Source organism: Onychostruthus taczanowskii, unplaced genomic scaffold (genome assembly GCF_017590055.1).
Source record: "Onychostruthus taczanowskii isolate IOZ18803 unplaced genomic scaffold, ASM1759005v1 scaffold3, whole genome shotgun sequence".
NCBI classification, from domain to species: Eukaryota; Metazoa; Chordata; class Aves; order Passeriformes; family Passeridae; genus Onychostruthus; species Onychostruthus taczanowskii.
In genome coordinates this window covers 3,224,940-3,787,832 of record NW_024500349.1, presented here as the reverse complement: position 1 = coordinate 3,787,832, position 562,893 = coordinate 3,224,940, and the positions used below count along the sequence as shown (strand labels likewise).

At 39.0% G+C, this 562,893-nt stretch overlaps 5 protein-coding genes and 1 pseudogene across 10 annotated transcripts; all 6 read left to right on the top strand.

Moving 5' to 3' along the window:
- The first annotated feature begins 6 nt into the window (after positions 1-6).
- On the top strand, positions 7-11,497 carry GTPBP10 (GTP binding protein 10). 2 transcript variants are annotated; one of them, XM_041408823.1, is made up of 10 exons: positions 7-160; positions 601-789; positions 883-974; positions 2,001-2,145; positions 4,678-4,751; positions 5,665-5,717; positions 8,624-8,731; positions 9,230-9,307; positions 10,243-10,366; positions 11,105-11,497. In XM_041408823.1, exons 2-10 carry the CDS (start codon positions 650-652, stop codon positions 11,332-11,334), a joined length of 1,044 nt encoding a protein of 347 aa, XP_041264757.1. In that variant the 5' UTR covers positions 7-160; positions 601-649; the 3' UTR covers positions 11,335-11,497. The 2 variants fall into 2 exon arrangements, with proteins under 2 accessions (XP_041264757.1, XP_041264756.1); XM_041408822.1 differs by having other exon boundaries at positions 596-789.
- A 1,197-nt stretch (positions 11,498-12,694) lies between these two features.
- Positions 12,695-21,393, top strand: CLDN12 (claudin 12). Its single transcript, XM_041408657.1, has 3 exons — positions 12,695-12,734; positions 15,361-15,427; positions 17,461-21,393. Exon 3 carries the CDS (start codon positions 17,483-17,485, stop codon positions 18,218-18,220), a length of 738 nt encoding a protein of 245 aa, XP_041264591.1. The 5' UTR covers positions 12,695-12,734; positions 15,361-15,427; positions 17,461-17,482; the 3' UTR covers positions 18,221-21,393.
- A 13,247-nt stretch (positions 21,394-34,640) lies between these two features.
- On the top strand, positions 34,641-58,470 carry LOC121338108 (pituitary tumor-transforming gene 1 protein-interacting protein-like). 2 transcript variants are annotated; one of them, XM_041408750.1, is made up of 7 exons: positions 34,641-34,830; positions 36,951-37,003; positions 39,322-39,430; positions 42,030-42,138; positions 45,607-45,675; positions 50,167-50,213; positions 56,939-58,470. In XM_041408750.1, the coding sequence occupies exons 1-7, from the start codon at positions 34,725-34,727 to the stop codon at positions 56,986-56,988; spliced, it is 543 nt and encodes a 180-aa protein (XP_041264684.1). In that variant the 5' UTR covers positions 34,641-34,724; the 3' UTR covers positions 56,989-58,470. The 2 variants fall into 2 exon arrangements, with proteins under 2 accessions (XP_041264684.1, XP_041264683.1); XM_041408749.1 differs by having other exon boundaries at positions 34,650-34,830; positions 45,610-45,675.
- A 17,930-nt stretch (positions 58,471-76,400) lies between these two features.
- CDK14 (cyclin dependent kinase 14) lies at positions 76,401-392,008 on the top strand. 4 transcript variants are annotated; one of them, XM_041408674.1, is made up of 15 exons: positions 76,401-76,743; positions 82,975-83,006; positions 160,353-160,598; positions 171,089-171,183; positions 181,989-182,068; positions 209,490-209,584; positions 225,482-225,544; positions 238,102-238,225; positions 257,408-257,528; positions 267,951-268,044; positions 289,860-289,923; positions 301,230-301,278; positions 322,642-322,781; positions 326,821-326,967; positions 387,751-392,008. In XM_041408674.1, the coding sequence occupies exons 1-14, from the start codon at positions 76,653-76,655 to the stop codon at positions 326,934-326,936; spliced, it is 1,410 nt and encodes a 469-aa protein (XP_041264608.1). In that variant the 5' UTR covers positions 76,401-76,652; the 3' UTR covers positions 326,937-326,967; positions 387,751-392,008. The 4 variants fall into 4 exon arrangements, with proteins under 4 accessions (XP_041264608.1, XP_041264609.1, XP_041264610.1 ...); XM_041408675.1 differs by lacking the exon at positions 387,751-392,008 and adding an exon at positions 344,336-344,380; XM_041408676.1 differs by lacking the exon at positions 82,975-83,006.
- Positions 136,703-138,903, top strand: LOC121338128 (annotated as a pseudogene).
- A 34,530-nt stretch (positions 392,009-426,538) lies between the features above and the next one.
- On the top strand, positions 426,539-430,325 carry FZD1 (frizzled class receptor 1). Its single transcript, XM_041408794.1, has one exon. The coding sequence runs from the start codon at positions 426,761-426,763 to the stop codon at positions 428,516-428,518; it is 1,758 nt and encodes a 585-aa protein (XP_041264728.1). The 5' UTR covers positions 426,539-426,760; the 3' UTR covers positions 428,519-430,325.
- Positions 430,326-562,893: the final 132,568 nt, after the last annotated feature.

Below are 562,893 nucleotides of genomic sequence, written 5' to 3'. Positions count from 1 at the left end.
CCGGAGCGGGGCCGGTGCTACGCTGCCGCCGTGCGGCGCCCGGAGCCGGCCCGCTCTCCTGCCCCGTGCCCTCCGCACAGCCTCGGGCCTGGGCTGGGCTTGGGCCCGGGCGGCGGCTGCTCCCGCCATGGTGCGGTGCGGCGCGGCGGTGCTGCGGAAGGTCAGTGCGGGAGAGCGGTGGGGACGGTGCCGCAGGCGGCGCTCGGGCGGCGGGGAGGGCTGGCGGGGAGCCGCGGTCCAGCTTGCGGGGCCTCTCCGGGAGTTCCCGTGTGCCGGCTGGTGCGGGCTGGTCCCGTCCCGCCCCGCCCGTGCTGCCCGCGGTGCCCGGCGCCCTCAGGGCCCGTCGGCGATGTCCCGCCATGGCGGCACGCGGGTCTGCGGAGCCCGGGCTCGCCCGGCCTGGCCCGGCCTGCTGCCCGGGACCCTGCGCGCCGTGAGGTGTCGCTGCCGGAGAAGACGTGCCAAACATTACACTCCTTTCTGAAGTTTCATTTATTGCCATGAAAGATCAGTCCAAGCGGTTTTACCCGCGCTTCTGTGTAGCGAAATATAAAGAGAACGTAATTAACTGATGTTGAAACTATTGTTTTATTAGTACAGCAACTTCATAGACGATTTGCGGGTCTATGTGAGAGGAGGAACTGGTGGAATGGGTTATCCTAATCTGGGAGGGGAAGGAGGAAGAGGTGGTGATGTCTGGTTCGTCGCCCGAGAAAGGACTACCTTAAAGAGCATTAGGGAGAAATATCCCCAGAAGCGATTTGTAGCTGGAGCAGGAGCCAACAGCAGGTAAGTATCCATTTAATGAAAGTTGTTATTTACAACTTTTCCAGAAAGCAAAATGTCAGCTGAAGGTACTAAGCCTGGTTTAATTTCTCCCAGTGTTAAAGCTCTAAAAGGTGAAAAAGGAAAAGATTGTGAAGTTCACGTGCCTTTGGGAATTTCAGTTCTTGATGATGATGGCAAGCAGATTGGTAAGAATATTTGCTTTGTTTTAAGGTGTCTAATGTTTGTTACATTTATTGAGAACATCTAGTGAATTTCTAATACTAGGATGTTTTAAGGTTACAGGCTTTCCAAAATATGTCTGTGTTTTTCTTTGTTTGGCCAAGTTGACATATACACTGTAAAAATAGTTGGAAAAGCAGGGACCCCTTCCAGAAATTAGCTGTAGTTGGTGTGCATCACTACATACAAGTCCTTTGCTTGGAAGGACTTGTTAAAGGCTGAAAGCCATACTGATCTTTCACAGAACCATTTGTGCCCTCACATAAGTTATGTCTCCGTAAAACCCAAGTAAGTGTCCCTATATCTTTACTGAATTATGAAAATGCTCAAAAGACAAAGATCCTTGCTGAATTTTAGGTTATTTAAAATGCATATCTGTTTTTTACTCACTAGGAAGATGTCTTTCAATACTCTTGGAATAGCTTTCAATGGTTCCCTTGCAGTTTCTCAGAGTTTTTCTTTTCAGACTGTTCAGAATTAAAACTAAATTCCCAAATTGCCCTGGTTTGGATGTTTAACTGCACTGGATGTATTGCAAGATTTGTTTATGATGCAGGCATATCAGAGGGCTGAAGATATCCAAGTGTTGTTCTTTTTGTTTTTGTTGTTGTTTTAATTATTCTAACCCTAAGGGGGATATCATAGTCTGCATCTTAATGAAAAATATGAACCATCTGAAGGGAACCACATCTCTATCAATGCGTATTTTTCCCTTGCATTCTTGAATTCAAACGTTGGAGGGTTCAGAATCTTGGCCATACTTTGCCTGACTGTAGTTTTCTTGAGGTGACTGATTGAATGACAGAGAAAAATACTGGGGTGTGGTGGTTTTAATTTGTTGCCAAACAATGAAAATCACCATCACCTTGAGGGCACAGTTCTTGCAAGGAAGCATACACAAAATTGTCTTACAACTGGAGATTTTTAAATGGAAAATCACAAATTAACTACTGCAGAAGATTGTGTTTTTTCACTAACAAATTTATTTTCAGGAGAGCTTAATGCAGCAGGAGAGAGATTCTTAGCGGCTCGTGGAGGTCTTGGAGGCTCTTTGGCTACAAACTTTCTGCCTTGCAAAGGTCAGAGGAGAACTGTTCACCTTGATCTGAAACTTATAGCAGATGTTGGCTTAGTTGGGTAAGTACAGTAGTTTGAAAACTAATATTAGAAAACAAAGTAGTACATTTCAAATTAGATTTCAAAGAAATTTGAATTTGGATGATGAGTGTTAATTGTGCATTTGTATTGCCACCTAAGTTATTTGCAGTTTGAAAAAATCAGATTGAGTTTAAAGCTATTAAAATGAATTTTTACATTTGAAAGTATTCGTTATGTTTTAGTGAGTGAAGGGCTTCATGAATCAGGATAATATATAATTTGTAATATAATTGTATTTAGCAGTTGCAGTGATGGCCACAATACACTTAGCACAATATTTATTAAGTAGGTAGGAGGTGCAAAACAGTGCCAAGAACACTGCATATTGAGTGTTTAACTTCATGTCACTGGGACAAGTAGATCCTTACAGTAGAAATTCTGAAGAGAATTCCAAAGGCTATGTTTCCTACTCTCCCAAAAAACCAGCTTGTAATGTTGGAAGGAAGTAATTACAAACTAGAACAGTAGGACTTGAATATCCATGTTGCTGCTTTATAACAATGCAGATAAGTATATTTTTATTTGGAGAAAGCTTTCAACAGCCTACACTTGTAGTGTAGTACAACTGTTGTTCTGTTCAACATCTGCTAACATAAATCAGCCCTGTGGTCCTTATTAATAAAAAAACATGTAGTGATGAGTTTGAGGTGGAAATAGTATAGTTGCTATATACCAATAAAATATGGAAACTTGAAGACGGCGTGGATAAAAAATAGAAACTTGAAGACAGATTGATACACTATTTTTTTATTAGAAATAATTTTGACAATATAAAATTTCTCTAAAGTTACATAATTTTCAATTGGTCTTCAGTAGTTACATGACAGAATTTTTTTCTTGTTTTGATCAGTGTGAAAGTACAGGAGTTTTATGATGCTGGTGCTTCTTTAATCTTGTATTTCAGCTGACAGTTTGCCTTCAAAATGGACACAAAAATCATTATCAGTCAATTAGAGAAGCATATAATTTTCTTATTGAGAGTATGAATCAGCCTCCAATGGTTGTGGTTGTACTTTGATCTCTTTGCTTGCTATTTTTGCCTTTTTTGTGAGTGGTTTGCTATTAGATCAGGTAAAAAAAAAACTATGTAGACTTGAGAAAGGCCCATCAAGTTTGGGTACAAGTTGTGATGTGTTAGTCTAGGTTGCAATTTAAACTTCAAAGAACATAATCTACTTCAGTGGAAACCAATGCCTTCTCGAGTATATGACCAGAGTAGCCTTTTGGAATGTCTTTAAGGCACTTTTCAACATCAGAGTATATGAAAACTGCACTCAATAGTTTCCCTATTATAACAAGAGTCATTAGGTTGCTTTCTTTTTTTTAAGAAAGATTTATGTACAGCCTCTTTATAAAGGCCTGTAATATAGTACCAGCCAGCCTTGTTAACAGGCCATGGTTCTTCTCCATGTATTCAAGTGGAGACTATTTGGTTTTCTGTGGGACACCTGTCTTTTTATCTTGTGACTGTGTTGAGTTGCCTGTAGATAGAGTTTTATTTGGTCATTCTGAGATGAATATTTGTGAATTTCATCTCAGAATGAAAGTCTTGTGTGGACTTTCTGGATGGAGTATGTGCTAAGAATAAGGACTGCATTCTATCCTTGGATGTCAGCATTAACTTCAAGTTTTACATGGATCAAAGCTATTGTGCCTTTTCCAGCTCAGGTTAATCTTTAAAACAAGTGGGTGTTACAATTTCAGTCTTACCTTAGGTTTCATTTCAGTGGGTAGATGTGTTCTGTGAAGAAGCTTTTGTAAAATCTGGTGTATCCATTAAAGAACACTTTTGTTGTAGGATGCAGGTATGGCTGTCCCTTGTAAAGTGAAAATGTTACAACAGACAGGTGTCCACAGACCAGTTCCTAGGTAGGTGTTCTTTTAGGTTTACTTGGTAGCAGAACAGGTTAGTACTAACTTCAGGATCCCTCATGCAACTTCATTGCCTTAAAACCACTCATACACTGTGCATGTGTGTGTCTATATGCAGTCTCACTCTCTCTGAGTTTGCATTTGCATTGCTCTGTTAGCTGAACTCTAGCATAGGTATCATTGGTACTTAAAGTATAGACTTTCATAAAACCTGATGTGTATGCTGAGAGACTGTAAATCCAGCTGGTAAGATATATTTGCATGACAGCTTTTTAGAATGCAAGCATAATTTACAAAATTAGCTATAGCACATGAAGAGTGAATCCAGGTATGTCTGGATGGTAATGCTGTATTTCTGTCTGAGTGACTTCGAAAGATTTCACTTAAATAAATTACACCTCTATTTACATAACTCTCCTGTGTGCATCCTTAGGAAGCATTGTTGGATTTAGAAAAATTATTCAGATTTGATGTCAAAAAGTAAATCAAATAGGGCTTGTTTGTTTTGTAAAAAAACCCTAATAGTCTGAGTAAATGAGTGGAAAAATAATTGATAGCATTGAAGAATACATTTGGAAATAAATATACAGTAATCATATAGGTGTTTATTCAGTGTATCAATCCTGATTTTCCTTCTAGGTTTCCAAATGCAGGAAAGTCATCCTTGTTAAGCAAGATTTCACATGCCAAACCTGAGATTGCAAATTATGCATGTAAGTTCATACTCTTATTTTTAGAGCAGTAATATTTACTGAGAAGGAAAAGAAGTCTTTTCACTGACTTGCTTATAGTAAATATTTATAATAAAGAACAGGGTAGAAATGTTGCCTGGCTTTTTAATTGTAAGAAATACTTCAAGGAGATACTTGCTGCCTCAGTGTCCAGTTCCTTTACCCATCTCAGTTTTTCATGTATACACCCCCATAATGCTTCAACCTGTTAATGCAGGGTCTATTTAACATTTATTTTTGTCTCAACCCCTTTTATTGCAACTGAGACTCTCTGTGGTTTGTAATATCCTCAGTCTACAGAATATGTACTGTCAAGTTCCTTTGCTTGAACATCTTGTATGCTTTAGAACTTGCTACCTTGCAACAGAGAAGATTTTGGGGTTTTAATCTGTCCACTGACAAATGGACAGAATTATTATTTTTCTATCAATAAGTTTGAATTAATTATCTGATCTTCTTTAATTAAAGAGTGCAAGTACCAATAGCTCCTACTGACCTTTTTGCACCATTCCCAATTCTCTACAGTCTTTTCTCAGTTTGAAGAGTCCTATCTCACTTTACTTTTCGTTGTTTTATCCCTGTTTGGAAGCTAATCCATAATCTAGGTAATATTTTTATGTCTGAGACTTCTCTACCTTCACTGTTCCCATTTTGGGATGACTGGAGCAGAACTGCAGAAGGAGATAAGACTTGGTCAAGCACTGGATTTTATGTGGTCTAATTTTCATCTGTCTTATTTTGCTTTTTCTTTATCCCTTTTCCTTTTTTTTTTTTTTTGCTACTACACATTTGTTTAAATACACTGAGAAAGTTCTACAATATTTAAATGTTTTATAACTTTTAGATTTTTTAAATGTTAAAACCAGTTTGTTTTCTTCCTGTCCCCTTGCCACAGTCACAACAATACAGCCTGAACTAGGAAAGATCATGTATGCAGATTATAAGCAGGTTGGTATGAAGCTTCACTCTGATTGTTTGTTAAAGTTATATGGAGTGACTACTTATGTTGCTTAACAGAATTTCAGAAAGAGAATGAAAACTTGTAGGTATTTTCATATGTATCTATAATGTGTACATGTCAAATGCAATTATACAGGCTTAACAGGAGTTGTGAGAAAAGTACTGTTTTATGAAGTAATAATAAGAGAATTTCATAGCCAAATACAGTATTATGATGTAGAGCTTATTTCAAGTCACTTTAATAAATGGCTTCTCATTTTCTCGTACCTTCCTTCTGCGGTTCTAATCCTGGCTTACAATCTTAGAGGTGTGAAGTTGTTTATGGAATTGAGATTGCTGTCTCCTAGTGTACTCTTAAAAGTTTAGGACTTGGAAAGAAATCACTGTTTCAGAGACCAGCCTGTTATTTTTAATTAGAAGAAGCAAATTTCTTGCAAGTTGCCTGTGCAGAGAGCTCTGGACTGAGTGAGTAATTTTCAGAATTCAAATAGTGGCAGATTTGTCCAATGGCTGAAGATCTACATTAGTGAATGGCAGGGAGTTTTGTGATTATAACCCTGCTACCCTAACTTCTTGTGATGACTTTCAAAGTTGGCTGTTCTAACTTTCTTTTAGGTTTTTTTCTAGTTTTGTGCCATTTTTGTTGATTTGGTTGGTTTTTTGGGGCGTAGGGTTTTTTTTGTTTGGTGGGTTGAGTTTTTAATTAAAAACTGAAATAGTGTAATGTGATAGTGATTACCTGAACAGCCAGGATACTGCACTGCCTGAGAGGTGAGGCACCTGGGTCCAGTTCCTTTTGTGGTAGGCTGTGGTGGAGTTATGGCCCTGCCACTTCAATTTTTGTGAACTCTCTTCCACCCAGAGTTCAACCTTCTTCAGCATAAAACTTCTGAAGAAGGTCTTCCAACCTTCTTCAGATAAAAGTTGTCAGATTAATTGTGTGGTGTCTGGAATCCTTTCTACAGTATCCACTGATGGGGAGACCAGTGCTAAATGAGACTAGAGAGGCTAATAGATTTTGGACCCCAGCTTCACTTAAAAGTTACAGCAAACATTTTTTCTTCAAGCTTGAATCTTCTTTGATGTGCTTTTACTTTGTTTTTGAAGTGTATAGTACATTCAGCACTGGACTCATCATTTTCAAGATAAAAGGCAAGTGCATAAAAGGGTTTCAGATGAGTTAACCAGAAAAACATAATCCTCAGATATGAAAAGACAAAAACCTACTGTTTCTGCTTTCAGAACCAATAATGCTAGGGAAATTCAGTAGCTGATGCTTGAAACCTTCATTTAACAAACTTCAAGTAAACTGTGTATTAAAGAAAGTAAGCCTAGTTTGTCTGGTTCCCTGCAGAGATGCAATATGTTTAAGGTTATATTAATTTTATCTGCTAGTTTATCCTGGAAAGCTATGCTGCAAATAAACAGGATTTTTCATAGCCCTTCCAAAAAACTGTCTGCCATGAATGAGGATCTCTTGCTCATATTAATGTCTTTTTCTCCAGCAAGAGATGTACTTGCACTCCTGGCTTTCTTTTCTGAAGTCTTTTTGTTGTCACAGCCAGTGATCCTTATTGTTGGCCATTTCTACAGTTCATGGCTTTTATTCCACAGTGTTGGGGGCTATATAGAAACTATATGATTTTTCAAGTCGAGGGAACTAGGGGTTGTGATCACATGGAACTTCTGGGGGTAAGAGGAAGTACTCCCCATATTGCAACTGCTGAATTCAAAACAGCATAAGCAATGTAATTAAGAGCAATGATTGAGGTGTCTTTCCTTTATCATTCAGAGGACAATGACTCATATTTTCCTAAAGAACATTGATATTTTTAAAGAGATATGTAACAATTTGCTCATTTTATCTTAGTACGATATAAAAAAGAAAATACATTCAGGTTTCCTAGTGCTGTCTGTCATTACTGTTTGGAGAAAAAAAAAAAAAAAAGACACAGAAGTAGAATCTGATCCTACTCAGTAGGATCTGAGTAGAATTGGGTTTCAGGTCTCAGTACCAGATCATGAAAACTAGCAGAATCACTTATATTTTCTACCAGAGTATCTGAGTCCCCTTCTGTACTAAGTAGCACACTGGAAATTTTATGGTATGCTGGCTTCAGGTATTGTTCACTTTAATCCAGTTGCTGTCTAAATGGGCATTAGATAGATTTGAAGACCCTACCTTTGCTCTTCTTTACTTCGCTCTCTGTCTTAGCTTTCTGTGACATACTGAGTAGCCATTTTGGTGGTTTCATTATCACTCTGCTTTTTTTCAGTCTTCCTCAGCTGGCCAACAACCCTCTCAACCAGCAGAGAAAATGACAAGGCCCCTGTCCATTGTGGCAGTCTTTGCTGGGCTCTGTCTGGGAGCTGATTGAGTAATCAAAGTCTCATTAGAGCTGAAGAGCAGAAATTAACTTCTTGTAGCTTCTGATGCTCAGGGGAGCAGTGTTAAGTGGGCTTGTATTTGGAGTAATGATACTCTGTAGCCACAAGGAACAGACTTTATTTGCTTTCTCAGTGACAGTGAGAAATGTCACTATACAAATGTGATAACCTAAACTGCTCGCTTTTCAGAGTCTGTTTTATTCTCAGGTAATAGCTAAATTTTGTAAGGTCTCTGCTGAGGTATTATTACCCTCTATTTTGTACTTTGCAGACAGCTATTAAAAATAGACGGGAGGGGGGGAACATGAGAAGCACCAGGTCTGTGTAATTAGCAGCATTTTGTTTAATCTGCTTCTAATGATAGATTGTAAATGTACTGAAACAGCCAATGCATATTATTTTGTCTGGGTTCTTTTGTTTATGTATAGTGATAATCACTGTTGGTAGTTTAAAGTCCCTGTGTTTGCTTACTGGAAGTATTTTGTTTGAAACTTTTGTTTTCCTAGATTTCAGTAGCTGATCTCCCAGGACTGATTGAAGGTGCACATGCAAACAAAGGAATGGGCCACAAATTTCTCAAACATGTAGAGAGAACCAAACAGCTTCTCTTAGTTGTAAGTTAAATAAAATTTACAGTTTATTGGAATCAAAGTGCAATAAATAGAATACATCTTAATTGAAATGTAGTTGGAATTTAGAAAGTAATTTATAATTTGCATGATTATGATAAATATAGCTGTAATTGTGTTTACAGAATGGACCAATCAAATGACTAATGATAAATTAAGTTCTTAAATAGAATTTATCATTGAAAATTTCCAATTAATTTAGAACAGTGAAGTGTTCCAAGCATAACAAAAGCATGATTTTTTTTTTCTCTTAAGATTCCCATAAGAAGTTTAAAAACCAGACCTTTGAGAAACACTGTATCAGAATTAAGCAATTTGTGCCTCCAGTGTCTGATGTTTCTTTGCTGTTTAGTAGCCCTCTGTTATTTGCCCAGGAGTAAACAGGGCAAACATTCCAGGGCAAAGTAGTTGATGGAGAGTACCTTGATACTGTAGCATAAGTATTTTTACACCACAAAACTTGTTTTTGTGTAACTTTTTCAGGTTGATATTTCTGGGTTTCAGCTGTCTATGAAGACTCCATTCAGAACAGCCTTTGAAACAATATTGCTTCTAACAAAGGTAAGTTCTCATATTCCTATGTGACAGCTGTAGTTAAGTGTTGAGTCAAGAGAATGGCTCAGTTTTGATGGAGAAACATTCAAATGTTAGTGGGTCTTCTGGATTTATAATGTAAGGCCAGTGACCATAAAGATTCTCCAAAATGATGAAGTCCTTATTTTTACTTGTCCAGGTTAAACCACTCTAGTTTATGTTGGGCACCACATAATTATTAATAGAATTGTTTAATCTGTGCAGCATGTAGGATATTTCTTACAGTCAAGTAAAGGTAAAAAGACACATAATTTTCAGTTCCCCAATCCAGTAGCATTTTTAGAAGTAGAAATGTGTGGTTACAGTTAAAGCCCTGCCTTGATGCCCTTACTGCATAAACCATCAGGCCCCAGCTTTGCAGACATTCTCTATTTCCATCTCTTAACTATGCTTCTGATTAAAATAATACATATTATGCAACTTAGAATTTATCTCTAACTGTGTGACTTAAGTTGATGAATCTTGTAAATTTCAGGTATTGCTGTTTATTTTTAGTTTATTCAGGTTGTGATTTTCTAATATTAAAATGTTTAAGAATTATAACACTCTCTAAATTATTTTCTTAAATGTTTTATAGGTCTGAAGTTTTTCTGAAAATGATTTTGTGTTCATGAATGAATAAACAAAAACTAAAACTCTCATTCTTTTTGTAAGAGGCATTTCAGAATGAGCTAGCCTGCTTACCTGAAATCTGTCTTTGAGCAAAAAAATTACTGAATCACTGAACATTATTTTCTTCTGTGCTGTATTATATCAGCCTTGAGCACTTGAGTCAAACTCACAGCTGCTTGGGCATGAAGGGCTATTTAGGCAATTAAACAAATGCAAGAGGAGATGTAAAATTAAAGTAGCACTTGTTAAACTACAAATACTTATTAAAGGAAATTTACTTTTTTTTTAAGGAACTGGAGCTGTACAAAGAGGAACTTGTATCAAAGCCTGCACTTCTTGCCATTAATAAAATGGATTTGCCTTGTGCAAAGGATAACTTGGATGAACTTATGACACAACTAGAGAATCCTCAGGGTAAATGAAATTCCGACAATAGCTCTCATCAAAAGTAGTAGTAAGATTTCATAGGGATAACTGCATTGGCAGAGAGTTGTTTGAAGCTGAAGTCGGCTATTAAATTTCTTATTTGAACATATGTTTAAAATTTAGAGCTGTGTTTATATGCATTTGTCATGGCTTCACTGTTGGGAAATGATTGTAATAAAATAGAGATATCCAAGATGATCTTTCCCAGCCATGATATGGGAGAGCAAGTTTCCAGTCTAGGTGTCTGGAATAAGAGTAACCTGCATAGAAGGTGCCCTCACAGGCACTGACATATGTTCCGTTTGTCATGTGATTTTGGCCTAAACACTTGAAAATTATGGAAAGGTCTATGTAGGTTTATTTCAATCTTGCAATTACTTTGGGGTGAATTGCTTTCTCTTTTCTGGAGTGTGTAGAAACCAGAAAGGCTTAGGGCCATATTCTCCCATATTCTGCAACTTGGGATTTCTTTGTACTCACTGGAAGTGTATAGAATCTTCTCATGGCCGCATTAAGAATGGTATAACTGCTATATTAGTGCTTGTCTTCTGAGATTTGAGAAGACTAATTATGCAGATAGTATGTATATTAATTACAGCTATGTTTATAACTGTAATTTATTAAAGTATATTTTCTACATTTAATGGGATTTTATGGGCTTTGTAGTGATACAGTATTTGTAGTGATACAGGGGATTGTACTAACTTTTTCAATACAATTTTTCAGACTTCTTTCACTTACTAGAGGAAGAAATGATTCCAGAAAATACTCTTGAATTCAGAGAGGTGATTCCTGTATCTACATATACTGGAGAAGGAATTGAGGAACTCAAAACATGTCTAAGAAAATCCATAGATGAGCAAGCAGAGCAGGTGAATGAAGAATATCGGAAAAAGAAACTCCTGCTTTTACAAACTTCCAAAGAAGAACAAATTAATAGAAGCTGGCATTCCTGAATGGATCCAGCACATTTTAATATTTTAACTATGCACATGAAGCCTTTGTTGTGCAGACCTTCCATTTCATTGCTCCCTCTTCCATCATTGCCTGCTTACCTCCATTTCTTTAGGCACTTGGGTAGGGCACAGTGGGGAAAGAGACAAGTTTTTTTTTTTTTATTTATATTGACTATCAGTGGGGAAAGAGACAAGTTTTTTTTTATTTACATTGGCTACGAAGCTCAACAGTGTAAAGACCAAAGTATGTGTAACTCAAAGCACTGCTTAACGCCTGGTGATCCCTGGAATATTTTTTTGCCAAGTGAGAGGAATGGAGGGAATTTAACATGCACAAAGGAGCAAGTTCAACAACTTTGCATGTCCTGTGGGCATCAGCAGAACCAAGGGGAATTTCTGATGGAGAAATTTTACGAGTTCTGCTGTTGTGACAGGCATTGGATTGTAGGGGGTTTGTTGATTTTAAGGATTTAAAGGAAAACACATATGAATGGCTACTAGGAAGTGACTTGTAGGAGCACTAAAAGCAAGACTGATTTGTAATGTTGGAGGTTTTTTTGACACCTGCTGGTGCCTACTGCAGTTATCGTAGTTGTATAAATCTTGATTCCAAATTCCTGTGCTCAGTTTGTGATTCCTCCTTTTATGGAGTTGTTGGGTTTATGTTACGTTTTGGTGAAGAATACTGCTTCTTCTCAACAGAGCTATACATTTTTGGAAATATTTAGTGTTCCAGATTTTGTATTACAAGAAGGCACACTCACATTTTACTTTGAAAAAAAATTTGAAGTCCTTTATTGTCAGGGTGTTTTGTACTTTAAAGCTATTAAATTGCTTGTAAAGCAAAATAACACTGAATACATTAAAGCCTTCTAGTTTGGTTTAGTTTTGTTTTGTAATATATGTATCATACCCTGCTTCTTTAAATTTTGTTAAAGCAGTCACTGGAAAGAAAGGTATGGTTTCTCATAATGCTTTTTTTTCCCATCATTGGTACTGGTTCTTACTGTGATTTTCCTCTAATTTTACTGTGTTTGGGGCTAGCATGCTTTCCCTAATGTTAAGAATAGGCTGTCAATAATTTTTGATACTCCATTTTACAGAATTACAGAATCAATTAGATTGGGAAAGATCTGTGAGATTTGAGTCCAGCCAATGACTGAACACCACCTTGTCAACTAGACCATGGCATTCATGGTCATTCATGGCATTCATTCATGCCATGTCCACTGTTTCCTTAAACACTTCTACCCTCTGCCTTCCTGGGCAGCCCATTACCCTTCCTGTGAAGAAATTCCTTGTGATGTCCAATCTGAATCTGCCCTGGTACAGATTGAGGACATCTCTTCTCATCCTGTCGCGGAGCGGCGGCCATGGCGCCTCCTGAGCGCGGCGGCAAGGTGAGCGGGCACGGCGAGCCCGGGCCCTGCGGCGCTTCCCGGCTCCCCCGCGAGTCCGGGATCGCTGTGCGGCAGGCTGCGAGCGCTGGCGCGGGCGGGGATCGGCGGTGCTCCCCGGGGGGACGCTGTGTGTTCGCTCCGTGCGTCCGCTGCTCTTTAGTGATAACATCACCCCTGAGCCTCCTTTTCTGCAGGCTGTTTCACAGCTGAAAATAGCATTTTGCTTTTCCGGACTTCGTGAACACCGGTGTTAACCTCACTCATTAAGGGGGCAGTGGGGGTGTGTTCGGACTAACAGGCAGCGTGGTTTGACCGGAGCTGTGCGCCGTGGGCCGTAGCTGCCTGCCGCAGTCGGCTTCCCCCCACCTGCGGTCAGCTGCCTTATCGCCGGGACGTGTTTCAGAGCAGCGGCGTTTCCGGCCCGGGCCGGCGGAGTTCTCCGTTCCCGCGGGCGCGGAGGGGCGGCCGGGAGCCGCGGCGCGCCGGGATCGGCCGGGCCCGCACGGGATCGTTAATTCTAACCCGTTACATCTATATTTAATTTTAAAAGGAGTTTTGTAGAACGTGGAACTGCATGATTGATTCCCAGAATTAAAATAAAAAAGACTGGTGGCAGTGGTTCTGAGCCAGTCCCTTGAAACTGGCGAGATGTAGGCCTCCAGTTTCTGGTGGCCAGTTAGCCAAAACTCGGGAAAAATTTTGAACTGCTCGTGTTGTTGTGGCTAGTTAGGCAACCGTTTGTGTTGATAAATTATACTGTGAGTTCTCTCCTACAGGGCTTTACTAAATAGTGATGCTTCCCAGACCATGGGCTTCTCCTGGCCATGCAAGGGAACAGAGCTGGTTTTACTAATTTCTGAATTATGTCTATAGTAAATGTCCTTTTTGTTGTCTTTTTAAATTTTTTTTAATCTTGTGGGCCTTTAACCACAGTTTTTAACCAGCTTCAGCCAGCATCTCTTGTTACAGCAGCATGGATCTTTAGAACAGGAGGTAAAAGCTGTCATTATTAAGGGGTGCTGTTAGGACTGGTAGCTTCTGTGGGTCAGATAGAAGGGCCTTTCACAGTACAGCTTTACAATCCTTGGCATGGAAGAAACTGAAGCCAAGAATCTAAGGCAAGGCAGGGTTTTATCTGGCCAAAGTGTGCTTTCTTCCCTTGGACAACTAGTTGACAAGTGGCTGAGGTCCCTAGTTATTCAACACCACCAGGAATAGATAAGAATCAGATGGACTAAAGAGAGGAAGAAAAAATCAAAATAAACTTCTTGTCTGCAGAAATGAGTTGGGTGTTGGGCAGTATTCCATAGCTGCTCTGTATCTGTTTATTACAACACAAGTTTCATCATTTAATGGGAAGGACTCCTGGGCTGGGCACAGCTCCCTCTGACAGCTTTGTTTGCCTGCAGTAATTTTCTATTTAATTATGTTGTTGTGGTTGTTCAAGGGTGTGAACCTGCAGAGGGAGGTCTGTATGTTTATCTTGGCTTCAGCTGCAAAATGCACCAAAGGCTTGAAAATTCATCAGTAATGTTAGTGAACAAAAGCTGCTGCTCCAAGCTGGGCGTCTGCAGTTGTGTCTTACATGCAATAGTATTCTTATTAATGAGTTTCCAAATCCGAAGCCTTCTTTCTCATTCAGTAAAAAAATCAGGGTTCATCACTGTGTTGTAAAGTTGTGTCTTACATGCAATAGTATTCTTATTAATGAGTTTCCAAATCCGAAGCCTTCTTTCTCATTCAGTGAAAAAGCAGGGTTCATCACTGTGTTGTAAAGCCTCTTTCTTGCATAGATAGTTTGATAGAAGGATTTCTTTGCTGCTTTTGTAGGTGATGGAGCCTATTCATATATTCATTTTATAATATTTCAGGGTTTGATATGGGTAGTTTAGAATAAACTCTGTCTTTGCACGTTAGCCCAACAATTTTGTCGGTAGGTTGTTACTTTTAACAGTTGCATACTGACATACTTGGAGGTCTGATGCTGTCCAGTAGTAAAATGATTTACCTATTTTGACCTGCAGATTTGATTTTGGGACTTAGATGTGGGGGTAGAAAATCCACAAGAGGATCTTTTCCTCTGGAAAAGCTGGGCAGCTGTTGAAAAGGCATTTCCAGTGTTTCCTGGTTTTCTCCAGTTTCCTTGAAACCTTCATGTGGAAGGCAGGAAGGAATAGAGACCCACAAGATATATAAACAATTTAGAGCTTGTCCTTTGTTTTCTGACATTAAGTAATCATTGCACCCTTTCCTCACTGCTGTTTAAGTGCAGCCTTGAACCTAACATCTGCAGTAATCATTTGGTATGACTTCTTACAGATTTTTTGCTAAAAACATTAAATTCAGGATGCAAACTCTGTGTCTTGGAATGCCCATGAGAGAAGCAGTTTTTTGCACCTTTGTCTTTTGAGATGAATAGATAGATAGCAAGCTCTGGAGAAAAAAAAATGAAGAAAGAAAAAAAAGTAGTTTGAATTGTGTTTTTTAAATAAGAGCCAATTGTAGAGGTGATGGAGTTGGCCTAATGCAAACATAACTGATACTCCTAATTCCTGAATTGCAATGTAAATGCTGTTGCTGAAATTGCATGAAACAAATGTGATGTCGACTCTGTTCTGTTTTTTAGATGCAGTAACACCTTTTTCCTGCTTATAGAAGTTGCTAAAGTTTCTGTTAGTTTGAGGACACTGCTGGTAAGTGCACTGAAGCCATCTAATTAAGACAACACCTCTTTTGTTACTGTCTTCATCAGGGATCTGAAGCTATAATTACAATCATAAAGCCAGAAGTACTTGCAAGATGGGATAGGTCTCCCCTGACGGAAGGGATGGTGGGTAATGTGCCTGTTTGCTGTAATCTGCTACTACAAATGAATTTTCAGAAACTGTAGGTTTCTGAAAATGGTCAGTCATGTGTTTATTCCAGCTGGTTCATACATAGCTCTGTCTTGGAGTATGCCCTGTCTGCATGGACGTTGTATCCAGGTAAAAGCAAGCTCTTTGTGGAAGAGCAAAAGCATCAAGCTTGAGGAGAACAAAATTTGATGCAATATTAGATTTACCCCTGAAGTTCATGTGTTAGAGTTCCATTTTCTTGCAAGTGGATTGTTTTGACCTTACTGAAGCTAGGGTTAAGCATCACGTTAAAATCGTCATAATGGAAATACTTCTCTGGTCCCTCTACCCAGGGGCTATCCTGTTAATGACCTGCCATCTGAAAAGTTTACTGCCATGGGAAGAGAAGCTTGCCCATGCTCAGCTGTCCTTAGCAACAATATAATGCTGTCTTTTTGACAAACAAGGTAGTTTTTTAGCATAAATGTGGTTGTCATTATTTCTTTCCAGAGTGCTTCTTTAGAATCTAGACAGTGATCAGCACTTAAATGAAAGTATCCACACTACAGTCCAGTTCTTCAGGGTTAGAGGGCATAAAATAATTGCCTAATGCTTTCTTAGGAAACAAATTGAACTTCCTTTGTCTATAAATCAATAGACTGCTGGCTAGCTGTATGGATTGATAATGCTTTTAGTGTGTTTCCATTATGCATGGGAATTCCTTACCTGATAACTGGAGCTGCCTTGTCATTGGATGTTTGCAAAAGGAGAGTGAGGGATCAGATGCAGTTGCCTTTTTGTTTGCAGCCATGTCTATAACCTTTCTGTGATACAGATACTCAGTTATTTGTATGTGCATTAAGCAGAACTTCTGGTACTTAAGGGATTGGTTTATGAGTTCAAACATTTGATAGATATGCACAGTGCAGTATAATGATTTGGAAGACATTTCAGAAGGAGTTTATAACTGAATGGTGCTCAGTAAGAATTTGCAAAGTATCTGTTCATTTTTAGGTACTATAATTCTTAGTGTCTGGCTTCAAGTACACTGGGGTAAATGTTCAAAGTCTGTTATGTATTAGGCTTCTTTGATATATCTTGGTCATGCAGAGAAGGGATAACTGATAACTTGAATTGGGTCTTTTTTTTTAAGTTTTTGTTTGTTTTGTAAAGGCCCATCATTGCGACTGTTTCTCAGCATCTCTGGAGACAAGAGGCTATAGTAGGTATGCAGACCGTGGTTATATTGAAAAGGAAGCTGTATTAACACCTCTGGAATGGAAAATGTGAAAGCTGAAAAGTCATCTGCTTTCTGTAGTTGTTTGTGTACTTGGACACTTGATTCTGAAAGGCAGGAGTAGTGTGGCAGGTTGAAAAATTCATAGTAAGTTACTCAACAGAGCCTCCACCACTCTCACAGCTCTTGTCAACAGTTTGGCCTATATAAAATGAGTATAACTGCCTACATATGCATTCCCTGCCAGTCTAATGATGCAGCAACTCCCTTTTACTCACGCAGCAGCATGGTAGGACTGAGCATGTGCTCTGATATTGTATCTGCGCTAAAGACAGGGAGTTGCCAGTTGAGGACAGGTGAACTTAAATCGTGGTTGTGTAGACTCACACATTCAAATGTGCTTCTTTCTCATCTTGAACACAGCAACTTCAACAGTCTGTCAGCTGAGAAGTCTGTGAAATAACCTGACATTTCATTAAAGCATGAATTTAGTGGTTTTTAAGACAGTGTTACCACTGTCTTAAGCGTGTCAGACAAAGAAGGTGCCACGGAGTTAGTGCCTACTAGCTGTCATCTAAGTTTATTAAAATCAAAAATCAACTGTAGATAGTCCTGTGTCCATAGTTTTCATTTATATTTTTCTTTTTAATTGCAGGAAATAACCTCTGTGGGCAAATATGGGCTGCAGGGATGTTCATGCAGCGACCGTACTGGCCTTCCTCAGTGGAACAGCCTCAGTAGCTGGGCTCCTTGCAGCAGTTCTGCTTCCAAACTGGAGGCAGATGAGACTGTACACATACAACAAGAACGAGAGGAATGTGACCGTTTACACTGGACTCTGGATTAAGTGTGCGCGCTTTGATGGGAGCAGAGACTGTGTGATCTATGACCCACAGTGGTACACAGCTGTCGATCAGCTGGATTTGCGTGTTCTTCAGTTTGCCCTTCCTCTGAGTATGTTTACTGCTGTCTCAGCTCTGTTCCTCTGCATGATTGGCATGTGTAACACGGCCTTTGTATCGAGCGTGCCAAATGTCAAACTGGCCAAGTGCCTGGTAAACAGCGCAGGCTGCCATCTCGTGGCCGGCCTCTTGTTCCTGCTTGCCTGTGCCATTTGTCTCACTCCGTCCATCTGGGTCATTTTTTATAACAATTATCTGAACAGAAAATACGAGCCCATCTTCAGCTTTGACATCTCTGTATTTATTGCCATTGCCAGTGCTGGCGGTCTGTTTTTCACTTCCATCCTGCTGTTCCTGTGGTACTGTGCATGCAAAAGCCTCCCTTCTCCCTTCTGGCAGCCCCTGTATTCCCACGCCCCCAGCATGCACAGCTATGCCTCTCAGCCCTACTCCGCACGTTCTCGCCTCTCTGCCGTAGAAATTGACATTCCTGTTGTGACACATTCATCTTAAGGAGACAAAGCCTTGGAAGCCAAGCTCTTGTGCTCGTTCAAGCCATGAAAATTGCAGGCTTGATTCTCTGTGCTGCCATGCACTGAGCATAATTCTTTGTAAGGTCAAGTTTCCCAAGGCGCAAAGCCGTGGAGGCCCGAGTTCAGCAAGTCTGTTGCTGTTCTGGTCTGTTTGTTTTTCTTGACCACCTTTCCTTTTTTTCCTTATTTTTTTGGCTCTGAGCTCACTACAGTCGCAGTTGCTGCTAATGCTGGAACAGTACACTAACAATTGTATGCATCCATCATTTTGCTTGCTGATGTCAAAGGAAGTGTGAACGTCTTGGAAATTTGATAAGCTATTCCTAGATTCCTATCTCATTGTAAGACCCTTGCACCCGTGTATTGTCCAGATGCAGGCAATAGAAGTGGGTGTAGGGGATTCACTGAGTTTATTGTTCATCCAGACCCACACATTGTAATATGTGATGTCTGAAAAGGGTATTTGGCAGACTAATTCTGTTCTGTGCACTGTTCTTTGTTTTTCACTGTACACACAAACAGATACCTGCTTTGGAACTTCTGTAACAGAATTAGTGCCAAATTACCCTTTATTTTCAAAGTAGCTGTCAGAAGGAATAAAACTGCTTTAACTAAGAATGTTGTTCTATGCTGTAATAGCATTTTGTGAATTACTGGAGGCTAGAAATCTTTTGTGAATTTTATTTCTAGTCTGTTTTTTACTGAGTTAGCAAATTCATTAGATCTATTTTGTGATTAAAACTAAAAACACTACTATTTAAAAATTGTGATTAGAACTTTGAATGTTTTATTTGGAGGCCTTCTTAAAAATGGAATTTCAAGTATGATATAAAGTGTTCAGTTCTGGAGAGAAGTGTCACTCACTGCAAAAAGGGTTAGGAAAATCATAAAGAATTCTAAAGACTATGAAAGAGTCTTTTGAAACACTGTATACAAGTTATAACAACATCTCTCTGAAAAAGGAATTATAACCCTGGGGAGAGATTTGTTAATCTAGATGTTTCTTAAAAATGTATATACAAGGAACAATGAGCTTGTGGTTTTTTTCAGAGTTGATCTTTATGGATGATGGACTTTTCAAGTTGTAGCTTATTTCATTACTGATCAAGACTTAACCTTTTCAGCCTGGTTCTTTAACACCTTTCAAAATCCAGTTATTTCCCCTGCTGCCACCTCATAAATGCAGAAAGTTTCCTATTCCTATTTTTCGTAAGATGAGATTTTGAATAACTTTTGAGCTTCACCATGTAGTTCTACAAGGATGAGGAGGGATTGTAAATTCCCAACCTGGGATGTCTTTAAATCACTTTTTGCCTTCTAAAATACAGAGCAGCAGATGAGCCCTAAGGATCCAAGCTCTTCAATATGGGCTTTGACATTACTTGAAAATTTCATGACAGTGAGTTGAAGAGTGCTGTAATTAAAGCAAGCATTTGATTCTCTCAGGTTTTGGTAAATTGAGATCTTATGTTTAGGATGTCATCCCAGTAAGGAAAGCTGCTTTGATTGGTGGCATTCTGGAGCTTAGTGGATATTTGCACTTCATTAATCCCAGAATAAATTTGTTTTTCAAAAAAAAAAAGAAATAAATTTATTTAATTCCAGTTCTGAAAATTCATCCAAGGTCTTGAAAACCATTTAGTTTCCTCCTCTAGGTGTTAGAAATAGAAACAAGTACTGTAATGGGCAAATATTGGTCTGTTAAAATTTGTGAAATAACAGTATGCAAAGAAAGATTGTGTTTTAGTTGGCAGATCTCAGACTTCAGTGGACTGAGGGAGGAAGCTACCTCTATCATAATTCCCAGCATAGTCAGTAAAGTGGCAGGCCTTTAACACGGTGCTTGATTTAACAGCAGTCTTAAGGAACTAACACTGCAGACAATACAGAATATGTAAGGAGATATGCCTCTAAAGGCCTAAATATGATACCTTTATATTTACAGGGTATGAGAGTATGAAGTATCTTTTTAAATCAGATCATGACATGCGAGCCAGATTTTTTTCTTCAAAACTGAACTTGGCTTTACTGTTAGTCTCGTTGTCAAACACTGTTGCTCGTTTAGCTGCCCATATCCTTTAATGCCTTGTAAAGTCAAAGTAAAGGGGCCACTGGTTTGTGATTTAATGTCATCTTGCTTCTGCATCACTTCAGTGTCTTTTCTTCTTTGTGCCTTGCTTCAGTTATGAGTTGGCCAGTAAATGTTACAGTCAGCATTTGATACACTCTTTGAGCCTAAATTTGCAAAGCATTTTGATCATTTGTTACAGTTGATGAATGTGTCTCTTGGTGACTTAAAAAGGAGCTGAATTTTCAGCATCTCCAGAAGAAGAATGACAGCCTGGCAAACTGTTGCTTTCTACAAGAATATACGTTTGGCCAGTGTTGTTTTCTGTGCACTTTAATAGCAGATGTCTCTGACAGCTCTTTTGTTTTCTGACTTGGATTTTTATGCACAGAACTTTTAATTAGTATTTGCTTCTGCCTAAGCTGATAACTTGTTGGTTTGAAAATTATGTCTTTCCAAAAGCCAGAGATGAATGAGTTACGAAAAGTGGGGCTCCAGAAGATAATGGATTCCAGCATAGGTTTCAGTCAGCAAAAGGACTGTTGCATCATGTTCTATCTCAGAAGCATAGCTGGTTTTCTTTCATCAGTGCTGTTAACATGTTTCTGCTGGATCCTAAGTGAAATTACCTGGAAGTGCTGTGCTGTATTTCCTTTGTTACAGAAAAATATGGTTAACCTGTGACACTTGGAGCTGAGTGCCACTCCAGTGTTTTTATTTTTTGCTAAGGTTGCCATCGTGCCCACACCAGGGCTGGGGAGTGACAGGCCTCCCTGGAGTGGGAGAGAGCACATGTGTCCTGCAGGTATGTCTGCCAAGGAACAGCCTTTGGGGAGCAGTTAGCACCCCTGCCTCTGACCAGCTGCACCTTCCTGGGCTCTCCTGTGTGCAGGACAAGCACTTGGGGTCTTGAACAGAAAGATTTTAATTTGTAGCTTGTGCAGTAAAGGTTGGGTGCTCTGGGATTACAGGAACCTGTCTTTTTTCAAGTAGTTCCTGTCCAATTTCTTTCAATTGTGTTAAGTGTTCGTTCTTTTTATGTGAAACAGAAGATATGTATTTTTAATAAAAGAGTCTCATACAGATACAGTTTTTTTTGATTAATTTTATTGAAAACAGTAGCTACTAGAATATGAAAGACTTTACCTTTCAATATTGATCACCAGACTATTTCAGATGCCTTAAAATGTGTATACACAGGTTTAAAATATGTATACTGCATTTTAGATGTGTAATGTTACAGGACTTCTGCTTTGAGCAAAACAAAATAATATTTAAAAGCATCACAAAACCCCAAACCACCCCTTCTGAAAAGTGGGGATAAGCCAAACTCCTATTCTCCCATCTGCTGTGCAGGATGTGCTGTCAGCTGGAGAATATGCTGTCTCCTGACCTGTGAAAGTCATTTGGGCATCCCAGGGACTTGTGGCACTCTGGAAGGATGATAGTGGTTGTTGATGCTTCACTTCTGTTGTGTGCTGCTCCTGGCTACTACAGCTCAGCAGGGTTATGGTGACTCTGCTGAGCTGTGGAATCCTCTGAATCCTTCCACCTCAGGGAAATCCCCAGGGCATTGCCTGGGATAGGCATACCATAGAGTTTTCCCCACCAAGGTGGACAGAAAGGACTTCCCCCGTGGAGTCTTGCACAATATCATGATCCACCCCTATTCCTTTCCCCATATGTCCCAAATTCTCGTCGTTTCTCCTTTGCCTGTTTCCTAATTGGTTGTGGTAACCCTGGTGGCCAGCCCCCTTCAGCCCACTGGCCACTGACCCCATACTTACCCTTGTGCACAGCACACGGTCTCGTCTTTTGACCCTGGTTTCCCTTTGGTGTGGGGATGCAATAAACGTCGCTGGAGCTGGCCATACAAAAGGCCCTTTGGCCTCTTCGCTGAGCTAGCTGTGGTGAGTGTGGTGTGTGGACTTGACTGCCTTGCCTGAATGCTTCCCCAGGTGGCTTTTCCACAGGAGAGGCGTACTGGGGAACAGCTATAGGTAGCAGCAACCACCTTCGAAACCCACACTGCTACACTGAGCCTTTCCCCATTGTTAAGGGGCAAAATACAAAAACCCATTGAGTGCTAAAAATGCTGATACCATAGAAAACCTGAATTATTTTGCAGAATAGAGTGACACTTGCTAGTAATTCCTCAGGATTTCTAGTCTTCTCAGCTGGCATTCTAGGAGATTGGGGTTTTATCTGGTTTGGGAAATAGTTTGTATGAGAACTGTTCTTGTGCAGTAGGCACAGTAAAAAGCAGTTTTCAGTACCACAACTCATTTGAGGGGGTGGAAAAATGATTTTATAATCTCTGCTTCAGTGGGTTCATTTCCTCCTTTGCTGTCACTTTCAGACAGGCCTGCTCTCTCTCTTTGAGCTGGTATAAACCTAGGGGCTGATTGGATGTTGGCATAAATACTGGGACACGGAGAACTCAGTTTCTTCCAAAATGTGGGAGTCACTAATTTTTTTCGTATTAAAATTCCTAAAAAACTACTCCACCTATATGTGCTCATTGGAAACAAACGTCTTAGCAGGTTTTTCCTTTGTTTTATTCACAGGACTTGAGTTCACATGTGTGGTTCATTAGATGTGTAATGTTACTTATCCCTTCATGTACCTACTAAGCAGTAGTGCACTTCAGAAGCAACATAAGCTTTCCTGTAAGATTTTTGTTCCACTGCGGCACCATTATTCATCAAGAGGGACATACAGAGGCCTCATTGGAGGATAAGAAGTTTTTACTGTTTTGAAAACTTTTTGTCTATGTACCAAAGAGTCAATTTGGTTACTCAGGTATTAGGCTGGGCAGTATGGGGCCCTTGTCTTCTGGGTGTGGCAGCTGCAAGGAGATGTAAAGGCTGAGAAAGAGCAGTAGAAATTGTGGTGAGCTGTAGTGTATGAGTTACTCATTGTTTTGAGGAGAGAGACCAGACAACTGGAATTCCAAGAGCTGTTGTTGTCCTAATTTCTGTTCTAACAAAGAGGAAAAATATGTAATGAAAGCTCTAAGTATTTTAATAAACTTTACTCAACATCCAAGGCTCCTAGAGGAATATAAACAAACTTGGAAAACACAGCATGCAAGAACTGCCCAGGCAGGATGTGTCCTTGGGGACCACAGGCATTAACTCAAGTGTTCAGTATCATTTCTTAGCTATATGCCACACCTGCTGTGTAGCCATCACTGCCAAGGCTGACATTTCAGCACCAAAGCTTGGTGCTCTCCAGTCTCTCTGTGGCCTTATCACCCCATATTACAGCACTTCCATCAGTCAGAGGGTCTGTAACATTGACACTGCTCTAGTTTTTTTGCCAAAGCCACAATATATTTATAAGCAAATGTATAAGATCATTTACAAATTCACGTTGGAATTTAAATAAAGACTAGCAGTTATGTCAAAAATAAGTTGTTTCCTAAACAGGTCCTGGATCTATTTTATGTTACTGCAGACCCTTTGTGACCTACTATTCAAGGGGCTTCAACATGTGATTTTTATGATGGGCTTAAGCAGATGTAAATATAGTCTGCTACTGGGAGATGAAATCATGCCTTATTGCTTCTTTTGCTATTTATTTTTTCTGCTTATTTAGTTTTCAGCCCCCCAGGTGGCTAATCTGGTCTGTCTCCTGGTCACAAGCTCTACTGCCAAACAAAGGAGGCAGTGGAAGAAGGGTAAGATGGCAGTCTTAGGTTGATTCTTCATGAATCCTTACTTCGATACCTTTGTTTTCTCACTTAGTGAGCAATTTGCAAAAGAAAGATTCTGTTAATCTGAAGAAAATTTAAGGTGGTTTGTGTTTATCAGTTGTAGGGGTTGTTGAAAAGTGCTACATTTGGAGAAAAAACACAGAACATTTATTAGCAAGGCAAAAAAGATTCACGTTTCAAAACATTTCAAAGTTTGTTCCTTTCATTTCATCCTAATTCACTAAGAAAAACAGTATGGCAAGAAAAAAAGGTAATGAAGCACAAAATGGAGTTGACTTCTATTGAATTTGAAGATCACACTGCTTCAGACTATGTATGTATGCAGAAACTGATGATGATATTAGTAAGAAAGGAGCTAATTTTTTTAGTAGATTAATAGTGCCAGATAGCAAGGTATTTACACTGGTTTATAGGTTAGATGTGAATAGTTTAGTGTTATCTCTAGAGACTCGGCACCATAGATTACTCTCATTCCACTGTTTTGACTCTTTAATCAAGTCAGCAACTTGCTCAGGTTCTTTCTACTGTTTTGCTATGGTGTTCTGTAGACAGGCTGAATTTCCCAGCAAAACTGTCGTCTCAGGAAGCAGCCGGAAGGAATTGCATTCTCACAAAATGGGCTTAGTGGAAGGTATGTTTTCTACAGTACAGCTTCAGGTAAGTGAGATTGCACAAATTTAGCTACTTTCTGTTGATGCCTCTTCTGTTTGATTCAATTATACATGTCCCAGGGAATACAAGTCCAGTTATCATAAAAACATACCTTTCTGCTCTTTGTTAGGCTTGTGGTGGGGGCACCTTCGGATCTAACTTGTTACTTGTAATTCTGACCAAATGCTGTTGACCTCCACAGCTGCAGAAGTGAGGACATTTCCCTTGCAAATACTTGGGAGAGTCAGCTGGGAAAGCTCTGCAAGCTTGATGGCACACTGGGACACTGGCAGCCACACACAAAGTTTCTGGTGCTGTGGCTAAGCTGAGATGCTGGTGGGGCTTTCAGCAGTTCCTGTGTCAGCTCTTATGGAGCTCATCAGTCATTAAGCTGCAGCAGTCCCAGTTAGTTTGCATATACAATTTGAAATGCTGCGTGTCTGCACCTTAATTAGCTGAGGAGTTATGAGAACCCTGAGAACCGCTAGTCTTGGCGGGTGATGCCTGCATGCCTCGCTTGAGAAGTCCTCTGGGAGCTGTAATTCTCTCAGGCTCTCAGCACTAATCTACTTAGAGCTGCTATAGAAGATCTTGAACACTTGGCATAACAGAATTTGCTCAGAGTGAATTTCACTGCTCATGGTAAGATTCAAACACATCACAAACACTTTTTGGTTTGAAACTCACTAACTCAAAAAGGTCTTATTAGACATATAACATGAAAACAACATGATTTGATAAAATATGCCTCTGAGCTTCCTGTGTGTGCATACAAAAGTACTAAAACCCTGCAACTTTTGACCCTCCAGTCAGCCCAAGAAAGTAGATTACCATTTCTAGAGAAGAAAGGTTGCCTTTGATGGTTTCTGTCCCTAGCAAATTGTCCTTTTCTTCTAAGAGCCTTTCTGTACACCATAACTGTCTTTGTTTCATGGACGGTTTCATTTCCTAAAGAATTTCAGAGTCCTTCTCCTGCTTTCCTTGCATGGGCAAGTCAGTTCTGTGGGTACAGAAGTCCACAGCAGCCCTCCAGGAACCATTTTTTACAAGACAATATCTCAGGTGACATCTCATTCTTTTTGTAGTGCCCCAAAGATGGCATAAGGGCTACAGAAGCTCCTGTATCGTCTGTCAAAGATAGCATAAGCCTAGATTTGCTTGAATATTATAGTAATTTAGCAAACTAAAATTGGTCATGGTTCCTGGGTTGGTTCTGGAAAATATTTTTCTTACAGCTATTTTTACAATGTTTTGCATTTCATCTTGATATTAGCCTTTACTGAAATACTTCAACACATTTTCTTGAGTTTATTTCTGGCTCTGGTGTCACATCTTTCTAACAGAATTAAACACAAGTTCCTAATGGTAGAGAGCTATCAATTTGTTTTCTTGAGCTCTTAAAGTTTCCTCTATGGCTTTAAATTATTATTACAATTCCTGAAAATATTGTCTGTGTCCACTACTGTGTCTGTTGTGTGTCTTATCACTTGTCGAAAGTGCACAACTCTGGCTGGACATAAGAAGGGAGAATGTAGGATAAGGCAGGATTTCCTTTTCCGTTGGCACAGGCATGGAGGAAAGTATCAGAAATTTGGACACAGAGTTTAAACTGGAAATCCCCACTCAGTACATGACCCCTCTATAAACAAGTCTGTCACCTACTGCCTAGAAAGAAACTATCTATAAATCAAAATAAGAATTTGATCACAGTTGTGTTGAAAATATCTCAGAGGTAAAGGCAGACATTTGTAAACTCCCAGATTCCCAACATTACAGTTCAATAGCACAGGTAAGGAGATTTGGATAGGATGCTGTGTTCATGGGAACATTCGTAAAGCTGCAACTTTCTAAAACAGTAGTTACCTGCTTTGGTTAACACAGGTGAGTGTATATTGTGAAACTAAGCAGGGTAATCAACATTATCTTCTCTGTACCTTAATTTCTTCAAAGGAGCAACATATAAGTACTTGCTACAGCCAAAATTCCAGATGAGGTAATTTGGGGATGTGTGCTGGAATGATACATTCCCATTTTTAAATAAGGCTGGCAATTTTATATTGCATATGACAGAAGGGATTCCTTTTCTGTGATGGTGTAGAACTGGCATTACATAAAATTCCTGGGCAATAATTAGATACAGATATTATTTCTTAATTGGTCTGAATTAAACTGATGGAGGGAGGAAGATAGCCCAAAGCCACAACAGGATGTTTTGGTATTAGGAATCTTGAATTACTTAAGTTGATCCAAGAAGCAAATTATATTAACACTTTGTATTGCAAAAAACCGGAACAGAGATATATGAGATCTCAGTACTAGTTTTTGCATAGCTATATGGCATTCTGAACCAAATCCAAGTCTGCAGCAGGGGAAAGAAAAGCTGAAGTGCTGACAAGGACGGAAATGCCAGTATTAGGGAAAAGATCTGATGTCCAACTGAAACAGTCTGTTAACGCATATGATATAGATTGTGAATGCCAAGAGAAAATCTGGTCCTCTCACAGTTTATAAAATGGACTAAATAAGAGCAGCTGTGTGGGTAAATAATTATCCCATACTTTGGCATTAAAATGTTTATAGGAATCTGCCTTTTGTTGATGGAGTGACAAAACTATGTTTTGTCCTCTTAAAAAGGAAATAAGCTTAGAAGTTTCCCTCTTTAATTAGGTGAAAAGGCATCTCATAGGACTTGGGAGACTTCACCTCAAAGTTAAGGGTAGCTAAGTGGAGAGAAGCCAAAAAGTTCCACCTGAGCAATTTCTAGAAAAAGAAGAGAACAAAGAAACTAATCGCTTTTGTGAGGTGTTTTACTAGGGGCAGGAGGGTTTCTTGCATTTATATCGGTTTTTCTCTGTAAAGAGTTTGTTATTTTGCCTTTTATTAAAATCTTTTTGTTTCCAACACTACCACAGAAGCCACACTGCTAATTTTATGCCTTCTAAGGTAGCTGAGCTATCCTGGATGTGAAATATATCTCTCAAGAGCTTATGAGACCTGGCTCGAGGAGACTCATATTTCAAATGTTGGCTGATTTTTACCAGTTTTTTGACAACAGAAGTCTTTCAGATGCAAGATAAGTCCTGGGAAATAACAGCCAAAGGATATTATCTGTCAGTTTGTTAAAGCAGTAGCTTAAATCAAGTGGGGTTAGTAATTTCTGGAATGCAACAGAACCCTTCTTTTGTTGGGCTGTTGTTTTGTGACTCTCCCGTTTACCTTACCCCTAGTGACTGTTGACTACAATGTCTCTCTTGCCCAGCTATGACTGAGGCAAGACATAATAAAGAAAAGCCAATGATAAATACAAAACATGCAATTAAGTATCATTACATTAATTCTGGGAAAAAGTGCAGAATCTTGGAAACAGATTTCTCAAGAGAGCAAGAGCAATTTAAAACAGCATGATCTGCATGGCATTATATCCATGTTCCCAGGAAAAACCTGTGCTCAGTTAAATCTCAAGACAGACCCACAGGAAATCACAGGCTGCCTATCTTATTTCACAGCTGGATGCCGTTCTGCAAGGTTTTAATTACAGAGGTGCTGTGGCAAGAGCTTTGGTATCTGTTTAGTGTGAGACATATGGATGAAAGTCAAGCTGTCCTTCAGTTGTAATTGTGGTGAAGCTGGGTCTTAGGGGTGCCCCAAACTCCTTAATTCCCTGGGTGCTCCAGGAATTCCTCAGCTAGCCCCTGCACAGCTGAGCAAAGGCAATGTGATAGCTCACAATAAAAGGATCTGACTAACTATTACAAAAGATTTTCAGGTGACGAATTCAGACAGTCCTGGGGGTTCCTCCCAAGCAGCTCCTGCTGGTTCCAAGACAAATTTCTACAACTGAATTTGTCCCATAACCTCCTGGGTGAAGAATCTGGCCCTTTCAGACCCTCCTGGTGGTTTCTGCTGCAGAACTGATGGGATTGCATGCAGGTAGGATGCATGCAAATTTTAGAAACTGTTCTTGTAAATACAGACATGGTCACACAGGGCAGTCTTTTTGCACATAGTATAGCAAGAGGTTTTAGTTTAAAGTACTCTATGACAATGGATAATGCACATGCTGAAGTAGTCACACAGGGTCAGGAGCCAGCTGGCAGGAGAGAGAATTGAGAATTGAGCAGAGAAGCAGTTAAGGGATCTCCCCTGCCCCAGCGACTCCTGTCACTGCCCGAACTGCAACCAACCCACCTGTTTGGGGATCTGAGCAATAGCCTATGCCAAGGGCCCAGACACTATTTTTCTTGAAAACTGTCCATTTTTAATGCAACACTACTCAGCCAGAAACCAAATCAGCCCTGCCATTGAAGAAATGCTGATTTTACCAATTAGTCTTTGTCTAAATATGTCCAATGCTTTCCAAAATAAATTAGTCAGCCCTTCTAGGAGGGATCAGTTTGGTACATGATATATTAGAAAATTCATTACTCTATCTTTTTTGAAATATTAGTGAGGACTAAATGTTAACAGCTGTTTATGCACTGTCAGATTTGACTGGCAGTGCATTTTAGTTTGAAATACAAGTTTGAAGCACTGGCTTTTCATTTTGGTGATAGTAGCATTACAACAAATCTAACCAGAGACTATAATTCAATTTGACTGAAATTCAGTACTAATAACCATTCTACAGAACAGTGCACATAAAGCTATTCTCAACTATTCCTTTAAAAAACAACTTTATGTCAGAAAAACATGTAGGTCAGAAATCAAGAATTTTCACTATATGCCTTTTATCATGAGACTAGTATTTTTATCTCTCAGTATAACCACAAGATAATTGAGTAATTATGCAGATACTCTTCTTTTTCAGAAGTATGTTTATTCCCAAAACATTGTGTGTGGTCACCTAAGTACTGTGCAGTGAAAATAAAGGAACATCAGCTGCTACCAGCACCCTTAGCAGAGACATTGAACTGCTCCAGTGTATTCCTCTACGCTATTCCTCTTTGCAAGCAAAAACTCACTGTGGGTGCAAGTCTTACTTCCATGACAGCAAAACCCCGCATCAGCTGAGGAGACTGACTGTCCCAGCAGTGTTCAGCTGATCATGTCTGAATTTAATAATACTATTTAACAGCCAGTCTCTGGTTTAATCCCAGGGTTTGTCTGAAAGCTGAAATTGGGCTGTTGCATTTATAGCAAACCCACAAAAACCTTGAATAAACCTTGCTCTGACCTCTGCAAATGTCTGCTATCTGTGTATTTGCAGGACCAGAGCTGGGTTATGATACTTCCTACTTCTACTTATTAGCACCTCCAAGAGATCTGTTTCACCAAATATTATTTATGGAAGGTTGGTTATTATATTACAGAAGGTGTACATTGACCTGGAAGACCTATTTTTCTGCATCTGACCTTGAGAAATAGTCTGAACTCATAGTTGCACATTTTGCTCTGTAAGATAGTATTATTAATATTTTTCAGAAGATAGTTGTAGAAACCATTTTATTAAAATCTGAATAGACTCTTAAGGAAGACTATATGAAGGTGCATGCCCTTACTCAGCAGATCTGCTCCCTGTAGGCATATAATCACTCAGTACTTTAACAAAGTACTAGATCTCACACAAATCTTCTCACATGACTTCAACAATGTCCTGAAGCCTTTATATGAAGCCAACAGACATTTAAGCTGGTCCTGCGACTGAGAAAGCAAACAAACAAACAAACAAAAGCCCATGGGGTACAATTCCTCCTCTGCTGTGCCAGCACAAGAATTTGGTCCCCTGCTCAGTGAACCCATAGAGTATCCCTGATCTCACTGAAAAAGTAACTTTCAGTTTCATCAGCTCTCTATAGGACTACTGTTATGTTTCTGTTGCATGTACCACAGCACTTTTCAGATGCAAGAACAAGTATTCAGGGAGAGAGAAGTACAGATGCTTTTTGTGGGAACACTGATCTAATTACAAACCAAATTGCAACCTGAAGATACGTTTGTGGTCCAGCCAGTCACAAACCAAAAAAAGCTTTTTGAACAATGTATTGCTGCAGTAAAATTCTTCTACCAGGGCCTACGTTCATAAGTCCAACAGAGAAAAAAACCTAGTGACATTCTAATCACTTTTGTGACACATCAGCTGAATTATTTACACATACTGCAATCAGGCAAGCTGGGTAAACTCTGCCACAGTGATGAAGTAATACTGCCATTAAGGGAATCAGCTGAACACACCCAGGTTTTGTAACCCATATATCACCTTTGAGATTGTTAGCAGTGGTGATAACAGAAAATAAACAAGCCAAAAAAAGAAGACAAGATTCTGTCAGCCCAATCTGTTCCTTGTTCAGATACCCAGTGAATGGCTCATTCAGCTGTTCTATCACAACGCTGGAGCAGAGATGAGGCAAAGGGGTCAGAGGTGATGCTGAAAATGCATGAGTAGATACTGTTCAAAACCCAGGCAAAATCTACAGAGCTGAAAAAAAACTTTATAATTTGAAATATGTATGGAATTACAAAATAATCAAAATCTGGTTTAAATTCTGAGATTTCTTTTTTTGGGGGTATTTTTTTTTCAATCTTAATATATACTGACTTGCTCCAAGTCAGTTTCTTGGTAGATCACTTTTTCTTGTCATCTACACTCCATTTCCTGGCAATTTATGTCTGCTGAGGGAGTGGCTACCTAACCAAGAAAAAATGTGTTTCATTACTGTAGGAATAGTTATTGTGAGAGAATTATCACATTACCACTGTTCATAAATTATATTAATGGGTTTTTTTTCCCCCCAAAGGCATAATAAAACTAAATCTGAGAAGATGGATGTATCCATACTTCTGAAGAGCTCTCAGCAAATTCTGTTTTCCCCCCCTCTCCCACTTGACTGCAGCTAAATACTTCCTCCAATATAACTGTATTAGAAGCAACTCAAAGAAAAATCCCAAATTCTGGAAAGCTTGGAATTTGAGCTGTTTTATGAGAAGCCACTCTTCACTGAATACATAAAAACATTAAAAAAAAAAAAAAAAAAAAAAAAAAAAAAAAAAAAAAAAGCGAAAGGATTTCCCCTTGGCCTCAAACACAATTCAGTGCAATCAGGTGGAATATAACATAAGCTTTGAAGAAAAAAAAAAGAAAACTAATAAAAACAGCTCTATGAAGTCATTTCAAGGGCACTTTTAACTCAGTATCTCACCTAAAATGGCAGTCAACAACAAATGTCTAAGGAAGATTGTGAGAACAAAGCAATCATATAAGGCATCTTCCTCAGCAATTGCACACAAATTCAAGCAGTGTGGTTCAGGGAGTTTCTGAACCAGGGGTATCTGGATATCTAATAACTGTTAAAAGACATATTTATGGAAAAATCCAAACTTTTGGTCTAATATAAACTTTTAATGTCCTTAATATCCAGAGTTTTGCACTTTAAGACACTTTATTTTCTTCTAAGAACTTTTTTTTCCCCAGTCTTGTACATGATAATTGTGTTCAATGCCCTCTAGGTCTTCTATTAGAAAAAAGTCCTTCTGTGTTCATTTTTTCTGTGCCTTTCATGATTTTATACAACTCTGGCATATGCATCCCTAGCTATAGTCTATTGAATTATTACTTGTAAACAGTCCTTTATCTTTGGCAGTCTTTGTCTGTCACCTGTTTCTCCCTGCTATTCCAAGAGCCCATTCCAAGTGACTTCAAGAAACAAGAAAAAAAGTTTTTCAGAGCATAAAGATTTATAGACTTGAACATGTGGTATAACCTGTTCTTCACATGTCCCTGCTCATTGCAGAGGAGTGGTACTAGATGACCTTTAAAGGCTTCTTCCAACCCAAACCATTCAAGGACTCTGCCAGCTGAAGCACACTGAAGTCATAATAATATTGTCCTATATTTAACCTCAGGTAAAGAAAAAAAAAATCTTTGTCTCCATGTGGCTTGTATTCCACATTTTAGTTTTATTTTTCTAATATCCCTGAAGACCAAGAAGCAGGGATTCTAGTGCTGCTGGCAAAAATCTGAAGGTAACATAGACAAAATTAAATGTAAACAACTTTTTAATGCACAGGTTGAAACTTAATTTAAGGTAAGGGCACCTTACTCAGGTTTGATCTCTTCAGTTATACACATTGGCCTAAGCCACCAGAGATAGTAGCAATTATCCTAATTCCCTCTGAATTTTTCCTGGAGCTACTCATCTCTTACCATGCAGGACTTTAGAGATTAATCTCTGCAGTAAGGTGAATCAGGTGTCTAAAAACAGATAGGATGGCAAGGTTGAACACTGTGAAAAACATTCCTTTTATTTATTGTTAAGGCTGAAGTGTATTTACAAAAGCCTCTCAAACAGCCCAGATCTGCTGTCCCTATGTCCACAAAGCAATTGCAGTACTTTCTATAGCAACAATGGCCTTATTGCACAAGAGTAATAAAAATGGTCCAAATAGAAGAGAAGGAGCGTTTGAGAAGGGTGGTCACAAGCAGCTGGAGCCACTACTGACTGAACAATGCCGCACTTGGAAGGAGTGTTTGTTTGCTTCCTGCTTGAAGCAGAATCTTTGAGCACTAACAAAACCTACATCAGTACTTCAGCTATTGATTGCCAAATATCAAACTTCCCATTCCTGAACAAGTCACAGAGAAGCTAATGAAGTTCAGCAGTAGGATTGTTTAACTAAAGCAAGGTTGGCTGTCACAGCATGGCAAGTCACTTCACTGGCCATTAGGGACTTGATTTCCTGTGTAACCACAGCTATCTAAGGCCACTGAGATGTCCAATATCGCGTCCTTACCCTGCCGTCTCAGAGGGTTTGGGGTCTTTCTTTTGTTCCTGTGTAGTATCTTGCAGACCCATCTGGGTGTTCTGTATATCCCTGGCACTTGAAAGAGTGCTAAATGCTTCCCAAAGGCCCTGAGAAGCGGGTCACCATGCAACAACCAACGACTCGTTAGTCTTTTAAAATGGAAAGGTCATGGCAAATTTTCTATTTGCCTCCATCTCTTTATTAATTTCTCTGGCCAGCCCTGGCTTTGGAATGTCTTTGTTGACATAAATAGGGCAGGAGATCTTTCTCCTTTTCAATGCCTTTATTAAAGAGATTCAGCTCAGGTGGGGAGAAATCGACGGGTCGCGCCCACGCCGCCGCTGTCCCCAATTTTCAATGCCTTTATTAAAGAGATTCAGCTCAGGTGGGGAGAAATCGACGGGTCGCGCCCACGCCGCCGCTGTCCCCAAGAGTGGCACGGAGCAGGAGGGTGATGATGCAGCTCTGTCCGCTGGTCTGCAGGCAGAGCTGGGGACTGCGTCCTCACGGGAGATTGGCAAATTCCTGCTTTTCAGTCCAACGCTCCGGGTCCCTTCCTTAGTGAACATTTCTTGAGGTCAGGGTGTGAAGCAAAAAGGATCCAAGCAGGCACTGGACTTCACGCCCATCCTTAGACATCACCTAGGGTCCCCCAATTCTGTGTTGGCTCGTTGTTTTTAGGGGTTTTCTAGGAAAACGGGAAAATTTTGGCGCGGTGCATTTCTCATTTGCGTACTTGGTCCCAGGCCACTCCTATTCTCCTGGGCTGCGGTGTCCAGGTGTAGCTCCGGGGCAAGCATTGGGAGGACAATGGCTAAATCACCAACCGTTAACGGGCAATTAAAGAACTCTTTACAATTAAGCTAATTTAACAGCAACTGGTCCCACCGTTTTTTTTTCTCTGTAACCTTAAATAAAAATAGGTATCTTTTTATTCATAACATTTGTTGTCTCCGTTGGCTCTGGCAGCCTGCTGGGGATCCTCACCAAGGAACGAAACCAGGAGGCAGGGCACAGGATCCTTGCCCTCACAGGCAAAAGGGTGTCACATCAAAGGAAGCATGGAGAGGAAAAGGCCCTGCGTACGTCAGACTTCGCCCTCAGCGACTGCGGATAAGCGACATCCACAGCCCGGCCTCTCACCCCACGCCCCTCAAGTAAGGAAAGCGCGGCCCGGCCCATGCCCCGCCCGCTCCGGCAGGGCCGCACCCCCGCCCGAGCCCGCTCCGCCCCGGGGCTGGCGGCGGCTGCGCGGGGCCGGGTCCTGGAGCCCGGAGCCAGCGGGTTCTGTGCGGTGCCGTCCCGGCCATGGAGTCGGCGCGGCGGTGGCCGCTGTGGCTGCCGGGCCTGGCGCTGCTGTGGGGCCGCGCCGTGGTGGGGCTGGAGATCCCCACCACGGTTCCGCCGGCTCAGGGTAAGGAGGGGCGGGCTGCGCGGCGTCGCTCCCTTTGCCTGCCGTCCGTCCCGCGGTGCGGCCCTGCGGCCTTCCCGGGCGGGCCGGGCCGGGCCCGCGCTCGGCCTGCGCCGGGCAGAGGGGCGCGGCGGCGGACACGGGCTCGGGCTCGCTCCGAGGCCTGCAAGGGCCCAGCGGCGCCCGGAGCGCCATCAGGAGAGCTGGGGAGAGCGCGGGGCTTGCCGTGGTGCTGTCCCGGCGCGGAGCGGGCTGCTCCCGCGGGCCGAGCGGGAACAGCCCGCTCCCGGCCGAAGGACGCGCTGATAGCGCTGGGGTTTGCCCGCCTGCCGGGCCGTGGGGTGTCCGGACCGTGGCACGGAGACAGCAGTCACAGAATCGCAGGATGGGGCAGATTAGAAGGGACCACAGTGGTCTCCTGGTCCAACCTCCCTTGCTCAAGCAGGGTTATCCTAGCGTACACAGTCGCCAGGGTTTGTTCAGCCCTGGATGATGGTGAGGAATGTGGCTCAGGAGAAGCTGACGGAGGTGCTCGTTCCTTCCTTTCCTGTTGGAATCATTTACCTCTTCGCTGCTTTTGGCAGGCAGCTGGTGAAGCTCCGCCTCTGATTTAGTTGCCACCAACAGATGTGACCGCAAAGGTGTGTGTCAGGTTGGCTGGCATCAAATGTGGGTATCTCAAGTGCACCTTGATAGGTGTGTCTACGTCCCAGCTGCAAGTGTTTAATTTCCTTTACTGAAGGGTTTATACTTGAAAAGGGAACTTCCAGCTTTTTGAGACAGCTAACTTGGAGCAAGTCAGCCTTACTAATTCATGTTGAGAAAGCATGTTTGGGTGTTTAAAATCTCACATTGGAAAAGTAATGAAAAATGACTAAGCGTGGTGGTACTCCATGTTGAAAACTCCTGTTGGAAAATCTTTGAGTATAAACTGAGAACAGTTTCTGAACCTGCTTCTCATGTTGTTTTTTTTAAATTAATTGGTATATGGGCCTTAGGCTTTTAATTGGTACCTGTAGCAATTTAGTTGTTACCGGATAAACTGGTAAGGGGGTTTTCCAACCGCATATATAAATTAAAGACAAATATACTGATACATAAAATGCATTTAATGTTAAGAATTAGTATCAGAAATATGTAATAGTTAATTATGAAAAGAAAACATTGAAATAGATAGTTGTTTCACAAGCAAGTAACTCTACCTCAAATTGACAACTTGTTGTGACTAATGCTCCATTTGGAAATCTTTTCCCCTTGTATTTGTGATATAGTGAAATAAGAACAGCCTTGTTTCATTAACTGGTATAAAAAAATACCATAGGAAAAACAATTTCTAGAATAAAAATCCAGGTTCAGACTAGGAAAGGAGATTCCCCCTCATCTTTCAAATAGTTCATCTAGGTCAAGACTATGGCATGTACATGGTCCTGTGGGCAACAAATTATATCTGAGTTATGGATAAAAAAAGACTGCTTTTAAGATGATCAACATGGGGCACTTCTAAAAAAAGTAAATGTGAATACCAGTATGTATTTTTTTTTAATTCAGAGAAAATGCAGTCCTTGGCTTGTCAAGCTTCTGTTAAAGTTCTTATTGAACTCTTGCATATTAACTTTGTGTCCTATGTTTGGAAGTGTTTTTTATTGTTATTTAAAATCATGTAAATTGGAGAGCTTTATCTTTTAAAAACTTTTTCTGGGAGAAAAAGTTAATGCCTGTGGAAGGGGATAAGTCCTAAGCAAGGGTCAGCTCTTGCAAAGCTTCCAAAGCTGCACAATTTGGAATGTTCCCTAAATTGAAGTGTGTAAGTTCTAGAATTTCAGCAGAGATACCCGGAGACTCTTGGGTTACACCTTCTGTGTTGTCCTTAAAGAAAGCAAACTGAGGGTAAAGGTAAGCTTAAATTGTTCTCCTGTGTCTGAGGTTAAACCTACATGTTTTTTATCTCTGTTTGCTGCAGTTCTCCTGGAATGGAATTACTGAGATTTCATTACTTCTGTCAAAATTATTGCTTGCATCTAGGATTAGGAAAAAAAAGGTTAAATATTATGATAAATGCTTGACCTTATGGAATAAAAATAAATATATAATCTCTGTGTATTTTGGTTTTGTTTGTTTTTTAGCATGTTCAGCATTTTCCCAGAAGTCCTGTGAAGAATGTCTAAAAAATGTTTCGGTAAGGTTTTTAACATCATTTCAGATTGATAGGAATTTCAACTTAATGTGAAATCAAACTGTTAGGCTTTCTTAGGCTGTTTGCTTCTTATTTAAGTGATAGAATCAACTGATGTGTGGCTTCCCATCTGTCACATGTGATGCTAGTGTGCTTTCACTTTGCCAGGGTTGCTCCATGGTTTGGTCACTCAGGGTGTTTCTGTGCTTTGTCTGGAGAGGACAGACCGAATCCAGGCTTCCAGTGTCAGTGTGTGCTCAGGGCTTTTATAGCTCAGCTGAGCAAGTCGATCTTGCTGCTGCCTCAGACTCATCCTCATTTTGAGGGTAGCACTTTGTTAAATCTCCTTCTAATAAACTCAGTCTTAGGCAGTTACAATGCCTTGCTTTTCTTGTGTTGTGCTAGGAAATTAATGCAAATAAACTGGAAGTGCCTTTCTCTAAAGATGCCCCAAGTAGTGTCTGTAACTGAGGCAGAGTGTGCCGGTCCCTCCACTGACTGTGTGCTGAAGACTGCCAGGCTAAGCCACTGTTGGTAGCAAAGCGTATTTCCAGTGAGATTGCAGTAAGGCAGACGTTTAAATGTTAGAATTTGTTTCTCTCTTCTTTGCTGAAAACTTCTTTGGCTCTACAATAAGGATATTGTTAAGCATGCCGAAGGCCTTAGTCAATGCAGAGCAGAAGGGAGAGATTATTTCAAATTCAAAGTTCAGATGTCACTGAAAAGAAACATTTCAGGAATCTTAAAATTGCATGTAAGTTTCCATTACTGGAAAACCTTTTCACCAGGGAAGATTGAGAAATATCTGAACTTACCTTCTTGTCTTATGCATATTTTATCTTTAAGGGAAAAATATTAATTGAGTTGTATTGATGATTGTCAGATTCTTTTATCATGGAGAATGAGTCAGTTGAAATATTTTCTTGTGCTTCAGCCCCTGCTCCAGCCAGGAGCTGTGTCAGGTATTGCCTTTTGGGTTGGACATGTTTGCAGTAGTTAGATGCAGAGTCTCCATCAGAGGGATACAGCTGGCCTTTCTGGGCCCCCAGTTGGCACCACCAGTGCACAGTCATTCAGATTAGAAGAGACCTCATGTGAGCCACCTAATCCAGCTTCCTACTCAAAACAGAGTCAACATTATGTTCAGAGTCTTAACAGTGACCTTTATTATGCCCCCTATTAGTTGTTATTTTTGAATTGTTTATTTTTATTAAATATTTGAACCAAAAAAATCATATTCTCATCTAGCATAGTAATTAAAAGGGCACAGTTTTTGCCAAGTGAATTCTCTTTTCTTAGTATTTTTTTTGTTGATGTGTCCTTATGGGTATGTTTAAATTGTACAGTCTACCAACTACAAAATATATTCTTCTTGTAGCCAAACTTTTCAAGAAAGCAGCATCTGTTACAAATGGTTTCCTTTGTATTTAACATTTTGTAATCCATTAAGAGCAAGATAACAGGCTTTATGTAATTAAGGATGTATGACAGAGATGTTCTTGATAGTACTGTTAGATAAAGCATAGTTCCTGGCTAAACTCTTTTTATAATGAATCCTAAAAAAACATAATCCTGTCAAAGATTCCTACTGCTGTTATTCAAAACTATTTCATTGTTTGAGTTGTGTAGTAAATGACTTCTGAATAAGTATTTATTTTAACAGATGAAAACCAAAACCTAAGCTTGATGCTTAGAGATGACTTCAGAAGCAGAAATGTTGTGCTGGAATTTTATCTATAATGCACATAAAAACGTGAAATTTTAAAAATATCCAGATATGTGAGCATGTGCAATTGAGGTACACAGGCTACTTTGCAACTCTGACTGGATGAGACTATATCTTTCATTACCTTGCAGCAAAGCTCCTGTAGACTTATAAGGGTTCTTTACTATTTTCTTTCTGTTGATAATCAAATGCAAGGCTGAAGTAATATTATAGGTGTGATTTTATTCCTTAAAGATATGAGATGTTTTAAAATTCTGAACAGTCGGCAGTCTGATTTTTGTATTTGTTAATTCCAGTAAGTTTAAACCCAAAGCCATTTTACCCTCAAGTATGCAGAGTGCCTCAATGTGTTCCTAAATATTTTCAGGCTAGTTACTTGTAAGTACAAAATGTTCTTATTCACCATTCAATTTAGGTTTTGCTGAGAAATTGTATGAGGACTTCTGTAGGCTTTAGCAGACAAAGCACTTCCATTTCTCCAGCATTACATTCACATCTGTATCTGGAGTGAAATCTGTATTTGGAGTGGTGCACTAAATTGTTAACTGTTTTTGAAGATATATAATTTGGGTTTTTTCTTGTTTCTTTTGCACAGTGCCTTTGGTGTTACACCAACAACACGTGTATTGATTACCCTGTAAGAAGTATTTTTCCACCATCTTCATTGTGTTCTCTCTCAAATGCTCGATGGGGAGTTTGCTGGAGTAGGTACTAATTTTACTTTTGCTGTAGAGAATTATTTATGATTAAAGTAAGCTTGCTAGAGCTGTTTCGTGATAATTTATTTGGAGGCGCAGGGTGAGGAGGCAGTGGTTATGATTTGGAGCCATAGCCCCATTCAGTTTAGGTATGGTGATGCGATGGCTTTAAAACATTTTTATTTTCTTTAAAATTTCTGCAAGTGTTGGATGATTTGTCTAGATCCACAGTTCTCTTATATTACAATGGCAGCAGTGAGCCAATACCACAGGAATAGAGTCACACAGAAATTCTTGAATGTTATTTTTGCTTAAACAACTGAAATAACAGTGTAATTGTTGGGTACCAAAGGCAATGTAGATAAGGTTTAAAAAGAACATGCGTGGTGCCACTGTAGGTTGTCATCCTGCATGGTGTAATTGTTCTTCAGTTTCCATTTGCTGTGCATGTTTTACTACAAAATACACGACTGAGCATGTGCTGTTGTCAGGGTGAAATATTTGGAGGTGTTTTTGTAATAATGTGTGTACAGATCTAGATTCAGACTAGACTGGAACAGAGAACACCTAAAGTGTTAGAAAGCTTCTTGTGTGAAACGAAGGTACAGCTTCAGTCCAGCAGAGCCAGGACTTGCTGCTTTCTGTCTGTTTGTGCATGGACACCACGGGGCTAAAGGACAAAAGCAAGTTGGGGTGAACTGTCAGTGACGGTGTTGCCTAAAGAAAGTTACCATGCTTAGGGCAGAGAGATTTTGCAGTAGTCTAAATTAGGGTAGCAGAAGTAGAAGATTGCTGTTAAAGTGGAACATGCAAGTTTCTGAACACTACCACTTAATGCCTGCTGCAGAATGACTAGATGAAAAGTACAGGTGAACTTTATCAATTCTATTTTCTTAGAGAGGGGCTTTGTGCTTTGTTTTCTGGGAACAGGCATTTGTGCTTAAACTTTTGTTGGAGTTTTTTAGGTATGATAGGAGTATCATTTCAGTGATAAAGCTCACTTTTAAGAAACTGGGCAGTGTTGTAGTAAAGGCTTTTATTGTGAAATGTTTAGCAGACACTTTCTGAAAGGGTGGAGGGTTGACTCCTGCCGGTATCTGAGCACTCACACAGCTGCTTGCTTCCTCCCTCTCTCCCATGGCCCCAGTGGGATGGAGGAAGAAAAAGGAACAAGAGCAGAAAACTTCCTTGCTTGAGATAAGGCAGTTTTAAAAGGGAAGAAAAAGGAGGGAGAGGAAAAAATGCAATTTTTTTAGCACCCCTCACAAGCAGACATGCTCAGCCAGTCCCTAGACAATAAGTTCCCACTGGAATTGACTTTCCCCTTGGAAGCCAGTTCTGCCCTCTACTTACCTGTCCTTTACCTCAGATTTTTTTGCTGACCATGACATCTGGTGGCCGGTTTGGGTCAAGTGTTCTGTCTGCATCCCCTCCTGACCTCTCTCACTCTCTTGCCTGTGTCCAGCCCTACTCACTGGGGGGAGCAGAGGGCAGGGGGGAGGTGGGAAAATCTTTTGGTGCTCTTCAAGCCTGTTCAGCAACAATTGAAACATTTGTGTTACCAGCATGTTTGAGCCAGAAATCCAAAACCCAGCATCAAATGAGCTGCTATGAAGTAAGTTAACACTCTCAAACACACCAGGTAGAGAAACACGTCCTTTTCTACTGATACTAAGGGTGGTCTTGACAGTTTACTGCTGCTATGGAAATGGCTTCTATCTTGTGTGCCATTTGTGTTTCTAGGTTGACTGTAGTTTAAACTCAGAATGAAAACTTCATAATAGAGCACATTCTCAGCCAAAAAAAAAAAAAAAAGTAGAAAAAAAACCCCCAAACCAACACAACAAAAACACCATCAAATATGCATTTCCTTAATAGGTTTCTTACAAATTACAAGCAGCAACATGTAATGGGGTTATATGTTCTTATTGAGATTGTCCCCTACAAACACAACAGGAAAATTAATTAACTTGTGAAGGTGCTTGTGATGTTTTTTTTTTCTTTAAGCAAATAAAATTAAGAGATGAATGTTTTTCACCATTGCTGAAAGTGAAGGTGAATAGTGCAGCTTTCAAAGTCAAAAACAAATTACTGTCTTCCAGTTACAATTTTATATGAATTACATATGTTGACAGATTATTAACCAGAGTGAAGAACAGTGTAATACAAAGTAGCTTAATTGTGTTGGGTGTTTCCATGAATAGTAAGCAGATGAAATAGGTACTGTTGCCAGGAGTGTAGACTGAAAACTGACAGTCATTTCCTTCCCTTCAATAGTTAAGTAGTATACTTTTGAAAAAAATTAAATTTTGTTTGAAACAAATTTTTTGAAAAAGTTTTGCTTTATGGGATGAAGTATATTTGTTTGTAACTTGTAGGGAATTAACAGAATGAGAAATGTGGTTTTACTTAATGTCTGTTCAGTGTAGTTTATGCATAATAGCAAAGTTTTAATGTGGTATACTGCATTTATCTGGGGTAGTTCAACAGAATCATGTTTTGTATATAGGGATGAAAAAATGTGTGGGAAGGAAGGGAAGAGTTATCTGAAAGATAAATGTTACTGATGGAGTCTTAACAAGTTGAATATATTCATGTTTTTCAGTAAACTTTGAGGCTTTAATTATTGCTATGGCTGTGGTAGCTGGACTCATTCTGGTGTCCATAACAGTCTGTTGCTGTTACTGCTGTTACTGCAGAAGGCGTTCCAGGAGGTAAACACGTGCATTTGTTTTCTTTACTAACACTGGGTCCTGGTCTTCCCTATCTACCTACAGTTTTTACTCTCCAGTATACTAAGAATATTTTCATCTGGAAGTAGTTTTGGTCACTTTGCTTTATTTGTTTGAGAAAGACAACAAAATAGGAGATATTTAGTGACAAGTAGTGTGACAGTGGAAATGATGCTGGAATGACTGAAGTGATTTTTCTACTGGTAACAGCACTGATGTGTCTGACTTCAGGCAAGCTGTTGCTTTACACTTCTACATTTTACACTGTCTTATTAACATTGGACATGAAATCTTTCAATGACCAAGTAAAGACTTGCTTCTTGTGATAGTGATGTAAATAATTTCTTTCAAGGCAAGCTCGTGGTACAGCAAAAAGGGACCAGGTGAGTAGAAAGTAACTGAGCAGCAATGTCCTATATGGCACTTGATATCCATCTTTCAGAGTTGCTCTAGGATTTGTCAGCAGTCAGTATATAAGGGGTTAGCTGTCTTTGCCAATTCAAAAAGATACTTACATGTAAGATAATACTTCTTTGCTCTAAGATACTAAGTATAGTTTACTTACTTTCAAGGAAAGTAGTACTGCAAAAATTAAATCTTCTTGAGATCTTGGAGAACTTGTATTTTTTTTTTAACTGGCTTCTCTGCATAGCTAATATTCCTAAAAGGAGGGAAGTAGTTGATGAGTAGTTAAAATAGGTACGTCAGTACTGTGGTGTGAAGTGGGACAGCACAACATGCTTCCCTTTATCACTCAAGTTTTAAAGCTTTCTGTACAGTGTAGTTTCAGCTACCTCTGTTCTTTTTGTCTTTTGGTACTTCTTATATGAATAAAATGGGGACCTTATTTCTTCGTCAGAAATGGTTCTTATACTTTTTTAAATACCTTTGACTCATTGTTCCTGTTTGAGATTTGGTTTTGGCTTTCTTAAAAGATCTCATGTAACTGTACATTGTTTAGTGCTGATCCTAAAGCCAGAGAAATGTGGCACATCTGTGGCTTTAAAGAAATGTAAAGATAATTGTAAATAACATCTCAGTAATTTCTTTCTTTTCTGAGGAAGAAGCGTGCACCTGTTCTATTGGTAGGTTGGTATACCAAATCTGCCCTAATGCAAAAATGAATACTCTTTAGCCCTGTGCTGATAAGCCCTGAAGATGTAAAGAATAGGTTTAGATCTTACATAAGATCTGGCAGCATCCTCTGCAGAACAACTGAGTAGGCCCGTGCAGCTGACATGTCAGCAAAGAGAGCTTGAATCCTGTGAAAAGAGATATTTGTGTTGGACTTCAGTTTTAGTAGCTAAGTTGTCAATCAGTACTGTAACATCTAATTCTAAAAATAGAGGGTTAGTTGAGAGTCATCTTATGCCAAGACTCCAAAGGTGTCAAGCTTAATCTTGTGACCCTTAGAGGATTTAAAGGTCTTGTCAATCTGAGGTCCAGCTTATTTCAGGAGAAGTCAGAATGTGTTATTACACTGAAGCCTGGTACATTATTGGCTTTAAGCCCACTGGTTCTCATCATTTTGCTCTCTTCTTCCTTAATTTTGGGGACTCATTTTCCACAAAAGAAACTGGGGTTTTTTTGAATAGGAGGAAGGAAGGGTTGTGGAAATGTAGTACTAGATCTGTTTAACTGATTCTTTTTTAGATGTATCATCTGACCTCTGAGGTGTAACCTTGTTTTGCAGAAGTATCAGTGTTTCTTTAGGGAATTCTTAAGCTGTGATGTTTAAGTGTTTGAGAAGCCTGAACTTTCGTTTTCCTTGAGCACAGAGAATACTTAAGTGCATTAACACCCACATTAATAATGTAGTTGGCTCATCTGTGTCCATCCTACCACAGGAATTCTAGGAATATTGGTGCACAGTTTTTATTTTTATCCTGTGTTTTTTGACTTCTTAGAGTCAGGTTCCTTGTACTTGTGACAGTCCCATGAACAGCTATTATTTGTGAAACTCTACTAAATAGACTCTCATGAACTTCCATTATCAACCATGATTTTATTTGTATAATCTCAAACTTTCTGAATTTGGAAGAACAATTCGTTCCAAGTATCCAGAAATCAGAAGATACTTAATACTGTTTAATTACAGGGAGGAAATTTATTTTCTGAATCATGCATCAACATTTTATTTTATTTGATGCTTTCGTATTTTGTAACACCAATTGTGAAAATTATTGCATAGTTGTAAGACATGGGGTCTTCAGTAAAGCAGTTTTACAGAAGGGTGCCCTAGAATGGGAGCTTCTAATTATGCTGGAAATGCTGATGTAGAGAATTGATTAGTTTTCAAAAAGAGTCTAACACTGTTTTCAAATAAAAGTGACCTGTTGTGTGTGTTTCCTGCTCCCCCAAGATTTTTTCTTATTCTTTAGGTGGAAAAAGCTGGAACTAAAAAATTTGTTTCTGAAGCATTGCATGGATTCTTAAGTACTGGCTTGTATTGAAATAACTAAAATATTGAGAGAGATATATGGACTGTTTGAGCACATGAAGGAATTGAGTTCATATTTCCAAAGCTGAATCTGTCTGAATTTTGTGTATTAAAGCATTTGACATGCTGTAATTAACCACTGGATGTCACTCTTGCTTAACTTGGATCTTGGTGGCTGCAGATGAGTGGTAATACTGCTTGGGTGTATTAATATTGTAAATATTCATTTCAGACCTCTTCAGAAATGTATCCACTTTTGGAAGATGATTAGCACTTGGGCAAGCATGGCAGTTGTTCATTTACTAGTCCTGAAGAATCATCATAAATTCTGTCAGGGAAGAACTAATAGGAGAATTGTTTGACATTTGCTTTAGAGTCCTACAAGGATTACACAGTCTGTCTAATGGTTATGTGAAAGTGAGCTTTCTCCAAGGCAGGACACAAAGCTAAAGTGCAGCAGAGAATTCAGTAGAGCATACCTGCACAAGCACAGCTCAGATGTACTGTGTAGGTTCAGCATTTCCCAGAATCACACAGCTGATGCTCAGGTAAATCCTTGCTCATTCCAGAACAGACTCATTTCCTGGGGGCAGCTTGAGATTGGATAGTAATGGTTGTTGGAAAGATAAATTGTTCTGGCATCAAAGGCTTGTGAACCATCAATCATCTTCCAAAGGACAACAATGGACTTAACTGTGCACATACAGAACAGTGACTGTTAAATGGGGTGTGACACATGGGGAAAAGGGCAGTTAGGAGTCCTGCTTCTGGAACAGTCTGCATCTTCTTCCTAAGAAGCTGTAAACAGTTCTCTGGAGGCTGAAGAGCATATTACTGCAATGAGTACAGCATTTGGGTATTATAAAATGTGAAAGGATAATTACACAAACTTGTAAATTAAACTTAATCAGCGGTGAAATTTTACCTGGCTATGAAGTAGTAAATAGTGATAGCTTAGCAATAAAGTTGCTTTTTCCTGCTCTTATGCTTTCCTTCCTTCATTTTTCTAGCAGACTAGAGGAAGAAGAGGAGCAGCTAGCTAGAAAGAGAGAGGAACGAAGGCTACAGTCTCTTCAGAGGTAAGTCTTGACAGCTTGATATATAGCTATACACTTCCTGATGATATAGGAGTATTCTGCCTTTCTAAGAAATATGTGGAGTGCTAAACAAAGAGGCATTGTGATGTTAGGCATGACAGTGTCAGGTTTTTACAAAACATTTATTATGAGATTGATGAACCTGATTAGCAGCTGTATTGCTGTAAATCAACAGAGAGCAGGCAAGTTGATGCTCATTGTGGCAGGTACCATGAGTGCTCTGTGCATCATTGTGAGGTAATGACAAACGTTATCCAAGAAGAGAACAGGTGCAAATTTGTTTTCATAAACATCTGAATTTGTGAGCTGAATGTGTCAGACTTGAATGTGCATGAAAGGGTAAGAAATGGGTATCCAATTCAGGAAGTATGCTCACACATGGTTTCTCTGATAAGTTATGTTGAATATTTGCAATGGATCAGAAAAAAGGGGAATTCTCTACTTGTTAATCCAGTTATAACTAGTCAGAGCACAGTAGGCCCTAGTATGAACGTGATGTTCCCCTGTAGTGCTTTTGTTTCTTTTTAGAGGAGGGATCCAATGAGGAATATCAACAGTTTTTTGTATGCCGAAACCATGTGCCTTGTGGTGAAATGTAGCATCCTTAATTATGCTACTTTGTTCAGTTAAGACAGCACTTACCTGTGTTTGTTATAAAGACTTCTGACTGTGTGCATAACAGGATGATTGTGTTCAGTAACCTTTCCACTGTGATTTGTGTATCAGCTTTAAATTCTTGGTACAGTTCATCTGTAGGAAGTTTGATGCGTGTGGAGTGTAAGGTGTGCTGTGCACACACCAAGCAAGTGGTGTTGCACCAGGCAATTAGCAGCCTAAAGCTAATATCAGCTCCGTTCTTGAATTTAGCCTAGGAACAAGCATCACTGGGAGCAGGCTGCTCTGCCAGAGTGATTCCTGCAGCCTTATTTAAAGCAGCATTCCTCTTTCCCAGCTTGTCTCAGGAGTGTGTCTGTGAAACAGAAAGTGCTTTAATTGCAGGAGAGAGCTTAGCAGCAGCCCTGGGGTGTTTCCATGTTCTGAACACGCATACCAATTGTGTGTGTGCTGGGGGTCATGGGAAAACACAAGGAGTAAGCCACTGCCAGCACCTAGAGCACCTCACCCTACCCACTGCTTCCTTCCTCTAAGACCTTTGGAGAATGAATTGCTACTAGCAGGCTGTAGAACAAATTAATATTCTCAACAACCCATTTTTGACAAGCAACCTGCAGAGGAAAGTAGTTTCTTGTACTTCCTTTCTGCTGTGAAGTTTTCACATCGTTTATGAAAATAGCTGAATAGATGTTCAGATAAGTATGGGAGGAAAATAGGCACAGCATTGACCTTGTGTCTATCTGGTTTTGTTTTTTTCTTGTCTACATGTTCTTTGTTTTTTCTGTGGGATGCAGCTACTGCAAATACAGCTCATATCAGCTCATATATGGTTCATATCAGTTGGCAATGGAAGGAGAACAGGACTAGCCTGAGCTTCATTTCATGATTCCATTAGTGAATGGTAAAAACAAAGCAAGGAGGCCCAGGTTCCATAGTGTTCCGTGGAACTATTTGTAGCTGAAGATTTAAGATGATTGCAGCACCTAGTATTTCTGTCTTTTGGAAAATGTAAAAGTCTGCTTTTTAAGTTTAATACTTGTTTGCATTAAAATTCAGTTAATTATGATACTTTTGTGTGTCTTTGGAAGATGCCTGTTAAAATGAAAAGTAAGGGTTATTATGTTGGCTGTCTGCTTATCTACACAAGGCTGAAAGCAGCTGTCAGTTTAGTGAGAGGGTTGAAAATCACTGGTGATGGTTTGAGTTTGCACTTCTAGTAGTGGCATGAAGGGAATGATGTCTGAAGTTCAGTTTTTGACTTAAAACAAGTATCTTATTGCATAGCTGCAGTCCTTTATTTGACTTCATCATCTCTAACGTGAAAAATAATTCTTATGTATGGCATTGAGTAGTGAGTCTTTTTCTATACACTCAATTATTTACAGCTTCAAATACATGGTATATGTATAGTTTAGCTTTATATAATTTATAAATCATTATTTATTTTAGAAGTTTGTAAACAAATGCTAAGCAATAAGATCTAGTGCCAAGTATAAATTGATAGTAAGGGAGAACAAGGAGAGAGGCCAGGGAAAGAAAGGATGGCAGTTTATTTGTGAAGAACCGAGTATGGAAAATTATTATGTGAATTGTTAGTATTGAGAAAAATACTTCCTCAGCCTATGGGAGTGGGGACAACTTGCATGAGAAGCCAAGACTTTAGCATGTATAAGATGGAGTAATAGCAGTAGTGTTAAGAAACAGAACCAACTCAGAAGATTGAAGTGACTTGAGCTGATCATCATGTGAGATGTGGGTGGTACAGTAACTCTGGGTGGCTGAGCAGGGACTGCCTGTTCAGAACTTTGTCTGGTTCCTCTGGGTTGATGTGTACCTACACCTTATTTACTGAGCAAGGATTTAGTCGTGGGTGAAGTGATGCCGTCGTGGCTGCCTGTCAGAGTTTGTATGTTTCGCTGATATTAATGGTTTTACCCTTCAAAGTTAATTAGATGTTTTTTGGTTTGTTTTGAATAGCCTAGGGAAGTATCCTAAAGCCTTTCTGAGGTTTAAAGCCTACACGGCTTGATTTTGCACCATCCCCTTCTTAAGCAGGTCCCTTCTGAATTCCGAGCTGATTCACACTGGCTGCTGAAGTACTGAGGTTTCAATTTCCTGCAGCAATGAGTCTTCAAACAGGATATGCAGAAGAAGGAAGAAATGCCATTACCACCAGTAATAAACCTGGTTTTAGCTCACATGAAAACTATAGAGTAGAAGGATTTAGCTTTATGTTGGAGAAGGCTGCTTTAAGCAGAATTTCTCTGTTCTCTTCCTGAGATACCTTGCCCCATATCATATTGTCTTCTCATGTACCACAGAAGGCAGAAATCATGTTGTCAGGTTACGTTCAATAGGTAAATTTGTCTCCTCTTTTTTCTGTTCTCTTCAATATCTCAATCCTGAATTTGTTCTTCTACATGAATTTCATTACCCTGACTCTCCAGCTTATGTTACTGCATTTTGGCCAGGTTGCTTTGTTTACTATGCTGCCTCGGCTTAATAATGCAGAGGGATGTAAGGGACATGGGTATCTCTGGGAATCAGCAGTGGAAGGTTTTGAGTCTGTCTGTCTTGTTTGATTTTTCTCATCATGCTTTATCTGCATGCTTTTCCAGAACTGCAGTTGCTGGAAAAGGCCACTTCAACCCTCAGCTCTGTAGGAAGCAGGATAATTGCTTCTGAGGACACACAGGATCTGATTAGCAGTAGGAATTGTTTGGAGGAATATGTATAGGGCAGATGGGATCTTTGGTGGATTAAGCTGTCAGTGCTTAACAGATTTCTGCTGAATATGTACAAATTGGAATCCAGCAGAAGTCACAACTTGTCTAAGTGGGTTGAATTTGGACAGGGGGTAGCAAAGGGTGTATTTTTACTTTTTTTTTTTTTTTTTTTAAATTTTGGTTAGAGGAACTTTTTTTGTCTAAAACTATGTCTGTTCCTTAAGGTATATAGATCCTGGCTCATACTCATGAAGCAGTTGTATAGGAGCTTTTATGTTTGTTTTTTAAAATAAGCAAAATTGATCCTTCCTTTGTAATATAGGAAAACTATCTGAGAAAAGGTATTTTTTCCATTTAAACAAAACAAATTTCCAATAATTTTTTCCATTTAAACATCTTTAATTTCCCCCCTTCACTTTTGCAAAGGGGAAGGAGAAATCGACTCATCAGACACTTGGTTTATGTGAATAATTTAAGTTTGGCAATACTAGGTACAGCCTTAAAATTGTCTTAGTGGTCAGACAACATAAAAACCAATTTATATGTAGCACAATATTTTAATTTATTCTCTGCATGGATGCCATGCTGGATTTTAGAAAGCAGTAGTTTTCACTTACACTAGCTGTACATCTTAAGCAAAGTAGTAGTACACCTTTTTATCCTTTTAGAATTATTATATTAAATTAGTATTCCAAAGTCTGTTCTGTGCAGAGCTAAATTTTACAATTATGCTCCCTGCTGGAAAGCATTAAGGAGTGTTCCAGTGTAGTGTAGTGCCTTTTTTCTTATGTATGGATGAACACCTCATTGTGAATGTGTGCATATATGTGGATGCTTTACTTTTATATAGAAAAGTATTTATTGTCGTACATCTTATGTTCGCACTATCCGTTAGTAAGAATTTATGGTAAGTCTTATAGACACAGTGTATGTAAATACTTACAGATGAAGTGTAAATACAAAGATAATATATATGTAGCTTATAAGTGTGATTTTTTTTTTTTTTTTTTTAATTATAATGTGATTACTGATGCTACTGTAAAAAATGCTGATGTCCTTTTTGGATGTAATTATAGTTTGCTTACAGCTCAAAAGAGTCTGAATGTTCTTCTGATGCCTTTATTTCTTGTAGGAAACATGAAAGAAAACTGAAGCATGATGAAATACGTAAGAAGTATGGTATGTGTCATCTTGTTTTGATACTATGCCTAAGTTGATTCCTTTTCCCTAATGATTGTTATAATTTACAGCAGAAATAAGCTGCTTTATGAGCGGCAGGAGTAACCAAGCCCAGTTTTCTGCTGATGCCTGTCTTCTGACACCTGATTTTAGCACGCTTACACTTCTATTCTCTTCCTGCACTAACTGTCCAGCTGGGCAAGAAGTCAGTGTGCTTGGATGGGCACTTAAATATGTTGATTAAAATAAGTGGTTTATTCTGTCCATTCCAAAGTAAGAAGACTGAGTTTGGGGACTTTTTTGTTTGTTACTGAATGTGATAAATCAGCATACTTGAACTTCGCTGCTGGAGTCATGGCTATTGAAGGAGGAGTGACTGACTAGCAGGGAGCAAGCTTTTTAAATCAAGCTTGAAAAAGAAGAGTGGAGGATGCAACCTAATGTGGGGATAATTTTTTTTTTGCTTTTTAAGTGGAGCTGTTGTCCAGTTGTAGAAGAATATCACAAGACTGTAGGACCTGCTGTGTTGTTTAGGAGGCTCTTATTATGTAGGCTTGTCAGTGCTTGCACTTTTCATTTGATTTGTTCTTAGGGTTAATAGTACTGTGTATTCAGAGACAGATCTGCTAAAACTCTGCTGCATTTTTTATTATGCAAATTGCACTAATGTCAGAGAAGGTGTTTCTAGGGGTCTGAACAATCAGTCAAAGCTGTTAATTTTCATTCTCTTGTTAAACTGATTGGCAGAGTCTAGGAATGCCTTCATGAATCTGCAGCCTGCACTTTGCCTGATGCAGAAGTGATACAGACAAACTCTGTAGGGAATTCTCTGCCTGGAGAGCGTTTGTAAAAGAATGATCCTGTGCTGTAATGGAGGAAAACTACACTGTGAATCTTGAGCTACTGAAGAAAGAATGTTGTAGAAACTGGAAGTAATTTTTGTTAAACATCAGTCGGGGAAGTTGTTCTGTGGTATTTTACAGTATAATTAACCCTGTATTTCAACCACAGTTAGGTTTCAAGAGTTGTTTGAGTGGTTGACAACATTAGTCCAGATGTGAAAAAAGCAAACAAAATCCAAGTACAATGTAAAACAACATAGAGTTTTTGTGATTTTTTTTTTTCTCCTTAGAAGAGACCTCACAGTCAATCTCAGCAGGACTGAATCATTGGGAAAGATCTGGTGAAGAACTTAGGGCAATGGTTTTGTCCCCACAATAATTTGCAGCACTCAGTGCAGATGGACTTTTGCATCTCCTGGATGCAGCCTAGATGCAGTGCTGGGTGCAGAATCGCAGTTCCTGTATCAGAGCCCTGCACTGGGGTTCAGTGATGTGAAAGCTGCATTCAGTTATGTTCTACTTGTGAAACCAGTTCACTTGTCTCTGCTTTTTACTGAAGACAATTGTCGACAATTGTTGGTTCAGTGCTTAACTTTCAGAACTTTGTGGAGAGCTTTGCTGGATCTTGTTGGAGTACTTAAGTTCCCTGAAATTTAAAACTATAATGCAATGCCTCTGGAATACAGACATCAAACTCAATAAATCAAGTATTGCTTGTAGCTATACTGTGCACACTCACAGGAGAGCTAGTGTCATTTTGACTCCACTATCAATGAATAAATGAGAAGCAAGTTCATACATTCATTGTGGAATGGAAGGTGTTCCTTCTTGTAAGAAGTCAGACCTACTCACTCCTTCCTGCACTTAATGTTTTGCAATGCAGCTTACCTGCACAAGATTGCAATTCGACTATAAACTTACATTTTAATAGCAAACTTCCATATAAAGTTTATTGACAGATTTGCTGTATTGCCTAAACAAGATTAAGTTATATTATCAGATATATCAATTTGAGGCCTGGAATCTCATGGTTAATATTTGTTTTAAAGAAAAGTTTAACTCTCACATAACATAATTAACACATCCTTAAAGGATGTATGTAGCTGAGAAAAAAATGAAATACACAATATGTATAAATTTTGAAATCCAAAAATATAATTGCTGTTGAATGTAAGGGTTGCATTTTGATAATACACAGACAAATGGTGGTCAAAATAATTCGGTGAGACTTGGATCTTCTGTCCACATTCTTTACTGTCTACAGAATACAGATGTTAGCATATTAAGCATAATCTAATAAAAATTGCTGCAAATAATTATGGAGGCATTAGATTATTTTGCACTCTTACACACAGCAGAGAGGATTCTCAGTTAAGTAGGCATGGATGAGTGGCAGAATGACAATGACTTTGTTAACCTGACTGTAGATAAAGATGATGATGCCCAAAATTTCAGTATTTGGTTGGCTTATAAAGGAATGCCTTTTCCCATTTCATCCCCAGCTTTCCATACCCCATTTAAATGGTAATTACACATTTATAATGCACTGCAGGTGTCACTCTAGCCACAATCCTTTGGGAGCATTGGAAGCAATAGAGAGCTTTAGCAACCAGGAGTACGCACTTTCAATTGTTTCTTTGTTGCACAATTTGATAGTATTTTTCGTTTGCTCATAGATATGAATGCAATATGATTACACAAATTATATGTTGACTCTTAGGAAAAATTTAAAGTAGAATTCAGAGTACTTTGCAGCTTGTGTAGTACACAAAGGAACTACAATTTAATTCTGCTGCATTTGCTTCTATTGTGTGTTCAGTATAGCAGTAGTGAGAAGCTGCCTTATTATTTATTTGAGGATTTTGCCAAGTATTAGTGGAAGGATTTTTTTCTTTTAATTCTTGCAAAATGATTATCACTTCATTGCTTTAGGTCTGCAAAGGTTTTGATTAGGTATTTTAATGATATGTAATCCTCTCTTGTTCATTTTATGTAAGACATTGGTTTTTATATTCAGTATTTTTTGAGAGTAAATGTTTCTTCTGTTCAAGGTAGATACTTTGCTTTTACCTTCTTTAGTGTTCTGAATGCAAGACGGGAGAATCTTGCATTGCCAAACACTCAAAGCTATTTAGTTTGTTTGTTTGTTAAGAATACCGTTGTTACTAGGGGGGGCTAGAAATAAAGAGGAAGAGTTCAGTAAGGGGTGAAGACATGCAGTAAACTAGGTTGATTTTTTTGTTTTCAACTACACACAGTCTCTTGTATGTATTTTGCTTGTTAATTCTGGTTTTGGGCAGCATTGATATGTGATGAGAGTCAGATTTCAATGACTGGGAACATGCATAGTTAGTATACAATATAAGTGAATATGCTGGAAGGAGGTATGAATTTCTTTTGCCCATTGCTTTGCCATTTAATATTTACTAAGATGATTCATTGTTTCCTATAAACTAATGAAAGATACTTGACTACTGTATCTTTCAAATTTTTGAGTGTTTTGTAGATACTGCTAAGTAGGTCAAATACTAACCTGAAAATGAGGGTAAATAGAAGTAGGAACTTGTAAGTGACCTGTGTGCCAATATTCAAGTTCACCAGTAACATGTAATGGACTTGATTGCAAACAAGGCTCCTGAAGATGCAAACATCTGGTTTCTCTGAACCCCTGAGGGTAAATGACAACTTGGGTAGTGACTCTCATGTCAGACAGGAAGCAGCTGAGAGACAACTGTCTGGTTCCAGGCAGCACGAGAGCTTCAGCTGAACCGGATGTGCTGCCCCCTTAGCATGAGCTGCCAGCTCCTCGGAGTGCCACTGGGAGGGCAGCAGTGGCAGCTGGCTGAAGTTTTTTGTTGTGCCCCTTTTTTTGTATGTCTCTCCATATAGTTTTTGTCCACTTACTGGAGCCTGATACTTCTTCAGTAAGAGCTGGTGCAAGTGATGAGCTGCTGTCTTGCTCCTCTTACTTAAAGTAATCTTATGATGTACTTAAAATGGTGAGGATAAAAGAAATTTAAATGCTGGATGCAGGCTTGAGAGCAATGCTGAAAGCTAAGTGTATCAGGTATTGTAACCCCTGCTTATCCTCATTTGGAAGGAGGGCTTGCCATTTCTTTTGGAGTCCCTTTTTCCTGGGAGATCAATTTCTGAAGTCAGAGCCAATAATATTCACACTGTATTGACCCATAGTTCTTAAAGCCTATTTAGTTTCAGTATTCTGTGATGAAACAGGTGAGAGTACTTTTAGTTAGGCATACTAATGCCTGATGGGTGTTGATTAGATCTGTTCATTCCTAAACATAATTCAGTGAAATTAAAGCAAGTACTCCTGGGAATGGCATATGCAGTGAGGAGTAAAAATGGCACATTCACTTGAAATATGAGGATTAGTTTTCTAAAATGGCTTTTAGCTGAGTGTTTTGGGAAAGAGGAAAGTATATTCACTCCTCAGAATGGTGTAGGAAAGGTTTATCAGAACTCTTACACAGTCCTCTGGTTAATTTGAAATTGGCACTACTGGATGTAGAAAATCTTTTCCATTGGGTTTCAGCTGTTTAAGCTGTAAAGAGCAGTATCTTGTGTTTTACTGTGCTACTTTCAGACCTATGAAGTGTTGACTATGTGTCCTGAATAAAATATCAAAAAATATAATAAGCACTTGCCAGGCTCTACAGAGAAAAGTCTACAGGCTATGTTCATTTTGTCAGGGAATATGGTACCCCCTCTTGCCACTTTGTGGAAAGCTTTTTGAAGTTAGGTGCGTTTATTTGTAAATGGAACTTAATGAGTGCAGGGAGTTTATGCAATGGCAATTGTAATAATAGTGGTAATTTCTAGTATTGATGCTGATTTTTGTTAAATGTTGTGTAAATGTGTTTTGTGTTAAGGGGTGAAATACAGGAGTACTGCATTTTTTTTTAATTGGACTACTCAGTTGTGTTTCAGGTAACCAAATATATTAGGAGCCATATATCCTAACTGCCAAAGTATTAACAAGTCTGGAGGAAGGGTGGGAGTGGTGGCGATCTGGGAGTCAAGTAAATGTTTCTTCTCTCTTTGGGTTGGGGTTAAATTAATGCAGAAATATTACCTGGAGGCACTGAAGGTTGAATGGCAGGCCAAAGATAAGAGAGGATTTTTTATTGTGTATTAGTTTACTTGACAGCTAGAATAGACATAGTGGACATCACAACTGCTTCTTAAAATCCGTGATGGGTAATATTAAAATCTGAGAAGTAACCACTTTCTAGAAGTTTAAAAATACAAACATTTCAAAATCTGAAAATATTGTAGCTTATTTTTGGCAATTATATCATCTAAATATATTCTTGTTAAACAAATGCTTAATTTTTTTTCTTTTCCAAAAACAATTATAGAAATGGATAGTACCTCTGATACAAGGTACTACACCAGGTAAATAGACTATATGCCATGTTACCTGGCTGAAGCTTTATAAATGTTACTGGCTTACTTTTTGGACAAGTAAGGGTCATATGTATGAGGGATAGTTTTGATATTAAGATTTTGCAAGTTGGCTTCTTGTCATCTTGTTTATTTGAGTGATTATAGGACTTTTCATATTTATTATTTATTCCAAATATTTACTGTTCCCTATCAGGTAGTTAGTTGCAGTAACTGGTACAGTAATCAGCCCTGAGCAGTTGTGCTGCTTGACTGGCATCTTAAAATAACCCAGCAGTTCAAATGAAGCTCACCAGCTACACAAGGTAGGCAATAGTGTAGTCTGCCTACAGCACCATTAGGTTTTGACTTCCAGATAAAACTGTGAATGTTCAATATCTGTGTGCAGGTACATGTGGAAAGAGGTATGGTGTGAAAAGGACTGAATTCTTACAAGGTTTGGCAGTGACTAGAAATATTTTCTTTTTCATTATTGTGAATCTGAACATTTGTGATTTGGAGTTGCTCGGCTGCACTGTCCTCTGTCTCAACACCTAGGCAAATGAGCTACAGAAGAGTCCTTGTCAGACATCAATATAAAAGTCTTGGCAGAAAGGATAGCAGTAGTGTCGTGTCCTTTCTCAGCATAAGGTCAGCCTCTGGACTCTTACAGGACTGCTTTATTTTCAGTCTTCTGCCTTCCCCAGGTTTAAAGTGTGGTTTAAAGTCTCTGAAATAATTTCTGTGTGGAGCAGCGATTGCTCAGCTAACCTATACAGAGGATGCTTTGCATATCCAGGCACTCAGCGTAATTGGATGGCTTTGCAGTGCTTTCTGTGACATTATTCTAGTATAAAGTCATTAAGAATGTTTGTGAGGGAAACATACTGTAACTTGGATTAACTGATGCTCTCGTTATGGTCCCTGGAGGTTTTAGTGCACATAAGAAGTGATCTTCATTTTTTCTTAGAGATTATTGTCCTGTTGCAGTAAAGCTGTAAGTGGCTGAATGTGACAGATGGTTGGGTATAATTGAAGTAGAACTAAGTTAAAGTAGCAACATCTTACATTTTAAAAGGATGATGATCTTATAGTCGCTTGCATTTATAGACTGGCCACTCAGAGTCTGTTCTTCTTGAGACATCTCTATACTTAGATTTTTGTCAACTTGACTCTCACAAGTGCATTTTTGGGGTATACCTCACAGATGAGAAATATTTTTTCCGTAATAATTTTTCATAGAAAAATGTTCTCTTACTGCTAAATCATGAAAAACTTATTAATGATTATTGTCTGAGAAATAAGAGTGCTTAAGAACACTTCCAATTTATTATAATACTTGACTGTATGGGTAATAGACCAACTATTACAAGAATTGCCTTCTGGATTTGTTACATGCAGTACCAATAGCAGTGAAGTCAGTAACTCAAGAGTTTTTCTGTAAAAAGAAAATAACTGCAGTCCCATTTTGTTTTACAGGTCTTCTCCAGGATTCTGATAACCCTTACAGCAGATTTGAGAATGAATAAAGATGAGCACCTTCCACAAGAGCTGTAACTCCAGAATCCAGGAAGGCAGTTTGTTTTTCATTAGCCCTTTGTGCTCTTTCACTTCTGATTTTTTCAGGGTTGTAAAACTAGAAGCAACTAAAGACTTTCTGAAATAACATGTTTCTATCTCCTACATGTATGGAATTAATTTTCCATAAATGTTTTTTGTTGTTGAAATGTTAATTGAAGTTTGTTTATCCTTCCTCTTCTTAAAAGCTATATTTTATTACTTGACTTAGATGGTTAATAGTCAAAATAGTGTGATTTTGAGTTCAGTCTTAACTGCTACTTAAAGCAGCTGTTCTCATGTTCCTAAATAGAGATTTTTTTTATACATATATATAACAAAGCAACATGGAAGCACAGCTCCACATAGCAGAAATAGATGATGAAAAATACATCGTGCACATTCTTGTGGGTGGAGTTTTTTTTGCCTGGAAAAGCATCTTCCAAGAGTATAATGTGTAGGGGTTGACAGAGAGAGTATATTTGTCTTTGAATAATTAAATTCAGTTGTGGGAATGTTAATATGTACTTCGAATACAGTTAACAAAATTGGAGGAAGGTTGATTTTGAAACAAACATCGTTAAGTGTTCCTAAATTTAAGAAACATCAGTCTGTGTGAGCACTTTCTTCTGCAAACTTAATGTATATTGAAAAAAATAGTATAAAGTTGCCCAGATTCTGCAGTTTACCAGGGCTGACCCTGGCCAGCAGCTTAAGCACTGCCCAGCTGCTTCCTTCCTCCCTTGGGGGTATGCAGGAGAGAATGGGAACAGCAAAGGGTTGAGATAAAGGCACAGTAAGTGAAGGAAAGGAGGGTAGAGGGAACAAATTCTGCAAAGGCAGTTGCCACCTGCCAGAAGCAGACCTCTGCCCAGCCTCCCCTCCAGTTTTCTTGGTGAGCCTGGAATAGGGTCAGTTTGGGTCAGTTTTGGCCAACTGTGTCCTCTCCCAGCTTCTTGCACCCCCCTGGCCTAGTTGCTGGAGCAAGCAGAGTGGGGGAAAAACGAAACCTTGATGCTGTGCCAGCAATGCTCAGCAAAAGCCAAAGCACTGGTGTGTTACCAGCACTATTCCTGCCACAAATCCAAAGCAAAGCAGCACCTTAAGGGCTGCTGTGAAGAAATTTACCTCAGTCCCTGCCAGAGCCAGTACAATAAGAAGGCAGTATTTTTTTTTAACCTTTTATTGTTCTTTTGATATTTTCATAATGTGATTTATTTCCTGTCTTACTTTTCGTAGAGGTGTTTCCTTGAGCACTCTCAGTTGCTTACCAATATGATGTGACAAGCAAGAAGCTCTTCTGTCCCCCCAGTCTAATTGTATGTTCCTGTTTATCCTGTACACTTTAAATCACCTCCCTTGCTGTTTATTATGTGTTAAACAAATGTACAGTATTGAAGATGTTTGTGTTATTTTTGTCCACATTCCTAAAATAAACTCTTTAACATCTTGAATATGATTCTATTTACTTCTGTTGTTCCATACCATTTTAAATTAACTTGGTTTAAAAGAAGTTACTACATATTACTTTGGAGAAGGGAAAAAATGCATTTTTGCTGGTTGTCTGTGGCAGGAATTACTAATGCCTGTGGGTGAGGATGTAAATTGCCATTCCTTGCAGTGTCTAAGAACCTGCCTCTGCTTATGTTTAGTAAATAACACTTATCACTGGTTTTGGTACAGTGTTCTTTCACTGGCTGTACCTCTTCAAACTGTTTCTCTGTATAGTTTCTCAGGAATTTATATAAAAATAGGTTTCCTACTTTCTGACTCTGTATTGTAATTAGTGTTAATGAAATACTGGTCTGTTTTTTCTTTTCTCTTTTTTCTTTAACTGACATTTAGTGCTTTATTAGTAGGCACTGTGTTTAATTTCATGTTTCTTTTTAATGTTCATGTTTTTGTCAGCCATTGTCAAATCTGAAGTATTATTCAAATGCCTGTCTTAGAAGAATGATGGTCTGTGATAAGAGTGAGTTGATAGTGTGGAAATGAAACATGCTGATGGTTTTCCCTGGAGATAACTTTTGCAAAAATGATGAAGGTCTGTCTGCTGTCTCATGACCAAGTAGTGACATTCCTGACTTAATAGAAAAGCATTTTTCTTCAGCAGCTGCTACAGTGTACGAAGGGCTGTCATGTAGTCTATCCAAAAGGGGAGGAGGGACAACCTTTCTTGCAATTTCAAAGATGGTAAAGTACTTGGAGAACCAAAATAGTTGTGGCAGTTGTGGACATGAAAAGGTAATGACTGTGGTCAAATTTTCCTTATGTTAAGCCTACAAAATGTTAAGCTGGACAGTGAACATGGTATATTTTTGCTTACACACTTAAAACTACTAATGTAATGAGACTGTTGTGGACACCAGCTTTAGAGCTTAATAGAAAATGCAAAAATCCTCACAAAATCCCTGGACTTTTCAGATTATTTAACCTTTTTTTTCTGTGTTCATTGGAGCAGGTAATTGGATGGAAAATACCCTTATTTCATTATATTAATTAGCTTCTCTGCTTTTTTGTACGTCACTATTTCTTTCTGTGGCTTACCACAAGAAGGGTTATTCACATTTGTATTTCAGTGTAGCCAGAAGTAATTGGGAAAACAGCTGTAGAAAGGTATCATTGTAGCTTTGTTTCTCAGGTGTATGAACAAAGGCATTTATCATCTTGGGTGTGAGCTTCCCCTCCACACTTTTTCAACAAAAGAAACAGAAGGTATGCAACATAACAATAACAACAACAAAAAAAAAAAAAAAGTAGGGAAACAGCATAACCTAGGCCTGAGATTTTTCTCTCTGTTCATGATTTTCTGATTTCCCCTTCATTCACAATCTATTCCCTTTTCTCTATTTACAGTTTTAGTGGTTATTGCTTGTTAATTTTAGTAGTGAAAGTATTGCTGTCTGAAAAGAAGAGCAGTCTGGAAAGTGAAAAAATGAAAATTTGTGTTTATCTTTCCACAGAATACAGCTTCCAGTACTCAAAACTCAGGTGGGACAGGCTTGAGGCTGATATTGCTGGGTGTAATTTATGTAAGTGAAGAAAATTTTGAAAAATTTAAGCATGTTTTAACTCGTCTTAGTGCAGGAACATTTTTGCCACTTCAGAAATCTTGGCTTTGATTATTAAGTAGATGTACAAAAATAATTTTGGAAAATGGTCAGTTATTTTTTCTTAGGGTATCTTTGCTTGAGACTCCCATACATAGATTTCACGATGTATGCTTTCAATGTTTCTTGTTATGCCAGGCAGGTGCACGAGGAGTGGCTCTGGGCTGTGTGCCAGTGGCTTGCAGCCCTAGGATGCCCCAACTAAGCTGCTGGACATGTAGTTCTCTAGATTTGAGCCAGTCCAGAGAGAAGTGGGGCAGAAACAGCTAGGATGCTTTTCTTGCTGTCTTTCTGAGTGTCAGGGGCCAAACAGGAGCAGAGAGGATGAAAGACACTTTGAGAAGAAATGATGAGGAGAGGGGAAGTCAATAGTCTGGGGAGACAGTGAACCTGGCAGGAATTGCATGTGGCTGTTCCCACAGTGCCTGCCTGAATCTGGACTTTAGCATCTTTGGTTTTGGGGTTCTAATCAGCTAGCATCTCTGACTGCCCCTGTGCTTCAAATCATGAGTTGGGGAGGTTACATGAGTGGAAGCTTTTCAAGGCTCACATAGGCTCTCATCTTTCCAAATGCAGCAGGACCAAGCTTGCTCTTCATTGATTTTATCCTTTTTGTGGGTGCTAGGACAGCCACTTGAAGGGCAGAGAGGAAGGAACTTGTCAAAGGTATATAGAAAGCAGCATGTCAGGACTGAAGTATAAATATCTCTAGAGTATTCCTAAAGTTGTGTTTCTGCTTGCTGGCACTTGATCCTCTGAGACCCTTCCTCAAAAGCTTCTTCACCCAAAACTTAAAGGGTTGTGATTCTGATATCTTCATACAATGTTGGAAACCTTTATTTATTTCAATGGCTTCACATGGTTTGTACTCAGTATCTGGCTGAACAAATAAATTTAGTCTTTATTGTGGCATCATTAAGGCTTTGGACTTGGCATGAGAGGATTAAATGTTCCAATGTGTAGAAGTGTACATTGGCTCTGAAACCCAGAGCTCTATTTTGTCAACTCAGCGCTAGCTTCCTGGCTAGGCACTGTCGTGTGTGAGTTTTGTCCTCAAAAACACACCTTAGTTATCAAGAAAAACAAGCTTTACTTTCTTTTCTGATGCTGAGTTCCTACAGGATATGTTGAATGTCAGAGATGAGAACAAAACTCTCTGTTCCACTTTGACTGCTCATTGCTGTTTTAAGCCATGATGAAGTGGTGAAGGCTAGGATATGTGCAAGTAGTGAACGAGCCAAACCATCCACGCATGGGAAGAATTGTTAGTTGTGGAAGGAGGCAAAAGGGAAGTAGTGGAAAAACACTAAAGCAGTAATCAACAAATGATGTTATCTTTTGCACAACTCTGATTAGATTTGTATTTTTGTATTTTGTTATATCCTGTCCTCTTTAATAGAGATGAAAATATGCAACTGCACTGTATTGCTACATCAGAAATTCCCAGGTTGATTCACTTGCTGCATCAATAATTGAGCTTAGTGTTTGTTTATAGGAAGGCTATCTGAAAAGCACAAACTTTCCTTTTCCCTATCTTACATAGTTTACAGAGAAAATATTTAGTGGTGTCTTAAGTGAGTTTCCATGGAGCAGGAAGGTCAGAAGGTAAGTCCAGACCTAAAGAAACCCGCAGGTAGATTTCAGCAGCTTAACAATTTATCAGTTTTCTGACTGAATGTCTCGACCATCAGTATGTATTATTAATCAAATGGAGTGACTTTTCTCTTGCTGATATAGCAATTGCTTTTAAACAAGAAAAAGTAATAGAGGGCAGAGTTTCTGAGCTGTCACTTTGAGTCAAGTGTTGGCATGGCAGATAAATGGGTGATAGACTAAGCAAAGTCACTTTGAGAACCCTGTAAGCCTGAATCTGTTTTTGTATTAACATGTTGAAGTAAGATGCAGGAAGAAGATAAAAATATTTACAGTTTGTCCAGAGACTTGACGTTTGTTGCTGTTGGTTTTTGTTTTCTTCTTTTCTTTTTAATTTGACCCTCAGTCCAGTCTCTGCAAGGAGTGGTCAAGTAGCAGCATGGCAAAAAGGATTAGGAAATGTTTAATTACCCCAAGTTGATGTGGATTTTCATGCCACTCTTTCTGTCACAGTTGCTAAGCTCAATACTTCTCTGACCTGCATCCCAAGGGCAACCTTTCTTGCACCCCTAATGGTCACCTGGCTTGAAACAGTATCTGGCACTTGGTGTTCTCAGACCAGCCCTAGTTACTCATTTCCCACACATCAATTCAGGAGTCACACACACATAACATTTTTGCCCTCAAGGAGAGTCCTTTAAGTTCCCATTACTTGGTTTCATTATTTCTTTTTCCTTTTTATGAACATCACGATTCTTGTTACCAGATGACCTAAGTTCTCAGTCCTGACAAAAGAGGGTTTGCAACATTTCAAGGTGGTAATCTGCACAATGACTATTTTGCCTCTTGTATTGCAGTACCATAGTTTTCCTTAATGCTGCTTTCTTCTTCACTTATGTTATTGAAACTCCAATAAGCTAGATCCACTACAGTGTGAATTCAGATCTGTTACCCTGGACAATTGAGCCTGCTATGGAAGAGTCAGCAAGGCATCTGCAAAGGGAAATCCTGCCTCCCAGACCTCCTGGGTTGTAAGAAAGTGATAGTAAGCACACAGGGAAAATCCATTTGACTCCTAATAAATTTTTTTACCACCACTGAGTAACTTATTTTAAAATAAGATGGTTTCTGGCAGAGCTGAAATTGTTACAACAGACCAGTACAGTGCTTTGATGCTTTGTTTGAACAGCAGGACAAAGGCTCAACCTCAGCTCATTCCTGGGACATGGTTGCTGGTATGGCTACGTTGCTTTAGTTGCACTTGCAAAACAAGAGGAAGCACGTGGAATTTGCATGGCACCATTTTGTCATGGCTGCATTTCTGGGCAAGCTGGTGAAGAGATGGCTCATTCAGGCCTCCCCTCAGATGCAATACCATGTGCAGAGTGGGCTCCTGACAGGGTTGGTGGTCTGGAAAAGCATTTCCATTCTGCAGTACTCACCAGTGGAGATCAGATACAATGGATTAGGAGAACCATCTTCTTTCTGGGTTTTAGTATTCCTGGTCTCAGTGATATCCCCAAGTTTTCCCTCAAGGGTTGCTGTTGGTCTGATGAAATTTTTGCAAATATCTAAATGTCAGCACAGCAGTGTCATCCTCCTGAGTGTCTCTTGCTGCTGCAAGGGAGCTTCCCACCTGAATAACAAAGACATTTAGAGAGTGTTTTTTTAAATAATTTTAAACAGACTGAACATCAGTCCTGGGTTGCTAAAGTCATGACTAGCTGGTGCTCTGAGTAGCTCCTGCTGAAACACAGACTTCATTTCAGTGTTCAGTTCTGTCCTCAAAATTAGGTTGATTCACAGGACTAAAACTGGATGTAGCTTGGTACATGGTGAATTGGAGTCAGTGGGATCAGACAGACTATGACTTCTAAGGGGGAAATACCCAAATTATCCTGAGGTAATCAGGATCCAAGCCCATCTCCAATTCCCCTATTATCAAAATTGCCATTCCCATCTGTGAAGAAAATAATATTAAAAAAACCAAACAACCCATGATTCTAATAACAAACAGATCAACACAGGAATATATTTCTAAGTCAGCTGTGATGACTCTTGCCTTAATATATGTTCATGTTCTAGGAATATCAGAAACACCAACTTCATCAGGCTGCAATGTGCTTCATATTACCAAAAGAAGTGACTATTTTCCCCTGGAGCTTGCCAAACATTCATATGTCAGAGAAGAGACTGTTTAGTGCTCTAACATGGGGCTATGAAAGTGAAAAAGAAGAGTTCAAGATTATCCCAGTGCTCAATGCTGATGAGTTTGAACCCTCATCAGTCGTAGAATACAAGGGTTAGCCAAAGCTGCCCCCAGGCTGAAGGTATTCCAAAATGGGCAATAAAATGGTTGGATGCAAGAAATCCTCTAGCAAAAGAGGATTTGGGCCTCAAAATCAAAATAGTATTGAGGGATGGTACAAACCCATCTTCACAGAGAAATTTAGAGAATCCCTTTTTCCATGGGTTAATTTTTGACCAGATGCATTTTGTTCAGGGGCTTTGCTCTGGGCTGCAGTGACATGCCTGACACTTGCCTCTGGGTTTTATCACTCTGTAGGTAAAACTGGGACCATCCTTTCAGCTCATTTCTTTTTACATCACTTGCACTAGTTCAGTCACTCGCCCTGCATTCCGATTAGTGGCATGAAACCCCTAATCGCCCAATTAGAATGTGTAATGACATTGTAAAAATCCCTATTAAACTGAGCAGAGGAATATTTTAAAAATCCTGTAATAGTAGTCACTAGATGTGATAGTAGAAGAGGGAGGATAGATGCATGAGGTTTATTACATGCAGATAACATGGTACTCTCCAAATTGAACTTCAAAGGACTATGCTGAGTTTATTAATGTAATTACTTATATGAAAAATTATCAGAATATAATGAATAAATTAAAAGTGTTATCTATATAGTATGTTATCTGTGTAGTTTTTGACTAGAATTAAAAAGAACACAAGGAATTACAAGAATTCAGGCTCTTGTTTTCACATTAACATGGCACTTAAAATGGTTTTAGATCCTTTGTTAAACTGTACTATAAATCAGATTTAAACAGGAGAAGATAGAAATCTCTTTGCTTTCATTTGGAAGAGTGCAGGAAGTCAGTGGTGTTTTCAGACATATATTGCTGGATTTGGCAACACAAACACTAGAGCCCTCTCCCTCAGAGGATAAATAGGGAGTTCAGAAACCATAGGGGGACTAGGGAGATAAATAAATGAAACCTTTCGACTCCTGTTGCTCACCTCCACTCGAAGGTGAGTTTTGCCATCTGTGAGCCTTGAGCCAGTGTTCTGTATTTGCCACTGCTGGGGCAGGCACACAAGCCTGGGTGCCGGATCACAGCCATGCAGGGATGCTCCAGCTGCCTGCCCATGGCCTGGCTGCACTAGCAGGGTGCTCAGATAGTGGAAGGAAAGCACAGTGCTGGCTGGACTTTTATTCATGAGGAAAGATTTTTTTTTTTTTTTTTCCAGAAGAACAGATTTTTAAACTTTGGAAACCATGAATAGATAGACTCTGCAAATAGACAAATGTGTCAGTCATGTATTTAATGCCTCAGGCTAGACACCAGCAAATCTGGTGATCAGACAGTCCCGTGATGGACTTGTATCCTGAATATGATGGAATTGTTCTACAGTGTTGGTTTTGATCATGGCATTGGTTAGCACTTCTCTTAAATGAGAATCACAAGGGAACTGTCGTTTGAACGAGTACATAATTAGATCACATTGTGAAGCAAGAAAAAGAGCCATAAAACTGTCTTTTATTAAAAATTTCCTTCCTGACATTCTTTTCAGTACACCAAATAAATTAAAAATATATTTTTCCTTTTATTCCCTAGTTGCATTACCTGATGAACTCTTATTCTAAAATACAGATATGACTTCAGCCAAATTAAGACAGACAAAAATACACTTGAAGAAGGAGAATACTGAAGCAGCAAGGAGCATAACTTGGGATCTGGGACTTGTAGCAAAAAAAGTATCAGTTATCTTTTAAAATAATTTTGAACATGGTAAGGCAAGTCTTCTCTTCAAGTTATTCTCTGAAGATCTATCATACAAAAGTGCGCTCATTTACTCATCATGAAAGCTGCTCAGCTGGGTGGAAGGCTGGAAGCAGCCTGAGCTGTTTGTCATTACTGGGACCAATGTTCTTGTTGACATCAAACACAGACCATGAATCACAGCAGCTGAGTTGTTTATTTGGAAAGATGGATAATCTTTGGATAATACTGCACTGTCTCCGTCTCTCTGGGTGCCTCCCAGTGAACCCCGGCCAGCCCCGGGTCGGCAAACAGCGGGGGGGCAGCCCCGAAGTGACCGACAGCGGGGGGAACACTCTCTGGTGCCCCGAGGGTACTGAGGGCAGCCAGGCTAGTCACCTTTGCAGCAGAAGAGACACTGGAGACATCGGTGGAGGGTAAAAGGCCGACTCTGAACAGGGGGCCAATCCAAGGTTTATTTGGAGCTCCCCAGAGAGCCCCACTCCTCAGGGGTGCGCCGTGCTCAAAATAAGACAAAGGAATCTCAAGGTTACATTTAAAGGGGGGGAGGAAACCGAGGGTAGATACATTTGCTGACCAATAAAGCCACTCCAGGGATGCAGCCTTAGGGATGGACATTTGGGATAGCGTATAACATCATCCTTGGGGGGCTGACCCCTGGCTTCGGGCTAATCACTCGACGGCTTTGACCGAAAGATCTAGATAGAAGGGATGGGATGCTGAGTGACTGACAGAGAGCCAGGGCGGGGATTTGGGGGATGATCTCAACACAGGAGAATGGTTACACAGGTAGAGGAAGGGGGTACAAAAAGGGGTACATCATCTGGGGAGAATAAGGGGATACAAAATCAGAACTATTACAAAGTATAAAAGCACACTGCAACACTGCACCACAGAAAGCCCTGCTATGTCACTGGCTATCACTTCCCAAGGCCAATCTCTAATCCTCAGTATAAAAGTTAGAAAAAAATAGAGTGATGCTGTGGAATCATCCTGTTTCGAGTACACAATTAAAAAAACCAAATTTAGACAGCACCCAACACTGGACTAGGTTAAATGACAGAAAATGTTCATCTCTGTCCAGTACCTGGAGCTGCAGGTACAATGAACCCTTTGAGAGCAGCAGGAGGTCTGCGGTTGCTGTGCCTTGGAGCACACGAGAAGGATCTGGTTTATGGTGATGGTTGGGCACTACAACTCTGTTGGTTTGAAAGTTCAAAATGACCCAGATTCTAGAGAGAGACAGCACCAAGAGTAACTCTGTCACACAGTAAATGAATGGGAAGTTACCCAAGAGGCACATACCACAGCTGAGTTCCTCCATTCTGATGCAGCTGTGGATATCTGCCTGTTCCTTGAGTGACCCTGTCCTACACCTCATAACCTGTTTTACCCTGAAGAACATTCAGAATATGCTCCCTCCTCTTCCTCTTGATAATCTCCCTTCTCTGATGTTGCTTTTGTTACAAGGAGCTTCTTGTGATGACATCAGTTTTTCTGATTTACTGGCTTTCTATCTTTCCCCTTCTTGATCCCAACAACAACCGAGAAATTGACTGAAATATTTTCAATCAGCATAAGGTTCTTCTATGACAAAGTAGCTATATATGAACTGGGGGCACTAGGTAAAAAGATGGGTCTAAAACAGAGATTTTGTTTCATTTAATTGGTGTGGAAGAATGAGGGCTTAGTGTCACCTCCTTTGGGATTCTTGGAGCACCGTATGCAATTATGAGAGCCTTGTGTTGTGAACTCAGGAAGCTGGAATTATCAGGGGCTTTCCTTAGGACTCTATCACTTACAAACTTTTTTTCTGAAAGAGATTTGTCTTAGCAGTGACTCTGTCAAGTGAAGCTTACATTAGAAAAAAATTACTTTCCAGTGAATTTGTCTTCTGAATCCCTCCTCAGAGACCTTTTTCCCTGGGTAGATGCACTTATTTATATTGTGTATACTTTTTATAAATCTTAAAGACACATCCATTCTGGATGGCTGTAACTGCAAGAGGAATTTCAGAAATACTGTAAATATTTTAGCAAGTAATGTGGGATTATTTAATTTTCAACTTCTTACTGTAATAAACTGAACCACACTGAAAGTCCTGCTCATTTTACCACATTGTCTATGCTTCTCCTTATAAAGGAGAAACATAAACACATATTCTGGAAATTTCTGTACAAGGAAATGAAGTCCTGCTAAAGTAGCTTGTGAACAGTGAATTTTTATTATAGAAACTTAAAAATAAGAATAAGAATTAACTTCTTATTTTCATGAATTAGACAAAGGAGTTAGGTACTTAATTTCAAATTTGAGGTTAGTGAACATGAGTGTATCCCAGGCTTGAAATCGATGGGTTTTTAAATGTGATATTTAAATCCTCAGTAAGATATATAACCAAAGGATGTAAATGCTGAATAAAGTTATTTGCAATATTGCATGTTCATTACTGATGCAAGCAGACTTATCTTGTAATAATCCGTATTTACATATAGACCAACAACAATAATTAATTTGAGAGCTCAGTGGGGTACTAGGACCTCTAACCATTAAATTCTGAAGCCACTGTGCAGTTCTGGTTAGCAGCTTTGCAGGGATGATTCTGAGGTCTTTCTGTCTATGTCAGACTGCCTTCCTTCTGCTCAGATCTGAAACTGCCTCTCTGTTAGCTCCTCTTGTGTGTCCAGCTGAATCACCCCAGTCCAGTGCCTCCCTCTTCATATCATCATGTCACCCATTCCTCCATTCTATCTCCCAGCATCCAGCCCTGGTACCTCAAAAATGCAAGTGTCCAAGAGAATGCTTGGCCCTTGACCCTCCACCCAGTGCATCTCACAGAATCACAGCCACAGGATATTCTGAGCTGGAGGGGACCCACGAGGATCACTGAGTCCAGCTGTTAGGTGAATGGGGGTGGAACCAAGCCTTGGTGTTATTAGCACCATGCCCCAACAATATTTGCTCATGATTCCATTTTCCATCACCCTTGGAGAGCTGTGTGTTTTACACACAATCCTTCCAAGAGGCAGTGGGATCCCAGTGGGGACTGTTGCTGTGCAGCACTGCTCAAACAGTGCTCAGGCAGTGCAAGATGGACTCTGGATGGCTCAGCCCACAGGAGTGAGCTGAATGAAGATGCCACTACATCTAATGCAGACGATCTCTTATCTGACTTGTTTCTTGCTAGTTTCTATGAACAACACTTCATTAAATAACTCCTGTTGCCACTGGCTCATAGGTCAACCACCTCGAGTTTTCACAGCACTGTCCTGACAAGACAATCACAAGTGCCTTAATTAGTTGACGTGTCTGGAGACCATCACAAATTTAATAAAATCACCTGGGCTTTTCTCCTCCTGATTTTGTAGAAGGTCTCATCTTTTAGCATTTACTTCATACATTATTTTAAAACAAAATGGAGGAAATTGTCACATCTAATTTTCACACAAGTCCAGGTACTTTAAATCTGGCAGCTCCTTCTTGTACAGAGTGACTTTTGCTCTTTCTCCATGCAACTAAAATCCTCTTCATTTCACAGGCTGGCTGCCACAAGTTCCTAACCTTCAGTTTTGATAAAGGTTCTTTATCCAGGTTCCAAAATCTCTTTTATAGGTCATCTTTCCAGCTTATCATCCTGAGTATCTCTTTCCCACTTTGTTTCTTTCTGCTGCCTCTCCACCTTCTGCTGCATTAAACACCCCCACCTTTTCTTTCCTTTTAAAACTCCTAATTACATAAATCTTTGCACTTCCCAGGTTCTGTGGTGGCACCAACCCCTGCCTCTAATTAGTGTTTCCAGTTCTTCTCTTCTTCAGTTGAATTTTTCCTTAAAATATCTTTATACTTTCCCCCCTAACTCCTGGAAGCAGGGCTTTAAACAAACACAAAGCCTCTTTCATCTTTCTCAAAATCACATACTGCCTGGGAGTTATACTCCATAGTGGCCAATTTGCTATTTCTTGTGCTTCTGACTCATTTTGCAGATGATGGGTACTGCCATCCTTCGATTATAACATTTACTGTGGCCAGCCTCCATTGGAAATTTTGACTGCAGCACTTTTGTGTACAGACCATACCTGCGAAGACATCACTTCTCTGTGGCTCCTTATCACTATGTAAGCCCCCTAAATGGCAACAGAGCTTTTACTGCTACTGCACTGTAAGAAAGACCAGGAATGAGAGATCAGGAGCACTCATTTTTGCTGACTCTGTGAAGACCAATGATACTGCAAGCTGGTGGTGAAGGACAGTATTCAGTTGTGAATTTGTGGCACTTAATGTGTGCAGTACTTTGTTACCACAGTGATAGGAACTAAATAAAACTGTAAGATGCAGGGTCTGAAACCTTCCCTCAGCAGACTGCCATGTGGGCTGGACTGTTTTTATCTGCCTTAGGTGCTGACTTTGGGATAGAACTGAGCAGAAAGAACAAGCAATATTTTCCTGCATGCCTGAAGTCCATCCAGATTTTCATGTTAAGAGGGCAGATCTCCATTTTGACAAAGAAGCCCTTCATATATAATACTTGCAAATATTTTGTATTATTTTTGAGGGAGTTTCCCTCTCCACAGGGAGATAACATTCCCGTTATGCTCTGTCCTACAGATTCAAGCAGTCCAAAAGGGTACAGAGAAATATGAGTAAATAGAGTTCAGCTGCTACTATAGCATGTTTCTCTAATAGTCATTGCAAATGATTTTACTAGTCAAGAAAAATGGAAAAAAATCCAAAAGCAGAGCAAGAAAAAGTTGGGAATCTTAGAAATAAAGTAGGGTTAATATTTCAAGCTTGTTTCCAAGAGATATCAGTATCTAGGTTTTTAATTTTGCATGTAATGCTTAAACATTCACACCTAGAATCAACATAGGCTTTGTGTGCCTATGTGTTTTCAAGATCATGGGTTGCCTACAAGAGGACCCTCGCCCATGAGACATTTCCCCAGGCTGCGTATGCCAGTTATCCTATTTTCCCAGCCCAAATCAGTTGGACTTTGTATGTGTAGAGGCACAGACCTCTGAGTCGCACAAATAATGCTACAGTGCTGATGGGATTTTGCTGTGAAGAAAATTTGTGCTGTTGCAGTAAAGACCCTTTATTCAACGTTTGTGATAAAATGACATGATGCACACATGCTTTTTTAGTGCATCTAAGTGGATCAACCTCAGCCCTCCTGCTGTTTCATTTTGCACCATTTTCATCATGAGTATTTGCTGAATATTTCAAAACATTCAGATCTAAAATCACAGTGGTTGGGGCCATTGCATATTAAATCCCATTTTTCCTTTTACTAGACTTTTATCAAGATAGCATAAGAAAATGAGCTCACTAAAAGGTGTTTCCACTTATTTCACAGGAACAACACTGAGTGTCAATGCTATGTTGCTAGGTAGCCAGGTGATTTTAAGCTGGAGGGCACCTCAGCCCATTCCTGCAAACCTAGCATACCTGTGCTTGCCCAGCAGAATGTCTGAGATGACACCATTTATACAGAAACATACATTGCAAAAGATTTCAGCTCATAATAGCAATGCTACTTTGTTAGTTTGAAATATGTAGGTTTCTGATACATTGTCATTCATGGGTTTGTTTGGTTTTTTTTTTCTGCACACTGTATCCTCAGTGGGATTTTCCTATGTGTGTGTACTAGGTCTGGCTGGGATGGAGTTAATTCTCTTCGTGGCAGCTTGTACGATGCTGTGTTTTGGATTTGTGACCAAAACAGTGCTGCTGTATAGACTCTTTTTATTGCTGGGCAGTATTTCTACAACATCAAGGCTGCCTCTGTTTCTCCTGCTGCCCAACCAGTGAATAGATCAGGGGTGCACAAGAGGTGGGGAGGGGATACAAGCAGATGCAACCCAAACTGTCCAAAGCAATATTCCATGCCATATAGCAATATCTTCAGTAATGCAGTGGAGAGGAGTGGAGTTGGCCAGTTGTCTTTTGCCTCAGGAACAGGCTGGGCATCACTCTGTCTGGGGGAGGTAGCAAGGGACTGCCTTTGCGTCACTTATCTTTTGTTTTCTTTCCTATTCCACTTCTTTGTTTATAAAATTATCAACCTATGAGTTTTCTTGTGTTTGCTCTTACTTTTCTGTTCTACGTATGTGCAGTGCTCAGCTGCCTATGGGAGTTAACCCACAACTTTGCATGATGGCCAAGCCAAAAAGAATCCATACCTTCCTGGGAAATTAACTGCTCACAAACACCACAAAGAAGCTGCCTAACAGAGACAGGAACTACGAGCATCAAGGTTAAAGACGTTGTGTTTCACTTGCAGCCATTTAACCCCTGATGTGATGGTGTAAAGTAAGAACGAAACAGAAAGCAACTGACCCCAAATGTTAATACATGAAATAAAGTGACCACGAGGGGGTACCAGAGGTGTAAAACCATGGATGGCTCAGCAGGTCACCTCGAATCAGCAGCTGGATACAAGGCAGCAGGAAAAACATTTTCTTCCTGTTGTGCCTTTGGAACCTGTGTCTGAGCCTTAACTCATCCCTTCTTACCCCACAGAGCAGGCTTTGGCAATAGCCAGTCTGGTGAAGAGGCAATACCTGGGCCTGTGTACCCTCCCTTAATCAGCAAGGATGCATGGAATATCAACAAGGGGAAAATTTCCATGGGTGCATAAAAACTGGGATTTAATGAGAATCACCAATAAGGCAACAAAAAATACATCAGCTCTGAGAACTTTTTGTGGGAACAAGTTATGATGTGGATGCAGATTACACACGTACTGTTCTGCTGTTGCCAAAGTTTAATTTTTGTCACTAATGCATTTTGCTAGCAGAGCTTAAAGGTCATGTCCCTAAGGATACGACACCATTTGTGTTAGCAGAGCCTGGCTTTCTCTTCAGATAATAGTCATCTTGGACTGAGTACTATTAGAGGACAAGTGAAAGTGAGACTGGGGGAGGGGGGAAGAGGAGGGGGTGTGTTATGTGACTGTACATCCATCTTCATCACTGGAGGGTCACGAAAGGATTGCTGTGTGTTAACAAGCAACACAGCTCCAAGCACTCAGGTCCCAGACGCTGCAGCAGAGAGATCTTTTCAAGGTGAGCAGACTGGCCTAATGCAGAATGTCTCCATCCAGGGAGATTTATGAAAATCTACTTTATATTGGCAGCAGAAGGCCTGACAAGACAGTGCTCTCCCCAGAGAAGTTACACTGACTATTTCATCTCCCTAGAGTGCTTTACTGCTTTTCCTCCAACAGACCACTTCATGCAAGGTCTTACTCTGCCCACATAACTCCAAATCAATGGCATTAACTACCTCTTCCACAAACACACACTGCTTGTTTATGTGCTCCTAAGATTTCTGAAATTCAGACACTTGGCCCAGGAATGTAACTCAAGTACACTGCCTTCCAAGAGACCCTAAGAAGTGTTACAGGGTCGGGGGTGGGGGGGCACACAGCAAACACTGGGGTTTAGAGAGAGCTCAGGCCACATAAAATTACCCCATAAAATCAACAGCAAGTGCCCTGAGACCTGGAGAGTGCACAGATCTGTGTTACACCCCGAGCCACCATCTGCACCACGCATCACGGATTTATTTTTCAGTCGTTTCATCTTACCCTGCAAGTAATGAATAGCGAGCCGAGGCCGCTCCATCTGCGGCGAGGAGACTGCTGGCACTCCCTGTGCTCCAGGCCCATGACCACGCTGCTTGTAGCTCCAAACAATGTGTTCTTTTACACAATAATGAGCAAACTGCCAGCCCTGCTCTCTCCCCTTCTTCAGAAATAACCCACACCTCAGTGTGAAACACTGAAACCGTGAGGCTCCTGGCTTGCATGATACACCGAGAGGAATGTTTCCCCTTGTCCAGCTTGCAAGTGATATCTTGGCAACTATTTTTCCTGCACTTGATAATACTTACATTTGCAGAGTGATTCAGCATGACTCAGTGTCAGCAGCAGAGGCCAGGATTTGTAGTGAATTCTTACCAAAGCCAGGAAAGGAGATGCTTGGGTCATAAAGTAACTGCAAGCAGTTTTTGCTTAGGGTGTTTCTTTGGAGAGTTGATGTAAAAAAAGGTGCTGTAAATAATGTGCCTGGCTTTCTATAAAACAGATGACCCATTAAAGGCAAACATGCTTTAACTTGGAAGAAGGCAACAAACAACAATATCATTTTGCACGTTTTTCATGTTAATTTTTTATGCCTCAAATTGAAAGACTGAAAACAGAGCCGAAATCCTGTCCCTACAAGGAAGCAAAACATCATCATCAGAGTAGCTGCTATCTCTGTGGTTTCCTAATTGCATGTTTCTGCTTTACTGGTTTCCTGAGATGGGTGATGGAAATACAGAGATGAGAAATAAGAACCACCAGCTTATGAGCTTGACCAAAGCTACAAAAGTGATTCCACATTCCTGAATTCAATGAATTTTCAATACTACTGCCCTTGGAAACAGAAGAGGTTTGGGTTGGGGAGAGAACAAAGGACTTTCACAGAAATATTTCTGCCAAATAAAGACCACAGTGGGAAGAATGACAGAAATTGCAGGGTGCAGTTGGAGAATCTGTGCACAGCTGGAAACTTGTCCTTCCTCTGGTGGAAAAAGTCTGTGTAACATCTCTGCATCCTGAGGTTGTACAACTTACAGAAGACAAGACCTGGGTTTCTCTCACTTGGCACCACACTGGTGTCTAATTTAGGCAAAATTTTCGTTGATTTAAAAGACCCTGACATATGCTTGTAGATCATTCCCAAACAGCTGCAAAGCCAGATGCTCCTCAGAAATTTTGGGTTGCTTGTTTTTCTGTGAAAGAAGGACTGCAGTAGCATGGCAGAGACTCGTCCTTCACAAGTAATAAAGTGATAGTTTACCTAGAAATAGGGAGGAAAAAAAGGAATATTTTTCCAAATTCACTAGGTGCTAGAATCTAGGCTAATTCATGAGGTAAGACAGCATCTATCAATTAAGCATGGTTAATTACAGGTTCCTAAGAAGCTTTCAGAAATGATATCCCTAATTGCTGAAAGCAAGTCACAGACTGAATTACAGCACTGTTAGTACAAGTCTCAGCCAAACAGCACAGCTACCTGGAGTGAATGGTGACACAGAAAATACAGAGTGCTCAGATATTAAACTCAGTTTCAGCTCCTGGACCAGAATATTTTATTTATGATGATGGCATTTTCCTCTCCACTAAGAACACGGGTAGTAATGTCAGATTCAGACAAAGATCAAACCATCAGCCATTACTAATGACTTAAATGTAATTTTCTTGAAATTATGTAGTTAAACATCCTTAAATACTTGTGTTCTCCCTCCCTTTTTACTTCTAGTGCCTTTGTCTGTTTCTTCTTAATTTTTATTTCTCCTTTTCCCTGTACTGCTCTCTGCAAGGTTCCAGTTTCCACCGTTTCTCAATTTCCTTCCATAACAGGAGAGAGCCAACATTGAAAATGCCATTTTAGCTCCTGTTTCAAAGATGCTAGCAGGGTCAAGAGGATTCACACTTCTGAAAACCTTTTTATCAAACTGTCTGTACAGTGTTATGCATAAGATATTTTACCAGCACTGCTGTACTGCTATATAGGCAGGACAAGTTCCTATTATCTTGTATGCCACAAGAGATACATGCATATTCTACATATAGTAGATTAAAATAGAGAATTGCAATAGATTCCCACCTCGAGGTGCTGCACACTGTCCAACCCTGCTGCATTCTAATAGAAAGGCTCAATCCCAATCCCAGAGCACAGAGCTGCAGATGGCTTGAACCCAACTCACCTAAACAGTTGTCCAGACAACTGTTCTCCTGAAACTGAGCTTAGACACCGTCTAATCCCAGCAAATTGTTTTAGGTGGCCTCATTAAAACCCAAGTTCATTTTAACCAGATAACATGCATTAAAATACAATCTGAGCCACAAAGACCTGGGCTTTAAAATCTTACCTAACATATTGTTCTCGAAAAGTACCTACTTTATACTATAGACTAGACATGACCATCCATTTTGATGGGCTAAACTGATTTATTTCTCAGTAATGTTGCTTCAATTGAGTTAACAAGCTCAAAAGCTCCCAACACTCATTAAGTTGCAGGCTAAGGCACATGAAGGCGCGTTATCTGGCTGTGCCTGGAGACGCTCGTGGAGAGGACCCCAAGTTCCACCCTGACGGGCCGGGTGTTCTGGGCGAACGAGGTGCCCTTTCCTCCCGTGCCCACCGCAGCTGCGGGGCAGCGTCCCCCGCCCTGGGGGTGCCTCCTTCCACGGGCGGACCTGGGTCAGCCCGGCCCGGGGTTCCGCGGCGCGTCCCGGGAGCGCCCGGCAGCAGCGGGCGCGGACAGCCCCGGGCGGTCGCGGTGTCTCCGCTGCCGCCGAACGCCGCCGCCAGCGCCCTCTGCGCCGCCCCAGCGCTCCCGACGGGAATCGCCGCACGCTCCCCGCGCCCGGGACGCGCCGCAGACAGCGCGCATCCCTCGGCCCGGCCCCAGCGCTCCCCGCCTGCCCCCCTCCCGCCCCCGCCGCCGCCGCCCTTCCTCCCCGGGGCTCCCCGGCCCGCCCAGGCTCCTCCTCCTCCTTTCTCTCAGCGCACCCTCCCTCCCTTCCTCACGCCCTCCCTCCCGCCGCCGGCGCCCGCAGCCCCTGGCCGGACTTTGCTTTCCTCCTCCATCTCCCCTCGGCGCTGCCGCCCTGCCCGCCGCGTCCGGCCGGGCCGGGGCAGCCGGGGCCAGGGGCGGCGCGGGGCCATGAGCCGGGAGCGGAGCGCAGCGGCACCAGCAGCGGCAGCCGCGGCCGCCGTGTAGGGCTCCTTTCCCGGGAGGGAGCGGGACCGTCCCGGCGGCTCCTCGGGCGCGGGGAGAGCCCCGGAGCCGGAGGGGCGGTGTCTCCCCCGGAGCCAGGGGAGCGGGGGTGGCGGCCGGCGGGAGAGGGGGGTCGCCCCCCGATGTGTGACATGATCGATTCGCAGTCCGCCGAGAAGATCAGCAGGATGAAAAAGTTGCGGAGAACTTTATCGGAGAGCTTCGGCCGAATAGGTGAGTCCCGGGCCCGGACCCCGACGGCGCTGCCCGGCACCCAGGGGTCCCGGCAGGGAGGGGACGTGGGGCGGTGAGCTCAGGGCTGCCAGGCTGCTGGGGAACACCCGCCACGACGCCGTCCGCGAAAAGCGTTTCTTGGGAAGAAAGCTTGGGAAATAAATAACTCCGGTAGCCCCAGCAGTGCTGCATGGCTCTGTGAGGGAGTTAGCCCAAAATCGGCTGAGAAGAACAAACTGTAAACGAGAGTTGGCTCACGTGCCCCCACTGCCAAAGAGAAACCTCAACAGAAAGCAATAGGTTATTTTCATTGTCTTGCAGGTCTGCTAATTTATTTTTGGTACGGGCTGCAGGTTTAGTTGAGGTGTGAGATGCTGAAACAGATAATAGCGGCCCAGTGATTTAGGGGGCCAGACAAAAGAAGTCTATCTGTCATCTGCTGTGAAGTCTTGTCGCTCTGTCACTGACATAAAGCATCCTGAGGTAGCGTCATCTGAATGCCGCTGCCAAGCGTGTTACCTCCCAGTGCCACCACACCGCGTTTGGTTTTGACACCAGTTTATTTTGCAGTTGAATTTGTTATTGAGAACAATGCCAAAGAGTTCTGGTCTGCTTGGACTGGTGTTTCTCTTAGTCTTTGGTGCACTATGTTGCTTAATTCACTGTTTAAAGCATTAATTCCCACTGACATCATCAACACGCAGCTGAGCAGGGAGAGAAGGTACCTCAGAGGAGGTGTGAAGTGTCCCCGAGTTGGTGGCGCAGAGCAGCTGGAAGAAGTCTGTAACACAGGAGAGCAGATGCAGCACCCCTGCGCTTGCAGACCGTCTGTGGGGCCCTTCCACAGTCCTTCCCCATGCACTGTCCATTTGGGAGGTCTGCCCTTACAGCCAGCCCGGCTGCAGATGTGGGTCAGCTTGCAGAGCGGCTTTGTCCCAGGCAGAGGGTGTGAAGTGCCCGTGCCCAGCCAGGAGCGGTGGCCTTGGCTCTCCCCAGTAACCCTACCTGGGATCTGTGCCGGCACACTTGGGCATTTTAATTTTTCACCTGCTGTGTATGCATTCAAGCACTGCAAGCTTTTAAGCTGATGATTGTGTTTGAAATCAGGTACTTCTTATTGTCCTACTCCAGGTTGAAAGAGACTGAGAAAAGCTTATTCTTACTTGTAAACCAGAGAGTTTCAAGGGGAAATACAAAGTTACAGTTTTAAAGCAAGTATCAAGTCACTGTTACAAATCTTTCTGCCTCCATATGAAAACAGCTTTCACCTAGCTTCAGTCTTAAACTTGTAGAATGCATTTAACTTTATTAGAAGAAAAAAAAATGAAGCAGTTGGGTGTTTGGTCTGTTATATGTCTCTGTGCATGTATAAACACAGAGAGACACTCTTCCACAGAACTGTGAAAGGGTTTTACTGATGGTGGAAGTCATTAACAAAGAAAATGTTTTGAATGAGGATGCTGCTTTGTTGTAACAGTGACAGTCCTGTTAATGCCTTTTAGGGATCAGGGCCTCTCTGGCTGGTAATTTCTGAATGTTTTATTTGGCTCGGTTGGGTAATCATCTCTTCTTGTCATTTTGCACAAATTAAACAAGCCTTCAGTTTCCTTGGGAGCTCTGGCCTGGTTTTAGATACACGGATATTTGTGTCTGAAAGCTCCTCCAGTTCTGTGTGTATGTGTGCAGAAGTGTAGGAGTGTGGTCTGGTATGCGGTTGGTTTGTTTGTTTGCTGGTGGTTGGTTTGTGATTATAACACAGCTGCTACTAGCAAGTTTGTTCCATCTTCAGATGCTCAAATATATTGATCATCATTCTGGTAACTGTACTTTGAGCAAAAAAACTCTAATTTATCTGTATGAGATTTGAAGATAGTCCACTCCCTGATACCAGAGCCACAGATAAGCCAAAGCAAAGAAATTCTAAACTTGCATACCAGGAAATCTTTGGTTAAAACATGTGTTGTACTTAACTCTTATATTGAAGTGAAGGAGAGAAAACAAAAACCTCATTGGAAAAAGACTTTCTGGGTATTTGACGTTTGGGTTTTAATGCTCTTTGTGTAGGTGCTTGGTATGGTTAGCAAATTATAAATTAATTATGTATTTAATTTGTAACTTTTTCAGTTATCTGCTCAGTTGTGATTTGTCATAAATAATAAATTTGTGACAGTGCTAAAGGCCAGGTTGGATGGGGCTTTGAGCAACTTGGTCTAATGGAAGTTGTCTCTGCCCATAACAGGGGAGTTGGGATGATCTTTAAGGTCTCCTCCAACCCAAACCATTCTGTGATTCTATAAAAGAGTATATAATAGAGGTATATTAACATTTTCTGTTCTGCTTCAATGTGTTTTTGCAGGTTTAACTACCCAACATAGTATCATGAGCATTGCCACATAAATGATGTGAGAGTACTATGGTGTTTGAATCAAATAATTAGTGAGTCAAACCTTTAAACGTGTTGCAGTAGGAAAGATCTGTTGATCATTCTTGAAATTATAAAGCACTATTACACCTTCCCCCAGTGTTGGCAGTATCCTGTCTACCAAATGCAATTCTCTTAATGCTGCAAGACCCCAAACATTGGTACCAGATTTAGATACCCAAGTTTATGTTAGCCTCTTGGATAAGAGTGAAATGTATCCTGATTGTCATTGGCAGTGAGCTTTTTTTTTGTTAAAGCTTTCAGGTTAACACTCAATAAACTGCATTTCAGACCCACTTCTCCCCACCAAGTAGTCCTCTCAATTTGAGAAGCTGTAGCTGCAGTTAATTTATGATTTTTTTTTACAGTGTACTAAAGTATGTTAGGTAACATTAGAAGCTATTTCCCCACCATCTCTAGACAGTGTAGTTATTCCTGAGGCACAGCAGAGGCTCAAAGGGTACCAACAGCAGCCTCAGGAAGGCTTGACCCATTTTCTTTACTTTGAATTGATGCTTTGCATCCACTGGCTTTGCTGGTGATGAAGATCTGGCTCTCGTCAAACAAAACTGGGCTCAGTCCTGTAACTCTTAGAGTACCTAATATTGAAAATGTTTATTTTGCCGAGTTGAAAACTGTGATGTGTAAAATTGCGCACTCAATCAGCCTTTTCCTGAGCATTCACTTTGTTCCATTATGTGCAAATCTGGCAGAGGATGATACAGTGCTGTGGTGTGCTGGGGAAAATGTGTGTGGTCTGTGGTGCTACAGGGTGGCTCTTTGCTGCAGAAATTGTGTGCTTCAGGTCTAGAGAAATGAACTATCTTTGCAGCTCAGGTACCATTTCTCCTGGCAGAAATTTTCTGGTGTTTCAAGGAGTGTCCCTCTTAAAAGTTATCATAAAGAACTTACATCGCTAAGAATCTGAAAAAAATATACATAATTCTTTTAATTCGTAAGTTTCTGCCAGCCTATTCATTTTTATATGAACATCCATATTAGTTTAAAAAATTTGTTTCCTTGCTTACAGACTGTGTTGACCATACAAGTGAACACATCATAACTACATGTTAAGCACTTTTAGAGATTCAGTTGACTCACTGTTTAATTTAGGATTTAAACCTTTATTAGGTTTGGTTCTTAGTTTTACCCTTTGATAGTTATGTAATTAAATTATTAGTGAATAATTTAATAACAGCATTAGTCATCTCTTAATTATGTGAAGAGTTCTTGGCTATGTATTTGTTGAAGCTCATATAGTACCAGAATCACAGTTAAGATCACTTCAGCTCATGCTATTTAACTTCTGTTTTCTTATGAGTTTCTTTAGTCAAAAACTAACACCAGATTACAAGGAAGGGAAGGAAGAAAGGAAGAAAGAGAGAAAACATTGCTGAGATTTATCACAGTGTGCTGAAAGAAATCTGTGGCCTTTCTGGGCACCCCTGGGCTTTGTCACTAGCTCCTCACTGATACTAAGGTTATCTCCACTAATCTCTGATGTACATCCACATAGCTCACATACCTGAGATAATGAGAACTTCATTTGTAAACAGTTTATTTTTTTCTTAAGTTCAGCGGAATTTTTTTAACAGTTTAAAAAGGAAAAGATTGCATCAAGGAGAAAAAGGTATTTTTAATATAGTTTGTTCTATAAAACATGCTGCTTTTGTGTCTTCTTTGGGAGATGCTCTGTAGTGAATTAGTTGAGACTGATATTATTCAACAGAATCTTATTAAATGGGTGGCCAGAACTCTCCTACTCTTTTTGTGATTCTTAAAAGCCCTCTTTCAGTCAAAGGTTGAAGCTGAAGACAAGCCAAATATATGCAGTGGATCACATATTCCCATTTCTTCTTGTTCTGTTACACTTTGAATTTTGTTTAGCTGTTTTGCTATTCCTGTAGTGTTCTGGTCATGTGAAAAATCTTGTGTTTTGGTAAGGGAGAAAAGCTTGTCAGCACAGCTTAAGGTGTGTAATTTACTAATTTGTAGCTTGTATGTCATTGTGACCTGAATGGTAATTGGGAAGATTAGAAGTGTGTTCTTAAAAAGTGTTCCACAGGTTGGGGGCTCTCCCTCTCTTTCCTTCTCTCTCTTTCCTTCTCTTTCCTGAATCATAGTCCTGAGTACTTGGGATTGGCAGTCCAAAAATATTTTGATCACCCTTCAAAACCACAAAAATATATTGAACTATCAAAATGTACAATGTGTGCCTCAGATCTCCTCAGCAAAATACCAGGGTTTGTTTCATTGTTTTTATCACTGAGCATGAAATCTAGATGAGTAACTGTAAAGCAGTGATCTTCAGAGGTTTGGGGGAAGCCATGCTTTGTGTCCTAAAGAAATGGGAGTTTAAAAACAAAGGAAGGCTTCTTTTCTGCTTTTCTGTACGTTCCCTGCTTTTCTGTACAAAGATAACTGAGATTTGTGCCTTGCTGCCCATGGTGGAGATTCTGGAGGTGCAGCACTGCCTGCACAGGTGGTACTCTGTACCACCTCTGATACAGCTTCTACAGTTTTGGCATTGCTTTTGCTTTGTTTTGTTTTGGTTTGTTTCATGTGGGTTTTTTGTTTGCTTTTATTTTATTTTTTTGTTTTGTTTTTATTTTTGCTGTGGGTTTTTGTTTGTTTGTTTGTTTGTTTTTTGGTTGTTTTTGTTTTGAAGCTGGTAATGCAGTTGCTCCTGAAGACAAGATTTGAAAGATGTTCAGAAATTACTGGTGATTTGAAGGCAGAAGGAGTATCTAAAAAAGAAGAACAACTCGAGTCTAGATCCTCAGCCATGCTAGGTGCTTAAATATTTATCTCCTGCAGAAATATTCAGGAGTGTTAAGATACATTATGCTGCTTAAATGATGAGGAGGGACCCTTCTGGCGCAGCACTGCACGAGCTGCATGGCTGTTCAGATGACCTCCCTCAAACTGAAAACCTCCGTGCTTTAAACTGAAGAGAAGCAGTGCCATCACCAATGCAATGGTTTATCTAATTTTAGCTCTTCAAGAGAGGGAAACAAAGAGCACTTTCAGGTCACGGCGTGCAGCCCATGCAGTGCAGTCCCTCGTGGGTCTGGTTGAGAAAAAGAACCAGTCTCGTATCTTCAGACCAGCACAGTTCAGTGAAGATTTGGAGAAATTAATTTTGTTCATATTTCAATAAAGAAGTCCAGTATGCTAAAGGAAAACTTTCTATCAGCTTGATCTTTGCTACAACTGCAGAACTATTTGTCTTCATTTTCTTACCAGTTCACATATTTTCTGCACTGTTTTTCTCTCCTGTGTTTGTTGATTAATTGCTTGTTAACAGTGTAAGAAAGATAACTCTTCTGCTTTAGCGCAAGTCATAATAAAAATTACAAAAAAAGAAAAAGGAAAAAGTCATGTTACAATGCATACTATTTGATAAAGAGTTAGTACTTGAAAAACTGAATACATGGTTAGGTATTTGTTATACTTTTCCTTTTTGAAGTTCAGTCAAGCTCTCCATAAAGGGTTTTCCCACTCACTAGGAATTAAAATAAAAACCCAAACCCACCCTTAAAACTCTTATTTTCTTTAACCTGAGAGGATTTTTTCATAAATATGTAAATTTACTTTCTTAGAAACTCTCTGTGCTGTTCTACATTCCATTTACAGATTGAGATTTTGAGTATAAAATTGTTATTCACACCATCCTGTTCTTTCCTATTATAACAGGAAAATGATGCCCTGTTTTTTTTTTTATTTTTTTGTTCGTTTTGTTTTCTAGTGGTTTGTGTTTATTGAAATACAGTACAGATAATAATTTCTTTTTTCTTTTTATTTTAAAGCCTTGAAGAAGGAAGATAGCAGCTTTGATGAGGTAGGTTAAATGTCTTTGCACCTTACATAGTCCAGGTATGCCTTTAATATTTCTCACTGATGCTAGAAGAAACCGACAAATAGTAGTGTTATGATGTACGTGTGAATTAATACACGCATGTTGCTCAAACATATTTTCATTTTCTGAATAACTACCAGAACAAAGTGTTAGTCAAAGGGTCTGCATGGAACACTTAGAGGTTTGTTTTTTTAATGTAATACAGCTTGATGTTTTAAGAAAAGTGACCATTTAAAACTTTCAATGCTGGGAAATGTTGCATGCAGGGAAAATGCTTTATAGAACTTTGCCCATGATAATTCTTGTAACTGTAGGCCTGTACTGTAACAGGCAGGGAAAAAACATCCCTCCTGAGAGAATACCTTATGTAAAATGCTGCTGCACTGGCACTTGCTGAATATGTCAACTGAGAGAGATGCTTATTATTAAATTAAAAAGAAACCCAACCCAACAGCACAAAACCAGCATCTAGTCTGTTGGTAAAGCTGATGCTTGATTATTCAGTCTAATCAGTTTGGGGTCTTGACCTGTCTGTGATATGATTCACAAGTTAACTCGTGAAATATGCTGCTCAAGATTTGTGCTTGAGAGTTCCAGGTCAGTGCAAGTCATCCCACAGAGCAAGTTTATGCAGGAAGAGGTGTAGGCCTTGGTGTGATTGGTCATATTGTAGTCAATGCTTGCCTTGTACTGCCACCATAGCTGGAAGCAAATGGAAGTATTTTCATGTGTTGATGTTGTGCTTCTGGCATTTCTTCTTCATTGCCTGCTGTAAGCTTAAATTCTTGGCTGAATAGAGTGAGATAGCTGTTGTGTAATGCCAGACTCTAGAATAAATAAATGATGATGTAATGTCCTGGATTCTGGATCAAATCAGACTCCATCTCTTTCTAAACAGATCACACTGATGCTGAAATACAGCAGCAACAAGATAAATATTTTGTGATTTTCTGATATGTTGCAAAAGCTGTAACTCACCTTGACCCCTCTCAGGTCTGCAGTGAAGGTCATGGGGTCAGGCTCTCTTTTCAGGAATTCTGTTGCATCATGCAGTAGTCCTGACTATTTGGTCCTGACTATTACATTTCTCTTGTAACTCTCATGGAACTTGATTCCACCCTAAAAGTTACACCTGTGTGAATACGTGCAGATATGTGAACTCTGAATCCTTGTTTTACAAATCTGGTCTGGTTCTGTTCAGTATTTTCTTCTGAAGGCTACAGTGATATATCTGTGCTATATCTACTCAGTAAGTAGTAATATCTTGTATTGAATTTGACTCAGAATTTTAAAGGATCTATTAAACAGCACTGTCATATGAAAATGGCAGTTCTTTTGTCTCCTTCCCTTCCCCAGGATTGTTTATCTGCAGGTTGCATTTATTTTCTTTAAAACTGGTTTTCTGCTTTAACAGGAGACAACTTGAGCAAATGTTTGTTTAAATTCAAGGGGGTTGGGGGAGAAATAGTCTTTCAAATATGTTTTTAATGGAATCTGACAGATTGTTACAATGAGCTACTGGAGAGGCAGTAAGGGACATCTAGTGGGAAGGGTACACAAAAGAATTTTCTTCCATTTCCTGTAAATATGGAAGAGTTTGATGTGACATTTGCATCAACTGGTTCCATAGTTTTAGGTGCCATTTCTTAGAAGAAAGAAAAGTGTGTTGAGATTTTATGTTGTGCTTATTATCTCTTCAAATTCTACACAGTTCTTGGTGATTTTGTAGCCTAAAGTGTGAATCAGAGCATGAGCTGTACCAGGTATCACTTAATTCCTTTCTTTTCAAACATCCTTCAAATCAGATCAGAAACAGACATTGGTAACAATAATGCACCTAATTTAATAACACCCTCTTCTGAGGAAGACAGAATCTGTGAGCAGAGGAGTGGGTGCACATATTGGTCTTAGGAGGCCATCCTGAAAAACACTACTAAGACCATTTGATATTAAAAAAAGCAGTCTAGTCTTCTGCTTGTATATGTAGTATTGCTCTAACAGGGAAACAGTTATGAAAAAAGTTAAGATGACAATAAGTGGGAATATCAGGTGGGAATATCAGATAAGGATAGAAGAGAGGGGAATTTGTTTTCCAAGCTCTCCAAAGCTTTCAGCTCTGGGCCTCCTACTACAAAAAATGAAATAGTCAACTATTGAAACAGAAATTTCATTAAATAAGCAGCCCATTCTCCTTGTATGGTTAGTGAAAAGATGCTCTTTTATGTTGCTGACAGATGCTGTGTATCTCTTCTCAGCCTGTTTCCCCTTTCCTGAAGGGAGGTTGACCTGTGGAGCAGTGCTCCAACAAGGAGCAATGAACTTGCAGAGGGACTTTATGCTCTTGACAGGTAGAGGTGGAGGACTCGTGTTTTAGCCTTTCAAGTTGTGACCAGAACACCAGGAGCAGAAGCTGGCCAGCAGGGACCTGAAATCTCTGATGGAGGAGAGAAAGTGGCATGAAGAGGGAGGTGACCCTTCTAAAGCTGCAAGGTCTGCATTTGCAGCTGGATAGGTTGTCACTTTATTCTGCATGTTGTAGGTGCTTACTTGTTTGTCTCTCAGGAACTGAGGGGAATATATTGAGCACTTCAGTGGCTCTTAATTCTACCTGCTTTAATTGCTTGCAGTAGCCGAAAAATGTACAACACTGCAGGAAATTTTCTGTCTTTTGAAGAGAAACTACTGAAAATTGAGATGTCAGACATGATAAGCAAGTGTACCACATAATTGCTTTCTGTTGTTTATGAAATTAATCTCTCCAATAAATTAGGACCAAAAGAATCATGAGCAGTGAATCCTGTGATTAAGTTATGTGTTAGAAAATACTTTTTTGTAGAATTGTTTCAGGGATCTTACTGCTGCATTTAGTCCTACCCATAAGGTGAGAGCACAGCAATAGCATGAAGGAGTAGTGTAAGATTTCTCACATTTTAATACCTACTCTTGTGTTGCTTTGATTAAATTTTAAATAAAAACCCCCCAGTTTTCTGTAAGTGATGCCAGCCTTTGCTTTGGTCCAGGAAAGAACACTGAATGAATCCATTTAATGGATTTAGTGGTACCCTGCTCACCTTCCCAAGATGTTGTGACATCTTCTGGAGAATAATATGAATAAAGGAGTGGATACAGACCCCTTCTTCTACAGTCCTTCATTTAAAGCAGTAATCGTGTGGTTTTGTTTTTTCCTTTTTAACATTTAGCCACTTCCTTTTTGTCATACTGGTCATAATGTGGGAACTGAAACATAGGCCTGTGTCAGTACGTGCTGAAATCAGCGGGAAGGTTCTCAGTGTTTTCAGTGGTTTGTGGATTGGTTTCCTCTGTCATGGACTATCATGGGAGAGGGGGGCTTTTTGCCTGTTTTCAAAGTTTTTTTGAGTAAGGCATCTTCTCCTTGTGTCCTTGAATGTACCTTATGTATTCTCTGAAAATGGCAAACTGTGAACCACCCTCCCCCCGTAAAGTAGCTGCCCTGTTTTTCAAAGCAACCTAAGTTTCACACTCTGAGTGTAGGTTCTGGCACAGTTAGCATCTGTTTTGTTGTTTTAGGTGAAGCTCTGATTATCTACACTGAATATCATGATAGAAAATGAATGCCTCTGAGGAGCAGCACTGCATGATAAGAGCAGTCTAAAAACAAATAAGTCTTTCCTGAGTGAACATTTTGTTTGTGCTTCAGTAGTTTGTCAAAGTTTAGATTAAAAATTTCCAACTATGCAGGATTGCTTTGATGTATTTGGACCACTGGTGTAACAAGTCCACTCTGCCTTATAATGATGGAACCAATTTATTTTTCATTACAATGTGATCAAGGCCAATAACAAGTGACTGAATTGTAGCATATTTGTTGGGATAACAGCCAGTGTTGCTGTTGTGACTAAACTCATCTCAAGGCTGGTGGTAACCTGCTCCTTTCGTTAGCTGCTTGCTATTACAATTTATTTCTAAACTATTGTCAGCAGTCGTAAGCTGTTGTTCTTGTCCTTCTGTTGCTGGTTTCTCTGAGCCCTTAAATCATGTTTTAAGACCTTCAGTCATATGTGTGCGCACTAAATAAATTAATATCAATGTCACAATTAAATCAAAAGAAAATAATCTTCAGACTCAAAATCAACAAGGATTTCCTTGATTAATGCTTCTTATAGTGAGTTTTATTGCTATTGTTTAGCTGTATTTTAATGTTAATTTTTACTGGTATCAAGAGCACTTTTTTTTAAGGCCATTTTTCTTAGGAAATTGGGGTACTGTGATTGTGCCTGCTGCATGTGTAATGCTGTCTGACTTCATCCCGTAACTTTGAAGATGGCTGACACTAGATGCCTAGATGCTTGCTGGAAAAGCATGTGAGCTGGCTGAGGGGTAGAGATAAGAATCTCCTCTGATGGAAAAGCTGAAATGCAAGTTCTTGTGAGCATATGAGAATGCAGTTGGAGGTGTTATGAATACTCTGACTTCAGCAAAATCCTTAATACTCATGTACTCCTTACTACATGTAGAGTCTCTGACTCTGAGGAAGCCAAATTTCATTTATTTCACTCATGGAACAACTTCTGTGTGTTTGAAGTGGAAGTGTGTGAAAGGGGAGGGAGTTCTGCCAAGTTACTACTTGATTCTGTAATGTGCTTGCTCTCACAGTCTCTCTCACCCCAAATAAAAAGGCTACTCCCTCTGTGGGATGTTGGCATGAAAAATGTCTTGGTTTAAAGGACACCTATCTCTGAACCAGAACTTTTGCACAGAGATTTTGACTTTGAACAGTTAAAGGAAAGGGTGTAGTTGGAAATAAGTAAAGCTTTGTAAAGCATGAACAAGAGGCATTGAATGCCAAAATGCAGGTGGCACACAATACACTAAATAACTTACGGATTTTTTACTATTTTATTTCTAGTCAGTAGCTTGAGAGAGAAGTGCGTGTATGACAGAAAGATAAAAAAAATCCTTAAAACTGAATTTGGAAAAAAAAGCCAGAAATATAGGTGTCAAAGCATTTTCTAAATTATGTTGGGGAACTGGGTCAGAAAAACTTCATCTGGTAGTTAGATTACTTTGCCAAATATGTGCAAAGGTGGTTCAAGTGTCTGGAAAAATGTGTCTGTTCAGATGCACTGTCACAGAGCAAATGAGAGGAAACGTAATTCCAGGCAAAAGACAACTCCGTGCTGGAAGTTGCTGCTTTTGAAGTGTTACTTGATGCATGACACAGGCAAATATTTTTTTGGTGACAAGAAGGAGGTAAAAGCTGGATAATGTAATCTGATGCCTCCTGCAGGAGGACCACCCTCTTGGGTTAGGAAGGTCTTTGTGTGTTCTGATAAAGATCTTTCCAGACTGCCATCTTTGGGAGGGAAGATGGGTGGGGATGATGTTGTCTCCTGAGCCTGTACATGACAGAGATTTCCCAGGAGATGGTTTGTGTTCCTACTGCTCCTAATTCTATGTCTTCTTTTCCCCAGTACTGTTCTCTTACACTTCTGAGGATCTGGTGTTGGTGGTGCTTCCCTAGCAGCAGATGGCTTAGATATCAGCTTGCCCAACACATTTACTGGTCTCTGCATCTCTTTGAGGCCATTCCAATAAAATATAAACCCAAATTGTGTCTTAGCTCTTAGGATTGGTGTGTGATGCTAACGTGTGTGCATCTGTAGCAGAATACTAGCCAGAATTTCAGATCTCAGAAAGTTGTTCTTATCTGCTTTAAGAGAAATATTTTTTCTCTAGATTGATAATATTATTAGCAATTGTGCTTCAGGTGAGTCTGAGAATAAGGGCATCAATGGAAGACAGCAAATTCTGCCATTCTGCTAAAGCTTCTTGCTGCATCAGCTGTGGGACAGATGTGCCTTCTGTGGGACAGAAGGGACATTGTTCTGGAAAAACCCTGGTTTGTGAAACTGCTGGTGGCTTAAAAAAGCCCAACTCTTGGGCAGCCTTGTACAATTTCTCAGAGAATTTCTAATATTTATGGAGTGGTCGAGAATTCCTGTAATTTCCGCGTGCTGTGTTGCACGTGGAAATAAATCAAGTTCTGGAAGGTGTGAGACTCCTTCAGAAACAGATCTAGGTGACCACAATACAAGCTGGTAAGTAACTGAGAAGTGGCAAGAAAAAAGTGGCAAGAAAAACTGACTATGAAGTATCTGCTTTGTTTTGCCAATTTCAAGGCTTTGAAGCAAAATCTGAGACCATGTGGAAGGTTTTGAGATTTACTTGGCAGTGACTCCACCCATTCAGTACTGGAATTTTTCTTAATGTTGGGGGATAGACCTGGCCTTTAGGAGATGAGAGTTTGAGAACCCTCTTTTGTAGCTGAGGAAGAGCTTTAATCTTGGCACATCCCTTAAATCTGTGCAGTGAGAGTGGTTTGAATTTTTGCCTCAGCTGTCGATATGTTCTGTTGTGTGTTCTGCTGCCTGGTGTGTCTGGTGAGAGTGCATCCTATTACCTTTTAGAAAGTGTGTAGTGTTTTCATGACATAAGAAAGTGGTTAAGTCAGGTGTGAACCTGCTTACTCTCCCTTTTCTCTGCCTTTTCTTCTGTAGAAACTGGATAGAAGAAGGGTTCTTGTGACTAGTTAATATGCCTGTGTCTTTTGCTTAACTTTTCTTTGAAAATGGATGGAGCAAAGGAGCAGAACTTGGTCTGAATCCATGTCTGCAGCAGTGGCTGGTGAGGATTTGGCCAAAATGCTGACATATATAGCTCTGTTGTGATCTGCAGGCAAGTGTTTTAGCTATCAGAGAAACACTGCAAAATGAAGATGAATTTCCAGGCCTACTTCTCTCACTTGTGCATGTGTATTTTGGGATGTTTCTGCTCATCAGATAAGAGGGTGTATGCATTCCAGGAATGTAGAGTTTGAATGTAAGCTATTATTATTATTTTGATAAAGTATGCTTACATGTAAATCCTGCTGTTTATTTTCTTGGGACATATGGGATATACTAACTTATTGATAGATTAAATAGAGTAACAAAGCACAATATGGTATATATCTGTGATCCATATCTTCTTATTCTTGGCCTTGTGGGCAATCTCCTGATTGTATGGCAAGAAACATTCATGTCACTTCCTTGACGGGTCTGTCTCTTCCATCTACTTTGTGCCTAGACATTATTGCTTTTGTGCTTTTTTTTCTTCCAAGCCACACTACAAACTGACATATGACTATGTCTAAATCTTTTTCCCACGAAGGGATCTAAATTAAAATTATCAGTCTACATTTTAACTTTCCTGAGAAATTCTACATGTATGCTGCCTCATCTGCTGTGTGTCACAATATTGCTGACAGCCATATATTTGCAGGATTCTGAATCAATTGACATCTCTCATTAATTATTTGAAAGGGATAAGAAAAAGGAGATTACAGGCTTATTCAAAAAAAAAAGGATTTTATGTATACAAAACAATGTCATTTTGATGATATTAAGGCTTAAAGAAATTGTTATTGCCTTACACCTCTTTTTCTGCACATTCTGGAATTTATCTTTTTCCCCTTCCAGCAAACTTTTCTATTTCTAAGCCAGTTGAGTTAGAGTCCTGCTACTACTTCTTATGTTCATTTCAGGTATGGGAATTCTCCTTATCAGGTTTAAAAATTCAAACTTGAGCATTACCGATTATTTAAACATGAAATATTGGCAGTAATTTAATAAATAAAAATAAGTGTGAATGCTGCTGAAAAGAATGATAAGTGATGGAAGCAGGACTGCTGAGAGAACATATAATGCATTATAACCAATTCTAAGTAACAACTGGACTTGATTGTGTTTGGGGTCCTCTGAGGTTATTACTTCACTTGAATTAAGTTTTTCCTTAGAATCCAGGTGTTCACCCTCTTAAGTATTGAGAAATTAAAACATTACTAGCTTTGGAAAATGTCCACTGATGTCCCAGCCCAGGAAATCCGGTGGCTTACAATATTTTCCTTATTGCCATATACTCATCAGGGCTTTTCTTTGTATGTGAACTTCTTTGATAGCTCATGTATACAAAAAGGTGTTCTTCCACGCATATATGTTTGAGGCATCTTCCTGTTTCTTTTAGGGAGGGTAAACTTCTTGTTGCCAGAGGATTGTTATTGTACACAGTCACACAGCACCATTTTTTTAATGGATCTTTATCTTCCTTTTTCTCCACTGAGATGCACATTGAGACTCAGGCGTGGTGATCCTGAAACTGCACCTGAGGGTGGCTTCGTGCTGTTCTTGGACTTGTTTTCTGTCTTCTGCCTTGAAAATTCAGCACTGAAGGAATTTGTCTGAGGTCACTTGCTGTCATTAGTTAGGTCAGATATGCCCTTCAGCTTTGAGATCTGGAAGACTTCATTATGCCAAGTATGTTGTAAGAAGTAGTGGTGAGGATGCATATTTTGGCTTATTTTTCTTAAATACAGTTTCAGATGAAGAATTTTTCCTTTCTGTATTGTTAGAAGGAGAACATGTTGAAATTTGTATAGAGCTTAATCATTAATTATTTTTATCTTTATCTCTCCACTATCTTCTTGCTTTCTGACTGAGAAACAAGATCTGTTTCTGACAGAGGAGCAGTCTCTGTTTCTGACAGAGAAACATGATCTTCACTTGTTACTTTTTTGGAAATTGTTCTATTCATTTTGTTTTGTTTGTTTTGTTTTTTTTTTTTTCCTTTTTTTGGAAAACTACCTATGCACATATCTATCCCATCCCCCTATGGGACCAATATGTCCACCCTTTTCTTTATCTTTTCTAATTGGTGGTCCCCTTATAACAATTTCTGTTTTCATTTTAGTTATTTCCTTTTAACCAACACGGTGACAAAAGCTGCATCACAGTTCAAGTACAGGGCCTGTAGCTGTTGGTTAGCTCTTAGGCACAGACTTGCTTCTTAGATTTCCTCTTTTTGCTTTCCTGTGCCTCTTTTTGTCCCCTTATAACAATTTCTGTTTTCATTTTAGTTATTTCCTTTTAACCAACACGGTGACAAAAGCTGCATCACAGTTCAAGTACAGTGCCTGTAGCTGTTGGTTAGCTCTTAGGCACAGACTTGCTTCTTAGATTTCCTCTTTTTGCTTTCCTGTTTGTGCCTCTTTTCCTTTATAGCTTAGTCTCAGTGTACTTATCCACATTCACTGTATAACTTTATGCTGTTTGTCCTCTTCTTAAGGTGGTGTTGTCGCCTTGTCCATGGTGACAAGGATGTTCTGAAGTCCTTGCCAGATGTTGGGTCAGCTGCAGGGAAGCCTAGCCAGGGTGGGAGCTCCTGTCCTGAGTGGAGTGGGCAGGGAGGGCAGGGAGCACCTGTGGGCTGCTGGAGGCTGCTGGCACTGGCAGACACTGCCAGAAGCCACGCGAAGTGTGGGTCGGTAGCTCTCATTTATTTATTGGCCTTCTAAACAGCCAGATTTATTAAATGATCTCCAACCTGCTCTCCTTTGTCGGTGCCAATAACTGATGCAGTTTTACAGTTAAAATCGCAATCCATGCTTGCTCAGAAAAAGGTTTTTAAGCTTATTCATGTGAAGAATGATGGCAGTTCCATTTGTAAATTCATTATCATTCTTACCGTGTCCTGGCTTGTTCAGATGTGGGAACTCTCTCATGACTGCAGGTTTGCTTAGTTTAGAGGGAAAAAAGTTTTTTTTTTGTTTAAAAACATAAAGAAAAAAAGCAGTGATGATTTATTTTAGCTCTTCTTGCACAGGGAGGAACCAGATACAAACAGGATGTTTGTTAGAGGCATCTCCTGATGACCTTGGAGATGCACAGAATTCCAGAAACTAGAGGACAGCATCTGGAGAAATACTTGAGTGGATGCTTTTCTCCCACTTGTTTAGTTAGTTATTACTCTGGTATGGCTCATTTAAATGTCATTTGTCTGGCTGTCATCAAATCATGACAGAAGCTTAGAGAAGATGAAGGAAAATGCCTAATTTGCTTGCCCTTCAAAAAGATATGCTGTAGCACTTCAGGACTTTTTTCTGTTCAAATTAGTAAGAAAATGATATTTTTATCTTTGAAAGTAAGTTTGCATTATCTAAGTTATGAGTTAGACTGCATTTTTTTTATATCTTAAGAACAGGTTTTTTTCAGTGGTGTGGAGAGACTTAGTCATGCATTTTTTATGGACATAGACAATGGGCTCAAACTATGTTTGTGATGATATTCAGCAACACAAAACTATGTTATTAAATAAAATGTTTCTTCAAAAGTTAAAAAAGTTATGAAAGAAAATTCCATCATATTTGAACAAATACTGGTATAGAACACAAGAATCCTTTTCTTAAAGTTCTGTCTTACGCATTAATTTCAACAGTGTTCTAACTGAGATGCTCTGGTAGGTTTATTCCCAGCATTAATTATTTCATTCACCCACAGGTGGGGCAGAAATTATGTAGACTTTTACAGTCAAAGTGATGTTTCATTTTGGTATTGTCAGTTAAGCTTCAGAGAGGACACCAGTGTGAACCCAGCCCCCTGGGACTCTGCAGAGCTCATGAGTATATTTAATACTCACTGCTGAGAAGGTGATTTCAAGAGGCCTCTGGGGTTCAGTGGTGATGCAAGACTTCAGAGCAGGTATTCAACTGTGAGTGGATCCTTATCTTGGAAGCCTACGTGAATTGGATTTACTTTATTGTTAAGATTTGGGAGAATGCCATGGCTATCTTCCTTGTTCAATTTCTATTGCTTGTGAAAAATCAGAGAGAAGGCCTCTTTGAGAGGAAGGTGAAAAATGGAAAATGTAATTCTTTTTCCTTTTGCCAAAGAACATAGATGGAATGTGACATATTCAGTTGGAATATATTAGTTATAATCTGAGTTTGCTTTTTAGCCTTCTTCAAGATTTCAAATAGATAATTAATCAGGAAGAAATTGGACTGAACTGTCATCATTCACAACCTCACCATTTTGCCTCAGGACCATTCATGGTGTGTCACTAATGGTATGAGCCATGGTGTGAGTGACAACAACATCCAGAATAAACCCCATGTCACCCACCATGGCCTTTAGCTGGGTACAGGATGGAATTTTGCCTGGAGTTCAAAAGGAGGCTCAGTCTCCAAGTTCAGACACTGTTCATTAAAACCTACTGTGTTGGGAACTGACCAGCATTGCAGAAAATAACCTGGGGGTCCTGGTGGACATGAAGTTGAATGTGAGCTTGCACCGTGCCCTTGCTGCAAAGGTGGGTGCTGGTATCCTGGGGTGCACTGGGAGGAGAGTTGCCAACAGGTGAAGGGGAGGTGGTCCTACCCTTCCATCCAACACTGATAAGGCCACACCTGCTGTACAGGTAGTTCTGGGTTCCTAAGTGCAAGAGAGACATGAAGAAGAGCCACTAAAGTGATTAAGGAACTGGAGCATCCCCTGTGAGGAATGACTGAGAACTAGGACTGTTCAGCCTGGAGAAGAGAAGGAGCAGTGGGCAATCTTGCCCATGCCTGAAGGGAGGATGTACGGAAGACAAAGCCAAGCTCTTCTCAGTGGTGCCACGTGACAGGACCAGAGGCAGTGGGCATGAACCGAGACAGGGAACTGAAAACCTCTGAACCTCAGGAAACACATTTTTACTGTGAGAGTGACCTAGGAGAAAGAGAAATTTCCCATTAAGGTTGTGGAGTCACCATCTGTGGAGAAGCCATCTGGACAACCTGCCCGTCCTGTGATTTAGACGGCCCTGCTTGAGCAGATGGGTTGGACCAGATGACCTGCAGAGGAGCCTTCCAATCTCCACCACTCTGTGACTTGTGAACTTTTTTACAGGCTGCTTTCTTTCTGCATTTTTAGAAGCTTTTTTCATTGCTTTTGTCACATACAATTGATTTATTGTTAGTTTTTCCATATGTGATCATCTATAATATTCTAATTGTTTCTGTAAGGAGAAGTGATTTGCTTCATCTGTGACTCCATATGGTACCTTGCAAATAATTGAGGTCCAGTGCTATAAAGACTGTAAGAGATATTGTTTCAAACCTCTTGTTTATTAAAGCTTAGAAGAAATATAATTGTGAAGATTCTCTAGAAACATCTGCAATAAAATGTTTACCTCTAGAAGCTCATCCCTATCCACTGCTCCTCTGCCAAAGACACCCCTGGAACAGTCCTTCTGTTTCTTTTCCTCCCCAAATCCTAACACTTGGTACTCCAGAGCAAGCAACACAGAGCTTATTGGTGAGGTTAGAATCTTTTTCCTCTTACAGGAATCTGTAGTTTTGCCTCTTATCAAGTGTTTCCATGAGGAATTACAAAAAAGGGGGCTCTTGTTCTGTTTGTTTTTATTAACATGCATAAGATGTGTATTTAAGCTTCTCTTCTGCCTGCTCTTCCATGAGGTCAGTTTCAAAAATAAGAGGCTTTCAGGGAATAACCTATCCATGGAAATCACCTGTGTTTATGAACCTTTAAAAGAACCACGTGCTTCCAACAGAAATAAAGTATCTTTTGCCTGGAATTATCCCTTCGTAGCAAAGTCAGTAATTTTGAGGCTCCAGATTGATTTATCTGGAAAGAGGAAATATTTGCTGCCAAAAGCATCAGAGCAAAAATAAGCTTTGTCAAATAAAGGGAATTCTGCACCATGTCTTGAGTATTTCCTTTGTAAAGGACACTGGGAAGGCTGAAGTGAAAAGTGAAGAACTTTTTTCTGGTTAGTAGTAGGTCTAGGCAGTAGGGTGGGAAGTGAGATACTTTTTTCAACATGTAGTTCTTCCTCCATAAACCTAGGGGAAGGGGGAATATGGAATATCCCATCACACTTACTGCTGCTGTGTGCACTTTTTAACCTCAGTTTTCACATTTACTTCTTCCTTAGATATATTTCTAACTTTATATGGAATTGTGTGGAGCAAATGCAGGCTAGTTGAAGCCTCTCAATTCTTGATCTGAAGTGTGGCCCTTAAGTGCTTCTTATGGTGAATTGTTCTGCTTATAGACTTGTTCCTGAAATGTTTCCAGTTCTGGAATTGGCATTAGCATTAAGAAATATCCTGTGGAAAAAAAAGCTGGGGAACCAGAGTCTAGCCAGAATTACTCATTGCATTGTACCAGCTGTCAACAGGACTCCCGGCTGTAATTTTGGCGTTAACACTTTGTGGTCTAATGCTTGATTTCTAGGAAAGGGTCTGTGAGCTGATGATGGTAGGGCTGTATTCTTAATTTGAAAAAGCTGTGTTGTACCTGTAAGTTCTTTGCTTATGCATAAAGCTGCTGTCAAAGTCAACAAAGCACAGCTGAAAGACCTCTACTTTTGAAAGAGCAGCATACCTTTATTTTGTTTTTCTGCCTGAGACTAGTGCATGGTCACATATTTTACTATTTTTGTACTTTCTGCTTTTCAGTTTACTCTTTAAGAGGTGAACTGAATATATTAGCTTGCATTTTAGGAATTGTTGCCATTTTGTACTAGCAGGATGACGTGCATCTTGCAAACTGGTTCATGAAACTCTGTCCTGAGCACCAAACTTTTTCAGTAGAATAGTTCAAAAGATTGTGCTCATTATGCTAGAAAATGGTACCCTTAGGGTCCTGGTTCATCAAGGTGGGGGATGCTTTAAAACTGGGCTATAATTAAGAGTGCAGTAAAACAGATTTATTATTGATTCAAGTTTATAAGAGATGGGAGTAAATTATGTTCACTCTTGCTGCACGGTTTTGGAAAAGAAAAATATGCATTAATAAACAATGTGTCTGTAATTAATTAATGGTCCCCTGGAGACGATTTTCTCCCAAACTAGTTAATTAGTGTGTAAAATGCTAAAAAATTAATCCCAAAACTCATAATGAAAAATCAGCTATGGGATAGTGAATTGTGGTCATTAAAGCAGATTTTTTTTTTTTTTTGCTGTTTGTTTAGTTTTGCGTTTTTTTGTCTTAATGGCCAAAATTAGCAACCAAGACAAATGGAAAACAAAAACAAATGCTGAGGTGCATTTTGACAATTCTAATTATTGTCCTGTGCCACTAAAAGCATCATAAAGCTCTCTTTAGAATTAATGTGAGCTATAAACCTATTGTGTTCTCTGGATCTGAAAATTAGTATTGATTACTATTTTGTTTTTTATTACTTTGGAAGATACGGGCAGGACCTAAATACTAGAGTCCTCAAATTCATCATTCCCTGTGTTTTCTGTTATCCTTCTTTAATCTTCTGCTGTGTCTGTTATTTTTCTCCCTTTCCAGACAGACTGATAAATCTCTTGAATATGATCACAAAACCACATTTCAAAAACCTAGTGTTCTGGTAACCTAGATGGGGTCAGCCTTTAAGAATCTTTTAAAAAGGAGGTTACCATGCATTTCTCAGTTGGGTTCACATTATTATTAGTTACTGAAGTAAATTTTAGTATTTGGTTCCTAAATTAAAGCTAAGTAAAGCTTTTGCAAAGCATGAAGTGCTCTGTGCTTTGTGTGCTGAGAGCCTCACTGGCTTGCAGGAAATACATAAACTTGTCAAAAATGTGCATGCTTGTAGAATCAAAGCCTTAATTTGTAAAATTATATTTAATAAGAAAAATGGGCATAAGGTAGTAATTTTTCTTGTTGAAAACAATGGTTACTGCTCAGGTAAATGGCAGCAGCCTTGACTGATTGCTGACAAGAAGTGCAGAAGTGATTAACATGACAATCTACAAATCATGTCATAATTTTTTTTGTCCCTTGCAGCCACAGCAGGTATACAAACTGGTCTTGCAGGTTTTGTTCAGTTCTTTTGGAAGAAAAAATTGTGTTACAAAAAACTTGGGAGAGAAAATCAAAATTTTTCCACACTTAAGTTTTCTTTATGAAGTCTCTATTTAATGCTGTTTCAGCCTGAATCCTACTTCTTTTATATTATTAAAGTGAAGCTTTGATGCATGCATAGGTATCCCCCCCCAATCATTTTTCTCCCCCACTACCAAGTCCTTTTATGTTATGCTTTAATATGTACAGATATATTCCTCTTTAGGCTTCTTCTAAGAAAATGGGTTTTCTAACTTAGGCTGCATTTATCTTTGACCATATATAACTTTAAAAAATTGACTGGTTTTAAGGAAGCGTATGTTCAAGAAGTGGTAAAGGATGTTGGAAATATCCATAATGACTTTCAATCTTTTAAGGTAATAAACACAAATCTGCTTGTAAGTATAAGGGGAAATTTGGTATTTATTCTAAAGCTATACAAAGCAGTTGTATCCAAACATGAATGCAAGTACAGAATAAATTAATTTCTGTCTCTAACACAATATATTCAAACTATGGATATCCATGTCAGTCAAGTTGGGTCTCTACTTGCTCATTAAATCCTGTCTTTATTTGTTATATCTAGTATAAACTTTACCATCTTTACTTGATAAAAATGATTTCCCTCATTCTAACCAGAGGGATTTGGGAGAGGAAGCTAGCAGCTATGTTGGTAGTGTGTTGTCAGCTTTTCTGGATGATAGACATGCTGCCCTGCTCCTTCTCTGCTTTTAACCTGACACTTTGAAGGACTTGGGGAGGTGATAGCAGAGGGAGTCAAGGGTGTTTCTTCCTTTGCATGCCTTTACATGAGGTGTCACTGTTTTCTTTGCTCTCTTTGGTAATCTTTCAAAGTGCCCTCTGGAGTCCTTCTTGGGAAGGCTTTGCTGGAACTGGACAACCCAAGCAGGACAGTTATGGGACAGCTGTGTTGTAAGGAGAAAGCAAATAGAATAGGATTGTTAAGCCTGAAAAAGACCACCAAGGAGAATTATGACAGATACACAAAACTATGCGTGATGTGGACAAGTTGAGTAAAAAAATAATTAAGCGGACAGAGGGAAGTTTTCTGTGGAGAGCTCCACTGAACTGACCTCATTGCCTCATGTTGCTGTCTCTGCCTTCCTGCAGAAAAGGGGCTTCAGGGCTGCTAAAAGCCTTGGCAGGGCTTGGGGTGGGGTGAGTTTTTCCCCAAGATCTGGAACAGTGAAGCATGTCTGGGGGCAACAGAGCACATGCTGGAGGAGGGGACAAATGGAAAACATCTGGAGGTGACTCTCACTGGAAGGGTATGTGCACTCCCTGAGCAGAAACCACAGAACTTATCTATTGAGAGACAGAGAAAGCACAATATTGGCATTTTAATGTTTGGAGCTAGGGGCACATAATAATCATAGTGGTTATGTTTCTTAGGGGTAATTTTGTTAAACAATGCTACTTTTGCTGGCAAAACTCCAGATGTAGTCTTGGCTTTGTATTGGTTCATCTTTTACAGTTTCTGATTTATCTTACTCAAATGTTTGGCATAAAGAAAAGAGAAGAAAATTCTTTTTGCAGAAATGAGTTGTCTCTTGCAAAAGAGCTGGAGCTGCTGACAAATCCATTGTAGAATAGCCTGGAGAGAGTAAAGAGAAGAACAGTGAAGGAAAACTGGAGTATAGTGAAGGATCTGGGTGTTTTCTAGGGAGGGGAAGAGGTCTATTACTTACACAGTATTCAAAATGTGACTTCATATTCAGGCAACACGTTCTCTAGAGATTTTGCAAACTCCACAAAAATGCTAATGAAAAGCAAGTGTTTTATTATGAAGTTGTCTTCTTTCTGCCTTATTGAATTCTTAAATATTTTAAAATAGCTTAAAATGAAACTGTTTTCTATTTAGCTTCTATTTGCATTCCTAGTCAGAATAGTTTCACCTTACAACTTGGATTTCCTGTGCAGTATTTCCAAATGGGACCACAGGGACTTGTTGCTTTAATTTGTTTGTATTCTGTTTCCTGCAAGTTTGGATATCTCTGTGGGCATTTTTCTTGTGTATATGTGCGTGTGCTCTTTCATTTAACATCAGGGAAGAGTTGGGAGTAAAGGCTCCTTTACTGTAGAAGTGTAGTATGCCTTAATTTTGAGCTGGGATATAAACATTTTATTTATTTTTCAAAGGACTGAGATTTCAGATCCATTTTTTGTCTGTAACAGGATGAGAGGTCAACTCTCCTCTTAAAGAAGATCCATCCCACTCTAGACAAGTTGATAGTGTTTCAGCATGTGTGTCACACAGCCCAGCTGCATTTTGTGATCAGCAGACAATATTCTCTTCTACAGAGATGAGTCAACAGATAGGTCCAATTTTGGTTCTGAAAAATCTTTTTTTAATGGCATCTTTCCAGAAACCATTATGCTTCTGCAAAAAAGTGGAAAATTTTTGACCAGCCTAATTTTCTGTATTTTTCTACTTCTTGACTTGATACATGATAATGCTTTATATTTAATGAAGATTATGTATAACTTTTGACATAGTTTTTAAAGTTGTGCTTATCATCATCTGTATTTCAAGATCTTTTGTGTATAAGAGTTCAGTTATCTTGCTTGTAGCTCTCACAGCAATATACCACAGGTTATTGTATATGCCAGCTTCATTTTTCTGCTTTGTATGTCTATTTTTGTGGAATCAGTTTAATTTCCTCTTTTGTTATGTTGGTGCTTATGCTTCAGAGTACTGCTTGTGTCAAATTAGCATTTTTTTTCATTTTATTTTCACTCTAGAGTTTTTGCAGTGGTGGTGCAGTTTGTGCCTCCATTGTTTGGGGTTTGACAGCGGTGCCACTAAACTTCAACATTTCACAAGTTCATAAGTATGCAGTAGAACACCTCTGTGTAGAAAAGTGGCATACAAAAAGTTCATGTGAAAGAAAATACTTCAGTTAGAAGAAACCTCAGTAGGTTGTTTTGTCTAGTCTCCTATTTGAATGTTTTAGAAAATAATATTTTAGAAAATACCTAGAATAAAAGGTAGGCTGGAGGGTTGTAGTTCTGCTCTGAATTTAAGGAAATACAGAAGCTCAAAATACTAACTAATATTCTCTCCTTTATAAGGACCTTTTTTTTTCCTTCCAAAAATAAAGGCTAAAAAAAAAAATAGGATGTACACTTCTGTTGACATGCAGCCTCTTTCCACAGGAAAGTTATAACTTACAGTTGTAGCCCATATTTGCATAACACTGGAACAGAAGCTGTAGTTACAGTATTATTGGGAAGAAATACTAGACTTGCTCTGTTTTCTGCCAGTTTTTTGGTTACTAAAATCTATTTAGAGTACCTGCAGCACTTCCTAAAGGTGCTCTGCACAACTTCCATTCACAGAGATACTTCTTGGTAATCCATGGTTCTGAACCCTACAAGATGGGGATTTTGAAAGTACTTCACAATACAAAATATCTTTTTTATTCTTAAGTGTGCGCACATGATCTTGCAGTTGTATTAAATATTTTGTTTTCATAGAATTTGAGAATGTGATACTTCTGCTATTTCATTTCAGCAAGTGATGAGTGTTTAAGTCTGTATATTTTAAGCAGCATGATAACTTCACCTTTCACAAGTATTTACACTAGAACTTTTTAGTCAAGACCTTATGTGGTGGGTTTAACCCAGACAGCAACTAAGCACCTACCAACCCCTCCCTCCCACCATGCCTCTCCGGCTCCTTGTGTTGGGATAAGAATTGGAAGAGTAAAAGCAAGAAAACCTTGTGAGTTGAGATAAAGACTATTCAATAAGTGAAGAAAACCCACAACTGATGTACAGGCAGCCACTCACCCATTCCCACAGGTACAGTGATCCCAACCAGTTTCTGAGCAGCAGCCACCTTGGAAAGTTCAAACCCTCAATTTTTATGGCTGATCATCATGTTATGTGTCACAGAATATCCCTTTGGTCACCTGGGGTCAGCTGTCCCAGCTGTGTCCTTGCCCACCCTCAGCCTACATCACGGGGGCAGTGTGAGAGGCAGAGAAGGTCTGGAGTCTGTGCAAGCACCAGCAGCAGCAGAAACATTGTGTGTTACCTGTTCTGCTTTGGTCTTAAATACAAACAGCACCAGATGGGCTGCTGTGGGGAAAACCACCTCCAGGCAGCAGGGACAGCACTCCTTCCTTGTTGCTCAGTTTAGGTTGCTACAAACAGCAGTACTTAAATGATTTGGATGGGCATTAACCTTGACTTGGCAGTGCTCTGGAGGCTGGAGCTCCTGCTCTGATGGCTCTAAGGGCACCAGGTTTCCCGGAACAGCTGGGATTTATGAAAGAAGTGTTTTCTGCTGTTACTGTTAAGTGAATAATGATACCAAATGGCATTGAACTGTCTGGTGGCACCGGAAAACCTCTGATAATGACTGCCATTTTTTAATACATTCGATATTAAACTTAAAAGGAAAGGAGTACACTGATGTCATTACAGATGTGTGTATGATTTTTTAATGTCCTGATCACACCTTTGGATTTTGTTTCATGAGGTGACTTGGAAGTTTGCTGGATCTTATCTTTGTTTATCTGGTTTTGTTAGCATGAGTGGTATGTGGTATTTTACTCTACATCTTTGTGGGATTTCCTTGCTGGGAAAGGGCAGTCTGGAGGAAAGGTCTCAGGACACTGAAACCATCAGGAACAGCATCCTAGTTTCCTTTCATTTGTCTAGCAAAGACACATTGTCCAGGACCTCTGTAGCTGTTTACAGATCAAAAAAAGAAACAGATGATCCATTCATGCCTTCTGGCATAAAGGCATCTCATGTCTTACTCTCATATCTGCTGTTTTCCCAGCAGATTCTCATTTGCTGAATAACTTCCATTCAACAGAGACTGACTAAGAACAGCACAGGCACACAGGCATTGATATGGAGAATGCCATAAAGGGGAAATGAGAGTACATTGTTTAGAGTATATTGTTCCATCTGCCAGAGATGGAAAGGATAGGAAAGGAAAGGAAAGGATAAAAGAAGGAAGGGAGGGAGGAAAAGAAAGTTAGAAAGAAAAAGGCAATTGGAAGTGGGTACACTCCATCTTTTGTTGGTGGCAATGCTGGAGAGAGAATGGGAAAGGCCACAGATAGCTTTAGGCCACAGATGGCTTTAGATACCAGTTGGAGGATCAAGATCTGCAGCCTGTGTTAGAGGGGTCAACTTGATGATCATACTCACAAACAGAAACTTGGAAGATCATTTGGAAAGATGGACTGCCTCCTCCCCAGACAATTAATTGAAATACAAGAAGATGAAGTAATTCAAACAGAACCTAGATCTGATGTAGTCTATTGAAATATCATCTGTTTCTTGAAAATAAGGCTTTCAGATGAAGTACATCAGAATTTTAGCATCCCCAAGGTAAAAAGTGAGAAAAGCTGAGGAAGTTAGGAAAGGTTCTGTAAGCAGAAAAATAACAGAAACAATTATATTGAAAAGTGATTAAGTACTTCAAAATGTTATTTGATCTAGGAATTGGGTTTTTAACATGAAGCTCTGAATGTGGCATAACAATGTCAGCACCCCATCTACTATGGTGATTTACTCCTTCAATTTTTTTTATGTTGTGAGCTGTCTCATTTGGGAGCTGCAGTTGAAAATAGCAAATTTCTGTTCAGTGCACTAGAAAGAAGAGCAGAAATTTCTGTGTCTTTGTAAGGCAACTCATTTCACATGCAGTTCAACATTTACTATTCAAATAATATTGAAGTAAAAAATAGCTCCCATTAATTAATGAGAAATAAATGTTGACTGTATTTGAAGAACCTCTGCCCAGAAGGGAATTTAAACAAATTTCAAAACATGCATGAATAATCAGAAATCTATGTTTTAAAGTTAGCCTTTGTAGCAGGGTTGTTTCTGCAGGTTTGTGGCATCTTTGTTCAGTAGTGCATAGATAGTACAGGTGTGAGAACGTATCTGAATGAATTAATGCTGGGGTGCATAAAGATACTGAGGGGAAAAAAGATGTCTTGCCCCTCAGAAATTAAATCTGAACCCATGTGGAATTTTTCTAACAGGGCAGGAAAGTCTGATCCCTTTCAAGATCAAAACAAAACTTGAGAGGAGCACATATGTTGGTGGCTTCCAGGCAGTTTTTGTGTCCAGTATTAGAGGAAAACATCTTCATAGTCAAGTACCTGGAAAAGTTCATTAGTTTTCAAAATGTGATGTGAGGAAGTAGTTCAATAACTTATTGTGGGTAAATCAGTATATGAACATATACTATAAATTCTGTCAGCAATTTGATCATCAACACTGTCTGTGTTTTCTTAGCAGGTAATTTTGTCAGTATAAATTGAAATTGCTTTCATTATATTTTGAGGCATGAGATTCAAGCAAAAGAGAGCAAGAAAATGCCACTTCACAGTGTAATTTCCTACTAGTTGTGATCCTGAGAGCTTGTCTCTGGTAGATCTAATGAGGGAAGATAGTTAATTTGGATTTTTGAAGTCTTTCTAACTTAAAGTGCTTAATGCAGAATGATATAATTTTCTGTTTGACTTTCATCGATAGCATTTGTATTTGTATCTCAAAAGCAAGTAGAGAAAAGGAAGTAAATAGTTATAAAATAGAGATTTTAAAAGTGATACTTAAAATGTTTTTTGAAAAATTTGGTCTTGCTGTTGCTCCTTCTTCCCCTTTAAGCACAAATATCCATTTTTTTTAAACTGGGAAGGCAGATTGGAACACTTTTGTATCACTGAAAAGTACACAGAATATAGTGGTTACATATTTTTGAGGGCAGGAAGTTTGGGACAGGGTCTTGCTGAGAGGAAGTGGGAAGTCCCAAGATATTTCTTTTTCTTTCTTCCCTGGCTCTTCTGGGGAATGTCAGCCATCTGAAGTGAAATCAGCATGCTCAGAAAGTAAAACTTTTGCCAAAGTAATACTGCAGATGGTACAAATAAACTCTATGTGGCAGAAGGATGCCAGAGAAAATCTAAGATATTTACTGTCACTTCTTTCAGCTTTGTAGCATTACTGAGACCCCTCTAAAAAGAAGAAATGCTTTTTTTTTTTTTTTTTTAATGTAAAGGCTCTGTTTTGCATTGCTAAGGAATAAAGTGTGGGAAAGAGAAGGAGCAAGACACTGTTATTTATTTCACCCATCAGTGAGAGATACTTTGAGGCAATAAGCAGATTCTCCTATAGCTGTGCTCAGCATGCTGGAAAATAAACAGGACAAAGCCTCCTTTCCAGCACAAAAGACAGAAAGCAGAGTAAGAGGAATAAAAAAAAAAAGTGTCTAGCCTGGCAGTGTTACCAGAGTAAGAGAATCAGGAGAGGGAAATGATGGAGAACACAAAGAAAGACTTGGAAACTGAGTTATTAGTTGGGAATGTGTGGAGAGGCTTTTAATAGCATGTCTCTTTGGGTTTTTCCTTTCTGAATCATGTCATACCATTCATGGACAAGTCCGTGAGGAAAAATATCCTCCAACCTTTGTGGTTTACATGTGAATGGAGGCAGCTGGTGGGAGTCATGCCAGAGGTTGCTGCTCTGCTGTCCAAAGCAATTGCCTCTCAATTGCTTGCAAGGATTGAGCAAAATGGAGCTGGTATTGCTTTATGAAAAGTTTCTCTGAAAAAGGTGTTTTTGTGATTGTGGTGTTGTGTGTTTTTCAAGCACATAATGTATCAAGTCAGTGCCTTATTTAAAGACTAAAGAAATATTGGTATTATGTTATTGAGGGAAGTAGAATCAAAAAGTCTCTCTTTCAGAAAACCCCAATATTTGATGGCTGTCCAAGTCTGTGGTGTGGGTTGTAGGTTGTGGAGTTGTATACAGTGTTCCCCCATCTACATCAAGCTAAGCAAATGATCTGCTTCTCATTCCTATTTGGAGGGTAATGTATTCAAGTAGCGTTGAGATACACACTGTGTTTTGGCAAGGCCATTTATTGTCTCCACCAGTGATTGCTAGGAAAAGCAGTTTATGTTGATGGTAGATTTTCAATCCCATGCCCCCTGAGCTGTCTGCAGTTGATGAGCTAATTAATTGGTGGAGAAAAATGGAGCTGAGACCCTTGCTGCATAGCATCATGAAGATCCTTAGATGTGGAGGTGAATTGGGTACATAATCCTGAACACACTGCTCATCACTGCATCTGTGTCAACCCACAGCAGCTGCTGGTTTTGAACTTGGGAACATTTAGGCTTGATTGATTAACTACTAAAATGATGTTAGCAGTAGGATTTGGATATATATTAAGCACCTGATAGGAGCACATTACAAATGTACGCTGCTGCAAACCGGTGTCTGACCTAAGCAGCGCTGAGATGAACGGGATGTACTCCAGATGAGATTAAGTGAAGCATCCTTTCTCCCATAACTGCACAGATCAGTCACATTCATGGACATTTGCTAAACCTGTGGTTGCAGCTGCAATATCTAAAATCCTTTAAGATACCTGGTTGGCAGAGTCTAAATGTCAGGATGGAGGGTTGCAGTCTGTGCATGTGTATGTGCACACCTTTGCATCCTTGCTTTCTGTGCACCAGTGCAGGGTTGGCTGGGGCCACAGGTTCAGAAGCATTTAATGAACTGTAAGTCCAGATAATTCTTTGTTCTTGTATTGCATTGTCACCGCATTTGTACAGTGTTAGAAGGTACTTTCTCTCATTGAGAAGCCTGTAATCACAGCCAGCTGAATAAATTATTTCTTTGGCTGAAGAGATAGATGCTTTTGAACAGAAGTCCTGCCTTCAAACCTGGGCAGCAAATGTTCCATACACGCCAAGTGCATGTTTTTTGTGCTTTCCCTCTCAGATGTGGTAATTTGAAATGTAATGATGTGAAGGATTGTATTTATTTTACTCATGTGTTACTAATCTGTGTAATTTAACAGCAAGCAGGGACATAAACTTCATTAAGATCCAGATGATAAAAAAAAAAATAATTGGCTGAGGTTCCTCCTTTAATTCTAATATTGAAAGCAAAAAGTGGCACTGGGATGCACAAAACTGTGATTACAAAAGCTGTTATTTTTTGCTGATTACTGCATTATAACCTGGGGTGATGGTGCAGTGGTGTTGGAAATGGTCTTCCACTTCTGCAATCTCTGCACTTGTCTGCTGTGTATTTAGTTAGATTTGTTTGGTTTGTTTGCACTGGCAATTGGAATACAGACAGTCCTTTGGATGACCAAGTGCCTGTTGCCTGCTGCTGGGAGCAGAGTGGTGAGTGCCTCTTCTGCAGCTGGGACAGGAAGCCAAAGAAGCCAGATGAGTTTTTTAGGTCTTCACAGAAATGAGGAAAAAAAAGGTTTTTATATATAACTCAGAGTTTCTTTTTGGTGCCAGCTCTCATCCATTCAGAGAATTTGTCAAAACTATGGTGCTTGATTTGGCAGTATTTATTTGAATTTTTGATTATTTTATACTTATTAAAATACTTCTGATGTAGTGTTAGCTTGAAGGAATTGGTAAAATTTCATTACAGCTATTCTTAGGAGATGACTGGGGAGGAAGAGTCAAAGAAACTAACATTACCTGCTTGTTTCAACACTTAGGTATTTTTAAGCCGACTTTTAAATTCTGTATATTTTTTGACAAAAAGGTTCAATTACCTCAGAGCATCTCTGCACATCAGCAGCTCAGTGTACAATATTTGCTATTGCAGCGTCAATCCTATAGTGATGGGGAAGTTCAAAGTGCACTTACAACTGATGTGTAAATCTCTTATATGAATCTTTTGACTATTTAGATGGGATATCTAGATGAGAATAAATGAACAAACATATATACCTACATATAGCAAAGCTTATTATGGTATAGATATACAATACCTGTAAATACTTAGGCTCCCACCAGTGGCACAGAAGACTTTAAGGAGCCTGCTAGCAGACATTAGTGTAGACACCAGGTTCTCCTGGCTTAAGTCTCAGTTACAGAATTGTGTAGCTACCAGTGTTCTGTTCAAATGAATGTTATAATTTTGGGGAGCAGACTATGCTGCTTCTAAGGTGCAAATGGGCAAATCTGTTTTGAAAAAAAGTTAGTCTTTTTCTTATATTTAATAAACAGTGCCTGATACATAAAAAACATTGCATTTTGGGGTTTTTTAATGAAATTTTGTTTTGTTTTTAAGTTGGGATAAGGTATGCGAGAATGCAAATAAAAGGTAGTGGAAGTCAGTATGAAAATGAGGGGAGTTTAATTTGCTTTATGTTTGTAAGTACAGGAAACTACCTCATCATTAGTAAAAGAATAAAGAACAAAGGGGTGAAGAGGCCTGGAAAGTTCTTGACATAAGAGAAATTTATGGAAATAATAGGCTTAATTTTGTGTAATTTTAAGTCCTCTAATACTTGTTTTGAAGTCAGACTTGAAAATAGCTGTGCCATCATGGGCCAAGACTGCCACCACTGCAGGGCACAAAGCTCACACCAAAGTGTGGAGCAGGTGAAGCCTGGGGCCTGAGAGTTTGGGCCACTGCTGCTGGGGTTAGGGACCAATCCCAACAGCAGCACTTCCAGGTTTTTGACATAATTTCTCTGGATGCTGACAGCTTCTTTGAAGTTGCCCCCTCAGTCTTGTAGGAAGTCTCTTAGGCTGAGGATCTTAGGCCTGGTTTGGATATCTCAGGTGTCAAACTATTTGAATGCATCTGGTTGCACATTTGGGTAATGACCCTACAGAGCTCGAAATGTATTAACTACAAGGGTGTATTTAAAGCTGCAAAGAGGTAAACCCAAAACACCTTCAGCCTTCAATCTGTGTTTTTCTCTTTTTTGTACAGGTAGATAAGGCTGAAGTTAAGGAAATTTTTTAGTCCAGCCAGTTAAATCTAGCTCTGGAAGTAAGGCTTTAAGCTGTTGCATCTTCCACAACTTAATATTTTTGAACTTGGGTGGGCAAGAATGTTTCTATGCTTTCTGGTTTACTACAGCAGCTTTTTTACTGTATAAATACCTTTAAAATTTTTCTGGCAGTTACTTTTTTGGGAAGAGTGAAATGATTTAAAAATGCATCAAGCCCATAGTTTAATGAATCAGTATATTTAAAGACCTTTAGTGTGGAAAACAGATATTAAGTTGTCTGTATTTGTTGTAGATAAAGGCTATTCAAATGTACTGGGATGGTATTTGTTGTATAGCAGTTATTGCCAGGAGTCAGTTACTTGTCATTTGATGCAGTACTATAGTGTGGTAAGATAGATTTCGCAGGAGATAGATTAACATTTTTTTATGCCATTATTTTTCTTATTGTCAGAGTAGAGCCTTGAAAATAGGTGTCATGCATGTATTTGATTAACTGGGTGTGAGTTCAGAATGAATTCAACCTTACACTGGGACAGAGAAAGCTGGAAAATTCTTGTGTACAGCATCCAGTGATTTAATTACTTAATTTCTTAAGTATGGCCTTTTGATGTTTGAAACTCTGACATGCGCTGGGATATTTTATATGGTAGGAACTGCCTTTAGAAACAGAGGAATTGACCACAGAAATCTCTTGTTGAAAATGAATGCTTTTGTTTCTGCCATGTAAAATAGTTGTAGTCTCTGGAGTAGTTCTTTCTTCTTGCTTATATCCCCTTTGGATTTAAACTGTTGTCATGTAATTTGTAGGCAAAAGAGCCATTTTTCTTCTGTGGAGTATTTTTTTTTTTGTGCATTCGGTTCTTGATTGTGAAAGTCTCCTCAAGGGAAAAAAAAGAGAAAAAGATGACTTAAAGAATGAGGTGCAGCATGAGTTAAAGCATTTGACAACCTGTTGCATTAAGCTGGTTTTGGCAGGAGTAGTCATATGGCATTTGATGACCAGACTTTTTATTAGTCATGGTGTTTCAGCAAAGTCTCTCTGAGAAGGACTTCAACATTGTACAGTGTGGGGAGTTGACATTGGCTGGACACCAATTGCCCACTGTCTATTACACCCATCTTCAGCGGGATGGAGGAGAGAGAAAATAAGAAGGAAAACGTGAAGATCAAGAAAAAGGCAGTTTAATAGGTTAAAGGTCACATGCATGGAAGCAAAGGAAAACAGAATACTTTATTCTCTGCTTCCCATCAGCAGGTGATGTCCAGATACTTCCCAGGAAGCAGGGCTTCAGTGCTCTTAGCAATTGCTCTGGAAGACAAACACTCTAACGATAAATGCTCTCCCCCCTCCCCCCCCCGCCCCCCCCACCTTTCTCTACCCTTTTTTAGGTTTTATTGCTGAGCAGATGCCACTTGGTCAGTTGAGCCAGCTGTCCTGGCTCTGCCCCCTCCCAAAATCTTGCCCAGCTCCAGCTGACAGGTAGAGGGGCTGAGACGTTTGAGAGGCAGCACAGATGCTGTGCCAGCGCTGCTCTGCAGTAGCCAGTGTTCATCAACACCTGGCAGGCCACTGATACAAAGCACAGCACCGTCAGGGCTGCTCTAGGGAGATGGGCTCCATCTCAGCCAGAACCATGGGTGGCTTTGGACTGTGCAAACATCCTAGCCATTAGGATCTCTGGAGTTATGACTTTGTTTCCCAAAGCATTATCCTAGAGAAACTGATTATGTCTTGGACAGCATACTCTTTGGTAGGTTAAAAACTGCCTGGATGTCTGGGCCCAGAGAATGGTGGTGAATGCTGCTACCTCCAGGTCATGGCTGGTCACTAGTGGGGTGCCCCAAGGCTCAGTACTGGGACCAGTCTTGTTTGATATCTTTAATGATGGTCTGGACCAGGGATCAGTAAGTGTGCAGATGACACCAAGCTGTGTGGAAGTTTTGACCTGCTGGAGGGTAGGAAGGCTCTGCAGAGGGATCTGGACGGGCTAGACTGATGGGCCAAGGCCAGTGGTATGAGAAAAGTGAAGTACCAGGTGTTTACATGAGTCACAACAGCCCCCTGTAGTGTTACAGGCTTGGGAATGAGTGGCTGGAAAGCTACCTGATAGAAAAGGAGCTTGGGGTGCTGGCCAGGAGATGGCTGAACATGAGCCAGTGTGTGTGCCCAGGGGGCCAAGAAGGCCAGTGGCATCCTGGCCTGCATCAGCACTGGTGCAGCCAGCAGGACCAGGACAGTGACTGTCCCCTGTACTGGGCACTGGTGAGGCTGCACCTCAGACACTGGGCTCAGCTGTGGTACATTGAAATGATGTCCAGAGAAGGGCAGCTAAGATGGGAGAGGGTCTGGAGCACAAGACTGATGAGGAGCAGCTGAGGGAGCTGGGGGTGTTTAGCCTGGAGAAAAGGAGGCTCATGGAAGATGTCATTGCTTCATGCTACTGCCTGAAAGAGGTTGTGGCCAGGTGCAGGGCAGCCTCTGACCCCAGGTAGAGTGGGCAAGAGTGGTAGTGGGCAGGATGAGAGGAAATGATCTCAAGTTGCACCAGGGGAGGTTTAGACTGCTTATTAGGAAAAATTCTTCAGATAAAAGGGTTGTCAAGCAGTGGAACATGTTGCCCAAGGAGATGGTTGAATTACCATCCCTGAAGGTACTAAAAGATGCAAAAGAAGTAAATGTAAAAAAAAAAAAGACATTAAAAAGACTTAAAAGTGTAGATGTAATGCCTGGGGACATGGTTTAGTGGTGGCCTTGGCAGTCTTATGTTAACAGTTGGAATGGATGGTCCTGGAGTTCTTTTCCAACCGAATTATTCTACAATAAGATGATTCTATATCCTAATTTTTGTGGTAAAGATTTAGCAAAGCTTACCTAATTTTTTTTATACTGGAAATTTTAATGTTGAATATCCCCTTTTTGAAGGGGCTTCTTTACATTAAATTTGATTCTCACAACCTCCATTCATGCTCACTTACATTAGGTGTTTTAATACATTAAAATTCACAAAGACAGGTAGATAATAAAAATAGAGTAGTTAGAAGAAAATTTAAAAGGCTGTTTCTTACTCTATTCTTAATCTGATTTAAAACAGACCGAAGCAGTTCTTTCAATGGATCAACTTTCACTTGTACTGGGCTTCTTTAGTGCAGTAGGATATTAGTGCAGTCTATTGTGGGAGAAGTTAAGTGACTTCAGATTGGAGGATGTTCCATTAAAATATGGGCAAGCAAATGAGTTCTCTTTGATTTTTATTTTTGTGGTAGTTTAACACTGGCTGGAAATTAAACTCCAAATAAGTCAGTCCCCTTTCTCCTGCCCCTTCTGATAAGAGAGGGATAAAAGCAGAGAATATGAGGTTTCTGGAAGCACAAAGCAATGAAATAAGAAATGCATGGTAGCAGAAGCAATATCAAGAACAAAAGTATGCAAAAGAGTAGGTGATTTACACGCAGAAGGTGTTCACCACTTCGACTTAGTTCCATGTGGCAGCCGGGACAAAGACAGGATTGTGGCCACTTCCTGCGGCTGGGTCTTCCTGTCCCTGAGCCCAAGCCAACAGAAAGCAATGACAGACAAATCCCCAAAGGGGAGACTCCACATCTCACCATGCCACCCCTTTGGATGCTGGGCTGGATTCCCCACAGCAGCCATGGATGAGGCTGCTTTGCCCGCTCTGCCCGGCTCTGCTTGGCTCCCTTCAGCTCAGGCTGGCTCGGGTTGGCCCCAGCTGGGCTCAGGCTCGCCTCCAGCTCCTGGTTCCACTCGGTGCTTCCAGCACCAGCGCCTCTTCTCTGCGCATCCCGGAGGAACGGGTGGGGCATGGCATGCTGGCTGAGGATGGAGTCCACAGGGCAGAGCCTGACCACCTGTCTGCTGGAGAGAAGGAGGCCAAAGGGTGCACTGCAGGGCTGTGTTCAGCTTTTCTTTCCCCTGAAACCAAGCCTTCCATTGATGATGTGGGTGGTATAAAATAGCAATATAGCCATGCCCACACAGTGCTGAGCTCTGCTCCTTCTCTGCAGACAGGACAGTTGCTTATATTTCAACATAAGCTCCTGCTACAAAATGAGACTGTCATTGCTTAACTTTAAAGTAGATCACTGCATAAAAGTCACTGCTTCTGTTAACTCTGTTCTCCAAAAAGAACATTAGCTTCTGTTTTATAAATTGTCTTGAAGTTGTCAGTTTCATTTGTAAAGCTGTTTCTTCTGTGCTTAGCACCAGCAAGAGGCTAAAGGAAAATCCACCTCTCTGTGTCTGCGTTCAATACAGGAGAATCACGTTCAGCAAATATTTGAAGACCATTGTATATGGTGTGTGAAACCAGAAGCAGATCGTTATTAAGCAAGCTGTTTCCTACAAAATATTTATACAAACAGAATTGAAGTGGATGTGGAATAATTTATTATTCATACAGGATCAAGGAGAATTTTCTGCCTACACAGTAACTCTGAGAACTGAATACTGCAGTTGAATAAAGGATTTCAAAATTGTAAAGGGAATGGGAACCTCAAAATTATTTTTTTCTCTGTGATGTATTGGGAAGTATAAAAATGTCCAACTCCCAACTCCAAGCTATTATGTTACCACCTGAGCAAATGACACAGTAACTCATGATCAATAAACCTTCCTTTGCCACAAAGCTCCCTTGGCACTGGTAGGAGGCAACAGCTGGATTCTAAATGATTTTGTACAAACTGGAAAACTAAAAAAGCCTAATTTCCCCTAATGTTCACTCTGGGCATGGGATTGTGCTGTAAAATTGTCGTTAGTGGGGATCTGAAGGGCTCTGCTGGTCCCTTCTTATTCAAGTGGAAAAAGTCTTTCTCCCTCCCTGAAATTGTTTTAATTTTGGCACAAAACATTTTTGACATGCTAAAATATAATATACTTTCAATGGTTAGTAATTGTTTTTTAAAGAATATTTTAGGACTACAGTAAGCCTGAATGCTTTTGAACAAATTAGTTTCCAGTAGTTGTGTCCCACCCAAAACTGGTTCCAGAACTTTGCTGGGAGTCTCTATTGCCTGTTGTACCACAATGTATACAGCATTCAAGCTGTAAGAGAAGATAATACAGCTGTTTCATTAATTAGGTACCTTCTCTTGACTGTATATGCAAAATAATTTTTAGCTGTATACTCGATAAAGAAAGTTTAGGTAAAATGGATGTCTGAAAAATTGTCTTACTGTGAATGAAGTAAATATTGGTGCAGCAGATCTTTGTAATATCTTTTAGTTTGACTGGTTTAACTTGACTAAAATATGTCTTCTAACCCAAGATTTGCCAATATATTTTTCATTTACCTTGGGTTTTTTTCCAGTTTTGTAAAACAATGCAGCATTCTTTCTCTGCCAGCAAGAAGTGTGTGTCTATTGCTTCATGAAATGGAAGCAGGTTGGGATTTCACAACAAACAGCTCCAACTATTTTTAAAATTATTTTAGATAACTGCAGATGAATTATTTAATACAGCATATACCTTTTTATAAATTAAAATGGATGAGCCAGTAAGCCTTATGTGCATCTTCTATTTCTGTCTTCCCATCCTTTCAGCCCCACACAAATCCTAATTCTCTCACTCCCCTTTCAAAATGCCCTTTGTTCCCTTCTCTCTCTCTGCACATCTGGTTGTCCTGTTCTTCCCCCTTCCCCCCTCCAGCTTGATAGTCTCATTTTTAAAGCTTTGTTCTGCAAAGTACATAATTAAGCAGTAAGACATGACAGGGCATGAATATTGTTGTATTAATTGAGGGGAGAGAGAGAGGGAAACCGAAAGAAAACTACAGAGAAACAATACCAGCTGGCACTCCATGGGTGTATAATTTGCAATTCATTTAGGAGAAAGCTCATCCATGGGGTGGAATTTTCACTGGAAAGTGATGGCCAAGTCCATGTACCAAATGGATGCTTCTGAGACAGGGGCTTTGCTTTGCACTTGGGGCAGCATGACGGCTGCAGCTCCCGCTCCTTAGACCTGATCTCTGCTGCTGGCCTTTTGTGACCGAGGGGGCTCTGCAGCCAAAAATCTATTAACTGATCCACGGAGATGGATGGCTCTTTTTGATGGCTGTTGCAGTGCAAGTGACATTTTTCTGCTGAGAAGTAGGTGTTAATAGTATCATTCTGTACTTAGCTAAAGTGACTGTAACATCTGTCCAGTGCTAGTAATTCTAACAGCTATTTTCACTTGAAAATGTGTGAAGAAAATACTAATGAATGGTTGGCAAGGGCCTGCAAGTGTGAAGTTTCTACTGCCTATCTCTATGTCCCGGTGGCATACAGTAAACTTTGTCTCTGAGGAAGAAGAAAGAGGGCAAATAAAATCTCTTCCCCGTAAGAAAAGAGCAAGCTGGTAGCAGTCACAGTGGGGAGAGCTGGGAGAAGTAACTGTGTGCACAGAGCAACCAGCCCACTGTGCTAAAACTGGAACTGCTTTTTAATTTTATGTAAATTTTGTGATCTTTTAGTAATTTATACACACCAGAGTGGAAAAATGAAAGCTGTAGTGATGTGTGCAGTTGGGCTGGGTCAGACTGAAAGCTTTAAAAAGAAAAATTCAAAATGAATTCAAATTCAATCTCTTTCTGGACTAGGCCAGTTTGCATTACAAAGGCAATCCTGAGTTGAAGTTAATCTATAGAACATGCTTACAGATATTTGAAACAACAAGGCTTCTGCAAGTAGATGTAATTGGGAATTAAACATGTACTTTTAACTTCTTCATCTGTGTGCGTGTGTGAGCGTAATGATACATCACTGTGCTAGCCTGTGATAGTACAAAGTGGTAAGGATCAGAGATGCACTTCATGACAACTAATAAAGTACAGAACATTTTGTCTGTTTTCTCAGACTTTCATTCCTCCCAGCTACTGACTGGCTTCCAAAAAAATGCCAAGGCATTGGTCAAGAGTGGTTCAAGAAACACAGAGAACTTATTCAAGAAATCACATGAAAAATTGCTTCCTCTTCTGTACATTTTGAAGTCTGATGTAAGACATGAAAATATTCAGGTGATCTTGGTTGTTTTCTTGGTGGCACCATCTTTCCATTCATAAAAGAAGTGGCAGGCAAATATGCAGCACTAAATGTAGTTTTATTACACAGATGCTGTGCAGCATGTTTATACATATATGAATCTGCATCATATATGAAAATAATATATTTATATACAATTGGTAAAGCTCTGGCCACTAGTTTTAATGATGAACAGCTTTTTCATTTGAGAAAGTAGTTTTTAATGTGAGGGGTTTTTTAAAACAAGTTTTGATACTGAAGCATCAGAACGATAGAAGGACCAAAATTCTTGTGGGCAGTTGTGTTGTTCAGAAGAGATTCCAGATAAAACATTCCAGATTCTTCTTAGTAATTATCCTAGGCCAGAATAGGAACTTTGCTTTCATGCCTTTTTTCCTGGCCACTGGAAAAGACAGCCTTGTTCTAATTTTGTCTATAAAACAAACATAATTCCGTTAACTCCATTCGTCCTGTAGACCAACTTACCTCATGCAGTGATTTTTCATCTTCCAGAATTCCCTACACTGTAGTGATTTCTTTTTATTTTGCCTTCTTTCTTGGAGGGAGGGCAATACTTTCATCTTCCATGCCGAGGTCAGGTGGCTGCAGCTTGTGTGCTCTGAGGTGTATGTGCTTGCAGTTGACGTAGTTGCTTTTGTTCCTCATGAGCTGGGCTTCATTCGCTTTTTGAGTTTTTAGAGGCCAGCAATCTGTGAGCAGTGCCTGCTGAAGGTACTGAGAATTGAACATGGCTACATGTGGGCAGAACATGGTACTGCTTTGAAAACTGTAGATGTTAATTTTTGCATTCTGTTTTATACTAGAGTAGCTTTGAGAAGGTTGTTTTGGTCTCTTGGGAGAAATTCTGCCATGAAGATAAATGAATAAAAAGTGAAAACTCATTGAATGACCCTACAGTAAAAAAAAGAACTTAGGCTATTTCTTGTATCTTATTTTCTTGAAGATGTTGAAATGTAGGAAACAATGGGGAAGGAAAAAATGTTTTTCACTACATTTTATGGTGTTTCTGCTGCCTAGATTCTGTCACTGTTGCTTTATGGAGTATCTTACTTCCACATTTGCATCCAAATTGAGCTAGACCCTCTGGAAACAGGGCAATTAAAAAAAAATTAATACTTACTTTCTTCCCCCTGAGATGTAACTATGCCCACAGCATCATCAAGGAATGGATATTATGGATTTTGACTGAAATATCATGGAAGAAGGGTGGGAACAAGATGCATTCAGCTGGTTTTGTGACTTCTGATGAAGTTGCAGTGTCCTGTGTACCGATCAGTCTTCCAATTAAGTGTATTTAAACCTTGGGAGGTGCTTGCTGCAGCTCTTATTTTTTTTAGAACCAATACTTAAGGGGGAACTTCCAGTTTCCCCTTAAGACTTTGTTTTTCACCACCCCTAGGTGAGGATACCTTATTATCCTCACCTGAATAAAGGAGCGTCAGACAGCCTCAGAGTCTGCATGACTGTAAGTAACTGAAAATCAAATTGTTAGACATTTGTCCTTCAACTTCTTTCTCATCTCCTCCTTTCCTTCCAGTGCTTTCCTGCATGGTTACAGATGACGTTTGATTTCTGTCATGTTTTCCTTGTTTTGTCTCACCTGCTCAGAATTTCTATAAGAATTAAAAAATTCTGCTTTATTTTCCCCTTATATTTTAAGTGTTGCAACCCAGGCTTCAGGCTTTGCAGCTTCTTCCTTATAGTGGAGTATTAAAATATCTTGTCTGTTTAATATAGTTTTGGCTTGCATCAAGAAGGTTCCCGTCCAGGTTTCCAAACAGAGAGTGATGGGTAGCTTGCCCTTGTTTGTCTTTGACTGCATGGTAAAAACCCACATTCTTACTCTACTTTTGTTGTATCTTTGTTGCCATAAGAATAATTTCTCATTTGTTATATGGCAGCACTTTGGTTTTTCAGATGTTAATGGCAATGGAAGTTCTTTCTGCCCACTTTTTGTCCATGATTTGTTTAGTCCTATTTTTAAATCTCATTATATTCATATATTTAGTGTGTTTTGTATATGTATTTTTATTGATTACATAATAAGAATGTACTTTTTATTTGAGAACTTGATCCTTATTGAAATCCTAAGATCAAGAAACCCATATGCCAAATGTTTATGGTGGTAGCAAAATTGCTAGAAAGGGCCATTGTGTTGCAGTATCCTTCAGTTTGTGGAACATTTTGGTAAACAGGAAGGATTTCAGAGACCACTAGTAAAGAATGAAATATTACTGGAACTGCAAAAATCTGTGGCAAGCTATGGCAAATTTGATTGCATTGGGATGGATATGAAGGACAACTGTTTAAAATAGTAATAAATATATAAATGTTTGAAGTTGGAAATCAAAAGAACCATAGAGTCAATGCAAATGCTACAGCTGAGAGAATTCTTACCTGTTTAGACAATCTGGATGAATAATAGTATTTTCCCAAATTATTGGGTTTGGAAGTGCCAGTGCAGCATTAACCCAAGTTAATGGGCAGGTGTTGCACAGTGGATCTATTTCCTGGACTGCCAAGTCTGCCTCTAACTTCAATGTGATGCCTTGCAACAGGAAATTAGGTTATGGGAATGCCATATAGAGTTGTGGCAGAAAGCCTAATTCAGATAAGAAACACAGTCCATAGAAGTATGAATTGGAGAAAGAAAATGTGGGTAGAACACAACCTTGTCCTTTGTAAACAGAAGTAGTTTTTGAGTGAAAACTAGAAAAGATTTAAACTTCATGATTATTTTCTACTGGAAAATCAGCTTCTTTCTCATAAGAGCAGAATAATTTAGAAAAGCTGGTGCAGCCAGTTTTCATTAAAAAAGATTTGGCTGGAATTGTTTTATTTTGTATTTGTGTGTGTGTGTTTTGGGGTGGGGGGATGTTGACTGAGGTTGTCTGTGGTGTGGCTGCTTTTCCCAATCACCAAGGAAAAGTAGTGGAGTTTCAGAGTCAGTTTTCTAATGGTACTGTGGAGTATTAGCTATTTTAAAAAAGTTTAAAAATCAGTTGAGATGGACAATTGTCAGAAACTGTTTCAATTTAGGCAGTTCTTCCCTGAGAAAATCTTGCTTTCCAAGGTGTTTAAGGATGAATGTAGATGCTTTCCAACCAGTGGAAGAAACTGAAAGTCTTGCAAGTCTCTAAAGCTGTAAACTATTCCCAGTGCACGTAACTTCACAGTAATATAGTGGGCAAAAATTTATGCTTTATCTCAGCTGGTTGTCTGTGCCCTGGAGCATGAAGGCTGAGGTTCTTGCAATTTTTATTCTAGTTACAGAGGCTATTAATCATTATGTTCAATCCTTTCTTGGATACTGCTAAGCTCTTTGTTCAATATGTTCTGAGCTATTGAACCTCACAGGTCAATTACAGTGTTTATAAAACTAATTCTAGATTTTGACCAGCAATGCAAACATAACCCTCGGTGGGACCAGCTCTTGCTTTTAAGTCAACTGTTGTTTTCTCTATTACATTGGTGAATGGAAAAAAACCATCAAACTGATAAAATATTCAGGTTTCATACAGAGGGAAATGCAGCTAAGTGCAGATGAGCTGTGGAAATTTCTGTCACCCTGTCTTTGTTTCTGTTCAGGTTTCTCAGTGGTAATTTTGGGGTTAGTGTTAATCCTTAGCAGTCTGTTGACCTCCCATGTCTCAATGGGCAGTTTACTCCAGTGGATGGATATCTGCCACTGTTGCAGTGCTGGGATTTTATCCCCTCCATCTGGAGTAGAGTGATGCTCAGCATTTTTAGGTAGTGTGAAATGTCATTCTTCACTCCCCAACAAGTGAGGCGTATGCTCAGATAGAGACCTGGGACGTGATTCCCCCTGTTTTTTTCTTTCTTTATTTTTCTTCAATCACTGCTAATTCATTAGTCTGATACTGGTGATGTACTTAAAAACCCCTGCGAAAAACAAAAACCAACAACAACAAAACCCACAAAACAACAAAAACACCAAACAAACAAAAATTCAAAACAAAACAAAAAACCTCCAAAACCAACCCCAATCCAAAACAAAATGCCAAAATATACAATGAAAATAACTGGACCCCAGTATTTTGTTACATATTCTGTAAATTTCAGGAAACTATAGTTACTGTTAGGATAGCTGTCAATTTGTAAAAGGTTATCAGCTTCCCAGACAATTTTGTGGGCTTGGGAGAAGACCATCTGGAGGAGAAACGGAGCATATCCAATGATTGCAGAGGAGAATCATCACCAGTATCAATTAATGCTAATGTTCAGCTGCTGAATTGCTGCAGAAAAAGCTGACACAACAACACCTTGATTTTTACCTTGGGGAAAATTCTTATAAAAAATCTCCCAGTTCTGGGAATGAAAATTACATGTAATTAGGAGCATAGGCCAAAAGTTACATGTTTCTTTCTCTTTTAGGAAGTGTGGTAGCTGGCTAATTTGTGTGCTGTGAAATGAAAACTTTCTCAGTTGTGTAACATGCATTTCATCATGAGTTGAATAGGCTAGGAATTTTTCTTCCAGAATTAAAGGTGCTTCTTTTAGGACATATTTTTCCAGCTTGTACAGGCAAAGATTACATTTCTTCTTTTGAAATGCTGAGTGTTGAGCATCTCTGACCTACATATGGGAAGGGACCTTCCCTTTCTTCTGCATTCATTTCCCCTGACTGGCCTCTGCAGTGAGGCTGTTTGGGAGCTGGCCAGTTTCTGTTCATTATGCAGGAAAGATACCAGACTCACAAAGACTTTCATTTGTAGATACTGACACCTTTTACAAAGCAAAATAAAAAGTTGTGTATTCCATTTTAACCAAACAGGGATTATTAGAGCTGCTTTGTGATTTTCTAAGCAAGACAAATGTATACATTCAAGTAACTAAGAAATAATGTGGGGATTTTTTTTCCTGTTAGATTTCAAATCTCATTTGGAAATCTTTCAAATGTGAGTAGATGAATTGGACTGAGAAGTCCAGTTAGCATCACCATCTTACTCAATACTGTGCCCTTTCAGCTTCCAGTGAGTTACCAGAAACACTCTACTGCAGGGTTGGTCTACTGATGCAGCAGTAGAAAGAAATCTATGGAACTGTATGATAATTCAGGTCAAGAAGTACCTGAGGAAATCTCTTATACAACCACTTCCTCAAAGCATGATCAGCTATGAAATTAGACCAGATTACTCAGAGATTTTTCTAGTTGATCTTGAAAGCCTCCAAAGATGGAGACTGCACAATCTCTCTGGATAACCTGTTCAAATCCTTACCTGTCAACAGGGTTGAAAAGTTTCTCCTTATGTCCTCTCTTTCATATAGAAGTTTATGCTTGTTGCTCCTTTTCCTCCCACTATACGTTGTCGTAAAGGCCTCATATGTCTTCTCATAGTCTCCTTGGAGCTGCTATTAGATTCAACTGAAAATGTCTCTTTTCCAGGCTAAGCAAACTTTGGACCATTATACCCCCTTTACATGACAAGTTCTGTAGCCCCCAGCTAGCGTGCTCTCCATTGAACTTTTGTCAGGTTTGTCAGTGCCTGGTACTGGCTGGGGTCAGTAATGTAGATGTGATCTGACGGGTGCTGAGCAGAGGTGCTGGGTCACTTCCCTGGCTCCTGTTCCAGCTACTGACTCCCACTGCTGCTGTGGGCATGAGGCTCTTGTGGAGCCTCAGTCTGCCACCCTCCTCAGGGCTGTGCCTGCAGATCTGGCCCATGCACTCATCCACAGTGCTGGAAGGAGGGGACAGTGTTTGGGACATCTTTACTCCCAGATGCTGAACTTTTGAGCTTCATGAAGTTTCCATCAGGATATTTCTCCAGCCTGTGCTATCTTTCTGGATAGCAGATCTGGATACCAATATCCCACCCAACCAGCTGCAGGGAGTGCACTCTCTCATCTCCTCCAGGTTGTTGATAGGGATATGAAACAGGGCATGTCTCCAGATGGACCCCTGCAGCACCCCATTTGTTACCAGCTTGCAGGTACAGTACAACCCATTGGCACAGCTAACTAAAAATTTTTTAGCCCAACTAATTGTTTACCCATCCAGAATGTAACATCTTAACCTGAATGCAGAAATGCTGTGTGAGACTGTCAAAACCTAGTTAAAATCAGTGATGTTCATTGCTCTCATGTTGTCCGAAAATCCGGTCAATATTTATAGCAGAGAAGACAATCTTGTTATTCAGGCAAGATTTACCCTTGCTGAATCCGTGCTATCTGTTGCCAGTTACTACTCCATTTTTGTGCCTGGAAATGTGCTCCAAGAGGATTTGCTTCATGATTTTTCCAAGGACCAAAGGGATTAGTTTGTAGTTCCTTGATTGTCCTTTTGGTCTTTTGCTGAAGAAGGGTACAACAATCTTTGGTCATCAGGGACCTTTTGCAGTCTCCATTTTTAAGGATTTCATGTCACCCAAAAGCTACTTCAGGAACAGGTCAGTACTTAGTTGTCTACTTTGCAACCCTGAATTCTTACTTCATGCTGTCTGGAAATGCTTGAAAGAGAAAAAATATCCTTTCACTATTTCTTTTAGAAGTTAAAATATTTTTAGTTTCTTTCAGGTGTGGTTCTTCCCCCCGATGCTCTGTTCCTGATAGAAAATGAAGTTTACATTTGTTATGGTGTTTTCAAATACAGTGAAGGTATTTCCACATTTGTAACACGATTGATAATCTGCTTATGCATCTAACCACATTGTTCCCTAGAAACTTCAGAAATTGTTTTGCAGCATGCCTCAGTCTTTTTTCTGTAGCCAGAATTTGTCAGAGGCACTGTGGTTGCCATGAACTGTTTAGATGAGGATGCCAAGTGCTAATGCACAGGATCACAGTACTAAGGAAAATTGTAGGGTTCAATGTTTGACAGCATTCTCTGTCCTTGTCCTTGGAGGGGAGGTTGGCTAAGATTTGGGAAAAATGGTGCTGACTTTATTTTTAGTGCAGAGAAGCTGTTACATAAATGCCTGATATCAAAGGTGTATGTGACTTTGAAAATGATTGTGTGTGCTGGATTTTTTCCTCACTGTCTAATCTTTCTAGCTTCACCTGGATGTTCAGCACCAGTAGCTGGTGTTCTGACAGAGCTTATTGCAAAGTATGAATCAGAGCCCTTAATGGTTTGTTTGTCTAAAAGAGCAACCTAGATAACATCTGTATCTGCCCAGCTGTTTTCTTGACTCCAAGCATTACTCATTTGGCTGAACACTTGCTTCACTGACCCTGTTACTCTTAGTAGACTCTGGGGCAGGATTCTGGAATGCCTGAGCAAATATTTTTGAAGATCTTAATCTCTGTTTTGACTAATATGAGCAGTGGCCTTCAGGTATTCCACAAAAGGCTCTTTGAGTATTGCACAAAAACTGAAAGGTTAGCATTTTAGGTGGGGTCTGTGCAAGACACAGAGATTTATCATTACACAAACCATCCCCCAACTCTGCTTTGCCTGAGAAGGGTAAATGTCACCATTTGCCTGTGACTCAGCTGCACTGATGATGTAGGTGAGCCTCGTGGAGGTGGAGCAGAGGAGCAGCCCTGCCCAAGGAGGTGTGGGCTGGCTCCATGCATGCTGCTGCCCCAGCCTGCCCTTGGGTGCCTCATGCTCAGAATCACATGTTTGTGCCTCTGATATGGAGCACTAATAGTTGTGTACGTGTAGAATAAAATAAAAATAAGAAACCTAGAATGTCTTTCTCTTGCAATTAGCTAAATTGTGCTATCTCAGATTTATTAGCATGTGAAGTGGTGTGGTGGGACTTCAACACTAGTGTGGTCACTATTCTGAGAAGCAGATGTGCAACCATAAATGATACTTGCTAGTGCAGGCTGTTAGATAGGTAGCCTTATCTTTATGAGCCCTATTTTGTGGTGTGTACGCAATGTGCAATGCAGGGATGTGCACAGAGGGCCTTATACACAGATAGTAAGCAAATAATACATTATATTCATAACTTCTTTTCCTGTGCTGACTTAGAGAGTAAGAAAATTATTGTAGACCATTCAGTGATACTGATTTCCACTGGGATAAATGATGCATTATAGGAGTGCAACTGGAAATTAGGTGATTAAGTAAGCTTTATATTGGGCACTCTTTAAATACTGCCTGCTGTGGGATTGATGCAAAAATGAAAGTTATTTCATAGCAATATATCATACAAAAACTCTTTCAAGAAAGGTCGGTGGAGCAAATTGGGGAAATTTGGAAGAAAAGTGTATTTTTTTCCTATTGCATAAAAATCTTTTAGGTTGTATATTTAGACAAATGTTTTGCCTTGTGGGTGGTATTTTTTTGGTCAAAATTTATTTTGCAAGTGGCTGACTTCTTTAAGGCTATTTGTCAGTAAAAAGGATATTTTTCTTCTTCAAGTCTCTGTTACATGATAGAAACTATAAAAGTGTTTAGAATGCCTTTTGTTGAAGTGTTTCCAGTGTGTCATACTCAGCTTTTACTACCAGGGAATAAAGTGTTAATTTTGATGTGTGAATGTGAAAAACCTCTGGGCCTTTAATATGAGCAGTTTCTTTGCTGCTTGTGTTTTGTGGCCACAGTGACTTTCTGGCTTGTTTTCACGCAGGTTAAAACCTCTTTGGAATCCACAGCAAGGCCCTTCTGCTTGCTGAGTCCACTTAAATCTCTTAAAGCTTCAGAGTATATCAAATTGTTCATTGACGAATGACTCTTAAATATATTAATGAAAGAAAGAAACTTAATGTTCATTGTTTTCCCTTTCAGAAAAAATAATGGAAAAACAGGTGTCCACATTTTCTGATCTAAAGGTGAAATTTCCTTACGTGATAGGGTTCTGTGTCAGCTAATGGTGTTTTCCCTGCAGTCTGCAGGCCTTAAACTCAGGCTGGCTTTTGTCTAATGGCTGATAATGTCACCTTTATGTGAGTTAGGCCGTTTTGAAGTCTTTTAAGTCTTGGAGATAAAGAGGGTTCACACATATGGTGCCGAGCTTTGATTTCTCTGATACAACACTGCAGCATCTTTCTTCAAGTGAAACAAGGAAATTGGCATTGGGTGTGTTTTAGGATAAAGCCTTTTTATTTCTGCTTTACTTTAATCCTCAAAGTCTTCGCTTCAGAGGTCTACAGAACCTGATTGCATCCGTCTATCAGTTCTCTCCTTGCAAAGAGTGTTGCCTTCCTTTTTAAAATGTATTTCTTTTTAAAAATTATTTTTGGCATTTTTATCTTCACTGCTTTTGTCCCTTGAGCTTTCCTTTAATAAACAGCTGCTAAAATTGCTTCAACCCTTTTGAATCTATCCTACTTTCTTTGCTAGTTTTATTGCCATCTGTTTCCCCATGTTACAGACTAGTGCAGAATGTTCTTGTCACATGTCCATTTAAATAAATAAGGGTTCCCAGTTTGTTATGGTTTTCCTATGGCATGTCCTATCAAGTGGTGGTTCTCAATAATGTGCTTTTGAACAGGAGACTACAGAAGTGACTTGAATCATGACTTGGAAGAGGTCTTAGAAAATTTCCTGTCTGCTCTGTGCACAGGGATGCACTGATCCACTGGGATCAACCTGATCCACTGGGATCAACCTGATCCACTGGGATGCCAGCCATTTGAGTGGGTAAAAGGCAAGCAGAGGGTTTGCCTGTGTCAGCTGTGCAGCAGGGAAGCAGCTGGAGCGCTGCTGGGGAGCAGCTGGCAGCGCTGAGCAGGGACAGAGGGACTTCAGAGCCAGACAGGAGTGTAAACACTTGTCTAGCTGCAGTGGTTCGGGGAAGTGTTTCTGTACTTCCATTATTAACAGATTATGAAAAATGGAGCTAGTGTTTTAACAGTAAGCTCTGATATGACAAATAAACTAATGCAGAATGTAGCTTATTTGGGACTACAGTGAAATCAGTGGAGCAATATAAGATTTTCTCTCTATTTTTGGTGGCATCAAATCATACCATGGAAAAATATTTTATGTACTTACACAACTAAACTGATTTAGCATTATGCAAATAGGATGGTAAAAAAGCCTTTTAAAGATAAATTATTTAAAAAAGGTCTAAATTTTACATTTTTTAAAGTTACGATAACCTTTAAAGCACCATGATTCAAAATCGTTTTGACTGGGAAAAAAAAAGTTGAAAGTTTAGTTGAGTGGGGTAAGAAATACTCTTATGCTGAAATTTCAAGCCAGACTGCTAACCTCTTGAGTGTTGAATCAGTTTTTGACAGTAATAGTTATCTCTACAGAATTAAAATTTTCAACAAATGGGGTATTTTAAATTCTGTAACTAGTTCATTGAGAAACTGGAAGCTAGCTGGTAGCTGAAAATCAGGATGCTTTGTTTTCATCTTCAGAGTATCTGCAAATATGAGCCTGGAGCGATGACATGTACCAGTTCTTCAGTCACCAAAAAATAACAATGAGGAGCTTTTCGGATTTCTAATAACTGCAGAAAATAATGTACTTGTTAAAAGATGAAATTTAATTTTGTGGGTTTTCCTGACTACCATTTAAAATGTTTTATTTACTTAAACATCTTAAAACATGGTATCAATCCATTTTGGTTCCAGTTTCCTTCTACATGCTGCTTAAGACAAATGATATGGAAATTTTTATTTATTAGACCTCAATTGCTTGGTTTTTAATAGTAAAACACAAATTGAAAATATTAATACATATGTCATTGTCAAAGCTCATCATTGTGTTTTCTTGCTTTAAAGAAATTGCAAACTTAATACAACACTTCCAATTAGTCAAAACCAGCTTTTATTACCAACTGATACTGTATAGCCATTTAAGTGCAATCCTTTGGCACAAACTTACTAGAAGTTCTAAAATTGTTTTTTCTACTTGATTAAAAGGGATTACTATAGCACATATTCTATAGAAATAAGAAGGACAGACTTCTGTGTCTGCCAATAGTTTTCATTCTTGAAGGTAAAAAATCCTACATAGAGATTGTGGGCTTAAGTCTTCAATCTAACAATATTCTGTAGAGAAAGGACTAGCTGAGGACTCACAGCACATCAAAGAAGCCAGCAACTGTTGGGTCTGAGAATAGGTCACCAAATTTGCATTTGGATGTAGTTTTCTTTTTATAGCACAAAGTAAAGAAAATGCTTTAAATTATATTCATTCAATGCTGCCATTGCTCAACAAGATCATATACTTACTGTAAAATGTTTTCCCATGATGACCTTTTTTTGCTTCTTATGTAACCATGTCTGATCTATGTTTCTGTTTGTGTAAAAACAAGAAACCCTACATGAATAAAAGAAATTTTAAAAAAGAAAACACAGCCCTCTCCTCCCTAAGAACTGAGGCTACCATGCAGGTTATATAAAATGTACACTGATAACTAAAGTCATGACTTTTACAGTTGTGAGGGAGGTGAAACAAAGCCTGGAGTCATGTGCATTGGCTTTCCTATTTGTCTTCTGAAACCTCATTACACTTTGCAAATTTATTGCCTGTATTAATGCTGATCCACTAATGCTAATTCTTGGGAGCTCAATGAAATGCATTTCTGCTGATTTCTGACTGTCATTAGTAACCATGAAAATGTTACTTCTATCTGGATTTGTCATTATCTTTCTTTGGAGCCTTTTCCTGCAGTTGCTACTCATGAAGGTTAAGCTAAATTTTTGGTGACTTTAAGTCAGGCAATGTTCATGTTCTACTGAAAATTTTGGGAGAAAGGGCAGCGTTAGTTCTGAGAGCAGATAAAAAAAGGGTTTTTTTCATAACATGTTTCTCGTGAAATATGATAGAGGAATTAAGGTTGAAATGATTTAAATTTAACTGACTGTTGGATGTAGGTTTTTAATGCTTAAGCTTGGGAGGCAGTACTTTAGAACTGCCTACTCTAAAACTGCTTCAGAAGCGTTTTGGTATCACACATGCAAAATGTGCTCAAGCACTTTTGGAGCAATGCTGGTCGGGTCAGTGAGGACAGGTGACATGCAGTGTCAGGTGGCATGGAACCAGGGCAGTGTGAGCCTCTGAGCTGACTGGGGTGTGGTGCTCTGCAAATGTCCGTGTGTCTGAGTCTGTAGGTCTGTCAATTTAGGGATGCACTTGGGTAGGGATCCAGGAAGCTCATAGACTGAGTTAAATTTAAAAATATGCTTTCTATATTTTTGTTCTATATCACAACCATGAAATTTTCTGGTACAAATTTTTAAAAAATCCACTATATGAGATGTGTTTTAAAAATGCCTACAAGGAGCAAGACATTATGGAGATGAAGCACTGCTGACTGACCTTGCACTATGTGCAATGTCCACACATTTCCATAGTGACATTACTTTTCCCATTAAGTTGAGTAAATTACAGCAGGTTTTGTTTGAAGTGTTTGCTCTAGTTGTGGCATGAGTGAATTCTATGGCTTTTAAAATATTGCAAGTGTTCTGTAGTCATGGCTGCTTTGCAATCAATTGCAGTTCAGCGCTTACTAAGACACATAATTTCTTTTATAAAGGGAATGTTATGATAGAAGCATGTCTTAATAGATTGCAGGAAGTGAAGGCAATGTTTTTGGAAGGGAGATGTGAAAGGAGGTAGTAAAGATGACATGTTTATGGTATAGTGCACAATGCCTCAGATCTAATTTTATTCCGTGTCTTTAATAGTAATTGTTGATGCTGGTGTTAAGCCAAAGTAATAGTTTAATAGCAAACCTTAAAACCCTAAGGTTGTTCTATTGAGTGGAAGACATTAACGTGACACCGAAGGAAATCTTCTCATTGGAATTTGATAGCAGTATAAAATGTGTATGAAAGGCAAGGTCTAAATGAATCCATTAGATTTCACAGTACTTTTAACCTCAGAACCAACCTGTATTCAAATACTGTTTCTTCTGTCAGAGAAAGTGCTGCGATGCTTTTAGCAAGTTATTAAACATCTGAGCCTTAATTTTCCATCTGACAGAGAAAGAAATTAGTATTTTTCTCAGTGGATTTTGAAGATAGATTTCTTAGCACATCTTGAAGATATTCAGATGTTAGGATATTAGGGAGGATGGCCTTGAAAATACAAAGATGAAGTCAGACAAAAGCTATTCAGTATTGCTTGCATTCCTTTGCTCCCATAGCACAAAGAAGTTTTATCCTTTGTATGTGGTTTTTGGATTCGTGGAGTTTTTTTAGCCTTTTGATCCAAAACAATGAAATTAACTTTTGCCAAGACTAAAATTTGGCACCTTCTTGTGAAAGAGCATTTTATTTCTGATATTTTAAGTATAAAGGCCTTCATCAGACAGTCTAAGGAAAAGCCCTTTTTCTACTGCTTGGTTCTGCTCTAAAGATACTTTACTATTGTAAAACCACATACTGCACTGCAGACTAACAGATAACTGTGCACCACCCTACGTTTTCCCTAGCTGTAATAGTTTACTTTAAGAAAAAGGGAGTAGTCAAAATTTTTTATCATATTAAAATGTTAGTTGGACTTATGCCGAATTTACATTAACATCTGGGTTAGTTCAGAAAGGATTTACATGAATTAAAGTAATCACAGTTATACGTAACATGATTCAGGGAATGCATGTGGCACTTTAGATAGAAACTTATGTGTTTGTTTTGAGGTTTTTTGGGTAGTTTTTTGAGGGTTGGCTTTATTTTGTGGTGGTCTTTGTTTTCACTCTATGTGTGTATTAATGGTCCTGTTTCATGTATCTTCAAGGGTTCGCCTTTGCTAAAGGAAGACCTGGGTTTGTGGGTTTAAACTTTATGTTTATATAATGAAGTGGGGTTTTTTATTGTCTGGTTTTGACTTGTATTTTTAGAAATCTCCTCTTAGGTGTTTTGTTCTAATACTAATATACAGGCTTCCTAGTGCATTGTATGGAAATGTGTTCATATCTTTAATTGGTATTCGTTTTTTATTACTTTAACTTCAGATTTTGGTTCAAGAACATCTGTTTGATAAGGGCAGGCTTAATGTTGTTTATATTACCTGGGTTTGAAATGAAAAGCAGCAATTAAAAAATGTAAATTAATATTTCTTGAAAGTGACCTCAGGGATGCACTTGATCTGTGTGGTTTGCTGCTGTTTATGCCATATTATGCAGTTTAATATTCAATGATAACTTTCCCCCTGCCCTCTCAGAAGTTGAGCTTTAGGGGAATGCAGTTGACAGAACCAGAAGAGAGGCTAAAATATTAATTTAGCACAAACAAATCCCAAGCCCAAACCCCTTGAATTTTGAGATCCTATAAAACAACTTACCACCTTGGAAACTTGTATTTCCCAGGCTGGTACATGCTCTCATGTACTAAACTCTCCCTGTCTTGTGAAAGAGCATTTCTTACTTCATCTCCTTTGAAATGGCTTGGGAAGTGCCAATGCTCTGGCCTGGCATGATCCTGGGAATGATGTGTCTGCAAAGACTGTTCCATTTTTTAGTGATAAGGCATCTGCTTCTAGTAGGCAAGAACAAGGAGAAGAAAAGGATAGCCTAACTATTCCAGTATAGGACAAAAATTTATTTCAGACCTCTGTAAATACTACTGGCAGCTTTGCTGGCAATCATATTAATAGGTAGTCCTCAGTGAGCCAATATTATTAAGCTGTACTTTTTAAAGATAGATTTAAATTTCTTGACGCCTAATTGCCAGCTGTTTTTAAAAAATACATGGTCAATAAAAGGCCTATCAAAAAATTGAGTCATTTTAGGTTTAGTGCTTGTTTGAAGCAGAAATAGCCCAGCCTAAAAAATGAGTATAAACTTTTGAGAATGAGATGGAGGGCACCCTTTATTCTTTATGCTGAAAAAATTTCCAAATTATTCTGCTTGCTTTCTCTCTGTATTCATGGAGTACAGGTGCATCCCAGAGTCCATGTTGAGGCAGACAGAACTATTTTCATGACTTGACAGCACATGCATTCTGCAAGCCACACTGTTTGCAGCATCACTTTGCATATACCAATTTTCAGAAAATTTAAGGACATGTAGGAATGATTGGTAATTTTAGAAATTACACATCCTCATTTTCTCAAACACTTAAAGTTTGGAAAGGGCTAGACTTTATTCCCAAGATTTTTCTTCTGCTTTTATCATTTTATCCAGCTTTTCCTGAAATTGGCATGCTGAAAATACTCTTAATTAATGCATATTGGAGACTCGTTAAAGCATGACTGAAATTTTCTAGGATTTCCTATTGTAAAAGCACACTGCAATTCCTTAATGGACCTGTGCTAACCTAACTGTGCATGTGCTAAAGCACAAAAAGGAGCTTCTATCTGGAAAGGGACAGAGTCAGACTGCTCCTGGACATATCCCCTGAGGATTCAGGCCATAACCTGAGGTGCCTGGAGACTGTAAGGGCAAGGATGCTGTTTTTCCCCTGAATGTATTCAGTGCTTCTAATATGTGAAATATCCTCCAAGAGAAAGGATCCTAACAAGGAATTTGGAGGATTCAAGAAGATATTGGAAAAGCACAATGGTGTGTATGGGTATATGTGGAGGGTGAAAGCGTAAGTGGGTATGGAGGGCTAGGAGCAAAGGCAGGATCAGAAGCAAGTTTTAGGGAGATGGACAAGAGTCCAGAACTCTGGGAGAAGATGATCTTTGGAGGTCCTTTAAGGATTTCAGATCTCTCTGTGGAGTCCTCAGTCTCCCTGCTCTGTTTCAGCAAATAGATGTGAAACTCACAGACATGCAGAACTTAGACACAGCTGATTTTGGAATGGAAGCTGTTACCGCTGTTGCTTTTTAAACTTAATTACAGAAGCCTGTGATCTAGTCCTCCTGTTAATAATACAGGTGAGAGAGATCTATATAATCAGGTATTTTAGAGGAAGAAATAATGTTACATACAATAGATTTGAACCACAATGCCACCTTTAGTTTGAAGCTGTTTCTTGCATTTATTTTCATGGGGTTTCAGTGTTGCCATTCCTGACAAATTAATTGCAAGTCTTATAAACTTTGCACTTGTTCTCAAATGTTTAGAATTTGTCATATGTGACAATCTTCTTAGCATTTCGTAAGTAACTGGGAGATAAAATCAATGTGTGTACTGAAGACCTACATAAAATTTAATCAGGAGTGTTGAGCATATCATGTAAACGACAAGTTTTTAGTTTTCATTTGACCAGGTAGGGCAAGACCCGAGGGGCCTCAACACATGGATTGGTTCTGTGCTGCTGGTACTAACTTCAGAGGAACTGGGAAAGGTGGTGTCCCCCTTCCCAGACTTGTGAAAACTGTGATAATCCCAATTAGCCATCTGTGCATGTATTGTAATTGGTGGTTAGTGCTGTCATGGGTGGTTAAAGAGCAACCAGCCTTTTGTATGCTTATCTCTCAACATACTGGCTGCACACAGGTTAATGAGACTCCCCAGGAATATAAACACCCCTGGTATAAGTGTAGAGCATGAGGTGTGTATTTTTATTGCAACATTTCAAATAGAAGCTGTTTATTTTGGAAGTGTCAGATCTGTGTTTGGCATATGAAATTCAAAGGCAGCCATAAGACATTTAAAAGGGATCTTTTCTTGGGTTTTTTATATCACTGTGGCTTTCAGTGGAATCTTTTTTTGAATTCTTCTTGTCTGAATTTTCATTGCTGTAGCAATTGTTTCTGCTAGTACTGTCTTTTGAAATTTTAAATTATTTTTGCAACCTTTTCTGAGGATAGACGGATATTCTGTTAGATATATAAACTCTCATTATAAGTTATAAAAACATTTAAGGATTTTTTCAATAATTTTTGTTTAAAATTTTGTCATACAGCAGCCGTAATTTTATGCTGGAGTACCTTATGCATAAAGGCTCTACCACTTCTGTTGGGAATCATACCTCAGACGAGGTGTTCTGCAGCATTTACATTTCTGAGGCCTTCAAACCTTTCCTCAGTTGAACTTTAGGTTGCAGTTTGTCCTTGGAACACTCTTGGGGAATCATAATTTCTATGTTATCCTGCTTCTCCTATTTTAAACTTCTTTTTCCACTTGCTATTCATAATTAAATGCACTATTGGTTTTCATGGTAGAACATTTGTTTTGATCCTGATGCTGTAAGTGGTTTTGTGAACAAACAAAAGTTTTGATCCTGATGCTTGTAAGTGGTTTTGTTTCTCTGTCTATTAAGAGTCTAGTAGAGTGAATACTAGAGTGAATACTATTAAGAGTCTAGTAGAGTGAATACCTATTTTAATGACTAAGCTGCCAGGACAATGCTAATTTTATTTTTAAGTGTCAGTTAAGAAGACATTATTTGAAAGAACAACAGAATAATCAAGCATCAGTGAGTCTGCTGCTTCCAAGAAGTTTCTAAGAAAGAGAAACTGCTACATAGTTTAGTCCATGAACCATATGGCTCATGTTGTCTCATTTGTTGAGAATTTGTTGTTTTTTTCTAGGAAAAAAAGGTAAGTACATTATTATAATTTTACCTGCATGTAGACAGTCATGGGACATCTTAGATTGTGAGAATTATTGCTTCAAGGGGGTTTGACTTTGTTTTATGGTACAGTAAGAATAATTTTCATAGTAATCTCCTGCTAAATCAGTCACAAATTGAGTATAGTACCAGGTTTGGGGTTTTCTCCCCCCAGAAGATTTTGCAAGTGGGTTTAGTGCATCCACAAATGGAAGACAGAGCTGGTGGACACCACAGGGAGGCTGCTCATGATCATCTTTGGAAGGAGATGATAATCAGTCCAAGAGACTGGAAGAAAGCAAACATTATCCAGACCTTTGGAAGGGGTGGCAAGGAGGATGCAGGGAAATACCAGTCAGTCAGCCTCACCTCAGCCCCTGGAAAGCTGATGAGCCTCTCAACTGGGAGGCCATCTCTACCCAAATTTCTCTCACTGTTTGGAAGCACACCCCTCCCACACCTCAGTACTACAGAGAGCTCTCATGCAAAACTAAATGAAGGGTGTTGTAGAGTTTTTGGTTTGAAATGTTGTGCTATAAGTCCTGTAGTGGTGATTTAAGTGGAAGAAGATGTCTATTCACAGCCTTCAACCTGTCAGTTCTATGGAATCATTCCCTTTGTTTGTCATAGACCTTAATTTTTCCCTTTCATCATGTAATAGGATTCTTCAACTTGATACAAGATAATATAAGCTAGATAAATTGATACAAGAAAATAAAAGCTAGGTAAATTAATCAATATATTTTTTTCTGTGTCATTTAACCAAAGGAAGTTTCATTTGAATTTGAATTTGGTAGACGGAAACAGCATGTTTCCTTTAAAATTTCCTTTCAAAAAATTAATGAAAATCTGATACAAGGTAAGGAAAATTCATTCCACCCTCTAAAATCAACATATTGCTCCTTTTAAAATTATTAAAACTTTGGAGGATTCTTGAATTTTTTATAGGCCACACATTTGCTCTTGAATAAATCTCTTTATGTATAAATCCATCCCAGCCCTCTGCAGCCACTGTGCTCATCACATGAAAATTCATGTTCTTGTACTTAATAAGATCATAGGACAATAGGGAGTCTATTTTAGAACATAGTCTAGTGGGGTTCAGCTCTAGGGGTGTAGAAAGAGATGGTCTGGGGAGGGAAAAACCTCTTGGGTGAAATACTCTGTGGGGATGGGTGCTCTGTGAACATTGAAGCTGCAGCAGCTGTGACACCACTAACTGTATTTCGTAGAAGTATCTTTAATAGTATGTGGAAGAGGCTTTTTTCTCTTGTCCTTTCTGAAGTTTTTTATCTTCAGCAGCTCACTCCTCCTGAGATTCTTTCTATTTCTCACCTAAGAAGTCCTGGGAAAATAGATAAGCTGCTCAACATGCATTAAAGCTTTATCAGTTTCTGGACTGAAGTGCCCTTCAGTGAGAATGCCCAGGTGAATGCAACCCTCTTGTCTGAATTACTGAGATAAAAGAGGACAAGAAAAGCAGTCTGCAAGGGGGTAGTGACCCAGACTGTAAAGGGTTTTGTAGGTCAAAACCAACCCTTTGTATTTAACCAGAGGACAGATGAATATTAGTGCAATACCTGCACTTCTGGTGCTTGTTTCCTGGGACTACTTGACTCAGCATTGCAGCACTTTGAGATTTGACATGCCTTTTTGCTGATCATCATTCTATGCCAATTTGATAAGTAAAGAACAAAAGTACAGGTGACTGCAGTGAAACCCTTGTTCATTAGGTAGTGCAGACTTCTAGACAGAGCTGGAAGGAGGGGAGATGATTCTCACAGCTGCCTCTCATATTTTATCACAAGAACCAAAAATATTCTTAAATCACAGGTTCCTTGAGTGTTTCTATTTAGTTTGTCAACCGCTTGTTTAATCTCATGTCATGCCCCCATTTAGCCCAGTGTTTTGCTATCATCAGATTTTCCAGTCATTGTGATTTGTGTGATGGTTATACATCTGTCACGTGTGCTGTGTATGCCACGCAGAAACAGTAAAATATCCATTTTTGAGACTTAGAGGGGAATAGCAACCAACCCTCCAGGTAGGAGAGAAAGGCATGGAAGAGGGATCAAAAAATGATGTATTAAAACCAGTTATTTAGTTGAACTGCCAAAAGTTTTGCAGTCTGCAGGGATTTTGCAATATTTGAGTGATAAAACGATAATGGTATTTCATGCTGATATGTATAAACCAATGCATATGAAGAAATTAACTGCAGCTATGCATGTGTAATGGTGAGTCTAAACAAATTACATTATTCTGGATAAGAATTGTAGGATCATGGGATGATAATGTGAAGATAGTTGTTAGGTTTTAAGCAGTACTCTGAAAAACAGGCAAACCTTCAGAAAAAGGTAGGAAAAGAAAGGAGAACAAAACCATAGCTGTCATGAAGTTATTGAAGGAATACTGTTTTTATAAATACATTAAGTATTAAGCCTTATAAAGCAGAAATGACACAGTACATGTCCTTCCTGTGCTGGGACCCCAGAGCTGGGTGCTGTGTTCCAGGTGGGGTCTCTCTCCCCAGAGCAGAGCAGAAGGACAAAATCTCTCTGCCCTGCTGGCCATGCTGCTTTTTGGTGCAGCCCAGGGAACATTTGGCTCTCTGGGCTGTGAGTGCACATGGCTGGGTCATGTCCAGCCTCTCATCCACCAGCACCCCCAGGTCCTTCTGGGCAGGGCTGCTCTCAATCCCTTCATCCCCAGCCTGTGCTGACACTGGGGGTGACCCCAGCCCAGGTGCAGCACCTTGCACTTGATCTTGTTGAACCTCATGAGATTCCCATGGACCATTTCTCGAGCTTGTCCAGGTCCCTCTGGATGACATCCTGTCCTTCAGGCGTATCAGCTGCACCACTCAGCTTGGTGTTATCAGCAAATTTGCTGAGGGTACACTTGATCCCTTCATCTATATCATTAGTGAAGATATTAAATAACACTGGTCCCACTATGGACCCAAACCCAAAGCCCTTCATGTGAGTATCTCAAAAGTGAAAATGAAGGGAGGCTAAACTTCAGTGCTTTCAAAGAAGATGAGAATTTTGGTGCATGACATATTTAAACTTAAGAGATGAAGTTGAACTCATCGTTTTAAGTTTTAATTCATTTCTGGAAAGCTTTTTTCTCCCAGCTGAAATACTGTAAATGACTTTGAAATAGGGTATCACAGAGCCTTGTCCCTCTAGGAGATCAGCTGTAGCAATATACGTAACTCAAAAATTAAACATCTTCAGGGATTCGTCCCTGGTATTTATACTGGTAGATATTAAAAGCTAATGTTATTTCTTTATAATTGTCTCTAAAGAAAATCTTTGTTAAGTCTGTCTCTTGTATTCATCATTAAAATTTGTGTCACAGAAAAACTATTCTTTCAGTTCTCTGGGTGTCCTGGGTTACATTGTAGGGTGTAACTGAGCTATGTATTCTACTCCATCTGCATTACTCCTGATGAAGTGTTAATAGTGGGTTGTTTGCAGCTGCTGCCCAGTGCACACCCAGCCCTAAGGCTGCAAGCTGGGTGTTTGATAAGGAAAAGAGGCAATCCCTTGGTACCAAGGTAGTGTTTCTTTGTCTCACAAATTGACTCAGCTGTGATAACTACACCCAGCCTAAGGGGGTTCTCTCTGCCAATGGGCCCTAAAGACTCAACAGCCCCACTGGACAGCTGTAACCACCTAAGCCATCAAGGACTCCCCAAAATATGCTATGATTTATAGAATGACACCATTCCATTGTGAAACTCCCCACTCTGAGGAGGTGCTGTTTCTGCCTGAATCTGGCCATATATAAACTGGGTGCTTTGGGGACATGGGACACCACGGAAGAAGCTAATCCTGGACATGCCTACACTCTTGGGCTACATGCTGGGGCTGGGCTGCAGAGCCACAGGTTTCACCACCCACTCTGACATCAGGCCTGCTTGTGGTGCCAATGACCCTGTGGATGACCAACCTGCCCCGCTGGGGAAGAGAACTGTGGGGGACCAGACAAAGTCGAACCAGACAGCTGATGATGAAGATGAGAACTTGAATAACACCGATTTTGGTGATTTCAATGGCTATGCTGAGGGCCTGTTCTCAAGTGGCCCCTATGAAAAAGATGATGAGGAAACAGGTGCTATTTATGTGTCTTTGGAGAAGAGGATGGATGAAGGTAGAAAAGAGAGAAGGGAGCAACAAGAAAAAGAGGAAATAGGAAAATACCATATGGAACAACCTAAAATTTAGTGGCAGTTTTCAGACTTGAAATGGAAGTTAGCAGAGGTTACTGAGGAGGAGTGGCTGAGTATTCCAGAGGTTGGTGATGCCAGGAGCAAGCATCAGAGGAATCCTTGGTATGAGAAGCTGACTCCTGTCCCTGACAGCTTATTTGAAAAACATTTACAGTAAGGAGAGAATCGTACTTCCATGGACCCACAACAGACACAGTTTGGTGGATTGAATACTCCATATCTAGGGGCAATGAATATGCTATACCCAGGAAGAATGACACCAGTCTTGATGACACCTGGGACATATGAATTGGGTATGAAGAAGACTGGCCAAGCCAGGAACATCTTGATGGATACAAGGTTAAGCCATGTGTCAGACTCTGTGAGTGGCCAGACTATAGTGGACCTGAAAGGATATTTGACAGACTTGAATTCCATGATACCCACACATGGAGGAGATATTGATGAAATTTAAAAAGCCTGTTTATTCCTGAAATCTGTCCAAGAGAGCAATCCTCATCATCCACCAGCCTGGATGGCATCAGACCAACTGGAGGAGGTCACTGGCAAACTCCAGGTGGCTTGACCACATCTTGAAAGGAACAGAGATGTGCCCTAAGACTGAAAATATTTGGTTGGAAGCTGCTCGGCTTGAGCCTGGAGATACAGCCAAGGCTGTTGTGGCCCACGCTGTCCAGCACCTTCCCCAGTTTTTCTGGATTTATATCAGAGCAGCAGAGCTGGAGATGGATATCTGTGCCAAGAAACGTGTCCTTGGGAGAGCCCTTGACCATGTTCCAAACGTGGTGTATTTGGGAAAAACAGCTGTGGAGCTGGAGCAACGTGAGGATGCCAGGGTCATGTTGAGCAGGGCTGTGGAGTCCTGTCCAACCAATGCTGAGCCATGGTTGCCATGGCACTGGCAAGGCTGGAGACATGAGAATGCTCATAAAGTACTTAACAAAGCCCAGGGGAATATTCTGATGGATTGTGACTTCTGGATTACTGCTGCCAAACTGGAGGAAGCCAATGGAAACACCCAGATGATGAGGAAAGTCACTGACAGAGCCATCACATCTTAGGTCTAACTGGTGCTCCCTGTTGAGTGTGGAACTCAACAGGGAGCACCAGATACAAGATGCTGAGCAATGTGATAAAGCTGGAAGTGTATCCACATGCCAGGCAATCATGCGAGCTGTGACTGGGATTGGGATCGAAGAAGAAGAGGAAGATGAAGAAGAAGATGAAGAGCAAAACCAACCTGCATGGAAATGCAAACAGTTGTGTTGCTTATAGTGCTCTGGAGCATGCCTGAGCCATTTATGCCTATTCCTTGCATTTTTCTCGAGCAAGAAGAGCTTGTGGCTGCAAGCAGCCTGCTTTGAAAAGAACCATGGATCCGGAGAATCCTTGGAGGCTATTTTGCAGAGAACTGTTTCTCACTGTCCCAAAGCAGAAGTGCTGTGGCTCATGGAAGCTAAATCTAAGTAGCTGGCAGGAGATCTAAGTGCCAGCAGCCAGAAGCATCTTGGCCCTGGTTTTCCAGGGCAACCCCAACAGTGAGGACATCTGGCTGGCTGCCATGAAGCTTGAGTCAGAGAACAATGAGTATGAAAGAGTAAGGAGGCAAAGACTCACAGCAGTGCCCCCACAGCAAGGGTCTCCATGAAATCTGTGAAGTTGGAATGTGTGCTTGGGAATATTGCTGTAGCCCAGGAGCTCTGTGAGGAAGCCTTGAAGCATTATGAGGACTTCCCCAAATTGTGGATTATGAAAGGACAAATTGAAGAGCAAAAAGATCTCGTAGAGAAAGCATGAGAGGCTTTGTAATGCAAACTGTATATGGAATCAGTCCCTAAACCCCACAATATCTCTTTTTATAAGTTGGAAAACTAGTTGGCACTATGTTGCATTGTATTTTGTTTCAGACAGTGACTTTTTAAGTGAAGTTCCACAGTACCAGATAATGTATAATTTGGTATTGCAAAACATGTTTAACAGCATGTTGTACTTGGAATAACTTGTCATGCATTCCATTGTGCAGCATTATCACTGCTTCACTTGCCATCTTAAGATAAAAATTATTTTCCTTGCATTCAATGCATTTGTATCATTGCTGGATTGTGTCATTAAGGTCATGTCTTCTTATACTCTATGAATTCTAACTCAAACTAAACTCAGACTTCTCAGTTTAAGGAAGGGGGTCATATTTTATGGTCACCTGTGATGGCAGGGATATGAACTGGGGTTGGACAAGTGTTCCATCCAGCACTCAGTTTCTGGACACAACTTCTTGAATGTCTTGTTAAATAATTTCTTGATGAAATATTATAAGTGGCTTGTGAAGTGGCTGGCTAGATGTCTAAATGACTCTCACAAGTGAGTAAATTTTTCAGAAGTGTTAATTTTTTCCTTGTATATTGAGTCTGCAGTTGTCAAAATGGAAAGGTTTGTGTTGAGAAGCAGTGGCTTTCCTTAGCCTTTTCTTCTGTGAAGAGAGAACGGGGTCATATGGATGTATGAAACTTTTACAAATTACTGCATTTGGTTATTATTTCTTGGAGAGGAGGGAAGTGTTAGCTGCCTTTCTCCCTTGCTCCCAGTCCTCTCAGATGACTCAGTGTAATGGAAATGGGATATTACTTTCAAGTTAATTTTACTAGTCTGTAGTATGACCACACAGAACATATGTAACTACTGGCAATTTTTTACTATGCCATATTACTAAATGATGATTTGCATTTTTAGTTAATTGACCATCAGAGCTGTGACATTGTGTAATTTCTCTGGTTTAAGTGTAGCAATTTGCTATTATCTTGAAAAGCTCCAAAGATACCTCCTTATAGGCGAAGAACTGCTCCCAAGTGCTACATAGCATTTTGCAGTCTGCCCTGGGATGAAAGTGTTGGCAGGACTTAAAGTACTTATAATGTGAAACTTGTACATGGAGTTGGCTTCCAGTGAGAGTTTTAAAATCTAAATTGAACTCCATAGTTATTTGACTTTTTTTTTTTTTGGGGTTGTTGTATTGATACTTTTTTTTAGATTAGTTACTCTCCCACCCCATTGGAAGAAACCCAGTCCCATGCTACAGGGATCTTTGTGTGTTCCATCAACTCCATTCTTAATTCTAGATAGCCTTTGCCTTCCAGCCAGGTTCCCCCCACCCTCTCTGTGGTACCATGGGCAGCAGCAGAGCACATGTTTGTGCTCTAGCCAAGTTATGTTCAACCACAGTCTGCAAATGGTGTTGGGAGTAGGGCAAGGAATGGGGCTAGCAAAGGAGAAGGAGGGGGAAAAGAATAGTAGGGAGTGCTGGGAAGCCTGCTTGGATGAACAAAGACTTCCTAACAAGAGTCAAACATAAAAAGGGATTATATAGAAGGTAGAATTGAGAACAAGTAGTGGGAAAGGAATACAGATGTGTCTTCCAAGCATGCAGTTACAAAAGACAAAGCCCACCTGGAACTGGATCTTTTGAGGAAGGCCAAAGACAAAAGCAACAAGAAGGGCTTTAATGCAATAAATAGAATTTTTTTCCCCAATTTTTTCAATACAGTAAAAATAATTAACTTTTAATTATGGGAGGTTTGTGTGAGTTGTAGCTCACTGCAGAAAGGCCCTGCAGAGGGAGATTTAGACAAAGTTAGACCCCTTGGCAATGATCAACTGCAAAGTTTAACAAGGGTGAGTGCCAGGTTTTGCACCTGGAGTGGGTCAATCAAGTATGGACAGACTGGAGAATGACTGGAAGGCAGCCCTGCAGGAAGGGACATGGGGGTCCTGGTGAGTTGAATAAGAATGAGCCATACCCTGGCAGGCAGGAGAACCAGCCATGTAATGGGGGGCATCAGGCCCAGCACCGCCAGCCGGCAAGGGAGGGGATTGTCCTGCTCTGCTCTGCTCTGGGGTGGCCTCACCTCGAGTGTTGGGGGCAGTTCTGGGTGCCACAATATAAGAAGGATATAAAGGTATTAGAGAATGTCCAAAGGAGGACTGCAGAGATGGTGAGCAACCATCTAGGGGGAAGCTGTGTGAGGGGTGGCTGAGGTCACTTGGTCTGTTGAACCTGGAAAAGAGACTGAGGAGAGACCTCACTGCAGTCTATAAAAGCCTTCTGCTTCCTCAAAAGAGGAAGCAGAGGGTGGGTGCTGATCTTTTGTCTGTGGTGACCAGTGACAAGACCCAAAAGAAGGTCATTAAGCTGTGTTGGAGGGGTTTTGGTTTGATATTAGGAAAAAGTTATTCACCCAGAGGGTGGCTGGGCACTGGAGCAGCTCCCCAGGGAAGTGGCCACAGCACCAGCCTGACAGAGTTGAAGAAGCATTTGGACAACAGTCTCAGACACATGGTGTGATCTTTGGGGATGGTCCTGTGCAGGGGTAGGAGCTGGACTTCAGTGACCCTGGTGGGTCCTTTCCAATTCAGCATATTCTGTGATTCTATATCTTTGTAGGATGTTTGACTTGCTTTAACTGTCCCTTGGCCCAATACCTTCTTTGCTTCTGGAATGCAGATCTCTGTTTTTCTGGCTTGCCTTTTTTGCCTGTGTTTCCTCTTTCCATGGCTGTCCACCACTTTTCCCTTAACACAGTGCCTGTCTTTTGGCACACATTGGTCTTTGCAGGTGCTTACTCACTATCTTTTTTTCTTTTTCCTGAGCATCCTTCTGTCCTGTTCTCCCTCAGCCTCAGACAAATTTATTGTTGACAGAATAAGGCCAAGAATTGTAAACATTGTGAAAATATTTTCTCATAATTTCGACTGGAAGCTCTTATTCATGTTTTCTTCTGGGCCTCACACTTGAGAGAGAGGAGAAGAAAATTTTATTCCAGAGAGTGGAAGTAATATTTTTTCAGAAGATCTGAAGATGCCTATCTGGCTAGAAACCAAGTTGACAAACTGAGAAGTCTGGAGATGTCCCTGTGACTAAGGTTGGGAAAAGGAGGGGAAGAGATAACAACTATTACATAAGTTTGGAAGTCTTATAGAATTTGCTTATGCCATTCAGTTTTACGTGTTACTGGAGCCACTGATGCTAGGTTCAGGTGTGAGCATGTATGTCAACATGTGTAAGTCTTGGTGACTATGGCGGGACCTGAGCAAATGAGTTGAGTTTGAGCAGACTCCGCATTCTTCAAAGTGAAACTCTACAGGGGAGCTCATTTCCAATGGTTCTGTGATGAGGGTCACTGGAGCTGCCCAGGGCTGTGTTTTTCCTGCTAGTTCATTGTAACTCATTGTTACATAAAAATGAAAAATATTTCAGAAAGTTCAAGCTGAGCTGCATGCTTCTCCTCCTGAAGGTTTCACTGATGTACACATTACTAGTCCCTGTCCTAGTATGGTCTGCCCAGTACTCCCCCAACCCCAGGAGATTTCTGGGGAGCCAGGAGCCATCTGAAGCACAGGCCAGCAGGGGTTGCTGTAGGAGTAGGAGACAGAGAAGATGCACTTCCTCCTTTTTGGAGAAGCCCTCTCTGAGTGTTTGCCAGAGTTTGCTCCTGCTGGCCTCTTTTCCCTCCTGCCACACTCAAGGTTTCTTGGGCTGAGTAGTGGATTCCCAGCACTGAGTAGGTGTCTATTGCTTACTCACAGCCATTTGTGTGTTTTGTACATTCATATATTAAATAGTATGTTTCATCCTTAAAATGCTGAAACTAACTTGAGAGTTCATATTTTGACTCAATAAATTTTAAATACTTTTTAATATTTATTGTTTATGAAAAAGTGGATAGTGGTATTCATGGTACTTGTTTCCAGGGGCCCATAGATTATTTCTATAATGTCATTTTGTTACTCGACAACTTGCTGATATCTTTCAAGGCTGGGACAGAATTAAATTGGGAATGATTAGTTTCATCTTTTTATTGAATATTGAGTTTTTCTCCTTAATTCCTATGAAATCACCATTTGTTATTTTGACTGCAGTTCTGTGTTGGGTTGGGGCAGTGCTACACTGTAAATCAATATCTTTTCAAAAGGACTGCTGTAAATTGCCTAGATAGCATATGCATGGTTACTTTGGCTGCAATGCTGCTGCAGAGCCTGGATACTCTGCCTTTCTGGGAACTCCACAGGCAAGTCCATCATATATTAAAAAAAAAAAAAAAATCTTTTTAGAAAGAGCATAGTATTGCTGATGAAATTTAGACAGAGAAATATTGTACCCTCGGTGCTCATCTGTACCTTTTATATTCTACTCCACTGGGATTACCCTATCTTGAGGGATTTCTTTGTTTGCTGCTTTAGATTTCCCCCTTTCTTAGCTGTAGTACAGCCGTACCATTTCAGCTTGCTAGTGCAGAAAGATGTTGTGAATTCAGTTGCTGAATGAGCCCGGCCTGACTGCAAACACTAACATTGCTAGAGAGATGCCAAAGAGTTGCAGGTGAATCTGACCTGATCTGGGCAACAGCAAAACGGTAAGATGTGGCTTGTTTAAATCTCTGGGATTAATTAGGTGCTGGGGTTTCTTGTTTCAACCTGAAGCCTAGTTATCACATGCTTCTAACTTGAGCAGGATTCATTCTGTGCATGTCAGGGTGGGTTTTCTCGGGAATGCTTAACATCCAGGCAGAGGGAGGCGGTGGGAAGCTGGGAACGCCACATGAGACCTCTCGGCAGCCACCCTGGTGAGATTCCCCAGCAGTACTGCCTGCGGTTTGTAAATACCAGGGAAAAGGTAGGGGAAGACTTAAAAGCGATGCTTTTCTTGATACAGCTTTTTATCTCTCTCTCTCTGGCAGCTTTATTTATAATTGTATTAAGAGGATAGTATGGGCAATTTTTTCCGATACATGCTTGGCTGAACGCCCTCTGGGATGAGTGAGTGAAGGACGTGATTAGCCACTTTTTCATCTCTGCTAACAAGTCTGTGCATCTTGCTATATCTGAATAAATGTCTGTAACTGTTACAGATTTGCTGGGTGGTAGAAGATAAAATTAAAATGATCCTTTATAGAAACATACTATTTCATGGATGTCAGAATATTTTTTTGCCTTGTTAACCTCTGTCATGATTTTATTCCTCTTACACGCTGTCTTTATTTAATATAACAAAAAGTGAGGTAGTCTTTTTAGGTAGTCATTCCTGAATACTTATGTAGGAGTGTGTTGACAGCGGTTTGGATCTTAGTGGAATATTTCAACATATGAAAGCTTAGAGCAGCAGTATGTTCAGGGAAAGAGAGGAAGAAAAGAGCAGCAGTTAGCATTAGTACAAGACAGAAAGATTAAAATGTGGCTGTAGTATGGAATTATTTGAATTATTTCTGATGACTTAACTGACAGCTAGTGTGTTTCAGTTGTAGATCAAGCCATAGAAAACTAACTCTCAACAGAAATCCATTGGAGCTAAGCAAAAAAATAGTATTTCACCATATGTTCTACTATTTAAAGGAAATGAGCTGTGGTAGTAACGGTAGAGTGATGAGAGATGGTTTTTGCTTTTACTAGTTAAGGACAAAAGCAAAGAGGCTTTTTTCTAGAGGAGAATGCTTATCTTTATGCAGCATGTGAATTATACTCCAAGAAGAGATCAGTTGTATATCAGTGTGGGATCAAATAACTACTTTGACAGGGATTCATGTTTTCTTTTTCTGTACTTGCCAATTAAAGGGTTCTTCTTCTTTGTCACTGAATATGATTAAGGGGTAAAGATTCAATCCTACATCAATTATTTTATGAAGGTTTCATTATTATTTTGCTGGAGTTCCTTTAAAAATGCATGTATATACTGTGATGTAAGTGATATGAGGTGGTCAGTTTCACACTATATACAACCTTAATATACAGGTTTTTTTATCAGAAAGTAGAGATGCCTTTTTTTGTTGTTGTGGTTGAGAATTACAGGTAGTGTTTCTGTTGCAAGAGTTATTTCAGTTGTATTATTTTTTAATGATTTTTGGAAGCTTTACCTTGCTTATATTGTCATGCCTATCAATAAGTTACAAACCATTGTTTAATGCATAGAGGTAATCCAACCACTTGTGTTTACCCACGTATTGTACAACAAATGGAAGTCCAGGCATGAGGGATTTTTTAACAGCAAAATTTAAATTGTGTTTTTCTCTTAGTGCTATCTTTTCATCTACTTATATATGTGATTATTGTTGCTTCCATCATCTTTATAGCTCCAAGTGTTTCTTCTCCCCAAGCTTAAAGTCATCATCTCTGCTTGCTTGTTACTACTGTCTCTGAGTTCTCATATTTTGGTTTTCTGAGCTTAAGAAAATGATAATGTTTTGGACAGATTTTAGTGATAAATAATATTCCCTGTGGAAATATGTAGTTAAACACAGATCCCAAACTCACAAGGTGGAAAACTGAACTTAAAATGTGCAAAATGTGGTCAAAACTTAAGAACACAGATGGGAAAGGGAAGAAATACTTTGTTTAATAGGCAGTTATTGCCAAGTGCTCTGTGAGTGTAAAGATCCTTGTGCGAATCGGTTTTGTAGTGAGGCTGGGGTCTGTCACAGCAGGAAATAAGGGATTACCTGAGGAGTGAGTGTTTGCCATAGGTCTCCTTAGTGATCCTGACTCCAGGAAAAAAGAAATTCAAAGAGTTGTAGCTGAGCAGGCAAAATATCATCAAGATATCATCTAAGTGTAAGGTTGGTCAGCCATTTGATATCCTATAGCAAAAATGGTCACCTATCTTCCTTTTTCCTTTATTTTTGGTATTTTGCTGTGTAAATCTTAAACAAAACCAATGCCTGAAATCTCTAAAACCAAATCTGCTCCAACAGGTTTTGACATTTTCCCCTGGCACTGTTAGCACTGGTGAGCTGTTTGGAGGGTTGATCTCTGAGCAGGTGCTCTGTCTGTCTCAAACAGGCAGTTCTTTTTTCTCCCAGAGCCCCCAGAGATGGCAGCATGGGTAGAGCCATGGAGGGGCTGTGATTAGGCTGAAGAGCTAGGGTGCTTGGCTGGTCCCACAGGGCGGTTCTGCTGGGTTCCAGCTGTGGAGGCAAGGGGTGAGGGATTATTTTGTTTTTTAAGGGAAATCTTTGAGCAGTGCCAGCTTCCGCTGGGTGTTTGCCGCTGCAGATTTCAGTAGCTGCCCTGGGTGGGTCTTTGGGGTCAGCAGGAGTTTGCTGGGGTGAGAGTGTGTGTGAGTACTCAGCCTGGGGCAGGTAAGAATTTGGGCTGTCATGTTCAGCAACCTCGGGATAGATGTGAGTGCAGATGTGCCCCTTAAAGGTCACAGGAACTGCTGAGCAGATCCAGGCATTTCTGTTGGGGTTATTTCCCTTTGAAGTCCCAGAAAGGCAGAAATACTCAGCTCTCGGGGACTACTGGGCACGGTTTGTAAATTGGGTTTGATAATACTAGCCTTAAAATGTTCCTAAGTGTTTCAGGTATTGCTACAATGATAATTGCGGTTTACAATCCCTGTTGAAATGAATAGGAGTATCCTGGCCAATATTACCTGAAGCAACAGAGAGCCTGTGCAATATCAGTTCTCCAAAACCTGTTTCTCAACTAAAGAAAAGACTAGCTGGTGTTCTTAGTTTGGGAAGAAAAGGTTAATTACTATATTTTGAACTTGAGTTTCCTTAGGTCCATACTGGCTTTCAGAATCTTTAAGTTTTTTCTGCTACCTGGTTGGGAAGGAATGTACTGATCATGTTAAGAATCTAACCCTTAAGGATTTTATTTTTCTTAACATAGTTATTATAATGTTAATGTCAGGACAAGTTCTTCCAACAGCAACTCCATCAGTCCTTAAGTGCTCCTTCCACCTACACGGTGACTTCTGTGCCTTGGTATGGTTCAGTGAATACCTTTCTCTGACTGCTTTTTGCTTTTGACAAAAGCGTATTGTATATTTTCAGAATCATTGATAATATGCATCTCTTTGATATGTGGCATATTTTTTACTGATATATTTAATTCCATTCCTAATATAAACCTACACATATTTCTGGATTTAGCAGTTTAGGAGAAAGCAAGTAGTGAAAGAGTAATTTAACCTAGTACTGAATGTTGAATTCAGGGGAGTGATTTTTTGTTATCAACCCCATAAACACATCATTTTGCCCTTGTAGAAGTAACTTCTGGGCTTTCTCTGCATCGCTGGTGATCTTGCTCTTTTGTTTATCACATTCCTGGGTGGATGGGCTTCTCTGAAGTTACTGTATCAGTTCTGGACTGGCCTGCAGAGGTCACAGAAACATGCAGTTTTATGTGTTAGTTGTCTTTGCTTTGGTGGGCTAATCAGAAATGATGTGAAAAGCATGAGTGGAGATTTTTCTTTTATTTTGCATATTTTTCTTGGATTTATTGTTGAAATTCTTGTACAATAATTCTACAGCTGAACTTGCTATCTCATCTGGCTTACTAGTTCTGTTGCAGCTTCTGATTGAAAAATAAGATGATAAACTTAAGCTAGATGTTATATAAATGTAAAATAACCTAAGCTAGTAACTAATATCATATCAGCAAGCTTTTGATCCTGTTTTTTTAAACAAGAAATTGAATAGAATTTATGTCAGTTATATTTCAGTTTTGCTGTGTTGGATGTTTGTAATTTAATATTAAATTGTATACAACTTACCTGAAGAGGGAAATACCAAATGTTGCCAAGTGAGCAGTGGGGAAGTAAAACCACTAGGAAAAGGCATAATATCTATTTATATATTGTGAAAGCTTGGCTTCACTTAATTCATTTCTGATGCTTTTCATTCTACAGGCTTAGAGCATTTGAATATGTCCTTCTCCATTTTATTAAATCTTTGTGTAAGTACACAGAAAATATATTTAAACCGTTAGAGAGTATATGTGAAAGAGGTTTGCCCAGACTTCCCTGTAAATAGTGAGGGTTTTAATGAACAAATTGGTTCTTTTGTTAAATATTGGCTATAGAAATTTTATTTTAATGTAATGCAGAAGAATCTTCCTGAAAAGTTCTACAGTTTAATGACGGACTGGTTGGTTTTGCTGCTGCCTAGGAAAGCGGTGGAACCAGCCCCCTAACTTTCAAGTTTGCAAGGAATTTTCTGTGTTTGGCAAAGTAGTCCAGATACATAAAATTATATAATTATAAAATGTGATTGTACTGCTGGTAGGCAGCTGTGCAGGGTAAGTTATGCAAAATATCTACAATCACTCTCAGTTTTGTGACAATTTTGTCATGAGAATTTTAATGTACTGTAAGGTTGGAGGACTTCTTACACTGGTGTTCTAATGATAGATGTGATTTTTGACCAATTTGATTCTCAAAATTTGTTGCTTGTTGAAAGTGATTCATGATGAACTCACAGCTTTGGAGGTGCAAATTGCCACCAACTGCAGAAGGCTTGGCTGCTTTGTACTGTTACAGCTTATTCTTTAAAATTAATTTGAGCACAGTCATAAGTCTACTATGGCATGTTTTGGCTTGAACACATCGAAGAAGCAGCAGTGATTTTCATTTCTCTGTTGAAATACATGGTTTTGTTTTTTATGTTGTTTTGTTTTTTAAATAAGCATTATCTCTATGCTGTTCATAGAATTCTCACTATAAAATTGTAGCCATCCTTCTTATGATGAGATCTTCTCAGTATAAGCTTGCAACCTCTCCATTTTAAGTTTTGTGCATCTTGGCAAGAAAAGATATACTGGAGTGTTCTTCATATTTTGAGTAACTTAATAGGTTATCATTTTCAATCATGCTCCTGACTAAATTCTGAATTGTAGGATATGGCATGTTTTCCAGTGTAGCACATTATGCACTGAGAGCAAGTTTCATTATGCTCCCTTACACCTTTTTGCTTTGAAAGTTATTGTGCTGCTGCAAGTCTGGCAAACGTGCGGTAGCTGCTAGAAAATTCCTTTGAGACTTTTCATTCAAGTTTTATAGAATTCTGTAACCAGGTCATTTGTCTGAGGGGAAAAAACCAGAAAGAACAAGTTTAAAAAGAAAAAAAAGTCAGGTGTATATGAAATCCAAACCCAGATGAGGACTTTTCATTTAATTATTTGTGAAACTGGGTTTCTCATCCTTGTCTGAACTCTCAAACTTCCATGGAAGAAAGCAATGGCAGAAAGGTCATGAATGGCTGTTACTAAGATTTCAGAGAGACTGAGTTGGAATGTAGGTTATTCAGATCTTGGAAGATTCCTTGCACGAGAGAATAATGACAAAGTTTAAGCTCTTTTTCTGCCTCTGCCTTTATACTGTGCTGATTTGATAGAGGATACTTTGTCAAATGCAGTGGTTTGGAAGATAATATGTAGAGGAGCAGATCTAGAAATGCTCAGAGAGCTTGTCTTTCCTTGTGACATTCATCTGTCTTGGAGGCTGCATTTCTCAACCTGTAGGGTTGTTGATCTCAGGGGTGAATCAAGAACAGGACAGATTTCTTTCTTGGTGCTAAAATGAAGCTTTGAAATGCATTAGCAGAATGAAGCAAGCAACTTCCTTTACCTAGTTGACATCTGGCTTTTGCTAAAGAGAGTTAAAAAGGAAAAGAAAGGAAGAAAAATGAAGAAAACAGGGAAAGGAATTAAGGAGTTGTTTTTTTTGTTTGTTTGTTTTGTTTTGTGGGTTTTTTTTGTTTTTTTGTTTTGTTTTGTTTTTTTTTTTTAATGGAGGAAATGGTCTGAAGGAAAAAGAGCCAAACTAATTTACCATTCCAGCTTTGAATTATTTCTTGCAGAGCACTTTTAAAACATCTGCTGAAGCTAATGTGAGAGTGGCATTGATTGGTTAATGACCATGCGACATGCATGCTGCTTCATTGCAATGAAGGTTGTCATTACACCAGACAAAAGATAGCTGCAAAACCTTTCCACCTGCAAATGTATATATTTCATAAAGATAATTACATGACCTATCCCCTTCATCTTTTAATTTAAAAAGCACTCTTCAGCATTTTTTGGTTTTTTTTTTTTTTTTTTTTTTTATGGAGGAAATGGTCTGAAGGAAAAGGGCCAAACTAATTTACCATTCCAGCTTTGAATTATTTCTTGCAAAGCACTTTTAAAACATCTGCTGAAGCTAATGTGAGAGTGGCATTGATTGGTTAATGACCATGCGACATGCATGCTGCTTCATTGCAATGAAGGTTGTCATTACACCAGACAAAAGATAGCTGCAAAACCTTTCCACCTGCAAATGTATATATTTCATAAAGATAATTACATGACCTATCCCCTTCATCTTTTAATTTAAAAAGCACTCTTCAGCATTTATGTGAAGAGCATATATGTGAAAGGTCTGAGTAGTTGGGCTTAAGTCTTATACTGTCAGTTGCATGAGCAGATCTCACCAACAGCAGTGTTTTTGTTGCAGTCCCTGCTTGTAAGAGGACAATTTTTTTATGGTGTTTTTTTTTTTTTTTAGTTTCAGTCTGATGTAATTGATGATAACTGTGAAAGAATCAAGAGGCTTGCTAGGGATAGGCAAAGCAGCCTAAAGGAACTGGGTAGAACCTATTTTCAAGGCATGGAGTTGTTTACAATTTATTTTCTTAAAAACCTTACTGACAGCCTCAGAATCTAGCAAGAATAGGCATTTTGTTGTCAAGTCTCTCAAGATTTCTCACACTTGAACTTGGCAGTGGGAAGACTTACTGCATTTATGGATATGCCTTTGGTAACTTCATGATCAGGGGGAGTTTTGGAGGATAGAATAAAATTATAAACCTGTAAACTCAGAAAGATATAATATATTATTTGCACAAAAGCACTAATAATGCACTTATGGAAAGAAAACTGTATAAAATAGCACTGGCACATGTAGCCATCTGTTGGAGCAGGAGGCTGATATGGAAAATGGATTGAAAATATTTTTTTTATCTTTATTTTTAAATCCTGTTCATATGGTTACAGAGGAGGATAGACAACAGATACAAGTGGGTAACTAAGTAAAAGAGTATAAAAAACACCTGTCACAATTTCTTGGGAGAGTGTTTATGTTCAGACACTTTCTCCACTGCCTTTCTGGTTACCAAGGCATCTTTGGCTCGTGCCTGGCACTGGAAGCTGCCTCTCCCACACTGACATCTCTACTGATCCTCAACTGTGCCCTCCTGTTTGTTTTTTAGGAGGAGTGACCCTCCTACTTTTGGATGCAGCAAATCTGAACCCAGGTTAATGGAAGCAGCAGCCTGGTTGCAATTTTGGAAAAGGCTTGCATGGCACATTGCGTTACATACCAGTGTGACAAATGTGAACACTGTGCAAGTAAAAGGAAGAATTTATTTGCCAGGCTTTATTACTAACACAGTTACTGTATTTTGGAGCATCAGTACAGAAATAGAGCAAAATGCCCCTTTAAATGAGCTCTGTTGAATTTCTGTTTCTTTTCATGAGCGTTAGAGGCTGTCAGGACTTCGGTGTGACCTTTATCTGAGACCCTGTCCTTAGGTGACTCCTCCTGACGTCTCTTGTCACAGGACCGAGTTTTGCTTTGAGGACATATGTAGGGTTTTATAGACCTAAAATCTATTTAGGTCTAATCCAGACTCTCTTGAAAACTGGACCTTTTTCTCTGCAAGGAGAGGAACACCAAATTTAATGGATTAGAAATTCACTTTTCTGAAGCTAGGCTGTGCTATGAACAGAAAAAAAAAATTAGAAATGCTCAGCTTCTCCTTACCATGTTGAGGGCACCTAAAATTATTTTCAATAATTCCTAATTTCAGGATTGTGCTTGTTTCAGAAATTATGCTGACATTTAGATGTCAAGTTAGCAGAATAAATATGTTCTATATTGCAGCTCTTGGTGTGTTGGTGGTGAAAGGAAAGAATTGTGTAACCAGTTTAACTTCTAGTTTAAAATGTTATTTTTCTTGATGCAGGTAAAAATGTTTTCAGATTTTTATGCAGCTGGGATTCCTACCTCAGGTCTGATCAGTTGGTCTTTCTGTGAGAGTGACTTTTTTCTCACTTGGCAATTCAGCACAGACATTTAATCAGCTCATTGAGTTCAGTCCTTCAGACAAACACAGAGAATTAATGTCAGAGCTTCTAGTTCAAAAATTCTCCCATCTGGCACTTCAGTGACCTTTTTATATTCGCCTTCTTCCATATGACAATGACAGTTGGTTTAACATCAGCTTTGACTTTGGAAATAAAACGGCCATTTTGGGCGAGTGCCTTTGAGATGGGCTGTGGGAGGTGTAGGAGTAAGTTTGTGGTAGGTACAGCAAGGAGCATACCATATCCCCAGACACCATTTCCAGTCTCTGAGCTCTGTTTTCAGTTGCATTTGCTAGCTCATAGCTAGCATTGCTAGCAATCTCTGTAGCCAATTAAATAAATATTACCCAAGAATTATTCTGGGACACAGAGAGAGGTTATCAGGAGAGGAAAAGAAATGTCTTATTTTACAACCATTTTTTCCTTGCATCTTCCTTCCTTTCTACCACCTCTCTATTTTTTTTTCCCCTCTCTTACTCAAGTTCTCTTTCAGCTTCTTTTAGCTGTGCCCATCAAATGTTCAGACCAAAGGGCTGGTGTAGGTGATTACAGGGAGGGGTGAGAATGTTCAAGGACCTCTTTCAAGTTTGAGCCTGATTGCACTGGTAGCTCTGGTATGAGCTGGTGATGTCGTGCAGCATTACATGCTCTACTTCCCCTTTCACAATTTTATCTGCTCCCTTATCTCATCTCTTGCTCTTCATGGATCTTTTCCCGTATTGTAGTGTTCTCCCCAACTGAGCTCTCTTCTCAGCCTGTGCATGTTTCTGCTTGTGGGTGCAGCAGTCATTTGCTGACCCTCTCTTGGGGAGGATGGAGAGTGTTACCAGATGGACTGAGAAGAAGCAGGCAAGTCTTTTGTTTAAAATGAGAACGAGCCTTCCTATTACTTTGTTCTGCAAAGAGAATGAATCTGCAGATAGCTGCATTTTTGTTTTGAACAAAGCTGCTTATAATACTCCAGAACATTCCCAAACTGTGTTTTATAAGTAGCAAATGTCAAATTCCAGGGATGCCAAAATCTGCAGATGACTTGTGTTCTCAATTGCCATGGTACCAAAGCATGATAGAAAATAACATGCTTATAAAAGGTAATAAAAACGTGCATCCAGATAGGATTTTTTCAGTGAAAATTAATGGCAGACTTTCTAAGCAATTCAGCTGTGGAACCAGTAGTCTCTTAACCATATGTTTGTTTTTTTTTCTTTATACATCTCTCAGCTAAATGCAACTGCTAAGTCTTATTGTCTGTAATAATGAGATTCTTGCACTTCTTCCAGCGGGTTTTGGCTGTACAAATTATAATCTATATCTTCATAACTTTTCACTTAAAAAAGCCCAAGTGCTTTACAAACTTAAATAGCACTCCCAGTTTCTGCTTGTGATAGGGACAGGATTGCTGTTATGAACAGAAAAATGGAATGTGTAGAGGTTAAGTGACTTCCTTACCTCACATTACTCAGTAATTTTAATTTTTGTTTTTCTTACTGCATGCTAGATATTGGATTTCTCTGTATTTGGTCCTTTCATACTATATCTTCTGGAATGGTGCAAATGGGTGGAATTCAGATATTTCCTTCAGATTTTTCAGTAGCAGCTTTGGATATCCACTCTGGTATTTACCCAGCCAGCCACTTTTGCCCCCAGATTTACACAGTAGCAATAACCAATAGAAAATAGTAGCTGGTTGGCAATTTTTTAAAATATTTTGCATAAGTTTGTATCCACTGGATGACCATAGCGTTAAATGTAAGAATTAAAACCCAGGTATAATGCATCTTCCTGAAAGATGTGATGAGCTCCAGAACAGGGTGTCTTTACATTATACAAGCATTTTAAACTTTTTTCTTATGTATGGTAGCATGTCTGACCTGTTCTACCAGAATTGGTTGTTCTTTGTTACTGAGGATATCTCTACTCATATGAATAAATGTAGCTGATATTGGACAGTGAAATATCTATATTTTACTAAGCACCCGAACAAGTGATTAATTCCTGGTCATTCATGACTCTTTTAAAATTCATGGACTGTGAGCCTATAAATTACTTACATGGTTTAACTGATCTGTCTCACTCTTTCAATGCTATATGACTTTAAACAGTAAATGAATTAGTCTAGCAACCTTTAGTTTTAAGAATCCTGTTTCTTTGGGGCCTTTTAATCTTGGTGACAGTGTTGAAGTGAAAAAATCTTGCATTGAAACTGTATCACAATAACTACATCTGATACACCATTTATTATTTTCACATTAATCCCAAATGCAGATTAAGGAGTACTGCTTGAAATGAGATTTAAGGTGATTCAAAGAGGCATCTTTATTTAGAAATGGTTCAATGAATGATTAGACTGATTTTTATTTATTTAATGGGGCTTATTATGGAGCTTTACACATGGAGCAAAATTACTCTTCTTGTGATTTCATTCTCTTAACTTCAGCAGTATTCGTTATGGGAAAAAAAATTGGCTAAATGCTGACATCATGTTTTGAGGTATGGTAAGTACCATGATGTTAGGGTGGAGGCTGTAGCCCCATGGTTCATACTGACATAATGATGACTAAGGTCTTTATCCTAGAACTGCCTTGGGATCTTCTCAAATTGACTGGGAGACTGGGCAGGAGGAGAAGGGAGCACATCCAAGCTGTGTTGTTGCCTGTCTTCAACATTGTACATTGTCTTCAGATTCTGATCTGCAACTAAGAAAGTTGCAAAATATAAACTATGTTGTGCTTTTTTGAGGTTCTAACATGAGGAACTGTTTCTTGAATATTGTAGTTCTTTTTACCTTAAGCAAATTAAAAAACCACAGAGAAACACTAAAATAACTTTTAATATCAAACTGCACTAACTTTTGTAGTGCTGTTTTATTTTGCTTTATATTGCTAGAATCTGTGATAGCTCAAGTAATTACTGAAACTGACATTAATATTCTGATTTTTTAGATAAATCTTCCTTTTGTGGTTTCTTTTAAAAGTGAACAAGAGCTCTTCAGGTAGCTGCAAAGTGGCTGTTTGCACCATAGGTTTTAAGTGGCCAAATGACTCATTATGACGTCTCATTTTGTCTTATGTTTTTCAGTTGAGACTGAATAAATAATTGTGAGCAAATTTTAGAAATAGGTTTATTTCAGTAATCAGAGTATGGAGAATGTGTATAGCTTGGCAGCAGAATGTGGGACAACTTGGGGAAGTACAATTATGTATTGACATTAAGGATCCATATGTGAAAAATGCAATGGGCAGGATGCTCATGGAGAGGTGCTTCTCTTGGACCACACCTGGGCTGACAGGGATCTTTTTTCCAAGATCTGAAAATCAGATTTGGGATCAGGGAATCTCAGCTATTAATACTGTTGCCTTACTGAGTAGGAATACTTTTTGCTATTTTCCAGATTGCATCTTTTCCTACAAGATACCAAGTGCCTGGGCAGTTTCTGAGTGCTGCTTTGGAAGTGTTTTTCCAAAAAGTAACATCAAACACAAACAATTATTTTCTGTAGGATCACTCTGGTTTCGGTGCAGAAAAGAAAATCCCCTTAAAGGGAGACTGGTAGTGGAATCTAGTGTAGTTTTTTCAGGATTTTCATTTTAGAACCAAAGCAGAGACTTGGGGGATGAATGTTCTACATGTGAAAATTTCTGGGGTGAATACCATGAATATCATTCCCATTGTTTTATCTTACTTTTTTCCCATCTAGATTTTTGTTTTTTTTTATCATCTGCTCCTTGTCTCGGCCCCTCTCCTGCTATTTTTGCCAACATCCATTTTTCATCCTGGTTCTCTGAGGTACTGAGATTCCTGTGAGGTGAGAACCTCAGTGATAAAGCAGCTATTTCCTCCCTTATCTTTCATGTCTGGGGCCACCTACCATGCCCAAAGTTGGAAGTGGTGAATAGTCCAGTGAATTCCTTGAGCCTTTTATATCTGATGTGAGGTTTGGAACGACAGTAATATTTTCTTATTTATTGGTTACGGAACAATCCATACATGATGCAGGTATTTTTGTGCATTCCCTGTTACATGTGTAATAATTTATAGCTGTTTTGTGTATTAAGTTGATTGACTTATTTTAAAATCCTTTATCCTTTAAAGAAGAATTGAAGCATAAATGAGGATCCCATACCTCTGTTCCTCACAATTATAGGATCTGCTGGCAAAAATACCCCATCTGAAAGAGATAAGTGTGGTTCCATTGATCTACTTTTAAAAGCCAAAGTTTTGGAAATAGTTTATCCCTCAGAAAATTTTGCCTTGAATGTAGTTTGTGGTGGGAGAAGCACGAAATCATGGCAGTAACTCCTGAAGGAGAAAGAATCACTTCGACATTTACTTACCTTAATGTTTACTTATGTGATTACTTGTTTGAAAGAAATGGCAATTAAAACTGCTTAATGACTTAAGCAGTTGGCTAGACAGAGGTTTCTTTAAATGCACGGAATATTCATGCTGAAAGTTTCTTCTTCTTGATTGGATTTTGTAAATCATAATTGTCATCTCACTTATGACAAATCAAGGTGTCACTTGTGTTGTCTCTACATACATTTGAGGTCAGTACTTTTACTTAAGGTGCCATTGAATATCACATCTTTGTGTAGCACCAGTTTTTGACTGTGGTGGTATTTATAGCATCTCAATGAGTATTACACTGGGCTACACTGTTTTAACTACAGCATGACATAGCTAGGGAGGGATAACGAATCATAGATATTGACTTTCTATATGTAATGGCTTGTTTCACTTTGTATTTTATTCTGATAGCTGTAGCTAAATTAGATATTTAAAAAAAAATCATCCAGTTTTGAGGCTGCATTGGAAAAAGAGATAGTTTCCATAACTTTCTGGATTGTCATCTTCATTGAGCTGACTAGGGTTCTTCTGTGTGTTAAAGAAGGGTTAGTAAAAGAATAGTGTCCATCTGAAGAAGCTATGACTTATGTAGATAGAACAAATGAAATGGGGTGAAAAGTCTGGTCTTAGAGGTGGCTGAATGTACATATGGAGAAAGTCTCACTATCCCAGAGGATCACCCAGGAGCATCCAAAAGATTCTGAAAATGAAACTTTCTTTATGACAAATACTGTGCTTTAACTGGAAAATGGTCCTTAATTGTTATATGCAAAAAGAAATGTGGAAATGAGAAGGTCAGGTTTCTCCTGACTACCAGCAAGGAGCTACCAGGTGGTAGACACTGATTTGCAAGTCTTACACCTTCTGATGCTAAGTATTTTCACATATCCTTTGAGAAATTGAAATTTATAAGCAGCAGTTATGCTGTACAAAGGAAAACTGTATTTAAAAGGCTGAATTAGAGTAAAAAAAATTCAAATCCATAATATTCACAGAGGTGATGTGGTCAAGCTTGTAAAATCTATGATCATTTTTATGCAGAGGAAGACTCCTAAAATAAGTTATGTTTCAGTTCTGCTTAGCAAATTGTTGCTTTTTGCATGATAAGCCACTACAGAATAAGTTTTACTCTTAACTGGAGCACAGGAGCAGCCAGGCAGTGCTCCTGCTGACCAGGGGCAAAATCTGCTCTACTCTGGTCACTTAGCCTTGCTGATGGAGGGAAAGCTGAAACCACCGATGAGTTTGTGTCCTTAAGTTTGTTACAGCCAGTGCTCTGAAATCATCAGTGAGTTTGTGACCTGAAGTTGGTTACAGCCAGTGCTCAGTGCTGACCTTTTAGACCTGGTCCTTTCAGATTTTACAGAACAGTCTCGGACTGAAGTTGGCCTGTCAAAATACTTGGCCTATCAATGGCAGAATGTAGAACAAATGCTTAAATATTGTTTCTCTTCAGTGTCTTATAGGCTGGGTAGACAGTTTGGAAAAGTGTACCCTGCAACAGCAGAATAAGCTTAGCTGTGCTGGCTTCAACAGTGCACAGCAGCCATTTGGAGAGAACGCTTTGTTTCTGCCAAGGAAATATTGATATTGGTGAGAGAGAAGTGATGAATTAAACCCCTTGTCAGCTCTGGCAAGAGACGTGCTGCAGTTGCAGAACAGGCAGATGGGCAGGGTGTGCAGCCTCTCCTTTTGCATTTGTCTGCAGTCCTCAGGCTTTTCCACAGGTGACGGTGGTGTCCAGCCTGTGCATCCCCCAAGGTGTTTGACTTCTGAGTGGCGAGCTGCTTGGTGCTCGTCTTGGTTTTAGTCATTTGCAAGTTGGAAGGTGGCTATTGTAAGATGACAGTGGGGATTTTTATCCTACTCCAGATTCAGTCAGGTGGCCTGAAGGCTAAAGTGCCTCCCTTCAAAATCTAATTCCAAACTGTTACTGCTTCCAGTCAAGACAACAGTAACATAGACCTATACAGAGATTTTCCAGTGGAAAAAGAAAACAGAAGCAACACTCATGGCATTATTATCTGCAGTATGTTTAGAGCTGTGTATTCCAAATATTTTAATCTGCTACAGGTGCCTTGATAACCTGAAAGGAAGACAAGTACTGCTTTGGAACATTTGTCCATATCTCTTGCCCCTGTTTTCTAGATCATAGTTTCAAGTGCTGAGAAGTACTGATTACTGATTACTGATAAGTGCTACTATATTAACAGTGATTTCAATTTACATTATTTTAAAACTTCTTTGTTGGTAGCAAGCATTGCAAGAACATGGAGATGACAGTGGGAAGCATGTGGATACATGTATGTGCATATGAGTTGTTTTAAGGAAAAGAAACCAATTAGTTTTACAAGAAGACTAATTAAAAACTCTTTGTGCTGCAGCTGTTTATCTTTTCTTTCTGGAGTAACAGATCAAAATTGCATAATTGTCTTAATTTAAGCAAAAAAAATGGATTACCATTTGGAAAAAAGAAGGATTTTTCCTTTTCTCAAGGAAGTTATAACTTGGTGAAGTTCTAGTCTTGGAGAAATCCCATTAGTGAGAAGAAATGTAAGCCCTTGTGATGCCTGGTTTGTGACAGTGGTGATGTTCTTCATTAGAGTTGACCTGGTATATGATCATTTGGCCAGATGGCACAGTGCAGGAAACATACTTTAAATTTTTAATGTAGAAAAGAAATCTTTCATCTACTGTTACAATGGATCATAAAAATTAAAAAAAAAAAAAGCCAAACTCCACAAGGTGTAATCACACCGTATTTCTATAAAAAATTGGAGTAAGTTTGACTTCAAGGCAAAAAATGCCTCTGGGAAAATGGCAAAGAATAATTTATTGGAGAAGTTTTTGGAGACACTTTGCTTTAGGAAGGAAGACTCCTGATTTAATTGCAATTTCTTTTTTTTTTTTAAATATTAACTGTTTTAGGATAACAAGTTTTCAAAAATTAGAATAGATTATAAGTGCTTGAGTGGAATATAAAATTGTTTTTATATGAACAGTTCAATTGACAGCAAATTAACACTGTCTATCCTTAAACACATGCAAAATTGGAAAAAAGTACATTATAGGTTACTTTGATGTGCCTTACAATTTAGTGAGTCTCTTGAGTCTCCTTGCATCACATGTCATAACTTTACCCTGTAGCCTGAAAGCTGAAACTATTTCTTTTCTTTCCAAGTAAAAACGTAAGTCTCTTAGAGGTGAAAACAGAAACTAAGGCCTCAAACACAACCCCTTACCAACAGTGTAATTTAAAAAAATGTCTTATGTATTGAAATGAAAACAAGAAACGTACATGACTGGAGTATCTAAAGGTACTGTTCTACTCATTTAGTTCTTTTGAGCTAACCATTGCATATTTTGATAGCTCAAGCAGCAAGTGGCAGTCTTTAGAACTTGGCAGAGTCGTCCTTCACAGTAACAAAGAATTGAACTTCTGTGCTTTAGTGTGCCATTAAGCTGCAGTCTCACGTTTCAGTGCCTGGGAATTGATTTACTGATTTGATTTTCTGAGACATATGGTGATAATAATAATAACACTGTATAAGCATTATTTAAAAATACCATAATATGCCGGTATTGAATCTTTGGAAAGCCAGCACCAGCCAGTGCACATACAAACTACCATCATTTATTTTAGTTCAGTCCCATCCAATTTTGAACAAATGGAAATCAATACTGCTTGTGGATATCTGTGGCTAGATTGGAGAGAGAAGTGAAGTGGCATTGTTGCCAAGAACACATTGTACAAGAAAACACAAATGTATGAATTTATGTATGTCCATCTTTTGCTTTCCTTTTCCAGGATCTTTCAGTACGTTGCACAAAGATAGGATTTTATAGTTATTGTGATGTGGGTGTCCCCTATGTAAAATGCATGTGTTGTTTTCAATTTCAACATAGAAAGAGAAAGTGAATGCTTATAAAGTTCAGTGCATTTTTTGATGCTGGCTGGTGCATGGAACGGTAGTGACTTTAAGCCTGTTAGAGTCAACAAATGATGTTTTTTCTTTCAGATATGTGTCACAAAGATGTCTACACGGAACTGCCAGGGAATGGATTCAGTGATCAAACCTCTGGATACAATCCCTGAGGATAAAAAAGTTCGGGTTCAGAGGACACAGAGTAGTTTTGATCCATTTGAGAAGCCAGCTAATCAAGTGAAGAGGGTTCATTCAGAGAACAACGCTTGCATTAACTTCAAAACTTCATCTGCAGGGAAGGAATCACCTAAAGTCAGGCGGCACTCCAGCCCCAGCTCTGTAAGTGCACAGCTCCCATACCTCTGTGTGTGCCAAATGGTGAAATTAGAGGCACCAGATAAATGTTTTCTTGCTTAAGAAGGGATTGTTTACTTGGAAATAAGAAAAAAAAAAGGTCATGGCTGCTATTAAATGTGTTTTCCGTACATATTTGTAGTGTTATTAATGTAATAGAATCAGAAAATTTAACTTGAAAAAGAATATGATTTATGAAATTCCTTTCAGATGTTATTTAGGGTGTCTTACAGGATTTCTAAGCATATTCCTCTCCTTATTCTGGTATGTCATTACAGCTGCTATAATATTTATGCAGCAAGTTTGGCAGAGGATTGCTTCTTTGTGAAGAGGAATTCTTTCCCATGAAGTTTAAGAAACCACATGAATTTTCTTTTTGATTTTTAGATTTTGGATTTAGAGGAACAGATCAGATTTGACGGACTTTGTTTACATTTCACGATTCTCTTTTTAAAATCAAGTAGTAAAAATAACATTCATTTCCCTGTCAGGAACTCTGCGAGAGAGAGAGAAGAGAGAAAAATAACAGAGAAGGGTTTGGCAACACATCATAATAGTTTTATTCTCAAGTATTTTTAAAGAAACTAGATAAATAAAATGTCATGTCTTTAATGAGTAATGCCCAGAACAGATTTCCCCCAAAAGACCTTCAAAATTATTGAAAAACTATTTCTGTTATGCTTTGTGAAGAAAAATCCATAATAATGTGACCTTTGAGTTGAAAACTACAGATCTAAGTAGAATGGATGTAAAACTTCAAATCTTATTTGGTGCAAAAAAAATTAAAAGTTGATTCCTTCTTTTTTTTTTTTTCTTTTCTTTGTTTTGTTCTATCTTCTGGAGATCTTATGTCCTCCCTACAGAAGTTTGACTGAAGCCTGTCAGACTTCTGACGAGAAATGGCAGGAGATTAATTTTCTGTAGATGAGCTGTGTTTAACCCGTGTGAATTTAGCGGGTAAGATGTCACGCCTCCAGGGGACTGTCCTTTTTAGAAAAGGTTACATTTTAAAATGTAACCATCTGTAACAAAAACAAATTTGCTTTTTACCATGGCTTGGCATTATATAGCTGCTGCCAAAGATGTCTCCAGTGTATCCCATCTGGGTCCATGACAAGGAATTCTTACTATAAAACTTTTACAATCATTAAGAATGGAAGAATCTATTTGCACTGTGTTTACTTGTTTGTGATGCCTGATTATTTTTTGGCCCACAACTATTAATTTAAATGACTTTTTTAAGGAAAATCTTAAGTATTTTGTGGTATTAACTCACTCCTCATCTCTGCTGTTCCTCTTAGAAGCTATTACTAATTTCTGTTAATGTTTTTGACATTCTTCTATTTACATTGACGGGTTTCAGTTGCTTTGTTTCCAGAATTTTGAAGCAGATGTTTTTGAAACTGTGTTTTTGGTATCTTCTTCTTTTCCAGAGGGGTGGCACTCTACTGCATCCATACAATCTCCTATGATCCCAGTATTTTCTTATGTAAATGACATTAATGCTTCCTCTACTAGTATGCTGCTGCTTAGAGCCTTAGCTAAACATATGCTTTTGGTAATCTTTGTCCATGGTGACTCACACAGACTTGGTGGATACAGGAGCTGCAAAGGAATTTCTTGAAATACAGTTCTTATTTCTCAACTTCCTGTAATTCTCTCTGATTTTTATAGCTCTGTTTGGTGAACTCACTTTTTCCTTTTGCTTGGAGGCATTGTTAGTAATTTTTGACTTTTCCTCACAAGGAAGAGCATGTGGAATAATGAAAGTGTTCATGCCAATGGAGAGGAAAGAGCAGTTCACAGCAAAAGGTGGTGTTAGCCCTCTGCTGATCAGGTCACACCTGGTCCTGCCTGGCAGGTCACACCTCAGTTCAGCCATCCAGAGACAAGATCAAGATGCTTTATTCCCATTGCCAGAACCTGAATACATGGCCTCAGGCAGTAGATGCCCTGATGCACATTTTATTGAGTGATACCCGTGTGGTTAGTTGCAGAAATGTATCATTCTGTGGTTCTGAATTATACTTGAATTAACAAAGGGTTTAGGGTTGGGTAGCAGATGCCCCTGCTACTTTCTCTTCTGATCATTACATCTTTTTCTTCTAAGTCAGCTGCATGTTCTCCCTTACTGAGTTCACACTTAGTTCTCTGGAAATTCTCCTCTTTTATAGGCTATACCAGTTTGAACAAGCATTTTACTTTCTGTAAATATTCTTGAACATGCTGTGCCCTCTGGGTCATGTGGGCTACAGCTGTGGAGTTATTTTTCAGTTTTGGCTCTGCTTTCTGTAAGCTTTATTTTAAGACATTCTGATAGAGATATGCTACCTTCCATTTTTCTCTTTCTGTGTTTGTTTAGTAGAGGAACTGAGTTATAGTTAGACTTCCATTTAGTCTTTTCATTTCAACATATGAAGTCCCCTGTAGCCATCAGGTGTGGAAGTGATGTCTTACGGAAGGTGCATGGCCAAGGCTTGCAGTCTCCATATCACTCACTGCTTCTGCTCAGGTAAAAGTCCTTTATTTGTCTCAGAAAAATAACATTTTTCAAGATGTGACCTGACAGACCTTGTTTATAATGCCCTGGGGTGTCAGTTTCAGTTTTGATTAATCTCAGCAGCTTTATCACCTCTTTGACAGGTATCAGTTTCAGTGTTCGGTAAAGATTACAAAATACTCTGCAGGTGGTGTGTTGCCCATTTTGTGTTGTCCGTACCTTTGAAATGCACTGCACTTTGTGATGAGAAAGATGAAATACACACAGAGGTTTGGGGAAAATGGAGCTCCATGATCTTCACACGGACTGTCACTTGGAAAATAAATCTCTTGCTTTTGAACTTGAAGTATTTTTCTGCAGTTAATGTCACACCTCATTGCAACCTGGTAGAATTCATGTGTAGTTAATTAGTGCAGTAGTGTACAGACAGAATTTAGCACTTTTTGTTTGTTTTTCTTGTACAGCAAGATTTTTTTTTTTTAATTTTTACATAGAATCTTTCCACCTTTTCTACTTACTTTGAACTTAAGAAAACATCTATGGGAGAGATTTCCAAACTGCTTATGCTGATTGTATGTTATTATGGGAATTATTACAGAATTAATTAAACAGAATTATTCCTTTATCACAACAGAGTCGTGAACAACCTGGAGGTAGTGAAGCAGGCATTTTCCTACCTGTGCATTGCCTGTCAGCCACTGTTAGAAGGGAATTTGGCTTGACAAACCTTTTCTCTGGTCCATCCCAACACAATATATATCTATGTGTGTGTGTGTGTATAACACATGGTTAATGTCACACCTCATTGCAACCTGGTAGAATTCATGTGTAGTTAATTAGTGCAGTAGTGTACAGACAGAATTTAGCACTTTTTGTTTGTTTTTCTTGTACAGCAAGATTTTTTTTTTTTAATTTTTACATAGAATCTTTCCACCTTTTCTACTTACTTTGAACTTAAGAAAACATCTATGGGAGAGATTTCCAAACTGCTTATGCTGATTGTATGTTATTATGGGAATTATTACAGAATTAATTAAACAGAATTATTCCTTTATCACAACAGAGTCGTGAACAACCTGGAGGTAGTGAAGCAGGCATTTTCCTACCTGTGCATTGCCTGTCAGCCACTGTTAGAAGGGAATTTGGCTTGACAAACCTTTTCTCTGGTCCATCCCAACACAATATATATCTATGTGTGTGTGTGTGTGTGTATAACACATATACATATAGCTATAGTTGTGCACACTTATCCATCTCTCTCTCTCCCTGTCTATATCTATCTTTCTAAAGATCTCATGCTGACTCCTTTGTCTGCCAAGGCAAGAAAATGCTTTTCTTTTCTCTTTAAATGAAGAAAAGGTAATACTACATAATAAACCAGACAAAACAAAAAAATCACAACTGAAAAGCAAACACGTGCCACTCTTCCCCACACAGCTGGTTTTAAAAGATGGCGTTACTCTAATTATCTCAAAATTTTATTTGAGATCCCTGATCTTTAGATCAGGAATCCTTGACCTTTAGTGCAAGGTAAAGTTTTGGTGTATTCAGAGTACACATTTTATACACTAGAATAGTACTTTTGCACCATATATAAATAGAATATTGCAAGCTGTATAAAGTAGCCATCTGCTCAAGATGTAGTTATGTACACATCAGTGTATTCTCCTTGAATAGCTTAAGCTTCCTGGTGGTGAATTTAAATGCAAAGGTGTATGTTCCTACCTGTCACCTTTTAAAAACAAAAGCAAGCAAAACAATAATGTTCCACTAACTCAGATAAATGTAAAATCCCCAAACATTCAAATAAAAATAATTGCAATAAGCAATGCTTTACTACACTGACTCTGTACTCTCTTTGGGACAGCAACCTTTCTGTTTCTGTAACTTTTATTAATTTTCAGTCCTGATACATGCAGCTTTCCTCCAAAAAGTACAAGCGAAAAAGCATGAATCCTATAATGATTCTACTGATCCTGTTAGCACATTGAAAAAAAGTTGTGTAAGAAATCTAGTTTTAAAATGGACACTAATGTCAGGATTTTTCCCGAAAGTTTGGCATCATTTCTGTCTGTCCAAATAAACACTTACTGCGCCAATCTTGCCTCTCTTCCTCTTCAGATGTAGGCAAGCTTCTCCAGTTAGGAACTTGTTAATTACTAGGGGAACTGCATCCTCCCTGGCTGATATGTTTTATGGAGGTAGGATAATTTCAGAGCTCGGGGTAGAGAGTGGAGTGTTCTGGCCCAAAGGAAGCGTTAATAATCGTTAACCTAAAGGATACTCTCTAGATGAAAAGGCAGATAAAATGTGGCAGTTGAGCCAGCTCCTGTGCTCTAATAGCCTGGAGAACAAGTGAAGAGCTTTAAAAACTGCACCCTTCACAGAGAGCTCTATGGTTGCTTCAGCCCAGGTTGCTCTTAATTTACGGCTGTGTGTTAAAGGGTTAGGAAGATGCAAGCAGCAGAATGGGATCAGAGAGTGGGAGAACTGAGACTGAGGCTTGGTTTGAATGCTTGAACATCTTTGTATCCCTTGAACATTGCCCTAGAAAACAGTCCCACTTTCAAGATATGCTCAAATTGGCCTATTATTATACAATGTGCAATTAGTGTGAAAACGGCATATGGTTTTGTGAAACAAGGTTTACTCTTGTGACAAAGAAGACAAAATGGTTAAAAAAATAATTATTATCTGTCATTCTTGTGATTTAATCTCAGTTGAGCTTTTTGGCCTGAGTTTTTGTTTCAGGTTTTTCTAACAATCAGTTTATTTCTTTTGAGGTGTATAACAAAGCAGATATTCACTTTTGATTTTCTTTAATTTACAGAAGTACTGTGAAAATAATATTTTTCTCTTGATGGTAGTTTTATATTGACGTTTGATATCTCCCAATTAAAAAAAAAAATAAGAAAAGGATCTATTTAAAACTTAGACTCAGGAGTGTGACAGTTAAGTGTGACATTCACAAGCTGTTCTGCAGTTATGAAAAATGCATGAGAACATAACCCACACAGCTTCTATAGGAATAGTCAGGTGATTTTCAGTGTAATTTTCCATTAAAGCCTTCTTTATTACATAGATTTTGAAAAATCTGAGAAAGAGAAGTATTCACGTGTCAGTGTGGTGCAAGGATTCATACTGCAAGACCTTGTTTTAAGCCCATTATCTCTCCTACAGGCTGTATCAATTAAATGGCTATTTGAAACAACGTGGTCGGAAAAGACAGTTTCTTCTCATTTCTTTTTTCTTTGTTATTTTTAATACTCTCCCATCAGTTTGAAATACTAGCTTCTTCTATTTCTGTACTCAACATTTTGGCATACTCTTTCTATCCTTGTTACTATGATCTGTATTTCCTTAACCAGAGGGGAAAAAATATCTAATCTTGGTTTCTGCAAGCCATGCTGCTAAAAATGTTCACTTCTGTGCTCAGTGGTGCTCTTAGACTAATCTAGCACTGGGAAAAATGTAGCCTTATGATAAGATACCTAATGAAAACTATTTTCAAGGAAAGCAAAACGTGAAGGCAAACAAGTAAAATTCCCAGTGAGTTTCCTGAAGGGAAAGATCTGTATTGTTCTGTGCTTCAGTTGTCCATGTCCTCTTGGGGATAACATGATCTACCACACCCTGTCCTGTGCTGACTTTCACAGTGACTTGGGACTGTGTTCTTCAGAGGCATGAGGACCTTTAATCCCTTTTTTCTCAGTAATTCATTTAGCTTTCCCATTTGAGTTCTTTGAAAGATTTCTCCAGAGCATGAAAGTTCACTTTGCAGTGAGTTTTCCAGTTGTATCAATTTCTTGCTGCCTGGTTATTTACTGCCTATTTAACTTTTTTTGCTTTTAGATAGTTCAGTCTTGGTCACATATGCGCCTAGGTGTTGGGGTTTTTTTCTCAGATTTGTAAGGTTTTTTTTTGTTTTTTTTTTTTTTTTTTTTTTTTTTTCTTTAGCAAATGAGGAGCTCTAACATGGAGCAACAGGCTTCTTTAAGCCTAAGTAGTCCCAGTGATGCTTAGTACATAGAAGGGTTGCCAAGCTCTGGAAGAGGCTGCTCAGGGAAGTGGCTGAGTCACAATCCCTGGAGATAATTAAAAGATATGTATAGACATGGTGCTTGGGGACATGTGTGGTGGGCTTGGCAGTGTCAGGATTAGAGTTGGACTTGGTGATCTTTAAAATATTTTCAAACCCATATAATTCTGTGATTCTCTGTTGGTGTTTTAGAGGGTTAAAAAGCAGGAAGAAGGAGCAAGAGAAATGGAAAAATAATAGCTATAGAAGTATTGTAAGGTTAGATCTTCAGAGAAGCTTTGAAAAAACAAAATACATGTGTGCGGTTAAAACCAGTACTCTTTTCCATTGAGAAATATTGTCTGGGTCAAGATGGGGGATTGCATCAGTTATGTAAAATACAGGGGATTTCTTGTGAGTCTGCTGCTTGTGATGTCTGTCAGTGGCTGATGCAAGCACATCTGATGTGCTCTGGATATGTCTCACTCACTATGTGTATTTCAGTCAACCACATCCCAGGCAGAGTAAGGGACTCCTGTGATTTAACAAACACAAATCTCTATGTATATATATTCCCATGTATTTTACCAGAAGGAATAAAATGCTTTGGAAGAAGAAATTAAAAGTGGATTTTTCTAGATTTGATTTTAATATTAACATTTAATAAAAAAGCCACCAACCTTGCTGTAACAAATAATATTTTTTAAGCAGAAGTTTTTGAAAAGGATAAGCTAATATGGAGAAATATGGGTAATAAAATTCATATCTATGAAGCTGAAAAAATACCTATATGAACGAGGGACTGTAATACTAAAAGAAAGTAGACTGAAATGGTTATAGTTTTCAGCAGTCATGTGGAAATTCAAATTATTTATATTCCTTTATTTAGATTCCTTTAAGCTTAAAACTTAAGTTTTGAAAAGTTATACATTTTTGCATTATTTCTGTCTGTCTTCACCTCCTTTATAATCTAGAAATAAAAGGAAATATAAGAAGTGTCTGAACTTCTTAATTTCATAGGCAATTTGTAATTAAAAGTTTGAATTAGTGTATGAGATTTCATTTTTAAAAAATGGAGGAAGTTTTTGGGAAATGGTAAAGCTATCCCTTCATTGTCTAAAATGGTTGCAATATGATTAGTATTTTGGCATTTCATTAAGAAGTATCACACAAATTATTTATACTATTATATATATTCTTTTGCCTCAGAATTTATTTTTTTTTTAATAAAATCCCACGAAATGCTTTTCTCCTCCACACGCCTTCAAAAATGATAAGCCCTGAAAGATTACAAATGCAAGCAAAAATAAGGTCCATTTTCACAAAGGGAGATCTCACGGTGGAGAGGCTGGGCGATGCAGTCCGTGGGAGCAGAGCGGAGCTGCGCTGCAGAGCGGCTGTAGGCTGGGCAGGGGAAGGTGTCAGCCGGGGGTCTGGGCTGGTTCTGGGCTCCTCCAGCGCCAGCAGGCTCTGGGCAAGGCGTGGGGCTGGGTGGGGAGGGTGAGCCCAGGGCTCAGGGCTCTCCTTGCCCCCTCAGGAGTGAGCTGTCCTCCCAATCCAGCCAATGCCAGATTTTAGTTTTGCCTGTTCTCGGTGAGGACACAGCACTTCCAGGAGGAGAATGAGTCAAAAGTCATGACTTTCAGTCTGTGCTTCTGGCAGCTGGACTACACAGAAATGAGCTTGAGGTTGTAGGAATAATTATTGCTGATGATTTACTGTGTGGTGATGGATTAAAGACATCCTGTTTCCTATCAAGTTGTTAGGGCTTTACAAGTTGTTGTGACCTTTAGATTATGGTTTCCAGAGGTAGAGAATAAAAGTAAATCTTAGTGTGAAAACAAGAATGGATGTGAAACATGTGTACGCACTCCATCCTTTCTCTGTCTCGTTATGAGGAAGCCAACAGTGAACTATTCACTGTTAACTAGGGCAGCATTTCCACTCCAAACAAAGCTACTCACTGTGTGTTCATTGCAGCCTGCAATCTGGGAAATACTTTTTGCTCCCTCTTCATTATATGCAAGACATTTAAACATCTAACCACTTATTTTCTGAAGTTTATTTTATGTTACATTAGTCCATAATTGGATAGCTAAATGAGAAGTCTACTTGAATAAATATTTTACTCACCTCTATTAGTGACATCTGTAATAAAACTATGATTTAAAAAATCCTAAATTTTTATTTTAACCAGGCAGAATGCTTTTTTAAGTACAGATTGGAAACCAAGAATATTACTGCCTTATCTATAATGAAGTGTTCCAAATAATGTAGCAAGAAAAAGATCTGAGAGTTTCCTTATGACAAATTTGTGAAAATCTACTAATACTTAGGAATTGGATAGCAAAATAATATTAGGTTGTTCTTTGTATTGGAGAGTGGTGAAAGCACTCAATTTTCCGAGCATACATATGTATGTCTTTATACCATTGAATAGAAAGCTAAAATGTTGATATCAAAAAAAAGGTGTATAGTTGCCAAAATGCCAGAATTTTTGCATAGGACAAACGAAGAATAGTTGAATAAAGAGAACGTTTGCATTTTCTGGCTAATGGTTAATAGGTGTGGTGAAAAAGTATGAGGTACCACCCAGCTCACCTAGGATGCCTCTGCCTATTTAAAGAAAAGTAATTTTTAAGGTCAGTTGATTTAAAACTTTCAACCATGGCTTAGCAAAAATTTACACACAGATGTGCCCTGTACTGTAATGTTTGTTTCCTCTCAAAAAACTGATACATGATAAATCAGACATAGGATCCCAAATGTGAGGATACCGTGTGTGCAGCTGCACATGGCTCATCCCAGCTGAATTCAACCTTAACCATGCTGGGTTTTCTTGTCTGCTTTTCTTTGAAGAATTTAACAAGAGTATTATCCAGTCACTGTGTGTGATTTGAGTACTAGTGCTGACTCTTCCAACTTTCTCTATGATCTTTTGGTTGGTTGAGGACAGGAAGGATATCTGAGCACTGCAGTCTAAAAGATATGTAGGTGTTGCTAAGGGCAGCTGCAGGTCAGTTTTTTGCAGTGTCCATCTGCTCTTGGAGAAAAAAAAAATTCTGTTTCCTTCCAGACAATTGGAAAAATGGGGAAATGTGGGAAAACAGGATGCACTTCAAAGAAGTCAAACATTTTCTCAGAATTTCAGAATGGAAAGGTTTAATGTCAGGTGAATTTCTGTTTTTGTAGTGTTGATTTATTCTCTGTTAGAACTGTGTAAAAGGGGAGAAGTATCAGTCTGTCAAAAAGGCCAGCTGAGATATCTGGCCCTTTGAGCAAGAATCATTCCTTAGCTTGGTTCAGTTTTAGACTCCTCACTTAGGCTGAACATATTAAGGATGCAGGAGTTTTATCAACTATGTAAAATGCACATTAAAGTATGGTATGATTATATCCACATCTGAAGATTCTAACCATAATTCAGAAGATGACATCACTGAAGATGCCTTCCTGTAGCATTTTGACCACTCTCTGAATAATGAGTGATTTAATGGGACATTGAATATTTGGAGCACTGTTTTTGGATGGACTTTAGTCTAAAAAGATAAGAAAGAAGAGAATTATTAAACAGCCTTAGTAGTCTGATTTTGTAGGGCAGATTAAGGATGTTGTTTAGATCTCTAAATATAGACAAGATGCTTTAGTTGTTAATGGTCCGTTTTCCTCTATGAAGTGATATATATGAAAAATAAAACCGGACCATCTCTTTGGTTAAGAACAAAATCTCTTTGGTATATCCAGTGATGAAACTGTATGGTTGATATTAGCAACTACCATCCGGGTTGTTAAATAAATATTAATGGTTTTTCCCTATTAATTACTTTTTTGTTGCTGGTTACTGGAAACAAGCACACCTATGAGCCTTGATAATGATATTTGGTCTCTAAAGGCTGAGTCAAAGCAGTTAATGTTATGGGTGCAATGCTGAAAAGTCTTCTTTTTTGTTTTGTTTAGCCTACAAGCCCTAAGTTTGGAAAAGCAGACTCGTATGAAAAACTGGAAAAACTAGGGGAAGGGTCCTACGCTACAGTATACAAAGGAAAAAGCAAGTAAGTGGTGTTTTCTTTTCATTTAATTTTGTGGGTAAATAAAGATAAGCAGAAAGTATCAACTGATGTTACTGAATATGTACATAGATCCCTGTGAATCAAAGTGCTACTGACTGCCATGTGCTCTAGTGAAAGTGTCTGAGACCATATTGCACAGGTAGCATATTGCATACACCAGAAGAAGATGAGATTCTTGTTAATCTGATGTTTTGTTTGCACTTCAGTGTCATACTACTTCTTTGGTATCTGTACCAAATTAATTTCTAGGTGGAAGAGCAAAATACACTGTCAGGTAGAGTTTTATGATGGTCTGAGAGCAATGCTGAATATATGTGATAAGTTGTTCATTTTTGTTTATCATTATTAAAAAAGTTCAATAAAATAGCATGAAGGGAATGAATGGAATTTTGGACTACTCTAGGTTTCGTTTGTTTACAATAGTTTATATACAATTGTTGCAACTACTGTACTTCAAAATAATCTACTTTATACATGTCACATATATTTTCAGCCACTTCAGTGTTATTTGTTGCATTTTTTATCCCCAAATACCCTAAGTGCTTTTATATTGCATAAAATAACTTAGTAAACACACTTAAAATATACTTCTTCAGCCAGATCTTCCATTCAGAGTTATCCATTGTGAAGCAGAGTGTCTTGTGCCATTTGACATATTTAATGAAGTTTTCATAATCAAATTTCCAATAATAACAAAGCAGTTGTGCAAGAGGGATTTGGTACTTGTGATACCTTTATTTAAAAACTTTGTTTAGTCAGTGTTACATGAGACAACACTGCCATTCCAGCAGAGAGTACCATGATGGGCATGGCACAGAATAACTACTGATAAAAAGAAAATATGTACTAACATTTTCCAGGGTCATTAACTTGGTTAGGTATTGAAAATTACCTTTTTTCACTGAATATTTGCAATACATCAGAATGAGGGTATCCTCATCTCTCAATAGCTTGCTTAGATATTGACAAACATCATGACAGCTGATAGGAATAAAAACATGTTTTAAATGTAGAAGAAATATTCACATTTCTGCCATGCCACTGCAGGTATCGTCTTTCACTGGCAGCTTTCTTCAAGGAATGCTATTACTTTGTGTTGCTAATGGCTCAGTTATGCATTACCATAAGTTCCAGACATTATACATGTGTAAGCTTTTTATTGGGGTCTATGTAATATGAGAAAACAGTATAGATTTCAGCTTGTGCCTAATTACTATAATCCTTTAGTAAAATCACAGTGAGTATCTGATGTCAGTCAGTCCATGTGTCTCAGCTTTCAGTAAGACTGAACTAAGGCAGCAGAGTCACTGGCTGTCCCATAAGTCAGTGGAACAGACTGAAATTCAAAAACAAAGCAAAACCCTTCCCTGAAGCTATTGTATTACTAGTGAACATGTTATGAAATGTAGATTGGTTAGAAATACTCATTTTAGTAGAATTAGCTGCAAATCTGAAAGATATACTTCAATGATTTTAATGGTACTTGAATAATAAATTGGAATTACTGGGCACACTGCATTCTCTGTTATAAACACTTGCCCTGAATAAGTAGTGAGAGTTATAACAATTATGTATGACTTTGTCCTGTTGCCTTCTAACATCCTCTCCAAGGTCTTTAAAATGTGTTATGAAAAAAAGTATTTGTAAGTAGAGTGTGGATAAGAATTCATATGCAGAGAGTATTTCTACTGTTATAGTAGTATTCTTTCACCTGTTTGAATTTGACTTTTTTTTTTTTCCCGCTGACAATTGCATAATTTCCATATTATCCAGCACTACTGAGATTCAGCACCTCCAGTCCAGGCTTCTGTTTCTTGAACTAGAGAGGCAGTTCAATTACTTCATGGCAGGAAGAGGTTGTACTTTAAGAACTTGGAAAACACTGCAGGTGTTATCTGCTATTTCAAAAGGTCTTGTCTGTGGAGGTGATGTAGCCCTGTTACCTCTTCTGTGCCCGTGAGAAGGTGAGGAATCTCTGACCTATGTGGGATCCCCGAAGAAGGAAGAGCATCACTGCTGTGATGGACTCTTGGGGAATGCAGGAGAACAGGTCTGGGGTGAATGCATGAATGCATTGGCTCTGGCCATCCCTGCAGTATTTAAAAGATGTGCAAGTGTGGCACTTAAGGACATGTTTTAGTGGTGGGCTTGGCAGTGCTGGGTTAATTGTTGGACTCAGTAATAAGAGGTCTTTTCCAGCCTAAACAATTCCATGGTTCTGTGGCTGAGACCAGGACCTGGCTGCTGCTTTTCAGGCAGCTTAGCTCTGATTGTTTATAGCTTTATCTTAAAATTATACAGGAATAGATAGAGATTTTTTTTTTCTAGACTCTGATATAGGTATGTAGGGTGAGACTGTGATATGCATCACTGTGTTCCCCTGCCTACAGACTCAGTGGGAATACACATGAGCAAAAGAGGTCTGCTTATTTTGGTATGTGCCCAGTTTGACTGTTGAAGGATTAAGTTCTCATGACACAATGCAGAATGCAGACACATGATGGAGAAGCTGGAGCTGGTAACACACAACAAGTGGATTTTGCTCTAAATGTTTGAGAATCCCTAATAACCAACTTTAATGCTTGGTTTCTTTGTTTTGCCAAAATGTTTCTGAGATGTTTCCCTAATTGTAGTTACAGATGGAACATTTAAGATTGCATTGAGCTATTTTAAATACTGCTTTATCTCAAAATTATTTTTCTCGGTTTTTGTCACCAGCTGCATGTGGCAACTAGTAGAGTTTGGCATTTTTTATGCATTTCCTGAGATACATTTCATCTTTTAAAATTATTTCCCCTGCTGATCATAATGATGGAATAACACATTCTTAATCTTAGCATACTATCTGGGGAGTCTAAAAGATGCATACCTGCCTGAAAAGAGACAAAATCAGCCATTCCCTTTCTAAAATTTAAAGTAATATGTGCAGTAAGTTACTTTCAGAACAATCGTGGCTTTTTGCACCTTGGAGCAGGATAAATGGTACCAAGCTCTTGTCTTCCTATAAAACCCATTGCTTTTCTATCTTTTTTGAGAATCTGTGGTTGTATTCCAGGAAAGTGAAATGAAATGGGCTAATTCCTTTTACTAGATGATGGATTTCTCTTTCTGTAGTCAGATAAAAATGAATCCCTGGGGTGAAGAAGCAGCAGAGTGGAGAGGACTGTGTTATTGAGGGAAGTGAAGCAGTAGTCTCTTAGGCTGGGCTTTTTTGTTTATAGGGAAACAGCCAAGCAGTAATTTTTTTCTGACAGTAGCATCAATAGGTAAATCTATTTGATTTCAAGTGTTGCACATCAGACGTGTGTAATGAAACTCATCTTGGCATGTTCATTTTCTACTTTCATTCAGGCTAGATTCTCATATTTTACTGAGTTGTATAAAACCACAAGAGGCTGCTTACTGCATGAAATTCAGATGACTTTGAAGGGATTTATTTTAATGTCAAATTTTGGAGAAGTGGGCCGAGTAATTTACTGGTAACACTGTAAAAAATGATGCAGGTTCCACTGACTCTGTATTTGATTAACACCTTGGATGTTTGCCATATTGTAGGTGCAAAGCAATGGGTGGCCTTTGAATTCCTGTATCATTTCACTGTGTGGTTGAGCTGAGGAAGTGCTGCCTGTCTGCGTATTGACATGTGTGTCTTCCTGCTTCCTCTTGAACTTGTTTATAAATTTACCTGAACATACAGCAGTGGGATCTGGCTTGATCTGTGGCACATAAGTGTTGATGTGAGTTATGAGTCTGGAGATGAAGCTGGTGACGGCACAAGGGAGCTGCTGCCAACCAGAGCCCCTTGCAAAGCAGTGTGGAGGCCTTGCATTCCCCCACTGGGAACTCTGCATATTGCACTTAAGGGAAAAACCTGTGCTTTTGGCAATTTTCTGTGTTGGCGTGCTTTCCATCCTCTCCCACTGTGTTCAGTTGCCCTTCAAGGCAAAGAATTAAAAAAGATTCCCTCAGTTAAAGAGATGTGATCTGTGACTGCTGCTAGCACAGCACGTGTCTGTGTTTTGAGAGGCGTGCCAGTGGTATCTCAGCCGTGATCTTGATCTACCTCTTGACTGTCCATGTAATTTTTCACTGTACCTTTACCTTTTTGGGCATCTTTCCTGAATTGCATATGCTCACAGTATTGCAAAAATGTGTAGAATTTGTAACAGCTCCATCAAGATATTTTTCCCTATTTTCCCTATCACAAAATTACATAATTTCAACTTACCCTTAATAAAACCCTTGTTTTAATGAATTCTGATCCCTATCCTTTTTAACTATTAATATGAGAGATCAGTTGAGCACAGAGTAGAGCACAGTAGAAGCTGCTGCTGTCAACAAGAGCTCAAAGGCTGCTGATATAGGTCAGCCCTTCCATCCAGGCACCTCTCCCATTTCAGTTCAAAATCTGAATCTTTGTTTTCAAGGTGACTCCAACTTGTATCCAAAGATGAAATGTATTTTTTCAGGGAGTCCAGGAATTTGATGTTTATCTCCATCAAAGGCAATAGCTTTTACTATTCACCTTAAAAGTCAGTAGGGAGTTCATGGTGCAAAGTGGAGAGTAATCATGCTCAGGCAGGCATCATGCTCCATACTGGAGTTGTTTCCATGCTGTGTTATTCTGGAGGCAGCAGGGAATCTTTGAATAATCAGGGGGAACTACCACTGTTTGCTATTGGCATGATGTATTGCAGTGTGTGCTATGAATATAGCTGACCATAATATTTCATAGATATGGCTGTGGATGGCTGCTCACAAGAAAAGGGATGGCATGTGTATTTTGATTTTTATATTTATGATGCTGAAACCTTCACTGAAGATGGCTGACAGGACTAATTGCTGTTTTGACTTTTGCTTCTGAAGTTGCAGAAATTCTTTTACTGTCATAAAGTCTCTTTGACTCTTACTGTCTTTTATGCTCAATCTGTTGCAAGTGCCATAAGCTTGCCATGGTCAAGCTGCCATTTTTTACTCATTCCTCACACTTTACTCTATGCCCATGTGAGGCATTGTGTTCACAAGCTCCCTCGTAAGTTTCATGTACAACAGTCCAGTTCACAAGAAAGTTTTTCTTCATGTTATGGCCAATTTATTTAGACTGATATTTCAAAACTACTCTGATTCATATTGCCTTAATGACCTAAACTTTCCTAACTTTTTCTTTATTTCTTGAAAATTGTGTGTAATTAATGTCCTACAAATGAAATCCTCTTTTCATCTGAGGATAACAGATGGCTGGAAAAGGAATACATATTCATGGGTTGCAAAAAGACACTTTATGGTTACCAACTAGGCTTTCTTTTTTTCCTCCCCTCATTTTTTAACTTATTTCCTTAACTGATTTTTCTGGGCAAGTTATGATATGGGATTATAAAATGTTTTTAAAAAATCTTTAACACTGTAAATCTTTAACAAAAATAGTAACTTAAAGTTGAATTAGATAGAAAACTAATGACAACTAGATGTTCAACTAAAATGCCAAATGGTGGAAAAATTATTAGAGTAAGTACTAAAATAAATTACTAGGATTCTAACTAGAAGATGAATCATTGACTATATTGATAACTTACTGAGTGAATTTTTCAACATTTTAAATAAATATTGGGAAATTTTTTCTCCATAGTTGAATATATGAAAAGAACATCACACTATATGTGCTGTGCTTCAACCTCCAAAGCAGTTTAAGGAAGTGACTTAGTATAATTATCTCAAAAACTGAAGAAAGTAAGTCTATTTTATTACTTACCCAGGACTGCCCTGGAAAGCTCGGTAGAAAAACTAGGATAGAATATAGTTAAATTACATATATGTGTAGAGTTACTGGGTAGCACCTTATTGGCCATATATGCATGACTGGAATGGTAGGGAGAATACTGAATTAATTTGCCAGCTGCCATTGTGCACCATTGCATTTTCCAGTTTGCTGATCAGTGGCGTCTCTCAGCAGATCCCCTGTTACTGTCAGTGTGCACAGCTGTAAAAGGCCACCTTATTTATAAGGGATATCTCTGTGTTTAGTTTCTCTTTCTGTGCGCTCCAGTGGGGTGTGAGGGATGTGAGGTGTGTGCAGGAGGATGGTGCTCAGCCCTGCTGTGCCTGCTGCCCTTCCCAGGAGACTCCTTCCAGGAGGCACAGGCCAAGTACAGCCCCTGTGCTTGGATGAGCTGCTGGGTAGTTTGAACTGATGTGAGCTGGGGGTAAACTCTTATCTTACCTGCTCCTGCTCAAGTGGGGGCTGCCACACTCTTTGTACGAGACTGCCTTGGCTCCTAAGTTCCAGTGACAGCACTAATTAATAATTTAAATCCTTCATCTCTCATGAAACCCTTTGATCTTCTGTTTTTTCAGCCCTAATAAATGTCAGCATTATGAAGTATCTTTAATCCACTGGTTTCTAATAAGACAAGGTGACTTTTGTCTAGGATGAGGTTAAAAGATGGTGGGATTCAAAAAGAGACATGCAGGGCCTGTGTTAGTCCCTTGAGAATTTATGTGATAGGGCTTTAGCAGGACAGGGAGTGGCTTTTGTAAACTATAAATATAAGTACTTTTTAGTAAGAAAAATATAAGCCATGTTTACACTGAACTGTCTTTTATGTTAATGACTAAAAGAAGTGTTTCCCTCAATGTGGAGTTAGTTATTCATTGGTAGAATATCAGAGGTGACTAAACCTACAGTGAATGCACCTCTGTCAAGTTTCTTCAAAGGAAATTTCTGGCAGAGCCTGATTTCATTAGGCTCCCTTGGTCTGTGTGGAGTTTTAGGAGTCTGTTTATGACATTAATATCACTACAGACTAGATCTAATTAGATATTCTCAAGGTTTGATAAGGAAACTTTGAGATTTTCCTGTAAATGAATATTTAACAATTGAAAGTTATTTTTCTTCATAAGAATTGCTTCTTGAAGTTTGTATCACAAATTAGAGCATCATACCAATACCATCTACTGATTTTTCTTTAGAGAAATGTTCCCCAGCTTGCACAAATTATGAGTTCAACCTCAACTCCAGCCAGTGGTAAAACTCAGTATTAAATAAACAGATTGAAATCAGAATTGGCAGATTTTATGTTAATTGACTCTTTTAAATGTGTATATTTAGAACATTTATGTCATCTAAATATATCTGAAGAACTTGAGAAAATAGTGTTATTGTACTCTTTTGTTCTCTATGTGGCATCATCAGCATTATCCCCAGTGAAGCCAATTAAATCATGTTACTTTATATTCATCAGTATTATATGTCCTTAATGATGCATTAAAGCATTAAATAATTTCCAATTTTCTCTACTTTCTCATAAATGGTCACTTTTAATAAATGTATTTATTTTGGTAGTGCTGATATATGCTGGTTTAGAAAATGCAGAATGACACATTATATTAGCATTTTTTGTAATATCTGGCTCATTTGTATTTTTTATAATATGCAGACTTTTACTTTATGCTGCATAAAGCAATTTGAACTAATTTTTCTTTTGCCTACATTGCATATATAATCAGAATGTATTATAAAAATTATATAATGTTAAAGTGAGGAATTTCCATAAATTGGAAAGCTGTCCATCAGCTGTGGGTGTTTTGCCCAGACTAAAGTGATAATTAGAGAGGCTTTAGAGTTCTGTATTTTCTCTGAAGGTGGTTCAATGAGAAAGAGAAAGCAAGTTAATTTAGGAGGGAGGATGGCTTAGAAAATAAGAATTCTTTAGTCAATATTGTCCTTAATAGAAGCTAATGAGGCATTTGACAGGATGGGCCTAAGATGATGAGTGTAATCTTTGACACAGTGAAGTGTATTGTTTTGAGAAGGTGTGAAATTGTTTGCTTTGGACAGTGAGTAATAGAGGTGGTTTAATGAATCCTAGATGTTAAAAGAGTCAGCGGTGTTGCCTTTTCATTGTCTCAAAGGCAGTCTGCTTGTCAGTTTCTTTCTTGGATTTGAAAATAATGAAAATACTGAGCATGCTTTGAAAGTTGTGGAAGACAGATATGAAGCAATATCTGGAAGGAGTTCTGCTAACCTTATCTGATTACTTCTGGAGTCTGCAAAGACAGGTATTGATAGGTTGCAGAGGTAATTTTACCCAGGTTTACTTTTTTCAGTGTTGTTTCTAAGGAAATTATCAATATTTTGACATGGCATCACAAGTTTCAGGGTGCAATTTCATGACATAGCTGGCTTGATCCCATGACACATTGCTTCTCAAAAGATGGACCCAGTTCTTATGTATTTGCTGGTGTTTTTTCTTTTTTTTTCATGCCTTTATAATTTTTTTTTTAAAAATATTATTTAATTATTTTTGGAAGGGCCAGTCTTCTATTTAAGCTTTCTAAGTGATCTCATTGTAAAGTCCAGCAGAAATGAGAGCAAATACAAGGCAGTGTCAGGGATGTGTGGCAAGGATTAAGCAGGAGAAACCTATACTATGAGGCAGCCCTTAACTCATCTTTTCAACATCATCTAACTGCACCCTGAGATTGCATCAGTGGGAGGATAATTAAAGATGTGAATAAGCACCCTGTCTCTTTAATTGATACTTCATAATTTCTCACATCTCCAGTTTTATATGCTCCTGTTTGTAGAAAATTACATGGAAAAAAAAATTTAATGACTGGGTAGTAATTGAGAATAAGGAGGCTGTTGTGTTATGGAAATTATAGATTGATATGTTGGAGATAAATTGTATTAAAGAGGAGAATGACATCCCCAGAGGAACACTACTTGAGATTAGTTTGATTATTTTGATAGTACTAAGAGTTGTCATGATATCTATCAAGATGATGAGAGGTACCAATGACAAAGGGGCAATGATAACTAAAAAGCACAGCTCACCTACTGTGTTTAACTGTGAATTCTTTGAAATTGGTTCCATACTATTGCTATTGTGTTCTATATTTCTCTTCATGAAACAGTGGAATATAGAACTTCAGATTAAAAAGAACATAAGCTACACAATGCTGTATGTTTTTAGTCCTTCTCTATCAAGAGACTTCATATCCCTGTTTCCTTAATACTTCTTTGACCTCTTTTTTCATTGTATTTTACATTGCCTTCTCTGAACACAGCATCTGTCCTGTTCTTTATCTGTAAAATGATCTTGCTTTTCTTACTTAAATTCCTCCTGCAGTTATTTAATCTGTTGCAAAATATTCAATTTTTTTCAGATATCTAAGTAATAAGTATATGATAGGTAGGGTGGTGGATTGACAGAGTGATTGAAAACTACACGTTTCTGAACTGCATGTCTATCATCAGTCCTTCTGCTTTTAACATGGTTCATTCTCCTGTCTGAGCATGACACATGAAGTTACTTGAGGCAAGGCTTATCTTTTTCTGATGCCATAAATCCTCTTTGAATCCAAATTTAAAAAAAAAATATGTAAGGTAATTATAAGGAGAAATACAGGAGAGTTAAGCTGATAATTTCCTTTCAACAGTGACTAGTGGCCTGAGACTTGAACTGGTGCCAGCCTGAGTATTATGACTAATTGGAAGGTGATGAGTAAACCATCTTTTGATAACCAAGGTTTCTTAACTTGCTCAGAGTCATTGTGTAATGTTCTGTATAGGGCTAATGAGTTTTTGGTAATTATGAAAGAGAAATAATCAGAAGAAACAAGACTGTGGCCATCCGCCACTGAACTCATGTAACTGCAAAAATTAAAAGCCTGAGGGAGAAGATGAATTCAGAGTTGGTGGTTTTCCATATCTTGCTTTGAAAATTTAATACATGTTCTAGGGCCATCCCTTTTGTAGAAGAGATTTGCCTCCATGACCACAGGAGTGTAAATGCTCCTATGTGTCCTTGAGCTTTGTGGCTGTAAAGGAGAATTTTGCTTTTACAGAAATAAATCTTAATGATTATAATAACAATAATTTTTTAAAACTGTGTTATGCCTTTTTGGTAGTTTATCATCACCATTGCTTGTTGTACATGGGGAGTGTGTTAAAGTTTCATGGTATGAGTTTGTTCTTGAAGACAGTAATGGATATCAGCTTTGTTCCATTTTTGTGAGAGTTTATTTGGACAAACTGAACCAACCGGATTTTTTGCAAGGCCTGGAATGTAATTAATGTCTGGTAAAATTTTGAATGCTAAAAATGAAACAAGACAAATAGATTTTACACTAAAATGACCTTTTGTCATTTTGTTTACACTAAAATGAACTTTTGTCTCTTGGAGCACAAAATATTTCTAAACTTATAAATGATAGTTATTGTAATCTAAAAGTAGCCTGAGCCATGTAGTCAAGAATATGCCTCAGGAACAATCCTGCCCTAGCGGGAAATGGCCAGAATGACCTAAGAATTATTTCATTACGCAAACTTTGTATCTTTTTGAAGGCTATACTAATGTGTATCATGCAGTGGGAAGGAGGTAAGCAGTGTAAATCTGGATATACTGCATGTGAAGTGATTGATGAAAATCATATGCCTTTTCCTTTGAGCACTTTGATCAAATAATGAACAGATATTTGATAACAGAAATTTGACAATGAGTTACTTCTTAACAAAGCTTCAGCAACAAAGCTCTGGTAGAAAGGAAACAGACTGACTCACAGAAAACTAAGATAATTTCTTGGATTGCATCTGAGTGTGAAAATAAAGTTGACATTATGGAAGCTATGAAGTGCTTCTTACAGTGCTGTAGATGAATCACTGGCATTGACAGGAAGAAATTGAATAAGTACATGATAGGAAATAAGTTCTATTATAAGAAATACTGTTTCTGGTATAGTTTTGGTTTTTCAAAATTTCTGCTTCTCCTCCCCTCTTTCCCTTTCAGGGTAAATGGAAAGCTGGTGGCATTGAAGGTGATTAGATTACAAGAAGAGGAAGGAACCCCATTTACCGCTATCAGGGAAGGTATGCACTCACATTTAGTGATTATATATGTGGGGTTTTTTTTGTAATTGCATTGTGCTTCTTATTTCTGTGCCATGCTATAGTGAATAGCTTGAGAATTCAAATTACATGGTTACGTTCTCAGTGGGAAGAGACTCTGGTGCTTCAAAAACAAAGCCTCTGATGTGGGAGTTCTTGTTAAAGAATGCAGCTCCGCCTGCGCTTAGCTCCTGCTAGATTTACTATACAAACCAGTACTGGCGAGCATGTTTAAGGTGGGTGTGAGAAGCCACTCTGGAAGATGAGGGAGCTGTGTAAGATGCTCTTCTGGCCCGCAGGCAGCATCTAGGATGAAGGTAGATGTGATTTTTCATATATACGCAGCATGAAGCAATGACAAGCATTTCTTGATAAAGGCAATCAAAATATCATGGAGCAAAACTGCAGGCACTTTTGAAGCTGTGTGTAGTTTGCAACTAGCTTGTGCTTATTTTTCCTTCCCCATGGACTCTACGTTGTGTGGCATGGGAATGATTCTTATCTGTTGTGCTTGGAGATGCCTGTTAAGCTTTCTGCTCCACTCCTTTATCCTTCCTTGTCAGTCTCTCCTGGTCCCTAGTGATGGCTGCTTTATCTGAGTCTGTCTGTATCGAGCTCCTCCCCAGAAATTGCTGGATATGCCTTCTTTGTGTAGTCCTTCTCTCTTATAAGGTACTAAAAATGAGCCTTGGTAGAGAAATAATAAACAATTTAGCATCACGGCACTGATTCAGACTCAGTTGGTAACAAACTAAACTAAAGTTGATAACGAACTAAAGAGATGAAACTACGACTTTGAGGAACCTCTTAAAATTGTACTATCAGCCTAATTCCCAGGGTGAGATGAGCCAGGGAGGTACTGGAACACCAGCCCTCATAGGGCCCACAGTTGGCCCTCCATGTGAGACGTGTGGCTTTGTGATCATGGGAGTCCCAGACAGAGCAGCCTTAGCTGCCTTGTGCCTTGCTGCTGCAGCCATCTGTCTGCTGTATGTCTGTCTGTACAATGAGCCCATTCTGGAGTAGGCTGGGGAAAAAAACCCCCCATGTTTCATGTGATTGACACCCTGAAGTTAGGAGTCACTAAACAACTGTGGATTTCCATCCCAAGACTGTGAATTTTAAAGGTGGCTTTTCCACAAAGGAGGGAAAACCGTGGGTGGCCAATTTATGAAGGAATTTCCGCAGTTCTTCTCTACTGCATCATCTGAGTAAAAAATATTGAATGATCTGACACATTTATTCATAACAATATCTATTTTATGTGTGAGATGTCTGTCCCTGCAGCTGTGCTGTGATAAGGAGGTGTGCAGAGGGTTATGGGAGCAGCTTTCAATATCTGTAATGCTGAGTTCAAGTTATAACAGTCTGTGTTTCAAATATGTTTATTGCTCTTCAGGTTTGTGGTTGATATGGTACTGACTTAATGAGAAAATAGTAAATATGGCTTTCTTGTGCCTTTTTAGTGACACTTAAAAGGTTTTTTAATGTGAGCTTGGTCTAGATGAAAGTTTATAACACTATAACTGTCAAATGCAGTATAATCCCTTTTTCTTCATAAATAGTGTGTTGTGTGAGCTCAGTATACAAAAGTATTTGTTAGGAACAAGAACAGAGATTTTTCCCACTTGATATATTAAAAAAATTATAAAGGCACACTAGCATGAAAATACTTCTCACACTGTCATTGGAAAGTTTTCTTTTTAGCAGTGATGACAATACTGTGGTTGAAAAGAGTTAAAACCCTGGTGCTTTAATAGTAGAATAAAGGTCTTCTATAAGAAAGCTCTTGAAGTTAATAATTAATACCAAATTAACTGTATGGTGTCTCACTGATTATGATATGATTATGATATTATATTATTATGATAGGACTGTGTGCACCCATTATATTTTTGTATAATGTGTACACACAAATTTTTGTATTTTATGCACACAGTATTTAAATTTTTATATTTTATGCACACAATATTTATATTTTTATATTTTTTACACACAAAGTTTTATAATTTCTTCATCTAAGATGAAACTAAATCCAAAGAGTATTCAGATAATAAAAAAGTTTTTTCTTGACTTCTGTATACTCTTGGTTAGGTGGGGTCACACTGGGTTATAGGTTGTTTATGAAGCATTTTTCTGGTAAAGGAAGTCTTGTCTCCTTGATAGTGAAGTCACACATACCTGATATGTAAGATGGGGAGGGGAAAAATCTATCTATATTTATTTAGGCTTTGACTTTTCTGTTGTTGGTTTTGATTTTGTCAGAAACAAATATTAGGACCAGGAAAGTAAGGAAAGCTGTATAACAAATGTAATTTTCAGAAGCTGGCCTCACTGATGTTGTGCCAGGCCGGTAGTATTTGACAGTAACACCATGGCCACTACAGCCATGGGCTTCACTAGCAGGACCTCAGGAAGCTGTTCATTTCCTTCTGGCAGCATCTCATCCATCTTGGACAAGCTGAGTTCTGTAATGCATCCATGGCGGCTGTCAGCTACACGGGTGGGGAGAAAAAAAAGGAAAAAAGAAATGCTTCTATGAGCTCTTGAAATTATCTGATAAGTTTTATATGGAAAAACAGCAAGAATGGGACACTGTGTTAAGCAGTTTTCTCTTGATCTTTGGTGACTAACTAAGGGCTCCAGTGCCATAATTTAGACTTGGACAACTAGAACATGGACAAATACCAGTGAAGATGAGATCAACTTCTAATTTCAGTTATCTAAGGAATAGTGTTCCCCCAATGGAAAAATGCATATATGATGGTATGAGCCAGAGGTCTGTTGGAGGGCATTTCTTTCCAAACTCTTTCATAATGGAGAAACCAGGCAAGTTTCAGCTTGGCTTGTTCCTTATTTTCTAATTTTCCACTAATGCAAGGCAAATTCAGGCAGAAGTCTAGTTAGTTGTAAATTAAAACTACTGTTAGAAATTTTTTTAACATTTTTCATGTCTCCTTGAGTAAAGCAGTAAGAGAAAATAGCATTTCTGCTCAGTGCTCCTGAGGGGGATGCTGTGTGATGTTAATTTGGGGGAAGTTACAGACTGAAATCCTAAGCAGTGGTCATGCTGAGGGAATGTTTTAGCTGCCTGTGTACAGGGAAGCATATTGTTACTCTTGTGACAGCAGCAGAATGAAGCTCAAAGTAAAAAAAGTTACAAAGGGAAAAGACTAAGAGAAGTGGGAAAATGAAGGAGATAAATATGGAATGTGTGACTGTAGATACAAGCTCTAACTTCCTTGAAAAGTGGAAGGAAAAGTGAAAAAAACCTCCAACCGAACAAAAACCTCAGTAAAGCTGCATAAGGAAAATCCTAGTTAATTTTAAGGCCTGGGGGAGGTTTAGCTGAAGCTTCAATTAAAGCTTATAAAGTAAGTCTGCTTTTACAGCAGATAAAGGTTTGTGTCTTCTACCATCAAAGTTACATAGGTTTAAGTGAAAATAGGTGAATGTGGCATATTTATTGGTGCAGCTCAGCTCACTGTTGAATTTCTAGAACAAAATTTAGAAGTGGCCTATGCTAAATGTTCTTTCAATTTGGCCTGAGTTAGATGTACCAACTTACTGTATGCGGTTTATGGGATGTTTCTGAATTTAATTCAATTAGTCTGAGATAATCTAATTTACTTTTGAAGAGCCCAAGGGGGGGAAAAAAAAAAAAAGGAAGGAGAAAAGGAGAAATAAAGCACAACAAAGCACAACTGATTTGGTGTATATACTTGAGTGGGATAAATCTATGAGATTTTCTGATAACATTTATGTGAGTTATTCAGGCCACCATATTACTGTTGTGGGCTGAAGGTGCCCGCAACAGTGATATCTGAGACACTGTGGAGTCTGAAAGTCATTTACACCCTATTTCTCATTTAAAATAAATTTGGTAGTATACAAATTAGCAAATTATTTGTTTTCTGTGTTAGTGCAGTTATGGTTTATCCTTTTACTGTAATGCTCATTATCAACTGTTCAGAGATGGTTCAGCATCAGACTTGAAGTATTATTAAACCCACGGCAGCCAGGAGAAAGGTTCACTGACCTTAAATTTTATCTCAGATATTTTACTCCCTTAATTTCCTGTAGAATCATATGTTCATCTAGGCTAAATAATGAACTGTGGTAGACTCTAATTCTGGGAACAGCTTGATTTACAATTCTGTAGTTATTTTTTTTCATTCTGGGTAATAATATTGCTTATTTTCAGCATGAAAAAGATTTTGTTTCTTGGATACATATATAGACAAACATCCCTTGGCTTTATCAGCACTTTGCTTCTGAGGTTAACTTGCTTACAGTGTTCTTTTCTTGGGTAACAAAATTCTTTCTTCCCCATCCCAATCATGAAAACTTTTTTCATTTGTTTTTCATTTTCCTCTCTTGAAAATATTGCTATTTTCTATAGCAATAAAACTCTATTCCAAGGTTTTGGTATATTGAAATGTTTTATTTCCCATAGGTCGGGATAGTGTTTCAAAGCATCATCCAGTTTTGTAGCTATTTTTGTACTTTGTCATTTAAATGCCATGATTGGGCAACTTTCAGTTTGTTTTTCTTTTTATTAATTACGTATTTACATGTTGTAATTTATATGTGTTTGTACCAATTTTTGTGTCACATTTAAAGATGCTCATGTGACAGACAGTCTCTACATCTTTGATTTGACAGTTTCTCAGATAATGCTTTTTCATCTACTCCAGTGTCAAAGGCTGTGGTCTTAATGCCATGTGGGCATAGCAGCATGCAGAAATTCAACATAAGTGCTCTGGAGGCATCTGCTGTCTTGCATTATAAAATTACAAAGAATTCAGGTATTGCTTAATGATTATTTTTTAATTTTTAAAGAGCAGTTTATCATGCATATTGAATAAGTTTATTTTGTGAGTTGGAGGAGAACACTTAGTGCGTCTGAGTGCCAATATAAAGCATGGAGGAGAGATGCTTGACTCTTGGCCACAGAACATCCTCGGAAGACTTCAAAGTTTTGGACCTCTGCTATCCTTATCTCACTGTCTGGTAGGAGTGAGTCAAGAGCAGGCTGCCAAGATGATTAGAGGGATAGAGCAGCTTTCCTATGAAGAAAGGCTGAGAGAATTTGGTTTATTCAGTCTGGAGAACAGAAGGCTTAGGAGTTACCAATTGCAGCTCTCCAGTAAGTGAAGGTGCCTACAAGAAAGACAGCGAGGGAATTTAAGAGCATGCTGTGACAGGACACACGGAAATGGCTTTAAACTGACAAAGACTAAATATTAAGAAGAATTTCTTTACTGCGAGGGTTGTGAGGTGCTGGAATAGGTTGTCCAGAGAAATTATGGCTATCCCATCCCTGGAAATGTTCAAGGCCAGTTTGAATGAGGCTCTGAGCAACCTGGTCTAGTGAAAAGTGTCCCAGCCTATGGCAGGGGGGTGGAACTTGATGATCTTTGAGGTCTCTTCTGACCCAGGCCATTCTATGATTGTAATGGAAACAAAACCTGAAAACCTGGAACAGTCTCTAAGAAAGAAATGAGAGTTCACATTTATTCCCCAGGATTAACATATAACATATAACATATAACATATATAATATATAATATATTATATATAATACATTCTATATTATGTGTTCTATATGCTATATATAATATGCATTATACATTATAATATATAATATATTATCCTCAGGATATATATTTTTACCAGACAGGCTCTTTGAAGATGGGTGGTTTTTTGAGGCCTCCCTTTCTGAAATTGTCACGCTGGAGGGGATAAATCTTTACAAAACTTTTATCTGTAGAAAATCAAAGTGGAATAACTGTTATGAAAAGAATACAGGGAAGATCAGGAGTTTGCCAAGAGAAAGCTCTTACCTGAGTGAATCTGTGATTTATTGCCTGGTGCTCCTAACTGGTACACAATGGAAAACAGTGATTGGTGTTAACAGTGCTCCAAGTGATGTAAAGTAGCTGAGCTTTTGTATTATCCTGGAGAAACAGCAGATTCTGTACCCATACCCTCTAAGGAAGAGCTCCAGAAAATTGTATTTTGACTCAGTAGGTATAATTCTTGTGACCTCATCCTGAATTATGACCTGAGTTATTGCAGGCATTCCCCAGCCCAGTGATATGCAGCCTAATGGTCTTTTCAACACTGAAGTCAACAAATGACCTCATGGCACTGGTGGGATGACTCATGGTCATAAGCCTCCTATTTGTTGCATTAGAGTAAGTCTGGAAGATTGTATGCCATAAGTCAAGGTCACAGTGAAACAATATCTGCCTATATTTTTTGAAGAGTCATTGGTTGATCTACTGGTAGAAGGTAAACATGAAAATTGCAATGAAAATCCTGTCTTCATCTTCCAGTAAAGATATTTTTTTTTTATTGGAAGTTAAATCATCCACTAACATAAAGTAACTCTATTCATTATATTCAGGATTGGTTTGGGTGTTTTTTTGTTGTGGGTTTTTTCTTTTTCCTAATAAGGAAGCTTAACAACTGCTTTCTTTTTAGTGATAGGAGTTTGGAGGACTTTCAGATTTCCTTTACAAAGCTCAGTCAAGAAATTTGAATTTCCATAATTGAAATGCTTAAAAGCTTCACATGTATCTGGCTCAATAAGCCTCAGGAAACTTCAAGAGATTATGTTTAAGATTATGGAGATGTAGCTATTCTGAGCGTGCATGTCACAAGAGTTACTACAGGGGGTTTGTGTCTATGCTTTAGAGCCTGAGGATAAGCTCACTCTCCCCAAAAGTCACATTGCTTTGGAGCAGTTAAGTAAAAAAAGGAAAGGACAGTAGCTTGGCTGTAGCTTGGGGAACTTTTTCATGGCCTACAGAGCTGGCAGAGCTGGTGCCTACTGCGGGCTAAATAGCGACGGCTCAATTAGCTGTAAAGTCCCTGCAAAGCCAGTTGGTCTTGGAGTCGTAACAGCTTTGTTTTTCAGTGTTGTTAAAAATAAAACACACAAGCCAAGAACCTCTGGGACATGGTGTCATTGGATATTTAAGGTCAAGAATATTCAAAAGTAAAGAAACTCCAGCAATTTTTATTTCTCTGTCTGGTCTCTTTCTCTTATGGTCACCCTGCAGCCTTACCCAAACTGTGGGTTTCCTGGAGTTAAAAGAGTTCTCAAATTAAGACAGGCTGACCTTCAAAAACTACAGTACATTTGGAAAAGGATGTTCCTGGGACTTTCTCATGAAATGAAGTTGACTTAAAAAATTTCCAAGACTTTTGGGAGTTACTTATTAAATACCCTTTCATGTTGCAGAGCAGTGGATGCTATTTCTCCTTAAACATTGATAATAGACAAATTGCTTTTAATTTCTGGAGGTTTTTTTCTGAATTTTTTTTGATAGCTCAGATTTTCAGCTATGTTTCATTTATGCTTTCTCCTGCATGTGCAGTTGTGTAAGTTTACAAGAAGCGTGTTAGATCTTTGGCAATGTGATATGGAGCTTGGAAGCAGCAGGAGTTTCATCTTTACTCTGTTTTGCCTCCTGCTGCTCTCTCCAACCCTGACTGGCTGCTAATTTTTTTACTGACAGTACTCATTTGCGTTTCCCTGAAAGCAGTTGGGCTGGCTGGCTGAAGCAGGTGAACCGAATTCCTTGTCATCTAAGATGAACGTGGAAGATCTGATAGATTTCTAGTCTTGTATACAGTGCAAGTTATGATGGTATTTTATTCTGCTTTTTAGTGTGCCCAAATTGCACTGTGCTACTTACTTCTTTTTGGTGGGCCGAATGAAAACTTCTGTCCACATAGGGTGGTCAGCAATGGTAGATTGAAAAAGTCTATCCTGTTTGTTTCTTTGTACTTGACTATTCACAGACTGAACATAGTATTTCTTTTTTTTTTTCCTTTTTTTTTTTTGTTAACCATCTAACAAATTAGCAGTTTTCTCAATTAGAAAACCTCCAGGAGAGCTGGGATTACATAAATATAGCATAAATTATGTTTCCCTTTGAGAATCATGTTATAAATTTTAAAATCTATAATGAGTTCCATCATCTAGGAAAACTGTCATGCTTTTCTGAGAAGTACAAATGCAAATTCCAAATTATCCACTTTCATAGAACTAGATTTGTTCCACAGAATATTCCATCCCCTCTGTCCTCCTCCCATTCCCCCTCCAACATTTTATCTGTGGCCTGCTGATGTGGAACACGACTGTATCAATTGAATCTTTATTCAGTATTTTTGATGTTCAGGCTGTGACCTTCTTCTGGCTTTTGTTCTTGAGCACAGTTCAGGCAAGAAAAGAATGGGGTGACATTTTAAAGATTCTTTTATTTAATGTGATCATTTTGCCGTCATGAATTCTATCTTCATCCTTGTTATGTTAGCTTAATGGCAGACCTTTCAGGCTCTGCCCTACTTCCACTGAAGAAGTGGTCCATGCATCCTCATTGCTCACATGGAAAGTGTTGGATAAGGGATTTTGTGCCAGTTCCAACACTGGAAGGTTGCAAATCCTAGTTCACAAGTGCTATTGAACCCTTCTCAGTATGGCTTTTGCTTACAGTTTCCTCTGGCCTGAGTTTCAGGACTCTCTGACTTGCTTTTTGTTCCTGGGGCTTTCTGCTTAGAGCAGACTTCTGCTCAAAAAGCTGTTTCTTCTCTTCCCTCTTTAATGCAGAAGTTGGAACTGTTGCCTTGTAGATTCTGGTCTGCTGCTCTTGTTGTCCCTGATAGTACAACAAGAAGGGTAGAAAACACATGACAATCACAGAATTTGGAGGACACAAGATGGCTGGTGATCCTTGCTTCATATATAATGATAATATGCATCTATAAGTCATACAGAACCCTCATGAAGCCCTCATGGCTTTCATGTTTGAGTCAAACTTGTTGAGACTCTGCCTTTTTATGCTGTATGCAAATTTAATGTCCTCTTACAGCACATTCTGCCTCCAAAAAAGTAGAGCTAAGTAAATCCTTCTCCAAGTAGCATTAGTTTTTACCTTGTGACCATATCCCAGTTGGAGCAGATTGAATTGGTAGTACAGAAACCAGCTTCTTAATATGAGTGGAGGTGCTAGCAAGTGATGGCATGTCTCAACTGAAACTGCTTGGAGACCCTCAGGCACCCATCCAAGTGCCAGTATCTTCCAAGGCCACCTGGTGAAATAAAAATATCATATCTCTGATGCTGAGGCAAAGAAATGTCTCCTGAACCTAGCTAGGTCTTCTAATTGTTTGTGGTTTTTTTGTTGTTGTATCTCCCTTTTGCAAAAGGGTTAATCTAGACAACAATATCATTTAGCCTTATGATGAAAGTGGTGACTTCAAATCTGCACAAAGACATTTGTCAGGATCTCTGTGTGTGTTTTTCCACTGCTGTGTCCTGGATTTCAAAAATATCAAAGCAAGGTGGCAACTCACTGTTCAAACCAGTTTAGTCAGCTTCAGTTTTATCCGTGGTCTTTTTAACATGTAAGACTAGTAGATGACTGTGGTATCTCAGCAGAATTGGTTTCATCTTCGGGTAAAGTACAAAATAAGGACTTTAGAAGGTTGTCTGGTTTCCTTGTGTTACAGCTCTCCCCCTTGAAGGAGATACACCACTACCTATATGGAAAGAGTGCCTATGTGTTCCTGTATGTTTTTAAGACTTAGAAAAACAATTAACCCTGTTCCCCAAAGAACAAAATCCTCTGTAAAGGGTCACATACTGTCTTTGATGAACCCAGAGAATGTCTAATGTGAGTTGGTCATGTACGCAGCTCTGGACAAAGTGAAAATGGTTCCTGTGAAAGTTGTCCATCTTCATCAAAAGTCACGTCTGAGGCATGCCACCGTCTTCTTGCTACTGAGTTCAGTCATCATTCACAAACATCATTAGAACAGCTTTTTGTATTTCTAACACAGAAAGGTCATGAATGAATTATCCTAATTCTCTTGATGTGTATAAATAATTTAAAAATTGTCTTGGCTCTTCAGACACGAATGTAGCAATGAAGATGTGCATGGGCTTCTGCTGGATCCACAACATCTTTGTTTTCAATCCTTTTGTCGACAGCACAATAAGTACTTTTACTTTCTTTGAGAAAAATCCACTAGTATAATTCCAATTTTTCACTTATTTATAAAATTTAGCACCTTTAGTCTCTACAAATACAAGACACAATTCTGTTTTAATATCTAACAAATCACTCCTATATCAAAGGGAAAATGACACTTATTTTCAAATGATGGGGCCATGACATCAGTAGAGACTTGCTAGTTGAGAAGATAGGCAGCCTGAGAGGGTGAGACTACTGCAGCATTTTGTTTTTCTCCTTTTTATTCCCATCTTTTGTCGTAATGATTCAATTCTTCCTTAAATATGTCATGTATACAGGGAAGTAAAAAATCCCAGTATGGTAAAATGATATGCATAGTTCACAGTAATTTGCTGAAAATTTTATACATTAATTGTTTCTAAACTTTGAAATAGGTGAGAAATATTTTCAGCAGCTTACATCTTTGTACTGGTATGAAATATAGCAGCAACCACTGTGGTCATTAAGAAGCACTAATACCTTTCTCACAGGAAGGAAAAAAGTCAGTTATAATCAAAACAGTGAAAAAAGTGATAGCAAATACATCTTATTTTAAAGTTATATATGTGAGACAAAATATATTCCTTCTTTTCTGTTTCTTCACAGGCTCCTTTTTTTCTTTAGTCTACCTGCTGTCAGATGCTGTAGGCACAGTTGTCTGGGTGAGACCATTCCTTCGGGAGACAGCACTGCTCTTTTTTCTCTTTTGTATTTTTCCATAGCCTGGAGATTGTGTTGCAAACATTTCAGTTCAGCTTTTCAGTTTTTGCTGGGAAAGGTGGGAGATTATCTGCCAGGAACTATACAGAACTGGAATACAGGCTTAATAATGGGGTTTCTTCTTCCAGCATGGGTGGAGTTACTCCTTCCAGGCTTTATAATCAATATGAAGAGAGCAGCATTTCAATATTAGAACTTGACCTTTACTGTCTTCTTCAAAGCAATGAAAATGAACACTCACATTATTTTACTTCAGAATGTTCCCCCCGAGTAAGCAATATTAAAGAAAGAAGCTGATAATGTATCGCATTTTACCACTGAGATAAAAGGGAACTGGATGGTTCAGAGACTGGTAATAGGATGTGTGACCTTCCACCTCTGACCCATATACTAAAATATAAGCTATGACAGTGGAGTCTAAAAGTCATCACTATGGGATATTCATCTGTAGAATCTGGATCTATGTATTTCTGAATTTTTGAGGTCTGATCCACTTGTCAAAAGCTTCCATAGCTTCTCAGCTGGCAGCAGATTTAGCTGGAGCCAACTGAAAAGTGAACTTAAAACAAAATGAACGGAGGAAGCCTTGTAAATAAGGATATTTTTGGTGTACTAAACCCAGTGATTTGTATCTGTTCTGATCTGATATAGTTTGTTTGTAGTGTGTGTTTTGTGGTGCATGTTTCAGAGTTCCATTAGTCAGTGCTGAAGTGGTATAGACCAGTTTTCTTTGACTATTACTTTGGGGTGTTAGGAGGGGCTTAATGCAAATAAGGATTCTGTCCTCTGGGTTTTTGCCTTGAGGAGATTCTCAAAACTGGCACCGTCAATGACAGGTAGTTTATATAATTTAACTTTTTGTCTTGGACCTCATGTGGGAGTCTCCTTGAACCTTTTTTTTTTTCTCTATAGGCAACTTAAACTGCTGGTTAGTTCTTTGAAGGCTGTCTTAGTTGTACAGCTAAGACTTTAGTTGTACAGCTAATTACCTTCATGTACAGGTAATTAGAACCACAGATTTTATTTAGCCTTATTTATCAGCTCGTTTTCCTGAGCAGAACAATCAAGGAAGTCAAGAGGGTGGTAGGAATGTACCATCAAGGTAGCTTTGCACACAGGCTGATGGCAGTGCTAGTGTGGCTAGTTTCCATCTGAAAACATTCTCCCTTCCCTCATATCTCTTAGAATTGAGAGGATAAAGCACTGTAGTAGGTTAAATGCAACTAATCGGGGGAAGAAAAGTAAATCAAAACTGCTTGTAAACCAAAAAGAAAAGCTTTGTAGACATTTCACGTACACATTCTCACTCACTTCCCTTTCCCCCTATTCCTCTGAAATCAAGGATGCATGCTTGTTCTTTTGTGTGCTCTGAGGGCTCAATAAATGTGTTTAATAATAGCAAGAACATTTTCATGCAGGCATTCACTGGATTGTGTGAAGATTTTATTAAGTAAACAAGAAGATGCAAAACCCAACTATATAACATGTTATTCTCTGGACAAGATAAAAATTTGCTTTTGTTGTTTCATATCTGGCTTTCTCAGTGCAGCAGCACCTACACTGCCTCAGCTAGGAAACTGCCAGTTCCTGAAGGGACATCTAACTCAAAGCAAAACACAGCAGGTTGCAGGGCCATTGACAGAAAGCTGTGAGAACTTTCCTACTTCTCTAGGTTGTTTTATGTATTTCTGGTTCTAAAAGATATTTTTCAATTTGCAATTACGTGTTTCTCAGAAAGTCTTAGTTATAAAGCTGACATGGTTGAAATACTGGCTTTGCATCAAGGTTTCTAACAGAATTAGCATTTGAATCACTTGAGGCCCTATTCACAAAACAGTGGGCTATTTGCATAATCAAAAATGCTTTATTTTGCATGCCAGTGGAGAAGCTAAGGGTTGTAGCTGCGGCTCGCAAACAAAATCCAAGCGATCGCATTAATGTGTGTCTGAATGCTGCTGTCTCCCAGTCTTGCTTGCACAAATTAGTACAAATCTATATAAAAGCCAAAGAAAAAGTTTTGGATCCGTGTAGAGTCTCCATTAAAAGTCTGGTGAAGCAGGCTTTGCTTAAGTTATCAGTGTAAGAATTAGAAGGACTTCCTACTCTTCCAAATGGGAATGAAGTTTGGAGCACTTATGCTGCTGGGTTGTTGCAACACAATGGATGTCTTTCTAAAGATATGCTCAGTAAAAAACGTATGAGCTTGGAAATGGCTTCTTGTGCTAAGGAGGTCAAACTAAATAACCTATAAAAATATAGATCTGTGGATACTGTGTTCAAGACTTTACCATCTTTCTGTCAGACTTCTGCCAGCAGTCCAAGAGGCTTATGAATTGATTAATAATAGTCCCATCTTGCCATCAGCCCATGCATTCATGTTTTTTATCCATTTTTATGGCTGTGGACAAGAAAGTAGAATGTCACATTCAATTACATGTGAATAACTCCTGATCACAGTTTAAGAGCACAAAGCAACTTCTAACCTCTCTGAGGCAATAGGAAACCTTTGAACCTTAAAAAACCCCCTAAAATATCAGGAGATTTTACCCCTTTAATTTTTTTTAGACTGAATTTCTAATGTGTTGAATCAAGTTCTTAAGTGAAATTTGGATGGCAGAAGTTTTAGTTCCACAAAGAAATTTGGTTATAATTATTACAGCTTCTGATTATTTAAACTTAAAAAAAAAAGAGTCTGATGTGATCTAGGCTTTTTCTTGTTAATGTATGCCAATTAATTCCATATAAAATTTTTTGAGGCATGATATGGATTCAATTCATTTATTGAAAAATATACTAATTAAAATCTAGAGGTCCAAATAAAAAATAAAAGAAAGTGAGATTTAAAGTCGATTAAAACTATCTTCCATAATAGATATGCTCCTGAAAAGACAATCTGTATTTTTGAGCCTTCAGTATCATGCAGTATAGAGTTATTCTGGTGTATGTGTTTGTTGTTTGTTAACCTCTGGAGAAAAAGTATGTCTCAGATGCATCTAGATCTGGAAACTAGACTAGAAATTCCATTAATCTTGGTTCCTAGAATTTTAGGTTTCAAAATACTTCAGAGTCTCAGTGCATCACTAATAGAAGCATTTTCTTTTCTGTACGTTGCTTTGGAGCAGTCAGCAAAAGGTGAGTTTAGTCTGGTTCATATATCCATGTTCTTTGCAGAGTTTGCTGTTTTTATGGTTGACTGAAGTGCATAAATTTAAAGTTGAGTTTCTCATTCGTTTTAATTATAAAGGCCATTAACCTTGTAAAATCATTGACAGTTATGAATCTACATCTTTGAGAATTATGTAAACAAGTTTATAAAAGCTTCTCAAGTGAAATGAAAGCCAAACTATATAAGGATAAGGGGTTTTTTTACAGCACTTGTTAAAGCCCAACAAAATGTCAGAAAAATACCTGCAGATACTCATACACTCCTTACTGACAAAGACAGTGCTGTGTTTCCTACCATGTAGCACTCATTGTATAGTTAACATCAAAGATACCTTCAAGATATGGATATGCAACTGTAGTTTCTTCTAAATGTTAATGGTTCTTAATATTTTAAGTAAATGGTTCTTAATATTTTAGATGTAGTTTATTGTGGTCAGAGAACTTTGGAAGAGGAATGTGTTTTATTGCCTCAGACCAGGTTTGCTTGTCTGTGTTGTCTGTGGAGATCTTGTCAGTTTATTTCAAACATTATCAGACTGTCATATATAAGTTTCCAAATCAGCTGGGGGAGAGGCATTTTGATGGACCTCACAGAGTCTGATCTGTCACCACTAGGGTGCTGAACCCTAATTAGAAATAAATTAGTAAGGTTCCTGTTCCTGTTTCATTGACTGGTATTTCCTTTTAATGTTTAGCCTTGTGAATGTTAGCACTTTGGCTGCCACTATTTTAATATCAGTATCTGAACTGGAATGTGCTCTCAGAGTTTTCAATGCAACCAGTCCTTGATTTTTAGCCAAAGCTTTCTGGGATGTGTTGGAATAGGGATTTAGTATTCCTTATTTATCAGTTTCCCTTAGAGGTAAAGTTTACTGTTGCAGAATGTCTGATATAACATACACACTAACTAGCCACGCTGAAGGAGGAAAAAGATTCATTAGTGCCTTTGGGTAATAGGCTTGCTTCTGTAAATCCTGTAACATTTTTTAGGTCAGAGTGTGTTCGTTTGGGAGAAAAACTTGGCTGATAAAAATCTGGTGGCTTTGTTAAGTCATTCTTTGATTTACTTGGCATGAGGTGATGAGGCACAAATCACTAGTAAAGAGCTCCAAGGACTCTACAGTGCTTGGGCTGTGTTTTCCGGAATACTAAGATGTTCTCACTTTAGTTGTAGAAACTAAAAATGTGTTTGCCCTTTTGTAGTATCTCAAAATACTGTTGCAGATCAGCTATCTTCAAGAGTTGCTTGGAAAAGGATTCTTTGGAGAAAAAAAAAACATTCCAAAGAGTTTCAGAGATTCAGAAACTGCTTTAAAGTAATTATGGCTTTGCCGTATTCCTGAACCTTCATCTTACATGTGTGAAATTGTTGCTTACACTGAACTTAAAACCTCAGTGTACTTGCATTGCACTGAAGAGTCTTTTGTTTGTGTTGGCCAAGTTTGTTTGGGATCAGTTGGTGAGATGATAGCGTTTCATCTTTGACCATGTGATAGTGCTACATTGATAAGGAGATTATATCCAGTAGTTTTGTGGTGTTCAGGTCCCATACTGGCAACATAGTCATACACTGAGTGGTCTAGTCCAGTTTGTGCTTGGTCAAATCAAATTAACAGCTGAAGTTTGATGTTTCTCTTTGCTTGGTTTCTGCAAGTAAAAAGGAGATCATCAGGAAGAGTTTCTGCTGTACTTATTGATTCAGCCACTCAATCTGTTGATATTTTATTAGCTTCATCTTTCTAATTGCAAATGGAAGTTATAGAGAAATACAATTTAGGAACATTGTCATGCTTCTTCTAAGTCCTGCTGCTTAAGGTGCCCTAGTTTTTTCTGTTCCATTTCACTTCAGGAACAAGAACCTTCTTGCCTCCTGTGTTTGGTTAGCAAGTCACTTTATTGTTTAGCTATAACAATAAGCCAGAAGGATTTAAAGAGACAACTAAAGAATTGTCTGTATCTCAAGGCTCATGTACTATGTGGGATGATGAACCAGGATTTAAGCTCTTGGATTTTGACTTGTTAGATTGTCCTGAGCCTATGAAAGTCCATTTGTGAAACTGGCTTTTTAGGTAGCAATTTTCAATGCACAGGTGTAAACCTCCTGCTTTGCATTTAGCTTTGGTTTTGAATTTTTTTTTCTCATATTGGCAGAGTTATAAACTCTACATGCATTATCCATGCATTTTTGTCCCCTTTTCCCTTCTGAATTCCCTCTAGCCTTCTTGTTTCCCTTTCTGACATGCTCTGGCAGCCTGGAGAAGACTGCACCACTGAATGCTTGGCACCGTCCCTACCTGGGCAGTGGTAGGGAGGAGAACTAGGAGAAATGAAGGTTAAGAATAAATGTTGATGTGAGGATGACACCAGCTATCACAGTGCGTTTGGAAGAATGCAAATTCAGGGTCATTCAAAGCAGCACCAAGGTAGAAAGGAATAGTAGCAAGAAGGGAAGGCTTGATGACTTTGGCTGGCCTCAGTCAGGAGCCTATGGCATGGAGAATGGGAAATCTAATTGGACAGGGCTAGAATTTCCCACCATTTTTTCCCTAGCAGGGTTGAAGAGGGGGGAGTAGAAGTGGAGCACAGGACTTGGAGATGCATTCAGCCAAAATCAGGTTTGTGACTGAGATTTTGGAGAAACTGTTAGAATTTTTATCCTGATTACAGTGTCCTATCCATAACTGGTGTTGTACTCCAGAGTTCTTGGCTCAGACAGGGAGAATGGATTCTCTGGGATATTTCAGCTGCTTAAGTGCAGCTTTAAAGTATATTTTTCCATTGACTAGATGTAAACTTTGAGAAATTGGACGAATTTTCACAGAAACTAGAAAAAGCATTTCCTTGATCTGAAGTCTTACTTTTGAAGGCCAATGAATGAGTTCAGAGAACTGTTTGAAAAAAAGGTCAGCAACATTAAAGAGCATATTTGTTCCCTGGTTCTCTCTTGGAAAAGAGCTGACCTGTTTTGACTGGAGCAAACACTGTTAGATGCAAATTGGAAAAGATGAGGACATTTGTTTAAAGTCTGTTAAGGCAGTAGTGTCATTTTAGAGGAACAGGTACTTTAAGAAGCAGGGCTATCAATTTTGCTACTGTCATTGTTAATTACTATGATTCTATAAAAAGAATTTTCTCTGGAAAAGCAAACGGTAAATTGCTGTAATTATAATTGATGAATGACACAACAGGATGGAAGAACTGAGTATATTTTCAAGGGGGCTGGATGTTTTATATCTGTATGTAGTAGACAGACAAGCTGTTGAGTTGTCCTTTTAAAAAAATTTCTTACCACCTGTGGTGTTAATGGGTTATGCTCGAAGATCATTTAAATGTGTTTTCTCACATTTCTTAGGAGTGTGTTAATTATGCCATTGCTCAGAATGGCTTTCAGTATGATTTAGATCCATAGTTTGATCCATGTCATGCATCTGCACAGGTAATTTTGAATCTGTACTTGAAAGTTATGGGTATGTTTTTAGCAGAAGTAGGAGGATAGAAATCACTACCTTACCTCAACTAGGTCTCCTCTGAGCATCACTTAACTTTTGCACCCTGTCACTGTCAGCTATGGCTGTCAACTCTGTGAAGCTGACACATTCCTTCAGCTCATCTTCTCTGTTCTGGCACCTCTCTGGGTCTCTATGAGGGCCAGCTGCTTTTTAAAGAAACATACAGGACATGCTATCTTTTGCTCAAATGAAAATTTTTGTCCTGTATAACACATATTTCCAAGTTGAACAATGTCCCCAACCTTTCAATAAGCACATGCTGCTCTACTGAATGCCATGATAGTAACAGGTCTCAATGTCATTTAAATGTAAATTTGTAAAGTTTGCAGTCATACTGATTTGGATATAGTTACATTCTGATGTGAATAAAGCAAAAATCCTGGGACTCCCAGTTTTTCTGTTTCCTCTCCATTGCTTGCAGTTTGAGTTCAACAGATACTGTTGATAAGTACTATGAACTGCAAGAGTAAATGACAATTCAGTGGTGGGGTGAGAAACAAGACAATACCTAGAGACCACAGGGCAAATGCAGAAGGAGGAAAATAAATCTGCTCCTTGTAAATTGATACGGCCTTCACATGTGAAAAAACACTTAAAATGTATTTTTAGATTATGTGCTTGCATAGTGGATGTCCAGCAGTGTTGGTACCAGAGGGCTTTATTGGTCATGGTAAAGCACGGCTGTCCATTGCCGATACAATCTTTCAACTAATTGAGTCTGGAAAAGAAGTTAACCTCCACTGGGTTTTGCTGCTATAGTGTCTGCAAACTTGCTTCATCACTATTGCTTTTTTCATTATAGAAATTAGTTTACAAGTTACTTAAGGGAATATTGCCATTTTGTAGTCTGAATGCTTAGCATATTTTTAGATGGGAAAGAAAAATCAATTACAAATCTTATAAAAGGCATCAAAGAGATCTAATCTGAATTAAGGTTATTTCCTGTGCTTAAACATGTTTTTTAAATGTTCTAGATATTATTCATATATCATTAATTCTAATGATGCTTAAGAGCCTAATAGTTCATTGTTTTGAGTTGCTTTTTAGGGCAAGTTACACAGTAACTGCATTTCATTTGCTTCATTATATTTTTGTTCTTTTCTTATATATACTCTATGTTTTTCTCTTTTCAGTTACAGAGCAGTATGCCTTATTTTCACTGTGATTGATTTTGTTTACTAAAATAATGTGTAAAAATAGTTGTTTGCTAGCTTTCTACTGAATCTGCCTTTAATATCTAAACCATTCCACAAGAGACACAGCAATGTTATGAGCATTCCAGCTTTATTTTCCACTTATGGGCAAAGAGGCATGTTGAGCCTCACCCACCCAGAAGAAGAAAATTGACATGGTCTTTTAAAGACTCCTGTCTCGCTCCTTTTTTGAAAAATAGCAAGACATACGCCACAAGCCTTTTTTTTCTGCCACCTGAAGTGTGTGCTGACAAATGAGTCTGCTTTTCGTGCAGGTTTTTTTGTTCTTGTTTTTTTTTCTGAAGGAAATGGCCCACTGAGAAATAGAGCAAAAGTAATTTTTTTCTAAAATAGCTTTTCTGTAGAATTCCTCATTTGTATGTAGTGGCTCAAGTATGCTGGTAGGCAACTGAGTTTCATGTCAATGCAATTTAATTATTTCCTATGATGCTTTTCTGTTTATTATGTACAAAAGAAATATTCATTGCAGGTACATAAGGTTAAGTGATTTCTTGTCATATTGATGCATTGGTAAAAGTGAGGAACAAAATGCTATTTGACTTCAGCAGAGCATGAGGTTCAGTGCTGGACTTGGTTATTTACTCCCTCATTTGGACAATGTAATACTAATATTGCAGATATACCATTTACAGGAGAGGATCTTTATTATGGTTGCAAAGTCAGTCATTCAGAAATTGTGTAGAATTAAGTTTACCTGTGAAAACTTAATTTGGTCTCTCTTCTTCTACTGTTCTTTCCTTAATTACAAAACAGCACCATGTTTGCTCCTGCTGTGTGATCTCTGCCTGTGTTGGATGATGATCGATTAATTTAATTTAATGTTCTTGATGGGTGGCTCTAGCTATAGGCACCTACTGTGCATTACTAAAACACAGATGGTTTTGAAAATTTCTAGAACACTCGTCACTCTACTCTGACTATTTAAATATTTGTTCATCTTGTCAGCACCCCACTTGCCAAGAGTCCTTTTAAATTATGATTTTGAGATGACTTTCAGAGTACTTGCATAATGCTGGGTAATATAAGTGTACAGTGTTGCTTGGGGTTCTGTAATAATTGCATGCACTCTGCTGTTCTGGTAAGTGTGAATGAAGATCAAAAATTGAAATGGTCAGGAAATGAGGAACATGGTAATATTATCAGCTTGAGTGACTTAAAGTTAAGCTTAGTCAGTGGTAAGTAAGGGTATAGATCAGGCTGATTTTCTTCTGACTTAGACCTTAGAGTTTTCACCTTCTCTCATGAATGGGCAAGATCCTTCCACTGTATTTATTCTACCAGTAACACAAAATCAAAGACCTGAGAACAGTTAATGGGTACAAGCACACAAGCTGGACTCTGCAGGAGAAGTTGTGCTGTGAATTTGCATGTTGTCAAAGTGTGAGATAAATGCAAGATAGATGTGAAGCAGCTGTGAACTGAAACTCTGGTTTATCTCATGGTAGTGACATCAGGAATGTGTATCTCAGACTTTGCATTGTGGCAGCCCCTGTAATTGTAGTCCTTCTCTGTTTTGAGCACTTGGCCTAGCATACTTTATTTTAAATTGGATTTTTGTATAAGTAATGTTCCAAGTGTTTGAAAAAGCAAGTGGAAATCTGTCTTCCATTTTCTGGTGTTGCATCTGCACTCCAATGTTTCAATATATTTGCTAGCTCTCATATGAACACATCCTGCTTGAACTGAAATGTTAACTGGTACTTTGAAGGGTGCTTCTCTCTGTAGGCTGAAATTGCAGGAGAATGAGGGAAACTGCCAGATGCTTTCATTGATTCCTGCTGAAAGCAGTGGGAATCTTGGGTTCTTGTATGGACATCAGTGGAGAATATGTGCTAGTGTCTGAAGGCTCTTGTGTACTTCCCCCAAAATGTGTTTGCCCACCTAGTACTCTACATCCTGTCCCTTTTCTGTCTTGTCCATGCACTCTTTCCACTTCCTGCATTTTTCCAACTGTGAAGGATGCTCGTTTGTCCTCTGGCTTTTTTTTTCTCCTTACCCAGCTGTCCTAGCTTCCACTGTGGATCATAGCCCCTCCTGCCATCTCCCCTTTTTGGTATTCCTCCTTCTTTTCAGACTGCTGACAGTCTGAAAAGGCTGACCCAAAGATACAATTTCCAAAGCTTTAACTTGACCAAATTTAGAGTAGTTTCACAGAGATGGCAAAGCATGTATTTCTATTTTAAAGGCCTCTTTGTTCCCAGGTTTTTAATCTCTACTCCAAAACACTGGGTTGAGAAGTTTGGTTTTTTTCCCAAAGGGAAAGTAATTCCGTGGGTTACAGAAGTTGTTACTAAAGCCTGTTTTTGAGAGATGGGAGGAACTGTTTAGGTTGGAAACTTCCAAAGCAATCCTAAGGTATATAGATATTTATGTGACAACAGTGTCTGAAATTCATCACAATAACAGGGCTAAAACCAGCCAGTGATAGTTTATAAAAAGATTGTGTTATTAGTCCTAGTCATGCTATGTGTGCATCAAAAAGTAATAGAAATGTTCCTACTTTCACATGCTACCTGCATTATAGAGTTGTTTTCTGTAAACAACTGCGTATTTTTAGTTTACACAGTTTCCTTGTCTTGAATACTGAAATGGATAGGGAAGGCAAAATATGACTGGCTGCTACAAGATAGGAGTAGCATATTGTAATTGCTTTGCAAAAGGGTCTGGCTTTAATAGGATGATGTCTCATTATTTTTAACCTCCATCTGCACTTGTGTTGGAAGAGCACTGGGAACAATACACAATGCATGTATTTATATCTAGAATGTAATGAAAGAGACATTCATTTCATATGGCTGCAGTCTTCTCTATAACTGTTAGAATAATATATTGTAGTGCTTTTCAGAGCTTATTTGATCAGTCCTTCCAGTGTTTTATTCCAGTTCAACAGACAAAGAGATTTTAGCAGGTTTGTAACTTGCCTTTTGCTTAGGGGACTACAGCTGTAACAAGAAGAACCTTTGGTGGTGCCTATGCATTTTTAGACACACCTTTTTTCTGTGTTTCTTCTCTAATAGCATACTGTTCTTTCAAGAAGGAGCAACAAGAAGACATTTCACAAAAGAAAAAAAAAAAACTTGGTTAAAAATTCAAGTCTCTCATGTAAGCCTGAATTGGTGCTGAGGAGGTAAATGAAGTTAATTTGATCCATGTAGTCCCTCCAACAAAGCAACCTAGAGTTGAAGGACTACAAGTACTTTCTTGCAAGCATGTGAAGCACTGTTTGCTTCCTTAATGGCAGGCTGTCCTTTTTTTGACTTAATGAAAACTAGAATAAAGACTATTTAGACTAGAAGAGACTTTCATGAGGGTGGAATTGACTGTAAAGAAGTGAATTGAGCTAAGCTCATGTAATAATCCTTCTAAAGTTTTCTGTTCTTTTTTTCTGCTTTTTCTTCTTTCTGTAGCTCGCAAATTCTCTTGCAATTTCTAGTGAAACTTCCTCCTAAAAAGTTTTCCAAGCTGAAGAGTGACCTACCTATCTTTATTGCATTGTGTCCAAAAAGATCAGAATGAGGCTGGCCAATTCTGTGTGTTTATAGGTATGAAGCTCTAAAATAAATTACTTGGGATTATGTATGTGCTATAAATACTAATCATTCTGCAGAATATACCCGTGTTAAGAAGGTGGGAAGTTTCTGGTCAGTGTGTTCTTACCTAGAATGTACAGTTTTCACTGAAATGAATTTTGGTTTTTTTTAGGGTTTTAGGAAATCAAAGCTATTTGCTCATAGCAAATAATTTCAGATGGGTGAACTGGAAAATAGCAAAGTGTAGATTAGGGGACTGCATTTCTGTGGAGGAAATTACTGCACATTTATTGCTGCAAAACCAACAGAGTGCTGAATTCCTGTCTCTGTGGTAGAATTCTAAGTAACATTTTGCACACAGAAATCCCTGCTGTGTGGGAAGTGGATGAGAAGTATATGGGACATTGTGCTCTCAGGCCAAATTTTAAAAATTGCTACGAAAGATGTATAGATTGAAAATAAGTTGCTGGGAGAGAAGCAGAACTGTAGTTTGTGCAGGCAGTAAGACACATTTGAGTGTGTTTTTTCAGAAAACATGATTATAAGAAAAAAACCCCATGAATGTTTTCTCACTAAGGATGCCTTTCCAGGAGAGCTCAGAGACTGATCCCAACTGTGTATGCAAGGAAGTTGGCTCTCTGACAGAGAGCACCGTTGTGTCTGCAGAGTGTGACAAGCTGCAGAATTTTAAATATAAGTTATTTGGCTCTGAAGCACAGCAGCTTACTTGCTTTCACAGACTTGTGTTACTGATTAGAATGTGTGTTCTTTGGCGTGTCAGAAATCCAACAGGGCAGCAAAGATGCACAGTTGCTTTAACAGCATTAGGGAAGTGTAAGCTTCCATGGTGTGCAGTCTTCAAAAGTCTCCTGATGAGAGAAATCCTCCTGGAGAGGCAGTGAGAAAGGGTGAGCACTGCATGTGAGTAGCAGCATGAGCAATAGTTAGCACTGGTGCGTGGTAATCCCAGAGGACATTCCAGCTACTGAGGAAAGCAGGTATTTTTACAGTTATGCTTTTTAGAAGAATGTTGAAAATGTGGAAATATGAGAGACCATCATCAGCAGTTGTACATTATGGTGCATATGAGCAGCATGAGACCGAGTTCTGCTGCTGCTGAGAAAAACTTCCAGGTCACTTAAATATCAGCTAGTTTGAAAATCATGGGTTATTCTTCTGTCTAAAGCCACAGTGGAGATTTGTGATTTTTCACAAAGTGAGAGTACTCAGGAATTGAAAGACTGAATGGATGATCAAAGGACCATAATTAATGTTCGAGCTTAATGTACTCACCATGTCCACAGCTACTATCTTTGCTAGTGAAAAGTTCTTCCATGTGACCTGGGAGTCAATAGTAATAGTTGCTTTTGTTGAATTTATCAAACAGCTGTGAAATATTTCTTTATGAGAGATGGGAATGCCCTTTTTCAAAACACTCCCAAGCTGAGGCTGATCTAAAAGTCACAAGGCTTTGTTAAATGGAGTGTCAGGCTTGAGCTGATGCTGTAAACCCCGCAGGGAGCGAAACACTGATTTACTGATGCTACTCAGGTTTTGGGTAAGACTTGGCTGCAGTCCATCTGGCTTGCCTTGCTTGTGGAGTGAGTGTACTTTAAAATCCAGCTCATCTGGGAACAGCAAAAACCTCCTTGACCAGCACAAGCGATATGGCAGCTTGCCAGGAGCTCATAATAGATGAGAGCATTCCCTTGTTGGAGGCGAAGCCTGTGATGGTTATTCAAGCAAATGCAATGTGTTTCCTTTAAGTATGCAAATATGGTTATTAGCCCTTGATGGAAAGTGTGGAGTGTTGGTACATTTAGCAACTCGGATCATGAGCTTGTGTAAAAGTCACAGGAATCATCATCTGGGTTGTTGTTAATTGTGGAAGTATGTCAACAATTTGCCTTCCCTGGGTTTTACTATTAGAATTTTCTGTGTGGGACTGTGCAAACACAGGTGACAGAAAAAGCACCTGGCCATTCAAACCTATATAATACTTTGTCCAAAGTGTTTTAAAAATGAATGTTAACATTTCTTGCTGCTGTTTCTCCTCAGAACTCTTTAGAGAAATGAATTAAAAGTGCTGCCATCTATCTTATGTTTCATACCAAGGATAAAAAAAAAAAAGAGTGCCAGTACTTTTGTAGCAGCATTGTATAATTTTGTTATTAAAAATACATGTTAAGAGTACAGTGAGTGCTAGTACATTGGTCCCATTTTTGTGAGTTGTTGCAATGCTTTTTCAACATCATTTTAGTCTTTTTATCTTAAAACAACTCTATGTGAAATCTGTGGGTAATAATCACTGGGTGGAGATGGCCTTCTCTGACAGAATTATTTTATTCTAGAAGTAACACCAGGCACAGCAGTACCTGACTTCTCACTGAGCTCCAGTAGCAGCTGCATTGGCAGCTTCAAAGGTAAAGTCAGCCTCATCTCAAGTTGATGCTGACAGATTCTCTGGACTCCTTTTATTCTTTTGGATGTGGACTTCTGGGTTTTGTCTTTGAATTAGTAGAGTTCATCCAAAGTTCTATCCCCTTCCTGTAAAAATTTGCCCAGAAGAGGAGGTGTAGAGGTCATTTGTTCTGAAAAGATGTTTTTCTGGGAAAAAAAACCTCCATATTATGGTTCATATTTCACTTTGTTTTTAAAGCATTCTGTGGGAGAAGAAACAGCTTACCTGTTTCAGACAACTTGTTTATTCTCTGTTTAATTTCCTCCCCACCCCTTTTATTCCCCTCTTTTTAATTTCCTTCCTGCCCTCTTTTTTTTTTTTTTTTTTTTTTTTTTTTTTTAAGAAACGAAACAGTGTTTTCACAAGACAGTCAGTCTTAATGGTAAGTGGTGAAAGTGGTGATAGAAGAACATGTGGGGTAATTCCCTTACTTTCACCGTTATATCTGTTTTCTCATAATATAAATTGATAGTGTAATTGGTTATTTCTGCAGTGTAAAATTCATGCAATTAAGATGATTTTGGTCTCTGTGCTGTATTTCACTTGGACTAATGGAGAAGACAGAAATTTCACCCTGCAGGTGATATTTTTTAGTTCTTGTAATATATGGCAGATGCTGATTATTGAGGCTGTAAAAGGGGAGAATTGGATATTAGAGAAGATAAATAAGCGTGGGGGAGGGGACTGAAGGGGAAAGACACTATTTGCAAAGACCTTGAAATAAGCTGCTTTCAATATACTGTTTAAGCTTTAATGACCCTTTTAGAGATTCTAGCAACAAAGTAATGGCCAGCTAGAGGAATTAAAGGCCTCAGGTGATGATCTGAACAGCAAAAGCTGACAGAGGCCATAAATACTATTACAGTGTGACACAGGCTGTGCTAGGAGAAAGTTTTTTTGTTCACAGTGTCTGTGAATGCGTGGTCATTCAATAGGGTTTGAGGAAAGAGCTGGTGAAAACCTCAGTTACTTTAGGAGAAGTCTTCTTATCATTTCCCCAGGTTAAAAGTTCATGTTTCTGTTAGAAGGTACCCTTCAAAAGAGTTGTTCTTTATCTTTTGTTTGTATCCATACCTTTTTCCAGCAGTAATTTCTCATCTTTGCCTTAAAAAAAAAAAATCCTAACATATCCAAATCTCTCTGAGCTTCAGTTCCAAGAAATTGTCCAAGTTCTAAGATGAGGATCCCTTGAAAATTGCTCATGGCTCTTCTTTTCTGAAAAAGGCCTCTATTTAATTTGGGAGATGTTAACAGTTTCTAGACATGCAGTGATCAAATGTCTACAGTTCTTATTTGTAATTACGATAACTGTTTTACAGCTCAGTGGTAACAAAATCAGAGCACAGGAAAGACTTCTCTGTGCTGGCTCTCTAAATAGCATGAGCTGTGGAGTGCAGGCTAAAGCAAAGTCTTTTGAAATTTTTCTCCTCATCTCTTAATCCAGGTTGTTGGGTTGCCTCATTCTTGGTCAAAAAGCTTGGTTGTAGGTTTGCAGTCCTGTCTTCATGATGTCTGTGATGACACTCACTTTGAAGCAGCTTTATGGTATTTTTCTCTGCTGTCTGCCTTCTGCCTAGGATGAATCCCAGAGTTTGATGCTAAGGGTGCTTGTGGAGGAACACTGATGCAGCCAGATGTCATGTTGCTTTTGTGTTCTTTCTAGAGTGATTAATTTGTCAGATTGGTCTCCTAAACACCAATAAGAGAGATGACATGTACTTAATTCAAAGCCAGATGACCCCTGCAGTTACCTCAGCCTGACAGAAAACCCTGAATAGGACAGCAAGGGGTAACAGTGCTGTGGAAGCTCTGTACTTTCCTTTCTGCACAGTAAAGGATTGAGACACACATTTGGCCTTTCATTTTTTTTCTTTGACAAAAGTAGAAGTGTGAGAGAAGAAAGTTCCACATTATTAAGTTTAGAAATGTGCCACTCATTTGCATGTCTTTGTATCTATTATTTACTTGCTAGGGTGACTGATAGTCCTGCTCAGATGTATGCATGAGATGACAAGGCACCGACAACAGGATGACATTGGTAACAACACATGGCTTGTCAGCATATATTGCTAAAATATGCCATGTCTTGTGGAACATTAAATATGTAATATGGAATGAACATTAAAAATGTATTAGGTTGTAAAAAAAAAATTAGTAAAGGAGATTACCTGAGTGTTCACTAGATAACTCTTTGTCTTTTCTGAAAACATGAGCTAGTACCTTTAAAATTATAGTGAGAAAATACCATGTATTTATTCTCGTGGGCTAATGCAAATGATTCATTAAATCTCTGTTATATTTGAGAGAAAGGAGTATTATTGCTTAAAACCCTTTTCTTAGGATAGACGCTGCACTTAATTTAGACAGCCACTCTGTTGTGTTGGATAGGAGAGATTATGTTTTGAAAAGACATGCTTGACTTTTGTCTGAGAGAAAAAAAAATACCTTTGAGTGTAGGAGTGCTCTTGGTGTCTGGTTGCTGAGACAAGAGTGATTCACTTAGAGGAGGCTGTGTAAAGAAAGTATCTCTTGCTCCAGCTCAGTTTGGCCTCAGAGTGAGGCTGAGTTTGACAAGCAAGGTGGAGAAAATGGCATTGAATGGAAAGGTGTGATCTTCAAAAACTGGATGTGTGGAACTCATGAACATAGAAGATACTAAAGTACAACTGTTGGTTGTCAGGTTATGAAGCTCATTTAAGTCACTAAAAAAAGGAGAGCAAATCAATATGAAATATCTGGATACTCTTTAAGATAACTTGTATGTTTTGCCTTTCAGCTTCTCTTTTGAAAGGATTGAAACATGCAAACATTGTGCTGCTTCATGACATCATTCACACCAAGGAGACCTTGACACTTGTGTTTGAATATGTGGTGAGTAAAATGACTGCATGTTCTAGATATGGTCCAGAGTGTATTGAATTTTGTGGAAGTGCTCTCTTTATCATCAGTGATCTGTAAATCAGGCCAAAATAACCCTTTACTTCTTTCAGGAGAGTGATGGCTATAAGAGATTTTGCTTTCTAGTGGAGTAGGCTAAAAGTGGAAAACTGGGCTAAACCAGATTCAGAGATGGAGAAGAGGCTTCCAGGCTCGTGAAGGACTTTAGGCTGTTGAGCTGACTTTTCAAACTTACTCTGCCTCATAGTTATAGCTTGTTTACTGGAGCTTGTTCCTTATTGATGTGAGCAGGTAACTTTAAATAGGTGAGAATAACGTAGGGTAACAGGTAGCTCCTGGATGCAAAGCTTATATTTTTTTTGTGATTGGCTTGTGCAGAGTGTCTTTTTATAAGCAATATCAGTAAAAAAATGTGTGATGCATGCAATTTAGAATTTGGGATTTTTTTTTTAGTTTTTCCATGACTTATGCTTTACCTATTAATTAAAACTTCAATTTACATAGTAGGCAGTGTAAGGATCTAATAGTGTTGAGAGTATTACTTTCCAAAGTACTGGCCTTGGCCTCCTAATTAATCTTTTTAGTTTTTCTAAGACAAACATATGGCATTTATGTAGAACTACTTCAGCATTTAGCTGTGGAATTATGCAATGTGCTATCATAATTAACCTCCCAGTTTTCACAGATGGGTCCAAGAGCATGTAATTTAAAAGAAACAAATGACTTTAGATACCGTTAGATTTTCGGTATAATATGAGTTATTGTATTATGGTCTGTGACACACTGTGTTTATAAAGTACAGTGATTGCTAGCAGTACTCTAAATACAACTCTGCTTAAGACAGATGGAATTATTTTGTGTGCTTCTTGGGGGCAGGCCTTAATTTTTACATGATAATGCACACAGCATCACAGAATCCTGTCTGGAGAAGCCATTCACCTTGTGTATTTACATAAATGTGCTGCGCTCCGAGGGTGAGGGTATTCAGCTGCAGCAGCCTGCTGAGCATGTGGTACAGTATGTATTTTTTTACCTCAGGTATTGGAACAGTAATAAAAATTTAATTCCTTTTTAAAAATTCAGTAATTTTCCTGCTGCTGACTTGCACACTGAATTAACATAGGATAAGCCTTGATACTTAATTTTATATAATGGTCAATGTACACTTATTTGCATATCTTTACATGAATACATTTTGCAATTCCATTTATCAGCAGCTGTATTTAGCTGTATTCTTTGGAACTGGTTGAGAAATTAGATGTATAGAATATGTTTCTCCCTAAAATAGATGGATTTGCCTATTACACTAGTTTCAAATTGATGGATTTTACATTTTACTTATTACACTGATGCAAGTTTCTGGATTTTCTATCCAGTAAGGTTGTTTAGACAAGTTGTTTAAGACAGGTTTTTTAAGACTCTGGCTCCCAGTCATGTACAGACACAGATTAAGCTTCATGCAGTGGCACATTCTGGATTCACTAAGCTGTTTTTCAACAAGGGACCAACCCTGCTGGAGGTTGCACCTTTTGGTTCTCATGGTGTTTGGTAGCTATTGAGACTGTTTGAGAATCTCATTTAGTAATGGTTTCTAGCAACTGATCCAAGTAATATTTTAGTGTTTAGGCTGGTAGGCAATATCTCAAGGTGCTGCTGGGGAAGAAGGGAAGGATACCTTATTCTCTCCAGACAGCATAAAGACTGTATAATAATGACATTGTAACATGCTCCTGTGCCTTGAGATGACAGAATTTTTTAACATAAGTCTGTTTTCATTGTTCAGTAATGTAAAGTTATAGTCTGATCAAACAGTGAATGCTATCTGATAATGCTTGAGAATGGCCACATAACCTGAAATGAATTCTTGTGGGTGTGCACGATACAGGTTTTAATTGGACGATTGCATGGATCTCATTTATACCTTTGGTTATAAAGCTTCCATTCAGTGCATGTGTGAATGTGCAGAGGTAAAAATTACAGGTACCCATTTAAATGTACAAATTTTGGCTGGTTGAGTATGCAATCTAGCTGTGTAATTGGTGTTACTGAGCTCTGTATCTGTAATGTCTGGTTTGTTGTTATTTTACCACCTGTACATGGTTTAGCTCAATCATATGGGTAATTTGCACTGAAAGAAGTCAAAATGTTCATGTGATTAAAATTACATGGTGGTGTACGTTTTTGAATGACTGAATCCTAACCTAAAAGGGATTGAATTTGATTTATTTCAGAAAGGGATATCATGGAACTGATACACTATTGCCATTGATCACTACTGACCTTTTCAAACATAATAAAAGACATCTGAGTGAGTTATCTTGACTAAATTAGGAATGAACAGTTAGTGATCCGAGAGTTCTCAGAAAATGGAAACTTTGGGTTGCTAGGTTGGTGATGATTCCTTAGGGAAAATAATACTGGTGAAATGTCTGAGGTTATCAGAGGTGTTTGGTTTCAACATTGACCCTGAAAGAGTAGAATGAAATTTAATTTCATGTGGCACCTTAAATTGCAAAATGCATTATGGTAGTAAGTTAAATGTTGAAAGGAGAATAGCCTCTGAAAGGGAACATGGCAGTCATTAAATTCTCTGGGTCCCTCAAATTAGTTTTCTTTTAAATATGTATGTCTGTCAGGTGAAGACATGACAGAGTTTTTTAACTTTAACCTTGGTGGTCTGCAAAATCAAGAAAGGTCAGTCTTTGAAAATTCTCTCTGACAGTTAGTTGAAGATCAGGACAAATTTATTCTACATATAAACATTTTGGTGGTGGATGTGGAGCTGTACATTTATGTGGAAGAAGAGAAAGGGAGCTTACTCATTTTGAATGAAAGAACTTAGTCAAAATAGCTTAGAATACAGTATCTTGTTACTAAGGCATATGTTGACTCTTACATCAGCATATTTGCAAAGCATGCTTAGAGCACAGTTTTATCACTGCATGACTGAGAGGTATTATTACCTAGGGAGTTTTGAGTGTGAGCTGCTTGGAATTTCCTCTACAAAACCTCTATGGCTGATAGTCTTTCATGTATAAATGGTAAAGAAAATTATTTCTGCATAGTTAACTGGGATGTGCTAAGCAAGACCTGAAAATAAAATTTTGACACACTTTACATCTGCGGTCTGAGACTGAAGTAAAAGGTCAGTTCAGCTTTACAGTTCAGTGGAGGCATGCGACTGCTCACAAAGGTTTTGTTCCCTTCCTCAGCAGGCTCTGGTTAGGTGTTAGTTTAGGTGATCTCATGGGGATGGGGGCTCTAGTGCCAGTGTCACTGGTACGGCCAGCTTTGCCCAGGGAGGTGGTGGATTTGGATTTTGTAGGTGAGATCTCTGAAGATGCCTTCACATCTGTTCACTCTAAAATGATCATTAGCTGCTGCCGTTTGCTGCTTCACTTGTTTATTTAGAAGGAAGATGACTGAATTTAGAAACCTATAATTGCTGAAAGGCAATCCTAAGCAAAATATATTTGCTACAGGCTTGGTAGAATGATAATGAGGTTTTTAGTATTATGCATAATTTTGAAAGTATATTATTATCAATAAATGAACCCGCAGCTCATCCTATTCCTGGCATGTAAAAGTGAGCTAGTATGGCAATACTTTACATCATGCTTTCAATATTTATGAACTAGCTTTGCAACAAGAACAGATACTTATAATTGGAAGGAAGAGTAATGAGCAATATTATGTCTTCCTCAACAGTGAAAAAGCTCCAGAGTAATCTAATAATGTAATTTAAACCCAAGCATTTTCAATTGCCTTGCCTATTTTAATATTTGTGTATGTTTTTGCTTCTAAAAATTCCTTTCCATTAAAGAAGAACATTTAATTATCATTGCTTCATTACAGCAGCTAAAATAGGTTGTTATACAATGAGTTTTCTTAATAAAGTTCATTAGTTACATTTCCCTCCCATTTCCTGTAAGAAAAAAAATAGGTGTGAGCTTCTCATTTTAGAGCTTATTGGAAATTGACATATATATTCTTTATCAGAATTAAGAATTACACAGCTGAGATTTTGAATTTGTCTTGGGACAAATTTGTCTTACATAATACTTAGAAAGTATAATGTAAGAAAGTGGGCAAAATTAATCACTTGCAAGGGTCAAAAATTTTTCTATTGCAAAAATTTCAATTTTTTATAACTTCTGATGATTTAAAGACTATTATTGTTTTTCCATTTTTATTTCTTTTATTAGGGAGCAAGTCTTGAAACTAAAGGTATGATGGCATTGATTGTTTGTGAAAACAAACAAAAAAAGCCATTTTTTTTAGTGGGTGAGAGAGCATGGAAAATCAGTAGTGTCTCACAGCAGCTTTTGAGCTGTTATCACTTGGATCCTTCAGTGATGTGTAATACCCAGGGAGAAACCGGTCACAGGAAGGAAGGAGGAGCCTGAATTACATTATTTTGGTGTGAAAGTGAAATGATGGGTGGTTTTCCTCCTGCTTGAAATCAAGGTGCCTGTCCAGCTATGGTAAGCAAGAACTGAAAGCTAGTGAAGCTCTGCAAAAAGCCAGGTGCCTGCAGCCACCCTTGCTTGCTGGGAACGTGCTTGTCCTCCCTGGCCAGGAGCAGCCACCGAGGGCCCCCAGCATGGAGCAGTTGAATTTGGTAGTTTGTGTTTACCTGGACCAGAGACGGAGCTGCTCCCCCGTGGTTTAACCACGCCTCATGCCCCAGGCTTGCCTTAACTTGCTTTGCTTAAATTGCAGTCAAAAAGATGACAGATTAAGGCTGAGAGTAAACAGAGAGAAAGGAAATCCTGTACTATTGAGAAGAAGCAGTAAGGGAATAGTGCTCTTGGGAAAAGCCTTGTTTTTCAAGTTTTAATGAGTAGATCAGAGGCAGGTGCTGCTGATGTCCAAGTATAGGCTGGAAATGCAAACAAAATAGGCTTCAGGAGGGAGGGATTGAGGTGGGATTTCAGAAGGAAAGTGTTTAGTGCTTTGCTGAGAGATAAAGTTTCTGCCAGACATGGGAATTGGTAGGAAAGAAGGAATGAAAAATTTATTTTAATTTAAGTAAAAATACTCCTGCTAGGCTAAGAAGTTTACACATGTCTAGCAAGGGCATATGTTACTCATGCAATATTCTTGAGCACATGGTGTAACTCTTGGGGATGATGCTGTGCAGGGCCAGGAGTTGGACTTGATGGTCCTTGTGGGTTTCTTCCGACTCAGCACGTTCTGTGATTCTGTGATCCTGTCTTTGCTGGATTTCAACACGTTGTGTAGATTTCATATGGAGGGCACATGCTGATGAATAGGTGTATTAATACAATTAATCAAGATTTACAGTCCAACAGGCTGGAAGGCTGTGTGTATCTGAATGACCAATTTTTGTACAGTTTACTAACAGGTGGTAAATATTGATTATATTTGTGGTGTGCTGTACATCATTTAATAATTAGAATCTATTATTTCTTCTTCTTTGTATTAAGTATTAACACTTGCATTCAATGTAAGCATTAAAAAAAAAAAAACCAAAAAAAAAAAACCAAAACAATACACAACAAAATCAGAGCATAAGAAATATCAAGAGTTGAGCTGACAGATGGAATACTGGAAATCCCATGAGGTATTCTACGTTCTGACAGATCCCAATTAGTTTTTTCCTAAATTACAGATAAAAATGCAAGTATCATTGCAGTACATTAAAAACACATTCATGCAGTAAGATGCATGTGCATAGGAGACATGCCAGTGATGACACTCTACTTGATATAGGTAAGGCTACCATCCTAAAGGGTAAATTTGTACACACAAGAAAGACATGAATCAGCTGGAGGCCTGAGGGGGAAAAAGACAAGTGTGAGTAAACATTGAGAATAAAGCCTTCTAAGGAAAAGTCAAAGTAAGTAGGGCTCTTAAGAGTGGGGGATAAAAAAGGATGAGACATTTACAACCTTTAAATATATCATAGAGAAAGTCAGTGACCTATTTCTGTGTGAATGGTTAAGAGGAGGAAAAAGAAAATCTGAAATTACAGTAAGGAAGAGAAAGATTAAAGTCAAGGAATACCTCTTCCATACTAACAATAATAAAGCACTTCAGAAGCTACTATGGGGTGCTGGTTTGTCTAATACTGTCAAATTTTAAAGAACAATTTAGGCAAATAATCAACAGAATTTTGTCATTGGTAGTAGATATAGGTAAGATTATTATTTTTTTTTAAGTCCTTTCTATATTATAACTTTCTGCATCATAACTTTCATCAGCAAAATATGAATAGTTTTAGTCTTTCAGTGAAGTTAATATGCTGTTGCTTTCCTGTGTCAGGAACTGAAGAATAAATATATCAGTTTATTTTGCTACTTTAAACAAAGTTTTTTAAAAATTCTTTTAGTTGTGTGCTTTTTGTTTGTTAGTGTGTGTTGGTTTTTTGCTTGGCTTTTTTTAGTAATTAATTATTTCTGTTATAGATTTATGCGCAGCTCTATCATCAGTAGTTCTGATGGCATCCCACATATTCCTTATCTTTTTATTTCCATCATAAACTGACATTGCCTAGTTCCCTCTGAGGTGACACCTGACAGTATCTCAGCTTGCACTAAAGACTGTCCAGTCTAATTAAACTTTTTTTTTCCTCAGGCTGTCTTTAGTAATATGGGTTGTAAATCTTAATTCCTCTTAAAATGTGAAGCTCTGATTTATTCAGTGCAGATTGAAAAAACAAATAAACAAACCACCAGTCCAGAACTTACTGTTTGGAGAGTGATGATTAGATAATTCTAAATCATAAAAATAGATTTTTCCTTCCTGAATGAAGTATGTAGCTTTGTACTAATTTAGTCGTATTGATAAAAAATACATCTATGCAATCTTTAAAAACAGAAACTTAGGTGAGCAGTTCAGGCAAAATAAAAGTAGTAAAAATCCTGAAGTCAGAATGAATAAATCAATAACTGCAGATATTTTTTATGTTTATAGTTTTATGATGTAAAAGATAATTAAGAAATAGCAAATAGGAGGAACCAAGAACCAAGCTTGAGTAATAAACAGCCAGCTCTTGAAAGTTAAAAAACCCTATTAATTTTTTCTGTTTTACTGCTTTGATTAAAGAGGATCTAATTTGTGGAAACATCATTTTTATTTTGTGTGCCTTGCATCTGAACTGAGTTTTTCCCAATAAAATTTTTATTAATCTTACAATCATTCATGGACAGTTAGGATTAGGATATGTAACAGGAAAAAAATCACTCAGCCAGTGTGAAAGAGAGGTCTGTGTAGGATGTGGAAGTCTTTAAAGGAAGGCTTTGCACTGGTCCTTTCCTGCCCTGAAGATGGTGTTTGTTTTCTTGCTGGCACACACCACCATAGAAGGGCTCTTGTGCCAGCTGAGCTTGTGTGGATACAACTGAATTATCCATGGTCAGTGCCATGCCAGTATTAATGTGGATACTTGACTAGTGTGGCTGTATGTGGATTGTCAGCCTCCCTGCCATGTATGTGCTCTGCTATATGGTCCTGGAGCACGTACTCTCACCATGAGCCTGTGGGTGTCTTCCATGCTCTAACAAGAAATTTTCTTTTATCTTCAAATTTTTATTATTATATTTCTGTTTGTTTGTTCATTTTACATGCATATGGTGGTCAGTGTTGTGGAAGGTCAGTGGCATAACAAATTAGAGAAAAAGTGCACATGCCCATCTTTGTGGGCACATGTGTTACAGCTTGCAAAAATTGTCCCAACTCTGGTTTTTTTGAGGTCTCTAAGTCCATCACAGTTTGCACAAGCTGATGATTTGGTGCTAGGTTTTGGTCACACTAAGCAGGAACTCCTACTTATTTTTGCAATGTCACTTTTGTTCAAGTAATCTCACTATATTAAGTGGGTTTTGTCTCAACCTGATTTACTAAGAACACAAAGCTGATAGAATTATTAAGGTGGACAGAGAATAAGGAGGAGCATGAACTGGCATCTTTAGAAAGCTGTATTTTGTTGAAGATCTTTTAGTTCATTCAGCAATTCTTTCCTTAGTGGTGTGTGTTTCACTTGTCTGTAAGGAACCAGATTATTCTCTGTGAAATGAACAGGGGCTTTGTATCCATAAATAAATGTATCTTTTCTAGCAACAGCCAAAAAATCAGACAACTGTGTATCCCTTTTTCTCTCTGGGATTTTCAGATATGTTTCTATCTGCATTATGTACTCTCCCACCACCTAGTCTCCTTTTTTATATAGTATTGTTCATGTATTTTGAAGTATGCTTATCTTTGTTGACAGTGTGAGAGGAATCCAAGGCACTAAAAACATCTGTTAGCAGAATTGTTTTCATTACGAGTGTCTTGTGGGGCAGTTTTTTCTTCCTTGAATCCCTAATATAGATCTTTCCCCTGCTGCTCAGCACAGCTGGCGCTGCTGCCTGCTGCTGTTTTGCTGGAAGTTGCTTAGGTATCACCCAGAGATACCTTGTAGGGTATTTTTTGTTAGCATGGGTAACACTGTGTCATCTCATAGAGGGAAAAGATTGAATTATACAAAGCCACTGAAATACATGAAAATAAAAGTCTGTGACACTTTTGAAGATACCAGTGACATGAAATAAATTTAAACGGTGGCACAGTAATCTGCAGAATGCTTGTGTTGCAGGATACATGCCATTTAAAAGGAATTAGCTTTTTTTGTTCTCCTGTCACTTTAAATATTCCTGGTGCCCATCCTTTTATTGGTAAATTATATTATCAGTTTAAGAATTTGTTGGTGACAAAAGGGGAAGAATTTTAGTCGGGAAAGCTGCTAGGGCATAAATAATGTGCGCTCTCCTTTGAACAGAGAGGAATGGCTCACAACAGCCTCGCTGCCTCAGTGGAGCAGCACAATCTGTCTGCTGCACGATGGCATCGCCGGCAGCCAAATCCTCCCATTTTTGTTTTAATGGGAGGGCTCTTACACATTGCTGGTTTTACATGATGGGAATGAAGTTGGAAGTGCTTCCTGTTCCATTCACAAGCCCCGGGCTCTCCGTGCATTTCAGCTTCAAAATGACAGCTGAAACCAATTAGGCAGAGTTATGGGATGCCTAAGTCACATGGAGATTTATCATGACTGAGGAAGAGGAGGGAAAGAGAATGTATTGCATGGGAAGTAGAAGCGACTAATTTAATTAGAAGAGAATGACAGTCACGTTGTTATTATGGAGAAGGGTGGGTAAAGTAGAGATCATTTCATGTCACTAGCCATGCCTTTGAAAGGCAACGTCTCATCCTTTGTCTGAACAGGTTTGTGTTTGTTAGCAGAGTCTGATTTCTGAGCAGGAATTGCTGAGCAAAACAGTTGATGTCAAAGTGAAGCACAGAGCAAATCTGAGTACATTTCTAGTTTGTGGTCTACTCATCTATTCATAATTAGAATTCCTTCATGAGGAGAAGGGAAGAATCATCAACATTTGTCTTTCCCCCCACCCCCCCTTTGTTTCCATACTCTCTTTTCCAGACCTAGGATGTAATGTATATGAACCTTGCTTCACCTGTATAAATATCAGCCAGTATTCTTTTCCCTTCAGCAGATGCTTATACCCAGTATGCTCACAAACATAAACCCACATGTGTCTACTTATAAACCAGAGTCTTGCTGAATAAACATTACCTTCATACAATTATATGTTGCCCCAAGTCTAAATCAAAACCCAAATTAATTTCTTCATGTGAGTCCGGAAGACAATATTTCATAAGTAAATCATACTTTTTGTGGAGTTGTCAGGGTAGTTGATGATATAGGGAGAAAATGAGATGGTTAATGGTAGGGGAGAAAAATATTACAGAGAGAGTCTGAGCAAGTGTGCTTTTTCTTTTTTTCTTTTTTTTTTTTTTTATTCTTGTATGACTGTTGATTTTTGTTTAGACTATGAGCAGTTATGTTGGAAAAGTAACTTAATCTCTGTCATGTTCAGGTACCTGTAGGAATTGTGATACTTCTCTCTATCACAGGGAGGAAAATATTTGCAATTAATTTAAGTTTGGGTCAAAATGTGCATTGACTGATGTGCTTCTATATTCAGTTTGGAAACAAGACTGGGTGAGCCAGCATTGTTGACTATGGGTTTTCTATCCCCTATCCTAGGAAGCACTGTGCAGTCTCTGCTCCATTTAAAAATTGTTCCATCTACCCCAGGAAGGATCATGGGTCTCTTAATGGAGACCTTGTTACTTGAGATGTGCACTGAGGAAACAGTTTGTGTTTTAATGTGCTGAGAGAAGGTAACAAAAAGGCTGGACAGGGCCTTCTCAAGGAGGTGTAGTTGTGTGTGCCAGAACCTGAAGTCAAGGTGCAGCCTTGGAGTAGTGATCTGCTGGCACACAGTAGTGAAATACAATTATTTTAAGGCAAAAATGCTAAAGCCTGTCTCAGATTACCTATACTTACTTTTTACTTTCATTGAAAATGGCCACGATACCCTGAACCTCTATCTGGAGGACCCTCATTTTAAATACTCAATCTGTACAGTATGGATTTGGAATTTAGGGGATGGATAGCCTTTGTGCTGTGGGTAGCATTAGACTATTATTTTGAAAATTGCCCCAAATTTGGTCAAGTGTTAAGCTTTAGAAAAATCACACATTGTACTTAAGAGCTATGTCTTTGAAGATTCCTCCTCTCTTGTCAAAGACTTTAGTATCTCACTTCAATATTGTAGCTATTCATTTCTGACAAAGTGAAATTGTTTCTGAGGAACCAGTAGTGGGAGGAGAGACCGAGTTGTTCACTTAACGCATAACAGGTTTTGCAGAAAATATTGTTTTGTTACTGAAGTGGGAAAGTGAAACTCTTGTAATTGGAAGACAGCAAGTTAAAGATGGCCTGGGCAATCTCCTTTTCTCACCCTTGTGGAAGTCCCTGTTGTGCAGCTCTGCAGATGATTATGTGGTGAAGGCATGTGATTGTTGTTGAATTTATCTCGTTTTTTGTGAATGTGGAACTATGGATGTCTTCTGAGGTTCCTGCCTCATTCAAAGTATCATTTCAAGACAAGTTAGGTAATAATGCTGTAGAGAACTGGGTTCCACCCTTGCTGTATTGAGAATTGTCATCACCAGCTGTCATTACAGGTTTGTGCTATTCAGCATGAGGTTCTCAGTCTCCTTTGCAAAAGCATTACACATTTACAGCTGTAACTGAAGCCAGTGTTGCAGAGTAGTTGAGAAAAGGCTCTCAGCATGGCCTGAGAAGGACACGATTGGGTGGATGACTATGCTTAGATTTATTGTTAATATGTATTGAAATATTTGCCAATGCATTTTATATTCCTTTTCAGGCCAGTGTACATCAAAATCAATAGAAACATGTCAGCTAATCCATCTCTGGAATGAGAGAATCCAGACAGTTCCCTCTGCAATGTCCACCAGGTGTTTTTAGCTTAGGACAAACCACATTGTCCATCAGAGACAGCAAAAAGTAAGGGGGTGTGGGGGGCTGAAGGATGCACCTGAAGACCAGAATATCTTTCATCACCACCACATTCAGTCAAAACAAAATAGTGGCAAATACTCAGAAAAGTCAAAACCAAAGTTCTTTGAACAGGATCACCCCGATCAGTGATTCTTAGGATATTTTTTTTTTGTCTTTGCTTGGAGTCTCTATCTGATAAAAGGAAGTAATGCCCTACGTCTCCTGCATTGCTATGAAATTATTCTGTGTTTGGAAAGCATGTCAGTAGTATAGCTATAACAGGGTAGGAAAACCTGTGAGTTTATTTCTGTCTTCAAAGTAGTAAAAAATCCAGACTCTGCAAGCTGTTTGAGAATAGGAGAAAAACTCCTAACTGTAAAACAGCACAGCTGTTTTTTAATCAAGTATCTCCTATTCTGTTCGGTGAGTATGTCTAATCCTGGGAAGGAAAAAAATTATGAGTTTTTAGGAGTTATCATAATATACATTCAATGGGGAAACAAATAAAAGGTAGCATAAACCCCATTAATTCTGGACTTTCCTAGCTTTTGAGTTCTTCTCTATAGAAACTTGATTTATCTCTGCTTATTGTTTTTCGTGTAACTGTTTGGAGCAGAGTGCTAATTGAATATTTGTACATGTAGGTGTGGGTAAACTGGTGGAGTGTAAAGAGCAGGAACTAATGGGATTTTGAACTTAAACTAAAATATCAAATGTTCTGTCAGCATGGTATTACTTTGGTGATTTGTGTGTGTTGGGGGTTGACACTATGGCTGATAGAGCTGTTAAAAACTAGCTTGAATCAGAATTGGTGCAGCCAGGTCCACTTGGGATCAGAATGTGTTCAATTACTTGGAAGTCTCTGTACTCCATTCCCAGTATGCTGCTTCCCTGTGAGGTGCCCTGACCTTCTGAGGCAGTGCAGAATGGACTGTAAAAGGTGTATTGGTTGGTCTGTTTCTTGTCTTTGTTTCAGTATAATTTTATGTTATTGCCAATATGTAATTGTGTCTTGAATTTTCCTTTAGGGTATCTATTTTATTAAATCAGGGTGGTGACTGCAGCAAAGACTCCAATGTCAGAGTATGGCAGGCTGTACTGGCAGCCACTCTTCCACTTGGGAAAGCACATTGTTTTCCACCTTCAAATACGGCATAAAGAAAAAGCCTCCATCTATATAGTACAAATTTCATGGAATACCATTAAAAAAGCTCTTTCATCCAGCTTGCTCTCTTGTTTTCTTTTCTAATGCTTTCCTGAACTTGCATTCGTGGTGTCTTCTTCAATGTCAGTTGTGCGCACGAGCACTGGAGCAGACACTTTGGCTGCCAAAAGAGAAAACAGGTTTAGAAAGAGCTGTCTCTGCAGCACTGTCAGTTTTCCTAGCTATACTAATGTTTAATTCAATGTGCATTCAGTCCCTACCTTGGAAAAAAGGAGCAGCTGATGCTGCCTTTTCTTTGTTGCCACCTTTTTTTTTTAAAGTGGGGAGCAGTGTACTCTAACATTATAAGTTTCTTCCACAGTTCTTACCATAATGTTTTGTTATGTTTATGAGAAAGACTTAGTTTTATGAAAGCAAATTGTAGAAAGATTTGAACAGAAAATACATTCAATTTCTCTTCCTCATTTGAATGAAGGTTTGCCACAGATTCCTATAGTGTGTGTGTAGAGAAAAAAATAAATTTAAAAAGACTGCAGCACAACTGACTCTGTAAGGTTTCCAGGGTTCTGAGGGAATTGCTGCTTACACTGACTTTTAGGTAGACGTATTCAAACAGTTTCTGTAGGTTTTGATGGTTAAACTGATGGTGGAAGGTTATATCAGGCTCCCAGTTTTCTTCATCCTTGGGGTAGGAAGAATAAGTTAATGATGGATAACACAAACATGATCATCATTGATGTTTCTGTATGGAGAAAATTCATCCAAATAGTAACTGAAATATAAGCATAAGAAAATGGGGTTATCCTCACCATTTGCTACAAGTATATTGGAAATAAAAAATATGACTTATTGCTCTTCCTAGAGTTGTGACTCTGAATAAAATGAAAAGCTTTTGGTGAATAAAAATCTGCAGTTAGTGTGGCTGGAGTGGTGGGGCTTCAGGAATGGGACCTTCAGAAGGGACACTGGGTTTGTCTTCCTCTTATCTGGTTTCCGTCAGCTGACTGGTTGCAAATCCTAGAAATCAACAGAAGGTGAAGGAGGCAATAAATGTCCCACCTACCAGGTTATCCGTTGTTCACAAAGGCTGAAAGATTGAACTGGGAACAAATGATAATTCCTTGAGCCAGCCCATGCGAGGGAGCGTTCCATGCTCAGGGACCATGATGGCTGTGTCTGAGGATGGGCCAGGCTTCCCTGGCCACCCCTAATGGACTTTCTAAAGTGAAATGTCAGGCTTTCCTTTAAACAACTTTTGAACACTGCAGGTGCTAGCACTATTCAAAGACTGGCATGTCTCATGAATAACAGATAACCATTAAAATTAGTGGATTCCTACAAATTTCTTATTTGACACCTGTAGTAATGGTGTTTCAGCTGATATTAAGGCAGATTGTTGTGCTGGAATTAGTACTTAGAACCTGTTATTTTATTAAAACAAATGACAAGGTTAGCAGATGACTTTGTTTAAGTATGTTTTCTTGGTGTTCATACAGTAAACAAAAATATGTGATGTGGTGATGTGTACTGAAGGGTGACTGGTCCATTTGTGGCATGGTTTATTGATGCAGTCCCAGAAAGCTTCATTACCACCACAGTCAATCAAAACACAGAAGACAAAATAGTGCCAAATACTATGAATGAAGCAGAGAATGGAAGAGGAGAATGGGAGAACGGAAGAGGAATTTGTACCTTAAGGCTGAAGATTTTACAGAAATGAGAAAACTAAGAATTTTTATGGAAAAATCACTTCTTTAACACTAGCAATGCACTGGTAGAATATTTTTAATTAATCTGAAAATTTTCTTTGTAAATGCATTCACTAATTTGTAAGCTATAAATTGAATAATTGCTGTCTGTATCTTGCAATTTGAAATAATCTCTGTTTTGTTGTATTTAGTGTGGTTTGCCTGTTTGAGCATGCCCTCTGCCCCTGTGATACACATGCTGTTCATTTTGGGATTCAAGCAATTTCCTGCAGTCAGGGCTCTTGCTCTCTTGAAGCCATGCAAGAATTTGTGAAAATAGTTGTGCTGGTGCAGAGCCTAATCATCCTGTGCATCTTCATGTCTTTGCAATGTTAATTCCACACGCACAATGTGTTTTTGTAGTTTGTGATTTCAGAAGCAATTATGTAGGATATTCGTGGCTAGAACAAATTTTGTGTCTTGGGTGTGAACTCTGCTATGCATCTGCATAACTCTGCAAAAGAAAGCAAAAGAACCCCTCCTGGTTTGGCAGATGTTGCATAGAGACACCACTCTGCTGTTTGGAAAGCAGCTTTTGTCCAAAACTCTTACTTTGAAAACTGCCTGTATTTATATGGGCTCTTGTGTATGTGAGGCAGGTATTGCCAAGTAGCTTTTCAAGGAATGTTGGATGATTTTTACCAGATGTGTTCAGAAAACAGATGCGGAAGGCAGAGTCTGTCTCTGAGTATTTGCTGGTTAATCAAGGGCATATTTTTGCATTTTTTTATTCTGAACATAATTCCAGAAGCTGAGTTGTGCAAGCATATTAGAGAAGCAACATGCCATTTGTCTGAAACCACGCTGCTGAAGTGTAGAAATGTAAGAGAATAATTCAGAGAAAAGTGTTTCCATAGTAAAAGCTATAAATATTTATTCATTAAAAATAACATTAATCTATGCATTGAAGGTCTTTTTGAGATTTCTGATGAAGTTTCATGCTATTTTTGCAGGAAATATAGGTAACTATGAAGTGAAAACTTAAGTTTGAATTTTCCTCGATGTTCTTTTCTAAAGTATCTGTATTTAGCAGCTGTACATATCCAAAATAAATGCTTCTTTTTGAGCTAGAAAGTACCATTCAATACTCTGACATGCAATGCCTTTCAGCTTTATTTTCTAAACCTTTAACCCATCTTAATCTAGAATCACTATAAAATTATATTTAAAGGGCAATGTTATAATGTGAACAATGGGAGTTGAATGTGAGATTCTCCCTTTAGAATCTTCCTCTTATGTCTAGATATTATCTTTATGGTGTTGATGGTGATACTGTCCTTACAAGTTTTAAAATAGTATTAAGACTCAGGTAATTAATCTACCAAATGGAGGGTGTTAGAAAAAATATTAATTTGCATTTGTTGAATATTCATATCAGTTATCAAGGCTGTTAAATGAAGTAAGTGTAAAGGTACAAATGTATGTTTGCACATGTGTGGCTGAAAAAAAAATATCTTATTTTCCATTTGTTTCCATATGTCCACTCCTAAGTAGAGGGGTATTTATTGCTGCAGTCTTATGGATATTAATATAATTTTCTCCATCTGACTTTCTTTTAGCACACTGATTTATGTCAGTACATGGACAAACACCCTGGAGGGCTTCATCCAGAGAATGTGAAGGTAAGAGTCAAAAAGAGCACACATTCAAGGCAAATGCAGTAGCAGTAACTTTGCAAAAAAATGTCATGTCAGCTATTTCATAGAAACTGATTGCTAGCTAAAGGGAAGATGCCTGGCATATTAACTGTATTTTTAAATATTTGGTTTCTTTGAAAATAATTACAAATTCAAGTATTTGAGCATTCCTGCAATAGAATTTCTGAGGTTTGTAAAATTGACTCAGAGCCAAAATATTTGAATGCTGTGAATGCTGTTAACAGTGTCAGTAATCCCTCCCCTCCATTTAAACATTTGCTCTTAAGACTACACTGCCCTAAAAGCCCAGGGTAAACATGCTTTAGGCTGTCAGTGCTAGATCTTCAGTTAGGTAAATTAGTGTGGGTTCATCAAGTTTGAGGGAACTGTAATTGATTGTATTAGCTGAATGTACTGCTTTTTAGGTGAACATATAAAATCTTCCTTAATCTTTTTGCACACTTTCTTGGATGAGATCAGCATTTTCATAGCTGATCTCACTTTGGAAATTTATTTTCCTTCTAAGGTAGATACTGAGAATCATCACACAGGAGAGTGAGAGTTTATTAGGAGGACTTAATTAAAAGATAGATGAGTAGAGGCTTGATCCAGTTACTATTTGGGAAGTCAATGAAATGATTTTAGCATGAACTGGAAGCCAACCAGATATGCAGAATGTGTTGTGTGATTATAGATCACTCAGATGATATTTGCTACAATTGTCTTGTGCTTGGACATTAGTCCCATTGGTATTCTACTTCGGAAGTGTTTAAGTCTTCACTTGTCATACTGGGAACTTTATTCCAGGATGTAACTTACTGAAATGTAGAAGTTCATGAAAACTCTCTCTCTTTTCTGGAAAAGCCAGCCTGCCTGTTTGGTTGGAAAAAAAAAACAAACAAAAACCAAAAAAAACCCAAACAAACAAACAAACAAACAAACAAAAAAGCCCCAAAAAACAAAAGAAGAAAACCCAAACAAACAAACAAACAAACAAACAAAAAAAAAAAAACCCCAAAAAAACAAAAGAAGCTTTTTGTTTCCTGCAATAGCTGATCATTGTTGCACATTATATATCTTCATTAATTTTCTGTGTTCTTTGAGTGAAAAGAGGCATCTACAACATATGAATTTCAGTAAGAATTACTGCTGTCTAAAAAAATAAGGAAAATTCCTCCTTACTGCATATATTTGGGAAAAAAAGAACCCCAAACCAAACTATCACACTCACAGACCATGAGTGTGGCACTAAAGGGGGTGAGGGAGGACCTGCTTTTCAGGACCCCTGAAACCTCTGAGCTTTCTTCTCTGCTCAGTTTCCTAAGCAGAGTTTCAGGTGTTAAATGTGCTTGTTAAACAAGGGGGTTGCATTTCATTTTCCTGTATGGGTACTTTTAACTTCATTTCCCTTGAGTTTTGGGATAAATGAAGATCTATTAAGATTCTTTGTGCTGCTTCAGATTTGTAAGTCTTACTCCAAGGCTGCAGTGCTGTGTACCTCAAGGTCTGATATGCAGTAGTTGTTGTAGCCTTGCTAAAAAAGACATAATAATTCAAATAACTGTACTTTTATTTCATCACATCAGGCCCAGTGAGCTCGTCTTTGAGGAGGATGGATATAAACAAATCATTTGGCTTGCTAGTACATCACTCCTCTGAATCCTGAGATACCTTTTAAAGACCTTCTCTCTTTTAAAACAGAAGCCTCAGTGGGAGCTGCACCAGCAGCATTTCCCTTTCACATTTTGCTGCGTGTATTTCTGTGGCTATCTGTACCATCTAACAGTGCTCAGAAACACCTTTGAAGCTTATAGACACATTAGAAATATTTATTTGAGTAGCTAAGTGTAGAATCCTGATGAACTGCTGGTTCAAGTTTTTTAAATTCCCAATGGATTATTAATAAAAGTGGGGGTGGTGGAGGTGGGGGGAGAAAAAAAAAATCTGCAAGTTGGTGAAACTTCAAATGACACTTCAATCAGCAGATGAAACATGAGAAATCCCATTGAACAATTAACTTTTTTTTCCTCTTAAATAATATTGATGAAAATCAGTTCTGTATATTTAGAAGGCTCTCTTGCCAGGCCAGCAACAAAAGCTAGTCCTAATCGTGCAGTAATTACTAAAACCAGGCATGATGATTTGAGATCCTACCATTGTAATGAATGAATCAGCCTGCTTGGGAATTTCAGTGTGATACCTGCTCTCCAGGCTGAATTAAAAATAGCCCAAGAGAGTGATTTCTTTGGCTGGGAGGACAGAAACCCAGTCACATATGCTAAAAATTCCCAGTCCTTCACCAGCATGCCAAATTAAAATCTTGTGCTGCTCTTTTGTTTCAGAGGAAGTAAGATAGTTATTTAATAACCATTTTGTTGCGTGTTTCTTCACCATTTCATTTTAATGCTTTGTTGTGCTGTACTCAGTTTGTTGACTTATGCAGTTGGGGATCTGGGGCTTGTTTTGGTTTTGGCTTCTGGACAAAGTTGTCTGTTTGGATCCACAGCTGATTACTAAGGGTTAAATTGAGATTTATTAATTAGCCTTCTCTCCCCACCAGCCCCTTCTTTCTAGAGGTCCTTCAGTAATTTCACTTTTAGTCAGACTTTTGGACACTGTTTCTTCAGAATTGGTGGTTATGTGATCCCTAAATCCATTTTAAAAGCTTCCAGTTGAGCAATTATATTCCAGTAGCAATAAATTAGTCTCGGCTCTCTGGGGCTAACCTGTGGGATTAAGCCATTGATGCTCTCCCAGCATGACAAAAGACCCCCTGCGTTTTAATTTTGTTCTTGAGGAAAGTATTGCCTATTGATGGATATTCCTTTCTGGCTTGTTGCCAGTTATTATAAATACAAACCCACATAAGCACACATCTTTCTTTTTCCAAAGAATATGTACAGTAGTTCCTGTTAAACAGTATTTTATAGGAAGGCAGGCACAAATTGCATATTGCCTTCTATAGGATATCTTCAGCTTAATTATATTTCTGAATTTTCTCTGTATTTGCAAGGTAAAGACAATGCTTGCTCCCTCAGGCTTATTTTTAAATGAAGACTCATAAATAGAATAAAAATCTAAATTACTTTGATGGACACATATTGTTGTCCCCTCAGGTACTGTGCTTGACATTGCCTTTCTGTGTGGTTTTAAATAGGCTATTTGCTGTCACTTAACTACTTTAAATAAAGACTGAGCAGGATATTATAAGTATGTGTAAGTATAGAGAAGAAATCTCAGCTGGCAGTTATAGAAGTCCAGGGTCAGTATGATTAGGTGAAAAAAACAAATATTAGGTTCAGCATTTTTATTGGTATGTCTGCATTGACACATAATGATTCCAGGATTTTATGATTTGTGGGTGGAGGCACAAGTCTTACAAATAACATCAGGCTTTAAACACTTCAAGGAATTTGTGTGTGATGCTAAGATGTTGTTATGAAAATGCCTGTCCCTGGTAATGTTAAACCAGTCATTCTGGTGACATAAACACAGTAAGGTACCTGAAACATTTTCGTCAGCTTGAAAGGAAATTGGCATAAAGCAGTTGTTTCAGTCCATATATTCTGCAAACTCCATTAGGTCCAAATATACAATTATTTACCTCTTTGGTGGCTAACAAACTTGCATGTCTAGCATTTATATATAAGTATGTATTCATATACTGTGTACAGTGTTATAGTTAGAGATGTTGAGGAAAAGGGTAATCAGTTAATAATTCCTCATGTAGTATGCATGGCCTCATCTTCTCTTGTCTGGTTTAAAAGATGTCTTTCTCAGTTTTTCCACAATCCAAGGCAAGCAATAAATCTTAAATACATGGCCCCACATATAATTATGTTTCTGCTGGAAGCTACTGCTGCAGCCCTGTCCATGAGTGGAAATAGGAATTGATTTATATGTGTACTGTGTGGTTCTTGCCAAGCTGCAAAATGTGTTATTGCAAACTGAGGTACAAGATTTGCTCCTGACTCTCCCTGTCCTGTTCCTCCTGGCATAGACTACTGAAATCTGTACTCCTGGCTGTCTTTTCTACAGATGTTGCAGCCTTTAGAGATAGTTCATGCTCAATTGGAACATCTGGATTTCTTCCTACAGCATGAGCTCTAATGGGTCAGAGCAACTAGCTGACCCTGCCAGTTATATTTTTTTGTGTTATGATCTTCATTCTGATTTATGTCTCTTTCTGTCTGGTACAGGGCTATTTCCATCAGTCTTTTTTCTTACCTTCTTGGTTCTCCTGAGCCTTTGTTTGCAGTTGTCCATAAATGGCTCTGGTTTAAATATTCATAATTTAAATATATTTTTATTTGTGCATTTCAGCATGTCCTGTGAAAATGTAACTGTTCTCAGCTTCTTCTAATATTTGAAATATCACCTTTATTTTAACTTTGTCTTTTACTCCATATTACTACATTCCCAGTAATGCACATAATTTCATCTTTATGCCTTCATGCATTTATTTCACAATTGAGTTTGTTTACTGTAACTCCTATTACTGGTAGAATAAGTGGAGCAAATGCTTGCATCTGCCATGCCTGCATTGCTTATTTGCATCCGTGCCTTAAAAATAAATCTATTAATGAGTGCTGATTTGCTTCTTAATTAGTGATGCTGCCTTGAGATAGCTGAAGTCTTTTGAGAAAAGCATCCTGAATTTTTTCTCTCTGCCTTTTTTCTTCTGCTTGCAGTGTTAGAGGTAATATCGATTTGCATGAGCATTTGACAGAAAAAAACCTCATCTTTGGCAATATAAAAAGACACTTGCATCTGCCCCACTCTTCTTTAATCCAGGAACACCAGTCTGAATGACAACATGTTGTCAACCAGACAAAAACTGTCCCTATCTCTTAATTGCTCTCAAAATCTTTTACTTCAGGCAACTTGGAAGCCTCCTGTAGTCTGCTGTGACCACAGGTGGAAGGAACTTCCAGTTTTTTCTTATTCTATCTGATATTGCTGCACTGATTTGTTCTCCCTGGGCACCTTTTCTCTTCCTAGGGCCAAAAAGTGTTGAGAAGAAACAGGCAGACCCTCTTGTTGAGCTTTGTATGCAGGCAACAAGAACATTTACCCTTCTCCCAGGAGCCTTCAAGACTTCAGCTCTTACCCATCTCAATTTTGAGCCTCCCTTTCTCTTAGGAAGCAGAGTACAGCAGTCTTCTGGGCATAATAGATGGATATTTTTGAAGCAAAACCTCAACTAACTAAGCCCTACCCCCACCAGAACATTTTAAAATGTGCTTTAGCACTGCAGTACTGAGTCAGGGTATGTGGCTTGGGATTTGGGTACTAAGTTTCCTAGGGCAGCCCAATAATCTCTGTAAAAACATGCTTATGTTTCAGCAAAAAATATAATTAGTTTGCCTAAAAACTTTAAAAAGATATTTTAAAAAGAATGTGACACATAATGGGATGCTGCAACATTTTTCCGTGCTAAGTTTTCAAGAAGATGTCAGTCAACTTTGTAGCAATTATATAGTTTAAAAAAACCCAGATATGATAAAAATACTCTATTTATTAAACCAAGGGTTTAATGGTGGTCTCCATAACATTGAATTGAAAATTTTGAAATACACTGATTGTTAAATGATATCATCTGAAATCTCTGGAACTTAGTAATTTATGGTATTCATGTATTCCTTGCTGTTCTGTAGCACTGTGAACATTGTCCTTAACTAATGGTTGCAGTTTTTAATGTTGAATCTGTTTTTGTCAGATGAGTAATTTTGGCATTTAATGACTAATGTGAAAATTAAGCATCTGAGTCGAAGCCATAGGGTAGTTGTCAACTGATGTCTTCTGTAAGCATTAATATTTATCACTGAACTGGTTACAGCTTTAGGATGGTCTGAAGCACGAAGGGTGCGGAAGAATTCGGAACATGCAAGGATTAGGCAGCTCCTCTGTGGTATCCATATCAGGCTTACTGCACTTAAGTGAAGCTACTTGAACTTTAGCAGTAGCAGATCAGTGCACACTGCCTCTTGCTAAGCAGTAGCTACATTTATTAATAGTAAAATCCAAACCCAACTGCTTGTTAGACAAGCAAAATATCTGAAAAGTAGGATAAAAATGCTTTAGGTTTTAGGTGGCAGTTGTGTTAACAATGTGGTCTTCCCTGGCATGTTTCTGTTTTCTTTCCATTGGGAGATTGCATCAACATCTGTGACAAGGACAGGAGGTTTGAGGGGTTTTCTGTGGGGAGATGTGTTGGATTGCATGGGCAGTCCTGCATCCCCATGTTACATGATGCAGGAGAAGCTGTGGTGTGTGAGCACCTGTGTGCACCTAGAGGTGTCCAGCCAGGAGGTTGAGTGCCATAGAAGTAGGTGCACAGTAAGTAGGCAATGAAACTGTGGTAGTAGATCCAGCTATGATGAATCTTCATGTCACTGACTCACTGGGGTTTGAAGTAAGCAGTCTTTGACTTTAAGGTGAAAACCTGCTGTGGTAGTCCTTTTAAATTTGTCTATTATTACTGGAAGCAAATCAGAGCCAATGTCATGCTTTTAAAATCCCTCTCCTACTCACTAAAATTGGTCATGCTGCTGATGTGAAGTTGAATTAAAAGTGGATTTCAGCAGATATGTTAAGTAAGAAGTGATGTGTTTAATATGGTTGAGAAGGTGCTATTTTTCATTCCTCATTCAGTGAACAAGCAGGTGTGCACCAGACAGAATAATGTTATGCCAAATTAAGGTCGTCTTTTACACATGGCATTGAAAATTGATTATTTAAATTAGACTTTTTAGTTATCAGACATTAAATATAGCATCAGCATTTCACTCTACTTCATGTCAGTCTTGTCACTTAATGGTTTGATAATATGCACAACTGTGAACGGTTAATGCAGAAACTTCATTAGCATGTTAAAATTCATGCTAGAAGAATGTCACTTTCATAAGTGCACTTGTAATTTATTGTCTCTATGGTCTTCATGATTCACACAGGGCAGGAAAACATGTATATTGTAGGGAGAACACGTCAAGAGTTTTAAAATCGTTGAGGCAACAATTGCCACTCTGACCTACTTCAGCATGGAAGTGTGCTGATGAAAGGTAAAAAAGATTCAACTGAATTGAATTTATTTTTACTTTTGCCATTCAAAAGTAAAAACGTGAGTCTTCCATTTACTGAACCGTAGCAGACCACTATAGCTGATCATAAGGTAGTGCCTTTATACTCAGTTAATTGAGCACACCTTCCTCATTGCAAATGACTGTAGTAGTACCCAGAGGGGACAAAAAATGATTAAAACAGCATCAAAGAGAATAGAAGTTAGCAAATTAACACACTCCAATCTCTTTCCTTTGCAGTTCTGCTGGAAATAAGTGGAAAAATCTGTATATATACATTTTTTTAAGTGATGATGCGATGCACATTTCCAGTGGCTGTATCATATGTATTTCTGTGTGGCATTGCCTTGGTAAGACTCTAGACTCTTGTGTAAAGAATGCAGGAGCAAGTTAGAAGCCTTTATAAAAGCATTGGAGTAGAGTGGATTGGAGTGGATTGTTTTAAAATTATCTTAGAGACAACTCAGTTGATTCTAGGGAAGACAGATAGGAGAAACCTTTGTGTGAGGTAAATCTTATTATAATCCTGAAAATCCTGCAGATTCAAATAGCTAATAATTTTTATTTAAATTTTCCTTATTTGTAGGGATGCAAATTTGTCTCAAGTCAGTACTTTGTTCCTGGAACTTCTGACAATTTGAGCAACAAACTCTACAAAGCTTTGACCTAAAAAGTGCAATATTTCCCCAGGTCATAGTTAGAAGTGAAAAGCTGGATTTTATCTCATGGTTATTATCCTGGTTTAGAAGAGGGAAATGAATAGCAAACCAAGAGTGATAAAAAAGATTGTTCTTGATGAGGTTTTGACATGCCAGCAGAAGTCACAAGAGGGACATTTCTCATTGATTCTGTGATTGTGCATATTACCAGGTAGTTTTTTCTAATATAATGTTTTAAAACAAATAGTTCTAAGATTTCTGAACAGTCTAGTGAACCCAGATGGAACTCAGTAAAATGTTTGGTTGTGTTTATTTCCAAGGCTGTGAGGCTGATGTCACTGTAGTGACTTATTACCTCCTTTTGTTTTTAAAATAGCCAATAATGTACAGAAGCCTGTACTGTCCTCTGGATGATAGGGAGAACGTCACTGAATGCAAGCATGAGATGGGATGTCCTATGTTTGGTTTCTTTTACTGGTATTTTTAGATTTTTTTGGCCTAATAAGCCTAAATATGGTTTTATTGATGCTGAATACACACTTGGGAATTCAGATGACTGCGTGATACATAGACTGTGTGCTTTGATACATAGGGCAAGCAGGAACATTTGTGTAATCAGTGTGGGGTGATAATAAAGCCTGTCTGGTATTGTGTATTATTTTTCAAAAGTGGCTATACTAATAGAGCAGTATGAGCTTGATAAAGGAAAGACACATTAATTCAGGTTTGCTTTCAGCTTTCTTCTGAAATCATGTCAACTCCTGTTCCAGATTATCTCAGCCTTTTTCAGACTTTTGCTGCCAGGAGAGCAGAACCAAGAGTTTTGTGCATCTTCTGTAAACTAAAAATTTCTTTGTAGCTTTCTAGTTCTGTGTAGCCTTCTACTTCTGTATCCAGGGCCAGGTCCTCTATTCCCAAAATACAACATGAATTAAGGGATCTCAAATGAAGAAAATAATTTAGAAATCCCCCTTTGCCACCACAGAAAGTCTTAAAAAAGGCCATCACAGGCATCATTGTTCTGTCCTTTTGGCAAGCATCCTGTCATTGGGGTCCTCAGTGCCTTTGCAGAGTCTGTGTGTAAATGGTACATTTTCTGGAGAATCTCCCTAGGCATGTTGTGGATTTCTGCTTTTCACTTACCCCAGTATCCTTTGCCAGAAACTCTCTACCATCTCTGGTAATGGAGGGCAACTGTGTCGAGTCATCTGATCTTTACACAGATCACTTGCACATTAGTGTTCCCCTTCATCCTTAGACTGGAGGAGCTTTCTGAACCTAAGTCAAACAGTGTCAGCTGCTCTCAATCCCACCCTTTAGATGTGTTTTGCATAGCCTGTGTCAGTGTCTAACTTACAAGCTCGTTCAGAGGCCAACAAACAGTGAAGCATTCTGCAGCACCGGGGCCACCAGGCAGCCATCGTATGCCTGCCTTTATGGCTCTAGGTTGTACACTCACCCAGACTCATTGAAACGCCAGGAAGGCTGGGCTGTTCATCCACACAGCTACATGTCTCTCAGAAAATATTGTATTTTAAAACTACTATGGGCATTTGGTCGAATGTTTCATATAGCTCAAATGGTTATCCAGGCATTACACTTGAAGGACTATGTAGGTGCTAACCCACCCCTTTCAGGGATTTCTCTTGTATGTTTTAAGAACTGCTAATGTGCTTTTAATATCACAGTCCATAAACCCTGAATTAGCTTTGACCTGCATGAATTTTTCTTGCTGACAATGAAAAGTATTCATTAAAATATGTTGCTCATTAAAGTGAGAGCTGCACAACAGTCAGGGAAAAAAGGTATTTTAATGACTGAAAGAAATAAGTGAGACTTGAAGCCACAAGTATTAGAGGTATTTTTCGCTGAATGTAAAGTGTTGAGCTTCCTAATTTAAGCTTTGCTGAAAACCTGACTTCTAGGGACAAATCCCTGTCCTGTTTTCTGTCTTTTTCAATTCTCACCACAATGACCTTTGGCATTTTGTGAGCCTAATTTTATTATCAAAACCTTTGTTCTTACCAATAAGCAAGAAACTGTACATAAATGATGTCTTAGTGAATGATGTCTTAGTTTATTTATTGCAGGTTATTCTATACCCATACAGCCTTGTGTATGACCATGCAAATATTAAAATTACCAATATAAAAGCTAAAGAGCTGTGAATCTGTGTTGATTTTACCGTCACAACCAACCTGTTGAAATACATTTCGTATTTGCTATTGACTCCAGCTGCCATCCTGGGGCTTCTGGAAATGGCAGTTCCATTGCTTGTTCAAAACAAACCCTGAAAAAGCCCCAGGCTGAGGTTTCATGGTGATTGGAATTGAGTGAGGTGGTGGAAGGATCAAGTAAGAGTATGACCATGACAGGAGGTACATCGATTTCAGACTGGGTATGTGGGTAAAGATTGATGGTGCCTCATCCAGGATTCATTTTTGTTCTTGCAAAGTTAATGCAGGCAATCCGTAAAGAAAATGGGTTTCTTGGAGAAGGCTTTTCTCAAGATCAGAGGAGTGAACTTGACTGTGAGAGGGCAGAAGTGCTTTATGAGGAAGCAGAAACAGTTTTTTGCAATTCATCTTTTCTTTTTGTGGGCTGGGAATCCATTGGAAATGGAGAGACCTCCCTTGGTGTTTTCTTGTCCCAAGCAATCACAAAGGGCCAGTGCTTTGCAGAATGCTTTGCTGCCAGATGTTAGGCTTGTGTTCACGTAAATCTTTTCACATTTAAATTACCAAATAAAAACAAAGGGGAAGAGAAAAAGAGAAAGTAAAAAAACAATAATTGAGTTTACCCTATAATGAATTCAGGAAGTTTTTTTTTTCCCCTTCTCTTCCATGAGCTTCCTCCAAGGAGGTGTGAGTGAATTAATTAACTTTTGGGGAAGTACTTAATGAGCGCAGCATGTCTACAAGTTTGGAATAAAGCTACATTCCAAAACTGTCCTCAAGAGCAGATGTTTGTTCTGTTTAGCTGTGAAGTTGTTGGGCATTTTTTTAGCACATATGTCAAATCACTTGACTCTTTTCACTAAAGCCAAATGAAAGACATTAATAAATATATTTTGAGTTATTATAAAGATTACAGCGCTGTAACCTACCATGATAATTGAAATTTCTTTGCATATTTAAAAATAGTGTTTGAAGTTAAATGCCATTGACTTAGCCTGGAAAACTGGTTATTTTGCCCATCTTTTTATTTTAAAAAATGTATTATTTTGAAGTAACTTAATATAATTAAATTGATATTTTCAGGCTGTAATGAAAGCTATTTCTGCTGCTTGATCTTATTAATATAGTTTTTATGTACCATGAATTCCACTTTAACCACAATTCAAAAAGGAATGTGCATGTTACTTATGACTTTCCTGCTATTCTTTGTTCCTGTATTTTGCTCTTAGGTTTCCTCAGCACATTGTTAGACCCTACCCTGGCAAGAAGGTGATTGATATGGCTCTTTGTGCCCTGGCTAAATAGCTAAACATAGAGTGCATTGTGTCTGCACTCAGGGAAAAAATGAAGTGCAATTAAATTCATTTCACCTTCAGTAACATGACATTTCTGTTTCTTTCATGTCAGCCTTTATTCTCTTCTATAATCAGATTTTGTAACCCTTTTTATAATGTCTCTTCACTTCAGTAATCACTGAATAAGATGCTTGTGTTGCAAGTTAATTAGAAATTCTCGTGTGCCTGAGTTGACTTTTTCCCAATCTTTGGTGTGGTTTCCACATCTTCCTAGAGAGCACGTTTCGCTGTCCTCTGAGCTGTGAGGCACGGAGTCCATACCTGCTCTCCGTGTTTGTCTTTGGAAGGAATTTTTGTGTTCACATCTAGAAACTGAAGTATTTCTTAAAATATATCAGGTGAAAGGAAGGGTCTCTCTACACTGGGATAGGTTCTTCATAACTGTGAAGAAAACTCCTGGGTGTTTGTTCACCCTTTGTGTTGACAAAACCCATGACGGGTGACACAGCCCTTGACAGCAAGTGTCTGAAAGGATGCGGGAGGTGAAAAGGGGAGGACAAAAGATCCTCTTCATACAGCTTTTTGTTCATCATTGCAAATTACAGAATACACAGTAGTAATGCTTAGGTTTAGGAGTAAGCATTTATAGAGTCCAGGGAAGGACTCTAAGAAACCAGGAGATGGTGAGTTAGGTTTCTGTCTAAAATTACCTTAAAGAGTATTGCAAATAGGTTTCAAAAGTCGTCTTTAGGTTCAGTGAGAGTTATTATTTCCTAATGAAAAATACATAAGAAGCTCCCATTAAAATAGATTTCGAACGATAAAACCTATTTTACTTGCAGATTTCCTTGGGTACACAGGCATTATTGTTATACTATTAATTTCTTCTTTGTTTTAGCATCAGTGTTCCATCCCCCAGCCTTATCTTCCCATCCCTACCCACCCTGTACTGTTGTTTCCTATAATTAGTGAAGATACACATCTGTCTTCAGGCTACCACCTAATCTCTAAGGCCACATGGGTAAATGGAATATAATTATAATTTGGTAGAAACCAAGCCTTCTGCACATGGTTGTATCGCTCTCACTCTTTTTAAAGCAGTCAAATTGAATCTATGGCATAGTAGGGCTTGGAGGTTGGGTTTAGTCCTTGCAAAGTATATTTCAGATGGAAATTTCATTGTGTTAAATTTGGGTGGGAATTAGCCAGTTTGGGAGGAATTTTGACACAATGTTACCGCAATGTGCAAGCACCCTGCATATCGTGAAGAAATCACCTGTGGTTATATGCAAAATATTAACAGAGGTCATTTTTTGTCCCCCTCTTTTTCAGTTATTTTTATTTCAGTTGCTGCGAGGACTGTCTTACATCCACCAGCGTTACATTTTGCACAGGGACCTGAAACCACAGAACCTTCTGATCAGTGACACGGGGGAGTTAAAGCTGGCAGACTTTGGTAGGCAAGCAGTTAATTACAAGTATCTTATAATGTTGTAGGAATGTCAGACAGATGGTTCCATTGATTTCTCTTCCCCCCCACCCTATTCCTTAGACACACCTTCTTCATTGTAGATAATTGCACATTTTTCTCCTGAGTGAAGAAATTGATTATGGTCAACAAAATGCTTGATTAAAAGGGAGCAAGTGAAAAACAAATACCTACTCCAGTTCTCTCAAGGAAGATAATGCTGAAAGTATTTCCATTTTATTTGCCACAAGATCTCTGAATTAGAATTAAAAACCTTCAAAAAGAAAATAAAAAAAATAGGGAGAGACCTGAGGAAATACAAACTGTTTGAAAAACACTATCACTTTTTGGAAGCAGCTCTAGGGTTGTGGAGGTCTGAATTAACTTTCATTAAATGGTCATTGAAAGAGACTGAAGGACACAAGAATAAGTGTTCCTTCTGTAGAATAAAGGACATTAGGATCACCTGGATTGCTTTCAGTATCCATTAGTTCTTTCTGGGGAAGCCTTACATGGAGTATAAAGTCAGGATAAATTATCCACTGAAATCTTAGCCTTTGGCCTATTTTTAAACTTTTAAGCCATTTTCTAGTGGCTACACCAAGGCAAGTACTCTTTCTTCTGAAAACCATTGTGAATGCAGATGTGGAAAATGGCAATATTTTTCTTTAGTGGTTTTCAGAAAAGGTTGTAGGAATTTCTTTCTTTCCTGTAGGTCAGCTTCTCAGTTACTGATTCCAGCAGTACTCCTGAAGCAAGCTGAAAATATGGCCTATTGGCTTTTTAAAAATGTCTTTTATTTTATGACTGCTATCCACATCATGCTTCACATTTCATGCAGCAGCAGTAATGAGGAAGCCTTGTGTGCTAATTGGCAATTTCACTGTTAATGTAGTCGTGAGGTTTTGTCTTTTAATTAGCGTTACTGCAATTAACAGCTCAGTGTGTATTTGCTATGCTGGAGAAGGGAACAGGACTTAAGGTGGACACAGTCCACAAGGACTTGATTGGCCTTTGAATTTTAAGGCAATTAGAGAAATAGTATTAGAAGCACTTGTCTCCTTGTTTACATGTTATTCTTTGCTATCATTTTTCAAAACTTGCTGTTTTTTGAAATAAATGCTTAAAAACCCCATTCCTGCATGTTGCATTTTATTGTGAGCTTTCATCTCTTAAGGATATGAAAGAGGTGCACCATTCAGTGTTCTTGTAGTGAAATATGAATTGACCCTCTGTTGAAGGTGTTGCGCTGTTTATTAGTTTTGTTGTATCATTTATATGTACAGAACCCTGAGAACTAATCTGACTTCCAAGTATCCCCATATCATAAATTTTTTGGGAGATTGTAACAATTGTTCTCTAGCATTGGTGGATGCTGGAAACCATAACAGATCTCACAAACTCTTCTGTATGTAAAATGTTTCCTATAGTGTGGGAGTGGGTTGGTAAAGCTCTATGGCTTGTGTGCTGAGGAGAGGGAGGCTGCAAACTTTTTGCTGTGTTTTTAAGAAAAAAGAAAACAACCTGCCTTTCGCCAGCACTATTAAATGCATTGCTGGAGGTGTGAACCGATCAATGAGAAGTCCAATTCGGACACAAGTTGACTCTGTCTGGCTGTGTTTGCCTCGTGTTGCCATAGAGCAGAGGACAGGGTGGGAGGATTGTTTGTGCCTTGCTGTAATAGGAAATGTAACTATCTATCACTTCTAATGAAGTTGTTGCCACATTGTAGCCCCCGGCTAAATAGCCCAGAGATGACATGAAAGGCAGGATTTTTTGAGTTGGCAGGAGTTTAAGGTTGACCATTGTTCATGGTTTTGATAGAAGGACTAGAAATGTGTAAGTACAACCAGAAAGAAATACACAGTGGTAGAGACATGAATGTATAATATTGTGCAGAAGATATTTTTTCCCTTTTAAGTTTCCCCTGATATATCAGAAACATGGACAGGAAATTATATATCTCTTTTTTTTTTTTTTTCTTAAAGCTAGATTTTCTTTCATGGCTCATGACCTCATAAAACTGAGAACCAGATGGGTTAAATTTCTCTTCTGAGAACCAAGATGAAAAATTAGAAGTGTTGAGGTTAAAGTCTGAAAGGTCGTGACTTCTTTCACTGGAAGCATGAGAAATGAGAGCACACCTGTGTACTCTTCGTGTGCCCCTCTGCATATTTACTTATTTAAATGCTTATTTTTATAGGCCATCTTCCACCTTCCCAGTATGAATGACTCTTCTTAAACAAGGTGTAAAATAAATTCCTATTTCTCTTTATGTTTTTCTCCCACAAAGGACTGATTTGCAATAATGTGCTTGGAAAGGAAGTCAGTTTAGATTGCATACTTGATTAATTACGTGAGGAGTAGTGTGAAAATTAGAAGGATGGTTGTTTTGCTTTCAAATGCACTCAAGGCAGGAGAGAACCTATCAAGAAATCACAGTCTGTTAGAGATAGGATTGACTTTGCTAGCATAATAAATATAAAATCCTGGAGCAAAGGCCTTTTAGTCTCTCAGGACAAGACCTTCAGATTTTGGCTTCATAAATTTGCCAAAAAAATCAGCATAATCTCTGAAGTTTTTCATTTGGCATCAGGCTTATTTAATTTTTTCACTGTAGGATACTTAAAAGCAGGCTAGTGGATCATAGTTCTTGAATAAACAAGGAAAGAGAAAGGCTATTCATGTCTGCCAGTGCATTGCACTGCAGCTGAAGTGGAATCTTTGAATAACTGTGGGCATGTGTTTTTCTATAGGAGGGCTCCCAGACATACATACTTCACTGTGTGGGAGTGTCTTTGTTCAGATGAACAGCGGTTTGCTTTTCTGTTCATTGTGCTCTAGCTGCTAGGAAATGAACGTTTATGAGAAGACTCAGCGGTCAAATGAAAAGGGAGAACAGAAAATAGAGGCTTTATCAAATTAAAAATGAATGAGCTATAAAAAATGACTTTATTGAGAAGATATAATAAGGGAGACTACATCTTGAGTAATTGTTGCTGTGAAAAATAGTCCTTGAACACCATACTCGTGTTCTTTATTAAATCTAATTAAGATTCCAGAGGAAAGTAAAGTATATTAGGAATTCTTATGGAACGAAGTGCAAGAATTATTTTTGATCCTATGGTGTGAATTTGGCTGTCTATGAGTTTGTTTGTTTCCCCTCCTGCATATATCAGTCTTAAGCAGAAATAAAGTATTTTAAACTTATAATGAGTAACACCATAAGAAACTTGCCTCAGCCTTCAACAGTAAGATTAGTAATCCTCAGGGGCACCACCCCCCTGAGCTGGTAGGCGTGGACAGGGAGCAGAACAGAGCCCCTGCAATCCAGGAGGGAGTAGTTAGTGACCTCCTATGCCATTCAGACACTCACGAGTCTATGGGTCCAGCTGGGATTCATGTGAGGGTATCGAAGGAGCTGGCAGAAGAGCTCATCAAGCCACTCTCCATAATTTATCTTTGCTCCTGGTTAGCTGGGGAGATGATTGGAGGTTAGCAAATGTGAAACCTATCTACAAGAAGGGTTGAAAGGAGGATCTGGGGAACTACAGGCCTGTCAGTCTGACCTCAGGAAGGGGCCTGTAAGCATCACAGAGTCCAGCTCCTGGCCCTGCCCAGGACAAACCAAGAATCACATCATGCTCCTGAGTGCACTGAGAAAGCCAGCTCATGTCATCGTCAGGCTGCTCTCTGTGATCTTTGACAGACTGTAGATTGAGAGATGTTCCCAATAACTGGACAAAGGTTATTGTTTTATCCTTTTGCAAGAAGGGCAAGAAAGAAGGTCTGGAGGACTGCAGCTGGTCAACCACTATCCTACAGAAAATAATGGAGTGAGGCTTCTTGTAGGTGTGAGGAAAGTGTTTGCCAGTTTTAGTCAAGGTAAATCATGTTTGATCCATGGGATTGCCTTCTATAATGGAATGAGGAGCTTTGCAGTCTCCCAGTGCCTTAAGAGTTGGTTGCCAAGAGCATGGTGGTGCTCTTTGCTTGGGTGCTCAGTGGGAGGGTGAGGGATTATGGTCATAAACTGAAACACAACTGGCTATAAGGAAAGAAATGTTTGGTATGAAAGTACTTCAGCACTGGAGCAGCCCAGAGATGTTATGAAATGTCTGTTTGCTTTCCTTACTGTACTAAGCCTTGAGCAATCTGGCAGATTGAACCAGGCAAATTCTTCTTCTTGTGTGGTTCTGTGACTCATTAAATACCATGCTTGTTTTGTTTTGTTTCTTAATGATTGGAGATTGGTATTTAGTTATTGTATATGCTGATATAAATCAAGATTGGCTAATCAATTATGTTTGCATGCAGATTATCATACTTGATAAACTCCAGCACCAAGTCCCTAAATAGCTGACAAAAATCAGATAGGAGGTGAGGCCCGCCTTCTGTGTGGGACTTTCCAGGAAGGATTTACTCTTTTCCTGCCTTTCATATTCTCTGTAAAGTGCCTCTAGCAATCTAATATTCTGACACCTCCAAGAACAATGTGGACCCTTATTCTGATCATAGCACAGTTACTCTTACATACTATTTAGGGACTTTTTCTCTCTGGGTTGAAAAATACATAGTTATACTTGTCATCAGATATTTTCTGATAAAAGATTTACATAGCTTTGAGGTGACATCACCCACCTTTCAATGCACTGAGGGTATCATCAGGTCATGTGTGTCAAGAACAAAACATTTAGGCTTGACTAGCATGTGACACAGTAAAAGCACTTCTGGGGCTGTGAGAGAAAGTGGCCAAGTGACTAGTAGGGCTCTTGGCCTGCTTAACCTCCGAGATAACCACCTGCTGCTGGGGTTTGCTTCTCAGGGAATTACTCATTTGTGAATCTTCCCTGCAGCTGCCTTTCCCTTTCATCTCTTCTGTTAGACCTTCAACAGAAGTATGCTGCTTGAAGTGGGTGAATGTGAAGATTCAAGACCTGTTTGGTCTCTGTTTTGGATTGTGCAGTTATTGTAAGTGCAAGGACCTTCTGTGTAATCACATCTTTTAATTAGATGCCTTTCTTTTTAGTATGTATACTGCCTTTTTCTCTGTGCTATGACTCCAAGACAGGGTGTATAAACTATGAAGGCAACTGCCTAGTTTAGGTACCTACACAGCAGGCACGCAAGTGCAAAGTACAATTTCAAAGTATGGAACAGCAGGTCTAGAAGTATTGTTAGCTTGAGTGTAATTTGCAAGGATAGGAAAACTTGATGATTTTCTAAATTGAAAAATATAAAAAAGACTTGAATAGATGCTTCCCCTCCCTCCCAATCCCTGCTCTAATTTTTGGTAATTTTAGTCCTTTTAAAAAATCTTCAAATTGCAGTAACACTACCAACAAATTCTAGTGTTGCAAGGTGAGTAACAAGGAGCATCAGGAACTTAGTACTGTAATGCTTAAATGCTTGTTTCTGTAGCATGAGAGTAGCTTTTTCTCATCTGTGGGAATGGGCTTTGGAGAGGAAAAACAGCATGACATCTCATGCAAATGTCTTTCATTTAGTCTCAAATAACACTGACCCTGAAGGTTTTCCCAACAGTTTTGTGTTGTCTTTGGGGTTCTCTGGATGAGTGAGGATCTGCAGGTCTGTATTATGGTGAAAGTCCTGCCTTAAGCTTTTGGAATTTGTTAATATAAAGCCCTCTAATGTAGCAAAAGAATCAAGTCAGTGTGATTCAACCATGCATCCTTCTAGATACATAGAATGATAAATAATAGATAGCAGGAGCAAAGAGACTTGAGGATCAAAATAAAGGGAATTATACTCAATGGACTTGCAGTTTAAAACTTCAGCTGAGTATTAGAGAGGATGTTTCCACGCATTTCCATATAGACTTTTCTGTGGAGAGCATGACGGGTATGTCATGAGGGACAAGGTTATTCCTGTGTAGCTTACCGTTAAAATAGAAAAAACTATGTTGACAAGTTGAAAAAAAAAGTAGGTTTCTTTCTTCACAGTAAGAATCCCAGAAGGGTTTCTTTATAATGTTCTGTATAAAATTCATATGAAAAGTGAATAGCATAAAAGATTGCTTGCATGGATAACTGTGATGTTTTCCCATGTAAGTGTTCCGCAGAGTATCAGTTCTTGGAGATGCTGATAAAAGGAGTTGTCTCAGTGCCCAAAGAGCTGGTATTATATTGTTGGTGAAGCTTGACGGAATCGTTAGCAAAATTCCTCTGAGTGCCTGTACTTATATAGGCTGGCTCCCTTTGGTTGCCTGGCTTTAAGTGAGACTCATCTGGGGAGCCTGATGCAGCCATTTGGGGTGAGCTGTGGGAGCAGCCCGGTCACCCCCGAGGCAGCTGGCCCAACACAGCTCCTGCCCTCCACAGCAGCCCTTCTAGCCCCTAGAGAAGGGCTAGAAGCTGACTGGGTGCTGGTTATCAAAGGCTGCTGCTGTTAAAGGAAACCACTTACCCCAAACATAGGTCCACAAACCCCTCTAACACCCTGCCTGAGTTGAACATGGAAAGAAAAGATGTTTCTTTCCATATTCTTGTGGGAGGTTGCTGTTACTCCAGGTGAAACCTGTTCCTTTCTGATAACAGCCTTTGAAATCTGAAGAATTGGTTCTTTTACGTCTCAGGAAGAACAGTAGTGGGCTTCTTTGAGGACTCTAGTTGTATTAAATATCAAGAAAGGAAGATGACTTCAGTGGCAATGTTGAGAGGAAATTGAAAAAAAGGAAGTGAGAACCTGGAAAATGAACCCCAAACTGCTCAAACTGGAGTCACCTTGCAGTTCTTTATAAAGTACTTTATAAAGTAGTTATTTTTGTGATGAGCTGTAAATTCCTCATTTTCCATGGAGAGCAGAAGCTGCTATTGCTGTGTACAGTGGCAGCTGGGGCTGGGGCAGCAGAGCAGACTCTGTGTGTTTGTCCTGGAATAGCCTCAATGACCTGTTACTGAGTCAGGGTAAAGAGCCCTTGCTGTCCACACTTGCTAGATCCAGGCAAAGGCCAGAGCTTAGGAGCAGAGCTGTTAGGTAGCTATGGCACCTTTAAATCTTTTTTCTTGGTGGAAAGATAAAAGTTGTAGGCTGCAAAAGCTGTAGGCACTGTGGACCCAGTGACATGTGCCAGGCTGCCATGTTATTTATTTTGCTTTCCGAGGATAAAAGGTTTTCCCTGCACCCCCAGACCTTCCTTCTCAGTTTCTAATGCTGTAACTGGCTGCTGTCAGTTACAGGGAGTAGCCAAAGCTGCACCCTTCCCTTTCCCTCCCAGGAGCAAGGGCTTCATATGCTGTGCTCGTGATCTTCTGCTGTGATGCCCAGACCTGTGGTGAAATGGGGAGGGAGATGGGTAGTTGGCAGAAAATGTCAAACAACAGCAGTGCAAAGACCTGATTTCTGGCATTTGTGCTAAAGAATTGTTTCAGAGGCGAAGATGTAGGAGAAGGTGTGGCGTAGTGCTGCTGGTAATGTTCCTTTCTTCTCCTATTTATTTGGTTTGTTGTTCTTATCATGAATTGCCATCTAATTTGCTTCATCTTTCTGATAGTTTTATTGAGGTTCCAGTTAAATCTATACAAAAATTGCCGTCTGAGAGTCAATGCAGTAAGAATCTCTCATGGGCAGAAATTGGGTTTCCTAACCTATGAAGAAAGAATAGATTTGACATGAGTTTACTATCTGGAGACAGCAATTGCAAAAACTGTAGGGAGATTCAATTGTATTCAACTAAGACTTTAACTTCTCTCTGCCAATTGTTAAAACAAAGTAGAGCCACTTATTAAATTCTTGTCTATGCCAATCTTCACTGATCGTTTTTTAACAATTGAAATTAAAAATCTTTAAATAGGAGGCCTTTCAGTTTTTACTAAAGCAGATGCTGTAACTTAAGCTGTTCCCACTGAGAAGCCCTATGTAGGATTATTGACTGAAAAGGAAAATGTTTTATTTTTTAAAAAGCGTGAAGGACCTGGAGATTGGTGTGACTCACTTAATGGGTCCCCTGTTAAACGCATCTCAGATTACTTAGGGTTCAATGCAATTCTCTATTGTTACAAGTGAGAGTTATATCAAGCCTTTAAATAGGAGGAAAGCATCTTAATTATTCATTAAGGGTAATAAAGGAAGTTGGTTATGACACCATTAAAACAACTGTGATGAAAAATCTGTTTCAGTATTTTGTGCTTAAGAAGAACATGGGATTTGAATGTCATCTATACTGCAGCCAGCTCAGTGCAATGTTATTATGGTAATCATGATTTTTATTTCTATTGCCTTATATTGCCCACTTAAGAGTGAGCTAGACTGTTATGTGACAGTGGCCCAAAAGACTTGGAGAACTGTGATCTGCTGTCTGTACAAAAGAGATCCATCCATCCATCCATCCATCCATCCATCCATCCATCCACCCACCCACCCACCCATCCATCCATATGAATCTGTAGGTGTATTTAAAACAAATATTGTTTCATTGAAAAAAGCCTTATTCAGTCATGTGGTGATGTTCTCTCTGTTTTATATGAGAACATTTTCCCTTCCTACACCTCTGCATGTCCTTTTGATTATCGTGGTTACAAGCACCTGTATTTAAAATATCAAACTTTCATTAAAACTTAATTGTTTTGAAGCTTCTTTGCTTGTTTCTGTTACAGGAGTTACAGGGAAAAATATATAGAAAAAGGTACTGCTCATGGTCAAGCTTTTGAATATAGGCCTCCAGGTAGCTCCCTAGTACTCTTTATCTTCTCTTTCCTGGTCAGAATCCTGATTATGATTCTGTTTTATGTTTCCTTATTTAAGAGAACATACTGTATGATATAGTGAGAAAATTATGCCAGGTTTTAAAATTATTTTAATGTCATTGATGTGTTAATAGTTATGCAGATTTATTTTACACAGGAAATAATCAGCTACATAGATATTAAAGGTTAACTGGGAAAGGTGTGGATTAAAGAATAAAAAAATTCGTCATCAGTCTGAACAAAAATATTGATATGCAAAGAAAAACATTAATGTGAACAGAACTGGCAGTTCATTAAGAGAAATGTGCCTTTAACATGGTCTGAAATAATTCCATAATTGAGATTGCATTTTAAAGAAACAATGGCTCTGTAACTTATAACATCATTTGTTTTGTCCCAGACAGTTTAAAACCTTACTTTTCTGCAACACAGTCACTTTTTATCTAGGTAATTCTTAATAATTTATGCATGAATTTTTTCATTCCTTCTGAAAGACACAGTGCTGGTTGTATTAATATCTTCATAGATGCATAATTTGTCCTGATATAAATTAAAATCATGCTTGCAGGGCTACTTGCATTAAGAGGAGATTTTCCCCTGCATCAGTTAGCCTTGATGAGAGCCATAAGTGATCAGGCAGTGCTTGTCTGAGCAATATTAACACTTCTCCAGCAACTTCCATTTCCAAAAACTGTACAAATAAACTATAGCTCCAAGTAGTCACCTTTATTTATATTACAAATAACCATACTTTGCTTGACCTTTTGGTCTTATAATTTGAAAGACCTGAAGTTAAAAAACTTGAAAGTGGGAGTAATCAGGAATCAGCAGCTTTATGTCTGGGTGATGTGGGAGCATTAACAGCAGCTTTGCACAGGGAGAAAATGGTGCTGAGTAACTTTTGATTTAAGTGGTAGGGAGAACAGCAGGTTAGAACTTCACCTGGTTAAAGGTCCTCAAGCTCTTCTCCAAGGTCGGCTGTACCACCTTTGGCTTTTCTGGCTCATAATATGTCAAATTATAACAGCAAATTTTTTGTGTAGCCATTGGAAATAAGGTAGCAGGAGATTTTCAGATGTAATCTCTTTTATTCCCATCCACAGCTATGAATATATTCATATAATTCTTATTGCAGCAATCTTTAAGTCACTTGGGCATCAAATTTACTTGCTTTTGTGACTATATTTGCTTTTAAGCATGTGTCATTGCAATGTTTTTTAATGTTTTTAAGTTATTTCTGGGCTCTTCCAGCTGGCTGGAAATTTGGTTCAGCTCTGACCTCTGTCTGTAGACCTTAGAAAAAATGAAATAAATAATTTTTTTTTAAAAGGCAGGGGGAAGGATAAGAAAAAAAGGCAGCAGATCACTGAAATGTACTTTATAAACACAAATGCCTAATGTTAGCTTCTCTTTTGTTAGCACTCTTTTGCCCATTCTGTCTTGCAGTGCTCAGGATTACCACCAGCTTTGCTACACAGGTTGTAGGCTGTGATACGAAACGAGACATGCTGATGGGTACTAATAGTTGGTTCACAGATGCAAACTTGATAGAGGAAATGGTTTCAATAAAGCATGGAATGCTTCAATAACAGCATGACAGAAGTAGTTTGTTGGTGGTCAAAGTTCTAATAGGGATCCTTTTCTTGCAGTCTACAGTAATTTTTATTGAGCACTGCATCCAGAAGTACATCCATTGTCCCCAAGCTGAACAGATAAAAGAATGGCTTGCTTTCAGTACAAACAAGTTTTCACTTGTTTTATTAGTTACAATACAGGGTATTGCAGTTCTACAGACCTGGTAGGTTACATCTTTGCATAAAGGACTAGATTGAGTTGTGTAGCTCCAGCTTTGCCATTCTGGCAGTGGCATTTCATTATCACTTTAGAGAAAAATGCTGCATCAGGAGCAGTTGGGTTTTTACTACGTATTTCCAGAACTGTACTGTTAAGGAATAGCCTTAATGCCCTTCTAATGTAACTTTTTTAAAAATCAAATTATCTGCTTTCATTTCTTCTTTTTCTTTGACAAAATTATATTAAGAACTGAATGGATGGCTCTCCAGGAATATAGATGCCTTATTACTGATGCAAAGTCAAATAATAATTTAAACCTAAGCATATTGGAATGTCTCTCTCATAAAGGTTTTCTATAAGATTTGTGATTCAGATAATTTAAGATGACATATACATTAAATGAGTTTTGAGGAGCAATTCAATTGAACAGGGGAATCTGACACTCAAGAGATTTCTGTTGTTAGATGTTGCCTTAAATATTGCTTTACAGAAGCAACAGTGCTTATACAGATTTTCTTAATGGCTTCACTCTTGAAAGCAAAGTGGAAGAAATTTTGCAAATTAGTGAAATCTTCAAGTTATTTTGCAGTTATTTTGTTCTTTGTATTTAAAACAGCTTTTATATAATTGAGGGGTTTTTTTTTTTCAATTTTGTTAGTTTTGCATCAATGTCTGTTTTCAGATCATTTTACTCTGACTTAAGCCTGTGCAGTCAGATGTGGATTTAGATGCTGTGGGTGTTACCCAGTATGTGAATGTATGTACTAATGTGATAACACATGCAAAATGTACTGGAGTTCTTTGGTAGAACTCCAAGACAGTGTTTTACCTACTAAGGGAATACGTAAGTTGTGAGATATCACATTGTAGCAATTACAAAAGTCAGCTAAATATTTGTCTTATCTATAAATAGCCTGGCTCGGGTACTGGAAGCAGCCTGGATTAAACTCCATGGGCTCTAGAGAACAGTTTGTGCCAGGCAGGGCAGCCGTGGTTTGTGAGCTGAGGGTGGATGAGGCACCAAATGCATTCTGCAGTGTAGGGATGTGTGCTCAGGTGACACCTTGGCTGGAAAAGGAGGCCATCAAACCCACTTGCACTGGCTCTGCAGTACAGGGCTAAGGATCTGGTGGATACGTCTTTCTATAGCTGTTAATATTATTCAAATATCTGCTTTTCCATGTAGCCCTGTTCTTGTTAAGCTACTAATCCTAGACAAGTTCAAGTAAATTTGCAGCTACTTGATTAGGCATTTAATAGCTGACCATGACTTGAGATATGCTCTTCATCAAAGTTGTCCAGGTATTTTACAGCTAGACAGGACATGCTAGATCAGCAAAACTGATCCCACTGGAATAAATCACTCCATCAATAACATCCCAGTAGCCATGCTACTATTGTTGCCTTTTGTCCAGCACTGCAGGGGTCACTTTGGTGAGTTTTGGACCCCTTCAATAGGTGGAGAGAGCAGCACCTGGCATCACCTTGTCACTGCCAGTGCTGTATGGTCAGTTAAGAAACAAAATTACCTGAGGGTAAACAATTGGGATTAGATGTTCAAACATGAAACTCTCAGTGAAACCTAGGTTTTATGTTTCTATGTGGATGACTGTGAGCCACTACAGTAGCACCAAATTGTGCTTATTAAACAGTTATTCAGCTGTCAGGTTTAATACAACATGAAACTAGAAGGACTTGAATGGTACTGATGCCCTGTATAAAATTGAGTTGCATCTGGTATGCGTTCAGTTCTCTTTGCACCTGGGTAGAGGGAAAGGCAGTTTGTCTACATGATGATTTTCTAAAAAAGATAAGTCTTGGAGAGCAAACATATTTATTTCTTTACTGCTATGTTATATTTAACCTGTCTCATGCCCTACATCAAGTACCTATCAAATGATAAGTTATCCAGGTACCAGTTGAAAAGGGTTGGCTCATTTTTACTTGAATGCCAGATATGACCCTTGCTGTCCTGCTTTTAGTTGTAAATGTAGAGATCACAGTAAATTGTTAGCTTCAAACACAATAGCCTGAAGTAGCTTGTTATCTTCTGTGTTTGGTGCTTGATGGACTGTGATACTTCACCAAATGGGACAATGGGACATCCATAGCTTTCAATTTGTCTCCATACAATACTGTTCTCCTGAATATCTTTTTTTTCTTTTCTGAGTTGCTTTGATTTGTTAATGGAAAATCCAAATGATGATGAAGCATTTATACTCAAAACTGTGTAAAAGTGCTCTGTTACCTTTCTTGTCTTCGGCAAGTTCATTAGTCGTGTCTTAAAATTCCACATGTAAATTATTACTATTATATAAATAACTGTCCAGTATTGATTAGGCTCGTTCATTCACAGCTGCTTCCCTGTTTTTTCTCTTTTCTCAAGGAATATTAAAATATTGAGATGTATGAACTCTCATTTTCAGTAAAGAATTATTTTCTGCCTGTTTGTCCTTTCTAGAACTTCCTCCCTGCAGTCTGCAGATCTATCCAATTTAAAACCATCTGTTCTGCAATTGTTAACTCTTTGCTTCAAACCTAATAACTTCACTGTGAAATGAGTAATTCTGACATTTTCACTTACAGCTTTATTAGCACAGTGGCATGTTCCTACTGGGGCATTTATAGGAGTAGAAGACATCATCTTCTCATAGACTTTTTATGAAACAACAAATTGTTAAGTAAAAATCTGGAATCTGAGAACCAAGATTTAAATCAATCACCTGTTGAGTCTATTGTGAGCATGTATACCATGTCCATAAGGAAACCGGGTCTTTTCTGTAATGCAGAAGTTATCTTTGATGTGAAATTGCTTGCTGTCCTTGAGTCCTGCTAGCTTTTACATCTATGTGAATGTTTATAATGTTGATGCACTTTGTTTCCATTTTTTTCCCTGCCCATACTGTTATTTCATACCTCCAGACTAGTAGAGGCACTTTGAACATATTCATGCTGACCCAGAATGCCATGGGCATAGATATATTTTCCTGGTGTCAAAAGTGAAATGTATATTTCTTTTGGAATTCTGTACCACTTTTTGCACAGTACCCCATTTTTAGTGTGGTTTTTTTCCTGCTTGTAGACAAGGAATAAATTTTTCAGTCATGGTACACATTCAAAATCAGTGTGCCTTTTCTCAAAACATATTGGAAATTATTTATAAGGATTTTAAAGCAAATAAATAAACAGCTTCACAGCTATGATAGCTTTCAAACAAGTAAACCAAAGGGATCTTATAATATACATCCAAGATCTGAGATCTTTCTTGTATCACTTTTTTCTATCCCCTCTGATCCTTTGGGAGGCACAGGGGGCAGAGGAGAGAGGTTATAATGAAAAAGATGATGTTGGATTTGTTGGAAAGGGGCAAACACTTTTCACAAGTTCTAGCCTCATTCTTTCTGGTAGCAGGAAAATTATTTCTGTGTCTCCCCATTCTGTAACTTGTGTTTGTCAACTGACAGTTGAGTCCTATTCACAGACCAGAATAATTATCATCTGTGTTACTGTAAGTGATTGTCTGAAGACATACATGAGATAAGACTAGTAGGAAAAAATAATCTTTTATTACAACAGCTGATAACAGCTGGAAAAACCAGACAGGCTGAGAGGCACACATGACTTTTGTCTTACTTACTTCTCTCTCTCTCCTGAAAACTGACTCCTGCACTCCAGTTTGGAAGACTAGTCATTGCTCAAGTGCATTTTGGGAATACTAATTTGAAATCCTAATTAGTCTTTCTCTGATTGTGAGTAACTTTTATAAATGAACAGCACTATAAGCTAATGGCTATATTAGGACCAGGACATAGGATATTGTAGGTAAGTTATCTTACTTGAGAGGAATTTAACTCAGATGCTCTGGTAAAGCTTCTTGTTGGAGACAGATGCATTCAGACAAACAGCAGAGGGACCTAAAGGCTGCAGGACACTTTAGAGTGCCAAGAACTGGCTTCTGGGTTAGAGTGCTGACCGCTTCATTGACGCAGTGTCAGTGTCTCCACCCATTTTATTTTTTATTTTTTGTTGTCACTGAAGTATTCACGGAATAAATGTGCTTCTGTTGGAAAACAAGCTGCTGAGTAAATAGGTTAAGTTGACAGTTCATGATCTACAACAGAATACATTAGCAAAATTTTAATATTATTACTGACTCATAGTTGCAGTTCAATAAGCCATTTTCTTCAAACTAAGTAATTGTTAAATAAACAAAACAGGAAGCTAAAAAAGGAAGCACATAAAGAAGTTGAATCAAGGAAAAGCAACAAGAAAAACACTTTATTTTTTAGTATGCTGGCTAGAGCCTTTTTGAATATATCTAAATCAAAATAACAAGCTTCTCAACACTTTTAAGGTGTAATAGAAAGGGAAACCATGCACATGGCTGCTAAGCCTTTGTTTTTGCAGACTTGACTGGTTTTCTCATTTGCAGAATCATATTTGCTGTGAACAAAGGCTTCCAATTGTCATATGAAATTGACTAGGAAGCTATCCTGCAGCTAGAGAGGTATCAAATATTAATATTTGTGTTCATGTAGCCAAAGATGTGTGTATTGGGTAAATCTCGAGTCTGGATGTAGCTACAGCCTCTTGTAAAAGCCAAATACAATTTAAAAATTACAGTGATAAATCAGTGCAATATGTTTTGTCAATAACTGATCCTAGGTAAATCAGATACATGCTCTGAGTCTAAGATACGGCCAGATGAAACAGAGACAATTGTGTTTACCAAGTAAGAAAATTTCTTCTTAAAAAAAAAAAAAAGGGTTTTTTTTTTTAAGTTCAGAGTAGGAGGCAGCAGGGGATTTTCTGTGTTAAAGACATAAACATACATAGGCATAGATCACTCACTCTGTATTTTAAATACCATGCTTCCCAGGATATCCTGAGCTGTTGTTTAATGAATGAGTTAAAATTAAGTTGTGGTTTGTGCCACAGAGCAGCTAGATGATGTTGTGCAAGCCTTGCAGTATGTAATGCATCAGAACAGTTTCTTCTTTCATTTTGGGTAAATAATGGTCATAAGAAGTCAGTGCCTGGAGAACATTAAACAGTGTCTGTCCTTCCCATAATTACACACAAGTTCCCCAGTGGGTCTGACACAATCTTAATTTTAATAACCAGGCCTTATGCTTGGATTCCTTCTCTCAAAATAGGGCTGCAAGAGCAGGGCATGTGTTGACCCTTTATCTTTTGTAAGACGCAGGAATCGGAGGGGAGTTCACTGCTTGTCAGGAAATCCTTCCTCCACCTTCCCAGGCTAAAGGAGCGCTCAGGCAGCAATATGTAAATATTGTGTGCTCACCTCCTGATCTGCCACTTACCTCTTGGCTTTTATGCACATGGGCCATTAAGGTTTGAAGTTTTGATGATCCCCTATAAGCTCTGGGTTTTTTTTAAATGAGATTGTCATTCTTCCTGTAGTGTAACCATGGAAACAGACAGGGAAGCCTTAAAGAAAGTGATCGAACATGCTGTGCTAATTAATCCTACCCTTCATTTTTTTTCAGTTGAAGGATGTTCTTAAATAAATTTTGCATGAGTAAGCATATTTGGATATGCAAAGGGGTATAAAATATGTAGCAAGTTTTCTTGCAGAAGGATATCTGGAAAAACCCTGGTAACTGTCATCTATTTGTATCTAGACCATCAAAACAAGAAATGTAGTATCTTGGTGTTTCACATATATATTTTGATAGCATTCTTTTTAGATTGTAAATATATCTGAAAGATTAGAGTATTTTTTCATTTCTAATGTGTGATGAGACACATTTACATCAATTTTGAGTGAAAGTGTTCGTTATTGCTAAATGCATTCTTTATGCAGAGCAGAGAATTATTCAGAAAAAGCAGAGGTTGCTACCTCCCTGTGAGAAAGCACCTTCTCTGAGGCATTAGCCTGATTCAGGTCCTGTCAGTCCTGCACAAGGGGAGTGAGTGAATGACTGAACTGTGGGACCAAATTTTCCCCTTCCAAATTATAGCTTTTGTAAGTATTTTGCTTGGTTGTTTACTCCTGCTTTCCATTTTCCCATTTACTTTCCAAAGCACTGTATGTGGCCAACTAGGACACCAATTGGCCACAACTTAAAACATGTGGCCTGTACTCAAAAGCCTTTTGTTATGGTTTAACTCAAACTAGAACACGTCTTAACCTGGTGGTGCTGTCTGACACCAATGTAGGGCCTCAGCTTGCTTTTACAGAATAAGATTTTGTTTAAATGTTTCTCAATTCCATTAATGATCCTCTTATAACTGAGAAACCAGGTGCAGTGGCCGACCTCAAATGAAACTTTCGTAGAGATTTGGGAATGACAAATGGATTAAAGAAAAACATTTAATTGTCCAACAGGCAGGGACTAGCCCAAAATGGCCATTCTTTGAAAATAAGATGGATTTTCATTAACCTGGAATGGAGAAGAGGTGGAGGAGATCTAGAAGCAGTATATTGAGGAAACAGCATGGGTGGCACTCCCAGCAGGAGGGGAGGGCTGATTCCACGCTGAACAGTCACAGAAGAGGAGGAGAGGTGTGCTTGGGCTGACTAGAACACCCGCAAAACTGCATCTGTGTCAGTAAAGTGGCAGAAGCCAGCTGGCAATCATGGCCATGGTGTTATTTGCAACATGATTTCTGGTATGGCAAGTTGGGTACTCATTTCTCTCTACATAGGAGATTTCTGGAATGTGTGGATTTTGTGTCGTGAAAATTTGAGTTTGTCATCCCACAAGCTCTAAAGTTTTTTGACAGTTTTCCCTAAAATACATGATATGGTTTCTTCAAGAGGCCTTTCTCCCAAGAGAAAAATCTTTGTTTCCTCTTCTCCCAGGAAAGCTTGGCAGAAGATTAGAATTTGCAAACAAATTTAGTCTTCCTCAGACAGGACTAATGAGGAGGGCTCAGAAAGGCAAAAAAGAATGGAATCATTCACCATCCAGACTTCTCAAATCCTTTCATAATTTTTCTATTGCAGAGTAGTAGTAGGTCCATATCCACTAATGCAGGGAATACTGTTTCAGTTTAGTCACTAGGAATATTGATGCAGAGAAACTCAGGCTTGTTAATGGTTCTGTGTGCAGGAATAAGAGCTGCTTACCAGCTGGAGGTGTTGGTAGTTTCTGGTTTCTAGAAGCAAAAACCTTAATCTGGAGGCAGAGACACTGTGGAACACATGACTGGACCTCTCCTCTGGCCTCTTTGGGGCTGTACCTGGCCAACCCGGGGTTGTCTTTGTAAGCCAAATTGTTCATCAAGCTGATGGACAGGTGCATAAACCTTAAGGAAGTGGAGGTCTTCAAATTTAAAAAATAGGTATTCATGTTTCAAATGTAATTTTTAAAAGAATGGATCTTGGCATACAATTCAAATTATTCCCCTACACTGGTCTAATTGCTATAATCAGCTGATAATGCAGTTTGCTGGCAAGATTGGCCATCATTGCTATGGAGATGCATTCACTGGCAGTAAATGTTCATAAATAGCTTTTGTAGTGTATTAAGAAGAAAGGGGCAAAGGATTCTCTTCTGCACTCTTTTGGGAATTCTCACATTGCTTATTTCTTTCTGAGTGTATGATTTCGCTTCTTTGTTTCTGTAAGGTGTAAAACATGGCCTTCTGTTATAGTACCAGAATAGTACAGTATATTTGTTTACTGAAAGGAAAACCAGTAGTTCAGGAAGACATAAAAAAGCACCCAATACTGCATTCTCCTGATTTCCATTACTCGTGCCTGTCCAATGCTCCCAGCAAGGAAGCGGACGTTCGTTCTCAAGGCAGTGGCTAGGATCAGATAACTTGGAAAAAGCACTTGCAGGCCCATGATAGGAAGAGTCACCTTAACTCTGAAGATCTTTTTCCATTTTCTGGAGGAGAGAGAGTCCTCTATAGGAGAAACATACTTGTAAACCTCTCTCTTTAGCATATGATGATCTCTCTTTTACATAGATTGTGTAGTAATGTGAATTATTTTAAATGACTAACAGGCTTAAAATACAATTATTGTAAATATTATATCTTTAGTAGGCCACAGTTTTTATTGAAATGATTTCTGAAATTGGAGCACTGCCAATATGTAATTCTTGAGAGAGAAGAATTTTTCACATACCCGTTTCTGCAGTATTGCTGCAATATTAATATTGATTTGAATGGTAATGTGTGAGTGTGTCTACAGCTTTCAAACATAAACTTGAATAAGCAGGCTGGGCTTTGCAGTGCAAGCTGTTGAAGGTTTCCTAGGCTTCCCTAAGAAGGCAAATCTCATCTGTGGCATCATTTGTCTGGGAGTTTCCTTTTAATTTTCTTTTTCTAAATAACACTGAAATGGAAGACTATTCATGTCTCAGGATGAGCAGTTAATGGCAATTAAATATTTGTTTATTTGTCTTTTATTTAGGTATACTGCAGTATATCTTTGCATCTCTCTTGGGCCTGTGGTTGTCATTATGAAAAGCATATTTTATTACCCTTCATAATATTCACAGCTCTGTTTAGCCAGGTACTTAATGATAGATGCTACCATTAAGTAAAGTACTCCAGTTCTAGAAGAAAAACACTGTTGCAACATGCCTGTCACATTACGTGATAGGTGCTCATATATCCTTTTAGATTGTAAGTGTACAGCAAACTATTTATTTTCTTTGTTGACATCAATTTATTTGTGTTTATGCCACAGGTCTTGCAAGAGCTAAATCAGTTCCTAGTCATACATATTCCAATGAAGTGGTCACCCTATGGTACAGGCCTCCAGATGTCCTTCTGGGATCAACAGAATATTCCACCTGCCTTGACATGTGGTAAGTGGAGATGAAAAGACTCCATGTAGATGCTTTAGCTCTTGGTTTCTTTAGACGTGTAAATCAAGTGTGTAGTGGGATCGTTGGTACAGGTTAAAAAACCTGTGTGTAGTGATATGTGTGGTTCATGCAGTATCTCCTGAAGGAATCCCCTCCTGCCACCCCACTGGCAGCAGCTGCTACCAGCTGTTGGTGCAGCACCCACTGGTGCTTCGCAAGGGACTGCAGTCTGACTGTCGTAGTCCTGTGTGGTACTTCCATAGGATATGGCACTTGTTTTGCAAAAGATTGACTTTTACCATGCCCACTTGTAGCAAGGAGAAAACCAGAATTCTCTGTCTGTGAGCATAAAAGCTCAGTTCTTAATCTACTGTATTTGGTAGCAGTAAGTGTTGTTGAAGAGTTTTCTTTCAAACCTACAGATTTTATTTAGACTAGCAGGTTTAGAAGAGTGGTTTGATTTGTACAATATATATATATCACCTTGCTTGTTTCTGATTGCATCATTTAGTCCTGTGTTAAACAAGGAACAAGGAAGGTATTTGTTTTTTTTACTATTAAAACCAAGATGAAAGTCCTTCATTTATTTTGTACAAATTCTGAAATATGGAAAAAAAAAATCCTCTTCCTTAAAAAGAAAGGAAGATGCTCTGGAATATGTTTGGGTTTTGTTTTGGTTGGTTGTTTGCTTTGAGGTTTTTTTGGTTGGTTGGCTGGTTTTGTTTTGTTTTGTTTGGTTTTTTTAATACATGTTTTACTTTTTAAACTTTTACAATGTATTCATCTGAGAAAAAATTATACTGACGAACTTTCAGAAAAATACAGTAATTTTTTGTAATTTACTGAAATATCTTTCTTTAATACAAGCAAATCAAAGTTAGAATTATGGTTATATTAAAATCTAGAAGTAACTGTAAGATAAGGGTAAAAGCATCTTATGTTTTCATATGGTGTGTGAATAATATTTTTAAGGTAATCTTGTAGTGTAATATTGAAACTGAAGACATAGCAGGAAATTTTTTTTGGCTAGGGAAGGGAACTAAACATGAGATTGTATTTGGTCCTGTAGCTGAAATCAGAGATTATGGGATGAAAACAGGTTTTCCTGAAAATCTTAACCCCTGGGGGCATGGTTTAGAAATCACAGGATTGTTTCATGTGAAGGGGTTACAGAGTGTAAATACTAGAACATCTAACACTGAAGTGAGTGGTTAGTATAGCTGGGCCCTGGCTGCTGCAGTTCCCTGGGCTCTAGGGGAAGGTGAACCAAGAGGTAAGAAAGGGACAGTGAGAAAACTCCAAATGTGACCACTGTGATATTACAAGTGTGCCAGAGAGGCAAAGGCAGCATCTTCTGTATCAATTGTCTGGTTTTCCTCAGACCGTTCTTCACTTCACAGGTCTAAAATAATTTCCTTCTGCATCTCAGTTTCTCATCTATCCTGAAACTGTCCTGTTTTCCTAAATATCAGGTTCAACCTGGTGTCTTCACAGGTTGCATAAAATCTCTGCAACCCATCTGCTCCTGATGTTCTACAATCACCTCTTTTCCAAGTAATACCTCAGATGCCCTCAGCAAGAAGCTCAGCTTGCTTGGGGTGAGGCAAGACAACTGACTCAGAGGATGGAGACAGCTGGGAGGGATAAGCAGTCCTTTCTGCTCACCTTCTCACAGTTCCCTCTACATTTGTTCAGTTCTTGAGCCACATGTATTCATGTCTGCACATACATGAGTCAGCTTGTAAATTACAGAGTATATGGAAACTGCTAAAGAAAAATTTTAAGGCTTTAATAGGGCAAACTGCTCAAAAAGCACTTTAAAACGCTTTCTTTTAGTAAAAAGAAATGTTGGAAATTTATTTTTTTTAACTTTTCCCAATTTAAAAAACACTACCCTGTGAAACTGAACAAAGGATTTTAAAACATGTTTTATTGTTGCTGAACATTTTTCCACAAATAAAAATTTTTTTTCCAAAGTTCAATAGCTTGTCAAAAAGAGATCCTTTAACATTCCCCACCATGATGATTTTAGTGAAAGAGCTATTAGAAGGCCTAATCAAAATATGTGGTGCTCCTGTAATAAAGATTAAGTCATGTAGCTAATTAAAAGCATTTAAAAGTTACTACACCGGCAGACTGAGCATGTCCTTCGTAATCATGTTTAAATTCAAATTACATGGGCAGCAGGGAAGATCAAGGGAGGATTTAAAATGCTACTTCAGCAATCCAGGTCATTATTTTGTTTTCTGACAAAAATGACTTGAGTATTGGGGAAGAACACAATAGTTACATCTTCAATGATACCAAGAAGTGATGTTCTCTTGCACAGAGCATTTTGTAGAGGCCTAAAAAAAATCCAGGTGCTCAGGGGTCAGAGGTGGTGTGTTCTGTTTCAAATGAAAAACAATGTCATATTCTTTTTGTACTCGATTTGTAGGCCTTACAATATGTTTTCTGCCCTGTACAAAAAGAGGAACTATGAAAGGCCTGGGAAGAAGAGACCTAGTAATACAGTTTCTTTCAGATGGCAGCAATTTGTGCAGGGGCTCAGCCTCTGCCACATCAGAAATCAGATGAGCAAATGTGTACTGTGTGTGACAGAAGAGCTTGAGATTTTTACTTCTGTGCTTCGCTGTCCTGTCTGAGACAGCACTTCCAATTTGATTGTGAGAGGTGTAGCTGCCTGCTAAGGTCACTTGTGCTTGCTTGGCACAGCTGACACGGAGCTCTGCTGGAGCCCAGGCAGCCTTGGGGCTCTGCTTGCACAATGGCTGTACAGAGCTGAGCCATAATTACATTAAAGCCATTTAGTGGCTTCCCAGAGTGGGAGGAAGGGAGACGTGGAGAAACCCATCTACTATCAGATTCCGAGATAATTTGGTAATTTGTTATCAAAAGTGTGTTTGTAGCATTAGCATTTTTATGCAATTATTTGCATTATGTCCTTATGGCAGATAGTGTGTGCTCTCCTGTGTCGTTGTTGATGATATACATGATGACAAAACTAGGCAGCCACTTCACTAAATATTTAAATAACGTTAAGGTAGAAAGCACAGCTGTTTCCTCTATTTAGAGAAAAGAAAAAAAAATAAGGTCACAGGGCTTTTTCTATAGCCATGATAAATGACATTTCATGGTGGTTCCCCAGGAGCAGAAAGTGAGGCTCCCACAGAGTAGAAGACCAGCTGCATGAAAAAGGAGTCCAAATATTAACCACTGGACAGTGGCTGGGAAGCAGGTGGCAGAGGCTGCAGGCTATTTTTACACTTCATTTGCTGGTGTAGAGAATTAGAATAGTAATTAAAAGCTAATGATCCACATGCAATGTTACATTCTCCTGCATTCTTTTTTAAATAGCCACTGGCATTAAAATAATATTAATGAAGATGTACATGCAATAGTGGTGTCAGGCTGGTGATGGAAATCAGTGTGTCAGGCTTTGTGATTTATTGCTGACAGCATTTGATACAGCAGAATTATATTAATGTATTATACTACCTACAACTGCATCAAAGAGTTGTGATAACCTTTGATATATCTTGCTTTTTTTTTTTCCCCCTTGATGAGGACTTACTAGTAGCTAGGAAAATGGTTTTGCATTGCCTCTGGTGTAACTTGTCCTAATCCTTGAATTTTACAGTCCTTTGAAAGTCAATGCAAGGAAAATAGGCTTCAACACATAAAGGGTTTATGGATTACTAAAACCCATATATGAGTAACACAGAAACATAGGGAAAAAATCCCTAAATTAACCTACTCTATTTGTTCCTTACAGGAAGAATATAATATTAGTAAATGAAGCCATTTAAAGAGGTTATTAAATCCATTTGATTCTGGTAATGCATACACTGCTACTACATCTGGGTTGCTTACATCAAGAAATCACTAGGGATATTTTATTTTGAAGTGCAGCTGTCTTTAAGCTGTGTTTGCTAACAGCTGGCAATTTTTTTGCACATTCTGTTGTTTTGCTTATTAAAAAATACACTCTGAGTCACAGAACAGGTAACCTAAGCAGTTATGGGCTGGGATATAGTTTAAATTCATTTTTATTAACTACCATTAGCTATGTTTAGTATTGTGGAAGAAATAAATTAAAAACTAGGCCAGTAAATTTAGGGAAACCTATTCATATGGAGTTTTTCTATCCTTTTATTAGAAAAATAAATGGTATGTGGGAACACACCACTTTTCACACATAGCCTGCGAAGAGTGTGGATTTGAGTGCTCACTATAATTCCAGGCATGCTTTCATGGATATTTGACCAATGAAGACCTGCAAACACAATTAAGACATTAATTACATAAAAATGGATTTTGTCTTAGACACAAATGCACCAAATTATGGTTTTTACACGGGGGACATTACAAAGGCATTTTTATCCTGTTTCTCTTGTAAATGGTTTGCAGTGAGAGAAATGTGAGAGCAGTAGTCCCAGTATGCCCTGAAGAAATATTTCTTGGGGCCTGAGAGAAAAAACAGCATAGGGCAAATTAGCTCTTTTGCCCCTGATGTTCCTCAGGATTATGACTTCCACTCCAAAGAAATGCTAATGTGTAGGATTAGGGTATTAGGGTAACATTGCAGTAACTGTAAAGGTATTTTTAATTAAATTTCTCTCGCTGTCAGTGAGTTCTTCTAAAGTTTTATCAGCTGAATTAGCTTTTGATTGGAAAATTCTGTAGGCTCAGATTCATACAAAAGCTGTGTGTGAGGAACTGTCTCTATCTGTAGTTATAGAAAGCACATTTCTGTTCCTGAAATGCTGAAATCTGAAAACCACTTTTATCCATTTGCAACATCAGATTTGCTGTTGCTTTTTTCATTGCTAGAAATACATTTCATGTGAGTAAGGAAAGTACATTATAAAAGTACCTGGATGCAGAAAAGAAAACCATGAAGTACATGTTCAACAAGAAAGTGTTTACTGGCAAAATATTGCTCAAGTTTGAGAAGTATTTTATTTTCTTGAGCTTATTTTGACTCTGCTTTTATAGAATGAGTATGTCCAAAAGAAAGAATCCCACAAGAAGGGATCATGCACATTTTAATCCTTCATGAATATAGTATTTCTTAATAAAGAAACTGAGTATTGCTACAAAGCAAAAAAAAATTCTGGAGATTTTATTTCTAGGTATTCAGTGACACATGCAAGAACATGACCACTCTATTCTCTTGTAATTACACTTACTTCAAGTCTGACTGTAAAGAAATACCTTGAATTAACAAGTAAATTAGTTTTTATTCATTGCATGTGCTTGCTGCACAAATTTTAATGTTTTTTGTCATCATGAAAGGGAAATTTTTGTTCACTCATTACTTCTGATGTGAAAACTGCTGTGTGCCTTATTGCCACTGTATTTTTATCAGACTGTATCATCCATTAGATGTTATTTCTTATATATCAAAGAAAGACAAATTCCAACCAACATGAACAGACATGTTCATGAAAGACCAAGTCCAACCAACTTCAGCTTTTGTGGGTATGCCGGCAGTCTGCCACAGAAGAAATAAATCAGATTTTTTGTCAGTTAAGGAGAAAAAACTCCCTTGCTTTACATTTGCTTCCCCCAAAATTTGTTTTCAAATTGTGTTCATAAGAAGGATGATAAAGAAACATGACCTTTTTTCCCTGAATAAATGAGACAAGATAAAAATCTCTTTGCCCTTACAACATGTATATTACTAGGATTTTAAGGAAGATGGTACAGTATTACATCTTGATGACAAATCCATAAAAAAGTAAAGCACCAGGATTTTGAAAGGGAGAGTATGTAGGTTTTCTGGGGTTTTGTTTGTTTTTTATTTGTTTGTCTGCTTGCTTTTTAATTCTGATATATTTAACATTACAAACAGTGTGTACTTTGGGAAGCTTGAATGAAAACTCTGTTGCTCCTTTCAGAAATCTCACTGGGGATTACTGAAAGGAATTACTTGGCTTTCATAAAATGCCTTCCCCCTCTGAAGCCAAACTCTGCACACAGAAAACAGGCTTAATGACTAGATAAAAATACTATGTGAAGACCCAGGATAGGTTTTCACTGCAAAGACCATGCTGAATATTATCACCTGCACTGAGCTTGCTACAAAGCAAATCTGTTCAAGGCAGAATATTCAACACTTTAAAGCATATATAGTAAGAATATAGGGTTTCTATATACTTGATTTAAGGATAAACTAAAACTTGGTTTGGAAACAGCTCCTCATTCAGGAGAGTGTCTGTACTTTCTTTTATGGCATCATCAAGAAAAGTCATAATGTTAACTGATGAACCATCCCTTATAATCTTTTATATATTGTTCCTTACCAAATCTGTTCTGCTTCTCTTTGTTTGTTTAACAGTATTCAAGTAGAGAGATTATGGAGATTCTTGTAGCAATGAGGATCTTTGTCACACAGAGACAGGAATGTGAATCCCTAAGCCAAACACATAAAACCAATCCACCAGTAAGCAAGTTAATTTTAAGGGAATACCCTTCTGAATTATAAAAGCTGTGCAGAAAAAAACAATAAAAAAAAAACAAAAAAAAACCAAAAAAATAAGGTTCCTGAGGCGTTCAACTTCATTTTTAAAGGCTCATTTACTATGTCAATTCAAATGCAAGAGAAGCCATTCAGCTGTGCTAGTAGCTCTTACTCTGTATAAGGCTGTACAGTGACAACCAGAGTCCTAGGAAATTAAGCAGGACAATAGAGAGCAATATTAGATGGCATGGCCATGTATGGTCTCATCAATATATCAATAGGTTTAGTCATGCTTTTTGTCATGAGAGAGTAAACCACCCATTTCAGCATTATATGGCTGTCACTTTTACTTTGCAAATTTATCCTGTGCCATTGCATTGGAAAGATCTCTGAACAACATTGCAGCATTTGGCTTATTTATCCAAACTCAGAAGTCCTATAAAGAGAGTAGGAAAATCTGAACTGAATACACCAAAATTTGTTAAGGTAATATTATTTTGTCAAAAATTATTTATATGTGCTTCCTGAAAATGTCATTGTATGCTGAACGTGCACAAATTTACCTAAATAATGTCTCCCTTGGAGATGCATGCACCTTAAAACCTCTATTTCGTATTTTAAGAAGTAATCATTGCATCATTGAAACTAGAGCTGGGACTGGTGTATGAGATCATCCTGTCCACTCTACTGTTTCCTGAGTCTGTTTCCTGAAGAATATTCTGAAGTATTTCTGCTTGTCTAGTTTTACATGACTGTAACTGGGCTTCAAGTCCATTGGGAGACTGGGCGATAGTACAATTATTAATTGTATTTCACTAAGACTCACCCTAAAATTTCTATTTCCTAAAGGCATTCTGCTATTTCTAGTTATACTATTTTGGATCTACCTACCATTCTGGGAACAATTAAAATCCTAATCAGTTCTTCCCCGTCCTTAGTTTTGCATAATTTTAAATACAGAGTCATCACATTCTCCCTTGTCCCTTGGGTTTTCTTGTAGCCAAGAATGACATAATTTTCTTAATTTTTTCCTCAAAACCCAGTTTTTCTGACATTATAATAGTTTTTGCTTTGTTCAAAAACATCTCTAAACTGTTTAAAAGTTTGTGAGGTCTACAAAAACAAGACAAAATTTCAAGGCCTTGCAGAGGTGTTATTTGTTTTCTCATTTGCAGTGTGTGCACTTGCAATTTGCAATGCAGGGATCCTATTACAGACTCAAGTTTCTACTTACTGTGATCCTAAATTCACCAATACCACTATGACATCTAAAATACCATCCAGCCATCTTCAAGCCTTTATATGCTGTTATGGCTTTCTGGGTCTTTCCATTTCCTAATTCACTGTCATACTTTTTCTCTATTACTATTTTCCTTTTTTCAGTATTCATTTCAACTTCTCTTTCTGCTGACTTACTTGTCAATGTGCTGAGCACCATAACCTTTGAAACCAATCATAACCTTAATTTTCAAGTGGGCTGAAGGGAACAGCAGTCGTCCAGCTCACATCTTGAAGGTGCTTATAATTTCTCTCCCCAATGATTATAATAGCCTTTTGATTTTTGTATTCGGTGTTTGTTTAACTCCAGTACTCTTTTATTTCAGCTTGTCACTAAATGGAATTCTAGGCGGCACATAAGTCCAAGACATATAATAGGATATAGGATAAGAGGATCCTTCTTTCCAAGCAGGAAATTTTTCTTCAGTTTTGCTTGCTGTTCTTACTTGTTTTTTCATTTTTTTTCTTATACTTGTGTCAGAACCAGTAAAAGTTGACAAATTTATTAATAATGTAAAACAATGCAAAATCTGGCAAAGTCCTCCTGCTGCCCTTACCACATTTCTGTTCAAACAGCTGGATGAAGATTCTCTGCAGATTTGTACATGCTTTCAAGTGATATGCTGGTTTAGTCAAATGCCTGTTTTCTTGTTGCAAGAATAGACCTGTGATCCTTTTTTCTTTAGTCGAAGTTCAATTGTTTTATGGCTCATCTTGAATAAATGGCTCCTGGCTAAAATCTCAAATTTTTCCTTGCCTAAGATGCTGGTACAGTTTATAAGCATTTGACAAAGATATATTGTGCCTATCTGTGCCTAATGAAGCACTAACCAGACTAAATGATGAATGGCAGTTTAATCAATTCAGTTCATTTAGTAACCAGCAGAAGCATATGGAACATAAATTTTAACCTCTCTTTTATAAACACCTGATTTATTCTAAAATTGCCTACAACTGTGTTTTCTTAAAGTTTTCTTCCACTTTTCTATGCTATGAGAAGCTTTACTTAGTATATCTATGCTCTGTGTGGTAGAATGAGAAAATGGCAATGTATATTTAATTTTATTCTTCAAAAATTTGACTAGCAACCCTCATTGTCCTGGAATGTAAAATTGTTTCATTATTGAGTATTTGTCAAAGCCTGAGAGATGAGTAAATCACAGGTTATTTACTGATACTTTTAGTTAAGTAGTATCTGTAAGTACTCAGCTCCAGTCTTAACGAAAATATGCAACCTGCTTTCATTAAGTTGTTTTATTCTAGAACCACTTCCTCACCAATATATGCACACAAATCCTAAAATTAAGTGCTGCTTTCTGAATGTACCATCATGATGCATAAGCAATGAAAAAGTATGTAATTACTACATTCCAAATAATTTACTTCTGAAAACAAAGTTAAATTAGAGGTTATTGCTGGAATTTTGCTGATACAGAAACAAGACTCTCAATTTTAGGGGGAGGTGGTGCTGTAGTTAGTGTTGCAAATTCTTAGTTCATTTTGATATGTTTTGGGGATTTAAACATATTATTACTTTGAGTGAAGAGTGTTTTTGTGTGGCTGCTTACACAGACATGGTTGTACAGCATATGTGAGTGTTTGCATATGAAAGTTGTAGAAAAGTGTATGCAGAAAAATGCAATTGAAGAAGCTGAAGTATATCATCAAATTCTGCATCCTATTGATAGCCAAAAGAGAATTTTTCTCGTAAAATTGTTTTTGCTGAGGGAACAACCAGCTCTTGAGCTATTTTCATCTAGAAAAGATACAAGTGCAAGTTCGTTATTTGCTTTCCTTTTGAGACGCAGGGAGTTTATAGTTCATCTGGAATTTGAGATGGAGTCACAGAAGCTTTCCTCAACCTTTGAGAATGCATTTTTTTGTTGCAGTTAGTGTGCTTCAGATATTTTTGCTGTCTGATTTCCCAGTACATCTGCCACTGGCTTTACTCAGTGGGATGAGGGGGACTCGTGTGGAATAGGTTGTGTGGGAAACAAAGGACAGGAGCTGTAAAGGAGGTGGCTGTTGTGGGGAAGGAAGGATCCCATGGAGGACCATGCAGGACCCATTGCAGGACCCCTCAGCCCATTGCAGGAACTCTCAGCCAGAGCTTCTGGAGAATGGGGTCAGCAGCTATAGGCTTTGAGCTTCTTTCAGTTATGCTGGAAGAGGGGAGAAGAAAGTCCAAGCAAGTACATCCCCCAAGCATTTGGGTGGTATTTAATTCAGTGCCTGTGAGCAGCCACTTGCCCTTTTCCATTTTACTCACCTTTTCCCAGATTCTCCTCCTCCTATGCTAAGGACATGGTTCCATGTCCTTGGTCTGTCCCTGTTCAGCTTCTCCCAAGGGTGCTCTCACTGCCATTCCCACATCTCCAGAGTTTCTTTAGGAGCATGACTCTTCTGCTTGGGAAGCACTAATACAAAAATCAGCAGCTGTGCCTTTATTGGTCTCAACACTCACCAACCATATTCCTGCTACCTCTACACTTTTCTTCAAACACCTGAGAAGTGTTCATTTGTATACACTGATTCTAGCAAATGCACGTCTGTCCTTCCACCTAGTGTCAATTTAAAACAATTATTTAAACACTGGTAAAGGATACAAAAACATTGTTGTTGGTTTTTTGGTCTATAAGAAATCTTTCTAACCTTGTCTTTATTTTTTCCTTCTGTAGGGGAGTGGGTTGTATCTTTGTAGAAATGATTCAAGGGGTCGCTGCTTTTCCAGGAATGAAAGACATTCAAGATCAACTTGAAAGGATATTTCTGGTGAGTTTTTTATTGCTAAAGTAAGATTACAAAGGATCAATTAATAAATGTTCACATATTTCTTTGTGTTAGGAATTAAGTTACTGGTTGAGTCAAGGATCAGAAGCCCAGTCCACAAGCTAGATACAGTTTACTTGATATGTTTTGTGTAAAAAGTTCTGTTTATTATTTTTTCACCTATTTTTTTGTTGTTGTTTTTCAAAGAGGTTTATGCAATTGTGGAAAAGCTTTCCAAATGTAAGGTAACGGAAATCCAGAGAGTTGTTCATCCTCACTTTGCAGAGGACAGCTCTGGATGGCCTTATGGATCTTCTACTAATATTGTAGTGTTAATGTCAAACATTTTTTGTTATATAGATGTATAAAGGAAAAGCAAGAGAGGAAGTAGGTGAGAAACATAATAGGAACCTTGAAATCATGCTTATATTCAGATTCAGCAGGAATCCTTGACTACTGCTGCTGCAGCCTGGTTAGGGCCTTCATGCAGGTTGCTCAAAGGCACTGATGTCACATTTACATTGGCAGTGAAAGAAAAGGTAATTTGTCTCAAGAATAATGATAGCTTATATATTTTTCTACCCAGGGTTGTGGTTTTTGAGTTTTCTTTGTTTGCTTGGGATTTTATTTTCATTTGCTCTTTCTTCTATTGTGCTCTGGGTTTGGCAGTTCCCTTACAAAAGGTTCAGAAACAACTTTTCTTGACCCCCAATAAAGGTTTATATCTACTTTCTGCCCTCCTGGGAGCTGTGCTGTCATGGAGTGGGTTTGTTCAGGGAAGGCACTGCTGACCAGAGTGGCTCCTGGTACTGCTGGGTGGTCATCAGGGAAAGTATCCTAGGAGCAGCGCTTGCCCTGACGTGTCAATCTCTGCATTGCTTCTGACCATAAATTTAGAGGGGAAACATGAACATACCCTTGCTTTCAAAGGTTATTTTGTCAGTAGTCATTTATGTCAAATGCAGAGTATTTATTTGGTATTCTTTCTTGGTCCATGGGGAGAGGAAGAAAGTGTTTCATAATACGTTTAAAAAATTTACATTCTTCACTTTATTCGGCTTTGCTTGCACTATTTCTCTTTTGTTGGGACATCAGGGAATTTAGCAAATGCTTTTAGGAATGACTCATGAAAAGTATCTCTCTAAAACAAGGCCTTACTTGATTGTGATATAAATATAACTAATTTTCTGCAAAATATTTGGTTTTTCTGCCCTGTTGGCTAATACCCTGAAAATTCTGTGCTGTGAAAGAATGGCTGTGCTGCAACATAGACTGGGAGCAGCAGTTCTGAGCAGTTCCTGTGACGTGTCTCATTGCTTTGTTTGTTTGCCAGCTTGTGTATTTTAAGCTAGCAACTTCTGAGCCAGTTTCTGGCTTGTGTTTTTTAAACTAATTGTGCTTTTGATTTATTAATTTGAAATTTTTTCCTTATTTATAGAACACGAAATTTTGAAATAATTAATTCCTCCTTGGGGCTTCATCTCATTTATTGCAGTAAAATTGTATTGACTGTTTTTGCTGTTGAAATTGAGGGCACTTGTAACAGCAGAAATCAGGTTCTTCCTTTAGCAGGGCCTTATTTGCAATTTATTGTATGAGATATTGTAAGATATAATGTAAAAAGTGATAGTGATTGGTGTATCATATAAATCTATTTTTGTATGCCTTTTGTAAACCTTTTGTATATTTCTATTTTTTTCTCTAACCTCACAACTATTTGCAAGTAAAAATGCCAAGATAAATGCAATCTAGGATGAATTTTGAAGCCTGCCAATTATTTTAAATTTTGTTTTTAAACTGCAGTTGCAAATACTGAGAACAGTATTGAAATAACAAGTGATAATTTATTGATATTCTTTCTTTAATTTGATCTTTTGCAAACCGTCAAATAAATAGATCAAATTTTGGTCTGGATGTTTTATGGTCCATTGCAAATCAGAATTAGTTTTAAATCCCAATTAATTAGGCTTTCTAATGGTAGTGTCTAGTTACCATTAGCTAACTAGTTTCAGTGGGTGACTTCCTAATGTACTCTAAGCATCATTAAGGCTTTAAGTTATCTATTTAAAAGTTACAAACCAGAGGATTATTCTTGTTTGGTTTTGTACTTGAACAGAGGGATTAAATTCATTAATTCTCCAGTGAATCATATGTAGTAGGGTAGTTAATAGCACTGAAGGACAAAATGAATCAGGTTGTTTTACCAGATACCCAGTATGATTGACTCCCACACAGTGAGCACTTACACAGCTCTGAAAGAAAACCAGCCAATAAAAGACTTTTGCAGAAAGAGTTCCCACAGTTCATGTTTTCAGCATCACCAGTGACAGCTTTCTTGCAACAGAGGGTTTTCTTCTGAAAATGGTGGAAGGCACAGTCCGCCTTCACTCTGACCCAGTAATCCTTGTACCCTTCACACCTTGTACACAACTTGGAACAAAAAGGAACATTAATCTTCCTCATATCTGCTGCTGCTGGTGCTGCTGCTGGTTGTAGCTACATGTCCTTAGTGTGTAAGGAGGCAGGCTGCAGCTCTTAGGGAATTGGTTACATTGTAGTAGAAAACTGGAAAAATGTAAGAAATAGTAGCCAAGAAAAGTGAATAAAATTTAACGTGAACAACAGTTTAAAAATCCTAAATGGCTGTTTGATTTCCTATTGTTTAGTGGCCATTATTATGTAAATGAAATTAAAATGCATTTTATGTACGTTGCTTGAGTGATTATCAAGTTGAAGTCAGACAGATTCTCTAAATGTTTTTGTGTATCTCTACTGCTGGCCTTGTTCACGTATCTACATAGCAAAGATAGATGCAACACAACACACCACATATGTTTCTTCCTCATTATGAATGGTGTTTATTTACATTTTGTAACAGCTTAATTAAGTGATTGTGTATAGTAGATTGAGAACAGTGGTGGATCTTTCAGTTTTGTTTAAGGACTTTTCTCTTTAAGCTTGTCTCTGCTGACTTCCCTTGATTCAATTTGGGGGTTTTTAAATGGTAATATACCATGATTCTCTATTTCTGTTACAGCAGCTGTTTTTAATAAGCGTACTCAGGTTTTATTACAACCACAGGCCTCAGTAAAATAGCAAGGGTTTGTACACAGGATCTGTTACCAGATCAGACCAGCACTTGGAGTTGTTGATGAATAAGCAGCTGCAAGTTGTTATTGTCACACTTTGGATCTGACAATACGAATTCTTTTTCCTACCTAAAAGTGTTGATAAGCTCTTTTAAAAACACTGTGCTTACTAAATGGGACTCACACATATAAGTAGGTTGCTTTTTTAAAGAGGTTTAACAATGAATAAAGTACCTTAATGCAGAGGTGTTTTCGTTTAATCAGTATACAACTACATTTTCGCTCCTGCTTTTTTCCTGCATGTTGAAACTGAGGTCACTTTCGGATTGAAATGTGTCATAGAAAATAAGAGAGGAAAGTGTAGTATCATAGAATTAAATCATAAAATCATTAAGGTTGTGTCTAACCTTTGACTGAATACCACCTTGTCAACTAAACGAAAGCATTAAATGCCATGTCCAGTCATTTCCTGAACCCTTCCAGGGATGGTAACTCCACCACTTTCCTGGATAGCCAGTTCCAATGCTTGACAACAATTTCAGTGAAGAAATTCTTGCTGATGTCCAGCCTGAACCTCCCTGGGCACTTGAGGCCATTTCCTTTTGCTCTGTTGCTGGTTTTTGTAATTACAGCCTGAAAGACCTAACAAGTCTGTTGCCTCAAAGTTAAACTAATGTGTCATCACCATTTCCAGCAAACCTTTTGCTTTGCCATTCTCTGAGACAAGCAGCTTGGGTTTTTGTTGCAAGATGCTAAGTCTGATGGACTGAAGACATGAAGTGGTAATCTTAGCATTTCTATTTGGTCTTGCAATACGTGCACAAGAAAGGATGAAACTTTGATCAAGTGCACATTGAGCAGTAAAATCATGAGAATAGGAAAAATATGTGAGGCAATCTGTTGATTCAAAATAAAATTACACAAAATTGGGAAATAGCATTTGGCTTCTGATAAGGAGTAGTTAAGATCTTTATCAGTAGTTTATTCCTGTTGATCACTTGTTAGCATACATATCCCTATAAGCAAACTTTGAGGTTTTCACATCAAGGAGAATGTGCCATAGTAAATATAAAATTTAATTATGTCTAGATGTTCAAGCTGCACAAAATGCCTTCAAGCTAGCCCTGTACCATGGAAGAATTGACAGCTCCTTGGATCTGGTGATGATCAGTACGAATTAGTTGAGTGTTAAAGCAGATTACACTGAGCAGCCTGTAGTATGCTTGTGCATGACACACTGGAGACGGCAACTAAGTTACAGCTCTGATTTTTATATAAGCATGTGCTTTTATAGCTGTTGTTCTTAACAGATTCAAAACAGACCAGAGTTCAATCTCTTGTGTTAGCTAATTTTTTCTTTGGCAGAGATTTTTTTTTTTTTTAAGTGGGAAGGTATTTCTGTCTTTTCTGTTCTACATGAGCTTTGTGAGAGCCACAATTGATCAAAGTGACTTTTCCTTCCAGGCTCTGAAGCCTTTCTGATAAGGGAATAATCTGTGCATTGCCTGAACTTTAACCTTGGTGCCACTACACTGCAAATTAGATTTCACTGCAAGAATAATGTACAAAGAGTTCTCCTGGTACTTTGTAGCTCTCTGAACAGGCAGGACAATGGCATTTAAAGGCTGGTTTGTCTGAAAATGGGAATTCTCTCTGCAAACATGGTTGTAGGAAGCATGTGCACCACAGCAGCATCACACTGCAGGTAGGGTGTCACAGCAGGAGTGGGAAATGGCAGCCAGAAGCATCTGTGTTTCTTGACACACATATTGAACAAGCTGAGGACTCCTCTCTGATATTGGATGCTATTGCTCTGTAGGGTACCATAACACACAGTACTAAAAAGTAATTAAAAGGGAACAGTATGCATTGAGCCCAGCAGCCTGATCTGCGACACCAGAAATGCCAGCTTTCCACATGGAGCTGTGCAGCAAAACACAAGAGTTTGCCATTTCAGATAGCTATGGAAAGTGACATTTTAATTTCAATGGGAATGAAAGTGTTTCTCCCATTATTGAATATTTTAAAGGCTAGCAATATTGGTTTTTATTCATATTTGCACACAGACTTGTGACATATGACTACAAGCCTGGAGTGTCTTGTAATGCAGGCTAGTAGTGTTTCCTCCACATCTGATGTTAACAGGCATTTGTGAAGCTGCAAAGCTTTCTCCCTGTAGTTCTGTGTCTGAAGGTTTGCTTCATGCCACTGACATCCTCTGAAGCCTGGGTAATACTTTTCAAGAGCTTTTAAGCTTATGATGGACCCAAAGAAAATGTGCTTTCTGGTACATTGTATTAGTAGTATCTTTTGGGAAGATAGCAATGCTAAACCCAAGGGAGGAGCACTTTAAACTATTGGATTTTGAAGTTCATCTGTGTAACAGGTACTTAGTCAAATTTTTTGGTGTTTTTGTCTTGGGCTGAAATTTTGTTTTGTGTAGATATGATGTCTATGGTGCCATCCATTCTTCTGGCTGGATGAATCTATAGTAATATAAATGTAATATTGTTCTTGCTTAGAGGGCAAAGTTTGTGTTTTCCTCCCATGTCTTTCTGTTTGCTTCCCACCAATGACTTAATGAGGAAAATGAGAGGGGTTTTTGAAACTAATTAATTAGAAACATGCTGCTGAGTTCTATCTTCTATAACACAATACATATGTAGAAAAGTACAATCCTGCTAGTAAATGAACCTCTCCTGTGCTTTACAACAATATGCAAAATATTTTACTTCTTTTCAGCACCACTGAAAATTAATTACATAAATAGCAGGCTTCTCTACCTGTGGGTCTTCTCTTTGAAGTTGTTAGTACTTACTCAGTATTTTACTGTACTTGCCTGCAGGTTTTGCACTGATACCACTTTTACAAGGTTCCTCTCTGGGCTTTATGTCTTATGCCAAACTTCAAATGAAAGTAATTCTAAACTAGGCAAGTATGAGTGAAATTAACCTTTAAAGTGAACTTTAAAAAGCAAAGTAAACCTTCTATGTATTCCTGCTTTGTAAAGGATTCTGGTAATTTTTAAAATTTCTTTTTATGGAGTTTCAGCTCAATTTTTGATCTCTGACTGCGCTATATTGTTTTGTTTATTACTGTGTGAGTAGACTATTTCCCATATAACAGGGCACAAAGTAAATTATGCTAATTTGCATTCACTTTTTAATTAAGACCTCCCATCCTCAACATGTCTGAGTATCAATAGTCTGTGCTGTTCTTTGTCTTATACCATTAAACCCATATGGTACTGGGCAAACAAGCTTGGCCCAGGATCTAAAACCAGCAATGTTGTAAAAATGTAGGACAATTTCTAGAGGAGTATTGCCTATGTGTGTTAGGAAAGGAGGCTTTAAAAAAATATATATCTCAAACTCAAACTCATCAAAAATGCTAACATTTCTATTAGAAATTGGGACACTCCATCTCCCATTTACCCATGTTTAAAGTCATAAAAATACCCACTAGTGTATTGTCGACACTTTCCAGGGGAAAACTACCAGCTGGCAGCAGGAGGAAAGAGAAGGAGACGAAATAATAAATTAATGTGTAACCCCATCTTTTTGCTTTGAGGGTTGGTTGGATTTCAGGCCAGCCAGTCACAAAACCTCATGTACATAGGTGTCATCTGCCTGCAAGATGTTCCTGTCCAGCCTACTAATTATGAGCAAAACCCTGAGCATGGCTGGGCTGGCATTGCAGAAGTGTGGGTTATTATCATCTTGGTAGTGCAAAACATGAGGAGTAATTGGCTATCAGAAAAAGAAAACAAATTTAAACATGGTTCAGTGGAAAACAATGGCTTTGTGGTTTTCTTTGGAATCAGAATGTTTACTTTCTGCCATATTTCAGCTGCTGAATGAGAAATGGGCTATAATTATACGGAAGCATTGTTTCTTTTCCAGACTTGCCTCTAGCCTTTGAGAGGGTGTTTACAGTCAATACATTGAAAAAAAAAAAAAAAGTGATGAGACTCAGCTGGTACAAATCAGTACCTGGTGTAAATCGGTGCACTGATTTACATCGTTGCAGGCACCTTCCTTCTTGGCCCCCCTTACACCACAGAAATATTTTCTTTGCCATGTAAAATCCCTCTCTGTGCTTGTTGTGTCCACATGTGTTATGGAGCTGTAATTGCAAACAATTTTGCATGCAGGTGACTCTGAACAGAAAAACAGTTGCAAGCTATTTGTGTGCTTGTGGGAGCTGAAGCCCATTCTGAGCAGAAGTGTTTGTCTGCTAGCAAAAAAAATTATTCTACAAGATAATATATTACTATAAAATCCACAGACACATTAAAAAACTTACCCTAGTATGCTGGCTTTATTTGCTAGGAGAGATAATAAATTAGCAGGCATCAAATTGTCACATTGCTTTTTTTTCATAAGTTAAGAAACAATGTTTTTTTGCACTTGAATATTCCGTTTTCCCTTCCTTCTTTCATTTGTGTTTGAATTGCACATTTCTTGTCAAAAGTCAGTTTTCTGTATAGCATCTTGATGGCCAAAATTGTTTATGATCTGTAGCAAAAGCTGAAACATCCTTAAGGTTAAAAATGTCTAAAAATCAATGTGAGGTTGTTTTAGATGATGGTTTTGGGGATGGGTTGTGAGAATGTAAGATTGATATGTCTTGCCTGTTTACACATGTTTCTTAAAAGACTTCAAGAATAATAGCCATTTTCTTCTGTCCTCCTTAGAACTACTAAAAGTAGATAGCTCTCTCTATCATGGTGTCTGGGAGAAACTTCCCCTTCAGCCCATGCACACGCTTTGAGGTACCATTTGCAGTAAGCGTAATTTGAGGAAAGTTAGGCTTTAATACTTATTTCAGTGTTTCCATTATCAGTCCCCTAGACTAGGTATTCATTTAGCAAGATGCTAAATGCATTTGACATAAGATGTCTTCAACTATCATTTTCGCAAGCTGCTGATCCAATTTCAGTGTTTCCATTATCAGTCCCCTAGACTAGGTATTCATTTAGCAAGATGCTAAATGCATTTGACATGTCTTCAACTATCATTTTCGCAAGCTGACATTTAGTGAGCTAAATGTAAATTTTGAGATAAGCTTAGTGATTTCAGGAGGCTTCAAGTTTTCGAGGGGCAAACATAAATACACCTTGATTAGGATATCTGCTTTTCTATTTCATTAAATGTCTATAGTTGAATAACTTGGGCATAAAATTTTCATATGTTGAAATTTTTTATAACCTTGTCCAAGTTTTAATTACACATTCAAAAATGCTATCACAAAATTTCTGTGTATCCACTATTTGTGTGTTGCCATTTCTTATGAGACTTGCACAGAGAAAAGAAAATCCTTCTGACAAAATCAGTATTAATAAGTAGGAAAAGGGAAAAGAAAGGGCTATAGAAATGAAATGTATTTTGCTGCATAAGAAAATGTAAAAAAAAAAAAAAAGAAAGGAAGTCTTCATAAAATACTGAGAGTTAGAAGACTTACTTGACTAGGATCTTAATGCAATAGGTATTCTCAACTGAGTGTGAAATAAACAGAGCATATACGAGCTATGCAGTATTATGTTTTATTCTTTTGCTTTGGTTCTTCCTTCTACAGTCTTCTAAGCTCCCAGTTTAAAGTGACTTGGAGCCTAAAGCAGAGCAGGATTCTGAGAGTTAGAAGACTTACTTGACTAGGATCTTAATGCAATAGGTATTCTCAACTGAGTGTGAAATAAACAGAGCATATACGAGCTATGCAGTATTATGTTTTATTCTTTTGCTTTGGTTCTTCCTTCTACAGTCTTCTAAGCTCCCAGTTTAAAGTGACTTGGAGCCTAAAACAGAGCAGGATTCTCCAGCTGTCAGTTGCAGGAAGAAAAATGTTCTGTGTTTGCTGTTTGTCTTTAGAGTGTGCATGTATATCACTGTGTAGCTGTATTTCTGGCAAATGAGGTCTGTTTCCAAGTACATCACAGAAAGCTAACAATATATTTTGTGACACCATAGTGAGAATTCTTCACAGTGCTTTCTCAGGGCAGAATAGGACCCATAGGGCTGCAATGCAAACTCTCAAACCTGTTGGTGATGGAGCAGAACGGCATAAGGTAAATACTTAGCAAAGAATGTGTGCTACAGCACGTATATTCTCATATAAATATGATTACCCTGATGAGTATGAATCAAAGATTTTTAGCATCTGACTTAGAACACTGTAATATTACAGTTGGATTTCTGTATCTTTTTATAGGTGAGAAATCAATTGACTTTGTAAGCTTTCAATTTGATTAAATTTTATTACATTATAAAGAGGGATTTATTACTTTAGAATAATGCCTACTTCCTTTCACAGCACTTTTTAAAATATTCTAAATCTACTTCTTTTTCAAAATGGTGTTATTTGAATTATAACTAATTTTCATCTTAGAACAGATTATATTTGCATTTTTCACCTATGTATGAATGTGATTGTATTACAATAACTGGTAATTGTGCTGTTCTCATAAGAGAAACAAAAGTACATAAATTTTGCATCTCTGGACTGGCCCTTCATGAAAATCAGAGGGAAAGCAGCCAAGGACTTTATCAATCCTTTAAGTATCCTTCATGTCTCATCTTGGTGAGCATTCATAAAACATATATCCCTAATTACTTCAAAAGAGACCTTAATAATTTGGATGTTTGAGATGCTGTACATTTTGGTATAATCTGCCCTGGTCTGATGGCTGAGATGTGTGGTTGATGACATTGCTATGCTGCTGAGCCCTCTCATTACAGTTTCCTCTTGGAAAGGGAGGGGTGGGGATGAGGCCCTGCTGACCTCACTGCATCATATCACTTTATCAGCTGCTCAGCAGTTCAAAGCAGTTCAAATTGTACCTAGGGAAAATCATCTTTTGTTTGTTTAACTGGTATTTTCATGAAAACTCTGCAATACTATATACCATTAAAAAAAAATTCAGACCAGTGAATGTAGCTGAAAACTGAGGGTAGTGAAAGACCTGTTTGCTACTAAAGTCATCTCTTCACTGGGCTTCATTTACTTTCAGTAAAATGTACTTTCAATGCAGCTTCCTACCACTTCTGCTTTATAGTATCTTCTTCTTGCTAATGTTTTCACGGTTTTGTTGCTTTTGTGGCCTCTTAAATAGCTTAATGATAACATTGTGCTGCTCATCTGCATTCCTCACATTGTCCAAGAGATTAGCTGCACCACAGTGTTGAGAGGTTGATTTTTCTCTCTGATAACTTGCATAGTTGATTGTCTCATTGGTGTAGCATCTCCCTTTCTTCTACTTCAGTGAGATCTTTAAAATTTACCTCCAAAATACCTTGTAATAGCAGAGTTGCTCATGTTAAAGATTTAAATTGTCATTTTATTGTTCTTGTATGTGATGCCCCATAATTTTTGAGCCTTCATGTCGTCAATATTTGAGGTATTTCTGTGGACCTTAAGGTACTGGGGACAGAGGATATGAGATTGTTAATCCAGTCTTCCCCCTCCTCTCTCTCATTATTGACTACCAGTGGTACTGAAGCTCATTGTCATATATCTGTGCAAATTTTCTTTCTAATTATTTCAGTGCAAGCCCCCTCAATTCATATTGGAGCTGTAGGCAGTATGTTCTCCAAAAACTGAGTCCTCTCAAGCTCCTTTCTCTAGTGAGTAGAGAGGATCAGTTCCAGCAGCTCCTGCTGGAGTTGTTCCATTTTGCCCAAAAGTAGTGCTGCCAAGAGCAGGATCTGCCACTGCAGCTGCCCGGCAGGCAGCTTAAAGTTTACCTGGAGACAGGAGATGACTACACCCTAGTGCCTCCTGCATGGTGCTTTTGCTAGCTCAGGAGTCATGGACAAAGTTACCAAGTGCACCACAGTCAAAGCAAGCAAGATGGTTCACTGAAGCTGGCAGTGCCACTGCCTCTGCCAGCTGAGATACACCAGCTTTCACCTTCATTTAAACAAGCAAAATGAAAACTCATAGGCTGCCATCTGCTTGGTAAGGCCACAGCTGCTAAGTGAGCAATAAATGGTTAAATCACAGCTTCCAATTTTTGAAAATTTTGTCATCTCAACATTCTGTACTCTTTCAAAACCCATTCCTGATCTCAATGTTTGGGCATGTAGCTCACTGTGTCAGGGCAGTGAACCCCTTCAAAGCAATGGATTTGCAAGGAAATAGGTGAAGAAAGTGTCAGGAAAATGGGAAGATATTTCAGCAAAGAATTCACTGGAAAGTGCTCTGAGTGAGGTGTGCTGGCTCACTAGGCTGTACTGGAGGATACAAATTTTGTTCAGCCAGTCCTCCCATAGACTTTACCATCCTCTGGGTGAGAATGCATAACTCCCTGGGATTCTGCACTGACCCCACTTAAAGTGTCTCAGCTGCTTTTATAGCCACTCTCTCTCCATCAGATGTAGGCTGACATTTCCCTCATTTTTAGGAAAAAAATATTTCTGTACTTCCATTTTTCATTCTGCTTGCTTGTTCTGTGCCTGTGATTCAGAAGGATAGTATAAAACTCTTTTCTTTTGTAGCAGCAAAATACTGCTGCCTGGAGTGAGTACCCCAGCCATCATGCTGTGTTTTGTTGTAGGAGGCACACTTCGAGCTGTATCACTTGAAATGGATTTTAAGTGATAAGGTTAGACATTTTTCACAGGGATTTGGTTTGGGAATTCTGATAAGGTTCAGTGTAGGAATCAGCTGGATATTTAGACATCCAAGAGGAGTACTCTTATCTATCTATATACCCATCACAAGTGGAGCTCATTATTAATGCCCTCACTGTTTCAGAAACATTGTAACACCTGAACCTGCTTCAAATGGCAGTGTGACTGGCAGCCTTCATTTTCTGCAGATTGTCACTTAAAAAAAAACTTGACAAAATACCCACTGCATCACTGAGCTCCATGTGGCTTCACAAATCTATTCAAAATTGAGATTATTACAAGATCAAGACCTTAATTGGCAAAATAAGGAGCTGGCAAACTTCTAGATGATCTGATCAGATTCTAATGTCACGCTGTTCTGTGATGCTGAGCACCAGGCTTCATGTATAGGTCTTAGTATATGTTACCTCCCCTGGTTTTTTAGGTGAGAAAAAGGATTTTTTTTTTTTTTTTTTTTTTTTTTTTTTTTTTTTTTTTGGCCCAGACAGTGAGCTCAGGCAGCTCAGTCAGCCCAGCTCTAGTATTCTATCTGCCTTAGCACAGCAGCTTTCCTCTGCAAGTGTATTTCTATCCCATAAGCAGCATGTGTCATGAGTGTCCATTGTGCCATGCTGGTGCTGTTCCTGGGGCGTGAGGAGACGTGAGTCCGGCTGTGTTGTCAGAACCAGGCACAATCCTTCCTCTGACGTGCTGGGACTGGGCACCAGGCCAGAGACAAAACATTCCAGTATCAGAGAAGTGCATTGTGCATTCACTGCTTCAGAGTGCAGGTTTTGTTCTGGGGGAACCTTAATTGGTTCCTGTGAAAACGTGGGTCAGAGAAAATCCTTGTGGAGAAAGGATGTGATCCCAAATGTTCTGGTTTGTTTAAACAGTTGCAGTTAAATGACACCATAGTGAAGAAACATAATTTTATTTTAAATAAAAAGGTTTTTCTTGCTGTTTTTATGACGATTCATAGGAATATGCATACTTTGGTCTGTTAATTATTTAAATAAGCTTTCCAGCTGAATGGCAGCTTTACCCTTAAGTATCCTGATGCAACGGTGTAGCTTGGCCTGTGCCAATGAGATTGGATCCTACAACACTAGGTAGGAATTCATATGTGTTAGCTGAGGCAGTTTTATGGTCTTCAAAAAGACCATAAAGCCAGCTTTATGATCCAAGGGGAGCATTGCTTTTCCGATAAGCCAGCATTTCCAAAAAACCCTGTGTAGTGCATACCTGGAATTCAAATGAGCCAGCTGCTGAGCCAGCACAGCAGGGCTTCTGGAAGTACATTTCATGAAAGCCTCCCACAAGGTTTTGGCTTTTATTTTTATTCCCCTTTTTCAGTTTAAAGAAAATAAGTCAGAAAAATTTTAGAAAAAAATCTTTAAAGAGCATGTTTAGGAGAGGACTCTGTTTGGGTGGGTTGTTCCAAAGGCTTTGCAGCCTAGACCAGATGGGAAATCTGAAATGCAGAGTATATCACTATCTCTACAGAGTAAATCAGAGCAGATTTTAAAGAATAGGTAAATAAGCATGACTTGTGAGCCACAGGGTCCTTCTGGCAGAAGATTGGTGGCTGTGCAGTAAAGAAAACCATTCTGTTTGTTCCCAAGCAGTAAGGAAGAGACCTTCCAGCACAGCTAGCAGCAGCTGCTGCTTCTTCACATGTATTAACACCAATCTCTTCCTCTGTGAAATCATTTCCTCTCTGTAACCTTACTTGAGAGCTCACAAGCTCTGTCAATGCCAGAACACCAAACTTCTCTCCTTGTAGAGGGGGAGAGATCTTTTGAGGTTAGCTTGAGTCTTTTACATGCATTTTCTTCCCAGTCTTTTCCTGATCCACAGTTTTGAGGCCTACAAAAGCTTTTCTCTTCTTAATAAGGATCAGTTTCATCCTGTTGAGGTCTTTTATAGTTTCTGCAGCTCCAAAGCAGATATCAGAGACCTTAAGTCTAGTTTAATGTCAGAATTTTAAAATTCTGATTATGGGATTTTTTTGCTGATGGAAGGAGACTCCTGAGAAGAGATGGCTGGGAAAGATGAAAGAACAGATTCTCTGGTCTGCTTTTAGCAGTTCAGCATAGAGCATCCCTCATAGAGGAGCCATCTTTTCACTTTGGAGATAAACAATGTCCTTTTACCATGTACATCATTGTTTAACTAGCTTTTGATTCGGCAAAATTGCTGCATGGTTGCACTGGTTTGAGGGAAAGTGCAGTCTCTGTCAGGAGTTTCCTTTTTTTCCTTTTGCTGCTAATTTCAGATTGTGTCTTTACAGCCTAGGCCCCTCTTATTTTCAAAATAAGTTAGCCAAATCCTTTTTTTCTAGTTCTTTTTTAGCATTCATCTCATTCACATAAACATTTTAGTGAGAACCACTAAATTTAAAAACCAGTTTCTTCTACCATGTGAACCTCTATGAATGTTCTGAGTTACTAAAACAGGGCCCTTTGATGAAATGTGCTGACTCCCTGTAGGAAGAGGATGCCACAGTCCTGTACAAGTTGTTTCACACTTGCTTTTTTTTCTCATTGTGAAATTTAGATTAAATACTCTAGTTTTGTGCTGATTCCAGTTCGGTTTGGATTATGGACAGAATTGTTTTCTAAAAATCATCTTATCAAATCACAGGAACAGCCCTGTCAAAATGTTGTAAGCATTTATTAGGTACCTTTTGGAACAACCAAACCCCTTCCCTGAGTGGACATTTAAGGACACTGGCATGTCAGACCCCCGTGGTGCTGTGTTGTAGGGCTGGGGGTTTAATTTCATCTTGTCCTGGTGCTCTGCAGAGCTGTGTCTGCAGTGAGGGCTGCTCAGCTCCTCCTCCTCCTCCTCCTCCCAGCTGTCTCTCCCAGCTGGTGCAGGGCCAGTGGGCAGAGCCTGGCTCTGGCAGGGCTTTGGCTGTGTTTGGGCACTCTCCAGTCCCTGCTCTCCTCCTCATGTTGGCACAGCTGCAGTTCTGCCCCTGCCAGGGACCCGCGGAAAGGTGGTTACCGTGGGTATGAGGAGAGTGATGAATTTACTTGTGCTGCAAATGGTATGGAAACAGTGTTGGAATAAATTTAACTTTGCAACGCAGACAGCTACTAAAATATTGTTTATATACATAAGTAAGGATGGAAAAAATCACATATTAAAAAGGTTTCCTGGCAAGACTTCATTGTATTTTGCCTCATGGGGAAAGGAAGTTAAGAACAGTTGGGGCCTCTACTGTTTCAAGTACCTCATTTTTCATCTTTGACAGAGCCAAAGCAAAAATATTAGTTGAGCTTGATGTTTTGTTGGTGTTTTTTTTTGGTTTTTTTTTTTTTAAACGAATGTGTGTTATTAGAATTTTGTGGGAATATTTTGCTTCCTTCATCCATACTGGCACATTACCCCAAGGTTTTAGAATACAGCTTCGTGTATTGAATCACTTCTTATGTTCAAAGGAAGTGGTTCAATTACCCACATAGAATGGAATGATGATATTCCACTTGATGCCTGAGTCAGACTTTTATTAAGCCTCATTCTGTTCTTGCTGCATCTTTTTTCACCTTAAAGAATAAGTTTCAATAACTTCCATTTTTTTCACAAAACAGCATCACTTTCCTTACAGGAAGAACAAGTTTATGGGGTTGGTGAGGAGGTGCCTTCTCTCTTTTGTGTTGCTCTTTTGTCCCAACCTCATAATCTCTGTAGCAGGTACTTCATAAGGCTAGTAAAAGAATTTAATACTTTCCTTTTTGTTTTTTTAGTGGTTATTTTTGGTTTTTGGGGGGGTTTTTGTCTTTTTTTTTTTTGGTTGTTGTTGGTTTTTTGGCTTTTTTTTTTTAAGACCATGCTTAGATAATTTACAAAATAACTTACAAAATAACTACTCTAGTTTGCTTTCTAACCAGCCTTGTTTTCTCCTAAATCCATAATTCTGATTTAATTTCCTGAATGAATGCAGATCACATTAAAAATATTCTTTTGCACATTACCATTGTGCATGGTGGCTGTTGAATTTCTTTTTCCTTTCGCCATGTATTGTCCTTGTAAGGATTTTTTCATGATACCATTTATATTTTTCCAGTAGCATTTACACATAAGGAAGCAAAAAAATATTACCTCCTGTTTTACATATAAAACTAAGAATAAGACTTTGAAACTCTGTATTTGTCTGTGAAGAATTATGTTTTCTTGTTTAACACTTTTGTTCTGGAGAGGAATCATACAAGTTGTGTTTTCTGTATGCTTAATCTGTTGCATTGCATCTTCTATTTTTTTAATCTGTTTCACTGGTATTTAATTTCTTACCTGTGTTGGAATAATGAAGGGATATTTTGATGACAGTTGACTGAAAAAAAACACAGAAAGTTTGCTATGTAAGAAAATTAATTTTACTAAAATATGGCTTTCAGGTTCTGACAAGGCCTTTATTACTTTCCACATGGGAAGAGACTGCCTAGATTACACAATCTTACTTCCATTGTTTTAACTTTGAATTGGAATGGATTCCTGGTCTAGGAACTATGTACAATTTTTTGCCATTCATTTAATGAAGTAAGGCTTCAATATTCTAAATCTCAAGGACAATGAATAGGCATGTGGTCTTTACTTTTCATGAATCCTAATAAATATATTCTTGCCATCCTAGTGCAAATGAAGTGACTTCTTGGCTGCAGCTGTGAGCCCTGGAACTTGCACAACATTCCCAAGGGTAAAATGTATTTGGCCCCTAACAAACCTGTAAGTGCATTACACAAATTCATAGATCTGCAGGCCCTTATGGAAATTGAACTGCAAAAGCAAACCTTTCAACTCCTGATGTGAAGAAATGAAAGAAATGACTGGTATTGAGGCAATTCCATTTCTGACTCTATCTTTTGGATATTAAACTTGACACTCAGCTGTCACCATTGTGCCCAGCAGAGTTGAAGGAAGCCTCACTGCAGCTGTCAGTCAGCAGACTGAGTCAGCATGCAAAATACACAGATAGTTACTGAAAGTTCTAACCTATTATACTAAAACCAAATGCTAACTTGAAGGATGAAGTTCATTCTTTGGTCTTCACTGCTATGTGTACTTTGTGCTCACTGACATTATTGGGTTGTAACACAGGACTTTTCCAGATTGTGAAAGATGTGGTTCAGATCTACCTGACTCTACTCCTCAGGAGGAGAATGTGGCTGCAAGTGGATCATCTGGACAAATGCTTAGCACCATTGCTCTTTCAGAGCAGAAATTCTGTGTCCAGAGTTTCTGAGAGTGATGGAGCTGCTGTAGAAAAACCCTGGAATTCACACTGCTCCTCAAGAGGCAGATCTAAAGCAGTAATGTCATTTCCCCTAATGAAACAGAAAACACCTAGGTTTTTGACTAAGTGGAAAACTTCATTTGATATATGTTTCCAAAGAATAGAACAGATTTTTCTTGAAAAACCCAACATATGAAACCTCCAAGTCTCACTCAACAGGAAGGGATTGCTGATTTGCAAATGGTCTGCAATTCTTATTTTCTTCCTCTTTTGATTGAGTTCAGTTCCTCAAAGTCTCCCATGGTACGTCACAGGCAAGGATTCACTAAATGCAGTATGTTTTACCCAGCAAACAAGAAGACTGGAAAAGAAATCTTGAACATCCTTAAAAGGCACAATAAAATAAGAAAACATTTTTACATCCAGCTTGTGACTTTTCCCAGTTAAGATTTCAGGGCATTTTTAAACAAACCCCTCTTCCTTTAAAAGGAAAAAATTGCATTCTCCTGATGCTTTTTTTTGTTTTACTAAACTTTGTTTGTTCATCAAGTTGACCTAACATTAAAAAAAATCTAAAATTCTGCATATTATTTAGCCTGATTTCCATAACTCTTGTCTAAGGAAAAGCAGCTCATTTGCATTCTGGTCTTGTCTTTCATTCTGCTCTGAATAATACCACAGGCTTCAGGTTCTTTGTCTTCTTGAAGTCCAAAACATCACCCTTCTTGAGGATCATCAGCTCTAACAAAGGTTACAGTGTCATATCAGTAATATGCAGCTTTGTCTTTTCAAAACTTGTAGTGTAAAAGGAAATGCTTTTCTTTATTAATTATGCCAGCAATTGGGAAAGAGCTGGTAGGGAAGATTTGCACTGCTGCTCATCTAATAGATGGCAGTAACGTGGGATGGTTTTACATTTGAAGCAGAACACAGGACAACGTGACTAATTGTGTTGGTAGAGTGGTGCAAAGCTCACTGTAAACTAATTATTCCCTTGTACACCAGGGAATGGTGAGTCCTTGCAAAACCAGATATGAACCCCAAAATTTTTCTTATATTAAAAAAATAGGGTAATTCAGTAGTCCTTGATACACTTTTGTTGCATTTCCTAGGAAATCTTTCCATATCATGCTTGTGTATGGAGATTTGAACAGCAGGCTCTGTTCTTATAACTTTCTGCCAAACCCTAATGGTATCAACTGGCAGTACAGGTATTTGACCCTCAGTATCCTGATGTATTGTAAATCTGTTATTTTTATATAAATAGATTTCTCATCCTACAAATGGAATTAGAATCTGGTCCTGATTTTTAATAGCAAGTTTCAAATGAGAACATCATTTTATATCTCTTGTCAGAGAACAAAAAGATGCCAGAGTCTTGTCTGTGGTGTGGAACAGCAGAACCCCAGCAGATTTTGGAGTCTTCTTTGCAGAAACCATAATCACCATGGTCCCTGGAAAACATTAAATCCATTCCAAATACGGGAATTGTAGATTAGTCTTGTGTTAGTAATTCAATTTAAAGAAAATAGGCTATTGAACCATGCAAGCTGAATGCTTACTTTTCTGAGAAGAAAATTTTCAGTAGAGAAAGCAATCAAGTTATTTTTTCAAGCAATTCTCAATGCTAAATAAAAGTTTATTTCTGGTATTAAGTTGGACTTAATTGCTGCGACAGTGGGGGTTATTTTTATGGTTTTTGAAGATGAAATGGAAAGAAAAAGTGTTAAAATATGGAGAAGGCAGAACTCCTGGTGTCATGCTTAGGATGAGAAGTGGTGGACCATGAAAGTTGGGGCTAGGAGGTCACCAGTAAAATAACAGCTCCTGGTGTTCAGCTGTTGTCTAGGTCTGGATAATCAGTCTTCACTGCTAAGTGACAGTGTATTCCAGTAGAACCAGAAGACTGTTAGGCTCTCCCTTCTCTTTTCCTTGTTAGTTCTCTCTTGTAAGCTGCAAAACAAGGCAGATTCTTCTCCACTGTGATGTTAAGTATGAGCCCCACTTTGCTTTGTTTATAGCAAGTGTCAAAACTCATTGCTTTGGATTTCTTAATCCCACTCATCAAAATGGGATTGATTGCTGCTTAGGAGAATCACTTACAAAGTGATGCCTACAAACCTCTTTATGTTGACTTACCTGTGGGCAGTGACTGTTTCATCTTATCCAAAACCACAGTTCTTTCACTGTTGCCTTCTCCTCCTTGTTTGTTGGTTATCACATATTGTGAATTTCTGTATTACATATGCTAAATATTGTGTGGAAGTAGTGTTTGTGCCATGCATTAAAATAAGGTGTTTGGATCCTTTCCTGAACTACCAAGTGTCTCTACCTTAAAAATGGTTGGCATTTAGATGCTAGAAAACCTGCAGTTGTTTTCAGCCTGACTGCTGCCCTTGAGAGAAGGTATAAATATTGTAGGTTGTCTGAGTACTCCAATGCACAGGACTTGCTCATAGCTGGCTCCTAAATACAGTGGTGGCAGATGTGCTAGAATATTATTAAAGAAATGGATTGGAAAACTAGTGAAACAAGAAACAGTGAATCAAGTATGATTCCTTTAAAATGTGAAAATTACAGATTTTGTTATCTGGTTTTAATTTTTATCTGTACAGTCCCATAGTCTCTGTCTCATCTAAAATAAGAGGCAAATAAGAACTCACTTTTAGAGGAATGTGGCTAAATTTTTTAATATTCGGAACAAATATATTCATAACCAATACATCTTATTTAATAAGAGAATATTCCTTTGATTCAATAAGAGGGGTTGCAAAGTTGAGCACCTTATTTCTAAATTTAAATCGATGCGAGAATCTCTGTTTTTGATCCACGGGCTCCCTCTCCTGGTCTGGAAGATGCTTTGCACCAGGAGCTTGATTAATGCAGAAGGTAAGTGGAAGTTATTTGCAAATTGATTTTGTGACATAGTGTCGACGGTGTCTCCAAACTTCCTCAATGTTTAATGCCAGAATTGTGCACTCTCTAACAGCAATAATGAGATGAACGCGGGTGTTGTGATGAATCAGGGTTGCAGGGCCAGGTTTATCTTACTCAAGTGCCAATTAAGACATATCACAAGGACTGAAAGAAATGTGCTACAAACAATATTTACAAATGAAATCAGTGAATTTGCATACCTAAATAGCTATGGGAATGTATACTCTATAGCTGCACTGATACTGTCACTTTTATCATCTTAGTGCTCTGCTTTCACCTTGTACAGATCACACTAAGTTGGACTGTTTGCCTATTGTATTTGATTGTGGAGAAAAATATCTTTGGATTAATGTTCTTAGATTAGAAACATGACTATTGTAAAATGCTCAACAAATTAGAAGTCTTAGACTTATAAAGAAAACCTTGTAAGTAAAAATTGTATCTATTTTAGAGCTCTCTTACTTTTGTCTCAAGTTTTTAAGCTCATTTCTAAATTTAATTTAATAAATTTCTGGCAGAGGTGAAGAAAACTTTTTGTGTTTTACCTTGCCAGTCTTGCTTCTAAGAATTTTTTTTCAGCTTGAATTTATCAGTATGAACAAATGTTTACATAGCTTAAGAAATGAAACAAGTATTCTAGAGTGGTGTCCTTCCTTAATGCTCCTAATTCATGTGTATATTGCAGCAAACAAAATTAAAATAAATCCCTTCAGTTCCAAATGATTTGGAGTAGATGCTATTTTTCACATTTTTGGACCAAAGATTTTCATGCTGACTTTGGGCTTGCTTCATGCTGATATAAGTGACCACAGAATGTCACAAGGACTCAAGATATGCATGTCCAAAAGATTTATTCAGATGACCTGCAGTGCAGATAGGGGCAGAGCTGTGAGGGGCTTTTGTACACTGACAATGCAAAACAAGCACCAGACTAATGTGAATTACTTTCACTCAGAATATCAACCTTTTATTCCAGGGTCTGAACTTAAAAAACATATTCAAAAGAATTTCAATATTCTTTCTTTAAAAAACAATTTCAATTTATTTTTCTTCAAAAAGCATATTCAAAAGCATTTTCAATCATGTTAGAAATTGACTGTAAATTTTTGAACAGAAAGATCCTACTAGTGAAATGTTAAATTCCACAGTTTGTCCAGAAATGTGTTTCTAGAGCTGGTAATTTAAGTGTTCCTCCTGGCTTTACTTAAATCAGGTCTTGACAGTTATGTGCTATGAAGAAAACCAGCTATGGGAGAACTACTTAGGGCAGTTCTCTCCCTTTGATTACTACTTGTGTCAAGGGCACGGAGAGTGAATTTTTTATGTGAACAGAGAATATAGGATGCATGTGAGAAGTGTAAATACTTTGATGCTGTAAGTTGGTCTGACTTACATAACAAGAAGGAGGACAGTTGAAGTGAATAGAAACAAAGCATAATGCATGAGTCAATAAAGTCTGTATCTCCTAAGAATTTACTATTTTTATGTGTACTGTAGCCATGTCAAAATAACAGCACTTTGCTGTGCATTCTTGTTCATGCCACACTCTTGATAATCCTCTTTACCATCTGTGTAAATCTTCTATCCTAGCATCTATTCATTATCTGTATTTAAATTTCTAAGGATTGAAGCTATTTCTGAGCTAAATTATCTAGCTTCTGTAACACCAGTGCTCTCAGATAGCTTGATACTTCTCAATGAAAAGTAGCTTTAACATCCATTGGTTAAACAGGCAGTGTGACAGGAACACAGCATTCCCATCTGCTTTACAGACTCCCCTGGTACCTTGGAAATGTAATCATTTAACCCTTTGTAACTTCTTCCTCCTCCTCATCCCCCAATGAAGAAGCCTATTTGAAGTTTAGATTGTGCTTTCTACAGTGCTATGACTTGTTAAGTCTTTTCCATTAAAGAAATGTGTTTTTTAAATTTTTTTGTGTACAGGTACTTGGAACACCAAACGAAGATACGTGGCCTGGAGTCCACTCTTTACCCCATTTCAAACCAGGTAGGTTGAAGCACCAAGTTCTTCCAAATTCCCTCTCTGGAAGTACACAACAGAGATAATTGCATCCCTGACCACAAGTGATCAAAATGACCTGGTGTGCAGTGTGTGAACCATGATGCACTTCTTACAGCTGTTTACTTTTTATTGTGCTCAGGCTGGGAAGTTTTCTTTAATTTAATTTCTTCTCTTTCTGTTTTGTTTTCTTCTGTTTGTTACAGCATGAGCCCTCACCTGCTTGCATTCCTCAGCCATTGAGAATTGTACCTTTCAGACTGCTAGTGCGCTGATTCTTTAGTCAGGATTGCTTTTCCAGCAGAGCACACCATACTTTGATGAATAGTGAAGGAAACTAAAGAGTAGAGCAAAGAAATTGTGAAAGCTGAAGTTATTAGTAGATCATCTATTAGTATCTTTCTGCAAAGAAAGATACTAATTTCAGTCTTTTAATATGTATTGTATTTGGTTGTCATACTCTATAACCATCCTTGAAAAACTGTTTCATGATCTGATACCTTTTCTGTGAGAGGGAGCAGTTTGTCTCCTAGAGACCAGCAGGATGTGGACAGCTTCATTATGCTATGCCATGTATGCATGTTTATGTATGTAATATATATATTATGTATGCATGTAGTATGTATGTAGTATGTTTTATATATATATATATAGTCTTGTGAACTTCTGAGTGGGGATCTTAGAAATACATTTTTTTAAACATGGCAAAGCAGGTGAAGGAGTAGGCAGGAGATGAGGCAGAGGAGTTGTAAAGGACAAATAGATCTAGATAACTCTCAAAATAAGAGAGAGAGAGAAACAAATATATTGTAGGGCTTACCCTGATAGAGACACAAAGCCTTGAAAAATAGGAATGCAGACAGCTTTCTTGCACATGGCTTTTTAGTCTCTGTCCTTCTGCTGACTTACTGCTGTATAGTGAAATCACAATCTAGTGCTCTCTAGTGAATTAGTAGAAACTTCTTTAACAGTCTTTCACTGAAATACTAAAAGTACTACAGTGTTCTTCCCTTACACACTGTGTCATTAAGTTTACAAGGTTTTGTGTTTCTCATTCTTGATACTGATTGAAAGGTGAGCAAATACAGAATCCTTACAGAAATGTAAAAGCATTTTACTTTAAAAAAAAAGCATTTGGTTTAGCAAGAATAGTAAAGAGAAGGGAGAAAGCCTGAAGGTGTTAGTGACTGTTCTTTGGGTTGGTTTTTTTGCTTTTATTTTCTGTGAGATACAGGAAAGTTTTGAACAGTAGATGGCAGCCAAGAAATTTCCTGGTTTCATTATTTGGTTTGGCTTCCAAATGTGTCAAGGGATGTGGGTTTATTAGTGCAGAAGAGCATCAGGAAATAAATCCACAGTAGGCACATCATTAAACCTAACTTTTATACAGGCATTGTGTTAGAATTGCTCTTATTTTCTCCATCCCAGACTATGGATTTTTTCAGCTATGAATACATAGTATTTATACAAATGCAGAGTGGGGACAGAGGAAAGGTGCCTCCAAGACAGAAAATGGACACTCAGTATTTTCACCATTTCTGCACGGTGTGGCCTTTGTTCTCTCAGATCCTTTCCACATCTGTGAAGGATATAGATTTGTAAGTCAGAGTAATTTCTATTCATGCTGGCAATAATTTAATCTTTTTATGGCCTGTTAATATAAAACACTGAGCTTCTTAATTCCCTTACACCGTGGAGGTCTTGGAGCACTCAAAAGATAAAATCCCAGTTCTGTACACATAATGTGTTGTGCACCGTCTACCCTTGATGACCTTGGTAAAAGGATTTTTTGTTTGTCCTATGGTTCCTTATTTGCTGTTTTTAGCAATTACAGCAATAGAAAGCATCATCTAACTGGACAACCAAAATTGGCTTGCATGCCCCAAAACTGAGTAATTGAATTTTATGCTGGTAAATGTGGAATTGTTAGAGCAGCAAAATACATCCCTCTGGAATCGTTCTGGGGTACCAACATCTAAGGTATGCTCTGCAAAAAATGCTCTGACCTATGAGCTAGGCTGGAATGAACACTATTTGCTCACACCTTTAGGGTTGTTGGAGATGGTTGGTCAAGGACACCAGGTTCTCTGTCGTTTCTAAAGAATGTGCTTTCCTTCATGCTGTTCTGTGCACAAAAGCTTTCTGGCTGTGGTAAGGCTGCTGCATCATCTTCTACAGGTGCTCAACCAACCATACTCCCTTCTCTGATGGTCTGAAATTGCTCTTACACTCTAGCTTTGCTGACTGACTTCTTAGGAGCAAAAATGAAAGTTGAAGCTTTAGTAATACATTTGACAGTTGGACTCAATGGTCCTTGTGGGTTCCTTCCAACTCAGAATATTCTGTGATTCTTTGAAGATGAGTTAATCTGTTCCTTTTCCTAGCAAAATAGTGAAGTATCCTGAAATGTCTTGCCAAATCTGAACCAATTCCATTATTGTTGAAGATTTGTGGAATTACTGTATTTAAATATATGTGCAATGGGGTTATGTAACTCCTGTGCTTTGCATGTGTTACTTAATATTTAAATTTTAAAACTGATAGCTGCTAACAGTAATTGTGATAAATTGAGAAGTGCAGAGAGCATTGGTGAGGATGTCAATGTTCATTCAGGCAAGGTTTTAATTCTATAAACTTTAGTTGTGTAAGCATAAAACAAAAGCATTTGAACAGAAAGTATCAGTGATAAATGATTATTATTGTTTACAAAATGCTGAGCACATTAAATGCCTGTGGATTTGGGAAGACTATTGAGAGTAGAAACAGAATTTCATTGTATTTCTTTTTGCATACAGACTTCAATAACTAATTTTCACACTGTGATTTGGTAGGGCACAGTCTTGTGCTGCAGAGGGCTAATCATAGTTTACTAGGAGAAACATGTCTGAGAAACTTGGTATTAGTCTCTACTACAGTGGCCAAGGGTCTTGATTATTATGGAAAGCATCCAGTGCTTTAATAGCTATGATTGCTGACATCTTAATATGTAGGAACATTTCTAAGCCTGAATAAGAAATATGTTCCTAAGGCTGGTTGTGGATGACTCTAGGTCATTTAAACCCCTAACCTAGGTGATTTTAACAGCTTATAATTGTGAAAATAAAATGGTCATAGTTTTGTTTGCCATTTAAAAAGTCACAAAACAATTTGTATTTTATCTTTCTGCTTTGAGATTACTTACTGTCTTACAAATGCTCCAAGTAATATATAAGATACTTAAAGCTAAAAGATGGCCTGGTCTTTGAGCTTTCTCTGTGCTGCAGCCTCCATCCTCTCAGTTTGTGTTTGCACCTGTGAGCACAGAAATGCATGCACACATGTCCTGCTTAGTAAGTTACTTAAGGATAATCTAGATAATGCATTTGAAAGGCCTGAAATACTTCAGGAGTATTGCAGTAACTTTGGGTTACCTCTATGATTCACTTTGAAGCTGTTATGTGTGCTATAACCTTACGAGGATATTCCTGTACTCAGGAATCATCATTTCATTGGTCTCATCACCAATGAATCCCAGACATTCTGGATCACTGTGACAGTAATTATCTGCCCTCAAACAGGAAAACAGTTTGAGGGAATTGTGAAAAAGTGCTAGTTGCTGTTTCAATAAAATCTTGATGTTTCATCCACACGAGAAGCCCCATGTTACAGGCTATTGGACAGAGACACTTTCAATGATGAATATGATCCCCTAGATTTGGAGAACATGTTTCCACTATTCACTCTTTTGTTGCAATGCTTGAGGAAATTTGCTGAGTTAAAACAGATTCAAACACCAATCATATCTTGTATCTCCAGGAATGAATTAAAGTAGACATTAACTGTCTTATCTATATGAGTAAAGGTGAAGAGTATTCCCAAACAAGCTGCTTCCTTGCCAGTCTTGTGTCCAAGTCTTCCTGATTTTTTGAGCATTATGTTCTTCATTGTTATTAAATCTCCTATTTTTTTTTTAGTCTGGAGTCCTATCAACTTTCCCTCTCCAGCCATTTCTCCTGGGTTGAGTCTTGTCCAAATAAATGAGCAGGATAAGCCTTTGGTTAAATGTCTACACTTAAGTCAAGTTTTCACTTTTCTGACATTCTTAGCTAGTGTTTGGGACTGATGCTGTATAACCTCCATCCTGGAAAGTTACATAGAGATTTATCAGGAAGAACTGTCAGTAAGTAAAATGGGAGAAGGTAAGATATGGTTACAATAGAAGATAAATGAAGTGTCCATGGCAATGAAGAGATAGTAATGGTCAAGGAGAGGAAGGAACTTGTTAGGAAGGTGGAAAAAACATGAGAGTGCTTTGTGATGTTCACTGTATATCAGTTTCTTCACAATACTGTATCTAGGAGAAAGAAAGTTAAATATTTAATCTTGGGCTGATGGTGTAGGAGCCTGAACCTCACAATGTTCCACAAATGATCAGATACAATAGAGGGTAATACACATGAAAAGGTGCCTTTATGAGACAATGGAAACATCTGCTGAGCACTGATTTTTAAAAGAGAATCCCTAAAGCCAGGATGAAAAGAGGTAAAAGAGTCTCTCCTTAAAGAGAAAGCAGAACACAAAAAGAAAAATTGAGGAAAAAGCATTCATAGGAAATAGTGCATAACATGGATTTTGCCAGGGACTGATGGGTACTTCATAGATGTATTAAAAAATCACAAGTCTATGACAGACAAAACCACTGCAGAGCTGGTGTTCTAACTCAGGAATTCTACTTTACTTCCCAGGTGACCAATAAATATAGATTTGGTGTAGAAATATGATCTGCCTACATGCATCTTAACAGTTGATTGACAGCCAGATCTTTTTCAAAAGATTAAGTCTTCATTTAGAGTAGGGCTGGAGTGAGAGACTGAACTCCTTTGGCACAAACAACGAGCATCCTGTATATGAGAACATATGGCTTTTCACACTTCTACAGCAGTTTTTCCTATAGAGTTTCTCCAAAGCCTGTCAACATTTTGTTACCTGCTAAGTCAATATCTTGCTTGTTTACATCTGCATTGATACCGGGGAGTGTTCCCAGACAATGTGGGAGCCTCTGCTGTTCGACTGTCTGAGCAGCCTCTGCTATGCCTTTACCTCATAACAATTAGCACTTACAAATAATTAATTCCTGAGCATTAGGAAGCTTCCTTAGGGTTAGGAAGTTAGTGTGGGCTGGGGGCTGCTCCCTGTAAGAAGTCCCCATCTCCTGTGTTGGAGGATGGAGAGGGAGGTGCTGCAGCGGTGCTACAGGACTGTGATGGTGTCTCAGCCAAACAGTCTCAAACTCATTTAAATTACTGGTGTAGATGTAGTCTTCAAGAATTTGAGTACTTGAAGAAAGCAGGGCTATTTGTAAAGGAGAATTAATTTTGAATTCCTCCTCCTCTTTTGCCAAAACAAAACCGTATTATTTAGTGTTTCTTCATTCTGTAGTAACCACAACCTGAGGGAAGCAGAGCTGGCAGTGTTTTCACCATTCTTTAAACAAAGCTACATTAAGCTGAAAAGTTAAAATGACTTATTATGTATGCAGGGGAGGCAAGGTGAGCTCTGCTAAAAGGTAGAACCATTTAATGTAGGACTCCAATGCTTCAGACAATGCTGGATATTAAAATTACATTTTCTACTCACACTCAGGAGGGAGTTTAGAAAACAGCAGCTATTCTTCCTCTTTACACAAATTGTGCTCTTCTAAAGCAAATGGAAGGGAGAAGAGGGGATGGGATGGAGGGGAGGAAGCTGAAATTTTTCTCAAGATGTTTGGTATACAAAGCTCCAAGGTCTAGGTATTTGATAAAACTCTGCTCTCGTTGTGACTGAACTTCAGTAAAAACTCTAATTGCACATTAGGGCTGCAAATATTATAGTGTTTGAAAATTTTCTTGTCAATATGGATGCTTGTCTTTATATCTTTAGCTAACATTTGAATAATTTTAGCATTGAATCTTTACTAAAAATGGTAATGTCTTATATATCACAATACAGTGTTAGTCACGTTAGACTTTTAAATTAAATGTGAAGAAAACCCTTTCAAAGAAAGAATGAATTAGACTTTTCAAAATATTAATTATGGTGATTTTTAAATATTTGCATTTAAGCTAATCACATTTGGTTTTAAATAGAGAAGAACATTAATCAAGGAATGCATATTAGCCATCATGTTTTGATTAGCAACATAAAAAATGCCTTGAAGTCAAACTGCACTTTAAGTTCTTTGGTTTAGACTAGAAGCTGATTATCAATACTGTTAAAAAAAAAGCTAAAAATCAAAATGTAGTCTGCCTCTAATTCCTTCTGTAGCTTTTCTTGTCTATCTTAGATCCTTTCAAAGCAAACGTGGCAAAGGTATAATAGTTCATGTGTTTTTCTGACTGATAAAAGAGGAAAAAACCCTCATCTTGTTTTATGTTACTTAAAATGCAAGTGCTTATTTTTCCAATTCTCACAGCAGACCAGTATTCCTGCAGTGGTCTGCTAATAAGCTCACTAGTGAGTTCTGCTGAAACTGGCTTCTGTTTGAACCTGCCCTTGATGCAGGGCTGTCAGATGGAGCGCGTTTGTCAGGCAGATAATGATGTTTGCACTGCAGAACACGGAGGCTGTGGGCACACAACTGAGTGGGCACATATAACAGGGTTGCTGTAGAGTGGTTGTGAGAAGGAAGGAAGGAAGAAAAGAAAAGAAAGAAAGGAAAGAAAAAGAAAGAAAGAAAGAAAGAAAGAAAGAAAGAAAGAAAGAAAGAAAGAAAGAAAGAAAGAAAGAAAGGAAGAAAGGAAGGAAGGAAGGAAGGAAGGAAGGAAGGAAGGAAAGAGAAAGATCGCTTAGTACTGCTGAGTGTAATGGATGAGCTTTCTGGCCAGGTGTTTTTTGGTGGGTTTGGTTTGGTTTGGTTTGGTTTTTTTTTCTAGACCCTCACTTCAGACTGGCCAGAATTTGGAAGCTGTTGTTTTAAAACATAATTTTTTTGGTGCATCAAGTTTATCAAATTAACTAGCTCAAGAAATTCCCTCCCTCTCTGCCTCTGGTTGCCCATTTCTGCTTCCATTTTGCAGTTGTTACACCAATAGCCTCTTGATGCTACTGTTTGTGGGGCAGAGTCCCAAAAACTTCCTTGGCAAAGGAGGCATTGAGTAAGCTGTGCTGCAAGGCCTGAAGCAAAGAGCAGCTTAGATCCTTGTGCTGCCAGAAGAATGTTTGTGTAGCTGCCCCACTCACCATGTCTGAGCAGTGAGTCTTGCTTCTCTGCTGGTTCTGAGGCTGTGGAAGGGACATGTCAGCCTAGTCCTTTTGGATATTCTTGGACATTCTGAGAAAAAAAATTATGTTCCATCTTTCCAGCTAGCTCTATGTTAGCTCTTATTTAGGTAGTCCTATACAGGGATCTCTTTACACTGCATTTAATTGTGGACATGCCACTTCTAAGAAGAAATTGGAAACACTCTAAGGTGCTGTGCTATTTAAACTAAACTAAAAATCTGTTCCTTCTTTTGTTTCACATAAGCAAAAATTCACCTTCTGCTAGGTGAAATACAGTACCCTTTTCACTCTTAGGTGAAAAGCCAACCCTGTAACAGTGAGACATAACTGGTAGTGAGGATGATATTTGGGATAAAAATGCAGAGGATCAAATTTTGTTTCCTGAATTTGTTGAAGTTTTTGCATCTGAATATTGAAGTGTTTGTGTAAAGGAAATTAAAATCACAATTTTTACTTTAAATTTCAGGTGTGCTTACTGTGTTGGCCTTCTAGAGTTTTTATTAAAAAAAAAAAAACACAACAAAAAACAAAAAAAAACCCAAAAAAACAAAAACACATTTAAGAATAATAATGTAAGGATATTTGAACTCCAGTATATATGCCTACAATTTGAACTATAAAAATTCAAAATACGTCTGAGATCAAATCCTGATCTGTAAGCATACAGTTTTTCATATTTCTTTAATCTCAGCCTGATGAGATTGAGCAGCTGCCTCAGCAAGATGGTGCACCTTGTATTCTTGAGAGTGGTGTGCATGTGCTGGAGGATGCCTGTGGGGGTGATCATGTGAGTGTCTGCATGAAATTTTCACTTGTGTGTATTTGCTTTTCAGTTCTGAGGGAGAGGAATTAAGTTTTTGCTATCCAGGGTTTCTTCCACAATGTTGGACTGAGATTGTGATTGCCAGTACTGTTGCCTCTCAGTAATTCAGGCAAAGATTTCTTTTGTGGGGGAGCATTCACGGTAATTCTGCAGAATTCCCAGTCTCATATCCAGACTTATATATTACTGTTCTTTATGAACATATCAGTGGTAGCTTCTGAGAAAACAAATATCAAAGCTATATGCTTGAAAGTGTTGTAGAATGTAATTTTGTGCAGTTGGTCACAGTCAGAGATGTATAGCTTTAGATTTGGTTTTATTGCATCCATGGAGCAGTAAAGGGCTGAGGTATTCATGCAGGTGAGTGAGACTTGTTCACTCTGAAAATTGACTCAGAAACAAACTTGGGGGTGGAATTGTGAGACTGAATTCTGGTTCTGTGATAAATTCAGCACAATCAAGAGACACTAAGATTAAAATTTTGAAGTTAAGTTACCTCTTTTGTTGCTTGGGATGGCAAGTTTGGTGGTTTTAGTTATATAATTTTGTGGTTTCATAGTTCAGGACTTGAAAAACTGCACCATGGTGGAGGAGCTCAAGGACAAGATTATTGTAGCATCTCTGTTCTGGCAACTCTGAAACCAAAATCAGCTGGTTTCACTGCATTTTTATTCTCTAATGGATGAATTCAGAAAAAAACTATGGCTGGCACATACATGGAGCTGGGCTTAATTAACACAATAGTCCCATCTAATTATCTTGTCCATGAAAGTTAGTAAGATTCTGGTTGGAGCCATGACCACAAAATTATGTAGAAAAATGTGAGCATTTTATCAATGTGTGTTCCTTTCTGTATAAAGCACATGAAGAAAGCAGCCTCTAACCTGCTTGGGTAGAGAGGGAAGAGTTGATACCAATAGTTAGGAGAAGCCACAGCATATTCAATGGAGTTTAAAATTAAGGACTATGGATTAAACATTTGCCTCTCTATGGACAGGGTTTTGCCCTCTCCATGTCTTTCCCCCCAGTTTTCCCTCTCCCTGCCTGATAAATGTATAAGGTACTTTAAACGTTGTTTAGATTGGAACTGTAGGCAGCAAAGGAAGATCCCTTTGAGAAGTTTGCTTTGCTCATGTGTCTCCCTTACAGCATTTACATAACTGGTTCCAGTGTATCATTTTTTCAGTAAAGAATCATCTGACATAGCAATAGTTTTCCAGGTTTTTTACAGAACTGGAACAGATCTTTGGGCATTAAAGCCTTAAAGCAACTTGGCCAAGTGGTTAACTTTGGGGCTTTCCTCCCACAGTAAAAAATAGCTTAAATTGATTAAAATAAACACCAGATATTCTGGTCAGTAAAATATGTTGTATATGATACTTCTCAAATGTCCTAAGTGGATGTAGCTCTGCTGAAGTCAGTGTTGTTGTGCCAGTTTGAACCAGCTCAGTATCTGACCAAAACATATTGCAGAATGATAGATAAAATCAAAATCTGTTTCTCTCTAGGTCCAGGTTACCTTTTCAGCATTGCTTCAAGTCAGTTCAATTCTCTTTCCACACAGAATTTTCCTGCACCAAAACAGATTAATGTGCAAATTTGCAGTTTATTAGCTGAACTCCTATGTGTATCTCAGACATGCTATTACACAGCACTGTCTAGATGCATTTTATTTTTCAGTCCCTTGTTGTAAATGAATTGACAGTGTTATGGTTGGACAATTTACTTAATATAGAGAGTCTTTATTTTTTTTCCAATTTTTATAGGTATCTGTTTCCATATACGTATTTAATTCCTATTTACAAACTAAAATTGAAGGGTTATAGTCATGTATAAAAAACTGAGTGATTTAATTTCTTTAACTGCATCAGTATGGTTAAAGCAACAAAACTTGTAAATGTGAAGTGGTCCACAGACACAGTTTGCAGGCCTGCTGATTATCAGTAGCTTCCAATAGTGAATTCAATGAGATTTGAAGTTTCTGCATCTGTTCTTTTTTAGTTAAAGGGGCAAAAAACCTAAAAAATAGGTATAACAAAGAAAATCAAAGCATCCACATTGATGCTAGGAATTTGCTTCTGCCTTGGTATTGGCATCTTTAGAACTGACTGTGTATGAAGTGTACATGACAACTTTAGAAATGATGCAAGTAAATATACAAATACAGAAATTTGAAATTTCCTTTGAAGTTACATTTACAGCTGTTTTTCACAGTTATATACATGCATATCTGTGTGCATATATATATATAAATATAAAATACTATTGCAACTGTACAACGGGTGTCACTAAATGTCATGCACACAGCTGGGGAGGAAGCAATTTTTTAAAATTTTTTTTTAGATTTTATGGAGTATTTTGTGAGATTAGAACTTCTACACACCAACTAATGCAATCAAACTAGGGTAGTTGGCCAGGGTGAGTACCAGTCTGCATAGCAGGATTTTTGGGCAACTAGTCTCCATGGAAAATGTTGCTCTGTTCTCCAGCTGAACTCGTTTTTTGCTTCCTGAGAGGCACTTAGCTCCTGTTCAAGAGGCTAATGAAGGACTGACCCTTCATTTCTGCAGCAGCTTACATAGCATCTTCCTTTTTCAGCTAGAGTCCTACTAGTCCTACATCAAGCACATTCTTGGATGGGATTGCAAAAATATTTCTAGCTGAAGTGAAGAACTTAATGTTGGAGTAAATAAATTGTCATTGTACTTGTTACTTCTGCTCGTTATTTATATGTATTCTTTAGAAAATGGACTCTTATGTGACCACCGTGTTCTGTGTGCCCCTGTGTGTCATAGAGACCCACACTTACTCTTACTCATCCTGAGAAGCATAAAAATATGACAGTGAGGCTGTAGAGGATTGTATTTGCCATGAAGAAGAAAAAAATACTTGATTTCAGGCTTCTTTTATTCCCATAGCAGGGGAAAACTACTTTAGAAATAATTGTAAAACTTTCCATTTCTGGTGATGCCACAGTAAATGAGCTGGTTCGGTTTGATTTTGTTTAACAAGTTGGGGGATTTTTTGGTTTTGGTGTTTTGTTTTGGTATTTTTTTCCTCTGTTTGTATGGCAGTTGCTCATAGGTTAGTTTTCTTTCCTTGTCTTAGGACTTGAGTTGCAGAAGATACATAGAAATTATGAAATTATAAAAATTGACAGTAAATAAATATTTTTTTTAATAAATCCTGAGTTTAGTGCAGTATTTGAATATATCCCTTTTTCTTACAGAACGGTTTACACAGTACAGCCCTAAAAACCTCAGACAAGCATGGAATAAGTAAGTATTTTTTTAATTGCATTTTTGACTCTTCAAGGGTATACTGACGTTATCATATCTAACTTAGAATGGCTCCATTCTTTTAAAATAAGCCATATTTGAATTGCCAGTTACTTGTAAATAGGAAGAAACTGCTTAGCATAGTATTTTCTTGGGGGTGTTAGCAAGTGTATTGATCTCATGGAGAAATATTGTGTTATTGCTTTGGGCCATCAGTTTTGAATCTTGTTTTCTCTTGTTCGTCTATAAAAATTAGGAAACTTTTAAATTATGTGTTTCTAATCCACTTTTGAGTATTGTTTCCACATGATCATCCCCTGTTGCCAGGTCCATCTGGTCACTGCTGTGAGCTGCTGACCATACTGTTGTAATCTTAATTATGAATGAAAAAGTCAGTGTAAATTCACCACACTTTTTTTTTTTTTTTGCCTTTCAATGTTTCCTGAATTTGGTCATATTTATATCAGATGGACATTGGTATAAAGGTATCATGCTCAAAGTCCAGAAAGGTTACCTGATGAGCATTCAGATTGAATACCACACTACTAGCAATATTCTAAATTATCATCTGTGTAAAGTTTGCTAAAAAGTTTCTCAGCACATGTAGAATCTTTGTAGACAGGATATTTGAACTGCAATGTCTTCAGCAATTAATAGCTTTTACATTTTGAAGAAAGCATACAGAGTTTGAATTGGATGATTTAATCTATGTCAACAAGTTGTCTTTCCAGAAAACCTGTTAGAATTTTTCTCCATTCTCTTTTGACAAAAAGTTTTGCAGCAAGGCTAAGCCTTTGCTGTACCAACATTGCTGTTTTCTTTCTGGTACTAATTAAAAATTTTATTTTTGCTACTAACTGGCTGTCTTGTTGGTAATTTACCAGGGAATTCAAGAGATTAATCAGCAGGAGACTGTAACATCTCCAAGTTCACCACAGAAATTGAAGATACAAAATGTTTTGGTGAAGAAGCTTCCTTATTGTAAAGGACAAAAAAGTTATTAATAGAGTAGAAATCCAAATTCTTTTTCAATATCCTTATTTATTAGCAATGAAATGCGTCTACACCTGCAAAATCCATACCACGGTCACTTTTCTAAAATGTGATCAAGTTCATATTCACTTTGCCATTCTATTAATTTTTTCTCTATCTGCTCTTTCCCAAATCCATTTGGTCCACTGTTGTAATTTAAAACAACAACAAACAAACAAAACAAAACACAAACAACAACAACAAAAGCTACAAAAAAAATCCCCATCCCACCTTTTGAAATTGTGGTTGACAATTGAGGGAGGAATAATCTCTTAATATAGCAGGATTGTTGGTAAAATATGTTGGTATTAGTTGTTGAATGCAATACTATCAATGTTTGTCCTTTGAGTCAAAGCCTGTCCCTCTGTGGTGCCAGGCATCTTCCATGGCCCTGTGTCCCACTTTGCAGTACTACTGGCTGCTCCTTGGTCAGCAGCAACTTCCTAATTCCTGCAGTGAGAAATACAGCTGGCACTGAATCCAGTTCAGGCCTCCACAAAGGTTAAATTACACTAGCCTGCATTAATTGACTTTCAGTAGTCTACAGAAAAGCTCCTGGCTTGTCCAGTTCAATATAGGGCCCTAATTTGGTGGCTTTCATGGACAAGGCCATCTCCTGTTTGCTGCAGAGGGAACAACAGGAAGATTAACTCGTATTTGGCTTTCGTAAATATCTCAGATCATTTTGTCAGTTGTGATATTGCAGGCATCATAGAATGTTTGACTGTACCTCAATCTTACTGCTTGGAATACAATTCAATTTCCTAAAAGTCACAGCTTTCCTTTTAAAAATTAAATCACTGTAATGGCCTGTATCCTGTCCTTTTACAATCAAAAAAAATTGCAAGTTGATTTTTTCTTTAAAAGTAGTTAATGAAATCCAAAAGCTTGGAAGAAGCAATTATATTACAACACAGGCAATTAAATCTGGATTGGGAAAGAAGGACAAGGAAACTAATATTGATTTGAATGTGTTTGCTTGGAGGCATATATTTGCCTAAGTAACATGAATAGACACTGGCATGCTATTCCATCCATCCTGCAGGCCTGGACTGAAGTCTTTTTTCTGTATTTTAACAGCAGTTAGACTATTAAAATACAGCAGTTATGTATTAATAAGTACAACAATTGGTTTGAATTTGAAAAGTTGCTGTCTTATATTTCCTTCGAGACTACTGCATGAAATTTCTCTTTTCATAAAATACCACAAAAAAGAACAAAACCCAGTTTGCTTAAAACAGCTTCAGTCTCTGAGATTTCATAATTGACACAAGTTCTGATCACATCACAGGCTGACTCAAATAAGACCAGAGCTTTTTAAATTCTATGAAACCTCTTCAAAAATATTTATACATTTTCATGCTCTGTACATAAAGGATTTGCAATTTTTCAGCATAAATGAAGGGATTGAAAGCAATGACAATACATACAGTTCAGTGCTTCATACGGGTATTTCTACTATAATAGGAAATATTCAGTGCCTCAAAATTATGTATCATTTACATTTGAAATGTGAAGGGCTTTCTCTTTTTCCAGTGTAAATCTTTATCTGTGTGCTGTATTAGAGGGCTGTTTGCTTGCACAGCTGTAGTTAAGGATGTATAAACATTTCCCTTATAGACATCATATTCCCAAGGGTTTGTAATCCAGCTGTAAAACTTAACACATGGACAGACTGATTCATTCCAGAAATTTTCTTTCTTTCTTATCACATTTCAAAAAGCAGCAGTCTCCAGTCTTAAATTAAAAAAATATTTTTAACTTCCTGATTTAATTTGTGGAAGATTTTTGGTGACACAAAATATGTCACGTACATAATTATTTTAGGGGCAATGAACATGAGACCTAAAATGGGGATAAAAACCTACAGCCTTTTGTTTTTAAATATGCATTGGTTTTGGTACAGATTTCCTTCCTCACAACATCGTAGTAGTTTTGAAAGATACACCTTAAAAGCAATGTTTATGGTCTTGTAAGGATTTACATGTATGCTTAAACTTCTATTGATGCAAAGTCCCATTTTATAGGGGAGGAATTGTAATGCAAAAATATTAAAGAATTTTCACATAGAAACTGTACAGCAGTGACACTGAACTGCATGCTCCTGGATTGGAAGAGAACAGCTTTAATTTTCTAAACACAATGAAGTTTCACTATCTCCTGTTTCATTGTTCAGGCACAGGCTGATCCTTGATCTTGTTTATATATACATTTGGAGGTCATGGCATGTAAGGGTGGGAATATGGGTTTAGAAGCTTTCAAAGAGGCTTTTACCTCAAAAATGTACATTTTAATTCAATTTGTATAAGGGGAGTTTAGTAGGAGGAAGAATAACACTCTTCCAGTATCTACAGAGCCAGCTTCACATCTGTAAGGCCAAAGGAAGAGAGGCAGAAAACTCCAACCCCAAACCTTCCCAAAAGTCACACACAGTAGTTTCAGGGCAAAATAATTGCACCTGACCAACATCAGCTTCCACAAGATGATTTTAAAGGCAGAGCAAGATGATGGAAAGATATTGGATACAAGTCAATTACATTTAATTCCTGGTTTAACTGGAAATTATGTAAAAGCATGGAATTTAACAACTTAATGATAAAGTGAAACCTAGCAGGATCATTATATAAGTCAGATCCCTTAAATTCTTAAAATAGAATTGGTTAATATTAGAGGCTACTTTTGGGAAGTGTTTGAGGCAAATAATATAACTTTCACTTACAGTAAATGGAGTTCTTTGGAGACTTTAACACTGAATTTCTTTACTGGATGTCAAACTACTTAAAGAATATAGACACCGTATTTACTAGACAAGATGGAATCTATACATTTTGTGGTAATGCTTATAAAGTTAAGAAACAAAACTTGCATTGATGTTTGCTTCTATCTAGTATGACGCTTCACCTACATAGCATGACATAACATACTGTGGAATGTAATTATAAAATACTGACCTAAAAAGAACTAAGATGTGGTAATCTGATCTTCTTATAGAGTTCACAATGAATTATATTTCCACTATTTTTTTTCCTGAACTTTTCTGTTCAATTATCTCTACACAATAAAAACTAAGAACAGCTCTGCCTCCAGAATGCAATGCAACCTCTTTCAATTTGCAAAAGCTTCTCCACAATAATAAACCCTTACAGAAGAATAACAAAAGAGAACTAATTATCCTTGTGTATATTTGGTAGGATATAAAAAGCTTTTTCAAATCCTTCTGCCATAATGGGTTGTATTGTGAGAAATTAAGTTGGAAAGAAAAGGTGCAGTTGAAAACAAATTCTGCTCTGCATAAATAGGACTAGTACTTTGTCATTCCCCAACATGGCTTATTTATTATATAAATAACACTTTATTCTCACAACCAGTCCCACTGCTGAGGATTTCTTCCTTTAACAGGATGGCCTCTGTACTTGAGGCCTCCCTTTCTGAGGCCAGGGTGTTTAAAAGTTGCATTCCAGGGTGGACTGACCTATTTTGGGACTGTTATTCAGTGAAAACTTCCTGAAGAAAGCAAAGGGAGTGAATAGAGACAAGCCCATGTAGCTGGAGTCTGTATTTTGTTTCAAGAATTTCTTCAAGGAATTGCTTAAAGCTGAGACTTGGGAAGCAGTTTTGGCTTGGGATTCTGTTATTTGGATTTTAGAGAAAATCTTTGCCTTAGCTGGGTTTTGATTAAAGAAAAAGTGCTCTTCTAATTGTCACTTTTATCTCTTCGCCTGCTGTCCCTTCACCAGCGTTGCTCATTGTAACATAGTCCGTAATAGCACTGGAGGAATACTCAAGCTCTCCAGCACAATAGAAACAAAAAAGCTTTAGTGTTGTGGTTGCAGAAACCTTTCTGATGGATAACCCAAGAAGCAATAAGGATTTCAGGCAGTACCGAGCAGAGGTGGGCTGGCTGTGTGCTCTGTGTGCACTCGAGCGCATCGCTGGGGTGCTGGGGCCCGGAGGAGCCACGGATCTCGCTGGGAGAGCAGGGGTGGATACTGCAGACACGATGAAAAGAGGTTTTGGAAGTATTTGGAAATAGGCACATAAACCTGCCTCTGCCTCCTGAAGATCTGCAGCGATACTGCTGCACTGGAAACGGAGAGCATTTTGTATTTTCAGGTTTTTTCTCCTGCTTCCCATGAACAGGCTGTTGCTCGAGGTGGGTCTGGGCAGTCATGTCGCGACATCCCCGCGATGGAAGGCGGGCTCTGGGCAGTCATGTCGCGACATCCCCGCGGTGGAAGGCGGGCTCTGGGCAGTCATGTTGCGATATCCCCGCGGTGGAAGGCGGGCTCTGGGCAGTCATGTCGCGACATCCCCGCGATGGAAGGCGGGGTCGCTCGGCCCCTCCCCCGCGCCGCTGCAGTGCCGCGCTGCCCGCGCCAGGGGGCGCCCGCAGCCCAGCGGCGCCGTTTGTTGTTTATTTCTCTGCTTAGCGGGGTTTATTAATTAATTCATTGCCGTTTAAACGGTAACATTAATTTTTATTAATTATAAATTAATTTCGGGGTGGTGGAAGCTGCTCGTTTTGACATAAGCGCCTTTTCCTGCGCCCACTTGGCGCTGTTTGGCGTGCGCGCAGCTCCGCGCGGGGCTGAGCCCAGCGCGCCGCGGGGATTGCCAGCTCGCGGTGCGGAATTACGGGATGCCGACTGGAGCCAAGCGCTGAGAAACATCGCCGCCGTTTCTCCACTTATCCTTTCGCCGAGCTGAAAAATCCTTTCTGATTTATATTCCAATCTTTCTTTCAAATTGGAGCAACCGCAAAGTGCTATAATGTTATACCTTTTCAAACCTAGCGGGAAGACTATTCCTAAGAGACCTCATTGATACTGTGTTTATCCTGACAGTCAATTTATTCTTGCTTTATTCTAAATTCCCCCTCTTTTGTGTTGCTAAGCTTTAGGTTTTGTGTTACATCCTCTTGCCCCAGTTAAAAATACTAATAAGCCTCCTAAACTGCACCACAAAAGCTTTTGTCATTTTTGTTTCAGAGTACTAATAACTCGATGCTGCTTCATTACTAAAATTACTGCCCTGTGCCTTTTCCCATCCATGACGGCAGTGGAAATACAGCCCCAATGTACATGGATGCTCCTTGTTGTTTTCTGCAGCATTTAATTCAGTATCTGGCATTGGACTAGAGTTTGTTGGCATTGTTAACTCTGGACCTATCCATATTTGAGGTTATTTTTCTGTGGAAATCACTGTTTGTAGTGTTCTATGCTCCATCTTGTTTTTAGCTTTTTTGCCCACGTCTCATTACTGTTAGTTTCTTTATACTAATGTCTTTGTCTTTTGTGGTTATTTCAGCATTTAGCATCATCTAAGAGTTGATTCAGTATGCAGGGTATCCCTTAGTCCAGATCATTAATAAAGATGTTAAATAAAACTGTGACTAACGCTAATCCCTCTGGCACACAGCTGGACACTTCCCTTCCAACTCAGCACATTGCCACTCATCATTACCCTTTGCTTATGGTCTGGCAGCCAGTTTCAGTGTTTGAGATAGTGTATCACACCCCAGGTCTTTGGAGTTCATCTACAGAGCAAGATTTTTTAATAGAAATTGCATCAAACGTTATCTTTTGTTGTTTTGTTCCACCAATTATTAAGTCCACTTTAAAAAAATAATTTATATGATGTCTTATTCATTAGTCACCTCTTCTTTTGATTGCCATTTTTTCTTATTTCTTCTGAAATCTAATTTTGCGTCCATATTGTCTTTTGTTTCTGCTGTCTGTACTTTCCTTCTATATTGTGTGTCAGTGTCCAACAAATATTTGCCAAGCTTTCCTTATTTGAAAACCAGAAAGGACGTATGGGCATATATTTGTATTTTTTTTAAGTCTACTACCATACTTTAGAATGCAGAACAAAATTAGATAGTGTTACAGTAGCATATCTTCAGTAATAAGCCCATGAAGAGAAATGAGGAAAAAGAACTGGCTACTCTTGTGTAGAAGTTCTGGAAAGACTTTTGAAGGATGCCTTACATTTGTTTGCTATCCTCACTTATTCCTTAAGAATTCCTTCGGATATTGAGACATATATCAGGTAGACATGTTTATTTGGTGTTTCCACGTATGACTTTTTTTTCAGTGTATGTTCTTCATTAATGTTTTTGAGTACCTTCTGATAAGCTCTTCAGATGTTTCCAGTTGTTCTTTCTTCTTGCATTTCTGCATGCCAATGTTTTATTAATTTCTCAGAATTATGTTTCTGGTAGTCTGTTACTCATATGCTGCCATGGTGTCTGTGTTCATTTCTTGGTTTGAAGTCTAATACTTTCTAGTCAGAGGCACCAGGCATCATTATATCCTCACATTCTGAATTCTACCCTCTTGCTTGAGTTCTGTGCTGTTGGCTTATCTGCTGAAACCTCCCTTCTCCAAATAATGACATTGCTGACAAAACTGAGTCTCTGAGATATGTTTTAAAAATATTTGTATAAGGAATTAAAGACATACTGTTAAGGTAATCATATAAATAAAGTAGACCTTGCTGCTGGCTCTCTCATTATTTGCATGTAGCCATTAAAGGTGAGATCTTTCCAAAAGGAGAGTGAGAATGATAGGCAACTTGAGAACTGGATTGGCATTCAAAAGTGCTTAGTGCTAAGCAACTGCTCTTGGATTATGTGGCTTGATATTATCCTCTGCTGTTTGTATTGCAGATAATTTTTCTTTAACTGAACAGTTCCTTTGATTCTCATCTTAGGGAATCAGAAACATAGATAATTTTGAGAGATGATGCAGACAGGCAGTAAGTATAAAAATATGAATAATGTTCCTGGGTTTTGTCACCCCTGCAGATGGTTTAAGCCAATCTCAGAACTCATACTGTTCATCTCTGTTGCCAGCCAGACTTATGACAACAGTTAAGATTTCTGCAGTGATATAAACATCATAAACTATCTTTGCCTTAGGCAAATACTGACTTTTATGAGGATTTCATGTGAGGATTTTAGTGTAATTTTGACCACCATGTTTTCCGTGGCAAGATCACTGGTATTCAGGTATTGCCATTCATGAGCATCTCCTCTGACTGTCTCTCAAAATTCATTCAAGAAAATCTTAATCACTTCCTTTCCTGCATTTCCGGTTGTGTTGCCTCATGTATCTGTCTAAATATTTCTGACATCTTGCCTGCCAAATAGAGAAATGAGAATTTTTGTTTTTTCGTGCAGGTTTTCTTCTTTTTTTTTTTTTTTTTAAACTAGTGTGACAGAGAAACACCTATCATTGTAGGAGACTGGTGAAAACTGTGATTTTTTTTCATACCTTTAAGTTATTTGCTAGCCAAACAGTTTAATACTTAAATTTAGTCATTTCTTTAAATGAACTAGCTAAGTTTTAAGTAATTGTTTGAGGATTTGTGAAAGATGCTGGCTGCAAGCAGGTCATCATGTATATGTGTTCAGTGCCTGCTTGGCCCATGTCAAAATGGGAAGATGGGAGACTCTCACCCTGCTGCTGCATTAAATCAGAGAGGTTAGATTATGTATCTGCAGCAGCACACTGTGAATAACGAGCCTCAGCACAGGGATGGTGCACCTGTCATTGCTGGAGGGCAAAGAGGCAAGTGGTTCCAAAGGGAACTGACCTTTTTCTTTCAGGCACTGAGTCAATCCCATATCCTAAGGCACACATTCTGCGTTAAAATTATTATAGCTCTCCTGGCATTAGGCTGAACAACACACTCTGGTGAAAATCTATGGAAAAAAACCCCAAAATATGTTTTGATGGTAGTTTGTTTATTGTTTTAATTAAGCCTTTATAGGAAATATATTCTGTAATTTTGAAAAGCATCGGTAAAGTTAATTTTTTCTCTGATGAAGATGAATTTAATTAAAATTTAAAATAAAATTTCAAAAGATTTTGAAATCTTTTGCCTGAATTAGCAGCTCACTAAATAGCAAAATATAAGTGCCAATGTTAATCGCTAAATGTGATTCACAAAAGCTGGCATCCTTTTAAATTCTGTAATACAGTGTATTTCCACTGGCTGCTACCTCAGCTGAATTTCTATCCCTAAGATCTGATTTACAAATAGACAACTTTCTGTTAAATTATTCACATCTCATAATAATTGATGTAACAGAGTTGATCTTATGCTGGAGCATATTTGATCATAAATTCAATGAAAACAGCCACCATCTTTGTGATGTTTGTCCAGCTAAAGCCTTCAGTGAATAAAATAATAAAGATGCCAGCTGTGTTTGTTTTATGATCACTGCTTCAATGGGAGACTGAAAATACAAATGAATAAAGGACCTAATTTTTCATGTTGGATTTATAAACTCAGAATCCTACTGCGAAGAATTTAAATTGAAAAAGAAAAATTTTTACTTCTGTCACGTTCGTATAAATGTATTGTGTGCTTTTGTATCCCTATTGTTTGAGAAAACAGAATAGTTTTAAAAGATTGATACTGTTTGGATATCTGTGGTATGGATATTTGGTTATCTGTGGTCTGTGGTAAGGAAATCTTGTAAAAGTAGGTTAAATTTATGCTTTTCACTTTGACATCATTACATGTTGAGAATGGACCATCACTTTTGCATTGCCTTCTTCAGTTAGATTTTATGGCAGTTTTAAAGTTCTATTTATTACTATATGCTCTTGGTGTGCCCCAAACTAATTTCATCTCCCTGACATTAAAAAATCATGCTGTGGATCATTATTGGCCTTCCTTCAGCATTATGACTTTTGCAGAATACTGTTACATTCCTTTTATTTCTTTCATATTTGATCCTTACAGTGCCCTTGAGTCAAGCTTTATTCGGCAACCATGAGGGCATGAATTTTCCTGAGATGTTGACAGATAGTGTTTGGTGAATATCATTTTTCTGTCAGCTACAGCCCATGTCTGTACTGCAAACTAAAGCAGAGCCAGGGACTATCTGCTGGCCCCGAGGCCATGTGACAGACCTTGGCTACAGCTGTGCTAAGTAACACTTGGGCATGCATCTCCTCTGGGCTTTATGTGGTCCCCATGCAGCTGCAGCTGCAGTTATTATTTTGGGGTTGTTCAGCCTCAGGTTTTTAAATCAAAATTTCCAGAATAAAGTAACACACATGTTGCAGACCATAGGAATTGTGTGTTCTAGTGTGACACATGGCATTCATTGCTTGTAGGAGCATAGAACCTGCTGCATTTTGGGAATGGATCCTGGCATGAGTTGTTCCCTGGGCTGTGTCCAGGAGGGAGTTTGGAGCATGCTGCTGACATGGGCAAAATGATCCAGGGGCATTGTGGACACTCAGTAGTTGAGCAGTCAGGCTCTTTCACTAGGCCTGTGAATTCAATTCAGCAGTAAGTCTTCAGCAGAGAGATTCCTGCTATTCCCTGTGCACACCTGAGCATATTCCTAGTGAAGCTCCCTACTTGGACTGTTCTGCTAGGATTCTTTTTCATTTAGGCCTAAAGTCTTAGGAAAAGAAAAATAAGAAATATCCCTATCCTGTGCATCCAGATTTATATATACATTTTACCTTTTTTTTCTTTCCAGCTTTTCCAATATACTTTATTGTCTTCTCAGCCAACTTTGTCATTCTGATCTTGATTATCATAATAGACTTCTTACATCCTCTCCTCATCAACATCCTTCTTCAGATCATATAACAAGCAACCAGTAAATTCTGGAGGTTTTTTGTGTGTTGTTTCATTCTCATCCCAGCACTGGCTATTTTACTTCATCATTTTTGAGCCCCTTCTTATTCTTTTCAGAATCCTCAATAATTTTGCCTCTTCCTGTCTTTCTTCACAAAGCTCCTATTCCCTGTTTTTATGTCAGTTATCTCTTTGTCATATTTAAGCCTTCTCATGTCCCCTAGAGAGTTCAGGCAGACTCAGAACTGCTGCTTTCCTTTATGGGAATCAGATGGGCTTATGCCCACATAGTGAATTTATCAGTTGTTTGTGGTCCTTGATTCCAGGCCTCTTGTTCTCAGTTTGGAATCTGCTAGGACTTGTCAGCCTCAAATATCTGCTTTTTTGCAAAAGCTTAATATTCATTTAACACTCTAAAATGAGACCCAGATGTTTATTTACCTGCCCATCCAATTCAATGACGGCACACATGACCAGAGCTTCATGGATTCCACAATTCCATGTGTGCGATATCTTTTGAGAATCCACTTGCTTTTTTTGGTTGTTAGAAGTGGCCTCAGCTCTGCTGGCAGTCAATTTTTAGTGATAGCTGGCTCTTTGGGAAATCTGACCTTTAGTGGTCACTTTCATAGATAAAAATTTTGATTTTAGTTCTTAAATCACCTATGCTGATTTATGCCTAAATAGCAGTAACTCCCTGCTTAGCTATCTCTCTTTCATGATACTTTGACAGGATAGGATTTGCAAAAATAGTTCAGGGTTGAGTTCTTCCCTACTGCAAGCCAATTTCTGAGTGTCAGCACTACATCTTCACACATATATAAGTATAGGCACTTAAGAACCATGTATTTCAGTAATTCGTGGCTAAAATAGATGGAGTTTGTGACATGTTGATTCACCTCCAAGATATTTATAGACAAAAAACAAACACATATTAAATTCATGCAACTTTTTAGAAAGACACTTCAATACAGGTATCTGTGGATACGTAATGTTCCCCTTTAAAAAAAAAAGTGCAAAATAATGTTACATTTTCTCCAAATTGCATACTAGAGAGATCACTGTTTTCTCCTTTCATGGTGGTCCCTGCATAAGAAACCCAGGCTTTTTTTCCCCAGTTCAAGTTCAAAGTCAAGTTCATACATTAACACAAGCATATTTGTCTCTTAACAAGTATTACTGCCTTTGGTGTCAGACATGGATTTTCAGCCTGACTGGTTCTTCCTACTCAAAGAGGACCTCAAGTTCACTTTAGAAGGTTTCTATCTGCATTAATGTAAAGAGAAATTGGTCTGCTAAATCAGGAGAGTGGATCTGGAGAAGGAATGGCGCTTTCCACGCCACAGAGCTGATGTGAAGGTGGTGTGTTCTTTTGTGATGTCACCTGAACCAGTGCCTGAGGGTCAGGGAGCTGCAGTTCTAGTAAGTCTGTCTAAATAGAGACATAATAATACCTAATTAAGTGTTCTTGACTGCATAGCTTGACTATATTGCCCATATGCCCTCATTACAACCATTTCAGTCTCTTCCTCTCAGTATTTACTAGTTCTGCATCATTTCCCTGTTGTGCCTTAGCTTAGGAGTATAACTGCAGAAAGACCAGGATGCCTGCTTTTACATAATTGCTCAGTCTCGTTGGGTTCAGCCAGGCAACTCATCTGCATAAAGTTAAATACATGCATGTGCCTGGGGTCTGTCTTCCTGAGCTTTCCAGGCTTGGGGCATTCTCTCTGCCTCCAAATCTCTCTCCGCCCTTAATGAGCTGTATAAATAAATACAAAGTACTCCTGTTAGTTCCATAGCCACAAAAATATATTTTATTAGCTGAGAGGTATACAGTAATAGAAAAGATCAGACCCATGCAATGTTTTAGGCAGCAGGAGGAGGACAGGGCAAGTAGCTGCTTCCAAGTGGTTGATGGATCTGAGGCCCCAGCAAGACAGATTTGTAGGTTAACTCTGATAAATGATCTTTGGCTTCACTGACTAAAGCAAGGTCACCCTTCTCAGGGCACTGCCTGCATGCTTGTAGCAAATTCTTGTTGAAGTACTGAGCAAACAAACCAGTTCTTATTTACATTAGAATGAAATTAAAACTTCTTAAACCCAAGATGATAAAATATCAGACAAAAGGGTAGAGATTCATAGAGCAGTATTAATATTTATTTACTAGCACTTAGTTCTGTCTTTGTTTGTTTTCTAAAGGTAATAGTCCAGGAAGACAGCTGGATAAGGGAAAATAAGGAAGACTTTTGTTTACTTCCCTAATGGGTGCACCCAGTTGACAAATTTGAAAATCAGAGCTTGTTTTTTTTTCTTTTTCTTCAGAATATCTTTTGCATGGATTTATTTGGAGAGAAGCAATTCAGGTTGTCAAGGATGGCATGAGGAAAAGCACAAGAGCTTTGACTGCATTGTGTGCCAAAGGTTTAATTCAGCTATTTCTATGTCGGGGGTGGTGGGGGCTTATTCCCTCTTTTCTTTTTTTTTTTTTTTTTTTTTTTTTTTTTGCTTATGTCCAGCCAGTGAGGAAATAAATATGTGAAGAAAGAATACTATGGAATGTTAACTCCACTGCTATATTTTTCTTCCTTTTATCATGCCCCAAGATTCACTGAAGTTGATATAAATTCACCATGCCTTATTTTAAAAAGCATAACAGAAAGGCATTCTTCCTTTAAGAGTCAGACTGTAAAAGGTGATTTTCTTTCACTCCGTTTGGTTTAAGCCTGTAAAAAGCATTAAGTGAAAAATCTGATATATTTGTTAGGGCATTTACTGCATTACTAACTTATATTTTCAGTTCTCAGTGAAAGGTTTATAGAGAACATAAACCTTGAAGAGTTTTGTTCAGGATTAAAGTTATATTTTCTCCATTTTCTGGTGAAATAATAGCTCATAAAATGATTGGGGTGTTAGCAATTATTTTTAGCTCTGTTTATTTTCCAAGGTTATTCTGTTCAACTTTCTGAGGTGCACACAGGCAGCTTTTAAAAAACATTCACCTTGATCAGAAGATTCACGCCCTTTAAAGAATTTCAGAATAATCAAAAGCTTCTGACTAGATGTCACCACTGTGTTGTTTTTCTTCATTAATTGCACTTAGAGCAAAGATCTTCCAGTAAACTATGAATCTGGCATATTCAGTAGTGGTCTGTTGTGGTGTAAGTAATGTACCATGTCTTCCATAATTAGTATCTTTAATACTGGGCTAATTGGGATGATGAAAGAATTAAAATAGGTTGGTGGTGGCATGTAAAATCAAAAAGAAGTAATTGCTAAATTCTTTCTGGGACAAAATAGTAAAGCATGTTCTAATTAAAATTTCTTAGGAAATACTTTTTCTGGGAAATACCCATATCTAAGAGAAACTGCTGAAAACTGAGTGAAATAATGTGAATTACTTAAGGTAGTCTTCTTCTAGTTTCATTACTTCTGGTTTTAAACAGTAGCAAAACACTGTACCCAGCAGTCATGTTGCCTAGGCTATACAATCTCAGAATTCCTAGGAATTAAGGAAGTTTTGTGATCACATTCTCAAAAGCTTACGGTGTGTTATCACTGCATGTACATTTTATGTTTGCTGTTTAAATAAATTCTTCTTCACTTTAGTGTCTACCATGTAGACTCCATGCTTCTTGCTTCATTTGATGCTCCAGCATATGTTATTATATGTAAACCTTATTCTGCATCAGAATTGGAAGAAACAAGTAGGAAAAATGTCTGCAGTATTGTCAATGAACAGTATAAGCAATCTTCCTGCCCAAAGCACTCCATAGCTGGTGCTGAGTTTCTTTGGAAGGTTTCATAGCTGAGCATTTTTATTCTGAGGCATCAGAGCAAGAGCTACTAGCCCAGGTAGCTCTCACAGAATGCAGGATACTTTTAGGTCTGTTGTACATTGACTGGTTCTCCTTCAGCTTAGCCTTTAAACATCAAATCAACCAAATTCAATTTTTTAAAGTGGTGTGCTCTGTAATGGTGGTAATGTTCTGCTTCCTCTATGAAGCAGACCTTCCAAGCTGGAAATCTCAAGCATCATTTTCTTGAAGAAATGCAGTAATACGTCTGAAACACATCAAATCTAGTGCAAAAGAGTCAGGGAGAAACAGACTCATATCTAAGTTTTTGTCTTGAGTTGCATTTGGTGATGACACATACAAATAATCAAGTTGTAATTGAGCATAATGGCTATTGTCAAAAGTGAATTGCCTTGAGAGGTTGAATCACTTCATTGTCTAGCTTAGGTGTGACCAAACTGAGTCTCTGAAGTCTAATCTGACTCATGAGCAGTTTAAGCTTCTTAATTCTCTGTTCTGAGAAGTTCAGGAGCTGCAACTATAATTTTGGTTTACCTACTGGGTCAGTAAATTCTTTTAAAAATTTACCAAGCATATGGCATTATATGCCTAGGGCTAAATCTATATTAATTAAAATAGAAAACCTAGTTGTCTATATTGTTAGAACCTTCATTTTTTACGTTCACCTTTTTTCATGAAATGCTGTTCATCTTGGCTGCCTTCCAACTCATGGCATCTGGGCACCTGACAAATGAGAATTCGTTCAGACAGGTGAGGGTTATCATTACCTTCCTGGAATGCACTGAGTGAACTTCCCTCCACAGCTTTCTAAATGGGGCTCTGACCTCTGCTACATCGACATTAACAGCAATGCCAAGGAATCAAACACTGACGCTGTTATTTTCATCTCTATTCCATATCAGTGAATACTTATCACTGGTTGTCATGGTTTTTATTGTAATAATAAATATTTTGACCACTTTTTCAGTACTTCAGTGGATAAGACTTCTGATGCTGTAATATGGTAATATAATTAAAGGGGATCAAACTAAATTTTAAATTTCCAAAGAGATCACATCATACACCACCATGGAAATCACGATGGCCTGAAGACTGTGGTGTGCAGTGTTGTGCAGGAACACAGAGCAAGGACAGACACTGGGGACAGTACAGCCATGTTATAGCCTGTTATAGCCAGTGCAGGCTTTGTCCCAGCCTAGCTCATCCAAGAGCGAGTCATTGTGCTATGTGGCAATCTTGCTTCTATTTGGGCGCTGAGCTAGAAGTGTACAATTAAAGTGATGGCTAAGGGAGTCTGGAGACTGGATTTTCCCACCCTGCTTGTGTAGAGAGCTCAGTGTTTCTGAGTCTGAACTGTTGCAAACATCTCAATTTGGGAAGAGCAAGAGGGGCATCAGGTGTTTGGAGACAAGTCTTTCTTTTCTAGGCAAGGTGCACAACCCAGGACTGCTGTTGGCAGCCCTATGCAGGTGTGGAGTAAGTGTCAACAGTGACATGTCACATTGTCTCTGTTTAATTGTATGCTTTACTCTATAGTTTGGCTTGAGGTATCTCTATATTGTGCTGAAGAGCAAATTCTGCATTTTGTGATTGATCAGCAACAAGTGATTCACTGCTTGAGTGAGCCATCAAATGATTTTGTCTTTCTTTGTTCATCAGTTTTAGTCCTCAATACCCTTTGTAAACACTGAAAAAATGGTAACATCTTTACTCTGTTATATTCTCGTCTTGATGTACTCCTTTATGCCTTCATCTATATCAAAAGCTAAAAGCCTGGCATCAAAACTTGCGTTCACTTGTTGTGGTGGTTTCTTGATGGCGAAATAAACCCTACAAAAGCTCCGTGGAGGCACACCAGGCCCGTTAGGGAAGCAGCTCCTGCACGCTGGAGCTGGCGCGTCGGCTCTTTGAAGACAGTAGGAGTTCTCTGCATGGTGGTAACAACAGAAAGGCTGCTGGAGCTCGTAAAGAGGAAATGCTGCTCGGGTAGGGCCTGCTCTGACTCGTGTTTCACATAGCTGCTGCTACGAGGATCACGTGGAGATTCAGAGGTATAAACTAGCAAGGCACACGTGGGCGTTTTTGTATCAGCTGGTTAGAGGACAATGCATTTACAAAGTAAGTATTAACTACAATGCATAGTGCTGTATGGTTTTGTACAGAGCTCAGGAGAGGCTAAATCCTGGGATGAGGGGAAAAGGCTGCTGTCCTCAAGCAGCCTTGGGTGAAAATGGGGAATGCAACCACTGTGGCAGTGCCTTGGGAGGTGAGGCAGCACAGGGACTGTACAGGAGCTCTGTTGCTGAGGGGAGCAGAGCATCCTCTCTGAAATGAGCTGTGAGGGCTCCTACCTGGCCTGCCCTATTCACACCAATTTGTTAGTTCTCTTCATACCATTGAACTTTAAGCTCTGCTACACGGTGTGAATGTTCAGGTTAACTGGTTTTGTCTTTCAGGTTGCAGGAACTTCCTTAGAATAAAGAAAGAGCTGAAATTTCCAAAGGGAATTAGGTACCTGACTCCTCTAGGCCATGCTATAAATTCCAGTTGAGAAATGAATTAATGATGCACTGCAAGAATCATATCTTCACATGGAAAATATTCACAGTAAATGATTTTTGCTTTGAGAAGTATTTACCTCATGCTGCTAGGAGCATATAGACAGCATATTATCTCCATTTGTTTTAATGCCCATTTGTATTAATTATTAATGTGAATTTGAACTGCCTTCTTCATTGCATTAAAAAGCAAATCACCCCAAGTTCAGAAGTTCACTGCACATGCCCCAAACTTTTTTTTTCTTAAGAGCTTAAACCAAACTTCAGTGATCTTAGTCATGTTCTGCTTGACCAAGTACTGACCTTCCTCTGCAGTAGAAAGACATGTAAGCCTGTTTTCTGAAATTAAATCAAATTCATGTAATCCAATGAGATTTACAACTGCTCAAGTCTAGTCAGATTCATATATATTTCAAGTGAGACAGGTTCATATGGTGTTTGTTTTTTCTTGAGCTAAGGCTGTATATAGCATTTGGGATTAAATTGAAAATCAATGTGTTTCACAAATGTCATCAGAGTAGGTGTGTAAAAATATTCCCAGTATTTCTCAAAAAAAAGTCTACACATTATTTAATGCTCATTGCCAAAGGTTTCTCTGTACTCTGCTGTACACCACATTTTCTGAAAGTATGTATGCTGTCATGGCCAGTAACTATTCCTCAGTGATTAGTGTGACAGTAAGTGAAGCGTGAATATTGAGACTTGCCATATCATGCATGCCAAGTTCCTATATGGCCCAACTGCTGTGAGACAAAACATGCTATTATGTTTTAGACACAAAGCCATATTGTATGAAATTCCATCCTGTCTCGTACTGAAAGAGGTGTATTTAAAAATGAAATCTTTTTCTTCTACAGTTCTTTTTGTTAACTTCTGTATTAGGTATTTAACTACTGAGCCCCGTCAGAAAATTTAGCCTTTGTCTCTGTTGAGGAATAAGATTTCAAACTTAAATCAGATAAATTGTTAATGTTTTAAGGAGGATATTTTAAAGACAATATTGGCAAAAAGAAAACAAAAAAAAGGAGAGAAACAAAGCAATCGTTCCAATGTTCCGACCACTGAAGTTATGCACTAAATAGGGTTTTCCAAACAACTCTGATGTAGCAGATGTAATTTTAATACAGGATCATACAGGACATTTTTCATAAGTAAAGACTAGCTTGTCTTTAAAAGGAGCAGCAAAATTAGTCATGCATTCCACTAAGGCATTGGTTTTTAATACTGACAACCTTAGGAGACCGCATGCATGTGCTTTTTGCAGTGGCCTCTGATTTCCAGAAGTGACCTTTGCAGAAGACATGAGTTTTGGAGAAGAATTTTTTCATTGCTGGGCGAAGCTCCATAAACAAAATTAGAATTTTAATGTAGAACTGTAAAGATACAGCTGAGCTAGGGGAAAGTGGTGATTCGTGAGTTACTCAGATGATCTTTGGCCTGTATTACACAAGAGGTGACACTTGATCGTTATGGTCCCTTCTGAGTTTGAAATCTATAAATACTTGGAAACATAATGCTAATAATGTAGCAACTGGAATCTTCAAAGCACTGGCAAACAACTAACACCAACCCCACACCCCCAGCACTACTTGGAATGTGATCAGGGAAGATAGATCTAATAATTATAGCAGATTGAACTATTTTTGTGGACTGTGCTATGAATTTAGTCTTTTTTCTATTTTTTAATTATAAAACTGGTTCTAATTATGACTGATTTATTCATAAGTGTTTTAATTACTTGATATGATTATTTTGCAGCCCTAGATATTTTTGTTGGATTTATATTATATTAAATATATAACATGCTGATTATTTGATGTTTATCTTTGGTTTCTCAACTGATTTCAGTAAATATGTATCTTTTTTTTTGTCTAAACTAGGAAGGTGACTGGCTTTCTAAACCATTCCTATTCAAAACCTGTTCAATTTATATTTGTTTTTCTGAATTTCTTGCAAAAAGACCTTAGCAGTATGCCAGGTACACTGGTGACCATTAATGCAGTCAAAATGCCAGCATCACCATGTGTGAGGAGCTGCAGATGGCATCCAAAATTTCACCTGCAAGTCAGAATCTCTTGATGTTTGAATGTTATCTCCTTTGGTTTGCTTTGCCTTACCTAATTAGTATCTCCACTATATGTATGGATCAGCTAAGGAATGGTGTATTTCTTATATTGAAGGATAATATTTCACTACTTAAGTGACTGCATTTTTCTGAATTAACAGTAGTTCTCATTCAAGACACAGCAGCTTTACTATAGATCCTAAAATCTTGCAGCTACCTCTGTAGGGAAAAATTACATTGGTGAAGTGATTTGACAGAACCTCTGAACGATTCATTGGTGCAGGGGGGATTAGGGCTCAGGGCTCACAGACTCAATATAATCACCATTCTGTGGAAATTTTGGATGTGTAGAAGAATTAATACCAATCCTCCTTGAATATTTGCCACTCCTTTTCCTTTTCTTTATTGATAAAAACCTTTTGTCTTTGTATTTTTCTGTGTTCTGTAATGAAATTATCTGTAATTGTCACAAAAGTCTACTGAACATTTTCAACAATCTGGTAGTTTAAGTAGTCTGGAATTATTCTAATTTATAATGTAATTTATAAGCAATGAGTCTTTCATTCAGGGTGTTTTTCTTTTGTCACAAACTGAAAATGAAAACAGAAAAAAACTTACCCATCAGAAACAGTGGACTTCAGCAACTGTTTAACCTGAAATAGCAATTTTGAAACCTAATCCTGGGAATTCAGTAAGATTATGAGTGATGAGCTACAATGTCTTAAAGTGGTCAGCACTCCTAAGCAATTCATCCCTGGGTACTTTCTGGACATATATCCTGCCAGTTCTCAAGAAGAGATCAGATAGGCACAGTATTCAAATTTCCATCTAGCACATAGTTGCTAGAAATTAAAAAGACAGCCAGTGGCATACTTTTTGAATGATTGCAGATATCAGCATATCATACATATGCCAGTACATAATTTAGGATAGATGCTTGTGACTTTTTTTTTTTAATTTAAAATGAATATCTAAAATTAGGGGGATTTTTCATATTGATGATGGTATGGATGTGGACAAAGAGTTGTGTCTATGACATTTGTAACTTAAATTTCTCACTGTAGTAACCTGTTTTATTTATTTAGTGTTTTCAGCGTTGTCTGTTCTTTGTTTGAGAGGCAGTTTTCACCTGTGGCTATACTGTTTCATATAAATCATGCCATGTCAACCCAATAAAAGAGTAATGTTGCTTAATCCATCTTCTTGAATTTTTTTTAGAAAGTCAGCTTAAGCTGAAAAAAATTAATATTTGCATGAAACATGCTGTAGGAATATTGATTTTAGAGGAAAACATAATCTTTTTCTAATGCTGAGTTTTTTCGGACTGCAGTCTACTATCTACTGTTTTTGGGAAACCAGTGCATTGAAGAAACCTTTTATAGAATTTGGCTTTTACCCAGTGAGACATCTTTACTGAGCAAAGGCATGGTTGAATTTATGAAGTTTCCTAGTAATAATAGCATCATGATGTCAACAAGATTCAGCCATGTATTTTTTCAACTGCATATTCCAAAAAGTTTGGTGGCTTTGGAAATTTAGGAGGCAGCTGTAGCTTACTAGACCCAGGCCACATCTTGCTGATTACCAGTTTGCTCTCTCCACTTCAAGTCTATTACCTTTTAGATTTCATTTTCTTATAATATTCCCAAGGATTTAGCTCCCAGTGAAACAGTAAGTTTTCTCAGTTTCTGTAGGAAGCTTAGAAGAGATAACTCACTTAAATTTAATGTTTGCATTAGATTAACACTCTAATGAGGAGTCAATTCCCTGCCATGTGAGTATATGAACAAATAAGTCAGTACCTCCTGAAAGACAAATGTCTTTGTAAAACATGATGAATGTGTTGCATGTTAAACATCACTGGATTTTAAAATGCGATACTTCTCAAAGTTGTGTGAGTGTTGCTGTTATTTAAGCTTGAATTTCATGTGTTCAGAAGGTAATAAGCATTTGTTTCCAGCACTGTAAATTTTCAGTTTGTTAGTATGCTCAATAAAATGTTAATGGAAGAATCAAAAGAGTTGCTTTCAAGATGCTGTTGCTCATGATGCTTTAGCATATATGGCAGGGCATATGTGATGTGGTGTATTATATGCTCTGAAATTGTAAAATTTGTATAAATTTTGAGCTGTCAATATAGAAATAATTAATCAACTCCTTTTCCTGGTAGCACTCCTGGCTATTAAGACTTGGTGTTTCATCTGTGCTGACTGGAGATGGAATTAATAACCAGAATAATGATACTGTTTTCCAGAAAAACCTTCTTGTTTGTGTTTCAGGCTGAGCTGTGTGAACCATGCAGAAGATCTAGCTTCCAAACTACTCCAGTGTTTCCCAAAGAACAGATTGTCAGCACAGGCAGCTCTGAGCCATGAGTACTTCAGTGATCTGCCCCCACGGCTATGGGAGTTAACTGATAGTGAGTATAACCACCTCCAAATGGATTAGAAACAAAGATTCTAGTTCAGATGCATGTGTGTATGCTAACCCCCACATACAGACAGTCACATGGACACACACAGCCACACACAAAATACGTGACTGCAATTGTGTAGATTGAAATTACATAGTTAGCTTGACACAGGACAAAATGGATTTTTTTTTTTTTGCTATCTCTGCTCTGCAGTCTGCAGCCTGCTATCTTTGTATTTGATTATGTGTGGAGCCAATAGAATTCTTTGAATTGTCATAAAGCAAAAGGAAAAATGCAATTTACATATTTAGTGCTTTTCACTTATAATGTACAGTACTTCTTAACTAGCTGCAGCACACAGGATAAAAATCCAGCTGCGTTTGATTCACAGAATCTCTGTGTGTTATAACAGTAACCTTTAAGAAAGGACTCGGCATTCAGAAGTCTGGGAAACACAAAGTAAACAATCAGTTAATCTGCTGAATTACTGTACGAAGAGGATGGCAAATTATATTCTTAACTAAGAATGCTTTCACTATTTTCATATATTCTTTTGCTTCCTTTATTAAACAGAATGCATTCCAGTTGACTTGGCAGAAATGTTCCCATCATCATGTATGCTGTCAATTATCTTTTTAGTAATTTAAAATAATTTATATTGTATGGCTGCATGTTGTTTTTCAGTGTTAAAAGCGCACAACTATTTATTCTAGGGAAAAAAACAGTATCATGAATGATATTTTTTATTCAGAGAATATTCTATTATAAAAAGGTTTCACAAGGGAACAACAGTCAGCATTTTGCTTTAACTCAGTATGGTGAAGAGACACATGCTTGCATTACAGCATTGTATGTTCTTTTCTGTTTCCAAACATGCATCCATTAGCAAAAGATCTGTATCCAGTACCTTAAGGCAGAAAGTTCAGAGATGCAACAATGGAACACATGTGTGTAACTATGGCTGGTTTAAAAGTTTGCATCTAAAACCTAAGTTCTCTTTTTGAATATTCATCCACAGGAGAATCTGTTTACAGTAGTGTCAGTACAAAAAATTTGTCTTCCTGAAGTTTATCTTTTCCATCCTCAACAGCTGTAGTAGTCACATTTTGAGCTGCTTCTGTGGCTTGGCTGTCCAAGTAACTACTCCCAGCTCTGCTCTGAAGAGCACTCTCCCACTTTTAGAATATGAAGATTAAAACCAAAATATCACCAATAATTTCTGTCCATCACTATCATAGACTGTGCTCTGGCTCTGCAAAAAGATTGCCAGTTTCCTCCTCTGCCTTAGTGACCCACCACGCAGTTTGCTGACTGTGGTGCTTGATAAGCAGAAAATTTTAATATTTGGTGTAAGTTAAGGCAGCTGCTGTTAAAAGTCTGCCTTTGCAGAAACTGATGCAGAGATTCTTTCCTTCAGGACTAGTGAAACATCAAGAATGCCAGTTAATTTATCCAATTTCCACCAAATGGAAAACAAAAATCACTCTGCAGTGGTGACATCTCAATCCCTATGACTGTGTGATTTAGTCTAGCCAGGATTTTGAATTCTGAATTCTGCAGTAGCACTTTTCTGTTAATATGGACTTATTACCCACTTGCCACTTAGTTTATCAGTCAGTGGTTAAATCCAGTTCTATCAGTGAAGTAAATGCCTACACATTATCACTCTGCAGCAGGCTGCCAACAGAGACAGTCTTGTCCTAGTCATTAACAAGCACAATGTATGCAGAACACCAGAGGGGAATTAAAACCACAAAAAATACCTCAGGGTGGTATTTTTAATATGAGAATTTAATTTGTAATTTCACAGATTAAGAATTTTGGCTGCATTAATCCTTTTATCAGCTCACAGCAGGTTATTTGCAGAAGCATAACCATAAGGCGATATTCATTGGCAGAAACACGTCTTTGCATAACGTTAAACATCAGGAGCAGTGAAACCTTTTGAAGGGGGGAGAATAAAGATGAAAAATCATTATATTTTAAAGCAAGGTTCTTCTAAATGCCTCCAGTAAAATTTTGAGTTACAGAAAGACTATTTCTGTGTCTAAGAGATAATCATTATGAAGCATAAATCCAGATGCAAGAAAGGACAATCCCAATATCAAATACTACAATCGTTTCTATTTAGTATGACTTGGATATACTTGTAAACATATTTACAAAACAAAGGAGTCATATACTTTGGAGAGTTGGGAAAATGTTTACTGTGTAGTGAAATCACCAGTTTTTGTGATTCTAGTTTTCTTTCCTAATATTTACATCAAGAAACACTATTGATAGTTAATTAAATATAGTTATAAACATATTGAGCCTTTATGTAGAAACAAAATTAGTGCTTTCTAATTTGGACACTACCAATGATTTTGCAAATCTCTGTAGTGAGTAGTATTCATCATGGAATATATTTTTGTCTAATGCTGAATTGTAAATTTTGGGATTTAGTACTTAAAACAAGGGAAAGACTCATATGTGGGTAGAAAAGCAAGTGGGATGAATCAGTCAAATGATTTTCCATCAGAAAATTGTTTCTTTGGAATCACAATATTTCACAAAAGTATGGTGACTCAGCCTACAACGAAAAAGTGAAAATGAAGTAAGTGTTTGACTTTGTATTCTGGTTTTGACCTTTACCACTATGTATTTATATTCTATGTAATACTTTATAGTATATTTTTTATTGGGGTTTATTTTAAAAACGTGTGTAAAGTTAGTTTATGTGAGAAGCACAATTTTGCTTTTATTACCTGGTTTAGTTTCAAGTCAAGGCATAATTTCAATTGGGTTGGAAGTTCAATTTTCAGATAAGCTCTGTCTAAAAGGTAGCCACTTTCAGTTTTTGAAAATAGTACATTAAAAAGGTAAGAGCAATGTAGTTTTGCTAAAAACACCTTGTCTAGGGATACAGTGCAATTTATGATGCAGCATAGCTTTCATTCATCTGAAAATTGAGCAGTAATCCATAGTTTCATACTTTTTACTAAATATCAGTACTTGTTATTTTCTATTTTAAAAAATCATTCCTCCCCCTTTTCTGCTTTTGTATTTGAGAGCTCATATTCATTTATTTGCATAAAATATCTGTCCTTATTAATGTGTGTAACCAAGGATAGCAGAATAAGAAATGCAAGTTGAGATGTCAAACTACAGTGGGAAGGTCTGTGCCTAAAGCAATAACCAGATCTTTTAAAGACATATAGATGAAAAAAGTAGTTCCAGAAACTTATAGGCATGCCGGTTAGTGCAAAAAAGAAAACTCTTATGGCCCTGATTAGTTCTTTAGCATTTCCCTATGGAACCATGCAGTGGCAGCTCTCGTGAGGATATTGTTCTGGGGATGTTTGTTTTCAGAAGTTATTAAAAGCCATTGATTTTTCCCCATCAGATTTAGGCATCCTAAGTAAAAATGAGTTTTCATATTATCAGTATGTTAATTCTTAACCATTTGCATATTTGGACTGCTGATTGATTATTATCATCATGTCTCTTAATAATTCATTGCCTGGTGTGACATTGAAGTTGTCAAGGTTTTTCTAGCTCATGCAAAAAGGGATTGCTTCATGTAAAAGATTTTGGAGTTGTTGGGATATTTTTAACAAGCCTAGTTGTCTTTGGTAATTCAAAAAAGAAAGTCAAACAGGATTGTTCAGTTCTACTGACATCAATAGTCTGAAGATATAATATGTGGTATCAAATGATTGAAAAACCTTGCTGCATGTTTTACCTTCTTATTTCTGAGTTCTCCCAGCAGAAGTTTGAAAGCGGAAGTTGTTAATTGCATGGTGGTGTAGAGGAGAAATAAACACACACAATCTGAAAACAGGTTTTTTGAAGATGCATGCTGCTAAAAATGTTTGCACCATACAACTTCCATCATAAAGCATTCAGCTTCTTTGCATTCAGATTTTGAGCAGTGCTTACTGGCAGAAATAGGTAGCATATGTATTCAATATGTTGTGTCTACCATATGTATTAATTATTTTTAAATTACTGCTTCTACTGCAAAAAGAAACCAAAGTTTCTGAACTGACACTCTTTTTTACAGTGTCTTCTATTTTTACTGTACCGAATGTAAGATTACAGCCAGAGACTGGAGAAAGCATGAGAGCCTTTGGAAAAAACAATAGTTATGGCAAAGGTGTATCAAACAGCAAACACTGAAGAATACCTATGTTCACAACTGATAATGCAGGTAAGACATGATTATTGGACAGGATATCTTTGAAAATGCTCTTTAGTTATCTTTAGAGAAACAAAATAGAAAACTCAATTGCATGTCCATATGCAGGCTGATATTCTGTTTTTGCAGTTTTACAGTCGCTATAAAGACTATAAGTACTCAGGAATGAGTGTCACTGACAGGTTGAAAACACTGCAGAACTTGGTGCTATATATTAAATTATAATTTTCCTTTAATTTGGTCCGATACTTTTTTCCCCTCTGGTAAAATAAGAAGAGATACTTTTTTCCCCTCTTGCAAGTTCTTTTGTTAAATTTTGGGGCAAGGAGGAGAAATTCTATGATTCTGTGATTTAAGGTCCCTCACAACCCTAACCATTCTATGATTCTGTTGTTTGGTAGGTTGGTAGTCTTGGTAGCAGAAGGATGTTCTTGGCAAAGAGGTGCTGTCATGTTGGTGATTATGATCTCTATGACTGGCTCAACCAATATTAGTTTTGTTCAACCATTGCTATTCAGCAGTGAAGTAGTGTGTAATATGACTTCTGGCATTTTAAGAGCAGAGCAGAAATTGGGAATGCCAGGTGAACAGAGAGGCCACTTACCAAATTACAGCAAGGGGAAGGCGGAGTTATATCATGGCATTAATTATCTTCTGCCCATATGCACCAGCCCAGTGTTTGCTCAGTGGGATTTAACACTTAGCAGACTCTTCCAGAGTAGCAGTATTTCTTTATATAGCTGCTCTGCTTATTGTGCTTCTCTAAATCATTTCATACCACAGTGTTTCACAAAATACCTTAAGAGCAGATTCTTTTCATTCAAAAAAATCCAGCCCTGCCTTTTTTTGTTTGTTTTTAAAGACACAGTTGCTTTTGCATGTTGAGTCCATTTTAACAGTTTGTTACAGAAGTTCTAGGAGCTGAGATAAATGCACATGCTGCTCATATACCTATTTGAAGACCTATATGGTCTCCTATAAATGTAGTTGATATTCACATGATGTCTATATTTAGCTAAGTCTGCTTTATACAATATCAAATATACCTTTCTCTAATGAATTACATTTGGGTTTCCTGTTGTATGCTTATGTAAAACTGCGGTTTTTAACCCTGTAATGTCAGTCTTCGCCTGACAGGCAGTAACTACTGAAAAACTGGAATGAATAGATTTCGGTGCTGACAGCCTGCCCCAGTTTTTGCACAAGCTCTTCGCCAACAAACCATTTAAGATTCTCTAATGTCAGAAATGAAGCTGCCTCAGAGCAGTCTGTTTACATCCTTATTGACAAGCTAATCCCTACTTTTCCTGGGGCTCTGTCCCTGCAGACATCTCTTCAACCTTGTCTGTTCTAACGTGACATATCATCCATCTAAAGTATATTTAGAATGTGCCCATCTGTGCTAAAGACCTTTTGTGTAGAAGCTTATGTACAGAATCTCAGTTCTCATATACAGAATCTCCTTTCTGTTGCTTCCAAATAAATGCAATTTTTCATGTATAAAATATGCAATAGAAGGTTTTTGCAAATGAGCATGTAAAATATTATAAAAGAACCATTGGATCATTCTTACTGAATATCTATTTGAGCAGGTACAAATTACTATTTTAAATTTTTATATGTGAACAGAAAGAGAAAACCAAATCTACCCTTTACATACATCACTGTACTGTTATGGCTGCTCAACCCCAGTTTTAATACAGAATAGCATGGTTCATTGTGAAAGGTCTGAAACCACTTAGCAAATATTGTGATGTGTTGATTATATTGATTACGTTTTTCCTCTGTGGCTTGGGACTTTGTTCTGTTGGGCGCTTACAGTGCAATAACATATCAACTCCCTGCTGTAGTATTGACTTGTGCCATGAGATGAGGACCAGCAGGTAATCCTGGAAAAGTATTAGGACCAAAAAGAGGTCCTTGTACCATGTGGAGAGCTGGGGATTAATGACAGGAAACTAAAATTCACAGGGAAGCAGGAGAGCTGTGGACATGGGAAATGGATTTGAGTGAGGAATTATTAGAATGGGTGGAAACCTTTAAAGGGCTGAGACTACCAAGCAAGTAGAGGTGTGAGTCAGTGTGGAAAATGAAAGCAGTTGGGAAAAGAGACTGGAGTTTTGGTAATGTGAAAAGAAGATCTGGTGAATGGCAGGTGGCTGTGATTTTGAGCAGTAGAGTAGTGACTGGCAAGTAGGATGTTCAGTCAGTAAAATGGATAAGTTATGAGTCAGTCACTCTAGCAGAAGATTAGAGCTGCAGTCAGCAGGAGCATAGCATTAGGGAAGGGGTATTTATTACAATATATTCTCTCAGATTCTCCATTCACTAGGCTCAGTGAAGCAAAAAGATGCATGAATAGCAAAAGGAAAGATAGCAGTAGCTCTCCAGGGCCATGAAGTTAACAGGTAAACAAGGTAAGCAGAGTTAGAGAGATGGAGGCAAACAGTACAAGATGTTAAAATATCAACAAGCATGATCACATAACATCACAACTAGTGGGATAAAGAAAAATTAGAAGGGGCAAATATTGGAAGGAAATAGATCTGATTATTTTAAAAAACCCAACAACCATAGCAAACAAATATTTCTAGCTTTTCTTCTGGACAAGGTAGGCACATATGTGTTTCACTCACCTTTGTGGGTTGACCTTATGCATATATAGAGGTGGCAGGGAAGTTAGGAAGGGCTGGAATTTTAAGGTATTCCAGTATCCTTCAGGAAGCTGTGAAAGAGAAAAATCTGTAGATGGTTGCTCACTAAATCCTCTAACACATGTGTAAAGGAAAGGTTTTATTTCTTTCTATATTTTTATGCATTTATACATTGTAAAGGAATTTATTAGAGAAACACACAAAGCAACAGGAACAAGGAAACATCTTCAACTGCCTCCAAAACCTGTTGCTGAAGAAAATTCTAGTCTTGTGCCCTTCCTCCCTTTCTCCCTCCCTCCCCTAATTTCCCTGGTTTGGGGGTAAAAATAGGAAATAAAATTGAGAGACCCAATAAAGATGTTGTGCCAAATCTTTCTGTGATAAGAAGTTATCACCTCCTGCTGTTCTGTCACACACTTGCTAGATGTTACGGCTCTGATCGTGCACCCACTGAATTAAATCCACGTTTCTTTAACATTTGGAAGGCAAAAAGATTAGAGGAGGAATGGCTGAGACATCATCTGCTAACTTTGGGAGCAGCAGTCTCTAGCAGATTGGTGAAGGAGAGGGACTAAAGGCAGTAAATTTGTAATTGGCTCCATCATTGATTAGAGCATTGATTAGAGTTTCTTAAGCCCTCAGAAACTGGTGCATCTCTGAGAATTTCTGCTGTCTTTAAGATACTGTAGTGCTTCAGCTGCCTGTCTACAACTCACAAATCAACTTACCACTTGAAAAAGCAATAGCCTAGGACGTGTTTCTGAAAACTCAGATAACATCTGTCAGACTTGGACTACTAATGAGGTCTTTGTAGACCACGCTGTGTTATTGTCTTGGGCTCCAAGAAGAGACAACACATTTATTCCAGTGCCCATGGGGGGAAAAATGGCATTTGGACTTAGCAAGGTCAGTGCTGAGGCTGCTCTCTACTGGAGAAAATTAGCAAATATGAGGTAATGAGCATCACCACACACAGAAAAATCTGTCAGTACTGAATTAGCCGGGGCCTTTTGACCATATCTACGGACCTCTAAAATTTTGTGATGAAGCAAAACATTTTTATTTTGTGCCTGATGGTTTCCATTGATATTTTTCTCTCAGTGGGGAGGAAGCATCTCCGTGGAAGCATTCCTCACCTCTACATGTCTTGTTGAGTTATTCTGTATATACTAAAGTCATCCATCTTTACATATCTGTTTTAATGAGACAAGAAGGGACACTAAGAAACTCTAGAGCTCTGGTTTCATTTGGCTAGTGGAATACATGGCTAAAGCTTGTTCCTCTCTGGAAAGGAGGGGTCAAATAATAATTGAAAAGACAAGGCATTACCTGAGACCAGATAGCACGTGATGTTTTCTTGTGGTGATTTATAATCCCCAGTTCCCATTGGTGGGCCAGGGACACGAGATGTGTTTCTGGCCTATTGTCTGCTTCCTGGAGCCAGCAGGGACAGCTTCATTCAGGATGGTAACACCATATGCTTTTAAAGTATTTAACCTGTATTACCATAATGAGATCCCCTGGCTTTCTTAATCTCTTTGACAATTCAGTGAAGCAAAACAAAAAGTGGCCTTTATTTGTATTGCTTCACCACATGCACATGCATCCCAGCAGTCCTGAATGTCACTTGCAGGCTGCTGAATTCTTTCTTCTGTGTCCATTTAAGCCAGGAACTGACAGCAGCCCAGCCAATCGAAGGGACAATGGCGTCATTCGGGCCAGCTCAGCTGTGTAAAGCAGAATAAAGCTGCAGAGGTGACAGTTGCCACTGTAATGGCAAAAAGTGTTGGTTATTTGGTTGTTTATGACTGGGTGTGTTCAGCAGCACAGAATCATTATGGAAAATTACCTTTTTCTCTTTGCTAGCTAGAGAGGCGACTGTTGTTGCATCCCCATCCAAATAGTTTCATTTTTGTTTGTCATCCTCAGTTTTACATTTATAAATTGTTTAAGAGTGTCTCTTCAGCACTGCTGTGCTGAATTTTGTCTTCAGCACTGCTGTGCTGCTGTGCTGAATTTTGTCTGTCTAATTTTTGTCTGCCTTGCCCTAGTCAAGCCACAGGGAAGCTGTAGTCCAGCAGTGTATGTGTCCAGTAGTCAGTATTGAAAAGTCCTTTTCTTTCACTGCTCCCCTGCATTTACTCTGTTCTGGGTAACTAAAACACTGTGGAAAACCATATAGTGTGCATCTAAATCTTCCTATCTGCAGCTTCAGGGAATAAAACTGTAGTAATTACAGTGGAGAAAGGTCTGCATAAAAGAGAAATTCTAGACTGAGAGACTGCATATCAGCCAGATTTTGTCACTGTTGATTTAATCAAAAGCTCAAAGTAGCCAGTAGTGCTTTATATGTGTGAAATCTCAAAATTCAGTGTAAAACCAGATTGGGAGAGAAAAGCAGAGCTATAAAAGCACAGCAGTAACCAGTTTAATTTCTTTATGCATTTTTTTAATAGATGGATTCAGATAGATGTGAATAAACAGTCATTGTGCTGCTGCAGTTGAAAAGATGGAAGCCTAAGCACTGAAGATGGGAGGTTTAAATTTTTCTTGCATCTTTTAGTGCCAGACAGTGTCTACACATGAATGTTGAGGGTCAGTTTAATTATTTAACTAATACTGGATTTGCATAAATTGGCTTTCCTGAAAAGGCTAATAAGATGCAGTTGTGGTGGGCAGCTGAAAGCAATTTGGGTTTGAGTCCAGTAATGATAGTACTAAGCAGAGTTGAAATTGTAACATCAATTTTGTAAAATGTTAAATTAGCATTAAGCTGTGAAAGATAACTGCAGAATCCAAGATAATTTTTGGCTCTCTAGTACTTTCAGTGCCATTATTTTCTTATGTTAACAACATAATGGCTTTATGAGACTGTTCCAGCTGTGCTTTACTTAATACTGAAGAATAAGATGATCACACTGCTAGAATATACCCTAAATATAACACACAAGGGAAAAACTCCAGGCATTGGTCTACATTTTCCTTGTGATATCTATTATCTTATTTCTATTGATCTAAAATGAAAGTTATAGACTGAATTTTGCCCTCTATTCAACCATAAAGAAAATCCCCCCATATTCTCTGGACTCTGCACAGTGGGTAAAATGAACTGAGCAAATAACTGTCCAGTGCAAGGCTGCTTTTGTATAAACTGCCCATCTGACCTAAGTCACATGTGGGGACTGAGGATGGAAGAACTGTCCCTCAGGTCCCCAGTTATGCCCCAGTAAAGGAAATCTACTGCCCAATCAAGGACCTTATAAGGCTTAGACAATATGTTTATTGGTGTTTTTGTGTCAGTACAGTAACAGGTCACCTTGTCTCTTGTCACGTGGAATGCAGTCACTTAATTGCACTCCTTGTAAGTAGTAGAATGCACAGTCTCTTAACTGTCTTTATAAAAAGAGTTGGTAATGTGGTGCACAGAGGCATGGAAAGTGAATTGAGAAGCATGGTCTCGCTAAGGAAGCTGAACACCAGTTCTGATGAAAGCCTGTCCAGCCTGGAGACTGAAAGCCCAGGAGAGCATCTATGCCTGGAAATAAGTACACTGAAATAAGTAGGCATGATCAGGATTTCTAAAATAATGTGAGTCTCTTTAGGAAAGAAGAAGGAAAGGAAGGAAACAGAACAGAGAGGGGAGATCTTCACATTTTATTGTTACTTACTGCACTTGGTAGGACAAGTATTTCAAACCTCCATTGCTAGGAGATATTGATTTCTTCCCTGCAGTTTTATACTCTATGTCATTCGGTGTGAAAGTAATGCCTACATATTTATTGACATTATTTTTTTATAATTGTAATGTGTCATGGCCAAATCAGCTGCAGAGCTGGCAGAAGGAAAAAAAAAGTGTTGGTACTATTATGGATAACTTTTTTGAAGGACAATGCTGTATTACCTTGTGCTGTGCTATAGTATGGAGCCTATTTTCAGTTCATTTCTAATGCATGATAACTTGCCTTCAGCACTGTGAAGATTCATTTTCAAATAATTTTTAGTGTAGAGGTTTGTAATTTTACAGTCATTTATGCGGTAGGAAAGATATTAGTGATATTTGCATGAGCTCATATGCTCAGTTGCAGTGTTGTTTATCTGTCTTTCCAGTTTGTTTGCTCATAAATTTAGGAGACAAAAGGCAGAATCCTCTGTGCCATAAGTGTACTATATTGCATTATTAATATTAGGATAGCAAGCAATTCCCACTAGACAGTCTTTGTGGTCTGTTCATGCTTAAGAAGTGTCTAGGCATGAAAGGCTGTTTGAGTTCCAGTGGGCTGATAGTCTGGGATGACATTTGAATGCGGCGAGAACAATGTCTAGATGACAATGACTGGGAGGGAGGCAAAAGCGGGTCTCCACTCTCCCTCCTCTCCCATGGACAGTCACCTCTCCTTTAGGATTATTTCCTCATGTGACTCCTCAGTTAGGCTTTGTCTGAGAGGAATGTGGAACCACTGGAGGGGAGAAACTGAGGTTTCCAGACAAAGCAGAGGCTTCCAATGCTGACACACAGCCCATAACCCAGAGAGACAGCAAAGCTAATGAGAGGCATTGCCTCTCAGGCACCACTTGCAGCATTCAGAGTTCACAGAACGTTTTACTTTCAGTCAAATTGCAAACAAAAAAATGAAATTTTGTATTTCCATACACCAGAATCTTTTCTGTGGAGGACAAGCTTTGTGGTGCAGCTTTTCATCTGTAGCTTTTATTGCCTGATTCTCCATGAAATAAACAAACTAAACCAACCACTGCAAAACTGGGTATTAAGGCAACTCCCATTAAAGTAAACGTGCACTGAACTCCCCTAGTTGTGGGAAGATTCTTGCCTAAAAATGTAGCAATAGTTTACAACTCAGTTAATAAATTATATTAAATGATTCTGCCCCATAAGTGGGGCATTCTCAGATGGATGTTTTTCCCACATCCTTCTAATGTTAGTTGTTAAGTTTCGGGAGGAAAACTCAAAAATACTAAATTCTCATTTAATAAAGATATCTAACATAGAAGATAGCCCTGGAACAGCATCTTTGGATATTTTAAGAAGTGGAAACAAAATTGAGTGTTTTCATAATTTTTTGCCCTGTTATAAATTATTACTATTGTTTTAGGCCATGTATGTATTTTGAATAAGTAATTATGGGTGATCATTCTCTGCCATTAGTAACCTAGATTTTAATTCTGTACAGCTCACTTCTGCAACCCTCTTTTGACGTTAATATAAAGTCTAATTGTGCACTATATTTTCTGGCTTTTTTTATTGTAACAGTAAAATCACAGTCTTTTTATTTAAGTTTTCTCCCTGAAATTTTTATTTTACAATTGCTTTTAATACCTCTCTTGTTCAGTCTGTGCATTACATGTATATCAAAATCTTATAGTTTCCTTGTAGTCTGAAGGGAAATAAAATCCACACAATTAAATCTGTCCTTGTGTGCTTGAAAGATTCAGCACTGAGTAATCTGTCACATCATAAAAGGAGCAAAATCAAAACAACTGAGTCATTATCATGACTCTGCTTGGTTTCAGCCATGAAGTGACATCTAAACTCTGCAGATACTGTATTTGTTGTTTTATGTATCTGTGTGCAAACATTTGTAGATACAGAGGTGTAAATGTTGCCAGCATTTAAATTAGGTTAAAAGTGCTATTTATGGCTTACATCAACAACAAAAAATATTCATAATCATCCCTAGGTGAAGCTTCTCATTTAACGAGCTTACGGCTCCTAATTAATTCTGTAAAGAGCACCATTTGGCAGAGCAGAATTATGAGGTTTGCATATTGATAGTGGCAGGGAAAAATATATCTGTTTTCTATTTATATGGTAAAATTAACTTCTGTTCTTTTGAAAATGGCACATCTCAGAGGTATTGCTTTCAAAATGGTCTCAGGGTGTAAAGAAAGCAGCAATAACAGCACCAGGCATTCAGTTCTGTCCTAATTTTCCCACCAGTTTTTCAATGTTTCAGCTGTCTCAGAGGCTTAGAGCACTCTCATTAGGTCTCTGCAGAGGCTGCCTGCTTGCCTGCTCCATCACTCTCCCGAGCTGCCTCTCTCACTCTCCCTCTCTCACTCTCCCTTTTTTTCCCCCTCCTGCCTTGGGAGTGACTGTGAAGATCATTTGCTGGTGTGATTGGCAGGTTAGAGCATTCGATCAGATGAGTTGCTCTTAGTGCAGGTCAAAAAGGCTGGGTAGCAGGAGCTGTCGAAAAATGCCAGCAGCATTCGAAATGGGAAATGTCATGACTTCGAGGCAGGGGGTGCCACCTGGAACAGAAAGCCCCCAGCTCATTAGCAAGTTACAGGATGCAAGCTTAACTGGAGGGAGCAGAGGAGGAAAGATAATACCCAATAGGGAAAATTATTGTGAAGTGGAATTGATTTCATGTATAATTTGTTTATCACTAGAGGGGACAAATGCTGTCCTCCTGACATGTGCAGAGGAGCGTGGACTATGAATGAAGCAATTTAGCATAATCTCCAGGTTGAGCTCTGGATTTAAAGAATGCCAACTTCTTTCTTCCCAGCTGTGGAAGTGATCAGGTCATGTTGTATTAATTTAACCTGACATACTCTCAAATGGTTTATCTGGGCAATTTTAGCAATTTAACAGAACACAGGAGATATAAGCTGCATTCATTATTAACATGGGGCAGTGGTTTGTCTTCTGGATGAAGTGGGGTTGGGGGTTTACTGCATGTCTTTTGTATAAAAGACATGTTCCTGTTGCAAGCTGAATCATAAAAGACTCATTTTTAATGCTTAGTTGGACTGCATAAAATCAGAATGTAATTTCAGTTGCATGATATAATTTTATTTCCAAGAAAAACTACATACCCTTAGAAAGTATGGATTTAAAAATAAATAAAGCATTCAGGCTTACTGTATAAAATTTAATCTGAAATGAAGAGTACAGGGTCTGCTGCCTGTCAGGGACTTAAAGAATACACATATAAAGTATCAGCATTACAAAATGCTTAGTCTTTTCCAAGATATCCTGTAGTGGTAAAATTGCAGGCAAACTCTTCATCCCAGGCAGTTTAACAAGCTCCTGGCTATTAATATTGCTAACCATTCATTTGCTTCACTGGTCTGTCTTTAGTATAAAAGGCATATTGCATATCAGTAGAAATGGCTGCATAGATTTTTCTCCCCCCCCAACACAGTTTTTTCAGAAATGTTAAGAAAATAAGATGAGGTCATGGTACCTGCCAGACTGTTTTATCATGGTATCTTTGTGCAGCTTTTTGTCTAGCTCTGCTCCTCCTGAAGACAATGGGAGTATTCCATGGACTTCAATGGGAGTAGAGCTGGCTCCCTTATCAAAACTAATGTAGACACAACAATACCATCTCAGACTGAGAAAATGGGACTTAAAAGCTGAAAGGGCTCCTAAGAACTATTTTTCAAACTATATCCCTTCTTGTTAAGGAATTTTGTCTTTTATATATTAAACTCATACTTTTCTCAGAAGTTTGGAGCTTATGCTTAAGCAGTCTCTTGTTTGGATGCTGAAGAATGTTTGCTTACTGTTCAGATCCTTGTCTTTTTTCAGCTTTCATTTTCTTCTATCCATCAAAGTTTTTCAGTTGGTAATGGAGTAGCTAGCATTTGCTTTATTTGAGTAACCACAGGCTGTTGAATTTCCCTTTCTCCACTGAATGTGAGTCAGAATCAGATTTTTAAAAGGAGTTTCTTAATCAAAATATTTGTACATAGTCTTACTGATGAGTGTTTTCTGTTTTGTATTTAATGTAAAAAGCTCAGATTAACAGCCTGATAGTTTGCAAAAAAGAAATTACTAAAGCACCATAAAAAGGGCATTCTTTACCTTCCAGATACCTTTTTAGTGTTAAATTCTTTCAGATAGGCACTGTGAACACTGGCTGCTGTAGTCTGCACTAATGAACACACAGACTCAGTCCTTTGCAAAGCTGAATAAAGAGACCAAAATATCAGAATAAAATATCCTCTGTGCAGATTCTGTGGTAGAATTTTTCCCTCTTTGGGTATCTCTTTGGCTCTGCAGATGCCCAACTAGTATTTAGGTATTTGAGTAAAAAACTGGAAAGGAACTTGAAAAGTTCAGAAAGTTTTCATTACTTAATGTCTGCTCTGGTACTTTGTTTGGGGAAGTGATATGCATTTAAATTATTTGTATGGAGTTTGAAAATGAGGCTTGTGTCAGGAAAAGAGAGTAAACTGGGAAATCTCCAAGTCTGCTAGCTCCATGGACTAAGGGCGAGGATCAGTAAGCACGGGACAGACCTGTTAGATTTTAACCCTGAGGTATATTTGAGGGATCTGTGGTAGTTGTAGTGTCTGTCTGCATCTGGCAACAGCTGCTTGGACACAAGAAGGATGTTTTGGCCAGGAAATCTGGCAGGTGCAGATAAGCTCTTTTCTAGAACTATGTGTGGCACAGGTTAGTGACCTATGTATGTCCTAGGTTCATGACCAAAGAAGGTATCACTCAGAATTAGAAAAAGCAGTTAAACAACTAATATTTTCCACATATTTACATTTTCTGGCAAGAAATAAGAATTGTAGTCTGAAACAGAAGAAATCATTTAACCATTGCTCATCATTTTTTAACCAACTTATGGTTTTTCAAAACTGACACAAGTATTTTCTTAGCTTTTATGAACTTGATAATTCAAGTGAAGAATAGTTGTCAGGAAGTAATTAGTAGTAAATTCCTTACTGCCCCTCAAAACTTACTATTCCTGCAGTTGTTTGTCATTCACTCAAATCCTGCCTTCTCTGTTCTAAATAAATACTGGTTTGTTCCTTGACTCTCTAGGGAAGGTCAGGCAGAAGCAATGAGTGGAAAAATCACATATTCATCATCTGATTTTTATATGTTTTCTCCCCCAAATTTTTGGGGTATCACTGGAACTTGCTAGTGTGTATTCTGTGACATTACCAATCTTTCTGAATCACTTTTTGGGTGACAAGAAGCTCTAACACGTGGTCCATATTCCATCAGTGGCTCCTTTTATCGTTACTTGTGTGTAAAAACATTTTATGTATGAATTGCATTTCTCTTTGTAGAAGGTGGATATGTAGAGATTGTTGGAAAAATCCAGTGAGCCCTGAGGTCACCTAAATAACTCTTTGTAATGTGAGCAGGTGTTGATGAAATCTGGTTCAAATAGTAACATTTCAACTTATGCTTTATGTATTATATTTCAAATTAAATAGAGCAGTATAAAACAATCCATAAATTGAACCTAGGATTGGGTCATACCACTTTTTAAATGTATGTGTGTAGTTCTTGTCTTTGATATCATTCACTTTTTAATCTTCTTTTTCATCTGTGTTGTTAACTTGGGCTACAGTAAAAGGTCATATCTCTAGAAATTATTTTCTAAGATTTTGCCTCACTGCTGTGTTGGGTTTTTTACTAAGTCTTTTCTCCTCTATATTAAATATCCCACAAATTATTTACATCTATTACTAAATCTTTAAGGAGGTACATTTAGATAGATGGAGCATATTGAAAATTTCTTGGCCTGATCCTGCAAAATCCTTGACCAGGAACTTTGTGTATATGTTTTGATTTTGATTTTCTTAGTAGTTGGAACATTGCTTTTGGATTGTTGACCCCTGCTATTTTTCCTCAGATGACATAAAAGCTGAGATTTTCTGAATTTTCAAGTCCTGGACTTGCTTTTTTTGTGTAGGCTGTCCTGCTCTCCCCAAAATCATCTCCAAACCTCACAATTTTCTGGAAAACAATTTTCTGTACCAGCTTGTGTGGTATCAAAAGTAGGAGAATTGCTAATGAGTCACGATTGCTAATGAGTCACAGCGCTGCTCCTGTCACCAGACAGCAGGACAGGCATCTCTCCTTCATCCAGACTCCTAAATGCAGGGCAGAGAAATTGTAGCACACCTTTAGAAAGATGTTTGAAATGTGCCTCAATGGAGCAGACTGATTGAGAAACCTAATTCTCTTTCCATGAGTTCCCGAGGAAGGAAGGGAGTAAACCTAATGCAGACTAAACACATGGGTCTTTACAGAATATCAGAGGTACAAAAAACATCTTCAGGGTCTGGACTGGAGGGGACAACACTGGGCAAAAAAAGCAGGAGCTCTGCCAGGTGAGATCTGCAAAGCTTCTTATCTGTGTGGTGTTTCTCACCCATTTTATTTTCATGGAAACAAGCACAGTTTCTTGCTAACAAACATCCACATTTTCAGCCCATGTCTATAGAGAGATGCTCTGTTTTAAATTTCTGTTGTTAATCCACTGTGTGTTGTGATCACAATAATGCACAGAAGTTAAACAAACATCCCCCACCCCCAAACCTCCTCCCCTAAGAAAACAAAATCCCAGTCCATGATGATAAAACAGATCATTAAGAGTTTCAGCAACAGCCTGTCAGCTTGGCTCTTAGTATGTTTTTGCCTGCCATTAAAAACCATATAGATCTACAAATTTGATATAGTCTAGACATGAAGGGAGGGGGAAAGGACTTTAGAAACATTTTATCCACCTTACTCTTCAACATTCTCTTTTCACAACAGTGTTTGTACTCTTGTGTTTGAACTAAAAAAAAAAAAATTGACAGAATCGTCAATATGTGAACATAAGCAAAATTAGTTGTTACCTGACCTTGTTGTCTGAAGTTTTGCTGTCTCTCTTCCTTATCTTTCTTTGTTTATTGACTTTGTTACATTATACCTGAAACATGGAATATAAATATTGTAATTCACCGATCCTACTCACCTTGTTCATGGAAGGCCCAACCACATTTTGTGGCTCTGGCAAAATGCTGCATAAGAATAAGGAGCCTCAGTGCTGTCTGTGTTTGGCCCTTTTGTCACAGTTGCTGAGTCTGCAGTGTTAACACACACTGTCCCAGCTCACACATACACACACATGGCCCTGCCACACATTCTTTGCAAAAGCCAGTGATTTCTTTGCTCCTGGTGCACATCCAGATGGAAAGGAGATTGGAATGTGGAGACACTTGGCTTTATCTCCTGTTTTTGTATATGCACTATGCACATTTATGATGGAAAGGTGTCCAGTAGGTCCCAAACCTTCTGAAAGGCACAAGAATTTCAACAGATGCAAAGCCTATAGGTAAACAGGGAGTGCTGTCAACCCTTCCTTCATTTAAATAAGCCAGGAAACACATAAAGGCAGAATTGAGATCATATTTTGCCTTTTAAGGTAAATAATCCATGTCAGAGTCCCACAGCTTCCCATCTCAACAACGAAAAATATGAGCTGGATCTGTCACACCTTATCCCTGTGAGACCCCACTGCATGCAGTGTGTCATGGTATATGTTTGTGTTGTGGGGAGGAGGAAGGAATCATGTGTAAAGTGCTTTACATCTGCGTAACTTGAATATTTTAGGTTGTTCAAATACATGTACTCGGGTGCTAATGGAAACAGAGATCACTTATCACCATATCTAAGGAATTAGAAATGTATATTCATGACTCCCTGTTACCCAAATAGGATGTCCATCATTCTGCATTAATGACATAGCTCTATTCTACTCATTTCATTTTTCTTTATGTTTTACCCAGCTGAATGGCTCAGCGCTGCCATGGGGTCCTGTATCGTATGGCAGACTTTGCCTTTTGAACTGCCCACATCACAGTATTCTGCAGCTCCCTATCTCCACCGTCATTCTTTTTCTTTACTCTAAATGTTTCCAAGGAGGAAGAAAAGAAAGAAAGAAAAGATTAAATAAAAAAAAAAAAAAAAGGCGGGGGGCTGGGGGGAAGGAGGGGAGAAAGAGACTGCTGTGGAAAAATAAAAGTTTAAAAGAAAACCAGAATGAATGCTTCACTTGTTGGCTTTTAGCACAATTACCATACCTTAGGAAATATGCAGGGAATAGTTAATTATGACTAAATGAGCTCTTTTAGAGTTCATGGCAGGCCCCAGCATCCAACTGTCAGTGTTGTGAAAGATTGAATTAAAAGGCTGGTCCCCCTGTCAGCCATAGGATGGTCTGCTGGGGGAAAATAGACAGTGAAAAGATAGCTGGGTTAGAGTAGCCTCAGCAAGAGAAACACGTATGGCATTTGCATACTTCTCCTGCAAAGGGGGTTTAATCCAAATAAAGGAGGAGATTTCGGTATTGTCAGCCAAGGCTTTGTTCGGTGTGAAGAGCAGAAGGAAATCTGATGAAGGGGCCTTTCTGAAGTCCTTGCACACAGACTGGAGGTTGTTCTAGTAAAGTTACGTACTTTGGGATTGTTTACACACTGTTGTCTGTTTGAAGAACTCCTAAACTGAAAGACTCAAAGTATGCTAACACAAAAGTGTGGAATTTGTGTGGTAAAAATTACTTACACTGCAGACCTGAACAAGTTCTTTTCGTTATCTTCAGAAAATATCCTGAAGTTCCTTTTTTTGGTGCAAAGTTCCCCAATACTTCTTGGCTGAACTCATATATCACAAAATTATTTCAGACTAAGAGAAAAAAGGGAGAATTTTGTTCTCAAAATGCAAAGAGCACAAAAATAAGATACTCTTCAGGCTTGAGGCAGAAAAAAATCTTGCTGCCTTCTCCAGCACAGTTATTTTTTGAACAAGTAGACAGTTTCATACCAACTAAAAACAATGTTTTGAAATTTAGTTGGGGTAAAATGTTGTGTCTCTGCTAAGATCTCTTCTGTACTTTCTAGCTTTTTTTCTCACCTGAGAGATGAGCCAGAAGCCATAAACATCTTTTGTATTTAATCTGCGGCAGACCCAGTCCATGCCTTAGAGTTTTCCAGCTAAAATAGTTGATTTGTGTTTAAAAAAACCCAAAACTATTTCAAGGTGATGGCAGGCAAATTGCTCCTCCTTAGAATGACTATCCACATACAGTGTATACTGCCAGCTTCCAAGGTTTTTAGATAGGACTATGAGCATCATCTCAGCGATATGATTAATATTTAGGGACCAAATATGTCATCTAACAGCACAGCACCTGAAATAGATGGCTTTTGCTTTTTGTTGCTGCAACATATGTGTGTGTGTGTGTGTGTGAGATTGCCATACTCTTCATGATTGTAGCTAGTACTGAATTATTTATTTGTATGGTAATACTCATGGAAATAATGTGTGTACGTGTGTGTGTATATATATATACACACACATATGCATACACACACAGATATAATGCTCTCTTGCTCTCTCTCTCTCTATATATATATATGTATGTATGATTTTTTTCTAGAAATGTGTCTGTACATACTTAGCTCATTTTCTCATCAGCATTGTAACTAATAGTCATTGTAAAGCAACATATATTTATTGGTAATGCTTTGTGAGTGTTAGGATGAGCAATATCCTGGCCTAAATAGAGCTTGAATTTTCTCTAGTATAACAAGTACTGTCTTTAAGGCTTGTTGAAATTCTGGGAAAGAAGATGAAGCAATTTCTAAGATACCAAAGAATGATGCTGGGTATACCTGTTTCCTCTACAGTTGCTTAAGGGTTATAATTAAGGGAAAAAATTGCAATCCTGTTAATATTAATAAATGAGGCCACATGTGATGAAATTTGGCGCTCAGTTATACATGCTCTGACTTGTTTGAGCTGGTTATTTTTAACCTGAAATGCTTCTTTATGCTCACTCAGAGACAGACATTTCAGCTAAGATTTTTTTTTACAGCTAGTGATAAATGTGAATCATTTAATACTTAATCATCTATTAGCCTTATTTTCTTCCACATGGTTGTACAGAAACACAGGCAGAAGCAAGTCTGCAATCAATAGACCACAGGGCACTCCAGTCCTCAGATTGTTGGTGCAACTTGAAAATCAGAACAGAACAGAAAGGGGAGGTGGTTGATGGAAAATGTGCCATATCCTGTTGCTAACTGAGCATTATCTGCCATCTGGATTCAAGAAAAGCCTGAATGAATTTCAGCATCTCCCTTTTTCTTCCGCCCTACAGAAAACTTGAAGTGGAGATCAAATTTTGGTAAAAGAGGCATTGGTTGGCACTCAGTGTGTAGTTCACACCTCCTCTTGTTCATTTAATTTATTCCTTAAAGCATTTACCTTTTTCCATCTGAAATGAGTAGTAGGAAATAAGGTACAATGTTTCACAAGGGCTATTTACCAAGTGGTACTTACTGCTTGGAAGCATAGCAGTGCAATCTGTAAAGCAATTTTTGACTGCCTAAAGAGACAAGCAGCTTGAATCCAGCCTGGGTATAATGTAGTATGCAATTTCAAAACAGTTACTTTTATATTAACTCATAAGTTTTTATTGCTTAATAAGAAAATGATAGCATCATCCTACAGTGCTTAGCTCCTCTAGGAGATAAACTCCTGTTACTTTCTCACATGCTGGCTATCTTTGTGCAGTGTTCACTGGTTATAAAGAACTCATACTCCAAAACACACTGCTGGGAAAATGAGGACAGACCATGGTAGTAACAGAAATGTCATTTAAACCTTACAGGAAAACGAATGTGGTTTATTCAAACATTCCTTCTAAAGTATAGCTGATGATAATATTTTAGTAGCACAAAGAGGGAAATCTTCTAACGCCCCTTTTCCTGGGCTCTGTTCCCACCGAAGGCAGCAGGAGCTGCACATACAGATCCAGAGGGCTTGCAACTTGTATAGCATCTAATGTGGAGTTGAACAGTTTTAAAAAAAAATAGAAACTGGGCTCACTCCAACGCTTACAGTCTGCGTGCAGTGAAGTGGTGTTTTCACTTTTCATCTCTTCCTCTTTGTTTCACAGTAACGGTGCAATCTCCAATTAGAACTCTCCCTTTGTTAGCAGCAGTCACCGACGCCTCATCCCGGTCTGCGTTTTTCCTGTGAGAAGCGTGTCAGAATTTGGGGGGACTAAATATCCTCCTTTGTTGGTGAGCTTGTCAAGCACCGCGCTGTGTTCGCTTTCCCACCAGGAAGGTCAGGCCGCTGGGGGGCCGCTCTATTTTCTAAAATGATCCCTACTGTCTGTCCATGCTGTCTGACAGATTGAAACAGTTGTCTGTGTCACTGCTTTCAATGGTTTTTAAATGCCTCACTTTCCTTGAAAGATGTAAAATATGTTGGCAGTGGGGGGAAAAAATGTAAAAGAAACTATACTTTTTCCTGCTTAAAGAAGCATTGGGTTTTCTTTTCTAAAGTAAGCTTCATTTTGTTTAAAACATAAGATGACTTAGGGAAAAAAGAGAAACAACTAAACACCAGTTAATCTGGAAGACTGGGTAAGTCACAGCTTCCATATTCTATTCTGAAACCTCATTTTAAAATGAGGGCAATAAAATTATTAAACACACATTCATTCAGTAGCTGAAGTAAAATAGTAAATTTTCTTTGTTCACTTATAATTCAGTTTAATATATTTTGATCTGAGGTATGTATAAAGCCTGAAGAAATTGGTACTATGCTGAGCCTTCAATACTCTCCAGATAATTGAACTAATTAAATCTTTACCAACATTAGCACAACTCCAGCATTCCTTGGACAGTGGTTAATTATTGCACGAACATGGCAAGCTTAAACTAAACAGATGAAAATAGAATCCTGTGGAATGGGTATTGAGTTTATTCTTTATTCATCTTTTGATAAGGTTTAATTAAAACTGCCTCTCTCCATTGTGGTGAGAATGAATGTGCTTGTTTTCTTAGTGAAAGCCAAATTATTCACTTCAGCCATGGTTCAATAATCAAAGGGTTTGCAAAGTTTTGGGTTATATTGTAGCTGTGGAGATATAATTGCTGCAATTCTCTATGAAGGCTTTATCTTTTTATTACATTGTCTTTTATTTTTTACTTTATTTAGTAAATTAGAGCATCTATTCTCTGATTCACTATTTTAATGTGCTTTAAGCAGGATTATTCTGAAACCTCATTTTAAAATGAGGGCAATAAAATTATTAAACACACATTCATTCAGTAGCTGAAGTAAAATAGTAAATTTTCTTTGTTCACTTATAATTCAGTTTAATATATTTTGATCTGAGGTATGTATAAAGCCTGAAGAAATTGGTACTATGCTGAGCCTTCAATACTCTCCAGATAATTGAACTAATTAAATCTTTACCAACATTAGCACAACTCCAGCATTCCTTGGACAGTGGTTAATTATTGCACGAACATGGCAAGCTTAAACTAAACAGATGAAAATAGAATCCTGTGGAATGGGTATTGAGTTTATTCTTTATTCATCTTTTGATAAGGTTTAATTAAAACTGCCTCTCTCCATTGTGGTGAGAATGAATGTGCTTGTTTTCTTAGTGAAAGCCAAATTATTCACTTCAGCCATGGTTCAATAATCAAAGGGTTTGCAAAGTTTTGGGTTATATTGTAGCTGTGGAGATATAATTGCTGCAATTCTCTATGAAGGCTTTATCTTTTTATTACATTGTCTTTTATTTTTTACTTTATTTAGTAAATTAGAGCATCTATTCTCTGATTCACTATTTTAATGTGCTTTTAATTTTTGTCAACACGTAGTGAACTGATGAAAATAAAATTTAAAATAAAATATTGTTTTTAATAATTGGAAGGCAAAAAATAGTTTCCAAAGAAATCTATGTTCCAGTCTTTTACAGTAATACACAAAGTAAAATTTAAGTACATAGCAAAAGCTGTCTTTATGAAGTGCTGAATTTTAATAAAGGACTGGTCGTTTCTTTTTATGACAGTAACAGGAGGGTGGACATGGTGACTCCTCGTGCTTATACAGCAGCTAATTGTTCACTCAGCAAAAATTGTTGAAAGAAACAGTGATGGCTCATAATGTTAGAATACACAAGACTGTAAAGTGACTTGAGCTGCTTACCTTGTGTATGACGTGCAATCTTCAGCACCGGTGATACAATGGAAAAAAGAAATCCTTGAGTGATGTGAAATTTTGAGCAAGAACAATGGGGTGCAACTGAAGGAGAATGAGAAACATTTGTGAGTAGGTATGCATGCATGCAGACTGGCATCCCTTGTGTTGCCATGGACTTGCCTTTCCACTTGGAAAGCTGTAGATCTGAGCTTCAACTCTCATGCTGCAAATTCACGTGAATTCTTTGGGAAATAACACAGCAGGTAGGAAATGCATCAGAGTTCCTTTCAAATGAAGTGTCCCACTCTCTTTTCATACAGTTCTGCTGGTGACTTAGATGGACCACCAAAAGGTTCTTAGGACAAGTTGCACAGTTTTATTTGTATTCTGGTATCTCATTCTGATGTGGTTTGGAATGAAATCCTGGCAGAACCTTGGCTTCCTGACAGACTTTTCCATCCCCATTTATAAAATATTAATTTCACTTTCTGTGATTTATCAAGTAACTATGCCATTGTTCTGTCTCGGGCTCATGTTGTCATTAGGGGATTCCAGGCTGGCACAGTGGTTTTGATTTAAGGGAGGAAAATCTGTTTCCTTTTTATTTTGTTATTCCAAGAGTTGTTTCTTTTAGAGTGAATTTCACTGGGTAATAAAAAATTTAAGACTGTTAGTGCACCAAAGGAGAAAATAATCTGAGGAGGGAGTCTCTTGAACCATGGAGTTGCATTTAAGTGGTAGTTCTTTCTCCTTTTTGAGTGATAGTGTGCTGGGTGCACGTCACGTGAATCCAGAGCTATTTGGAGTCACTGGACAAAGGGCAGTCTGCTGGGAAGCTGCAGTCACAAATGTGTTGCTCATGTTCTTTGTCGTGAAGGAATAGAATTTGAGTCTCAGCTGATGCTGTTAAGATTCTATAGGCGCAGCCATTTACTTAGACTTTACTGAAGTCAAGATTTGGTCTGTTGTTTGGCCTATTTCTATATGGGAATGTACCTGGTCTGGAAGAGGGCAACACTCCATGTTAGCTGTGCCTTGAGTGTGTGCATATGGTCAGTCCTGTTCTAAAGGTGAAAGTTGTGTGCTACTTCCCTGCTGACAGGACTTCCTCCCAAATACGTTAAATTAGGTCATCTCTGAGACCAGACATCCACTTTAGTTGTTTGGGCTTTTTTCCCAAATAGACCTTACCTATTCTGTGAAATTTATTTTTATTTGGCATGAAAGAAAAGGATATAGAAGAAGTGCTAATTTATCTGAGCTTCTTTGTTCTACATTTGGTCTTTTAAAGCACTGGAAATAAATTTCTGAATTATTATAAGGGCTTTAATGTATTTCATATGAATAACACTCTGTTAAAAGTGTGTTTACTGCACACAGAGATTTTCCAGCATTTACTACAATTATGCCATGGTTCCACAGTCATTGAGGTGGGGTCTGTGCACTCCTGCTTTCCCAGCAGCACAAATTTGACCTGGATTACCTGATCTCATTTGAGCAGAGTATAGTGGCTCCATGCTGGTTACTGGGAACTTCCATAAAACCTGCTGGTTCAAGGTTAACCAATCAGTTTAGTGGTTTTTATCAGATTTGAAACAACAGAGTTAGATTGCACTGGGTCAGCATGATTTTCACTCAATCATAGGAGCTTTGAAGCTGGATTTGTAGCCCTGTCACACATACTTCTGTCAATCAGATTTTCCTGACCTCTTAACTGAAAAAAATCATCTTCTAATACTTGGTTATGTTAAAATAATTTTGCTGGATAGTTTATTTTTAAATTGTGATAATAATCTTGAATTGCATAGGAAAAACCTGATGTCCTGGAAATTAGAAAGGGTTTTTAGCTGGGGTTGCTGAAAAAACTGCTTGCTTAAGAGATCATAATCTAATCTGAGTGGATTGAAAGATTTGAAAGTATCTTCTTTCAATGTGAAGAGAGAATTGTCACATATTAATTATTTAATTTTTTATGTGGGTTAATACCCATTAGCATTTTTGAATATTGGTTGTTCTTCACTTTGACAGCTTTGCATATCATTCTTAACATAGGGAGATTCTTTAAAACTTGGATAATACCAGGCATACACCAAAATGTCTGTTAATGTGTTTATTAAGGATCTTCTCAGCCCTCCCCAGCAGTCATTAGGTAAAGCATGCCTTCTGAGGAGCAAGAGGAGAAAATGGGCCACTGTAACTTTTTACAGTGTATTGATTCATTTTGATATAAATGTGATTAATTTTTTTTATCTAATGATGAAACTCCTTCCTGTTTATCAAAATTGCTACATAAGCAAGAATAATTCTGCTTGCTTCCTTCATTTATTTTTTATTTGGCATAAAAACTCCAGGAGTGCAAAAAGGTGATTTCCCTAAAAGCAAGAAATCCTAATGGCTTGCACCTACCAAGACCATTATTAACTTGCCTCCAGCCACAATATTTATACGGTAATATGTTGTCATCTTTGCTATCAAGTACTACTTGATCCAATACAATCTCATGTTTTCTTTTCTTTATAGTTGCCATGTCATGGTGATCAGTCCATGTATTTGCTGTCAACTTTGTTATTCCTTCTTCTTAGCAAGTTCTTCATTATCTGCAGAATGTGGTTGGTCACTAGCCTCAAGTGCACAATAAGGCCTTGACATTGCAGTGTTTAAAAATTTGCTGTATCTTTGACTCTAGAAATTTTGGTCTTCGTTTAGGAATGGGTTCTGTGTATTGTGGAAGAGAAGTGTCATTATTTTACATTCGTCTTAGGATGTGGCTCCCCTGGCTCAGAGCCAGACTGGGTTCAGTCACACTAAATACCGTGCAATAGTACATTAAATAATACTCCTTCATGCAGAGATCTCAGGCCATATGTTCAGCTTTGCAGACGGCAACCCCCCTCTATTCTGGTTCTATTGAGGTGACAGACCAGCCTGTCCATTCAAACTCATTCCTGCCTGTTCAATGGTACTTAAATTCTCCAGTCATATGAATTTGTAGATGGGAGTCTTGAGTAATTATTGAATTGCTATATCTTAAAAGAAATTCTAGCGGCCTTATGCAGACAGATAGGAAAATAGCATGTAGATAAAAAGTATATTGCTTTAGGAGAAATGTTAATGCACAATTTCAGACAACCCAATGAATGCATATTATTAATGAAATTCATAATATTATTAAGAACTAAAAACTGAGACAGAAATAAATTGCATCTATTGAACTTTCTTAACTCTAATTATGTGAGAAGTCTTACACAAATATAACCAAATTTTGGGGGCTAGAAAATACTGCTTCTACTCACTTCTAGTGAGCAGTTGCTCATCTCCTTCAAAGAAGGCAGTCAAGGTTCAAGCCTCTACAGTAATGCAAAGAACTGCTTATGATGAGCTGGAGAGGTGGCAGACGGGAAGATTTTAGTCCCTTTTTTTGAGAATGCTGTCAGAAATGTCCTTGTATCTATAGAAGACAAGGTAGCCCTGCTTTAAGTACTGTGTTAAAGAGGCTGTATTCACTGTTTTAACCATATTGGACTTGATTCTCTGAAAGAGTAAACAGCAAGTGATACCATTTTTGACAGGTTAAAGAACAGTTCCAAAGGGAAGAGGTGCACAAAACTTGAGTAAAAACAGAATGCACAGGCATGCTCCCAATCAAGTCATGAAGGTTCACAGAAAGATATCCATCCTTTGCCTCTTTATTTCTCTAGATAGTCTTTACTATTGCAGATATTTCACTCTCTACCTATGAAGACATCTGGACAGCTGACCAGTAAGATAATATTAAAAGATTTTAAAGTCAAGATGCTTCAGATAACTGGGGTTTTTTCTCCCGGAAAATACCCAGAAGGTTTAGTACTCAGGCTGAGGAGTAGCCTTGCCCATTATATACAGTGCATTGCTGGGAAAGAAAAGAAAACAAAAAATCCAACAAACTAAACCAACCAAATAAACAAGTTAAAGAAAGGTCCTGTTCAAGTGAATAGTATTAATTTCTGGAAGAGCTGGGTAGTTTGAAATGAGTTGTGATAACTAACATGACAGCATGCAGCTATCTCTGATTGCCATCACCCATCTCAAAGGCTCAGAATCTAATTGAGATAAGCAAATATAATGGCAGAAAAAAGTATAGAAAGGAAGATGACCTTATGATAAACCTGGATGCAGAGTAGGTCTTTCAAAGGAGCAGGGTGAAACAGGTTTTCAAATTCAGAGGCAGAGAAGGCATGTTCTGAGGTACTGTGGAAAGTGTTTGACAGAGGACTTCTTAAAAGACAAGTCTGGATATTTTGCTGCCACATGAAACTTTGTACAGGTTTGTCTGAGTGATTTGGCATTAAAGGGCTTATAAAAGATTTTTTTTCTCTGAGTATAGATAAACTATTTTTTTGAACACATCTTGAAATCTGTCACTAATTTTTAACTGTTGCTCAGGCCAAAAACTTACACCCCCTGCCACCTCCCACGAAATCTGCAGATACCATTTTCTTAACGAAAGGAATCCAGAGGTGAGAGTTGAACCTTTCCATGTTCCTTGGGGTTTTGTACAATGTTTCATCATCCCAAGGAAATAGAAAGATATCCATCCTTTGCCTCTTTATTTCTCTAGATAGTCTTTACTATTGCAGATATTTCACTCTCTACCTATGAAGACATCTGGACTGCTGACCAGTAAGATAATATTAAAAGATTTTAAAGTCAAGATGCTTCAGATAACTGGGGTTTTTTCTCCCGGAAAATACCCAGAAGGTTTAGTACTCAGGCTGAGGAGTAGCCTTGCCCATTATATACAGTGCATTGCTGGGAAAGAAAAGAAAACAAAAAACCCAACAAACTAAACCAACCAAATAAACAAGTTAAAGAAAGGTCCTGTTCAAGTGAATAGTATTAATTTCTGGAAGAGCTGGGTAGTTTGAAATGAGTTGTGATAACTAACATGACAGCATGCAGCTATCTCTGATTGCCATCACCCATCTCAAAGGCTCAGAATCTAATTGAGATAAGCAAATATAATGGCAGAAACAAGTATAGAAAGGAAGATGACCTTATGATAAACCTGGATGCAGAGTAGGTCTTTCAAAGGAGCAGGGTGAAACAGGTTTTCAAATTCAGAGGCAGAGAAGGCATGTTCTGAGGTACTGTGGAAAGTGTTTGACAGAGGACTTCTTAAAAGACAAGTCTGGATATTTTGCTGCCACATGAAACTTTGTACAGGTTTGTCTGAGTGATTTGGCATTAAAGGGCTTATAAAAGATTTTTTTTCTCTGAGTATAGATAAACTATTTTTTGAACACATCTTGAAATCTAATTTTTAACTGTTGCTCAGGCCAAAAACTTACACCCCCTGCCACCTCCCACGAAATCTGCAGATACCATTTTCTTAACGAAAGGAATCCAGAGGTGAGAGTTGAACCTTTCCATGTTCCTTGGGGTTTTATACAATGTTTCATCATCCCAAGGAAATCTGGTACTCTTAAGTGAAGAATCAAATCTCAAAGCACTGCACAAGTAAATGAAATCTCTTTTGCACACTAGGGACCTTTTCATCATAGTTTTGTGTTTCAGGGGATTTCACAACCTTTACTTGAGGGAAACAAATATTCAAATCCCAGTTAGACCAGAATAGAGGAAATATGCCAGGTTCAATTACCACTGAAATTAACAGCCTAGGAGAATATTTCCATTCATATCTTCACCATATTTTTCATTAAATTTTGCATAAGCTGTTCCAGGGATATGAGAGCACAGAAGAGGGGTGACCACTGTAGAACTAATCAGAAGACAGGATCTCCCAAAGGTCTCAAAAAGTGCAGAAGCCCTGAGCAGCATGTTTCAGATGAAGTCTCTTACTTTTTAAAATCTTCATTTCTATGAATTTTCTGAAAGTGAAAATCACCTACAAGTATATTTAATTTATATTTATATTTATATTTATATTTATATTTATATTTATATTCTTTTTTGAAGTGAATTTTCTATAACCATTTTTCTATTTTTTATTATTAGTTTGAATGAGATTAAACATATGAAAAGCATAGTTTACTACTTGATGTTCAATGTCCTTCACACCAAAAAAATAAGCAGACCATTTATTACCCATTAAATGCAAAATCAAATTAGCAGAAAATACCTTTGCAACTTTATATATATACATGAATGCCACAAGAGAGCTGGTGATGTCCCTAGATAGGTAACGTCTATGAATGATGATAGCCAAAGAACAAATTAGTCAGTATAGGCTGTGTTTTCTGTGGTTCCTCTGTTTGAAGTTGGTGCAGTAGTGTAACAGTATTTCACTAACTTTGGCACGGAGTGCAGATTTTCTGGGTATTTGAAGCTCTGTGTAACCTGCTGACTGCATGTGGAATGTGGATAACTCTGACATTTTGAGCTATGTAGTATTCTAGATGCTGTGTAGCTTCGGGGGTTTCTGACATGTTTTATCTATTTCTTTGTCCTTAGAGATTGATGGATGGGAATGTGATTAGCTTCTACACTTATTAGCTCACATGCTAAACCCACCCTCAGTCCGTAACAATTTTAGAATACCCTGTCAACAAGATGTTGCAGCCAACTGTAGTGTGTTGTGTCCTTGTTTCTGAGGCACTGCTAAATACTTAGTATTGGCCCTCCTGTTTCTTTTCCTCCTCTTTGCTATCTACTGTGGCTTCCTTTGGTAGCTGAGGTGGACTTTTTCTCAGTCCCAAGCTCCATCTCTACACAAAGAGAAATACGTTGGGAGAAAAAGTTGACATTCACTGAAAATTGCAAAGAATGTTTCTACTTAAATATTTTTTTCACCTTTGCTTCATATAATAGGACTCAGATTTTTGACTAAAATAATACAAAGGTTGACTTAAATCACTGATATTGCCTGCTTTAAAGAGGTAAAAATGTTATCTCAGGAAATCAGCTGTGCAGCACAGTGGGAGGGTAGACCCAACCTCCATTTGTGTAAGAAATGTGAGTTCTGATTCTTCTCACACTTACTGCAGGACCGGGAGGAAAAGCTTTACTGAAGTCAGTGAAGTTGCACCAGTTTAAAAATAACATGAGGTGAGAAAAGAATCAAGCCCCAGGGTGTTTCAAAGCTATGTGCTGAATCACTGAATCATAAAAAAATAGGGCAGGAAGAGCCTCAAGAGGTCATCCAGTCTATCCTGCCTTCCCCAAGGCAGAATCGGCTCTATCTGTGTCATTCCGACAGATGTTTGACTAACCTGTTTTTAAAAACATCCAATAATAGTGATACCACCACCTCCTCTGGGTAGTCTGTTCCAGAGTCCTTCTATCCTTACTGTTAGACACCAAGAAAGACTTGGCTGTTCCTGCTTGGTTCAAATCCATAGTTACTTCTATTTGCTGCTGACACAAAGAACAGTTGAGTTTGCAAAAGCCATGTTAAATTTATAAACACTTCACAGAATATTCTGAGTTGGAAGCGACCCACAAGGGCCATCAACTCTTCCAGTAATATCCTGTAGTGGGATTGAACCCACAATCGTGGTGTTGTTAGCACCACGCTCTAACCAACTAAGTTAAACTTCAGTCCCTTGTAGATTATAAAGTGACCTTGTTTTTTCAGTCTTCATTAAGTATTTTGGCTTTTTGAACTCTGTAAGACAGTGGTGGAGGACAGAGGGTTTGTTTGAGGTTTAGGAAAGATAGATTGAAAGTAACATATGAAGAAGCAAACCCTTACCCGGCCGTGAGACTGTCTTTGGACAAGTGAGTGGATGTTCTCCCAGTAGAAGAAATAGTTTAACACTATAGACCTGTAATAAAGCCAACCTTTCTGAGGGTGTTCCTATCAGAAGAAAAATTGGTCGTGGGGCTTTCAGCAAGTGACTTGATTAGGGCAAAATATTCACTAGAATTATAAAAGCCTTTTAAATCCCTCTGTGATGGCTGTTTTTCAGATCAAGGCCATGGTTTCATATTAGTATTATTAAGTGACAGTGATTTTTCACCAAGACTGTAGGTACCTATGAGGTTCACTTCACATTGTAATGTTGCAGTTCTGAAATAGATTCACATCTAACACACAACATATATTTTTGGCTTATTGTAACCCTAATTCCTGGGAGTAAGATTATTTGATGGTACAAAGTGATGTTTCTCTTCAAATACAGGAGAAAAATACTATTTCAACAAATGTTTGATTATGTAAAAATAAGGTTTTTAAAATGCAGGCATGGTCTTTATTTTTGTTACCAAATTAACCTGATTTATCATGGGAATTTATGTTAGGGATTGTTACCCCGCTATCAAAACTGCAGAAGTTTTGATAGTAGCAAACTACTAGTTTACCCAGTAGCAAACTACTAGTGGTCTATAGTCACCACCTTTGCATCAAAAATTTCAGGTATATTTAGTTCTATCTTCATGATTTTCAGTGTGGTTCAGGAAAGTGAGTGGTCCAGTGTATACTGTTGAGCTAAAACTTGTTGGAAATGGGTCAGAGCAGCAACTGCATTGTGGAGCAGATTGCCCCTGATTCTCAAGCTGAAATGTGCCAGCTTAGCCCTGTGCCTCCATCTAATCATCCTTCCTACTGATTAATGCAATGAGAACATCATCCAGAAAATTCAGCAGTTTAAACTTGTCTCTTATGTTTACACTTGTTTAATATACAAAGATGCAATTTTTTTTTTAAAAGGAGTAGTAAACCTTTCGAATGTCAAACAGATTGTACTACCATGATGCATCAGTACAGGCCATACAGATAATTTTGTTGTGTCCAATCTAATGTAGATTTCCTTCATTTTTATTTAAAAACTACATCAGAGCGTATTTTTTACATCATTATAATGAAAATAATCTTACAGTTTGGAAGAGATTTTGTAATTCTCTGCTGGTTTTTCTCTTTTGCTCCATGAGCATTTTTCTTCTTGTTGACCTAACTGTACAAATCTGTAATGAAAAAATATTGATTGAGTCTTAGAGTAGGGGATTGCAATGTCACGATTTCACGCTCAGTTGTTGGCTAACAAGGCTCTGTAGTTTTTATTTAGAGAGGCCCAGTTGCAAAAACAAAAATGAAGAATTGTGTTAGCCCCAGCTGCCAAGGTTACAGAGCAAGCGGCTTAGAGGGCTCTGGGGTTCCAGGCGAGAGAGGGATTGTCTCTGCCCAGCATGTAAGGGATAGAGCCAGACAGACACTGTTGTGCGCAAGATACAGACTGACCCCAGCGATTCATAAATCCAAAAAATTACAACATTTTCTGCTTATCGGTAAATGGAGTAGACACTCAGCTGCGTAATTAACCCTTTGAAGGTTCGGCCATGGTGCAGCTCTTTTGAAATGCCTTTTTTGAATGCTCTTTTTTGAATACCTCCCTCATGCCATCCTGCTGATATCTTGGGTGCCCATGTACTACTGGCAGTCTGTTATATACTATATAAATACTTAAATATTTAATACATCCATTCTAAGGAGGGTTTTTCCTTGTTCTTACATTTAATGTTTAGTTGTTTATAATATATCTCTACATGTGCCACCTAAAACATTATACTAAATTCTCTGAGCTGTTATGGCTGCTTCAGGCAGAGATCATGGAATATATTAAAGGAAAGTAAGTCAGATATCCATGGCTCAATTTCAGGCAAAGCTATGATTTTAATTGGTAGAAAACGGTTCGAAAAAGTCAGCTGTCAAAGTTGCGCAAAAATTCCAAGTTTTCTTTTTATCTGCTTTACAGATTCATTTGATTTTATAGGCTTTACATGAGGCATCAAGTTACAGGTTACAGGTAATTTTAGATACTTAACCTCTTTATCTTTTATTGTTTTATTAGTGCTCTGTTTTAATAATTCTCATGTTGATAGAGCCCTCTGTGACTAATTCTTAAATTGTAAATACAGATTTGGAAGGCCATCAAACTCTGCCTCTGCACACCAACACAAAAATCATTGCAGCTTTAAAAAACAGTCGGAAAACAGCAGACAGCTACTGCAGTGATGCCAAGACAAGATGTAATAGGCAGACCCATGTAACACAGTTCACATTTCTCTTTTTTTCCTTTATTTTCTTCTTTTTCCTTTTTTTTTTTTTTTCTTTTTCTCTTTAATGGAGCTGTGTCTGACTTTACCCTCTTTGGGTTTTTAACAGCCTTATCAAAGTATGCCACTTCTCTCTTGTCAGGCAAAGTTGTATATGGTGAGTGCATTTTTAACCCTGACCCCAGTTCCTCCCTAAAAAGAATTCCACATAATTCTTCAAAAGACATTTTTAAGATTTCTTGATGCAGAGTCCTTCAGTTTAAACAACAGCTGAATTGTTAACTACAGAACCAGTCAAAATATAGGAAAACATGGATTAGTTCCTTCAATTTGTCATTGCTACATGGAAGGAAATTTGCTGTTACCTGAGCTAAAAAATACCTGTGTCCAAAGTTATTTTTGAGTGAAAAATCTCCTCTTGGTGTATGCTTTGCCCTGGCTCCCCAGGAGCAGTAACTGTCCTCTGAATCTGCATTCCTTGTCTGTCTTCTGGATATTGTATTTATATATTACTAATCATAGTGAATCAACAATATCCATTAACTAAAGCTAATATTCATCCACATACATTGTCTTCTTTTGTGGGCTGTCTGAGGTCTGGTAATCTCAACCAAATTTAGTGGACAATGTAAGCAGTATTTTCTTTTTGATACTAAGATTAATGCCTTTATTTTTAATGCACCTTAGTAGTGTATTTTCTCACACAACTGTTAATACTCATTCTACCTTTACCTTCATTTGGTATTAGCCACATGCTATTTTCCTGTAATTCCACTCTATCTAAAGATGCTGCTTTCTCATGCCATTTGGGTCCAACTCTGACATTTGAAAATGTACATTTAGTGCAGCACACTTCCCCCAGCTCCCCAGGGCATCTGATCTATCATGTGTATTTGCTTGCTTGTATTTCATTATCACCTACTATTCACATTTGCATTTATAAATCATGCATGACATTCATTTGCAAATCTGCAGATATGGGATATTCTTCTGCCATATCCCATACTGTAGCTAATATCCTTCAATATAAAATAAGCTACTCTTTTATAGCGTTGCTTAATATTGCATATGAGATTTCGAGGGTGTGAGGGTTTTTTCCTTTTTAGAAGGCTTGCCAAACTGTGTGAATTTTTTAAGACCATTCTTAGGGATTGGGAAAAAAAATGGCCCTATTTAGCACAGTAAATTCTTGGCATATTCTGCTTATGAAAGAAAAACTACTTTTAAAAGGTATACATGCATAGCAGAAGTTCATGTGCCCACAGACATTTCCATTTGTTTCATAGTCATGTCACTTAAGATCAGATGAAAGAATTTTAGAAAATACCTATTTGGAATAATGACCTAAATCATTAGTGATATTTTTTCAGGTCATGATCAAACCTTTATGCAAAATTTTTCAAGCTCTGTAATGTATTGCTTGCCCTATTGGATAAACAGCTATCTAGTTAGCTGAACAGAAACACCAGGCAGTATGTTATTTCTGATCCTGTGTTGCAGAGCATATTGTTTTCCTTTTAATTAAATTGTTCCTTGGTGTTCTACTCTTAAGATTGTGTGCTTGCATTTCATTATCACTTGGTATTCAAACTTGCATCTCATTTGAAATTTGCAAACCTGGCAGATTTTTTCCTATCTTTGTTATAAATTATTACTTCATTTCCCATCTCATCTGTTAAGAGTGCAGCCTATTTTTTATGGTGTTTTCTCATGTGTAATGTTTCTCCAGCTCTGGATTCAGTCAATTTTGACTTCATTTCCCCCCACAAACCTTGCTAGATCTCCATGATTTTATTACTTTTGATTTACTTTCCTTATGTGGCTTCCTTCGTGATTTGCTGTTTTCCTCCTGCTGCCATAGAGCACTTCTGTTAAAAACTCCTCCTTCAGGTTCAAAATAAATGAAAAGGAAGGAAGTAATATGAGATTTATGGAGTGAAAAGTACACTGGTTTGTTTAAGAGGGGGCAAAAGTGTAGTTGGTTCCTGTCAGCAGAGAAAGAAGCTTCTAGCACATAGTAATTTTTTATTTTATCCACTCTGAAAAGGCTAAGAAATCTGTACAGCTTGTAGCAATCTGTACAGCTTGTAACCAAGCTAGGTACAATGTACTCAGCTTCCTATTAAATAATTATTATTAATCTGCTTACAGTATGTTTGAGTAACTATCAGTCTCTGTCAGTCTGCCACTAAGCTTCACAGTAAATTGCTTTGATATTTGGATTTTTTTTTTTTTTTGTTTCCCGTTTGTCTGGGATGAGAATAAAGTTGGTCCCATTTCTTTCCCCTCAATCCTGCCCTTCATTCCCACCATGTGTGTTTATGGGATGCTTAAAATTAACCATGGAGAGGCGGAGGGAACAGCTGAAGCCAAGACTCTGGATAGAAGCTGCAGGAATTTCAAAAGGAGTCCCTGAGTGCTGTTTCACTCTTCAAATGATGTTTCTTTATCAGGACTGAAACTGTCTCATAGAAAACTATTCTTATTTTTTGCACTCTGGCTGTGCCAGTTCTGAAAGCCAGCTGTGAAGTGTACATCTTGAATGCCCACCCATGTACACATACTTTACATATTCATTCTGAATTCACCATGCTGTGTTTTTACAGCCCCACTGCAGGCCTCTATGGAAAGACCACCATAGGAGCTGGCTGCAATGGAGAGGGCTGGGATACGGGCTGCATGTGCCCATTTAGCCCTCATTTGGCATTGCTCTTGGTGGCTTGAGCTGCCCTGAAGCCCCTGATGGAGCCTGAGCCTCTCTTCCTGCTCAGACAGAAATGTGAATGAAGGCAGGTTTCATTCAGCATTGCAATGAATGGCAGTGCTGCTGAAGCCAGTGTCATGAGCGGAGCCCAGGGCAGGCATCTTCACAGAGAAAGCTTTACCAGCCAGATGGGAAGTGTATGGTGGAGAGAGTGGTCCTGCTGCTGTTGAACTCAGAGAAGGAGTCAAATCCTCAGGCAGAGGAGTCCATGCCAAATGTTATCTGCCTGTACACCAAGAATCTGTCCTCCATGGGATCACCTACAGAGCCTTGGAGGCAGATTGGGAGATAAGTGGGAGGTGAGGAGAAATTATGGGTTTGCAGCTATGTGGACCAACCAGCCATTCTTCATTTCCCACAGGGTGGAAAGTAGGAGGAGGCTCTTGTCTCCAGAGCAGTGTGGTCCTCAGCTGTGCCAGTTTCTATGTTTGTCACTCGGAGTGAGAGCAGTCTTGTATAACTCTGGTTAGACAGGCTCAGTCCTCTTTTATTTGGCTTACTATTCAGTTATTAGAAGTTTTCAGATTAAAAAAATAGTTTGGGGAGAGAAATCTTCATTATGTCTTTAAGTGGCACAGGAATTAAGCACAAAAAGAAAGATTTCATAAAATGTCACATAGAGGAAATGATAAAGTTTTAACCTAAAAGCAGAAAAAGGCATATGATAGAAATATTTGTTGTAGCAAACACATGCAATTTAAAAATTGCAAAATAAATGGATAAAACCATCTTTACAATCTGGTCTGTGTAGAACCAGATTGTAAAGATGATAAACATTTATACGAATACCTCAGGACTGACAAAAATGGCAATCACATTTCTTATCAATGTCCTTATCCATTTAAGGAAAATGCCTGCATATAGCGTTAAAGTCTGTGAACACTTTATTAAAAAATCAGCAAACATTATATGTTGGCAATAGAAACCTCATATTTAGGCTTGTGGTTTGAGTTATGGTTACAGTGCAACACGGATCTTGCAGGTCGTTTGGCTATGGAGATTGTCCTAGCAAATGAAAAACAGCACCATTTTTTGACAAATATTATCTGGCACCTTTACATTGCTGTTAACTGAAAACATAAATGCTTGCTCAGGTGTCAGGTTCACTGAAAGATGTAGACTAACATTATGGATGATATCACAAGAGGAAATAAATAAGAATTTAGGACTCTTTCTCAGTTTTTCAAGTATTTTTTTTCCATCATGAAGTGTCTGGAATTAAACAGGAGAGTTTTCCTTCATCTCTACTGCAGTAACTGTGAGGAGCATGGGCATGATGAGAATTTAACATGATCTGTCATCTAGAGCTATCTTTAACTCAGACTATTCCATATATAGGAACATTTGCCTCAAGCACTCTCCCAGCGTCCTCATAAGTGAGAGTATTTCTTGGTGTGGGAGGAGAAGAGGTATAATGGCAGAAAATATGTATAAAAAGCTACTTTCTCAGCTTTGCCATAAAAGTAGAAGAATTGACTTAAGCTTTGTACATTGCTTCCAAGTCTTGACTCTGTCTTCAGCTTTCAATATTTCACATTCCTGAGAATGGCTAAGCATGCAGACATCTCTGCAGGTGGTACTCTTCCAGCACCCCTGGCTGGGGAGGTGCTGTGGGTGCAGTCTGAGTCACCTACCTACACTGGAAACCATCAGCCAGCTAGATAAACAATGAAAGCACTTTAGAGCATCTGTGATAGTCAAAGGTAATAAACGGGCATCTGAGATTTGTAACACAATACTGGAAAATGTTTAATTACTATTGACAGATATTTTTCTTTCTGATGATGGATTTAGAGGCTGTCACAGATGACCAGAACAGTTTTCCTTGTTTGTATAGTGCTGTAAAATTTTTATCTACTATGGTAAATACACATTCTTTTCATAAAGCATTGTATTTTACTGCCAAAAAATGCAAATTGTAGGACACAAATTGATGTTGAATCAAATCACAGGATTAGATATTGATTAGTCATTATTGTCAAGGTGTTCATGAACTCCAGCTCCAAAAGTATCAAAATTAAGGATTAGTAGGAAAATGCATAGAATTAAACATGAAATTTAATGTAAAAGTACCTGTAGATAACTACACTACAACTTAAAAATAATATTCTAGGCTGAAGAACTATGTTTCTCAAAAAATAGCTGAGTGAGCTTAGAGGGCAGGTAGATTATTCTGAGTACTCCCAGGATCTCAGGGTTGGCTGCCTCCCAAACTGGACTTTTCAAGGTTCCTACAAACATGAAAGCATCCATATCTAGGCAGACTAAAAGTCCATCAAGACGAATGTTTTGTCCCTGACCATTGCCATTGGCAAGTGGTAGAGAAAGGAGCAGAGGAGGGCACAAACACATAATACTGTGTTATCAGTCTGCCTCACAAGAAATATTTGGTGTAGAAACTACCAAGGATTGAATCTGGAGATTTTTAGATCACGTAACCATTCTCACATCCTCTACCAAACCAATCTGTTTCTATTTTTTGTCTTACTCTGACCCACTTAACACTCTGGGCTAAGCTTTTCCCCAGTACTTCCAATTCTGTAGGAAAAAAACCATGTTTTTGAGAATAAAACAATTTGTGGATAATTTTTAAAAAAAATATTTATGACAGTAGCATAAACCAACAGTACCAAGTTTCATACTTATGATAGGTATAGGGCATGTCCCTGAAAACACCTGAACTTTCATTTGAAACAGTGACATGATTTCACATCTTTTATGTCTGATCTGAATAATTACTGTTTTCTGATGCTTTTTTGTCCATGTTAAACAAGAGAAAAGAAGTTCCTCTGGGCACCTTTTTTTTCTGTGCTTAAAGAAAACAAGCAAAATTTGTAAAACATGCCAAACCCTTTCTTGGTGTGGTCCTGCCTGGTGATCCATGACTTGGGGAGTGAAAAAGAAAACAAAGGCAAAATGTACTTCAACCTGACACTGCTACACATACAATGAAGGGAATATTTTTATTTAAAAGACAGCAGCTGAGCAGCAGTTATTTAGTCCATGCTGCTTGAGGGATAGTGGGGGAAGTGGTATTTTTGTGAACTTTCATCAGTGACTCCTGTGCAGCTTCATGGCCATGGCTCCAGCAGAAACCAGAACTATAATAACAACATTGCAATAGGCCAGAGTAATGTTGCAAGCATTTGCAGAATTATACTTCACAATCACATCCAGTTTGATTGCTTCCAGACCTAAGACATTAAGCTTGTTCGAAAAAAATAATTTAAAAATACAACCCCTCAAAAAATCCTTTATCTAGCTGAAAAGAACTTTCATGTTGAATAGCATGATGAATTTGCATTCTATAGACTTTAATTAAACAATCCTTTTTTTTTTTTTTTGGAAGTATTATTGCTATTGCTGTCATCAGCATTTGTTTTGAAACAGTGTAAAAGGGACAGTGAACTGTGCTAAGAAATACTCTTCTCTCAGGACTTAAGTTCCTTTGTGTGAAGCTCATGTGCAGAGATGTGTGCACACACCTAGGGGATGTAGTTAGCCTTCAGATAATCTATTGCATTTATACAATTTAGTCTGCCTAAAATGTATGGGTAAAAATACTCTCTTGTTTGTATACTCAGGAAAAAAAAAGCTAATTATATGTGTAAGTGAAGTGTAAATATTAAATATTTGGTCACATGGCATTGCACTGCTGTCTTTGCATAAACTACCTTTTTGGTTGCCTTGCCATTTGCAAATTACAGAACCATCCCTGTTTGTGATGGTAACACCTCTAGCCCTGAACTTACCACTGTACTGACCAGGCAACATCAACTCCCATGCAGAAGAGAATGAAATAACTCCCAAATAATCTAAAGTCACAAATGTTGAAACATTGTGTTTTGTTGGGTTTTTTTAAGGATGGTGACTTGAGCCCACCCATACTAATACTTCCTACCCATGTAGTTGAAAGCAAACTATGAGCCCATTTCAAAGCGTGGAAATTCCACTTACTAATTGCTTGTTCTTGACAACGTGAAGTGTTTGACCTTGACTCTGAGGTATTTCTTTATTGACAGAATTTCCATGTCTGGTCCCAGACTGAATTATTTAGAAGCCATGTCTCAAGCTGTCAGCCTGCAGAGCAGCTCTGTCACTGCAAGACTTTCTTTTCCTTCCTAACTCTCTCAAACATGCAGCAGGATTTCTTACCAAATCAGAAGAGCAGGTGGGGAAACCAGTGGGAAGCAGAAGATGAGAATGCAAAGGATAACAAAAAAAGAAAGGAAACATGAAGACTCTGGTTCTTTGTTATTGTTTAGGAATGTTGAAGGATGTTTCAAAAAGATTTGCACATATGTGCAAATATGATCAACATTTTTAGAAAGAATATAAAATCAAAGGTTTAGCTTTTTCCTTGTGTAATCAATACATGTAGAGTTTTTCCAAATCGACAGCTATTCATTTGTTAAAAACACTTAAGAAGCACAAAGAACTTTTCCAATGTATTATAAAGATTAAGATTGCTGCGAAAATATTCTGCTACCTGCCTAAATTATTGCAAATAATGTAAAGGGATGGAAAGACTGTTTTGCAGATAGAAAATTTGAAAGCCTGAATATGTTTCTCCTAAAGATCTCAGTAGGCCTGGCCTACATGTGCATAAGTATATAATTTGGTTTTATTTATTTTGAAATTAAACAAGTGCATAAATTCCAGGCTCAGGTGGAGATTTCTAATCAGCAATTCTCTCTGTAATTTTAGAAAAGAAATTATGGGAGCTTTATGTAAGAAAACAATGTGCCAAGTAATGAAATCATTATGAGCAAATTGCAAGTTAACTACTCTAAGCTAGCTACTGGTTGCCCTGCTCCTCTCATATGGGTCAGTAATTATACATTAAATCCTGTTACTAGCATAAAGTAATAATTATAACCAGGATGTTTTTAACATAGAATTATTGAAGAGTTCTCAATTTTCCAGTTCTGTAGCCTAAAATGGGAGCTTTGTACAGGACCATGCTCTGAATCATCACTCTGGTCACTTGAGAAGTGGAGCTTGTAGTGGTGCATGTTGTTAATTACAGCATTTTGGATGTAATTATCATGCTTACAGGATGACTCTTGGGGCCCACTGGTCTGCATATACTGATTTTCTAGCTGGCTGACCTATCAAGTGGAAAAATGGTTATGCCCCACAGAAAATAAGGGAAACAGTCATTTATCATGTGCCCAGTAATGTTGCAGAAGAAACTGTGGAAGTTGGGAATTCAGATATGCAGACTTAGGGCTGTCTGTGTGTCACTTCTTCTCAGCTCCTGCTGTGCTCTACAAGCTGTAGGAAACTGATCTCTAACCTGTGAATAATGCGAGAAGAAGGAACTGATGGGAGAAAAATATGTACTGTACCATGGTTTTGCAATAGAGTACATGGCAAATAGGATTTCAAAGTGAAATGGGTGACAGAATTTGTCATAATTCTGGTAAAAAATTCTTTTTCAGATATGTTTTTCTTATGACTCTTTGCCCCTTCCATTTTTTCAGGAACTTTTCTTTCCTTCGAAAGATCAGTCCTTAGGATTAAAATTTTTTTACAAAGATAAACTGTGTTCCTATTCTTACAAGAAAATAAGACAGCATTTGGAGATTAATTTTTTTCTCCAAGACTGTGGCTCAGAAGAGCAATCAAAAGGCTGAAAGCCATGGGAAACTTTCCACTTTTTCATATGTCTGCCACCAACTGCCCTTAATCTTTTTCATCTATTCAGACATGCACAAAGATAATTCACTTAAGAGTGAGAAACCATTTGTAAAGCAGGTGAAGTATTGTTTGAAAGGTAGACTAAGACAGGCAGCCCTTGTATGATCCTCTCTGACTGTAAATACGTCACTTAAGGCAGCAGATGCCTTGGTGCTCCCACTTGTGGGAGGGAAGAGCATCAGTGCTTGGGCAGCAATACTGATGTAGAAAACTGCAGAGACAGTGGGGCCAGAATGAGGACCAGACCCAGGTCAGCAGCAGTGAAGCTGAGGAGAGACCTTGGCGCTGCCAGAGGTATTCATCCATTTATTCTTCAGTCTTGGCAGCATTTGTTGCCAAGTCCAGTGTAAGGAGAAGCCTTTCCCTGGAAAGAAGGAAGAAATGGTCCTGCATCAAAGATTTTCTGCTTAAAATAAAACAAAACTGGAGAAATCCAAAGAGACAAAGCCCATTCATGCTGAACTCTGGTGGCTCAGAAACCTCTTAGTGGCTCAGGTGTATTTGGGCCAGTGGTTAAGAAGAGAGAGCTTCAGTGTGGGAAGAGCTGAAGTGGAGGAAGATGCCTTCAAGTGAATGTGTGTGTGTCCAGGAAGATTGGGTAATAACTGGGTTAGGGCAGGATGGTAATTGGCTGTGAAAAATAACTGCAAATGCATGTGTAAGTGAATGCCAGGCATGAAGGGTTTTGTGAGGAAGAGATTAAAGGATTTACTGTGCAAGTGGGTGTTGGTATTTATGGTAAGGAGAAAGGGAGGTTTGTAATTTACTTGTGCTTAAGGTGGTAAATTTTTTTTTGGACAGTTTTGCAATCTTTGCCAGGGTCAGCAATTTTTAAAGTGATCTCCATGAACAGAAAAACTTCAGAACTTTTCAGAGGAAATTTGAAGGTCACAGAGTCCTGCTGGTTCAGATACTTGGGATGCTTTAGTCTAAATCACACCATTCAGATTCTTTCAGCAGCTCATACTTCACAACTGTACAGTTTGCAAACAAGATGCTTTCTCCTTTTTTATTCTTTGCACCTGCATTTCTTATTTTCTACTGCTGAAAGTGATTACCGGTAATTGTAAAATTGTGGAAACAATTTTGTAACAGCACAAAACTGTTACAGTGTCATCGACCATTTGACTTTGTAGACAGATGTAGTTTGATAAATCCTTGTTGCCTGAATACCTCTGCTAGCTTTCAGCTTGCACAAGATTGCTAGAAATAGGAGACATTGTTTAGTGTCTAGTCATCTCATTTTGATGCATATTGCAGCCAGAATAAATTCTCTGTTGCCCTACCCATTTCCTTGTTTCCTAACACAAGATGTCAGGTCAGTAACTTGTTGTGGTTGTTGTTGCTGTTGTTGTTGGAAGCATAGTTTTGTCCATCTGGTTGAAGCACCCTAACAATGAGAATTACAAATCTCTGGATTCTGTGGATTCTATGCAACATGACATAGATTACATTCAATATCCTGTAACTGTCCTCTTAAACAGGCATATTTGGGAGAGATTTGTGTCTACCCACAAATCAGAATTATGTGTTTGCTACCTATCTATCCTTATTTTAGGCTTATCTTAAGTACAGCAACCAATTTCACCAAAGTGAAGTTTCATGAGGAGATATGGAAAAGCACTTCATAGGAAACTACTGGCATACGTATACAAGGACAGACATTTCTGTATATCAGTGTGTACGATTCAGGAAATGTGAACATCTGGTTTCTCTTAATAGTCTTTTCTACTATTTAATTAATAAGAATTATTTTGATCTCATTCATGTCTGGCCTGAAGAATTCTCTCTAGTTCTCTCTCAAGTCAACAGCTCTCCACTGTGTATACATATTTGACGTGTCTTTGTGAACTTAGTAAATCCATCTATATAAAAGGACAATGTGAAATTCTGTATTAAACCAATGTCTGCTACACACATGTCCATTCTCCTTTTATTTTCTTTGAACACAGAACACAGTAAAATGTATTGTACAGTGTACCAGTTTGATATCACTTTGATAGACATGATGTGACCTTACATACACACTCCAATGTACTCTAATCCATGGTCTCCCAGCTCCCACTCTGCAGGATTTTTGCGATGTTGATGGAACCCTGTGCTTCCACAGAGCAGCTGCAGTGACCCCTCGCCCTGCTCACTGCTGCTGACAGCTGCCTACCATGTGTAGAGGAAACCTCACAGACTAAAATCTCCTTCATAAACCAAAGATCTTTGGATAAGCATGCAGGCCTGATCATGCTACTACTTTAAAAATAAATAGTTTAAACCCAGAACTTTTGGTGTGGTGCTAAAAGAGCGGTAGCTAGATATTCAAGGCATTCTGCCTGGTAAAAATAATGGTTATGTGACACAGTGTCTCCTTTTAAAAGCAGAAAGAAGAAAACTTCAGTATAAACAATGAAAGGTATCCTAAGTGTAAATAATCTGCATAAGAAATTAGTTAATCTGTCTGCTAGGACAGGTTTGACTTGCTAAACAAGGCTCATCAAGTTCTTCAGGTTTATGCTTAAGAACAGTGTCATAACTACCTGAAGTCAGAAAAACATCCATCCAATAATTCATGTATCAAATGAGGAAAGTTTATTTAATTTGAATTGTAACTTTTACCCACATGAGGTATTTACTTCTATCAAGATTTTTATTTAGGAAAAAATAAAACAGAATGAAAGCAAGAGTTTAAAATAAAAGTATGATATCTAATATTTTTTTAGTATTAAAACTTGAAATAATTGTTAGGTAAAAACAGATTGGCATTGTACTTAAGGCATTTCTTCACATACAGTACCAAGAATTATATCACTGCTAATGTTTTCCTGCTGAGCTGCCGTCATCTTTTGTCTTGCTGTCGTAGTGTACATTGATGTACCTTCCCCATTTGGGTAGAGGTCATTATCCTCGTGCCCAGCTGCATTGCCTCTGCTGTGCAGGTTAACTGCTTGAGGTCTTTTATCTAGACAAATGTTTTACCAGAGCTTTTGCTCCATGATGACACAAACTGTTCCTCAGAGGTCAAATCCAGATGAATTAGCAATGCTGTGGATAGCATGTTCTCTGGATATTCACACACTCATTCAGAGACCCAGGGGAGTTAAGGTACCAGCTTTGTGAAATGAATAAAAATAATTACTAAAACGTCCTTTATTTTCAAGACCTTTTTCTCCCAGGTAAGTACTTGTATGTTGTCTTCATTTAGTATTTGTGTCACTGTTGAACTGGCTTGTCAAATGAATGCCATTTTGCAATCAAGTTTGACAAATGTATGGTAATCATAATAGGCAATTTTTACAAATAAACTGTGTGCATAAAAAGCACAAATCACAGTTCAAACATTTTTTATGTGCTAGCTAATTCTATCAATATCTTCTTTTTAAATAATAGCTCTGAGACTATTAGCCTTTCCCTGGGCATTTCTGGTAGTTTCTTTCTGTGCATGAGTGATAATCAAGAGGCAAAATAGCAAGTGAGAAAATGCCCTAAAGCTTGCTCAGCTAGGCTCAGATTTTACAACATCTAGTTTTTGCTATCAATTATAGGTTAAAAGGTCTAACAAGTACATTTCACCATGCTCAGAATTTCAGCCTTCAGCATTCAGATTTTGTTAGCCTTGTCCCAAACAGGAAAAGACGTGTACAAGAGCTAATCCTCTGGATCTCTTCATAAGAATTTGAATGCATTCCTTGAATTGTGAAATAGTATTTGATAAGACCTTGCTGAACAAAAGTGATGAGCACTGTAATTTGTCATACATATAAAAGGTTTATTTCTTCTACTGCTCATACAGGATGTGATTAAGACTGGGATATGATTAAGACCTACTGAAGCAAATGAAGTTTCTGGAGTACCAGTGTGGGGACTAGGAATCCTTCTCTAAATCTGGACAAAATTTCCTTTAAAGTTTAAAGTTTTAAAGTTTAGAATGACAGAAGCAGGACTAAGGTCACTTGCCTTCCCAGAGATCTAAAAGAAATCAATGTATAGTAGGATTTCAGTATTTATTGCTTTAGCTGCAAATATTTAATTTATGTTGAAAATACCAATACACAAATTTAACTCAGTAATTCCCATCTCTTCCTGTCTCCCACTGGGAAAACCAAATTGGCTTCAAACAAGCTCTGTGTGGGTACTGGCCTCTTTGCATGGAGCCCCTGAAAGGGTCAGGGCTACAGTAGTTAAAAAAAAAGTTTTATCCATGTGTGTGCATAAAAGCAGAAATATATATATATATATATATATATCAAGGTATGTCTTGTTGCCTTAGAACTTAAAACAAAGTGCACCTCTGAGCTTTGGAGCCAAGAGTTACTGGTCATGGATGATAGCTGCAGTCATGTTAGGAATACATCTGCTGCACAGAGAACCTCGGGGAACACTACTGTTTGAATGAGCAATATATTAATTTTTTTCTTCCTTAAGGTAGTTAGGATTTGGGGCTGGGGTTTTTTTTAAGCAGATCTTATTTAGTAGTACATACATAAAAATTCTTTTTAAGTCTTGTTTGTATGAAAGCATTGGGAGCCAGAGGAAAAAATAAAAATGTTTTACAGTCTGAATTATGATTAAGGTCTGGCAAAGACTTAGGTTTTGAGGCCGGTATCACTCTGGAGTGGAGGGAGATTTTCAGCTGATTAGGAACTGATTCAATTAGTGCTTAAATTAATGAGTGATGTCTTTTCTCTGTCTGCTGTCTCTACTGGGGATTAGGCACAGTCTGCCAGGAAGGATACAGGGCTCATCTGAAGTATTGGGGCAATGAGGATGCAGCAAGGATATAGAGAACTGGCATTTTTATTTTTCAGTTAGGGCAATTAGTTGCATTAGCTTAATCATGTCCACATAGCTTGGTTCTCTATGAAATTTTCTGCTTTGGTACTACAAATGATCAAAGACTGACACTAGAATTTGATTTTTGTTTGTTGTATGAGTTCATTTAGAGTATGCCAGCGGCTGCTGCAGCCAGTGAACCTAAATAAATGCCTGTTGGATATCTATTTAGCAGCAGGCTCCAGTTTTTTCAACACTGTCTCCATGTAACCTTTTAATCTAGTTCTTGTCTTTGACTTTTCATATTTTATATATTTAACCCCTTGATGCAGATATTTTGCATTAAGTGCTTTAGAAATCCTGATTTACTGCCTCAAGGGATTAAACAGAATTCCAGTATTCTTACTTTATCTACATTCATTTACACAGACCATTTATTTCTAATAAATACATTGGCCAGATCATATTTCTCTGCAAACTCTAAGCCCTGAAAATAAATTTATGCAGTGACATAATGAAAATAATAAAAACTGTCTTGCATATTGCTCTTATTCTTGCTTTAAATATCACCTTCCAAAGGCACAGTGGGTTTATATTCTCCAAGTAAACACCATGTTTGAGGTTCACGCTGCAAAGCTCTAATTTTTAGTTGACTTCTAAGAGAATTTAATCAAACTACAGGATATATGATTCAAAGCAAAAAATGTAATTAAGAAAAATCTTTTTCTGTAGGCAAAGAGCAGCTTGTTTTCATTAATTTTATGAAGAATGTTGTTTTTCTTGGCTGAAAACTTAAACTCATGGGACAAAGGAAGATTTATGGGGTGATCCGCAAAATCACACAGGTTTTGTGTTGCAATGCTGTTTATGCAGTGACCACTAGAGTCCCTATAGTTGAAAGTTTATCAGTATTTCTTTTTATAAATCTCTATTTTCAGAAAGGGCTTTTATTCAGAGATTAGCTTTGAGCTAAATACATGCACACAAAGGCTCAGTGTATATGTACTGTGGTAAGCATGTATATTTTAATGTAAACAATTTATAATATTTTAAGAGGTCTTACATTACAAGAAAAATTGAACTGAAGTAAGAACAGCTATTTAGATCTATTCATGTACTGCTTGTGCTTCTTTGTCATTGTGCTTTATTTAAACAAATGGCAAACTCTCTAGCAGTTGCTGAAAGCCACTAGTACAGGAGATCAGAGACATGATGTCTCTTGCCCTACTCCTTCAAGGTGTCAATGCCCCTTGTGAGGTGCTGGGGCTGAAGATCTATGTGTCATACAAAGTTTTCATCTTTGTGATCATTAGAGTGGAGGTGCAGAACCAGAGGCACGGCAGGGTTATTGGGTGGCACTTTGACTTATTTCTCCCTTCTGAGTTTTGACCCCTTCTATTTGAAGTTCAAATTCAGCTTTAACTTTGACATGCGTATTTTTAAAACAAATAATGAGTTTATTTAGTTAACTGTATCAAATGAAATACCTTCTGTATCTTTAAAAATGTCACTTTACGAAGATCAGTCGTTCACGAACAGTAATGAAACAACAATCTTAACAGAATGCTCTTTCATTCCCCATAATGTCAGCAAAAGTGTCTGCTTGTTTAATGTTGTAGTAAACAGAAAAGTTCATGGTTCAGTGCTTAAGACTCTGAGCTGTCTCCCCAACTGTTCCTGGCTGCCAGTACTTTACTTACTCAACAGGAAACTAATTTAATTAGTACAAAGAACAGGCCAGTACAGATGCCTGTATGAAATTCTTTCAGTTTTCAGAAGGCATATGCTAAACTCCCTACATCAGATGGAAAAACAGAGATTGTAACATTTACACAATGAAATATCTGTTAACCTGTACTATCAAAGGTTGCTGTCTCAAATTATGTTACTGTGGTCTTGCAACATCAAACCAGACAAAATATTTCAGTTGAAAGGCAAAGAAACTGATAGTAAATTTGAGACAAGCTTATGTTTCTTGTTAGGAATCTCTCCATCCTGTATGTGACTAACTGGGAAGATGTACCATTAGTTCTTAGCAATACTGTCTGCTTCTAAAGTCTGCTTCATAAAATTTATTAAAGTGGAAAATTCAAACAGTACTTAGTAAATACAAAAATTAGGATTTCAAATTTAAATTCATCCACCTGTGGTTTATGCACTCATCTACAGTTTTCATTTGTCAGGATCATATACTCATTTCTTTGGGCCCTCAAATCACTTTTCTGTAGGATAATGGACTGTGAATACAGATGGATAGCTAATGTTTCCTTTCATCTTCATCATTCAGTGTTTCATCCTATGCATTATGGCTATAGCATCCATAATCTGAACCAGATATGGAATCATTAGTTTCCATGGTGGCTTTTCATGATGTGCATTCTCTCTTACTTCTTTGCCAGCATTGTGAAGCCACTTTCACAGTACCACCATGAGCTGACATAGTATGAAAGTGTCCATTTTATGCACTAGGAGCTGAAGCACAGGTATTAAAATGGCAATTGTTAAAAATGAATCAATTATTCTTGCCTGATTTTTCAGTGCTCCTTGCATTCTCTAGTGCTCAATATGTTCAGGTTGGATTTCATTCTGCATTGACCTCAGTTGGAGCAGTGAATGCTCAGCATATCTGCAGCCCCAGCCAGGATCCATCTTGGATTACAAAAAAAATCAGAGCTTCCAAGTGAATTTCTCTTAAAAAAAAAATAGGTTAACTTCTCTAGTATTGCAGGAGATCTGATAATAGTTTTCTAGCACCATGTAGGGGCTATGGCAGAAGCAGGACTCAAATGCAACTTTCCAAGCATTCAGCTACTAAAACTTTATTTTTTCTTGTCTGCCCACTCAACTTACTTGAGACCTTCCAACTTCCACAATAAAGGAATCAAGGGTCTTATTTTCAATAAAACCCTTTGTCTTACAAAAGCAGCATATAGTTTAAGCAGCAAATGTGGCAAAGGTTTCTTTGGGGACAAGAAAAGGACCATGTGTTAAAGACTATTACAGGTGTACAAGGGATTAGATATCGTGCACAAGCATTTTAACTCCTTTCCAAAGTTTTCAGTTTCCAAATTTTCAGACACTGGTACAGTGGAAGAGGTTTTGGTGTATGGAATCATATTGATACCTTCTTACTGACACCTTCTTTCACCTTCATGGAGATGTGTTGCCAGTGGGATTCCTACCTTTCAACCCTCAGTGTGAGGTCAGTAGGCAGCAGTAGGAGGTGATTATCCTCTGTGTCAGGCTGACACAAGAGAAAACACAGTGCATTGTGCAAACAAGCTTACCTGCTGTTTGTTGGGCAGGAGATAATGTTGTGTGACCCAGGAACAATAGGTCCTCCTGCTGCTGCTGAAGACAGGCAGCCTCCTGGCTGTTTGCTCTCTGCTGCCTGCCCGCTGACTCTCCGTGCCTCCCTCTGCCCTTTTTCCTGACAGTCACATCCCTATTCCCTAACCTGGTGCTTCAGCCTGTTTCCTCTCTCCTTATCAAAAAGGAGTCAGCCATGGGAATACACTCAATAATGCTTGTCCTGATTACTCTGTGTTTAACTTGAAAGGTATTTTTAATATTTTTAATATTGCTCTGGTACTTAGCTGTCCCATATTATGCCACTGCTCAAAAAACCCCACCAAAATGATATTTGCAAGGATGGAAAGAAGAGTCCATCCATACCTTTATCAAAGTTAAATATTATGGAAGTTTGTTCTTTCTCTTTGAACATGTTATTCTTCTGACTGTTTTGTTTCCCTGCCTGTCCTGGTCAAAGATTAAATGACTGAGAACATGGCAAATCCTGGCTTTCTCGTTTAACCACTATTAATCACTTGACATCACATTTAGAGCTAGTTTGCACAAGATATGTGAAAAGCAAAGAGCCTCACTCACATACTGGCTTAACAGCCAGTAACATTTTCCCCTCCCATCTGCTGTTCATTATTATTTAAAACCAAGTCAGGAGACAGAATTAGATTAGCAGAGTGGGTGGCACCAGTGAAAAACAAGCTCTGTGTTGGCAGCCACCCTGCCAAGTTCATGTGAAATTGCCCATTTTAGTTGGCAGCTTCAGCTTAGCTTGGTGTGATGACATATGGGCCTAGAGGGTAAGAATCTATTTCCATATTATAGCAGCTTCTGCTGTGAAACCTCATAGTTTGTAGCTGTGTGACTGCCTGGCTTTGGCTGCAGGCTCACCTCCTGTCTGCTGTGCCACACGGGGCTCCTTGGCCATCGTCTCAACATTTCTCCAAGGTCCCCTTAGCAGCTCTTCCTATGTGTCGATACTCGGTTTCCACCAGCTACTCTGTTGGTCCCAAGCCATAAGCATGTTGAATGTCAAGAAGCAAAATAGGGAAGCTCATAACCCTCTCATTTGTGGCACCCACAGAATCAAAGGAATCAAGCCATTGCTTGATTTTAAGGGTCAGTAGTTCTCAAAACAGCAGGGATATGTATTTTATGTTTGAAAAATAAATAACATAGTGTGTAATTTACACATTGACTCAAAACTCAATCACCTCATAAATAGGCATTTACAAATGAAAAATTAACTTCTTAAAATTAATTTAAAAATCGCTGTTTCAAGTATTAGTGATCTAGAATTTCCCAGGATATGATTTCAGTGTTGTCTATTGTAATTCTGCATAAGGGAAGTTTTGGTGCCTAGCATTGAAATCCATGTGACAGGGATACCACCAACTAAGTCAATTCTGTAAAATAAGCTCACAGATATTTCAGGAACTAGACTGCCCCTAAGTCCCTCAGCTGTGATTAGTGAGTTAACAATAACATTTCTTATTTCAGAAATCTGTTTCATCCTCTACTTACTATAGAAGGAAAATAATTAAAATAACTCTATGCAAAGCTTTTTCAAAACACAAAGAAAGTATCTTTCTGAGTTTACAGTACCCTTATTGTTGGTTATTACTTGACAGGATAAAAATGTTCGAGAAGGGAGAGTTACAGGCTGTTGACATGCCTTTAAACTATTTACTATAATTTCCAGAATTTCCTATGCATTTTTTGATTTTTTTTTCCTTTGGACACTCTTTACTGCAACATTTTACTTTAGATAGCTTTGTTTTAGGGATAGTGAAGAAATCTTGCAGAGAAATCTTGCTTTAGGAGTATATGATCCTCTTCTGTGCAATGTGAGAAATGGAAAACCTTATTACTGTTAATCCTTGTTATCACAGCCTATGCATGGTAACAGCCCTGGTCTAAAATAATTTGACAAAGGTGGACAAAACATGATGCATGATGCCATTACAAACCCCCAAGTGCTTAAATGAGGAGATGAGTTGCACCTTGAAAGATGTGAGTTGGTACACTGATCTGCCTCCCCACTTGTGCCTCTGCTCATGCTGCAGTGGGGGTTTCTCATACATGATATTATTGTTGTTGCCATCTTCGTGCTGTTTATTCAGCAAGGATGGGTTGAGAGATGTGTCAGGAAAGGGCCAAATATGTCCTAATCAATAATCAAAAATTAGAACACTTGAAAAGGTGTGTATTTATCACCCAGTGGCTGTAAAATTTGAACATATTGTACCAGTGAGGTGGTTTGGTGGTATCGCTGTTAATGTATCAAGAGAAAGGCCTGCGTTTTGGAAGGATTTATTTCTGTGATGAACTCAATTTTAGTTCAGTCCCTACTGTGGGTGAGAGATGTGATCAATCCAGTAGCAGTGCCTTTGTTACTGCCTATGCAGAGACCTGAGCACATCACTTAGGCACAAAGAAGCAGCTTAGTTCTTTGTTCATTCTTTATACATGAGCTAGTTACTCATTTCTCCATACATAACTGCCATCATTCTTCATACCTAAACTGTATTTTGTTTCCGGTTGAACTTAAAAGGCTTTTTGGAAGGGTCTAATAATCAGAAGCCTGTACTTTAAGGTGAAAAGGGCTAATGAGATACAGAAAGCCACACTATCTCTTTGTAGAGAGCAATTCAGTGTTCTCCTGGTGCATCTATTTCACCTCCTTTTGATATTTAAACCCAGAGCATGTCAGTTACAGAGGTGCTGGGTATCATTGTATAATTGTTATCTGTCCATCTGTTCTGCTCTTTCTTTCTCTTCTTTCCTGTAACAATTTTCAGCCTCATATCTCAGATATTATTTTTGTAGATACAATTTACACTTCACTCAACTGGAATACAAGCTAATTGGGTGGATTGAGCTACAGTTGCCACAAACAAACGAGAACTTACTGTAGTGCTGTGCTGTTCAGTAATGCTAGAGAATTTCAGTTTGAAAAAAACATTGTAAATGAATTTATGTGCCCACCCAGATTTATTTTAATTAAAATCATCCATGAGTCTTGGCTGTTACTTTGACTACTAAGTACTTACAAATAAGCTTAATAGACATGTTTGTTTTTTCCGCAGCTGTAAAAATATATATTCTGCTATGATTGGTTTTTTATCTGATTTATTTAAATAGAGTTAAGTAAAGATGCAGTTTATAGGGAAGGTTAAAGGGTCAAAATCCTATTTAATTAACTTATACCCACTTGGGAAGCAGCCAAAGTAAAAGAATGCAGTGAAAGTAAGCTTTAAATAATATGAAATCTTTGAAAAGGACTAACCACCTTTGGTGAAAGGCTTTCCTGTTCTTAACCTTGTGTCATTTAAACTATTTAAATGAGATGCTATGCAAAACCTTACTTTTATAATGGAGCTTCAAAAAAAGATTAAGTATTTCTCGCAGTTACAAGAAAACCAATGCTTATAGCACTTTTGAAAGAAAAGCCTTTAGTGCTTCATCTTACCACGATCCCTGTCTTTGCATACCACAAAATGCGCAGTATGTTGCACCTGATTTGACATCTACTGTTTCTGCCACAAGCCTCTCTAGTGTGCTAGACTGGCTTTTAAAAACATTTTTAAGTATTTTAAAAAACAAAACGGAAGGGAGAAGCCTCTGTAATATCTGAAAGACATCTGGTTTTCAAAGGGTGTAGATCCTGCTTGGTTTCTAAAAGTCGTGTCTGTGAGAGGAACCTCATGCTAGATTTCCCAAACCATGCAAAATATCTGAACATCTTGGTCATACATGTGGAAAAGGTTCTTACCCCAACCAGAGTGGGAACTCTGAGAAATAAAATCACTGAGCTGCTTTGTGATCTCCTTATGTACCAGATAGAATATCCTCATTGCTGTAGTGATGCTCTGTAGAAGTGCTAATTCTGGAACATTTTTTCCATTTAATGCCCCAGAGATTGCACTGGGGAAATATTTCTGTTTCAGTGCTCCATATGGTTTTGTATGTAAAAATGGAACTGGTAGGGAAGAAAGCAGCTGGCCTGAAGCTGCCAGTAACTATTTCTGATGTCACAGATTTTCAGCAAAAATCCCAAGTGGGAGTTGTATAGGTGAAAGGACTGCATAGCAGCATTCAGCAAGTATCAGCACATCCTCTAGGGAATGAGCATGAAGACAAGCAATATCTCATAAAGACACCATTGCATTTCCTAAACTGGGATTTTTTTTCTCCTCTGTTCCATTCTAATTTTAAGAACTCTTAGGTTGGGAAACAACTGAGACATGCAAATGTCAACTGCAAAGACTTCCTGATATCTCTGTCAATAAATACCACTGTATGGCATTCATGGTATGGGTGGGCACGTAGATTAAGAGCTTAGGACATAATCATATTTGGAAATGTATTCCAAAATTTAAATACATCTATTCCTTAAACTTGCCATTAATATAATATGCTATAATAATGGGAAAGTTCCTTCTGCTTCAGCATGTGAGGTCTGCTTTCTGTCTAATTTATATGTGCTTAAGTGTTGCAGTTCTGTGCTAAAAAATGTATTTTAATTGACATGACTACTTTGCCTTGATGTTCAGTCTCTCAAAAGTCACAGCACCAAACAGAATGCATAACCAGATGGTGTTTAGCTAGAAGGATCTTTACTATCCTGAATGCAGCTGTAATAATATCTGTTCTGTCAAGCTAAAAACAAAGGCATTCATAACTCCACATTCCAGATTAAAAATTCCTTGCTGGTTTGAAAAGTACTTTCTAGGAAGAACACAAATGAAAATAAAAATGCAGGTGAGAAATGGAATTTTTTTTTTGTTTACCCATCCCTCTTTTTTTCTTCCTTCTGCACCTGAACACTCACCCTGTCTTCTGAAGGAGAAAAAAAAATATGTAACTTAATTCCAAGGTGCCTGTAGGTACTTGCAGGCTACTAGAATGATTGTGGTAGTGATAAACATTTGCACATTGTTTTTTTTAATGCTTAGCATTTATCTGTGGGGTCTGAGGTAGTTTATAGTGTTGTGATCCCTTGGAGAGGCATTTTTAAATTCCAAGGAATCTTTGTTAGAGCAAAATGGTCCACACCCATCTCTAGACTCATTAAACCAGCAGCATTAAATTTGTTCCAAGACTACTTAGTTCTCAAGAAGCAGCTTGACTCATAATATTAACAATCACATGTATACAAAATGCTGTATTTTGAAGTACCTGCAGATACTTTATTTTTTCAGTGAGGCAGGGTTTAATTTTTGGGAGGAGGTAAATGCTAACGAGTCATCTGGCAAGTATTTAGTCTTTCATATGTCATTTTGTCCAGCAGACTTCATTTTGGCGATAAAAGCCATGACAGGGAAAAGCAAGAATACATTTCTGATTAAGTTCTCTGAGGATATGTACTTCTTGTTATGTTAGGTGGGGAGGAGTGGAAGGAGGTGGTCAAACACTTCATCTAATTTGGGTTCTGAGTTGGTCAGCTGTTGTGTTGCAGATAATATAAATAAATAAATAAATGTGCTTAAGTTTGAGCTGATAAATAGCACTATTAAGAGCAGCTACCATCATTTCTGACACTGGCAGTCAACAACTTTCATTTGTGGTATTTGGAGGGCACAGCTGATCTGCTGTCCCTGAACTCTAGGGTTATATTTTTAATTCAAAACTAGATAGTGACCTATAAAGAATCAGATGCTTTTCTATCCCTTCTGAATTCTCTGAATTCTGGTTAAATATGACTTGAAGCTTCACAAACTGTTAAGCATCTCCTTGATATGTTGGCAGGCCAGCATATTTTTGCTGCTAAAAAAATTTAAACCAACCAAGAAAATTCAAAGAACTTCCAGTCAGAGGCATGGGCTCTCAGCCATCTCTTGTTTGCTGCTCCCTTGAAACATGTACCAGAGATTATCCTTATTAGGCCATCTTACGCGTATTCCCAGAGCTTTTGAGTATGGTTTTCTTCCTTTTTAATTAGTAGGTCATTATGTGACAACTTCTGTCTGCTCCTCTAAGTGGCTGGCTAAGGCAGATTTCACAGTGTTTCCAGGTACCTGGAAATAATTAGCCATTTGTGAGTTGGGAGGTGGCTTGAGATTTTAGAACGAAGCTTTGTTCTTCAGTAAGTAATGCACTGGGGAATGCTGCTGATTAAAAATAAGGATGTTATTCCATCATTTTGTCTTTGCAAACAAGAAGAGTGTGATAAGTTTCTGTCTAGCTCTGTCCTGGCAGTTCCTTCTTGCTCCCTCACCAGTTTTCAATCCCATTAGCTGTGATGAAGCTAGTTGGAAGTTTGGCATTAACTGGATCACTTCATTATGAAGTTCCACGTAAAAATGTCCCTTTTGATACCTTTAGTGATGCAGTGTACAGAGAGTTCCAAGAAAATTTTACAATATGACTGACAGGGGCATAAGTGGCAGGGCAGGAACAAGGAATTAGGTTTGCAGCAGTGGAAATTTCTTAAGCTGGCTCTGCCACAAAGGTGAGATATGGTAGAAGGGTACCACAGCTAAGCTCACTCACACCCAGCTGCTTGTAGTTGAATCTCCCATCCCTTGACTGTTTAGCTCTGCAGGAGTGTTTAGCAATGAGCAGATCTCTCAGCAGCCATTCTAGAGCTCCTTTTCTCCAGAGATGAGTTCAAACTAGTAACGAACCTGTTAACCAGGACATTAATGGCTTTATATCATCTTCCAACAGATTCTTCCTTTCTGAGTCCTTTATATACAACTGTAAGAGAACTGTAACACATAGGCTTTTTTTTTTTCTTTCCGATATTTTAATTAAGGTGTCTATAAATTTTGTTCAGGCATAGCATTTACTCATCTGTTTCAGAGATGATAGCTGGTGCTACCACTGAGATAAGGATCTCATTGTGTCAAACACTGGCAAAAATTGTAGGTTTAGGTTCTCTCATTATAGATCCAGGGAGACAGCATTTCTCCAATTCACATTCAGTCAATTCCTCTTTTGCAGTTTTTTTTTGCAAGTTACCGGGGTGAGAAGCACAGCAATTTAGACATATCATGGTAATCAAATAGAAAAAGGTTAGAAGAAGTTGTAGGGATTTGGATGTTTGTCAGATATGAGTATATTCTTGCAAACAACTAGCACTAATATTTTTCTGTTCTTGATATTACCAAAATCCTCAATTTGTGTTTTTGTTTTTAGTAAGGTTTCTATGGCTTTGCATGCAAACTATATTAAGCTCAATAACACTGCTATTTTTGTAGTATCTTCATCTAAGTATTAGTTTTCCCAGAGCTCACTCACAGAGGGCTGTGCTTTATTCTCAAAAACTAGAAGACGTGTAGCAGATTCAGTCCTGGCCATTTTTCATGTGAAGCCTTATTCAAATGGTAATTGTGAAGGGCTTTGTGGACTTTGTTCTCAACTCAAAGAAAAAGCTTCAGCTGTGGGCAGCTAGGGTAGGAAAGAATTTTGCTGAAAGACTTGTAGAAAACTAATTTGGAAGTTACCACAGCCACTCGAAAGTTAAAAATATACCTACAAATCAACAGTGAAACCAATCACAATATCAAATAACATTGGAAATTAATACTGTGAATAAAATATATTACAGTAAAGATCAGGCTTGTATTCCTTTTTTTGTCCTCATAAGACACACTATGAAGGAATTAATGATAATATTTTGTAGAGACCTGTGTGCAAAGTATGCGTGGTTGGTTTGCAATTATTGATATGCATATATGCTACTTAGCGGCTGGTGTGTAATTTTAAGGGTAAGTCTTGGCTCTTCAGAATCAACCTCCCACACTGGACTATTGGGTGCACATCAGTCAGGTGATGCAGGACTTTCATTTTGAACTCATACTGTGCATAAAGGTACAATTTGGAAAACTCACAGTCAAAGTAAAGATTTCAAGTACTACCAATGTTGCAACAGTTCTAATATTGCATTTTTTATAAATTTAACTGTATTTACGTAATTTGACCTATTGGTGGCTCCAGCCTAAACTGGGCACTAATTTTGGAGACACTCTAAACCCAGAGGCTGGGACATAAACCAGGGCCCTCGTTACAAAACAGGTTGCAGTGGGATGAAATGACTTGCCTAGTCACATTCAGCAGCAAAGCCAAAATCTTGGTTTCTGTTTTCCAGCGCCTTATCCACAGTGCCATAAACATCTCACCTTTCAAAGATTATATTACTTATTTAAAGTATGCTCATTAATTTCATTTATAATTGCATTACTATTCTGGTTTTTTATTTTCTTACTACCTTACAGTCCTTGTCTAGCACTCACTTCTTTTAGGGTCATCTCTTCGCACCCACCCTGAAATTGCAGTCAACTCCCACACACAAATCTATTTAGAGTTGCAGGGCTCTGCTTACAGGCAAAGTCAATCTGTGAAAAATTCTTCGTGGAGAGAGGAATTGGTAACACAGCAGTATGTCCATAAGGATCTGTATTATGATTTCTATGTTAGAACTGTGAAGAATATACAGCAATTTTCATCACTTTAGATAGAGTCTGAGAAATCCCTTGTGTATAAGAATACCAGTGCAGTAACTAAGACACAAGTGAAGAAAACAGAAGAAATTAACCAGTTAATCCTGTGCTACTTATTTGTCAAATATGGTTTACTGCTAAGAAATCATATCACTTATAATGTATATCCTTATAGTGCTGCATCTGTGAAAGAGCAGTTGCCAACAATTGCCAAGATAATCTAGAGGCGTCATCTAAACATTAAATGATATTAGGTGAATTGGTAAAGATGTGGCCTGTGTGAGGGGAGAAAGGTGAGGATATTCTCTCTGTATTGAGTTATGCCCCTTCCTAGGAACAAGACTGGAAGTCACATTTATAGGGTGTTTTGCAAAGGAGATTATCACATGATATTTTGGCCACACATGTAACTTGCAGGTGTTGCTACAGCTTCTTTCCTTCTTTAGTTACAGATGTGCAGGGTCCTGAGTTGACACTATAAACTGACCTACAGAAACTGAAATTAAACTGCAATAATTCAGCCTTATTCAGCTCCTGGAAGTTGCTTTGTAGACAAATGACGGGGAAGAAGATGCTTGGCTTCAGTGCTATTTCAGGAGCGATACAAATTCACTATGTTCCTGTGTGTTACAAGGCTTCTTAGTTCAGGAATCACTAACCAGCCTACAGTTGAAATTATTTTCTTCAAACCCTTCTCAGCTTGTCAAAAAATTCTAGTTTTTCTAGTGTGTCTCTTTTTCTTCTTTTTTTTTTTTCTGAATAAATTTTTAATAGCAGCTTTAAGTCTTGCCTCTCCTGTGTATTTTGGGGATGGATAACTAGATAAAACTAAAGCCCAGCAGAAAGCAATTTATGAAACCTTATATTTAGCCTTAGTGAATAGTATTCCTCAGGAAACCACAAACAAGGTATAGTCCACCAAAGAAAAGCTTCCAACAAAGCTAGGCTGTATGCTGAAATAATCTTTGAACTAGCACCTCTGAAGATATGCAGGGCAACTTTATAGGCATCAATCTACTGAGCCTTGTCCATGGGGTAATTCTGAGCCTGAGCTAACAACATTGCAGATCATTTATTTTTCATATACAAGAACAAATGCATTTCTTTTAAATTTCACAGAAGTAAAACTTCCCCATGAAGGAATGCACACTATACAGTGTGACAATTACATATTTTAAAGCGGATATTTATAGAAATGCCTTTATATACCCATCCTTTCTACACACATTCAGACTCATACATACACTATTTTTGTATGTTTGCATTTGTGCACATACATCATAGACATAAATAAAAAATAAAACGTATATGTGTATATATATTTGAAGGGGGAAAAGGATTTATGGCAGCTGGCCAGATTTAATTTGTCTGCTTGTATTTAGCACTTAAGGGCTTATATACTCAGTTTGCTCAAAAGAGTGAAGAAGTACTCCTTGCTTATGCCTCAAATCAGAAATGCATGAAGTGCAGCTGCACAGATAATACATTCTCCCCAAAGGCTTTGGCTGAGCAAATTAGGTGTCAATGGGGTGCCTGCGCAGGCAGTACTCTCTCTAATTAGTCTCTTGAGCCTAGTTGGTGGCAGGTATAAGATGATCTAATCAATTGGTCTGTGTCTGATGGTACGTGTAAAAATCCTAGCAGGCAGAGCTGTCTCCCACAGGTCACTCACCTGCACAGCAGGAACGCTCATTTTCATTTTTCATCTCTTCCATCACATGATGCTGACAGTTGGTTTTAAGGAAATTGAATCCAAAAAATATCTAGTTCATAGGGCATGTAGGTCAAAATAAAGTTGCATTATGGGTATTGGTGATCCAATTAATTAATATTTATAGCAACAAGTTGCACGTAGATATTATCTGAGTGCAAATAGTATTGCTAATGTTTGGTTGGCTTTTTTAAATGATTTCTCTAACAAAGATAGGAGTAAAAGGTGTGGGGAAAATCACCTGTTAATATTGTACTTTTTTTTCAGAGAGGATGAACAGTATCTGTGGTGTCTGCATGTATGATGGAGGGAGAAGCAGAAAGAGTATTATTGTTGATGATCTTAAATACCTCCATGTTTCAGCTCATAAAGAATACAGTATCTCCAGTTGTCAGCTCACATTTTTTATTTTAAAACTGGAATACTCTTATAATACTGCTGCATCAGCTGCCACATAAATAGACCTGCACTCTGAGTGTGCTTTGCATGCTAAAGACTCTGCGGGAGCACAGCTCCACCAGATGTGATAATTTATACAGAAATTAAAAGTACCTAGAGAAGGATGCTGATGCTGCCAAAAGGAAAATGTATTGAATTGGTATTTTTATGGGACAGGACGTTCTTTCACTAATTAAAATAAAGAAAAATATTTGGGATTTAATCACCTTCCTCTGCCTCATGTCTTGAGAGTATGATTAATGTTTAAATTACAGGCTTTGGTATGCCCTTCTAGAGCCACTGTTACACCAACAGCTACCGCATTCTGAGTTGGCATCTGCTGTTTTAAAAGTGGATTAACACTCTATCCCATTTGGGGTCTGGGACAAACAGAATGTATGCAGCAGAAATTTCCTCTAGGTAACAAACTTAGAAATGAGTCACTTCATGTAGATCACTTAATATTTCAAGTACATCATTAGCTTACTTGTAGAAAGCTATTAGGTTTAGTAGAGATGTCATGAAAACCAGAAGTACCCAGATCTGTGGTGAAAAAAGTTCATTTTTAAGGCAGTCTTCAATGTTTCAGGGTTTGTTGTTGCTTGTTTGTTTGGGGTTTATTGTTTTGGTTTGATTTTTAAGGAGATACAAAAGAACCCTATTTTGCTCTTGGGAAATCACAAGTTGTAAATATTCCATTTAACAATTTACAATTTTATAAGCAAAGCTGTGACCAGGGGCCATAAACATAATCTGCCAAGTCACCAGGCAAAATTTTGATTTGTATGATGAGGGATATGTATACATTTTTAAGCAAGGATATTTCTAAAATATATCTTTAAAAATTCAAACATGGAATACAAAGCCATCTGGGAACTGAATGGCAACACTGTATAGAGGGCCCTGCCTTGGGTCTTTGTTGTGTGAACAACTGATGTTTCATTTCAAGAGCCACTCTGCAGAAACAATGCTTTTTTAATAAAAAAGATTGTTCACACCAGTCTAAAATTTTCTGGGTTTTTTATTGTAGATTTTCTGCTGTGGATAAAGACATGCTCTCTTCTTTCTCCAGTTTAGGAGAGTTGTCTGTTTGATGTCTCATCTTAAAGAAAATTAAATGTGAAGAGTAAGTGCACAATGACTACAGCACTCCTCTGACAAGTGGCATGTCTGTGTTCAGCGTAAGAGAAAGCTGGCACTCCATGACAGGTCTCTGAGGCAGGGGAAGGGACTTCACCTGTTGACTCCACTTTTGAATTGACAATACACATTCAGAGAATTAGGGATTCAGATGCAAACATCACCTATTCCTAACCACCACACTTGTTGTGTCATGTAAGGATTTCATACTCAGGAGAAACACCTTGGCAGGCAGAGCTGCAGGCTCAGCCTCAGAACGCCCTGTGCATTCTGGCACTTCTGTGAGCAGTGGGTCTGTCACGCAGGCTGGCTTCCCAACCAGGCGTGTTGTGCATTTCAACACTGCAAAGAGACTGAGACCACCAAACTGTTCCCTGCTTCCAGTTGTACTGTGTCTTCTAGCTTTCCCCAGCCAGAGCCTTTAGTGAAATATGGCATCAAATCATGTTCTTTTCCAGTGATCAAATCTAAATCTGGAGCCTGTGCAGAAGGTGGAGGGTGGCGTTGCCCACCGTACAGTCTTTAAGCTTCACAAGAAACCAGTTACAGCCCTGGCACGGCAGGATCCAGCAAAGCTGGAGCTGGTACGGTTGTGATCTTGTAACTGTGATCTGCCTTATACTGAGCCAGAGCAGGAAACCTGTAACTCCTGCTACCCTTTCTTAGTCTTCAGTGTTCTGCCTGCAGTGTGCATTGGTTCTGGCAGTAGTCCAGTGTGCAAAGATATTTTTTTTTCCCCCATGTATTATATGGTAGCAGCTCTCAGTTTATTCCTTTCTAAAGAATCTCTTAATGTTCTAGGATTTGATTCTGGAAGTGTTAAGCTTCTAATGAAGATATTCTCCATTCCACAAGCTCAGGCCCTGCCCTGGAGAATGTGTCATCAGCTTTGCCTACAAAGCCAAACTTGAAACCAGACAATGTAGTTTTCTTACTGGGAAATTGTAGCATAATCCTAGGAGAAGTGTGATACTTAACTCATTTAGATACTCTCCCAAGGTCCAGTGATAGAAAGGAAAAGTTCTCTGTAATTAAATTGCAGTTATTCTCAAATGAGCAATGACCCTCTGATCAATTTGATAACTACTGGAAAAACATGCATCCAGAGACTTTGCTATCCTTTTAATTTTATTACCTGTCTCAGATGTCCCTGCTGCTTATGCCAGTCTATGGCACTCCAGTAATTTGGGCTTAGCCTGAAATCAGGCCAGCTATTCTGGATCTGGGCAGATGTATCTTCCAACTTGCAAGCCTGCTTTCCACAACTGGAGTGTAGGTGGCAGCGGGGGCAAACACAACCTCGGCATTGGAAGAAGCTTTGGGAGTTTAGTTGCTTCTTTCCAAGAAGGAGCTCTCAAAAGAAAACCCCTGAAAAGTGCTCATGAAGGAAGGGAAATCTGGAATTTGGGGGATATTATCACTGGTGTTTCATCACTGAGCAGTTGTGAATCCCTGCACATTCCAAACATTGCTTTTCTTTTTAAGCTTTTGAAGGTAAACTAAATGCATCAGCTCAAATGTATTCCTTGAAACAAGATTTATTGGCATTTCAGCCAAGCTTCTAGACATTGTGGAAAGTGGGACTGTCAGGTGGAATAAACACAAGCTCCAGACACATTTAGAAAACAACCCAAGAAGGACTCTAGAGGTGGTAAACCAAGCTCCAAGAGGGTCCAAGATGCTTAAGAACAGGCTTTCGTTAATCCAATTCAGGTATCCTGGTGCTTAAAGAATAGAAGAAGAGCTCTCAAGAATCATGACAGGAACTCCTGAAATTACAGATTGCATAGACATTGGGGTGTTTTGTTGAAAGATATTGCATAGACATTGGGGTGTTTTGTTGAAAGCCACAATTAAAGTGCTATGCTTGAAACTGCAGTTCAAAACCGATGTCTTGTTTTTCTCCTGCTTTTGAAATGAGGACTAGACTAGATTCACTGGCACCTGCATCCAGTTTGATTTAAATAGTTTTAGGACATGCTAATACAAACCAGTTCCATGCTCAATGAATATTTCAGCATTCCTTTTTTTTAAGGCATGAAATTCCTTCACATCTGACTGTCTTCCTGCAACAGCATTTTAAAAATGTATCAGGTCTACATATCTGTATCTCGTTCTAGTCTTGGAGAACTTAACAAATATATTTTCAGAATTTCTCAGAAAGTCTCACTTTATTACTTGATATAGAAGTCTACTTGGAGATTTATTAGCAGTTAAAGATGTTATTTATAAAATCCTTTCAGTGGCTTCAGTTCATCCAGCCTTCATTAACCCTTCACGTGGCTCTTCTCACAGTTATTGGATACTTTGTTTTCCTGTCCCACATTCTCAGCCTGACTCCTGTTTTGCAAACCTCAAAAACATCAGGATACCTTTGTGCAAGTGCAGCCATTGCTTTGAGTTTCTTCATCAGTAGAGTGAAAGACAACAGAAGTGAAGTTATTGATAGTGTTTATTTTTATATTTGAAAGGAGAGTTTGCAATTATCTGCCTAGATAATAGAAATACACTGAAATAAAGGTAAATACATTTAGACACAGCACACCAAGAGGCCCCATAACCAGGTATATTTGCAGAAATGTTTCTGATTTGTTTCAGGGTGCCTCAAACAACTCTCGAAAAAGAAAACTGAGGAGAACTTTTCAAAAGCTAGCTACAAGCATTGTTGTGGAGGAGATCGCTAGGGAGAAAGGGGGCAAAAAATGAAAGGGGCAAAAAAAGCTTGTAAACTCCTGAAGCTCTGCCAGCATTTTTAGCAACCTTCCTTTGCATTCAGAGGGTGTGACCACTTTTAGAAGAGATGACTGGTTACAGCTGTCTATAATTTCCATGGAGAATGTCAGTGCTAATGGTACCTGTGAAGATTAGCTCTTGGGCCACAGACATATGAATATGGATTAATACATCTCACTTAGGTGACCACCCTGAAAACACTGGTGTTTTAAGTTCATTTTCCTGAGGTACCAGTTCTAAACATGCTTTGGAAGTCTGCCCTTCACTCTGAGCTGGCATCTTCATAACTGCCTTTGGCCTAACCTATCTTGTACCAAGTGAAAAAAAAATTGCAATTCATGAGGCTTATTATAATTTATATTGTTTCCTTACAGGATTAAATTTACCAGGTTGGAGGAGGGAAACAAAAACCTAATGAGGAGGCTGACACCAGGAAGGAACCACGGCCTGTTTCCTTTCTGTCTCTATGGTGGATTTCATTCAAAAGAAAATTGAAGCTGGCAAGACCCTATTTTTCCCTGCAATTTATTTAAAACCTTGCACGCATTTGGATACCTTGTGATTTCAGAGAACTATGTGAAGATTAAGCTTTTGCTTACTGATACATGGCATGTACTCTTTCAGTCTTTTGTGTTTGATTTTGTTTGATTTTCCACTGCAGTGCTGCATCTTTGTAAGGATCTTTATGCTTTCACCAGCAATGTCTTAAATACTTTCAGACAACACATTTGGTGTTCACACTTCTTCAGTAACAACTGTACAAAAAGAGCCAACAGTGGCATAAAAGACTGTGTGTTTTCTTTGAGGGTTGTGCATAGTTTGCGACCAATGGGAAGACTATTTCTTCCCAGGGCAAGCCCAGCTTGTCTGATCAGCTGACAATTACAACACTTGCCACTCTTCCTTGAGTGTTGTTGGGTTATTTCTTTTTTCATTATCCCCTCAGACCATTCATATCCATTTAAAAACATGGCAATAATTGCATGTTTACTTAAGTACTCTAAATTTGGTTACTCTGCTTAGGCTATGTAGCATGCCAGTTTTCAAAATAGGCCTGTGAGAAAGACAAAGCAAAAAGGATGAGATGTATGCCGCTGACAGATACACAGTGAGTTCCTTATGGTTTTATTCTCTTCAAGACTATATCTTTCTTTTTTTATAGGTCTGGGCTAACATCTCTATGTTTTTCCTCACACTAGTTACTTTTTGGAATATTTTCTTGAAACCAGATGACAAAACTGTTCTGTTTAATTCAAGGCACACACTGAGGTACAGAAAAACTTCATTTGAGCAAGCCATTAAATCTAGCTCTGTTACTTTGCCATGTACAAAGCAAGGTAGAGAATTCTCCTCATTCCAGACCATTTGCTGTTCCACACCAAAGCACCTTTTGAGTTATTTTCCATAGGTATTCTGAGCTGATTGGAAGGCACTACATGATCCTTAGTCTTTAGATAGCTTTTCTGAATTAATCATTCAAATGCAAACTTTGCAAGAAACTAAGTTGTGTGTGTGATTTTAGAAAAGGAAGCCCCTGCTACATTTTGGTTGGGGAGAGCATTGTGTTCAGGGGTGTGGAAAAAGTGCCCTTTTTACAACTTTGCATTCAGAGAGGGCAAGGTATGCTGCAAAAATCACTGTTGAGTTATAGTCCTGCTCGGACAGAAGCACTTGCTAGGCAATATTATTCTACACATAATTTTGACATCCTTTGCTTGCTGGATGCATTGAATTACATTTTAAGGAAGTGTGGTAATGCTTTGGTTAGCTTTCAGTGTTTAAAGGGAGGGAAAAAGGATTTGTGCTACTGCCATCTTATTAAACTCCAGCAGTGATTAATAAGAAAAAGACACCAAAAAAGGCAAATCCTTGAATGCACAAGCAGCTACAAAAGGTCTCTTAATGAACTAGGACAGGAGTCTACACTTTCAAAGAACTGAACCGTGGAAATATTCTCAATATTTGCACAGCCATTAAAAGACAATTTTCCCCACTGACATCTCTGTTTCAGGATCTGCTAAAAGCCATCTGAAAGCCATTTTCAGTCACAACCATATTTAGAACTTATTACAGTTCTTCCCCTGTGTTCATAGGGGGAAAAGTGACCACTGAATTTTTGAATTTATCACACACTGAAACTGCCTTAGATGTGGTTTGTTTGGGTTTCATGTTTCCTTTTTTTTGTAAGAGAAAAGTCTTTTATACATTATCTTTGCTACTTAAATTGTGTGCAGTTTGATGATTAAAATTAGCTATTTTTAGAAAAAAAAACTTGCTGCAAAATCTGAAGAATTTTTGAAAATGTAACAAAGATTTTGATTAGGAATATAAGGGTAGTTTCATAGATGCTTCTACTTGACAGCATGAATTTGAAGGCAAGCAATTACACTGTTCAACTAACATCTGAAGGTTTAATATAGAGTAATTCCCCAATTGCCACAAGCCTGGCACATCACTATCCACAGTGACTCATGTACAGTGTTTGCTTAAGGTATGTGTGTGTGAGCATGTGTGTGAACACACATGTGCACCTGAGATTATCCTCTCTGCCCCATTCCCACTTCTAAGCAACCACTGAAATAAAGTTGATCCAAAAACCTTCAAACTCAATTAACTGCCTGAATGAAAGTTCATAAATATCTAGATTTCTAAATAGCAACTTAATCTTTAGTAGTAATCTTTAGCAGTAACTTTAGCAGAAGTTATCTCACCTACTGATCTTTAAGGAGTGACCAGGGTCTCTTATTTCTGCACCTACTTTCCAGGCACCCTGACTGCCTGTGGTGGCTTGGTTTTGCTGCTCTCCCATGGAGGTTCTGGGCCCTGGGGGCATTCTCCTGGCATGAAGGCAACCTAGGCTCAGCAGGATGGTGCTTTTCACATGAGCACTGCAAATTAATCTACTGTAACATTAAACCTGCTGGGAAATATCAAGGGTTTTTTTGAGATAGTAGAAGCTCCTTTGCCCAGGGAACTGCCAGTTGACACTACAGCCTTATTTCACTCTTCTCCCCTCCAGCAGAGCCCTTACCTGCACGGTTAGCCTGACACCCATCAGACAGCTGCCCACCTCTCCAGCTGTTTTCACCACAGCTCTTCTCAGTGTTGCAGAATGGACTGTTTAAACCCTATCAATGCTCTTGAGACAGCTTCAGCAAAGATCAGTATTGTTACTCTCTTTTTCTCTCATCCTTCTGAAATCAGTTCCCCAAAGAATCTTCAAAGACACAAGAAGCAGCCCAGCCTTCCAGATGTGGGCGCCTGGAACATGATGTTTCACATTGTCATGTTGTTGAAGTCAAAAGTTGGCTTCAGTGACCAATAGTCTTTGGGGCACAGTCCTGGAGAAACTGTGGGGTTTGCTCAGAGTGAGTAGCCAGCAGCAGCTTAACTTGCATTTTCCTACCACTTGGCTGAGATCCGGTAGATTTGTCCTGGTAATATTTGAGAGGATCTGGCTTTGCTGCAAGATGGGAGAGCAGCAACAGGGCAGCAGGTATAGCAGGCAGATAAAAGTGGGAGGGCATGTTCTAACTCTCTATGGGATCTACTATTAAGTGAATGGGGAAGGGAAGATGGTGATAGATAGGGTCTACATGATACAGAGAGTCCTTACAAGTTCAAGTACACAGAACATAAATTTACAAGTCAACAAGCTGGAAATTGCTCAGTCTTCTCTCATGCTGGGTTCAGCTCAACTCGAATCCACACCCAGCAGGCACCACCCCAGACAGGACACTCCAATAGTTCTGACATTACATTATTGTATGAGGTCCTACCTCAGTTGGGTCCTTTTAATTCTCACTCTTACTTTTAATCAGAACCATGGCTTAGGACAAGTCATCAGTACAACAACAGTGAAAATTCAATCTGCAGTAGACAGAGGCAGGAGGGGATTTTGCTTTCTCTTTGGTGCATATGGGTTCTGCACTTCAGACTCCTGGGAAGAGAAGGTAAGATAATTAAATATACACCCTGTGAGTTGGTGGACTACGTACACCCCATGTCAGTGCACACAACCAAATGTGTAGCCAATGCTCAATATATGAATATACAAAAAGATGAATATACAAAATATTCATCTGTGAATATTACTGGGTTTGTAATCTTTGTTATATAAAAGGTTTAGGCTGTACAGACTAAGGAGCAAAATGCAGACACCCCCTATAAACAGAAGTAGGTTGCATTACTGAGCATAACAATACTCTCCCCTACCAGCATTTAGGTGGAGTGACTGTATGTTACTGCCTTGCATTTTTCACATAAGCAAAAAATCTAAAAGTAAAGGATGCACTAATAATTCCCATCCCCCCAAAATGCATTTCCATGGTGCTGCATACAAAATTCCTGCTTGCCAGCTTCCATGCGGATTTTTGTATGGTGCACTAAAAGGTATTCTTTTTTTTTTTTAACAAATAAAAAAGGGGAGGGCTGGTACATGAAAACAATGTTAATGTAATTAAATATATATATACTTCAGAAGAACAGCATCGTAAACAGTACAGTAAAATAAATGTCGCATTATTTGTTACACCTTGTAATTTGTCTGTATTATGAAAGATGTAATGGTTTGTCAGCTGTAACTGTTGTTTTCTTGTAACATCATATTGAATAAAGTGTAGCAGAATCTCTCTTCTCCTTTGTATATGTGATCTAGACCTAACCCAAGGAATAAAGCCTTTCTTTTCCTCTTTGTTCTCCAAAAGCCAAACAAGGAAATGGTTGTAAACAAGAGAATTTTAAGGAATGAAAAGTACTTGGCAGCAGGCAGACACTAGACAGTAATACGTTGAAAAGATTAGGCACTGATTCAGTCAAACACGAGCTTCATCAAAACTACAAGGCAGTGCTCCCTACACAGGGCAAGTTTCTTTGCATTTCTGTCTGTAATAGTACGGTTAATGGTTTGGTGTCAATTTCCATTTTGTTATAAATGTGACAAGGGACTTCTTTACAGCACACTGGAATTTAACCACAATAGTAAAAAAGCCAATATTCTGGGGGGGAACCAAAAAAAAAAACAAAAAAAAAAACAAAAAAAAAAACCACCAGGTCTGATTTAAATATATCATTGTATGGAAGATGAAGTCTGGCTTATTACAACTTCTCTTGAAATAGAAAACTGATAATGCTGGTAGAAAATCAGGCAAAACATACAAAAAGCATTTTTCACAACATTGATGTGGAAGTGTGATTTATCCTTGTTCATACTTGATTATGTATTTCAATCAGTGAACGTATGCTGCCTTGACTCGTTGTCTATTTGTGCATCATAGCATTGGATAAGCAAGTGCTTGCTCACACTGTATGTTATCAATATGTGTGTTCAGTATTTTTTCCTCCTTTCCATTGCTTCTAGCTTTTTTGGTACCAGCATCTTGCTAGGACCTATTTTTAGACAATGAATGCTAAATCAATGCAGTTTGCATAGACTTCATTAGAATATTTGCCTGAAATGTTAGAATATGCTGTTTTAGCAAACACAAGAGTCTATAGGAGTCATTTTGATCTGGGATGGGGGATAGCTGGAGAGCAAGTGTTCGTACTGTGTAGGCTGATGGGGCAGCAGCCCTAGCCTAGAATATGAATAACGGAGGACCTAGATTTTAGTCCTCACTCCAAGTGATCAAAAATATTTGAAGATGAAAGGGTCTTCCTTGGAGCTAGCACAATATAAGCTTGAATGTGGGTCTTCAGTGTCTCAGGTTTTATCCAGTAGGAGAATGTTCTGGCCCTGATGTGATCACAGAGCACTTCAGGAGAAGAATCCTCATTTTCAATCTAGAAAGTTGCTGCAGAATGACATCAGCTGCACCCAGAGGGCATTGCACAAAAACAAACAAAGAAAACATGCATGTTCATCTATTTATATTTTACCCTCAGTTCTCACTGGCTAGGACAGGTTTAGGAAGGTGTTGCCTTTTTATAGTCCAGATGAATAATTTGTAATCCTGACTCACTACCTGTATGGCAACTTTAACCTACAATCCCTCTGATACAAATGAGGACCAAGAATTATTACCTAAAAAGGTCTGTATGTTTGAACACAGGGTACCAGGAAGCATGTTCAGAGTCAGCCTTTAATTATGTAGTATAATCCTTAAAGCTGTCTCCTGACCCCCTTGGCTGCACTCCTAGCCTGTTTAGCCCCAAGGTTTTCTTCCTAAGCTAGCCTAGCTAGGCAAAGCAAGAGATGCATTTAGCTAGAATAGCAGCCACCCCTCCCCCAAGAAAAGAAAAACCAGAGGGAAGGTGTTGAAGCAACCCCATGCCACTGGGTTAACACATACAGTTTCTCAATAATGCCTCTTCTTGTAAACCTCTGCAAAGTAAACCCTACAGCAGCGAAGGGCTTGCTGCTACCAGTGGGGGGTGGTGTTATGGACATTAGATTTGAGAGGCTTATATAGCACATGGGTGAGGATAAAGGGATACAAATCAGAGAGAGAAAAAAAACAAAACAAAAACCAACTGAAGAGAGTTAAAAAAAATATCCAGGACCAAGTATTTACTGTTCATTTCCCTTGTGAGTAGTGTTATATATTGTCTGCAGTAAGTCATGCTGAGAGCGAGCCAGGCACAATAATAGCTGAGAGCAGTCCTGCAGCCCCTTCGTTATTGCTTCTGCCCGCTGATACCGAGTTGGGCAAAAGAAAGTGATTCCAGAAATGTTCCTTTCTTTTTTTTCCCTTTTCTCTTGCTTCCCAGAGGACCCAGTAGTGATTGCTGGGGCTGTACTACCTTGAAAGAACTGCTAAATTAAAATCAAACATTTTAAAATTAATTTTTCACGGACCCATATGGTGATTCACATAAAAGACGTAACAGCTCTAAGTGCTAGACCAGATACTGCAGCGCTGTATATCCCAGTAAAGTCTTGAAGCCTAAGGAGATTTATGATATCATAGAAACATTTCAACCTCATCTTTCAACTTGAATTAGGACTATAGTGTAGGTGTCACAAGGATAGGTGTTAATCTTACAATCCAGCTAATTATAAATTTGTTCCCAGCTTTCACCTGAAGAGCTCAGAGATATTAATGCATCAAAGAAATGAATTGTATACACAGCTCTGGAATATACCATACAGATTAAAGATCCATATTTTTGTAGAAGAGAAAAAAAAAAAAAAAAAAAAAAAAAAACACATCCCAAAACCCAAGGTACAGATTCAGTTTTTTATTTTCAAAACTTTTCATGGGCAAAACCACCTGACAGAGTATTTCACTAGGTGTGTGGTGAAGACTGAATATTGAAGATGCCTTTTTAGAACAGTTTCTTGCAACAACAAATTGTAATTTCTGTGTTCAAATCAAGTCCTGTTTTACAGTACAGACAGCTCCAAAGACAAGCCAAAGTGTTGTGCTCTAATAGGACTGTAAAGAGTTGTTCATTGACCAACTTCCCAGCATCATGTCAGTGTGGAGCAGGAGAAACTGCATGTACCAGCATTCACTGAGAAATGCTGTAAACGTGACTGCCACTTGTCTGCATCAGGAGACACAACTTTCAGAGAGCATCTCAGATGTTCTTCTATAATCTCTTTTTTTTCCGTAACACACAATACAGACAGCAAAGGAGAAGCGAGTTTCTCCATGGAAGGTTGTACTCTACAGCAACCCCATACGCAGTACTTTGGTACACAACTGCCTCCTTGGTGGGGATGTGAATCATGGAAGAGCTGCACTTCTGGTCTCCCACATCCACTAGGTTCTCTCCAGAAATGCTTGTTTGCATCTGGGCAACGTATGTGCTTTCACTGCTGGCTGTTTAGTTTGCACTCATGCACGCGGAGGGACTAACGTGGGATAGCAGGAGCCTGTAATTTTGAGAGCAGCTCCTTTAGTGGCCAGAGGTACCCCACTCTTCTGCCAGTCCAGAGACAGCATGAGTGAGCAGATGGAGGATTTGCTGCTCCATAGCTTCAGCCACTCTTCCAAGCTCTTCTGCTCTTCTTGGATACATCTGTCAGTGCATCAGGACTGGAGGTGGAGGAAGCAGGAGAGAGGGCATGAGACAGATACGTGTGCCATCTGGGGGCAAGGTCATGGACCGGGCAGTGGTTAGGATATGATCACAAGCAAGTTCCAGTGTTTTGGAATATTCCCTTGTTTTAGAAATTTCCAACCTGTTCACCATACCGCTAGCTGGGCCTTTCTTTTATGACCAGCACATGAGAAAGAGGCATTTGGATATCCTTCCCCCAAACTCTTGCAGTTTAGATTTAGGACAACCAATTGATCAAAGGAAAGGGTAGAATCTCAGGGGGTTTCAGATGAGCCTTTATAAGGCCCTAAATATGAGGAAACTATACATTCACCACCTGTAATAACACAGCTTTGAACACCCCAGTGTGTTTCTTCAGTGTTATCCAGCAGGGTACCCTATGACAGCACTGCCGAAGTAAACAATATCCAGATTTTGAGAGAGGATTCTTATGACAAACCCCAGTTTGGCAGCAGTACCAGGTGGGCTGAAGGAGTCACCAATTTAACCAGGGAAAGAAAGGAGCCAGGGCCCAGGAATAACACCAGCTCTTACTGAAGGCCTGATGAGACTGAAGCCAAAGCAAACTGTGTCCCCTGCTCCTTGTCAGTCATGTGTCTAAAAAACACCAAACCACCGGTGGCTCACTCGGTGGGATCTCCCAACCCCTTCCCCCCACGGGCCGTGTTAGCTCTACAGGAACTCCATGGTGAGAAACCACAGCACCCTTCTAAACACTGGGCCCGGTGATTCCCGCACCTGCAACTCAAGCCCATGAGCTGCTTTGCACCGAAATGTTTTGACTGCAGGAATCTGTCTGGTAGGAGGGAGTGCCAGGAAGGAACAAGGAGCACATTCAGGTGCGCTGGCTTGCTGACACCACTGAGATGCCCGGTGTGCGCAGACAAGCTTTCGCTCCCCACAGGCGCCGCGGACACGGGAGGGCCGGTGGGAGAACAGGGCCAGAGGCCGAAGCACCGTTCGCGGGCAGTCCCACAGAGCTGAAGCTCCGTCCTGCCGCTGCCCGGTTCCGCCCGGCGGCCGAGGGAGCTCCGCGGACCCCCACGTGCCGGGACCGCCCGCGCAGGGCGGGGAGGGCCGGGAACGGGGCCGGGAAGGGCCGGGCTGTGTGTGCGCCCGCTGGGAAACGGGGAATTCTAGCGCCAACGTGAGGGAAAAACTGCTCCGGAGTGTCCGCTGCGGAGCGGGAGGGGCACTGAATGCCGAGCTGGGCAGGGCGCGGCCGCCCCTCGGTTTGGCGCGGCGGAGCAGCCGTGCTGCCATGAGAGGCGGGACCGGGGAGGGCCAGGCTTCTCACTGAGATTTTTCCGGAGGTTGTAGGAAATGCTGCTAGGAATGGGGGGTGGGGGGTCTCCTCCCCGCTCTCAGCCACGGCTCCAGGCTGTCGGACAGAGTGGGTGCGGGGTGCTGGGACAAGCCAGGCCCCTCGCTTCCCTCACGGCTTCCCTCACGGCCACACCTGGCCCTCAGCCCTGCTCCTGCCCGCCGGCATCCTGCTGTCCCTGGGGCCACGGGGGACCCCAACCCTCACCTCGCCTCTTTCCCATAGCCATCCAAACGCGACCACCTGCAGGGTTTCATGGAATCACAGAATGCATGTGTTGGAAATGGCCTTGGAGGTCATCCTCTGGCCAGGGATGGCCCGGGCGTCTTCTTCTACTGGACAGGGACTTCTTCCACTAGACCAGGTGGCTCAAAGCTCCATCCACCCTGGTCTCGAACACTTTCAGGGATGGGGCAGCTCCAGATTTTCTGGGCAGCCTGTTCCACTATTTTAGCACATCTGAAAGCTCTTTGCTACATCCATCAGTTCATGTGTAACGCCTTCAATCTTGTGTACTGTATTGCCTTAAATCCATAATCTGCCTTCAGATAGATCCATGCAGCAGCTGGTGCAGCAACTGGGCTTTGGGCTGGTGTGTGAATACCTGAAGATGGAATTGGAGTTTGTCATCAGTAAAACACAGTATCAAACTCATACTTGCCCCAGATGCTGATCTTTTATTAATTTCTTCAATACAGAAAGAAAAAAATGCAACCAAATTCTTTTAAAGATATCTCTGGAGCCTGAGTTAGAGAAAATGGCCTTAGGTGGGATTTTTTTTTCTGCCCTTTTTTTTTTTTTTTTTTTTTTCCCTTAACGTGGACACTTACTACAAAGAGAGAAAGAAAATGTGTTGTTTAATCTCTCTTGAATCTCAGTTTGGATTATTTTCACACATATGATCTCTTTTGTTCTCTGGTTGTAATCACCTAAAAACTGATTAACAGATGATCAGCCTGTACTGTTCCAATCTGCAGGATGCGATGCAAGGGAAAAATGCACTGATTATTTTTCTTTCATACGTTAGTACTATACTGTCCCAACAAAGAAATCGGGGTTGCAGCAGTATGCACATTTTTTTTAAGTGTCCCTCAGCACTTACACAAATCCCCCAGAGTTCTCCCTGCACCTTCTTTCAATTAAATTGCTTTTCTTAACTTAATCTGTGACTGTTTGATTAGAGCTGGTTGAAAGTTTTCGTAACAAAGCGAGGTTATTCAGCAGCTTTGAAACCCAGTGATTGATCAGGAGAAAAAGACTTATCTTTCAATTAACTTCTTTCACCTGTGGATTGCCAGGAGCTCAGGTTTCTCAGCCCAGTGACAAGATTCCATTTGAATGACTGTGGGGCTGGAAACCTCAGGGATTTTTGGGTTTTTGCCACAGAGCCAGGAACCAATGCAATTCTCGAGTGTGTGCATCTATGGGACACTGCAGATGCCAGAAATCATTTACTATTTTGGTTTTAGACTTCGCGGGCTTATGTCATGAAACTCTCCAAACTGCCATCTCCAGATATTTCAGTATTTCAGTTGAGACGCCATATTTCAATGTTCATGGTTTTGCTTTTCGTTTGGAATGAGGAGTTTCTAGAAAACATTTTGCCATGATAGAATGAATTACTGATCATCATTAGCAACGAAACCTACCAAGAGGGAATAACAAACTTCACTGGTAGGAGAAGGCACTTGGAAAATTCAGACTACCACTAAGAAAATAATGACTTAATAGCTCATCCTACCATTTAGGCAGGGGAGATCTGGTTTTAATCTGGTTTAATCTGGTTTGAGATCTGTTGGAATCCTGGAAACCCTGAAATAATTTTTTTTTTTTGTCTTTTTGCATTGATTTCAGTAGCATTAGGACTTTGTCCAGGATGGCTTGCTAAGATAGACACAGCAATTTAAACACAGATTGGAGCTGTGTCTAGATTCCATCTTGTGAATGTTGATGGCTTATGCAAGTACGAAGTCAACCTTGATAGCCTTATAATTTGTTAATTATATAAGTTGCCACAGCTACATGGTTTACCAACGGAAGAATGTAAATTTTCCCCTGTTTTAACATATTTACAGATGTTACTGATACCATTGTTTCACAGTTCTCTTTTTTTACCTTGAGGTGATGACAGGTTTTTTTGTCTGCTATGAATACAGATATCTGCATTTCTGGGAAAAAGGAATGTGATTGTCTAAGTACTGCAGTTAAAAAAAAAAAAAAAAAAAAAAAAAAAAAAAAAGGAATTCAAACTCTTCTTTATGCTTGGTGTTACATCATTTGAAACAGCACCCTATCTCAAGATCTTCTGAGGACAGAAACTGCATCATAGCGGAAAGATTCAAATCTTAACTTTCATTAGCATAAAGGTCCCATTTGTTGTCTTGGCAAAATCAACAGCTACTAGGCTTTAAACCTGTTCTCATTAGAGGAATAAATGCTATTATGTGTAAGTTCAGTACCAAAGGAAAAAAAAAGCCATCTGTAGGAAGTCATTATTTAACAAAAATATATCTCCATTCTGTTAATTGTTGTGCTAAGAAACCTTTAATGGAAAGGATACTGAAGTAGGACATAGAAGTTTAAGTGAAGTCATTCACATTTTATTTTGTTTGTACTCAAAAGTGGTTGCAGCCTTTGCTTTCTGCTGTGATTTGTCTCTAATCAGCATTCCCACTGTTCTGAAAAATAGATTTGAATTCCAAGTTGATACAGGAGATGCGTATAAACAGATCTCCGCTCTCCTCCCGTGAGGGCAATTTATGCAAAATAAGTTTAGGGGCTCTGGGATTTAAAGTTTACTGACTTTTGTCTGTGGGAACTGAAGTGCCACTTTGCACATCGTGAACATTGTCTGTGAATTACCTGCCTTAAGGGGGATTGTTAGCACATGAATCGAAACTGTCTGACTAATGTAGAACATCTCAAACAAAAGGATTAGACAATAGCTGAGACAAACCAAGATGCATTTTAAATCAGCTCAAGTTAAATTAGGTGCTTTTTAGTCTAATACTGCTCTTAAGTATAATGTTGAACACTAGTTGTGAGAATTGGATGATTCTTGTTTTGCTGCAGAGAAGATGCCATCTATTTATCCTTGAAAGCAGTCTTTACCCATGGAAATGGTACTTGCTCAGCTGTATGTACTTCATTCATAAAGGCAGAACACTCTATTCCTCTGTGCCACAGTCCGTAGTGATTCTTGTTTGAGTATGTGCATAACACTCTAAGGAATGAGACAATTGTGCACACATATTTTCTTGTATTTTTATATTGAAAAATAGTAGGTTTTTTTCAGATGCTCCAGAGTTACATTCTGCTCCTACTTAGAAATATTTGCAGTAGGAGCCTCAATATGATGTTTGTCCTTGAGAATCTTGCTACAAAGGCACCCACACCTAAACTCAGATCCAATGCTCTGGGATGTGGGATATTGCGAATTCTGTGTTGCAATACTTCCAAACTGCGGGAAAGCTTAAAGCATCGGTGGACTAAATGCTATTCAGCTTGATGACAAATGGAAAAGATTATTTCTGGTGTAAGGAAAAAAAACAGGCAGGCCTGCAGGGTACTTCCAGCTGTGGCCTCGCGTGGCATACCAATCTCTGTTTGCTGAATTCTCCTTTTGGGTGTAAAGAGGCCTAGCATGCTTTGGGTATAAGGGCCTAACATGCTGCCTACCTCTGTCTCCAAACCTGGAACTATGGGAATCTGAGAGAGAGAAAATTGAGTGATTGAAACCAATTCTGATCCTACTGAAATGGGAGCTTAATCAGAATTTGGCCCTTAAGTGTAGTGAAGGTGCAGAGTTCACTGCAAAGAGGGTGCCCCATGTTGGTTGCTCAAAAGTACTGGTGGGATGGCATTCAATAAATGCTAGTTGTCCACCATACTGTTCTATCACTCCCCTCAGCAGCACTGGGAGGGAGAAAATAAGATGGAAAATACTCATGGGTCAAGTTAAAGGTAGTATAATAAAGCAAAAACAAAGGCCATGCAGAGAAGCAAAGGAAAACAAGATTTATTCTCTATTTCTTATCAGTGTTCAGACACTTCCCAGGAAGCAGGGCTTCAGTGTGCCTAGCAGCTCTTCTGGAAGAAAAACATCTTAATGACAAATGCCCACACTTTCTCTTGGCTTCTATTGCTGAGCAGATGCAGTATGGTATGGAATATCCCTTTGGTCAGTTGGGGTCAGCTCTCCTGGATGTGCCCCTTCCCAACTTCTTGCCTGCTCCCAGCCCACTCTAGGAGGCAGATTGTTGGAGAGGCAGTGCGGATGCTGTGCCAGCTCTGCTCTGCAGTAGCCAGAGTGTTCATCAACACCTGGCTAGCTACTGATACAAAGCACAGCACCGTCAGGGCTGCTCTGGGGAGATGGGCTCCATCTCAGCCAGACCCAATACACCTGGGCAGCAGCTTTACTCTGGACAACAGCTTTTGGAACTAGAAATGCTGAGGAGCCAGGCTAATGTTCTCAGCAAAGAACTAGCAATACTTCTTGTTTTAACTAGACCTGCATGAATGACTGGTTCTATTTGGAGGAAAACTGTGCTGGCAATGTTTTAAAGAAAAAGGGAAAAATATTTTTGGATATACATGAAACCAGAGTTTTTCAGACTGTCAGATAAGGAAGGTTTTTTTCAGGTTGAATAAGTATTTCATATTGATCTGGGACATCTCTAAAGAGCATGAAAGCAATGTAAAAATAAACTCATTCAGGATGACTGGAGCAATATTCACAAAATTGAGGAGGGCATATTCCCTGCTGCACCCAGTGGTGTGAATTTGACTTTTTAGGTAAGAGACTCTAACTGCTCCATAATTCCCAGGTTTTCCTCTCAGAAAAAAATATCCTAACTGTCAGACTCTCCAAACCATGCCACACAGGCAGATCAAGTGAAACTTCTGCAATTGATGTTGCCTGAGAAAGTAGCTCTGCTGGACTCAAGGCTGCTGAGCAACCTGTACGCCGTGGGGTGGGACAGGTAAAACAGCAGAAGCTGTGGTGTGTTCCCTGCCTCGTGTCCCTGCTCCACCACCAACCCAGCCCTGCTCCCTGTGTTCTGAGAGATGTAGAGCTCTTGGCCACTTGAAGGCATTGGTATTTGTGGTGAAGAAAATTCACTGTGGCTGCACAGATACAAAGGGAGCCACTCTTGAATGCTGATGTGTCCAACCTCATGTAACTCATGAACATTCACTGAGTAAGAAAATAGGTGATGATTATGGTCTGGGCTGGTGTATAGGGTACTCATCTGAATTTTCCATTCTCTGCTTCCAAGTATCTTCAGCCAAAATTATTGAACTTGTGCCACCTAGAATCAGTGTCATTGTGAAGGAGGTAGGAGGCCCATGATTCTAAGACCCGGTTTTAAATAAGGTAGGAAAAGGAGTGGATATCTACCTGCAGTCTCACAAGATGTAGTTGGTGTGGCATTTTCTGTTGTTTCAGAAATTGTTTTCAAGATAGTTTGTAAGTCTTGCATGAAAAGTCAAAGCAAAAAACTATTGCAAAACCACCAAAATAATCCTTTCTACATTGTATTTCAGGTGAAACTGCTGACTAAATTTGACTTGATATTACAAGTTGTTTGCATTTTTCTGTGACTAAGTGATTCCTTGCACAGTCTGTGCTCAGCTCTGGCTTGAGCTCTCCTGTTAGTTCACCCTCCTTGTATTCTGCTTTGGGAGCATTTAAGATACCTGTTCCCTCTCTGAGCCACAGCCTGCTCCACAGCGATGGGTGGACATACTAGCCATGCAGTTGTACTCACTTTTCCAGCGAACTCATTTCCATGGTAAACACCTGAGGCTCTAAAGCAATGTGACTTCAGTCTTCCTGTTCCCAAACCCTCATCAAACAGCTGTTGTCTGTATAGATATTCTACTCTGGAAAATGTTTCATTTGCTCTCTAATCTGCAGAAAATGTAGCAATTGATCTCTGAGCAGTGTTACTAAAAGCTGCTGCTACTTTGTTTTCACTTGGAGTGTGTAAATGGCTTTTTGACTGGTTTGGCTTCTGGGCAGTTCCGGGCTGAAAATGCTGTCATCAGCATTGCTTTCCCTCCTGGCCTGTCACAGGCAAGCCATCCTGTGATTGAACAGCAGCCTGCAACTATCAATATCCATTATTGGACTTCTTAGCTGCTGTGCATTGCTTCTCGGAATACTGAAATTAGAGCTGGGACAGAGGCAGATCTTCAAAATGTAGTCTTATGAGTACACATCTTGGGGACATTTTGAGCCATGAACAATGAAACTGTACTGCTTGCTTGCACCCTGGTGCTCTCCACCCACACTTAGATGTCACATCCCACTGGAGGATTTTACACGTAATGTGGATCCCCATCCTCTTCTTTCCTGAAAACCTGGCTTCTTATTAAAGCTCTCACTGAAAGTGTGAACTCAGCTGGGAGGATGGTGTCTGTCTGTTTTTCCAACTTACACATCTCAAAGCACAAGGGAGATGGGTGATTTGGCTCTTCCCCTCTCAACAACTACAGCCTCAGAGAACCACAGGAGGTGTTTCAGCTCTGCTGCCACACTCCTCATCCAACAAATGAGCAGGTTTTTTGCCTCACTCCTGATGCTGCCACTTTTTCTGAACTACCCCACATGTAGGCCCTCCTTGTGTCGCTGTCTGGTTTTAGTTATTCCTTTGTCACTGTAGGTTTCTCTGGAAGTGAAGTGGCAGCTTCCTTGTGTGGGGTAGCTTTGCCACATGGAGACCCACAAACAGGGCAACTATGCTCCTAAGAATGCCCCAAGAACTCAGCTGCCAGCTGCATGGGAGTCTCAAGAGACCAAGCCCACATGGGTGCGGAGAGCATTCAACACTTTCCAGGGTTTAGTGTGCACTATGGCTGTCTCCTGCCTCATCAAAATGGCCTTAATTCGCAGCACAAAAATTCTCTAGTCCTCCAACCCCAAACCTGGCTGCCAGTATCTGAGGAAAGATATGTGAATAAAGAAAGCCCATAGAAATATCTCCTCTAAGTATTCTTCCAGCTCTCAACAGTGTCCAGCCATCCTGAGCTGAAGGTGGGGGCCTGTCAGGGGACAGTGAATGCCTTCTTACTGCCCCATGAGACAGTAGCCTAAGTAAAATTGCCAGGAGGAGCCATAGCAAACTAACCAGAGCATGCCTGTCCTTCAGTGTCAAATTCCATACCCAGCCCTGCTGAACACACTGCTTGGCTTGGACACCCTCCTTGTCCTTTATATCCAAATATCTGAACTACAAAAGCTTCTTCCTGTAGTGCTATGCTCTTGAAAGAAACCTGGAACATCATATTTATTAGATCATCTTTAATTTGGGACATCAAAAAGTGAGAGTTTTTTGTAATTCTCCAACAGCTTTTTTTCTGCATGAACTCTAGTTCCCTGTATTTCCCAGCTGTAGCTCATGTGTGCCTGTTTATTTGGTGCCATTAGTGGATATACTTAATGAGCAGAATCTTTCTGTTGGTTTGTGCTGGATATTTCTAATTGCCAAAGCCTCTTCTTAGTGGTCTCTAATTGTCTGTTTTATATGGTCACCGTGGATAGCACAAGCCCATATCATACTGCAGACTAGGGATCAGGCTGGAGATCACACAAAGACATAAACATGCTGAGAGGAAAATGAGCTGCCACCCATGTGTATTTGAACTCTAATTCTGTACCTTGATATTTCCATTGTCCTGAGTTCCAGGTCTTCATGGCAGGGATATTTCTAAATCCCACAGTCCTGGTTTTCCATTTTTCTCTATCTGTTGTAAAGCAGAAGTATTTTTGCTATAGTTAGCCCCAAAATGTACAAATAAAACGGGAAAAAAAGGAAGCAAGCCTTTAAAACACTTGTGTATCTTTCATAATAGTGATTTTTGTAGAGTCAAAAAAAAAATCTTTTTTTAATCCATCTACTGTGTTACCTTTTATCTAGTTTTATAGGTTGTTTTGCATAACCCTGCCTATGAACCTGCTTCAGCAAGGCCCAAATAGTTGTTAATCATTTGTGCTTTATTATCAGAGGGTTACTGCACAATAAAATATTGTCACTTCATTATCTGTTGCTTTCCTCACCTCCATTTCTTCAGAAAAACAAGTACCATTATCCTTTCTGCAGTCTTGCCTGTAACTCTGGTCACATTTGTGCATGTATGTTGTCTTCTGAAATGTCTGTTTAGAGAAGTCCTTCTCTAGAAGCAAGTGAACTTTGCAATACTCAGTTATGCTGCACACTGTGTCTCCCCGCTGCAATTCATTCCACTCTAAAGCAAGAACTAACCTGCTGAGATGGTTGTTTCTGGCTGGGCTTGGGGTTATCGAGATCCTCAGGAACAATAACTTTCTGCAGTGCCTGAACCTTTGGTGAGTGAGCAAACCAGCTATGTGCCTGGAGTCCATCAGGGAAAGCAGTAATACTGAGATGGTTTTGCAATGCAGCCAGCACTGGAACAGACAGCCTGAGGCTGGGAGTGCTCGAGGGAAGGTGTGTGTATCCTCTTCAGCTTTATCACTCAGCTGAGATTTTCAGCAGGATGGATAAGAGGCAAAATCGATTAATAAACTGTGGAATTCGTACTGAGGATGAAATGTGTTGAATTCCTATCACTGTGGAAATTAAGGAACTGGTGGTGTCTATGTATAAACCAGATCTAAGACAACCTGCTCAGTACAGCTGATTTGAGAGCCCTTCCAGCCCCAATTTCTGACTGAATCTGGGAAAGTTGCTGCTTGTTTTAACTATGCCAAAAGGGATACAGGGAACATTAAGAGGCATGGCGATTGCTCGAAATGTTTCTACTGATTCTTTTGTAAGTCACACACTTTTGTGACTGAACTCAGAAACAAGCTGCATCTTAAAAAAAGCCAACTAACAAGAAAATTGTCCCATAAAGTAGGAGCATGGACAATCTGTTCTTAGAGATGAGTCCCAACATTCCAGTCTGGTTTCCAAAGAAAAGTACTAGCTCTACTCATCCTTTGCTTGGATATAGCTACTGCTCATGAAATCGGAGCTAAGGGCAGCAACCAAAAAATGTGGCTGCTTGGGGTTAGCATTTTAACTTTAGACTATCAATATTGATTGCTTTTGCAGATATTTTGTTAATGTTCAGGAAAAAAAGGAATAGAATACAGCATACTCTTCCAAGCACACACCCCTTGTTATAAAAGCTTGTTATATTATGGGAGATATTTCTGCTTAGACTTCATTTACCAAAACAAGATTTTAAGTGTCACAGACACTTATAGTGTATTCTGTGCTGGTTTGGGTTTATTTTCCGTGTTGCCATTTATTTCATCATATTGCCTGGGACTCCAAGACACAGCCAGACAGATCTGCTGAACACATGAATACTAAGGCAGTGGTTTCCCTAGTAACAATAACCATGTAACAGCTCTCACAACTTCCTGCCCTTCCTTACGGGATTTGTTTGTGTGTTTCTCACTGGTTTAGATAGAAAAGATACCAAAATTGAGGCTGGCTAAAAGGCATTCAGGATGAGCTTACTGGAAGTGGGGAGAGTAGAAAAAATGACTGCTGCATTTGCAAGTGGTGTCATTACAGAGTCTGGCTTTGGTTTGTTTTATGGGAATGATCCCAGGGGCATGCTCTAGCTGTCTCAGAGCATGGGCTGAACAGACTCTACTACAACTCAGATTCTTACTTCAGAATGTTTTTTTTACAAATGTAACTAGTGTCATAATGGATTAAGTGCAGCTTTGAGTCAGTAATCGATTAATGGAAAGCAGAGCAGGGTAGCAAATTCAGACCTTAAGTATGCAGCCTCAGTGCAGGACTTACTGATAGCACTTTAGAGAAAGTGAATTAAGCAGCATTTGGGAAGACGTACTTCTGGGTTCAGACTGCTGGCAGGGGGTTGTCTGATTGGCATGCTCTTGCTGTGGAAGAAAAGGGGAGATTCATTCTCTAATACATTGCAAAGTATTCCTCAAAGAAATTATTGCACTATTCAGGTGGAGGATTCTGGTAGGCATGTTATGGATGGTCATTAAATTGGATTATCTTTTTAGTCTTCTAATCAACCAGCCTGTTTACAGCTCACTCTAAACCAGGTGAACAAATCTGCAGTACTAAACCCAGGTATTAAATCTGCTTCTTCAGGCATTGAAATTCCTGTATTTCATTAGCCATTGTTCATATATATGTGTATTGAATGTTGTGGCCACTTGCGCATCATTTTTTACATCAAAAATTACTTTTGCTGAAAAAATAAAGGTTGGTATTTTCTGTCAGTTCTCTTTAAAGCTGTGTCTTAATATTGATCTGCTCCTGAACAAGATGAAATTATTTACTGTGTTGCTAGAAGGAAGAACTGGTAAAGGCGAAACTGCAATCAGCTGTGAGTTTACTGCTATGATAATAAATGTGAACAGACACTGTGCAGAGATCAGCCATGCTTTCCTTTTTCCAGATATTGGACCACAATGAAATCATGACATCATCTTAAAGCTGACACGTGTAACTCTAGTCATACAGATATTTATAGCTAAAAGTTATAAGCTTGATCATGAGAGATGCTGGGTATACCCATCCTTGCTGCTTTTAATGGCAAGTCTGGGTGGTTCAGAGCTTTTGGATCAGATTAAGATCATCTCAACAAATCACAGTGAGGAAGACAGAGAGGAAATGGCTATCAGAAAACCAAAGACAGGCTAAGATTTTATCCTTATCACACAGAGGTGAGGTGCCTCAGAGCAATATACTGATTCTCTTCTCAGGCTATATCAATATCAGGACTGGCCAATGTTCTTTAATTCAGAGCAACCATAGAAATAAGCATGAGCACATTTGCAATTAGCACTTACACTGTCCCAGCAGGTATAACTCCCGCTATCACAACACTATCTTCCTAGGCACTATGTTTTAGACTAGGCATTTAAAGCAGTTTAACTGGGGTCTTTGGTAAACCAGCTGTGTTGGAATACTTTTCACCCAAAATCCACTTCAACCTGTGTGCAATATGATCTTGACAGAGAACAATACAGTTTTGTGCTCCCAGGATCACTGACAGTAATGAAATATTGTCTTCTAAGTTGAACATACATTAAATCCAGTAATGTAATAGCACATTGCATTCTTAGATAGTAATAAGGAAAGAGTAAAATCTACCTTTTGATTTTAGAATTTCCCTGAAGGTACAGACTCTTCCAAATTATTGTACACTTTTGAGGTTTTTTCTGTGTTTCTGTTTGCAGAATAAACTTTGTAATTAATACTGACTAACTAAGTAAAACCAGCAGGTTTACATGTCTAATGGCACATGCACATCAGCAGTAATCCTATAAACACATATGCAGACGTGTGCATTAATTCAGGTGGATACAGGACAGCAGCATGGCTGCTTTCAGCATTTTTTCAATGCTGAAAATAATAATCCAGCTCCTAATTATGTACATGGTTGGCTGTGCTGATTTAAGGCAGGACATTAATTCCATTTTCTAACTGTACATCAATGGACCTAAAGACTGTAAATTGCCAAAGCTAAATCAGATGTGTAATAGAAAATTTAAAACATTTAGAATCTTGTCAAATATCAAAACATTCTTGTTTTCACAGGGGTGTAATATGAACCTTATAGTATAGCAAGAGCTGTGAGTAATTTAAAAATATGTAATATCCTTTGCATATTACAGATACTTTTCTCATGAATAAGGAACTTTTCACTGTAAGAAGACTTTTATATGACTCCCACTTGTTTCTCAGTCTATTTCCAGGCTAAATTTACTGTAAAGAGAGAGGTTTTGCATCTGCCTATGACAGTTCTCCAGTGTATTGAGGTCAGCTTCCATTCTCCTTGGCTCTGATGCCTGCCTGTATAAACACAAATTCCATTTCCATCCTATTATTTTTCTAATCAAGGGTTTGTCATGCAAAAGAAGATCTGAGGTGACTGTGTTTTCCATTATGCAAAGCATTCCATTATGATAATATCTTCAGGATAGTATTATAAAGGTGCCCTGCCCAAAGACATCACAAATGAGAGCACTAAAATGGTAGACAAATCCTGCATAATTTGCCCTCTCATTTAACATTCAGGCCACAGAGTTCACCCTAATTTGCCATACACATTTCCTCTGACATCCTCGATCTGTACATATGGTAAAAATAAGAATTGGCAGCTTTCACTGAATAGATTTCTGTTAAGTGCTTATCAAAAGAAGAAGAAAGGGGCTGTAAAATGCAGCCGTATTTAGTACATCCTTCGATTTCTTTTGCTTTCTCTGCTAAATTCACACTTAGTAAAATCTACAGTCAATGAAATTTACCTTTTGAGCTCAAGTTGTTTCCATTCAGAACAAAGTAAAAAATACACCAGCAAAGAAAACCTGATATTTCTTAGAAATTCTCTTTTCTTTCTTATGCCAAATCCCAACAGGCAGGGCTCCTCAGAAAGAGAGTTTATTTTCTAAATCCTTTGAACACAAAGCTCTTGCATTTTCTGGGACAAGATGTTTTCCTAGACAATCTCAATATTGTATCTTTGTATTATTAATACTTTTGTCATAAAGATGAATACACACATATATTTCATTGTATATATTTAATTTCCATTAGATGTCATTTCAATTATTCAAATATGAATTGGCTTACAAACAGACTCCTGTGAAGACTTGTGTCTGAGTCTTGGCAAGCACATCATATTTCTGCAGTTTTTGTGTATTTGATTTATCTGTTCTTTCTTCTTACTGTGCAGATGTGTGTGTTGTATGTGCACATGTGCTAAATATATAGGTAAGTGAATCTGCATTGACTCCTTTGTTCAAAAAAACTTCCAGATTTGTGGGGCATTTTTACAAGTTTTCTACGGTGATGATTGTTTATGACTATTTCTGTAGCCAGACAGATAAATTTTAGGTCTGTAGAAAACATAGGCATTTTAATTATAATCCAAAATAGATAAATGGTCCTTTTTTTTCTCTGGCTTTCTAGCGCGTCCTTCTAGATCTGGGGAACACTATGTCATTGCTGGTCTTTCCACTTCAGGGATGATATTAGCTTTTAGGCCTTGAATGTTTTGTTTTGGGGTTTTTTTCTTTATGTTTCGGTATGGCCTGGTGTATCATCATCATTATAATATTTTTAATCAAAGTCAAACCCTGCCTTGATTTCCTAACTCAGTCTCTGATATTTTGAAATGTTTTCCATTTCTAACTGCAATATTTGAAAGAGCTGTCTCCAGTCTTTTTCACAATTTTGTCTCATTTACTGGAACTGTTCTTAATCCATGAAGTTATAATAAATTTGATAAAAACCCCGTATGGATTGTCGATGTATTATCCTTATTGATCCATAATCTCCTCACCTACTGTGCAGCATTTCTGACTAAGGTACATGACTGTTTTAATTCATCTTTACTGAACCACTGATGCTGAACTAACTGATGTTGATGTGGATGTAACTACATGTAGGACTAGACTTCTCTGTAGCTTCCCTTATGTTACATGTCAGCTCAGTATGTACTCTTTCATCTTCAAGATGTAGCCATCTCATCTTCTTGGAACTATTTTTAAGTTCAAGTCTACAAAACCGATTTTCCAACATGGCAAAAAATGCTTTCATTAAATCAGACAAACTTGCCAGTAATCACATATCATTTATATTTACTGAAAGGCTTTGCTATGGATCTTTCAAAATTATGCCCCCCCAAGGCATCTCTCAGCAACATTCATCTTCATGATTGAAAATGAGTGTGATTCCAACTCCTCTGCTCCTAAATCAAACTTGAACTTACCAAATTGCCTGACATTTCTTACTTCACTACAGAAGTCTTAACACACACCTTTTATAATTACACTTACCTGAAACTCCATATATCCACACTCTCTGTATTGTATCCACTCAAGCCAGTTGTTTTCCTCCAAAAGTTTTAACCCATTTTTATTACTCCCCTCCCATCAGTTGCCAACAGTGACAATTTGATCAATAAAGCTTGTGTCTGCTGGCCATCTGCTTCCTCTGGGCTTTAATCTGTTGGTAAATTTATTCAGGATTTTTTTTTCCACCAGTGATTAAGGTCTCTGTAGTTAGCTGGATGAGCAGGATCTTCTTTTCCCTGAAGCTGGTAGAGGTATTGCCTTTAGCTGCTTACTTGCAACCTCCTTGTCGCCCTTTACATATCTGTCTTGGCCTCTTTGCTGGCACTTGCACTGACAGCTTTCAACATCTTGACCATGACCCTTTCTCCTCCTGAAGCCATCCCACTTCTGACCACTTTGATGTTCTCCTCACTTTTCTTTGTTTGCAAATAAGTAGAACCAATAAACAATCAACATAGCTACCAGGACCTTTCAAGTCAGTGATGCAAATATATTTTGTACTTTAAAAACAAAACTAAATAAAACACAATCAGGATTATTGGACCAAGGCCCAGCTTATCACAGCTGTATGCACAGCTAATAGAGCCACATTTATGCTATTTTTTGAAGTCTGATTTCTTCAAAGTAGTCCCTAAAACCCAAGTTTCCTTCTTCATGGGAGAGGACACCATCTGAAAACCATCCCATATACATTAAACATGAAATGTTATGCAGCCAGATTTAAAATTCTTGGTTGTGGCAGGCACTTTCATGAAGCCTGAAAGCCAGCATAGGTCATTGAGTCTGCTCTGTGGATCCCCATGGTTCAGCAGCAACTGTTTGGATAGGAGCTTGCTGCATACATTGCCTTTCCTGCCATTGCAACCTCCAATAGCTGCTGCTTCTCTCCTTCTGCTGGTGTTCCAAAAAGCAAGCCAGCATGGCACTGGATGTACAGAGCTAAAATGCTCACAGCACTATGTGCACTCTCTTCTCCCCAGAGGTTCTAACCCTAATTGAAATTGGATGGAGAAACTGCATGCCCAGGTCAGCTACCAGAATATAACAGGTTACAGGTTACTGTGCAGCTGCTGATCTGTGGTATCTGCTCATTCTTTGCTTGTAGAAAGTGCTAAGGAAACAGGTATGAAACTGTAAAAACTTGTATGCCTAGGACTGCAGACAGTTGTCCATTTTTTTGTGTGTATGACCACAACACAGCTACAGAGTTGCAGCCCATAGAATGCACAACTCCAGGCAGATGCTCATTCCAAGAGCTTTTCACATATTCCCATGTTTTTATTAATTCTTCTTGACATCTTCTACTTGCTCTCCCTAACTGCCCAGATCCAGTGAAACAACTAGGCTTTCTGAGCCAAAGCTCCAGCACGCTCAGTCTCACAGCACCGCTGTCCCTGCTCCCAGCTGGGCACCTTCTGACAAGGGCAGTTCAAACTCCAACTGTTCCCCAAGCACGAGCACAGAACTGTGAGGAAAAGCATAAATGAGAGGATGTATTCTGCTTCCACTGCTGGATGAATGTGGGGTGGCTCTGTAAGAGAGCATATTCTACCTGCTCAGTACCAAGGGGAACAAGTACATTCCACAGTACATTCCCTGGAGGAAATGGTTACATGTAGCTGAGTGCATGAACAGAGCTGTACTTTCTGGTTCACTATCAAGACTATTACCTAGAAGAGTGTACATTCCTTTAATTAAATAATGTGTTTACTTAATTCTACTTTCTACTGCAGAAACATATGATAGTGGAAATTATGGATTTCGGTGCCTGCCGGGTCCCTGATACCCGTATGTGTTTTAGAATCTAGGTAATTAGAGAATTCATGTGGTATTTCCTCCATTATACTTTTCACATTAATATATTTTCTTCTGAATTGTTTAGTCAAATTAATTGCATTGAGCCTCATTTCGGGTATACTTAGCATACTTTTAAAGAGACTTATTAACCTATCAATTTTTATCTCACTTAAGAATTGCCTTAATAACAACATTCAGGAAAGCTAGTTCATGATCTGATATGGTGATAGCTCAAATTTTTATGTGTTGTGTTGTCAGGCTGCTTGTGATATAATAGAAAAGATCTACTCTTGGCTAGGGAGAGATGAGATGTGAAGTTTTCTCTGCTGGAGTGCATATGCTTTCAGACATCAAAGCTTTAAAATTTCCCATACATCAGAATGGAAACTGGACATTTTGTCACCTGGGGTGCTGCCTGCTCCCTACTGCTTTTTCTGCCCAGCAGCTCCCTGGGGCCAGAGCAAAAGCTGTTCACATCAGAGGCCAGAAGTGGAGGCATACTCCTGGCTACAGCTGTGGGCGTCCACTGACAGTAAACAGATGCCAGGACAAAAAAATCGAACCAACCAATTAAAAAAAAAAAAAAAATCCACAAAAAAAACCCAAAACCCCCACTCTGTTTTTCTTGGGAACTTTACTGTGACAACATTAATCATAAAAGCAGCAGCTCTGTCCTGGGCAATTATAAACCAAGCACCTGCAGGAGACATTTCTCCATTCTTTAAAGGCTCTGACCTTCAACCTCAGATCTCTCTTCTCCTTCAGCATGGCATGGAAATAAGCTGTAATTGTGGATACTAACAGTCTGTATTATAATGACTCTTGTTATAGGATAGGATAGATTCTGGTTACAAAATGGGAATGTCCACACACCAAATTTCTTTATCATTAGTCTACAACAACATGAGAAAGCTAGGCATAATGAGCTCAGAGGCAGACGCTACATGGGCTGCATAGAACTGGTCAGGGAGCAGCAGTGAGAAAGTCATGGCTGTCTCCTGTGGAAGCAAAAGGGATCTCTGAACAACGTCAGCTATGAGCAATGTCAGATATTAATTTGGTAGGGTGACATTTTATTTATTTTTATTGGGTGGTTATCCACTTGTGAGAAATACAGGCCAAGAGTTTGGTCTGGGAAAACAAATTATGTCTGGAATTTATCTTGATAAAATATAAAAGCAGATTATGTTCCATGGGCTAAAAGTTGTTAGCATGAGATCGTGAGTTCCTTAGCTCTTTACTGCTTTAAGAAAAGAGAGAAGGAGACTTTTTAAAGAAAAAACTAAAGTAGTGAAATAATGACTATGTACATGCAGAGAGAATTTGTGGATTAGGCTTGTAGGTACTTCTGCAAGATATTCTTGCTGACTTTAGGTGTCACGTGCTTTACCTTAGTCTAAAAGCAGTTGTTACAAGTGCTGCAGTAAATAACCCTCCCCATGGTTTGTCTTCCTGTTTCTAAAAGATCATCTGAGTCTCTTGCACTGTTGAGGTCTAGAAAAATAGAAAAAAAAAAAAGTGGGAGATAATCCTTTTAAAAGCAAAGTGCATGCTGAAGGAAATCACATTTTCATGTGCAGTCAGAAGCAGCCCAAGTGCCATTGTCTATACACAGTCCAGAGGAAGAGCAAGTGAAATATTTGGACACATGCTAAAGTCTGTGTATCTATGAAACTTCCACTTCAAATCCCAGCCAAATCTTCTCTGACTAGATAAATAAGGACCCCACACTAATCAGCAAAGTTAAAATGTTGGGGTTTTTCAATGTTGTTTTTAATTGAACAATTCCGTATCTAAGTTCTGTCCAACAGTTACTCCAAATATTTTACAATGTAGTTAAATTTGAATCCTGAGGATTCAAATTCTCAGCCTACACCTGAGTTTTCATGTTGATGATCATCATTGTTAACCATCTGTCTCTGGTCAAATTTCTTTTATCAAGGCCTTTTAAAATATATGTATTCATTGAGGATTTGCTGCACAATATGACAAATATCCATTGATAGTGGCATGTTCTCAACTTCATTGATTAGGCTTGTTGAGAAGCAGTTAGGACTCTCTGCCTCCTACCCACAACAAAAGAGGGGCAGAGTTTGTGTCTCCTCTTGCACCATTTCATCTTTACCGAGGGCTGTTCTTTCTCCCATGAAGAGCTGCTCTCCAATGTGAGTAGTGGCACTGGGAGATCCACTCACAGTAGATGTAGCACAGGTTATCTGGTTAATTAAATTCAGTCCATATGCCCAGTCCAGAGTTTTTCAATGGCAGGCAGCTGTCTCCTCACAGCAACACAGGGGTACACCCCCTTCAAGAATGGTGCTCTGCAACCCACAGACTTCTGTGCACCACTGTCCTTGGAGTTTCCCTTCATATTAACTGATAACATGTGAGCTGCTTGCATGGTCTGATGCCTAATTTAAATTGCTATTGACAATGGCATGCTGAGAGAGACATTAGAGCATAAAAGGAGACAGGGAGAGGAAACTGGTGATGAAGTAATTAAGTAAATACATACATATAAACATGCTTAGTAAGAACATTAATTTCTCATCTTGATTGCTTTTCAGGTGAGAGAATAGATATTAAGAAGCTTGCATGCTGCTATGAGAGAGTTTAAGGTGATAGCTTGGTCATGGACTAATACTGTGATGTTAAACAAATCTGTTGTCAACATACATAGCAGGGGGGAGGTGTTAAATGATGGCCTCAAGCCCTGCTGCCCCTCTTTTCAGGGAAGGAGTCAACATCAAGGTGACTCAAGGTCTTTTATGCTCCCAAGCTCCTCAATTTCCCTTTGCAGTACTGTTAAGGACCAAAACAACAGAGATTTCTCCCCATATTTGCCACTTCAGTGGCTGGTCCAGCTATGACTAGATTTTTTATTTTAAGTCAGAGTTGCTAATAATTTTCTTTGGAAAAATGCAGTCTGAGCTGCAGTTTCATGATTGCATCATGCCCATTAAAGCTGGGCTGTTGCTGACAGGAACCATTCCCTCGTCTCCTGTGTTTCAGCTCACACCTTCCTTCCCCTTCCCCTCTGCTGGCACTAGCACCCCTGCAGCCATGCCAAGGGCTGGAGCAGGGAATTGCTGCAACTGGAACTACAGTGGGCTTTTGCTTAGCTTTCAGCTGGGCCAGCACATTGCTCTGCTTCTCTCCACTGCCCTGCAGGTGCCTCTGTGGGAGAAACAACAGGAGTGGGTAAGATGTGGGACCACCTCCCTTAGGGGGCTTGAAAAAACTGTGATTTCCCCCAAAGTTTTCCAGGAAAAATAGGCCTCAGGAAAAAAGAATCTGTGTGCCAGCTTTAGGTTAAATTCCCTTTCCTATCACAGATTTCTTACCTGACTTTGAACAGGTCATTTTAATCTCTTTCTGCCTTAGATTTCCTTCTCCAAAACAAAGAAAAAGCAGTACTTTTATCTTTTAGAACAAGCACATTAGAGATTTTGAGGTGCTGAGGTGCCCAGGTACTCTGGGAATAGGAGCAAAGGAAGACTTTTGATAGGTCTGCAAATATTTTTAAAGTGCTTCTGCCTCAAGCTTCTATTTTTAATTGCAGTAATTGTGGACAGTATTTGTATTGCACAACTATGGTCTTCATAGCTTAACGTGTTGTAAGTATCCATGCTTTTGGCAAATCATTGGTATAACTGAATTCCAGATCATAGAATTCAGGGTGTAAACCTGAGATATATGACAAAGGATGGAAATGGTTTTTTCAGGCTTTAAAAAGCATTTTCACTGTGTGTCAAGTTTCAGCAACTTTTAGTAGCATCACTCAACAACAGAGTGAGGAAGCACTCCATGGTGAAAACACCAGCTGTGGTCTATTTTACATGCAGTTACCTTTCAGTCAATCATAGCATTTACTTGCTCCATCTGAACCTCTGCCTGATCTGAGATCGATTCAAGCTCATCTGACCTGACATTGTCATTTTTTTTCCAACAGAGCTAATGTGTGGTTTTGTTTGTGAACAGACCCATCACTTACAGGGTTTCAAACTAATATCCTTGTTTTAACACAGAGCAGACAGAGTGATTGTTTGGACCACAACCACTTTTCCAGAAATGGGTGATGGTACTGCATCAATACTGTCATTGTGATCCTCTTCCTAGCCTAAAAGGCTCTGCTTGCAGCATAAGATTTGAAATGTTTATCCTTTTATAAAATATATTTGGTGTAGCCATAACAAGTGGTAGAGTACCCATTTTGCCTCAGAATTTGAGATTAGAATGTCTGTGTTTATAGCTAAAGGAGGATACCACTAGAAATAAATATTTAGTAAGGTGGTGATAAAATTACGAGGGCAGATCTTCATTCAAGAAGAAGAAGTCAGTGTCTTTTATTTACAAAACTCAAATGAGAGATTACAGACTAGTTATTCTTGGATACATCATCCAACCCTGGCAATCTGATTATAAAGGGCTGATTACCAGAAAGCACAGGTACAAGTACTTCTTACATATAAGGTGTCTGAAAGATGCTGGGACGAGGGATATTCCAAGTCATCGGTCCCATTCTGAAACCACTTTACCACATACTCTTTTTTTGACCTTGGAAACGCATTTCATTTCTGTGCATTTAAGTTCCTGCATTTAGAAAATAGGTATTAAAAACATAGATGCAAAGCTGCTCTAAGTTTATTGATATTTGCAGCTTTCAGAGCTTTAATGGGTAGCACCATACAAAGGCAAAAGAAAAAAAAAGTTATTTTCATTTTACTGAAGTGATTAATTTTTCAGCTGGCTGTACTGTTGTACTGCAAATCTTCAGTGAGTCAGAACTTGCCAGTTTGAAAAAAACAACTGATTTAACTAAATGGCACAACATAGAAAAATTGGTGCAACCCAATCATAGAGATAAATTTATATCAGGCTGAGTGCCTCATATTGATTAAGCTTATGTCAGCAAGGAATCAACTTGCTAATGCCATGAAAGGCACTTTTAAACTGAAATAAGAGTGTCTGCACAAGGGATTAGTTTAATATTGGCATTCTTTTTCCCCAACCAAGACAAGCCTTTAAGTCCCATATCCCTAGTGCTGTGCATTGTGAATTTAAAAAAAAAAAAAAATAGAAATGGCATAGCAGACATGGCAAAAACCAATTAGTGACTGTCCTTGGTACTCAGAGTGCTACATTGGCTCACAATTAGGCTTGCTATGATTTGAAGCATCTTTAAGCCTGCTGCTATTGAACACAATATGTGGGAACATGGTTATGTCACATTTTTTTAATGTTCAAGCAATGCTGACATATCCCAGAGATGTGAGTTCAAGGCTGTGATTTCATGGCAGCCTAATTTCTATGGCAGGCTGGCTGCCACTCTGAAGTCACAAATACATTACTTGTGAGAAGGAAGGAAAAGTGCCTGCCAAACCAGTTTGGTGGATGCTTTTGCTTGCTATGGCAATGGTGTGGACAAAGTTTAGCATGAGCTGCTCCTAGCCCTTTCTCTAAAAGGAGGACCCAGACTTCCAACTCTGAATTGCAATCACGAATGTACTTGTAAGAATGTAAGTGTAGGCACAGTGAAGACTTTTAAGTAAATATTTAATACAGTCTGCATTTTTAAAAAGTCATGATGTATTCAAAGAAGCTCTGCAACTGTAAAAAGAAAAAAAAAAAAAAAAAAAAAGAAATAGAAACCACAATAGCTTTTCAGAAATACTAACTAATTAATAGTTACCTTAATAGCTAGACTATATCTATCTAGCTATAATAAATGGCAGAGGAACAGACAATGTCCAAAAGAATCACCATCATCAAAGTACTTCCTGAGACTTAAGAATGATTTCAACATTAATTGATATCAACACATAAGAACCAGAAGCTAGATATCCTGTCTTTTCCCTTTCCATCCCTTCCTAATGATTTCTTTTCAGTGTTAATATTTTATGCATATCCTTCTTCATGAATTAAAGAGCTCCAAAAATTGAAGAATAAAACCATGAAGTCTTTCTCACTTTACAGGTAGAATATGTAAGGATGGGCATGGCTGAACCTTGTTTGCAATGGTGTGACTACCACTGAGAGTCGAAGGGGGAAAAGGAGGTGTTTTCATCTGAAAATACAGAAATACATGAGCATGTCAGAATCTTCTGGATGTTAGAGATTCAGTCAGCCAAATGTTGCAGTAGCTGTTTCTCCTGGATATGGGCTCATTCCTGCTGAGCAGGTTCAAGGCTGAGGTTTTACTGCAGTGGGATACAGCTGTAGTGGGCTGTGGCTGCTGAGACCAGCCATCCCTGACATGATGGGGATAAGGCTAGTATGGTAATTTAAGACAGAGAAGAGAACTTTTATAGGCTCTGTATTCAGCATGTGGATAGCTGAGGGGTACAGAACCTGGGACACTGAGGTAACATGACTTATCCTCATGGTCTTCAGTGCTGGGAACCCTCAGATACTTTTCTTAATGCTAGCAATACCATATGAAAATATACAGAATTACAATAATCATCCCTGGAGATGGCAAATGTGTGGATTTCCATAGATAAGTCCAAATCCAGTAAAAATGATGCAATCTTATTAGTCACCTATAAAAACAGAGATGTCACAAGATCCAAAAGCAAAGAGTCCAGATGCACCCACTGTCATGGAATAGGGATACTGGGGAAAGAGAGACTTGAACAATTTGCAGTTGGGCTAAACATTGTTGTTGCATATTTGAGCACTACAGAATGACAACCTGTGACAATAGGAAATTAAATTCCATCATCCTGAAGGTAACATTCCCTACTGTGAACTTTGAGATTTTTATGAAGTGCTCCTTCTTCTCCTCCTTGAAGATTATGGGATCAGGCTAAGGATGGTTTATCTGGAGCCCATGTGGGATATCGGAGTGCTGCAGTGTTGAGCAGTTTCTGTGCAGCCAGGGTCAAAGAGTAGGGGAAATGCTAGCTGGAAAAGCCAGCTGCAGAACTGGAGGAAGGTCTAGAACACTACTCCTGTCCACCCTTAAGATAATTCCTTTCACACAAACAGCCTAAATTTTTCAAAAACAATTTCTTTCAAAATACAGCTGACCCCTCCTGTATGAAGAAGAATGTATTTAGGGGAGAAGTGCCTACAAGCAGATCCTTGTGGCACATTCCTTTCAGTCTTGCTGGGCATTCTGCCTCTGTTTACACTGGCTAAATATTTAAAGCTATCTTTACAAAGAAAAGCAAAAGCCCAAAATTTTCTCCTAAAGGGAAAGTCAAGAATGTCCTTTAACATGTACCAAGCTGCATTCCACTGAAAAAGGCAGATGCAGTCTGAGAAATACTCCTGCTCTGATCTCATCCCGCTCACTCTCTAAATAGCATTCATGGAAAATACACACACAGCTAAAAGACATAGAAAAACAACTTTCCTCCGCTCTATCTCCCCACCTCACATACACACACCTTTTCAATTTGTGTATCTTGAAATAGTAATGCAGCAAGTATGATCTGAATCTCATTTACATCAGTGGAAATGGGGAGTCATTTCTTTAAAAGGAATGTACTTGAAGCACAGCAAGAGCAGCATGAGGCCAGAAGTAAGAGCTCATCACATAATTTCTCCTTGCATCACAGCCTTATGAAGCTCTACTCCTTTCCCTTGTATCTGTGAAATCAGCAGGTCTACTCCTGGGAGTAAGGATTGCCATCTTAGGCCCTTAAATCAGCCTCTCTGTGTTTGAAGAACAAGAGAAAGTCTGTGTTTTCAGGCACTGTATGTAACTGTAGAAGAACTTGCTCAAGAAAGGGAAATAAAAAGAGGGTAAAAATGTTCGCGTTCTCTGAACAAAATGAGCTGTGATCTGCAATTGCCCTTTTAAGAGTTGTGACTTTTTCTTGTTCTCCGGAAAACTTCTGGCAGCAGCAGCCGGGCTGCAGCCCCTGCGCCTCTCACCCCAGCGCAGAACATGTCAAGGAAGGCAGGCAACATACGGCTTTAATTTGCAAGGGATCATCTACATTTCTTCTGAACAGAAAAGAAAACTTAAATCAAATCTCCACATACTCCATCTATCTTGAATAAACAGCATTAAGGAAAAAATGCTGTGGGTATTGGGAGGAAGAGATTCTTTGTAGTCTGCTTTGACTGTGCATACCGGTTCTCCTCATGCCTCTTTAAAACAAAATCCTTGTAATGGGGGGGCCTGACTTACACCAATGCTGGCCAAAAATTGCTCTTTATTCCTAGCCCATGCTACCTGGTAGAGCATTCAGCTACAATAGGTATCACTCAGCAGGAATAAATTCTATTTCTCTTGTTCCCACAACTCCCAAATAGAAATAAAAGTACATTTTTTAACCTAAACTGACAATTGCAAACTAATACAGCCAATTAATAAAAGGCATATAGAGAGGCAAGTGGGATGAATTTGAGGGTAAGCTGACCTGGGCCACCCAATGGTCAGAGAATTACTTGTTGTCTTGTCAAATGCTTGTTAGTAACAACTGCCTCTGCACTGAGGTGACTTTCTGAGCACTTGGCTGTACAGCCTTGAGATCCTTTGCTGCAGAAAGTATTCTGGCTGCTGACTGACCCATCCCCAAGGTTTGTGTTCAGCTCCTACTGATTTTCTTTGCCATGTGTTTGTTATTTTTGTCAGCACAGGCATACTTCCAAGAGTCTTCTAGATGTTCCAAGAAATGTTGAAGGCAGGCTTTTAAATTTTAAGGATTTTGTTCTTCTGGCAAGACTGGGTCCGTGAGACACTATGGCCATGGTCCTGAGGCAGATGGCTATGTCATTGGCATGTTGCAAACTGAGAAGTATCTTACTGTGCAACTGTTAAAGCTGCTTGGGAGACTTGTCCAGGTACCTTCTCTCCAGAATTTTGGGTTGCAGACCTCCATGTCAACTTTTAGGGTCAAACACCTTACTTTAAGTAGCATGTATTATCTGGATTAAGGATTTTATCATCCAAAATATATGGTAGTTTTAATATGGCAATGCAAGGGTGTACCTTATTTCATCTTACAATTTGAGATGTATGACACTGTAATAATCTCTCCTTCATTTCACTGCATTTAGAATCTTTGCACTGATTCTCCTTCATTTTACTGTTTTTACAATCCTTGTACTGATTTTTCAGCAAGTGTCCCTGTCTGTGCATTGAGAGGACTTTTTTTGATGTGATGTGTACTGCCAGTACTCAGAGCTGAAATGAGACCCACCTGAGATGTGAATCTGTACTGTCTCATTTGGAAACTCCCAAGAAACTTCATTAATTTAGTATACCCATTGCTGCCCATCACAGATTACATATTTTAATCCCTCTGTCTACCCAAATCTCAAAAATCCTTTCTTTCCATACAGAACTAATTTCTCTGCATACAAAAAATATTAACTGTTCTTATCAGCCAAGATTCATGCTCAACATGACACAAAAATTAACTTTTAACTTATCCCAGTGATTTATTATGATCTTACTTTTAACCCTTTATTTATTTATTTATATCTAAATAATAATGAAACCTTGAATCAACTTAATAATGAAACCTTGAATCAACTAAATAATGAAACCTTGAATCAACTAAATAATGAAACCTTGAATCAACTAAAAACCTAATTATTTAAGCATAACTTTGCTTTAATTTGGTGGACAAACATAATTTATGTAATCTCAGTTTACATTTTATTCATTTGGGTGCTCACTAGCCTTCCTACACACATATTTGTGCTTATATTTGGATTCTCTGTATGTAACATAGGTCTGTGAGATAAAGCTGAATAATTTCCTCTAGGGAAACAAGTATTCATTAAGTGCTGTAGAATGGTAGCATTCACTCTATCCTATTTCTGCCAGTCACATAGAGGAAAACAAGAAAATCCTGTGATGACTTTTTGCTTTGTTTCTGTACAAAATTAAAGATTTACACAACTACTTTTTTTTTCAGACAATCCCCCATCTTCCATAACAAGTAAAGCAAGCACAAACCAGCACTCTAAGGATTGTATTGGTACATAAAGAATGTAAGAAGCCAAATCTCAGTCTACCTACCAGAGTCCTAAGTTCCCCTAATGGCTATATGTTACTATACACAGTAACATCTGCATATTGTTGTGAAGTAAAAGCTGAAATTCCTTTTATTATAATTTAATGCCCAAATTTTTGTTTCTTTTAGAATGGAAGATTGTCTTTCCGTGGCAAGGGGGAAGAGTGCCTGTGCTTTAAGAAATATACTGTGTGTCTTCATAAGAACATGATTACTGTCATATTGACCCAAGCAAAGGTGGCATCCAGTCCAGTCTCCTCTCTGCAGCTGTCACCTATGATGGACACCCAAGGAATCATTAAAAGAACAAGGGAGACACACAGGAATAATTTCCTGTGGATATGATATGCAGTACTGAGCTTGCATGAAGAAGCAGTATATTTTGTGTAGGCCAAGATATATATGTGGAAAAGTAAGACAGACTTTTGATCACAATTTTCTGTGGGTTAAAATCACCTTTCAGTTAAGAGCAATTGCTTACCATTTCCTAAGATATTTATTCATTAAGCCAGCTCTGAAAGGAAGATGGTAGCTTTAGAATAGAGAGGATATTGATGATGTTAATGATGCGGAAAAGTAGCATTTATTAGCTAAGCAGAAATAAGAGAAAATTACCTTACAGTGTGTTGATTTGGAGAGGGGTAAGTGGGAGCGGGCAGTGTTGTAAGTTGAAGTAGAAGGAAATGATAACGTACTATCAGACACTATCTCAACTATCTAATGTATAGTATCAGTACTATCTCAACTGAGTCCAACACTTTGGGCAGAGTTAGGAAACCTAGTTCCCCTGTGCACTTCTGTGAGACAAGTTCTGTAGCTTCCCTTAAGGATCAGGTTTGAAAGGAGTGGGAGCATATTTGTTTTGTGAGAAAGACTCCCTCACAAACAGCACAGTGGTTTGTTTGGTCTGTGGAGGTGGCCTCCAGGAGCTCATGCTGGAGCTGAGTGCTCGTTTTCAGCAGTAGAACTACAAGGAATGCAGCTGTGGACTGGATGAAGTACAGCCCAGGAACATCAAATGTAAGACCAGGATGTGCTGGTGATTTGATCGCAGGGGGTGTTCATTGCTGTAGTAGTGGATGGGCATCAAAACACATCCTGCATTTCTTGCTCAGGCACGGTTTAAACTGATCTGGTGTTTTGAGCCACAAAGGATTATGCTTTAATGATGAGTTTTGTGGTTTGGGGTGTTTGAAATGTAGGACAAGTGCTTCTGGGAAGATTCATTCCACACAGGATTTTCTTCTGTTATGTGAAAAATCATTAAACAGTTAAAATGAAACTTTTCTGAACTTACCAGCTCTCAACCCTTTATCTTCTCCCCACAATACCACCTCCATCCCATTTCCACTTTTTCTTTTTGAGCTAGTCTTACTGATGCAACTGAAATTGAAGTAGTTTTTCTCAAGTTGCATTTAGCTTTTAGCTAATTACTGCATTTAGATAGTTACGGCTCACAGTGGTTTGTTTGGTCTGTGGAGGTGGCCTCCAGGAGCTCATGCTGGAGCTGAGTGCTCGTTTTCAGCAGTAGAACTACAAGGAATGCAGCTGTGGACTGGATGAAGTACAGCCCAGGAACATCAAATGTAAGACCAGGATGTGCTGGTGATTTGATCGCAGGGGGTGTTCATTGCTGTAGTAGTGGATGGGCATCAAAACACATCCTGCATTTCTTGCTCAGGCACGGTTTAAACTGATCTGGTGTTTTGAGCCACAAAGGATTATGCTTTAATGATGAGTTTTGTGGTTTGGGGTGTTTGAAATGTAGGACAAGTGCTTCTGGGAAGATTCATTCCACACAGGATTTTCTTCTGTTATGTGAAAAATCATTAAACAGTTAAAATGAAACTTTTCTGAACTTACCAGCTCTCAACCCTTTATCTTCTCCCCACAATACCACCTCCATCCCATTTCCACTTTTTCTTTTTGAGCTAGTCTTACTGATGCAACTGAAATTGAAGTAGTTTTTCTCAAGTTGCATTTAGCTTTTAGCTAATTACTGCATTTAGATAGTTACTGCTTCAGAACAAAAAAAAAAAAAAAATACATAAATTAGCTTGTTAATCCAAAAATGTGTCGTTTTCCTTCTGTACTAGTTGAAAAAATCTATTATGTAAATGTACAAACCTTATCTGTATACACTGGTCTTTCTCCTAGAACAGTCTTCTAGGTTATTAGAGATAGTGTTTTTTAGTTTGAGAAATGTTTCCTTAATATTTCAAATACAGACCCCAGTAGGTAGAATTTCAATCAACTGATGATGCACTTGGCCATCTTAATTACCTCTCCTGGACTGTATGATGTGTCCCCATGTCTAAAGAGGACAGGCAGAAAGCCAAGGAGGCTTCCCAAGACTAGTCAGAAATTCACACCCATTGTCTGTGAGAAAGAGCATGGATAATACTTATTCTGATCTAAAGATCCAGTGTTCAGTCTTTTTAGGATGAACAGAGAAACAATACTGCGATTTAGGGCTGAATATAAATAGGCTTTGTGCTACAAAGAAGTTAATAATTTTAATTACTGATGCAGATCTGAAGAGAAAAATCTGTAGCTTCAAACTATAAATATAATATTTAAGGAATCAAACTGTTCAGCAGAAGATGGAAAAAGGTATTTGTACATATAATTTTTGAACTATGGTCCTCTGAGAAAAGAGTTCTTGACAGAACTCAGGGAACCTCCGTAAACGAGGACATCAGCAATCGACATTTTTAAGGATGTGCAATTTCTAAACATGATTCCACTCCTGCAGTCGTTACACAGCACAGATTTTGCTATTAATTAGTTTGAATGTGGGACAGTACTGCTGGGAGAAAGAAAGTGGCCTAAATAGCATGGTCCAAATTTTATCTGTAGCTATCCAAGAAATACGGATGTCTTTTATTAACCCTTGCCACCTCTGACAGCTAGAAATAAATGCTGGAGCTGTCTTACTACTAATGGATTTTTGGAGTTCAATTAACATGCAAGGCGGAAAGGGTGGGAGCACGCTGCAGAGAAGGAAGACAGCTGGTGGGAGAAGTCCCATGCCTGGTTCAGCTCCGAATGGTAGAATGAACCTTCAGACAATTATGAGAACATTTGCACACACGACGAAGAGCCTTAATTACTGAATGTCTGGAGAACAGGGCAGGGTTCTTCTCTCCAGGAGCACACTTTATTATTCTTATTCAGTTCCAATGAGTACAGTAAATCCCCTATTCAGCCTTCATCGTTCTTCTGGACTATGCATTTCAGGAGAGCCAACAGGACTTCTATTCTGTTTGTACAATGGGGCTTCAGGCATGCAAAAATGGCCACTGCTGGCGGTCACTGTATAGCAAGAATTTTCCAAAAAACCTGACAGGAGGTATTGCAAGTCACACAGCATTCGACTTGAGTCACACTGGAATAGTTGCCCACTACGCAGAGGGAGGAAGGGAAATGGGAAAGCCCTATTGGGATTATCTTCCTGTGTCGGGTTGCTGCTGTGGACACGCTGGGAGGAAGGCGCAGATAACACACTGGAATAGCTCGGTAGCGAGTTACTTAGATTCTCTGAGGAGAGGCGAGTTTTAGCCACTCCAATTTCACCGTGTGTGCGATGTGCGACATCGCGGTCTGTGCCGTCACGTAGCTGCGGCTCCTGCCCGCACCTCAAGTGACCGCAGTGTGTCTCCCACCTTTCTACCTGCAGAGATACCCCCACTGCGCACTGCTCCCCGCAGCAGTCCCGGCAGTGCCGCGGACCCCTCCTCCAATGCTGCCCTTTGCTATGTGCCAAACATCGATTCCCAGCCCGGGATTAGCCCGGCCGCTTGCACGGCGGGAGACACCGAGGGTGGCGGGCTCCGGCCCAGTCCGGGTGCGCTGTTCAACAGCTTCAACAATCGTCATCACGGGGGAATCCAAAAACAGCCCCGGGACAGCCGGGGTCGGCGCGCCGCCGACCGACACGGCACAGCCCCGTCCCCCCGATCACCCCCCCGCCGCGGGGCCCCTTCCCCAACGCCGCCCCCGCCGCCTTTGTGCGCGGCGCGGGGCAGCCCCGCGCCCGCCTGCGCCCGCCCCCGGGTGAGGCGTTGGGAGACGGTCCCTTACGCAGGAAAGTTCGGCGTCGGTTTCAAGGCTCCTCCCTCCGGTGAAGCAGACTGCGGGGCGCCTGGAAACCGGTCGGAGGGAGCGCGGCGCGGCGAGGCGAGGGGCGCGGGCTCGAGGGGCCGGCACAAATGGTCAGGCGGCGGCGGCGGAGGCGGCGGCGGCGGCGGTAGTCGGAGGCGCGGAGGACGCTGCCGCCGGTGCGGGCAGAGCTGCGCGCTGCGCTCCGCGGCCGCGTGAGTGGCGGCCGGGGCTGCCCCGTCCTTGCCCGCCGCTCCCTTCATGAGTCGCAAGTTCGGGTCGGGAGGAGCAGCGGCGGCGGCGGCGGGGCGGCGGGAGCCCGGCAGGGCAGGCGGCACCGACTGAGCATGGCCGAGCGGCGCGGGCCGGCGGTGAGCGGCGGCGGGGAAGTTGGCAGCGGCCGGTGCCCGCGGCTGCCGCTGCTGCTGGTGCTGCTGTGGGCGGCGGCGCTCCCGGCCGGGGGGCAGCTGCCGGCGTCGCAGTACAACGGCGAGCGGGGCATCTCCATCCCTGACCACGGCTACTGCCAGCCCATCTCCATCCCTCTCTGCACTGACATCGCCTACAACCAGACCATCATGCCCAACCTGCTGGGTCACACCAACCAGGAGGACGCGGGGCTGGAGGTGCACCAGTTCTACCCGCTGGTGAAGGTGCAGTGCTCGCTGGAGCTGAAGTTCTTCCTGTGCTCCATGTACGCGCCGGTGTGCACCGTGCTGGAGCAGGCCCTGCCGCCCTGCCGCTCCCTCTGCGAGCGGGCCCGCCAGGGCTGCGAGGCCCTCATGAACAAGTTCGGCTTCCAGTGGCCCGATACGCTGCGCTGCGAAAAGTTCCCGGTGCACGGGGCTGGCGAGCTGTGCGTGGGGCAGAACGCCTCCGAGCGCGGCACCCCCACGCCCGCGCTGCGCCCCGAGAGCTGGACCAGCAACCCGCACCGCGGGGGCGCCGGCGGCGGCCCCGGGGGCCCGGGGCCCGGCGAGCCCCGCGGGCGCTTCACCTGCCCGCGGGCGCTGAAGGTGCCCTCCTACCTGAACTACCGCTTCCTGGGAGAGAAGGACTGCGGGGCGCCCTGCGAGCCCGGCCGCCTCTACGGGCTCATGTACTTCGGGCCCGAGGAGCTGCGCTTCTCCCGCACCTGGATCGGCATCTGGTCCGTGCTCTGCTGTGCCTCTACCCTCTTCACCGTCCTCACCTACTTGGTGGACATGAAGCGATTCAGCTACCCCGAGCGGCCCATCATCTTCCTGTCGGGCTGCTACACGGCGGTGGCCGTGGCCTACATCGCCGGCTTCCTCCTGGAGGAGAGGGTGGTCTGCAACGAGCGCTTTGCCGAGGACGGTTCCCGCACCGTGGCGCAGGGCACGAAGCGGGAGGGCTGCACCATCCTCTTCATGATGCTCTACTTCTTTGGCATGGCCAGCTCCATATGGTGGGTCATCCTCTCCCTTACCTGGTTCCTTGCTGCTGGCATGAAGTGGGGCCATGAGGCCATTGAGGCCAACTCCCAGTACTTTCATCTGGCCGCCTGGGCCGTGCCGGCCATCAAGACCATCACCATCCTTGCCCTGGGACAAGTGGATGGCGACGTCCTCAGCGGCGTCTGCTTTGTGGGCATCAACAACGTGGATGCCCTGAGGGGCTTTGTGCTGGCCCCCTTGTTCGTCTACCTGTTCATCGGCACCTCTTTCCTGCTGGCTGGCTTTGTGTCCCTCTTCAGGATCCGGACCATCATGAAGCATGACGGCACCAAGACAGAAAAGCTGGAGAAGCTCATGGTTAGGATAGGTATCTTCAGCGTCCTCTACACAGTGCCGGCCACCATCGTCATTGCCTGCTATTTTTACGAGCAAGCTTTTAGGGAACAGTGGGAGAGGAGCTGGGTCACGCAGAGCTGTAAGAGTTATGCCATTCCCTGCCCCAACAACCACAGCGGCCACCACCCGCCCATGAGCCCCGACTTCACTGTCTTCATGATCAAGTATCTCATGACCTTAATCGTGGGCATCACCTCGGGCTTCTGGATCTGGTCTGGGAAAACCCTGAACTCCTGGAGGAAGTTTTACACCAGGCTCACCAACAGCAAGCAGGGCGAGACCACAGTCTGAGACCTCTGCTTGCCAGGCTAGGGAGATGCGGGCAGGCGGAGGACTGGGGCTCTGCCTCGGGAAGCAGCTCCTTATGCAGGCCTGGGCAAACTTTTGGGACTGCGAGTGGCTTCCGCAGGCGGCGGGGAGTGGAGGACGAGCTAGGGGGACCCCAGTGCTCTGCCCTCCCTGTCCTGCTCGGGCTGTCTGCTGTAGGAGCTGAACGCACTGTCAGGTTGGGGGAGAGGGATGTAAATAACCTCTGTAAGATTTTGTAAGTATATTTGTATTTAAATTACAAAAAAAACTCACTTTTTTTTTTAATTATTTAGGACACTTCTAACCCGTTTGCGGATTTTACTTCCTCGCTTATCTCCCCCTCCCCCCCCCCCTTTTTTTTTTTTTTTTTTAATTTAAAGGAAAAAAAGGCTTTGGATTTTTATTCGTAGGGCAGGATGCGAAAAGCTGCCGGTAAGGGAATCGAAAACAAACCCCCTTCCCCCCCGCCTCCCAGGCTTTGTAATGGCTTTGCTTGGAATTTCAGCTGCATGAGCAGGAGGGCCCGGAGCGGGGCTGCGGCCGGGGCGCCTCCTGACCCGGGCTGGGTCCCGGTCCCGGTAGCGTGGAGGTGGGGATGGGGAGGAACGCCGCTTCCCGCCCCGGTCCCGGTCCCGTCTGGGGAGCTCCGACCCCGCCCGGTCCCGTACGGGAAGGACGGAGAAGTGCCCGAGCATGGCGCTGCGCCGAGCCCCGGCCCCGCTGGCCCCCGCCGGGCCTTTCTGGGGTACAGCCAGCAGCGGAGTTCGGGGCGGGCCGCTGGGAGCGGGGAGAGCCCCTCGCGGTGCCCGCGGCCGGGGTTCCGGGGCTGGCCGTGCCGCGCTGGCCCGGGAGCGGCTGGCCCGGTTCGGTGTACGAGTTGGGGTTCGCACCGCCTGCACCTGTAGCACCTCCGATGGCTCAGGAGGTGAGCGGCGGCAGAGATACACCGAAATTCCCTCCTGCTGGGGTTTTTTTCTAAGCCCACTTTCCAGTCCGGGGGCGCCCCGCGGGTGCTCCTACCGCCGCCTGCCCCGGTCCCTCCCCGCCGGGCTGCTGCCGGCTGGGGTCAGCAGGATCAGGAAATACGGGCTCAGTGAAAAGAGCTTCTTCGGAATAAAACGCCGCATTCAGTTTGGGGCTTTTGTTTGTTTCCTCCCTGCCCCCTAGTTATATTCATACACCGGCCCTTCATATGGGAAACATTGGAGCCATTGCCATTCCTCTGAATTTTAATTCATTGAGATTTAAATCATTGCACATTATGAGGGTGTGATGATTTTTGCCAGTAGTAAAAACAATGGAAAGGAAAACAGTAAAGCAGAATGCTTAACCACCCTGGTGAGATGTGAGACCTGAAAGAGCCTCTGCTGTCTTTTTTCACCTCTTTTTTCGGTACAGAAATAACCGTAATAATCCTCAGGATAAGATACATGTGTGCAGTATATCAGCTACCTTGTATGCTCCTGGGTGTGTGGGATTGTGCTTCTAATACGTTTAAAAAGTTAAAGACGAAATTGTAACTTTCAACAGATGCATTTGAATATGTAGACCTCTGTATGAAAAACAGCAGAATGCTTCTCTCCTGATTGTATTGTTTTAAACTTTTTTTTATATTACAAATGCCTGTATTTAGGTTCATAAACATTATCTATGGCTACCATACCCTGAAATGCAAAATTATTTTAATTTGGTATGCATTTATTTCTGTTCATTATCACAAGATCATCTATATTTATAGAGGAATAGAAATTTATATATATTAAATACCATATTTTTAATTTCTCTGAAATAAATTGAGGTTTTGTACAAAAGTAGTTTGTCCCTTTACGTATTCCTCTAACTCATTCTGTGTGAAAGCAGGGTATATACTGCAAGATGTGTGGGATTCCTTTTTTCTTGTGTTGAGTTCACAGTAACAAGCTGGAATTCAGTGTAGGAATTCATTGTGCATTTTGGTTTTTATCTCTGGGCCAGTCTAGATTAATCCTTCAAAAGAAGTAATGTAAACTGTTCAAGATCTCTGACAGGGTATGGTCAGTGGTGTGAAATCCAAGAAGAGATCTGCTATATGGCAGGAGATGAAAGAAGCTCACCAATTCTTTTTTGGTGGGTTTGGTGGGGATTTGTGGGGGTTTTGTGGGTTTTTTTTGGGGTTTTTTTGGGTTTTTTTGGGGTTTTTTTTTGGTTGGTTTTTTTTTTTTTTGGTTGCAAAAAAGGGTTTTCACAACTTAGCATTTCTTCTCCTTCTCTTTTTTATTAAAATTAAAAAAAAAACCTCAGTGCTTAAAATGACACTCAAATTATGTTGCAATATTGTCAGAATATTTTAGTGAGTAAAATAGTTTTGTTTCCTGAATTTTGATTGTTTGGTTAATCCAGAGTTAAATGTTTATGGAAGCATTTCAGCTTTATGGAAAGTACACACATTGTTTAACCTTTCAACACAATACATTTTCTTTTCTTTTTTTTTTTTTTTTTCTGTAATTCATTGTTTGAAGTGCCATTCGGTAAGTGTGGGTTTATTAGGAAAGGCTGGTTAATTATCAAACTTGATTTTTGATTTTTAGTGTTATAAGCTAGTAAAGCATTTCTTTCTGTAGATCTGGAGGCAGATACAAATGATTTTTGCCTTGTTTACTTTATTTAAATCGTGATGCATAAACAGCCATAGAGAAGTAAGGGAAGCTTAACAGAATTTCTCTAAGGTGAAACAAGGGGGCAGGGTTTTCTCATTATTTTAAAATTTGTTCTACACAAATGTGGTTCCTACTTTCTCAGATATTTGGGCATTTTTCTCAACTTTTTTTCTTTCTCAAGTTGACGGTTTTTTGTTTTGGTTTTTTTTTCTTTTTTCCCCTCCTTTTTGGTGGGTATTTTAACATTTATAATTGTGCTGGTCAACACTCTGCTAATGACCTGAAGTACAAGGCACTCACTTTCGATGCAATGGAATTCTTTTTAGTGAGTGTATAATTACATTTCAGCCCTTTTGGCTAATCTGTTTTCTTGCAACAATGTATGTGATCTATTTGTGGGTGGGAGAACACAATTTATTACATTTATTTGTAACAGAGATGTTGAATTTATGGTGACAATGGGAAGACCAATTTTTAAAAATACTCAGAAATGAATAATGGATTTTTTTCTACAAGAAGCAAAATGTCAGTATTTACAGATCATTATTTGCAGCAGATAGGGATCCCCTTCATTTCTCTGGATTCTTTTTTTTTTTTTTTTTCCAGAACTAAAGCTCCATTTTCAATCTTGGTTATTTTAATAAATATACTAGAGAGTGCAATATGTCCAAAAATCTGTTGAAAGAGCACCCCCTGCTTTTTTCTTTGCTATGTGGTTTGCTATAAAAATTTTGTTGCAATTTCTGTTACCCTTCACAGGGCAGTAATTTGCAAAGGTCACAGTCATCACTGAATGCTGTGGTGCTGTCTGTGTGGCTCATCCCCCTTTTTGTATTTGATTTCTCAACACATTATGGTATTTCAGATGCTTCATTAATAAGATACAAAGATGTCTTTTGCATGGGGCATCAGTAATGGCTTACTGTTAAAAGGAAATTTGTCCATTGCTCCAGGGGGTTTAGATGGGGGTTTTTACAACATAGTCTGGGTGATTGATGAGCCATGGTTACCAGAGAAAGTATCGATATACAGTAAGCAGAAATTATCAGTATACAAAGAAGCAGTTTTTCCCTGCATCTCTTGTCCCTGACAAGGTTAATATAAAAACAAATCTGATATAACAAAGTTTTTTGGACTGAAGTTCTTGTTTAGGTATTCCATACTCAGCATCTTTGCTTTCTCTCATGGGATATATTTATACCCTGAAATGAAGGGACACCCAAAATCACCATTCCCCTGAAGAGGGCTGTAGCCTGAAAAGCAGGGGATGTTGATTTACTGTTCATCCTTCCATAACAGTAATGCTCTTTAATGTAGTGGCAAATTTATGGTATTGGAATTAAATTATATCCTGTTTCCATAACAAATCCTATTGGGAAGGAGAAGGATTTCAGGTTTGCTCATATAGTAATGCCCAAAACCTCTGGTATGTGCACATATTTGTGTGTGTTTGGTTTTGTTTTTTTCTTCAGTAGAGGGGCAAGGCAAGAAAAAGCTGGTGGGGCTCAAATCTGCCCTCTGGATGATGCCCACCCTTCTGTAGCCATCCCTTTGCACTTTAAATAAAATTGTTAGTTAAAGGGATGATAACTAGGTATGAGAAGAGAGTGCTGTTTATTTACATGATGAGTATTTTTCAAAATAGGCTATGGGCTAGTATCTCATCAGTCTTTTGCCAATCCCAGTCGTGAGAGACAACTTCCAGACTGACACTGTAGTTCTTTTTAAAAGGTGTGCACCCTGAAGCTGACCAGAGAAAGTAATCCTGAGTTTGGGATGACACACTTTGAAATTATTGAGAGTATTCTTGCGCAAAGTTTGCATTTGTGTGACATAATCTTCCACTCCAGTGCTGCATGGCCTCAGAAGGAGCTTCAGCTAGCAAAACTCAAGGCAGATGAAGAGATGCTTAGTCAAGCACCTCAAGTTTAAATGCTTACCTATAACAATAAGGAAACTGAGGCACAGCTCTGTTTTTGTCATGAATTTACCCTCTAGTACTCAGGCACTGGAATTGCATTTTATTTGGTAGATGTTTCCAATGACAGCACTACATAACTGGCAATACTGTGCAAATTCTGAATATGAGTCTCACCTTCCCCTTCAATGCTCCTAGATTTTATCGATTGCTGTTTGCATTGCTGGACCCAGAGCATCATTGCTCTGCATGTTGTGCAAACTCGGGGTCAATTGATCATATGGATTCTGATTTCAAGTGTTGATTCAAAAATGCAAGTCAGTAATGTGCTTAGACCCATTAGAAGAGAGGGTCATTCTTGTGTCCATAGCTGTGAGAGCTTTTCATATTTGTAAATCTCTTGCCTCTATTGTTCAGTTGAGGTGTAAGGCTTAGGCAATGATTCACACTCATTTGGAGAAAGAGAACTTAGTTTTTCTTGCTTTGGACTGACCCCTTTCCTGTTTCCGTGTTTACAGCACAAAAGAGAAATGCTTTGTTCTGAAGCTCCTGATCATTTTTGAAATAGTAGTACTTTAATAATAGTAGTTATTTAAAAATGGGTTAGCAGGTTTAGGAAGCAAGACTTGTCTTACAGCTGAGGCCTTGGTTTCCACAGTTTCATTTTTAGAAGTCTACAAGCATTTTAAGATGTGAAATAGCTTCTTAAGGACAAACTAAGCATGCCAGGATTAGGTCCTGGACACATTGTAAGTATTATGAGCCCCATATTCATTTGTGAATAGTGTTAAACAGCATCACCACCCAGTGATGGTGTTAAAGCAGACTAGATAAGCCCTGTAAGAAAAAAGGAAAGGCAAAATTGCCTTTACATGCCAACTTCAATTAATTCTGCACCTTTTGTCATTTGAGGTCACTAAATGGAGAAGCAAATGTAATTTCTGTCATATGGGAGAGATTTCAGTGAATTAGCAAAATAGGCCTTAGTAAACAATATATAATTGCAAGTATAACATCCTCCAGATAAAAGTAATACCACTTTGATAGTTCAGTTGTAGAAAATGCTTAAAAAAATTAAATACTTTAAAACATGTTGAATTTGTAGGCCATGACAACTGTGTCTCAGATCCCAACTTGTGTTTATTCTAAGCTGCCAGGGTAACCACATCAGAGAGTCTTCCAGGCATGAGGTCTTGCCCTTGTTTGCATTCAAATCAGCAGCATTAAGTTGCTTATCTTGAGGCTGAGTAAATAAACTGTTTTCCACTCAGACAACACTTAATGAAGACCCAGACCCACATTCAGTTACCGACCTCTCCTGAATGAAGTCCTCACAAGCCTTGCCTTCTCCCTGTATCCTAAGGCTTTGTTGCAGTGTGAAAAGTATTGGGCATGACTGAGCTTCACCAAGGTGAAAACTTCACAATAACTGATATAAACATGCTGCATTTGGAGGCTTCTGTCAGCCACCATGTAAAGCATTTTTGATGGGTTTTCTTAGAAATAACTTCTTTAGAAGTGCTGAAGTAATAGACTTTTTTTTGCAATTAGCTGTCATTTGGGTGGTTGCATTATTAGTGGTCTGCGGCATTTAATAAGGTGTTATTCTAGGCTAACATAGAATGCTACCTTATGTCAGAAGTTCAGCATGTTTGGTGGAATTTGTCCTTCTTATGGTATCACCAGCATCCTTTTGGATGAAAAAGAAGGGGTTTTTTGGTTGAGTTCTAGTATATCTTAGCTAATATTAACTACTTTCTGCAACACAAATTTAGAAATATTTATGGGGTAGATTAATGACAAAGGCCACAAGAAAAATGAAAATGTCCTGTATCCCTCAGGAGGATCATGGTGCTGTTTTGTTGCGTACTTGTTTGTATAACTGTTTTACATCCTGTGACTCAGTGCTAGTCTCACTGGCTGTATTTACCTGTGAGACTGAAAGTATGGTTCAGCGATGCTCTATGGCTACTCATGTTGTCTTGTTCAGGTTAAGTACTATTGCTTTGTTACTGGTGATTTTGTTTGAGCTCCAGTACCACTACAGAACACTACAGAAGGGCAGGACTGCCAGCCACAGGACTGTGCAGTCTCTTTGAGCAACACGAGAACATGCCCTCACCTGGCACCTTGCCCACCTCTGGTTCCGTGGCTGTAGCTCCACTGGGCACTGATCTGTCACTCTCACTCAGAGGTAGTGTTGGCCTTTTCCTGCAAACTCCACGGATATCCTCCTGGCAGCAGCACTGCTGAGGCTGTGCTGAATTGGCTCATTTTCCTGGCTGCCCAAGCCATGTGCTGGCATCATTTGTTTTTCCCCCCACCTACCTAGGGTGGAGACTACCCTGCTCTTAATCCCTGCACTTGATGGAGGAAGTTATGGGAAGTATGTGCTATTACTGCATCCCCATCCTGCTGTTGTACTGCTCTCTTGCCTGTAACTCTCGGGTAACTCCTCTGGAAGTTTCCTTGCTCCAACCATTGTCAGAATATAATTTGGTCAGGTCCCCATTTATTGTTGAGAACTGACTGTGCAGTGTGCATCATGTTCATCATGAAATCATTGCTGTTCAGAGAAGTTACTTACTCTCAAGGTGTTTGACAGTTTATTCATGACATTTCACTTTTAAATACAAGCACAAATACTATCCCAAAGGAGCTGATCTTGAGTTAATACTGAGAGTACAGAGTGGGCAGGTAAGAATTTTCCAGTTGTTCAAATTAAAATATTACTGCCCATTGTGGTAAATTCACTCCATTTGAAATTGAGAAGGAAAGGCTGCAACACACCTTTATGATTGCCTTCAGGAAAATGAGTGTTTCATTTATAGCCTACTCATCTACAAATGCATCTAAAGAGGAAATAATATTAAAAAAGCCGACACACCTCAAGGTGGGTTTCTCAGAATATTTCTATGAATTAAAAAATTGCAGGAAAACCAGCTCATCACAAAGTCAGATTTTGCAATGAGTCTTGTTAACTTCTCAGTACTTATTTTTTCTGTAATGGTGAAAGCTTTACTTTTATTTTCTGTGAATGGGGAGGGTAATTAGTCTCCTCTTAGCATGAAGCTGTCTCTTAAAAGACTGTAAGTATTTTATTTATTTACTTCTTAATTAAGAAAATAGCTATTCTAATTCTGAGAGAAGTAAAAGAAAATTTTGCAACCTGCTTAAACATTTTGTAGGATTGGGCACTTCACTGTTAACAAAATTAATAGAAGCAAGTGGTGCTCAGTTATTAGAAAATGGATTCTAACCAATTTCAGTAAAGAGTTGCAACTGGGATGACTTAACTTGGTGTCTGAGCACCACCTCCACATCCTGACACAAAGATTTGCAGTTCTGGAGTGGTGAAGCATACGAGCTCTCAGCCCACGTGTGACAGCAAATGAGGAGAGCTGTGCTGAGCACTGCTAAGCCTGGAGTCCTCGGTGCTTTGTTGGGGCTGCTCTCCCCAGGTGTGAGGACATGGAGGAGAGAGATGGAAATCAGGGCCTGGGTAGGCAGCTGGCTGTGGTGTGCAGCAAGGAAAGGTCAAGAGAGGCAGGAGGAGGAGGAGGGACTACAAAAGGGGAAGGCACTAGGGGATGGTTGTCTGCACAGGCCAGGTTTGAGATGTGGAACCGGGAGCTTTTGGCAGTGCAGGATTTGTGCCTCTCTTGCCAATGGTAGCTGAAGAGCACCATAACTCAGATGTGGGAAGGGAATGGCTTTCCAGAGCATGCAGAAACCATGGGCAGGTCCTCCAGCACATGTCCCAGAGTCATGGAAGGTGGAGGCAGGGAAACAGCTTGTCTGGGTGTTTCAGAATCCCAACAAGACAAACCCCTTTTGTTGCATGATGGAAGAGGGACAAGCAGAGTGGGCTGCAAACGTGGGGCTGAGGCGATGCTGGGATGGGGAGCTGGGCCAGGCAAGGAGCCCAGCCAGAGCCAGCTTTCCCTAGATGGCAACCACAAGGCTTCCACAGGTTTCCCTGGATCCTGTTTTCCACTCCAAGATTAAAAATCTCCCTGCAGGGCAAAATGGAAAGGAAATTGTGTGGTAGACTGCTATGTTTTCAGCTGACTATTTCCATAGAAGTGGGAATTTGGGCCCAGTGTTTTTTAGGATGTCTTTACAGTAAGAGTAAAATCCCGGCTCCGCTGAAGGCAACGGGCAATTGAGAGCCTCTTGTTGGCCTCCTGAGGGCTGTAATTTCATCTTGGCTTCAAGATGCGTTAGGAAGTGCATGGAGATCCTGGGAACAGAAAAGGAGAAAGTCAAAAATAAAGATTTTTCATCCAGAAGTTGTTTACAGTTAGTTAGTTTCATCAGAATTCAAAATGTTTTCAGTATTTTTCTGACCCTATTTACTAAGGTTATGTAGGTACTATCCAGGGGCAGACATTATCTAAGCATCTGAGTACTTCAGTACCTCAGTCGTCTGTTTTGTAAAAAAAAGAGATTACATTTTCAAAAATGATCAGTTACTAAGTACTTGTTTTGATTTTAGGGTCCTTAAAAAAAAAAGGTAATAATCTCTGTTTGAAATTGGGTTACTTTTACTTGTGTGTGCTGACAATCTGAATGTCTAGCAGGTTTTTCTACTATCATTTGGTTTTACAATTCTTCGTAAAAGTCCCATATTATATTTTCTCGGAAGTGTTGTTTTCTTGCAGCAGTTCTGGAAATAGCTTTTCCGTCACAGCCAGTAAGTGGATGTGTACCATTTGTGAAGGCAGCCTGGAGAGCAGGCACAGGCAAACTGCAAAACAACTTAACTTGCGGAATTAACACTTCACGTTGACACCCATTAAAAATATTCAGAGATTGACTCAGCCTGCCCATGTTGCACAAATAACATGCTTGGCTCTGAATGATTCAAGATCTTATCTGCTCTCAACACAAGTTCACTGCGGAGGGCCTGATCCTGTTCTCATTAACCTCCAAAGGAGTTTTGCTACACACTTCAAAGATAATTACATGAGCAGTATTTGCAATGAAGCACACATGGTTCCTGTATCTTTTCCCTTTTTCTCTTTTAAAAAAATTATTTTCCAAACTACAACAAAACAAAACAAAACAAAACAAAAAACAAAAAAGTAGGCTAGGAAGCAGTCAAAATAAAGCTGCTATCTGTTGAGCTGTATTGTTTCTTGAGAGCTCTGCTTGTTTGGAGTTCTTAAGTGCAAATTTAGAGTAGAAACCAGAAATAATTGAGAAGCGTTTGGTTATATTTGTAGCTGAGTACCCTCCATTCCCATCATCTCTGTAATGGGAGCCTCGCATGGCCCATGGTATTTCTTTGCACCTTGCACAAGTTTTTGCAAAGATGTGGAGCAGAGCTGGTGTGTGCAGCCACTGATAATGTATCCATGTAAACAGCAGTGCCTGGGGGGCACTGCACACAGCTCCTCTGAGCCCTGGGAAGGGAACCACACTCCACTGTTTTCCTTCTGCACAGCTTTTGAAAAGGAGGAGACATATGAAAGAGGGATGGGATAGAGCAACCATTGGGGAGTTTGCTTGGTTTTCCATTTCTTCCATGCTGTCATATTAAATAAGAGGATGAGTTTACCCATGTTTTGCCCTTATGGTTTTATTGCTTTGTAGAAGAAAAGCCTTGTGACTCTACAAAGATGATGTGGAAGGAGCAGCAAGCATGTTGCTCAGCCATTCAACATACTTCAGGTGTTCTAAAAACCCTCTTTGTGGTAGAAGGACATGGTACTCCAAAGGCCTCACCTACAGTGGTGTACAGCAGTGGTGCAGAAGAACCATCCCTCCTGTGGAGGCCCAGACAGACTCTTTGTCTTTACTGTCCCCTTTCCTCCATCTCCAGGCCACAACCACAGCATCTACCTCAGTTCAGATGCTGATCTCTGCTGCCCATGTTTGCCCATGAAAAAGCCAAACAAGACCATCTGCTGCTGCTACCTGAAACCCAATGGTAATGAGATGGTGACAAACTCAGGTAGTTGCTCCCATTGTTTCCCAAATTCAAGCCTTTAGACTTCACTTTTGTAAAAAAAAAGAGATTGGTTTCTCAAAAATGATGCATTCCCGCTTCTTATTCTCTGAAGCTTGCTTACCTAGTTTCAAAGCTATGAAGTCATGCTCTGTGGGGGTTGCTCCATGCTGTCCTCAGGGAGCAAACATGAATGAGCTTGCTTCTAGTCTTTGAGGGATTTTTCCCCCCTGCCCTACTGTTGCCCTGTTTGATTCTCAGTCAGCCTTGCCAACTCCTCCCCATGCCAGATGATGGTTTCCTTACCCCCATGCTGCAAACACCTTCTTCCCTCCTGGCTGTGGGCAGGCATCTCTCCAAGCTGTTTCCTTCTCACTTTGGAAAGTCTTTCAACAGAAGAATTGAGGCAAATGACATGTGGGGACAGGAACCTCTGTTCTTTTCTCTACCACAGCTGCCTCAGTTACTGGAAACTTTGCTGTTCTCCAGTGGGTCCTGATGAGTGTCAGCATCTCAGCCTGTATTGCTCTCCACAATTATTTATTGAAATGCAGTGGGAATCTGTCTGCAGTTCAGACCTAGCATGCCAAGCAGACTGAAGTTTTGGGTCCACGTCTGCTCTAAGGCAAACAGAGTAGGAATAGGACTCAAATTTTCTGCATTTCCCTTGTATATCCTGATAAATAAGTTATTCTGAGGATGTGTCCACCCTTTTTTCACAAAGAAACTGCTAAGCATCTGAGGTTTCTCACAAGGTAAGATGGGAAGAAATCTGGAATTGTAAAGTTTTTGAGGACAGGTAGGTGACCTGTTTTCCAAGCCTTACTAGGTGACCTCTCTAAGGTTCTTGCATTCTGTGACGTCTTCTTTCTGGTGTCAAGAGAGCCCAAAAACCTTTCTGAAAGATTGCTTGAATGGTTCTGCTCTGAGTTCCTCTGGTGGGTGTTATCAGGGATGTTCATGGGGAGGCCCAGAGAGCCCCCTAAGTACTGGTGTGGAGGCTGGGGGCAGCAGCCTGGCTGTCAGACACCACAGTGTGCAGTAGTTAGTTGGGACTGCTGCAGGGGTGAGCAGAAATGAGCCCTGCCCTGCTGCCTCTCTGCCCCTCCAGATTGAAAAGGATGTAAAGACAGCACACAAACGTGACAATAGCTAGTTTAAAAAGCCTTGATGTTCTTCTGTGGTGTTCCTAATGGAAAAAAATGATTTTAGATAATCACAAAAACATGTCCTGTGGCAAAAAGCAATCCCTACTACCTCTGAGTCTGTTTAGAAGATGACATGACCTTGGAAAATGCTTCAACAGCCACTGAAATGTCCAGTGCATGTTAACAATCTAACCAATAAGTTATAGGTTCCTTTTTTTTTTTTTTTATTCATTGAAGAACATTGACAAAACTGCAAACATATGTTTCTGCTGCTAAAGCTTAGTCTTATCACAGTTTGAAAATGTGGAAAATCAATTACATGCTTTGAATTGCTCCCTTTATTCTATAAAAGAATTTCTTCATTCTTTCAGGATAGTGTACACTTGGTAACATCTACTGCTAACAGGCTGTTAGGACTTTCTGCTAAATTAATACACTACAAGTAAACTAAACAGAAGGCCAGTGGAATGCTAAACATCCACTTTCTCCTCTGTTGTGGCTGTGCTGCAGCTTGGGAACCCTCAGCCTTGTTGCTACAACATCTGGACAACATTTGGGGCTGTCTCTCAAGTGCACGGGTGTGCACCTCCGGTGAATTTTAACTTTCAACATCTCTCTGCCTCTAATCTATATTTAATGTTTCATGACTAGTAGTCAAAGAAACTTCAGCTAAATATCAGGTTGGAATGAAAATGATCCTTGGGAAAACACTAATTTTCAGCAGTCGCCAGCAAAGTATCTGTGACAGAGACATTCCCTGGAGATTTGTAGCCCATTCTCTCATAGTAATAATAATTAAGACTCGTGATTACTGTGCCCACATAATCAAAGATCGCTCCATAAAATGTACTCCCTAAAGGGACGAATTCCCTGCTCCTAACTGGATGTCAGTCAGAAGGATCAGCACCCCCAGGGATCTGGAGTCTTTGCTTGCCCTTTTCATTACCGTGTTGTTAGCATTGTGTTACTTCATATTCTTCTCAATGCAAATGAGTAGGTAATCATGTGTAAATCGTGCCCTCCAGAAGGCACATGTAGTGAGGTTTTTTCCCCCAAATCTACCACAGGGATTTCTCACATGGAACATAATTATATCTCTGCCATATGGGCTCATTTATATTCTATTACAGGTTAAGCTAATACGACTCAGAAATATGCTAAAAATACCTCAAAGTATTTTGAGCACTGTCAAAACACTTGTCATTTCTTTCTTGCCTGTTTGATTGAGAATGACTTTATATTTATCTAGAGATCCACCATGCCAAGTACCTTCAGAAAAACAATATCAGACCAGCCTGTGTTGCCCAGTGTCCAAAAAATAATTTAAATTCTCTCTCATTAAATCCTTCTTCAGTAAGGACAAATAGGTGGGTGAATAATGAGACAGAAGAGCCTCTAAGACATATTTACCTGCAGCAACACCTCAGTGGGTTTTCAGTTTCCCAGGAGGAAAGAAACATCCATTGCAATCATGTAGTTTTATCATCATTTGGCTGGATCAGGCGTTTGATGTAATTACACTGTCCCAACAAAGCTATATGTGCACTTTAGCCATTATAAAACTGCAAACCTCTCTGCCCACAGAGGCAGGGCTACTGTGGAAATAACTGTTGCCTAAAAAATTTTGGTAAAGTAAGAATTGATCACCTTTAAAACTGGAGCCATTTAAGGTTATATGATATTTTTTTCAGAAATGAGGTACTAGATATGAAGAAGTTATTTTCCAATTTCAGTGGAAATGTTTCATTTCGCTATTTGATTTTATGTGACAAGATTTTTAATCATTATTACTTGACTGATTTTTAAAACTTACACCACTAACATCTCTGGATAAAGTCTGAGTCTACTGCAATGAATCTTAATTTTATTATTTTGATTCATACATTCAGTATTTTGCCCTTTGAAATTTGATCAGGTTTCCTTTATTCCACAAGCTAAGAAGGAAACATGTAGAAAGTAATATGCAGGTAGGAAGATGAGGGCAGAGGATGGGAGGGGACTTCACTGGACTTGCATATGATACTTCAGATGATACTTTTCAAAAGCAGTGACTTGACTTTTGTTCCAAAGAGATGCTTGTAAGAAATTGGACCAGTGTTGAAAACAGCAGTTGTATGTATCCTATAACCAGGAGATAAAATTCAGTCCTGGTTTATAAAGTCCTTTGAGGTTTTCAGTGATGGAAAATTCTATGTAGCTATAAAATCCATTCTATAACTATGAAATGAATTCTGATACCTTTCTAGAACGGAATAATATATTTCAGAGTGTTGCCAGAAAGTGCTTGCATTTTCTTTTTTTTTTTTGGTTTCTGATTTTATTATGATTTTAGATTATTCAACACTTGAATACTAAACTCAACCTTTCCTGAATGTTCTTTACATGTTTTCAGAGAACAATAATTATTGCTAACACCTTGTTGCTCAGACTTCTTTGCAACAAAGTGTGTAAGCAATTAAGTGTATGAAAATCCGCCTTGAAGTCAGACACATGTATTTTTCTGGATCGAAGTCTAGAAGCTACAATGTCTGTAATTGTGCAATCATGTCAGACTCAGAGGAGAGTTTCGGTGGAGTTTACCTTGTTCCTAAAAGACACCTTTCAAAATCAGCAGAAACAACAGGGTTTTGGTCAGAGCTGTGCACTGGTCATTGCTGGATAAGGAGAACTGTTTTACTGTGTTTTTAGTGTAGAAGGGGAAAATTCAGTCCAACTATGAGTTTATTACCCAGGAAGAGTATTTTTCCAGCCTTCAAAATTACTGAAGCAGCATAAAGGACGCTACAGTGATTTAATACATTGAGGAGGCATTAAAAAGAGAGTGGTCTCCTGGGTTGTAGAACAAAGAGAAACAAATTTCAAGTCCCAGACCTAGCTCCATTAACTAATGTTTTAATTCAGCTGTCATAGATGTTTGATTAAAGAACCTGCTACACAATTTCTTTTGCAAGTTCTATAGCCCTGATTGTGTAAAGGCATCCTGTGCCCTTGGAAAAACAATCTCTCCTTACATGGGCAAAAGGGTGTCCCTTCACACCACAACTCCACAGTTGCTTCCTTTTTCTTCTTAGGCAAGGGTTTTCATTTTCATTCCCCAATTTCATTTATTGTAAAATAACAGTGGTCACTGTGCCTGCTGCGCTGAGATTGCTGCTTTCATGTCATGGCTTTATGCTCGTCCCTGGGCATCCACCACTGCCCATTGCTGCAACTCAGTCAGAGTGGTGGCACCAGGTGACAGGCATCCTGACATGCCCATGTCACACCACACCCTGAGCAGGGGCAGCAGAGGGGGCCACCAAAGCAGGCAACAGTATTCCCAAATATTCTGGACAACAACCTTTCCGAGAGAGGGAATGACTGCTAATGTGCCCTCCTAGAGTTCTCCTTTATTAATTGCATGCTGGAAGCAGCAATTGCATTGCATATGTATAAATGCATACACATATGCATTGCACATTTAATAGCCATATGCCAGTATGTCAATATTTTCCTCCAGACAGTGGGCAGCCATGGATTTTCAGCAGAGATATCTAGCTGATGCTGCATGTATGTGCTCAGTTCTGTGCTCTAGGTGAGGTTTTAATTTGCAGTCGGTTCCTGGATGGAAAGTTCCAGCCTGGACTGGAAATGGATGCATTTCAGCATGCATATGATTTTCAGGAATAGGTAAATCAAGAGCTTTTGTATGAAAATTTGATTCCTAATATGATGTTTTAAATAAATAATTCCTGGATATTTAAATCATCTTGTGATTAGGTTTGGATCTTCTTTGTCATTTGATGGATAAATGTGAAATTCTTTAGCTGTCTAATGTGATCTACTGTCTGCTAATACCCAGCTCTCTGAAACTCTTTGTAAATCATTATAGTTTGCATCATCTGTTTGGCTAACACATAGTGTCTGCTAACACACAGTCTCTGCTTTCCAAAACTGTGTAGATGATAATCTGTTTTAATACCTGTACAAATCAATTAAATTTATTTTGTTCACTGTTCACTAGCTGCCAAATTGGGTGGAGAATAGAAACACTTAGCAGGGGAATCAGACTCTACATAAACGTGCATTAGATGAGCCTTGCAATCTGAGTGGGGGAGGATGTGAAATTTAGCATTCAAATTCCTCATCTACAAACAGATTTTAAAAAATGGCTTCCAGAAACAAAAATGTAGGGCAGAATTGTGGAGCCCTTACTCATGTTGCTGAGCAGATTCATTCTGGATTTATCCCACTGGAGCTTAATACTATCACCTCCAGGGTGGCTGAAGGGATGCAGTTTCTTGCGAGGCACTTTGATGCTTTGTCTGCTGCAGAACGTAGGCAGCACCTCCTCAAACCTCCTCTCGGGGCCAGACTTCTGACTCCTCTTTGCTGCTTCTGAGCACCATTGCTCCAGTGCACTTTGGATCCTGTAAATATCCAAGCTGACTGCTGGCAAAACTGATGGGAATGCTGAAGTACCTGATGGCTTCTGCTAGAGATTTGGATTCAGTCTTCAAGCCTGTGCATCCCAGCTTTCAAGCCTTCATTTTAAACTGTGTGAATGCCATCATTTGCAAAATGAAGCTTTCTTTAAATAAAAATTATCTACCTCCATTTCCGCCTCACATCTATAGTGTCCTCTTGAAAAAATATAGTTGCACTGGGAAAATTTGAAGTTGACCGTGACCATAATGCTTTTTACTCAAAACAAAAATCCATATCTAAACACTGCCACAGATGGATTCCAGAATAAATTGCTAAACACATTTCTAAATATGGGGGCAGAAGGATGGACATCAGTGCCAAGAAAACTGTTGTAAGGCAAATTGTCTATGAAGTGAGTGCTGCTAAAATTTTGCAGCATAAAACACTACAGAAAAGGTTATTGTCAGAGGGAAGATGGATTGATTCATCCCAGTATTACAATAGTATTCCTGATTAGGTAGTTGAAGACCATTTTAATTTTAGAAAGAACAGTATAGTCTTTGTTCACTTGGTCTCTCACTTGTGAAAAAAAAGAATTTCCCTCCTCACACACATTCATAATTCCTGTTAAAATACTGCATGGTATAAAACTCCTTGGGTAAGAGAGAATACCAAGCAAAATGAGTAAGTATTTTAAGATTGTTCCTCTCAAAAGGGAGCATTATATGCCTGTACCCTTCTAGTTCTTTTGGAGAAGAATTTTCTGGATAATGCAGAAAGAGGGCAGCCACGTTTTTTATTTAAAGGTAAATGTACCAAAATTCTTTCAATTGATTGGAATTTTTACTACAACCATGGTCTTATTTTCTACTAGTTTGTATCATGCATGACTGTTTGCACCAATGAAAAGGAATTGTTAAGTGATATGCATTTTTACTGTGCCCTTGTTTAGCAGTAATGCTCATAATATGAAAGGTAGTGCAGCATTCAAGATGTACATGCAGCTGCCAGGATTATGATTATCCTCAAATATTAATGTGATTTGCATTTAAATGAGCATTTAAATGAATTTTAAATGATAGTAGAAGCAATGTCATGTCTTCATCTCCTGGTGAGGAACGACAGCTCTAATGTCGCAGCTCATGGCTCAGAAGCCAATGTCATATTGACCATGAAGCCCTCAAATGACAATGACCTCCCTCACTGCTTGTTCAAGCTGGACTTGACCTGGTGACCTAGAAGCTGAAAGGCCATACATTTTCTTTTATTTTGTGTGCCATTCACTAATACATACTTTTTAAAATTCTATTCAAGCTCTTATGTGCTACACACCACTGTAGCTGAATGCTTTCAATAGAATTTTTCTGAGGAGACAGAAGGTAACAAGACTCAGGTGTTATTCCCAGCTTTCCTTTCTCTTCCTGTACATGAATATTACTGGAAATTTAGAGACTCTATATTTTATTTTTTCATATTTTCTTTTTTTCTAATGGAAGTGGATTAGGAGCTTGTCAAACAGAGCTGTTCAAATGATGTCTGCAAGATTGACTCTGCTTCCTGGAAAGCTCTCTGTCTTGTATAAAGGACATTATTCTTTGTTACAGAGAGATCCTTCATGCCAAAGTAATTTGGTCGTCAAATACATTCCTTGCATCACAAAATTTTTAAGCCATTTAATGGGAGCATGAATCTGAAGAGAATCTTTACAGGCAGTCAATTTAGAGAGTGGTCAGACAATGTTTACAAAAGAGTTCATGTCACTGATGGGAAAGAAGGGGGCTGCAAGTTACAGTTTCCATAGGCTGTCATTTTCTTGATGGATAGACTTGCATTACCATAATTTTTCATATGCGTAATTTGTACATAATGAAATATATTTTTTTACACATCTTTCCTATTTCTCATGCTTGAGTCAAAGTTAGTGCCCAGCTCTATATATTCATCTGCACTGAATAGAACAGGTTGAACTCAGGTTGGAATTCAGCACTGTGAGCTTTGTCCTGTATCCATCAATATAAGGTTAACAAACGAAAGTGTGTGCTTTGGCTATTATTGCACATTTAGAAAAAAATGCATAAATTTTAGTTGGGGATAAATTCACTGAGGAATGAGAATAACCCTTAGGATTTTCTACTACAAATGATATTTAAAGGATTTAATGCTAGTTCAAGGTCTGTGGTATGGTGACCCCGTTTGCATGTAATTATTCAAAGTGCAGAGACTTTCAGAAAGACATGGGGCATGCATGTGTACAGTGTGTTAAGGAATATGATGTGCAGGTGGAAATATGGGGACAAGAAGGAAAAAGCTGAGACTGTGACCCCACTGATTTATGGCTGTCAATACAAGAGCTGGACAAGAAAACTGCACTATGAGTCCTCCTGACTGTACTTGAGGGCATGATGTGCTGAACTGACTACTAATGCCATGCTTTAATTCTGAGAATTTTGAGTCTGGGTAGTGATGGAAATAATCCAAACTGGACAGGAGAAAGCTGGAGGTGTGTGGTGCACTGCAACATGGGTGTCCATGTCACTGACACCATGTGTCATGGGATCCTGTGTTCCTGATGGGGGAGAACAACCCTGGTACCATCTGACAGCAGGGATGGTTTGACTGGTTGGCAGTAGGTGCCCAGCACTGCTATATTATCAGCAATTCCCACAAGAATTAATTTTTCAGTTTACAGTATATATTGCTTTTATCTTCCAGACAAGATTGCTTTCATTTCTTGCAGAAAGGCAACTTTAAAAACAAACAAACACGCACACCCCAAACAAAAAACAAACAAAACAAAACAAAGCAAACAAACAAAAAATCCACCATAAGTGAAAATCAAATAATCTTAAAAGAAGTTGCTGGTCAGCAAATAGGAGGAAACCATCTTGCTCTAGTACTATTTTGCATCTGCACTAAAACACAAGACAGCAGCTGCCTTGGAGCTGCCTCCACAGCAAGGAAAGACATTCATCTACATTTAAAGATTCAGTGCACAGAAAGCGGAATGACAACATCTCCTCTCATTGCCATGCCCAGCGACATGCACTCCAACACACAGCTATGCTTCTTCTACAATATCCCTTTATTTTCCTTTATCTCTGATTTTCTACCCCCTTCCTTCCTCAAGCCCTTCTCTGATCTTCATATTTTCTTGTGTTTAATTTGGAACTTATGTTCTTCAGTGAACAAATCCTTCTCCTTTTGTCTCTCATCAGAGCCTTCATTGCTTTACATCCACTGGGAAGAACTGATCCAGTTATCTCCCAAATTATATTTCAAGAGTCTGCAAGCCTGTCTTCACAGATAAACTGGAGAGCACCCCAATTGGTATCAATACAGGACATAGCCTTTTCTGTCCCTTTCAGCAGTAGATGATGATTACCCAGTTTTGCTATAACATCAGTTGCTACCAGAGGGAACAGTATGCCCTACTATTCCCAATATTCAGTGGTTATATGATGATTTTTATTGTCTGGTTTTTTATATTAAAGTAGCAATTTGCCCTCTCAGAACTTGATATCTCCTGTTCAAACAGAGAAGATGGTTTCACCCCCAGACATCTCATGAACTAAATACAAGACAAGAGAAAATACATATATACAGCAAGCAGCTCAGATAGCATCGGAAATGTTATTGAAGAAATGAGCCACAGCAATGCTTTGTTATAATTTCTGCAGTCTCCTTTCTGGCTGCATAAGGCAGAAACCTCTCTTGTTGGATGTTGTTTAGTTTGGAGCATAACAAGCCCTCCCTTGGTCAGATCTATACTTTCCTTATGTCTCTGCATCTGATTCAAGATCAGTGAATGTAGCAATGCATCCCTTCCTGGAAGGGAGATACACTTCCCATAAGCAGCAAATACACTTCCCATAAGCAGCAAAATATTGACTATCTAATTTCCTCTCAGTAGAAGTATTAGAGTAAATATAAAGCAGCCATGTCCCTGGTGTGTGCTCCACTCAAGCAACACTCCTTCAACAGTTTCTGATATCTCCATTTTACTGTCATCGTGAGTTCTGTAGACTGGGACAACACTGCTAGCACCCTAGTAGTCCTGCAAATGTACTTAGGGATAAGCTGCCAAAGAGCATCTTACTGCATTAATGTAATGGTGTGTACATTTGCTCTACTTGGTCTCACATAATCCATCAAAATCTTCATAAATAGAAAAGGTTGAATTGGCCTTACTGATAGAAAGATTACATTCCCACTGTTATCTCCCTGACAAATCAACCACTTCACTGCTGAGGGGTCCATATTCCTTTGATTTACAAGGTGCTTGGTAAAATTACACTTCCTGGGAAAGCAGAGATTTAAAACCATTGGTCAGAGAAAACATCCAATCTGAGGGTCTGCTTGGTGTTTGCTTTTGGTTTGCTGTTTGTATCACACCTCCTGGTCTATTAGAGGAGAGTGACAGAATGAAAAAGAAAGCGAGGAACAGTTAAAAGAATGTGAATCTCATCTTCCTTTAAACACTCCTTATTAGGGAGGACATTGTTTAGTTGTTTATAGTTTTTAGTTTTTCACAAGGAAGATGTTGAACTCTAGGGTACATTCAGTGTCAGACACTGAAGTGACTGTTTCTCACCATCAGTCAGATGAATTCAGGAGCAAGGCTGCAGAAGCTGACTGCGGGATCTCTGTAACCAAGCCTCCTAGGGACTGCTCAGACAAACATCTGCCACAGTGGGGTTAGCATCAGCAGCCTGGCTTTGGACCTGGGGGCTGGACCTCTCCTTGTCCCTTCTGTGGTTACAACTGGGATAGTTCAATTAATATTGCTCCCCTGAATTCCCATGGTTACTTCTGCGTTTCTCGCTTTATCTGTAGCGTTAGAACACCTGCTGTAATTAACTGTGTGTCACTGACATACTTTATGAAATGGAAAAGGAAGTCTTGGTACTGAGAAAAGTGGTTCCTGCTAACACTGAATTTGTATCAAAATTAATGAAAACTAGTCTGTAAATAAATCCCCAGTTGCAGGTGCTGTGAGTGAGGATTTTTCAGTGTGAGATGAGAAGGCTCCAGGGAGCCTCTTGGACAAAGTGAAGGTTAGTGCTTGGACACTGCCTGGTCCTGGCATCGTCAGCAGCCCAGGGCTGGCACATTCCTGCTTAATGCTTGTTTCCCCAGCTGGGAAGAGCTCTTTGAGAAGAAAATGGTTCTGGAAATCACATGGTCAGGACTGACATCCACACACACACCCCTAGAAAATATTTGAAAAATATCGTGCTGCCTTAGACTCAGCCCAGAGGTCAGGCTAGGGTGAAGTGGCTTAAATACCCTTCCCTTCTCTTCAGTAAAGAAGCAACAGGAGAGCATATGCTTCATGTAAGACATCCACTGTTTCCTACTTTTCTTATTGCTTCTTTACTGTCCCCATTTCTTGCCAGGGTTTCATGTTTCACCTAGACTTTGCCAGAAAACAGTTGAAGAAAAAGAGCAGGACTGCTGTGCCTTTTGGTGCATTTTAGCTAAATATTCATCACAACTGAACAAAAGTTGTCCTTTTTGGAGTTGAATGATTTTTCATGTCTAACATCCATTTTAATACATTGCAGTTGTGTTTCTCAAAATAATTTAAAAGCACTTAGGATGGCTTCACTGGCAGCTTTTCAGAAAAAGAAAGCTTTTTGAGTGTTTAGAGGAAGAGTTACATTTCCTGATCTGATATTTTTTCAGTCCTCATCACAAACTGTCATTTTTCTAACTCAAAACTCTAGAGTAATTTAACTATTTAAACAGTGTTTCATGGACAGCTGGTATAATAGCATGAACAGAGAGCAAAATCAACAGAAATTGATCCAGGTCCTAGTTTTGTGACACATCTCTCATCCACACCTGATTGTAAGAAGCCTCAAGTCCTAAACAGATCCTCTGGCACCATTTCAAAATAAATAAATGAAATCAGCTCTGTACCTTCTGTATTATTCTTATTTTACTAGTCTGATTTATTGAGAATAAAGTTTAAATTGCCTGGAGGAAATTACTCAGATTAAATTACTACTCAGGAAAACTTTGGGATAGCAACAGTCTCTTTGAAGTTTACACAGTGAAATGAAGTCCTGTGCCATATCTAGGGGACTTTGAAGCCCAGAGCTATCGCTAGCAAATGTTAATGTTGTGAATCTGCTCTCTACCATCTGGGCAAGATACTCCTTCCCTGGCTTTCTCACTCTTGTTTTTTCTCCTGGCTTACCACAGATAAGCTTTGAGTACCCTGCTGTGTCATGACCTCCATGGCAGAAGATGTTTGCATGGAGAACAGCAACCTGTGGCCAGTGGCTGCCTGGTTACTTGTCTGTCTGCCTTCTCCTCCCTGATTTCCAAAGAAGCCATTTCCTGCTGCCAAGCACCATCCTTTAGCTTTTTCATCCAGACCACTTAACAAAATGTCTTCCTGTGGGGGTTTACATGAGGAATTCTCTGGAGTGGGAATCAGGATAGCCCTTCAACCAGCCCCTCACGCCTGCATTTTGTGTTGCCACACTGGGCTGAAGACTTCAAAGCATGCTCAACCCTTTGCCTGTACTACTTGCCCTGTCTTATTTTCGACCTTTCCTCTGAGAGACAGATCTGCCTATGATGAGGAGATAATTCAGATCATTTGGTCTCTTGGGACCCCCACTAAGGGGAAGAATAACAATTCATCAGCACCTTTCCTGATCTGCATAGAAAATTCAGGCTCCTTTTTTGCTGACCCTAGTGGCTTGCCACGTACGGCTGTAAAACCTGATGCTCTTAATCCAGAAAGGCAGCTGGAATTTTCAGCCATAGGCTGTCAAATGTCATATTCATAACACATTGGATTAAATTATAATAGCAGAATAATTCTTTTAATAAGATATTTAAGACACGTTGAAATAGAAGCTTTTGAGAAACAAACAATTATGAATTTTACAGCATCAGAAAAAGAGAATACATTATTATTGGTAATTCAGTAGATCTGTCCTAGTAGTGTTACACACACAGTCATGACCTCAGATTCCAGTGAAAACCACCAGGCCATTCATCTGGAAACTTATGGTGAAAATTTGCCACTTCACGATGCCCTTACAGTGGGACATCACTTGCCTTTCTCTCTCTTGCTTAGCAGGCCTAGTATATGCAAAAAGTAAAATTACTGCGTGACTGTGAACTGAAAAGGACTGTTTAGATCACTAAGCCCAGCTACTTGTTACTGCATTTGACCATTTAATAGATGCTCAGCCACAAAGGAGCCACAAAAATCTTGCCAGCTCCCTGTGACAACTTGCAGATCTATAGCAAAGGTCCGCACGCATTGTTATACATCACAGAGCCAGCTGAGGGGATCAAGATTTTCACTGCTGATTTCAGATTACATTAGCAGTTATGGTGTTAGTTATTTGTCAGATGATCCTAACCATTCTACCACATTATTCTACAGATGAAGGTAGATAATTCAATCACCCTCACCAATCTGATTTTGGGGAAAATTCCCTTGCCGCCCCAGTGGACTGTCAAGTGGCAGGTAAAATCTTCTGGGTATACCTCAAAGGCACTCAAGATGTTTATATTTCAGTACAATCACCAACGTATCCTGTCCTGTCTCTGGCTGAGATCTATCTCTTATAATCCAGATGGGAGCCAAAAAAATCACAGCAGTGAAGTTGGTGGGAAGAAAGGAAATAAAAGGTCTTTATAAAGGCCAAGAAAAATGTGAGGCGTGAGATTACGTAGCTGGGGTGCAAATCAACACAATGACCAAATGCCTCCTTCTTTTGAAGACAAAGGACAAAAGGACTCATCATAAGTTTAAACTTCTTCTCAGCCTACCTCTCAGTCCCATTCAAAAAAACTGTAAGACTCCATTTTACAACTCTTTAGGGTTTTTGCATCTCTTGGCTGGTCAGGAGTTCAACTTTTCTCTGCTCATCATGAGTCTGTTTTGCATTTTATTTGTTATGCTCTTAAGCAGAAGAAATTCTTTCTTTCACTCATTATACAGGACAGACACTGTACAACTTTCATGACTTTAACAGAATTTTGCTTCCTTCATCCATTTTTTTTCAAACCATGTTATGTTCCCAAGTGGGAGCGCATACCTGGCTGGTTTAATTGCATAAAAAAAAGACTGTCACCTGTTTTATTTCGTTATCTGCTTCTATAAAGGTGGATATATTCACACTGGAGGACCTTAGAGGCTGCTTAGCTGCTATAGCTTAGCTGACATAGCCTGTGCCCATAAGGATGATTGTTAAGCAATGTCCAGCTGTTCCCATCCGCACACACAATGAACACAGTCGGATGTGATGCGCAGGAGCTTGTCTCTCTCCATCTTTGAATCAGAACAAGATGTTCACTGACCTTTCCACAAGTGACCTTCAGTCCTTAATCAGGAGGATATCTTACCTGAAAACACATACAAGCTGACAAATAGCCACATTCACCGGCTGTCAGCGTAGTAATGATAATTCAAATGTTTCACTTTGATTGCAAGTAAGAACTATGTGTATATAGGTAGATACAAATATTTCCTGCTTTTGGGCCTCCCTAAAATAGTTCATAGAGTTAAAAAAATAGTGCTTTAAATAAGCTCTAGCCCAGTTTAATTGCATTTTTACACAATTTTTATTTTGCATATTTATGATGTCATGTCTTTAGAAATGCTGTGACAATCTATAGAGGAAAATATTTTCATTATTTTTTCATAATGCTGTGTATAAGACAAAACCAAATTTGAGCAGTTTTTTCAGTTGCTGTTAATAAAAGATGGAAGAGCCCAGTGTCTATATAATAACTTACAGCTGTTGAGAAGCTATTTCAGTCAGCCAGTGCATACACCACGTTTGCAGTCTCCAAATACCTGTGGTCTAGCCACTTACTTCAGTCTACTGATTATTTAGCTAGAATAATCTACCCTTAGCTCCTCCTTCCACCCCAACAAGAATCAAATGGAGAGCCATTTAAAGAAATCCAGACTCAGCTTCTGGGCACACCCGTGACCCCAGGCCAGAGCCTCCCCATAGCTTTGCTCTGCAGGTTTGGGCGGGTTGTGGCGAAGGTGGCTGTCACAGCGGGTTCAGACCCACTGGGGACAAGGGCTGGGGGGGGGGTGCCACCAGCAAAGAGATGGTTTTTGCTGGATGGGGAGAGGTGTGGGATCACCCAGTGCTCAGCTGGGTGATCCCACACAGAGCCCAGCATGTAAAGTCTGGTGCTCACTCACACAGAACGGGCGGGAGGAGAGGGAGCAATAGAGGGAGGTAGCATATTTTTTATATATAGATTTTTTTCTTTGTGGGCAACACAAAATTATTATTTCCTCCCTCTTTTTTTTGCCTGCTAAATTAGTGAAAATTTCGTATCCTGATGAGAATGCAGCCTGGCACTGGATGTTTGATTATTTAATTATGATTTTTTTTTATTTTACAAAAAAAAAATTTATTTAATTTGATAATTTCCTCTAAAATTGCCTCATGCCTTTAATATCTAAGTTAGTCTTATTCCTGAAATGGAGCATATCTTTCTAACAAGCCCCATACATAATTTTATATGCTTATTTCTGACAATTATTATTTTGTCTGGGTTTTTTAGGGAGGAGGTTCATTGTTTGCTTGGTGCAGGATTTATAAGACTTTTTTGGAACCAATTCTTTTAATGAGCATTGGAACCAGTCTAGGAAACCATGATAGAAGGTAAATCTCTTTTTAAAACAAAAAATATTGCAGCTGAGTTATCTGCTGCCTCTGCTGGGGTTGTTAGGCTTGTTATGCTTTTGTATAGGAATTGCTTGGGGATATTGCTTTGTTTTCTACTTGCCTATACATTTTTCATCAGACAAATCAGGCAAAAGGTTGTATCATACAGATCTGTAACCATTGCTGCTTTCCTGTCCTGTAGCTGCAAGGTAAAGGTGAGATATGTTTTCATACTCCGAGAAAAAGGGTCAGAGTTAGAGGGGAAAAAAGAGTATGAAAGTGCAAAGCCTTGTATATAAGTAGCTAGCCCCTAAAGCAGGTGCTAACAAGACCTTCTTGACAACCACAGAGTTTTGTGCATAGCAGAGGAAAAGTTACAGCTGAAAGAAAAGGAGCAGGCGAGGAATAGCATTGTACTGTATCTGACTGGGATTATAGCAGCTGAATGAGTCATTGTTATAAAATATGGGCAGCCGAGCTTCCTTTCAAGTCTCTCAACACAGACTGAATGCGGTTTTGACCAAGATGACAAAATTCATTTTGATTGAATAGTTGTCCATATTTTTAAATGAAATGCATGTGGGGCCATTAGCTCAGCTCCCCGTCGAAGGCGGCTGCGCTGCAGCCCTGCCATATGTTTGGCAGCGTTTGAAGCACCTGGCATCCTCCAGAACTGACAGTCACATTTGAATGGGGATAAATATTGAACCGTCTCACAGCTTCCTCTTCCAACTCCAGGGTAGGTATTTTTTACATTAAAAAAAAATGCATAGCACAATGCAAAATGTTAGGCAAAAATTTATGTACATAAAGTGCTTTATACAAGCAGAAAGGAAGAGTAGGACACAACTGGCAGGGATCCTGGACTCCTCCTGTGTCTGTGGAGAGCAGGATGGGCAGGGACACAGATTTCTTTCTTTGTCTAAAGGCTTCAGGGACTAAAGAGTGCAAAAAATACAAATAATTATTTGTTCTTTTACTATGGATTTATCACAGTATTAATAAAGCTCATATACAGTTTCTCAGCCTGGAATAATCACTCCCACAAGTCCCATTCCTATCAAATTTTCTTCTCTTTAATACCATTAAGAAACTGATATGTTTAGCTGCATGCTGAGATCAGTCATGTCCTTTTGCTGAAAAATGAGCAAGTACTTTGTAGTCAAATAAGGTTTAAAATTTGGCAACCCACGAATCTGAATTTCAAAAAATAGGAATATCGCGTGTCCTTGTGCTTCTCCTGATGCCTTTCTGATGCTGGGGCTATTTTTGGGGTTTATTTTTTAAAGTATTAACATGGATTTATTGTATGTTTTGTGGTTTAAAGAGCTATTGATTACATGGGGCACACTTAGAGCAGTCTCAATCAGTTCTACCACAGAAAGGTGAACTCAGACAGAAATAGGTGAAAGCAAAGACTTGGACAATACTCAGAGAACAGAAACCTCATCATGTGACAGAATTAAAAAGTACTTTGCTAATTTTATGTTGCAAAGGAAAGTCTTGGAGAAGGCACCATTTATTTCCCTAAGCATGTGCCCAGGAGCAAAAGGATCTTTCTTCTGAAGGGCACTACGACACATGGGTATAAACTGTGTGAGTACATTCACGCTGGACACAAAAAGGTCTGGCAATGAGTGGAACAAGAGTCTCAGCTGGACTTCTAGGAAGTTACTGGGGCCTAAAACCAGTAGTTAGAAGCTACTCTTTGACAACTGTATTCATGCAGTGTAATGATATGGTTGTCTACAGCAGCAGGTAAATGACTTTGATGAGAAAAGGAAGTGCCTCTTTAATATCTTTATCAGTGTTCCTAATACCAAAAATGCCTTCCAAAATAGGTTGATGAGGAATACTGAGGGTTCCCCAGCACACTTTCTGTCTGGTCATAATGCAGCATCTATTCTTTTCTTTTAAATACAGTGCAAAGGTAGAAATGAGCTGAGTGTTTATGTTGCTTCACTCCTTCTGAGAATCATTTTCAGATCCCACTTGAATCATTTTTCTGCCTACAGCTGCTTCCTCAAACATCTCAGTGGGTGGACTCCATCTAAGAAATCCTTGTGCTTCTGCCATGATTTCTTTTCTATTCCAGCTCTCTACCTTTTAAAGAAATTGTAAGTAGTACATGGCAATAATGATTCAGAAAGGATGCTGTCTTTAGGACATAGGAATTTCTGACAGAGTTTTGTCAGCTAATGTGGATGCCAGCTCTGTAAGAGGAATATTGCTGTTTGTCTTTCTAGATAGATATTGTGATTGTTCTGATTTTTTTTTTGTTCATAACATTAATCTTTGGTGATCCATATCCTATAGAGTGTTGAAATACAAATTAACAAAAAAACCCCATTTTTGGTGCTGAATTTTTTGCCTGAAAACCATAGAGTGTTGAAATACAAATTAACAAAAAAAAACCAGACATTTTTGGTGCTGCATTTTTTGCCTGAAAACAAGCAAAACATTATAATTCAAATGAAAATCTGCTAAAATGAAGGAGTAGCACATAATCCACATAAACCATTTTTGGTCCTGCTGTGCACTGATGAGCATTACCATGGGAAGGTGTGTGTTGCCCACCTTGCTCACTGTGCCTCTCACGGGAGAGCCTGCAGGAATGCTGAAAAAGCAGGACCAGAAAAGTGTAGGCACACTCATATATTAGCACCAATCACTACTAGAACTCCATAAAAAAGAAACTAAAATAAGGTTATGGAGATGTGATGAAAATACAACTCTGCATATCAATGTTTCATTCATAAGAGGAGATTCAACCTCTGTGGAATTACACCGTTCACTGCTATGAAATAGCTGTTGCACTAACAAAAGCTAAGCAAGGTCATTATCTGCATTTCCAAGTATTTGAAAAATAAAATGAAGCAGCCTTTTCATCTATATATGTTATTTTTGTTCTTTAGAAACTCTAATAACAGCAGCCTCAGACTGTTATTTTCTTGCCCTTATGGTACCAAAGAAGAAATATACCCTTTGAAAACACACCAAAAATAAAATCAGCATGAAGGAAGAATTCCTGAGGCTGGTAGCCTGTAAAAAGAGCTACCATCTGTGTTCAGGTGCCAGGAGAAAAAAAATGCATGCCACAATGTCCTATCAGCTCTGCTTGGGCTCCAAGCCTTAGCTGGACCAGCTTTGAACGTTTTGCACAATGCATATTTCACGTGGATAGGTCAATAATCACACCATATGGTATCATACGTATATAGCAGATCACATCATCACTCCATAGCTGATACATAATGCATAAAGGTACTGGTTTTGGTACAATAAATAACTAATACATTTCACTGAACATTTTCTCCTTCATTTTTTCAAATCAGTATCTAAACCTTCAGGGGAGGTTTAGAAAAATTTGTACATTTTGCTAATAGTTTATGGGTTTCTCTGCTTAGATTCCTTTAAAGGACTATGTGGAGAAATATTTCATTTTTCTGACTCAAGGTTTTTTGATTTACAAAGCAAAATGCTGATAAAAGCTGTGAACTTCTTCAGTAATTCTCAGATACCATCCCTGGCTTGAACAGTTTTGATTCCTGCTTCAAGGATTGGCTTACAGGATATCTGCTGCTTCTCCTTGGCCACAGCACTGCTTTAGCTTTGTTCTGCTATAGTTAAATTGCTACCTGGGCATGTTTGTATTGTTGCATGGGCATGGTGACCTGTGGTAGTAAATCATTTTGACTGAGCCAGATTGGATTGAATGGTAAGGAACAAACACATGCATCATTGTTTTCAATTTAGATAATTTAAAGTTTGGTTTCAGGAAAGCAAACTGTGTGTTTATATTTCATTACCCCAACTTTGATGTATCTAGATTGTGGAATTTGTTTATAATATATAAAAAGGTACATATTTATTTACATGCGTTTGTATGTGTGTGTTTATGTATGTGTATGTGCACAAATAGATGTGCATTACATACATGGTAATAATATAACTCCATCATTAGGAAAACATGGGGACATCTATTCTAAGTCAGTCACGTAGGTCCCTCTGAGGTCTTTGGAAAGACACAGCCAGTTCCAGAGGGTGATCTAGACTCATCAATTCAAAATGAGAGGTTGCCTGCTGAGAAATCCAATGTGACTAATTCAGAGCAAACACATAACAGTTAGGATGCTAAAGTTAGGGACAGGAAACCCAAACCAACTGTGCTCCCAAAACAACGCTCTTTTGTGGAGCTGACTGATCATGCACCACTTCTGGCTCCTCCTCTTGTTTTTTGTGGTGGTGATAATAGTGATGGTGGATACCACCAAGTTAGAAAATATATTTTCCACTTTAAATTAGAAATTTTTGTGGGTATTTTAATGTTTATGGTAGTTATTAAAGAGGAAATAGTTCATATTGCCAATTCATTTTTTTGTTTGTTTAATTTTCTTCTTAAAATATCTTTGAAGCATGTAATTGTATGAATGTGACTTGATCACTGAAATCACTGGGTGGACTTTAAAATCATGAGGGCATAAGGAAAAGGAAGGAGAAGAATTAATGAGATCTACAGTAAAGAGAATTATTAGTCTGCTGAAATATGTACTTGTTACTATTGGCTCTGTGAAAAACTGATTTCACATGTTATAATGTGCTCCCTAAAACTGAAAAAGTAGGAGTGGGTGTGGAAACCTAAATTTGTACAGCATATGAGCACTTCAATCTCTTAAGAAGATGTGTAGAATAAAATGTAAATAAGATCTGGAAAAAAAAATGCAAACCCATAAAAGAATCAAAATTAAAACCCAAAAATCATGTGTCCTGGTTTAATGGTGAGATTTGGCAATAACAGCTCTGGGAGCTTCTGAAAGGAAAACTCAGATTCTTGGCTTAATGTGTGGCACAGAGATTGCATCGAATAAAAATTTTATCTCTGCCTCTCCAGTACATTTGGAGAGCCAAATTCCAGCACTGTCGGAGACAATGTTTGTATTTCTCTACAGTGATGGTTTGAATCAATACTTCATGCTATAAGCAAGGAAAATAATTCTGATGAAGGTCTTTGCTTAAGTAAAATAAGTGGAGAACTTGCTGTGTCTAATGCAGGCTTGCTCCTGAGCTGCCGTAAAATAGCATGCAGCGCTTTGCAAAATTTGGAGGACGTGGTAAGTGCACTAAAAGATGTGATAACTGCATTTTTGGAGATAGTAATAATCTGGTAAAAAAAAATCGTTAACTAAGTTAGGACCATTTTGCTGTTATCTTGGATGAGAGGGTTTAGGGCTGCAGCAATTTGCAAAGCTAATCTAGTTCAGTGATCCGCAGGCTGTGACCTTTGACAACCCTCCTGGTGACGGGAAGAATAGAGCATCTGGATGCCAGGAAGATAAGAAGGTTGGGAAGGCAGCTGGGTCTGCAAGAAAAAGCAACCAAACTCCATTCTGTGAGGTTAGTAAATACGTCTTTTGTTTAGGTAGATGATGGAAAATTTGGATGCATTAGCACCTAATTTTTGAAAGTTGCTATTGAATTAATATGCTTCAGTTTCACAGTGGCCAAACTAAGAAACTGTAACAATTTTCATAGCTTCAAAGTGATATTGCTTTCTAAATTAGATAAACAGAGCTTCCAAAAATTATGTCAACTATGTGTCAAGTTGGCATTAAAAAAGAGAAACACCCTAAGTCAGTGTCATTGAAATAAACAAGTTAACAGCTAGTCCTAAAGGCCATGAAGGGAGTAATTTAGGAGAATATGAGTTCCTGACTCCGGAATTCCAATTCTCTGACCCAAACAACAGCACTCCCACACACTGAGGAATGTGAGTATGAAATAAGCATGGGAGTGCCAAAGCTGGAAAGCTGTATCAAAAAAGTGCAAAGACACAGGAAACTGCATATTTGGATCTGAATTTAAAATTAAACACTCTGGCCTCTGTCTAAAATTAAGTCAGACTCCCCTGACTTTTGGGTAGGGCTCAGCACCATAATGGCAGGGAAGTCATTGAGAAGAGGCAAAAATGAAATGGTAAGAGACACCCTGGATGGCAAGAGGGGCACTGCTGGGGTAGAAAGATGCTAATGAAGACAGGGATTGTTTTCAAGGCAACTGCATGTAGAGAAGGACTTGGAGAATTGAAAGGGTATGAATAAAGTGGAAAGAACTTATGTTTCATGATTCCATCAAAACATTGCTCAGTTTAAGAGATTAAGGCAGGTTTGGCACAGAATTGCTCTAAAATGAAAATATGGAAAATGAATGCTGCTTTTAATTTTGCAGAAATGAATCCCAGAGATTATTCAGATATCAACGCCATTTTTCAACCAAGCTGCTCTATTCTGAAAGCACATACACCTCTTAGTCTCCCCAGGGAGATAAGATTATTCTTTAGTCTGGTTCCAATCTCAGGATAAAACAGACAGAGATATGAACTACAAGCCGCTTGTATGAGCAACCTCACGTCCAAACCTCTAGAGATTTATCCATCACTGGTGATACACAGTCTTAAAACAAAACACTCGATGGAGTGTAGAAACAATTATTAACATTTATCACTGCTTTGCGTACTCACTGCACTGAGCTAATAGTAATAATAATGATGTGATAAGAAACTTAAAAAGATTTATGGAAGTGAAATACTTGTTTCTTTTTACTAAGGTCTTCAATGTATTTCTGCCATTTTGGAAGCCATCATTTTTTGTGAAAACTCTTTCTTAAAGGCTTTTTTTTCTACTTTGTTAATGGTCTTGAGATTAATACAGCTAATGAGATAGAAAAAAAAATCTTTATGTTGTATTACAATTGAGGATTATTTGGACTACTTGGAAAAGAAGCCAGCCTTACCCTTGTTATTAGAAAGTATGTCCATCATGGTTTCATAAAAGATGTATCTTGCTGTATAAAAACCAATCAGATTGAGTGTTCTGGTTGCAGCTGTGATTGTAATGGGGAGTGGCACACCCTCCAAAGTCAGAAAAAAAATTAAAGAAAAGACTATCCCAAATTCTTTTAAAGGTCAAATGTGGATTCAGGTTTGCAGTTTTAAGCCAAACACAGGAGGACATCATCATGGAGTCTGGGAATTTTCCATTTGGAATCTCTGTTTTACAGAGATTCATCTCTCTGTAATGTGACTACAAGTGAACATTGACACGAATACCAAAGAGACAGGAAAGATCCAGATCCATACCTGAAGTTTACATTTGCCTCATTTCTGGTCTCCTGATAGAGGGGCAACCATAACACATGCAGTTCATAGATGATCTGGAGCCAGTGCTGTGCCTTCCTCCTCTTTTTTCCCTTTCCCTCTTATTTTCTTTCAATCCAAGCCTGGCTGAAAGATATGACTCCTGCTGTAAAAGCAGTGTATGTCATCAGATTTCTTAACAAATTTTCTTCCATGATTTATGGTCATGGGAAGGAGTTTGAAGACTTTCCGAAAGACATCTTCCTTAGTCCTTCCTTCAATCCTTTTGGAAGGCTTGAGATGGAAAAACTAGACCCCTGAGAAAAAAAAAAAAAAAAAACAAGAAAAATTACAGGAAATTGTTTCTTTTAGAATAAAAATAGAGAAAAGGATGGAATAATGTCTAAAAAGATGTTATTACTGATTTATTTTATTGCTGCATTTACTGTTTCATTTCAGTGGTTTAAACCACATTCAACAATGGACAGTACTCCCAGTGAAATGATTAGGTATTTCCAGTACATTTATTCTCTAACTAAACCTTCCAATGTTATAGCAACTGTAATTCCAATATTTTTTGAGCCAAATTTATTGGTAGCATATAATACTTCACTGCACGTGTTATGTTACCGTGAATGCATGTATGGGGATGTCATGCACATTTTTAAGCTTTTCATTTAAAAATATGGGGGGGCTGTATTAGAGCTCAAAATACCTACCATTTCAGACCTGTATGGTTAACATTTCCTTTCATTTACAAGACAGTATGGCAATGGTCTCCAGTTCACTTTTCCACTGCTCTATTTCATAGAGGAACTCTCAGGGAAAATTACTTTTTCTTTTACAGGTGGAAAACCTCACTTTAAAGCACTGTCCCCTACATATTCTTTTTAAAGTATATTTTTATATTTTCTACACACACGTAGGAGCTATTGGTGTACTCCTCGTCATTAAAGCCAAATGAAATTATTACTACATGTATTTCAATCACTCCTCAAATTTTTTTTATTTTCAAAAAAAAGAATGAAGAAATTTTTTTTGTTTTTTTCATGAGAATTTTGTATCCTTAGCACATATAAGAACTCCAGGTCTCCCTTAGTGCCACAGTAGTTTATTTAGAAAGTTACCTGTTCATCTTTCAGGAGCTTCACAGTTATTCTTACGTATTGTGTTACAACCAATTTCTTTCACCACTACCCAAATGCTATAAAATTTGGGAAAAAACTCTAACTCTACGCCAGAACTTCAAATGTATTATATGTGATCTAGTAAGAACATTCTAATGATTCAAAGAGCAAGAACTGCATTTTTTATGTTACAGAATGAGAAACCCAAGTAAAGGACTGGAAGAAGCATCACACAGAGGAGTTATCATATAATACAGATGTTGACAGAACAGCTGGACCTTGTGACAATGGAGTAGCTGTTGAGCAGAAGCAAGACAATGAACAGATTTTCAAACTATTTAAAACTTACATCAAAGCAGGTAGTCTTCAAAAAAGAAGTCTTCCCTGGCAAACGCAATCTACACAATTAAGGCATGACCACAATTGAGGCTGTTGTTTGGGTTTTACAAAAACCCTTTATTGCTTTTTAATTGCTACATTATGGTGGGACAGAAAGAAAAAGGTGCTGCTGCAGGGGAAGAGCACATTCAGGACTGCAGTACTTGTTTTATGGAACAGTATTTTTCTCATCACAAGGAAATAAATCTAGATCTGCATTCTGCTACATAAAGGTCAAGAGGTTTTGTCAAAGATTCTCAAGTGTCAGAATTACCCCAAATGTATGCAGCAGGGCTGCTGCATGTCAGTAAAATATTTGATGTGAAAGATTTATCTGTGTTTTCCAGTTTTTTATCCTGAACTAACAGAGGTATATTATGGATCAAGCAACTAATTCCAGGCATTTGTGTTATGTCATGCAACATCCACTTGACAGCTCACAATTTCCCACTTAGTCAAGTTCCTTTGTCACATAAGTGGTGTTTGGGACGAAAATGCTTTGCCAGTTTCAAAATCCCCAATCTAAACAAGCTTATGCAGTGATAGGGTTTAAAAGTGTGTGTCCTATTTACATGGAATTAATTCTTTTCAGGTTTATTCCTAAGAGGGATCCTGGATTACACATACACACGGCTTGAGCTATATAACCTTTTCCAAGACCAGCTTCTGCAGCCCTGTCTGGTTGTTTTCTATGTAGGTATCATACAGCCTTTCATGCCAGCATTCACAATTCCAATTAAACTTTCAGTTCTTTGTCACAATATACATTTCTCATTTAGATTATTCTCATCAAATTCTGCAGATGGACGCCGCAGGGTATTTGCATGTATTCTGAGGAATACAAGCAAGGATTTTTATTGTTACTTCTCAAGGTTTCTCCTCATCATTCTTCAGTCCCTTAAATACTTTGTGTAGTAGTAAAGTGACAGTTGCTGAGCCGGGTTTTTAAAATGCATGTCTATCTGTCAGTTCCAATGTGTCTCACAGTGGCATGCATTAACTTATCATGCTTGAAAGTACAAAAAGATTATGCTGCAGTGAAATGTTAACAAGGTCATATCATATACACACTAGCTCATTGCACTTTTCTTCCTTTCATTGCTCCTGTTAGGCATTATTCCATGTCATGCATAAATAATGCTGCTCTAGAGAGAAAGTCAGTGTACTTTATATTAGTGGTGCTGCCATACCATTGAGACAGTCTGAACTTCTGGAGTGAATGTCAGAACATGGCACTTGCTAAATTATTGCTACCTAGCCATCAAAGACAAGTATAGTGGATGAATACAGGTATTCATGAATAGATTACTTTCTGCTTTGCATTGCCACAGCAGCAGCCAAATTGATGTAGTTTTCATAAAAATGAGGGCAAATCATTGTCTGGCACCATGCATCCGATTTTATGGGACTTTTGTGCTGTCTGTCAGACTGTACTGGGCAAACCATGTGGAAGGTCAGAAAAGCAGAACAAGTGGGAAATTTGTGCACCGAGGAAATATTTCAATAGCAAAAAGTTTCAGCTACTCTAACAGAGAACCAGAGAGAAATCTTTTTCCCTCAATAATATTCTGCAGTGCTGTGGTGAACTTGCCAGTACATCTGCTGAAAGACCTCAGCTCCTCCCTACTCCTCTGCTCCCAAAGATCACCACCAGCAGCCTTGAACCTCTACAGAGTCCCATTTCCAGGTTTTCCAACTGATACCATTTGATTTCTCTGAAATCTGTCTGTGTGGGCTATCTAGGCCTGCTGCCTGCTTCCCACCCTTTTTTATTCCCTCCAGATGGAAAACTGTGAATTTTAGGCTAGATATTCCTAGCAGGTGTTTGGGAAGGGATTCTCTTCAGTCCTTGACCTGCAAATAAATTACCACCCACATGCAAATTTCAGACTGAATTGTAAGTAAACCTAATATGAGCCATGAGCTTTTGCTTTAATATCTGTTGCAGTCTTTTTTTGCCGGCGTACTTTTTTGCATCTATGTGCATTTATCAGGAAATCTTATTTTGTCCAGGCCTAGGTTAAGTCAAAGTAAAGTTATCTATAGCAAGTTCTTTATTCCCATGGGTAGCAAACAGCAACAATGGTCAATTACAAATGGAGCCATAGAGGTCGGCATAGGGTGAAAGGGAATAGAGAAATTTTTTTTGTTAGTAGAGAACAAAAACACTTGCTGTACTATTATGACCAATACCACAAATACTGCTTGGTTTATTTCAGCTTTAATGGATAGTGTTGCACAAGCAGACAGTAATTTTAGTTTACTTGACAATCATGAGAAAGGAAATCTAATGCAAAATCAGGTTCAAACCAATTGCAAGATGAATCAGTTTAAAGTACAGTTGCAGGTAATGCAGGTTTCCCACCACCAGCACATCAGTGTCCAGTCCCAGACCCCCTGAACTTGCTGCTATCACTGTCCAGCAATGTTTGCTATTATAATGGCAAAGAAAAATTTAATGTTGACTGCATGAAATACAGATGAGTCACGTTGGCAGCATAATTCATACAGTGTTTGGTGGTCTTTGCAATGAACTTTTATTCAATGCTTGTAACACTGTGACTTCAATAAATCTACAAGATAATTAACACAGACATGAATACATATGTAGAGAGTGATCTATTGTTGTTCTCTGTTGTTGGGCTGATATTTATAGTTTTCAGTTGGAAAAAGAAAAATCTCCATTTCTGACTCCAGAAAGATGGAAATTCCTGGAATGGAAGACTGTGAAATAGGCAGCAACTCATCTGGGTATGGCATCCTTCTGTGGGATTTCATTTCTTCCCTGAGACCATGAGGTAAAGCCATTTTAAACTCAGGACTTCTATTTCACTGTAAATCCCAAACACCAAATGATCCCCTCTGGGGTAAGCCAGAAAGTGAGAAACAAAGCAGGTGTTTTAGGAATCAAAGGCCCTGAGCTCAGGAGAATCTATCACCTTATGAGGGCTCAGAGGAGAAGCAGCCACACTTTTCCTACTTGCCATAGATATCCCCATGGATACAAAGCAGAGTCATGCTGGGCTTGATCAGGTGATGCAGTTTTTGGGACTTAGGGTCTCAAGAGCAGCGTTATGATGGGACTATGGTAGGAGTAGAACCCTGAAAGCCCAGGAATATTTGGGATGAGGAATTTCTCATGATGGAGCAGCCAAGCCACTATTGAAGTTTGTCACTTGGACGAACCATGAGACAGTTTAATATGAAGCCTGGCAGTTCTCTGATAGGCCTTGGACTTCATTTTACTGCAAATTCTTCTTAGATGACTTCCCATAAAATTCTTCAGTTTAGTTGGAGCTATCACTTTCAGATCAAAAACATTTCGTCAAATCATTCTAGACCAGCTCTACCACTGAGTCTCTTTGTATTGTGTTACTTTGGGGGAGTCTCAATAAAAGCAGACTATCTAATTTCACTTTAGTATATAGTTTCTAGCATGTATGTTTGAAAAATTAAACTTCTGTCCCCAGTACAATCCCAGTTTCAATTTTTGTTTCATTTTGGGAAGTAATATTTAAAACTATGAATAAATTGATTCAATTTGATTTGCATTTAGGTCATCAAGATATCAAAAATGGACTTCAATTTTCCCGTAAAATTGTTCTGATTTTGAAAAATCTCGTCTGGAAAAGTACCAAAGGCTATTTTTTCTCATTTCTAATGTAGCCATTTTCAGCTACTCAGAGACTGCTAAAATTAATCCATACTTTCAAATCAGGAAATGTTATTTATCCAATTAATTATCTATGAATAATTAAAGGAAATTACAAATTTTTGTCCTGTATCTTCTGTTCATCCTTTCCACCTGAGTTCTTCAAATTTCCAGCTTAACTTCTCCCATGGAGCAGCCATGGTGATCCTACTGAATATTTTGTTTGGATGGACAAGAACGCAGCTGGGTCCTTCAAAAGAACTTAAATAAGAGGATAAGATGTATGAACCTGAATTTCCTAGGACTCTCTGCATTCTGCATAAAGGACCTGTGTCAGGGCTTCCTCAGGGAGAACTCCACATGTGGCAACTGGCCTAACCAAAAATAATGTTGACACATGCAGACATGTACCATCACCAAAATAATTTTAAAATCTGCTGTGTGCACTGTCACTTTTTACACAGTCACTGTTACTTCATAAAGTTTTGCCTTGTATGTGACTTGCTACTCCATGCCAGTTTTAACTGCAGGCCATTGCTCCCTTGTTTTGTAAACTGTCATTTTACTTGATATATCTAACTAAAGGTTAATGATGCTTGCCATTTCTGTAGTATGTAGTCCAAAGACTAATGCCTTTGGACTTGGATTTCCAGATAACCTCTGGAAATACATTTATTTTTGTAGTTCCTACAGTGAAGAGGATTATTAGCAAAATGCAAAATTTAATCTCTTTTACAAAGGGGAATTCAGCACATAGTCTGATATACTTATGACTTCAAGAAAGCAAGAAACTGGGGAAAGTTTATTTTTTTGTGGTGAAGGTGATGTTTGATTGCTGTTGAATACTTTTCATGTATTTTTAATAGTTAAAATTCAATATTCACTGAAGGATCAAAGCACTACAGGCCAAATATTACTCTCAGATGTGTATGTTTGGCTCATACTTTTTCTGGGATCATCCGAAATTTGAGGCACAGCCTTTTGCATTGGGCACCTTGTAACCTGGTGGAAATGAGGAGCTGCTTCTCCACGGGGCAGCAGTATTCCCCTGGGTGCTCTCTCAGTGCACAGCCTTGTACCAGTGGTACCACTGGGTTCACGTGCAACTCCCAAAGAGGCAGGAAGCAGGCAGAAGAAAGGAATGGATCTTTCTGGTATGCTGAGTTTCTTAGAACTGCCTCAGGTTCACAATCACTCATGCTAGCTCCTCAAAGCTTCTGCCAATGCAGCTCCCCCTCATTTTTGCACCTTCCACACCTTCTCATTTCCCCTTTTAATCTGACAACTTCACCTGCTGTAATCAAGTCCCAGAGTGCAATCCTGGTGGTGCCAGAGACTGGGGTGTCAGACCTCCCCGGCTCTGTCCTGGGAGCTGAATGAGTCCCCCTTGTCCTGTGCCATGACAGCTGCCCACAGGCCCATTCCCACACCCAACACACCCAGCTGACAGGGGCTGCAGGGATCTCTCTTTGGGCTAAATGCCACTTCTCCTACCACTCCAGTTAGTGCACAAGGTCCTGCACTTGCTGGGTGGGCTGCTTAGACACAACTGCCCCTTGTAAATCCCTCTGGATTGTTGCTGTATTAGCCCAGTGATGCCCAGTGGTTAAGACAGCAAAGCCTAACTTTGAAGTCTATCAACTGGGACATTCATCTGGGACAAAAAAGACAGGAACTTCACCTCTCCATCTTCCAGTGCATCTTTAAATGCATTTTAACTCTGTCACAAGTATTATTGGAACATGGCTGACTCCAGATTTTCTTCTCTACTATAAGCCTGGGAATATAAAGTCATTGCAAGAGTCACTTCCTTTCTAATCAAAATAATTTTTAATTTATCCATGGATGGTCAAGCAGTAAGAGCAATTTTTCATACATTTATTCCAGACTAAGGTGGTGGCCATGTCTTTGTGCAGATCTTGATTCACATGCCCTGGAGCAGAAAAGGAAATTGAACATGATTTCTCACATTCTAGGTCAGTGTACTAAATCTGTGGCTGTGGACTGAAAGCAGGTATCCTCATCATGTTTAAGGAAATAATAAATTATATGCCTAGAAATTGGCAAGAGTAATGCTGAAAGGTTTTGCCTCTCTGTTTTTTGGGCCATGGGTTTCTCCTTGTTGCATTGTCTCACATTAATTGCACTGTGAGATGCCTGTCACTGAGACAGCAAATGCACTCAGTTCAGGGCTGCAAGTGCACTGCCAGGGACATTTTAACATTACATTCAAAAGTCTTGTAGCATCCAGGTCCTCTCTGGGGTGCTCTCATGGGTTGGGTTGGGTGAACAAGTAAAGAATCTCTTTTTCACTTGTGAATTTTGGGGTCACCTAAAACTGAGGCCTCAGATAGCCAAAGCTCCAGCTTGAAACGAGCAACCAGTGGAGGGTGGGTGCCTCTCTGCTACTGCTGCTGCTGGAGCAGGAGATGAGCACCAGGGAAGAATATGTCCTGCAACAGTAGCCCTAAGGCCAGCCTTGCAGTCAACATTTGGGAGTGATATGGGAATAATGGAGTGTGGAAATAAAACTAGGCCAAATATTGAGTGAACATCTGGCATGGGTGCTTTCAAACCATCATCTGTGCTTCATTCTGCTTGCCAGCACACATCATTAACTTTTAATGTAAAGAACAAACAAATGTGTTTGTGAGCAGGATGATTATCCTCCATACATTTTTTCCTCATCTCTAAACATGTTAATTATGGTTTACCCTAAAATACTCATTAATGTTAACATTCTAAGCAAATATTTCTGTAACTTGGAGAATCTCATGAGAACAGTTTGATTCTTTTCCAAGCATTTGAAGGGCTTGTGTTTATTACACCTAAATATTTATATGCACCCTGCTGTGCTGTCACCATTCCCAAATGTTCCCAAGGTGTTACTCTATACCACTCTCTTCCTCAGTTTCACAATAAGCCTATCATTCAGGATCTCTGTGCAAAGCAGATGGCTATTTTCACCTCCCAGATGAGGATACTATTTACTTTATTTGGAATAAAAATCATTGAGAGGCCAGCAGAACATGCAGAAAATTGCCATAATTCAGGAACTGACTCAATTTGTTTCATCACTGATACCAGGAATGAATTTTTCAACCTCTGTCTTATTCTGATCTCACCATCAGAACCATCAGTGTACAAACACACAATTCCAGGATATAACACATTTCAGCTATTATCAGTTGAAATCAGAAGAATTTGCACATTGGTTGTTCTAAAGTTAATTTTGCTTAGGGAATCACATATACAATCCTGTTCTTAAAAGTGAACAAAATGTGTACTCAAGCATCAAAGAAATGAATGGAAATGAAAAAGTCTATTAAATTTAAGCTTTTGGTTTTGATACTGACTAGTTTTGGAAGTCTAAATGATTTAGAGAATGAGAAAGTGATTTATAAGGAAACATATTTTTAGAAGCCAAATGTTGGAATATTAAACTAGAGCTCCAATATTAAATGAAAGGTTTCCTCCACCATAGAAAAGCGTATTGAAAAGATTAACATAGGTTCATACAAAAGTGAAAAGACAAAGATGTTGCTTTCCAGGTCTTCATGATCCCTGAATGAATCAAATTATATTTATTAAATTTCTGCAGTATATAGCAATGTTTACAAATTCAAGGGTTAACAAAAAACTTTTCAAGTCATGATAGGCCTCTAACATACTAAAGAAATTCTTCTTGTACTTGGACTTCTACAAGCCATGAAATATTTAAACACGAAAAGCTATTTCCCCAGTTACATGGCAACGTTGCAGCTTTAAATATTAAAAACAATAGCACTGTAGCATTCTAAGCAAGTACAAGAGTTCATTGGCACCAGATATCTCTCGTTTTCTCTTGCTGGAGTGGTAGAAAAGATACTTTACTATAAAAACAAAGAGAGACTACTGAGGAATGCACACTCCCCACATTCCTTCCTATCAGAGTATGGAGAAAAGAAATATCTTTCTGATTTATCTATCTAAGTATTTATATAGCACTATTCTCGAGAGTATCTGGATTTGTGGAGTGAGTGAGGCAAGAGGGACCATTTGCTTGTTATGGGAATAAGGTATGCCATCCCCCATGAGTGTATATAACCATAGCTCAAGTAAATAGCAGCAATGATAATTTTCCAAAACACAGTGAAAAGGCAGAAATATATATTTACTGAAAGCTCTTTGTTCTCAGGTCAAAAAGTGCCACAAAATTATGTAAAGAGCAGGGAGTAATAGCTGGAGAGAAATTCATCCATGCAACTGTGATGTAAGTCTTGTTTGTTAAAATAATCTCTTTATCCCCAGTCAGGTGGGGAAGATATTGTGGTAAATCAATCTGGAGGCCAAGAGCCAGAATTAAATATCTCAGGATATGCCTGTTACTGAGTTCAAGTAGAGAACCTTCAGAGAGAAGCACAGCAGCACAGCTGTTAATACAAGACTCCTGACTTTATATTTAGTCTTAAAGTCTAACTTAAATACTAGCTTTATATTGCCTACTTGGGTTTTGTGGTCTCTGCAGCAGCTTTCCCACTAATGTATTTTTTGCATCAGTTTCGACCTTCTACCCACCACAGTTCTCGTCTTTTCCTCTTCCATATCTCTCCTTCCCTTGCACTAGCTTCTTCTAATTGTTTTCTCATGCATTCTAACCTCTTCTAATTGTTTTCTTCTGTCTCCCCTCACAGCCAGCAGCATAACAGATCCTTTAAATAAACAGATGACAAAAATGAAGGAAAATGCCATAAGCACATGTCTGGCTGCAAAAGGACTGCGGCAGGCCTGCAGTTTTGCTCATCATGGTCACTCCCTTGGTGCACTCTTTGCCATATTGATGACTGGGCAACAGAAAGCCACTGGGTCTCCTTGCCCTTTGCTCTGTTAGCCCAGAAGGGCAGCATGGCCAAGGGAGGTGGTTTCACTCCTTTTGTGTGTTGTCAGCACCCGCTTTTTTCTACCGTGGTTGTGCCCCAGCTGCTAGGACTGGGTGTGGGCTGGGCAGCTGAGGAGCCATGCACACTGATGCCCTGCTTGCCAGGACTATCCCATGGCTTGATCAGCCATGGATGGTAGTTAACATGAGCAGGAAATAGCATCATTTTAAAGGACAAATCCAGGAACTGTAGTAGTGACATTTGGCATTCCCTCTGCTTACATCTTATTACTGTGATTGATCTGAAAGAGAGCAAGGTTGACCCTTTTGTTAGGCACACTTGATCTGTCTCTGTGGGCAGGTATGGGCAGAGGCAAGCTACTCTGTATGTGGCCCAGAAAAAACACTGTCTCCAGATTCATAAAGTCCAACACTGAACCCTCATTATACAAATGTATACCTGTGCAGTGTCTGGTCCGGATCAAGTTCACCATTGCCCAGCTCTGCAGACAGAAGGTTATGCACATCTGCCTGCCCCTGTGCATCCCTGAAGAAGTTTGAATGCCTGACATGGGAAAAGAGGTAGTGAGGGCATGGGAAGACCCTGCCATTCTTCCTTCACCCACGTTAAACCACAGGCAACCCCAGCACTGGAGCAGAGCTCTTTCTCCTGCTGCTGATCCCCACGTGTCAAGTTACAGCAGCTCCCAATACTGCTCTTCTGTAACAGGGACCAGGAATACCTACCAGTGCTCAAGGATGCTTGAGGCTTTTCATTACAATGCTTAAGATAAAGGGTGCTATTTACTGTAAATGCAAAGTCTAAGCTGGGAATTCAGCACAATTTCCAGTGCTTAAAAAAAATGAATCAGAAACCAAACTTGATTTTTTCCTTCCAGCTTTGCCTGGATCAGGTGTCATTTGTCAAGGGAGGCTACATAATCACTTCAACTCTTCATAATCATCTGCAACTTCCAGATTTTCCTGGTACAAAAATAAAAGTATGGAATGCACCTATCTGTAATACTGCAAGATATGAGAGCACAGCCAGTTTGGAAATATTGTTAGCTAGGCCTCATTAATAAAATAAGGCTAATGATTTGTTCATATCCAGGACAATAGGAGGACAATGTAGAGCAGTTACATTAATGGTAAGTAGATGCTTTGGGGGAAAATATGTGAGTGCTAATGGAAATTAATTCTGTCTGCTTCAGTGTTTTGTATAAGACAGCGTGGGTGATTTTTCTGACCAAATCAGTACATTAGGGACACAGAATTCCCTATTCTACATATTAAGATAGGAACTAGGAAATTATTCAGCTTAATATAAGAATATATTATTACTCCAGTGCTTGATTAACTCTCCCAGTCTATTTCCCCACATGCAATCTTTTATTCTATCTTTTCACCCTCATTTTCCAGAAGTCCTGAACTTGCTACTGTAATTATGAATGCAGACATTATTGCCGTGAAAATAACACTGTGAAAACGGTCTGTGAAGACACTGTTTGAAATGGTTACTATTTAAAGCTGACTTAGCTCTACTTCTGCAGTGCAAAATTATATAACATGTGCCCTTCCAGAACAATCCTGGAACTTTTTAAACTAGTGGTAGAAATCTTTTTGCAGTACTGTGGATTTTCTGGTCAGAAAGCAGACTGTGAGCTGTGCTTTTCTACCCCCAAGAATCCATGTCCCAATGACCAAGTAAAGTCGTGGAGTTCCTTTAGTTACCTTCATGGCTATCTGGTCACTCAGTAGTGGCTATATTGTATTTGGGTTGGTTAATTAGTTTTTTTGCAATTCAGCAGTATTTGGAGTCTGAGCCTTCAGTTCAGAGCACGTGTCCTGCTCCCTGTGTCCCTCTGTCCCAGCACCGGCTGAGGGTCTGAGAGTTACAAGCCCCAGGTTTTTCAGCCATTTTGCTATACCAGATGTATTGCACATGCTGACAACTGACCTACAGACTCTCTGGGGTAAAATTTGGAAAGGGAGGGAGAGCTAAAAGCTGTCTAGATCCCCTGAGATCCATGAGCAAATGGCAGTGACCTGAAGGGTGGCAGATGGGCGACCCATGTGCCCTTGGCAGCTTGAATCACTTTGTTAGGGAGCTGCAGCATGAGCACAAACATGGCTAAATCCAGGATATTATCTGCTGAGCAGTATCTAATTGCTTAATTTTGAACTTTCATCATGTTAATAAAAACCAAAACAACAAAACTAAGAACAGATGATGATGCACTGTCAATAACAATATTAGATTACATGACCTAGAATTCTCTTCTTTTATATAACAAAAAAGATGGCTATTTTTTCCTCCATATGATAGCTCTCTGTTACTAATTTTTTGAGTATATATGTACTGGTAAATGACATAGAAGAGGGTCAAGCAGTTGAGTCCAAGACCAGGTGACTTAGTACTGCTTGGTCCACACGCTAAAATTGTTTTCATCAATTTGAATGAAAATGAGATGGGAAACACCAAGGCAAGGGCAGGGTAAGCTATACAGGAGTAGTAAACAAATATACAATGTATATTATGAAGCCTAACATCATACAGCCTACCTTCTCCAGGCAATCCTGATTTTTTTCCCCCTTCATGTTTTTTGCCCAACGAATTTCTTATTTCCCAATTCCATATCATTCAGAGCTAGCTGATGCATAGGTTCAATGTTATTTTTAAAAAAACTAAAAGTTTTGCAAAACAGTTCCTTAGTTTTTCTCTTTGTCCCATACCTGAATCCATGTTGAAAAGGTTGTGAGTTATAGTTAGTCTACGGAAAAAATGGGAGAAAATGGAAACGCACACTAGCATGTCAGTATCAGAAAAATCAAATTATATAGTGGGGAAGAAAGAAGGGTTGTTTTTTTTTTTTTGTTTTTTTTTTTTTTTAATTACAGAGATGAAAGCAGATGGTCAAATTAAATTTTTTTGACTAATCCCAGTGCTTTGTACTGGAGTAGAGGAGTTGTCAAAGTAGCTTAAACAACAATTGTCCTTTTCTTAAAAGACTATTATTTCTCTGATAAGTTTGATTATATTACCCACAAAATTTAGATCCACAATCTGTATTTCACAATATTATTGTGCTCTGTACATCAGGGTTTGGGTTAAGCCTATTAATGATTTCTGTTATTGCTCAAGCTCTAAAAAACAGACTTTTCTTTTATACAAAAGGTCTGTCTCTGATGTTATTCTTGAGTTATATTCACATAAATCAGTGATGGTTTGAGCCTCAGCTGAAGCGGCGAAGTGGGGGAGCTGTGTGCAATGCCAGTCAGGCAGTAGAAGAAAAAGAAAAGATGTTAAATTGCTCTTGTGGCTGCCCCGTAAATCTGTCCTGTAAATTATTGCATCAAAGTCCCAAGGAGCTTCCATGGTCAAAGTTTAGTCTCAAGTCTGTGGTGAGGTCTAACAAATCACCCTGTAATGCCCAGGATGAATGAATGCTTTATGGGCTTTTGAATTGTCCATATTTCACCTCCTGGACACATTAATACTATATTTTTTTTAGGCCCAGACAGGGTCAGAGGCCCAATGACCTCTCCTCCACCCTGTGTTGTCTTCTCTGTGTTGCAAGGCACAGGAGCAGCCTGCACTGCTCTCCCTTCTGTTCGGTCTTCCCGAGCCGTTTTTGGGCCCCACTTTCTCACTCATGCTCTTGCTATCAAAACCATCTAATTCCTATAGAATGTTTTGGCACATCTACTGCTCCAAAGCTTCCCCCACCCAGTCTGACCATGCTGCATCAAGAACCCTCTCTTAATACAGGTGCTGTGCACCCTTCCTTCCTCGTGTGTCCCACACTGGGCACATTCCTTACCAGTGATCCCTTTTGATGCTGCCCTCCTCAGGTTTCTGCTTGCTGTTATGCTCAGGGTTATAAACAGACCTTGTTTCTTGACATTTGTACAGTCTGTGGTGATGTTGTATGTTTCAGAATATTTCTGTGCCACAAGTGCTGCAAGTCCTGCTCACCAAATGCTTCCTTTTCTGCTTGGTCCACCTCTCTCTGCAGATATCTGGAAAATGTCAGGGAGCAACTTAATGTCACCGGGGAAGTCCAGGTCTTCCTAGCACTTGACCTTCCAGCCATTAGGGTTTATGCTGCTTGTGCAATTCTCTTTTATATGTTTACTTCAGAACTTAGATTCTACAGACAGAAATGGTACTGGAACCAGAAATGTGTTACACATAGCAGATAACCACCAATTTCCCCTTATAAATGAAACAGGGCTCCTCACTAAAATGTCATAAATTTTATATTAGAGCAGAAAAATAAGGCCAAGAATTTTACTTTAATTTTTTTAATGGTACAGAAATTTAAAGGAACTTTTCACCAGCAGCCATCTGAGGATGGCTTCACTTTGTAAGTGGTGTGAATTTTAGGGTTTTATCTTATATTTATCTTCAGTTTTTCAAGATGGCTGCAACCAGTTTTGGACATGCTGAAGTTTATACTACATAATAGTTCTTAAAATAAGGGTCACTGCCTTTAGTGCAGTGATTAAAAATTCATATTGTATAAACCACACCCATATCCATAATTGTTTCCAACCACAAAACTGTTTCTGCAGTTTCCTTGAAAAAAAAAAAAAAACCAAAAAAACCCTAGATATTTCATTTTGGTCTGTTAATATTTCTTTTTAAGATGTTAATGAGCCAACTTAGTGGCCTTTATCAATAGTTCTCTTCATGGTTTAAAAAACAAATGTATGTGCATGGTGCATTATATAAGGCAAATTCAGTGAAGACACATTGACTTTTGAAAGTACTTGCAAAGCAAATTATGCAAGATTAATGCAGAGGAAGGCAGAAAGCAGAAAGGTAGCAGCATAAGAAATCTGAATATGAAAGCATCACGTTCAGATAAATTGAGCCATTTCAATATGGTCAAGACAAATGTACAAGAGGAATGTCTTTCTCTCCTCTCCACCCCACTCTGACTTCAAGGCAGCGGTGCCCAGGACACTCAGGACTGGAGGTGCTCTTTAAAGCTCAGTGGCTGTGCAGAGCCTTGCTCTAAGTGGTCAGTCCTCCTTGTCAGCTGCTTCTCTGCAATTCCAAATCAACAAGACATATTCTATATGACAGCCAAGGAAAAGACCGAATTTTTCTTAATGCCTTGGGCACATCTTGACACTGTTGGGACCTCTTGCATCCTATGGAGGAGCGGAGAGGAGGGATATGGTGTCTGCCTGCCTCTGCGCCTTAGTTACCCCCTTATTTTCTGTGCTAGAGACTGTGAGAATTTTGTCCCAACACCACAGCCCTTTTGTCAGAACCACAATTCTCACGTGGTATCTGGATAAACTGATCTGAATACAAAAGCCTGTCCCTTGGTATAAATAGAGCTGTCACAGCAGGTCAGTTTTATTTACGTCAAATTAAACAAAATTCTGCTTTTTGGCTGAGAGTTAGTAGCTTTCAGCCAAAAGCAAATTCTTACCTCTGAGTTATATAAACCCCTAAGTAGGCTGTTTATAATACAAATACTGGAAGGCATGCAGCTTCTATGCAGTGGTGCTTCCAGGTAATGCTGGCAGAAAGATCAGTTAAGTATCACAGGAATAGCAAAATGGTGCTTGATGGTGAATACAAGCACCTTACAAAGCCCTGCAAGGAGCTACCAGGCCGAAGGCTGAAGCTAGGAGACGTTTATTTTTAGGCTCTTGGTTTTTAGGGAGAGCAAAGGAACCGAGAGGGGAAAACAGTGTCAACAGTTCACACAGATTGGCTTTTCATGTTTGGAAGAAGCTGAGCTAGACTGAAACTATAACTACAATGGGATTTAAGAGTAGGCACAATAAAGGCATCCACAATCTATACCTGTAACAAGGAAGGTCACTTCTAGGAGTTTTTGATGTAGTGAAACTTGAAAAATATATTCATTTTTGCCCAAAGGCAGAGGCTGGCATGGCAGCTTGGGGACCACAATGGTAATTGTTCCTAAGAGGAAAAAGAAAATGTTCCATAAAGTTCCAATTGCCTTTAAAAGGGAGAAACATTTGAAGGACTCTTCAGTGCTGTTCCAGGTTCAGCAGAAGGAAACCTCTCACATAGGGCTGCTTTCATCTGCAGGTGTTGCCGCAGTCAACACAAATTGCTGGAGAGAGGAATAGGTCAGGGGTGGAGGGAGGTGTTACTGTGACAGCAAACCAAAGCTGGAAAAAATAGAGCATAAAAAACAGAAAGTACAATTTTCCTGTAGAGCCCTGAGCAGTTTAGAATCCAAAAAGGGCAAAAAAGGGGAGAAGTGGCAAAGAGACATCGGGAAGATTTTTTTTTTCTGGGAGGTTGGTCTTTATCAGTTATTTTGTTGCATTGTTGATTAAAGTAATTGAAGTATATATAACTGAAACAGAAAGGGAAATAAGACTTCTTCAGGGACCCATTAATTTCTTAAGGATAAAGTGTTTGAAGGTTCAAAGGCTTTGTAAAGCTTATTTTAAATTTAAAATTTCCATTGCCAAGGGATTGATTACCATTCTTGCTTTAGCTTTGTCAAAAAATAAGTTGATCCCAATCCTTTCAAAGTTTTATGGTGATGTACGTACAATATTCAGCTAATTGCAAGAGGGGACTATCTTCTATACTCAAGGACAGCTATTTCAAAAAAGGTCTGCAAATGTTGTTTCAAATGTTTGAAATCTTGGAAACTGTAGCACTTGGATCCACTGTTGGAAATCACAGTATTTTGAGGTATCATAATGACTTTTGAATGTTTCTTCTCATTGGGAAAATTATGTATCATCATACATGTCAATATTTTGGGGTATGTGAAGTACTGGATAATAATGTAATCTCAGGCCACTTAATAAAAATTACATCACCCTGAAAAATGTTCTTATGGCAGGCTGAGAGTCCTGTTTTTCTGTTAAACTTTGTTTTTTTTAATGTGAACTCATCCCCCTAACTCATTTCCCTCTCCTCTAACTTGTATCTGTGTTTGTATGTGTCCTGGAGCAGGGACAGACTTTTCCTGTGACAACCACTACAGCGGGACTCTCGTTTTCAATTGCAACAATTTTCAATTGCAGCATTCCCATCATAGCAATAAGTAAAGGGTTATTTTATTTTGCTTATTTTATGAATAAACTTGCAAACAGTAAAAATTCATGCACATGCATACGCACATGCAGAAATGCTTAAAAGTCTTCTTCACATTAAAAACGCAGTTATTTCTATTATAGCAGTAGTTAAAGACCTCAACCACTTTTCCTAGTCAAATCAAAATGATTTATACAGTAACTTACACTTCACTCAGTAGGACTACAGTTCACTCTGCCATGTACTATTTTCTAAAGCTTCACTGTACATTAAAGAAGACTCTTTCAAAATAAAAGCCCATTTGGAGCATTTTTTAATAAGAAAAAAAAATGTTACTGTTTATTCTTAGTTTTCTACTCTCCAAATGTTCTAAAATGGAGCTGTTATTAAAGATGGCAAGATGAAACTGGCTTGAGCTGCAAACTGTTTATGCACTCCAGTTTTTGGATGGGTATCATGTATCCTGCCTCTCTTGTCTGACATGGAGAAATTGATCTCTTGAGGCAGGAAGACATGAGAACAGCAAAGGAGACAGTGATATAAAATGTTGATAATTCTCAAGATTTTATTACCAGTCTTAAAGTATTTGATTTTTTCTAAAGCTTCATCTGCATAAAGAAGCTGTTAATAACAGCCTAAAGTCCCATTTTAGAAAAAAAAAAGTAGGTTTCATGATTGCAATCACTGGCACAACTGAAACTCAAGCCCAAAGGCAAATAAAAAGCATTAAAATAAGCAATTTTGAAACAGCAAGATTTTAAGTGTCTCTCCTGAATTTAGACGATCAGTTCACAGTATCTTTGGTGGTAGTGATTGGTAGCATCTGTCAAAGCTGCACCATGGGCATGGATTAGAGATGGAGAGGGCAGTGAGGCCAGCAGTGCCTGCTGGGGAGCCAGCAAAGGAGCCCTGGGACACCTCACCCTTCCTCCACGCACCAGAAAGGCTTTTATGCTTTTATGTCTTGGTTATTCTTTCAGCCAGACTGGCTAGAAACTTTGGTTATTTAAGCCACTGCAAGCTGAGAGCCTGAGGAAGGCAATGTTCCTGCATGTATTCCCTGGGAAGTCACCCCATCACCTGGAGGTGGAGAGAGGCAGTGTAAGTCTTTGAAGCTATATTAAATAGGCAAAATCATTGTTTACAGTCAAAAGCTGCTTTTTAAAATTTCATGAGTTCTTTATTTGAAGACAAGCAAACAAATTCAGGTCACCTCTTTATCCTCCTTAATTTAGGAAGGCAACTCTTCAAGCAGATTTTCTTCCTCTGCTTTTCCAGCTGGAGTCTTCATCATCTTGGGCATTGAATCAGGAAAAATGAGAAAGAGGGAAAGTCTGAACTTAATTAATCTGATATTTTGTATGAATCTGTCATAACAAGGTATCCCACAGTGCATTTCTGTCCCCCGGCATTGCTGTAAGACAGACATCTCACCTGATGACTCTCACAGAGAGCCCTACAGCAGGTTAAAGGAAGAAATTATTCTTTTCACCTACAGGAAAAAAATTTAAAGCCCTATCACAGGCTGTGCGTTGTGCTCAGGCTTTCTCAGTTTTCCTCAACAATAGCCACATATCATCAAGTTTGCTGGGATAAATTATAGCTGGTCTTGAAAGCATAGCCTCCACCTCACTGGGGAGTCAATGATCATCTTGATGAGTGACTGATCTACCCTGCTAGAGTTCTATGATGAAGATCATTTTAGTGGTCTGCTATGTCCATAGTGAGACAAAACTGCTTTATAGAGGAGCACAAACAATATCTCCCTGCCTTAGGCAGCTCGTGGTGCAAGCCAAGTGAATACACACAGCACCAGCATAGCAACAGGCTGGGGGGAAATTTGAGAGGAGGGAGCAGAAGGAAATGCTGTTCTTGGAAAGTATGTTACACAAATAGAGCAAACAATGTATTTCTGTAATTCCTCATGAATCTCCAGGTTAACTATGATGCTAGTGAAGTTTCAGATGAGGCAAGTTACAAGAACAGAGGAAAAATGTGTGGTGTGGTTGGAATTTTAAAGAAATAAAAGCAGTGCATTTTTGGCCAGGTGCAACTTGTTTAAACTCTCTGGCTTACTTTCACAACAAAATTAAGCTGGTATGGGCTCGTATACTGATAGTAGCTTGGTGAATCAGTAGGATTTTGGAATCATGAGCTGATTTCTGTTTTGCAGCAAACCTCCAAAACAATGTTTATAAATTTATTACTTGCAATCTGAGCTCAGAAGGCTCCTTTCTGATGGGAGGAAGTGAGTGGGGGTCTGCAAGAGCAGGGCAGAAGGCAAAGGAGAGGCATGCTGAGATGGCAGGGAGAAGCAGGCAGGGTGCAGCTGTAATTTATACACATTTACATCCACAGCACTGCAGCTGCAGCTACACGTGAGCTTGTGCTGATGCTTTTTGTTCTCCACTAAACAGCAAGTGAGCCTTGTGTCTGTAACTAACAGCTAGAGCTGTATGATGTGTGGGTACCAGCACCAGCAGACCAGTGTTTGCACTAGGTTTAGCAGTGGATACATGGCAACATTTTGGTCACATGCACATCTTCTCGTGAATGCCACAGAGCTCTGTGTGTCTGGAAAAAAGGGCTGCATCTGCAGGGCTTGGAGAAAGTGATTGCCAAAGTGGGCTGGTGGGAAGGAGTCAGGGATGAGAGCAGACAGGTTGGAATGGTGGATGGAGAACCAGCTCCTCTCTTACAGCAAAGTACAGGGACAAGCCCATGGTGAACAAGCCAGGAGACACTGATGCAGTCTCGTCTGAGGCAGAACAACTTCTCCCTAGAGTTATGCAGCTGCCACAACAGAGAGGACCAAACTCTGCCTTCTTATACTGTACCTGTTCTCATGAAAATAATGAAGTACAGTAATAGCAGAACTGAAATATTCATTGTCCCTCTGAGCAAAAGAAGAAAAAACCACTTTCAGAGAACTCAGACTCCAAAATGTGTACCCATGCTCATTTCAGTCAGAACCTGAACACACCTGCATTCAGAGCAACCCCTGTACTTTTTAGGCAGCTATCTACTGGTGGATGCTCCTTGCTACAGCATCTGGTGAATGAAATACACAAAAGCCTTCACCTATTTTAGTACTAAGTCTGATTTTCTCTATTCATTTGATGCTAAACGCAAAAATAAACAAGACACGATTATATTCCACTTGCTTAATGAAGTAATCTTTGTGTGATGACAGTGGTAATCTGTCTTCATCCACCCTAGTCACACCTGGAAGAGACTGTCTGCTCTTTCCCACAGCTCAGGTGTCAGTACACTTACCCAAACTGCAGGAAAAAAAAGATGCAATTTCCTTTCTGAGCAGATTTTAATCTACCTTACAAAAGATTTCCAACCCAAGATTTGGTGGAAAGGGTGGTCCTTCCTTCTAAAATTTGCACATTCAGTAGGTAAAAGAGGGAGAACAATTCTGTGCTGTAATGATCCCTGTGCCGGTGTAGCACTTGTGACTGTGCCATCTGCATTAAATACCCATGAAAGTGGAGCTGGAATCCAGGTCTCAAACAGCCCAGATCTACCTGTGAAATTCTAGAGATATTCTCAATTTTTTTCTGTAGCAAAGGTGTTCCTTGTCATAGATTATCAAAAGGACTAAAGGCAATTTCAGTGGCAGCAGTGTTTGGGCTGAAATCACCTCAAACAGGTGAAGAAGCCAGAACCTGGTTGCTTTGAGTCCCCATGAACCACCAAGTGGGTGGATTAGGTGTCCAACCTGTCCTGTCCCATGGACAACCCTCTGTGGATATAGTCCTTTGTTGCTTTCAGGTATCTCTTACATTTTGGCCCTGTCCTGTCCCATGGACAACCCTCTGTGGATATAGTCCTTTGCATTCAGGTATCTCTTACATTTTGGCATTTTATAAGTTTCCTATAGCAGTACCACCTGTGATCTATACCAGTCTAAGCATTTTAATGACTTTTGGCTAAATCTTCATAGCTAATAGTTAAATTGCCAAATGCCCAACAAAACAAATATGCAAACAATTTGCTAGTTAATCATCTATCATAAACGGACATAGACAGCTGCTGAGATATATAATTGCTGTTTCATCAGGGTTGGTACTTTATTTACATAATTCCCTTACTGATTTTAACATAGTTTTGTTTTTGTTTTTGTTTTTGTTTTTTTTTTTCCAGGGAAATACAGAGAGTGGGAAATGCTAACATAATGTCTCATTAAATGCAGCACGTTAAAGAGACAGTTCTGGTCACAGCTGGTGGATAACAATAGTGACTTTCTTTGATGTATTTTTAAAAATAATTGAAGTTTGTATATCTGTATACTTACATATCTACATATATATATGTATGCATTGTTATTTACTTATACAAGGTATTTGTATCTAAAATAGGCATACAAATGTTTGTGTTAACATATTTAAATTAAGATCTGTTAACAGCGCAGAAAATAGGTCTTTTATGTAAGTAAGATAAAACATGAGCAATAAAATATAAATCAGCATTTTTTCTTTGATTCTGTTCAGTATTTTTGATTAAAGAGAATATCAGCTGCAGATAGAATCCAAGACATACAAATTAATATGTTTGCTGGCAAAGCATATTAAGTGGTTTATTGGGGGTGTGTTTTTGCTCTTCCTGGTTTTGTTTTCTTCCAAAAAAACTCCAGTTAAAAATGTAATGCATACCTTACTACTGTTTTCTAGTGAAAATGTTAGAAAAGAGTTATTGATGGCTTTCTGATTTCATGTCTCCTTTTCTTTGCAAGCTCCAGAGGGTTGATGGAATTATTCTAAGCCCAGAACACTTTAATGTTAAAATTATATCTTCTTCAGTTGTAAAAATAACAGTAGCAAGGAGAATACCTGCAAGAGCCAGGGCTGCCTTCCTTCAAAAGTTCTTTTATTTGAATGGAAGTCTTGCATATACTGACTGGATATTGACAGTATTTGCATCAGATAAACAAGGATACTGAGAAAAAAAATAGCATGTGGCTTTAAAGTGGTGAGGGTTTGTAGGGGTTTTTGTGGGTTTTTTGTTTGTATTTTTGTTTTTGGGGATTTTTTCATTCCTCTCCTCCCCATCATTCTATATCCTGTTTTTCTAGATCTGGGTGTGAAAGACAGGAATAGGCTCTAGAAGAAGACTCCTCATTACTTTGGATGTTACCTTCATGCCTTTAAGAAGAGTTTAAGCTCTTTGCTTTGATAAGAGCAGTAAGGAAGCTGCAAAATGTCAGAACTCTACAAATTTAGCAAAATGGTTTACTGACTTGGTAAGCTCCAGCTTTTGTGTAGGTTTTGGAGATTTTGGAGACATTTATAGGAAAGATATTTCCATTCCTCTATTTTGGCTCTTCACTAGTGTTTTTGTTTTGATTCTTGAACTCCTATTAAATTATCTTCAGAACAATGCTGGAAGAAAAATATTGGAAAACGTGCTTTATTTTACCAAACAGTAGAGCCAATAGCTATGCTTTTTTTCCTTCCCTTACCAAAGTTTTTTGATTTTCAATAGAAAGAACTCTCTTTCAAGTACTAGGTAAAAGCAGTCTTCAGTGCCTGACTGCTTTTTTTCTCTTAGCTATAAAATATAATTTCAGCTGAAGCTGATTTCTCTACCTCTACTAACACTGGACAGAAATCATCAACATTTCACTGGCTTACAGTCATTGTAATCTCACATGAATTCAAAAAAGCAATTGAGTGGAGGGTACAGGGTACTGTATTTGTACCTGGTTTTTCCACATACCTAACTTTAACATGCAGGTCTCTAAGTTGCATGCCTGTAAGGTCAAACATTTGATGCTAGAGACAATGCCAGAGCTGGCTTGGTTTGACTTTAATCTGGACTCTTTGAAAATATTCCTCATGACAGTCTTTAACAGTATGATGTTTATGCTTGCTGTAGACCCTACGCTTCCCATAGGAACACTTACTTCTGTACTTACTTGCTGCTGCTGTTCTATGTCCCATGTGAATCATCCTATGGGATTTGCATTCCTGAAAATTTGGGAATTTTTTGCCTCTTCTCCTCTTTGATCTTGCGAAAACATCACCTCTCCCCTAAGAACTTGGGGACTGTTTTATATGATCAATAACTTCACAACAGAGAAAAAAGGCAGCTCATTGCGATTTTATTTGCAGATGAAAACATTTGTGATTCATGACAACAAAACGAGAACCATAGACTGAAACTGCTCTGTAGTTCCTTATGTGACCCAGGACACATTTCCCATGTCTGGATGAAGCAATCCTTCACATCCTTCATTCACAACCAGCTTTCATGCTCTGAGCAATGGCCCTCCCCTGCTCTGAAAGAGTCAGGGTGCCCACAGAAAAATGAGTGTGCAGTCACTCCTTGTGCAGTGCTGTTCTTCACATGAGTAGCAGGAGAGCAAAGGGACCCAGGCATTTCCCATCTCTTCAACACCTGACTTTGCAATCTTGGTGTTTTTTCAAGAGTAGTGATTTAATTTCTTCCCTTTTTAAAAATGAATCTTTTTATAGCTGAAAATGTCCAAGTCATTGTCCAGATCATCTCAGGAGGGATAAATCTCTGGGGTTTTGGTAGTGGGTGACTTGAAGAAACCAATAGCAATGGCATGCTGTTTGAGCCACCTTCTGAAAGGACTGCCATGCTGTTTCCATCAGTGGTTTCCCAGGTATTTGCTGATAGCAGACTGTTGAGGATCAGGTCTTGGGTCCTGTGCTGGTGGAAGTGTCTTACAGACTAGTGCTCCCCTTTCATCCTTCCTCCCCATTTATCTGTGGCACCTCTGCTGCCTTCTCCTGCCACTTGTCTTCTTCCTCTTCTGCTTCTACCTCTCATTAGTCAGAAGTGATACAGCCAGCAGCTGGAGTCGTGGGGAGGACTTCTGTATCCAGTGTGCTCACACATGCTGGGGCTTTAAAGTTATAGAGCTGGCAGCTGGAGCAGTTTGCATGGCTGAGCCTCTCAGTCTCCATCTGAACTAGTCCCTCCTGGGCCCACAAGGACAAAACAATGCTTTTTCCTCCCTTAGCCTCATTCTCAGAACCAGGAGAATTACTTTTGCTGAAAGTTTCTCCTAGAAAGCCATCCAGAGCCATACACCCACAGGATTTTCTTCAGTGTGTAAGGATGGTTAAAAAATAAAAGTTCTAAGCAGCTGCAAATAAATTCTTCTGCCTTCCCTAGCAAAAAGTTAGAGTAAGGGCTCATCTCTTCTGCCCTGTCCAAGTTACCAGGTACTGAGGGACTGATTGACTAGCGGACGATTACAAAGTAAGTCCTCAGTATGAAGTGTGGATGTGTGGGTGTGGATTTATAGGTCTTGCAGCCAAAAATGTCCTAATTTTTATTTTTCTTCATAAGGCAATGGTTTCACTCCTTTCAGTTTTTCAAGCAGTAATATGGACTTGAACCTTAGAGTCCTATCTCTTTTATTTTTTTCTTAAGCCACTGGGTCAAACTCTGTCCTTTAATGTACCCACCAAGTCCCACTAATGTCAGCTTTCCTTCAGAGGATGAAATAATATGATTTAGTCCCAGAAAGCAGACCTCAAAGTCAGAGGCTTTTATAAGCATGCTTCTTAGACCAAAGGCTTTAACAGGTGGATTCCAAGGATTTTATTATGAAGAGCTTGACATGGAGTGCAAATCCTGAGCCATGAGGACGTGCCCCTTCTCTCTGCCAGGCTGTCATCAGATGTGCCAGATGCTGAGCTACAGGTCCTCTGCCTTTGTTCCAGTTGATACTGGTGGTGGTTTATGTGCTGCCAAGCAGGCTTTCAAACAAACATCATTCAGCAAATACCTTTTACAATAAATATTTTTCTTCTAGAATTAAACAGTGGGTGAGGTTTGTAATACTAAGCAAATTATATTCAGAGTAAAACAAGTCCAAATACCTATAGGTCATTTAAGTGTTTTTATATGTTAATGAAGGAAATTACTACTTTATAATCAAAAACATACACTACTATGTTCTTGCACACTAGCTTATCTGTAGACTACAAATTTCAAGGTACGTTCTTACTAGTCTATGAAAGCAAATTTTACATGAAATGCTTAAAAGCAGTTATTTATTACTGCATACACCACTGCTAATAAAAACAACCCTCTTCAAAAAGTGGAAAATAGGACCTAGCTTTTACCAGTACCATTGCTACAAAGAATATTCAATGGGAAACCTCTGAGTGTCAGAGTGGGTTAATAGTAAAATATTTTCCTTTTTTCTCTCCCAGATATTTTCTGTTTACAATGATGTCAGATTTCTGCAGGCCAGTAGCAAAGAACACATCTCATGTTCTTGTAGAGCTTAGTGGAGATTGAAATGGCACCAAAAATTCTGTCTGAACATATTCTGTCAAAAATGCTTTTCCCACCTACTGATGAACATGGTTTTGTAAGCTTTTGTGGTGCTTCTTGTCTGTATACAGGCACAGGGCAAGCTGGACCCTTGGCCATTGCAAAGAGGTGAAGCTTCATGTGTTCTTTGGATCAAGACTGATTCCCCTTAGCAGTGCCCTTTGAATAAATGCACCTTGTGTCAGGTCATTGTAAATCCTCTGAAAACCAGCTGATTTTGTTTCTCCTTCACTTTGTAGGGAACTGAGCTCTAGGTGCAGCAGACAGAAGAAAGAATATTTGCTGTCTTCTAAAGAATAATGTTGTTTTTACTAAATCATTTTTGTAAGTAGGGGTTTGGGTTCTCTGTGAGAAAAAGAAAGGGTTCAAGGTGCCTCATGAAGGAATGAGTGTAGGCAAAGCTGTTGCTACAGCAGCTGCTGAGCAAGGTGATGTTGCATGGTAGGAGGAACATGAACCTGAGCACAGGTTTGTGGCCAGCAACACACCTTTGTCAGGAGGGGTCCTGAATGAAGACTAATCCCATTATTGCCCCCTCCCTCACAGGCTTAATTGTTCAAAATTACAGTAACAATAAAAGCAGTTATAAAGCCTGGTGAAAACTGGGTGCAATCCTTATTAATTTGCTCCTATGTGCAATCAATGTCTGACTTGTTACAGGTTTCAGAAGAGATTAGGAGATATGTTGCTCTACAGTTGTCCAGGAGGGCTGGGAAGATATTTTTTTCATGCTGTTTCATCATAGTGTTCTTCTACGTGTGTGACAGACATTTCACACCTCAGCATTTTATGAGGCACAACACAGATGCTCAGCAGTGAACTCTCTCTGGGCAGCATCTCCTAGTGACACTTGTGAAAAAGCTGTGCATAGGGAATTGCCAACAAGGCAAAAGGAACGGGCCACTATCAACACTCTCAATTCCGAACAATAATGGAAAAACACAATTAATTTGGTCGAAAGCATTATGTAGATACAGCTAGAAAATGCAGTTTAAGGCATGGGATGCTTTGTATTACATTTCTGTCATTAGAAGATATAACTGGCTTGCTCTTTGGTCTGGCATGGGAAGTTGCACTTCTCATGTCTGATGTGATCTTTCCACAGGCTCTAAGCTGCAGGACAGTGCGCACGTGCATGTCTTCAGAAAGCAGGCACTCCTCTAAGACCTGACCTGTGTCCAGATTCCAATTTTTTACTGTTGTTTACATTCTTGTGCAGATAATATTTATGTGAATGTAGAAAAAAAAGATGGGTTTTGCTGAAATTGTAGACATACGGGGTGAGAAGTGGATTCAAGAAATACTCCAGCCACCTTTCTGCCCTTTCCATCCTCCCCATCCCCCAAAACACACTAAATGCATGTGTCAATGTGTCAATACCTACTGCTGGAGATTTGGTGCCAAATTAGTGCTTCATTGTCAGTATTATAAAATCTTTTCCATTACTAGTGGTGATTTTTTTACTGATTGTCAGAAATAGGCTTTTATTTTGCAGCCTCATTGACTTGTGTTTAGCAGCACAATCCTTAAGCTCCACAGTTACTCTGTGGTTCCCAAAATGATGATGCCCCAAGCAAAGTGACCCACAAGAAATCCTTCATAAGCAGCTTGTTGGTGTCCTCCCCTGCTCTCCCTTGTAGCTGCAGTGGCTGCAGTTTCCATGACACAATTCTGGTCACAGCTCTGCTGCTGGCCCTGCAGGGCAATCCTGAGCTCTCACGATTCAGTGCAGTTTGCACCAGCTTGAGTTGCCATCTCACAGATCATGGAATGTTAGATGGATTTCTCACTTTGAGCCCCCACAGGCCAAGGGGAAAGAAAAGCATGGGGAGAAAATTCTGGTGCTCTTGTATCAGCTTGCTTATCCTTTGCCACAGTGTAAAACACTCCAGCATTTACAAGTGGGACAGCGATGTAGATCCTTTCCCTGCACCCACGCTGTCCCTCTTGCCTCTCTCACACATCCCAGGGTGCCAGGCCAGCCAAGCTTGCTTGCTCCCTCCAGAGACACACTCAGTTCATTTCTGTCAACACCATCAGAGATGGGGTTGCCAATGCTTTAATGGGTGGGAAAAAAACCAATTTTTCCCCAATTCCTTTTCTACTTCCTGGTTAGGGATTGAATTAAAACTACTGAAATGCTTCCCAAGAGTTTTCCAATGGCACATTAACGCATTTCCAAGATTTCACTGCCAGGAGTGAAAGGAGTCAGATGAAGTTTGGGCCAATATCAATGTTTACAGATTCTTGAGTGAGCTGAACTGAATTTGTCAACCTGAGCTGTCTGACATTCGCTGCAACACCTGTCTATACAAAGCCAGTTTTAGCTCTCTTGCACTCATGACTTCTTATATCTTGTCAGTCATTATGGCACACCTCTCACTTTGGAAGGTCTCACAGACAACTTGTCTTTGATCATGTGAAATAGTCACTTTTTAAATGGGAAATTAAGGCAAGAAAAGTACCAAGTGAGATTCACTTGCTTAGTTACAAACATCTAAAATAGGTCAGAGCTAAATCTCTGCTAATCACCCTGGCTTCCCTTGCTAGTTTAGAGAGAAATCCACTGCACCTCAAAGCAGGTTCCAGACACCATCCAGCTCACCTGGTCCCAGGAGTGCCTCCTTCTCTCTGCTGGCCATCAAGACAGGCCAGGGTGCTCTGCTGAGGGGTGTAAATTTACACAGTGAGATGAGATAAATACTGAAAAATAAAATTGTTGAAAGCTGTCTTCTGGGAAGAATGGTGAGTCAGTACACTGGGAAGCAATTAATAGCCATTCATTGGGGATTTATTTTCTCTCCCACCTCCTTCCTTTTTTTCTGTCCTCAGCTATATAGCTATAAATACAGATGAGCACTTGAGTGCCTGAAGCAGTGTCATCTCACTGAAGTGTACCATTCATTTCTTTACTGAAAATGCCAATTGATAGTAATTTTCTCATTGTGACTGAACAACTGCAAAGCATTTATTAATTCTTGGACTGGCATACACAGGCAGTTAGCAGCCACTCATACTCACCACATTAATCTTCCAGATTGTGGCAGAGAGAGAGAAATCTCCATGCCAGGGTTGATCTGAAGGATTTGTTCATTTTAGATCACACATCATGGATTATCTCTTTTCCCTTTTGTGAACTTCATTCACGGGAAACACAAATTAGGAACCTGGTGGGGCTGCAGGCTGGGTCATGGCAGCCTTTGTCTCCTGTTCACACCAGTGATGTAGGAGAGACCCAGGGCTGAAAGGATGCTACACGGACAAAGTGAGCCATCCTAAGCATGGTCCTGTGGAAGTTTCTTGTGCTGTCTTCACTTAGAAGGAAGGGTCTGGTTGAGTGTGAGACTGAGGAGGGTGGAAATTACCTTAGGGATCCAACAAACATTGTAAAAGTTCTCTGGTAGTTAAAACAATGCTGCTGGTCTGTTACAGCCTTTCCTTCTTCCCATAACTCATTGTGACAATACAAATATAAACCCTGGTGGAATGGGGAAGACACTCAAAGTGCAACTTAAGTGAGATAAGAATAGTGTAATAAAAATGAAGTAAAACATAATAATAATGGAAAGTAATAATAATAATGTTAATAGAAAGGGGAAAACCAAGTGGTGCATAATGCAATTTTTCACCGCCTGCTGACCAGTGTCAGACCCCTATTCCCAAATCCAGATCAACCATCCTTCTGGGCAACTCTTCCCAGTTTCTATCCTGGGCATGACTTTCTATGACATTGAATATCCCTCTGGTCAATCTGGGTCACCTGTCCCAGCTTTGCTCCCTCCCAGTTTCTTTTGTATTCTTCTTTTCCAGAAGAACATGAGACAAGGAAGTTGTCGACTTAGATCCTTCCGACTTAAGGAAAAAAAAAAAAACAAAACCAAAACCAAAACAAAAAGTCCATGTAATATTTTCATGCTGAATCTAAAACACTGCACTGTAACAGCTACTGAGAAGAAACTCTATCTTAGCTGAAACCAGGACAGGACTGTACCCAGAAAATTGCCATCAACTGTGGTCATCCTAAGAAAAATTGAAATATGTATGGGTAAAAAGGGCTGCTAAAATGAACAGGGAAATCAGGTCCATGTAGCAGAAAAAAAAGGTGAAAATCTTGAGTTACTGAGTTTATCCTGCCTGTGTCAGGAAGGCTGGGTCACATCTTTTAGAGTTACTGACTGCATTTCAGTGCCCCTTTTGGATTGTGGCATTGAGACCCTTCTTTCTCCTTCTGTTTGATTGGTGTCCAGTTGATCAACTGCAGTAGGTATCAGCTGGATATCGTGGGACAATGGGTAGTGTGGCCTGGGAGTGTGTGTAGCAAAAGGAGGAAAATTATTACATTGAGCTAAGAAGACAGAGTGAAACCACTTCCAAATGACTGTACAAGGGCTTCCAATACCCTATTTCATAAACAATTTCATGACACATGTTAATGTGTGCCATGGTTCTTTATCTGGTGAAGCAGCAACTTTCTAAGTTTTGACATTTGCTGTCACTTTTGGCACACTTCAGAAGACACCTCCAGTCCTCATGCTGAAGCTTATCATTGAGAGCCTTTCACTTTTTTTTTTTTTTGAAAGAGAATCATCCAAATTAGAAAAGAAGCAATACAACAGGGCTGTAACAAGCAATCACACAGCAAGTTTCTATTAATATGCAATTAATTTAATAGAAAATTCAGGCCAATAGATAAATAAGTTAACATTATGTGGCACTGCATAGGACTCAAATCTGTTAGGATGAGTTTAATAAATAAACTCTTTGACAAAAGTTAATCTCAATGCATTACCAGAAAAAAATGAAGAACAGAAATATTCCAGAGGTTCTCTAGGCATAAAGCCTGGCACTATTTTACTCAACTGATAGCAAGTTGTGATTTTAAAGAAAATGGAAGACTAATGAGATGTATTTTTTAATCACTCTTTGTCTTTTCATATCCTTTTACAGCTTCATATCCTTTTGCAGTTATTTTTAGCTTCATAATCCAAATATTCTAAATTATTTGTACAATTTCAAAATATAGAGTTTCACTAATTTAAACAAACCAGACAGCAATCATAGCCCTGTATATACATTTAACATACCAAAACAAAACAAAACAAAACAAAAACAAAAACAAAAACAAAAAAACAACCTTCAGAGGGCTATGAGCTAGTAAAAAGTCGAGTTCCTGTGTTCTTAGTGAACACAAAATAGAAATTTAGGGTTACAGGTATTCTATAAGCAAATACCTTTTTTGGTCACTAAAGGCAGGAAAATAGCCAGACCCTGAGCAGTACTTGCACTCTGTCAGGTTCTCTGGTCTTTTCCAGCAGTCAGTAAATGAATGAGCCATTGCCATAATGGCCTTAAGCAGCCAGTTGGGTCCAGATGATGGCGAAATGCCTTTGGAAAAGCTCTTCCAAGTGCTCAGCTCTCTAAAGGTCATTGCTCCTGGCCATGGATGGAGAGCCCTGTGCCTGTGTTCAGCTGGAAGACCCCGATATGTAGTGTTTTGCCTGACTCTCCAAACTGAGGTTAAATGTTGTCCACATGCCATTGTTCACACAAATATTTCTAAACTATTTCCAAAAGAAATTCTCTACTGTGAGGCACTGGAACAGGTTGCTCAGGGGACTTATGGGTTCCCCATCCCTGGAAGTGTTCAAGGCCAGGTTGGATGGGGTCCTGGGCAACCTGGTCTGGTGGAAGTTGTCCCTGCCCATGGCAGGGGCATTGAAACTAGATGATCTTGAAGGTCCCTTCCAGCCCAAAACATTCTATAATTCGATGATTTAAATACTTCCAGGGTTGGTGAATGAATCACTTCCCTGGGCATCCTGTTCCAACAATTGGCAACCCTTTTGGTGAAGGAATTTTTCCTAATACCCAATCTAAAACTTCCCTGGCACAACTTAAAGACATTTCTTTTTTTTGTCCTGGGAGAAGAGGCTGATTCCTGCTTCTCTACAACCTCCTTTCAGGAAACTTTAGAGAGCCACAAGGTCCCCTCTGAGCCTCCTTTTTCCGTGCCTAAACAACCCCATGTCCTGGAGCAGCTCATAAGACTTGAACTGAGTATAAATTACTCGAATACATAGTTTTAATCTAAATATTTTACCTTTTCTCCAAAAAGCCTAGGTGTGGTGTACAAAAGCAATTAATAAATTATTCAACTCAGTTCCATGACTTTGTGCATTAATACATGAAGCCTCTGACCCCCTACAACAGGAATGTTTTAACAATTAAAGAGGAGTTCTGGCATAAATAGGTCAATACAGAGCTCTGCAGCTTCTTTCACCATCTGAATCTGAGTTTGTAGTCTTTCTCTCTCTAATTATAAAATCCCAGAAACTGAGGGAAACACAGAGAAGCCTGAAATCCTATAAATAACACATAGCAATGCTTGGCTTCTTTGGGGTTTCTCAGGTGTTGTCATGTTCTGAACTGTGCAGCCAGCATTCTTCATACATTAATAATCAAGAGAAGAGACATTAAAGAAGAGGAAATATGTGAATAATACAAGAGACAAGGGAAAAATAATGAAAGAAAATGTCCTTCACCTGACATTGGGCATGATCATTCTGTCCCTGTGCAAATACATTTCTGGCTTCAGGTTTGGTAATGAGGCAGTGAGTTGCTGATGAGTGCTACTGAAGGCAGATAAAGACAGCTGTACTTCCTGATAGCTGGAGTTTGGTTTTACATACACTGCAGAATTAAGCCCTTTAAGATAACAGGCAAAAATTGCAAAGGCCTCTTAGCTTCACTTTGTTATGTGGGGTTGGTGGCACTCACTGGCATTTGGAATCTGCAGAAAAACAACTTGAGAAAACCAAATCTGCAACCTCCCTGTGCGAGTCTCCCAGTCCCATCTGTCTTGGGAAGGAGGAGTCCCTGGTGGTAACAGATGACATCCATCAGCAGCCACAGTGAAAAGGTGATTTAATCATTGTTATACCCTGATCATTTTGTATCTTTCTCTAACCCAGAACACCAGAATCAACATCCTTTTTCATTTGTTCTTACTCCCCTGTCATCTTTCTTCCCTGCAGTAAGAATTCCCCAAGCTCACATTGGCTGCTGCCCAGAGGTAGACAGGCAGGGTAATAAATTCATCAGCACTGGTGTGCCTGTAGCTCAGTTGTGTGTTTTGCCCCCGAATGAGGCAGGTGGGGACCCTAAGATCTCTTTCACTAACCTGGCTTGCTCCCATTCCACCACATGCCTACTGACCTCTCAGCAGCAGAGGTATCAAAGCTAATGGTTATGTCAAGGTGTGCGATCAGCGCCTCCAGATCATTTTTGTACTTCGGTAGCTTTATTTACAGATAAATATTACTTAATTTGTCAGAGAACATGATTGAGGAAGAAGTCAGGTGGAGAATATAGCTTCCCTGTGCCAAATGTGGTATTTTGAAAATGATAGTTCAAAATCACAACTACTTCTTTTGTGATGCACTTAGAATTCTTCAGATGCAAAGCCCTAACCCTGAACTGTCCAACTTTGTTTTGAGTTTTGGCTTTGTCTGAGGATAAGCCAAACCTAATCTGACTTCATAAGTCTAATATTATCTTCATTAAAAAAACCCCAACACTATAATTAACCTAGCATAATGTGCACCCACAGAAGATCATTCATCCCAACTACATGAGTGCTTATTGGAAAAGAGGGTAATTGCTCTTTTTCATGCCTGCTTCGCTGACTTTAGACATAAGCTGTTGGACCTCCAAAGTCTGGTGAGATAATCTCATTCCACAGTGACTAGCTGGGTACTTGGAAACTTCAAGGGATCAGACCTCACAGACCTGTGCTAGTCAAGTCTCTGAAACTTGCTTGTGTCTCAATAGAACATCTGGTATAGGCCACACATTTAAATAACATTTAAAAACAACAAGCAATGCTAACAAAGAAAGTACAAGATGAACAGCAGAATAACTGTTAACAGATACATTTTTTCAGAGTGGAAATCACAGGGACACTGGAACTAGATGAGCTTGAATATCCCTTCCAATCCAAACCATTTTATGATTCTACGATTCTATCAAATTCTGCTGGTTGGTTGAACTTGGCACATCCTATTGAATCATGCTTAATCCTACTAATGTTCAGTTAGAAGTAGTGATTAAATCTTCTTAGAAATAGAATAAATATTTTTAATTATCAGAAACAGGTCTGTGAGAAGAATACGTGTGCTCACAGAGAGAGAAAAAGAAATGTGGGTATTACTCTGAATCCCAGCACAGCCATGATCATTACTGGGAGTCACATTCTTGGAAAACTGCCATTTTTATTTAGAAATAGGTTTGAACTTTAGAAATGGAATGCAGATTTGGTGGCATTTTTTTTGGCACAATGCACATTAGGGTTTGGGTTTGACAGCTATAGAAACAGAGTCCAGCAACAAGTATCTATTTGCATGCTAAATATGGATTTGTACAAATAAATGACAGATTACATATAAGCACTCATCCATTCTAATCTGTCAAAAACCAGTTCTGCCTTATTTGGCAAGCGTGCTTTTGAAGTCCAGCTGTAAATATTATCCTTTTCCCATCTAGCCTTAAATAACGTGCAAACAAAATAAACTTCCATCTTTCTATTTGAGTGAAGAAATATATCTTTGTCATATTGAAACACTTGGACTGTGACTGTGTTTTTTGTCTGTCATGCAGGGAGGGACTCCATTCTGGCAAAGGATGGAAAGGTGTCAGGAATGCCAAGCAGAGACCACAAAAGTCTCAATATAATATTTTTGGCTGACCCATCTGAAATCTCATGTGGATCCTTAAGCACTGAGCTCCTTGGATTTGGAATTTTGTCCCTCCTACTCAGCTCAAGCAGAAACTCCAGCAGTCTCCTAAGTTAAATTTGTATTAGCAGGACAATAGTTTCTGTCTTTGTTTCCACAGACTTGATGGGGTTTTTATGGACAATTATAGTCTGTGGATAAGCTATCTTTTTTTGCATGTACAAAAGGGTACATGTAATAGCTCTTCTGTATACTGCTAAGAGTCTTATTATGCTAGTATTTTGTTTTCTTCTCAAACTTCATGTCATGCCTCAAAAATATTTATATCCTCCTTTTGTGAGTCATATGCTTCAAAGCTGGAAAAGAACCCATGACAGTTGGTAAGCTCTCCTAGCAGTAATCCATTAATAAAATGGCTACAGATTTCTGTCCAATATCCAGCCCGTTAGCTGGAACTGCTCTGCCATGCAGAGCTATGGATGCCTCCTGCACGAGGAGAGAAGATCCCTGCATTTTGTGCATGCTGAATAGACAAATAAAAACAGTTCAATTTTCTGCTACAAGAAAAATCCAGTATATCATCATCCTGTATTTAGGACAATTTGATTTTTAGGCACCACTGAAAACAGATTCCATGCAAAGCATGAGCTCGGTGACATGAGCATGTCCGATTACATCTTTGCATTCGTGCTCATGCAGTTCATCAACTCTCATTTGTTGATGAGTCAACTTCCAAGACCTTGTGCTGCATCTAACTAGAATGGCATTATGTCTTCTCTTTTTTCCCTCATGAATATAGTTTGAAGACTATTCATTATGGGTTTTATCCTTCTTTGTAGCAGTACTCTTCTGACAGTAGTCATTGAATTAATGAGAACAGGTGTCTTTTTGTATGCTCTCCCTCCTGTTCACCCTGTTTCCCCACCCCATCAATCCCTTTCTTTGAATGGAAATCTGCCATTTCTTTTTTCATGAAGAACATGCTGGTTTTCAACTCAATTAATATGTAGCATTGAAAGAGATTTGTCAGGTGTTGTTACCTGAAGCTCCCCTACTCACTGAAACACAGTTATATACTGGTTCTCCTGTACATCATGTAACCTAGTCAATAGCTAAAACATGGTGTCACAAACGGGAGTGCATCGTATTTTATCAGAGACATATGAAGGTGAATTCAAGTTATGGAACATGGGTTTGCGAAGGCACCTGTCCACCAAAGTCCCAGCAAGGGACAGAAGAGGATGTGATCATGGAAGTATGATAGCTTTTCATTCTCTTTCACTAAAACAGAGGAATATCAAAGAAGTGGATGGATGTCAGCATTGCAAATCACAACAGAGAAAACAAAGATGTTTGATTGCATATTTGATTGCTTTTTGAGAAGCTTAAGGAGTATTTAGAAAGAAAGGCAGCATTAGAATGGGCTGAAGAAATCTGCAAGATGAGATTGTGTTTGGTACAGGTGATGTTAAAGAGCATGATAATGAACATCTGATTTTTTCAGTGAAGGGTCTGTGTTAGGACAGTAGGCTGCAAATAACACAACCATAATCCATAAACATTATCTAGGAGTCTAAATAGTCCAACAGGAGACAAAAATAGCTTGGAAGCAGGGAGCAGGAGAACAGTACTTCTAGACAGGTAATTGCTTGGGTCATAAGAATTAATTATTATTTGCAAGTTGCCGAGTTTGTATTTTGGGAAAATGTTTGCTAGTTTTCACTTGATAATATTTAGTATGCAGTGGTTTCAGCAGGACAAGAATATTTTCTTGTGCCTTGAGCAAGAGCCAAAAATAATTTAGAAATTCATGGTATTTATAAAGAATATGATCTCTCCTAAGAGATCTCTGCTATCTTGATAATCAAATATTAAAAGGCAATTTTCCACTTTTTTTTTTCAACTTTGATTTTGATTTTTGCATATTTTAATTCCTTCCATTGTGAATTACTTTCAAACTAATATAAATAATACCAGTTCTCTTTCAATTTAAGTAATTTTATTAGTGATTAGAAAAATGAAACTATCCAATTACAAAACAATTGAGTCTTAAACTGAGGTGATGAAAAGCAGTGAACTAAACTACATGTTCAAAGTAGAAATTAACAATAGGTGACAATTTCCAAGGCTGACTTGATGAAGTCATAAGCTAGTCCCTTTTTTCATCTTCTGTTTTTTCATATCCTGAGTTTGAGTTTTCCTTGAGCTGTCTGGAACAGCAACGTGTTTTAATGGGCTAATATACAAAACAAAGGTAATATACAGGAAGGTACATGGCCAGAGAAGGCAGTGGCAAAAAACAGGCTTTAACATTATGGCTTTCAGCTGCTCTTTTGAGAGTTCCTCAAAGCAGAGCGTACACACTGTTGGCAGATGCAAAATTCCACTGTGAATCTTCTGTGAATTTAACCTGGTTTAGAGCCACAGGGCAACTCCAGATTTTCTCCGCACCAGCGTTGGGTCTGACCCTGTGTGGTTACAGTGGCGCTGGTCACTCCGGGGAGCAGGGACTGCTTGTGCCACAGCAGGTGGCCCCGTTCTTCAGATGTCTGACCTGGAGGAAGCTCTTTGCTACTTCTGTTCCTCCCTAATGCAAGGCACAAGGAATGGGAATTGTAGGGCCTTGTGTACTTATGGCAATGACAAACAAGCACGGACCTTGGCTCACGGGCGTCACAAATAAGTATTAAATTCACTCTTCCCAAGGAACATTCACTGTCACTTTCTAGTGGCTTCCTTCTTCCAGTGGGAAGTCTACTTCCTGCAGGGGTTCTTCATGGATAGCACTACTTCTATAAAGAGAAAGATGAAATATGCACTGAGAAGCCTCAGAATTTGTCCCATTGTCAATATTTCCCCCATATCATCAGCTATCAGGGTATACCTATATATTTTCCCTCACTATAAAAGGTTAGATTTTGAATTCACATGGGATTTTCAGATCCTGCTTGGATAAAGTAAATGTTAAAAATCAGAAATAAGTATTGTGTGCTTCAGATAAAATCCTTTTAGGTAATTTACATGGTAAATATTAACAGCTGGGATATAAATTACATTTGCTGTCTGATTGCACTGTAATAACTGCCTGGTCTGTACCAGACAATTAAATGCATCATGCAAAGTCTTAATTGGCACTATTAAACTTTTTATTAATCTTTGACATTAGTCATGTTTTTCTGAACTTTTGCTCATTTTATGAGCTATATAAACACAGGCAGATCCAGACCTTTTCTTTAGCTCATTCCTGACTTTTTCCCAAAAATTTGAGCTTTGATTTCATAATTCCTTTTAAAATTTTCATTTTGGAAAGTTTCATACACATTTTTAAGAATAAAATTATTTTAAAACATTGTAAAAACATTTTAGCTGAAATCTCAAAATAATCTGTTAATTTAGGGTAATTGATTATTGATTCTGGGGAGATGCATCAGAGTAGTGCATTACATTACAATGTACATTACATACATACATTAAAACCAAAACCTTTGAGGAGAAAATCTTTTATGACTGATAGCAACTTAGTTAACATTTTCTAATGCCACTCTAAGAAACTGCTCTTTCGAATTATTTCTAAAATATGTAAACAAAAGATGTTCCTTTGAGTTATGCTGAAATATGTATGACAAGAAGGAGTGAAATGGAATGGCAGAAGATCTGACTGACTTCATTTTTTATAGCTCTGGATAGTATGACCAAGTTATATAAATAAATGACTCACTTCAGAAAGGTCTGAATTTTATAAGCCAAAAAATTCCAACAGTTTTAGTTAAAATTGATGGTTTTTTCAAAGGCAGATCTATCATGTCTGGAAGTATTGCAGGCAGGTCTTTTTCTTGATGTTTTTAAACTCAGAAAGGTGCATTTTGTCTTAATGTCTAATGTCCATAGATGTGTGTATTTAAAAATTATCAGCTTAATATAACATGTAATGGGTCACACATAGTATATTCCAGATCATTAAAACCACCCAGATCACAATTAAAGGTTATTCCAGTTATTAAATGAGGTAGGTCACAGTGCTACAGAGTAAGCTCATCCTTAATCTAAATGAGCTGAAAGCTACATCATCTGCTCTAAGTATATATTTGTATATCTTGGCACACAGTAGAGCAGTGTACAGAGTGCATGAGCACGCAGCAACACAAAACAAGCCTATCATGGGCTCAAGAAGAAACTATGTGGCCCAAAAGGATTATACTTCACACATTTTCATCTGTATTTTATATGTTTTATTTTTATTCTCCAGTCTTTCCCTTTAGTACAATTATTTTCAAAGAATTTTATCAATTTACTGCAAATGAATCAAAAATTTAACCATATTTTTTCCTGGGAACTAATTACAGCCTGTTGAGCAGAAATATACCATTACCTTAAAATTATTAATGATTCATTAATTAATTAAATTCTTAATAAACCTTAAATAATTAATTAATAATTCAGCTATTATTTTAAAAAACAGACAAGTAGTATGTAGTATCATATTAGTAAGAACTGGTATTTTTCTATGTCCTCTTTTGCCCCCAAGAATTGACCTCATTCTTTATGGTTGGATGTATAAGACGACATAACTACTTGCAACATCCTAAGATGCAGTAAAACCAAAGAAATAGCTTGAATGGACATCAGTGCTAAGATCCCATGAGATAAAGCTCTTTTTGTAAAGCTGTTAATTGTGGTGTCTAAAGGATACGTAAGGATCAAAATTCCTGCCAGTAATGACACATACCTCAGAGCATCCTCACTTCTCTAAAATCTTCTGGTCTGTTGTTCTTGTAACTCAATTGCTCCAAGTTAATTAGAAGCTCAAGGACAAATGTTTTCTAAAATAAGATCTCAAAATAAAATCCATAGTAACAGATTCACAGGCGGTTGCACTGTGTGCAGTACTCATTGCAGAACCACTTTTTCCTTTGACCCTTATAATTCTACAAATAAAAAATCATCCTGCTCCCCAACTCAGTGCCTAACTTCTTGGTGCCCCATGTTAAGAGGATATTAGGACTTTGCATCAGCACCGAGATGGGGCTACTGTGAGTAGTAAAAAATGTGTGCTCTAGAAAACAGACTGTGCTCATTGCACATGCAATAAAAGGTGTTTCAAAGCCATCAATTTAAAAGAAGCATGGGGCCATAATCTCTCCTGAATTACACCAGTTCATGCCTAGTGACACAGACATACAGGTCTCTGATCCAGCAGAATGAATAAGTGCCAAGGAATGAATACCCTGATTTGGCTGGGAGGATCTCTGCTTGTTTTACAGCCACTGGTAGAAAGATCATTCCTCTTCTGGTCTACTGAGAAATGGTTTCCTTCTGATAGAAAGTGCTAACTGAACTATTTTTATGTGGACACGGAGTTAGTGAAATGTGAAATATTTGCTGAAGATGAAGCTGAGTCAACAACACTCATTGCATTCAAAACATACTGCTGTGTGGGTGTTTTTCTCCCGAAATGTTAAGAACTGAAAAGCTAGTGCTTTTATCCAACATGCCATCCAGTCATCTGAACAATTACTTGCTTAAAGCAAATGACATCTAGATACTGGAGACAGATAAAGTTAAAAGTCAATTCATTAAAAATATTTTTCTCCTCAATAAATGATTTGGTTTTTGATGTAAATTGAACATAAATGGTAGGAAGGAAGAAGAGAAATGTGAAATTTTATCATACCATTTTAAGTTATGTCACAGAGAAAGCAAATGGCAACAGAGTATAAAGGAATCTAATCCATAAAGGAAGAGAAAAAGGTTAAAGAAGTCAACAGTAATTAAATGGTGATTGAAGCTGAAAGAAAATTGATCTGTGTTAGCTGAAGGCCATTCTTGCCTTTTGGGATGTTATGCATCAGTGAAGAGGGGAAAGAAAGGTTTTTCTTGTTTTGATATGGAAATATATGTCACATCTTCTTAGCCTATGGTGCTGTGACTCAAAACTGCACTGAGTTTCTGGTACACTGATTCCAGTGTCCTACGCATGCTTGTGGGTATTGTGAAAAGATAAGATGCTCTAACAAAGCTTGGCAAGGTCAAAAGGCATGGGAGCTTCAGCAGTTTGCATGTGGTTTTGTCCTGGGGCAAAAAATAAAAGCAGCCTGAAGCAAATGAATCTAAATAGGGGTAGCACTGACACATCTATGGAAAAGCTGTGCGATATCCATGACTTGGGATGCAGTGATCCACCTTCCATTCAGTCAGTGTCTGGCAGTTTGGCCAACTCTTCTGGAGGGATACTTGGAGATCAATATATATTGCCATTGAATCCTATAGAGAAGTTTTTTAAAAGTCAACAGTGCTGCCAAGTACTTCAAATTTTGCTAAATTCTTCAGAGGCCGCATTTAATAAATTTCTGCCAGGACATGAAGAAATGAAGCTAAATCTGTGACTAACATAGATGCTGTCAATTACAAAAGCATAACTAATGCCACTGTGCTTTCCAGGTCAGGTGAGAATGCACTTTATAGAAACCTTTCATTCTTCCAAAGATCAGTGCCACTTCCAGGTGCCAGGGCCGTGTAAGGTGGGCCATAGACTCTGTTGTGAGATGTGGAACTGCAGGCTACAACCAAGGCTTTGGAACACATGGAGAAGAGCTCGTGGCAGAAGAAAAAAATTAATTGTGATGAATAGTTATAAACACAGCAATATTTCTTGGTTACAGACCAAATCCTACTGTGATTGTTTTGTGACAATCCCTGTTGACAACACTAGGAGTACTGAGTGTGTAATGAGTCTGTAGAGCATCTTTGGCCATAGCTACCAAGATTTGTGAAGTAAGTGGATTAAAACAAGAACATCAAATAATTTGCATTACTTAAAGAATAACAGACAGCCACTCAATGTGCTGAGCTACAGTTTTTATGAGTGTTTTGTCACTAGAGAGAGCTGTAGATACATACAATTAATAATATTTATGTTCAAAATACATTAATTCCTCCCTCAGTGAAGAACTAGGACAAATAACAAATAAAGAATAACAACCTTTTCTCTCATAAACCGCTATTAGGAATCTTTCCCTTCTGTAGTGAATCTGGCATGAGCAGCCTGCCATCACCTTGTTCAAGCTTGTCAAGTATAACAAGGACAAAAATCATTTGAGATGTCCACTTCAAGCTTCCATATGCAGGAGATATAGGACAGAAACATTTTTCATGTACTTTGAGACCAGATTGAATGTCAGCATTCATGTTTTCTCCAGTGAAGATGGCAAGTTTTCATTTCTATAATTTCTTGGTTTGCTAATAACTTGGTTACAAACTGAAGCCATTCAGTTTAGCACAAAAAAAAAATCTGAGCAATGATGGTTCAACAAGTGACTTTGAGTTTATTTCAGTTAAAAGTAGTTTAAATTTCCAGTGTTTTCTGGCGGTCAAAGAAATGTTGCTTCCTTATTAACTCTTTAATGATGAGTTGTAAGTAGACTACTGCATCCTATCTAGCCAGGCATTCCAGGTACAGGCTTAAATGTGCTGCTCTTTTTAATTCTGCAGATCACTTTGACCACTCCAGTTATTTCTTCAGCTGCAGCAAAATCTCCTTTGCATGCCTTAGTGTTCTAAGTCCAACTTCTAACCTGTTTTTAGGACACCAAATCCTTTTTGCCTTGCCACAGTTCACACTGAAGTCAGAGTATTCCAGAGCCTATTGTTAAAAGCATATCCACCATCTTTTTCTCCCATGAGAAAGAAATAATAGACACACTAAGAGCTATGAGGTCTAATTAGGATTAATTCAACATTAACTTCCCACACTTAAGAGATTAAAGCCACAGGAATATTTTATACTGAAATTGGTATACCTAGGGCTAGTGAGACATTAAAATCTTAATGCTTAAATTTTAGGCATCCTGAAACTTCAGGTATACATTTCTGTTGAGGCTATCTAAGAAGAGCACGGTGTAAATGCAGACTGTTGTGCTGGCACCTTTTGGGCAAAGGAGATTGTATGCAATGCCAGAAACTTGGTCAGGCATGGAGGTGAGGAGGGCTCTGTGCCTTTGGCCACCCGGGGTACACTCCATACAGAGCAACTTGTTTACTCCCTGCCTGTCAGCTCCTGCAGCTGACACAGGCTCGCTCTTAGCTTCTATCAGCGTGCAATGCAATTGTGCTTTGAGGTTTAGAATAGCTCCCATTTGCTATGCACAGGTGGTTTGGGGCTGTACAGAGTGTACAAATGATCTGCAGCACCTCTGGCACCAGGGTTTCAATTCATCTGTCTGAATGCAATCACCCACTGGGCTGGCAGATATATCTGAGCTGTCACCCTGGGCTGGCTGTGTAGTCCATGGGATGTACTGTAGACCTCTAAAGTGGGTCAGATGAATCATTCCTCAGAAACTCTCTCTTCTCTCTGCTGAGCTTAAGAGGAATTGAGGATGACTAATTCAAATGCAAGCATCTACATTGCAAATGTTTAAGGTTAGGTGATGTAAAACCCAAGAACAAAGATGAGTTAAAATGATAGGCAGCAATTCAGTGGGAGTTTTGAGAGTCTCAGTAAAATGCAAACATTGGATTCAGGTGCCTAAGTAGTAGGCAGTGATATAAACCTCCTTGCTGAATCAGCCCTTTGACCTAAATTCAAAGACACACAAATAACAGAATTTGAACTTTTGAATGAGAGGTCCAATTCTCCCCTCGGTACCTCAGAGAAGATTTCCAGAACCCAGCAGGCAGCACACCAAGGCTACCCAGACCCTGCAGCAGAGCCTTGGACCCTGAACAACCTTCTGAAGGCCTGCATTTATACTGCTTCTGTCAGAGGACCCAGACTTATCCTCTGTGTCTCTAAAGATTGGTGTCTGTACAAAATATTATTTCAGTATCTCTTTTTGTCTTCTGACTCTGCTCCATCCTGTTTCAAGCTGAAAATCTACTGAGCTCTGGTGGAATCCTCTCCATGGTCATGGTGTGTTTGGATCCATACCTTCCAATGTGCTCCCTAAAGATCAGGTTACAATGTCTTGTGGACTGAGGAAAGAACAAAAACAACCCCTTTTTTTTGTCAAAGTTCCTCTTTGTGTTGATTCTTTGAGCTATAAGGATGGTCAGTACAGCTCTGCAGCTTGGCAGCATTCGCTGTTTGAGGGGGACACCTGAGTGCTGTGCTCAGAGCCATATAAGTGCATATAAGAGTTGTCATGTAACATGTAACAGAGAAAGATGCAGGTGATGAGACTGAGCATCAGACGTCCCTTCCAAAATAAATGTTCTATCACCTAGGCAACACTTTTAAAAAGCTGTGAGAAAAGGAACAACTTCAACAAGAAGAGATTAAAGGGATATTGTCCAAAAATAGGCTGACTTTTGATTAGGGCATGGACACAGACCTGAATTATTCTCTCAGCTGTTCTCTGTGCAAAAACACTTTTTGTAAGAATTATCTGATCTTGCCTAACTCCATATAGTTAGCTAACTCAAATTAACACAGCTAGATAATCTCTCCTTTGTATGGCTTGAGGCCATCCTTCTTCAAAAAACTGAAGTCATATCCACAGTAAGAAAATACAATAATAAATTCTGGAATTTTGAATATAAAAATGCAGTAAGGTCAGCACAACAATTAAAAATGTGTTTCAAAGAGTAGACCTTTCTGAAACTCGGTACAACTACTAGTTGATCCTGATACAGGAGGAAAAAATCAGTTCAGAAAAATTAAATTAATTATTTGCATCAGTGTTCACTATGGAAGAAACTAAGGACTTTTACACTCTGCAAGGATTATTTTTTTGTTTTCTTTTGGGGTGTGGGTTATTGGTTTCTTGTTTGTTTGGGTTTGGCTTGGGGATTTTTTGCGGGGGGGGATGAGTAGATCATCTCCTTGAAATTGAAATTTCTGCAAAAAAGGATAAGGAACAAATGGTCAATTGAACACTACAAAAACTGCCAAGAGCAGACGTTATTCAGCTTGTTGTTCTAGACAATGCAAGGATGCAATTGTGGAACTATATTAGCAAGGGTGTGTAACTTCTTGCCTGAAATTGCCATAGCAGCAGGACTGAAGAGTGACAAATGAGGTGTCAGTCTTTAGAAGTTATTCCAGGGAAGATCTGAGGAACTGCAGGCCTGCAAGATTGACATCTATAGAGAGTACATCAGTAGCATGTTTAATAAGAATAGAAATAATGCACATCTGGAACTACTCCATGTCTTTGTCCGTGGAAGCATTGCTTTATAAATGTAGAATTCTTTAAAAAATAAAAAACCATGTAGATAAGGGTGACCTGGTAGGTACAGTCTGCTTGGATTTCCAAAAAGCTTTTTACAAAATCCCTCAGTAAAGATTTAGCTTTTAAGAAAACTAAACATCTGGGGGATGTTTAAAGGGGAATTTTTTGTTTAGATGAATATCTGAATGAAAGACAGAAAACAGAGATTAGGAGTAAATGTTTAGTTTCACGTTGAAATGAACTCACCAGAAGAATTCTGCAGGGACTGTTTGATATATTTAAAATGCTCTTCAAAAGGAATGAGCGCTGAAGTCAAGTTTGCTAATTGTGCTTAGTTACCCCAAATATCAAAGGACAAAGCCCAAATGTAAAGGACTCACTAAGCAACTGGGCAATAAAAAGGTAAAGGAAATTCACTGTTAATAAATGTGTAGCGATTGGCATGAGAAAATTGTAACTTCATCTAGAAAATGGTGGGCTCTGAGATGATCTCACCACTCAGGAACAAGACCTAGGTGTGGAGGTGGGTAACTATGTAAGTGTCATATAAATATGAATTAGTGGTCAAAAAAGCAATTCAAACATGAAGAATATTTTTGAAAGGAGCAAGCAAAGAACATCACTATGCCACTATATAAAGCCACGATTTACCAATGTCCTAAAACTCTACAAATTGTGATCTCCTTCTCAAAATGGTTTCAATGTATCTAAGTAGGTTCTTGGTGATGAGGCCTGAAAAAGGCTAGATCTGGCATCAAGAGCTAGATAGAGAATGTTTCCTCACAGACTCTTCCAGTGTCAGACCTAGTGGGTGTGCAATGCAGGCAGATGGAGCTAAAAATACTTAAAAGCTGAATGTGATGCCTCATGTAAAGTACCATACAGACTTGATAGGCTCCTATTTTTTCAGGGACACAAGTTTATATCCACTGCTGGATGCAGAAAACAGAGCTACATTGACATTTGAAGTGAATGGTTTGTAAACTAGGGAGTTTGAGGAAGCTGGTGGATGGAAGTTGTGAGAATCACTGTTTGTACAGTAGCTCCAAAGCCAGTTCTCCTTTTCAGCTTCTAACATTGGCTGTTGCACTGTGGAAAGGCAAGGATTGAAAGGACATGAAAAAGAAGTTGCTCTTCAACGAGACAAAAGGGTGTCTGAAGGCCAAGATTAACAGATTGGATGAGTTGCAGTAAAGTTTTCTCCTCAGCTCTTTCTACATTGCTTAGTTTGCATGTAGATGGAACATTCAGCTATGCAATAATTGCTTGTGTGGTGTCTTTGGCATTCAAGTCCAATATCAGCAAAATCCAGAATCATGTGTTCTGCTTGTTGCAAAGAGAACCATATATTTTCCCAGTCAATATAAGATATTTTCCTAGATATCTCATCTTCAAATATCTGCAATGCTCTGTTGAGTTCCACTTTCCATTTTAATGAAGTATAAGATGCTTCATTTTCCCTGTGCCATCAACCTCCCCAGTTCTACTGAACCAAACTTCCAGAAATACTTAACTGCCAGAATACAGAAGCTGAAGGAGGATTTTTAAAATTGTTTTATTGTAATTCCATACTTGCCAATACTGTCCTTTGGTTTTGTCCTAACATTTACATCATGGTGTATTTGACATTAGAAATGGAAAATACTTCTTCTGTGCTAATCAGCGTAAAACCATAAGCAGCTAGTTTGGAGCCATTGTTTTCCAAACTTTGATCTAACACAAGTAATTCCTTCTAGAGTTCATATATTGAAAAGAAATATGTACCTAATTCTGAGCACAAGAATTATCCCAGTGACTGTAACTGCGTCTGAAATAACAGAACTCCCCAAATTTCTGCCCAGAAGCTTTTATGGCATGGGACAACAATTCCTTTATATTTTCACTTGTTGCATTGCTCAGAAACCATACATTCAGGGTTTGGCTCTAATTTATGTTTTCCAGATTCTGGTAGCCTTATTTTATGGGGGGATAATTTGCTTTGATATGAAAGAAAGTACCCTTAGAGGAAGGCACCACTTACCACAGTTGTCAACTACTGATCCTTGTCAGGCCATGAATATTTGTTGATTAAGCAGGATTTCTTAATGCCAATGAGAATGACTTCTGTCATAATAAAAGTCTTCAATAATAAACCCAAGACCACATAAAAGAATAGAAAATATGAATCATTTTAGTTTCATGTGTTTTTGATAAGGATATAGTAAAACTTAACCTCTGGTTAATTCATAAGAGATAATGGCAACAAGTATAAAAAGCAAGTTCTAAATAGTAGATGACCAAATTGTCTTGCATCCAAACATGATTCCAAATGGTTTAATTCTGGTAAGAAAAACAGTTAGTACACAGTTCCCTTATAAAATTATAAGCTCAAAAGTTTTTAACAAAAGGAAGTAGCTGCAACACAAACCTTAATCATGAATCTCATTACCAAAGAAGGTTACAGAGCACAAAACTATAAATAAACTTAGACAATAATTTCACAGATTAAGGGAAGAGTCCACCAAGTCCTATTAAACCCAAATACTTGGATATAAGTTTCAGCTACTTGATTCCATAATTCATAGATTGGCAAGGACCAGAAGGATGTAGCAGTGAAAGAATTGTCATCTGAGCATCTTTTCCCAGACAGCATCAAAGCCAAAATAATAAGGTGCATGGTTTCCTAGTTACAAGGAGCACTAGTCAAAGTTTCTTCTAAGTGTAAACAGAACAGGTCTAAATCACCTTTCTTAGGTGGCCAACCACTCTGGGGGGAAAAAAAAAAAAAAAAAAAAAAAAAAAAAAAAAAAAAGCAGCCAGGAAGGAAAAAAATAAAGACTTTTAACAGTTTCCTGAACAATCTTTTAAGGACAGGTTACATCCTAGGTAAGTAGTTAAAAAAAAAAAAAAAAAAAAAAAAAGCCAGGAAGGAAAAAAATAAAGCCTTTTAACAGTTTCCTGAACAATCTTTTAAGGACAGGTTACATCCTAGGTAAGTAGTTGCAATACCCTAGCCAAGCAATCCAACATTTGCAGTTAATTTTAGTATATTAACAAAAAATGAAGGGCTTGGGTTCCTCCCACTCTCTGTGCACTGACCTGTTCTCCTATTATAAGTGGTTTTGGAGAGCAATTATGATCTAAAGAAACGTTTTGTTCTGGAATGAACTCTTTTATTCACAATGGAACATGCCTGAATTTTACAGATCTCCACCAAAAAAAAAGTTTTTTTGTGAATAGTTGGTGAAAGAAGCCTAAGGAAAATGTGTACCTAATCCTATTAACTGACTTAATTTGGAATTATTAAAAGCCTTGATACACAGGATTTAACACAATCTTTCTAGCAGGGTGTGATGTAATCTATTTTTGTTCCTCAGCTAGCAGATGGCTTACCTTTAAGTAATTTCCAATATGTTAGGAGATCAAAAGCCATCCTTATGCCATGGAGGCAGTAATCGTTTCTCTCTGCTGGGGGTTGCTTGGTACTGTGGTGGGGATATGCAAAAGCTGCTGGCATTTCCAAGCATAGAAGGCCGACATTTCTTCAGACTTTGAAGTTAATAATCCTTCAGAAGTTGAAAAACTGAGAGATTTTCAAACCCCTTTTAATGTTCTATATGCCATGTGCTAAAGTAAATATCTGTAAGTAATCACAGTGGGCTGGTGTAAGGCCGGCTGCGCGCCGGAGCGCGGCTGTGTGCTGGCTCCTGCGGGGTCTGTCTGCTGCGGCAGCCCCGCTCTGCCTGCGAGGCTCTGGCTGGGGGGCACAGTCACCCTCGGGGCCCCGCTATCAGCTCAATGCACGCCAAAATGCCAGCTGCAGCTGGACCTGGAATGCCAGAGCCGCCCTGCACACAGCCTCAGAGCATCCCCGGGCTGTGCTCTCGCATGCCCCTTCTCTGCTTGTGGAAGCACCGAGACACAGATCCACTGTGAGGGTTTCCTCTCTGCAGACAGAGATGTTTCGTTGTCCTGCAAACAGGAGACCCAGCCCTAAAATGCCTGCTAGCAGTTGGGTTCAGCAAAGGGGAGGTGGTTAGGATTGCTCACGAGAGGTCACTGCGCAGCTTCCAAAGCAGACACATTAAATTGCCTGGTACCTGTACCTATATCAACCTCAGAGAGCCATTTCTGTATAGATAGTTGTAAATCCCTCTTTGGTTCATTGTGCTCCAACCGTGACAAAAAGACCATCCTACCTGGGAGAGAACAACACCCACCCTGCAAGGAACAGTGAACAGACCAGACTCTTGTTTTGGAGCAGGAGGTCCAGACATTTTTGATAAAGAATGCCAAATCTTCCAAAAGTTTGTCTACTGGGCAAATGTCTGGCTTCTGATCACATTATGTTTATCTGGTAGTTTTTGATCTTCTTAAATTAAAAATAGCAGTTAACATTACAGTTACCCTCTCAATATGATTTAGTGGTTGGAAATTTAAATCGACTTCTTCTACAGACAAAAGGTGCAAAAATTAGTACCCAGAAATAATAATGACAGGGTCTGTATTTAGGTGTTGCTAGTACTGACTCATTAAAATATTTACATAATTTAAATCAACTCTGAAATTAAGTTAAGCTATACAAAGGCCTAAGATTACAGAAATAACTTCAGACCATTTAATATTAAATTTAAAACAACATTTCAGTTAAGCATATTTATTCTTGAAATTTTAAGAAAGTCCCACTACACAGGAGTAAGGTTTTGATGACTGAACACCTGACAAAATGTTTGCTTTTGCCAGCTGTAGCTTCTCCACAGGTGCAGAGAAGGATTTTATTGCATTTGGGTTTATTCAAGACACTCATCCAAGCTGAAAAACTGATCACATTCTAAAAAAACAGGAAAGCTTGTTTTTTACTTTCAATCTGTGAATAAAAATTGGATGATCAAGACTCAGATGTATTAGTTTAAACTCTTAAAAACTCTTGAATGTTGAGAAAGCCTACAGGGCATTAAGAAAATGCAGACTATACTACAAGAGTTGATTTTAACACAAATCATAAGTTTTAAGTTGTTTTGATAACAAAAATCATAAGTTTCCAGAACACTCTAATTTCCAAGAAACATTTTTACAGCAGTTTCCTGCAAGCATCCAAAACCAATTTATAGGCTGCTCTTGCACCAAAGAGCATTCATCTGGTTGGTAGGGAGTATCATGTACTGTCTTATGAGCATAAGACAATGCAAACAAACCACAACAGTGTGAGATGCCCATTATGCCATAATATCATCACAGAAATTATGCACAAGACACACCCACAGCCCAGCAGATATTGCCTGGGTTGTTTGAGGTGCCCACCAAAACCTTCTGGAAGTCACGGCCGATGTGCGGCTGCCGGGGGAGGCGGCTGGGTGCCATGCCCGAGGCGCAGGGAGCAGACCCTGCTGTGGGGTGCAGCAGGGCTGTGCTGGCACAGGGGCAGCCCTGCTGCCCATCCCAGCCCACGCTGGATGGAGGGGCGGCTGCAGGGCTGCTGCTGTCCCATGGCCGAGGCAGAGATGGGGCTGCCGTGGCCGCACGCCCCAGTGCACGGCGGATCAGGAGGGCTCATTAGCTGCTCTCTGCCGAATTCAAGCAAGTGCAAAAGTCTTTTTTCACTGTTTAACTCCACCAGCAGGAGAACTGACTCAAAGAAAGGTTAGGGCATGACCACATCAGGGTTCTGTAGTGAAAAGAAAGAAATTATACTGAAAGCATGGCCGGGAGTATCACCTTGGTCCAATTTACTTCTGTCAAGGTTGCAGTGAATGAGGCAACAGTTTCAATGTGTTCACAGGCTCAGGAATCAACTCCGTTGAATGAATACAGGGAATATCAAATATATCTGGGTTAGGGTTCAGCAACTGATTGCTAGGAGTGGGAAAGAAATGTTGCCAAGGATACTCTTTATTTGCAATTGTAAAAAGCCCCTCAGAAATAGTCTACTATTTGGGGCACATGGTAAAACTCTCGTTTGTTTGGGAAAACCAGAGATAAAGACATAACAAGAGTTGCTGATAACCATTATTTTAAATTCATTGTTGCAGTAAGAACAGGCTCCTTACATCTTGCAACAGTGTCATCTGGAGAAGCACAGCCCCTTTACTCAGGAGCCTGGAGTTCTCACCCCATAGCCTGGGGAAGCCTAGGGAAAAGCAGTGGGCTCAGCTGTAGCTAATCCTTTTTCTTCCTGAGTTCTTTTCCTGCGACAGTAATTCCTTGTGCATCATTTACCCATCTTCTCCAGGACTTCTGCAGCTGGAGTGTCTGTGCATCACCTCCCCTTGCAGACCTTCTCTACCTGCCCCGCTGTGCATAAGGATTTCTGACATAAGGACACCCTTTTTTTGGGTGATCTGGGTGTATCCTCCTGCCCAGCTGCTGCTTCTCTCCCTCTGTAGTCTCATCTGTTTGCTTGTCTTCTACTCATACTTTGCACACATCAGTAATTTTTGTCCAATGCTGTTCACCTGTCAGTCTTCAGAACCAAAAAACTATATGGTTTATCCTTATTTTTAACTTAGAAAACTGAGGCTCAGAGGAGGAATATTATTTATTTAATGTAAACAAGGATTCTGGTGCTTTAGTCAGTAACCTCTACTTCCTCCCTAAGGTCTCCACTTTTAATAAAATAAGCCTTTACTTTGACTTCAGTATCTTTCTTATTAATGAAAAACCTACTCTTAGGGGAAAGCTAGAATTAACTTGTAGTCTCAGTGGTCAATGCTCATAAAAATGAAATCTTTTCATTCAGATGGAATCTAACTACAGGGTTGAGCAACTAATAATGTGCTGTGTGACCACAGAAGGAAAAAGAGTCAGCCATCCCACCCTAGGAAGACACCCTTGTATAATCAGGGGAAATCAAGTAAGATTGTCTTTGTTGGCACATATCTTGCAGGAATATCTAGTGCATAGCAGTCCCTTTCAGGCATGGCAACATGGGAAATCAAAAAGCTAAGTTAGCAATAGGTGTCTGAAGAGGAGTATGAATCTTGTAGCCATTAAAATAGAAGGGAAAATCTTCTCTCTGATTTGCACTTGCATTTCTACTGGGTATTCTGTTCTTTTTCCACTAGCTAAGATGGACTGGATGCCCAAAGGAAATAAACTGAATGAGTCCACAGCAGGCTGTAAACAGGGAATAGCCAGGATCCATGCCAATTAAAAAAATGAGCACGTCCTCAAGTTTGTATCTCAGTGTCTAGGATTCAAATCCCTGTCTGAGCACACATTTGCAAAATACAGACACCTTAGCAATGCTTCCCAGGTATACTTGCTGCCTGAAATATGAACTGAGCAGGAAACTCAAGCTGGCATATTAGCAAAAGCAGAAGACAGCAGTTTTTCCAAGCACAGCTCAGGGAACAGTTATGCATAAAAATCTCTCTGATACATAATCCAGTGCAGGCCAATGGTATACAAGCCATCCCATCCCATGGTGTCTGGACATAAAGGGCTTGTCAAAATGAATATGAAATGACTACTATGTGTCTGTATATGTAGGGAAAAAAAAGCATAGCACAGCAGTGAGTGCACAGCACTTTCTATATTCCTACTGTGTACCAGGCAAAGATTTTTCAGTTCATGCATCATTCACAACTTGCTACAGGGATTCCACAAAGCCAGTACACGTGCTTTACACAAAGAAAAGGTGGGGGGGGGGGGGGGGGAAGAATAGATTTAGAAAATAGAAGATTCTGCAAGTGTATCTGCTGGATGCATAGTCAGTGTCGGGGGCACTAACAATACACAAAGCTTAGCAAGGAGCAAAATAAATAAGTAAACAGTGAGATCACCCCTACCCTGTCCAAGTCACTGAGAAGCAGAGAGTTACCTCTGATATCATGGTGTGTCTTCTCGAGTAGAGAGAGCAAGCAACTGCCAAAGTGTTTTCTTCTTCTTTCCCCATCAAGTATTTGCACCATTTGGCATACCCCAGGAGAGGAAAAGGAACAGAAGATTGCATATAGGAAACTGTGCAGGGGAAATCAACTCTCTCAGCTCCAGTAATTTACGACGTAGATGTCTCATCTCAAATTCTTATTTAGGCTCTTTTAAAGCATGTAGTAGGAGAGAGGCTCCTCCAAGGTCCATATCTTTCTTCTCTGGACAGAGGGGCACACAGATGGACAGTGGATAAGCACTATTGCATTTTCTCTTTAGACAGGACACCCACCTTCTTGACCAGATAAAGAGCAAAACCTCTCTTGCTGAAAAATTCTCATCATTTATGCAGAAGAGCATCTGTATGGGGCAGACAGGGACATCTACGATGTTCTTATTCACCAATGGGTATATATGGACAGAGAAACAAAAAGAGAAAGTCCTTTGTAGTGAAAACAATTCAGAAGGCAAATTTGCAGCTAGAAAGTTTGAATTCAGTGGCAAGACAGAGCAGATTAATATAGATCTAAATAATAATTTCTAGTTAGACCCTTTCTTGGGGTTGAAACAAGAAAATGAAGGAATTTGTTGCAAACAATTTGTGAAGCAGACACAGTTCCATGAAGAGAAGATGCACCAAAAATGAACTACCTTTTACGCTCAGTTCCCCCCAAATTTTGTTAAGAAATTACAATAATATCTAGTGTCATTAAGGGCTACAGTTATTGCCTGATATTGTGCTCCTTGAGGCACCATCCTAAATCCACTATTTAAGTGAAATAAGATAAAGAGAAAATTTTGAAGGGCTTCATATAGCATTTATATCACTATGGGTTCTCTGCCATAAGCAGTGGTTAAAAAGTAGTTTATAGATACTATATTGCACACAAGGCAGTACTGCAGCACAGTGCCAAGCCCAGATCTAATCTAGAAATGTGTTTTAACTCTGAAATGAATACTGTAATGCAGACTGCCTGCTAGTTCAGTTCCAACCATATTTTATCTCCCGGGGTTCTGAGCTGATTGTAGCAGAAAAAGGTGCCAAGACAGTCTCTGATATTAAAATATATGGGTTACATATGCACCAAGTTTTATATGCAGTTTAGACTTAAATATCAACAGCATAAGGCAAGTTGGGATGTAAACTGTTTTCAGATGTGTCTATGGGCTTGAGTGGAAAAGAAAATATTAATGGTATTCAAACTGATGGCAGGCAGGATCCAGAAGGTGAGCTACAAAGTTCTGAAGGGGAGCTGCTGTGTTTCTCAAAAGCCATAACCTTGACATTAAGGTTAGCTCTATTTCTGCCTTACACAGCAACGTGTTGCATTATGGCTGTCTAAATATTCCTGGAAGCGTTTCAGAGATTTTGTGACCCAGATGTGGATTATGTGTAACACTAACTATGTACATGCTGGAGATGATTACGCTGGGAGCTTTCAGATTCCATTCTGCACGTGAAGCACTGAAAAGAAACTTGACTTGTACTTATGAAATTCCTTTTGACCATAAGAAAAACAGAAGGAAACCCCCTTTGGAGACTTCCATAATGGGAAACAGGAAACAGGGCTGTGGAGTGGAAAGTTTGCAGCACAGGAAAAACAATGGACTATATAAACACAAGTGCCATTATCAGATACTCTGCAATGGCCTTGCAATAGGTCTAAAGTTGAAAATACACAGTGGTTTGTGTTTTCATTCAGATCTAAAGATTTCTTTATGGGCTATTCTGTTTCCTGTTGAACTCAAGTGGCATTTTGATACTGACAAACAGGCATAGGTTAAAACATAGGGATAATGGTTTAAAAAAGGCACTATTTAGGACAGTTTTCAGCATCTTGACTCATTTTTGCTCCTTGTTTTTCATATCTTCACAGGCAAAGCAGTGAAATTGAAACTATTATTGCAAAGATTTCTCTGGTAGCAATTCAATGAGTTTCAATGATAGCATCCAAATATCAAAACCACGATCCTTGCATTTCAAAGTTCCATCCATGACTTTAATTTCTCTACAGGACTGATAAAAGGTCAATTTTTTCATGAGCACTGGAGACTTTGTTCTAGGGACTGTACTGTATCTTCTTGTTTGGACCTCAGTCAAGGACCCTTTTCCAAAGCTTTCCTCAAAAGAGGAAAACACAGAGTATGCCACAGTCTGGTTGCCTGATGCTTGACTATGGAGGAAGAACTTGATTATTTATTTGGAATGCTTCTACAGTACACCATGGGTCAGTGATGGTAGATATTCTGGTTGTAGGTCTTATTTAAAACAATTTAAAACCAGTCAGCAATTTCTAGGGAGCAGAGCCTCCTTGGCTCTCAGGAAAAAACAAAGCAATCTCCAGACAGCTTATGCTACATTACATTTATACTTTATAGTGTGTGTTGCAACAAATTCTCTAGAAAAAAAAAAAAAAAAAGGACCCTAGCCAGAAGCTGCCCTGTTTTAAACTCAAAATTCAAAGAGTTTTACAGATTAATTTTATCACCAGTCATCCTACTAAGGTAGCTTTCTAGCTGTTGCACTGATGATAAAGAAGGCTCTAAGACACAAAAGTTTTATTCTTGTTCCACAGGTTTTGTGGTACTGCAAATGGGAAAGGAAAGGCCTCTGATTAAACATAAATGTTGATATTGTTGTGCAATATCTTATGCACCTGCTGCAATTGCAGAAAGTATTTGAGAAAGAATATATTCTTCTCCAGGTGGGATATCCACAGCCTGGGCTTTCCCTGTCTCCAGTAACAGAGAAAAGTGGAGTCTGTTGCATGCTCCTTCCTCTCACATTCTCTATGACTGCCATAGTGACAATTGGATATTGCTACTGGAGCCTCTAAACTGATTAAGACCTGGTGAGAGAGACTGTGTTATTGACTAGACATACTGAATGTATAACTTCTCTTTTATCTTTAGAGGTCCTTCACAGGTCTTTTGTTATTCCTGTGTTTGAAATCACATAGTTGGTATACATCAATATCTTCCACTTTGATACAGCCAACACAAAAATTTTTTTAAAAGTCTCTTTTGCCTCAAGAATCAGAAATTAAATATTTTTATGCCCTCTAGAAAATTATCTCTTTCATCTCAAAGCAACTTCACTGACAATGTTTGGATCTGATAATCGGATTACAACTATGTTGAAAGATACACCCGCAAGTGAATGAGTAAGGTAATTTCTCTGTAGCACAAAAGATATTTTCCCAAAATGGTACCAACCACTCTGGATGATAGCTACTATCTTTAAATAATGTGATTAAATAATGTGATTTAAATAATGTGATTTACTCTTGTGTGAACAAGAGTGAATTAGTTAAGCAGAATGAAAAAAATGATTGTTCATCATACAAATATTAAGTTTGTCCTTTCACCCTACCCTCACTCACAGAGTGTTCCATCCATGCCTGGGAACTGACTTCCAGTGTCCCTTGGGTATCCTCTGCCTTGGTGGCCAACCCCAGACAGGATGTCCCTGCTGAAGGAGGTTCTGTTTTCCCTGCCTCAGCTAGTAGGGTTTCCACTCCCTGTGCCTGGGAAAAGGTCTTTTATCTGTGATGCTCAGTCACACTGAGGCTCAGGGTTGATCAAAAATCCTCTTCCTGGCTTCTATTTTCTGTTTCTTTCTTTTTCAGAGTCTGTGCAAATGAGGAACTGAAATGTGAAGAGAGAACAGACAAAAAGGGCATCTGCCCTTTTGGTCACTCCTTACTCCACACTGTTCTGGATTCTCCCAAAATAGTGGTTGAAAAGAGATGATTATGCTGTGCATAACCACACAGACAAGGGTTTCAATTTGTCAGAGTATTCTCTGCATTTTCTAGTTCTGCGGTTCTGTGGAGGTTTTCCTAAATGAGCTGTGGCTGAGGGAAGTACAGAAATTAACTGCCTCCCTTCAGGATATAAGGTGTAAAATTAAAGCCATCAGAAAGAGGAAACCACGCTTACAACAACCAAAGGCTCAACTTCTGTCAGCTCAGCACAGAGCTCTCCCCACCATTGTCTGCCCTTGGAATTAGATTCCAGTTGCGTTTTCTGAAGTACCTCATTGACTACAGCTTAAATTTTCCTTATGTATGATTTGAAAAGCCTGGCTATACTTTCTGTTCACCCCAGCCACATCATTTTCAATGACTCCTTTATTCTGGAATTAATGACAGAGCATACTTTGTGGTCCTGTTGTACAGATCCTAGGAACAAATTACTTCAGGCTGCTGTAGTCATTGAGGAGAGATAGGACCTCCACAGCATAATTCATCTTTCCTGCCTTAAACAGCTGGTTAGGATGCAATAAATCGCCCTCTGGAAGTGTCTGTCTCTCCCCATTGACAATTAAGGTTCCCTAATAACCACCTAACTTCACAGATATGAGATGAAGGCCAATGGATCTCATCATAAATAGGAAAGTGAACAATGCACTTGGGCTGCATTCCCTAACTGAAAAGGGACTCCAGACAAATGTTAGCATTCACAAACTTCATGTCTTCAAAGAAAAGCTGATTTACTTTAAGGACTGAAGAAAAATGTTATTGAAATGCTACTTTGTTAATATCTTAGAAGTAGAAAGAAAGAAATATCCTAGGGACAACATTAAATACAAGCTGGTAGCTGCAAGCAGGAGGAACCCCAAGCTATACCCCTTGACTTTTAAGGTTCCTTTAATTTGAATGGTAGGATTATGTTAGAAATAAGTAAGATAATACTTTTGAACTCTTTATGAAATCAAGAATAAAAAAAATCAAAGTAATCAAACCTTTCATTTCAGAGCATAAATTATTAGGCACATAAAGCTATCTGGCATCCTCCACCCAGTTGGAACTCAGGATAAGATTGCATTCCTTTCCTAGAAGTGGCTGGATCATGTATGCAACTTGGTACCTTGTGAGAGATGTGGTAAGAGAACCTAAAATGGTGCTTCTGCTCAGTGGCATAACTGCTGCTTCTTTGTTCTGAAGCACAAGTCCAAAGTGTGGTAAGAAGTCTTATGAAATTTATTCCAAAAATGGACTTGTTAGCCACAGAATAATGTCTCCCAGAAAATTTATTTTGCTCCTTCTGCCCATCTGATCAGAAAAAACAACTTGTTCCACAAGGAATTTATAAAAAGAAACACTGAAAACTTATGAAAAAAGTTTTCAAGACAATTAAAATGAGGACAAATAAACTCAGAAAAAGAATTTTCTACCTCTGTATGCAATATGCTTTTTATATTTAAAATTGTGAACTTCTCACAGTGAAAAACAGATGACAGAATAACATGTTTTTAATGTGTTGCACAGATTTGACTTATAGCATCATTACTTGATTTTTAATTTTTCTGCTTTTAAACTTACCATTATTGCAAGGACGTCAGTGCAGCTCATTTTCCTTATCCAGTGGGAAGACTGGAAAAGTTGAGGGAAATGGTGATTTGGAGACCAGTTGGTGATGCTGCAAGTGAGCCCATTCTTAGTGTTCAGTGTTGCTTAGACACACAACTTTTACCTATGCTGGGACAGGAAAGGTTGTGCAAGTATGCAGGAACAAGAGATGAGACAAATGTTGCAGAATATTTCATGTTATGAAAACACAGGAGAAAGAAAATTACCAAAAAGCTCACTAATTTTAAGTCACACTTGGTTTTTTAACAGAAAATTTGTAATGAGTGATGTCTTACAGTCATTAGTTTAGTCACTATTTATAACATGAGATAAAAAGCTTTTCAATGATGAGTTTTCCATCCCTCATCCCTGAACATTTCCTTCAGTCTTGAATATCTGGAGTGAGTGGAGTCCCAGTTGTCTCAAAAGATCACTTTATATTTAGCAGTATTTTACATGCTGTCCTTATCAACTGAAGGCCTAATAAAGCCATCGGCTCCTCACATAGGTGAGGAGACTTTAGACACATTGTTATGCAAAGGGGCAGTGCTGTTACTTTTAGATTATTACTGTCCTGAATTACTTTTAGATTATTACTGTCTTGAAGTAATGCATAAGGCAAACTGCACTGCAAATGGATGCAGGTATTTAGCAGTTACCTTATTTGTTAAACAGAAATTAGACATTCAGAGTGCACAGACTGAGCTAAGCACTTGAAATATCATCAAGGAAGTGCAGAAGCTAGATGCATATATAAAGTCTGTTGGATTGTCTGTAACATAATTAGCACTGTCACTGCCTCTGGTCTTTTTAGGTATATCCAGTTGCTTGAAACTGCACACGTTTGTTGTTTCTTTTTTCATGGAACCATATTTTCTCACCTCCACCCCCAATCAACAGTGATTATTAAAAACAAGAAGAAATACTTTTGTGTTTTTTGGCTGGAGTCACTGTTGCCCCACTGAGCATCACAGGAGGTTTTGGGGCCATGGCTGTGCCCAGGGTGCTCTCTGCTGCAGAGCTTCTCTCTGCAAACTGACCCCAAGGAGGCTGTTCTTCTATCAAAGAGTTGAAGCAACAGGTGTAGTATCAAAGATGACAAGCCTTTACCACCTTCATCTCCGAGAAAAGCAGCAGCATAATGAAGATAAATAGGAATTTTAGAGACAGGTAATCACATGATAACAGATCCGTGTTATTTAATACCACCAGAGCTATTTCAAATAGTGTTAGGACTTGTCTGTGCCCACCAGGATCAAGTTCTGCTAATCAGTGATCTGTAAATGTGCATGGTTCATTAGGGCCCTGAGAACAGCTGTCCGTGTCCGCTCAGGATCAGATTACAGGATATCATTAACCTGGATTCTATATCCGCTTCAAAGCTTTTGTTACAACTTACTCATAATTCTTTTTCTTCTTTTCTAAAAATTGTCCTGGAAACCAGGAGAGCTAAAGATTAAGGTTTCTGTTTTACCTGCTTCTGTTCAGTATCATTTTAACATACATTTGAAAGAAAGTTGTAAATATAATGTTCATTGTAACTCATGCAATAAAATACTGAAGTTTCGTGCCCCATACACATGTCTGTGTTCAAGGTTTACAGTTGAATCGTTTTAGAGGAACTACTTAAATCTAATCTCCTACTGCCTGTAAAATATGTAAAAATGCATGTATAAAAAAAAATATTGTATATTTCAGAGTAAGCTTTCCAGTTTACTTTGGTAACTTTTATCTGATAAAATAATACATTGGTCTGCCTATTATTGCATGACTTAAGAATAGTTCCGGAAACATAAGGCCGAACAGCTCCTTCCCATGAACTGTACTCTAATTATGGTATGGGCTGCTTGACTTTAAATGCTTCCTACTACAATAAGAAATATATAGGGCATATGTAGAAAAAAGAGGTGGTATTATTTTACTTCCTTTTTTTGAGGCAATTTGCTTCTTTCTACTTTTTCTTCTTTCTTAATTCAAAAAGGGATTCAATAATTCAAAGAAAAAGATGGATTCAAAATTGATGTCATTGGGAGCTGGAATAAAAATCAATCAACATATTAATAGCTGAATTTTATTCAGTTATCATGACTATTATTCTCCCAGGGCATCTAAACACTCCTAAACTAGATTCATGAATCATTTAGGCAATAACAGTACCCAAATTCAATAGTCAATATGAATAATTATACTAACAAAAAGGCAGAAAAGAATGCTCTAATAGAGCCATTGCTGTCTACAGCAAATGTGAGCTCATAATATCCTGTTTTACTCAGGTCAGTCATTAGGCAATTACTGATTAATAGATTTGTTATTAGACACTAGGCCTGATTGTTCACTGCTATTCTTATAAGCAGATTTCTTACATTGAATATATTCAAAATCTACTTATTTCTGTACATGGAACAGCATTAGGTTGCTAAAACAGCTGGTATTCCTAGAACAGTTTATAAAATAGTAAGATTAATTAATTAATTAATTAATTAATAAAATATTAATGTAAAATTCAAATATCTGGATATAGTATGATGTTTAAGCTAAGGCTCTAGGGCAAAAAAACTGTTTCTGAAAGAAACTTTGTGGATATTGTGGCCAAAATCAATCTCTTGTAACAGGACCTAACGAAAATCCAGATTTGATCTACGTCAGATATTTGCATAGCATTCTAAATGGAGTGGCTCTGAAGTGAGGCTGTCAATCCATACCTAGACACCAAAGCAAACTGATCAGTTCCCTCCAGGAGAAGTTTATAAAACATTTGCAAGAAGGGTAGGACTGGTCCCCTCATCATTAAATAAACATTCTTCCTCTGAGTCCCTCGACATATTCTAATGGAGTGATGCTTTACAATTAAAAAAGCTCCAAATTTATAAAACCATTTACATAGAATCAAAGGCTGCCTGAAACAAAACAATACAACCATGGAGCTTTGAGGTCTCTTTTACGGAGCCCAGTTCTGTTTCCGGGTCCTGATTGTTTCTTGTTTTTTCTGAAAACTTTTCCATAGGGATGACTTTAGATTGTGATAGTAGGACACCAAAGCCTGAAAATTTTGGCTATACCATTTAGCTTTATGTAGCCTGAGTCCAAAAATGTTAACACTCCTGCTCTGGCATGGATGCTTAATAATATAAGAGAGCAGAATTAAACACAGTTGTGTATGCTGTGCCCTTAAACCTCTGGCTGTGAAAATGTGTTCATTTTTGCTCTGTATAAATGATGTGCTATATACATTTTCTTAGCAAAAGACAGGGAAAATAATACTCAGATTTTAAACAATTTCAGATGATTTTTTCTTAGAAGAAAAGTGCATTTGTCTTTAAAAAAGGAAGGTGCTGAGGACTGCCTTTGACAGAAACAGCTTCACGGGAACTCTCAGATGCTGACACACTGACCCTCAATGCTTGGCTGCAGGTACTAAAAGCCCCATTTGAATGTTCCCCTCTAAGCATTCATGCTTGCAAGCAGCTGAAATGCCCCTCAGGGGCTGCCAGCACAATCTGGCAGGACACCAGACCATCCTTAAAACAACCAAGAGCCCATTCACTCCCTGAAGGTGGTCCTGGGCTGGCAGACTGCAGGGTCCAGGGATTACAGGGTGGGGAACCCCACTCATCCTGGGACATTGGACACTGGGGGAAAAAAAAGGCCAGGTGGGATTTTTCTGGTCTGTTGCTGGATCTTGCAGATTGGTCAGCTCACTGATGATATCCTAGTAGGAAAAATTCTTTGGCAAAATTTTCTTTCTGGTGTTCACAGTCTGCCAGCCCATGATGGCAATTTAGATTGAGCAAAAAAAAATTAAACTGAAACCATTTTATCACTGGAGTATTATATTAAAGTAAAACAAACAAAAAATCATTGGTAGGCAAATTAGTTTAGTTACAATGGCCTGCAGGTACTGCAGAGCTGGAAGGCTTGTGGCTTGGGTTGGGATGGCTTTCTCCCAGCTGGAAATGTTGCCACAACAATGGGAAGCAGATTGTGGGTCATGTTCCATGAAACAAACTTCAATTCTGGTTGTAATAGCTCCACACAGAGCACAGACAACACACAGGGCCAGAAGGGCAGCCTGGGCAGAGGTTTGGGAACTTCTGAGCTGAGTGAAGGCTCATGCAAGCTGTGTGAGCGAAGCAACCAACAGACATCTCTAAGTATTTATCAGCATGACTGGAGAAACTCCATCTCCTCTGCCTTTCTAGAGGTTATCTCCCTATAGTCAGAAGCTGTAAAGCTTGTACATGACATTTCCATGCCAGCCATTGGGGTGAAAGGTGTCATACTATTAGAGCCATAGCACTGAAATTGCTGGCTAAGCTGTGTCTTGGCTGTAAAATAGGGTAAGCAATAAAAAATAAGACCCACGACTCCTTTATTTATTCACGAATCATTGCTTAGCACTAATAATGCTTATTAATGAAAAAGTATAATGTCAAGCCATCTGGTAAGAAAAGGTATGTTTCAAAGGATTAATAAACTACAAATTATTCCTCTGAAACAAAATACAACACATGAAGTACTGATGGTTTTTCACAAAAGATTCATTATTTAGCCCTGTTCAATGGCTGCTATTGAAATTCTGGCAGGACCTCAGTTTTCTTTTGCAACGCTGGGGAAGAATTAATGTTGGAATCTGCTGGCAGAACAAATCACAGCAACGCACTTGATGTATTTTTCAAAAGCATTCACTTTAACATAGGAATCTTTCTATCTGACATAGCTTAGTGAGTGAATGGTAATTAAAGGTAATCATTCAAATAATTTTGTGTAATTTTTTTCAAATTCTTTTTCCAACTGAATAATAGCCCTGCTGTAAAAGGGAATGTTTCTACACCAGCTTGCTTTTGATAAAGCAATAACAAGAGACATAACAAAATGCTGTGATGAAAACAAAGTCACAGCTCAGAGCCTTTTCTTACAGCTTTTCTTGCAGCTGTGGCACAAATTATAGGACTTTTCCACACTCTTAACTCTGGCTCTAATTTACAGTAAGTAGTTTTACCATGGACATCTGGAAATATGCAATTTTTCTTTCATCATATTGATTTATATGACTGTAATTATGACTATCATGGTGTCAGGGAAAAATACTAGTTTTACTGTTACCTGCTTGGACTTGTTATGTTGTGCAAACTCCTGTAGGGCTTTTCCAAAAAAAAAAAAAAAAGCACATCTACATCCTGGCTCCTTTATCCTGTTGTCCTGTCCGGTCTGTCCTGAGCATGCAGGAGCTGAGGCACAGAGGGACAGGCAAATATTTCAGGCTGCCTGTGGTGATGGCAGCATGGGTCACCACAGGAAGCCTGGTTGGATGAAAACTTTAGATGTTTCTTTGTAAAAATGTAAACGCCTCTGCCCCTGTGAAACTAGGGCCAAGGAAGAGAGTGGATCCTTCAAGTTGTTCCTCTATCCCTAGCACTGAGCAGATCCAAACATCCCCAGGCTCTCCAACATTTGAATTCTAGATCCAGATCTGGACACAACTTTTACATTTTAGGCTCATTTCTGAGTAAGCAGAAGCAGTGGTACCCTACTGATCCAACATTCACAGCTACAGTCAGAGACATTAAAACACAGCAAAGACAACTCCCCAGTGCAGTTAAATTCCCAAAGAAGGGACTCAAGCTGCTGCTTTGGAAGCAGTAAGGAAGACTTTCAGATGTCCCAGTCCTTTTCACCAGCTTGCCAGTCATTCCTTTTCATCATTAAACTCAGCAAGGATTATTAACACAGTAACTGGCTCACCTTCACCTGTGTAAAAAAATGTCCTATAACAATTGCATTGAATTCTCTGAAGATTCAGGGCAGGAACAATCTCTTCTACTGTGAACCTGTGATCTTTATTGTCCTTAAATCAAGACCATTATGAGAAAAGATTGCTCTGGGACTACTTGGGGAAACTGGTGCAGAAACTGGGCTATGCATAAAGACTTCACTTACAGGAAGAAAACCACTCTGCTGTGAGAGCAAACCATCAGAGTTTATTTGGTTTAATTGACATATTTGCATGTTTGGCATGAAAGGGCATGATGTGGGTTAATTTTTAGTCTGTCTTTCTGCAAAAATGAGATTCATATGGCTTTCCTGTTTCCATCAGCATACATTTTGGCTGTTTGTCTTCTGGGCTTGAACATAGATCTATAGTTTCTGTGAGCTGAATGACAACACCTAGTCACTGGGTGAGAAAGATACTATTGCCCATAGTGAGGGAAAGAATCTGTGAGTGTCCTCACCTTTAGGAAATGCCACAGAATCTTGGTGTGGGACACTGACACCTGTGAAGGGTTTGTCCACTGCTCACAGAGCAGCCTACTTCTTTGGGCAATATTTAATGCTATGTTAATAAGTTCTATTTGCAAGTCATTAGGGTCTTAAACCTCAGGAACTGGGAGCTGCTGGAGACTCATTCAGAACCCCTTGGCTCAGCAATGCCTCCCATGGGTAGGACTTTATCACCAGGGGGATGAGCAGAAGATGCTGCCTGTAGCTTCTGTGCTCTGACAGTTTTCTGTATCAGTTGCTCCATGTCAGTTGCTGATTTATAGCCCAGGTTCCTAAAGAAGCACAGCCATGGGATAATTGCTATTTGCGCCACAGCTTTGGTTTCTGCTGATCCATGCCTTGTCAAAACAATTTTTCAAGATGCTACATATTTCAACCAAGTACACAACAGGGCAAATTCTCAAAGATCATTAATTTCCTACAAAGTAATTTGATTGGGAAATCATCTACATTAAAATAAAAGAAAAAGAGAGACTGTGCCAGAGTCCTGACAAAATGCCTCAAGCAAGGAGTTCCCACCTTCCTAGATACCAAAGGCATGAATACTGTGGGACCTGCAAATGCTGTTTCACACTGTTTCTCTCTTCTTTACATGTGGGAAATACATAAACTAAATGGAAAGAGGTTGTTTAAAGTGCATAAGGGCATACATTAGCTTGCCAAGTATATTTACAGCACATCTAAAAATGGTTGCTAGGATAACTAAAATGTTTATTGGCAGAATATGAGTAGAGAATTTTATAAAATTTTTGCTTCTGGACTATAGAAAGGAGGAAAGGGTGATGATTGTACTTCTGAATGTCTATAACCTAAAAGTTTTCTCACTCCCAAATCCCAGCCCATTTGTAATGTTATATAAATGTCATGCATTCCATGTCTGAGTAGAAGTCAAGCTAAGGACACATGACATCTGCTCCAGATGAAAGTAATTCATGCTCACAATGTAATTCCACATATATAACAACTTCCTCAACTTTTTTCTTTTTTTTTTTTTTTTTTTTTTTTTTTTGCAGTTACCAAGAAATTATTTGGGGCATATGGAGGGGGATGTCAGTGTAACAGTGTTGGCTTGTAAAGAGAGCTTGGAATTGAAATTCCCTTGTGAAGGTGAGGGCTAATAACTCCCTTACTACTGTCTTGTGAAGAACTATCCATTTGTCACAGACACAGATATGTGTGAGATTTTCTTATGCTGAATTGTATATTCAAAAACATGACTTTGCGTATTTTTATCATGCAAAAAAATTCTACAGGCTTTAAGTGGAAGCAATGCCACCGTACTGCTCAGTCACAGTGCTCTTCATCAGCTCAGTACTTCTCAAGCACATGGAAATCCAGTCCACTGGTACAGTGCTCTGCAACAAATTTTGGCTTACCAGCCTGTTAAAGACACACTCCCTCACAACATAGAACCTTGCTGGGATCAGTGTCTGCATATTTTACACCTTTTATGTTACTGCAGTAGTTAAATCTATTCAGGCTTTCCTTTGGCACCCAAGTCAGTTAATCTGGAGACATAAATTCATAAGGGCTCAATGCTCATCTAATAAAAAAGTTAGTCTCTGCCCCAGTAGCATTTACTGCATCATCACTTTTCTTACAAGACATGAATTTTTCAACAGCTTGTGAAAAGTTGTGAACAGAGCCTTAATTAAAACCACATTCAGCAGAAAGGTATCTTATGTTATGAGTGAAGGAAAGATGTGGGTAATATTAAGCAGCTGTTAAAATACACAATTAAGTCAAGCTAATTGTTATTACTGGCAGCCTCAATGACAGATGAGCAGTGAAACGCTTGACTGAACAGGCCTTTGGTCAAACAACTGATGTCGCACAGCTATTCTGCAGTAGGCTCCTGACCCCCACTGAGTACAGAGATGTAATACTGACAGTCAGATAAACAATGGAATTTGTATGAGTATCAAAAGCATTGTCCTTCCTCCTGTTCTTCCTGAAATGCACCGGCTGGCTGAATCCAGGCCTCAGAAACCCTAATGAGGGCTCACAGGTTTGAGGGACAGGAACCACAAAGGCAGTCTGATCTCCTGACACAGATTCACAACCTCTGCCAGTAATACCCATTCAGAAACTCATGGCTGAACTGGAACACAGCCCATTAAAGAGACATTCAGTCTTGGTTTTATAGATACCAGGGATAGGTTTTCTGCATATGTTCCCAGAAGTTTGAAGGATTCTAAAAGTTTCAAAATACAGGTGACAAAGCCAACATAAAAATTTCTTGTCTTCTCTTCCCAGTCTCTCGCTACTTCTGCTCACTGTGATGTTGCTCCCTCACTTGTGACGGTGCAACACTTTGTAGACCCCTGCTATAAAACAGATCGCTGTAATGATTAAAAAAGCTCATGGGAAACTCTCAATTTGACTTAATTACAGAAGAAACATTTTGTTAACTGCCTCTTTATAGGCTGAGGCATTACTGCAAACTTGATTTAGTCTTGTTCCACATGACTTGCAGTTACTTACGTCCAGGGCATGTACAAAATGTCACCTTTCTGCTATGGAAAGGCTTTACAACCACAACAGCTGCACTGCTCTCACTCACTCACTAAGAACAGAGAGAGGAAGTTTCACAGTAACTGTCAATTAACAAATTACTGGAAGGGTGAAAATCTAATATAACCGTTTAAGCAGCAGGACAAGAACATGGGAGATTGCTGATTTAGAGAGTGAATTTTATGCCAAAATCACAAGCAATGTATTTCAGTCAACATCTCACTTTTCTTTATAGTTTAGATTTGGAGGTTCTGGTGCCTTCCTTTGGCGAATCTTCTCTGTTGACATCCTAGGAGCCTTTTTGAGGCTTGTAGGAACCTAAAGAAGAGCAATTTCCTTACAGAGTTAGCCACAGGATTATTTTTCAGCATTTGAGGCTACCTGGGTGGCCAGGGGTTGCCAACCAGTTCCAAAGCAAAACCAGGCTTCCTTTTTAACTTGGATGTTTGTGTATCTTTTGCACTTGGAGGGCTCTTACATCAGCTGATCTGGCAATCATGCCTGGAAATAAAATGTCCAAAGGAAGTGCCTTCTGCTTTAAACTCTGCTCCTTGGCCAGCATGATGACAAGGTACCTGAACTGCCTCCACAGAGCCCTGCTGTCATTGGGAACACCCTTGTGCCTGTGGGGAACAGATTGTCTTCAGCAGCCGCACCAAGACACAGGAATTTACTCTTGAAGAAGCTTTGCCCCTTGTAAAATTCTGTCTCTTTTGCACCTCCAATGAATGAGGACTTTGTCCCCATGTCCCTAGAGGCCTTTACTACATGCACACCCCATAGCTGAAGAGATGGAAAGTGAACTTTTATGCGTTGGGGCTGGGTTTGCTCAGAAAGGTGCTCATATGCATGGTGACGGGCATGTTGGAGGAACTGAATAGGACAGAATATGCTGCCAGCTCTGTTTGAAGCTGCTTGCTTCCCAGTGAGGTGTTCTGATTGTGCCTTCATCCTGTGCAAAGACATTATCATTCATTTAATACAGCGTAAAGTGCAAAGATAAGAGTACAGTCTCTGTGTGGGGGACTCATCTAAGGCTGCAGTTCATTTCTGAACTGGTCAGCAAACAAGAGCAGTTACTGGAGGGAATACAAGTGAATAATGTAGACCAAGCCTGATGAGATCTATGGATGAATCATTCTCTTTTCTAATCTCTTACTTTAAAGAAAAAAGAAAGGAATAAGACTGGAAATAAAGCACTAGTTTTTAACAGTCTGTGCAATTAACTATTGAAACTGCTTGCTATGGATTGTCCTTTATTTGAAGGCTTTCAGACAAGGAAGAATGTCTTTCTAAAAAGGTTCAAATAGAATCAGCCTTGATGGCAGTATCCCTACATTGTGTGAGGGCTCAGATGAGATTTCTGTTACAACACTCCTGGCCTTAGACTCCCAGTTAGTTTCACTTTAGTTCCTCTCCCTCTGCTTGGTAGGAAAAGAGGTTTTTTAATTAGACAGTGAAGCAATAATTTAGTTCTTAGAGATTACACACACACACACACACACATATATAGCTGCAGTTTTAGTTTTAGGTTTAATAGTTGACTCATACAAAAAAGTCCTGTATGTCCACCATGACTTTGTTTTTACTTTGCTTATGCTGATTAAATTTTAAGATTCAAGCTCCTGTGACTAAAACCAGCACCAAGAATAGAGGGAAGGTCTTTGTTCTGAATCCACTAGGATGAAATATCTGACACAAATAAGCACAAAAATAAAGCATCATATCAAGAGGCACAGCAAGGTCAGAGATTTTCATACATGCGTGTGGCTCAGGTAATGGAACATTGCTGGCTATCATTATGTCCCTAGCATGACCTTAAAAGTGTTGCTTTTTAAATAATCACTTAGTGCTTAAACTTAGGCACATGATGTCATTTTGGACACGTGAAATTGCTAAAGCTGCATTGGTTGGTATGCATAGCACAGGGCCATGGAGAAGGCTTGTTCTCACACAATGGTAGCAGGAAGACAGGCAGGAGAGGCAGGAGGCTCTTGGCCCTTACCAACACCTCTGCTTCCCCATGGAGTTACTCACACAGCAATTCACTTCTCTGCTGTTTAATAGATGAAGCATATTTGCTTTATTGTTTTTTAAATTCAAAAGCGTAATCATTTAAGAAAGAAAATAAGTATGAGATGAAGACTTCAGATAGCCTGCACTGGTCTGTCTTCATTAATTTAAGATAGGGGTATATTATGTTATCTGAGAACTTATTCCATAATACTTAATTACTTGAATAACATCTGTGATAGGCAACTGATTCCAAGAGAACTGAAGTGAAGCCAGGGCTGTCAGTGAACTTTCCCCATGGTAATTTAAGCTACTGTTCTGGTCTCTTTTCAGTGTTATTTATGGCTGGCTAATTTGACTACCACAAAGAAAGTACATAAACCCAGCCTTTAAAAGATCTATTCCAGATAGCAGATTATCTTGGAGGTAACAGTGCTTCAACATTTTGTCAAAATACCAAGCTGGTCCTGTGGGAGGCTTGAAAATATTTCCTCCCCTTTGAGGTCTTGGTTCTGCTCAATGTGACCTGCACAGCAAACACTGAGATGAGGGTGCAGAGTTTGAGCTTACATTTTCAATCTTACTGCAATTATAATAATTAGAAGGATCTGACACTGGTATCTGTTTTCTTTCTGAATATTAATCCTGTTCATTGTCACTTGTAGGCATTGACCAGCATTCTAAATGTGTTAATTAACTGTAATTTTATTAATAGTCATCCCAAAAAAAAAAAGGCATAAGTCTAAGACAATTTCCTGCATCTACTTTCAAAAATCCAAATTCAGATCCCTTTTCAAAAGATCCCTATTTTGACATGTTAGACTGAAGTACACAATGTGTGTGTCCTAGCCTTCAGGCTTATCTGGAATCTACATCTGAATAATGTTAGGCTTTCAGCCTCTACATTTAAGAAAAAATTAATGTCTCTAAAAGGTCATGATCTAACAGCAGAACTCAGAACATAAATCAGGGCAGCTGTCACTATCATTTGGTCAGAAATGAATACTAAAATTCCAAAAACTGAGATCTACAAGTTGGAAATTATATAAAAGAAAATGGAATAACAACAGAAAACAGTTTTATCAGTGGCATGTGGGGTATTTTTAGTGAATAAATTATTAATGGAAATTTCTTCTTTCCCAAAATATTAAAAACTGTGGTAATTCCTTATTGTTTTTCCATAAACTTGGTTGGGGGTTGGGTTTGTGGAGGTGGGAGTGGGGGTGTTTTGTTTTTTTAATTTTTAATGAAAATTTATGACTCATAGGAAGGCCTATAGTATGCAGTAACGTGGTATTGCACTGTTTTATCCTTGATTAGGAAAATATATTCATGTACACTCGAAATTTTCCTTACTTCAAGCAGTATTATCCAAGAAAACATCACAAATGCTTTGGTCTTCTTGCACTGAGGGCAAAACTCATAAGTTAGTGCTTATAAAATGTGTCTTGGTGTTCTTAAAAGAATTTCTAAGGCTGAGATATTTCAAATATCCTCTCTTCAACTGCACCTCTGTTGAGTTCTTTTTTGTTTAAAAATTGAACTTTTGCTATCGCAGAGCACTTCATCCCAGAAGCACCAGCCATTTTCTGTTCCATCCTCAAGTTATTAATCTCTTTTAAAGGAAATGTTTAAATAAATGCTTATGTTTCCATTTTCTATTTTTTGGGCTGTGTCCAGAAGATGTACTAATGCATGCTACACAGAACACTCTTTCTGCAGCACCAAAGATCATCTCCATTCAAACAGAAACCAGTTACATACAGCCCCACACACATCTTCTCTGGGCACAGAAGCACTGAGAAAACTTATACCCAAAGAAAAGGAGAAAAAATCATTATTTACCAATGGATATGCAATGTGAAGAAATCTGATTGTAAACGTATAACCACTCAGCAGATCTCAGTACAAAAAAATAAGGATAATTTGCCTTAAAACACACGAATGTGATTAATTAAATTTAGTTATCTACCAGGTAGGTGACTAATGTAAATTTTCCTCAGAATTCCTTGGTAAGTAACGGAGGAAGATAGATTCTTCCACAGTACCTATCATCCTCTTTCAATGTAAATGTTTACAGTAGGTGGGATGAATAACACTCCAAAGATGTGTATCTTCATATAGACTCCATCCACAGAGACTAGATCATTCATTTAGACTAGGCACCTAAATTGCAGATAACTGAAAGTAAGGGAGTTGGATCTTGCCCTGAATGCCTGGCTGAACAAAGAATATTTCTCAAGTTACTTAGAAAATGAATGCCACAGTGCTTAAGAGGGCTTCTGATTATTCACAATCCTTTGTGGGCTTCATAACGTGCTGTGCTTTGTCCAGCAACTGCTGCAGAACAGACTGTGCGGATACTGACACAACAGGGCATCCCATGTTTGTTAGAGAGAGCAAAGCACCTGAGTGCTGGGTCTGGAGCTTACCTGGAGCTCCCAGATGGATCTGAACTAACCAAGCATGGCTAAGACCTGCTCTTAATTCTGCACCTTTGGGAGACTTGTTAGCAGTAACAGCAATGGACTTCCAATGCCATGGTGCTGAGCAAGCAAGCACTCAGAGCCCTAGAGAGGCATCTCAGAGCTGCTCTTCCCAATTTTCTGAGGCCCTGTTAATGGAAACACAGGGAGGACCAAAAACCTCTGTGCTACATGAAACAAATTCTTATCCCACTCTGCACTCCTTTTTCTCTCTCTTCTCTGAAAGTATTTAGAGAGACTAAATAAACTCTCCCTAAGGGAGAGTTTTTCTATTGGAAGGGATTGCTCTTGCCATCCTGACTCCAACAGAAGTTTTTCTTATTAAAACACAGAGACCCACTGATGGTCTCATTTAACAATTCAGACAGGTTTACTGATTTGTTTTTGTAGGCCTTAGACCCTCATAGTTCTTGCAATGTGTGAGGATGTGGTGGCAACAATGCCTGCATGGTCCTTCTGTGTCCAGAGGGGCTGCTGAAGAGGTCTGCCTCAGCAACGGAAACCTTTTGCACCAGTGATACTCATTTCCTCGTCAGCAGGGAAATGATCCATATCATTTTTGCTGACTTTCCCCTAGGCTGCTGCCTGCCAAAGAAGAATCTTTTCATTCACAGGGCACCTTCTGTGTGCCAGTGTTGTAGGCACATAAATGCCAGACTTGAGTTGGTTGGGCTGAAATTTGCCTTGAGCCTCAGGCTCAAGAATTTCCGAACATCGTCTTTGCCAACTCAAAGTAAGAAGGAGAGTGGGGAGAAATTATTCTTGCCCATGTGGATATTTAGGATAATCTCATTCTGCCACACTTTACCAGGAGGACTAGAAACCAGGCCTGTGGGAGAATGCCCTCCCATTCAGGATCACAACATGGCATTAGGTCACTTAATGGGCTCCCAGGAGCAGGACGGGCAAGGAGCTAATGAAAGCAGTTTCCCAATATAGGTCAAGTTTCAAACAGACACATGCAGAGGTCCTGTGTGAAAGCAGCAGAAAAACATCTCTAAGAAATATTTTGACAAGTTACTCTTTAGTCTTTCCTCACCATTAATAGCACTCTTAATAATTCATATAGAGGTAATGAAGACCTTAGATAATGGGATGATTCAGTCTTATTTTTTCGCAAATTTAGTTTTTACTGAGATTAGGAAATCATACACAGAATAAAAGCTAAAAGACTGCTATCAAGATGAAAATTTCAGTGAATACTAAAGCTGCCAGTCCAAGCTTAATTGTGCCTCTTTGGTGTGTTTACATTATGATAGCCTTTATTTACAGAATCATGGATTACTTCATGGTGAGGTAACCATCTCTCTGCTAGTTGGAGTTTTTCTCACAAAGCCTCTCCTGTGGAGCAGGACAAAGGGAGGGACTCTCAGAAGGCTGTCCTTACAGCCTGCTGTCACTGTCATCCCTTGACCAGTCCTCACTCAGCAGCTGAGTGTGGACCTTGGCTTAGAGAAAGATAGGGAGCTGTATTTTGTATGTGAAAGACTATTCTGAATAAGGCAAGGAGTATCTAGGAAGATGGGAGGAGGATTTTCAGCTTGTCAAGAGATAAGGAAGTTTGATGCCATTATGGAGAGCTAGCATTTTCCTCCTTTTCCTGAGGAATTTTGTCAGTACAAATGAAGCAATGGGTTTACAATACCTTGGTAGCCTCCTAGCAGCAAGGAAGTCAAAACAAAGCCACAGAAAAGCAGATGTACTGGCTGTATCTGCTTTTTATTCCACTGTATCACATTCATAGAAAATATTCTTGCATGCATATTCACTATTCTATTCACTAGGCCCAACATACATGGCCATTTGCTGCAGGGCCAGTCTGTGATGACTTAAGCCTTGTGAAGAACACACATATTTGGTGAAGCCAAAAAAAAGGGGGAACATTAAGTTTGATCTGAAGGAAAGCTCAGGATAGCATTATCTATTAAAGGACATAATAAACCAATTCTGAGTTAAATTCTGTTTAAATTGACCAAGTTTCAGCAGAATCTCTACTTTTGTTCCACTGCTGTTTCAAAAAAAAATGGACTACTGTTCTTTTTCTATAGGCTTCCAATATAGGCTTCCAGATTTTCTAACATTCATGAGTACCTTTGAGTGAGCATTTATTCATATAGATGCATGTTTTTAACATAATTTTTTTACCGTTGTAACATACATAGCTGCCAGAAGAATCATTGAGGAGGTGCAGATAGAAGTACTAAACTATGTTGATATTCTACCCAGCTAATTCATCTAATCTTGATAGTATTTGTAAACACCTTGCCCAGTTTCCAAGGGAGAAAAAACCTAAAACCAAGACAGCTGGTGCCTGTCTCAATCTGTGTAAGGATGCAAAACTAGGAAGCAGTGAAAAAAGCAGGGATGGTCCCTTTTCACTTGAACATGTGGTTACTGGTTATTAGTCAGGTGCCTGGAGCAGGAAGAGTAAGAATTCTTTCAGTTTTGGAATATTACCTAGCAACAGTGTCTGGGAAAACACTGCTCTGAGGGTTGTTTCACTTTATTTTGTTTTTCAAATGCAAGGCAAGAGTGTGCAAAGTCTCACATGAGATCAAAATCTAAGACAGTCAACACTCAGCATCCACCTAGCACTGTCCATAAAAATAGGCTGCTTTACACTACTCAAATTATATAGAGAAATTAGATTCCTCAAATATTTGTGCAGATAAAGTCAGCTTCACTTAAAAAGTTCACTGGAAGTGGTGCACACAACATGAAATCAGACTGGATTTAAAAAATGCTTCAACGGGAAAAAATGCATCCAGGCATCTTACAGATCCACGCTGGCATTATACTACTGCAGAAACAGAGGGTTACTGTAAAACAGCAAAATGAAATTATTTGAACTGGAACCAGGACATGTTTTAAGATCTGGTTTATGGAGAGATGCCTCTACCTGAATTAAGGTGCAAGCAAGATCGTATGCCAAAGTCAATAGTATGGATTTTATTTAACAGCAGAATGTGAGTTAGAGACACAGAAAGAAGTAGAAAAGAGAGGAGAGAAGACATGAGAGAGTGATAGATTAGGCAGAGATAGTCACCATCTGTGGATCTGTCCTGTTGGTCCTTCTTCACCTTGGTCTCCTTGGTGGGGGGTATTGGGTAATTAAAAAATTTTCACTATATATTTACACAGTTCTCCTACTCTATTGGTTAAATAATTCCCTCACTTCTAATGCTAATTAGTTCTTTTGAATCAGTGGGTTGTCTGAGTCCATGGGTTTCTTTAGGGTGGTGGGTTGTGCCAGATCTCACCCCTGCCAGAATCTCCTTTTATCAAGTCACAGCAGATTTCAGCACAGTTACTGAGTTTTTTGTGTCCATTATTAGTGTTCCCCCAGCTCTGTTTACCTCCCCCTGGGCCGGAGATAACGCCCAGACAATAGTATCCCCTTTATCTTATCTCAAGTTCCCATCAGGTAACTTAACTGCACAGCCCAAGTTCCAGGAATCACGGGAGGCATGTTGGGGTGGGGGGAGTTAGGTGGGAGAGGGGTTGGGAATCCCTTGGTGGTCACAGATGCCATCTGTCCACAACTTGGGTCACTGTTTGACCAGCAGTATGGGTGTGGGCAGCTGCCCCTCCAGTTTACCACAGCAGGAGCCCCTGACTGGATGCATTCCCCGGGAAGTGCTAGCCAGACCTCACCAGGGCTGGAGCCAGGGCTATCCCGCTGCTCCATTCCATGCTTATCTCATGGCAAAGTCCTGCTGTGGTCTTAGCAGTGTTTGAGACAAGCAACTGGGAAGCCCTTACAACATCTTACAGCAAGCAAACTTCTACTACAAAAAATATTACTATTTTGAGGCATAATCCTAAACATCCAGCAGAAAGTTTTTGGGATGCAGATGGCTTTCTTCCTCCTTCACTTGTTCGAATAATCATTGGATTTTCAAAAAAAACTCTCTCATTTAGATTTCATTTTAAAAACAGATCAGAGCACTCCCACAGAGCACTCTCACATCAGGTCATTGTCCAGGCTGCTGGAGGTAAGATGATCTGTATCTACCGCGTCAGAATCTTCATGTGAGCGTGATAAGGAAATATAGAGCAAATATTTGGTGCATTTTTTCAGTTCTCAAAACTTTCATCTTACTTCTATGTAAAAAGTAGGCCACATATTGTGAATGTCTCACCATTATCCCATGGAGACAAAATGTGTAACAGTGTATTTTGACTTGTATGCCTGTAGGAGTTTCTGCATATTTCTCCTTTTTTCTTTCACATACAAAGGCACTATTTATTTTTCAAATAACCTGATGTGTTAGGGGGGTTTTAAAACTATTGTGATTGAAAGAAGCAATTACAAATTTGTCTGTATTGTTTATATGGCATATTATCATAATGAATTTTTCAAATAAATGTAATAATGATAGCACACTGACAAATGAAATGCTTAGGCAAATAAAGAAGTGCTTTGAAATGCAGAAGTATTTGGAGTCAGCTGAGGGAGAATAAACAATTCTAAAGTATAGGTTTATGAGAAAGAGAGTGGCTGGACCTTGCTCAGAAAAGTCCCCTGTCCAAATCCACTCTAATGAACTCCAAACACACCAGGCCATAACATAAAGTGCTTGCTGCCATGGGTTCAAGTGAAATGAAATGCAAGTCATAGTCTCCAGCTCACAAAGGAGAAGCTAATGGGCAGTGAGTAGCATGTGAGAAAACACACGGAAGTTTAGAGCGACAATCTTAAAAATTGTGGTCAGATGTAGCAAAATAAAGAGCAAGTCTTTCCATTTACCTTTTGATTATGACAGCTTGGCACATTTATTCACATATAGGCAGGGCAGGGAGGCCTCCCCTGGTGCAGAATAAAGACAGTGGTGCCATCTTCCTTCTGTGAACAGTAACCTTTAGTTTTGTCCATGCTGACACAGTGATGTTAGTGGCAATCCCACAGTGGTGCCCAGAGCTCTGCCAAGTCATCATCTCCTACCAGAATGTCTACATGCCATATATCCTCCTCTCCCCAAAATTAAACTTCATGTGACAAGTAAACTTTGTACACAGGGAACCACAGGAATATTTAAGATAAGTAAGTCTTCAAATATAGGATTTGTCTTGTCCAGCTCAACTTGCCTGTGGTTTAGACAGCTCTACTTGAGCTCATGGCCCTCAGTTTCTAGCACAATCAATAGTGAGAAATAAACACTTTTATAACATCTTCTCCCTACTAGACAACTACTTTAAACTGAAAATAATTGTATCTAAAAATGCATATTTTCCTGTTTTAATTATAAAAGATTAGGTAACTAACTCAAGTATATCTACAGAAAACCAAAACACTGGCATGTAGTCACATGTTGGCATTATTTTGGGTATATTTAAATAGAATTTAAATAGAATTCTTAATAGAATTTTTAGAGGCGCCTTGGGTCCTCTTAGCCTCTTTAGCCACTTTCAACAAGTATGTATATGCATATATCAGAAACCTTTTTCTGGTCCTGAGAGTGGAGCTCCGACTTCACTTAATATCCAAATCTGAGATCAGTTAGTGAGGTAAGTAAAGAGGAAATTCTGGGTTATGCTTATAATACTTATTGTTTCTCACCTTTCATTACCCATATGTATCTAGGGATCATGTGGCAAAAAGAGATTTTCTAATCATATACTATTTTCCACTATGGCACTTGGTTTCTGCTGTGCTGGTCCAAAAATCACAAAGCAGTGTTTATTTTAACATCCCCAGAATGTAAACCAATTCAGAAATATGAAGATAAAGAGGAGATATCACCAGCTAAATAGCAAAGTAATAAATACCCAATGACGTTAGAAGGCTTTTTGCAGGGTACCAAGGGGAGTTAAATCTCACTGGGTTGGATTACGAAACAGTAACTCCTTTAAGCTGAAAGAAAGAGAAGTAAATAAATCATCCTGATGGCATTTATTTACTTGTAGCATTTCTCTCAGCTTCCTGTGTTGATTATCTCATGGAGGAGTCAAGTCTGGCAAAAGGAAGAGGCAAACATGGCATAGAGCCCCTGGTCTTGTTTTCACTGACATGATACCATGTTTTCACTGACAAAAAAATGGAGGGTGTTTTACCTCTGGAAGGTAAAGCTCATGTTAATTGTCTACTGTAAAACCATGGTGGAGACAAGACCTTACACCCTGACACCAATCTCCTTTGCCATCAGAAATTTTTCAGGAAAGGCTGTGATGGGCGCTACAAAAAGTCCTGCGTGCTGGAAGGGCTGTCTTGTGTCTTCACAACAGTCTTGCCAAGGGGATAAGTGTGTCCTGTCATTCAGCATCCAGCTTTTTTTCCTCTGGTTCTTACTCCAGAGTTTTCCACCTGAGAAAGACCTTAGGGAAGGACTGTTATTTTCTGAGAGGTAATTTGGAAAAGACAACCACAAGCAAAGAAGTTACATGCAATAATGTAATTATTGTGTGTTACTTGCCTTTTTACCAAAACTAATTAAGCAACAGAAAACTTCCATGCTTTTGTTTCAGAGAAAGTCAAATAATTAGTTCTCTGAGCTTTCCAGGCCACTTCCCTGCTTGTGTGTAGGGCTGTGTGGTACTGTTAAAATACGAGTGGAGTTTTGATTCATGTAGAGATGATTTTTTTACTGACTTCAGAGGTGAGAGAAGGGTATGGTCTCTGGGTGCAGATACAGGGGAGACAAAGGGTAAAGGGGAAACAAAACACGTCCTCCTCCCTCATAGGTTACAGCACAACTGTTGTCCAGGCAGCTCTTGATGGAGAGGAGGAGGGAGAAAGATATCTATTACTGTTCCCTCTTGTTAGATGAGGATGTGGATAATATCTCTTTTGAGCATTTCCTATGGAGGCTTGCATGCTGCACACCATATTTTATCAGACACAACCCTAAAGGCACAGCACGTATCTTGCGAAAGTTGTGCTCAGCCATGGCTGCCTTGAATTTGTGTGCTGCTTATTTTTTGAGGACAAAGGGGATTAGAAATGATAAAATCTTAAATTTCTGTAGGATCATTCTTGAAGGACCAAAAAGACATTAATTAAGCTTCCCAACAGACTTGAGCATAGTGAAGCAAAATCCAGTAGAAAGAGATTAAAGGTCTGTCCTGTTTTCAAACTTGCTTCCCAAAGTATCTTTAGTTACAGTAATTTTATGCATTCACATTTTAAAGCATTTGACTCAGACTTTTACCTGACCATGCAAGGAGGCCCCAGAAAACATCTCACCAATATATCTTCTGGGTCACACCACAAAAAATGCTTCTTTCCTCTTACAAAAGTTATTCCAAGTCAGAGAGAAGTTTATTGGTAACTGAAAATCCACCTTGAAAATAACCTATTTTGAACTTACCTCTAGGAAGGTTTATTTAAAGTTTCAGGGGAATGTGCCAGTGCTTATTTTAGGAGCTCATTCCTTCCCCTCTTTCTGGCTAAATAAGATTTTTGTCTTGAGCAACACAGTCCTCAGGCAGGGGGCTGTGAGGCTAGTGAATCCCAACCAAAGGTATGGGCTCATCTTGCTGGGGAAGTCCTTTTGGCAGGATCATTCTCTTGACCTGCTGTGAAAAGTGCCCAAGACCACATCTCAGGATCCAGGCACTCCCGGCCCCTTGTGCGTTGTAGGTGGGAGAAAGAACAAAACATGGCAGATAATGGTTCACAAACAACTTGGCCTGAAAGGTTTCACTGATTTTACATTCTTCTGAATCAAACTGGCAAATGTGAAAAGAACATGATAAACCCACTCTTCATAGTGTTTTTTTTCCTCCATGGTTACAGTGATCTAATCCTGCATGAGCTCAGTGAAACAGGTTGCATAATATTTGGCTCCCCATTTTGAAGTCTGTAGCTATTATACCAGTTTCTATGTAATTTATTTCTGGTCTTTCACTAGCATTAGGTAAAGAAGAGGTTCAGTTTTCCATGCTAAAAATATTTTTTTTTCCATGGAAAGATCCACTTTCTGTTTGACTCCCTTCAATCTCATGGAATTAAACTTGTATAAAATTAAAGGATTTTCTAACTCTAATTAGTATGTCTGATTACCAAAAGAATTGGTACAGAAACTAAGATTAAAAACAGATAAACATATTTCCATTAGTACCAATGCAATAGAAAAATAAGGGAAATAAGATGGAGCCTACAGAAGGTGTTTCAAAATTCATTTATCATATTTTCAAATTGCTGAAAACTAATGCTACCCTAAGTCCAGATTTTGCAATCCGCTTTCTTTCTGTCTAGACACAGGGGCTTTTTTTTCTGTATTTGCTTGGAATTTCTAGAGTTACCAGGTACCTTTCAAGCCAGATACTACTAAGCAGGCCATATGGAAATCACTGACTTGTTCATGAGTGATAGCTGACATTATGGGAAGTATCAGCAACTATGTGAACATGGATTTTAACAGACACACACACACACACACACACCATGACTCTACTTTGCCATCCCGGAAATGCTGCACCATGACACAGCTGCCCTAGTGAACAGAAGCTACCTATTAATACCTTATTAATGCCAAGGGAACTCACTGGGCCTTTCATTGCATGACCTGGATTTTAATGGGATAAACTTCTGCTGATGGCTTTGCCCCTGGCTTGCACTGCTTGCTCAAACAGCCCAGCGATGCTGCCGCCGGTGCAGGGATCCAGGGCAGTGGCACCAGTGGCACAGGGCACATGCAGCCCCATCTGAGCCGGGACCTGCTGCACACCTGCTGCTATCTCCTGGGGTTTGACTCTGCAGCAGCACGGCCAGAGCTGCTGCTGTGCTCAGCTGTGCCCGAGGGCTGCAAAGCACTCACCCAGAAAGTCTAGACAAAGGTAGAAAATCCTAAAAATCTGCTCTGACTGGATTTTCTTTTAGATAAAGGAGACCAGTCCAGAAGACTTGCAGTCACATTAGGAAAATTGGGCTTGTACCAGTAGAGCTTGTTTCATTCTAAGGGTAAACTGATTTTACTACACCAGTGCAAAGCAATCCTGCTTGTCCAACAGACCAAGTGTACTTCATTCCCACAATGTACAGGAATTCCTGTACCAGTAAAGCATTCCCAATTTAAATACAGTCTGTGTTTTCAGTCATTCATCTCCAAAATGGTAGAAAACATCTCTGGAAAAGGGTATGGTGAGAATTCAGTCATCAGTAAATGAGAAGTGGTTTCAGATCATCACAGAGAAAGTCTGATTGCATAAACAATTATATATCAATATTATATCATCTCTTTCAAGGGTTTATGGTTTTATAAAAACATGGAATAAAAAATGGTTCTGGCTTACAAACAAAAAGTGACTGCTTTGAGTGCTTGAAAATGGTGCTTTACTAATTTGTTAAAAACCAAAAATAAATCTGTGTAATACCTATGAGACACACATTTCTCAGCTCAAAAATTGTAAAGAGCATTTCTGATTGTCATCATGATTTTACAGGTTTTCTTCTGTCATCCTGGACCAGCTCTTCATGTATTTCAGTTTCTTTTTATTGTGTCTACATATGGCACATACTAGTTCTTTATGAACATGGAAATTCAAGAAGACAACATACAACATTTATTCATTTAAATAAAAGAGACAGATCAGAATAAAACATGTAATTATTTATTTAAAGCCTAAAAAACAAACTAGTGATGTATTTTCATGAGCACAAGCTGCCATATGACATTTATTTTGTAGGATGACTCATATATTTGGACTTTATACCAAACCATGAATGTCTAGTCTGGCTTAGAATTTCCTATGTACTGCAAACGCTGTTGAAAGTGTTTCCAACTTCCAATAGCTTTTAAGAATTGCAATTACCTGAAAGATCCCAAGTGAAGGGTAAAGTGAAAGAGTGGGAGAGATCACTGACTATGGTTGGCAATTTTCCTGTTATTGGCAAGGCTAAATACAGTCAAGAAATAACAACATTTTTTACATAGAGTAACTCAGATTGTGCCTAAGGATGTCAAATTATGGCCATTGCATATTGAAAGATCCAAAGTGCGACTCTTTGTTTGCTTCCTGAGACACTGGTAGACCCTTGCACTCCCTCTGCCTCGCTCCAGAGCAGCATTAGCAGCAGTGCCAGACCTGCAGTGAGCACTGCAGGGTCACCTGTGGGCCACCAAGGAAGCAAGCCCTCAGCCTCATTCTTCTTGTACCCATTTGAGGAGGAAGCAGGAGAGGAGCACACACTACTCCTGTCCTGGCCACTGCTACTGTCCCTGGGTGCCTGCCTGGCACACATTTCCCAAGGCTCCTCTCAGAGGTAGATTGCTGCCTTGCTGGCATGAAGGACACACATCTGACCACTCAGCTAGGCTTGTGCTGGGTGTAGTTGGCCAGGACATAGCAATTAACCCCTTTAACAAAGGCAGCATCTGTGGGCTCAAGAGGTTTAAATGAACTGAAGGACGGTTTCAGCCTTCATTAGCCCTGGGCATTGGATCACAGTGTTTTTTAAGGCCCTGCTCTTCTCTGTATTGGCAGCGACTCTCTTTGAAGAGGTCTGCTGTCAGACACTCTAATCTATTCAATAGGAACAAACTCACCTGGTTAAGCCCAACTACATAAACAGATTAGGCAGCTGTCATGCACCAACAGGCATTGCATAATATGAGATGACACGATATGATAAGCAGCATACATACTGTTTGGAAATTTCTATCTCTTTATGTTGAGATTAAATACTTATGGAACACACAAAGGCTGATTTTTATTTGACTATTGTCTCTGCTTTTCCAGGACAAACCCTCAGTCACTAATTCGTCACACATGTTCCATTCATTCAAGCTTCACGCACACCTTGCTCATTGTGGGTCGGATTCTCTTCTCAGCTGCTTTCTCTGCAAACCATCGGAAATCAATGGATGTGGAAGTGATTCACAAGCAATGAAAACAGAGACGTGATTTTTTTTTTTTTTTTTAACTGGGTAAAGGCTTTAGGGATTATAAGCATGAATTTCAGCAGAATTTGGGCTATGACACAATAACTTTTCAAGTGGACTTAAGAAAAATGGATCTACATCCTCTTGCCGTATGCTTTCTGCTATGAACATCTGGTTCCAGTGAGATCTCACTGTGGGATATTTTGTAATGCAAAAATGTGTTAAGTGACTTTTGCTCAGAGAAAGGTTTGGTCACAGACCCTTCATCCTCAGCGTTACATGTACACAAGGCTCCAGTCTGTACACTGCACGTCTGGGGATAATTAAATATCTGCAACAAACCAGGAGGCATTGATCTTAGCAGTAATAACAGCTAGGCTGCAGACAGATATATTGGAGTTTGTTGTGAGATCTGGGTGAGATGGAGCAGCACAGAACAGAACCCACGGCACAGAAAACAGCACCATATATCATGTACTAATGGTATCATTTTTTTTGCTGACTACTTAGCCAGTCATTCTTTCCTCTGAAACCATAGCCTTTGGCAATTAAAGCAAGGCAAATATACAATTTTTCCTTAAGCAGTCACTGAAATTTAAACCTGTTCATTGACAAAATTTATTCATGACCTCTGGTAATTTCTACCTTAATGGACTGAAACTTGAAGGTTTATATGTCTTCTTTCAAAAATAATATATATTCTGGATGTATACACATAATGAATATACATTATTGTAGCTCCAGTTTTAAGGTCTTGATTTCCCTAAGTGGCTAATGATTCTGCCTTTCAGAAATTAGATGTTCACCATTTTTGGAATCTAAAAGCCTTCTGAGGAAAATCAAGTTGAATACACAGAATCTGAGATTCTCACAGTACAGGCTCTATTTTATGAGCTTTATTCTCTCATCATCTGGCAATTATCTTCTTGCATTTTTTTGCATATATGAGTGTCTTAGGCTTGCCAGTCACCCTAAGCAGCTTTTACCCAAGTGATAAAGGTGACTCCTATCATTGACACATAAAAACCTTTTATCAAAATCTATATAATGAGCAAGTCCATTAAATCAAATAAGAGCATCCTGTTGCCATTTTTTTCAATCCAAAACATCAGAATGGGTGCTGTACCTGTACCTATTACCTGATGTAATAAACAGAGAAAGTAGATGGGAAGAATGAGGAAAGAACAAAATTAGTTTGGTAGAAGTTTCCTGGAGAGGCAGATGCTCTCCATGGGGTAGAAGGCTATAAAATAGCCTGAGCAGGAAGGTTTGCAATGAGAAGGGCTGAGACTAGGCAAGTGGCAAAAATGTCTGTCCAAGCTGGGCATTAACATGCTCAGGCAGCAGAGTGGCCAAAAAGGGGAATTTTCAGGGCCAGAAAAGACTGAGATGTGGATGTACAAAAGAGGATCAGATAAAGAGAAACTGAGACAAAGCTTGGACTACTTCTGTTGGGAAGACCTGGGAAGGTGTTCAGGTTGTCAGGTACACAGCAGGCACAAGCAAGGAGGAAAAGCTTCAGGAGTGGATACTCCTCATGGAATTGGGCCTGGAGCACGAGTTTGATTTTCAAAAGAGTCATACCACTTAGTCTGTAGGTTTTTTAGTCTCAGAGACATGAGACTTTTAGATTTTGGAACCCGGCTGACCATGTCTATGAATCCCTCCATATGACCAGAGGTGTTCAGGATGAAAAGAGCTTCTGGTAGCACATCTTTTTTAAAGTCAGACAACTCTAAAAAATTTCCTCCATGATGCTGCTTAACTGGAATTCTGTAACTTTCCAAACACACTGCCAAGACCAACACTCCTTAAAAATATTTGGCACAGTAGGGATGGTGGCCTCTGAGGTGAAGAAGTTAGGTTCTTTTAAATGGATGTTAACTCTGAAACCCAATAATGCTAGATTAACCTTGGGCACAAATTTTGAAGTCTGACTTCTTCCCAACCAAAATATTAAAAAATTAGAAAAAATTGTGCAAACTGCAAGACCACCAGCCCACCATGGTTTTGTAAAATAGGTGGAAGGGCCCTACTGAAATAAGCTTGGAGGACTGAAAAGATTTTCTCTCTTCCTGTTACAAGCTGGATTAGCTGCAAGCACAACATGGCATTAGGGGAGATATTCAGGTGCCTAAACACAGGTAACAAGTGTAATTTCAGATAATTTCTGGTGAGCTGATAGGTGTATGGGAAACCCATTACTTTCTACAGTAAAGCACAAGACTGTAGGGCATATAAATTGTGCTGGATATATATGTTTAGATACTCAAATCACCCCCTAGGAGTGTTCCAGTGGAACTGTCATGGCAGTTTGCCCTTCACGCTTTTAGAAATCCATCCCTGAATAGCTTCAATGTGTCTCCAAAGGTGCCTAACAGGCCTGAGGTGAACTGGCACATGGGTTCAGCAGCACAGCTATGTGAATAAATTCTATCATGCACATTTTATATCCCAAATCACTGTGGGAGTATACACTAAGCCAAACCCTACTCTTCCTCACCAGGGCCGGGAGTTGAACCAAGCCCTTTTCCTTGTGAGGGAGATCTGACCCACTGTCACCCCACATTTGCCCTTCATGTTCTTGTTCCAGCTGACCCTTCTCTCTCCAGAGATTTCAGCTGCCTCACATCTGTTTGCTTGCTTAACCACTCTACCAAATATATAAAATGCTCCAGCTTTACATAGCTGTGTATAGTGAGATGTAACACATTTTGTTTAATGCCAGGAGTGGTCTAAGAAAATTTCCACAACTGCCTTGGCAAAGATTAAGGTCACTGGGGCAGGTGGCTCCATTTGCTGCATGGTGCCCATGGTGCTGTGAGATGTCTTCTCCTCTCCCACCCGCATGGACAGGATGTGTGGCTGAATCCAGGGTGAGCTCCAGCTCCAGCCAGCTGCCTTCCCTGTGCTGGGAGCCAGCAGCTCTTGGGTGCTTCTGGTGCTAAGGCTCAGTATGGCATGAAAGCAATCTTGTCAGTCAGGGAGAGAAGCGTTATTACTCAGATCAAAGTCAGGATTTTTTCCTGTTTTGAGTCACAGCTAGAATTATTGCACTGTATCTTCTCTGTCATATTAAAAGTTTTGAGTGACTTTAACTCAAAATAAAATACTTCAACTAGTGCAATTAATGCTTTTAACACATTTGAGAATTTAAAGTTATTATCCTTGACTGTGGTATAAGGGTGGGGGGAAAAAAAAAAAAAAGAAGCGAGCTAAGATTCTAACTTTATTCCAAGCATTAAACCATGTATAAATTGTAAGAATTCTGGACAAGGGAATTATAATGTGATCTCAAATCATTAAAAGGGTTTAACACACTAAGAGAGTTCGCAGCCTTCGGCGCTGCTAACATAGAATGTTTCAGTAATGCTTAAACAACTTTTCTGCAGATTCTCCTTTTTTTTTTTCTTTGATCATATTTCTGTCTTCATAGAAGTAAAGGAAAAAGTTACAAGCATAACACCAGAATGCCTGAGCAGTCCAGACACTAAAACAAAGAACCCTGGCTTCAAATCATGTCATTTAATTGTCTTCCAGTTGCCTCTCAGCTATCAAAATGCTCAGCTATTGAAAGCTAAGACATGTTGTCCTGCTGTTTAAGAATAGGGTGAAGTACTTATCTGGCTTTCCATAGCATTTGCCACTGGGAAAGATCAAGAACCAATCCAGCTATATAAACCAAAATAATGATGTCAAACCCAAAAGAGCCAAATTAGAGGACTAGTAAGAAAACCCATCACATTCATACAGCATGGTATTGTCTGTGCAGACAAGCGAAGGGGAAGCAGAAAGCAGGACACTTTTGCCTCTGAATTTCCCCTGGAGAAGGTGACTATTATCAGATATAGAGGACAGGCCACTACCTGGGGAGTGGGGATCAGCCAGCGACTGAAGCCACAGGCAGGCTGAGTCTTAGGGAGGCCAGCCTAGCTCCACTGGCAGGATAACTGCTGGCCCAGCAAAAGGAAAGTGGTTAAAAACCCCAAGGCAAGATGAGCAGTAACTGGGCAGCCTGAGTAAATTCCTGTATCTGAGGGCAGGGCAAACAAGACAGATGGAAATTTCCACCCCAAGCAGTCCATGGGGGAACTAGGGCAAAAGGACCCTGCAGGGCTCAAACACAACTTTTGCTTTGTTCATGTTATCAAAAGAGTGCAGGAACAGATTCTGAAACTCTGGAAAATTCAAGTTGGGGCAAGATGTAGAGGAGCAAGAGCAAGAAGACCTCTGCAACCAGAAAGCTCCAGTGAAGCCACCATGTCATTCACTGCAGAAGGGCCTGAGCACATGGAGCATGGGACAATTTTGAAAAACTGAGAGCTCTTTTAGACATCAGAATTGAAGATCTGGACCTATAGTTGTCTTTGCTGTCTTTATTTCACGAAATGTCTTGCACAATGACCACAATGAACACCTGTAGTAGTTTTCTACCTCTTTTCTGCAAGACATTCAAGCACAGGAGGATACCAGCAGTGAAACCTTGCTTCTGTCCTTCATAAAAGAACTGCTGGGCCATCACAAAACAGTGCAGCTTATCTTTCTATAGCTATCATTCATTAGCATGGCCCCTTGCCTCCCTCTGATTCATGGTTACATCTTTCAAAATGAGGCCAGTGACAGCATGGACAATACCTGAACACACAGGTGTTTCATTGTATAGTGTGCTGAACAAGAAGTACACCTTTGTGGAATACCTCTTGTCTGTGGTTCCAAAGCTTAAAGCAAATATGAATAAATTTAACTCTGCTTCACTTCCTAGGGAGGCAGATTTCTCTCTGTTTTGTAGAGAGGCAAAGCTAGGCACAAAGGGCAAGATTTTCAAAGATATTGAAGTGCCTGAAGATGGAAAAATGCCTTTTGGGATTTGCAAAAGTGCTTATGCAGAGTAGGTACCTGCCTCCCACTGAGATCAGTGTTTTGAATCTGTTCAACAGATGCAAATCTGACAGCTGGCTCTGTTAGAACAATATTTGCTGAGGGTAAACCAACTGCACACAACAGAGAACAGAGACAGGACCCATGCTCTGCTTTCCTCCTGACATAGAACTGGCATGATATTCACATGACACAGAGATCTTGTACTTCTGTGCACAAGGGGCTTCTATCCACCATCATTCGTGCTCTGCCACACTTGGCTGCTCTTTTGCCATAACCTCACCATCTCCAGGAGCTCCTACAAGTTGCTCAGGGTAACCTTCTGCTATTTTTCCTAAAGCGACTGCCCTTAGCAACCTTGTCGGACTTTTCCTGCAGCAGACATTCAGCATTCAGTCACAGATTTGCCATCTGTTTGAAATAGCTGCATCATCTTTTAATGTCTGAAGACCTAAATAATAGTTAATGCATCCCTTTCAGGTATGCAAGCCCTAGTGCCCTCAGAAAATAATATCCAGAGGCTTCTAGGCTGGATCTGTGATGAGATGCATACAATTCCATCACCTGATGATGATTTTCCATGTGAAGTTAGCAACTGAACTAGGAAGAACTAGAATCCACAAAAAGACTGGGATAGCTAACATAAAGGTTTACATACCAGCAAAATCCCAGCTGTTTAATTTATGTGTGGACATGCTGTGAACTCCTTCAGCTGCTACTGCCATTTCATACTGCAGTTTGACACCTGTGTGACAGCCAAGTCTGTCATTGGGAACTGGAAGGCTTCAAGCCTGGAGGTGTGTTCAGCGCACAGCAGGCAAATGTCTGCAAAATCACCCAGAGCATGGGGACAGCAGCCCCTGCTCAAAACAATGTCCAAGCAGCTCCTGCCTGCAGCTCTGCTGACACCACCCCCTCTCAGAGATGGGTAAAATTCAGGTTCCTTCATCAGAAAGGATTCAAGCCAACATGTCCCATCTCCAGCTAAAGGACAGTCAAGCAGGAAGTCAGAGTACACAAGAAGGAACATCACTCTGGAGCCAAGCAGACAGTAAGGGGGACTCCCAAAGTCCTGTCCCTGACCCGCAACCGATGTACTTTGACCACTGGCAATTTAATGCAGTGCATAGCTTTGTGATAGTAATTTGCATGTTATGTGTAATTTGAGATAAACATGCGTCTCTACATATGGTCTGGGCCAAATGAGCATTTTCATATGGAAAGAGTGAAAACACTTAGACAGCTTTGTGTGCTTGCAAGCGGGAGCTTGCTGGCTTGAGGGCTTTGTTACTGACACAGCTAAGCCCGCTCCAAGCCGGGCAGGCTGGGGCGTCAGCGCTGTAATCCTGAGCAGGATGCTTAGTGGTGAAAAGCACACTCTGAGAGTGAGGAGCGAAAACAACAATGGAAAAACAGCCTACAGCAAAATTCATTACCTGTGGATTCAGTGCTAATGTTCCGGGGTTATACATGGTGTTCAGTACTTTATCTGCAGTCAAACCAGATATGTGAGCTCCCAAGAAAACATCTCTTTGTCACGAAAAGACTGATACTTCATATTTAGACAGAAGGAAAAGCAAATAAATTTAGGAAAACATTCTATTACTCACTTAGGACTTTTGTGGTAATTGAAACAAACCCCAAAGAACATTGGGAAGGGATGCTCCTCAGCACATGCACATGGTCTGGCTCAGCACTGGGTTCAAAGGCAAGCACATTGCTGGTGCACAGCATGGCGTGCCTGGGAACAGGCTGGCAAGTCTTCCTCCTTTGTTCAGTCACTCCATAGCTCAAAGGAAGTTTGTAGGACTGAGAATTCAATATTGAAAAATAAGCAAAGAACTTTAATTACATACTCATCACTGTACTTTATAAATGTCAAAGAGACACTGTCAAATTCAAAACTCATTTGAAAACACAATTTTGCTATTGATATTCTTTGTTTTAAAAGCCTGAGAAAATTTAAGACATATTTACTTTTCTCTGTCAATAGTGTTTATTCATTGTTAAGCATTTACGCACCTAATTAGTTGTGAAAAGCAACACAAGTTTGTTCTTCATTCCTCCTCTCTTTGTACCACTTTCTGTTTACTGGAAGCAAACAGAAAAAAGCTTTTTAATTTCTTAATCCTTTATGCTTCTGATCTTTAAAACTTCTTAAAGGAAAAACTTGCTTATGTCGAGCTCTCTATCTACACCTATACACATTAGAGAGAGGGAAATACAGAAAATGTATTGTGAATTTGCATGACCTGATGGCCACTGTTATGAATAAGGGGGTAATTCATGCTGGAAATATAAGTTTATTAATGTAATACAAGATAAAGCTTTAAGATCATGACAGCTGAGGGGAGAGGGTGATTGCCACACGGGACAGCTGGCAGCCGAGGAGGAGGAGCATCATTAACATACAAAGAAAACCTAGACAGCGCAGGAGATGGGCACACCCCGATGGCATGACCAAGAGAACACCCAACATGGACATGCAGATGTCCACCTCAGATAGACAGGACCATCAAGGACATACATCTGAATGAAAGAGTCTGGGAACTGGACACCGATACGCATCAATTCCCGGACGTGGCTTTGTCCAGCACAGGACAGAGAATAGACACTGCATGAATATGAAGGACTCCAGGAGGGGACAAGGGTACTCCGTCACAGGCAAGAAAAAGAGTATAAAAATTGAACTCTGCCAGGTCTTGGTGGTGAACAGGGGGATTCGGTGCGATAGATTCCGGTTCATCGTTCACCCACTCTGATCCCGGGGTCGGCGCTACTTTTTGATTGTTGGCAGTCAGGACTGTATATCGGTCACGAATAAATTTGATTTTTATTTTTTATTTAATTGGCTGGATCAATTTTTACCTATAACAGCCACACTAGCTTCCATGTTCTAGAAGACTCTAATCATGAGCAGAGAGGACAATTCACAGGAAAGCAGGAGGGGATAACAAATGCCTAAGTTCAGTGCCTTACCTGAGTAGGTGATAAGTAATTGAGGTAAGGTAGGTAACAAAATACTCCTAGAGATATTAAAGCATTGACTAACAAAAGCCACTCAGAGAAAAACACCTCTCAACATAAATTCAAGTGCTAGCACCTGATTTTATCCATGAGGCAGCACATATGCTGATTCAACATCAGAAAAGCTGTGATCAATTCTTCCTTATTCATGTTGCTTACAGATGATTATAGCAAAAAATCTGTTCCCAATCTAATTCCAGTCAAAATGACAGAACATTTTTTTGATTTGATGATACTAAGAGACATTAAGTGATATAACTTGGGCAATTTCATCTTCCAAAGAGAGAATCATAACAATTTTGGCAGTTTTATATAGGGACAGTTTAAAATACGGCCCTGTATTAATCACTCTCAGAACTGGTTCTCTGATGATCTCTCCCAGCTCCCTCCCCTCTGCCACCAACTCAGTGAAACAGTTTCTCAGCAGGGCAGGCTGTTGGTGGCTCCCAGCCGTGAGGAACATGTACATCAGGATGTTTCTTAACCCTTCTTATTAAAGATTCCACAAGTTTGCCCCAGGCAGGAGGCTGTATCATTTTGCTGACGAACGGCAGATGCCGCTCGGAGGGCAGCACTCCCTGCTATCCTCCCTTGCTGGCTGCAAATGTGTCCCAGCATCATCAGAGTCTTCAGGTGGACTTCATCAGTTGTAGTCATCTTATCAGCTAGGCACAGCCTCTCCTAATGGCTTGATAAATATTCTGGCATCCCCATATCACTATCAAGAGATTCAAATCATGCCCAGTACTTACTGCTGCTATTACTACAGAGTTGCTGCCAATGACTCTTTCACTTATCTCTGTAACCAGAGACATTTTATGTCTCCACTCCCGGTCACTGACAGCAAAATTCATACAGAACTGTTCTCCACCTAGATGGGAAAGCATGCTGCCCTTGTGAAATTTTAAGAAAATAATCATTCTGTGAAAGAAATGCATTCCCACAAGCTCATCACTAGCACGCTAATGCAAATGTGTACTGCACCAGATTTTTTCATTTCTGACACAGGAACACTGTATGTCCAACCCTCTCACAAAGCCACCTTGTACTTGCTGTGGGCCTCAAAGCATATGTGAGCAAAATAATTTATATTGTTACTTTTACACACCCTGCAACCGAAGCTAACTAAATATGTATGATACATATTTTGGCTTCAGTCAGAGGAATATGATGGCTGTCTTAGTGATTTGTAACCTTTTTCTCATGCAAAACCTTCATCTGTAATCCTTCTGCCATCCATCTGGGCTCTAAGATGTTCTTCTACAAATAAAATAGTCTGCTTGAGATTCTATGCTCTAACATCAAATCAGGGGGAAGAATGAGGTTACAAATTAAGCAGATTTTACTGTCATTTGACAATATTCAAGTGAAATCCTTGAAGATTAAACCATCCCCAGTACAAGGAGAGTTTACATGTAGTACTGTCTAGATTGCCCCCAGCTTTTCTGAGATAACCAGAGCAGTTAAGATGAAGATGTTTGGGTTTCAATTAAAAAAAAAAAAAACAAAAAAAAACAAAACAAAAAAAAAAAAAAAAAACCCCACATCTTCATCTTTTTAAAAGGCAAAGTTTTAGAATAGCCTTACATTCATCTTAGGAGGACTGAGAGTTGCACCATATAGCATGGAAGGCAAAGGCAAAATGGTCTTTGTAGTGTACCCTGATATGGAAGTGATGAGGAGATGGTTTGGAGAGATTCGAGACGGGTGAAGGAGAATTGTGGTGTGGGAGAGAAAAAATGAGATGAACCAAGATAGGAAATTAAAGGAAAAACTGAGTCAGGGAAGAGAAAAAAGAAATTGGATAAAATGGGAATGAATCAAGAAAAGAATATGTAATATTGAAGCAAAAGAAAAACACAAAACATTGATGAAATGCTAAGTTTTAAATTGAAGAATTTTCCAGTTTATGTTAGACTAGGACAATAAACCATGGACCTCAGCACATGACATCATGTGGACACATGCCAAGGGAAGATGACTGACAGGTTAATCAACTGACATCATGAGAAGCAGGCACATAGAAGAAAATTATATTTAACCTGACAGAGTAATTGCTTTCATCATCCCTCATACAGGTCCCCTCAGGCAGAAACCTGACTCCCAGACCAAAAGATAGGGAGAACTATCACCACAGACAAAAGTATTTTTCTCCCTTGTTACATTCTGAGGCATTTCTTCCATTCTTCTAGTCAGAAAACCATGAGAACAGAATGTATTCTATGATCAACATGTAGCCAGGATGAGTCTTTCCAGCACCAGAGAATCATTTAATAACATCTGCAATCAAGATGTTTTGGGAGGAGGGCTTTTTTTAAATCTGCACCCTCTGCAATCCTTGTGGTTGATATAGAAAGCTGTTTATATTACACTGGATTTTCACTTAAAGACTGAAAACAGGCCCTGGTATAACCAACCCTTTCTTTCCTTCCAAAGATTCCTGTTATAATGGGACACAGTTTACAGAGAGGAAAAAAATTGCAACTACTGTATGGGAAGTCCCCCTAAGTTTTGACTACTTTGTGCTCTTCAGATGCAGACCTCATTTGAACACTGGTAACCATAATTCTATAATTTGAAGTGATAACATTTGACATGCCAAGTTCAGTTTGAATTCTGGTAGCATTTTTCACTTTCACCAGAGTTTAAGACCTGTCTTTGATTATAATTACATTAGCTAGCAAGGGAAGTGATGCATTATTGTCAAGTTCATCAAAGGAAAAAATACTGTCATTTCTGTGTACAAATAAGCCATCTGCAATTTTTTCCAAATTCAACTTGTGATGTAAAACGTTATTTGCCTTCAGAACAGTGAGGTTAAATCAGCTTGTGTACAGGCATCTATTTTAATGAAGACTTTGGTTTGTATGCTCAGGTAAGTGACATCTCCCAGCTGGGGAATGTCCCACACATATATGAGGCTTTTGTTTTGTGCAAGGTTTAAGTGGCTGAGCAGAAGTGTGACGACACTGAGGCTGCCCACATTTCCACCACAACAGCCTCATGCACAGCCTCCCATGTTTGCCAGGCATAGGTGCTGGGTTTGGAAACACCGTGCATTTTGAACCAGCCTCAGCTTGGCTCCTCTCACTCACCTCCTCTCGCTCACACAAGGCTCCTGTGCCTTGTGCAGATGGGGATACCTCATTCCCTTGCACTCTGCCAACTCCTCCCACACGCCCTGGCCCTCCCAGCTCTGCCTGCACTGCCCAAAGAGATCCTCAGCAGATTCGCCCCACCCTGAACTGATGTCACAGTGGCTTGACTTGAGCTGCAGACAGACAGGGAAGCCTTACCTAGGTAGAAGACACCACCACCACCAGAGAAGTCAGCTAGTTTCTGGGATAAACAAAGCTCAGCTTCTTTCCTCACCCTCCAGCTCTCTTAAGAAATTCCTTCTGAATAATGAAATAGAGAAAAACACCCTTCATATGAGACTGCTTGTGCTATCAGACATACAGAACTGCAGAATAGTAGGCTCTTCTTTGATGCCCCCTCCCACCACCTGCATCTAAGTTTGGCCGTTATAATCACACAGATCAGCCTTTCAGAACTGGGGGAGAGGGGCTCAGTGGCAAATTACAAACCACAGCAGGATATTTTCTCCACAAAACTGTTCTCAACCTCAGGGTGATCAGCCAAGCCTTTGGAAAGATGCATCACCAGTCAACATGTAATGGCAAAATCTGACAGTACAGAGTGTTTGGCTGTTTACTCAGAGAATATATTTGAATAATGAATATGTTCAAGAAACCATGCTGCTGCTGCTGCTGCTGCTGCGCTCATGGAAATAAGAGCAAAAGCCTAACTTTGCCAATAAATTATGTGTTGCAATTTTTTTTTTCCTCAGAGCTCTGTGTGTTCCAGGAATAAAGAGCTAGTAAAGAAACCCTTTACTCAGACAAGTGATAACTTGGTAAACAGAATTTCCAGCTCAGAATTCAAATGTGAGGACAAGCAGAAGTATCTCATTTTCAAAATGTACAAATACAGTCAGCAGAGTCTTTTCCAGAAAAGAAAAGGTATGGAGGACATACAGGACACTCAGCACACAACTATCCTTTCATCAGAGACTTTATTTCCAAAAATTATGAACCCTAAGTTAGAATTGTATGAATACTTATTAGGACAGAGAGCATTTTCTCTGCTTCTTGGCTTCAGCTTAGGTCTCTCTCCAGGATCGAGGTGTAACATTGCTGAAATTCTCTGGCATTTGCTTGAAGGCCCGAAAGGTGCACTCTCTTTCCTTTTCCATAAAAACATCCACAATGAGCTTTTTGTGGGGCCTTACACTCTTTTCCTGTTCAAAACCTGGTTGCTATGTGAATTTCTTGGTTTTGACACCTCAGATTTCCTACATAGCTGGTAAGTGGAATTTACCCATTTGTGATCCAAGAGGTAGCTCCTAGAGACAGTCAAAGTCTTTTGAATGCAGCAATTTACTGTTTTCCAAGGAAACTGCTTCTTAGACACTTTTTTACTAAATATATTGTTCCTTATAGACTTTTAGCCTCTTTCCTTACCTTTTACTCATGAGTAATTTCCTTCCTCTGCATTGCTTCTAGATGACTGTCTTCCTTCTAGCTTTTATACAGGCAGTCAAGAGTACTACTTTCCTTATTACTTTACTCGTTTTCTCCTTTCCTTTTCTACCACTTCTCACCCAAACCTAATGCAGAGGGAGAACGTCACTGACAAATATTACCATTTTGTTCCTTGCCTTGCACAGCTCTTTTTGCCTGGGGCCATGCCTCGAGCTGCTGGCACACGCTGCAGAGCAGAGCAGAGCATGCATGAGTAGCCAGGGTCGTTCCCACAGCAGTTGTGATGCCTCCAGCTCCAGTTTGATGGAATGGATATAGATCTACGTTGCTCACACAGTCCTGGCAAGTGCAGATTCCTATGCCTTTTCAGAGACATATTATCACACTCTGCTTCCCTTCTGGCCTCTGAAGACACCCTGCACAGTTTTAATGACCCTGAATGTAAGCTGAAGCACTGCCTACAAAACCTTACTGTTCACCTTCTCCTCCTACTTCACAGATAAATCTGATAAAATAAGGTGCTGAAGGTTCGTCTCTGATGGGAGCTATGAGTCACCGCACTTTCAAAGGTGACCCTTGTTTCATAAGAATCTCTGTTTAGGAGACTACTTCAAGATTTGGAGTTATTTTTTATGCCACTCTTGCAGACTGTGGTCTGTATATGCTGATGTCAAGGCATTTTTCCTGAATAAAAGCTTACAGAAATCAGATTGCTTCCTTATGCCAGAGGACATTCTGCATCGTCTAGCCCATTTCATTGTACTTCACTATTCATCTCCAACTGTGGTTCTCATTTATATAATCTTCTTGTGTGGCCTCTCCTATGCTTCCTTACATGGCTGCTATCACACGCCTGCCAAGCTGGGCTCTACTGGATGGCTGGCACTAATGGAGTTGAACACTTTCTGTCATCCAGTGGTACACTGGCTCTGAAAATGAGAATATGGATTGCTTAGGAAAAGAAATTATCTGACTGATTATTTTTAGTTTACTCTTCTGGTGCACTGGGTGAAGCAGCTTGCAAAAGTCATGACTGCTGCTGAGCAAGAACAATGAAGAAGTATTATTTGTGTGCAGACTTCCCCACAGACTCTATCTTTGACGCCAGCTTAAAATGTTCCCAGTCAGTGATGCATGGAAAATGTTCAGGATGCAGTAGACAGTTCTAAAAACACCAGAACCAATCACCTGGGAAACAAGAAAAACAGAAAGTCAAGTCAAAAAGTATTTCAGCTATTGAACAAACACCACCCACCTCTAAGCGAGTGGCTAGCAGCCTGAAGCAATATGTGTAAATCCTTTTTAGGAGTTCCAATTTTTACTTTTTTTAATGTAAGGGAGAGAATAATTTCCTCTCATATTCTGTATGTGATGTTTAAAATCTGCTGTGCAATGGTAAAATTTACAGACTTCATCCCATGTTATTCAATATAATTTTTAAGTTGATGTTGAAATGTGTTTGAGAATCAAGTAGGATAGAAATAAGAATTAATCTAACTTGATAGAAAAACTCAAACCTTAGGCTCAAAATTGAGAACAAATGAGAGGTATGCTTCTCATACTTTTCCCTTAGTCCCAGGGAATCTGGGACTAAGGGAATAAATAATCAGTAACAGGTATTGCAGTTCTGGAAATTTAAACTTAAGACTGAGAAGAACATAAGAAGGCAAGGTCTGAGCTATTTCAAATGTTACCTACAGAGCCAGTTACATCTCCATTTCTTAGACTGCTTCAGGAAACCATTTCTCTTCAAGTAATCGTATTAATTAACATTCTTTTAAAATAGAAGTTTCAAATTCCATACAGAACAGGTCCAGCTAAAGGGGTCCTTAGTGTAAATGCTTCAGTTTGCCTAACGCAAATCTTCATGGAACACTAAAATATCTGTGTGACATTCCATACAAGTAATCAGCTGAAAAGAAGAGATCAAACTGGTGTCAGGCTACTGCATGGGCCATGAGAAAACTGGCAATCAGTGCACCATGCTTACCTACAGGCTCTCTTGATATTGACTCGGGAAAGGTGTTTGGGTGCCTTGGAGCGAGGTGGAAAACATATCTGGGGTGAGTTCATGCTTTTCTGTTATCGTAGACAGAACATAGACTCAAGAGAGATTTGTATGCATCTGCATGACCATGTATGGCCAAAGTTTTAAATCATTCATTTCATTCCTGAGCGCCTCTGATTCTGGTATTTTGGGGGCAGTGGAGAGGTTATAAGTACTGAGCCCATCTGATAATTAGGCTCCTAAGAAAGCCATTCATTTGAATTTCCCAGAATGGAGGCACCTAAAAATCATGGCACTTATGGAAAATGTATTTTTAAATGTGTAACAACGGTGTCTTGGTTTATTTCAAAATGTGTGCACAAATCACAGTAGAGAATTGCCCCTTCATTAACACCAGTAAAAGCAAAGACAATAAACCTTCGGTGTTGTTTCTAAAAGGGAATTGCTCAAGGTTAAGAGAGGTAACCTTTGAACTGGTGTATGTTTTCAAACCAGAAAGATTAAAAGGTGAAAGTTGAAAAGTATATATTTTAAATAGCACCAGATGGCTGTGGGCTGAGTTCAAACTGCTGTGCAGTTAAAGCACATGCACTCACCAGGACCCCATGGGTGAATTACAGCCTCTGTGTTCGCTGAGGGTCTCCATTATCTGACATACACCTATGCCTGCTCAGTATTCAGCCAGGGACAACTTTTCTTTCTTAATGACTGTTGGATGAAAAGGGCCAATTCTTCAGCCACAAGAGCCATTCCCAGGGCCTGTGATGGGAAAGTAGTGCATATCTGAGGACAGAGATTAGTCCACAGCCCGATGGTTTTCAACTTTTTTGATTTGTGGACCCTTTATTAATTCACTTGGAGAAGTGGAAACCCCAGTGAAAATTAACACGTGTGGATTGCTACAGAGTATTTATGAGCTTGTTTTCCACAGGTACCTTTTGCAAACAATTTCAAAGTTCTTTGCAGACCCCAGACTGAGACCATCTCTGAAAAAAGCCTCTTTCACATTCCATCTAGTTCTCCCTTCACAAAACTTAGTAGTTTACCTTAAAAAAAATCCTCTCCTAGTTTCACTACTACCAAAATGAATGCAGCTGTACAGATTTGACTTTACCTTGCATGCTGATTTGAAGGTTAACCTAATTTCTTTTGCTTTTTAGTTCTCACATTTATATGTCAGCAGATATTTGGTTTGCTTCCTTCTGCTCTCCTCGGTCATTTTTCTTTAAGACAGCTGTGCAATATTAGCTGTAAATTATACAGTAATCCCTTTTTTTCTGGACTTATGGTGTGGCAGTCTCTTATCAGCTTGTTATCTAATCTGAAATAATCTTTTTCCATATGGGAAGCATTCCATATGTTGATCAATTATATTTATTGCCTATTAAATTGACAGTTAACTTGGAATAATAATCACAACGAGAAATCCAGATTTTATGCTATGTGGCCTCAATTCTTTCCAGATCAGTCTTAATTCTCTGATTTCTTATAGTCTTATCCTTGCTTAGGCTGCTAAAGATGTCTCCTCCATCTGCTGCAGCGACCTCTTCAAATATGAAGTCAGAACTGAGAGTAAAGAGCAGCATTCTTACAAGCTCTGCAAGCTATTATACTTTTTTAAATATTCTTTTTATTGTCTCCCTGCTTATTTCATTTTTGTGATTCTTTGATTGCAAGCACATTGGAAAGAGTCGGCTTGTATCACCGTGTTTGTATCTCAGGCAACAACTTTGAGCTCAAGTCTTTGAGCACTAAGGGAATATAAATATTAAAGAAGGAGAAGAATTATTCCTAGGATGAGGGTCTTTTTTAAAAAACCTGTCTGTGCTCTCCATCATTTCTCTGATATGATAGGGTTCACTAGCAGGTGAACAATGCAATGTGAAGCCACAAAAGCTTTTCATTTCATAAAAATCAAATTTTTGAGAGGAAAGCTGTGGCCTCATTCAGAAAACAACACAGATAGAAAGAGTTATTATTTCCTGCAAAATGATAAAATCTGTAAGTTTAGAAGTGGAAATTTTATACCTCAAAAAATTCACATTATTTGTGAAATTAAAGGTGTTTTCTAGTTGTCTTGCACATCTCTTCAGTTCCTAGCAGTATTTTGTAGTACATGCATCAGGCTTGCATGCTTCATAACCATATCAAACTGTTCCTTGTATTTTATCAGCCTGTGTATTAATTTCACCAGTTCTTGTCACACAGAATAAAAATAAAGTAAGGAATTCTATTTGTAGCTAGAATTTTTGGCAGCCCAAAGAAGTCCTTACTTATGTATTTGCATAGAAGTATGGTTATTGTAACATGTCTAAACAATCTGATTTTAACCCTTCACCTTTCCCAATAATATAATTATTTTGGTAAATCCACCTATTTTGCTTTCAGATGTTCCATGACAAGAATCGTAATGCTATAGTGAAGCATGAATTGAGCCATAAGTGACTTGTTTCTGAGCAGTTCAAGGTTTTTCTCTGTTCTGTTCACTGGGGTTGCAATGTGTTCTACATGTCAGTGTAACAGAAAGTGTTTTCTGCACACCTTTCAGACAAATTACATTTACTGATGGTAAGAGATACATTTACTCATAGAAATCCTACAACTAGTTTTTGTTATTCTTCTAAGAAATGTTCTCACACACACACACAGAGAGAGAGAGAGAAAAAAACCCACAAAAACACTCAAATCAAACAAAACCACAAAGAACAACAACAAAATCAATTATAAGCAGCCAAATCATTAAAACCACAACTATCAATAAATCCATATCTTCATTATGATTTGAACTTGTATCAGTGTTCGTACTGTGGGTAAGCCTGGAGTAGCTCTCCTAAAATGGAGTTTCCTACTCATAATAAAACCACAGTAAAATCTTAATCTAGCCCTGTATCTCACAGTACAGAGTGAATATATGTATGATATGTATTTTTATATGATTTTATGAACTGTAACACTTCATGGTAAATAATAATTCATATATTGTGTTATTCCCTATAGAATTTATTAACTAATTCTAGAAAGAAGAAAGGAATTCTAGGAAGAAAAGGTTCATGCCTTAAGATTAAAATAATTTGTGTAGAATAGTAATCAGAGAGTTTAGCTAAAGTTAGCATTCATCCTTCATATCACAAATGTGGTTTCAAGGTTACCCAACAACCGAATAGAGCCAGATTTCATTTTCTGACCTTCTAAAGAAATCAGCTATGCTAAAAAGGATAGCAACATTGAACTCTATTGTCAAGCTCATTTTTTACATAACTATATTGCCAAAACATCTAAGACTCTTTTCAAACTGAGCATGCATTAAAACTTGTACAACTTATTTTTTTTCCTGACTTTATGTATGCAAATGAAGACAGACTTGTTAGCAAGCTGTCATTTACTGGTAGGTAAATCCTAGATACCTGCTATGTGAACCCTCTGACATCAACATTAGGCAAACTGTTCCCTAAGGCTATAAAAATGTGTTTGCTTCCTTTCGTTAAAAGAAAACCATTTGATACAGCTGAAGAGATTTTATACAGCATCTTGTGACACTTCATGTAGATGCTTTAATTATTTTAATACTTCATGGCTGCATCCACAAACCTTTCTACTAGTGCAAGATAATGTGCTTTCCAAGGCTTCCACAGCTTCAGGTTTACAACAGGACTGTACTGGAAGTCCTCCTTGCAAAACTGTGTACAGGACATTAGGATAGCTGGGTGAAGAAGATGATTGGTCATTGCATTTTAAAATCCCTGCCCCGAGCTTTTTTGATTTTTTCTTGGTTCCTGCAAATCTGTACTGTAGCAAATTTCCAGTATCCCATGTCAAACTGCACTACCTCCTTGATGCTCTCTGCTTGCTGCAGAAGCTCCTGGTAAAAGCTTTATAGCTCCATGTGTCTCCCTCATGCAACACTTACACTTCAGACCAACAGACAGAATCGTGACACTTCAGGTGCATGAAAACAGGTGGTGGCAAATGAAAGGTGAAGTTTTCTACCTTGCATGCTGTCCACCTCACCTACTTACCCACAAGATGTATAGAAGACAAACATTTTGCATATTATAAGGACATAAGGAATTTTGCATATTATAAGGACTATAACTGAAGTTTGCTTCACCATTGTGTGTTGGAGAGGCCCTGAAATTGTCGACTTGGGACAGCCCATTCCATTTCACTTGGAACCTGATAGTACCAAAATTCATACTGATTTTTAATTCATACTTTAATGGGACACATGCCAATATCAAAACTTGGACACCTCGATTTATGTGCATGTGTTGCTTGTCAGATTAACCTGAATTTTCACTGGCACAACTTTGAAGCCAAATCAATTAGCATTACACAAACAAAACATTTAAACTATTGAAGAAAAATACTAAAAAGAAAAGTGAAGTAAACACAGTGACAGAATCACAAAATCATTGAGTCTGGAAGGGATCTCTACAGATCATCAGATTGAGCCCCTCTGCTCAGACCAGAGTCAGATAGAGCAAGTTGATCAGGATTATGTCCAGTTGGGCTATGGAGATGCCCAGGGATGGACACATCCCAACCCCTCTCAGAAATATGTTCCACTGTGTCATCATCCTCACAGTAAAAAAGAAGTGTTTATTCTTGACAGTCATGTTGCTTGCCTGAACTCTACTCCAGGGGAGCTTTGGCTTTCCTGGGCCCATAACAACACACTTAGACAGTGCCTCTGTGTTCCTCCTTGGAAATCCAACTCTGGTTCCATCACTTATAAATTTCTTTTTATGTTTGTGTTTCATCAGGAGCTCCTTGTTCTTCCATGCAGGCCTCCTTCATTTCCACTCATTGGGTTGGACCATTCTTAAGTTTGGCAGATCCTTGAAAAGCAAGACTCTTCCAACAGCTTCAAATAGTGGGATTAATCTCTTCTTCAAACTGCTATTCACTATTTCTCTGAGAAGTTACTTAGCTATGACAGGTGGCAATAGAGCATGTCTAGCCTCAACTGGAGGTTGTATTTCAGATCATATTTTCTGAGGCTGCAGTCAGCCTCAATAACCAAGGCAGCAGCTAAGTAGGTCTTTGTCTCTTTAATGCCATCTTGTAAAGCAGATTTATAACATTAATAGAATGTTATAAATGAATGTGAGGGAAAATTGAGAAATGAGAGGGAAAATGAGAAATTCAAAACTCCAGCAGCTCTCAAGGGTGCATTCTCTGTCCAAGATGGATCCCTTCCCACCTCTCTTGCTTTTCTTTTGCTTTATCCTTATCTCTGGCCCTTGGGAGTGCAGGTTCAAGATTTACATGAAGTATGACTCCCTCTTCCCTGACAGCTAGCATCAGATTTCTTTCCCACAGCCTCTTGGAAACCTACCTGAGTTTACATTCCAAAAATATTCCTTAATTAGCACATTCCTTCAGCTCCACTGGCTTTCCTGCTCTTTGTAACAATTCAAGACCATTACAGT

Bases quoted from the DNA above. Each gene is read 5' to 3' on its own strand.
- FZD1 (XM_041408794.1), top strand. From the start codon at position 426,761: ATGGCCGAGCGGCGCGGGCCGGCGGTGAGCGGCGGCGGGGAAGTTGGC.
- CLDN12 (XM_041408657.1), top strand. From the start codon at position 17,483: ATGGGCTGCAGGGATGTTCATGCAGCGACCGTACTGGCCTTCCTCAGT.
- GTPBP10 (XM_041408822.1), top strand. From the start codon at position 128: ATGGTGCGGTGCGGCGCGGCGGTGCTGCGGAAG. The intron at 790-882 runs GTAAGTATCCAT...AATTTCTCCCAG, and splicing joins GGAGCAGGAGCCAACAGCAG to TGTTAAAGCTCTAAAAGGTG. The intron at 8,732-9,229 runs GTAAGTTAAATA...TAACTTTTTCAG, and splicing joins CCAAACAGCTTCTCTTAGTT to GTTGATATTTCTGGGTTTCA.
- LOC121338108 (XM_041408750.1), top strand. From the start codon at position 34,725: ATGGAGTCGGCGCGGCGGTGGCCGCTGTGGCTGCCGGGCCTGGCGCTG. The intron at 39,431-42,029 runs GTAGGTACTAAT...CATGTTTTTCAG, and splicing joins TCGATGGGGAGTTTGCTGGA to TAAACTTTGAGGCTTTAATT. The intron at 42,139-45,606 runs GTAAACACGTGC...TCATTTTTCTAG, and splicing joins TGCAGAAGGCGTTCCAGGAG to CAGACTAGAGGAAGAAGAGG.
- CDK14 (XM_041408674.1), top strand. From the start codon at position 76,653: ATGTGTGACATGATCGATTCGCAGTCCGCCGAGAAGATCAGCAGGATG. The intron at 76,744-82,974 runs GTGAGTCCCGGG...TTTATTTTAAAG, and splicing joins GGAGAGCTTCGGCCGAATAG to CCTTGAAGAAGGAAGATAGC. The intron at 238,226-257,407 runs GTAGGCAAGCAG...TTTATGCCACAG, and splicing joins GTTAAAGCTGGCAGACTTTG to GTCTTGCAAGAGCTAAATCA.